Source organism: Caretta caretta, chromosome 3 (genome assembly GCF_965140235.1).
Source record: "Caretta caretta isolate rCarCar2 chromosome 3, rCarCar1.hap1, whole genome shotgun sequence".
NCBI lineage: Eukaryota > Metazoa > Chordata > Testudines > Cheloniidae > Caretta > Caretta caretta.
Genome location: NC_134208.1, coordinates 82,556,891 through 83,087,858, shown reverse-complemented (window position 1 = coordinate 83,087,858; position 530,968 = coordinate 82,556,891). Strand labels below are relative to the sequence as shown.

The 530,968-nt window shown below is 41.9% G+C and overlaps 5 protein-coding genes and 1 long non-coding RNA gene across 14 annotated transcripts; 3 read left to right on the top strand and 3 right to left on the bottom strand.

The window, feature by feature from the left end:
- Positions 1-42,171: 42,171 nt before the first annotated feature.
- Positions 42,172-182,372, bottom strand: SOBP (sine oculis binding protein homolog). Of its 2 annotated transcripts, XM_048844870.2 has the most exons (7): positions 181,788-182,371; positions 170,863-171,001; positions 168,691-168,876; positions 155,392-155,543; positions 106,387-106,482; positions 60,729-62,683; positions 42,172-43,974 (listed from the first exon to the last, which is right to left on the bottom strand). In XM_048844870.2, the coding sequence occupies exons 1-6, from the start codon at positions 181,881-181,883 to the stop codon at positions 60,731-60,733; spliced, it is 2,622 nt and encodes an 873-aa protein (XP_048700827.1). In that variant the 5' UTR covers positions 181,884-182,371; the 3' UTR covers positions 42,172-43,974; positions 60,729-60,730. The 2 variants fall into 2 exon arrangements, with proteins under 2 accessions (XP_048700827.1, XP_048700829.1); XM_048844872.2 differs by lacking the exon at positions 106,387-106,482 and having other exon boundaries at positions 181,788-182,372.
- Positions 182,373-202,827: 20,455 nt separating this feature from the next.
- Positions 202,828-388,461, top strand: PDSS2 (decaprenyl diphosphate synthase subunit 2). Its single transcript, XM_048844879.2, has 8 exons — positions 202,828-203,568; positions 287,600-287,734; positions 328,664-328,862; positions 352,299-352,373; positions 361,376-361,549; positions 362,463-362,594; positions 369,852-369,887; positions 386,280-388,461. The coding sequence occupies exons 1-8, from the start codon at positions 203,258-203,260 to the stop codon at positions 386,436-386,438; spliced, it is 1,221 nt and encodes a 406-aa protein (XP_048700836.1). The 5' UTR covers positions 202,828-203,257; the 3' UTR covers positions 386,439-388,461.
- Positions 362,564-425,050, top strand: BEND3 (BEN domain containing 3). Of its 6 annotated transcripts, XM_048844875.2 has the most exons (5): positions 362,564-362,594; positions 369,852-369,887; positions 416,204-416,248; positions 416,722-416,945; positions 420,911-425,050. In XM_048844875.2, exons 3-5 carry the CDS (start codon positions 416,215-416,217, stop codon positions 423,161-423,163), a joined length of 2,511 nt encoding a protein of 836 aa, XP_048700832.1. In that variant the 5' UTR covers positions 362,564-362,594; positions 369,852-369,887; positions 416,204-416,214; the 3' UTR covers positions 423,164-425,050. The 6 variants fall into 6 exon arrangements, with proteins under 6 accessions (XP_048700832.1, XP_074982720.1, XP_074982721.1 ...); XM_075126619.1 differs by lacking the exons at positions 362,564-362,594; positions 369,852-369,887 and adding an exon at positions 393,571-393,589; XM_075126620.1 differs by lacking the exons at positions 362,564-362,594; positions 369,852-369,887 and adding an exon at positions 402,717-402,790.
- A 5,883-nt stretch (positions 425,051-430,933) lies between these two features.
- On the bottom strand, positions 430,934-441,203 carry MTRES1 (mitochondrial transcription rescue factor 1). 2 transcript variants are annotated; one of them, XM_048844881.2, is made up of 4 exons: positions 441,065-441,203; positions 437,067-437,508; positions 436,192-436,264; positions 430,934-431,991 (listed from the first exon to the last, which is right to left on the bottom strand). In XM_048844881.2, exons 2-4 carry the CDS (start codon positions 437,498-437,500, stop codon positions 431,815-431,817), a joined length of 684 nt encoding a protein of 227 aa, XP_048700838.1. In that variant the 5' UTR covers positions 437,501-437,508; positions 441,065-441,203; the 3' UTR covers positions 430,934-431,814. The 2 variants fall into 2 exon arrangements, with proteins under 2 accessions (XP_048700838.1, XP_048700837.1); XM_048844880.2 differs by lacking the exon at positions 441,065-441,203 and adding an exon at positions 440,706-441,036.
- A 1,835-nt stretch (positions 441,204-443,038) lies between these two features.
- Positions 443,039-468,432, top strand: LOC142071413 (uncharacterized). The gene is made up of 3 exons (XR_012667445.1): positions 443,039-443,311; positions 465,321-465,551; positions 468,355-468,432. It is a non-coding gene; the product is annotated as an uncharacterized LOC142071413 (long non-coding RNA).
- Positions 468,433-488,840: 20,408 nt separating this feature from the next.
- Positions 488,841-508,281, bottom strand: LOC125634997 (uncharacterized). Of its 2 annotated transcripts, none has more exons than XM_075126618.1 (4): positions 508,209-508,281; positions 504,130-504,309; positions 490,033-492,787; positions 488,841-489,446 (listed from the first exon to the last, which is right to left on the bottom strand). In XM_075126618.1, exons 3-4 carry the CDS (start codon positions 490,592-490,594, stop codon positions 489,292-489,294), a joined length of 717 nt encoding a protein of 238 aa, XP_074982719.1. In that variant the 5' UTR covers positions 490,595-492,787; positions 504,130-504,309; positions 508,209-508,281; the 3' UTR covers positions 488,841-489,291. The 2 variants fall into 2 exon arrangements, with proteins under 2 accessions (XP_074982719.1, XP_048702267.1); XM_048846310.2 differs by lacking the exon at positions 508,209-508,281 and adding an exon at positions 504,869-505,004.
- Positions 508,282-530,968: the final 22,687 nt, after the last annotated feature.

Here is a 530,968-nt window from a genome sequence, read left to right as displayed (position 1 = left end):
TGCAAGCCGAATGGGTGACACCCGACAGCCCTGTTCTCTGCTCACACTACTTCTGATCAAGAGCCCACTGATGTCATTAGAAAAGAGTCCCATTGGCTTCAATGGGCTTTCCTCCAGCCCTAAATCATAAGGTGCCACAAGTACTCCTTTTCTTTATTCAAGTCAATAGTTATACTGGTGTGAAACTAGTGGAACAGAGAGGAGACTCATGCCTCTAGTGTTCCAGTCCAGAGGATTACTGTGTATTATTTGTAAGCCACAGTGAAATGTTCAGTTCTGTACACTGAGTCTGTTTCTACACATGGGGTTTTCTCCCCTTTGGAGTTAGTTATAAGAATGCTCTGTTGGCACATGCTTCTTCTGTATCGAAGGACTTGGGACTATTAGAAAAATAACTCACAATAAGCCCTTTGAGGGAAATGTGGAGGAGAATTGTGTCCTTTTCCAAAAGCAAACCTTAGTGCAAGGGTTCTAGAATGCAGCACACGAACACAAAGTGTCACACTCTTTATAATATTGCAGTAGCTCAAACAGGGTTGCAGAAATGGGAAAATCCATACCCACAATATATGGTTCTAAATCTGTACAGCTCTGCCGGAAAATGCCAGCAAATCACAGCCACACTACCTTCGAGTGCTTGCAATAGCTACATGCTGCTTCCTAATCCACACTCCCTTCCTGGACAATTGGAAACGGTTTCTTTTGGAAATCTAAAATTGTACTTGAAAAAGAATCACTTTTATTCATTGCCCCGAGTTCAATATTATGGAAACATGTCTGCTAACCATTTGCTTTGTGTAATTTGTACTAATGCTAATAAGAAACAGCTGCGATGCTTCCTGTTGTAAATTCTTTTGTGGTGGCAGTGGCATTATGGCATACACTTCCCCAATGTGATGGACTCTAGTAAGACAGAGCTCTTATTCTGACACTGTGCAGCTTGGGCAAATGCCATCAACTCAAAGTAGAGCTATGCAAACCTTAATTGAGAGGATGTCTCTCTTTGTTCCCAGTCTCTGAACTACCAGGTGCCTGGCTCTGAACTGTTGGGTGAGTTCACATGATGCATTGGAGATAAGTCACTGCGTGCGTAGTGTTTTCAGCACTACTGGATTCAGCATAAGTGTAAGTGGCAGGTTAGGTTACTTGCAGTTTAAGCAACGGGCTTTCAGTCTGAGGTTAAGCAGTAGAGGAAGGCAGTTTATTTTTAAAAGAAATGTTCTAGTAAAATATGTTGGCACTTTAAGACTCAGACTGAAACACAGACGGCTTTTCTCAGCGGCAGTCCCAAGTAAAATGTTTCCCTTATCCATGGCTAAATAAAGAATCTTGATCCTACTGAGGCCAATGTAAGTTTTACTATTGACTTCAGTGGGACCAGAGCTTGGCCCAGAAAGGAGGGCGAGCTTCAGCCAAGTTCTAAAGTAAGCAGAACCTAACAAGGCCTATTTCATCCTCCCTTGATCTACTAAGAAATAACAAAAGCTCACCAACCTACTCCAGTCCCTCTCCCATACAACTCCTTCCCTGCTGGTTTATATACTTATCTGCTGCCCAGGGAATCATTTCCTGTTGCTAATGAAGCCTATTAGTATTCCAATAGGGAGCTTTGCTAATACACCCATTTTTGTCAGCGAAGTGCAGGTTGGGTGGCAGTGTGAGAGGGGGAGGTGTTAACTCCCTGCCTACCAGAATCTGTGTAGGATCCTTTCAGCCGCGTGCCAGAAGAAAACATTCCATAAGGCTGTTACATACACATGGATGTTTGATGAGTTCTCAGTTTTGAAAGGCAAATTAAATTAATAGAATATCAGGGTTGGAAGGAACCTCAGGAGGTCATCTAGTCCAACCCCCTGCTCAAAGCAGGGCCAATCCCCAATCTTTGCCCCAGATCCCTAAGTGGCCCCCTCAAGGATTGACCTCACAACCCTGGGTTTAGCAGGCCAATGCTCAAACCACTGAGCTATCCCACCCCCCTAATTCTACATACAGAGCTTCTAAATACTGAACCAAGCAAAATCTCCCATTGATTTATACATGACTCCACTGAGAGTTTTCCCAGCATAAGCACTTTGGGATCAGACCCCTAGTGAAATTTAAAAACTGTTTAAAACCAATCTAAGTGGCCCATTACGTTTAGCCACTTTAATAGTAATGGCACTTGATAGTGCTTCAAATGCATCAGTCTCTTGGATGGTGTCATACTAAAATAATAAGGCCAGATAGGACAATAGGAAAGAGTCCACCTGCTACTGAAGTCTTTTTCTTTGGTTTCTGGAGAGCTGCCAAGAACAGTGCTTGAGACTGGGCAGGAGAAGGATGATGGGCATGTGTGTGGCTTAGCTAGGCTGGCCTGGTTTTGTAGGCAGGCAGTGAAGTGAGTAAAATAAAAGCAGGGCTCACAAGCTGAGAAGAGCAGGTTTCAAAGAGGAGGAAGTCCTGTGTTTTCCTGGTGTCCCCTTGTCATCTGTGGCCTACTTCCAGACTTGTATAGAATCTTTCCTGAACATATCCATGTTTCTTTATAGCCCATTGTTATTGTTAAGGGCAGAGATCATGGTGCCCCTCTCTTTTAAAGATAAAAATACTGGCCACCAGTTCCCGATTATAAGTACTTTATAAAAGAACAGGAATCAGTAAAGGGCTGCAGACAAAGGAAAATAATAGTAAGGACATTTTAGAATGTAATTGCTATGCAACTGTCACTGTCTTTGCACTCAGAAGTAAGGCAGGGTGAGAGAGAGAACTTCTGAACTTGGGTGAATCTAAACCAGCAAAAGATTGATGTTTAATTGTATTCCTTACTTTGATGGTTGCCTGAGCCGTAATGTGTTTTCTGACTATGCGTATTTGCTGCAATGGCAGTACTGAGAATTGATCAACACACCTGAGTTTCAGAGGAATAAAATGACTATCTGTCAAATCTAATCTCTCCTCTCCATGGCATTTCTAACGTGCTGTAGTACTTCGGAGTGTCCTTACCAACTTGATCCCATTTTGTGTTGTACTTAAGGAAGAAGCGCTCTTCTTTTCTTATGGCACAGTAATGCAAAAAGTTCAAAGAGCAGATGCTGCCGGATGCTGTAGGCCAGATTCTCAGCTGGTATACATTGGCATCACTCCATTCACTTCATTGGAATTACACTAATTTACACCAGCTGAGGTTCTGGCCCTGTACATTATATGTACAGTAGAACCTCAGAGTTATGAACACGTTGGGAATAGAGGTTGTTCATCTGAAATATCCATAACTCTGAACAAAACATTATGGTTGTTCTTTCAAAAGTTTACAGCTGAACACTGACTTCATCCAGCTTTACTGTGCAGAAGGAAAATGCTGCCTTTAACCATCTTAATTTAAATGAAACAAGCACAGAAACAATTTCCTTATCTTGTCAAATCTTTTTTTAACTTTCCCTTTATTTTTTTAGTAGTTTACATTTAACACAATGCTGTGCTGTATCTGCCTTTTCTTTTCTTTTCTTTTCTTTTCTTTTCGTCTCTTCTGCTGCTTGATTGTGTACTTCCAGTTCCAAATGAGGTGTGTGTGGCTGACTGGTCAATTTGTAACTCTATGGTTCTACTGTAAAATATGACTGGCAGAAGTTAGGAATCTAGAGTCTGTGAGGGGGAACCTGTGTGCATTTTTTACACCACAGAGCAGAAAATCAAGATCCAAACCATTAGTCCACTATTCCTCTATCTCACACAACCCACTGCCTGATTCATCTATGCACTTTGCAATCCTAGAAGTGAAGGGCAGAAAAGAGCTATTGGCTCATCCAGTCTGTGTCCCCATAAGAAGCCAGTCCAGATTCCAATCTTTCAGTTCCACTGCTGTAAATTCAGTGGAGTTACTCCACATTTACACCAGTGTAACTGAGAGCAGAAGCTGACCCTCCATCCCTTGGTGCTAATGAGGTTCAAACCCAAGATCTCTTGTTTACATTTGTTCACAAAATGGCATCCTCCATGCACATTCGAGGGCTGGACAGAATTGTCCCATGGATGTAGCTGGTCAGGAGGTCATAGTCATGGCTTTCATAGCGTACAATGCATGGGTTGCCTACATAGACGGCACATCACTGATTCAGGGTGCTAGTGGTGTGAGAGGGAGAGCGAGAAGTCAAGAGGAGAGATTGTGTTCAATAGCACATAAAGTATCCTGTAAATATCAAGCTTGTTACTTTCATTACAATATTTGCATGGTCCTCATTTCATCCTGAAACGTGCGGACAGATTTGAACTCAGTTACACCAGTGCGAATTCAGAGTGACTCCTTGGCACTTCTCCAGCTTTATCCCAGTGTTACTGGAATCAGAATTTGGCTCCATATCTCTTGTTTCAACCAGTGGGAGGGACATGTGCAGGAGAGTTTTTATCCAGCTGTGGAAGGTGGCAATTCTACACCAGGCCTCAAAATAGCACAAATCCTGCTTACACTTTTTAATATTGCACTGAGTTCCCTTCCAAATCCCCAGCATTAGATCCCACAGCCAGTGAAGTGTGGATTATGTGGGGGGGAGGGGGTTAGTTGCTAATTGGGCTCAGAGTGTGTTAGCTTTGATTTTTAATGTGCTGTAATTTGATAACTAAGCCTCAGATTCTGCAGTGACTGGATAAGAAGGGTTGCTTTCATCACATTCTGCAGATATTTTACAATCTCAGACTGTTTTAAAAATATAATATATATTAACCTTGACCTCATCAAACCGTGAATTGCATCTTCTCCTTCTCCTTATTCTAGATCCCTAGAAATAGCTATTTTGCAAGGGACTTTACATATCAAGTGAGTTTGTAGATACTTTTCATGTATGTACAGTATCCAGCGGAAAACTGAATAGAAGACAGTGAAATCCTATTCAAATTCTCAGACTCATGCTGTCTTCAATTCAGTTTGCCCCAATTTGTTATCATCTAAACAATTTACTACTGATAAATAAAAGACCGCTGCATCACAGATTATTAAGAGTGAATACCTGCATTACTGGTCTGGTTCAAAACTCATCAAAATCAGTGGTGCCTTTCCATTGACTTCCAGGGGCTTTCAGTCAGGCCCCATGTATCTCGTCTCCAAATGGATAAATTAGCTTAGATATATTAACTTACCAGGACTCTTCAATAGCAATTTGTATATTGCAAAATAGCTTGTAAATAAATGAGATTTCCTTTTTATTAGCCTTGTGTTATCATGGTGCAATTACGGGATTGAATGACGTTGACTGAAATATTAGGTCTTGTAACTAAATGTAAGGTGTGTACATAAGCCTCTTTCATTTTGAAACTCTTTGACTCGAGAGCCCTGATTACTTTCATGTTTCTGCTTCGTTATTTCACCTTCATACTGCCATATTGGACAGACCAGGCTTGCTACTAGCAGCCTACCTGTGAAAGGCAGCTTGGTGCATTTCCCCAGCAGGATTGTTTCAGTATAAAACTATTATCACGGCATACAGCGTAGGCCGATGGCAATGGCTCAATTCAAACCTTTCTCATCTTGCTAAGAAAGACCCAGGATCAACCTCTTTCCCAGTGCATCATCCACCAGTAGCTGTAGATTCTGTTTCCTTTCGTGCTCTTATTGGCTTTTTTGCATCACAGGCCAGTTTACCAGCGTGTCTGATTCATGCATTAGCTTTTAAAACTTTCAAAACCTGATTCTTCTCTCACCTTGGTATAAACTGGGAGCAACTCCATTGACTGGAGAGGAGAACTGGACTCACATTTTTCTCGTTTGGCCTTGGCACTAGGTTTTTTCCTTCAATGAGAGAGAAATCATCGTGGTCTGGGAGTTCATTAAGGCCCTGATTCAGCAAAGTACTTATGCACAGGCTTAAACTCCATTGACTTTAATGGGACTAAGGCATGTGCTTAGAATTCAATCCCTGCTTAAGTGCTTTGCTGAATCTGGGCCGAAGCTATGCAGTTTCTGAGTCTGTGAAGCCTGATTGTATGCAATAGGCAATTATTTCATGTACATTCTAAGTACATCTAAGATTCGCGATGTGACGGAGAGACTGCCGAGACTCATCAAGCCCTCGGATCGCTACCCCTTCCTGCTTCTCCACGTGGGCACCAATGATACTGCCAAGAATGACCTTGAGCGGATCACTGCGGACTATGTGGCTCTAGGAAGAAGGATAAAGGAGTTGGAGGTGCAAGTGGTGTTCTCGTCCATCCTCCCCGTGGAAGGAAAAGGCCTAGGTAGGGAGCGTCGAATCGTGGAAGTCAACGAATGGCTACGCAGATGGTGTCGGAGAGAAGGCTTTGGATTCTTCGACCATGGGATGGTGTTCCAAGAAGGAGTGCTAGGCAGAGACGGGCTCCACTTAACGAAGAGAGGGAAGAGCATCTTCGCGAGCAGGCTGGCTAACCTAGTGAGGAGGGCTTTAAACTAGGTTCACCGGGGGAAGGAGACCAAAGCCCTGAGGTAAGTGGGAAAGCGGGATACCGGGAGGAAGCACAGGCAGGAATGTCTGTGAGGGGAGGGCTCCTGCCTCATACTGGGAATGAGGGGCGATCAACAGGTTATCTCAAGTGCTTATATACAAATGCACAAAGCCTTGGAAACAAGCAGGGAGAACTGGAGGTCCTGGTGATGTCAAGGAACTATGACGTGATTGGAATAACAGAGACTTGGTGGGATAACTCACATGACTGGAGTACTGTCATGGATGGTTATAAACTGTTCAGGAAGGACAGGCAGGGCAGAAAAGGTGGGGGAGTAGCACTGTATGTAAGGGAGCAGTATGACTGCTCAGAGCTCCGGTACGAAACTGCAGAAAAACCTGAGTGTCTCTGGATTAAGTTTAGAAGTGTGTGCAACAAGAGTGATGTAGTGGTGGGAGTCTGCTATAGACCACCGGACCAGGGGGATGAGGTAGATGAGGCTTTCTTCCGGCAGCTCACGGAAGCTACTGGATCGCATGCCCTGATTCTCATGGGTGACTTTAATTTTCCTGATATCTGCTGGGAGAGCAATACAGCGGTGCATAGACAATCCAGGAAGTTTTTGGAAAGCGTAGGGGACAATTTCCTGGCGCAAGTGCTCGAGGAGCCAACTAGGGGGGGCGCTTTTCTTGACCTGCTGCTCACAAACCGGGTAGAATTAGTGGGGGAAGCAAAAGTGGATGGGAATCTGGGGGGCAGTGACCATGAGTTGGTTGAGTTCAGGATCCTGACACAGGGAAGAAAGGTAAGCAGCACGATACGGACCCTGGACTTCAGGAAAGCAGACTTCGACTCCCTCAGGGAACGGATGGCCAGGATCCCCTGGGGGACTAACTTGAAGGGGAAAGGAGTCCAGGAGAGCTGGCTGTATTTCAAGGAATCCCTGTTGAGGTTACAGGGACAAACCATCCCGATGAGTCGAAAGAATAGTAAATATGGCAGGCGACCAGCTTGGCTTAATGGTGAAATCTTAGCGGATCTTAAACATAAAAAAGAAGCTTACAAGAAGTGGAAGGTTGGACATATGACCAGGGAAGAGTATAAAAATATTGCTAGGGCATGTAGGAATGTTATCAGGAGGGCCAAATCGCACCTGGAGCTGCAGCTAGCCAGAGATGTCAAGAGTAACAAGAAGGGTTTCTTCAGGTATGTTGGCAACAAGAAGAAAGCCAAGGAATGTGTGGGCCCCTTACTGAATGAGGGAGGCAAACTAGTGACAGAGGATGTGGAAAAAGCTAATGTACTCAATGCTTTTTTTGCCTCTGTTTTCACTAACAAGGTCAGCTCCCAGACTGCTACGCTGGGCATCACAAAATGGGGAAGAGATGGCCAGCCCTCTGTGGAGATAGAGGTGGTTAGGGACTTTTTAGAAAAGCTGGACGTGCACAAGTCCATGGGGCCGGACGAGTTGCATCCGAGAGTGCTGAAGGAACTGGCGGCTGTGATTGCAGAGCCATTGGCCATTATCTTTGAAAACTCGTGGCGAACCGGGGAAGTCCCGGATGACTGGAAAAAGGCTAATGTAGTGCCAATCTTTAAAAAAGGGAAGAAGGAGGATCCTGGGAACTACAGGCCAGTCAGCCTCACTTCAGTCCCTGGAAAAATCATGGAGCAGGTCCTCAAAGAATCAATCCTGAAGCACTTGCATGAGAGGAAAGTGATCAGGAACAGCCAGCATGGATTCACCAAGGGAAGGTCATGCCTGACTAATCTAATCTTCTATGATGAGATTACTGGTTCTGTGGATGAAGGGAAAGCAATGGATGTATTGTTTCTTGACTTTAGCAAAGCTTTTGACACAGTCTCCCACAGTATTCTTGTCAGCAAGTTGAGGAAGTATGGGCTGGATGAATGCACTACAAGGTGGGTAGAAAGCTGGCTAGATTGTCGGGCTCAACGGGTAGTGATCAATGGCTCCATGTCTAGTTGGCAGCCGGTATCAAGTGGAGTGCCCCAAGGGTCGGTCCTGGGGCCGGTTTTGTTCAATATCTTCATAAATGATCTGGAGGATGGTGTGGATTGCACTCTCAGCAAATTTGCGGATGATACTAAACTGGGAGGAGTGGTAGATACACTGGAGGGGAGGGATAGGATACAGAAGGACCTAGACAAATTGGAGGATTGGGCCAAAAGAAATCTGATGAGGTTCAATAAGGATAAGTGCAGGGTCCTGCACTTAGGACGGAAGAACCCAATGCACAGCTACAGACTAGGGACCGAATGGCTAGGCAGCAGTTCTGCGGAAAAGGACCTAGGGGTGACAGTGGACGAGAAGCTGGATATGAGTCAGCAGTGTGCCCTTGTTGCCAAGAAGGCCAATGGCATTTTGGGATGTATAAGTAGGGGCATAGCGAGCAGATCGAGGGACGTGATCGTTCCCCTCTATTCGACATTGGTGAGGCCTCATCTGGAGTACTGTGTCCAGTTTTGGGCCCCACACTTCAAGAAGGATGTGGATAATTTGGAGAGAGTCCAGCGAAGGGCAACAAAAATGATTAGGGGTCTGGAACATATGAGTTATGAGGAGAGGCTGAGGGAGCTGGGATTGTTTAGCCTGCAGAAGAGAAGAATGAGGGGGGATTTGATAGCTGTTTTCAACTACCTGAAAGGGGGTTCCAAAGAGGATGGCTCTAGACTGTTCTCAATGGTAGCAGATGACAGAACGAGGAGTAATGGTCTCAAGTTACAGTGGGGGAGGTTTAGATTGGATATTAGGAAAAACTTTTTCACTATGAGGGTGGTGAAACACTGGAATGCGTTACCTAGGGAGGTGGTAGAATCTCCTTCCTTAGAGGTTTTTAAGGTCAGGCTTGACAAAGCCCTGGCTGGGATGATTTAACTGGGAATTGGTCCTGCTTTGAGCAGGGGGTTGGACTAGATGACCTTCTGGGGTCCCTTCCAACCCTTATATTCTATGATTCTATGATTCTATGGGGTTTATTCTGCAGCTCTTTTGGTTCAGTCAGTGCAATATTTTAGCATTACTTTATTTTTTAAATATTTTCTGGGGATTCCCAATAAGTTTGTGGGTTACAGAGACAATTTAGAGGCCTGTGATTTTTTTAAAAAGTTTATTTTACTACTATTATTATTATTTTGATTATTACTATTAATAATAATTAATAATGCAAGTGCTCTCCTATTTCAAACCAATCATACTTACTAAAGATACTCTACGGTATATTGTTAATTATGCCAGTGTTATAGTATGGTACTAACATCAGGGAAAAGATGTCTTATTCATATTTCTGTTTCTTGGAAATGTGATGCTGCCTCTTTAACACTTTAATGTTTTCTCAAATGGCAAAACGTCTCAAACGTTCCTGTTTAACAATAATCGTTTCATACAAATGACCACTGTATTATATGAAATAGTTTTGTATTCATTTTGCGAATATGCAAACAACAGAGACCTAGCAGTAAAGACAAATGTGGAACTTATACAATGGGTGAGAATAATTAAGAGATAAGAAGCCCGGAGTTCTAGGAATGGCATGATTATGACAAAGAACATATTAGTATTATCGGCCTCAGAATTAAAGAGATTTGGCTTCAATTTGTATGCTGTGTGCGCACATATATTGTATTATAGATGCAACCCACACCCCTGGATACATACACACATGCAAACAAAACAAAGACTTTCAATTTAGTATGTTCTGTATGGGTGGATCTAATGTATTCATTCTTACTATGTACAGTGTTTTCATACCTTTATTATCATGTAACAAACATTGTGTCAAACTGTGCTTTTTTATTTCTTCATATCAATTTTTTTTTATTATTTGTAACTTATTTCTTCAAGTGGATTCTCTGTCACTATTAGAGGCATGTTTTAATGTATAGTTGTATACTGACTATTCTGTGTGCTGTATTCTACTGTTTGCATCTTAATTAAGCTGATTATTACTGGCCTTAATGTTTTACAGTTGTTTAAAAACTAAATTTGTCTGGGTTTCAATATTTGATGCAGTATGTTTAAGATGCAGTAAATTGGAGGTCCAGCTGTGATTAAACAGACAGGTCCCAAACCTTCAAATTTATGTTTAATGAGCAATGCCAGTACTTTCTTTTACTATTGCAAAATTATTTCTGTATTTTTAATAAAGAATTGCATTTACTTGGTTCTATGTATGTTTTATCTAATAAACTGTATTTTTTAAATAACTGTCTGATCTCGATAATATATCTTTATGCATGCATGTATATACACACATACACATAGCATTTTTACTAGCACAACGCAGCTAGCTTGAAAAATTCCCTATGGTATTACACACTTCATGAGCCTGCAGTGTTGTTAATAGTAGAATTACCACCTAACCTGTCCTGTGCAGAGCTAGGCTCATATTTTTAGTCTGACTCCTTTGGTACACAAGCAAGGGATGGATACTGCCGTGTCAGCCTATTGATAAATCTCCACTGCAGTACATTAGCATCAATGATTAGTTGCAGGAAAGGCAGTTTCTCCGGTTTCTGCACTGAATCAGGGGTGTGGAAGCTGCTACAAACGCTGTCAGATTCCTAAAAAAAACCCAGGAGTACCTGTGGCACCTTAGAGACTCACAAATTTATTAGAGCATAAGCTTTTGTGGGCTACAGCCCACTTCATCGGATGCATAGAATGGAACATAGAGTAGGAAGATATATGTCCACACACACGTACAGAGAAGGTGGAAGTTGCCATACAAACTGTAAGAGGCTAATTAATTAAGATGAGCTATTATCAGCAGGAGAAAAAAACTTTTGTAGTGATAATCAAGATGGCTCATGAAGACAGTTGACAAGAAGATGTGAGGATACTTAACATGGGGAAATAGATTCAATGTGTGTAATGACCCCGCCACTCCCAGTCTCTACGCAAACCCAAGTTAATGGTATCTAGTTTGCATATTAATTCAAGCTCAGCAGTTTCTCATTGGAGTCTGTTTCTGAAGCTTTTCTGTTGCAAAATTGCCACCCTTAAATCTTTTACTGAGTGGCTAGAGAGGTTGAAGTGTTCTCCTACCGGTTTTTGAATGTTATGATTCCTGATGTCAGATTTGTGTCCATTTATTCTTTTGCGTAGAGACTGTCCTGTTTGGCCAATGTACACAGCAGAGGGGCATTGCTAGCACATGATGGCATATATCACATTGGTAGATGTGAAGGTGAACGAACCCCTGATGGCGTGGCTAATGTGATTAGGTCCTATGATGGTGTCACTTGAATAAATATGTGGACAGAGTTGGCATCGGGCTTTGTTGCAAGGACAGGTTCCTGGGTTAGTGTTTTTGTTGTGTGGTGTGTGGTTGCTGGAGAGTATTTGCTTCAGACTGGGGGGCTGTCTGTAAGCAAGGACTGGTCTGTCTCCCAAGATCTGTGAGAGTGAGGGATCATTTTTTAGGAGAGGTTATAAATCGTTGATGATGCGCTGGAGAGGTTTTAGTTGGGGGCTGAAGGTGATGGCTAGTGGCGTTCTGTTATTTTCTTTGTTGGGCCTGTCCTGTAGTAGGTGACTTCTGGGTACTCTTCTGGCTCTGTCAATCTGTTTTTTCACTTCAGCAGGTGAGCAAGTATTGTAGTTTTAAGAATGCTTGATAGAGATCTTGTAGGTGTTTGTCTCTGTCTGAGGGACTGGAGTAAATGCGGTTGTATCGTAGAGCTTGGCTGTAGACAATGGATCATGTGGTGTGTCCTAGATGGAAGCTGGAGGCATGTAGGTAGGCATAGCAGTCAGTAGGTTTATGATATAGGGTGGAGTTTATGTGACCATCGCTTATTAGCACCATAGTGTCCAGAAAATGGACCGCTTGTGTGGCTTGGTCTAGGCTGAGATTGATGGTGGGATGGAAATTGTTGAAATCATGGTGGAATTCCTCAAGGGCTTCTTTTCCATGGGTCCAGATGATGAAGATGTCATCAATATAGCGCAAGTAGAGTAGAGGCATTAGAGGACGAGAGCTAAAGAAGCGTTGTTCTAAGTCAGTCATAAAAATGTTGGCATACTGTGGGGACATGCAGGTACCCATAGCAGTGCCGCTGATTTGAAGATATACATTGTCCCCAAATGTGAAATAGTTGTGGGTGAGGACAAAGTCACAAAGGTCAGCCACCAGGTTTGCCGTGACATTATCGGGGATACTGTTTCTGACAGCTTGTAGTCTTTGTGTGGAATGTTGGTGTACAGGGCTTCTACATCCATCGTGGCCAGGAGGATGTTTTGTGAAAGATCACCGATGGATTGTAGTTTCCTCAGGAAGTCAGTGGTGTCTCGAAGATAGCTGGGAGTGCTGGTAGTATAGGGCCTGAGGAGAGAGTCCACATAGCCAGACAATCCTGCTTATAGGGTGCCAATGCCTGAGATGATGGGGCATCCAGGATTTCCAGGTTTATGGGGTTTGGGTAGCAGATATGCCTAGAACCCTGACCAGGGGTATTCTGTGTCTGCACAGATCTGTTCCTGTGCTTTTTCAGGGAGTTTCTTGAGCAGATGGTGCAGTTTCTTTTGGTAATCCTCAGTGGGATCAGAGGATAATGGCATGGAATGCGTTACCTAGGGAGGTGGTAGAATCTCCTTCCTTAGAGGTTTTTAAGGTCAGGCTTGACAAAGCCCTGGCTGGGATGATTTAACTGGGAATTGGTCCTGCTTCGAGCAGGGGGTTGGACTAGATGACCTTCTGGGGTCCCTTCCAATCCTGATATTCTATGATTCTATGATTCTATGGCAAACCTGGTGGTTGACCTTTGTCCTCACCCACAACTATTTCACATTCTGACCCTGCCCATATGGCAACTTCCACCTTCTCTGTATGTGTATATATATATATCTTCTTACTATATATTCCATTCTATGCATCCAATGAAGTGGGCTGTAGCCCATGAAAGCTTATGCTCTAATAAATTTGTTAGTCTCCAAGGTGCCACAAGTCCTCCTGTTCTTTTTGCGGATACAGACTAACACGGCTGCTACTCTGAAACCTGTCAGATTCCTTATGCTCTAGGCTGTAGTCATAGGGCTATATTGTAGTGCCGGTTAATCTGGAATAACACCACTGAAGACATAACTCCAGTGAAGATAGACATGCTAGTCTCTAGGCAGACATGCCAGTCGGACCCTGCCCAGCTAACTGACTAAGGACAGTTAGAGTAACCCAGCAATGCATTAATAAAGGGCCTGATGAAGCTTGAAAAAACCTAGCCAATTGCCGTAAGAAATGCTGTTCCTAGAAAATTAGCAACAGTTACACTGTCGCATATTATGGCACCTGGCTACTTCCACTATACCCATGCATTAGATAAACCGCGTCTCCTTGTCTGTCTCCCTCATTGTAGTTCCACCCCTAGAATGCTACCAACCCTAAGGCATGTTGTTACTTCCATGGCAGTCAATTTGCCATTTACTTCAATGGAAGCAGGCAATTAATAATTCCCAGGTCAGAATGGCTTCTATTTCGCTATGTCATGTGATTGGAATTCTCAAAAAGTGTTACAACAAGACAGATTCACATTTATCAAAATACCTTGAATTCATATTTCTTCTGGCCTCTTTCTGGGGATCCTGACTTTAAAGTCAATTTTTAAAAAAAATATTTTTTTGTTTTTCTGCTGTTGTTCTTTTCCATGGCCAGGCCAAGAGTAAAACCCTATAAGAGCCAACCCTCCTAGCTGCAGCAGCTTGGATGCTCTCCTTGTCCCAGCTGCCACGGGCTGGGATGTGGACTGGTCGCAGGGTGGTGAGAAGCTGCAGTGCGCAGAACACTCTCCATATCCCAGTCAGGCTGGCTGAGCAGGGAGCATGGAGGTAAAGCAGCCTTATAGAAATTCTGAGCAGAGAGGCGCCCTAGTCAAGGTCAGCACACAGGGCCTGCTCCAAAGCTCACTGATGGCAGCAGGAGTCTTTCCATTGACTGTGGTGGAAGTTGGATTGGAGCCCAAATTCCCTGCCACTGCCACCCATTGACAGTCGCTCTGGGGCCCGTCCCAGGGTTGCAGAGCTGGCACCTTTCACAAACCCTGACTTCACAGCCACTAACTGCTCTAGTGGAAGAAGAAAAGCTGCCTCGGATGCTAGTTGCTCCACATCAGAGACGGTCCTGCACTCAGCTGCTGCGGTGGAAAATGGAGTCCCACGCGAAGGCTGCAGCCCCTGTCGTCTCTGAATAATGCCTGACACTACATGGAGTTCCTCTCCTGCCCTATTTCACGACAGCTAACCCAGTCCTCCGCCTGCCATGACACTGTAGAAACATCCCCGTGGGGTGGCTGCTCTGCTAGAAGTTTCTAACCACATTTGGAGCCCGTCCAAAAATCCAGTCTGAGCTGTCTTGTACTTGCTGGGTGATCCCAGCCCACAGTGTGCAGCGTGTTTACTGCTCCAGCTGTGGGGAACCAGCCTCTCCCCCGAGACAGTGCTTTCACCCTCAGGCGTCAAAGCTGATGGGAAGGGACACCTCTAACAGTACATATGCAGTTGCAATCTGAAGTCACTGAGGGGCCGGATTTCTCAGAGGGAGGTGTGCAGCTTCTTACAGTGTCCGGTCTGTGTATCTATAAAATGCCCAGTCACTGTGAGCTGAGGGGGCTCAGGATAACGGCTTGGCTGTACAAACCTAGGAAGCCGCCTTCTTCAGAGTACTAGACGTCTAGCGGCTAGCGCACAGGATTGAGCCACGAGATTGGCACAGTGCTTGGGGAAAAGGCTATGTATTATTTTTAATTGCTACTTCTGCTGCAGTAGGGTCTAAGGACCCCAGTCAGGGACCAGGGCCACATTCTACTCGCCTTTCTACGGGCATATGACACAAAAACAATCCCTGCCGCAGAAAGCTCACACTAGGATTTAGCCACCATGCAGCAGCTGAAAAACCAGTCAGGGCCTGGGTAACAGTAGAGGCAGCTGCATTTTGATGTGCACTTCTATGTACGAGTTGCTATATAATTATTGGGCGTGATTGGTTTCCTTGTACAAGTTACTGGGAGTGAGAGTTTTATTGTAGGCAAAGCTGGTACACCACCTGTAGTTATAGTTGCCTGACACTTCCCAGTATAAGGCTATGTCTACATTAGTACTTTTGTTGCTAATATTTATGTCGCTTGGGGGTTTGAAAAAACACACCCTGACCAACATACATTACACCTGCAGAAGAGCCAGTGTGCACAGCAGTATATCGGCAGGTGATGCTCTCCCACTGCCATAGCTACTGCTGCTCTTGGGGGTGGTTTAATTATGCCAGCAGGAGAGCTCTCTCCCATCAGCAGAGAGCAGCTACATGGGAGATCTTACAGTGGTGCAGCTGCATTGGTACAGCTGTGCCGCTGTAAGCTCTCTAGTGTAGACAGAGCCTAAGATTCTATTTTCAGTTGCTTAACAGTTTGCAAAATTCCAGCTATTTAGGTTGAAATTTTCCATGTAAGAACATAGGATAAGAACAGCTATACTGAGTCAGATGAGTGGGCCAGCTAGCCCAGTATCCTGTTTTCTGACAATGACCAATACCAGGGGTCCAAGGAAATGAACAAAACAGGTTGCCCACTCCCAGCTTCTGGCATTCAGGCTAGGGACACTTCAGAGCATGGTTTTGCATCCCTGCCCATCTTGGCTAATAGCCATTAATAGATCTATCCTCCAGAACTTATCTAGTTCTTTTACAGTTTTGGCCCTCACAATCTCCCTCACCCCCCGGCAATGAGTCCCACAGGTTGACTGTGCTTTGTGTGACGAAATACTTCCTTCTGTTAGCTTTAAACCTGCTGCCTATTGAGTTCAGTGAGTGACCCCATTGGTAACCACCATGTCAGGTGTCTGCCTCAGGCTGAATTTTTTATGGTAAGTTTCAGCTACAACGGATGAGCTATTTCCAAAAATTAAATTAGGGGCAGAAAACGAAGGTGTTTTGCTCATGCTAAAAAAAAAAATCTTCCAACTGTTTCACTGAGACAGTTCAGCACACATGCGTGCACGCACGCACACACACATGTGCACACACACACACACACTTTGGAACAAGGACTTAAAACGCGGCAGGGGGTTGGCCTGGTGACAGGGACATACCTTTTTTCCATCCCTGTGAAAAAAATATCCAAATTTGTCCAAGTTTACATGTCTTTGAAAAAAATCTCAGTTTGCACATGCTCAGTAGAGTGTGGCAGATAAATTTCACTGAAAATTTCCTCTGTACCGAGCATGCTGCAGCCCAGGACTAAGCCAGACCCTCCCTCCCGGTGCCCTGGGACTGTTGTGGCACCAAGCACTTGAATTGAGTGAGACTAGTGCTCTCCTGTGCTCTCAGTGATCCCCGAGCCAGTACCCTCAGGCAGCATGGAGGATGAGGAGAAACAGCCTGGCTGACATGCAAAGGGGTGATGAGCCAGGCTGGGGGTGGGTAGCAGGAATAGATTGAAACAAGGAGCCTGGGGGAGAGTGTTACTAAGACTGGCACTGACTGGACATTTTTGAACTGGGAGAGGAAACTGGGCTAGCTGGGGAGGGACTAGGATTGGAATCCAGAGTGTATTAAAAACATCAGACCTGGAACCAGGCTGGAGAAGATTGGGCCAGGCTGGGAAGGGGACAGAGAGCTAGGGTGACCAGAAGTCCTGATTTTATAGGGACAGTCCCAATTTTGGGGGCTTTTTCTTATATAGGCACCTATTATTCCCCACCCCGTCCTGATTTTTTTATACTTGCTGTCTGGTCACCCTACAGAGAGCCCAGAAGGGCAAGGACTGCGGGAAGAGACTGGGTCTGGCTGGGCAAGGAGATTGGGAGTTTGGTTAGAGAGAAGACTTGGACTCAGACAAGGAACCAAGAGGGGGAGATTGGGACTAGCAGGACAAGGAGACAGAAACTGGGATAAGGCGTCCAAGTGTGGAGACTGGGGCAGGGACAAGGAGCTGGGGGTGGGGAGACTGAGATGAGGAACTAGAGGGAGACAAGTCTGGCATAGGTACAGGCTGGAGGGAAGGGAACGAAGGGGGTCAGTTGGGAGGGACACTGATAGAAGAGCGTGTGACCCTTAGACCACCTTCCCTTCCTTAACCTGGGCTGGAATGCCAAGATCTCTGAGTCTCACCGTTCCTCTGCTGTGAGCAAATAGCTATGAAACCCAACGGGAAAGTGTGGATCACATCCTTCTTTGGTACCTGGTCCCCATAGAGGATGAGAATTTACCACAGCTACCCGTTACTCCTTTAGCTGAAGTGGCAGAGGCCTAGGCTGTGGCTCTAAAGGTTCCAGCCCGTAGGAAACAGAATGCTGCTGCCACATGGCAGAATTGGGGTGGCGGGGGGGGTGGGGTTCACTTCGCCTTTTTCAAATCATTGGAAATCACACACCCATGTTTAAAAACGCTCTTCAGGTTGCCAAGTCAAGCCCTCAGAAGTTAGGCAATGCCAGCATTACGGCTGCCTGTGCAGAAACAGAGGGGAGAGGCAAAAGTGACTTCAAGCTACTTTTGTACTTCCCTAATTCTCAGCCCCGCCTGGCAACTGAGGTAAATTAGAGCAACTTCAGAGCTACTCTACAACAGGCTCAGCTACAACAGCCCCCAAAGAGCTGCTCATGCAGCAAAGGACAGTTAGATCAGGGCAGAGCTCCAGCCAGATCCTCACCCCTCAGTCTGACATGCTCCCTTATACCTGAGGCTGAGAGGGTGGCTGGTGTGGATTCATTCCAAGCTGTCCTCTGTCCAGAATGCCCCCTTACAAGGAGGGTATACCCTGATGCTGGCTCTGCTCTTTTCACAGACCTGCCTGAATCAGACCACGGGAGTTTGTTCCTGTTGGTCCTAACAATGCACAGTAGCAGGCCTTTGCTTCTGGTCACTGACTTCTATTTTGCATTCCTTTTTAATCTCTTTGACTTTTAAAACTAATATGCACGTTTTGCTCAAAAGCAAATAAACCAACTTTATAAATACTATTACTGCTCTCCTTGAATGTTTCCCCATGAAAGACTTGATGTTAGTCTGGTAGTTGCTCTTAACTAATTGTTAACCTATTAGTTGAAGCCATAAAAATTATTGAAAGGCCAAGGCTAAAGCTGTTGGAATGAGAAATATTTCTATACAATTCCCCTGAGATGAAATAAAAAAGGCCCTGCCGGCAGAGTGGCTGCCAGTTTCAGACTAACAGGTTTGAAGATGATGTTTTGCTAACAGCAGTTAATCAGTAAATTCCCATTACTAATAAGGCCATCACTCTTGGCTGAAGCTACAAATTATGTGTTATGTTTCTCAGTGCTGAAGAGAAAATGTTCTTTAAATGTTGCATCTGCATCTATAACATTTAGAACAAAACACTATCAGGAAAAACAAGAGGAAAACTGAAAGAAAGTGTCATATACATTCAGCATCAATTTGCTTTTCTGACACTGAAATTAAATGTCTTTTTGTTCAAGTATTTATTATTGGCTTAAAACGTGTATTTATGAAGGGAGAAAGCAAACACAGGAGGGTGGATTCTGATTTCACAAGTCAGATTTAATCAGCTATAATTGAAATCAGAATCTGGCCCAGTCACTAGCACAATCTTTTTTAAAAAGCTTATTGTACTTACTTAATACTGACTGTACTTACTTCATATGACATGCTGGTTATGGGGCAGCTTCTTCTCTCAGTTAAAGTAGGGTAAATCTGGAGTAATTCCACTGAAATTACAGCTTAATTCCAGAGTTCCACTGGTCAGTACAGTTTTAGGCCTCAAATGTCCAAAAGGGGAGGGGGAAGGTTTGACCCTTCAAAGAATTTTTAAAATTAATTAGTTAATTTCTGCTCTGTTGCATCGGAGTAAATCTGGAGTAACTTCCATTTACAATGGCTTAAGTGAGATCAGAACCAGGGCCAATTACCGGGGTACGGAAGAAGGTGAATACCAATAATTAGAGGGTAGGAAGGAGTTGTCCAATGTGGAATGTTCCTGAGCTCTAGCTCAAATGCTAGCTGCTACAATCAAAGCTCATCTTGTTTGGTTCTGAATGATTATTAGTGAGCATCATCAGCCTGGTGTGTCTCATTTCTGCCAAGCACCTGGGTTTAACTCTGCTCACCTTTACACTCATTAGCACTGGTGTGAATGAGAGCAGAGTTTTGTCCCCTGAAATATAGATAGTTACAAAACAAACAAAACCTGTGGGCCTGCCTCAGACCTCAGTGACGCTGGTTTAAATCTGGAGTAAATCATTTGGCATCACTGGAGTCCTGCGACTGAGCTGACAATCAGGCCCCTATGTGATTACGTGCCTGTGTTTTCAGCCTGCATGCAGAGGACCCGAGCCTTTCTGCCTTAGACAGAGAAAGTGCTTTCCTATATCTGTCAACTCCAGCCCCATTCTGGAATATATACAGAATGACTGACCCCTGTGGAAGGAAAGATGGTGTAATGGTGTACAGGCAGCAGACAGGAAATACTGTGCTTGGCTCCAGGGGAAGCTTACTCACCCAGTGGGATAAAGCTGCAAGACAATAGTTGTTTTGAAGGCGAAACATATGTGACCCAGGAGAATACACAATATGTTCTATATGTTAAAACCCCTCTGCTGGAGAGAACAGTGTCTCTAACAGGCTGAGAGAGAGCACAGAACAGGGTCACAATGAAGCTGCCCTTGTCCATCATGCCAGAGCATCTTTAGAATTCCTGACGCTGCATTTTCTTGGCACTGACTAACCAACCAGAGACATTTTCAGTTAAGATTTTGACCTCATTGCCAGCTGATGATGTCTTGTGTTTTCTTCTTCCCCTTCTTTTCTGTTAACACCCTGGTATTTCTTAGAGCTGCTTACAGTTTCCAGCTGGGTGGGACCTTGTATTTTTTGGCTGTATTTTTCTTTACATGTTTTATGCAGAATTTCCCCCCATTTCGTTGCACCGCTGTATGCTTCCTTCGGCCCAGTGAGCTCTTTTTCATTTTTATTTTTCCCTCCCAGCTCGCTTAGAACAGCCATGTTCTTCTCTTACATCTTAACATTTTCCACCAGCAAATTTGCATCCAAAGAAGTCTTGTGAAAAATTCTGTCTGCACTGGTCTCCTGGAAACAGAGTATCAGTGGAACGGTTTCTGTGTCAAACTGGGAAATTGTAACAGGCACAAAATACGTGTTCCAGAGAGCAGGTCTGGAAAGTTAAGAATTCATCTTCAGTTGTAGCTATGCCAAACGAAGGAAAGGAAAGGGTGCAGGTGAGCTGGAGTCAGTGTTTTTCAGTCCTTTTCCCAGTGCTGCCAATCCCACTTATTCTATATCTCAGTTTACCCAGCTATAAAAGGGAGTTAATAATAGTTCTTGTCTACACTAGGGATTTTAGCCAGAGGGGCCCAGACACTGGTCTTGTTGCACCAGTCCTAACCCTAGCTGCTCTAAATTTGAGATTAGGATAAGATGAACTAGTGCTAATTTAAGTTTACAGTGACTTTGCCTATCTACACCAGGGCTTTGCACTAATGGCTGTAATTAGGGCAAATGCAGTGGGGAGAAGGCCACAGTTTTGTCTTTCACAGGAGGGTTGTGGAAATCAATTACTGTACGAGCTAGAGATGGGCCTGAACAAAACTCCTGAATCTGAATGCTCCCAGATCAGATTTGAACTCCGTAGCCAGGCCCTTGCTCTAAAAAGCCCACAACAGAATCCAGAAGCCAAGCACACTCTCAGTTGAGATCTGGATCTAATTTCTCAGCTCGGGCTGGTCTCTTGCTTATATGGAGCTTTGAGATTCACCAATTAAAGGTGCTTTACAAGTGTAAAATAGTATTAGATCTTTTTAGTCACATTCAGCCCCACTTCCAAGAAGAAATTTTGACCTGGATTCTAATTTATACCAATAAGTATGTATCTACATTGCTTGTGACTGTGGTATCTCATTGCTGAGGCCATTCACAATGCCATTTATACAGGGCCTTTCATCCACAGATCCTCAAGTGTTACAAACTAAGGACCAAATTCTGGCCCCCTATAGTATGCTCCTCAAAACACATGCACATTAAGGACCAGATCCTGAGAGTTGCACAGTGCGCTTAAGGCCCCTCTCTTCCCAATAAAAAGAACAGGAGTACTTGTGGCACCTTAGAGACTAACAAATTTATTAGAGCATAAGCTTTCGTGGGCTACAGCCCACTTCATCGGATGCATAGAATGGATTTACACCTGTAGTCCACATGGTATTTGCCATTTGTTGTGTCCCAGGGAGTCCTGTTAATACAGTTTCATTTGCAACAGTGGCCAGGAAGAAAAAAAAGTCCAAGAGCTTCTGATTGGGACTCTGCAAGAAAGATGCCAGTTTAGCAACTTGACCCTGAAGCCAGAGATGAATGAGTTCCCTTATCAGGGCAGAGGGACTGCCTAATCCTGCCTGCCTTAGCACCTAAGGCTTTTTGGTAATATCCAACAACAATTTAATTAGATTAGTCTCCACAGCCTCATCTGTACCTAGAGACATTGTGGTTCCCAGGAGAATCTCCATCCTATTGCTGTTTCGTGCTTCCTCTCTTTCATCCATCTATTTTTCATGACCTGTCTCTGCAGCAACAGTTCACGTTGTCTACAAGCCATCTGTCACATGTGCCCTTCCAGCCGACTTCCCATTTGCCACGGGGTATGTAGTATAGTTAGCTAATGCCCATGTGTGTGGTGGGAGTTAGCCCCCGTGAAAGAGAGAGCCATTCACTGCGGGTGCTGGTAGGGTGTTATAGAATTGGCATTCCATTCGTTTGTCCAGCCTTTTTCTACAAGTATGCCAATCTTTTTCTGTTCCTGATTTTCAGTTTCCTGAGGGAGGCCTGGCCATCTCTGGCGTTTTCACTATCTAAATTTGGGTGTTTATTGGCTCCTTAGGTTTGTGTAATGACCCCCACCATGGTTTATCTGCTGGGATTAAAGAGGAACCTACACAACCAAAAGGACATGGCCACTACCACTCGAGCTAAAGGAGTAACTACTACCTGTTAGCAACAGTAGATTCTGATCTTCCTTGAGAACCAACCACATGATGGAAATATAAGACATCTAGCCAGTGTGTTACATAAACAATGCCCCCATTACCGTAAATGGATTACTCTGGGTTTCCTTTAGTATCTGCTGGACCTGTTAGTGAGGTCACTGGTTGTTCCTCTTGCAGAGACTTGTGAAATACAGGTTTTAAAGGTGAACTGATTCACTGAAGAACCAACAGTAGATTCCAGATCGCTGTGTATATACCCAGAACTGCCACACAAATTTAGCGCAGGAACATTTTCAAATTAATGTCCGGGGCAATAGATTATCCAGTTTAAGAAATAATCTAAATTAAACAGAAATAGAGTGATTTATTGCTGCAGCTTACTTAGCTACTGAATTTTCTGCTTGCATACTTGCCAGAGCAATGAAGGCACCACACATTTGGCGCTAATAAAAGCTCTATTAATACTAATTAATTTTTACATTGTAGATTTATTACAAAGAATTTAATGCTCTGCCAATATATTATGTAACCCTTCTGCCAGTCACAGTTGGCAACAACAAAGGCTGGGTTCAATATCTAGGGATTCCTTTTCAACAATACAACACCAAACTGGCTCGAGTGACCTGGGAAAATTACACAACACCCCCTGGGCACCTCTGAGAGGCAATACTTCCCCACTCGCAAGCACAGAGTCCGAGTGTAGCACAAAACTTTTAATAAAAGGAGGGAAATAATGAGGCATTAATTTGGGGGAACACCACAAACAGGGTTTATAAACATAAATCATGAGCAAAGACCCACCACCAAGTAAGTTGGGCAGTGTCCTTCTCCCCTCGGGGTCTTAGTCCAGCAACCCAAAAGTCCCTTTCACGTGCCCATCCCTTCTCTGCACCCCACTCACAGTCGCTGTCCTTGGTCAGTGCAGCCCCTGAGTCCAGAGGTTCATCTTTAGAGTTCACTTCCCATCTTGGGTCAAAAAGGACGTAAGGAGGCACCTTACACACTCCACTGCTCAGGCATTTGCTCACCGCCCCACTGGTCACTTGCCATGCCCTTCTACAGGGCTCTGCTCTAGCCCTATCCATCAGCCACCCTGCTGGCCACTTGCCACACTTCTCTGCCCGCTGCCCATTCACCAAGATGTCTTCAGGGCCCACCACTTAACACAGCTCTCAGCAATTAATGGGGGCCCCCCCACACCTTACTGCTCTTGCACAATGGGCAGTCTCTTGCACCAGAGACATTGTCCCAAAGTAGGTCTAATACTTAGACCTATGTATCAGTGATTTCAGCTCTGCATTATGTAACAAGACTTTCAATTGAGTCTAAATTAGCTCTTTTATTATACCACAGAGAGAGGAAGGATCAAATAGTGTCTAGGACCCTTAAACAAGTCCAGTCCCGTCCCGTCCCAACACAGCACCTTCCCCCTTTTTTCCACTCACCAGACTTTGGAACCCATGTCCCCTGCCTAGCGAGTGCCATTTAGTTGAGGGTGAGTCCCTCCATTGGGGGTATGCCAGGTACAGTTCTGCTGCCCTCGATTCATACAAGGATAACAACACTTTATTACTCCTGCCCCAATAACAAGGGGACTGGGGATCCAGCACCAGCCACAGGTGATCATTTGGGCAAACAATCCCATCATGCTGAGTACCTCAGCAGGGTGGGTGTGCCCATACAAATGAGATCAACTCCTGAAGTTCTTTTCCACAGCTCACCACTAGATGTCAGGGGAGAGCTCATTCAGACTCTGCTTACAATTGTATAAGCATATACTATTTCTAGACTGTCTGAAGTTCTTGAATGGACACTTGTATTAATGCTCAGCCCAGCAGGCACTGGCATTTTCATACCCATCTTGGAGAATACAGCACTGGGGCGAGCTCTTGATTTCATCAAATGCATTCTCATATTTTGAAAATACTAAAGGGAGAATCAGCAAGGAGTGGTCCATGCCAAGCAGAGGGGCCCAGGCTAAGCAGAGGCAAAAGGAGTTGATGAGGGGTAGCAGGTTGAATAAAGGAGGTGGCGGAGTCAGCAAAGGCCCCCAGGCCCAGCAGAGAAGGGGCAGGGAAGTGGCAAGGAGGCCCAGGCCCAGGCCCAGTGGAGGAGTCAATGAGAAGGCTCCAGGCCATGCAAAGGAGGCAGAGAGAGATGGTACAAGGAGAGTGGAGGGAGCTGGCGAAGGTGGGACTGGTCCAGGCAAAGAGTTGGCTGACGGGGGGGAGTTGGCAGCGGCGCTGGGCTAAGCTGGGTGTAGAGAGTCAGCCAAGGGGGGTGGGCCAAGCAGAGGATGGAGAGAGTCCAAGGAAGGATTAGCTGAACCTCTTGAAATAATAACTTAGCACAAATGTTTGTGCAACACCGACAGAGCCCGGCTGTCGGTGGGTGAGATTGAACCTGTGGCCTCTGCAGCTAATGCATGAGCCTCTACTCCGTGAGCGAAAAGCCAGCTGGACTTTAGCTAAGGCTCTAGAGCAGACTCATTAATCTCTTGGTGCCACTAGATGGGACAGAACACCACACCCAGGTGGTGTGTGGGTTACATTTGTCTATAATACGAAGTGTCAGGCTTTTTTTTTTTTTTTTTGAGGTTGTAAAAGCTCTGTTTGCTTTTATTAAATTTTGTTTTCTTAAATTATCACCTTTCCCTGGGCTACATGGTCTTACAAACAGCTGAACCTTTTTTTCCCCCCGCCTCAAACTTTCCAAACAACCTTCATTGTTAGGTAACGAGCAGGCCTGGAAAATTTCAGTCCTTTAGGTGAGACTTTTGAATAGCTATAAGCTACTGAAAACAGAGAGAGAGAGAGAGAGAATCTAATGGAACCACTTTGGCAGCCTTTACAATAGCCGTCAGTAACACTCCAGCTCTAACGAAAACTTTCCTGAAGTGTGGCAGGGGTGGGCTTGTTAACCCCAGGAGGGTCTTTCAGCTCTAATCTCAAGATAACAGCCAGAAATTCAGAAGCCCTTTGGGGCTGTTCATTTCCAGTGTTTGGTGCATCTTGACTAGTCTCATGTTCCTGCTTCAGGCTCTTGTTCTGCAGCATTTTGACTGCACTCTGAAGCACTCTCATGTCCTCCTTGGGTTCTGTGATAGGCGCATCATGTGCACAAGATGTATTTTCACTGTTGTTGTTGTTTTATTATGGTATCATGTAGAAGCCCCAGCTGAGATTGGGGACCCCTTGTATTGATCTCTGTACAAACACAGAGTAAGAGTTAGTTCCAGCTGCATGGACTTCACAGGCTAAAAAGACAAGAGGTGGGAGGGGAAATAGAAGCATGGAGAGCAGAAGTGACTTGCCCAAGGCCACAGCAGGGGCACGTGAGAGGTTTTGTGCTTGTGTTTCTCAAGAAATGTGAGCTGGTATTCTCCTAACTCCCGTCCCAAACACCAGTTCTGGACATATTCCCTGTTCTCTTATTGCACTCCCCATTATGTCACACTGGAACTCGACCCACACCATAGCTAGCAAGGGGAGAATGCTGCATGCTGGACCTCAGGGCTTTCTGCTAGGGCCTTCCTGATCAAATAGCTTTGACAAGGGGCTTTGGATTTGCTTTTTAATAGAGGTTCACAGTACATTAGGTGAGGTATGTTGTGCATTTGTACATGTGTAGAGCCAAATTTTGCTCTCCGTTGCATTGCTAGAAATCCATCATAACTCCAGTGACTTGAAACTCAGTGAAGTTACTCCAGATTTCTGTGGGCGTAACTGAGAACAGAATTTTGCCGAGATACTATTTATATTAGACATATTCCTGATAAAATTCTATCTGTTGGATTACTATTGAATACTGAAAAATTAATAATTCAGATCCAGATATTTAAAAGTATCAAGGCATTGCTCCACGGAGTGTGGCAAGGCCTAACTGAATTTAGCCTCATTTACAAAAGTGATGAAGGACCAGATTTTGAAAGGTATTCAGGTGTCTAAAGCTGCAGCTAGTCAGCTAGTGGGATTTTCAAACCGCACCTAGGCACTCAACACCCAGTGATTTCAATCGCAGTTAGACACGGAGGTGCATTTGAAAACCCCACTGAGCACCTCGCAGCATCTATAGGCACCTAAATACCCTTGTATAAAACTGGGCCTCAGTCATTAAAAATCACTGTCTGTCCAGACCATCAGGAATCCTTTCTATTTGGTTATGTGTGTGTACTCTTTATGGCCTGAATAAATACACACACACCAAGAGTGAATTTAGGACTGTGGAGTCTTGCACTAAAAGAGTACTGCAGAAGGTCATGGCCCAATAAAGCAAGCCCTTCCTCACTTAAGGAGGCCTGATCATCATAACTAGTTCCATTGACTTCAATGAAACTATTTAACAAAGCGAGGGCCATAGTCAGAATTTCAGGGCAACTGCATCTGTATTCCCCCTCCATGGTCCACTGCACGAGTGCCCAGTCAGTTCTCCTGCTCTCACCTGTCTCTGGACAAGGACCTTTGTCCCACTCCCTCTGACCACTGGTTTTCAGACTGCACACACCCCTGCCTCACACCGCAATATCCCCAGCAAGCCAGTCTGCTTAAAGGCCAGCACCTGTGCCTTGCTTTCTCTTCAAGGGCTATGAACAGAGTATTGGTAGCCACACAGTTACCACACAGCTCTTTCTAAGCAAGTGCCTCTATTCTATTCTATTCTATTCTTCCTAAGCAAGTGCCTCTATTCTATTCTATACTATTCTATTCTTAAGGAAAAAGCATTACAGAGAAAACAGACAAAAAAGCAACAACAAAACATATGCTAAACACTTACAAGAGACCACTCATCAGTCTTCTTTGGTCTACTAGGTCCCCATTCTTTCCAACCCTTCCACAAGGGTAGGGTACCCTTGGACAGAAGGGCCTGTCTGTTTGCTGGATCAGAATGAAGGCCTCGAGTCAGTATAAACCCAGCCTTTTCAGGCCAAAAGCCCTTTCTCTGTCTGTTGCCCTCTGGAAAACTGTCTGAACCAAGCAAGCATCCCCCCAGGGTGGTGCCTCTCTGGAGGGGTTTACAACCTAAGAGATTCAGCTTAATCACTCCCCACTACTTTTGGGCCCTGGTGGAGCTGTCACCCTCACCCCTGGAATTGCATACTATCCCTGACCCCCAGTGATACATAAACTTAATACAGTATGGTCCCCAAAGATATTGCATGGGATTGTCCCAGCTAAGATTAAGGGTCTGTAGAAGAAGGCTGTAATTGGGGCACATTTTTGACGTTGTATTTCACGTGCTGTCTGCCATAAAGGTTATTAACTTTTCTAAGCTCAGGGTCCAAATTTGTTTCCTTTCTATTATTAAACCAGTGATCTATATCAAACATCATTCTTCTACAGTGTTCTCTGATACATTTACTGCCAACAGGTGAGTTATGATGGTTTTACTATCACACAAGGGACTAATTGTACCGCTACTATTCACTGTCACGGGCTGCCTATACGTCACTGATGAGTCACCTATATAAATGCATGGGACAGCAGAAAATCTGCAGGATGCCAACAGTGACGTAAAGGTCCATTACAGTATGTTGTAAAGACTAAATCAAACTGACCTTACTTACACAAGTAGTCCCCTTGATTTCAATGGGGTTACTTTGGGACATATGTATTGTTGCACCTGATGGGTCTATCTAGTCCTGTACTCTGTCTCTGCCAGTGGCAATTAGCAGATGCAAAGAAGGTGCAAAGAATCCCCCTAATAGACAATTAAAGAATAACTCTTCTTAACTCCTGTCAGTTAGTGGTTGGCTTGTGCCTTGGAGCATGAGGGATTATAGCCTTATAACATAACTGTAAATCTTCTCATTAGCCATATAAAACCCAAAAAATTTTTTAAATCCCACTGAGCTCTTGGCCTCAATATCTTCTGGCAATGCGTTCCATAAGGTTAACTGTATAGTATGTTTAAAAACAAACTTTCATTAGGGTTTAATTTGTTGTCATTCAGTTTCACAGAGTGCCCTCTTGTTGTTGTGTTCTGAGGGTGTAAACAGGAGTGTCCAATCTACCTTCCCTATACCATTCTACTTGATACTTCTAGTAAGTCTCTCTTCTTCATCTCCTCTGTAAACCCAACAGTCCCATTCTTCTCTGTCTCTCTTCAGATGGCAGTCTCTTCATGCCTCTAATCATTCTCATTACCCATCTCTGTCTGCTACATTTGTGTGAGAAGGCAAGGTTGTTTTGATGCCTAAATCACTTATGGCCAAACCCTGTGAACACTTACTCACCTGGCAGCTCCTGATTACCAATCAGTATTGATGTATTATTGCTTCTTCGAGCTCTTCCGTCTGTCTCTCTGTGTGCATCTGTTATCCCATCTCTTATACTTACATTGGAAGCTTTTGGCGACAGGGACTGTTTCTTTGTTCTGGGTTTGTCTAGTGCACTGGTCAAAATGCATGAAATGGGCACTAGTTCATAGATGGGGCTCCTACCAGGGGGGAAGAGGTCACAGGGGAGCTGAGTCCCAGCAGAAGGGGGGAGCTGGGGAGCAGTGGGAGGCCCTGAGAGGGAGCAGTGGGGAGCTGGGGGTTAGTGGAAGTGGAGGGAGCTAGGAGGAAAATAGGGGCAGCAGGGGAGCTGGGGAGGCCCAGGGAAACAGAATATGACTTCTTGCATAGCTGTCCCATCCCTTCCTCCCCACTACCCTTCCTGACTCCTGTTCCCTGCAAAGGCTCTGCTGTCTGGATGGCCTTGCAACGCGGCTCTTGTTCTGCCCCAAGTTCCTGGTAGCTCTAGCCCCTGCACTCCCCTGCCTGGTCTTGGCTGCAGCCTCCCCTGCTGACCCACCATCACGCACCTGCCCCTCCCATTCAGGCATGGCACTAGCACCTGTGAATGCTCTGTATCCAGGGAGTGAAAGGAGCCACCTGGCCTGGCTCCCGCATTGGGGTCCTGGCGCTGGAGCCCCTGGGCAGGGTTCTATTGCAAGTGGGGTCACCCTGGCATTATCCATCCTTGATCCAGTTTTGCCCTTCTGTAGGCTCTTGCCCCAGAGGCTCAGGAAGGGGCGACAGGGAGTATTCCCAGCTGCAAAGCCCAGGGGCACACTGCACAGGGATGCATAGCATCTGTGGCTACACAGGGAGGGGGGTCCTAGACACCACCACAATACAAATAAATAATAGTAATTAACCAAGTGCCCCCAAGTCCAAGTGAACTCAATGGGAGTTGAGGGAGCTCAACATCTTGTGAGATTGAACCTTAATTCTGCCCTGAACTTCCAAACACAATTAAGCAATAGATCATGGAATCACAGATACGTAGGGCCAGAAGGGACCTTGAGAGGTCATCAAGTCCAACCTCCTGTGCTGAGGCCAGACCAAGTAAACTTAGACTATCACTGGCAGGTGATTGTCTAACCTGTTCTTATAAACTTCCAGTGATGGGCATTCCACAACTTGGTAACCTATTCCAATACTTTTCTATCCTTATCATTCATTTTTTTCTAATATCTAACCTAAATCTCCCTTGCTGCAGATTAAGCCAAGGGTGCCAGGACCTTTGTAGAAGTGTGGGGGCCAAGGCCAAAGTGCTCCCTCCCTCTCCACAGTTGGCTGCTTCAGCAACGTGCCTGCTGCCCTCTCTTCTGGCGCCACAGCAGCTCCTGGTGGGTGAAGGTGTAATTGCAGCACCTCCCCAGCAGAATCTATTATTCTGCCAGGAAAAAAAAATCTGGGGGGGACATGAATTCTGTGCTTATGTTTCATTTGTTTAAAAGTGTGTGGGGGGGGAGGTGGAGTGATGGCCCCCAGGCTCCTGCTCCCCCCCCCCAGTTCCGGCACCAGTGGATTAAGCCAACTACTTCTTGACATACCCTCAGTGGACATGGATAATAATAAATCACCATCTTCTTTAGAGCAGCCCTTAACATATCTGAAGATAGTTATCAGGTTCCCCCCTCAGTCTTCTTTTCTCAGGACTAAACATGCCCATTTTTTAACCTTTCCTTACAAGTCAGGTTTCCAAAACCTTTTATCATTTTTGTTGCTCTCCCCTAAACTCTCCAATTTGTCCACATCTTTCTTAACATGTGGTGTCCAAAACTGGACACTCTACTCCAGAGGTCTCACTAGTGCTGAGTAGAGTAGGACAATTACTTCCCATGTCTTACATATAACACTCCTGTTAATCTACCCCAGAATTAGATTTGCCTTTTCACAACTGTGTCATATTATTGACTCAACTTGTGATCCACTCTAAGCTCGAGATCCTTTTCCACAGTATTACTGCCTTGCCAGTTATTCCCCATTTTATATTGTGCATTTGATCTTTTCCTTCCTCAGGGAAGTACTTTGCTCTTGTCTTTATTGAATTCATCTTCTTGATTTCAGACCCACTCCCCAATTTATCCAGATCCTTTTGAATTTTAACCCTGTCCTCCAAAGTGCTTGCAACACTATTCAGTTTGATTTCATCTACAAATTTTATAAACACACTCTCCACTCCATTATCCAAGTCATCAGTGAAAATATTGAATTGTACTGGACCCAGGACAGACTTCAGTGGGATCCTGCTAGGTATTTCCCACAACCCAGTTTGACCATGAAACATTGATTACTCTTTGAGCATGACTTTTCATCCACTTGTGCACCCACTTCACAGTAGCTGCATCTAGACAACCTTTCCCTATTTTGTTTGTGAGAATGTCATGGGGGACTGTCCAAAGGTTTACTAAAACCAAGATAAATCATGTCTACTGCTTCCCCCTTTCCACTAGGCTAGTGACCCTGTTAAAAAAGGAAATTAAGTTGGTTCGGCATGATTTGTTCTTGACATATCTATGTGCTTATTATTTATTACCTTACTATCCTGTAGGTGTTAACAAATTGATTGTTTAATAATTTGTCCCAGTATCTTTCCAGGTGTTAAAGTTAGGTTGATTGGTCTATAACTCCCTGGGTCTTTTTTGTTCCCCTCTTTAAAACCGGAACTACGTTTGTCTTTCTCCAGTCCTGTGATACCTCACCCCTCCTCCACCGTTCTCAAAGATAACTGCTATTGGTTCTGAGATTGCTTCAGCCAGTTCCTTGAGTATCCCAGGGCAAATTTCATTGGCCACTGCTGACATAAATACATCTAATTTATCTAAATATTCATTAACTTGTTCTTTCTCTATTCTGAGTTGTGTTCCTTCCCCCTTTTTTATTATTATTAATTTTGTTAAGTATCTGGTCACAATCAATCTTTCTAGTGAAGATTGAAACAAATAGGTAATAAATACCTCAGTCTTCTCAGTGTTGTCTGTTATTAGCTCTCTTTCCCTGCTGAATAGTGGACCTTCATCTTTCTCTTGTTCCTAATGTATTTTAGAACCTCTTTTTATTGCCTATTATGTCCCTTGCTAGGTGTAACTCATTCCATGTCTTAGGCTTTCTGATTTTGTCACTACATGCTTGTGCTATTCTTTTGTGCTCATCCTTAGCAATTTGTCCGTGTTACAACATTTTGGAGGATTCCTTTTTGATTTTCAGGTTATTAAATGGCTCTCGATGCAGCCGTATCGGCCTCTTCCTATTCTTACTATCTTTTCTTTGCATTGGGATAGTGTTGTGGTTTTTATAATCTCAGTTTCTAGACTCAGCATTTCTGAATGTATTATTCAGTCACTTACAACCATAGTGGGGCGAACCCTAGGTTTGTGCATAGCAGATGGAAATTTAACTCTGAAAAGAACTATGTGCTTCATAAGGGAGAACAGCTGAGAACATGCTTCCTGCTTCTTACCTAGGGAGTGAGGAATACTGCTTTGGGATCTAGCGTCTCTCTAGACATAATAAATAACCATACAGAGCAGCAAAAAATGTTTCTCCATTGATTTCCATGACTTAGGCACATACCTGAGAAAGCTGTGGGTCACTCAGTTGTTTCCTGAGTCCTACAAATAAGAAGAAATTTATTTAAAATGTGATGTATTTTAGTCTAGATCTTCATCTGGTGTGTATCCTTGTAGCAACATCCAAGTCTATGGGATGATACTGATTGATGCCTGCTAAGAATCTGGCCCATAGGGTCGGGATTTCAAAAGTAATTTAGTTACTTAGGAGCATAAGCACCATCAGGTTTTTTTCAATAGGACTTGGTCCTCCTAAATCACTTGGCACTTTGAAAATCTCCACCCCTAATGTACAACACCCAATAAGATGCAGTTGTTATTGTTTTTAACTCCTACATTTCATTCATGGCCAATATTTTCAGACGGGTTTATAAAAAGAGAACTACAAGGAGGCACTGTAAAAATAACCAGTGAAAAACGTAGCTGAGAAATAGAGTGAATACAACAGTATGCAGATGATGTGGGGACAATGGGCATAAGGAGTATGGAACATGGGTTTTTTACTAGGGTTTATCGAGAATGTTAGCCTTTCTGTTTGTCTGATCACGCTGCCTTTCCCCTAGGAAGGATGAGTGTCACCCACCCCAGTTCAGATGGCCATTCAGCTATAACCCTAAGGAAACAAAATCGTTGTAGAAGGACCTTCCAAGTTTCTCTAGTGTTAATTCTTTAATCAGAATTGAGGTGAATGTGACTAGGATAAACGATTCTTTTTACAAAATAGGCAAAGGGCCCTTTTTAACCTTTAACCTCCACAAGGCAGAGCCACCAGTCCTGCCAATATGCACAATGCTCTTAGATGCATATATCCCCCTGTGTGGATAACAAGCAAGGGGTGGGCCCGGAGAAGTTGGCTCCAGGGGCTAACTCTTGCCGGGCAGCGCTCTTTGCTGAAGGCAATGCAGACCTTTCCCGGAGCTGGAGCCTTGCAAGCCCACTGCTGACACCTTGTGGCTAAGAGGCAACATTCCCGCCCTTTTTCTACCTAATTAAACCAGGCAATGACACGCGTTGGTCTGTGAAGACAAAAGCCAGAACGGATTTAGGGAATGCGGGTTGATCCCTCCTGCCCTCAATTCGTCTTCACGGGCGGAGCCGCCCCCACCACAGGAACGGTTCAGCGGCCGCGGGCAGATTCACCCTGTCGCAGGCCCTGTCGCCCGCGCAAGGAGCCCCGCTTGGTGGCGCCCCCGGGCCAGAGGCTTGCAGCAGCTGCAGTCACAGTGGGGCACTTCCCCGGGGATACGAACTGAACAAAATAAAGGCGTTTGCTTTATTTTTAACAAGAAACCAACTGTTAAAATCAAGCTGTGGTTCAGTTGATTTCCAGTTGAAAGACAGAATCTGATTTTTTTTAGAGCAAGGTTTTTAAAGAGAAGGAAATCCACGTATGGGCATTGTAGCCCGGGCTAATTATCCCAGCCATGGCCAGAATTTGCTCACGGTGTGGGAGAGGCGAGGCTTCTCCTGGCTGTGATTTCAAGAGTCTCATGCAAATGCAAGGAGCTCTGCACGAAATGCGGTACTTGCGCTCTAATGCAAGGGGCAAGATCATTCATTGGTGAGCTGAGCCTATTTGTGTAGGGAGCTATTCATTGATAAATCCCCCTTTGCTACTTTCTCTGGCTAGATTTTTTTGTGCTTAAAAGGCCCCTTTCTAAATACACTGTTCTGGGGGTTTTCAGGTCATGTAACAATACAGTTGTGTTTAGATTGTGGTTTTTATCGAAGCTGCAAATGTGGTCTTTAATTGTGCCATTCTTTGTTTCTAAAGGCATCATGGGGTGCAGAACTTGATCTGTCCACTAGTTACTGCCCTAAGGGAGCCACAAATAATCCCAGTTAGCCCAGATACAATGAAACGAAAAGTCTCCATGTCTACATCTTAAATTATTTTAATTCATAAATGATACAAAGAAAAATCCATTCTGAAAACGAATGTTATCAGCTGTGACACTGATGGACCATTTGAGGCCATACTGTGCACTTTAGAGTACACTGACCACTAATGTCTCCTCAGATCTTCTTTGAAAGAGACTTTAATGATACTTCAGGCCAATTACCAGAGGAATGACCGGGAATTGTGGAAATTGCGGGGATTTAAAAGTGTGTTAATCTTAACCCTGAAGAATCTCTGTCAAAGGAGATAACACAACATTATTCTGCTTGTCAAGTGGAAACATAATATGTGCCATGAACAAGAAAGCTGCATTCTGTACTGGTCCAATCGTCTTCAGTTTCTCTGATTCTCCACGGTGGGCTGTTAATTGTTTAGTAGAAATATGTCATAAATAAATAGAAGTATATTCTCTGTTGTGTCAGAGTTATAGGATCATTCTTTCTTCCCAGCCATTTAAATTGCAGGCCCTCTTCCGGTTGTAGTAATGATAGTAACCTTTCAGTCCCGCTGATCCAGCTGGCAATCAGTGGCAGAACATCCACATGGCATGCTGGCACATTTAGGAAACATAATGAACTCAGGTGACTGCCAGACTCAAAGGTGAACTTAGAGAGGGGCCTTATCTGATTGCACTCATGCAGTGTTTCATTAAAGGACTTTGCACACACCAGAATGATGGCACATGGGCCCACATCTTGGCTCTGCAGGCTAATTAGTCTCTCAGACCTTCTGCTCCTCTGGAAGGTCCAGCACTGCTGGACAGGACAGTGTTTTGTGCTCCTGGCGTCAAGTGTCCAGGTTCCACATCTGTGGTGCTGGTATTTGGTTGGTCCGTACAGCTCTCATTTGGCCTGTAAAACGCAAACATCTGCTGGGGTTATGGTCGGCTTGTTGGCTGATTTCAGCAGGGGTAGTGACCTGCTGTACTAGTCAATTAGTTCTAGAGGAGCAAATTGGATGCAGCGTGGAGGAGTTTGAGAGAGCAGGAAAATCATTCAGCCAGGGAAAAACAAAACAAAACGCAAATATATAAACAGGAAAATGCTGCAGTGCGATACTGCAGTCTGATCTTCTAGGTGAGACTAAATCCTGCGATGTCCATGCCATTGCACGTACCATGTGGCATTCCCCAAACATTTCATTTCCTCGCGGGCTGGATAGTATTTTCTCATATATGTTGATAATTGAGCAGGTTATTTTATCAATCAAATAAGAGAAACAAACACCCAAAATCACTTAAGAGGAAGTAAATTAGTCAAGAGGAAAACATTTCTTACGCCTATGCCAATAATACTCTTAATGATTTAGTTAGGGAATAGTTTGTTTTAAGTGATATAAAATTAATTAATTCACTGTCATAGCGCTGATCACAATGAAGTGTTTTGCTATTAATGTGGATGTCATGTGTCTCTCCAGAGAGATATCACTGTAATTCGGCAGAGTGAAAAAGGAAATGTGTACAATAAAATCTGCTCTCTGCTACCCCAGTGTGAAGCCAGAGCAATTCCACTGACATCACTGTAGTTACTCTGGATTGACACTGATGTAAGTGAAAGCAGAATTTTGTCCCGACGCCCTACATTTTCATGTTCCTGCCACTTTTTAAAAATTCACTAACACTGACCCTGGTTTTCCTCTTTCTTACACCAATGTGAATCTGTTGAAGTCAATGGATTTACATCAAGAGAGATCAGAGTCTGGCCATTCATAAGCAAAATGTATATAGTTCTTCCCGTGTCAGTTCTGTTTCAATGCAATAGTTTGGGTAAGCATTTGTAGATGAGAACTACTCCTTCCAGGATTCTGTATAGACATTTAACATTTATACCCAGGACTACCAAGCAGTAGGTATAAGTGACTCAGCATGAGCCAGTAAAAGTAGTGTATTTTAGGCCCAATCAGGCCATCCTTTACAGGCAAAACTCTTATAATGGTTAATGTAAGTATGCCTGAGTAAAAGCTGCCTCGTCTGTTAAACGTTTAATGAGTTTGTTTTTCTCAGTTGCTGAGTTCGCTTAAATTAGTTCAAGAAATCAAAATGTATAGGGAAATCCTGTATATTACACAGTGATTTAAAAAGAAATACATAGATATAAATATATATATATATATATGCAAAGCCACTGCTGTCGTTCCTCACTCTCCAATAATTTCCCATGAGTGCAGATTGGAGGAGAACCAGCTGTCTTATCTTGGTCATATTCCCAACCTTTTCAACAATAGCATTTTTGGGTATCACTCAATGGATTAAATTATAGAAAACATTTCATGAAATCGTCCACAAGATTTGCCTGCCTTAAAAAATGTTGTGTCTGGCTGGATTATGGTGCCAATCCACCCAGGTTCTCAGTGATCACTTCTCCCGCTAATACTGCCCAGCTCTCATGAAACTGAATGGCATTTGAGCGCCAGCTCCCTTAGAGTCCGATGAAGATCCCAGCCTGAGCATCTGTTAATCAGCACCACTTGTGAAAAAATCCTATGGCGTTTAATAAGGATAAAACCAGGAAAGTTCTACAAAAATTACTCTGAAAGCTACAGAATTTAATGGAGAATGAAATCCTGTCTGTTGTTTCTTAGCCATCCTATAGAATCCAACAGCAGGGAGACAATTTTCTATTAAAGTTCTATATGATGGCCAGGTTATCACTTTCTATTCAATTCTGTAGGACTTTGCTGTAAGGGATGACAAGTCTGAATGATGATATATGGCATCAGACAGAAGGACATTTATCTAATTTATAGTCAGTACTGCAAAGCCACCAGCAGTAGGATAAAATAGTTCTCCATATGGTACTCTGAAGCTTCCAAAAACTATAGTTAAAAAAAACCAACAACTCTTGTAGCAGAAATCTTTCTATTGTATAAAAAATAGGGGATGATAGCAGGGGATGACCCCTTTGGAGGGAACGACCCCTTTGATTGTTCTGTATAAATACATAGCATTGGTATACAGGATTACGAGTATTAGATGCATCTTTGTGCTAACAGAGCTCATGTTTTCAAGTATAAGAAAACTCTACAGTTACATTCTGTGGAGGCTTCACGATAGAGTTTGCCAAATGGAAAAACATTTGGAGGTTTGGAAAAATCTTGCACATAAATTACCAAAGGCACGAAGCGCCTGAAAGATGGATGAAATCAGAAGCCAAGGAAAAGCAGCATGCATGCCAAAGGGGAAAAAAAAAGATGTAGTGATTTCTTTTAATGACTCTCCTGCAAAATGGAGAGCAAGCTTCCAGGGCATGTCATATTCTCATAAAAGCAGCTTGCTTGGATGATGAGAAATACCTTGTCAGTGGTGAGACCAAGCCCCCATTTTTCATCCTTTCTGCACGTAGCTCTGCATTGATTATGTTAAGTGCTACCCACTGGTTAAAAACACAGAAACCTCATTGTCTCTGACTGTGGCAAAGGCCAGCTACACACTTGTTAATTTCCTGATTTATGACACCATACAGAAGGAATTGAAAGTGGGCATTTTTTTAAACTATTAAAACAGAGGCAGATCAGGAAGTTTGTGATAAAGAAAAGCCAGGTTCTTGTCTGACATGTAATCTCTCTTTTGGCTTTAAGTAAACCTGCTCCTTCAAGGCTGTGCCATCAACAGGGTCTGGCTCAAGTTTCACCACTAAATCTTAGTCAACAATCTCTAATCTGGACACTGGGCTCGGGATTCAGGCTCAGGTTGCAGTTGGAAGCAGACAACAGCGACAAGGGGGTGGAGGGGCCAGGGGAAAAAGGCAACCTTTGTTTCACATCTGATTGTCCAAGCAGGCCTGAACTGAGGTCATGTGTCATTTTTTTGTCATCAACAAGATAAAAGTTTGCATCACTGTGGCCTTGAAATTGCCTTCTTGACACTTATATTAAGTACAGAAAATATATATGTCCAAGAATCAGGGACACAAGTTTGTGGTGCAGCTCAGATTTGGAGTTCTTTTCATCTTTCTGACATGTGATACCCTGCCATAAGCTGCCTGCAGTGAGGTTGCTATGCAGATATACAATTTCTGAAAAGTTACACCAGGAAAACTAAAACCTACTGCTGGATTAGCTTTTCACAAAGAAGCAGGATAAAATGTGTAGCCGATAAACTAAAAAGGTGAATTAAAGTTTCATGAAAACAATCTCCCTAAAAAAGGATCAATAAGTATAAAAGTATCTTGTTGCATTCCTGGCCTTTGGTCTGATGGCTTAACCCAGCTACTGTATATAATAAAGGAGATACTTTGTGTTTCATGGCAGAAAGTGGGGGGATAGAGGGGAAAGAAAAGCCAACCAAATTTCAACTCTCTTTTTCGTCATTGTTGCTGCCTCACAATCATTTTATTTTGAAAAATAAAGACTGGGATAAAAAAAAATATTGTCCAGGGCGTAGAGCCAAAAATATGCCAGCACTTTCCCTCCTCACCCCACCCTCAGCCTCCTAGGCCAAAAGCCTTAACAAAAGCTGTTTTCTGTGTGGAAGATCTCTGGGTCCTCCTCTCTCTTTCCTAACCCCTAACACAGGAAATGATTTTATAATTCACATTGTTAAGAAATTCAACTCCCCACCCCCATTCTCTGGATGCCAACCTACAATAAGGCTCTGGCCTGTCTCTTTTCCTCTCTGACCCTTTTGTGTCAAGCTCCTCTACCTGACCCTGCTTGTAAATCACTCTTTGGACCTCTCCACCAGCAAGTCAATGGCAGGATTTCCCTAGGGCTCTGAGGCACTTCTGTTTCGCTCCTGGTGACTGCTCCAGCCACTCCCCAAATGCTCCGGCATCCTGAATGACTGCTGTGTGGGTTCGTTTTTTCTCCTGGTGGAACATTCCATCATAGCGGAGACAGTTGTTCATTCCTTAAAAAGCTACCTGTAGACTAAAAAGAGCACTGTAGAGGGGGAGGAGAGGAGCACAAAATGATTTATAATCCATTAATACATACCACTGAGGTGTTTTTTCAAGGGCCCAGACTAATAATAACAATTAGTAGCTAATAATTCTTCACACTTCGCACTTACAGAGTACTATTAAATCTCAAAGGTGGCTGACATGGATAAGTCATTTACACTACCTGAGCCTCACTTGCCAACTTTAAGCAGTTAAAATCTTGCAGTGTCGTGGATGATTATTGTACTTAATTTGTATAAGGCCACACTCCTGATTGTGAAGTCATTTTTCATTTGGTGCTCAGACCGAAGACAATGAAATTCTGCTGGCGGAGGCCAGGAAATTCAAGATTGGGAAATTGAGGAGCAGGAAAGTGATGTGACCCACCCAAGGTCACACAGCAAGACAGTGGTAATAAGCTCCTGACTCCAAGTCCAGTGTTCTATCCCAGTAACTTCCAGGCCTGGCTACCACAGAGGGCCTGATACCCCACTGCATTACTTCACTGAGTTACTCCCATGTAAAACTGGAGTAAACACAGTGATGAATCAAGCCCAGACTGTCTATTGACTTTATTATCCATGCTAGATGCAACATGCCTACAGGCTCAAGAGTATGTCCTTATAACAATGCTACCGCAATCACTCAAAGTTCCGCAGTATTTTGCTACTACTGTATCCTACAGCTCTTATGAGTGGCAATGTTTTAGACTATGCCTGTAGAATAATTGATATTGTTATTATTTCTTATTTAAATTTGATTTTAGTGTGTCCTCTTCTTCCAAGTCAAAGATCCAGAAGTGCTCAGACTAACAGTTGAGTTTGATCAGGATGCAATGGAGCCTAAAATAGTCTTAGGGGCAAATGCCACTGTCAGTTACATCTCTGTAAATCCAGAATCATTCCACTGAAACCAACATTTATCAGAGTAAATAAAAGCAGAATCTGGCCCTTCATTTGTGCACATAACTGTTATTAAGTGAAGCCTTGTGGTCGTCTCACTACGTATTCTGAGCCCATTTTTAAAAGCAAGGCATCAAAGTTTGGGCCACCACTTCCATAGATAGGCACTCCAAATGGCACTGAAATGCCTAATGAGTGTATCTGGGCGAGTGTTAATTTGGATGTCCAAGTAAGGCCTTGGGAATGAGATATCCTATTTAGATAATTATGTTGGTAACTTTGGCCCATAGTGACTATTTGAACAAAGCAAATTCATTTCAAACGTTTAACAAGGGAAAAACTCATGAAATACTGTCATGTGATAGGACATTTTACTTCACAAAAGTGGAGTAAATATTTTTACATTTTTTATTTTGTTCTGAATCCCCCTCAGTCAGTACAGGAGGTAATTAATTCAGGGTCTTTACAGGGCTCTGTCCTTCTTTTTTTTTTAGTCAAGAGAAAAATTCTCACTGCCTTCTATGAGAGCAGGAACAAGCCTTTATTCAATGAGAGCCTATGCTGCTTTCTCACAAAAAAACCTCTTGTTAATTTCAGTGGCAGCATGAAGAAATGCAGGCCTGAGATATAGTTTGTTAGAGACCTAGTCTAAAGCTTCTTCTATTCACCTTGTGAAAAGATTCTGTGTATCTCAGAACTGTGCATATGGAAGAACTGCAATGACTTCTCTTATGGGTAGGAACCTACCTGTGGATCTCTCAGGGCATCCTGCCTTTCTTTGGTTGCCTTCTAGGTATTACACTCTCTCAGAAAAAAAACTGGCTTGGTCATTGCAGCTATATTGTGTGTAATAAATAATAATAATAGTGAGCAAGCATAATAGTGTGCTACTTTGCTGAGATCCCATTAATCACAAAGAAACAAATGTATCCCTTGCTAATTCTACTCATTTTGTTGGGTTTGTACCAGGAATGAATTTGGCCTAAAAAAAAAAAAAGTTTTCCTTTGCATGATGTATCATACCATTTGGTCTAGTTAGTTGAAGTTTCATGTGTACTCAGACACTTCTTCATTGGAGTGCAGCTGTCGATGGCAAACAGTGAACCAACCAAACTACACAAATTCTGATTTAGAAATTGGGATGGTTTGATAAATATAATCTAGGCAAATTTTCACAAATCCAAAGTTGTTGTGTAGCCCACCTTCAAATTGTATTGCTTTCTGAACCTCTTGCTTACCTTGTGATTTTTTTTTTTACATATTTTATTTCTGGAAAAAATAATTACAGAGAAAGAGAGAGATTGTAATCTTGAAAACGAAAGGGTTTTCAGAAGGGTCGCAATGTGTGCTAACAATCCTGGACAACTGACAAAAGCAAAATCAATATACACAGCCATCCTGGCATGGCCAAGTTCAGATGATTAAATAAAGATACAGGAAGTTGCTTACTAGGAAGGCAAGCTTTGGTGTACAGTTCCTTCAGAGCTGGCATGCGCAGTACCTTGCTTGTTGTATTTACCATGAAGCGTAAATGAAATCATCCCTCCAAAAGCAACAGAGCTCACCGAACATTTCAAAGTCCTCTAACAGTGAGGAACCAACATTGTGAATCCATAGGATAAAACTTGAAAGTTGAACACCACTGTATGATATTATTCAGAGCTTAATATGTGGGAATATGTGTAGACATTACAGCAACGTAGGTGAGAGTTCAGTGTGTGAAGATACTGAGAGTTGTGTCCTTACAGAAGATGGAAGAAATGAGTTGAAGCCTCAATCCTGCATGAAGTGCACTCAGGCTTCAACACTTGCACAGAGCTCCATTTAAGTCAATGAGGCTCTGCCCAGGATAATGGTCCAATCATATGGAGCTCTTTGAAAGATCAGGGCCTAACTCAACACTTTGAAGTGCTTTTCCCTTCCAAGATCACAATGGAAACTGAGATATCATCAGAGAGGAAATAGCGTGAACATAGATTCAGCCTCTAAGAACCATCCGTCCATCTGTCTCCAATGGTTGTTTCCTGGTTTATACCTAAATTGTAAGCTTTGGGGTCAGGGACTGACTTTTTGTTTTGTATTTGTACAGTGCCTAGCACAGTGAATTACTGGTTCATGACTAGGGCTCCTAGGCAGTACTGCAATACAAGTAATAATAAAAATAACACTTGTCAGGGTGCTTTTGCTTTCTAGATTTCAGATTGAATTTTGCTTGATCTGTGATCAGTCAGGGAGAGAAAAGAACAACTTTACGTGCACAGGAAAAAAAAAAAAAACAACAGCACATTTAAGTGCGTTTTTTTTCTTGGAGATTTATTTTCCTTTAATAAATCTGACACCAGTCAGGGAAAGAGAAAAGTGTTGTGAGCCCAGAAAGGAAGTGAGCACATTGAAAGTGCTTCGTGTCCTTTTTTTCTTGGAGATGTTTCTCTGGTAGCTCTTAGTAACTTCCCCGAGGCTTAGGAGCTCCCCCTCCCACCCAATATTTTTTAAAAAGCGAGCTCACTTGCCTGGTGTGTTTTCCAAGCTTTCACAGCCCTAATAAATAAGGAGCACCTGTAAAACAGTAGCTTGACTTGTTAAGTGACTTTGTACAAAGGAAAATATAGAAATACAGTATATACATAGTGCTCATAGTGCACCATCACTACAAGGCTCTGGTGTGACTGGCTTTGATACCCTGCTCCCAACTTCACTGAGACTAATAGGGACACTCCTTTTGCAAACTGCTTCTTGGTTCCTAACAGCAGCCTTATAGAAGAGGTGTACTCTGAACACTTGAGAGTGAACAATTGCTTTATTCAAGTTAGTAAACAGTTACACTGAATCACAAGGTGATTTGTATTTTTTTTCTTTTTTGTATTTGTCAGAATGGGTTACTCCACAACTGTCTTACCAATTCAGTGCCAGTCTACATGCTCTAGTGTACTTTTGGACTCTTGGCTACAACTGTACAAGTGCACACAAGTAAATTCTACCCTGTTATCCTCCACCCACTGATTGAGGATCGAATTGCACATTTCTCTTAACCATGACAGGAGAAAGCAAACAGTGAAACAGAATCATGGGGGAATCTTTCTCACTTTACCCCTTGTTTTCATTGGTTTGTCCATACCATTCTAATTATCATGAAAGGGCTATGCATATGGAGAGATTGTCTCACTGGCTTCCTGGATCACTGAAAACCATCAGGGTTGAAATTTCATCCAAGTCTTTCGTGACGCCCAGCAAATATTCCCCTCAGATTATTTTACACCTTGAGGGAATTTTGGTCTTTAGTTCAACACTCTTGCTCTGTTCCCAAATGGGGCGCTATTTAGGGGAATTTAAAGAGAAAGCTGAGAAGAATAAACATTTACTGAGTTCTCTTGGCATTCAGGCTCTGAAAAACCACAGTATAAACTATTCATGCTGCTTCTTACATCTGTCAAATCAAAAATTAAAAGCCATAAAAGTGTAACACTGAAAATATGGCATTAAAAAGGATAAAGGTGGCCTTTGTAAAAATAACAAGGAAAGTATATTAGCCAATAAAATATTCTAACTCTTCCTTTAAAAGTGCATCATGGGTAGGACAGAGATGACTCTGAAGCGTTGCTACTCCAGTAAAACCCCTTTCCCCCATCAAAACGTGACTAGGTCCAAAACCATACAATGCAAATCACGATTCTTAGTGTAGCAGCAAAACCACAGCAGTTTTTGAAAAAAAAAATCCATATCATTGTCCAGTCTCAAATATCTGAATCTTGAAATCAGAGAGGGAAAAGTACCTACATTGGTCCGGGTGGTTTTTGAAACCAGAGGGAAAAATTCCCCAGCAAGAAACCAAGAGGAAAACATGTTCCTCCAAGGAGAAGAGGAGGTGGTAGTGGGAATGTGAAGCACATTACGTCGGTCCATGATAGGCTATCTTCTGGGCCAAAGGCACCCGTGGGACTGAGGCTTCCTCTGAGAGACTTAAGGACAGAAGCTGCTTTATTTGTTTGACTTTTAGCCAGACGGGGTGGTGAGCGGCCCAGCTGGCATCATTCGGTGAAGTGACATGGTTTGCTCTGCTCCCTTTCTCCATGCAAGGTACCCTGTCAGTGAGCATTCCTGTAAAACAGACAAGAGGAGCTGGTCAGAAAGCGTTGGGGATGATTCATTGCAGGGAATGTGTGCACAAACTTGGGAACGCAGCTTAAAGCCCTGAGGGCAGCTTATGTAAGGACACTGGCTTCACTGCTTCATCCTCAGGTATGTCTGCCTGATACTACCAGGGCTGTGAGTACATGGAGAAGTCAGCAAAGCCTCCTTTGCAGCAAGATTGGTGGAAGTATATTAGAACATGGAGAACAAGCTCCTTAGAACAAGCTTAGAACAAGAGAGAGACACAATCATAATTAATACTTTTTGCCTCCCGCCTTTTAGTCTAGCAGATCAAAGGTGAGTAATAACCTCTTGCAGTTATCCAGTGCTCTTCACCTATGGATCTCAAAGTACTTTACAAAAGTATATGTACCATTATCTCCATTAAACAGATAGAAGGACTGAGCCAAGGAGGATATTTGATTTGCCCAGGATCCCACAGTGCCATGAATAATGGTAGCATTGGGAAGACAGCACATATCTTCTACCTCTCATTTGCTTGTTTTAACTATCAGTAGAACCTCAGAATTACAAACACCGGAGTTACAAACTGACCAGTCAACTACACACCTCATTTGGAACCAGAAGTATGCAATCAGGCAGGAGCAGAGACAAAAAAAAAAAAAATTCAAATACAGCATAATACTGTGTTAAACGTTAACTAAAAAAATAAAGGGAAAGTTTTAAAAAAATATTTGACAAGATAAGGAAACTGTTTCTGTGCTTGTTTCATTTAAATTTAGATGGTCAAAAGCAGCATTTTTCTTCTGCATAGTAAAGTTCCAAAGCTGTATTAAGTCAGTGTTCAGCTATAAACTTTTCAAAGAACAACCATAAAGTTTTGTTCAGAGTTACGAACAACCTCCATTCCTGTAACTCTGAGGTTTTACTGTACTACTGGTTGTCTCCCAGTAATTAGCCCTTCTCCCCTTTTTTAAGCTATCACAATTTAAAAAAAAAACTGTCTGAATACAATGTTTAGCTTCAGTATATTAAAGTCATGGATCATGCCAAACGTATCTTTCCATATCTTCCCTCTGAGTGGCAGAGCGTTTGGGTCTGTACTGCAACCTAAGAGGAAGGGGGTTAAAATACCAAACCCTAACTAAGAGATGGGGTTTTCTCATATATCGGAGTTTTTTTTATTTCTGAGTGAAACATTGAGCTTACTGTGGAGAACTGGACTCAGCAGTGACAGGTGAACAACTCATCCTGGACACCAATGTTAGAGTTTGGTTGTTTATTCATGTAATTAGGCTTACTGTGCACTTGTACTCTAAGCACATTAGAAGGTTTTGAAACACACACCTTAATAAAGAATATTAGAGCAAGTTTAACAAATCTGCACCGTGCCCAGAAAACCTTCTCATCACCCTGCCTCCATCATACCCTGCATGACAGACTTCTCGATGACCCCCCTCTCCCTCCTCACTCAGTCTTCCCAGAGGAGTGCCTGACCATGTGTCCTGAAGATCAGCAACTCCAGGCTCTGGTGAGCAGGCAGAAGAGAGGCCAGAACCCATGTTTCTCACCTAGAATGCCCTTCTGCCAACCTCTTCAGTTATACAATTATATAAACAGGGCTGACTCAGGCAAATGCATGGCCCCTTGCAAAGCCATGTGATTGCTCCCAGCTGAAAGCCCCAAGATGCAGCATGATACTTTCTCTCCCCCATATAACCCCACCCCATGCAAATGCCATGCCAGCTGAGGATGAAGTGAGTTCATTTCCATGAGAGTAGGGTGGAGGCATAGAATAGGGGAGCAGGCAGTGTATGCAGAAGTGCAGAACTAGTGTTTATGGAGGGAATTAGGGGAACGGTGGGTCAAAATTACCTATCAAACGGAAGGGCAGGGAGCAGTGATGTAGCCCAGCGTTGCACCAAACAGGGAGATACCTCCCTTTCCCAAGGGGCTCAGTTATCATCACAGAGATCTCTAGCTGCTGCTCACTCTCCCAACCATGTGGCATTGAAACATGCATATTAAACCTCCCACTAGCTGTAGTGCCCCCATGACCTGGGCAGCTCTGCTGGCACCATGCTCTGTGGCAGCCCTGAATATGCTTTATGCTTCTTCCACTCTTTGCCATGAGGACGACAGGAGTTGTGCATGGGACATAAGTACAGAGACATAGGGTATCAGAGAAATTCACACTGCAGGTAAGGGAACAACAAAGTAGACTGAGGAGGAAAATGTTGCCCAGTGCACATACTGAGACTGATAATATGCTTTAGGATTTCCCTCTCAGGTTTTAGAGAATAATGGAGTCCAAGCCATAAGATGGTCTCAGTGTGCACCCAAAGCATTGGGACTGTTTTACAGAATTAAGAAAATACACAGTAGCTTATTTACTTTTATAGTCTTTGAGATGAAGTTACAGGCAGGGAATAGGCATGCAGGAGAGGTAGAAGATAAAACTCCTTGCATAATACTGTAACCCAGACTAGCAGAGTGAGGAGTTTGTCCTGTCTAGTGGCCAGTCCACATAAGAGGTTTATGGATCAACTACTGCCTCTAATTAATGAAGCTATAGCCCTTTACCTCAAGCAGTAGAGGCTCATGTTTTGAGCACTGAAGGTCCTCCTGGGTTCATACCTTGCTGTCAGCCTAAGCAGAAAGTCAGTTACAATAGAGTTTGTGATCATCTTAGACCCTTGAGCTGAGAGCTCTGTGATATAAAACACTACACACCTATATACATAGTGAGAGGGTATAAAACACTAACGGAAAACAATTTTTGTCATTCTTACTTTTTTCAGTCTTCAACTCCATCCGCAGCATCAAATTGTTCAGAAACAATATGGCGACTGAGCATTAGGCTTAGTCCCGGGTGATCATTGATGTGGGCTGACGGAGTTTTCCGTCTTTTAACACAGTACTTAATTCAACCAGGCAATGAACATGAAAGCTGTTGATGCGCCAGAAGATGCCTGGTTCATAAATGGCCCCAGGGCGAAGGCAAGCCCATAATTTTCTCAGGGAGGCTCTGCTGAAGTCATAACCACAGGAGTGCAGCTGACACAGGCATGGGAGCATGTTCAGCCCTGTAAACTCGCTGGGGTCATCTGTTATTTGTAATAGCTCAGTGCTTTTTAGCAACTCTCCAAGTAGTTCAAGCTTTACCATTAAAACCTTCCCCTTTGAACAGTGAGTGATTTATCTTTCCTCTCCATGACATTATAGAAAAGGCACCACATCACTCAAGCTGGGGAAAGCATTTCTGCACACAGAGCTCTGACATTTTATTTCAGAGGGGACCCAAGGAGAAAGTTAGCTGGGCTCAAATTCAGAGTTCCTTACACAGTTCTTACCACGACAAATTCCCATTAACTTCAAGGGTATTTTTTTTTCATTCATGTCCTGCAAACTCTGGGTCTTTTGTTAACAATGGGTCAGATATGCAGCCCCTGGCCTCCCACTCCTGGCAGTTGGAGCTCTAACCTGTACAGACCTTAAAATCCAAACAGGGATGCGTGGGACTTACTCTGTGTGGCCGAGCAGGGCTAGAGACAGTATTGTCGTAAGGGAACTGTGATATTGAATTGTCATACAGATACATTGGAGTTTGCCTGTAGATAATGCAATGGTCTCTGTCAATTTTATATTTAGGGAAGAACTTTCTGGGAGAAACTGGGAAAGAATAGGAGAAAGGATGCCAACTGCTAACTACTGCTTCTCTGTCTAAGATCTGCACCTATTCCTAGAAAAGCCTTCAGTGAAATTGCACCAGGTTAAACTAGGTCTAACTCTGGACCTTTTTCTCTAACCTAATTTAGCCTATCCATTTGGACTAGGGTATACTGTTAAATTAACCACTGGAATTTGTAAATATCGGCTGCTGCCATCTGACAAGGCTATTCGCCTGACCCTTGTCAGGTGATTAGAGCCAAGAAATACAGCTGAGACTTTTACTAGTACTCCTGTATGTCAAAAGTCAACTAAATCACTGGCAAAAATGGAGCAAATAAAACCCACAGAGTCCCTCACTCTGGACAGGAACTTGAGAGTTAACAGGAGGCAGTGGTTGCAGTTCTTCCAAATTTACCAGGGAGCAAGTCCTATGGAAGAGCAATAGGAGAGAAATCCCACCCACAGGTGCCAAAGGTAACAGCAGAGCTGCCAGGTGAGACCATTGGCCACTCTTAACAGCACTCCTGCACTTCACACCTTTCATACAGGAACTACAATCCAAGAGTAAGGAGGAGAAATCCCTACCAAACAAAAGAGGGAAAGGAAGAGCAGATAAAACCAGGGACAAAACAGGTAAAGGAGAGGGAAGAAAAAAAATTAGAATATTTTGCCAAAAAAGTCACACATGTTGCTCTGTGAAAAGAAGAGGCTGGGGGCAGGTGCAGGATGAACAACAGCATCTTGCTCTGAGCCCCTCACCCCACCCAAAGAAAGGAGAGTTGAGATGGAGGCTCATCTCTTTTCTACACTGTCAGGCCAGGTGCTGAATAGCACCTCAAAGCTGAATAACAATATGCTGCTATGGGAATTTTGTGGGTCTTTGGCACCTTTGAAAAGCAAGCTGAATATCGAAAAATGGAGGCACTCAGAATCTGTGGTAACTTTTGAACATTTGTTTATCTAGCAAGAGCACTTGCTACCCTTTTTATTGCTTTGGTTTTTGCTCTGAGACGGTTCTAATGAGCAGCTGTGACTACTGCAACACAAAGACAGATAGGACCACACTGTATGGATGCTATATACATGGCTCCCAGCTCCAGGTGAGGTAAGGGAACATATGGAGAGGATAAATGGAATCTCTTCTCCCCCCTTATAGCCTACACACATGCGGCCCCAAACACAAAGGGACCTTCATAAATATTGAGCCCTGAATGCATATGTAGCTCTCCTTTAAAGCCAATGAGAACAGATTCACATGTGTGCACTAGTGAGCAGAAATTGGCCCTGTGTTTGGTTCCATGGAGTGGGGGTTGGGTATGGTGTGACTGTACGCCATAACATGTTCTGGGTCAGCTTTAGGTTATTATTTTTTAATTTGGTCCACATCCATGGGGCAGGGCATTTCTGCTTTCTATTTAGGACTGCATTTTGTTTTCCAGAACTGCTGAGATTGGGTCCATTGGACAGTCTGCAGTGCCCTGGCAGGGAGCAATTATTTTTTAAACTTAAAACATTTTTAACATCAGCGATCAGCTTCTTGTCTGCTCTTGCTGATGTGCATTTCTTTTCACTTCTGTGCTCCCTCATGGTTTTGTGTTATTAAGATCAGGAGGGCAGACACACAGATTTCAGCCAAGATTCATAGATTCCAAGGGCATATGCAATCATTGTGATCATCTAGTCTGAACTCCTGTATACACAGGCCTTCGAACTTCCCAAAAATAACTCCTAAAGCAGATCTTTTAGAAAAACACCCAATCCTGATTAAAAAAATCGTCAGTGATGGAGAATCCACCATGATAAATTGTTCCAACGGTTAATTACTCTGACTGTTAAAGAATTATGGTCTTATTTCCCATCTGAATTTATCTAGTTTCAACTTCCAGATTGTAATCAAGTTACCTCTTAGCCCTCTCTTCGTTAAACTAACTGGATCGAGCTCTTTGAGTCTATCACTATAAGGCAGGTTTTCTAATCCTTTAATCATTCTTGTGGCTCTTCTCTGAACCCTCTCCAATTTATCAACATCCTTCTTGAATTCTGGTCACCAGAACTGAATACAGTATTCCAGCAGCAGTTGCACCAGTGCCCAATATAGAGGTAGAATGACCTCTCTATTCCTACTCAAGATTCCCCTGTTGATGCATCCAAGGACTACATTTGCCTTGTTGGCCACAGTGTCACACTGGGAGCTCATTTTCAGCTGAGTATCCACCAAGACCCCCAGATCTTTTTCACAGTCACTGCTTCCCAGGATGGAGACCCCCATTGCATAAGTATGGCCTACATTCTTTGTTGCTAGATTTATACATTTACATTTAGCCATATTAAAATGCATATTGCTTGCTTGCTCCCAGTTTACCAAATAATCCAGATCGCTCTTTATCAGTGACCTGTTCTCTAAATTATTTACCATTCCTCCAGTTTTTGTGTCATCTGCAAACTGTATTAGTGATGATTTTATTTTTTCTTCTAGGATGTTAATAAAAATGTTAAATGTCATAGGGCCAAGAACTGATCCCTGCGGGACCTCACAGGAAACATACCCGTTCAATGATGATTCCTGGTTTACAATTATATGTTGAGACCTATCATTTAGCTAACTTTTAATCCAGTTAATGTGTGCCATGTTTGCTTATATCTTTCTAGTTTTTTAAATCAAAATGGCATGCAGTATCAAGTTAAATGCCCTACAGACATCTATTATACAACTCTATTACCTTTATCAACAAAACTTATAATCTCATCAAAAAAAGATATCAAGTTAGTTTGACAGGATCTATTTTCCATAAACCCACGTTGACTGGAATTCATTATATTACCTTCCTTTAATTCTTTATTAATCGAGTCCCATATCAGCCTCTCCGTTACGTTTCCTGGGATCAATGTCAGCCTCACAGGCCTGTAATTATCTAGGTCATTGTGTTTACCCTTTTTAAATATTGGCACAACATTAACTTCCAGTCTTCTGGAACTTCCCCAGAGTTCCAAGACTTACTGAAAATTCACATTAATGGTCCAGTGAACTCATCTGCCTTCTTCTTTTTTTTCACATTCTGGCCGCAAGTTATCTAGACCTGTTGATTTAAATATGTCTAATTTTAGTAGCTTCCATTTAACATCCTTCTGAGATACTAGCGGAATGGAAAGAGTGTTATCATATGATATGAGTAGATCATCTATTTTTTCCCAAATACAGAACAGAAATATTTATTGAACACTTCTGTCTTTTCTGCATTATTATGGATAATTCTATTATTTTCCCATGGACCAATACTATTGTTAGGATTTTTTTTCCTAATATACTTTAAAAACTCCTTAATGTCCTTAACTCTGCTGGCCATAGATTTCTTCTTGTGTCCCTTTGCTTCCCTTATTCAATTTTCCACAATTCCCAACTTCTGATTTACACTTATATTCATTACTACCTACTTCTATCAATATAGATGAACTATGGCTAGTTCAAAAATTATTGTTGCTTATGTCTGATGTCCCCATCCCGCCCCCTCCTTACAGTTGTTGTTCATTCCTTGGTGCACTCCTAGGGTAAAATTCATCCCATTCCCGTGTCTCACTTAAATCCTTAAAACAGAGTTTAACAGTGCATAGGGCCCTACATAAGTTCTTTGTGCTGAGGCAAATCCACTCCATATAACAATTTGTGTTCCTACCCTCTCACATTAATAAAAACTCACATTTGTCTCCTACAAACAAGCAAAATCTTTTCCTCTTAGCCAGTTCTCATTTAATACCATTTTTGTGTAATTTCACACACTCTGCAGATAATGATCAAAAGATTAATGAAGCTCCACAACATTTTCAGTTTTACTTTTAAAAAATCAGCATTTGTGGCCTCCCCACTCCCCATCTCCCACTGATTGCTGAAAAGGGGGCCCACTGGCTTATACTCTGGTGACACTGAGAGACACATAAGCCAGTAGCATAAAAGCTAGGCCATGGTAAGAGCAGACAAACTCTGCACTTCTAATCTCCGCTGTAAGAATGACTTATTCTGGGGCCTCTGGCAAATCACTTAACCTGTTTGGGCCAGGCTCTGTTCTCGTTTACACGGAGGTTGTTTGATGTCACAGCACTGAAGCAAGGCTGCCAAGAGTCACGCTTCTGTCGCAACCCTGCCACATTTGGCAGCAATGTGGAGCGTTCCCCCAGCTCTGCTGAAACCTTATGCGTTCAGCAGGACTGGCCTGTTATCGCCAGTTTTGGCCTCCAGGAGCTGCTGTGGCGCCAGGGCTGAGCACACTCCCCTCAGGGTGTTTTCCCTGCTGGAGCCAAGTGGGAAAGGAGCAAGGAGGAGCAGCTGGCAGCAGCAGGAAGAGGCGGCAGCAGCAGGCAGAAGGTGAGGAGAAGGGGCTAGAGAGCGCCCCAGCTGCCCCGCAGACATCCCCACTGAGGTCCCTGCCCAAGTCCACTCGAGCACACACCCATACACGCGACACCTGCAAGGTTTGTGCACGCAGCGCTCTGCCCCATGCTCAGGGATGGGTGTGTTGACTGTAAATTGAAGTTTAGGGTCATATGTAAATTATTTGCAAATATGTCAGCTGCCTCTAGCTTATTTGCATAAAATATTACACATGGAGTGGCATAGAAGCTGGTAGGTGGGAGTGAAGACAGTCAAGTCACAGCAGTGTAAATGAGATCAGAATCTGCCCCTCTGCTTCAGATTCCCTGTCTGTAAAATGGGGGAAATAATACTGAGCTATCTTGTTGGGCTGTTGTGAGGGCTCCTTAGTTAATGCTTGAAAAGTCCTACAGAAGTGTTCCGTGTGTGTTGACTTGTTTACTGCTTCTGTACAAATGTTACCTATTCTGACTCCATTTACACAAATTATAAGATCTTGGGTTATATTAAAAGAGACATTTTAAAAAACTAATGTTTTGGATTTCTTAATATTAAATACGCAAATTAAAATACAGCAGCCACAACAAAGACTGTTAGGTCCTGATCCTGCAAATTGTTGCCACCCTGAAGCCAATGGGACTACTTGTCTGTGTAAGGCCTACTCCCACAGGCAAGTGTTTGAGGAATCAGGCCCATTGGAGTCAAGACCCTGAGGCTGCAACCACGGGGCCTGATTCTGATCTCTCTCTGGTTTTACACTGACTTTAGTGGAGTTTTTCCTGATTTATACCAATGTAAGGGCCTGGTCCATCTCCCACTAATGTTCGTAAAGCTCTGATTCATTTCAGTCATGCAGGATCAAATCCTGAGAATAGAATTAGATTTATCTAGTTTAATGGGTGCAGGATAGGGTCTCAAGTAGCCAAAAAGTCTTGCAGATTATGGCAGAGGAGGGGATAACAATCAAGAATGTATGGAGCAAATAACTTGTAGCTGGAACATTTTACAGGTGCAGTGCCAGCGGCTTTAGAGTGTCCCTTGTGATTACTGGTAACAGTTTAAACTAGCAGTAATTGTTGCAGAGTTTGCTGTTGTTTAAACTTTTCTACAAATATAGAGACAATGTTTTTATCGCTGGTTCAGCAGTAATTGGTAAACTACTGCTGTATAATGGAAAATTTGCATCTTAATTGAACTAAGAAAGTAGGGGACAGCATTCAAGTCTGTAGTGACCTCATCATGTACCTCTTCTTCTGTATCAGTATTCGGACATCACTAGATTACAGAATTCCTGTGGGAAAGGGGTTTTTGGATAAAGTACTTAAAAACGGCAGCTCAAGTGGATCATAAAAGCATATAAATATTTGAAGCATGAGCACGCAATAAATCATAATAATATTAAGATTTACATTTAGCCACAAGGGCTCCAAATAAATAGCTGAAAATTGCTTTAAACATAGGTTTAAAATATCAATACGTTGTTGATGGGCTGCAGAACTTTACAAAGAAATCTGAACCAGAGAGTTGTTTCCTTCTACACCACCCAATCTCCACAACTTTAAAAAAAATACGCTTCCTTAGAGGATGATTATATTACACAGTTTGAATGTCCAAAACAAGGACTGGAAGATGACATGTAGCGGGGGGGGTGGGGGGTGTGTGTTCTTCCAACAAATGCAGTTCAGCCACTTTGCATCTAGATAATTTGTTGTTGTAGGTTGGCTCAAATTTAAGACAGTAACATTTTAGAAACACTTGGAAAACTAAACCAGCTGCAGGAAGGATATTATTACAAATTGAGACACATGTTGTACAGGAATACCATTCTTTTCAAATACCAAAAATATGTCTGGGGAAGCAAATCCATGCAAATGAGACTGAGATGGGGCCTACTCTTGTAAACTGCTGAGCACCCTCAACTCTCACAGGAGGCAGCGGGAGTTGAGGGTGCTCAGCCTCTCGCAGGATGAGGTCCATAGATTTAATACGCTTTTTTTTTTTTTTTTTTGGAAGCAAATGTTTTAGATTTGCTGGCTCTGTACAGATTCCATGTTTACTTGATTTGTTGCTTTCATGGGGTCAGCAAATACACTCCCAACACTAAGCCCTTTTCATGTGAGTATACCATAGTTCACTATCAAAAGAATACAAATGACCTGATGTACAATGCGGAGCACAACGGAGTAGCAAGGCTTCAATCTGGTAACGCAGTTAAGAATGTGTTTAACTTTAATGCTTTGCGGGATGGGGTCTAATGATAGACAAGGACAGTCACCTGGCGTTTAGACGTAAATGGGGCTCTGTCACAATTAGTTCAAGACCTTCCAGGCCAGAAATCTGGGAAGACATTATTGCTACTTCACATGAATCTTTTATTTGCTTTTTATAAGCATTTGCATTTTAAAATGGAATTTCCTAAATCCTAGTGCTCCATATTTAATTATGTCCATCTCTTGCACAACTGTTTCTTCTGGTTTTCAACTCAAGTTCAGGATTTTTGGGAGGCACTCCTAATAATGTGAACTCCTAGGGCCAGCACTCCCCATAGGTCAGGACTTTTGCATGGACATTTTCAATCGTTGTTTTAGTCTCTCCTCATGCATATGAAGGCAATAATAACTTCATAATTTCTGACGGTGTTTCTGCAAGAGCCTTCAGTTCTTATGGTAAAGATCCATAAATGTATTTCAGAACAGCTGCCTGTTCTGGTTTCTGCATTTGAGCATGAGCTGTGATTTTTTCCAAACTTTCCCTGTGATACAGAAACCTTGTATCCAAATAGTACAAGAGTAAATGACAAAATGAAGAGCTTGATTCTCCTTTCATATCCATTTTACACCAACTCTACTGAATGGAATTACTTCTGCTTTACATTGATGTAAAAGGGAGGATAATCAGGTCCTAAATGTCTGAAAATGTTTATTTCTTTGGGGCCTGATATCAGAATCATTTATGTGAGTAACCCTATTGTTTACAATCCATCTGAATGAGGCCTACTCACAAGAGCAAGGGTTTGCAGGATCAAGTCATTGGTTTTCTCTTTCCTAAAAGACGTATGGATTTTCTTCTCTTTTCATGGGATGCACACGTTTCACATGTGGTGCATATGGGGTCATATCGGCTTAATGTGTGCTTTGAACGTGGTGTTCATTTTGTTTTTTTAAAATAAGCTCCTTCTCAGAAAGGTCACAGAGAACAATTACATCTGTAGCAACCAAAGTAACCTTTGGGGTAACCCCACTGAAGTCAGTGGTCCCAGTCATGAAATATTTGAAAATCACAAGTGGCCTTAAATCTACATGGCCCAGAACCCCCGCCTGTGTTAATTGTTCTCGCTCAGTAGGAGAGATGACAATTTACACCAGCTGAGGAATTGTAATTTGTATGAAAAGAGGTGCAGGTGCTTGGCACCTTTGGAAATCAGGTCATTTTTACGTAGGTGGCTAAATATGGTTTCAAGAGCATGGTTTTATGTTTGAAAATTGTGGCCTATGGCAGTCGATTCTGTGGAAGAGTAAAAGGACCAGATCCTCAGCTGGTATAAATCAGCATAGGTCCTTTGACTTCAATAGATCTATGCTGATCTACAACAACTGAGGGTCTGAACCGTGGTCTGCTACTTTACTCCCATGCAGGCTGAATTTAGTGGACGCAAAGCCTGACAGTCTAAGATGTGGGAACTGAAATCTAGTACCAAGTACGTCACCACTTAGAGAATCATTTCTCTGGGAAACTCTCCTTTAATTTAATATATCTGAGTGCTATCTGCCATGGTGATTCACGAATGTAAGAATCAGGCATTGTTAGTTAGGCATTGTTAGTATCAGGCATTTCTTGAGGGCTGAACTTCAATTCCAAGCAAACATGTACGTGTTTGTAATGTAAACAGTCTCCCCCAGAACGACTGTTAAAAATCAGGTAAGATGCCAGGTATAGGAGTTATTTTTGGAACAGCTTTTGCCTGTGGAGATACATCAGTTTACCCCAGCTGTGAATCTGGCCTATAGTGCTGTGTCAACAAAGATAACTAGCAGGAACCATTTAGACACATAAAATATGTTTTTGTTTGACATGTAGGGCCCGATCCTATCATGGTCAGTGCATTGAGGGGAGAACAGGATGCTGGTAGATACACAGAGATGCTGCAGTGAGGGTGTCATAGAAAACTGTTAGACAGCAGAAAGGTTAATATATATGTTCTCTGTCTCAGGATTCCCACGACCCACAGCAGGATTTCTTGTGCTGGGCCAGTGGGGGAGGAGGGGATTTCATAGTGGGATACATATGACTTTGGCCCTGAAAAGAAGCGTTCTACGCTATGTGTGTCATTATGACCACAACATAGGCACTAGCCAGCTGCAGGACTAAGTATATGACCTACTCAGCAGACTGTGAGCCCATGGGGACAAGGTGCATGGGCTAGAGCAGTAGTTGGCCTGCTCTTAGCTCTCTCCGTAGAGCTACAAAGCTATTCTGCTTGCACGGAGTAAGAAGCCCCCACCTCAGCTTCCCCCACCTCTGCACCTGCATGCGCACACACACACACAAAGGTAGGAGCTAGTTCTGAGTGTAGCCATGTGTGCCATTTAATTTTATAGTTCAATTTACCTGAAGTATTATATGAAAGCCAAATGGTCTGTAGCATTTTAACTTGTTCACCTTAAAAACCACTTACACTGAAACTGTAGGGTTAAAATGATTCTGCCTGGATGTACTATGTGCATGCGGCCAACACTATCACTGCTAATTTTAGAAAGCTCACGCCATTCAAATTTGAAACAATTACACCCAGCAAAATATTCCTCTCATGAGCTGCATGCCTGCCTTGCACTGAGGAGCTGGCACTGAGGGTTTTTAGCTGGTTTCTTGAATTGCATCAAGCTAGACCAGCTTGACAGTCTACACCCTAATGGAGAGGCTAAACTTTAACATGGAGGGTTATGTTGCTGATTAGCATTTCCAATAATCAAGTAATTGGTATATTATATAATCTAGAGTGTTGGCTACTTGCCCAAAAAGGTCACACTTGAACTGATTCCTTTTTACAGCCATCCATGTTATTATTCCTCACATTCTATCTGCCTGCCCAGAACTCTATCATGGATGGATCTGGATCATTTTCCTCAATTAATACAATTTGATAGGAAACTAAATTCAGGAAAAGTTACATATTATGTCACATATGTTCAGATTTCCCAATTAGAGGAGCCAGAGGGAGAGAGAACTTTCAGGACTGTTTCTTCTAACAAGTTAATGAGATTCTGGGACCAGCATAATAATTAAACTGCCAGGGCCCAGGTCATCAAAAATGAGGGACCAAATCCTTCCCTGTGTAGCTTATTCCTGCACGGGGACTGGGAAGCTCCATGTGTTCCTGAGTCTGTACGTGTGGAGTTTCCTCATCCCATTGCCAAGGGAGGTGGGTTTTATCTCTACCCTCACCATGGAACAGGTAGGGGGGTTGGGCAAAAGAGCTTGTGGCTAGGGTCATCAGCACAGAGACCATGTGCCTCAGAATTGCCTTCTGTTCACACCCACAGATACCTATCAGAACAAAGCTCACGACGTTGGTTGCAAATATATTTGGGGCCTATCCTCCTCTTAAATGCAACAGTGCTATTCAAGTTAAACCATAGCCACAGAAGCAGCATCCTCTAGGCCTTTGGTAGTATGCCTTCTGGAGGAGCTGGACTGCCATGGGCAGCCCCAGTCCCACTGTCATATGTTGCTGGGGAGTCGGGATTCATAGCGAGGAGGAAGAATTAAGCTAAAGTTGATGGTATTAACAGTAACATATTCAGTGATTGCCCATGGAGCATGGGGTTAGAGGCTAGGCAACAATGTTTTGTTTCTCCATGCTCAGCCACTCTGTACCCACAGAACATCACCCCCGTGGAATGTTCATAGAGGGGCTTCTTGACGCTGGAGCGCGGGGCGGGAGAGTGGGACTAGGGAGCTGCCATAGACCTGGCGTCACCCCCCCTGGGATTGCTGTCTTTTTATTTGTAGTGGCAAAGGAGAGTTTAGCCCCATCATTGGGTTCTATGTGAAGCTAAGTAATCAAATCATTTCAAGGGTTCATCTCAATCCAATATCAGGTTTGTGTGGGTTAGCTGTATATGCTCTAAAGAAACACTGCACCCGCTGGCATTTCACAGAGACTATGGCGTCATTTGGAGTGAGGTGACTATTCACATCATTTTCTTCTATAGGGTATTTTGGGGCTATGCTCTTTCTTTGGAAATACAAATGGATTCTGCCTTTGCATTTCTTTTGTGCAACTTTTTTCTTTTAAGTCACAGGTGACCATTAACCATTTTCTGTGCTATTACACACAACTCTTAAAGGCACTGTAGACACCTGGGAACTGAAAACCTACCAGTAAAATAAGTGACAAAAACAATCCATACCCTAAGAAAAAGAAATACCAAACTATATATACACATCTTTGTGAACAGGAAAATGATTATTCATTCCGGTAATTGACTGATAGTTTTCAGTGCTAGACATGCTGATGCTTGATGAATTTAAGAAGTGGGGGAAACAACAACTGACTCATGAATGTTCCTCTTTGTGTCTTTTGGGTGCTGTCTGTCTGAGCTCAGGTTATCCAGTTTCTGTGTGGAATATTATATGCAAAGTTATGTCACATACAATAGTGTCAGCACCACAAACAGATAAACATCTGAATGAAGCCAGAGCTTTCTGAGCTGAGAGTGCCTAACTGTGGAAGATGCGGTAGTCTGACTGATGTTAAACTAAAGTGAATTGAGCTCAGGTATAAACATGGTGTAGACACTGTGGATTGAGGTAAATGGGATTAATGCAAAAGGCATGGGTTAGCCTGATAATAATTAATAGGGAGATAGTCAAACAGCAGTATTCCCTATAGATCAAAGCACTGTTCCAATGTAAAGCATAGTTGTGTGTATGATTATACAGTTTGGCTCGAACAGTATTTATTATGATATGAGCTCTGACCATAGCATAGCAGTGTTTGCAACAAAGATCTTGATGCTTTAATAGCAAGGTAATATAATATGCATACTGCAAGGTCCATTTGTTTTCCCTAGCTGTGAAGGGCTGGAAGATCTTAAGTATGTTTTCAGCTTCTGGGTTATTATATACGTTAATTATTGGTCCAAGAAACTTACAGGTGTAGTCTATTTAATAAGTGTATTTTTAAATGTCAGTGTGTGCCTTGAGCATAGGATAGGGGTTCAATTTCACTGAACGAGTGTGGACATTAAAATAAGTAAATACGTGAAAAAAACTCTTTGTGAGCAAAGGGAGAGCTCATTCTGTATTCAAGGGTATAAGAGCAAGAACAGTAAATACAGTGGTCCCCATATAAAAAGTTAGCGTTTATCACATCCCAGTGTCTGTGATTGTGCACTTATTCTCTATTATGAGCATAGAGGAATATTGCAGTATCCCAGATACCACAACATGTTAATTGTTAATGGATACTGAGCTGTTAATGGCAACTTCTGTGAGTCATTACTGCACTACAATGGACAGCACAAAATATGATTTACTGGAGGTTATGGAATACTCTACAGATTGTAATAAAATTTGGCATGTCACCAAGCCATATCCGGCAAATCATCAGTATTTGATTTCTGAATGGATTCTTGTAACACCCACCACTCTCCTTTTTTTCTTAAAGAACCTCTCCAATCTCATGTATCTAAGGGAAATGCAATTACATTGTGCACACACGTTTGAAGCAAGAATAGACATATATTAAAGTATTAATTTTATAAAGGTACTGTTTTGTCACCAGGACTCAGCAAATTGGGGGGGTTGAAGGGAATGGGTTGCAGAACGTTTTTGCCTCTGGATCACTGTTTCACCTCAGTGGGGTGGAATTATTATTTATTATTTATATTGCAGTAGAGCCCTCTGGCCTCAGTCACGGACCATAATAAAAAATATAAATTTGAAAAAAAAGTGCTAACATGCTTTTAAAAGTGAGAGAGATGGACTGAGACAGGTGTCTGGGTTGTAAGGGAGCGGAGTTCTATATCCTAGAGGCCACCAGGACATAAACATCACTGCCAGTTAACCTGAGACAAGATGGTAAGATCCCTAATGGGAGATGGGGTCTAAGCACAGATACCCACTGGATCAAAACTCAAGAAAGAACTCTTGAACATAGCCAGGGCCTACACTGCTTTTAACTCCACCAGTGCCAGCTTGAAGTCAGTGTGTTACTCTGAATGCAGGTTGGAGTAATATGATTGTGGTTAACCAAAACAATGAGTAATCATGCGCTGAACTAGCAGCAAGCTGTGGAGTTGGTCTGCTCTGCTGAGGGGGAATGACGATAATTAAACATTGTGGTCATGAGGACATGACTTGCCGGTACCCAATTGGGTTAAACATTTAAAACCAGATTGACTGCTCAGACCTAGAACTTGTGATAGGTAGAGATCCATGAGTTCAGACATACACAACACAAGAACTTCACAGCCAGCACCATAGCGGAATGTTCTGTGAGCACAAAGCTGAAGACACTGCCGATGGGTGGAGGATTGACAGATACAAAGATGATACAAGACAAAGACAATATTAAAAACATAAATAATAATATTTTCTCTTGTTAATAAATCGGAATCTCTCTCTTTGTTTTACAAACGCCATATCCATATGAGTGTGAATCATACCTGAAAACACTGATATTCATTCTATTCACACAGAAGGCAGTAGTGGTTACACAAACCTTTACTTATTCTGATTTCGAATTCGGAGACACCTCCTTTTCAATGGTGGCTCCAGATCCTCTGGCCCTGTGCTGAGTATTGGCGTTGAGATTATACATGGTGCCATAGCAGTCTTTTCTGCTGGTTTTGGCACAGGCTGGATCACACAACCTGTCTTGGGCAGCATCCGCAAAGCATATGCATGGTCCTCATCTGCAGGGTTGTTAAGGTTGGGGTCTTGCTTGTCTCCCCCAGTGAGGGGCTCTTCTCCCATCTTCTTGCCAGCATCTCCTTCTAGGTGGCAGTTTGATGCACAGTTGTTCTCCTTAACAGATTCCAACTCACTCACTGCTGGCTCTTCTTGAGGTTGAGGCTTTTTCTGCTCTGGGGATTGTTCTGAGTTCTTAGAACCCTCTGTGCTCTTTGTGCCATTCACAATGACATTGCAAACTGCTGCACTAGTTTCTAGTCCTGAAGTGCCAGAGGCCAGTGAGACAGGACCACAGTGAGCTGGGTGGCTGCAAGGTAACATTTTTGTTTCAATTGGGCTGCAATTGTCCCTGCAGTTGCTGCAGTTCCTTTTATCTGAGCTACTCAAAGCCAAATTTACAACACTGTTAGGTTCACGTTCAACTTTAACTTGAGCATGTAAAGCCCTGTGGATAACATTGTGTAGCCTAGACCTGTGCCCTACAGTTAGGTCTATCACACCATCCTGTGGACCCTGTAGTACACTGGAAAAACTAAATTTATTGTTCATTGGACTACTAGGTCTCACAGTCAAATCAACAACTTCATTTCTACTATGCTCCTGAACCACTTGAGCTTGATTTAAGGACTGGCCCGAACAGCTAGGTGACGAGTCGGAGGATTTAGAAGGCCCTTGCTTTGACTCTCTAGGGGACGTAGAATTATTTGTTGGCTTTGCCCCTGCTGCATCACTGGAGGTACTTGGAATGAAGTTTTCACCATTGCTGGAGAAGCCATTGGGGGGCTTGGAATCATTGATGTGAGGGATGGGAATTGGAATAGGGATAGGTACAGGCAAAGGAACAATGACAGGATATGGCACTAAGAGGGTTGGGGGTGGCACCAGTGGGGCAAGAGATGGCAATCCAAAGTTCATCATCTGTGGCATAGGCATAGGACCATTTGGCATCATGCTGACGGGGGGAAAGGGAAGGCTAGGTAAAGGAGCTCCGGGAGGGGGAGGTGGTAGTAACCCTGGGGGATTGCCAGGCATGGTAGGTGTTGTTGGGGGATGAATATGAGGTGATAGCATTGGCCTGTGCATGGGGCTGGAGGTGGGACCTATATTCCTGGGACCACCTGGTGGTGGACCAATTCCAGGAATCATTGGATTGGACAAAGGGCTATTAGGATTCGAGGCATGATGAGGTGGCCCTCGAATAAATGGTGGACGGATTTGCTGCATAATTTGCTGTTCCATGAATATGGGCAGAGGAACTGGCCCCCGGTTTGTCATCACCATGGGAGGGCTTCGAGGTGGGACACCAATTGGAGGCACAATACTAGCAGGTGGCTGAACAGAAACTGGTGGAATATTTGGATTCTCATTCATGGGAATAGGTTTGGGAACTGGCGTGGGGATTTTAGTGACAGAGCAGTTGGCAGTGTCAGACGGAGAGGCAGTGGTAGACGCTGATGGTCCAGGGCCTTGAATTTGGCCAGCTGCAGACACTGGGGATGGGGCCTTTCTCCGAGCATCTGCTAGCGGTATATTCCAAGAATCTGGAGTCAGCAGCTGTACCCCAGTACCTTCTGCTTTATTTTCGACTGGAGGATGTAATGTGCTGCACAGTCCAGCTGGAAGATTGGCCTGTGTCTCTTTGTAGAAAATGTCCATTTTGTACTGATTGAGACATTTTGCACTGCAGAACTGAAGCCTTCGTTCCCCGTCCCCAAAATCCAGATACTCTTTTGTGTGTCTTATGTGCTTACACCAGTCACATACCTACAACACAGTAACAAAATCAAAACAGGTAAGAAAAGTGATCTTCTCTTTTTGGTGTAATTTTAATAGTCATTTTTCAGTGCTTTCTAAATATCTGATTTATTTCTCTAACAGGGACAAATTAGAAACATAGTGTGAAAATTACATTTTTTTACGTCAGAATATAACTGAACTAAATGTCCCAAATTTTTATGGCCCTCCTATTCTTAACTCTGTCTTATACAATACATTAAATATTATATATACATACTGTGGAGGAGATCCTCAGCTGCTGTAAATTGGCATAGCTTCACTGACTTCTTAGACGTAGCTTCTATGACAACTTAAGCCAGCTGAAGATGTGTGTGTGTGTGTGTGTGTGTGTGTGTGTGTGCGCCTGCACATGTATGTGGCTATGTACCTACCTGGTACATAACCTACATGTTCTTTGACATGTTGAGTTGCTACACAATAAATACGATCAAGAAACAATTTGAAAAGGATTCCAGAAAGTTCCTCAAAAATGACTGCAAACAACGTCTGCTGAGCTACAGCACCTTGTAACATTTTACATTATTAACTGTGTTAGATAATAAGTTGGAAAGGGAGACGTATTTTAAATGGTATCAAAAACCAAAAGCACCATACATCATTTGCTATGCGTTCCAAATAGAAACTTGGAAACAGTCATGAAATCTGTGTAAGGTTCAGATATTCCCAACTTGTGATGTTTCGACAAGCTGGAATTATTTTCTGAGCTGTTTGCCCACTCTTTTCACTAGTCACTTTGTGTAAAACTTCTTGGCAGATGAAGTCTTATTTAGCAAATTTTCAAATACTATAGCAAAAACTTAGTATTACAGGCTTTTTCTTTTTTTCTTTTTTCCGTTTTATTCCTTTCTGCGCTATGACTGGTGTGGTGAAGGCATTGCCAATTTTTTTTTTTTAAGTAAGGATACAGAACTAATTAAGCTGTGAAAGGCTTTCTCAACTGTAAACCACTAGACACCAAAGTTCAAAAAATAGTCATTCTAGGCTTCAGAATCCATTACTTCAGAGAAATTATTGTGATTTCATTAACACATTAATTTTGCAACACCAACAGCTCTCACAGATGGTGAAGACATGATCTACAATTCAAATATGACTCTTGTTTGCACAAATGCCTTTCCTTCATATGGCATTTTAAACAAGAATTAATATGAGTAATCTTGCCATAGCTATAAACAGATAAACAGATGTCAGATTTTTCAGTGCCTTACTTTTTGACAGAATGTTACATACACAAGCCCTCCCACCATTTTTTGTCATTTATTTGAATTCTCAAAATATTCCATACACGGAGACTTTAGCGCTCTCTATAATCAGTATGTTGAGCCTCTGACCATGTCAGAATACAGTACTATATTGGGTGTATTCTTACTTTTCCGAACAGCTTTTTTAAGATGACTGTCTTTACATTATATATATATAGATAGATAGATAGATATAAAAACAAAAGAAAAGAATATCACTGTGAAATGGCAGCTTTAAAAACATAATTAATTTTAATAACTATTGGCCATATAAACAATTCAAAACAACATATGTCGGACATTTGATTACTCATCTCATTTAACTCTCAGCTTTCTTTCAATATAAACAGTGATGACATTTTAGAGTGTGTGTGTATGTATGTGTATATATATATATATACTTAGTTATACTATTTTTTTTTAGCTATGTAGCTCTTTGGTTATCCTTTAACCATTTCTCTCTTTCTCTTATGCACTGTCTCTCTCTCTTTTTATTCACTCATGAGGTTTTCATCCTGACTCAAAGATTTTTTAAAAGTATTAAACTAAATGATCCTTTGACTACTAAATCACCTCTGAAGTCTGGAAATCAATAGGCCAGATTGTCATCCGGAATAAACCAGTGTAGTTCTATAGAAGTCAAAAGTGCAACACTGATTTACACCACCTGAGGATCTGGCCATATGTAGCTTGTTATGCTCAATGCAGTCTACATTCTCATTTCCACTGCATTGATCCAGACAAGAAAGAGAGTTTCACTGCACGTTACAAACCTTACAAATGTGGCAATCCCTTCAGAGCTGGAAAAATAAAAATGTAATGTCCTACAATTCAAAATAAACTGGTAAACTCATAACAAAAGCACCAACATAAAAGCCTTAGCTGGAAAGATGCACCCAGACCTTTGTAGGACTGTAAAATGATGTGTACTCACAGTGAATACAGCAGAACTCCTTCCTACTGTATAGGAAGTATTAAGGGGGAAGAACTGTTGGGTTTTATTAATTGTAATAAGAAGTAGTGAAATGCTGCCCAACTCTGGGTCACTTTTTGCCCTCTTCACATTCCCACAGAAGATACCTGCAAAATGGAGCAATTTTCTGAAGTGGAAAGAAAGTTGGGCACAAACCACAATTTCCCCATAGCTCCAGAAATCCCTTGTACTGAATGGGGAGCTGTGACAGGGGTAGATAGCTGCCAAGAGAGAGCTGAGGGATGGACTCAACATAGGTCATTATCCCCATTTCCTCAGACCAGCTGGGATTCCTACAGTGTACTGATTCCTTCGCTGGGATGGGCGTTCCTCACCCCCAAACGGGAGTAGCTGCCATGGAAAAGCACATAAAAGCTAAGGGAATGATAGTGACAAATGGGCAGATGGGGACTGGGAAGTAGTGCCGAGTATCGGGCATGTGCTCCAGTGCCCAAGGCCTTTGAGGCTCTTGGAACACCTAAGGGTTTGTAAGGCAATCCCCCACCGCCTCCATGGGGCCAAACCCTGTCCCCCAACAGGATGATCCGGTGAAACCCCACAAGCTGAACCTGAGGCTTCTCTGGCTTTTTCAGAGTTTTTCAGGAAGGAGAGAGAATTTGGCTCTGAGTCTGCACTTCAAGTTAATAGAAGCTTTTCCTCAGTAACGCTGGCAATATTTGGCCCAAGGTAATTTTTGATGTAGAGTTTGCCAAAATGGTATTCACATTCCATTTATAGAATTGGGTATAAGGGAGTAAGGTGCCTCCTTAATCTCCTGGGCAGGCTACACTCCCCATGGGCTACAGCATGGGAAGGGTGCTACTCCCTCTGCTGCACAGATAGGTAAGGAATACGCAGGCAATGAAGAGAACATTGATCCTGTCTCTACTCCCAACATACTTTTCAGCAGAGCTGAGCTAATGCAGAGTGGTTGTAATCTGCTACTGATCTATACCAGCAGTAGAATACTTCCCCCTCCACCCAGTGGAGCAAGGGAGTAAACAGGGCTCCACGCCACAACCTCCTCTCTGGTCTGCTCCTGGGATGGTGTAGCTATGTGCTGCCCCTTCTTCAGGGCACATTGTAAAGTGGCAATCTACTCCTAAAGACTTCAAGACTGTAGGCAAAGAAATAATTGAGAAAAATAGGAAGGGATTAAAAAAAAAAAAAGCTTCTTTATCTTTCTACTGAAGAGCTCAGTGGCTTTGGCCAAACAGATTAAAAGAAAAAATACAGCAGAAAATTCCTGGCATCTTTCTAATCATTTAATTGTATTGGTTATCAGTTGAAGAGTTCACTGAAATACTTCAGTGTTTTATTGCTGTATTAATTTGTTTGTCTCCAATGGGTTCCTATGGCACCTGCAGCTAAACAAATATTTTCTCTTCTCTGCTAAAATAGTTAGAAATCCTGCTTAGAAATTCTCTACTGATTTGTCCTGTTTTCAATCATTCACTGAGGTACCAGAAATGCTCAAGCCAGTCTGCCTCACTCACACATTGATCACAGCCCTTTCAGTATCTTTTATCATCAGATAAAATTAAAGGCACAAAAGCTAGATGCAATATTTCTATTCCTGTGAACATTCTAGATGGACCAATGTCTCATAATTATCTAACTGATTTTATGCAATATCCCAAAGTGATTAAGGTTAAGGTAACTGATACCTGCCTGTCTGAAATACTTTGTGAGGATGGGGAGGAGCGTGTGTGACTTCCTGGTAAAATTACATCCTAGAATATAATGCTAAAAATGGAGAAAAACAATCCTTCAAAGTGGGGAGAAATTACTGGAGGAGAAAAATGTCACTTAAGAATTAATGTATCAAGTCTGTCTTACAGGATTGATCATTTAAGATGAGGTCAATGAATTTATGATACCAATGGCTATATCACTCAGGGTAATAAAAGAGAGCAATATCATTCATTTTACATCTAACTAATGACATGCTCAAAGTAATTACAGATTTCTTTAAGAGCCATTGCTGATTACTTAAGATGTGATAGCTAGGTGAAACATATATATCTTTCAGTTCAATAAAATAACATTTTCCTATCTGTGAAATATACAGCAAGTGTCATTTAAAAAAAAAGGAACTTGCATTATAGATTGATCTTCTGTGTTATTTTTTACAAGCTGCTTGAAATCTGTGTGCCCTCTTTTCATTTTCCTTTTTTATTACGTTATCTTTTCCCTTTATTGTACAGACAAGTGAGGAGTTAAGTTGCTGCAGAAGGCTTTTTAACAGTTGTGTGTAAAATGCTGTAATCCTTATGCAGGCGAGTAGTCCCACAGTCCACCGTGGAATTGCTCATGTGATTTAATGCTGCATGATCAAGTTCTTATGGCCCGATTCAATGCCGATGGAAGACAATGTAAAGACTCCCATTTACTTCAATGGGCTTTAGATTAGGCCCTCAGTGCTAGCCTCTGCTTGCAATGAAATCAGTGGGAGTTTTGCCATTGATTTCAGTAGGGTCAGAAGCAGGGCCAGAATATTTTCTAAGTAGCTGCACAGTGTTCTACAGATATAAAATTCAGTTCATCATGCTAACATAAAGGAATGCAAAGCAAAATGCTAAAATGATTATATATGTAACCTTTCCCAACAAACCATTTCCAGCTGCACTTTCTATTTGCAAATTTCTAATAAAAAGGGATGTGGGGCCGTCAAATTACTGCCTAATGAATAATGTGTGATAATGAAAATTATGGTGATGAATGGTCTGATCTTGCGAGGCACTCACTGCCTCTTGAGCGCCTTCATGTCCCTTTGAATATCCTTCCAGCATCAATCCCTAGATCCAACTAGAACATTTCATACCTCAAATGCCATAAGACCTGAATGACAGAAAGATCAGAAATGAGATAAATGCATATCCCATTCAACTGTAACACAGCAACCCTCAAGAAGATTAAATTTACCTTACTGGGGCATGTCCAATTCTAAACAACAGAATGAACATTTCCTTAAGTACATTTAATTTATTTATATTTTAGTGGCAGGGTGCCAATGTACTACTTATCAGCTCCAATGGCTTGATATCATTCACCCTTTTCCTGTGAAATGTGTGGCATTCTACACCACTAGACCACTCAGAAGACACTGCATCAGCAGAAATATTACTCTCTCTTGGTATGGGAACACCAAAAAAACCAGAGCTGTGGGATCCTATAACTCTTTCCATCTTGTATTTCTCCAGAACAGAAAGAAAGCTATTCATGTTGGCAGTCAAGCCTTTATTTTGATAGAAACATCCGAAGTGGAGTCCAAAATTTGCCATGAGGTTACCCACACAAGCACAATGTACACATTCTGCTGCTCTTAAACGGATATGCTTATAGCCCTGGGCACAGAATAATTAATACTTTAATCAGCTGTCAAATGCAGGAGTGAAGTTCATCCATTAGTGTAGCCCACCACTAACCTCTGGGCAATAATCTAGTATCAGACACTATTACATTAAGAAACACATTTGCTAAAACCGCTCTGTCTTTGGAGATATTTGCCTAAGAGAAATCACACATTAGTAACACTCAAACAACACAGCCACAATTAAAAAGAGTATCCAGGCATTATCCCATGCTTCCACAGTATTTTGCATCAATGGCAGCTCCATTGTAGAGTTTAGAGAGACAGAAGGAAGGGACCAAAAAGAAAAGGAGTACTTGTGGCACCTTAGAGACTAACCAATTTATTTGAGCATAAGCTGGCCTAGTCTGTAGTCAATTCTGTGGCTCCAGAATCATAGAGATCAACAGAGCCTGCTGCAGTGGGCTCTAAATGTTACTATTGTTATTTATTATTTGTAGTGCAATAGTCCTCTAGAAGCCCTGGTCGTGGATTGGGGCCCTATTGTGCTAGGCACTACACACATATAACATAAATACAGTGCCCCAAAGGGCTTTCAATCCGAGTGAAATCCTGGATCCACTGAAATCAATAGGAGTTTTGCTGTTGACATCAATGGAGCCAGGATTTCACCCTAGCTGCATACAACAAAGATACAGGGGGAGCACAAGGTAACATGTAAATGTAGTTAAATGTGTGATTTTATTCCAAAATACTTTGACAGGCTACGAAAGTTCTGCTTTTCTGCTTCTCCAAAACCAGACGATGAGTAACAAAACTTACTTCCTTGGTCAGGGAAACACGTATACTGATTTCACTGTGTGATTGTCTAAGTAAGGCCCTCTGGATTGGGTCCTTACCAAACGTGGCAACAGCAAAAGGCTGCAGCCTGTCAAAGTATTTTGGAATAAAATCACACATTTAACTACATTTACACGTTACCTTGTGCTCCCCCTGTATCTTTGTTGTATGCAGCTAGGGTGAAATCCTGGCTCCATTGATGTCAACAGCAAAACTCCTATTGATTTCAGTGGAGCCAGGATTTCACTCGGATTGAAAGCCCTTTGGGGCACTGTATTTATGTTATATGTGTGTAGTGCCTAGCACAATAGGGCCCCAATCCACAATCAGGGCTTCTAGAGGACTATTGCACTACAAATAATAAATAACAATAGTAACATTTAGAGCCCACTGCAGAAGGCTCTGTTGATCTCTATGATTCTGGAGCCATAGAACTGTCTACAGACTAGGCCAGTTGGGTGAGGTGCCTCTAGCATCTCCACCCAGCCGCACAAATCCTGTGTTGGTGCCTGCTAATTTCATTCTGGTCAAGCACCAGGTTGTGCCCCTTGTCTGCCTTTTCCTTCCACTCACAGGAAGGTTCCAGCTGTTTCCTTTGAGCATGCCCCATGCTGCATAAGATTGCCTGAGCTGTGAGAAGTAGCTACCCAAGCAGCTGGGCTTCTGACAGGAAGAATGAATCCTGAATTCTACAGGCCAGTTTTCCTGCTCTCATTAAGTTATTAAATAATCATCCTGGAAGCTGAACTTGCCAACACTGCTCCAGTTATATGTACCCTGCAGATTTTCTAAACCCCACTTGGCCTCGTACCCTGCCCTCCCATTCCCACCCATAGTTGCCTTTCCTTTAACCCAAATCAGGGCCCCAGCTCCTTCCCTCTACCTCCCCACACAATGCTACCATCAACTATCCCAGAACATACAAAGAGAGGAGGCAGAGGCCTCTCTCACCCTTTCACAGTAGCCAGAAGGGCCACCACCCTCTCACCCACATCTTCCCAGCAACCAAGAGGGAGTCTGATCGTACGTTTTTCAACAAGGCCCCCGATTTTTGTATTCTGCCAATACTGGATCCTGCAGCAAACCAGAAGGTAGGAGGTGGCACACAGAGAACTGTTCACATACAGAAGTGTCTAGTAAATATTCAAATGAGTCACAATCAGGACTGTTGCATATAATTCAATACACCTCCTTGTTTTTCAAATATTTTCCTATGCACAGAATAGCAAGTATACTGCAGAACCCATTGTGCTGCAGAAATTGGGGAATCTTGCCACAGAATTAGGTACCGCATGCCACAAAGTACAGAAGGCCCTGACCAGGTGGCCCTCTGGGCTGTGTATGGTGCCTTCACAGCAGGCTCTTGAGGAGACAAATTGGCCTCTCTGATGGACAAAAAGCAGCCCTACTTACTCAGGAGTTACAGAGCAATTGCGCAGAAAGTGCCATGCACCGCTCAAAAGGAGAATCATGTGGGCCTGTGGGATGTCTGTGGGGGGAAGCCTATTTTGCATGTGAGAGGTGTCTCAGCTGCTCACCATAATCAGCAGTGAAGGGTCTCCAACCCCAAACTAGAGAAGAGTGTTAAGAAGTCCCACTGCTGTTGTAGAGGTCGTCATCGACCAAAGTGAAGGCTCTCCTACTCCCCATCACCTCTGGGATTTGGAGGCGTGGAATGGCTAAAGCCTTTGCTATAATGGGCCCCTTATTTTCTCCCTGGCTGAGTTCTGCTATGGAGCTGCCAGCCAAGATAATATCTCTTGGCCCGATAGCGCGTTTAAAATTCTTCCCCAGCTGACTGAACCCAGGCCATTTTGATGTATCAGGGAGGCATTCACCAAAGTTATTCCCATGAGCCTGACTGTCATAGAAGGAAAGTCTAACAGGGAAGTAACTTCTTCTTGGTGAATTATGGTACCACAAATAAGACATGTGGTGCTGGATGCTGCATGTGCCTGCACTCAGGCAGATCCACTTGCATGACCCAACCCTTAGATTATAAACTCTTTGGGCCAGGGACCATCTCTTACTCCTGGAGGAATTCTGCGCCACTGCGCATATGCAGAATTCATGTCCCCCACAGATTTCTTTGCTTCCCCGCAGAAAAAATGACTTTCTGATAGGGAAGCAAAGGGAAGCTGCAAAAGCAGTCACACACCACTGCCTAGCTGTGCAGGTACATCATTTCAGGTATCCAGAGCAGCTGCTGGAGAGGTAAATCACCACAGGGCTGGGAACACCCCAGCCAGTGGCTCCTACCCTGAACCGGGATCAGCTGCTAGTCCCAGCTGGGCTGGAGGCAGGAGAGTACAGGACTTCCTTTTCCTCTGCAAGGAGTGGCTAGGGCTGTGTCAGACCCAGCCCCAGAAACCTCCCCTAGCTGCAGGAAGCTCAGCATCCTCCCCTGCTCCCTGCTCTCATTGCTCCTCAGCTGCGGGGGGAGGGGTCACTGTACGGGGAGCTGCTCCCCATCCCCCCAACCCCTGTGTCTCTGGACCTCCCATACCCAGGCACCCCTGCCAAGCCTCACCCTGTACACCCAGAACCCCGCTAGCTCTCCATACCCAAACCCCACCCCATTGAACCTCAACCCCTGCATCTGGAGTCCCTTGCACCCAGACCCCCTGCCTCTGGACCCCACCCCTGCACCCAGACTACCCCCACTGAGCTCCCTGCACTCAAACCCCTACCCTGATGCCCCATCGCCTGCACCATCTTGAGCCCCTACATCCAGACCCCCACCCCATTGACCCCCAATTAGCTGCACCCAGACCCCCACCCCACTAAGCCCCACTCCCCCAGCACTCAGACCTCCCTGCTGAGACCCCCATGCCCAGACCCCTCTGCTGAGCCCCAACCACTTTCACCTGGAAGCCCCTGCAGGGTCCCATTGCCCCTGCACCTGGAAACCCTCCCCCGCCCCCAACGAGCCTCTGTGCATCCAGATCCCCCCACACCTAGACACCCCACTGAGCTGCCTGCACCAGACTGTCCCACACAGAATCCTCTTACCCCACACCTGGATCCCCCCACACTGAGCCCCTCCACACTTGGATCCTGCCTGGTTGAGCCTGCCTGCCCCACACCTGGTGCAGAGGAGCAGGACCCCATGGTGTTTTTGGGGCAGGTCCAGGCCTTGTGCTGTGTCAGGATTGGGTGCAGCCTCACCACTGAGTCTGTGTCCCTGAGGTAAGAGGTGGGGAGGCTGCAGGGTGATCTCCCACCTTTGTGCAACCAATGGCCTGTGCTCCCCACTGCCATGCTGACAAATAAAACTTGCAGAATTTTAAAATATAGTGCACAGAATTTTTTATTTTTGGTTTAGAATTTTTATTTTTTTGGTGCAGAATGTCCTCAGGAGTAAGAATCTCTTCATTTATGTGTGTGTACACACACAAGCAGCTAGTACAAAAGGAGCCCAATGCCCTTATCATGCTCTATCAGACAGTATCACAGTGCAAATAATAATAATTCTGAATTTTGTGCTGGCACTTCATCCACGGCCCTAGGCACCTCACTCAAGGATTCTAGTTTAAGGCTGCATTTGTGGTAGGTGTCAAGTCAAATTGGAAAGATGCCGTTGAACTGTTCGTAAACAAACATGCAGCAGTTTGACTGACAGAAAGATCACTCCAGCACACAAGAATTTCCTTTCAGCGTTTTCTGATTCCGATGAAAAATAAGTATTAAGCATTACAAACTAGGGCACTTAAATATATTTGTCAGTTGCTGTTTGTATAGCTTGCCCCGTATTGCTGAGGGACTAGAGCTTGCGAAGTTGTTTGCTCAGGTGAGCTGGGTTGGAGAGATGCAGAGAAGAGGAAGATGGGGTGAACATGCTCAGCCCAGAGACAACATCAAATAAAATTGAGGGAATAATAAAAAACCCAGGATTTTTCCATATAGCTGACCTGTAATTCATAGATTTCTGTTTATTTTAATGATGTTTTATTCTTTCTCAGTGAATTTAGTTATTATGAAAGGTGCTAGACTAACAACCCTAGAAATTTAAGTCTCCTAGTCATTGATAGGACAGATACAGCCTAGCCAGTGGCAGCTCAAGGCTTCCTTTCCATACCCGGTGGATATGTCTCAAACCTCAGCTAAAGGGAGCAACCCTAGGGGAGAGAGGGCTGTTCAGACTCTGTACCCAGCCAGCTTTTGGCTTCTCGGCTGAGGCCAACAAAGAAGGGTGGCAATTATGGTAGGGTGTGTGTGCATGTTTGTGTGTGTGTGTCTGTATTCCCTCACTAGGAACCACACTGAGGCCACTAAGACGGCATAGCTTCAGTGGAGCTATGCTGATTTATGCCCACTGACAATCTAATCCAGAATGTCTGTTTAATATAATGAAGTGGTTACACCTATTTGTGCATAGGTATATAACTAATGTTTTTTAAAGTATTTGCCTGCTGGAATGTTATTTCAGCTATTTTCCTACTGCTATCTATTCAGTGACATGAATTACTTTTATTATAAGAATCTGAATGTGTGGCATACCTTCTCAGTGTTGGTATGTAACCCAAGAACTCCCATCATGTAACTAAGGCCCTGTGTACATTACAATTACTACCAATTCACAGAACCTGGTTTCAACACGAGTGTAACCAAGCCCTCTGACTCAGCTGTAATTAAAGTGAGATATGGCCTGAAGTCTTGTCAATACTATGAGTTCAACAGTTCTGGCAACAGACATATTCTAAAGCAGTCATTCAGCACAGTTCTCCAAACTTGATCACCATTTTCCAACACGGTGATTGCAAGAGAGATTGTAGCACGGTTTCCCTGTCCAGTGAGGTTAGGGATATTTTTTAAATAACCATTTCAGCTGAAATACTGCTATAAAAGGATCCTAAGGCAGGTTCTAGCGTGCTTTAGGAATGTGGTTATAATACAGTTTGAAATCATATTAGGTGTGAATGCAAACATGTTATTACATTATTTGTAGCTTTGCATGAAACAGTTTACAAGATAGAACACTGCAGAGGCCTGTAATTTAAAACTGTCCTGTGACAATTTTAAAGTCTAGATCAGGGTAGGCAACCTAAGGCACGCATGCCAAAGGTGGCACGCGAGCTGATTTTCAGTGGCACTCACACTGCCCGGGATCCTGGCCACCAGTCCGGGGGCGGGAGGCTCTGCATTTTAATTTAATTTTAAATGAAACTTCTAAAACATTTTAAAAACCTTATTTTCTCTACATACAACAATAGTTTAGTTATATATCATAGACTTATAGAAAGAGACCTTCTAAAAACGTTAACATGTATTACTGGCTCGCGAAACCTTAAAATAGAGTGAATAAATGAAGACTCGGCACACCACTTCTGAAAGGTTGCTGACCCCTGGTCTAGATACTACATTGTATACTACACAGACATACATTTTAAAGAGGAAGAATATAAGGATTGATTTTTTTTTTCTTTCTCCTCATTTTATACGACTCTCATGTCCTGTTGGTGATGTGACTATCCTCACTCTCTTCTCTTCAAATCTTTACCACAGTTTTCTGAGAGGAGAATACTGGGTCATTTAAATATGAGACCCACTCTGTCTCCATTTTTCATTCTAATTAGTCTATGCTACGTGAAGCATAAGGAGAGAATAGAGCTATTTGGTAATTAATGGTTAACGATAAATTGATTTCATTTTTGAATGACTGCACTTGTCATTTGTGGTATTTAAAACATACTCTATTCAAAGCCCTTGTGTTTCTTTATTTCGGGGGGAGGGGGGGACGACTCTTTTAATGTTTCCAGTCAAAAGCAATGAATGTAAGCTATGCAAATGCCCAGTGGAAATCTAGGTTGGTTCTTATTTCATCACAATGGCTGCATATCTGATTTTGTATATAAACAGCTGAACTCTGTTTTTTCAACTCCAGTCTGAGGCTTTGAAACTGAAGTAAGAACTTGGGATCTGAAACTGCCGGTGAAGCTCACAGTATTTGGAAAGCAAGACTTCAGGGGAAATGAATGTAGTGTGTAGTGGCATTCACCAAGAAGAAAGCACCAGAAATCTTCCTATCTAAAATATTATAGAATGCAATTAGTAATGGCATTTAAAGCTTACTCTTTCATGTGAGGCTGAAATACTTCTAGAAGGGAAAATATCCTAAAAAGAATAAAATAATAATTTGCTGAAGATGTAAAAACAGATGGGGGTGGGAGGCTGCAGGATGAGGGAGGGTGGTTAAATACTCTCAACAGGACAACTTGGCAGGCAGAGTGACCAAGTGCTGGAATGATTTTGAAGTCTGTCACCTGCACTGGAAGAGTCGAAGACAATTGTACAAGTGCTGCTCTCAGGCTAGCTTGGCAGAGTGCATTCAATTTACATCACTCTTCTTTGCCTCTTAGATGCTACTCTTTGAAACTGCACTGTGGACCAAAATGCACATCACAGCATTCAGCCTGATTAACTGGCCTCCATGCTGGTTGGTTCCCCAGGATTTGAGGGGAAGGAATCCTTCCTCTGGGCTGTGGATGAACAGAGGAGCCACTCCGTAGCTCCTCCTGTACTAGCCCCTATGGCTGTTGCACTTCCTTCCCCAAGGAGACTTGGCCAATGGGACTTATTTCTTACTTGTGAATCCATGGCCCTGTGCTAGGATATAGATATTCAAGCCTGTCTGTAAAGGCCTATACTCTAAGAATGTAGGTATACGTTTATCATTTAGCTAGTAATAGAGGTGTACAAGAAAGAATCTGTGTAAGGGCCTTCTCTCACTGTGACAGTCTGAGGCCCTGTTCTTAGGCCAAGGCCTTTGGCTAAGCAGCAGAGGCAGCCATAAGCTGGGAAGCGAACGGTCACATCCTCACATTCCAAACTAGTGAATATGGGGCTGTTAGGAAGGTGATCCGATCTGTCACCTCCAGAGAAAGGGAAGAGCCTAGAAGATGTAAAAGGAAATTTAGGTTGATAGTTTTCTGTCTGGTAAGAACTCACTTATCAATAGACACAGCTGGGAAACCCTTATGTCTTTATAGATGTAGTTGTGAAATCCTCACTTCTGTATTGTTTTGTCATTATAGTTCCCACTTTGCTATTGTTTATTTGCATGGTCTCTGTCTGGTTCTGTGATTGTTTCTGTCTGCTGTATAATTAATTTTGCTGGGTGTAAACTAATTAAGGTGGTGGGATATAATTGGTTAGCTAATCATGTTACAATATGTTCAGATTGGTTAGGTAAATTTCAGTAGAATGATTGGTTAAGGTATAGCTAAGAATATTACTATATAAATTAGGGGCAAACAGGAAGTAAATTGGGATTCGAAAATAAGGAAGAAGGAACTTGGATTTAAGCTTGCTGGAAGTTCACCCCAATAAACATTGAATTGTTTGCACCTTCCAACTTTGGGTATTGTTGCTCTCTGTTCATGCGAGAAGGACCAGGGAAGTGGGAGAGTGAAGGAATAAGCGCCCTAACACCCTGGCCTATCCCCTGAGGAGCAGGTTATAGGCAAATCATACAGAGCACAGTTCTATAGCACAAAGGAGTTCAGAGTCCCTGTACAGTCTCCTGGCATCCTTACAGGGACAGGGCAGAATTTCCCCCTCTGAGAAACACAATCTCCAGCCTACCCATCTAGCCATTTACACACTCACTTTAAAACTTATTTTGGAAACACCCTAAAGAAATGATCATTCCATTGTCGGATTTGATGTGTTTGTAAGATGAGAGGCTAGAAAGACACATGGCATAAAGAGACTAGAGGGAGAGGGAAAGTCAGAGCTGCTAAAAAGGGGGTTCCCTCTGATTAGCAGTTTTTGTGATTCAGACACTAGCCCACAAGGAACTAGATCAAGGGTAGATTTTTTAAAAGCACCTGAATGACTTAGGAGCCTAAGTCCCACTGAAAGTTAATGAGACTGAGGCTCCTCCATCATTCAGGCACTTCTGAAAATTTTACCCTCCGTCCTTCAACTTAATTTATGTGGGTCAACTACAGTTTTGCCATTGACTTCAACAAAACCAGGGTCAAGACCTTTCATTCTGTGTGTTATTAAAGTTTCCTTTATCAAAACATTCATACTCACCAGCATGAAATTTAGCAGGGAAAAACTAAGGGACTAGAAACAACAGTTAAATTACATAGGTGTAGCTCTCCGTGTTTCTGAACTACTGTAACAGCTTCCTAAAACTGGTGATTTTCCTTTCTGATCTGTAAGCCATTCGCACCACAAGGAGACCATTGTTTCCTCATGAAAACAGCATGAACTTTTGCCTCAAACTGCTGCTACTGCAGCCTTTCAAAATATCAAAAGCGAGGAACATTTTAAGCACCTTGAGAACATGACAAAAATTGTCGACTTTGAATACTCATGAAATAAAATGAAAGAAGGTCACAAAGTAACAGCTGGAAAAACATTTCTGGAGTCTATAAAGCACTCCTCCACCACGTGCAATGCCTGCAACTGCTCTTGTGCAGGAGTGGAAAGGCATACTCAGAAAAATCCCCAGAAGATAGTGGAAACTCATTTCTTTATTCAGGATGAAGTTCACAGAGATGTCCTTGCAAGGCCCTCTAACCACATATGTCTCTGCTGCTCTTCTATAGGAGTCAGCATGGGTGGATGGCTGTGCAAGGGTACTTCTTCATTCCCTGGGCACTGAAAACGTGGGGCTCCATATCAGCCCTGGTTTGGAGCAGCTGTTGGGGCCATCCACGGGGGAGGCAACTGATCTGCACTTATATGGCTCCAGCAGCCCCAAACTCCTACAGAAGGGGCATGAAGACTTAGCAGCTGCTATTCCAGATAACAGGATTGAATATCAACTGCAGAAGGTCTGTATTGCAGCCCCAGAGTTGACCAGTGGGTTGAGGGAATGGACTCTATATTTGCTATTCCTGGCTGAATTCTCTGCACCAAGCCCCAGTAACCAGGAAGGGGAAGTGAATTTCACCCTAAGAGTAATTAGTGTTGAAAATGTATTAGATCATTTTGAGAACTGGGAACATTGCTAAAAATGGGGAAACTGAAAGGTAAAAGGGGACGCAGCCAACTTACTAACTCCAAATTGTTTAATGGATGGCTGAGAGCTCACCACAGGACAAACACTGAAACCTAACAGTTTTGTAGTGTCAAATATTTAGATAATATTAGAAAGCTGATAAAAAAATTTTTATTCTGTAATTAATTTACTCCTTTAGTCAGCACCTGAATAAACATGTTCTCCCTCCTTTCAGTATAAAACTTTACTCTGGTCCTACAGCAACATAACATTTTGAGATGGAAAAAACCCCATGTGGCTCATCTGTCTAGAATTTATGCCTTGTAATATCTTTTTCTTCTATGTATTTTTCTCTAATATTTTATTTTTTATTTCCAAGTGAATATAAAAATAACAATCCTTCTTCAGTATGTTTCCAATATCCCATGAGATGGTTGACAGGAATATAAATGTAATAATGAGGTGGTTTGAGGGGCAGGTTAATGTTTTTTGCTCTCACATGATGCTTTTAGCCTTAGGCTTTGCTTCAGGCTAATACCACTTTGTCTGGGCCAAAATCACCAATGAACACCCATTAAATCAGTCAAACTTAAATCTACTGTTTACTGAGTGTGGTGAATAATACTGTAATCTAAGTCTGAAATATTGTAGGTCCATAGAATAGTAAATGGAAATGTAAGTCAAGACCTTGATAAATCTTTGTGATTTATCAGTAATGAAGAATTCTGGGCCTAATTCTCCCAACACTTGCACCAGGTTTATACTGGTGTAATTCTCATTGACTTCAGGGCAATTACTTCTGATTTATCCCAGTAAAAGTGAGAGGCTTGTGGACAGCGGACTCTGGGTGCTGTTAACTGTAATTCCATCTATCTATTTAAGTCGGGGATCTTCAAACCTTATTAGTATTACTTAATATTTGTATTGCAGTAGTGCCTGGAGGCCAGGGCTAGGCATGGTACAAACAGACAACATTTTCATGGTGTGGACCACAGCTCAAGAGAGTCTCTTGTAGTATACCTCACCTCCACACCAGCACAGACCATGTCCCCTCCCATTCCAAGCATATAACAACTCGGGGGGGGGGGGGGAGGGGGAATATAGCAGTTGCATTTGTGGAAGATAAATATTGGGAAGTTATTTAATGTATTTTTAGTAAAGTTTGTTGAAAGTTGTTGACATTTTTCATGACCAAGCTTTGCTATTTTTCAACCTGCTAATAGAGTAGTAGTTCAGCTCTTTCCAAAATTGGACCATCAAGAGTAGACATTTTGAGAACTATTGAACTAGATTCTTACAATGGTGCCCATCTTCATGTTGCCTTAGCATCAGCTACAAAGCATAAATAGAAAGCCCGTGCTCCAAGGCCCTCTTTAATTTTGAACAGGGACCTGATCCAAAGGCTTCCATTGGTTTGAACGAGTTTTGGATCAGGCCTCAGAATTGTCACAGTGCCTTGCATGATGGGGTGAAAAGTGGGAAATAATACACTTGTGTCCAATATTTTGAGGCTGCATATGCATATGAAAGGATGTAAAGCAGAAAAATGTCTTTGACCAGCCCAGAGGAAGCATTCTGGATCTCTCCAGTTTCTCTTGCATGTAGGCCCCAATCCAGACTGACCGCCATCACAACGAGAGCTGTATGTATAGACTCATAGACTTTAAGAACCTCACCCACCCACCCTTGTAATAGATCCATAACCTCTGGCTGAGTTACTGAAGTCCTCAAATCATGGTTTAAAGATGTCAAGTTACAGAGAATTCACCGGTTTCAGAGGAACAGCCGTGTTAGTCTGTATTCGCAAAAAGAAAAGGAGTACTTGTGGCACCTTAGAGACTAACCAATTTATTTGAGCATGAGCTTTCGTGAGCTACAGCTCACTTCATCAGATGCACCATTTACACTAATGAATTCATACACTAGTGAATTCATCAGAATTCACCATTTACACTAATGTAAACCTACAAGTGACCCATGCTCCATGCTGCAGAGAGAGGTGAAAAAACACCAGGTTCTCTACCAATCTGACCCGGTAGAAAATTACATCCCAACCCCAAATATGGCGATCATATAGAGTCCCTCTAGCCCTGCTTCCCAGTCTCTTAGCATAAAATCCGCATTTGAGACAAACCTAATCTATAAATGGACTATCCTCACGTTTGGACTCTTTTCCAAGTGAACAACTCATAATTAAGGCAACATTTAATCATGGGTATTTTTAGTAAAATTCCTGGACAAGTTACAGGAAGAAACAAAAAATCACAGGCCCCGTGACCTGTCCATGACTTATACCATAAACACCCCTGATTGAATCTTAGGGAGGGCTGCTGGGGGGGGAAACCCGGGGGCCCACTGCGGGAGAAAAGCCTTGGGAGGGGGAATGCCCCAGGGGCCCATGGCACCCACTGCTGGGGGGAACACCCCGGGCGGCCCGCCGACGGTGGTGGGAGAGCCCCGGGAGGCCAGCGGCTGCTCTGACCATAGATATGGGGAGGGAGAAGAAGGTAAATACCAGGGCAGAGTATACATCTTCTGCCCAACCTGCATACTCTCAAATTAGAAAGGGAAGTAGAAGAGAAGGAAAAAAGAAAACCTCAGTGAAGTTCTCTGCAGTAGGGAGGATTTCTGACATTCCCTAGCATGACTGGGATGGTTCCTAACTAAACCAATTACTAAAAAAATTCCCCTTTTCAATAAATGTACTGAATGTATGAAATGAGAGATTATGAAGGTGAAAGACTAAGAGCACAGCAGAGCCAACCATATTGTAGGTAAGTGTTTGTGCTTCCTTACAAACCTTTGCTAATGAACCTCTATTCTTTTTGGCAATACCCTTCTTAGTAGTCTGGGCTTCCTCTGAGCAGAATGAGCATTGTGCCATGTATTCTGTGTCATGGTGACAAATGTCAATAGGGTCTAGATTTATTTGTGACCTAACTGGCAGGTTGCAGAGTGGACAGATTGGTCTATTAATGCCCTGCCCCACCTAGTGCCAATAGCAATCTTCCTCTGAGCTCAACCATTTACTGTCTTTGTTCAGGTAATGTGTAATATGTATTTCTCTTTGGTAATTTACCCACCCATTTCCCATGCAGGTGTGGACAGGGAATTTATGACTCAAAATCTCTCTAGGCCTTTCTATTCAAACTAAAATACAGAGAAATATTTCTTTTTCAGAAACTTGTTATTTATTTATCCCACTGTTTTAAGAAAGTTATAATCACTGGGTTGTACCAGACATACTGCTGTTTACATAATATCACATAATGGGCCAAGATCTACTCTGGTTTATACGAGGGTAAATCTGGAATGACTACTGAGGTCAACGGAGTTACTCCAGATTTACAACAATGTAACTGAGAGCAGAATTTGGCTGAAAGTATGCACTTCTGACCAAGCAGGGCATATTATACTAAAAGGCAGCCAGACATGCAGTTTGGCAAAGAACACAGCTACAAAAAAACCTTTGTCATGCACTATGTTACCATATACGGCACACATTTCTTGTTGGTATGGATTACCTGCACGGTAACACTATCGATTTTACCATGTCAATACATCATGGCAAAACACTGTTGTCCTTACAAGTTCACACTGATAACTTCCTCATAAAACATAAGTAATGAAGTAGTTACTGTGGAAGCTTCACTTCAGTAAGGAACAAAATAACACATTGAAGCCCTGATCCTGCAACTAGATCCATTCAGGCAGACCCTTGTGGAGTTCCCTTGAAGTCAATAAAGCTCCACAGAGATGCAACAGTCTGCCTGCAAAGTTTTGATGGCAGGACTCATGTATTATTTTGTAACTGTGTGTTCCACAGGGTAGAACTTTAATGGAGCTATGCTGATTTAAACTAGTGGAGGATCTCGTCAGTGAGTCAAAGACCAATAGTTATTATATACAAAGACTTCTAATCAGATATTTGTCCCATGCAACTAAAGAGACACAAAATATTTTACTGACTGAAGAAGTCAAATCAGGGTCAAGTGATCACGATTCAGTAATTCATAGAAAGTAAAGAAAGGATGATTCTGTAGTGAAAGCATGGACATGGGATTCAGCAGATCTAGGTTAAGTTCCCCACTCTACAACAGAATTCTTGTGACTTTGAGCAAATTACTCACTCTATGCCTCAGTTTCCCATCTGTGAAATGTGAATAATAATTCCTTTGTCTTTCTCAACTATTTAGGTTGCAAGCTCTTTGAAGCAGGGACTGGCTTTTACTATGTGTATGTACAGGGCCAGCGCAGTCAGGCCTCAAGTTCAGTTGGTGCCCCAAACCACTATATAAATAGTACAAAATATTATTATTGTCCTTCCTTCCATCCTCACCTCACCTAGTATACTGTGTGCAGTTCTGGTCTCCCATGTTTAAGAAGGATGAATTCAAACTGGAACAGGTACAGAGAAGGGCTACTAGGATGATCCGAGGAATGGAAAACTTGTCTTATGAAAGGAGACTCAAGGAGCTTGGCTTGTTTAGCCTAACTAAAAGAAGGTTGAGGGGAGATATGATTGCTCTCTATAAATATATCAGAGGGATAAATACTGGAGAGGGAGAGGAATTATTTAAGCTCAGTACCAATGTGGACACAAGAACAAATAGATATAAACTGGTCATTGGGAAGTTTAGACTTGAAATTAGATGAAGGTTTCTAACCATCAGAGGAGTGAAGTTTTGGAATAGCCTTCCAAAGGAAGCAGTGGGGGCAAAAGATCTATCTGGCTTTAAGATTAAACTCGATAAGTTTAATGGTATGATGAGGAGATAGTATGATGGGATAACATGATTTTGGTAATTAATTGATCTTTAAATATTCATGGTAAATAGGCCTAATGGCCTATGATGGAATGTTAGATGGGGTGGGATCTGAGTTACTACAGAAAATTCTCTGCTGGGTATCTGGCTGGTGAATCTTGCCCATATGCTCAGGGTTTAGCTGATCGCCGTATTTGGGGTCAGGAAGGAATTTTCCTCCAGGGCAGACTGGAAGAGGCCCTGGAGGTTTTTCGCCTTCCTCTGTAGCATGGGGCATGGGTCACTTGCTGGAGGATTCTCTGCTCCTTGAAGTCTTTAAACCACGATTTGAGGACTTCAATAGCTCAGACATAGGTGAGAGGTTTTTCGCAGGAGTGGGTGGGTGAGATTCTGTGGCCTGTGTTGTGCAGGAGGTCGGACTAGATGATCATAATGGTCCCTTCTGACCTTAGTATCTATGAATCTATGAATCTGCGTGACTGAGCAGTCAGCAGTAGTTTCACCTGAGTATAGACTGCAGGATTTGGACCAAAATGTGTGTGTACACACAGGGACACGTACAGACACCTTGTTACACAACATATAACTCATGAAATCAGTAATTAGAGGATGCAATATAGTAACAAATGGGGAAAAGGAAAAGTCATTTAAGGAAAGCGTGTTTACCCGGGAACATGATTGAGGGTACTGACTGTACTTCACATCTAGATGGGAGATGGTTAGAAGGTGGGGGGGCATGCTAGTTAACCTCAGGCATTTGTCCAAGTACCACAAGAGATCTGAGGGATGAGTTAGGGTTGAAATTCCATTATAGGTTTTAAATAATTAAATTCTACATGTTTGGGAACTCATTTCTTCCTATTACTTTTTAAATAATTAATCTGTATTTACATCTGTTGAACTTCATGGAGCTATACACATAACAAACTTGAATCAAGTTGAGAGAAGGAGCTTTTCCTGTCTGATGGCGGTAAGATTTTTTTTGTCATATACACTAACAGAAGTTTGACTATATTGGATTATTCAAATTATAGTTCAGCTAGATGATGTAGATCACAGACACATGTGAAAGTAGTTTTCTATCATATTAATCAAGAGTCATTAATCAAAACAATAAAATAAACTTTAAATCCCAAAAGAAAAATTGTGCTTCTAAAATCTTAAAACTGCAAATAATGATAAAAATTAAAGTAAATGAAAAACCCCAGGGACGGATCTTGTTCTTCACATTATTTTCAGTCTACTACTTCCACGCAGCTTGTTGTTTCCTGATTCAGTTCATTACATTTTGAAAGACAGTGAGCCAGCCAATCTGAATGGCACAGAAATACAGTAGAACCTCACAATTACGAACACCTCAGGAATGGAGGTTGGTTGTAACTCAGAACAAAATGTTATGGCTGTTACTTCAAAAGTTTACAACTGAACATTGACTTAATACAGCTTTGAATCTTTACTATGCAGAAGAAAAATGCTGCTTTCCCTTTAGTTTCTTAGTAATTTACGTTTAACACAGTACTGGACTGTGTTGGGTATTTTCCCATAACTCTGGTGTTCATACCTCTGAGGGTCTATGGTATTTCCATTTAGAGAAGTTCTTCTCCAATGGGTACATTATTTATTTACCTGTACTTCCAGTTTCATCTAACTAAACTCCTGTTGAATTCTACATATTTAAAAGCAAACCATGCAACTGCAATTTCTTATTCATAAAACTTCCTAAACTATAAAATGCTAAAACAGTCCCCTTGAAGTGCTATTCTGCTTTGAAAAGTGATTCTGTAAGAATGGCATTACGGCTACATATTTATTGTACATGTGATTTCTAGCTCAAATTAGCTCTATTTACCATATAAAAGGATATACGTGCACACACAGGCACATTCTTCTAGCTGGCAGCCCAGCCAGTTCAGTCTGAGTTCTTTCCTTCTCACATCCCATTACTACTACTAGAAATTCTGCTGGCCGAACTGTAGCCTCAATTACACCCATATGGCACCACTGTCTTCAAATCAAGCTCTCAGTTACATCTATGCAGGTATATTGAAGTCTAATGGGATTGCACAGGTATACCTGGGGACTTAATTTGGCCTGTGGAAGCCTTAGTACTGGTGATGACATAATTAGGGGAGGGTGGGGAAGAAACCAGCTTGACTTTCAGATCCCAGGCTGACTTTGCAGTTAGGGGAAGAAAAACATCTTTGATCTAAGGTGAAGTAAGTTTGTTGGAAACCAAGGAAAAATGGTAAATAAGGAATCATAATGTCAATTTTAGAGTCACATTTCAGGACAGGGCAGCACTTAAAACTTCTTATGATTTTCCTTATTATTACTAAAAGAAACAACACACAAATCAGAGGACAAACCTCAGCTCTAAAAATGACAACTTTCCCATTTACTCCATTGACCCATAGAGCTCTAATTCAGAGTTCTGAGGAAAGAAACTAAACATCTCCAAACACTAGAATGCAAACATTGCTGCACAAGGAGAGAGCATGAGGTCAGATTTCAGTGGAATATGGGATTCTATGCCAGGCACAGAGATCAAGGACTGACTAATTCAAAGCACAGGAAGAACTAACACTTTAGATGTCAGCTGTTTCAAGGATTATAGGCCCTACTGTTTCTGGAGTCAAGGTAATAATCAGAATGGTGTATGTATTAGGCTTTTTGCAGAGATAGCCAAAAGTACAGCCTTCTACTCAGATTCAGTTTTAGGATTTTGTTTCCTTTTTGGACAAAGCTAACAGTGCAAAGTTTTAAGGCTGTTTTAAGGATCAAAACCTATCTTAATAAAAAGAGTTGTATGATTCAAAGTGGAAAATTATATGGGAACTATATACTCAGTTGAGAGCGAGACAGGATTCTGTGACTTTATATCAGGGTATCCCTAGGGCAGGTACATCCGCTGACAGCTTCCTAAGTATGTTCCCCCTGCCCACCCCATCGCCCCTCCAGTATTCATGTTTTCACATAAATTCAGATTTTGGCATATTGCTTGATCCTGGAGACATCTTCTGTGTGCTGGATCGCTTATGCAAATTAAGCAAATGTCCTAGAAATTAATCTTGAAATACCTTGGGATAAAGAGCTTATCACATGGTGCTAAAGTAGTGTACAGCATTTTGTGATGGACTGTTTACAGTTTGGGAAAGCAGAAGAACATTCTAGATGTTCTCAAGCTACATACTCAGGTAGAATTTTCCCCTGATACTGTATTTCTCAGACTTGAATGCAGAACTGACTGACTAGAATTTGGAAAAAAAAACCTAGGGGATTCCTACCTAAAACCTAAGCAAAACAACAATTCTGTGATAGAAAGAGAAGTGTGCCCTTTAGCTACTGTTACCCAAACATTCAGACCTCTGTAGTTCAGTTTGCCAGCACATTTAAGCTCGCTGAAGTTTTCTTGACATAGTTTTTATTTTCATCTGTAGGTTTCCCCACTTACAAACAGATATTTATCGTATACATTATACATTTGTAGATATATAAATGTATAATGTATACAAATATGGAAATAGGGCAGTCAAAGTCAACCATGTAAATCACTGGCAATTAAGTTTAGAAGAGTGTTGTCTATTTGAATGGCTACTTTGAGCACTAGAAAACCAGTTTGAGAAAGAAAACTAGATAGTTTTGTGCAATACTATACAGTTCAGTTGATTCCCTATTACAACTGATATTTTCCTTGTATTCGTAACCAAAATTCCCAAATGTATTTTGAAAATAAATGTCATATGTCAGTTGCTGTTTGCTAGTGACGTTCTAGATTTCTGAAGCATTTATTTATGAAGGGCTGATCTGCACTCCTGACTCAGGGAATGCTCCATTTGAAATACACTAGGTAAAACTCAGTAAATAGGATGGTAAACTTTGGTAGATATGTTTTTGTACATAACTGACATTTAGAATATAATAATTAAATCTAAATTAAATTTGTGTGTGGGCACCTTCATTTGAAGCATTACAATAATTAAATGACATTAGCACTCTGAAGTATGTATCTCAGAACAGCAAAGAGCTATTAGCATTACTTAGCAACAGTAAGAGCCTTAAAGGTCAATTTTACCTCTTTCTTTTATTTCTTTGTTACTGTTCCAAAAGTGGAGGGGGAGAAAGGGGGAGGGAGGAGGAGAGAAAAATAGAGATAAATTACCAACTGGAGTAATTGGACTGCCTCATTACCTGTCTAAGTACTTCCAAGGCCCCACCATGATTGTCTGTTAAGGGCTGCATGTAATGACCACCTAGAATAGAGGTGGGCAAACTACGGCCTGCAGGCCACATCTGGCCTGCGGGACTGTCCTGCCTGGCCCCTGAGCTCCTGGCCCGGGAGGCTGTCCCCCCTCCCCCACAGCCATGCTGCCATGCGGTGCAATGATCTGGGCAGCAGGGCTGCAGAGCCCGGCCTGCCCCGGTGCTCTGTGCTGCACAGCACGGCTGCCTGTCATGGTAAGGAGGGCAGCACGGTAAGGGGGCAGGGAGCGGGGGGATAGGGGGTTGGATAGAGGGCAGGGGAGTTCGGGGGGTGGTCAGGGGCGTGGATACGGGTCGAGGCGGGCAGAGGGTGGGGAACAGGGGTTGAATGGGGGCAGGGGTCCCGGGGGGGCAGTCAGGAAGGAGAGGAGGGGTTGGATGGAGCAGCGGGGGGTGGTCAGGGGACAGGGAGCGGGGGTGGTGGTGGATGGGGCAGGGGTCCCGGGAGGGCAGTCAGGAAGGAGAGGGGGGGGTTGAATTGGGTGGGGGGGCAGTTAGGGGTGAGGGGTCCGGGGGCGGTCAGGGAGAAGGGGTGGTTGGATGGGGCAGGGGTCCCGGGGGGGGGGGCAGTCAGGAAGGAGAAGGGGGGGTTGGATGGGACAGCGGGGGACAGTTAGGGGCGGGGGGTCCAAGGGTGGTCAGGGGACTGACAGCTGGGGGGATGAATGGGGCAGGGGTCCCCAGGGGGCTGTCAGGGAACAGGGTGGGTTGGATGGGGCAAGAGTCCCGGGGGGTGGGGCTGTCAGGGGACGAGAAGCGGGGGGGTCAGATAAAGGATGGGGGCCAGGCCATGCCTGGCTGTTTGGGGAGACACAGCCTCCCCTAACCGGCCCTCCATACAATTTCAGAAACCCGATGCGGCCCTCAGGCCAAAAAGTTTGCCCGCCCCTGACCTAGAAGAAGGCATATGCAGTGCACAAGTTTTACTGAGCCTATAAAACTCGGGAACTATGCTATATATTCTTGAGTGCCATCTACTGGCACTTTATCTCATAACTATTTATGTTGAACACTCCTGTAACAATATCAGAGCATCACACACACTTTAATAAATCTGATTCTCTGCTGCACTGTATCTTGTACAACAATCTTAATGTTATACGGCAGAGTGGAGTCAAGAAGAGTTAGCACCATGTGCTTAGCCAATTGGTGCAAAAGCCCTGTGCAAAAAGACTGCCACTCTGGTTTGGTATCATTTGATATACCTAGTTGCAACCATGTAAATCACTGCAAAAGGGGGAAGGCCAGAGAAAATCAAGGCATGAGGAATGTATTATCACAATACTCATTTGAGGTAGAGATGGTACTGTTATCTCCATTTTACAGATGGGAAACTGAGGTACAGGGAGATTAAGTGACTTGCCTGGGGTCACACAGGATGTCTGCAGTCGGACTTGGGACTTGAACTCAGACTCATTAATCCCAATCCAGTGCCTCAACCACAAACCCATCCTTCCTCTTCATTAGAAAATTGGGTTATAGGTTCAGAGTCCCAGGCCATATAAGGCCTATCATTTTGGTTATATGAGTGGAATGATCTGTACATGGTGGCAGGGAAGCCTGCTTCTTAAGATGGATCAAGACCATCTTCAGTGGGAGTTATATATTTTACCCAGACCTTTTTTAACACCTAGCTAAAGCAATAGTTAATAATAAATAATAATAATAATAATTAATTATAATTAATAAATAGCTAACAAGTGAAGGAGCAGAATAGTCAAGGAAGCTTAAAAACAAGGGGAGAAGGGCTGGAAGGCTCAGAGCATATGTAATGGCATCTACACATGGACCTGAGAGAGAGGCGGAGGAGGAGTTAAACTGAAAGAAAGGAAGGGAGATAATCGGGGGGAGGGGGGGCGGGTTGGGGAAAGATAAATACAGAACCAGAGGAGAGATGTAGGGAGGAAAAGAACCCAAAGTGACAAAGAACAAAAATAATGAAAAATGGAATATCAAACTCACAAAAATATAGGACGGTAAATGCTGATTGATTAGAGATGTCACAGGGAACATCCTCACTATGGATCATTGGTATTTCAGATAAATAAATTTCAGTTTCTATGTGAATTTTGAATTCAGGAGACTGTCTTATGTACAACCAAGAAAATAAAAAGAGAAAAAACAGGCAAAGGAGAGGAAATGAACCAAAACCAGGTGATACGCAGCAATCATGTCTCTCGGGGTTGTCTCCCATCTTTATTCAGACCCGTTCATCACTTGTGGTAGGCATAGCTTTAGTAGCAGCTATTTTAGTAATGTCTAAAACTTTCCTGCCCTCTTTTTCAGAGCCCTAGCATGCAGATTCAACCCCCTAGACATTCACATGCAATTATTTTCTAATGATGCTAGAAGCAGACCTTCCAGTCTACAGCTTTAAAAGACCCCATGTGCCAGTACACTGCTGCTGACCTTTTCAAGACATATATATGAAAGACACGTAGATACAATTGGCCAAATTCATCCTTGGTGTATTGCCAGTGAAGTCTGTGAGTTACACCAGGGATGATTTTGACTTGTAATCAGCAGCCCAAATTGCAGGAATTTCATCTTTTTACACGTACTGGTTCACACTAAATTCAATAGCTTGCTTGACACTCTCTTTACTTTGTCATTTAATATATTTTTATTTATGAGTATTTGAGTGTTATATTTCAGTGTGTATGCATTTACCTGTGCCACTTGTTCTCCACTGGAGAAGTAATGTTGTGTACTAGTTGTTATTTTACCTGGGCAGAATACCTCTCCTATTGCCATTGTGCAGTAACAGCCTACTCCATAGAATAAGATGAAAACATTTTGTGGCATTATAGGTTAACTAAATAGAAGGGAAATCCATCATCCTGCTTCAGTGTCACCACCAATCTGAAGGGATGAGGAATGAAGCTGATAGTTTCCACACAGCAAATACCAAAATAAACAGAAAGAGTTTGTTCATTTCAATTTGAAGAGCTGATGTGTTTAAATATGAATATGTTGCTTATAGCCAAATTTTAGTGACAGCAGCCCCATGCCATCTATCACTGTTTGCACTTTTACTCCTGCTAAAAATAGACACATTGTCTCTGGATTCTTTCACATTCCACATCTGCAGGAAGTTTTTTTTTCTCCCCTCCCTCTATACAGCCATTCCAGTTCCCTCCACTCCCCCCACCCCCCGGGTGAATCACATGCAGGAAGATGCTAAACACGCAAGGCTTATACAATAACACAAAAGCCTGAAATTACTTCGCTGTCTTTATCAGAGGTTGATGTGTGTGTCTCTCTCCTTTGTGATTACAGTCGAGGGGGACCAGGCACAGCTACAAAATCATTCCCTATTTTCATTAAAGAATGAAGTGGGCTACAAGGTAGCAGGCAGAAACAAGACTGTGGAGCGGTTTTCCCCAGACTAGGTCAAACAACTTGCTGCTGCTCTTCATGTGGAGAAAATAAGCAATGTTTCACAATGTATTGCTGGCATGCTTTAGAACTCAGGTTTTGGCAGGGAGGTGGGGGAGGAGGCTCCTGGGTCTTTTCCATTTCTTGCTTCTATTATATATAGAAGTACATCCATACACTGATTTGATTGTTCTCAGAAAAAACATGTCTACCCCAAGCTCTAGTTGACCTGCCATCAAAAATTGTGTCTAACCATAACAAGCAGCAAATCCCACTCAGCAAACAGCAGCCAGTCAGGGGACACATACTGCCAGTCCCAAACTCCTCACCCCTCAGGTCCCCAAAGGAAACCCCACATCTAGGCTCTCCCCAAACGCCTTTTCATAAGTTTGAGCTGTGCAGCACTCCCTGAACATCAGCAAGTTCAGACTGTTTTGGATCTGCCCTCTTACATCCCATCACTAGGAGGGTGGTATTTCACAAGGAGGGTGGTGAAGCACTGGAATGGGTTACCTAGGGAGGTGGTGGAATCTCCATCCTTAGTGGTTTTTAAGGCCCGGCTTGACAAAGCCCTGGCTGGGATGATTTAGTTGGTGTTGGTCCTGCTTTGAGCAGGGGATTGGACTAGATGACCTCCTGATGTCTCTTCCAACCCTGATATTCTATGATTCGCTATGATCCTACCCTGAGAACTCCACTGACTTCTGCATAAGCACAGGTTTCCCCATGTGGATCTCAGTGCAGGGATGGGGCCCTGTATACCAAGCAAGCTCTGTCTCAAGTGCATCCGCTGGTCCCAACTGTGGCAGCATGACACGGAGTGAGCAGTAGTCTGTCCAGAAAGTTCCAAGACAATTAAGGTTTTGTAGGTCACAACCATCAGCTTAACTCCATCCAGAAGCCACTAGGCAACCGATGCAGATCCTAGATTACTAGCCAATCAAGCTACACTGGGGAACCTTAATAAAAACATTCCCACTGGTGCTACCACTGTGCCCGCACCAGTGGGAGCCCTAGTACAGACAAAGCTTTCACAGCCAGATCCATAGTTTCCATTATGTTGATTAGATTTGCTTTCATCAGGTTTAACTAAAATGGGAGTGGGGGTGGGAAGGGAATGAGTCTGGCCTTGTCTACACTTCAGCTCCCACCAGGGCCACCAATGACCGGTAAAAAGCACCAGTGGGAATATTTTTGTAAATTTCTTCAGTGTAGATCCAGCCTGGTGTCCATGTGCTCACAGTGAGACATTGCACTTAAGGTAAGGAAGCTGCTGCATTCTGCAGTAGCTTCAGCCTCAGAATGGATTGAAGTGCAGTGCATTAGCCCAGGTGAGAGATGACAAAGGCTGTGCAAACCACAGTGCCAAGGTTTGCATCTGAGAGGAAAGGTCTCAGCCTCCTGGTCAGGTGCAGACAGAAAGATGCCAACTTGGTCACTGCCAGTATTAGATAATTTAAAAGCAGTTGGGAATCAAAATAGACCCCCCCTCCTCCTCCCCGCCCCCCAAGATGAGACTTCTGATCACAAATGATGGCTCAACATCCTCAGATAAGTAGGAGAATTCAACATCAGCCAGATCCTCCGGTTGCTTCTCTTAACCCACCACAATCATTTCAGGCTAATCCAGGTTGTCTCAGACAGCTTGATCTCTTCCATACCCCAGCCTTGCAGCGAGACACTCAGCCCTACCTTGTGGGCAAGAGGAGATGGAAATATAAAAGATGAGCTTTCAGGACTGTCAAAACACTTCAGCCATGTCTCCTCTCTCTTAATGGACTCATATGGATGTTGAACAAAAGAGGTGACAGCATACAACCCTATTGTACCAGATGTGAGAGAACCCTTGTGAGAGGAAAGCATTTGCCCATCACAGCTTCTGGAATCTCAGAGAGAGGAAGAAATAAGATTGAGCTCTATCAAACTGGCCACAGTTTCAAACCCCTTTACAACAAGTGTTCTTGCAGAAATGTGCATGCACCTGTCATGCACAGAGAACCTTATGATGACACTCACACAAATCAGAAAACTGCATGTACAAATCACCTGTTTGCATATGCAACTCTGAGCAATTCCATCTACAAGTAAATATGGATTTTTCCACATGCACTTGCTGCACTGAAATTAGAAAATAAATATGACCCCTAAAATATCTGGTATAACATGATTTATATAAAATATAATTCCATAGATTTATTGGCACATAATGAAACATAACTAATATAGGAAAAAATTAATGTTTCTCTGTATCTATTCTGTTTGTTAGTTTATGAATTTAGTTTATAGGATCTCTCACTCCATATATCTTAGTGCTGGACCAGCTGTAATCAGATACATGAGTGCTGTGTTAATAGAAAACTATTAGGGGCACATTCTCATTAACATTGAGTCCCTTTATACCATTCTGGTACACTGCATTAACGCCTCTTTACACCGCCAAAAGGCCCTTTGTTTAATGTATTTAACAAATTAGAAAACTGTTATTTCAATCCGAAAGATCAAGCAAGGGTCAGTAATTGAGCAAGCACCAAATGCTTGTTTACTTAGCAGTCCTGGACCCAGATAGTTAGAAATGTGAAAATGTATTGGGTGTGTTAACCTCATGGTGAAACAAAAATCTCTTAGAAAATGAAGATTATTTTTTCCCCTTGACTAAAGAAACATTAATTTCAGTGGCATGTACAGTGAGGTTATATAGGTACTGGGCACAAGTGGTCAGTTACTTTCCTGGCTGTCTACAAAAAGCATGTTTATTCCTCATAATAAAAAGTTATAGTACAATGAAGTATTTATTGCTCAATTAGGAATCTGACATGCAAAAGACTTATAACATCTTGCAGGGAGTACAGTTAGAAATGATTTTTTCCAGAAGCATCAAATGCCTCCCAGCCCCACTCCCCATCATATACTCAAAAACAATACAACTTAAAAACCCACTGACAGGTTGCTTAGGGCCCATATTTAACTTGTTGTATATTACAGTAGGGAATGCAACATTTTTTCCACTTTAATTGATCTGTCAGGCACAGATTTAAAAAAAACAAGCACAGAATTTAATTTAGGTCCTAAACATAAACAAAGCTGTGCATTGAGTAGGATTTCAGATTATAGGATGCATGCACAGCTTGGTCTATGTGTGGGATTTACATTAACTGCTTTGCTTGTTTTTGTTACTAGGCATTGCTTGGACAGTCACATTATTTTTAAATTCATGAACGTGGAACAAGGAATATGTTTTCTACTAAAATGCATCATAATAATTCATAATACATGCACCCCTCCCCAAACAGTTAAGATGCAATATAGCATCATAAAAACAATTTAGAATACAATAAAAATTAAATGAGTCATCCTTAATGTTTACTGTATATAGTATTTTTCTCCAAGGATCTCAAAGCACTTGACAAAAGTGATTAGATATCATCCCTATTTTAAAGACGGGGAAATTGAAGAACAAAGAGCTTTAAAACCCAAGTCAGCAGGGTACTTAAGCATATGCATAACTGTAAGCATGTGAAAAGTCCCATTGTCTTCAATGGGTTTACATGCATGGTTAAAGTTAGGAACATGCCGAAATATATTGCAGAATCAGGTCTTAAGTGACTTGCTTGAGGTTATACAGTGATTGAGTGGCAGAGCTGGGAATAAAACCACAAGTGAAATCTGACCCTATTGAAGTCAATGGCAAAACTCCCACTGACTTCAGTGGGGCCAGGATTTCATCCCAGGACTCGATTCCCAGTATCATTCTCTATCCAATGGACAACACTGCTCCCTTCTGTAAAGCTTTACCAAGTAAAACGTGTCAAAGGAGTTGCCAGTGAGGAACAAGTTAATTTTTGGAATAAAAAGGTTTCAAGTTGTTTTATAAATGGAAGGGAGGCAGGTACTAGGGATTGCTGGTATCTGTTTTATTCATTTGCTTATTTATATCTTATCATTAAACAACAAACTTTAAATGACTCAGAACCATCAAGGTGTATATGATGTAACCTCATGTTCCCATCATGATTACACCAGTATGAATGGAAAAATGTAAATATGGCCCATTCCCATTTTTAAACAACTTGAGCCAAATTCTGCTCTTGTTTACTCATGTGCATCCTTGCTGAAGTCCACTGGAATGGATCGTGTAACTGACGGCAGCATTTGACCCTTTGAGTTCCATAGGAATGTCACCATTATGGTACAGCTAACATAGTGACATTTATGTGGTCCAAAGGATCCAGAAAACTGTGGTAATGGCCAGTATGTTGAAGACTTCACTCGAGAGAGAGAGAGAGAGAGAGAGTGTGTGTGTGTGTGTGTGTGTACGCGTGCTAATTTGGCTCAAAGGGGTGTAGAGAATTCAGCATGGAAAGGACTCAGATTACTACTATAAATGAAAAAGACTCCATTTCCCAAGAAAGACTGCCTTGTTTATGCTGCATCATATATGCTGTTCCATGTTAATGTGCATGTACATCCATTTATGATCTATCTATACTATTTTTCAGGATAGTTGTAGAACTGATCATTTATATATGGGAAAAGAGGGATTATTTTTCCCTCAGAGAGATACACTGAGACATCAAAGTCAGACAGTGTAAGACAACATTTATAAAAATGTTGACAGATATCTTACTGTGTTTGACTCATGTAGCCATCAAAAGCTCACTTTCACAGAGCATTTTTGGACATCTTAGTTGGCTGAATCACCAATTTAGAATCTGTCAGACCTCATTATGTGGCTTAAGAGCCTCTTCTTGGTGCCATTTGTTATGCATTAATAAGAAAACATTAGTGAATGTGTCCTCTGGTACAACCAAAATCATTGTGCCATTACATAGTAAATTTTGTTCTTTCTAGCGTTTAAAAAAAACCTCACAACAGCAACACAGCTTAATTGCTATGCAAAGACTTAGAGCCACTGCATAAGCATCAGTTCCAGAGTTTGGTTTGATTTGAATCAAGCCAAGCAAATTATGCCTGGATGTGATTTGACAAGGTTTTCCTGATTGCCTGTTTCTCTCATCTGGGAGAGAGAGAGAGAGAGAGAAAGGCAAAGCAGAGTGTGTGCTCAATTTAGACTGGCCTTATTCCCCCAGCATTTTGTGTGATTCAGATCTATATTTACTGCCTTTCAGTATCATAAATAGAGCAGTTTGAGACACAGTGCTGTTACAAGGCTCTGTACCAAAAGGCAGATTTATTATGAATGCTAGTAGGGACCTTTTTTTCTCTCATTGACTAGATGTGACTCAAAAAGTTAATGGTAATTGTTATCATCTTCATTTAGCAAAGCAAGAGAGAGAGGGGGGAAAGAAATGGGAGCAATTTGCAGAGCTGAGAACAGGTCATTACAGGTGTGTTATATTAGTATATTCATGAGCCCCCAGGGACAGGCATGCTGAGATATCCAATAACTTTCTTAATGTGTAATTACACATCATTGAGCTATAATTGATTAATTGAAAAGAGAATGTAGGCAGATGCTAGGCCAAGGCTTCTGCTGATCATTAAATGAATATGTCCTTGCTTCCTTTTAATAAGTAAAGTGAACTACTCAAAAGCAATTAAGTCAGAACTGAAATTCATTAAATTTTAAGTAATTATTGGTATTAACTTGTATAATAAAATAAAGGTCTTATGGAGTTTTTTTTCTTTCTAATGGAAATACAATAGTTCAGTCTATCACAATTTGAAAGAAAAAAGAAAGAAATGCCTGTATGGAAAGGGGTTAACAGTGAAATATACACTCCCTGCAGGTACTCTTTGGTACTCCTTAAAATATCTAGGTATTTATTAGCACAGCTGATGTACTAAACTGGGATCTCATTCCTGGAAATTCTGTCTACCATTGAGAGAGTACCACCAGGCCCTGGGGTTGCAGGTTAGCTTTTCTTCCTGTAGGCTTCCAAAGATCCCTCTTCCTAAGATTTAAAGACACCTATATTTTTCTCCTTTCTTTTAATTACTACCTAGTTCAACAACAAAACGTGTAAAAGTTCATGTTTGTTTCGTTCCTTTTCATGGCAGCAAAACTACATCATTTTAAACTGTTTTTTTTTTAAAAGGTAAATTTTGGGTCAACCTCATAATCATTATGGGCCATATCCTAACTCCATTTTTACAAAAACGCACACTGGATTCAATTCTGTATACAGGGTGTTATCACAAATCTATCTTTACAGGGCTTTCTTACTGGTATATATCCTTTACATGAGAGATCCAGGGTAAAATTTTCAAAAGTGTCTAAGTGACTTAGGATCTAAATTCCTGTTTTTAGAAGGTCTTGGGTGCTTAGGAGTCTAAATCCAACTTACTTTCAATGCATTTAGATTCCTAAGGGCTTAAACTCCCAAGGGACTTAGGTACTTTGATACCTTTGAAGGCATGGGCCTTAAGTGCCTAGGTCTCTCTTGAAAATTGAATTAGGATAATAAATCATTTGTGGCCTGATTCTGCAAGACCTTATATACCTGCTTAACTTAACTACTAAACTAAATATTATTTAAAATATTACCCACAATCTATTCATAATGGAAATGTTGATGGATATTATCTCACCATTTTATTTTACATACAGTAAAGCGTATAATCATTTTTAACATGTAGTAGTTCCCATTGAAAACAGGCTGAATTTCACTAACCTTGGTTATGACTAGGGCCAGCCTATTCTATTTTTATCAAAATATTATTGAAAAGGTGGTCAGAATTTTTGCTTACCAAGAAAAGGATTTTCAATAAACACAAGATTTTGATAACTACTTGACTAACTTTTCTGATAACTTTTCAACAAACTAATTTTAAAAAATAAAAAAGCCATCCTTTTGTTGAAATTTTACATTTTTTAAAAGCCATTTTTCAGTTAAAATGCCTTTTTTTTATTTCAACTAACTTTAGTTATAACTCTAGTAAAAAGATCCAAAAGGTAAAGAGTGAAGATAGGACTAGACAGACACAATGAAGCATATGAGTGAGGACTTGATGTATGTATCTTGAAGTTAGTTGAGTATTTTAGAAGTTACTCAGAAACAGATGGTTGCTGCTCATTCATGAGAAGAATTTTTACTGCTTCTACTGGGGAGACAGGTGATAGAATCAGGGCTTGTAATAGATTTTGAATTTTTTCCGATTTTAAAATAAACTTTGCTCTTGATTTTAAAAAACTTAGTGATGATCAATGGGAAAAACTTGGTAATATTCCTTCTATCCACAAAACAGCTTATGCTCAGAAAGTATCATCTCCCAAACACAAGCAAGAGAGCATGCACCTCCTAAAATAGCATCCAGGTCTATACAAAATGGTAATCTGGAAGAATTCTGGGATGATCTGGGAGCTATTTATAGTATTTACAGGGAAGGGTGGCGCAAAAGAGGGGAGGTGTATTGCCCAGAGCTGAATGGGTTTTATGTGTCCTAGCACCTACAATGGCAGTTGTCATCCTCTCAAGTTCACCACAGTCACCTCTTTCCATCTTATCATACTTCTAGTCAATCCTGTTCTCATTTTTTACAACCTTTCTCCTTTTTCCTTTCTCTGATGACTTTGTTTTCCTTAACGTAGCTTACCATTCATTGGACTAAATGTAAAAAGAAAAGGAGGACTTGTGGCACCTTAGAGACTAACAAATTTATTTAAGCATAAGCTTTCGTGAGCTACAGCTCACTTCATCGGATGCATTCCGGACGAAATGTGTGGCTTATGTCAGACTACTAAGAGTACCAGTCTGCTTCTTGCTGGCATGTATATCGCTAACTGTGGCGTCTCTTTGTTTCTTACTTGTTTGGGTCTGTTTCATATTACATGTTACCGGAAACTCACAAAACAATATTGCCCCCCAAAAGAAAAGAGCTGGAAAAACCCTCCAACCCTATCCCCACTGATATCGTTGTTCACTGACAGATGGCCCAGTTTCTCAAAAAGCAAAAATGGGGCATGGGGAGAATACTCTTGTTCTGAAAAGCTCTACAGGGGCTGAAATCTCTTCTAAAGCAATGTCAAACTGCTAATCAGCAGCAGCCCTATCAACAGCTACAGAAAAAAGTTCTCAGCAAAGACACTTATCCTCATTATTGTTCTCACATAGATAAACACATTCTGAGCACTTACATCAGAATAGAGAGGGAAAATCTCTCACTCTTTTAATGCTGCAAATCAGAGCTACTCTCTAGCCCACAGCATAAAAAAAACATGGGCTTTTGGATCTCATTTCCACTAAAGTTACTATATTTGACTCTCTAAATAAATTTCTTATCCCTTCAGAATAGATTGTATTTTCTATAACTTTCTACAGCTGGTCTCTAAGGCGTATTACAGTGTCCTTCAAATTAAATAGTGTTCTAAAAACCTTGTTTGCTACAGTGTTTAAATTATTTGTAAGCTCATGTATAGCAGGTTTTGGTCACAAAAAGCAAAAGAAAAACTGTATATATATATATATATATATATATATATCAGTCTTTTGCTACACTTTATGGTACAGTTCCTCTTCTCCTGTCATACCCCACAGCCCAGTCCAAAGCCCATTTAAAGTTAATGGAAAGACTCTCATTGGGCTTAGAATCAGAAGCTTAAGAGTTCTAAACTTGGTGTGGATGAGGCAAAATACAAATTTTAATAGCTACCAGACATAAGCAGGGTAAATATTATTATTGCCATTTTACAGATTGGGAAACTGAGGCTTAGTGACTTGCTGAAAGTCACACTGAAAGTCTGTTGTAGACCCAGGAAGAGACTCCAAATCTCCTAAGTCCATACCAGTGCTACAACAAAAGGACCATTCTTCCACTTCACTATATAGTAGAAAATAATATAATAATAATAATAATAAAGGCCAGTGACAGTGGACATTTTTGTTCTAAAATTATCGGCTGTTCTAGTTGAGAGAGGTCTGAAGACAAATATATAGTATATAAGTTCCTGGTGACAGCATATCTTATGGTGATTGGCAGGTTGGGGTTCTTGTTGTTGTTGTCCTTGGTCTTTATTTGGCCATATTATTTACATTGTTATCTTTCTGTTGTACTGTCCCTGCTGAGTTAATGATCATATTTTGTGTCTACCTGCATGTCCATCTAGGAAGTATACTGTTGGCCAGGGGGCCAGCAGATTGGCCACTCAGTGTTTCTACCTATACCCATTTAATAGGCTTATGGCTGTCAGCACTACAATTTCACTCTGTGTTGGAACTTTACCTAGAAGGAGTGTGGGGTCTCTTCTTCTAAATGTGTGCGCTTAACTCTGGTGGACTTGAGGGGTCATTAAGTGTGTGCAATGTGAACAGACTATATCCCACAAATTCAGCCTGGCAGCAATACTTTTTTAAAAAACATGATTTAAAATCATTTTGCCTATTTTTTCAGACTTAAAGAGAAACAGAATGCAAGTTTTTTGTGGGTTTTGCGGTGTTTTTTTAAAACATGCTCCCTGACTCAAGAACAATTTAGTGTTTGAAAATGAAATGTTGCAGGCTGTTAGTCTATAATATGACTTAAGCCCTTTTGTTTTTTTAATCACAAAAAGGGTTAAAATTCACCTGGCCAAGATTACTGAGGTTTTAAGAACAGCAACATCACATCTCTGTGGTAATTACTTTTCTCTGAGATTTTACAGGGCCATAACATGCAATGCTGACAGCTCTGCATAGCCTGATCCAAAGCCTACTACAGTCAATGGGACACGCTTTCCATTGATTTCAGTGGGTTTAGGGTTACGGTCTCTTTGCAAAAAGAAAAGGAGTACTTGTGGCACCTTAGAGACTAACCAATTTATTTGAGCATGAGCTTTCGTGAGCCACAGCTCTGTGGCTCACGAAAGCTCATGCTCAAATAAATTGGTTAGTCTCTAAGGTGCCACAAGTACTCCTTTTCTTTTTGCGAATACAGACTAACACGGCTGTTCCTCTGAAACCGGTCTCTTTGCACTAGCTAATCACAGCATATACTATGCTATTTTGCAGCTATTGAAATATATAAATTGAATCAGTAGTTCTCAGGAAAGGGGTGTTAACCCATTAGTGGACAGCAGGGGACTTGAAGAAATCTACTGATATCTGCGGAAAAACAGCTGGAAGTTGGAGAGTGACAAAAGCACTGCACTCTGGCAATTATAAAAGCTTTGGGCAAGATTGTGCCTGATCCCTGCACGGATGTACCCTCTCTCCTGCCCCCACCTGCACACCTAAGAAGACGCATGGAACAATAAGACTCTGTGAGCAAAGGGTCCTGCTGCTCTTGGCTAGGATAGTACTTCCCCCACGCCCCCAGGGACAGGAAGAGAGTGGGACTAGGGAACAGTGCAGAGAGGGAGGGGGAAGCTGTTGCAGTCTTTTCAAGGATGGTGCATCAACACAGCTTCTTCTCACTCCCAGGAGCTCTGAGAGGCATTGTGTCTGCCTGAGGCACAAGGACTCCTGTGGTTTCCGCTGGGGCAGTGGAAATCTGTGCAGACCGCAAGGTGAGGCTGTGCTTCAGTGTCATGACAGAACACCTCAACCACAAAAGCTGCTAGAATTATAGTTAACTAAGATCACACAATCCTATTCAAGCTCCCTGGTAGCAGGCACTGTGTATAACTGTTCCTTCCCGGGCAGGAATTTGAAGCTACTCTACCTCTCCCTCTGCTGGCTTGAACGTAAAAGTGAGAAGGAAAACCAAAGTGTTGGAAAGAGAAGTGGGAAAAGAAGGAAAAAGAGAGCAAAACAGATAAAGAAAGAAAAAGAGATGGGCACAAACAAAGAAAAGAAAGAGAAGCAGGAGACAAACTCAAAAAGGCAAAAGGAAGAAAGACAATAGTGGAGAATACAAAAATATCTCTTCCCCCAGCTAAATATCCCCCATAATTGTTGCACTGAATATAATGTAGGATACAAGATATATAAGTGCACTAACAAAATTTGCCTTTTGTTTATGCTGAAGTGACTTTTGGGGCAGGTTGGGTTTTTTTGGTTTTGGTTTTTTGGATTTGTTTGTGGGTGGGTTTTTATTTTTGTTTTTTTTTGGGGGGGGGGTTTAGTAGCAGGGCATGGGAATTTGTTCTGATAAACTTAAAAAAACAAAAAGCCATCAAGAACATCTCTTATAAGATAGACAATGAGTCAAATACCTGTAATTGTCAATCAGGTTAAATGTAAGCGTGAATGTCAATAATTTTTGTACTAACAAGGCCTCAAGAGCTTTTCAGAAAACATGTTGTTGTTTTTTGTTTTGGTCAAAAACTCTGATACATAAAAAATGTTTTAAGAGTACAATATTAAGGGTGTGATATAAACTAGCTATGGAAGGACATCCAAAGTTAAATCTGACTTCATCTTTAACTGCTGCTGCAATGTCTAGGTGTCACATGAATGCCACATTTTCTGATCTTCTATAAAATCAGTGCTGCAATATCAATGCACAATGGCACAAATTAAGGCAGAGCATGAGCCATAACTTTGGCTTTTGTTCATCTTTGTCATAACCCTAACTGTCTTTCCTTCTAGGGTGAAATTTTTCATGTCTCATATTTAAATCTATTTTTATGTGTGTGGGTTTTTTTTATAGTTTCCCTTTCCACTTTTGCTAAAGATTAATGATATATGTGTGATCAATGATTTCCATGTGCAGAGTTTTGTGTAACAACTGATGGCAGGGTATGGTTTATTTTGTATTTAAATAAAGACTTTTGCCCAGCTAGCCCATCTTTTAACTAATTGTGTAGTAGAGTCATAATGCAGAATTTATCATACCACAGCAATATAGTGCTATTCCAGTTACAATCCTTAGTGGTATATTTTATATATCATTCCATAGGTACACATGGTGCTTACTTTGTCTCCTTAAAAAGTGATCTGAGAAAGCAGCCCAGCAATTCATTTCCTTAGCCCACCAAAATTATCACTTGCTCAGAAAGCAACATACTAATCCTAAAACTGCACTGAATATTGTTAAATATTAATATAGCAAAGGAGAACAAGAACAAACTGTTGTTTTTTATTTTCTATTTTTGTAGAGGGGCATCCCGGTATGGGCTCTCCCTGCTCTGACTAACCAGGGTATGAGCCTAGGAGGACTTGTACTTTCTCTAGGCAATGACTCAGGAATTTGGGCTGCTTAGAGGAGGAACTGTAGGCTTTTCACCAGTCCTTTCATTCTAGCACATCATTTTTCACTCTTTAATCCCATCTCTTTCCCAACATCCAGCACTAGCTGAATTGCATTGCTACTTGACAATCAGCTTCCAGGAGACTATACTCTGCCCTTTCCTCCTCGAAACAAAGAGATGTGCCTGTATAAAAGCTCCCAGCTGCTGAGAAATTTAAGTCCTGATGCAGGGAACCCTGGCAGTGGATTGCGCTGCCAGCCAAGCCACCATACTGGCCTTATTCTTTTAAAAAATATTTGCATTATGTAGTTCCCAAGATTTTATCATGTATTGCTCACCTTAGGAAAATTCTATATCCTCATTTTGTGTGTGTGTGTGTGTGTGTTCTGTATTAACTGTGATGGCACATAGCACATTTTGGATCTAAAGTGGGAAATCAATACCATAAAGTAATCCCATAACTGCACAACGGATTTTTATGCCAACCAAGTCTTTAATTGTCACGGCTTTCTTAATACACAGAGCTGCCATATGCACTCAGAGCTTTAATTTTTGTTAAATTATAACGTATTCTTCCTTCTACTTCTTATCTAGCTGTTTTGGATTTTTTTTTAAATAGCTGAGTTTTACCTAACTAGTCCAAATATTTCTCTTAAGCAATGGACAAATAAGCAAAGACGAAAGCATGCAATTTGCAATAGCATAACATAGGTTATTATTATTATTATTATTTTATTATTTTATTAGACTTAAAAATCTATCCAAGTATTTAGGGGTTAAGTCTTTCAGTGAGCGTCTATGACCCAGGATATTAACATTCTAACCATGTACTCTTGTTCTTGTGGGAGCACACTAGCATACAGAACCCATCAGTGCTTGATCCCCTAGATCCACCCTGGCAGCACCCTCGGAGCAGAAGCATTTCCAAACAGTAGGGACTGTATGTGCTGCAACAAACCATACTGGAAAATGGCAGATGAACCCTAAAGCTAAGAAAGCACTTTGAGCCTGAGCTTCCAATTTCATCTGACAGGCTATTATAAAATTTTCTCTAAACTGCAAAAAGAAAACTCCAAGGATTTCTGGATTCTCAAAAGAATAAACAAGTTTCAATTTCTCTTTCATTTAAAGTCTTAACTCTTCACTGCTTTACAGAAAGCAAGAAACCAACATCTGCCTCTCACTGTTAATGACTGGTTAAGCTTTCTCCATTGGGAAACAATCTTCCTGTAATTTTTTTTTCCCTTCTACTTTCTTTCTATTTTTTCCTCTTGTCCAGCAGAAAATTGCCCACAATAATATAGAAATATTGACTATCACTTCAGCCAGAGACACTACCCTCCCCCTTAACTTTGAATAAATTTGTTTTCAACTGCATTTTAACACAACATAGAATCAATGGAAATATATAAATAAAATGACTACCTGACTATAAAACATTTAGCATCCTATCCAAGTCATAGTATCCACCATCTCCAAAGGCTAGTACCTACATATTTTGAAAGAGAGGTATTCTCTAAGTATATCTTTAATGATAGCAGAAGTGCATATTCATAATTTTTGTCCTCTTTCTTTCAATGCAGATTGACTCCAGGCAGCATCCCTGCCAATTCTTTTTTTCCAATACCATCGGAAAAATAAAACTATGACAAATTACTTTTATTACTTCCTTAAAAAAGAACTGAAACCTGTCCAAAAAACACACAGAGGACAAAATACTAAGTTGGATGACTCAGAGCTTTTGCTGAGTACAACAAGAGTTACGCAATAGTACAATATTTTAAACATAGATTGATGGGGGAAATGTAACTGTACATTAAAACAATGCTTGGAGTGGGCATTAGTTGCTCCATTCATCTATTTTAAAAGAATACAAAAAGTTACATTTGGATTAATAACTGAATTATTTCATGGATCAGCCAATGTTAGTGTACTGTGTCAGACTCTATCCTGCATTCCTGGTACACTCAGAACTCCTGATGACTTCAGCAGGAGCCTTGCACGTGCTGGGAATGCCCAGTATTAGGCTTGAAGAGACTAGTGCTCTTGTATTGGTTGTGGTCATTGAGGAATGAAACTTTTTATTTAGTAACTATATAATATTAGGGGAATAATTATAAATTTGGCTCAGTTTTCCTACTCTTTGGCCACTTAGGTCTTAACCTTGCTCCAATCGATCAATAGGAACTTTGCAATTGATTTCAGTGGGAGCAAGATCAGTTCTTGAGGCCCAGATTCATGCCTGGTGTAACACCTTTTAGTTCAAGTGGCATTCCATTATGGATGATTCTTGCCCTTTTGGGTAACACAAGTGGCACAAAGCAGCTGGAAAACATCTTAACCACCTAGTGGAGATTTCCTTAGTGAAGGGTGTCCTTGGGTGACACATTGCTACCACTGTGGCTCTAAGCCAGTCCCTGTCCTGGCCTTGTTGTAGGGGGCATTCCCAGGGAATAGGAGCATGGTCAGTGTGTCTCTGGGTTTTGGCTATTCCAGGTTCTTGGAATGACCCCTTGGGGGGGCTTTCACTGCTTTAGCTTATGCCGGATACTTGACGGATCCCAGGCTGATCCTAAGGTTGGGGAGAAAACAAAGGTGATAGAAAGCCACCTATGTTCCCCATTTTCCCCTGTCCTGTGCCAAGCACAGCTCAGCTGGACTGCAGAACCCAGCCCTTTGTTTTTAAACCACTGATGTGAGAGTGAAATCCCAGGGATCAATTTCTGCACTTAGTTACATGAGCGTAACTGACTAACTTAATTGGGGGTTGCACTTCTAGAAGTGAGAGCATACTCTGACCTACATCTTCTGTAGAGGGGATTTGCTGAGGCAGAGGAGTTGCAGCCAGTGTCTCCCCCACTCCGTTTTATATACTTATAATTAGAAAAAAGTTTGTAAGTTGCTTCAAAATAAAACTGAGTGTTCTCATTTTTCCCAAATATTTCCACTTAGCCAGATGAGGTATTTACTTAATGGTGCTGGGAAGAAAAGGAAATGTAGGGAAAAGTTCTATAAACTCATCAAAAGCTCAATTTTCAAAGGCAATGTGTGAATCTCTTTTTAAATAAATGACAATTCATTATCTGTTTACTTTAGGTAAAGAGAAAAAATCATTGTGGAGCACTCATTTTTGCAAGCTAATCAAGAATATTAGGTCCCAACAGATTCATTTAATAGAAATATAATAGGCATTCCTGCTTGTTTTTAACCTTGCCTAGTTGCAAATGCTAAAATGAACAGCAAATTAACCCTGCCTTGGAACAGAGATCCTTTCACAGCTGATATCATCTCTCTTGCGGCTTATAAACATTCCAGGCTCCTTGTCAGTACTTCGCTGGCTTTCACTCCTTCCACAAAAGAGAAGAGGGGGAAAGCGCCTGGCTACATTTCACTAAAAAACAGAGGAATAGTTGAATTCTAAAGGGAGTACTGCGTGTCAGCTCTGCTGTGTTTCCTAGCAGAACAAAATATTACAATAGTGTCTGAGAACAATGTAGAGCTAAGATTGGGGTGGGAGGAGGGGGGCCTTTTGCAGCTCTGGAGGCCGGTGGGTTTTTTGTTTTGTTTTGTTTTGTTTTGTTTTGTTTTCCTTGTGCTTTACTAGCCATTTCCTTCATGGCTCCTTATGAACTACTGTACAAGACAAGACAGTAAGACAAGGCCATTCAAGTTCCATAATCAGATATAAAAGATTTGCAAACAATTTGAGATGTTAAAATTGTTCAGTGATATCAGCACTAGCATTAGAACTCTAAACAGGAAAAAAAAGATGTAATATTTCATAACGTATGTAATCATGAACAAAAGCCTTTCAAAAAACTATTTTCACTGTGCTAAAGTAACAATCTAGACTTGTTGTAAGTATGTTATTCTTACAAGTAGTTCGCAGTTATTCTTGAAGGCAAGCCTTGGAGTTTCCTTAGCATAGTGCTGCTGGGGAAAATTTTCAGCATGTCCATCTTCATCTCTAGCCTGAAGGGAAATATAATGGCCTATTTAGGGACTTACAAATAATGGAAGAAAAAAATAGCTAAAAGCATAACAGCTCAGATCATTAAAACAACATTATTAAGAAATTTGTTTAAATACGCAGTACACCTTTTAGATATGAGAACTTGGGATGCTGATCGTTACATAGTTTAGGCTCAACATGCAAATTCACTGTGGTGTAATAATTAAAACAACAAGAGACAAACCCAAAATGAAATATTTGAGCTAAAAATTGTGAGCACTTAAGGGTTTCAATTTACTTCATTGCATTTTTCAGGATTACATTACATACGTACTTGTTTAAACTTTTTTTTTACATGCTTAAGCAATTCCGAGATAACGTACCTCTATTTTCATTTTAACAGCAAGGCCATTACAAATAGCTTTTCATACTCATAATTTACATGTAATGCTATTAAAGATAAGTGGATTCTCCTTCCATTTTTAAGTAAAGCTCTGAAAAGAGCAATCATCTAACAAGAACAGTGATTCTTCAATCAAATGTGGTAAAATATTTAATTAAGAAGATGCATTAAAAGTTACTGGTTATTTTGATCTACACTGTCAATTAAGAAAGCTGAAGTTTAAATGGAGACATTAACAGAGCCCATTAGCAATACTGCTTGCATATAGTATTTTCCTTCTAATCTACAACATTTTCTGGTTTAGAGTTAAAGCAAAAGGGAGTAGTAGGTGAAAGGAGGAGTGTCAGCAACACACTCATTACACTGTTCATTTGGGTGACACTTGCACTCTGTTCCGCTTTCATCTCATCTAATCCCTGACTGTTCACTCTTTCTCAGCCTCCTAAAATTCACAGCTGAGCTGTCTCTTTCACATATGGCTTGCATATAATTATGCATATTCCATTTTACACTGCATTAAAATGATGAGCTTCTGGCTCCATGCCAGCTTATTTAAATAGGCCCCCAGTGAACTAGGAAAAAAAAAAGAGGAACACAAAAAAGCCATACAATAAGCAGCAGGTAGCTCGGTTTTCTGTCTCTTTAGATAAAACGTATGTCTGCTGCAAAAGGAACAGCTGAGAATTACCTGTTGTGATGTATGGACTGTGGGAAGGAGGGGAGGAGAGAAAAAACAATGAACACACATCTATGAAGTTATGACAGCACTTACATATTGTTCTTCCTTAATGCAGTGTGAACTGTCTATTTTCATGTGTCATATTCAGAGCTCTGAGAAATTTTTCTTTTTAGTGTTGGCATTTATGAAAGATATTTGCGCCTTGTAAATTCTATAACTTGTTGCTTGTCTTCAGATAAGCTTCTGTCCCTCTTTGTGGAGGTGGAAGATGTTTGGGGCATGAAAGGGGAATGATAGGGTTAACAATACTGAAGTTTTTAAAAAGCATCTATACCTGGTCCAAAGCCACTTGACTCCAATGGTTTCTGAATCAGGCCCCTAACTGTAACTGTGGTGTGGACACTAGCAGACTTCACTTCCCAGGGATGTTATCAATTTAAAATTCACTCATCTGTCTGAAAATGTTTTACAAATAATATCTAAGATAACTATGGCATAACTGTCAACAAGATGAAGGGGAAAATAACTAGGTTTATTTACTTTATATATTTCACAGCACTTTTGTCTCATCTATTGATCGGTTTCCCCTTTTGTCTGTGAAGATCTCTCACACACCAGCTAAGGAGAAAGATTTTTTTTTAAAAGAGGAAAATGTGATTGTAAAAGCACAAAAACTGACAAGGGACTCAAGCAGGTGAAGTACCTGAAGTTACTTTTAACTCATTTTTTAACTGATGAGATTTCAGTTCACTATGTCTCTTTTATCTCTTCACTTTAAGAATGAACTCTCCCACACACCCCATAAATTTACCCATCCTGCCTTGTGGAACTAAGCATATCCAGGTTAGACTGTGTTGTCTACCCTGCCTTTTCCCTTTTTGAACGCATGCATTGTCCTTCCCTCTCCTTCTCCCTCCCTAGAGGAAGTAGGATTTAATTAAGGGTCTCTAGCAGGCCTTATGCCCATACCACTCTTCCATACCACTCAAGTGCAGCTGGGAGACAAGTACCTATAAAAATGCCCCTCTCAGAGTGGAATTTGAGCTTGTCAGCTTTGTGTCCCAAAGCAGCAGTACAGGGCTACTGACTAAGTCACTAGCTTTTCACCCACTCTGTCAAAAAAGAAAACTTATGATACCCAAATGAGAGAGAGAGAGAGAGAGAGAGAGAGAGAGAGATCTGTAGGTCCAAGGTAAGTATCATGTAAGGCTCTGAAGTGCTTCTTGGCTTCCACTGAATACAAGTTACAAAGTAATATCTTTAGATACAGTGTAACAGCCTGTACATGACAGTGTACACATTCTAGCTTGTCAGTGACCTTCTGTAGACATGTACTGCTGCGATCTGTAAGTACAAACACACACCTTATAAAACTAAATAGAAATTTGTGTTTATAGTGTGTGTGCATGTCAAAATATACCATCAAACCCTATTTCGCCCTGCCCACCTAACCAAAATTGCCACACAAGCTGATGGCAATGCATTGCCTCCCCTACTTATCCAAACTTTGTTTTATCCAATTTCGAATGTCTCTGACAACTTGTTGGGCAAAATCTACATGTACCTATACTCACAACAATTTAGCTACATGATGCTATCATTTATGATTGTGGTAAAAGTAAATACAATTCAACTGTCTACATCCATAGTTAAAAATTCTTATTCATAGTGGTCAGAGCTATTTCTCCATACCCAACTACTGTGCATAAATCCTCCTCTAGGTTCTATCAGTTGCAAATTACTTTTGAAAGGCTATACTAATGTTCAATATTGTGGGTTTTTTAATAAAAAAAAGGTTGCACTGAGCTTTTCTTTTGGGGGGAGGGTGCCTCTCACTCACTCACAGTTGGAACCATTTGACAACCACCTGTGACAGCCATGCTGACAAAACAGTGAAAGGAAGGCAATCTTTCTCAGTCACCTTTCACAAACATATGCCTGTGAGTTAAGAATGGATAGCATGGTGTGTGCAGGCAAATACAGCACATCAAAAACTGTTGTATTTTCCGTTGAGATCCCTGATCCCTATCTTTTCTTCTCTTTTACTCCCCTACCATCATCCTCAAAGGCCAAACTTCATGCTGACCTTATAGTGAAGCCAGCTCCATTGAGCTGACCATACATTCCTCAAGAGACCGACCATTAGTGCCATTCCATGCTTCGTGGGGGAGGAGTTCTCCCACAGTGACTAAGCAAATTACCTTTGCAGCCCTCCTCGTCTTTGTTTGTCTAGGCCAGGCAGGGACATAGCCAGAGTAGCCTATCAGAATCCACATCACTAACAAAAGGAAGACCTTCAGCTTCCAGAGAGCCCTGGAATCTTTAACTTCCACTTGAGTAAGTCTCAGAGGATGCATACACATAGTAACACTGGTCACTGCAGTATCCCTTTGCTGCCCTGATAGCACGGTGTATGATCTCACATCCTGGAATAGGTCTTAAGAATACTGATCCCAAACCAAAAGTGCAATAAGAGAAGTCACATTGCTATATGTAGTACCCCACAGCCATGCACTGTGCGTAATGCCGTTGACTCGCATTGTCTGAAATGGGTTTCTCTGTAAAGTTTTTAACAGCTTGTAAGTATTTTTAAAATTCAGGATACAACTTTTTAAAAAAAAAAAACAAAACAGTGGGTGTGGAGTGATTTTCTTAGTTCTATGTTGTGTCCACTCAAGTACTGTGCAAGTTACCTAGGAAAAGAAGTAGCAGTAAGCCATATTCTTTCAGTCCCATGGAAAGAAACTATATAACTCACTCAAGGCTGTCACCCTTAACAAACAGGAACAACAGCAACCTGCAGAGAAATTTTCTCCTCCCATGTCACTGGAATTTCTGCATGGATATTTGTTTCTCCTTGACCTTATTCTTAGTGCAAAATTCTCTCCTTGATCTACAGAGCAGAGCTCTTATCCATAGTGCAGGGTTTTTGGTTTTGGTTTTTGCATACTCCCTTAGTCTTCAGAGAGGAAATTTGTCCTTACCCAAATTATTTAGTATTTAAGTGTAAGATTTTCAAAAATGCCTAATCACTAAATGCTCTCAAGTGTCTTAGGTGCTTTTTTGCAAATTTTATCCATAAATATTATAGGGAACAAGGCAGGTCATGCTGAATTATTTATTAAACTGGGTTTATTAAAGTTAACGGCCTTCTCTAAAGTAGGACAAAGCTTATAAGAAAAATGCACAAAAATCGCACAAGCTAGCCCATGAAAGTACAGTGCTATTTAGCTAAATATGCTTCAAACACCTGGTTGTTAAGGAGAATAATAGCAAATATCTCAGTAACCCAAACTCATAGAATATTTGACTACTTGCATAACAAAACTTGCAGTCCAGTTCCTGTGAAATGCCCTTTCAAACAGATGAGCCATCCCAATATGATAGTTACATCCAGACACATGATAGATGTGCATGATTGGATGTTTCTGGTACGACAGTCAGCTGGAAAAGTTTAACAATGCTGCTGTTTAAGTTGCTATAATTAGGTTTCAAAATTAACATCCCGTTAAAATGAATTTCCCCTGTTCATCTCAGTCCTGGTACTGTTGTTTCAGTCAATGTGACTACAGATGCAAAAGACAACAGGGCTGCCATTTTCATTGTGAAGGTTATCGTTTCTACCAGAAGGACATGGAGCTCCCTCTTGTCCCCCAGCAAAGTGTATCTTATGAAGAATACAGCAAAACTTGCAGGAAATCCACAGTTAGATGCTAATCCTTGAAATGCATGGTCCTCTGGATTTCTATTGTCCCAGCTAATCAGTTATTATTATGGTTCCTCTACTCACTTCAACCGGTAATGGTAAAAATAGTTCTCCACTTCCATTTCTGGATATTCACTCCATACATATATTAGTACACTAACTAGCTAAATTGGGGCCTCATCACAAGCCCTGAACAAGGCACAGCCCCAGAAGCAGACTGTGGACCACAGTGGGGGCTACAATCCATAGAACATATTCCAGTATTTCTGCAATCATGGAATAAACGGACAAATACTGCAATCCCTATTTAGGGGAAAGTCCTACCAGTGCTTAAGGGAATTTTGCCTCAGTAAGGCTCCTGGATTTTGCCCAAACCACAGAATGAGGCAATAAACCACGTTCATTTTTTTTAACCTTTTGGCCTTCTCACCTGCACTCTGCCCATAAATCCATCTCTGCTGGTACTATTCCTAGTATTCCAAACCTCTCAGTACCTTTCAGACAGCCACTGTGAATTTTTAAATAGGCCACAAAATTGTTTAATAAATTCCCCTAAAAGTCAGATTAGTGAAAAGCAAGGGTTGCAAATCACACTTTTAATAGTCAGTCCTGGACTATTTCTCAGGTCAGTTTGTTGATGGCCACCCCAGGCTAGAAATAAAGGCCCTATTAAATAGTTCCCAAACTGCGGTCTGCGTGCCACCAGTGGTCCTCTTAGCAATTGCTGGTGGGCTGTGGAGACCTGACTGGTCACATGATGCTAACTCCCCTTTTTTTCCAGCTGCTGAAATGCATTAAAAGGCAGCTAAAAATACATTACTTTCCTAATGTTATTTTTCCATGTAAGCAACTGCTGCAGTCGCCACAGGAATGTTATTTGGTCGCCAAGGGGAGGAGAAGTAGTCCAGGAGACAATCCTTCTACTAGAGGTGCCTGGCAAAGGAAAATAGTAATTAAGTCTGTGCCCTTTTTTTACTTCTTTATGATGCATTAAGAGGGGGGTGGCCAGAAAGGGTTCTTCTGATTTTCCACACACACCCTCTTTCTGCTTATTTTTTATAGTAGAAACTAAGATGATGACATCAAGGGAATAGTAAACTGTTGGGGGACATGTCCACACCTGCCCCCCTCCCGTGATTGGGCCTGTGCAGCTGGAGAGAACCTACACACAATAGTTTGCTGTCCAGTAGGCACAGCGTACTTTGATTACACTGGCATGCATGGCAGCCACGGGCAACGCCATGGGCTCCACAGCTGGGGAGGGCTTTCTGATCATGTATGAGCTATGTGATCACCAAGGTGGCATAGAGGTGCCTTCAAGATTCAGTTCAGCTTTGCAGCTGCAGAGTCTAAGCAGATGGCACAGTTCAACACCTTGAAGGTACCTATGGCAAAACTTCAGTCTATCTCTTGGTAAAATTTGTTTAGTGTTTTGGGATCATTTGACAAATAGTGGTTTATAAACATCACTTCTTAGCAGGGATGGATCCAAATCAAAACCATGGGTGTAGTTTTTTGGGGGGAGGGCACTGCTTCCCCAAACTGCAAGTTTTGGGCAGATGCAGAATTCCCCCCCCCCCCGCCATGTGCAGCCCCATTGGCCTGACTGGAGCTGCCCCGCAAATACAGAACTTAAATGATGCTATCCTGTTTCTATAATAGCCAAAAGCAAATACCAAATCTGACCACCCCAACACTTAGAAGAATCTGGGTTCAGAAATGGATTTAAACCCCCTACGTTGGGGAGTTCTGGACCACAATAGTTTTGGTGAGGATACAGGTTAAGAAGCCAGAGGCCTGGCCTGAGGTTATTATTAGTAAGAAACTGGAGAAGCACATCATTAAGAACTTTCCTTTCCATTATGTCAACATACGAAATACTGTCTGATTTTGAAAAATAAATAAAGGCTCTGTGTGTTAAACAGGCAGTTCCTCTGAGAAAAAAATGCCCCAGGAAAATATAATATTGTGTGACAAAGGAGACAGGGCCGTCCTGTGAAATAACAGGATAAGAACTGTTTCTGAAGTAATCCCCATCAAAGTGATCTCAGATAGTAAGGAGCATAATGTTCACTTTCTGACACAGCTTGAGCACATTTGTTTTCTCTGTGCTTGAAAATCTAATAAACAGTTAATTTGTTTTGTATGATCAATAAATACAAATGCCCCTGCAAGGGTTGTGGCTCATAATGGTATCATATTGTGCACTGGATTTTTTTCAGTCACATTTTTCTGGTTTGACAATACCATCAGCCTATATTTAAAATCAAGCTCCAAGCCCCATTGTAATGCAAGCAACATTATAACTGAATCAGGTAAGAAGAGGTAATAACAAATCACTCTAGTGTGCAGTGAAATCATACCTTTCATCCCACTACACTTTAAAGAGCCAGTCAAGACCTTGACAATGAATGAAGGACTCAACCCTCTGGATTCATTACCTTTTTTTTTTTTAATGTCTGTTTCATATATGGCGTACATAAGCAATTACACTCCACAGGTTTTTGACTCAGGCTTTTCTTGTATAAATTATTTATAATACTGTACTCTAACAGAACCTTCCATCTGATGGTCTAGAAGTACTTCATGAACATTAATGAACATCTTTAGTCTCACAACATGTCTGTAAAGTATGAAGTATTATTCACCCAAGTCCTGAAAGGCATTGAGAACCTACTGCTCTGATGCCTAACCTGTCTTGAGTTTTGTCCCCTTACATAACTTGTGTTTACAAGCAAATCAAGGCAGTGCCAGGACTAGAGCCCATACCTCTGTACTACCAGTCCTCTGCTTAATCATGAAACTCCCTTTACGTTTTCAAACAAAAATCCTCTGTTAACAAAGTAAACCTAGGGAAACTCATTTTCCCTTTAAAACCCAGGCACATCCCATCTTCTTCGTTTTTCTACTGGACACTAAATAGACAGTTTTTGTTATTACTGACTTCTCTAGGGCTGTGTTAACCCTGTCCTGACAGTTCACAGCATAGTGATATATGAGAAGTGTTCAGGTGGCTGACAGAAAAGCTAATTTTTTTCAAACCACACAAACCTTGACACTTATTATACATTTTTTATATCCAATGCAGAATCTTCAAAGAATAAATATTATAACAAATACATAACATCAGGATAATTTGAAATAAACTTTGCTTATTGCCCCGTGAACATTTCTTGTCAAGTCACAGCTACATGGGACTTTAATAAACGAGAGGTTATTCTGCTGATCTGATCTCTGATTAACAATAGGCCCCATTGAGAGACAGTAATGAACTGTGCCTGACAGTTATTGCAGCATATTCACTGGCAGCTTAAATACAGCTCGAACACAAATGAAAATATACTACATACTTCCTAGCAGATTCCATCCTTGTAATGACTAGCTAACTCCAATGTAGACAAATGTTCCTAACAATCTCTCTCTCTCTTTGTGTTTTTTATTTATTTTAATTTATGAGATAAAAGCTTTCTTGAATTTATTTTGTGTGGTTCATTGTCAGGGAACTTGCGTATTCCTTTCAATTGATCCCATTAGTACAAGGATTCCAGAATACAGATAAGATGTTCATGTACAGAGAAAGCAAACACTTCCAATTAGCCTCCCAGAGAAAAGAGGAGGCGGGGACATAAAAACAACAATAAGGAAAAAAAATCCCTGAGATGTTGGTTATGGTTAGCTGAGGCCCATGAACCAAACAAATCACTGTCTCTAATGCATTTGTTTCAATATAACAGCTTCTCACAGGACTGTAAATATTGAACTAGCAACAGACAGTTTCTCTGATCGTGATGTCACATACAAGATTAATCAACTTGACTTGGAGCATTTTTTTTTTTTAAAGCAATCCCTAACTGGTTTAATGAACTCTTCTCCCCACTGGCTTTTATAGACTAGCTGTGATCAAGGTACCATTACTATAAACCTTCACCTCCTCCCTCACTGACAGTTCATCTTATTAGCCACACAACAGTCAATATCCAATTAAGGGGTACCAAATTTGATCAATGGAGAAGATAACAATGAGCCTTAAAGACTCAGTGGCCTTTTTAAATTCCTGTCTTTTGTATTGTACAAACATTTCCATGCTCTAAATAGGCCTGGAGAGGGAAAGAAAAGGCCAAATCTGGGTGATAAAGCCCTTCCCTAAATCTGTTGTTCCTGCAGGCTACTACTTAATAAATGTTAAGCTGTGATTAATGCTTTGTGTATGTGCATGAGGGAGATAGACAGGGAGAAGCATTTATTCTCTGCCATATCTCCCATAGTCTTTCTTTCAAAGTGTGACAATGTGAAGCTGTGTTTAAATAAGAAATAAACTTGTGACACAACTTATGGGTGACATGCTACTTGGTCCATCAATACATTCAAATCTAGGGGCTATAACATTTAATAATAATTATAATGTTAAGATCCCCATGAAGGGATGAACAATTTGGGAGGGAGAGGAACCTAACAGGCAGGGAGCTTAGTTGGAGGGATAGAGGGAGAAAGCTTCAGGACAACCTAAATTTCATCTCCCAGTCTTTCTGAAGATGATGAATGGCTGTAATAAAAGTTGGGACAGTGGCAGTTATAAACTGCAGAAAAGTAAAATCTGATTGGAGGTGAGGGACATTAATTACAATGCCAGACAGCTGAACTGGAGGTGAAGGACACAGGTCATCATTATCAACACTTGCTTTGATGATGTACCTTTAGATTACAATTCATTTTTGATCCCTTCACTCTGAGTTATACCTTTAAAGGCAATGAAGGTTGGTACAGCAGATATAAGGCAGCCTGTCTTTCCAACTTTCCCTGTCTTCCTTAAAGTATTAGTTATTACCATGTGCTGCGTTCATGCTGACATATAGGACGTAACTTAACATGTCCAGTGTCTTCCTAGAACTATGCAGAAATTCAGTTCTGAATCAATAGTAGTGCACCTGTGCTTTCTACTGTCCTCTGCCACCACGTGCAATACTGCAGCACAATATTACCTGGCAGGGTGCCAGCAACATATACAAGGAGAATGGCCGTCCAGACTCATGAGAACGTGGATAGCAATCTTCTTAGACAGTGAGAGGTGACTGTGAACTTTATCCTCCGACCATGTCATGATTTTCTTTTTGTTGCACGCGAATTAACTTTGCCTGCCTGCCTGAGTACTGAAATCTATTGGGCAAGGGCTAGTGTTTTCAGTGCTGTGCACTGGTAACACAGCAAAAAAAAAAAAAAAAAAACCCTCTACCATTCTCAAAGATGTGCTTACAGATGGAAATGCTTTTACTGGACCAAAGGCACAACCTCAAACACATCTACCATCTCCTCTGTCTCCCTCCTCGATCCTACCCTTTTACTTGCCTCCACTGTCTGTTCCCTGAACTTTCCTCCTCCTACATGTCCCCTACCTGCCTGACTAATGCACATTCCTTATCCACACCAGACTCTAACATGTTCACAACTCTGATGCCTGTCTCCACCTGTGTACAAATAAATGTGTCCATATCACCCCTGTGTCAGCCAACACCTCAGGTTCCTCATCCATCTCAACGTCCTTTTTGAAATGGTGCTCTGTTTTTAAAGGCCTCCAGGGGTTTGTTCCAACCTATCACTCATCTGTTAGTGCCCGCCCAGCCCCCTCTAGTTGTCTAAAATCAGTGACCTTTCGGTCCTTTCCTAAGCACTATTACCAGTGATGTAATAGCCTTGTCCTCTGCTGCTCCTGCTCCCCCCTCTTCAAATTTAATCTTACAACATACTTTCTTTCTCCCTAGCCTACACTTGTCATTGTCCCCCTCTCCTCCTGTTCTAATGCTTTAATTTATTCATTGAGTGGGGCAGGTCAGGTCTGGGATATCTGGAGCAATGGCAGATAGTTTTATGGTGCAAGGGTCTCTATAGGCCCAAGGAAAGGAATCAGCCCTGTCTTCTTCACCACAGGCCATGCAGCAGCAGAGAGCTGTTTGGTGGCCACTAGTGAAGCCCTCACACTCCTCCAACTCCTGCTGTGCAGGGGATAATGGCTGCAGGATCCACATAGCAGCTGGTCCACTGACCTCAATCCTATTCCCCAACTGACCCCTGCCTCACCCTCTAAAAACTTGTTATGTAGGATTTTAGGCTTCCCAATGTGCAGGAGTGCAAAATCCTTTCATGGGTTCCTGAATCCTAATCCTGTCATATTGTGCAATAGCTTCAAAGCCTGTGGTTCCTGTAGTTAGTGCAGAAAAATACACGAACTTTGTGTCTTACTTCAGGGTAGATGTGAAATGACATCTCTCTCTAAGAAGACTCCGTAGAGACCTGTACAGAAATGTAACCTTTCATCCTCTGTGCTCAATACAACCTGTTTCCCATTATTTAGCTGACCATTGTCTTTGCTTATGTTATGTATGAAAGTAGCAGGTTGCAAGGCTAATGGGAATTGAGTTCCTGTTGCTGTCATTGTACAAAAACAGAGCAGCATCAAGCAAAGAATCAATTCTAAGTAAATCCTTTAAGCAAAATGCTACGCTTGAATGCTGTCTCTAGCTGATGTACCCCCAGTATTTTCTATTCCACAGCTGACTCCACCAAAAGCTAGAGGGCTGTTCTCATTACTGGCTCCCATCCTGCATACCAGAGATATAGAACTGGAATGGGCCTCCTGGGTCACGGAGCCCCAGTCCCTTATCATATAACTTGGTCCATAGACGTATAAACTTCCATCTTATAGCTGGTGACATTGTTTGCCCCCACAACTCCTACTGGAAGGCTTCTCTGATAGTTAGAAATCTTCTTCTAATACTGTGAGTACTGGCTTTTTCAGAGAGGGGAATGGGTGTTGCTTCTTGTTGCTTTGGAGCACTTCTTAAAAACTGTGGCTAAAACTGCTGTAAAGTGAATAAAGCCTCTCTTTTCCCTCAGGGTAGCCATCAGTAATTCTATGGTTAGACAAAGATTGATCCAGCAAGATAATCACTGGGCTAGAGAGAGATCACAGAATCATAGAATATCAGGGTTGGAAGGGACCTCAGGGGGTCATCTAGTCCAACCCCCTGCTCAAAGCAGGACCAATCCCCAACTAAATCATCCCAGCCAGGGATTTGTCAAGCCTGATCTTAAAAATCTCTGGGGAAGGAGATTCCACCACCTCCCTAGGTAACGCATTCCAGTGCTTCACCACCCTCCTAGTGAAATAGTGTTTCCTAATATCCAGCCTAAACCTCCCCCACTGCAACTTGAGACCATTACTCCTTGTTCTGTCATCTGCTACCACTGAGAACAGTCTAGATCCATCCTCTTTGGAACCCCCTTTCAGGTAGTTGAAAGAAGCTATCAAATCCCCCCTCATTCTTCTCTTCCGCAGACTAAACAATCCCAGTTCCCTCAGCCTCTCCTCATAAGTCATGTGCTCCAGCCCCCTAATCATTTTGTTGCCCTCCGCTGGGTGCTTTCCAATTTTTCCACATCCTTCTTGTAGTGTGGGGCCCAAAACTGGACACAGTACTCCAGATGAGGCCTCACCAATGTCAAATAGAGGGGAACGATCACATCCCTTGATCTGCTGGCAATGGCCCTACTTATACAGCCCAAAATGCTGTTAGCCTGGTGATGTTCCTCCTGGACATATGAAGGTTCCAGCTGACACTGGAATTGGCCCATGAGTCCCTATGTTAGCACTCACAGGAGTGCTGGAGTGATGTTAATATGCGCTGGTGGGAAGGGAGGGGTGTTATGGAATCTGTCCCCTTTTCCTCCTCAGAATGGGAGCTGTAGCAATAGAATTATAATCTAAATTAATTCCATCAAACCGTGCAATTGACACTGTCAGTTTACTACTGACATCCTAGTGATCCTGTCTGCGTAAGGCAACTTTACTGACTTTTTATTTATTTTTTTTTTGTGGGGAGGGAGAAGGAATAATTATTTGTCTGCCTTGCATTGTTTCACATATTAATTGTTAGTAATATTATTCCCATTATCCTAATTATGTGTATTTTCATCACTACATTCTGCTTAGAATTAAACCATCTCCATTGTTCCACCTGGTTTAAAATGCTGATGCTGAATCACTGACTTTGGAGCTGGTGGAAGTGGATTACATGTGAGGGAGAAGGTGAAAGACCTGATGAGACCACTGGCTGTGAAAAGAAAAATACAGGTGCCTCTCCAACAACTGAGACACCTCACAGTCTGCAATGGCAAGAAATCTTATGCAGCAAATCCAAGGCTTTAAAAATCAGACTCTGTAATCCTTTGAAAGCAGCAAGGGTTTCTTTTGAAGGTCTAGGTCACATGCCTGGCAATACCTCATATGGTGTGTCTCTTTTGCCATTTGTTTATTTGCTTCTGGCAGTTTTGGCAGTGAAGTATCAGAGTGAAATGCACACCACGCTATACATATGGTAGGAAGAATCTAGTGCATCAGTTGAATGCATACTGTACTGTATACACATTCAGTTTTATCTCTGAGCACAGCTGTGCTGTAAAGGCTTACAAAATGTGAAGCCTTCTGTGCAGCAAAAACATCGACTAGAGAAGCTGGCCTATAACTTATTAGGCTGCAACACAAGCCAAAAAAAGCCAGAGTTAAAGCTGACAACTCCTGGCACTGTGATTAAAAAGTACAATGGCTTGAGCTAAAGAGGGTGTCGGCCTTAACTTTGTGTTTTGGGCTTTTGGTGGTTTGGGTCACAAACGTTATTTTGTGCCAAGAAAACAATCCACAGGCCCTGCACTTGGCTTCCAGCTAGAGATGTGCAAGCAAATATGCAAATTATTCCCCAAGTGTCCAGCCTGAGTTGCCAGGCTTGCACTGAGAGGGGTTTCAAGGAGCAGGTGGGGGATGGAATCTTCCCCATGAAGTCAAAAAGCAGCAACGGATCTATTCCATACCTGCTACTGTAGCTGTGAAGCTCCCCTGGCTCAGTGGGCTGAAGTCAGTGGGAGCACATAGTGGGAAACAATCCTGCACTGGCTGGACTGAGTAGATTTTTCCATCTGTTATTTCTGTGAACTTCCAGCAAGAGCAATTTATTTTAGTTTGTTTAGCACATTAATATTGATATTTAACAAAACTTTTAACTTTTGTAAAATAGTCCCGGTTTCACAGAGTGGGAGTGATCTTAAAACACATGGCTCATTGCTTCACATGTTCTAGGAAGGCTCAGTTGTTGAGGGGTTTTTGGAGGAGATGTGGGCTCTTACCCTCCAGGTGTCAATTCACAACACAGCTGTTTCTATTGCAAGAAAGCTCATTGAAACTTAGGGCTTGTCTATTCTACCACTTTTGTCAGTATAACTTCTCCAAGCCTCCTTAGATGACAGAAATGTATTTGCATCACCCAGCTGGCTATCCTCACAAAGTCTCTCAGATACCATGGTGACCAGTGTAGTATAGATATACTCCATTCTATACGCTCTCCTTCTCTGCTTCCTCAGTTTTCTTCCCTCTGTTTTTTCTTCCTTTTAGAAGGAGCTGTCCCTTCTCTAATTTTGATTGCAATTAAAACTAGTTTCATTAGCTACAGTACCTGTTTTTTTTAATCACTTTAGTTCACTCCTAACTCTGTCTTGTTGACTTTTATGAAAACATGAAGTCCATAATTGCAAGCCACTATCAGTCACAAGTTGTGACAAGTGGAATGAGTAAAATGTATACAATACTAGATCTATAGAAAGGGGAATATGATAATGGAAGCGAATAAAAACTTACAGAATTCATAAAGATATATAATTTCTCTCTTTAATTGGCACACAAAAGAGGATGTTAGAGGTAGGGGGTGGAGTTTGTTCCATTGTTACGGAGAATTGTTTGGGAAATGAGTCAACTCTAAACAGGTTAAAACTGGTGTAGAGTTTCTTCAAGAGAGGGTGAAGCATCCTAACTTAGATGGGGTTGATCAAATGCTCTAACAGTTCATGAAAGCCTAGATGTTTTTAATTCTCTGTTTGAAAGCTCTGTTAAAGCCCAAAATGGATGAAAAATGGTTTAAGTGCTGCCTGCTGTAGCAGAATCCCTGTGGCAAGTATAAGAATGCCTAAGAACTAAATATATATATATAAATATATATATAAAAAGAGACTCTTTAACCTACAAGGAGGACTTGTAGCACCTTAGAGACTAACCAATTTATTTGAGCATAAGCTTTCGTGAGCTACAGCTCACTTCATCGGATGCATACGTGAGCTGTAGCTCACGAAAGCTCATGCTCAAATAAATTGGTTAGTCTCTAAGATGCCACAAGTCCTCCTTTTCTTTTTGCGAATACAGACTAACACGGCTGTTACTCTGAAACCTGTCTTTAAACTACATTTGTTGGATCTGCGTAGATCAGACCATCTTTTTCACTTCCTTGCTCACCTTCACACCCACCAACTACCCAGCACAAATCTATTCTATTCATACTCCCACTACAAAGAAAGATGCCCGAGATCTAGTCCTCTGAATAAGTCAGAATTAAATACTCACTAATACAATTGACAGGCTTGATGGATGTACAGAGAAAGGAGAGCAAAGCTGGAATCTGCTGAATCTAAAGTCACTTCCTGTGAGAAAGCCTATCAGGAGGATAAATCTTACGTGCAATCCATGAAATTAAGAGTTTTTGTGAGACTGAGAGAAGGCTTAGAAACCAAGTACAGCACATGTTCAAAATAATCAGGTTCCAGGTTTCCCCCCTACAGCAGAAGGCACAGATCCTAGGGAGTTTGTCAGCAAGACCATACAGCAACTTTTGTTTATTAATGTGGAAAAACAACCAATATTTCTGGGTGGAGGCTACACCTTTAGAATTCCTATGAGGAGATCCTTTAGACATGATAAAAGGGTTGCCGCCTTTATAGTGGCTCTGACTGACAGGGAGAAGAGGGGCAGATTTTTAAAAGCTGCTACACAAATATAAAGGAACAGAATGGTTTGTTAGCTATGCAAACAAAGCAGAAGGGAAGAGGGCAGTGAGCAAAAGAGCCTTCATTCCAAAGAAACCAACACACAGAGTCAGTGGTTCTCAACAAAACCAACCCAGCTTTCATATTTTAGGATGCAGTCTGTACAGTGAAACTTCATAAGATGGCAAGGACAAAGAGGCATGTCCTGCACTACAAAAGCAAAGCTGCAGACAACTGACTGGAACCACTGAAAGTCTCTCTAGAACAAATTTTAAATGTTGACAAATTTTATAATGTCAGTATCTGATGAGATGAATCAGTTACAATAGCTAAGATTTTAAGTATCGGTATATAATGTTTGAAAAATAGTCATATGTATACTGGCATAGGGCTACTCGTATATACCTTCAGGCTCACCACTGACTGCCTATAAAATGAAAGAACTTACTCTTTGGTGGCCCCCTTTGATTTTTTTAAAAACCCTGAATGGAAAAGGACATGGCTATATAAAGGTAGGTCAGACTAGATAATCATAATGGCTCAGTCTGGCCTTGAAAATCAATGAATAAGAGGTCTTCTAATTAATCCCTGTACTGCTAGGTATTGTATGCTCTACTACTATCCATTTTATATGGGGTTCCATGATCCCATCATAGCCTGGTCAGTGATTGACTAAGGTTTAGCTGTGACTGCACCTAAGTCAGTCTCACTGGGCATTTGCCCCAGACCATCACTCCCCCCTTTATTTTTTTCAAAGTGTTTACAGTCTTCAGAGCTGTTTGATTTGTTGATCTGTTTCATCTATTACTGCAGCTTTATCCTAATAACATCTAGGATGTTTCATAAGCTCTTAACTCAAGAGAATCACACAGGGTGTAAGTTAGCATAGAATATGAACTTATTTGTTCATATGAATTTAATTTTTGTCTTTCTAGTATTTATCTGATTTTGAGGGCCTAACTGCACTACTCAGCTAACTGGGTAAACTGTAAAAGATTAATAGAAAACTGGAATTCCTATCCTGTAGAAAATTTTGATGTTTTCACTTTTTTTCATCCAGAATAGGGTTGAAAAGTTTGAAATACCGATTTTTTTTCCCCCAGAATGAAATTTCTGAAAAATTTCAATTTGGAAATCTCACATGATGCTTCATGTGCCTCAGTCAGAGGGGAGACTGTAGTGTATCATGGGAGATGTAATCTGGCCAAAGAGCCCAGCCTATAGGGGAGAATGAGGGCATGAAACATCCAAACTACAACTCCTATGAGGTAACGCAGCCTCACAGAAAAATGCAGGCTAGATTGAATTTACTTGAAACAAAACATTTCAGTTCAACAATTCAAAAATATTTTGATTTTGGGGTCATACAAACTTGAAACAAAATATTATTTCAGGAAAATAAAAACATTTTGGCCATGTTCCTGCAGAAAACTACAATTTTACAGAAGCTTCAGGATCATGCCATTAATGTCCTGCCAAACCAGAGCTTCTCAAAGTTTTTTACAGTGTGGACCACATCTTTGAGAGTGTGTCTGTGGACTCCTTCCCCCCTCAGTGGTGATCAATCATTCCTACAGCAATGACAGCCACTGGTTACATGAAAAAATACAATTAGGAAAGTCCTTTAATGTATATTTAGCCTCATTTAGTGCAATTTAGCAGCTGGAAAGCAGAAGAAAGACTGTTTAACATGAAATGCCTGCTCTCTGCAGACTACCAGCAAGTACACCCTGTACCATCAGTCATCTACAGGCCACAGGTCAAGAGTCACTGCCTTAAACCACTTGATCTATGCAGTGTCCCTGGTATCTGTCAAGCTATGGCTGTAGTCTGAGAAAAGATTCCGTAAAACTGACACTGTGGGTCTTGAATTCTCTTTTGATGGTTGCGGTATCAAACTTACCCTGTTTATACATTTTTTGGTTTTGGTTTTAATTCTTGTGCCAGCACTGAAAACTCATTCTGGGCTCTAAAAATCAAGCTGTGTACTTGCTGCTTTTCATTGTTGCCAAACCAGTAATAACTTTTCTGTAGCTTAAATTTTCTAACAATTCTGTTGATGATGCCTAAGGCAGGAAACAATCTAGCTCATTCTTCCATTGCTATAATGATTCTGCAGTACTCACAGTAATAACATATGCTTTGGTCAGTAAGTAAATATGACACACAGAGAGAAGAGAAGATACATTAAGTAAGAAAATGAAGGTGGGTGAGGTAATATCTTTTATTGGATCAACTTCAGTTGGTGAAAGACATAAGCTTTCTCTAATATCCTGGGACCAAGGCGGCTACAACAATACTGCAAGTAAGAAAATGCCATTGTTACACAGTCACTTCTCTGGATACAAATTCATTTTTAACAGAAGTAACTTGTCTCTTTCCTCCTTGGAGGAAAAGTACTGTGCTAAGATCAGCACTAGGAAGGGTACAGGATTAAAACTAGGGATAAGGGAGGGAGTATTTAGGAAGTTCAGAGGTACGTCAACTCTCAGAATATATTCGCTCTCCCAAAACAAAAACCTGCCATTCAGAACTTGAAATCTGAGACTCCTGGTATGAATTTGAGCTCTGTCAAACCAATCTGGTCTGCCATAACTCTAAAATGGAATTCTGTACAACAGCCGATGAAAACAGGTGGTGAGTGTCCAGTTCAAATTTGTAAGCAGTGGACCATTTTAAAATTCTCATCTTCCCACCCCCACATTTAAGAATTTCACTGTCAAAAGAAAATGGGCACCTAAGAAAAAATTAACACCTCCATTTTCATTAACATAGCTGAGACGTAAACATCTATAAATGTTTGTAAGAATAGAATACACAGTAAACAAATATAAAAGCATTGTTTTAAACATGTAGTATTTGCTATTCTGCTACCAAAACATCAGAGCTGTAGCTTATAGAAATAACTTGCAAAACTGCAAAATATGACATCTGCTTCTTCTCTCACTTAGTTCCCTTTTACAGCAGTATAACTCTGACTTCATTGCAGTTACTCCAGATTTATCCTAGGGGTAGAAATGAAGAATCAGGCACTCTCTCTTTTGAATAACTGATTTATTTTATTAAACTCTGTTTTTCTATCCTGAAATCGCTGGTGTTGTGTACTTAGGTGAAATCATTAAGAAACTAGCCAATGGGACTAACTAATGATTTGTATTTGAAAGAGAGATGCTTTTTGCAGGTATTTCTTAAGCCCATGGTATACTAGCAGAAGCACTAGGAAATTATGTTGCACCACTCAAAGCATTCATTTCTATCCACAGAGTATTGGTGTTCTTATTTAAAGAAATAATCCTCACAAAATTGTAATAATTTATTCAGTCCAAACAGCCCAAAGCAAATGACACAGTCTTTAGACAGCTGTCAGGGCTCAATCTTCCAAAAGCTTTGATCTTAATGAAACTCGGTAAGGAAAGAAATTAACAGAAAATATCATTTGTCTTCTTTCAGAAAGCTAAATAAAAACAAAGGGCTTTTTAAACTGACAAGTAATTTTTCCAGTCAAAACTCCCTTGTTTCATTTAGTCTTGCCCACTGAGTAAATACATCTAAGTTGTTGATGTTACAGCTACATACAGTTTGGTGTATTAACATGGAAATATTAAAGGAGACTATCCTGTGTTAGAACAGCAGCACTGAGCAGCCTGTCTCTTAGCATCTGCACTCAGTGTGCTTCTACAAGCATGTGTAAGTGTTCAAGGTAATCAATATGCAACCTCTAAATATTCCAGGCTAATGAAAAATGAAGGGTAAAAAACTTTCTAGAGAAGGAATCTTACAGATGTATCATGACAACTGTTGTTTGTTTGTTTGTTCTGACACAGTCTCCAACAGAATAAAAAATATCCACACGTATCTTTTCAGATCCATGCTAGCTATCTGTTATCTCTGATTAACTGTCCAAAAAGACACCAAGAAACATTTTACTGTGGTTATGAATCTGTGTGGAATTGACAGAAGCATGCCGTGATATAAACTGTTCAGAAAATGCAGAGATAAAACTGACATATCTCACTATACTATCTTCAGTGTGTTCCTTGCACTAAATAGATTGCTGCTTCTGACTGTTTGCTACATTTCAGATGGGCTGGTGCAGCTTTATTGAACCAAAACCCAGTTTGTCTACATGGGTGCTGGAAGGACTGCAAAAGTGGGGGTGGCAGGAGAGGAAAGCATTAAGACATGATTAATATCTGCAGAATGAGGAAAATCATTAATTAAGCATCACTAATTAAAGCAACCAAAAGGGGCAAATGTGAGTGGCATTGTGACCTGTGCACCAGGTTGTAATGCCATTCCCCCATGACGGAAGGTCAGTCAGGCCAAATTCATTGAGGGGCATTGCAACCTAGTACATGCAGTCACAATGGCACTCAAATTTGGCCCAGCTGCCCCTCCGTCATGTTAGCAGGGAATGGGCTCTGTTGTTAGACCACCCAGCTCCAGTCAAGGGCCCAGGAGGACAAGCCTGGGCTCCCTGGGTCTCCGCCTGGTGCCCCTGCCAAGTTTGTGTTCTCAAAGAGGGAGGCATGGTCTTGCCCCACCCCATCCTCCATCTCCAGCACGTATGTCTGTCTATCTTGTCCTGTATTTGTTCAAGGTGGACACCTGGGGTGAAATCCTGGTCCTTTGAAGCCAGCAGCAAAACTCCCATTAACTTCAGCAGGGACAGAATTTCAGCCCAGGTGTTCCTTGGAAGGAGTGGCTAGGGAGGAGAGGAAGCAGCTAAAGGGAACCGAAGGTATGTTTAAGAGCCTCTGAGGGAATATACAGAAGGACCAGGAAAGGCATCAGGAGTCATCATAGAAAGAGTTACAGATGGAGGAAGAAGGGTACTTATCATAGAATCATAGAATCATAGAATATAAGGGTTGGAAGGGACCCCAGAAGGTCATCTAGTCCAACCCCCTGCTCGAAGCAGGACCAATTCCCAGTTAAATCATCCCAGCCAGGGCTTTGTCAAGCCTGACCTTAAAAACCTCTAAGGAAGGAGATTCTACCACCTCCCTAGGTAACGCATTCCAGTGTTTCACCACCCTCTTAGTGAAAAAGTTTTTCCTAATATCCAATCTAAACCTCCCCCACTGCAGCTTGAGACCATTACTCCTCGTTCTGTCATCTGATACCATTGAGAACAGTCTAGAGCCATCCTCTTTGGAACCCCCTTTCAGGTAGTTGAAAGCAGCTATCAAATCCCCCCTCATTCTTCTCTTCTGCAGGCTAAACAATCCCAGCTCCCTCAGCCTCTCCTCATAACTCATGTGTTCCAGACCCCTAATCATTTTTGTTGCCCTTCGCTGGACTCTCTCCAATTTATCCACATCCTTCTTGAAGTGTGGGGCCCAAAACTGGACACAGTACTCCAGATGAGGCCTCACCAATGTCGAATAGAGGGGAACGATCACGTCCCTCGATCTGCTCGCTATGCCCCTACTTATACATCCCAAAATGCCATTGGCCTTCTTGGCAACAAGGGCACACTGCTGACTCATATCCAGCTTCTCGTCCACTGTCACCCCTAGGTCCTTTTCCGCAGAACTGCTGCCTAGCCATTCGGTCCCTAGTCTGTAGCTGTGCATTGGGTTCTTCCGTCCTAAGTGCAGGACCCTGCACTTATCCTTATTGAACCTCATCAGATTTCTTTTGGCCCAATCCTCCAATTTGTCTAGGTCCTTCTGTATCCTATCCCTCCCCTCCAGCGTATCTACCACTCCTCCCAGTTTAGTATCATCCGCAAATTTGCTGAGAGTGAAATCCACACCATCCTCCAGATCATTTATGAAGATATTGAACAAAACCGGCCCCAGGACCAACCCCTGGGGCACTCTACTTGACACCGGCTGCCAACTAGACATGGAGCCATTGATAACTACCCGTTGAACCCGACAATCTAGCCAGCTTTCTACCCACCTTGTAGTGCATTCATCCAGCCCATACTTCCTTAACTTGCTGAAAGAATACTGTGGGAGACCGTGTCAAAAGCTTTGCTAAAGTCAAGAAACAATACATCCACTGCTTTCCCTTCATCCACAGAACCAGTAATCTCATCATAGAAGGCGATTAGATTAGTCAGGCATGACTTTCCCTTGGTGAATCCATGCTGGCTGTTCCTGATCACTTTCCTCTCATGCAAGTGCTTCAGGATTGATTCTTTGAGGACCTGCTCCATGATTTTTCCAGGGACTGAAGTGAGGCTGACTGGCCTGTAGTTCCCAGGATCCTCCTTCTTCCCTTTTTTAAAGATTGGCACTACATTAGCCTTTTTCCAGTCATCCGGGACTTCCCCGGTTCGCCACGAGTTTTCAAAAGATAATGGCCAATGGCTCTGCAATCACAGCCGCCAGTTCCTTCAGCACTCTCGGATGCAACTCGTTCGGCCCCATGGACTTGTGCACGTCCAGCTTTTCTAAATAGTCCCTAACCACCTCTATCTCCACAGAGGGCTGTCCATCTCTTCCCCATTTTGTGATGCCCAGCGTAGCAGTCTGGGAGCTGACCTTGTTAGTGAAAACAGAGGCAAAAAAAGCATTGAGTACATTAGCTTTTTCCACATCCTCTGTCACTAGTTTGCCTCCCTCATTCAGTAAGGGGCCCACACATTCCTTGGCTTTCTTCTTGTTGCCAACATACCTGAAGAAACCCTTCTTGTTACTCTTGACATCTCTGGCTAGCTGTAGCTCCAGGTGCAATTTGGCCCTCCTGATAACATTCCTACATGCCCGTGCAATATTTTTATACTCTTCCCTGGTCATATGTCCAACCTTCCACTTCTTGTAAGCTTCTTTTTTATGTTTAAGATCCGCTAAGATTTCACCATTAAGCCAAGCTGGTCGCCTGCCATATTTACTATTCTTTCGACTCATTGGGATGGTTTGTCCCTGTAACCTCAACAGGGATTCCTTGAAATACAGCCAGCTCTCCTGGACTCCTTTCCCCTTCAAGTTAGTCCCCCAGGGGATCCTGCCCATCCGTTCCCTGAGGGAGTCGAAGTCTGCTTTCCTGAAGTCCAGGGTCCGTATCGTGCTGCTTACCTTTCTTCCCTGTGTCAGGATCCTGAACTCAACCAACTCATGGTCACTGCCTCCCAGATTCCCATCCACTTTTGCTTCCCCCACTAATTCTACCCGGTTAGTGAGCAGCAGGTCAAGAAAAGCGCCCCCCCTAGTTGGCTCCTCTAGCACTTGCGCCAGGAAATTGTCCCCTACGCTTTCCAAAAACTTCCTGGATTGTCTATGCACCGCTGTATTGCTCTCCCAGCAGATATCAGGAAAATTAAAGTCACCCATGAGAATCAGGGCATGCGATCCAGTAGCTTCCGTGAGCTGCCGGAAGAAAGCCTCATCTACCTCATCCCCCTGGTCCTGTGGTCTATAGCAGACTCCCACCACTACATCACTCTTGTTGCACACACTTCTAAACTTAATCCAGAGACACTCAGGTTTTTCTGCAGTTTCGTACCGGAGCTCTGAGCAGTCATACTGCTCCCTTACATACAGTGCTACTCCCCCACCTTTTCTGCCCTGCCTGTCCCTCCTGAACAGTTTATAACCATCCATGACAGTACTCCAGTCATGTGAGTTATCCCACCAAGTCTCTGTTATTCCGATCACGTCATAGTTCTTTGACATCACCATACTTGGATCCATTGACAGAATTTGCAGGCTGAAATTTCCACAGAAATAGAATCATAGAATATCAGGGTTGGAAGGGACCCCAGAAGGTCATCTAGTCCAACCCCCTGCTCGAAGCAGGACCAATTCCCAGTTAAATCATCCCAGCCAGGGCTTTGTCAAGCCTGACCTTAAAAACCTCTAAGGAAGGAGATTCTACCACCTCCCTAGGTAACGCATTCCAGTGTTTCACCACCCTCTTAGTGAAAAAGTTTTTCCTAATATCCAATCTAAACCTCCCCCACTGCAGCTTGAGACCATTACTCCTCGTTCTGTCATCTGATACCATTGAGAACAGTCTAGAGCCATCCTCTTTGGAACCCCCTTTCAGGTAGTTGAAAGCAGCTATCAAATCCCCCCTCATTCTTCTCTTCTGCAGACTAAACAATCCCAGCTCCCTCAGCCTCTCCTCATAACTCATGTGTTCCAGACCCCTAATCATTTTTGTTGCCCTTCGCTGGACTCTCTCCAATTTATCCACATCCTTCTTGAAGTGTGGGGCCCAAAACTGGACACAGTACTCCAGATGAGGCCTCACCAATGTCGAATAGAGGGGAACGATCACGTCCCTCGATCTGCTCGCTATGCCCCTACTTATACATCCCAAAATGCCATTGGCCTTCTTGGCAACAAGGGCACACTGCTGACTCATTCTATAATCCCCATATGTAGCTCTAAAACCAAGCAGACATGATTCATAGTTACATGAAAATGCTCGGTTCTGTTTATTCAAGAACTTGTTTTTATGCTAATGTTGATTTGAAGTGGTAGCTGGTAAACATGGCAAATAATTAAGTTAAAACATAAAATTACAGGTGATTAAATAATGAATGTAAACTGCATTTGTGATTTCAAGTAGACTGTAATTTAAGTACCACTAACAATCAGTAAATGCAGAAGTTAGACTTATACCTATTATTAATAGTATTAAGCTCCTTGCCCTCCCAAACATAGAAATCAACCTATACCTATGCTAAAAATGTAACATTGTTTCCCGTTTGCATTTTAGTCATGCAGAATATGTAGAAAGCATTTTCACTTGTTTGTTTTGACTTTGACTATTGGGGTCAGTAAAAGGAGCAACAGGAAAGGTGTCAGGATCTGGTAGGGAAGGTTCAGAGGGGGTTAGGTAGGGTATGTGGGAAGGACCAGTGTGAACATGCAGAATGTTGAGAGCTGTAGGTATAGAGTGAGGAGCAAGGGAGATGTGGCCTAATGGAAAAGCTGTTGAAAAAGTAAGAAGGGAATGTGGAGAGTGCAAGAGCCTTCATGCAAAGGAATTAAGCAGAATCAAGCCTAAAAAAAATCCATTCAAACCAATAGTGTATGTACGGCTTTTATGATAACATGGATCATCTAGAATATGGTTTTGGGAAATGGATTTTATCAAAGCTGTCTCAAGGTCAGAAAAAGCCATGTCTGTCTGAATTGGAATCAACTGTATCTTCTTTTTCTACCATCACAGCTCACTGGAAAATGCCCTCTACCTCTGAGTTGGACAGATCCCTCCTGACATTTATCAAATACCGTATAAACTTTCCAATCAAGAGTACAAACAGCAAAGTTCTTCAAAATAAGAAATACTCCAGACTCATGCCCAAAGTAGTGGGTCTGATTGTGATTGCAGCTGCGCCAACATAAATCAGAAGTAAGTCCATTAAAGTCACTGTAGAGAACCCAGTGACAGTGAGCAGAATAAGGTCCCTATATCCTAATGCTGCATGTGGGACAAACTAGGAAAGTCGGCTTTGCCTGTGCCACAGAAGCCTTTTGCTAACACCGCTATCACACATTAGTGGCTAGCTGAATTTCAACGAGTTGTGGAAAGCTTTTGGTTTATGTTGTACCCAACTGTCTCTTATCCTCATATTCTTTCAGACTATATATTATGTCCTTTTGTCTAGTAAAGCCAGTGAGCAGCTGGATTAGGAAAAAATTACATGAATCCTGTTGCTGTGTAGGGAAATGGATCAGATAACCCACGAGAGGCTCTTTCTACCCCAAATAATTGTATGAGAGAGCCACCAGATGAGATACTTAGGAGTAGATGGAGACTCTAGGTCCATTGAGTTAGCAGCAGTGACTTATTTGTAAGGAGGAAGCCAGGAAAATAAACTCGCCTCTTTCATATACACTACCTGCTCCCTGATTCTAAGCAGCCGGTAACTTCTCTGTGGTTGGCACTATCACTTGATGAACACATCACATCACGCTATTTACTTGCAGCTTGCAGACTGTTCTGTGGCTCGCCTGCCCCACAAGAATTTCACACGTAAAGTCAACTAGTAAGCACCCTATTTATTTTTTTTATCCACTTCTACTTTTTTTTCAACCTTTGGACCAAATACTAATGTCTTTACTTTGGTTCCACTCAAACCTTAACTAGACAATCCTTGTACTAACTTCAGAGTCTCCCTGTTCAAGGTATGAATAAAATCTAATGGCCTGGGTTTTAATGGTGTTGAATACATACAACTCCCCTTGCAGTCAATGGGCGCTGTGGGTGCTCAGCAGCTCCATAAATCAGATTACGAGTTAAGACTTCAGGATTTGGCCCCATGCTAGCTACTTCCAAGACTGCATTTGGCAAAAAATATGTCACCTAAATTCCTTTACTATCTGGCCTTGCTTACATTTATTCTCCTTTATTGTGTGACACCAACTCACATAACTTCGTAATATTTATTATCTATACTCATTTAAGAACTGCATGTACATCATTGAGTTCCCCTTCTCATCTTTTTTTCTTCTTTTAAGCAGTACAAACTTAATTTGCATGAATAGGTGTGGAATCCAAAGGGGGTGAGGACTTCACTCACGATCTTCAAATCCTAGCATCATTCTTATTACTCTGCTACTATTCCTATATGCATTTCTAAAGTGTGCGTCACAGTCACATTTAGGTGCTCTTACATAAATTTATTCCATTACAAAGAATGCCACTCTGGATAGGTCTGCACTGCACTAAGCCCATGTCTGTGATACGCAGGCTTGTGGACTCAGTGGGTATGCTACGCTGCAGTGTTTGAGCCCAGCCTCAAGGCTAACCTCCCTTGCATCTACACTGCAATTGCACTGAGCCAGGGTCCCAGAACCTTGCAGGGCTGGAGGTCAAAGCTTGAGTTAAGCCGGCACCCAGGGTCCGAGCCCTATTACTTTGCATTATAGACACAGCCAAGCTTGTCTCAGGTCCTGGGAGTCAGCAAGAAATATCCCGCAATTCCATGGAACAACTTCCTTAGTCCTCTCTATCCCAATAATCTGCAATTCACTCTACTGGAAATGGAAACCACCTCCCCCTTTGCAAATAGCAGCAACTCAGGTCAGCGTTAACCCATTTACTTCTGATCACTGATCTGCAAGCACACTGTGGGAGAGCCTCCTGGGTTTGCAATGGAGAGCGAACTGATCAAGCCTTTTGCAAACCAAGCTGCTTCCTGGTAATGTGCAGGGCGGGCAATAAGAATCATAGAATATCAGGGTTGGAAGGGACCTCAGGAGGTCATCTAGTCCAACCCCCTGCTCAAAGCAGGACCAATCCCCAATTAAATCATCCCAGCCAGGGCTTTGGCAAGCCTGACCTTAAAAACCTCTAAGGAAGGAGATTCTACCACCTCCCTAGGTAACGCACTCCAGTGTTTCACCACCCTCCTAGTGAAAAAGTTTTTCCTAATATCCAACCTAAACCTCCCCCACTGCAACTTGAGACCATTACTCCTTGTCCTGTCCTCTTCCACCACTGAGAATAGTCTAGAACCATCCTCTCTGGAACCACCTCTCAGGTAGTTGAAAGCAGCTATCAAATCCCCCTTCATTCTTCTCTTCTGCAGACTAAACAATCCCAGTTCCCTCAGCCTCTCCTCATAACTCATGTGTTCCAGACCCCTAATCATTTTTGTTGCCCTTCGCTGGACTCTCTCCAATTTATCCACATCCTTCTTGAAGTGTGGGGCCCAAAACTGGACACAGTACTCCAGATGAGGCCTCACCAATGTCAAATAGAGGGGAACGATCACGTCCCTCGATCTGCTTGCTATGCCCCTACTTATATACCACAAAATGCCATTGGCCTTCTTGGCAACAAGGGCACACTGCTGACTCATATCCAGCTTCTCGTCCACTGTCACCCCTAGGTCCTTTTCCGCAGAACTGCTGCCTAGCCATTCGGTCCCTAGTCTGTAGCTGTGCATTGGGTTCTTCCGTCCTAAGTGCAGGACCCTGCACTTATCCTTATTGAACCTCATCAGATTTCTTTTGGCCCAATCCTCCAATTTGTCTAGGTCCCTCTGTATCCTATCCCTCCCCTCCAGCGTATCTACCACTCCTCCCAGTTTAGTATCATCCGCAAATTTGCTGAGAGTGCAATCCACACCATCCTCCAGATCATTTATGAAGATATTGAACAAAACCGGCCCCAGGACCAACCCCTGGGGCACTCTACTTGACACCGGCTGCCAACTAGACATGGAGCCATTGATCACTACCCGTTGAGCCCGACAATCTAGCCAACTTTCTACCCACCTTATAGTGTATTCATCCAGCCCATACTTCTTTAACTTGCCGACAAGAATACTGTGGGACACCGTGTCAAAAGCTTTGATAAAGTCAAGAAACAATACATCCACTGCTTTCCCTTCATCCACAGGACCAGTAATCTCATCATAGAAGGCGATTAGATTAGTCAGGCATGACCTTCCCTTGGTGAATCCATGCTGACTGTTCCTGATCACTTTCCTCTCATGTAAGTGCTTCAGGATTGATTCTTTGAGGACCTGCTCCATGATTTTTCCGGGGACTGAGGTGAGGTTGACTGGCCTGTAGTTCCCAGGATCCTCCTTCTTCCCTTTTTTAAAGATTGGCACTACATTAGTCTTTTTTCAGTCATCTGGGACTTCCCCCGTTCTCCACGAGTTTTCAAAGATAATGGCCAATGGCTCTGCAATCACAGCCGCCAATTCCTTTAGCACTCTCGGATGCAACTCGTCCGGCCCCATGGACTTGTACACGTCCAGCTTTTCTAAATAGTTTCTAACCACCTCTTTCTCCACAGAGGGCTGGCCATCTACTCCCCATGTTGTGATGCCCAGCGCAGTAGTCTGGGAGCTGTCCTTGTTAGTGAAGACAGAGGCAAAAAAAGCATTGAGTACATTAGCTTTTTCCACATCCTCTGTCACTAGGTTGCCTCCCTCATTCACTAAGGGGCCCACACTTTCCTTGGCTTTCTTCTTGTTGCCAACATACCTGAAGAAACCCTTCTTGTTACTCTTGACATCTCTGGCTAGCTGTAGCTCCAGGTGCAATTTGGCCCTCCTGATTTCATTCCTACATGCCCGAGCAATATTTTTATACTCTTCCCTGGTCATATGTCCAACCTTCCACTTCTTGTAAGCTTCTTTTTTATGTTTAAGATCCGCTAGGATTTCACCGTTAAGCCAAGCTGGTCGCCTGCCATATTTACTATTCTTTCGACTCATTGGAATGGTTTGTTCCTGCAACTTCAATAAGGATTCCTTGAAATACAGCCAGCTCTCCTGGACTCCTTTCCCCTTCAAGTTAGTCCCCCAGGGGATCCTGCCCATCCGTTCCCTGAGGGAGTCGAAGTCTGCTTTCCTGAAGTCCAGGGTCCGTATCCTGCTGTTTACCTTTCTTCCCTGTGTCAGGATCCTGAACTCAACCAACTCATGGTTACTGCCTCCCAGATTCCCATCCACTTTTGCTTCCCCCACTAATTCTTCCCGGTTTGTGAGCAGCAGGTCAAGAAAAGCTCCCCCCCAGTTGGCTCCTCTAGCACTTGCGCCAGGAAATTGTCCCCTACGCTTTCCAAAAACTTCCTGGATTGTCTATGCACCGCTGTATTGCTCTCCCAGCAGATATCAGGAAAATTAAAGTCACCCATGAGAACCAGGGCATGCGATCTAGTAGCTTCTGCGAGTTGCTGGAAGAAAGCCTCATCCACCTGGTCCGGTGGTCTATAGCAGACTCCCACCACTACATCACTCTTGTTGCTCACACTTCTAAACTTAATCCAGAGACACTCAGGTTTTTCTGCAGTTTCGTACCGGAGCTCTAAGGTTTTCTCACAGTATACCATGGTCCTAGGGCTAGAGCAAGCACATTGCGGGTGGGACACTCGGAATTTATTATTACCTTGACTCGGGTCTGTGCACTGCAGTGTGGATGACAGAGCCCTAGGTTTAAGCACGGGTTAGAAAAGCCTTAACGTAGGGTTTAAATACAATTTAGCCACTCAAACCCAGGGTTCCCTAATTTGGGTCATCTGACTTGAATCCCACTAACCCTGGGTTTACATTGCAGTGTAGATATACACAGTGTTTCTGAGCCCATATTTGAGCATACATACTGCATTGTACACCTGCAAAATGACAGGGCTTGGATCTAAGTCACAGCAGGACTCGGGCTCTAACCAAACCCCTTAGCAGGATCCTAGGCCCTGGGTCCTGAGTGCTTGCTTACCCAAGTCAGACTGATTGGTGTGTGAACTGAAGAGGAGCTTGGGCTCAAACCAGAGTCACAGCGCAGACTTAGCATGCAGTGTAGACATACCCTATAAAACTCCATAGCTCCGCTACCTTTTCTCCTTCATAGCATATCAGGGTCAGACTCGAAGCAGAGTTGGGGACCCCAGCAGTTCTTCAGGAAAAAGAGAGAAAACTGTGCCAAGACACGCATCAAGAGTATAAGCTTTACATACTGCTGAAATCATTCCCTCCCCATTTATACCGGATATCGCAGGTCATCTCAGAATTCTGCATCACTGCATCACTACATCAGAATTCTGCATCATCTGCTGGCAGTTACTGTAGCTTCCAAACTTTGTTTTCAGCTGAGTTAGTTTTTTATGAGAAAGGTAGCACGACATGAGCAAGTGGTCAGACCTTTAAATTTCTCTAATCTGAAATCATTGCTTCTTTTAGTCATAACTGATGGGGCATCTTTGAGAATTTAGTATGCTGGTCAATTAATTTAACTTTAGGCACTTTAAGTAAATATGAAATGGAAGTCATCTTTCCCATCATCATTTGTATGACTAAACTTACTGGGCACTTTTTACTTTAACTTCTTTTTTAATGTGCTATTGCATTTAAATTATTTGGGACAGATTCTCCTAAAGGTTACTCTAGTTTTATGCTGATGTAACTCCATTGATTTTCTATGGGATTACTTCCATTTTACATGGGTGTAATCTGGTGGAAACTCAGGTCCTTCAACCTTTCTATTTTTGCTAAGAAAAATAACTGGATCAAATATTATATGAGAGGGTGTGCACCGTAATAGGTGCAGTGCTTGAAAAATACAGGTGAAATGAAAACACATAACACATGGCCTCCTTTATGTCAGTGGTAGCACATATGCTTGGTAATTCTATTGTGTCCCACTACAATAAAAGCAGGTGATGTTGGCCAGGAGGGAACAATTTCTGTAAAATCTCATAGCTACAGTATGTTTGCCAGAAGCTTTGCTTCAATTCAAGGCAGGTTTGAGGATCTAGTGGAGGCTCACTTTGTCGCAGCCTTTAGAGCGGTGGGCAGGGACTCAATTACATGACTAGATTCTGTCTCATATTGGTGCATCAGCACTGCCAGATAGGTGTATCCTTTCTGATGGCTAGTCAATCAGTTAAGCCTAGGGATGTTTGTGCATAGTGTTTTAGCAGCGTGGGGAACACTAATCCTGCTATCTTTATTCCAAAATATTTGCAAATTCTCTAACAGTTGATTATTTATACATTAACCCTCAGTTGACATTTCTTCCAACTCATAACCATCCATTGTAGATATAATGTTGCTGCTACTTGCTCTGTTAGGCAGGAATTAATGTACCAGAGCCATGTAATTTATACATGCTATTTTGTTGAATCTATCCGAATAGAAATTGTATTGGAAAGGCAAACCGCTCTTTTACTCCATGAACAGAGACAGTAGTGTGTGTGTGTGATATAAAATGTGACTCTGCTGCATTAATTTGTACTTAACAGAACAAGTGGCAAAAACATTATATGCATGCCTTTGGTGTCATGGATCAAGGTAACTACAGCAGTCACCAGCAAATCTTTGATGTGATTGAAATAGCACTGTTCTGTGTTTTTTGAGATTGCAGGTAAAGTTGATTTGTATGCATAGAGGAGAACTATGACATTGGTGTAATAGAAACCTTTGACTACATGGATATTTTGCAAATACCATTAAAAGGACATCCAAAGAATCAAGGATAAAGGACTGATTTACGAAGTTAGGATCAGCTTGTACATTTCTACCTTTTTAAAAATGACTGAGACTACTGAACTGCCATTCTTTCCTGAGAGACAGTATTACACTGCAGGCAGCTTGTACCACTTAAACATGCCCAATTGCAATATCTATTATTTGGGAAATAAAGACACAACATACAGCCTTTTCACAGAATTTCAAAATTCTCAGGTCAAGTTCTAATACATATTACAGAGCTCTCGCTGGCAAATATTATTAAAGCTGTCATTAAAGACCTCCAAAAGTCTTAACTGTGCAACTGAAAATGTTTTCAAATCCTCTTATCCCAAACATACCAAATCCCACTGTTGTTAAATCTGATATTTTGTGAATTTGATACTACATGGCTTACTGGGGGTGGAGGGGAGAGATTTTGTGGAATAACACAGATCTACAGAAAGGAAAAAATCAAGAGCACCTCTTGTCTTCATACTGTCCAATTCCAGGATTAGAAGGCACAACAATAATGCTAACCAATTACAGCTCTGTCTAGGTCATGTGCTATCTGTAGCAGAAAAAAACAAGATGGCAGATACCCTGGGTTATTTTAATTAATTTAATCATGTGACTAATTGGTCTCTGCTGGGTTTCTGTGGTAACTGCTTCCTAAGTGCTGATGGGCAATTGTGTTAAATGTAGCTTGGAAACTGCACGTAGGGTGCCGTGCCGTATAGAGAGCAAGGGGAATTGCACAGCTGTGCTTGGAAGGTGCTCCTGCTGAGGCCCTGATTATCTAAGAGCAGAATGTTTACAGCTGTACTGTCCTCTTTGCTTCTTTGTTAATAAGTTTTTACATCAGCTTTTTAAAAGAATATGCTTATAATGCAGAATACCTGGGGTCTTTCTTTCTCTTCTGTGTGTAAGTAGACTGTATAAACATAGATAATATGCAAACACATGTGCGTAGAGTGTATATATCACTAAAAACAAAAGTATAGCTGTATATAGCACTGTGTATGTAAAATGGAGACTACTTTTGTGTGCACAGTATGACCCCCCAGAAACTAGAATGTCTTATTATTGGTGTCTGTATTCTCAGGTAAACCCATGTGTGAACCCTGATAGAATTAGATGTGAAGATGCTTTCTTCAACTGCTCCTATGTCTGTTGGAATATTGTCATGAATAATACTTCATCCACACAGATCACACTTAGCATGGAGTTCTGCAGAATGATACAGAACATTGTATAAAGCTGGCAAACATGAAAATGACTTGTACAAGTCATTCCTTGCTTCTTGTGTTGAATTTTGTAACACCATGAATAAGATGTTGTCAGACTACTGGGTCCAAACTTAAACTCACATCTACTCCTATGATTAATGTAACAATAAGAATGGAAAGATGATTCATAATAGCAACCTAAATTTGCATAATCTCAATTGCACATAAGAAATGACTGTTTAATGGGGCTGTGAGTTAAACCAAGTTAAGGACATAGACAGGAATCTGCTGAAAACCTTAATGGTAACTTGCAAGAAAATCTAGGCAAATGTACATAAGGCAACATAATGATTTACTACAAACACAGAATTTTACAAAAATAATATTTGTCATACTGCACCCTAACTTTGGCATTGCAAATAATCAATTAGAGACTGTAATAAAGTGTGGCATACAAGGGGTGGAAGTTTGGTAGCTACTTTGTGAAGGATGAAAGTGTTGCATTAAGTAAAACAGAAGAGAGTTGCTGGAATGGTAGAGGAAGAAAGATATGTGTAACATGGCTCCCCTTTGTGACTTAATTATTTAGGACCTGGGGCAACTTGCAGAGTAAGAGGCTACTCGATGTTGCTAAAAGTAGCAGAATCTGGCTTTTTTTTTTTTAAACTTAAATGAAGTTTAAATAAAATGTCTTATTTTCCTTTTGCTGTTGAAGCTGTGTTAGATGTACAAAAAAAATACCCTACCTCCTCCACTTGCCTATTAGGCTTCACTGATGACATGAGTCTTTTGGTGAAATCCTGGTCCCATTGAAGCCAATGTGAGTTTTGCCATGGAATTCAGCAGGGCCGGGATTTCACCCTTTGGTTTAACGCTATAGCTAGTTATTGATATGTGAGTTTATATTTTGATCTGCAATTTAAATTTAGTTCAGTAAAATTAACTGTAAATGTTTCAGAGAAATATACCTAAAGGAAATACAATCAGAATTAGTTGATTTAGAAACCATATTGTACACGGTCTAAAAACACTGGTGCAATGATGTTTTGTGAAGTTTATTTATGTGGATTGAATTTTTTAATATTACACAAATAGCTGAAATTCCTGATGCCATAACTTATAAACTGCACCATATTCTTTATTATAAAATGTAAGGCATAATGGAAGTGCCTGCACATTCCAGGGGCCTTAGACATTACGTTTGTGCTGAAATATCTAGGGACAATAAGATAAAGTGAGTTGAAGATGGTGCCTCCTCTTATAAAAACATTTACTCAACACAGTGCACAGAGTTCTTGTGAGCCATTTATCTATGATTAGAAGTTATATGAAACAATTTCATTTAAGCAACAAAAATAAAATAAAAACAAATTTTCCAGTGACGTTGTATCAGGCCTACTGCTCCTCCAGATCCAATGTAAAGTAAATGGAGCAATTACAATTCATATACTGGGCCAAAATCACAGGTGGCGTAGGCAGGCACAACTCCATTGACTTGAAGAGTTATGTCTGTTTACACCAGCTGTGATTTTGGCCCACTGAATAGGACACTTCTGTTGACATTTGGATTATGTGCACAAAGTCCTTCATGCTTGACATACCATCACTAGAACCGTTCTGATTAGGAACATAGGATTCACCATACTGGTCAGACCATTTGTCCATCTCATCTGGCAAATTGCCTCTGACAGTGGCCAACAACTGATGTTTCAGAGGAAGGTAGAAAAATGCCCCATAATCTATTAACTTGTAAAATGCATCTGGGGATGATCCTGGCAGGCAACAGCTCCAATGTATGGGATTTGGTTCCTGTTATTGTCTTAGCTAGCCTAGCTATAAATTATGTTAATGGTCATCAATATATTCCACCTGTTTTAAAGTCAATCTCACTACCTAATTTAATGACTAATCCAACTCTCATTCAAGTCAATGCAAATACTCCCATTTAATTCAATGTCTTGGGGATCAGGCCTTTCACTACGACGTGTGGCCGTGGATTCCACAGGTTTACCTTACAGTCTGGTGAAGTACTATTTCCTTTTTGTTTGCCATATACTACCCATTTAATTTTCACAGCAGCATAGAAGTCAGAGATAGAAAAGACCATATAGCCAATTTCCCTGCCAATGCAAGTTTGTTCCCTAATGTACATTTTCTGGTGTTTTGTCCATTCCAGTTTTAAACATTCCAAGTGGTGGGGCTTCCCTCATGACACTATATCATGTGCTAATAGATCTAATCCCAATAGCTCAAAATGGGAAAAGACAAGCTCCTCATCTTTTCTCTTAAACCCACTGATCCTCCTTCTCTCTTGATGCAGACACCACCATCCTTGTCATTAACCAGCCTACCAACCTTGAGATTGTTTTTGACTCCTCCCTGTCTTTCACTCTGCACATTTAGACTGCCACCAAGTCTTGCTGTTTCTTTCTCTATTATACCTATTACAATAATCACCATCCCTTCCTCACTTTCCTATAGTTTAATGCTTTACCACACCCTATTTATCTCCCATTTAATTACAGCCACTTCCTCTCTGGCCGCCTCAATGTCTAATTTATTAGCCACTATCATCCCCAAATTCAGCATCACTGTCCAGATTTCTCCCTTTCACTGAATATCAGTTTCACTCTAGTTTTCCCTACATAGTATTAGCTTGCACTTTTCCAAGCTGAAGTTAATTTAGTTGCTTTCTACCAATATTTATACTTTCTTGAGGGAATTGTTCTGTGTCCTCATTTGTGTTTGCAGCTCCTCCCAGTTTAGTATCATCTGCACATTTTATGAACATGCTGTCTTCTCCCTCTTAGAGACCATTAATGAAATATTAAATAAAACCAGACTTAACACAGGTTCTAAGGGCACATCCCTATCCATAACATGATGTGATGCTGTTCATCCTCACACTTTATTTACAGCCCATGAGCCTGTTTTCAGCCTGATTTGAATTAATCTCAGGGCCAGGTTTCATGGGATGCCATATTAAACGCTTTACTAAATTCCCAATATATTACACATCCTAATTTCCCATCATCAGCTAACTTCGTAATTCTATATATAAACAGAAATCATCGTTGTCTAGCAAAACCTACGTGCTGCTTTGCTTGCGGAGCTGTTATCCCCTGTTTGTGTAGTTTAACTTCCCCCCCCTTTAACACTTGTCCATTATTTTATATGGGATGTAGGCTGAATTTATAATGGACCCAGATCCAGGGTGTAGTGCTGCTGTTTTGTGCTGCTCCACTGGAGGATAGTGGCCCTGAAGCTGGTGCAACTGGCCGCAGGAGGCTCACCACAGTCCATGGGAACCTCCAATGGTGTAAATCTAGAATAGTGTTCCTGGGCCATTCTGCTCCCTCAACTACAGTTGGCATGGCAGTTGGGGCGGGCGGGGGGGGGTTGCCAGGGCTTTCCTATGGTTCACTGATCATCAATTAGTTGGTCACTTCCTACACCGAATTATTAATAAATAAATTCAATAACATTGATCAGAATAGGTACTCCCTGGGGTACCCCATTATGATCTTCTCTCTGCTTTGAGAAGCAGCATTGAGTACAACTCTTTGTTTCCTCTTGCTTTTACTAATTTTGAAAATACGGCAAGATTTTGCTCTCACTTCATGGTTATTTTCCTTAATTGTCATGATGATGGTGATGATAACCTTTCCATTTACATGTTACTGTTCATTCCCAAAAATTTCAAAATACTTTACAGAGTAGATCTAGAAGTCTCACACGAGGGTGCCTAAATTAGACACCTAAGTTTACATGTATGCAGAGAGAGCATTGGCCTGGGACTCAGGAGACCTGGACTCTATTTCTGGTTCCACCACTGTCCCACTGGGTGACCTTGGGAAGTCACATTAGTTTCTTTGTGCCTCAGTTTCCCCATATGTAAAACAGAGGTAATGATACTGATCTCCTTTGTAAAGCGCTTTGAGCTGTACTGATGAAAAGTGCTATATAAGAGCTGTCTGATATTTTATTATACATGTCAGTGGAGCTGTAAACACAGCTGGGGCTGGTCAAATTTTTTGTCAAAACTTTTTTACAATAGAAAAACGGAGGGGTTTTTTATTAAATGAATTTTTGCAAAAAGTGTCTGCTGTCTGTGGAAATTTTCAATTTTTTGTCAAAGGACCAAACACTCAAAAGCTGAAATATTTCAGCCAAAAAACAAAATATGTTTTTTAACTGATTTGGGTTTTTTGGCACTTGAATTTTTGCCAAAAAAAAAAAAAATCTAAATTTTCCATGGACAATTAGACAAACTATTTTTTCGCCATTTTCATCAAAATTTTCTGCAGGGACAGGGTAAACCATTTTTCAACCACCTCTAGACTCAGTACCTCTGGAAATCAAGCAATTTTTATTTAAATTGCTGAAACTGTGTTTAGATACCTAACTTTAGGCATCCAAGTGTGAAATTTTTGTCTGCATACACGCAGTAGTGCAGAAATGCAGCCACCTCTTGTGTGGAGGACATCAACCAACTGGTGTACAGCATGCTGTTTATCAGTATGCTCAACTTTATGAAGGACTTCAACAAATGCCAAAATCCAAATAAGCTATGTCCTCTGATTCACCCTTGTCTACTTTGTTATTACATTCTAAAGCCCAATTTCTCCTTACAGAAGCAATGCTGGTTAGAGCCTATCTGGTTATAACTAACCAAAAGCTATACTATTCTGTTATTATATAAAATAAAAATAAATTAGACTCTCAACTGGATTTCCTACAACCAAGATGAAACTCACCAATCTATAATTCCTTTCTCTTCTTTTTTTTTTTGAGAGATAGGCACCACACAAACAACTTTCAAATTTTCAGAAACAGTTGTCTGTTTTAATAATATATTGCATATCCTTGTCAATTTCTCTGCTATTTCACACTTCTATTTCCTTAGGAACACTCGGATGAATACCATCTGGTCCTGGTGATTTACTGCACTTGAGTTTCTGAAGTTGCTCCACAACTTCCTCCTTAGAGACTTCAATTTCTGTTAAGGCCACATTCTGATTTCCTTGTGAAAAGTGCCCTTGGAATAGGAATTTTCTCATAATCTTTTACTGTAAAGGCTGATGCAGAAAATTAATTTGATTTTTCTGCTCCTTCACAATTTCTGACTGCCTTACTCACCACTTGGTGGTTGAGAGGAGATAGTCTCACACACTCCTTTCTTGCTTCTATTGTGATTAGATATGTCCTTAATTTTCGAGATAACCTTATACATTTGTCCTTTAGATCAGTGCTTCTCAAGCTATCTGATGTGGGGGACTGGCAATTTTTTTTTCCAGTGTGCGCGCAGACTGGCAACCGATGGCTTGCGGACCGGTGCCGGTCCGCTGACCGCCACTTTGAGTAGCACTGCTTTAGATCATTTCTTTGTCTTCTTTATTTCTAATGTATACTTTGGTATATTTGTGTTCTAATCTACTTATGTTGCTTATGTAGAATTTCCACTTTTTTGAAGGATGTCTGTTTTGCCTTAAATGTGCAAAAATGTGGTATTTCCAGGACAAATGCCCCAGGGCCCCCTTAAGTCACTTTTCCCTATTTAAAAAAGCTAATGTTTCTCACCCCTCTTGGTGTGTGAAAGACCCACAGGAACAACAAGTAAACTGACTGACTTCAGGCAAAACAAGGAAACTATACACAAAGTACTCTCAAACATACAAAAGACCTGATCCGAAGCTCATTAAACACAGTGGAAAGTCTTCTATTGACTCCAGTGGGCTTTTCATGAGGCCCAAAGTAAGCAAACTGAAAAGCAGAGAACATTTTTTTTTCTCTAATCTCTTGTTACACTAATCATAGGTGTTATTTGTGACAGTAGTAGGTAACAAATTTTCTGAAAGGTGTGATTTTTAAGTTGACGTTGTCCCTTTAAGCTTATGTACTTCTCCATTTAACCATGCCAGATTTACTCTTTCCTTTTTACTTTTTCTTTACTCAGAGGTATATGTACCATCTGTGCCTCTAATATGGTGTTCTGAAATAGCCTCCAGAATGATTCAGTGTTTCTTTTTTCTTAAACTTTCTTACTGTTAACCCTTTTCTTCACCTCTGTGGTTGAAAAGCAGCCTATTATTGTACTGATCATTTGCTCCTCCAAACCACAATGTGCCACTCAACTATTTAACAATGTGCCACTCAACTATTTAACACTGAGTAGTTAAAATCAACAATTATTATTGCATTGTAAGATTTCACTATTATTTACTCTCTTTCAATATACTGACTTTCTTCTTGTGTTTTTTCCTAACCTGGAAAAAATGTAGCACACTACAACTGTAAGGGTTACGATTCTATCACCTGAGATTTGTAGCTAAAGAGATTTCACCCCACGGTCATCTCTACTTTGCAGTGATCTTTCAATAGTATCTAAATGGTGGCCTCCTTTCTGATAATCTAAATTACTCCTTCTAGCCTAAACTTAGTTTTCATGACCTCTCTTCCATGTCATTAGTATAGATGTACACCACAGATATGAAGTCCTGGAAACTAAGTTAATACTGAAAGGGCTCATCTAGACTGTTTCCACTACCTACACTGAAGATCCTACCTCAGGATCAATATCCAAATTAGTTGTTACATGGGTTCCTGCTGCATTGCTCATGCAAGGGCCAGACAGAATTCTAGTCCCTGTCCAGACTAGTCCCTGCTCTAACTCCTAAAATACATGGAGGAGAAGCTCTAGTTTCACTCTCTCAAGCTGCATATACCAGCCAACAGAGTTGACCTTCACCTGAGTAACTTCGTCTATTTAAATGGAATTGCATGGATGTATATGGGACAGAATTTGGCCTGACATTTTCTAGTTAGGGAGTAAAATAAATCCAAAGCATCTGAAACCACACAAAAAAACAGATTTTTTTATAACTGTGTCTAAAAATCATTAAACAGACGAGTGCCTTTACTTTAGATACAAAACTGCATCCAGGTTGATGACTTAAAGCATATGTTTACGTTCAGTCCAATTTAAATTCAAATGGATGAGTTATAAATGCTTGAGTTTGTAATAGAGAACATCCTGTAGCTGAACTTAGCTGACCAGCAAGCACTCTTCTACTACTAACGGACTGATGTTCCAGAGCTAAAATAGTTGACATTTTTGAAGCTTTTACCATATAAAACTTTCCTTGTTTCTCCATCAGGTTTGACACTTACAGATCCAGCACTGATTGATCTTACAGGGCTTGGCCTACTTTCACTTGCACCTTTCTGTTACTTGGTTTTCCTGTTATACCCCTCAGCATGTCAGTTTTACCCACTTGAACTCCTTACACTCATTTAGATTCACTGGGTCAAATTCTGGGCTGATGTGTAAGGGCTCCCCTAGTCTCATTGTAAATCAGTAAAGGCCTGTAGTCTTAGGCTAAGGGAGTGTAACTTTCACACATAAGGGGCCAGAAGGTGCAAGCTACATCACTTGTTCCTTTAAATCCACTTAGAGTCCCATCTTAATATGGCCCAAGTATCGCAAGGAAAAATATTTCTCCAATTCAGAAGAAACCTTACATCTTGGTTTCTAGGTTAAAAAAGGTTTCAAAAACATTTAAAATTAAGGACCAGATCCTCAGCTCCATTGACTTCTATCTCTCCAGTAGAAATTGCTACTAGAAATTGCTGTGGTTTTAACTAATGAGGATAGTATTGAGGTCTTGACACGTGCTGTTGGAAAACTTTAAAATTGGAAATGACTTCCACCTTCATCTGAGTTCAAGGGTTTTACACCACTTTTCTTTTTAGGGTTTTATGCTGATGTCCACCACAGCACTATCAGAGCAGGAGGCTACAAGAGTTTCACTTAACTCATGTGCTCAGTAAATTGCATTATCTCAAACATTTTCCAGAATTCATAGTATACAATGGGTCCCATACACAGCATTATGGCTAGTCCAATAATAGTTTTCAAAAAATGAGTTTGTTGAACTTTTTTCAATAAATATAATTAAACTACTTTGTTTCAATATTTGTCCAACTTAATGAGCTGAGTGACAAGTTAACTCATAAATTAATTCAATAATTTATTCAAATGGCATGATATTTTTAAAATAGAATATCTGATTTAATATTTTCTGCTTTATTTGCCCAGCTCTTCTCAGTACTAATGATAAATGTGTACATTGAGAATAGAGAAAAATGCATCAAATATACTCTGTGCACATTAGATTTAAATGTCTTTGCATCCATCCTAAGTTTTCATCATAGTAAACAATATTTTCTATATTGAGCCTGAACTGACAGAGTGGAAACAGAGCTGAAGACTGCAGTCTTATATTTCATATGATGCTACAGTAACCCGAACTAATCTGAGCTGATGCGAGTTGAGATACTGGAACAGGGGACGAAAGCAATGTGTTATTGAACAACTGTCTCTGTCTAGCTAAAACATAACTGAGCCAAAGAAGTTCCGAGGTAAAGTGAGGCTTTTTGAGTCATCTGGACTTTGAAATCAAAAAATCCCACAAGGTGATATAATAAATGTTCTTGGCAGAGACAGTGAAGCCTGTCTTGCCAAACTTCTTAATGCAGCAAAATATACATCCGTCACCCCCACAAATTCCTACTCCATACACATTCTTCTTGAGAGGTTTAAAATACTTCAAGTAAGCATCTTAGTAAAATTAAAACAACAGGAATGAGAAGCAGGGTTTCTTTCTCAGTCACTGTGAGAATGTAGCCAGTAAACAATGGCTTCTTCCATGTTTTAATCTTCATTATTAAAATGTCATAGTACCCTCATATTTAAATCTGTCCCAGCTGCTAAAAATCACATAGACCTAGTGTATGACAATGATAAAAGCTTATCCAGTCATGTCATAATGAAATTACTTCGTTGTTACATGTGTACATAACAAAACCTATTACTGGCAACACAAGCACTTTAGCTGTTTGGAAGTGATGTGAGGACACCTCAGATAAATGAGTCAACTCATTTGAATGAAATACCCATTGTCCAAGAGACAGTATATCTTGAACTCATAATTAACACATTCATCTCTATATAACCAAAGTAGCCAGAATGCAATATGACCTGAGATAATGTGATTTGGTGGTTAAAATTAAAAGCAAACACAGCTTTTAATTGGATTGCATACCTGCTAGTAATTCAGACAATGGGAACTTGATTCAAATTTATGGTATTAAATGGCAGCAGATGGACAGTAAAATGTCCATTGTTTGCAAACTGATGTGCACAGCCTGGCTGGCCAACTACCTTCATTAAGCCATTGGTGGCCTCAGTCAGGTGCTGGTGCATTTCTTCATTAGAGATGCTAACACATTATACTTTCATGTTGATAAGCATGGGGAGATAGTGAGTGATGGTACCAATGGGTTAATTTGGGATTTCACTCCTCTCTTCTAATCACAAGTAGAATCTTAGCCCCTTGGAAAGGGTTTTATCTGACTTCTGATCTTGTTAATTTAATAAATAAAAAAGCTGTAGATGAGATCTAGAGGGAAATAATCCCCACCCATCTTGATGACCCCACGCATCACTTGGTGGGACAGGAATTGCCTCATACCTCAGTAATCTGCTCCATTTTGGGATGCACTGTTCCAGACCTTTGGTCCCTATCCTGTGGAGCCTTCTACACTCCCACAGGCTCTTAATCTATTCCGCTCATGACGATTTTCTTCTCCCCTCTCTCCAGAGATTTAATCAAAAAGCTTGCAGTCATCCCCCACATTTTAAAATATTTCCTCTCCAAACCCAGTTTCCTATCTGCATTTGTTCATCAGTATTATATTATATCCTAACATAGCAATGGAGAGTAGTTTGGTTCCCCAGAGCCTTAGGAAGAATCCTTTGTTTCCTATAATGAACTGGAAACCCTGCTCTCTCTCTCTGTAAAGCAGCATCCCCAGTAGAAGCAAGACTGTGAACTACTTCTTAAATTACACTTCCCTACAAAATCTGTAAAGCCAAGCAACTGCAATTCCATGCTAACTGGGCAGACCACCTGCACTACTGTGACCTTTCTCAATACCTAAGTAAAACAAGGTGAATCGGCAGGAAAAATATTGATTTGCTGTTCATATTCCCACGTGTTTCAAAGCTTATGTTAGAAAAGGAACCTTAAAATGTTAAACCTGAGCTTTTTAATGTCAGGGGACATTAACTGCATTATATCTAGTGAAACAATTTCCAAAATTTTCATGAATGATAGTCACTTCACAAATAAAATTGTACAGATGTCTGGGGAAAAAAGGGAGCAGACAATTTTGTCATTATTCTTTGACTTAATAGCAAGATTGTTAAATATTTCTGATGCAGTTAGGCTGCATAATTAAGCCTGAAATCAAGAGAACTTTCTCTGACAATTTTCAGTATTAATTTGGGGGCAAACAATAGTCTGTTTACTTAGAGTTCTGTGTATTGTAATCACATAGTGGTATACATTAATTAGCCAACACAATTTGAAAGTGAAAAGAATTATCTAATGTAATATTACTCAGCACTAGATAAATGTGTATTACTTTTGACGGCCCCAATTGTTTTGCTGACACTAATTCTCAGTACACAACTGAGACAAAAATTTCCATAGTACAAAATGCATCATCTTCAGCATTTCATTCCAATGCTACAATGGAAATACCACTTGCCATTCCTTCCACCTTGAAGTGGTGGGAGGAGTAAAGCTAGATTCTCTCTTGTAGAATGATGCCATGTTTGCATGAGGGATGTCTGACTCCTCTGTCTCCTGAATGTATTACAGCCCTCTGGGAGATATGTTTTTAATGCCATATGAGCCTCACTAGGCAAGTTACCTGGCTACCTGTGCTACTGATTCATTTCAGGTATTGTAGATCAGTATTCCGCACAAGGAGAGAAAATTATAATTATTTCCATTTCCTTGTGCAACAAACTTTTAGTTTTTGATTTATGTTTCTTTGTTTGTTTGTAGAAGTGAGATTTGATTACGCTGTAAACAAAAACATTTATCATCTTTTTTTCCTGATTGTAAGGCAGTGCAAAGCAGCAACAAGGTCAAGTGTAATAAACTGCCTGACAATTTTGCACTCACTCTCTCTCCAATACCCTAGTCAAATCAAGAAAATCAGTCTCTAACATATCTATGTATGGATCTCGTAACCTGTATGAATTCAGTCTTCATTCTAGGTAGAGCCATTGGGTCATAATAAATTTGTTTTCTGACCCATTGATTCAATAAACTAATTTTAAAAATTAATCTTCTCAGGCTTCAGACTCAGTGGTCTAATTATGAATTCAATATTTTCTTTAAATGTAATATCCTGAAACTTGTGGGCCAGTGGGTTTGCAATGTGCTGCTGTGATTCTTGGACTTACATTGGCTAGTCGATAGAATGAAATCTATAAGGAAGGGAGCACTGGAACAGCTTTAACCCTAAATCTGTTCATTTACAAACAGTAGGATGAAAAACTCCCTTTCTTGCAACATTGCTTTTAATTGGTATTATTATGCACAACAGGTTATCATTATGCACTAGTTCACGGTGTACATTTGACTATGTATAGCAGACAAAACAGGAACAAGAGTTCAGATGCAGAAACAATCTAAACGTTTAATCTCTCTGCCTAAAGGGGTAGAAAAAATACGGAACTTTCTTTTATTCATTTATTATTAGTAATTTAGACAAGAGTCATATTGTGGTTGGGTCTCACTATATTTATCTGTCATATATACCTGCACTGCAGCTGGAGCACAAGGTTGAGGATTGCTACCCAGGTGTTGCTGTTCTAAAAGCCCTCTGTGACAAAATTCATGGAGAATCAATACATACCTATGACTTGGGCATACAGCAATGTAAGTCCATTCCATAGTCTAGCAATGATTCCTGTTATCCAGACTATTGCAACTCTTGGCAGGAATAGTACACGTGAGGGTGCAGGTGGTGTTGTAGTGTGCATGCAACTATGCACCTCCAACATACAGCTGCACATTAATGGTGCTTTTGTAGAGTTTGTGTGCCTTCCTTATAGATTTCATTCAATAGGGTGCTTTCAGCTGGTTTCCTCCCAGACTTTAACCCAACTGGGAATTTGTAAAGAGAGCAGCACATCAGAGCCTACATTTGCCAAATGTATTGGAGAGGATTTTTGTTTTATTTAAATGCTGAGATAATCTTAATTCTATGTGCAGCAATTGGTATTAAGATGTGTATAACTTGCATCATTATTTTATAATGTTTTGAGACATGAATGATGATTTATTCTTTACTGTTTGAACAGTCCTACAGTTTTAAGCAAGTGCTTATTATAGCAGTTCTTAGCCAGGGTGGGAGCGGGGAAGACTGCTTAATACAATCCATTAGGAAATTCAAGCCTTAAATGAAATGACCACAAAGTCCTATCAGCTCACTGAAATACAGCAGCTGTACATATTTATTGTAATACAACACTATATTGTTGCAAAGATATGCTGTTTAAAACATGCATAAGGCAGGTGAAATGTGACCATTTTACTCCTGTTTGAAAAATGAGAAGCTGTAGAGTGGTGTAACTTTTCAAATACATAAATAAACATTAGACTCGTGGAGAAGACAGGTACATGGCCAGACTAGTAATAAGAGTTTAAAAGGTCATTGGGTATACCTGAAACTTTTGCAGCCTTGTTACTTGTAAATACCAGGGAAGGTGAAGAGCTGTTTAAACTAAAAGACAATGTTGGCACATGAGTAAATGGATATAAACTGACCATGAACAAATTCAGGCCAGAAATTGGATGAAGGTTTCTAACCATTAGAGGAGTGAAGTTCTGGAACTGCCTCTCAGTAGGAATTCTGGGGGCAAACAATGTAATGAGTTTAAAGAGAGGGCTGACAAATTTATGAGTGGGATTGCATGATGGGGTTGCTTGTGATGTGCGGAGCAGGGCAAAACTTGAGAGCGTGGGGGTCCCTTCCAGTTTATGTTTTATGGCAGGACTTCAGCCAGTCACCTGCAGGGGTCAGGAAGGGATGTTTTTCCCTGCAATGTATTCTGTGGGGTTTTTGGTCTCCTTCCCCTGAAGCATCAGGGATGGCCATCATGGCAGATAGGACACTGGACAGCGTGGGAGAGTGCTCTCAGTAAGCATTCTCTCTCAGGTGCTTGGCTGGCTGGCTCTTGCTCACATGCTCAGCATCTAGCTGATCACCTTAAGAGGGGTCAGGAAGGAATTTTCCCCCAGGCCAGATTGGCAGTGACCTTGGGGATTTTCACCTTCCTCTGCAGCGCATAGAATGCGTCTCTTGCTGGGATTAACTGAGGATATCTCATTAATCAATTCCCTGCAATTGCAGGGGCATAGGGCATTGGTCCACCTCAGTCCCTCCTATTCTCTGCCTGCCTTGCACATAACAATAGTCTTCTGCGGGCTGTGATCCTTTGGTCTAATTTTGGTTGTTGGGTTAGGTGTACAGGTGCTGAGTGATACCGTGGGCTAATGGGAGTGCTTAATTTGTAATGAAAGAGATGCTGAAACTCAAACAATTAACTTCCAGGGATCAAGCGATTTTTTTTACAGCTTTCATAACTGACATGGCAAGCCCAGAGGTGCCAGGGCTCAAGCCTCGACACAAATTAAGCACTGGCTCATGGTATGCACAAGGTCACACTAGATGATCTGGTGGACCCTTCTGGCCTTAAACTCTATGACTTTGATCTTGTGCCGTGTTTCTCAAAATCCTGTTCTATTAGCTAGAGTGAAGTGAAAAATAATAAGGGCCTGCTGAACTCTACTGAACCTGCCTAACTTGAATAGCAGCATTAAAATTCCCTGAGTATTGCATCCTGTGCTTGTTCATCTGGAACACCATGAATATAGAGGTGATAGAAAGTTCTAGAATAACGTATGGGCCAGGTTCAGGTCTCAGATTCACTCATGCAGCCACAGGCTCTTACAGGTGTAACCGAGGGCGGAATTTGGTCCTTTAACTTAAATAAGGCTTTTAAGCAATGATCCAAATGCTGTCAATTGTGTTGCCTTGCCATGTCTTAATTCCTCAAGGCAAATGGGAAAGTAGGACACATGTTGATCCTTAATATTTACAGAAGAAAATCAGTTACTGTTGTGACCTATTTGAGAAAAGCGTAGAGCAATTTATTGTGGTGAAATGTGCATTTAAAAGAATAAGAACTTCTTTTGTTCTTGAGATCTATAGAAAAGGCTTAGAGGTATGCAGAGGTTTCTGTCTGAGGAGAGATTCAAAATATTTGGGACTGTTTAGTTTACAGAGGAGACAAACAGAGATGATATGATAACATATCTGATGCAAAGAATGAATGATACAAAGAAGGTATATTGGGCACTTCCCTTTACCCTTTCCTATAATACATGAAAAAGGGAACATCCAACAAAACTGACAGGCAACAAATTTAAAGCTGGTAAAGGGAATATTTATTTACATAATACATGATTAATCTGTCTCTCTTATGGCCACAAAATATAATTGGATCCTATTTTCTTAGTCATAACAGGATGACACACTGATATGGATAATGACAACATCCATAATTACATTAAGTAGAATCTTTTTAAAAGGTTTTTTAGATGGGATATAAGCCCCCTGCTTCATGGCATAAGCCAAAGACTAACACATGGGTTTTAGGCCCCACTGTGGATTAGTAATTCCATAATTGTCCTCTACAGGATTTCTTGCCCCTTCCCCTAACGCATCTGGTACTGGCCTCTGTCAGACATACAGTACTGCGCTAGATGGACAACTGGCAATTCCTATGTTCCTGTGTGCTTCCTTGCTCAAGTAAATCCTGTCACTGGAAGCCAGGGGAGTTGCAGCTGAATAAGATATGGAGTATCTTCGGTGCATTTCTGCCTACCCACCCCACATCCTCCAAATAAAAAGAGATAAACACTACACTTCACAGAAGCTTCCACATGATTGTTTAACTTGCCTATCTGCTCCAGTAAACATTATGCGCTTGATTCTCAAAGACTGCCACTAAAATTCCACTCTGCTGATTTTTACAACCTAATTCTTTAGACTTTTTTTTTTGGGGGGGGGGGGGGGGTAGAATGATGTGACCCAAATTTATAAAGGAGGGTAATTTGAAGCTACAATGTTTCTTGCATCTAAAATCCATTTTTTTTAAACTATAGATTCAAATATCAGATTGGGGGAGGGGGGATTATTTTTAAGATGACAGACTTCAAATGTTCTGCAGCACAAGAGTAAAATATGTAGGTTTAAGAAACAAAAATGTGAAGGATTTTATGAATAAATAAAGCTGTCTAGATCAATGAGTCTCACCCAAGGACTCCTCTATTACACTAATAAGTATCAAACTGCCATAGCTATTTTTTGTAACAATTAAAAGTTGGTGTGTTTTGCAGCGGTGTTCCCTTTTTGTTTTTTAAAACAGAAACACCCTATATTCTGCTGCACAAACCAGCTGCTAAAATAAACTACAGGGCAACTTCAGTCACTGCACTTTACAGATTAGAATAATTTTTGTGTCATTTCACTTTGGGAAACCAAGCCAATATTAGAATTCCATTTTAACTTGAGATAAATGATCTTTCAGATTATTGGAAACATCCTCATGCTATGATAGATGGTTTTGTCACTGCTTACCCCACACATAACACCAAAATGTCTGAGTTTTTTTTAAAGCAATAAGTCCATAATTGTTTACATTTAAAGATAAACTTTAAAAGCATGAAACTAAGGTCCTGATCCAAAGCTCACTGAAGTCAATGGAAAGACTCCCATTGCCTTCACTGCACTTTGGGTCAGGCCCTAACTGCATATGCCATCGCCAGTGATCCTGCTGCCACTGAAATCAATGACAAAACTTCTCTTGACTTCAGCTGCACAAGATATAGCCACCTACCAAAAGTAAGACTTGTAGGTCTACCTCCCTATACACAGCTATGAAGATCCCTCCCCTAGTCTTACACATAGAGCAAATATAATAAGATTCCAGAGCAGAACCATAATTCTTATTTTATAGTGCATTATTAGTATAGTCTAATTAAATTCATCCACCCTCACAAAACTCAGGCATCAAGCTGAGGGAAACTGAGAAAACAGGTTACACATTAGTAAGGGGTGATAGTCCAACAGACAATACATATGGAAAGGTAAAGGGAACAGACAAAACCATAAGAACCCAAAAAAATATTTTTTGCTAGCTATGAAATGAGACCTGAGCTAGGCCTGTGTAGAGTTACATCTTTCTTTGGCTCTCTTACCTTGTTTCTCTTGAAGTATGCTCTTCGGCAAGCTGCAAAGCACTTCTCACTGCAGAAGCATTTCACTTCACTTCCCATACTCAGGGAATAGCGCTTGATTCCCACTTTCTGGCACCAGGCACACATTATTTGTACATTTGACACATCATCTTCTACAACAAAAATATAAAAATAATGTTTATATCAGATGCAAACACCCAATCAGACATCTATGCACTTAACCTCAGAACTCTATTGCAGTAACTTTGCCTTCCTCACTCTTTGTGAGCAGAAAGAGGCAGGCTTGTGATTAACTACTTGTTCCCTAGGCAGCTGGTAGCCTGTGCCAATCAGACCAGGAGACTGGCAGAACTTCTGAGATGGATGGAAAAGGTTATCTTAAAAAATGGTGCATCTCTGAAAAGCTCTGGAGGGCCTTTCGGCTTTTTAGCATGTTTAAGAAAGTGCCTAACTGTATTTTTTAAGCCAGTAACCAACATTAAAGACCAATGTAACTAATGCTGTTATATTCCCGTTACTTAAAATCCATTATCAAGAGCCTCGGAAAAATTCTGCTCAGCAACTAGATGATAAAATACTCATGGAAGCTACTGCACCAGAGCAATGTAATGAGGGCCCTTACAAACAGGATTCTAAATGGAATGTGAGGAAGGAAAAGGAAATATCCCATTTGGGTGTTGATTCCAAATAACGACTAGAAGAGAATGGGAGGAGGTTTTCTCTGAGTAAGACTGACACAAAAATACATATTTGAATGAGAGGGGAGTTGCCTAATTGTGACCCTAAAATCTCCAAAGCAATTCTTATTATGGTTGAGTACATTTTAACTCACCAAAAGTTCTCTAAGATGTGCTATTTGACCCTGTTTTGAGTTCTTCTGACATGTACGTGGAGATTTAACTTTTTAATATTTACATTAATTTTGGTGTTATTTCCCTGAATTTTAGGGAGATCATTTCAATCATTCAAAAGAAAGTGAGTGCAGCTTTGTATTCAATGCCATTTTCCTCACCTCACAGTCCTCATCCTCTTTCCAGTATTCTTCATGTCTCTATTCTAATTTGATAAATATTTTCTAGCAACCATCTTGTACTGATTTAACCATTTCAGTTCTCTGGAGCCTCCAACTTCTTTCCCCAATTACATTCTTTGCCACTAGCTCTTTGTGCTGTTACCTACAGTTGTTTCTGTCTATCTAGAGTATGGAAGTACCTAGACTGTTGCTTTAAATTGGATTCATATAGTCAAGTGCAAGAAAATTCCCCATAATAATAAGGCTTACACAGCACTTTTCATCTTCAAATCCTGGCAACGCTACTGTGAGATCTGTGAGGTCTTATCCCCATTTTATGGAAGGAGAAACTGAACAGTTAAGTTACTCGTACAAAGCAATACAATAAATCAATGGCAAACCCATGATTTAGAACTAAGGATTCTATTCTTATATCCAGTCCATTAGACAACTTGACTTTTCAGTCACTGATATTAACTATTGTCTGGTTTCTGCGGGGGGGAAATCCCCAAAAGATTAATTGTTAAAGCAATTTTCAGTCCAGGAGTGATGGGAAGTTCATGATTCAGAGAGCCAGCCATGCAGTCATCCCATTTCCCTGTAAAGGATTTGTTTTGAAGCAATGCTGTCATCATTCTGCAAAATTATTGGCAAACTAATTTTTAGTCGAGTGATTTGGCTCCTTCCCCTGGCTATTGTAACTCAGAACTACATGCTGCATTTTATTCACCTTAGCAGAGTAAATACTGCCAGTTTAATAATGTTTTTCCTTCCACAAATTGTGTTGTGCTTTATAGTTACAAATAAAATTGTACAATGTAAAAAACTTGACCTTTTAATTTGAATCAGACTGTACACCTTTAAAACTATATTTAAGGCCAAGCCATAATGTAGATTTGTGTTTAATATGCTATAATTATGACATTTTAGCACTTACTCTTTAGAGTGGGATTTGCCAAAATCTCATAAATGTTCTAACATATTTGACATCAACGGAAATCAAATTACTTTGGGCCAAATTATAGCCAGCCACGCATGGGATCAAGAAGCTCACACTGGGGGCAGTTATAATTTTGGCTGCAGGATGCTTTGGAGTGCAGACTGGCAATAGGAGCTGCCTAGCGTTGTCATGGCCCCGGGCCTCCCCTGTGAACCAGCAGAGCTGTATTGGCAGCAGTACTAAGTACATCTATTCAAATGTGAGTCAAGAAGCTCTTTCCATCATGCTCCCCCACTGAGGGCAGTTTGCCTTAGAAAGGGCATTGTTTCTGAGAGAGTACAACTCCTTTCCCACCTTAGTGAACCTGTTCCTTTTAGAAGGCATCATTTTGCCCTGTTGAATTTACCTGGCAAAAGAAGAGCCGGGGAAGCAATAAAAACAAAGAAAAACCTCTTGCACCTGAAAACAGTAATGTGCAACATTAAAGTCACTGAATGTACTTCATATTTTCCCCTACCAATTTAAGAGCATTAACTCTTAGATTGTTCTACAACGCCCGAAAATGGAAGAGGTGCGGATGCTCCCTTTTGCAACAACCTTCATTAATGCAGAGAAGAGCTGAAAGGGGAACTCATCACCTGAGAGCAGAACTTACTTTCAAAGAGGCTAATTGCTGGGAGCACTCACTTCCAAAGTAGATAGGTTCTGTAACAATGTGGACTTAAAGAATGAGCACAAAATTCCAAAACATGAGTTTTGAAACTATTCCATAGTGTGGGCCACATCTTAATAGAGAGAATGTCTCCTGGACCACTCACTCACCTGTCTGTGAACAAACACACTCTCGCTGGTGATCAGGAAGATCACCTATCCACCCATTTACAATCACATAACATCCTTGTGGCAACAACAGCAATTGTTCCCACGAGAAAAGTAACCCTGGGAGGCTCAGTTGTACTCTGTTTTTTTGCAGCCATGCAGGTGGAGTAAGGCTCTCCTGTACCTCCTTGTGGGGCCACGTAAGGCCTTGCATTCAGCTCCTGGCAGAGAGGGAAGAATAGGAGCTGCCCACTCCCATATATATACTGTCCTCCTCTGTCTTAAATAAATCCCACTACAAGCTGCCCATCAAAACTAGCTGGGTACAAGGTGGGAGTGAATGCTTCATCCGTAAAGGACTAGTAAAACACTCCCACGCTCCAAACAGCAGTGGTGGAACTGTGGCTCAGGGATCTCTGAAGCACATGTCTCCTGGGACAGTGCAGCTAAGGCATCACCCTTTGCTCAGGGCTATACCTTAAGGCATAATCTTACCCTAAGAAAGTATATAATGTATTTTTAACTTCTCTTAATGCAATTTACCAGGTGGAAATAAGTAAGTAAAGGAGCCAGTGCCATGTGATCAGCTCTCCATGGACCACCAATGGGTGGGCCACAGACCACAGTCAGAGAATCTCGGTTCTAAAACAATGTATTTCTTTAGCTTTGAGCGAATAGGGCTGACAGATAAAGGTACACAGGATAAAATCAGGACAGGTGCAGAGCCAAGTGCTGTGGCTTATGTGGCAGGATATGTGGATGAAAGCTGGGGGCCAGATTAAAGTTCCTGATTTGTGCACATATTTTCTTCTTCTTCTTCTTTAGTTACAAGACTGTATTGAGCTTGTGAAAATATTTAATAGGAACCTTACATGACAGTATATTAACCTTAATGGTTGAACAAGCAGAGTACAACTTTTAAAACAGCTAATAGTTCAGCCACTTCTGTAATTACAAACCAAAGGCACTGAGAAATAAACCAAAAAATATCAATTAAGGTTTTGTATAGTAAGAAACAGAGTTTGGTTGTTTGGTTTTTTTTTGTCTTATTCTAAAAAGAAACTGGAATGCTCCAAAAACTGTAGTTTAAGTCTTCCATAGAAGTCAAGATTCCCATAACTTTTTCACAGACCTTCATTTCATACTAAGACTAAATTCTTCAGAATTATATTTACCAGATACTTGCCCTTCTGTTAGAAAAATGTATCAATACATAGTATCTAGCACACTCAGTGACAAGAGTTTACAGCAAGAACGCAGAAAAGAAGCGACTCTAAAACTGAACATGTTCAGGAGGCTTGTCTACCCTCAATCTTTTCCAAGATTCTTTTATATGATTACATTAGGCCAGGTCTACAATGAGCATTTTTCCAGTGTAACTATACCAGTATATTATACTGACAAAGTGCTCCTCGTATGGACACAATGTATGCTGTCAAAACTGCATTTTGTATCAGTCTCGTTTATTTCAGACCACTTGTGCAAAATATGCTATCCTAGCAAAACCACAATTTTGCCAGCATGACTGCATCTACGCTTGTGGCTTTTGTGAGTACAGCTCTGTTGGTCAGGAATCACACCTCAGAGCATCCCTGACTGACACAGGTATGATAGTAACGTCCGTAGTGCAGATCTGGCCTTCATATCATCATATTTTACAGTTGGTAAGACAAAGATAAAGTTAATTTTGGAAACTCTTCAATTGTTTTGCCAACTCTGTATTACTCCCGTGGGGTCCATTCCTGCCAGGTGTTTAGCACCTCTTTAGAGGTGCTGAGCAATACCACTATACTTTACACTCAACATTTATCAAAGGTAATGACAGTATTCACAGGCATCAGACAAGCAAGACTTAGCACAAAGTAAGTAGTAACAAGTGAGTTTTCAGCAGAACATCCACACGGATGTTTTCTATAAACACACCAGGTATTAGAACCACACATTTATTTCATTTACTGCTCGAGATCTGAATTTCCAGCCTCTATTTTAGTGAGATCTCAGCTCTTCAGAAAAGTTATTCTGGGAGTTCCAATCTTGTGTTTTTCTGCTCCTGGGTTATGTCATTAGGTGCTGAAAGAGTGCTCCCTGCAACTGCTGCACATATAGTGCTTATATACATCTCTTTATGGTTCTTAGCCTCTGTATTTTTCATAATGAACAATGCAATAAGCTCAGTATGTTTTCAGTGTTAAATCATGTTCCCAAAGGGAGCAGTTTGTACAACAAGATAAAATTATCATATTATAATAACTAAATATGCATCAGGCTAGAGCATGCTTCAATTAAGCATCAAAAGTTTGCACTTTCTCTTTAGGTCTTAATTAAGCAGAATGGTGTTGGGGATTTTGTATTGGTTGGTTTTGTTTTTCCCTTCAAACCAATGTGAAGGACCTATCGAAAACTGTCCTTCTTAAAGCCACCAAGTAGCAGTTTTGGCGAATCCCTGTTATATATACAGTAGTCATAATATGTGGGGTGGGGGGGAAGGAACAGAAAGTAACCAAGAATAATAAGAGTAAATCCTTTCTTTATAGCTCTGACCCATAATCCAGGCAAACAAGCAAGGCCTATTGTATTAGCAGGATGAATTCCCTAAGATTCTGGTGCTAAATCCTGCTTGTTTTATTCACAGTTTATGACTACAACATTCTAATAATGTTATTTTAAGTTATCCAATCTGCACTTACAACCCTAACTCTAGTTTCAAGAGTTTTGGGAAACTAAATGCAGTTAATGGCCCTGATCCTGCAATGAGCTCTGTGCAGGTGGTCCAAACATTGGCGCTGGAACACTTTTAATAGCGGGGGTGCTGAAAGCCAGCCCCCTTACCCTGTCTGCCCCACCAACCCCCCCAAGCTGGGGCCGGGAGCAGGGCCATGTCTCCGGGAGGGAGGGACCTGGCCAGGGGTAAGGTAGCTGAGGCTGGGGCCACAGCTGGGGGTGGGCCCCGGGCCAGAAATGGAGCCCCAGGAACGGAGTCGGCAGCTGGGACCCTATGTAAAACCTGGGGGTGCTCCAGCACCCCCCAGCACACCTAGTTCCCGCACCTATAGGTCCAAAGGATTTCATTTCATAAACTCCTTGAACTCCATTCAGCCTGGGGAATTTACAGCCTAGTGAGATTGTAAATTCTTTTAACCTGAACTGTTTTGCAAGAAGAGTTTCTAAACTGGCTAGGGCTATGCAGTTCTGGCACTGAAAGGGTTATGTCTGGAGAAGTAATGTTTTGGACCTGGAACTTAAAAGGTTACATCTGCAGGGACTGAGTAAACTACAGAAGTGGTATCTGTGCTCCAGCACTGAAAGGTTTACACCTGCATGAAATGGTATGGGGAAACTGTACCTGTGATCTGGTACAGAAAGAGCTACATCTTCAGAGAAACCAATGGGAAGAATAGGAGGGGAGCCATGAACTTTGGCATTCCCTGTCCTTCCTGAGTCCCTCTCTTCAGACCTGTTTCCTAGCCTTCCAGGCTCTTTCCCACTCAAGCCTTTCAGTAGCAGTGCCTATTTTCCTTTTCTCTAAAAAGAAAAGGAGGACTTGTGGCACCTTAGAGACTAACAAATTTATTTGAGCGTAAGCTTTCATGAGCTACAGCTCACTTCATCGGATGCATTCAGTGGAAAATACAATGGGGAGATTTATTTACCTGATCACTCTCCTTACAGTGTGTATGGTAACACCCATTGTTTCATGTTCTTTGTGTATATAAATCTCCCCACTGTATTTTCCACTGAATGCATCCGATGAAGTGAGCTGTAGTTCACGAAAGTTTATGCTCAAATAAATTTGTTAGTCTCTAAGGTGCCACAAGTCCTCCTTTTCTTTTTGCGGATACAGACTAACACCTGCTACTCTGAAACCTTCCTTTTCTCTATTTTCCTATTCTTTCTCTCCTCAATGCTCCACCTACAAGCCAGAGGCTTGCCCTTTAAAGGAATTTGGAGCCTAACTACGTTTAATGAGCACAAGTGATCTCCTGCTGCATCCTATTAGCCCCTGGCTGGGAGAGAACCATGAATTTTATTTAATTCACTGGGGCACACAGTCAACCTTTTTACCCTTTTTCAAGACTATTTTTTGCAATGAAAAGGACAAAAACTTATTTTTTTAAAGAATGAAATCTTAGATTCTCTAGCATCTAAAGTGTTAAAATCAAACTTTATTAGCTGTACTGGGGCCTGCCAGAATTTACATAATGATTAATTCTGGAGTTCTTCAATCCAAAAACACTAGCTTTCCATTGAGGATAAGCAAATAAAACCAATTTGGATTTTCCATACCAAGCAGCTTTTGGGATAAAATATTCCCAAGTCAGACTCCTCCAAAATAATTTTGCACACTCATATGTTTAAAATGTCTTGTCTGACTAACCTCAATTTAAAAAAAAAATCTGGAGGTTTTTCTAGGACATCCATCACCACCATATCTAAGCACTGACCCTGTGACTGGATGACATGCTTGACAAATTTCAGGTGTTGAAAGCAGCTTTATAAAACAGTTATGAGAGGGAAATCAGAGAAATGGCTTGTAATGGAAAGCTTGTTACAACTGTAGCTGTGTAATCACTACAGTGACTCTATAATGTTTCCTTTTGAAAGGAATCTTGAAGTAGGCAAAATGGTAAAAAAAATGGTAAAATGGAGTGTCCCAGTTCTTTTAAAAGTTGTTTTGGGAAACCACTGCTTCTCTCTATTTTCTATGCCTGAGTTACGAGGCATATTTTCATATATAGCACAATAAGAACTGAATGCATAATACAAATGTATACTGGCATGTGGGCAGGTTTTAAGCATGCAAGCACACAGGCACAGATTACAAAAGGAGTGTGGGAACTCCCTTCTTATTCATCACATGCTATTACAGTGCATGTGTGGACTTTACGATTTTCTTTCTGGCACAAAGGAAAAACACTCTGCTGTCCAAAGAGAGCAAAAAGCATTGACATGGTGCTGGAATTAGAGAAGACTGGTAACCAATGGCATGTTAAAACAACATAAAAACAACCTATTATTACTGAAAGCTAGATAATTGTATCTGAAAAAATGAATGTGGATAAATAACAAATAGACACTTATAAAAGCTACATTGATACTACTGGACAGTACATATGTACCACATGGAAATGGTGCAAAAATTCAAGTGGGAACAGGATGCCTGTACACACTAAAGGAATATTAGTTGTCAAATACAAAGGAGGTGAAAACCAGCAATAGTAGCAGGCAGGTACAAATGTCCAGTGTTGGCCCACTGGACAAAATAGCCTAACAAACTCCATCAACACAGCCCTTCCAAATACACACACAATTTTCAGAGACACTGAGTCATTTTGCAACCTTTCTCGATCAGTCTCAGGAGTCCAGAGAAGCCTTTGGTTAATTCCCTTCAGTCATACAGAGAAGAAAATAGATTAATAGACTACAATAATTTCAAACAAAGAAAACAAGAGGAGACGAAGTCAAGTAGTAAGCACAAGAAGAATCATGGTTGTGGACTTGTTAGAAAGTTAAACCTGCAATAGGAAAAATAGTAAAACATTGCTCAGATCAGTGTCAAATGAAATCAGAAGAAGGAATAAGAGTTGAAAAATAATGACATGGGAGTCAGAGTACACTAAAATTGAAACCACCTCAGTATATAACATTAGGGCTAGTCCTGCCGCTGTTATTTAAGCAAAACTGCTATTGAGCTGTGCCTGAATAAGGACAGAAGGATTGGGAATACAGCAATGGGACCATGGGGAATTTAGATAGGTAATCTTGGAGTTAATTTTACAACCAAGTTTATAAACCCTGGATAGAAAGCATTTTAAAATTCATCCCAGACTTCTAAATTCTTCCTACAGCATTTGAATCTTGATCATTTTTACAGCACACACTTCTAGAGAGTCCTTAGGGCTAGAACTAATATCTACTTTTATGCATTGCACACTGATGGTACGCCGTTATAATAATAATGAGAATGAGTTATCTAAGTGCACTTGTACTTGTAACAAAATTGTAAACTTCCATTCAAATATCCAGCTCTGATAAATAATATAGCTCATTTCTTTCGAAAATACCTCTCTTAATTATTCATCTTAGCATTCAAACATAACATTTCCTTGTTCCAAGTTTTCTTGACTTTTTTTCAAACATACAGTTTTATAATCTGATTTAATGTCACTTCCAAAATCTAAACATGCTTACTTTACAGGACCCAGATATTAGAAATGCTTTTGTTTGGCCTCAGGAGACCTTACCTCCTTCACTCTGGTATTTTTTGGGCCCCAATAACAGTAATAACAGTTTTGTAGCGTCAGACATTATACATCACTTTTTTAAAAAAAATGCCTTGATTGTTGCAAACCTTTCAGTGCAACAGCAGTCCTTATAATTTTGAAATTACCAAGTGAAGAAATGAGGTGCAGAGGAACAGAGCTGGCACTGTTCTGGGGCTTGGAGGACTTAAGATCCCTCCCAAAAAAATACAAATTATTGTTGTGGGGGTGGGGGGTGAATAGGAGATCATTTTATCCTTGTATTTTTGCCCTTTGGATGCTAGGTCAGCTCAGAAGCAGTCCTCCTTCCCTTTCACTGCTCCCCTTAATGACTGCTTCCCCACTCAGTGCAGCATAGCAGGGAGCCAGCTATTGTTTGAGCAGAGTCAAAGCTACTTAAAATAACTGATTTATTCTGTAAACCAGAGGCATAGAGAAGAGGGTGAGGGAAGGAACATTATTCCCTGCACCTCTATGCATGCCCCAGGCACAACGGCAGTCCTTCTACTGCCCTGCTGCTGCACCCCCTCCCGAAAGGGCCAAGACTCTGCTCCCCTCCCTCACATAGCTGGCCCCACATGGACTGGTTGGTAGCACACACTGCACCCAATACAAGGGGTGGCACAGTGGCAATGTTCCCCTTTTCTTGTGGAACAACTGTGTTCCAAAAGCTCCCTTTAGGGTGGGGCATCTCTGTACCTCCATTTGGACCATGAGGCCAGGCAATAAGGATCCAATAAGGATCCATTGAAGTCAGTGGAAAGGTTCCTACAGAATTCAATGGGTTTGGGATTGGATCGAAACTGAGCACATAATCTAATGGGAAATGTTGATGTTGTCAACATATACACACAACTAAAGTGATGGTTCTTGACTTGGCCAGAATTCCATATCTGAGAGAATGAGGAGCTGCAGTCGAAGAACTGTCGAAAGGCACTACCCTTTAGATTGAGAGTCAAAGGAAGTTTTAGATGTACAAGGAATGCTGTAAATGACAATAAGTGACAGCAAAAAGCACTCAAGGATGCAACTCTGGCACCTATAAGCTAAATTCCAGATTGAAGCAATGGCAGAGTAACAGGACTTGGTTGTGTTTGCCTGTAGTGGAACAATTTGGGGTGAGACAAAACTGGGACCCTCAAGCTGTTCCGAGTGGCCCACAGAAGCAGCATTGGGTGTTTAGAACTCCATCAGCCCTACAGAGGCACAGAGAGTTAATGCTCCCCACTGTGAGAACCTGGAGAGGGAGAGAGCCAAAGAGAATATCTGGTGTGACTAGAGTACCTGAAACAGTGAAATCTCTACAAGTGTAGAGCCAGTGGGAAGGAAATGTGTTCTCTTGTGCATTTTGGGGCCAGACTCTGCAACCCCTACTCATGTGAATAATCCTATTAGCTGAAAGTGAGAAAATACTATTCAGTGTGTGACTAAAGGCTGCAGAATACAGGTTAGTATATTATATACTCGCATCATGGTTCCAGTACAAATATTATTCTTTTTCTGTAATGTTGCTGGCTGCTATTCCTTGTTCTTTGTTATTTTGACATCATTTGTTATTGTGTAGAAATAAATTCTCTTTTCCTTTTACATTGCTCTGTGGAACACAACATTTTTCTAAGGCTAGGAAGAAGTAATTTTATTATTGGTATCATGTTGTTGCAATATGCTGTACTTGGGACTAACTTGAATCATCATTCAGAAGCTGCAGGTGGCGCAAAATGCAGCTACCCACCTGTTTGGGGACATTAGCCTCAAGAAGCATATTGCACCACTTCTCTCAAGACTGCACTCACTTCCTGTTTGCTTCCAGGTGCAATTTAAGTTCTTGATGTTGATCTACAAAGCCGTATATGATTAGGGTGCTGGCTGAGTCCGTTTCTTTTCTAACATGCTTCCACAGCAGATCAGGTCAGCTGGGGTATTCTTGGTAATAGTGTCTAGAATTAAATGTCTCGGGGAAGAGTATTCTCAGTGAAGGGCCATCAACTCGGGAATTAATTTCCCACACCAATCTGCCATATCCCAGGACTGTTGCCCTTCTTCAATACACCGTATAAGGCCCACATGTCTTCTCAGGCCTTCTCAGAGGTGTTTATTGTAAGGGGTGAGAGCCTTTAAATGGGAGCTGTTAATATTTGATCAGCTAGTGTTCTATAATTTTTCAGTTTGTACATGCACACTTGTACCTGGTGTAAAATTTTTAAAAGCACCCTAGTATTTTATTAAGTTAATATTAAAAGTTGAACCGTTGAGAGGTGAGGTGAATTTGGGCAGGCTATTTAAAACTCTTTGGGTTTTCATTTGGTTTGAAAAAAAAATCATATTTATTGCATAGTGAACACTTGGGGGAAAAGATAACTTTGTTACATATTCAATACTCCAGCCCCTTCAGATTGTGTAAGAGCTCACGATACACTACTGCAAGACAATCAAAAGTTCTCAAACAGGAACATGAAAGATCAGACTTGACATCATAATATTTCTAAGGCAAAAAAGGTACAACAAAAAGTGAGAAAATACCTTAAACAAAAACCCAACCTTCAGATCTTATTTATACATCATAAAGTACCAAAAGCATGGTGGGAGGAACAAATGTAAAAAATACTTTGAAGGCCAGTTTTATTGGTGGACTCTAATACTGAACATACTTGGTAAGTGGATGGGGGAAGCGCAGAAATAAATCTGCTTGGCCAATATTTTCCTGTGTCCCCATTGCTACAGTTGAGGTTATTTGTTTTTCTACGGCATAGTCAATCTTTTCCTGCTTGATTGCTGTTATTTAAATTCATCAATTATGACAGCATGAACAATTCATGCCATAGCCCTATGTTAGAATAACATAATAGTGTTGCCACAAATTCAGCATTATGACTTCAGTCTTGAATCAAACTGGAAGAGAAGATAGCTTGGGAAATACCAAGCACTTGTTTAAATGTTCAAGGGCAGATTAACCCCATTTTAAGATTCAGCCCATATGGGTGAGATTTTGCTGTGCAAAGGCTGAAGGAGCGGGCCCAAATAGCTGTGGTAATTAGCAATAATGGTACAAAATATATGGAAAATTTTCGGCAAGGAGAATAGATTTAGTAATATGTTTGAAATTTTTTCAAATATTAAAATATCCTCTAATACTGAAAATGAAATGGCAAAAAAATAATTCAGGAATCCAACAATCAGCTTTCAGCCAAATAAAATATTAAACACAAAAATAGATTATGTATTATGGATTTTTAAATTCAACTTTTGTAAATGTGTTGAAGTGTAGAGAAGGCCATTCCACACTTGGCCCCTGATCCTGCAAGCTGCTCTGCCCAGTGTCAGTGGGGCTCTGTATGGGTGCAGGAATCCATTGCATGACTGGGACTTTAATAATTAAATACATCACCACGTTCCTGAATTCTCTAATAGAGGAATAGTGATTTTTCTAATATATATTTAGTACATTCTAGGTCCAGTTCTAGCCCCAGTGAAGTTAACCAAGTTCAGCAACACTCCCAGTAACTTCAATGGAAGCAGGATTGAGCCTGCTGCTATATAAATTCACCAACTATTGCAGTGTGCTCAACAGTAAATAATAACAGCAATTATATATACTAGTATAGCCACAACAGTTACTTTAGCAGATAATGGTAAACAGCATGCAGTGTGGAATAAATAATTTTTCAAACTAACTGAGAAATATCATGATGGAAAAATTGCTCCAGGTAAGAATTTCATAGAATTCTTAAAACATTTCAGTACAATCTCTTGGGGTAGAGTTTACATCATATACAATCCCCAAAGGACAATGGTCCAGAATTTCAATGAGAACTGAGATAGTCTTCCTGGGATGAGCTTGTTAGCCTGATACAAGGACATGTGATATTGATTTGACTGTTTGTTTGTTTACTTGTATGCTTTGTGTACCTTGTTTATAATCTAATCATCTTCCATCAATTTATGTAAAGACTTTTTTCATACAAGAAAATCATTTGTTTAAAACAGATATTGTTGAATTGCTGAGACAGTATAATTCAACATCCAGAGTTTCACAAGCAGTATAAATAGGTACATAATTTTGCCCGTTATGATACTGACAAGAATGTTACAATAATACTAGCAAATAAAGTCACTCTGCTGCTTCCTACCTACGGATCCTTACAAGTCTACTGTGACAGCCTTTCAAAAAAATTAAACTTAACCTTTTACAAATGAGCCACAATCTAACAAGGTCAGAATAGCTATCTATGATAGTTATAATTCTTTGAAATGTTTGTTATGTGATTTACCTGCTGGTGGCTTTATGAAAGGTGGTGGAATTAATGGTACAATAATGGGTACATTCCCATGATCTTTTGACCCTGCTGGTGAGTCTGAAAGTCCATTTCCTGTGGCAAGCCCTGGATAGCTTGTGTTTATATTGTATGGTGAAATAACACTGTCCTCAGGTAATTTTGGTTTTGGCAAAGAATTTTCTGTAAAAGAAAAAGAACAAATCATACAGCTTGGCAGAAGCGTTGCTTAGGTGCCCCTACATATTTTCACAAATCTGTTCATGTAATTGTGTTTCTACAACACAAAGAACAAATAATAAAAATGAGAATATTTTCTCCTTCAAAAGCCACTACCACGCTCCAGCAAAATTTCAATATTTTGTCAAAAACTGCATTAAACTTTGTTGTAAGGTTTTTAAAAATCAGGCTCTCTTTCTTTTACATGGCCTAAGTATGCACGATTTATTCAGTGACATCACACTCCACGGTCTTTGATATCAGTTATTTTCATGGCAGTGAATTATGTCGTCACACACTGGATTGTGGTGTCAGCGGATGAATTATGCAAAAGGAGTAGACTGATTAAATAAGAGAACCTCTTATTCCTCTCCAATAACTAGTAATAACGGAAAAGAAGATAAAGAAAATAACAAAAAAATTGAAATTTTAGAAAAATATTTGCTAAATGTTGTTATAATTGTAATTCTTTAATACAAAACCACACCTGAACTCTTATTTACAGGCATTTCTCTGCTGTACTTTAACTCACTAAGGAACAGGATTTAATACCAGCTCTTCCTCTTCTCACAACAAAAGCAAAGTACTTTTTTCCCCTACAGATTCTGTAAGCCAAAGATTTCTACCTGGCACAGGTATTCACCATCTTTGTTTGTACTATAAAACATATGACTTGTATCATGTGTTAATAACGATACATATGATCCTATCTATTTTACATGGTGAGCAAAATATTATGCAGACTTATTCTTAAAATGTGCCACAAACGTGATTCCTCATAGATCGTGGCTGTAGAGAATCCCATGTAAGGTTAGTTTATTAAAATGTCAGAAGAAAATAAAATACCTTGGAGCATAGGAACAAGTTATTTTAAAGGTGGCTTACACATATTGCATTTTAAATGGAATACATATACTAATTACTGTATCAATAACAGTATACAACTAATGGCTGCAAACATTTAATGTCTATACAATTAAATTGTTTTATCTTACCTCTACTTTTTCCACCTTTTATCTAGCACCCTCTCCTCCAGTATTGGGCTCTTTGGTGCCAGTATTCATATCAACACCCACTGAATACAATGCTGCTGCATGCCACCATAAAGAAACCCCAGAGACTGGTGGCCATATATGCAGCAAAATGTTGCAGTTCAACAGTGCAAAGCCTCTGTAATTTCCTCTTTTACCTCAGCTTTGAGAAATTCTTGTTGGATAAGTCAAGATCCAGCAATTTTCTACTCTTTTACTCTGAAGAAATGTTCTTCTTTTCACTGTGATTGCAATTCCCTATCCATCTGGTGTGGCTGAAGAGTCAAAAGGTAGCAACTGAACTGCTGAACAAAAAGACTGAATCCCATTGTTTAGATTTTGAACAAATTCATATACAGTACATGAAGGACCAGATATGCTGACCCCAAACAAGCTCCACCCCTTAAGCCTTTCTAATACACTTTCAGGAAATAATATATTAAAATAAAAAACATTATTAAGTAAACCTTTATAAATACTACTCATGGGTCTTCCATACATTCTGAACATTCTAGTTCAACATCTGACCTTATCAAAAGCCTCAGCCCAACAATTTTGTCAGAAGGACGGTTCATTAGACCCAGACTGCTAAGAAAACATTTCCACATTTCTTTTCTTTTCTTCTTTTTTTTTAATTTGTTGGCAGCTCCTTGGAATCTTGGGTGCATGAGTTTCAATTGGCTCAAAAAATGTTACTGTTGGAGATACATTAGTAAAAGCATATTAGCTGCTATGTTGTTAAATGTTGTGCGACTTGTATTCTATTGCTTTCTGCTTACTGGAAGGCACTGTAAGAGATGTATATTTAAATCAGCTGCAGAATAAGCAACAAAACATGAATCTCCGTGCAAGCCAATTCTGGCAGGTTGAGATAGTTAATCCTTCTTTGCATGAACAAAGGAACATTAAATGTCATTACCTTTGAGAACAGAAATGTGCTGCCGGCTCTCCCCATCTGCAGAGTAGTTCCTGAATTCAATATCTTCTCCATCTTTCAGTTCAACCTTATCATAACCATACCAGCCAAGGAGCTCATTCATAGTGTTTTCTGCAAAGTTCTGAAAGAGAAGAATTGCCTACTTATTTATGTAATCAATAATCATTTGGAACGAAGAGATGAATGCATAAATCGAATTCTATTTGCAGTGTACCATGAACTGCCAGATTGGTTCCACCTCCTCCAGACTAATGTTCATTTTTCAAATCTAGTACATAATATAATACATTTAAATCTCAGTGATACACATATTTATGAAAGGCCTTTATTTTATTGTAATTTAAAGAAAATAAGGAAAAAAGAGGATTGTTTATGATTTTTGCTCAGGAATTGGAAGTCAGTTATGTTTTTAGAATATATTATTCACAAAAGTTTGTCTCATACTATCATAAAATATTTAACATTACAGCAGAAAAACCAAAGATTTCTGTCCCAGCAATCAATCTCACTATGCTACAGCCATTTCAACTGAAATAAATTACTGATCCTGAAGGTGTGTAAGCAGCAGATTGAATAAAATCACAATAAAAACTTTTTTTTAAATTAAACTTCCCTGAAATGTTGAAATTCCCAAAACAGAAGTATTATGCTAGGGCATGAGAACCAGAAAATGAAATTGACTAGAAACTGAAAGTGAAACTAAATAAACCAAAAAGAAAAGGAGTACTTGTGGCACCTTAGAGACTAACCAATTTATTTGAGCATAAGCTTTCGTGAGCTAGAGCTCACTTCATTCGTAGCTCACTTCATCCGATGAAGTGAGCTGTAGCTCACGAAAGCTTATGCTCAAATAAATTGGTTAGTCTCTAAGGTGCCACAAGCACTCCTTTTCTTTTTGCGAATACAGACTAACACTGCTGTTACTCTGAAACCTAAATAAACCAAGTTTGCTCAAAATGTAGCCTCTAAACTGACTGGGTCCATGGATCCTGATCTGAAGTATAGCCTTGCAAATGCAGCCTTCCATTGGTTTCCTACACTGCAGCTATGGAAACACAGCCCTGAAAGACTAACCTAACAGGATAGAATCCAGATGCCAAACTCTATCCTAACTTAAACCACAATTAACTTCAGTAGCTCCAGTGGATGCTTTGTTGACTAACTCAACCTTTGAGTACTGTAATTTCTAATCACTTGTCAGGGAATATGTAAATAAAGGCTGTAGGCAGTGGTGAGCTGCAGCCAGTTCGCACTGGTTCACTAGAACCGGTTGTTCAATTTAGAAGCCCTTTTAGAACCAGTTCTAAATTTAACTGGCCAAAAGTGGCACCGTAGGCAGAGCACCCACCGGCAGCTCCCTGCCCCACCCCCAGCCCCAGCTCACCTCCACTCCACCTCCGCCTCCTCCCCTGAACGCACCGCCTGGCTCTGCTTCTCCGCCCGCCCCCCCGGCTTCCTGCGAATCAGCTGTTCGGCGGGAAGCCGGGGTGCGCTGAGAAGCAGGTGACGGCTTCCCGCTCAGGCTCAGGGAGGCGGAGGTGAGCTGGGGTGGGGGGGCATGAGGAGGGCTGCCCGCGCCGCAGCAGGTAACCCGGGGGGGGAGGGGGCCGGCCACAGGGGAACCGCTCCCCGTCCCAGCTCACCTCTGCCACCAAATTTTCCCCATGGGCGCTCCAGCCCCAGCGCACCCAGGGAGTCGGCGCCTAAGGCACCACTTTTGATGTGATCAGTGGGGGAGCAGCCGCTCCCCCTGCTCCCCCCCAGCTATGCTCCCCCACCCCTAGGAGCCAGAGGGACCTATCAGATGCTTCCTGGGAGCTGCCCCAGGTAAGCACCTCCGGGACTCCCCACCTCGCCCCCCAGCACGTGCCTCTTAGGGGTGGGCACCCACTACGGTGGCCCACGAGACCCTCCTGCCCGGTTCTGGGGGCAGTCAGGGGACAGGGTAGAGGGGTGGATGGGGCAGGGGTCCTGGGGGGGGGCATCAAGGAACGCGGGGGGGTTGGATGGGGCAGGAGTTCTGGGAGGCGGGGGTGGGCAACAACCCCCTCGTGGGGTGAGGAGGGAACCCATTGTTAAGATTTTGGCAGCTTATCACAGGCTGTAGGCATTTATTCTTTACCTTTAAAATGCATATAAATCTATATACAAATTAGTTGCAGCCTTTAGGATCCAGCCAAGATGACAGTAATGGCCCACATTGTCACAAAGGTTAAGTAACTCTAGACAAATTGAACCAGCCTAGTCTCCAAGCTGAGTGAAGTGCAAAAAGTACAGCAACATGGTGAAAAGTAAATCTGATTTTAAAATTCTATTAATTTTAATAAAGCCAAAGGCCTGATCCTATTTCTAGTGAAGTCAACTGTTCTTTTGCTATTAATTTGAATGGAAGTAGGATTTTGTCCTATGTTACTGGCAACCTGAGTGAAGAATCTTTTAAAAATATTATTTTTAAAGTCCCTTTAATTAAAAACAACTCAAAATTAATTCATCTTATTTATTTTGATTATTATATTTTAATATTAGTATTGTTGTAGCACCTAATGACCAGGGCTCCATTGTGCTATGCGGTCCCTGCCTCAAAAAGCTTACAGTCAAAGTTTGGAAGCACCTGCTTGTTTTTTGCCATGCTGCCCCTCCTGGAAGGAGGTCCCCATAATTAGTCACAAAGCACCTCATTATCCTTCTTCAAATCTTTTCTTAAGGTTCTATTTTTCCACGATGGCTGCAAAAAAAATTGACCATGGCTAGACTGCAGGTGTGCTGACACCACTGTCGATCATGCTGACCAATATTGTCTCATTATTTCCTTGTATTCCCTCGTCTGCTTGTATCCATCTGTTGTTTCTTATCTTAGACTCCCCAAAGAGCTTACAAACTATGTCTTTGTGTTCTGTTTGTAGAGCACCTACCACAATGGGGTCCTGGTCCATGGTTCTAAGGGCTACAGTAATACAGATAAGTAATAACCATAATAATAAAGTTTAAGATGGTGTGCACGTGACAAACAGAGCACAAGGGAACAAAAAGAGAGTTACGAATAATCAGCAATCACAGCACAGCAGTTGCCTAATCATTGTCAAGTGTTCTGCAGGCATCATGATATGGGTGGGTTTTAAGGAGAAATGTAAAGAAGGATAATGTAGTGACCTTGTGGATTTTACAGGGCTAGCATGGGGGACAGCATGATGGTACTCTTCTGAAAATCTGACAAATGGGCAATCAATGGTGAAGCAAATGTGGGGGTCTTACGTCTCTATAGCAAATAAGAAATTATAGTTAAGGTGAGTATAGAGCACAGTGGGCCTTAAAAGTGAAGACAGGTAGTTTGTGCTTGATGTAATAGAGAAGGGGGAGTCAGTGGAGGGTTGCAATGAGGTGGGTAACATGGTCAAAGTGATGAGCCACAAAGATTATTTTTGCTCCAGCAGCAAGATGTAGACACAGTTGAATGTGTGGGTCTAGAAAGAGGGCTGAATCAAAGATAGCACCTTGTTTATAGGCCTGAGTGAGTGACAGTGACTAAGAAAGGAGCAAGAGGGAAGGTTTTGGGGAAGAATCAAGAGCTCAGTTTTGCCCATGTTAAGCCTGAGTTGTGTCCTCAGAGACACCTGCCCAACAGAAGGCTGAAAAGTCAATATAGTAAAATCTGGGTTATGGTGAGTGCCAAACCTTTGAATGCTTCACTGGATGACTGGGCAACAAAATGGCAGATTAAATTCAATGTTGATCAATGCAATGTAATGCACTTTGGAAAACATAATCCCAAGTACACGTACAAAATGCTGGGGTCTAAATTAGTTGTTACCATTCAGGAAAGAGATCTTGGAGTCATTGTGGCTAGTTCTCTGAAACATCCACTCAATCATGTGCAGTGGTAGACAAAAGCACTAACAGAATTTTAGGAATCATTAGGAAAGGAATAGATAAGAAGACAGAAAATATCATAATGCCACTATATAAATTCATGGTATACCCACACCTTGAGTACTGCATGCAGTTCTGATCACCCCATCTCATAAATGATATGTTAGAATTGAAAAAGCTACAGGGAAGGTCAACAAAAATGATTAAGGGTAGAGATTAATAAGGAGAGTTTAAAAAAGATTGGGACTTTTCAGCTTGGAAAAGAGAGGACTAAGAGGAGATAAGGTAGAGGTCTATAAAATCGTGACTAGTGTAGAGAAAGTGAATAAGGAAATGTTATTTACTTCTTCACACAACACAAGAAACAGGGATCACCCAATGAAACTATTAGGCAGCAGGTTTAAAACAAACAAAAGGAAGTATTCAAACAATGCACAGTCAACCTGTGGAAGTCGTTGCCAGGGGATGTTAGGAAAGCCAAAATTATAACAGGTTTCAAAAAAGAATTAGATACGTTCATGGAGGATAGATCCATCAATGGCTATTTGCCAAAACAGTCAGGGATGCAACCTCATGCTCTGGGGATCCCTAGCCTTTGATTGCCAGAAGCTGGTAGTGGATGACGGGATGGATCACTCGAAGATTGCCTATTCTGTTAATTCTCTCTAAAGTACCTGGCATTGGCTACTGTCAGAAGATAGGATACTGGGCTAGATGGACCATTGGTCTGACCCAGTATGGCTGTTCTTATGCACAAACACAACAATATGGGCCTGGGTACATAATGCATAGCTGTATCTTGTGGTGGTTTTCTGTGACCTGTAGTGTTTAAATTATAATGCTTTGCACTCCTGTAACACATTCATCTGAGGTTCTCAAAGAGATATTCTAAATATTATGATGCCATAATAAAGGCTGTATAATCAGACTTTATCCCGATGCAGTATGGTGGGTAAGAGGTAGTGGAGATAAAATCCATCCTCCACTCAGGATGAGTCTCTGGAGATGCACCAATGGTTGCTACTTCAGTCTATGGGCCAAACAGTGGAAACAGAGCTTCTATCCCATTTGTGCAGGGTGATAGGGCCACTGGATCTATATGTAATAGATACAGGGGCCTCTCTCCCAACCCATTCAATTGATAATCTCCACACTATGTCAAAGCAGGACAGAGACCTACCTTCTGGTGGGGGGTGGGAGGGGAGCAGAAGCCCTTTGCTTTGTTGCTTTGCCAGCAATCCCAACTGTATAGCCCCACTGTAAGGCTGGAGTACTCCAGAGGGCCTCAGGCAGGTCCTCCACACCAGGATGTCATCCATTAATTAATTGGGTCCCTATTATGCAATATTAGCATGGACCCCAAAGACTATATGGAGGCCTATTGAACCCCACTGGAGCTCTGCACTGGTGCAGATCACTGTGCTAGCAGATCTGATTGCAAGACTGGGGTCTTACACTTCACAAAACCCCAGTGAGGTAGGGAATCATGATTATATTCATTTCACATATGGGTAAATTGAGGTATAAGGTGGCTGACTAATACCCATGGTCACGCAATAAATCAGTGACAGAGCTGAGAGTAAGAACTCAGAACTCCTGACTCCATACTCAGACCACTAGACAATGCTCATTTTTTTTTTTGTCATGGCCTACTCCATATATCTATTATCCCAAGTTGTTGATAATCTCTTGAGCTGTAGTTCCTAAGGCATTGAAAGAATCACTTAAATCTCACAGAATGGCTAACGTGAAATCTCCTGGATTATGTTAGCTGACAATGCAGGTGTGCAGCTGTGTGCTATCACATCTGCTTAACTGCCATGGAATTTACGAAGGTTTGCAACAGACTCCTCTTTGCCAAAGAAATTGGCCTTAAAATGCTATAGTATTGCAGAGGCCCTTGGTTATGTAATAACAATACCCTAAAGTTTTCAGCTCCTAATATACATATCTTCTTTTTTGCCCCCCTGTGAGTCCCAAGCCACATATTGCAATTCTGCAGTGTGGTTTGATTGCATGTTCTAACAGGATCATTTCTTTTTTCTTGACAAAAACATAAATACCCTCCTATCTCCCTCTTCGAAAAACTGGATCATTATGTTAGATTGTAATTTGAAGTGAATTTACTTCTCATTCATAGGAAGAGGGAAGAAGATTTTGTGGATCTGACTATCTGTGATTTCTTTTATGAGACTAATGATATGAGGCAACAGAAATCTTATCTCCATTAACATTGATTCCCTTTACAGGATTCATTTCACTGTAATCACATACCTAAGGTTTGACCTTACTTCACAGAGGAGAGTTTTCCCAAATTTTTACTAATGGATATATTTTAAAACAAAATGGTGTTTTTTCCTTCAATTTTCTCTCTATTTTCTCTCCTTCTCTATGAACCTTATTCACAGGGGCAGGCCTGGCCTCATAGAGTGAGGCCTGGCAAAGACAGAGGCAGGAAACACAAAAGAGAATGAGTCTGTCAGACTAATTTTCTTCTAGGTTTTACTGTTGAATGTTTATTTCACATTTTGGAGGAAGCAGAGTGGCTCCATTCCATTTCCTTGCATGAGTGACCCACCAGATATACAGCACTGAGGATTCACCTCAGGTATATAAAGGAAATTAAAATGTGGGCATATTCACCACATGAACTTGATCACTTTTTTCCAGTCCACATTTTCTCTGCTCATTTGCATTGCCACCATTTTGAATATTATGCTGTCAATAAGTAGTGTTGCTGTCAATAAGTAAATTTTCCTGACCTTTCTTTAATTTCCTTTTTTCTCACTCAGCCACCCCTTTATTAGTGTTGTAAGGTGGGCTTTATCAACCTCATTTGTATAAACAGTTAATACACAGACCTCTTACTCCATTAAAGAGGATAGGTGCAGGTCTCTCATGCAGATAATACAATTCACTCTGTAGATATCTCATAAATCTACTTCCATAAAAACGGTATAGTAACAGTGACCTGGAATAGTACAATTGATAAAGGCTATCTGATTTTACTTTTACAAACACATTTTTGCTTTTCAGGAGAGAAGGGAGGAGTTTCCCTGGGATCTTTTTAATATTTACACTTATCTGGCTCATTTCAAATGCAGTCAGTGCTGCAGTGTCTGTTACATTTTGACAGTGATCCTTTTAAATACGGGGAATATTAAAAAAACTAAATTGAAGAATCTTTTGATGAGTTTACTGTTAAACTATAACAGATGTCTTAAGTGCTAGGCATCAGGAATGAAGCCCAATTTTAGGTACAAATTACTATTGAGAATATTTATAGATGGTAAACTCCTAGGGCACATGGAGGCAGCTCTGTGAAATTATAACACAGATTAATCGCTAACTGTGCAATTGACAAAGAATCTAAACATGTAGATAAATTAAGTCTTGTTTGTTTACCAGAGCTTCCAGCACACTATGCTTGATGCAATCACATTAATTTATTCTAGCAAATTTAACAAAATATATTTCAAATCACCTTTTTCACATTCTTAAGTTTTCCTGCTATCCCCAATAGTATAGCACAATAAAGTAAGTGTGGGTAGAGGGAATATGTGGAGAGGGGGGGGAAGGAATGAGGTATAGAGCTGTACCAAGTCTTTAGACTATTGTATTGATTAGGCTGTAACAATTAAACTAGTTATTAAAAGTGTCAGATTGCCTTGATTACATTATATTCCTGAATAGAATACATGTTGTATTATTCATAATAGTCACTGAAAAGTACCAAAGTGATAAATGACACTGACTTAGTTTCAGAATAACAATTTGTTGTTTTTCTAGTTGGCATATGAACACACATCTCTGAAGATAAGTAGAAAGTATAATCTGAGGGGGGGGAAGAGAATATAAGAAAGAAGGACATAAAAATAAATTAGGGAAAAGAGAGAGACTGTGAAGGTCACAGTGAAACAAAACACTTTTATCTGAATATTTTTAATTGAAACGTAACATAGGGAAACTATGCAGAGTCATGGTTTTTTTTGCATACGATGTTGTATCAAATTTAAATTTGTTACAACCATCATGTACATTGGGATAGGGATAACAAAAATGTAACTTAATATCTGGCATAATGAAACAGCAAGCAACACAAGTTTCCAATCATATTAAAACTGAGCTGGAAGTGACATTACTGATGCAACCTACGAAAACCGAGCAGTTTGGGTTTAGTAATCATTCTTGAGTAAATATGTAACTATATCAAACAGCAAATCATGAAGGAAGTCTTTGTGATGAGGTAATTTTATTGCTCATTCATAGTGCCTTGCATTTGCTGAACTTAAAATAGACACTTGTACCAATGGCCTTTTTATTACCCAAAGAAAAAAAATCACATATACACCAGTACTTTTTCTTTCTGCTAGCAAAGGGAAGCAATTTGATCCAACGTGGGCTGAAACTTGAGTAGGTCACTGTACACCATGATAAAATTCCCTAATCCCTGAGCCAAATTTCCCTGAGGGGGCCCTCCTACTACTCCTTCACTTTCCAAGCTGACTTTTCCATTCCCTCTCTCGTCTTTTCCTCCCCTTCATCTCTTTCATTTCCCCTACCTTGAAGCCATGATATCTGATCTGCTGCTGGTACTCAGGTTACAGTTTTTACAGCTTAGGCTGTCTATTGCTGTATACATTCCTTTCTTTCTGCTCTGCCGTGATTACTTACCAGAGCTTATTTTACACTGGTCCAGATGAAAGCAGTTCAGATGAAGGGAAACAGTCAGGCTGTTTGAACATTATAGATATGAACCTACAAAAGGGCACATTGTGCTCTCTATGACATTTTGTTACACACATTTTATACAGTGTAACCAATATATGTCACTGTACTCTTCAGGTTTATGAAAAAAGAACCTAGAACAGATTTTTATTAAATGCAAAAATATATCAGGAAACGCATGAACCCTCCCACAGTTCTTAACATTCTAAACAGCACAAATATGCAAACTTTTTAAGTTTTTTCTTTTATTATAGTTAGATTATTATAAGAACCAACTGCTCTTACTAAAAATGCGGTCTCCTAGCTCAATAGCATAATTGGCACTACTAGGTGATCTGTGCTTTGTGAAAGCTACTGCCAACATTTACATTACCCCAGCTCAGAAAAAAAATGAAATCTCTTCTAAATTCCAATCATATCAGCATATAACTTGTGATTTAATTATTAATACAGTTAAAATCCTAAGGTTTGTAATGTTAAACAGTAAAAATGATAACAAAAGAGAAACTCTACATCAAGGTTAATTCCAATCCTTAATACCAAAGCAATAGTTTAAAACTGTGTATTTTTTCTCCTTCACACAATGTTGTTTTTGTTTCTTCCTCACCATTTCAGACAAACATCTGTTATACTGTAGAAGAACAACTATCTCCCAAACCGCTGAGTGTGCCTGCAGCCAAAGTAAACAAAACAAACCCAGAGGATCCAGCACAGTCAGCCTTTATATCCAGCCAGGATAACATTTCACATGTTTCGATTAAAATTAACTAATTTGTAATTCTAGAACCTATGAAACTTAAAAACTGCACTCCATATATATCGCATTAAGTGGTGTTTTAAAATGTGATAGATTTGTGCAGCTCCCAAAACTATGTGATTATGATGAGCAATTACTGTTACTATCCACAGGCTTTAGAAAGTCCCATCCAAAAATAGGAAGTGTCACAAATCTCTCAAAGAAACAATAATGCTCTCTGGGGGTGGAATCGAGAGTGGTTTGCCCTGGATATCAGTGGCAACTCTCAGTTAGCCCTTATTTTGTTCATACCACTAATAGTACCCAAGTCCACAGTTCCAGTTCTGGTGAAACACACTCACTCAGTACACAGACAACATGGAAAAGAGAATGCCTACCTTAACCAGTAAAGAATGTCTAGTCAAATTAGTAATGAAGTTTGGGGGGTGTGGGGGAGGAATTGTATACAGCATTCCCCTTTAATACTGGATGAAAAACAATGCTATATTATAAAATGTCCTGTTAATAGGTATGTTATATATATATATATATAATGACATCTATAATGACATTTTTGCAGCAATATTCCAATGACTTTCTGTTTTAGTATAAATTATCCATTTACATTAAATAATGGTAGTTTTATCATATATATATATATATATAAATTATATAAACTGCACTGTTTTAATTTATATTTGCATTTTTAAAAAGTAAGTTCAGCTGAAGTCCTGCAATACGTGCTAGTTGTGTATGACTCATGGGGAAAATACATCAGAGGTATAAAATAAATACAGGTCAGGGAATAGACTTGGAAAATAAAGGCACAAAATAGGACCAGTCCAACTTAGACCTGCGACCTAATGCTAAAAGAAGTCCTGAAATGTGTTTTTGTGCAATCGCTCCCATTCTAACAGCTGGAGGAACAGCCTCCAGCGCTACCTCTGGAACACAGCTGGACTGGCACAGTTTCCTATCAGATAGGAATAGACTCCAAACAATAAATAGACTCCTATCAACAACAGCCCCTCGGACAGCTCTCTTTCAACAACACCTATGCTGCTTTGATTAACTGTGAAGTGAGGCATGTAGAACAGAGGAGGAGGCAAGGAAGAAGAGAGGGGGGAGAAAAGAGAGTCCCTGTCTCTAAGCCCAAAAATGATGTGCAGCTCAGACCATAACATTTCACTTTGACATTTTAATTACACGGTTGCAGCTGGCTACTGAAAAAGGAGAGAAAGCCAGTGTTGAAAAAGCCCTCCCTCCTCCCCTAACTTCACAGCTTTCCAGTTAACCTGCGAGGATTGTAATAGAAAATGCACCCAAGGAGCTTAAAAAACCGAAGGAGGGAGAGTTTAAAAAATATATATCAAGCAATCAAAGGCGGTCAATAAGCTGGCTTTGCAGCCTGTGAATTCGGCTCTGTTTTCAGCCCAGGAGGCGGAGCTGAGACACATTCAGTGCATCCTACCAAAAAAAATGACAAGAGATCCTTTCTTATTTCACTGCCCTGCCCGGTGGAGGACTGGGGGGGGGGGGGGCAGAGGCGTCCCCCTTCCCCCTCACAGGCACATACCTTCATCTCCTCGTTGATTTCCCTTTTCACCGGGTGAGCCGGCTTCCTGCTTCTTTTATTTTCGGGAGGTCTCCCTTCTTTCTCCATTTCTGCCATTTTTTGTGTCTGGCTGGTGGAGATGAAATGGCTGCTGGTGTCGTGGGGGGGCTGGGAAGCAGAAGTGGGGAGGGCGGCGGGGCTGGGCGGGGGTCGCTGGCTCAGCGGTGGAAGCTGGCGTGAGGGAGGGTCGGAGGCGAGAGCGGCGCGGGGAGGGTCGGGGATGCAGGCGGGCTGGAGGGTGGGTGATGCCCTGTGGAGTCAGCCATCTTCCGCCGCTCCGGCTGCTGTCTGCATGGGCGAGCGAGGGAGAGCCTGGTGCGTGTGTTTGGGAGAGAGGGAGAGAGAGACAGGGAGTGGGAGCGAGCGAGCGCGCCAGCCAGCCCCGCTCCTTCTGCGGAGCGGCTGGAGCCGAGGGGGTGGAAGGCGAGGGGGGTAGGACGGCCCCCGGCTCCGGGAGCGGGCGGGGCTTCCACGGCCACCGAATCCGCCGCGGCTCCGGCTCTGGGGGCTTCTCCTCGCGTCCCTGCTCATCAGCTCCTCCCCCCAGTGCAGCCGGAGCCCCCCGCCCGCCCCGCGCTCACACGCACACAGCCCGCCGGGGGAGGGGCAGGGGGCGCGCTCTGTCCCAGCCCATCCTCCCCCGGCCGGGCCAGCGCGCTGGGGCAGCTGCCAGGGCGCCTCCGAGACCCCCGCTCGCCAGCCCGAGCCGAGCCGAGCCGCCGCCGCCGCCGCCGGGGGAGAGAGGCGCAGCAGTGGGGTCAGGGTGGCCTGGGAGCGCTCGGGCTGGCTGGGCCGGGAGATGCTGCGTGTCCCCCGCAGGGGCTGGCTCCTGCCCGGCTGGGCGATCGCAGTCCGTGGGCAGAACAGCGCGGGAGGCCCGGCCGTGCAGCACACGGGAGTACACACGCTTGCTTCTCAGCCCCAGCATCTCCCCGGCCGGAGAAACGCCTCCCCGCTGCTGGGCTGCCTGTTACCCGACCCCTGCAGGAAGTGTCTCTCGCAAAGCATCGTGTTCCTAAGCCAGGCTCCACGATCCTGCCCAGCCCCGCTGCAGAACAGTCCCCCCACTCCCAGCCCCTTTAGGTGAACTCATGGCACTCATGGTTTGAAAGCGGCTACAAGCTTTCATTGAACGAGCTGCCATTCACTTTCTGATATCCCCCCCCCGCCCTTTCCTTTTTCCTCCTCCTCAACTTCCAAACCTGGGTATGTGCTCTGAGAAGCTGTCTCTGTCATGAAAAGGTTTGATTAACTCTGTTGGGTTTTTTTTTCTTTTTTGTCTGTGCCTAGGAAATGAGAATGAATGGTTTGATAGGAGGTACTTGAGAAATGAGGTACTGAATTACGGTACACACTGTGGGGGTTACATTGATTCTTCTTGGGTTTTGCTTTCTTACTCCTTGGCAGTTCGTAATTACCTGATACGATGCGATATGGGGGTGTCCATTGTTCCATAAGTCAAAATTGTAATTGTAAAGAATTTTTCATTATGACTGCGGTACAGCTTCGAATTACACATTTTTTTAAATATATTTGAAAGCTAAAATGTGTTCTGTATGTGTATGACTAGGCTCTCCATAAAGATCTCTGCTTAGCTTGTCAAAGCTAAGTTCGTTTTGTATGTTACAATGTCTAATTTACATTTTTTATTTCTTAAGCTTAAATCACTGACATTTGTGAATATAAAAAGTTGAGCAGAACTCTTTCTCCTTTAGAGACTAGAATAAGCCATGCTTACTCTGTTCAGATGGTTGAGCGGTTAGAGACATAGAGTCACTGTTGTTTATTTGTTTGCTCTGCAGTACTGAAAATATGAAGAATTTGTGATTTAAAATATGTTTGGCTTGTTAATGGAGGAGTAATCATCAAAACGTGTCAGGCTGGAAAGTTGTAGCCTACATCTATGTAGATGTACAGTCACCAGAACTGTTCAACAAAAAGAATAACTTTAATCACAGCCTAAACAAATAATGAGTAAGCAGGGAAACAGATTTGATCATACAGTTTAGCAAAGTAGTAAAAACCTGCAAAGGCTCTTGTATAGGCTTCCTTTGCATCAGTGTAGATGCAACAATACATACTGTACATAGAATGCTGCACAAAAGCAAAGTATAGACAGTGTTGGCTCTATCATGCATTTCAGTGGGAGTTTTGCATCCACAAGAAATGCAGATTCTGGCCTTATATGCACAAGTGCTAAAAGGTATTCAGATTTTTTTGTAATATTTTTAAATGTAATGGGTTTTTGCAAAATAATTTGTGTGAATTTGCAGAGATGTTCAGTACTTGGTATGTAACATCAAATTCATTGTGAATTTGTCATAAAGGTGCTTTTTTTACTCTAGTGGAAAAATATTAATGCCCCTCATTTTCTCCTTGTTCGAAACTCATTACAACTGAATCACTGTTGTTGAGCTCCTATCAAACAGCAAAATCTTCAAGTATTGTTTCATCGGTTATAAATTAAATCTAATGATGAAAATTTGCTCACATAATTTCATGTACAGCACCAGAACTTTTTGAAGCCTTTAGCTTTAATACATTGTCTCCCTCAGAAGACAATTGTGATTTGAACTGCCACCTGTTCAGTTTTATGGATATATCCTGATGAAAAAGGTAAAGTGAATTCTTGTATTAGAGAAAAGTATCAGTTTCTACTATGAGCTGATAAGGCAGTTTTAATGAAAAATATGTGGACATGATGGTTCTGTTTAAAGAAACTTCTAAAAAAACCATGTACCAAAAGTGCTAGTTTTAGAGTTTTACATGAAATACACTGTCTATGACATATGCTTAAGTATTATTATATCTTTTAATATGTGTTTCTAACTTAATAATAATAATTTCTTCTGAAATTCTTCTTCTGAACATTTGCTGTAATTATGGTAATAAGGCATTGTTTTTCTAATAATCAAAGCAGATAAATAATCTGACAGAGGGTCCAATCCTGCACTCCTAACACAGGCAAAACTTCCATTCAAAGCAACAGGAATTTTGCAGAGTGCAACAACAGGCCAAAGCAATGCAAATGGCCTCAAGCCATTAAAGCAGGTAAGTGGACAAATATGACTAATTGCTTTTTAGGACTAAGCCAGTTAAATTAGTGAGTGGACAAATATGATTGATTGTCTCTTAGGACCAAATCTGGTATTCCTTGCATTTTCCTTCAGTGGGAATTTTGACTGTCAGTTTTCCTGTCTAAGGACTGCAGGATTTGGCTATAAAACAGGCATCACTTTGAATCTAGTGCTGCTAAGTCTGAGTTCTGATCCTCAGAAGTCCTGCTTTTCAACAGTTGCCAATAAATCTTTAACATCCTGATCATCCCAGAGTATGTACTGTTTGTCTGTATATCTACTATTGACTTTAGATAGGTACAGAAGTGCTGCTGCTGTTTCTATTTTGCAATGACCATGGATCACCTCTTGGCGTCTGTCAGGAGTCATACCTCATTGAAAACTGGTGTTTTCATTCCAGTGTTTATTATTGGAATATCCCGTGATGACATAGGGCCTGGTGTTGCCTAGGAAAAGTTCAGTTTCTAATATTCCTGTATTTAGAATGTTCAAATTACAGGTATGATTTATTATAAATTTTCAACTACTGAAGTAAGTTTTGGAACTAAGCTGAGTATGAATTGTTCTACTTGTCATCTGAGAGACAGAAGCCAAGAAAAAGAGATAATTTTGTGTTTTAATAGTGGCTCATCCACTTACTATGAAGAGTTAGAACATCAGAAATTGTGAAAGTGGCTCCTCTTGTGTTAATCTTACAATGGAATAGGACTGAACATTTCCAAAAAGTATATGAAAATAAATCTGCTGTTCGCCTTAGAGAGGCCATAACTAATTACATATATTTACTGAACGGTGACAGCACATATCTCTAGTGTGAGAATAACTGCATGATTTGGAAGGAATCCTCACCATTCCAATGGCTAAACAGTGTTTGTTTGATACTCTGCATTTTAACACCCTATAAATGATGGCATGCCTTTAACTTTAGTTGTTTGAGTGCAATGGGACTGCTCATGCATGTAAAGTTATGCACATATGTAAGTGTTTGCCTGAGTGGTACTTACGATTTTAACAAGTACTTACAGACTAAGGGTGAAATCCTGACCCTACTGAAATCAATGGCAGTTTTGCCGTTGACTTATGTGGGGCTAGGGGCTTCGCCCAGAATTTCAGAGGGGCATTAATCAGCCTGTTAAGGCTCAGTCCTCCACTTATTGAAGTCACTAGTAAAACTTGATTTCAGTTGGAAGAGGATCTGGCCTTAAATTTTTCCTCACAGTTTTACGGCCACAATCATTTGCACTTGCAAAAGACAAAATTTGTGTATACAAAGGGAACATGCAAATAGGTTGTTGAAAAAAATTCCCCACAAGTGTTTAATTTACTCTCTATTTTTTCTGTTTCTATTTACTGAGAGTCACATATTTTTAAAGGACATGTATCCATGCACTCTAGGTGCCCTTAACATAATTTAAAAATACCTACAGCAAAAGCCACACTTCAACATAACTAAATATCTTGTCCTACTTCAATTTAGAGGCAATTTAAGAGACCTTTTCCTAGCAGTGTAACTGAGGTCATTTCTCTTTGAAAGAAATAAATGGAAAAGCAGATTCTCCTGTTTAAATATGGAAAAACAACATATTGTTTTTTTAAAAAGAATGCATGAAAGGAAAGCTGTATCAGGTAAGGCATCAGTGACAGAGTGTATGGGGATGCTAGCAAAATATGTGGGATTTTGTTTGGGCATTACTGTAAGGTTGGGAAACTCATGATAATTACCATAGCAACTTCATTATCACATGACATAGAAAAGCCAGTATAAAATCAGGGGTTAAAGGAAGGAAGGGTAGGGAGGAGAAAGGGATAGAGTAGCTCTCCCTTCTCTTCCTGTCTTGGGTAAGTAGAACTCCCCACAGGTCCCTAACTTCTTTGGCTGGTGTGATGAGAGCTCCCCCTCCTGTTTCCATTTACTTTAAACATTGTACAAAATGCATCATGGAACCTCCCAGATCATGTATTCAGATTTTCACGTACACTGGAAAGAAGGTAAAAGAAAGAAAGAAATATCCAATGGAGCAATAGTACATGTCACAGTTTGTGAAACTCATCTGTAAGAAGAAATATTTTCCTGTTGTCTTTCCTAATGGCTTGAGGTCATATTATCTCTTAAGACCCATCTTAATTATATTCAGAATCACAGAGTATATTCATTAATAACATAGATATTTATTGATATGTTGTTCATTTTATTATGTACTCTAACGAGGCAGTCTCTGTTTTTCTCTGTTTTGTTCAGCTATTCTCTTAACACTGACTCTTTGTAATAATTGGCAGTGTCCATAGATTAGATTATGACAGCAATAGTAAACTAAATAAATTAATTGAAATATCTGCTGCCAACCTGTTCTCCTTCAACCATTTCCACCAACACGGAAACATACATATGAACTACTCCCTCAGTTCAGTTACGTCAAATCCACATGTACCCTTCAATAATATTATTTCACATTCATACCTTTTCAGACCAACACATTCCATTCATTGTTGTACATGGATGGGTGCCCACAGCGTTATTCACACACAGTATGTCTGTAGATACTTTTCTTCTATGAGTCCTAATCTCCATCCATAGTTTTTTTTGTTAGCCAGTTGACTAAATGGGAGACTGCCATGCAGAGTGTCAAAAGGTAGCCCCAAGAAAGCAGATCCCCGATGGCAGTTGTTGTGAAAGCAGTGGAGACTTTCAAAAATATGAAGTTCTGGAACTCTTTAAATGTTGATATACATCAAAGACAATTCTCGAGTTGTATAAGGATGTCAGTGGGAGTTCTTGTGCAGATTGATGGCAAGATGTGGCTCCAAAGTTGTTAGTTTTGTTAATTTTTTGTTTAATTAAATATGCTGGCAGACACAAAGTAACTTTCTTTGACTTATTAATTGTTGCTTCACTTGTCTTGAAATAGGAGCTACAGGTGATCTGATAAATGGATAGAAGTGTTGGCTAGTTTCAGTGTAGCTTTTCTGAGTAGTTCTGAATCTTTCACTGAAATGTTAAAAAACCAAAACCCTTCTAACATCTCCTACAGCAAAATGACACAAGGGCAGTTATTTTTCTTCTTCAGCATCAGAGCACACCAGTGTCATTAAAGGCTGTGTAACATCAACCCTTTAAACTGTTACCTAGAGGTACTGCATATGAAACCAAATTAGCAGAACCCACACCAATCACCAATATTGAAGTTCTGTAGTAAAATCTTTTGCTTAGAGAGCCCTAAGGTGTCTCTCTAAGCATAGCCTCTGATACTTTCATACTGGATGCAGTGCCAGTGGCTAGGCGTGGGGCTATCGCTGGACAGGGGACTGAGACCCATCATACAGATTTGGACTTGGCCTTGGTGATCCACACATTTGCAATCTTCAGGCTCTTCACTATTGTGAAGGATTCTGCCTCGGAATTAAACTGTGAAACTTAAAACAGCTCCAGGTGGTTCATCCCAGCACCCTGTTTGCTCAGCAACACTGCCAGCCAGTCACACTCTCTTCATTGAGTCCCCGTTGACTACTGATTCAAATTCAAGGTCTGGACCTTATTTTACAAGTCCTCCATGTGATTGGCCCAAAGTACGTGAAGAACTGCCTCACTCTGGGAGTCCTGATCTCCTGTATCTGCTGCATTCCACTGAAACAAAAGAACTGTCAAACTTCGAAAGTGAAACTGTATGCTAAAGCCAAAGTTTTCTCAGTGACTGCCCACACAGCTCAGAAACTCGCTCCCTGAAAATCTTAAAATGACTGTAAATTTCAGAATATTCAGCGCTAAATGTAAAAACTCAGTTCTTCAATCTAGTTTTCTCTCGATAACACCAAAAGCACATATTTAAAATATAACAACAACCCTACAGAATGAGGGAAGAACAGAGAGAGAGATCACATTGTTTTCCTTTTATTAAATATATGAAACATACAGACATCACGGTACAAGAACCTAACCAGACTGAAGTATTAGATGCGGAGTGACAGGAGAGTTTGGCCTGGGAATGGGGCAGAAAGCTCTCTAATGTTTTTACGTCAATTCTCTTTTTTAAAAATAGATCAGTTACACTGATAAACTCCTCAGAACACTATCACAGAAAACCTTATTGTTTCCACCCATAAGATCTTCCTCCTCCCTTTGAATTTATGGACACATTTTCCTTTTTTTTTCTTGTCAATCTATGAAAAGAAAAACAAAAATCTGAATGTAAAGATACCTATTTATACATTAATCTAATAATTCTATATCTCCCTAGTGATCTTTGTTGAATGATACAATATGTCAATATAAGTAACATCTGTCATGGAAGGGAAAACAACTATAGGTTCTTTTCATTTATGAAATCATTGTAGAATTGCTGTATACTTAATTTACCTGTCATATTTTCAAACAAATCACATAATTTTGTCCAACTACCCCAGACATTGTACATATAAGAGCCCTTCTACAGTAAGTAGGTTATTCATTTCTTTCATGGACCTAAAGAAATAAGGCCAAAACATTTAAAGTGGTGCATACAAAATGATTTACCAAGAGAAAAGTTAAGAATCAGCCTCTGACACCATTATTTGACAACGACTTTTCTACTGTAATGCTTTCTCTCCTGTTAGCTCCTCAACAGAATCATAAATGACATGTAATCCAATTTCTTGATCTTCTCAGATATATGCACATGAATTTCACATATCCTAATACATTATGGCATTGTGGTTAAGGGTCTACCAGAAAACTCCTCTTTTTCAGGAATTTATAACTAGACATGTATATCATTTATCATATATTTCAGCCCAGGAAAATGTTCTTTATAAATAAAAATCTTTGAATAAGATATGATCATCATGATTTATTTATAAACTATTGTTATAGCTGTTTTTGTTTGAAGAAATACATGTCTTCTGATTTGTATTGTTCTTTCTAAGAAAAAACATATACAGTATAAGACATTATTGTTAATAAGTATCACCTTGTTTCTGAGGAACTCAAAGTCCTTTATAAATTTATTTGCACAACATCCCTTTCCAGGGCTGTATTAAGAAAACCTGGAGTCCTAAACACAGCCCTACCAGGCACCCTAATGCCCACTCTCAAGTCATGGGATAGTTTTGGTGAGGACCATGTACACAGAAGCTCCATTTCCCCGGCTGGGGAGGTCTGTCACAGATTTCAGTCTGTGGGAGATCCTGGGACCAGCCTCCTGTATGTTCTGATTGTGTAATGGGATTGGAAGACCCACACCAGTGTATTTGTCACCTCCTGGGGCACCTTTGCAGTGCTGTGGTGCCCAATTTTGTCTTGAAACAATCCTGGTAGAGCACCATGGTTCCATTAAGCTCTGTGAGTGTCACAGGGTGGCTGGACCCTGTGATTAAAATAGGTCCAGCTTCCCTGTGCCAGGGCATGCACTCCTAGTTGAACCAGTTAAGGGGGGGAGGCTGCACTTGAGCTATAAAGGGTCAAAGGGAGCCACCATGACAGCAGAGTTAGAAGAATGAAGCTGTCAGGAGAGAGAGATCTCTTGCAGTGGTCACTGAGGAAGGGAGTTGGGACTGGGTAAGCAAACTGAGGTAAAAGTCTTGATTTTTCTTTAGGAGAAGGCCAAGTAGGCAGGCTAGGCATTGCATCTTCTCCAGCTGGCCAGAGAGCACGAACAGACAGTACCTCCGGGGGGAAGGGCAGTGCCCAGTTTAAGGCTGGGTGGAAGACTCTTGTTTGTTTTTTGGAACTTGGTTAATTTAATTTAAAAAACAGATCTCAAGAAGGGCTGTGATTGAATGAGAGATACTGGAGCTTACAGAACCCTGGCCATGAGCAGGTGGTCAGGATGCAGCCAACCTTGTTACTAGGTGCTTCAGCTGCTACAGCTTAAGCATCTGTTGTGTCCCACATAGCACCCTGCCAACTGCCTACAACCATCACTCATCTCTTATGGTAACCAGCCACCCTGCCTCTGACCCACTCCTCACCAACTGCCTCCAAACTTCCCCTGCTGGCAACCTGTACCCCTCCTGAGCAGGAGGAGCAGGGGCAGATTCATCACACCTCCCTCCACTGGCTGATAACTGTTCAGTAGATTCATCACACCCTTGCTCTGTTCCCTGATTCAGGCAATCTGGAATTCATCCAGGAGTTGGAAAGCCTTAGCTGCTGTGTGTAGGGGCCCATCCTAGCATCCCAGCAGGTTCTGTGCAGGGAAGGGCAATCAGAGCCCTCTGCTGGGTGGGTAAGTGTTGGGGGATATGGGTCTTTCCTGAAGTGTCCCTTTACACGAGACTCCCTGATTCAGAGGTTGGGGGGTGGCCTGATCAGGGACAGCAGTAGCCGTGGGGGAAAAGGGTGGTTCCCCTGGGCTGCCTCAGGAAGAGGAAGGGCAGCAGGCTCAGGGACCCCATCCTCACTTGAGCTGGGTTTATGGGATCCCCATGAGGAGCAGACTGACTTGTGCTCCACACAAGTCTCCTCCAGCTGCAACTGATGACATGTCCTCATATGACCCCCATGCTGGACACTCTTGGGACAGGTTTACTGTGCCTCATGGTTAATCTGGCCCTACCTTGTCTGGTCAGGATGGTAATTATTCTTATAGCCATCTTACAGAAAGGAAAATTAAGACACAGAGGAACAAAGAGTTAACAGCTCTCATGCTGAATCTGTATCAGATTCTGAAGTAGAGAACCCAGATCTCCTGCCTCCCAGAACTGTGCGCTAACCACTGGAACATGCAGCCTCTCCTCCATTCAGAAACTGAAACTTGGTCAACAGTTTGAACCAACTTCTGCCCTCCAGTTCATCCATGAAACACCATTGAATTTAGAGGGATTGCACAGGTGTAATTGTGGACAGAATTTGCCTCAACTGGTCTGCAAGTAAGATGATTTGAAATCATGAAAAGAATTGTAATATAGCAAGCTTTCTCACTGATTCCCAAGGAGCAAGGAAATTCAGAGTTAAGAAAGGCCTTCTACAGAATGTAGGTGAAAAGTGTTGGTGCATGGGTTGGGGAAAAGTTAAATGAAGGAAGAAAGGAGAGGGAAATGACACATTTTCCTACAGCTGTTGTTGCTGTCGTGGAAAGTGAGCACCTACACTTTAGAAGTGTGTGGAAAGAAGGTGTTTGGTGAAAGAGAGCATGCAGGAGAGTTGACTAGAATGAATGAGAGTGGTAGGGGTTCTATATTCTATTGAGGAGAATAGCTGGTGAATGACAAAGACACAGAAAGGTAGCCAGAAAACAAGAATGAAGCTGGAGAGAAGGAAATGAGCTGAATGAGAGGAAACTGACTTGTGGCTATGAGAAGATTAAGAAGAATCTAAGCAAATTCCAGAAGTGATGGGGAAATAGGAAAAGGGATGGAATGAAAGCCTAGTGGACAGATAGAAACCTGTGTGGAATGTGTGAATGGGTTAAAGTACAACTTGACACAGAAACACAGTTAGAAATCTAGCACTTGAATTTTACTGTTCGAGCAGATGTAAATGCCTGAGAAGGAACCTGGATAAGGCAATGGACATCCATCCATTTTTACTGAAGAGAGTCCAATCAGAGGGACAATCATACTCCCTGGAACCTGCCGTGAAACATATTATCTTGAAAATATATTAAAGAGGGGAATGATATTATCCTTACTCATTTATTAAATGGGTCTGCTCAGATGGAACTATTTTGAGTAGGGGTTGTGGAACCAGTCTTAGGGGGTCTCTATTTTGCTCCAAAGCTGCCTGTTTTCTGTGCTTACTGCTGTGTGAAACTGACTCCAAGTCAAAATTTTCAAACTTGGGTACCTAAAGTTAGGTACTTAAATTCCTATTTATACCTCTGCATAAAGTGTTCTTATTTCCAGAGGTACTGAGCACCCGTGACTCCCATTGGAAGTTGTGGGTGCTCAGCACCTCTGAAAATCAGGCCACTTTTATTTAAGAGCTTAAACAGAGATTTATGTGCTTAGCTTTAGGTTTGAAAATTTTAGCCACAGTCACTAACCTGGTCAAATTCATAGTGGTGTAGTGCTGAATGTGAACTACTCTGCCAGACTGCAACAGGTTTGGTCATTAGATTCTATAACCACTGCTATCTTCTATAGATAATGTAACAAGAAGAGAGAGAGAGAAAATGAGAAAGATGGTGAGAAGAACTAGCAGAGGTTAATAAAAAAAAGTGTGGGTGGGTGGGTGTGTGTAGGGAGGGACAGAGGTAGTGACAGAGGATGGATTCAGGCATGTAGACCGCTCCTCATTTTTGGACTAACTTTGACGTCCCACATGATCTTTGAACTCAAGCCATTAAAGGCAGTCAGTGGTGAACTAGCATATAGTAATCTTTTTGGTAGCTGACTGAACTAACATACTCTAGATCAATTGATCTTTAGTTTATACAATAGCAGTAGCAATAACTGCTATACTATTATTATTTTAGTAATGGCAGCTAGGCGCTTTAATTGCAGTAGTTAAAACAAGAACAAAAGCTGTGAGTCAAATGCTAAGCGACATAAATGTGTCTAATATTGTGACCTGAAGGTCATTAGATTCTGGCTCTAATGGACTGAAAAGTGGAGCAAATTTCAAAGGCAGGCAAAACCCAACTGACAAACCCCGGATGATGGACACAGAAGATTTACCTAGATTAGGAAAAAAAGTTGAAGTTAGGATGCACTACCAGACCTAACTTCAACCTCTCCCCTATAAGAGATGAATGATAATACCCTAGTATAGATGAATGGTATCTTGATCTAGCAGGTTTTGATCTAGTCCTGTTTACCCTAGGCTTCCCCCTAGTTTACAATATGATCAGCTAATAGTCTATTAAAAGTGTTATACTGTTTACGCAAAATATTAGGGATTGTTTCAAATCATGTTATCTAACTCAAGTTAACTAACTCAGTTTTAAAAAGCACCTTTTTTCATTGTCTAGACAGACCTGGATATTCAAACTTGGTTTCCTGCAATAAGTATTTCTCAGCTGACCATATCTCAGATGACTATGTCCCTGATCATTCAGGGCTTGAAAGAGCATGAGTAAACAGAAAACTAGTGCAGAGTCTCTGGTCTTAGTGCAGAACATCATGAACACTTAACAGGAGCTTTCAGATTGACTTTCACGGGTAGTCCAAAGTGGAGTGTGCTACAGAAACCAAGAATGAAGGTAACAAAGAAATGGATAAAAGAAAAGGAGTACTTGTGGCACCTTAGAGACTAACCAATTTATTTGAGCATGAGCTTTCGTGAGCTACAGCAAGTGAGCTGTAGCTCACGAAAGCTCATGCTCAAATAAATTGGTTAGTCTCTAAGGTGCCACAAGTACTCCTTTTCTTTTTGCAAATACAGACTAACACGGCTGTTCCTCTGAAAGAAATGGATAACTTTTGCAAAGTCTTCACTTGAGAAGAATGGTCCACAGTATCTTAGCCAGCTTCAAGGAATAAAACACAGACTATCTCAGATGTAAGAAAATAAAAGAGAGCAAAGAATTATGCAGAACCCTTTTTTTTCTCAAAGTGATCATTGCAAAGTAAAAAGCATGGTAACCGAAACATTTAACATTTTTAACAGCAAAATAAAAGTAAAGCTTCATAAATGACAATACACATATTTAAACACTGAGGAAAATAACTATAACAAACATTTTTTTCACAATGACTTACATTTATTTATTTAACTCCTTAAATGCCTACCATGTTGTAGCCTGATTCACTTGATTATGCCACAATCCAATTTTCGTGGGAAGTTTTAGGGAGTGATTTTTACTTTTTTCACTCAGGACCCCTGGTTTCTTACTGGACCTTCCCAAATCCCACAGTTGTTTGCAACTATAAAGGGAGGTGGGACTGAGTCACTGTAAAAAAATCTATATGTATATTTTGGGTAGTGGGTGCTGCTGGGGATCGGTCATAAAGGGAGTGAGAACATGTCAGAGGGCCCTCACTCCATTGGTCTGTTTTATTTATTTCCTGTTGCATCCTGCTCCCACCTACACTGTGAGCTCCCTGGGGAAGGGACTGTCTCTTTTGTTACCCGTGTCAGTAGTGTGCCTACCACAATGGGTACCTGACTGGGGTTTCTAGGTACTGCTATATTACAAATAAATAACAATGACAATAATAATAAATATCAATAAGTAATAGGCTGTGGTGTTAGGGAGGGACAAGGCTGAGATGGCTGATTCTGTGTGGGGAGGCTGATGCTGGGTTGGGCATGTGGGATCTGGGTACATGGGGAGGTGGCACTGCATGAGAGAAAGGAGGGGTGTTGCTCAGGTGTTTTTCCCTTCTACCTCCTTCACCAGCACAGCACTCATATTCTTCCTCCTAATCCTTCAGTTGTACATTATTCAGCTCCAAGGCAATGCTGCTTCAAGAAATTGTGAGTAAGGTGGGATAAGATAAAGAGTTGTACTGGGATTGAGATAGAGTTGGGAGGGGTTAAAAACATAGCAGCTGCAGAAGGGAAGGGGAGCGGCTCTTTACTCACTTGCCTGCTTCTATATAGTGTGAGCAACTATGGGATTTTGATTAAGTTAGTTTTCTTTGCATCTTCAGCCGGTGGGGGACAAAACAGCAGGTTCCCTTTGGCTATCTACCTGGGGGCCGTGTTGGCCCACTAGCTGAGACATTCTGGTCTAACAGTTTGAGCTGTTGGAGACCTAGGTTCTAATTATTTACTGTATATTGACTTACTGTATGATCATTCTGTCTCTCATTTACCCATCAGTAAAGTGGAGAAGATAATTCTGACTTATCTTTGTGATCTTTGCATCTTTAATAAAAAAGTGTTCTATAAATGTAATGTGTTAATATTATTATCCAGCAATGAAGCATATTACAACATTGGCATTTGAGTAGCTATAATTAAGTGTGAATGTTAATACTCTTCAAGGACCAGTTTCTGCCCAGGTATGTATGACTCTCATTAAAGTCAACTGGAGTCTTACATGTGCAATTTTAACAGAATTTGATCCACAGTTAATAATATTAGAGCTCCCACTACTGTCTTGGTGCTACTGTTTCAATGTCTGACTGCAGAGTCAATGAGGCAACTGTCCCACTTTGTATTCTGAAGGCTAATGGGAAAGCAGGATCGCCATGTAGTTAAGGCACAGGACTGGAAATAAGTTTGCCTTAGAGTTCTGGTGTGACCTTGAGCAAATCACTTACCTCCCTGCTTACTACAACTTCCTCAGTTGTAAACTGGATATAATAATAACTGGTTACCTCACAGTGATGCTGTGAAACTAAATTTATTAGTGTGTGTGTGTGCGTAAGGTACTTTGAGATCTTCCAATGAAAGCTTTGTAGATGTGCTAAGTATTATTGATTTTCATGTTTTAATAGATTAAATCTTAGATTATGAAGAACAGAGAAAAATCTGCAATAGGAAGTTTGAGTCAAACATACTAGTTAGTATATAGTGAGTATACTCCACTCATAAATAGTACACTTATTTGCAGACTGTGATTATTTTAAGTAAGATTGTGGTAAATATGAAAAGATTGAAAAGCCAGGCGTTCCTCAGACATATATGTATGTCCTTGCAGAGGTGGAGGTATGGACAATGTTCCCACATTTCACTTGTGCTTTGAAAAGAAGATTGCCAGAACTGGCAGTGGTGGTAGGCATTGATGGGCTTTGATGTGTCCTGATTTGCATTAGACCAGAACATACTACTGCAAGCAGACGTGTTTCTCTTCACTTTAGCTCTTTGTTCCCCATGCTGTGATGCTAGCTTCCCTACAGGAGTTTCTTTTCCTGGGGAGGCTTCTCAAAATCAACTGAAAATGAAGAAGGTGCTTTATTTTTCCTATCTTTATTGATTCTGTACACTTAAGACTCATCAGAAGCAGAAGGAATATATTGTACACTGGTTTCAGAGTAACAGCCGTGTTAGTCTGTATTCGCAAAAAGAAAAGGAGTACTTGTGGCACCTTAGGGACTAACCAATTTATTTGAGCATAAGCTTTTGTGAGCTACAGCTCACTTCATCGGATGCATACTGTGGAAAGTGTAGAAGATCTTTTTATACACACAAAGCATGAAAAAATACCTCCTCCCACCCCGTCACCTTCAGCCCCCAACTAAAACCCCTCCTACGCATTATTAAGGATCTACAACCTATCCTGAAGGATGACCCAACACTCTCACAAATCTTGGGAGACAGGCCAGTCCTTGCCTACAGACAGCCCCCCAACCTGAAGCAAATACTCACCAGCAACCATATACCACACAACAGAACCACTAACCCAGGAACCTATCCTTGCAACAAAGCCCGGTGCCAACTGTGCCCACATATCTATTCAGGGGAGATCATCACAGGGCCTAATAACATCAGCCACACTATCAGAGGCTCGTTCACCTGCACATCCACCAATGTGATATATGCCATCGTGTGCCAGCAATGCTCCTCTGCCATGTACATTGGTCAAACTGGACAGTCTCTACGTAAAAGAATAAATGGACACAAATCAGATATCAAGAATTATAACATTCATAAACCAGTCGGAGAACACTTCAGTCTCTCTGGTCATGCGATTAAAGACATGAAAGTTGCGATATTACAACAAAAAAACTTCAAATCCAGACTCCAGCGAGAAACTGTTGAATTGGAATTCATTTGCAAATTGGATACAATTAACTTAGGCTTGAATAGAGACTAGGAGTGGCTAAGTCATTATGCAAGGTAACCTATTTCCCCTTGTTTTTTCCTACCTCCCTCCCCCAAGACGTTCTTGTTAAACCCTGGATTTGTGCTGGAAATGGCCCACCTTGATTATCATGCACATTGTAAGGAGAGTGGTCACGTTAGATAAGCTATTACCAGCAGGAGAGTGGGGTGGGGAGAGGTATTTTTTCATGCTTTGTGTGTATAAAGAGATCTTCTACACTTTCCACAGTATGCATCCGATGAAGTGAGCTGTAGCTCATGAAAGCTTATGCTCAAATAAATTGGTTAGTCTCTAAGGTGCCACAAGTATTCCTTTTCTTATTGTACACTGGGATTCTCTAAGTGGGTATTGTGGAATCCTGAGGAGAAATGAACTAACAAGAGACAAATTAGCAGGTTAATTAGCTGTCCACAATAACTTTAAAATACAGTAAAGAAATCATACCTTTTGTTTCTGATGGTTTCTGGAGAGAGACACTGCACAATTCTAAATTATAGGTGGTGCAGGTCAAGATACCTATAGATAAGGTTGCCCATCCTTTTCCATTATATTATAGGTTTTTAGTTACTTATAACATTGTCAAACTTTAGCCATTTGGGTTGAAATTTTCCATGACAGGTGTCTGCCTCATGCTGATTCATTGATTTTTTAATTTAAGCAACAGTGGTTCAGCCATTTCTCAGAATGAGGTTAGGGGAAAATATGTTGTTTTGCCCATGTTAAAAACATTTTACAGCTATTTTATTGATAAGCTCTTGTGTCACAGTTCAGGGCAACTACACCTCTATAACTATGGTCTAGCAAAAGCACCCACCCTAAGCTCCCAGCTACTTAGCCATCACCTCTCTTGGGCACAGATTGCAAGTCTCTCCCTCCTGACCAGGGTTTTTCCAGGCTCCACAGTTCCCTGCCTACTCTGTGAATTCCCGAGCAAGTTAAACTGCCTAAGGAGGACAAATTTGCCTTCTTCTCAAGGGCTATAAACAGCATAATTACTCACAGCTTATAAGGTGCCACACAGCTTTTTCTAAGCAAGCACATTTATTCTTAAGGTAACAGTATTACAGAGAAAACATATTAAAACAAACAGACAAACAAAAAAAGAACATACCCATATACTATTAAGCTTACCAGAGATCTCTCCAACTCTAATGAGGGGTCTGATAAGAGTCAGTCCTTCAAGTCCCACTGAGGGGGTTTTCTGTGGTTACAAGTTCATAACTGCCATGGTTCAGAGCAAGCACACCCATGAATCTGTCAGTCACTCATTTACACAGTTTGGGCCTTTGATCTTGTTGTTGTGTAATACATGAGCAGCAGACAAATGTCCTTTCCTTCAGTGAAGCTTCAGAAGGCTGAGTTCTTGCATAACTGGAGGGGGTATATTTGCATACACTTCCCTCCAGAGATTTCCTGGGAAACCCATTTAACTTTAGAAGTCCATTCTTCTCCAGACCATTGTTTCAAATAGTACTTTGAAGCTCATAACACTTCCCAGAGTTTATGTCAGGCATATCTCCCCCTAGAGATGGTACATACAATCCCACAATAATACATGAACATTTGCATTTTAAATACAATTAACTCCTAAGATACTTAAACTTAATTTAATAAGGTTTGTCCAGGATATTGCAGGAATTCCCTATATCTGTCACGTTTAGCACCTCCATGCATGATATTTGGCAGGGGGATTGCCCTGGTGTCTGGGAGTGCATTTTACAGTGCCCATAATAAAACACCCAGATATGGCTGACTTAGGTTGTCAGCTGGGGGTGGCTGCGAAGGCTCATGGGTAGGGGCCGATGATGAGGTCCAAGGATGAGCAGTGTGTGGGGAGGCTCCACCCATAGGACCCACTTGAGGAAAGTGAGAGAAACAGGATGCTCAGGACTGGGGACGTGTTGGGTGGACAAACCTATGTGCAGGCCACATTCCACAGGCTCCACCCAGATCCTCCAATCATAATACAGAAGCTCTCTGATTCTGGTGGCACCAGCCAGGAACAACCTCTGACATACCACAGGAGTGCCACTTGCACTCTATGGTGTGGATTGCGTAGCCGGGGTTCTGCAAGAAGGTCCTCCTCCTCAGCAGCCACTACAAACCCGGTCACTGAAATTAGCTTCCAGGTCCTGAGGAGGTCCTGGTAAAAGACCAGCAGCTCAGAGAGGTCTCAAGGGAGACCTCTCAGGTGGAGGTAAAACAGCTGCCAGTCGTATCAGAGCCCTTAGAGATGGTGCACGAAGGCGTAAGCCAGCATCACCCTTGCAGGACTACCTGCACTGAACAGGAGTCTCTGCATGGCGTGAAGGCAGAAGGCATGGACCTGGATGTGGGTGCAGACCAGGCCTTATCAGCCCTCCCCGAAGAGGAGGATCAGGACACCCAAAGAGACCCAATGCAGTTCCATCCAGAAAAATGCCAGGATTTTCTTCCCATGGCTGGCCAGGGTTCCTGGGGGTAGGGGAAGGGTGTTGAACTGATGCCAGAGCATATGGACAGGACCAGATGGTGGAGCACCAGTTCCCACTCTGGTAGGGAAAGACACTGGAGTAGCCCCATCCACCTCCGCAACTGGTCAGATACCCTGGCCTCTAGATTGCTCCAGTTCTCCAGTGGGAAGAGATCGATGGCAGAAAGATAGATGCCCAGACAGAGCAGTGGACCCATGCCGCACTGGATGATACAAACCAGGGCTGGGAGGGAGCCTGCCTGACACATGTCCCTGTTCATCAGGCCAGAGCTCTTGACCAAGTTCACCAAGGCAGAGGAGGTTGCTGAATGGATGTCTTGGCAAGCCTCCACCTGCGCCAGGGCTCCCGGGTCCTGGGCCATAAGAAGCACATTGTTGGCACATGCCAACAGGACCACTCACAAGTCTGGCTCCCAAAGCACCAACCCCGTCATCCTCTTATCGGGGAAATGGAAGAAGGGATCAATAGAAATGGTATAGAGCTGACCGGACAGCTGGCAGCCCTGGCACACCCATTGATGGAAGGTGATGGGTTTGGTCAACACCTAGTTGACCATGACCAGACACTCTTCAGAGGTGTATAGCAGCTGGAGAAACCCCTTGAAGCGGGTTCTGAAGTCGAATGCTCACACAGTGACCACCTGTGATCCATCATGTCATATGCCTTCTCCATGTCCAGGGACAGGAGGGAGAACAACAGACCATCCCTACACATAAGATGGAATAGGTCCTGGACCAGATAGAGGTTGTTGAAGATGGTCTGGTCTGGGACAGCATATGTCTGGTCAGGAGGATCACATCTACCAGCACAGACCCCAGCTGCACTGAGATAGCTTTTGTGACAACCTTGTAGTTCACGCTGAGGAGCAAAACTGGGAACCAATTCCTGAAGTCATGGGGGTCCCCCTTCTTAGGCAGCAGGGTCTGTCTGCACAGAAGGGTGAGCACCCAGATGCCCAAGAACTTGGCACAAGTGGTGGTGATGTCTGAGCCAAGGACGTCCCAGAATACGCAGTAGAACTCCATGGTCAGCTTGTTGATGCCTGTAGATTTGTTGGTGGGCATCAGACAGAAGGCTTCTGAGAACTCAGCCAGAGTGAGAAGTTCCTCTAACTGGTCCCGGTCACCCGCACTGACCATAGGGAATTTGTCCCCTGGGACACCACAGGTGATGGCATCATTTAAATCTGGGGAGAAAAGGCTAGCATAAAAGAGGCCTAGCCCTTTCCCACATCTCCAATGGATTTGTGAGAGGGGTGCCGTCCTTTACCAGGAGGCAGGTGATATGCTTTTTGTCCCCCCCTCTTTTGTTCCAGGGCATAGAAGAAGCAGGAGCCATGATCCATCTCCTGAAGGAGCTGGATGCATGATTGAACAAAGGCACCTTGGGTCGATGGTTGTCAAGGGCCTGGAGCTTACCCTGCTTCTCCTGACTCTCTCTGTAGATGGAATGATCCCCAGGACAAGGAGTCAGGAGTCTCTACAGCTTCTAAGCCTCCCACTCCAACTGTTCTGTCATGGTGTCCCTCCTCCAGCTGGCCCCTGGAATGTAAGTGACAGCAGAAGAGCGCAGCATGGACTTTCCCCACATTTTACCTCCTCTGCTTGGGAGGTGTGAAATGAATGAGGAAGGGGACTACGGGAAGAGAAAAGATTGAGTAATTGTGGCAGTTGAATGCTATCCTGGAGAAGTGGATTCTACCCCTACCTCTGCTTCAGAGGTCCTATGAGATATTGGGGAAGTCACTTAAACCAAATTTCTCACAGGTGGCCACTAACTATGTGTTCCTGGTTTTCTGCATGCTCAAGTTTGGATCTAACTTTCAGAAATGCTGAACACTCACAACTGCAAATGAAGTCAATAATAGCTGTGTTCTGAACTAAGTGCTATAAAATAATCTGAAAAAAGCCCTCCAAAGGCACATTCAACTGGGCACCCAAAATTAGTTGGTACTTTGACATTTATGGCTCTGTGCCTCAGTTCAGAATAATAATACCACCTCAATTCACAGAGGGATTGTGAAAAAATGCATTTATGTATTCAAAACTCTGATGCTACAGCAATGAGTGTCATAGAAAAGCCCATGTACAGAGTTGGAATAGCATGTAGTAAATAACACAGGAGGCCACACATTGAACAACAAAGACAAAGCAAAATACTGAATATTGTTCAGTGAGCACCATCCATCATGTGCACTTGGGCAGGGGTCCTGTGGAGAAAATAATATATGGTCATGTAATTAAAGACTGTATCACAATGCATATGCACAAGGAGACTGGATTAAAGTTCCCTAGCCAAACTTATCCCTGACCATTTCCTAACATTGCGATGCTTGACTTTGCAACCTTAACATTAATTTAGCACAGGCGATTGTAATGTGTAGGAGAGCGGGAAGAGGAAAACATTTTTACTGTGCCACAATGTAGGACAGGAGGGACTGGATGGGGTTTCCCTGTGTGTGAGACTGACTCTCTGGGGACAGACTGGAGCGGGTGTCACTAGAGGAGTGATGGGCTCTCTGGGGAGGAACTGGAGGGGGTGTCACTGTGTGTGTCCCCGGCTCTCTGGGAAGGAACTGGAGTGGGTGTGTCACTAGAGGTGTGATGGGCTCTCTGGGCAGGGGCTGGAGGGGATGTCACTGGGAGTGTGACGGGCTCTCCCAGGGGAGGGGCTGCCCTGGGTGTTTCCTCCTGCACCCTCCCCCATTCGGGAAGCAGCGGAGAGAGGGCAGGTGGATTGGAATCCCGCCCGTGCCCCCCGCCCCTAGTTGAAGACGGAAAGTGAGGAAACGGGGAGGGTTCTAATTCCATGGTCGTCGTTGCTTTACGACTCGTGTTTTGCGACATCTAATATGGCTGCCCCCATGCCACAAGTAGCCCGGGCTGCCGGAGGTGGAGGCAGAGCGCGCATCTGCCGCGGGGAGCGGCGGTAGCAGTAGCATCAGCATCGTCCCTGTGGGAAGTGGGGTTGGTCGCTGCCCGGGCAGGGAGCAGGGGACCCGGCTCGCAGGAGTTGAGGGTCCGGGGGCCAGGCACTGCGCGGGGAGAAGGGCTGGACACAGGGGGTGGCTTCGTATCCGGCCGCCCCTGGAGAGGAGCCTGTTGGCGGCGGCGACAGTAGTTAGGGTACAGTCGGGCACGGGGGCACTGAGGGGCTGCGGCAGGAGACCGGGGGGCCTGGGTAGCCTTAGCGCAGCCAGGCTGGGCGCGGCGAGGCGAGGAGCGGGCGGGACGGACTATTAAGGGGCTGGGAGAATGTGTCCCCTGCTACTGTTGCGTTTAGGGGGCTGCTGCTCCCGGCTGCTGCTGCTGCGGCCGCCGCCCCCCGGACTCTGGTCTGGTCGGGGAGGAGGAGGCGGCGGTGTGCGGTGGCGAAGGGGCCTGTTCTCGGGTTCTCCCTCTGCTGCGTCTCACTGGAGTAAAGTCGTGTCCGAGGCCGAGAAGATCGTGGGGTATCCGACCTCGTTCATGAGCCTCCGCTGTCTGCTAAGCGACGAGCTGAGCAACATCGCCATGCAGGTCCGCAAGCTGGTTGGGACCAAGCACCCCCTGCTTAACACCGCCAGGTAAACACCAGGGCCCATGCCCCTTCTGCCATGGGTCCCTTTACTCATATTTTGTGATAACTTGTTTTCCTCCACTGAGACTCCTGTTATCCCTTCCATGAAGGGGTACCTGCCTTTGATAATGTCTGGACTGTGAATAATTGCTGTTCAATCAGGGCTCTTGGTCTGGTACAAAGTGAGATTTTTAAGTCCTTAGGGAAATTGTACATGTCACACTGTAACATATTCCTTTTCTCAAAATCTTCCAAGGAGAGAGACTAGCCTACAGGTTCCCTGCTCAGGCTTCTTTTTAATAATGGATAATCTCTTATTTGATGTTTGCACAGAGCCTACCACAGTGGGGACCTGACCTTGGCTGTGTCACCAGGTGCTAGGTGTAATAGAAATAATAAGACTTATTGAGGTTGGTTTATTTGTCAGGAGTTCAGGATTATGAAGCTCAGCTAAGAGGGAGATTGGCTTTATACATAACATAATCACCAACATATCAGCCTTAACTGTAGCACTTTCCCATATTAAAGGGTTTTAACACAACTGACACATTCTCTTGGAAATCTTGCCTTAAATTGTGCTACGCTTTTCTGCTTTGGCATATAGTCAACAGAACTGGAATTTGAATTTCCTTGCATCCATTTTTATTCAAAGATTTGTCCCCTTCCAGCACATCAGAGAGTGAGTGATTTATCACATTTACAGTATGCAAAGAACTGGCTTACTGTACAAAGCTAACCTTTCTTCATTAACCATTGTACTTTCCAAATGTCAAGGATTACATTTGGAAGAAACCATCCAAATGAAGGAAAACAGGAAAAACTAGTCCAGTAAAGAGCTCAAAATGTTGCATATGTTAAACATATATTTTGTTAACAAGACTTTTTTTCAGAACACTTCTAGTGTGAGAAAATTAAGATGGTTACTGTTAAGTTTGTCCAGGCTGGTGGGACATTTGAAATCAAGGGACAGGACTACCTCACTCAGTTATTATAAAAGTAAAATACTGATGAAGATGCACATGCTCACAAATAAGCAAAAGCAAGGTTTGTTCTGGACAGTATTTTCTTTGTCAATTTTAAGACACAAGAATCTGTGTCCAGATTACAGAACTTTTAAAGTATATTGTGTTGGTATGTTCTTGTGATTTAAAAAAAAAAAGTCTGTCTCCTTCAAAAGATGCAAAAAGAAAAGGAGTACTTGTGGCACCTTAGAGACTAACCAATTTATTTGAGCATAAGCTTTCGTGAGCTACAGCTCACTTCTACACTTTCCACAGTATGCATCCGATGAAGATCTTTTATACACACAAAGCATGAAAAAATACCTCCCCGCACCCCACTCTCCTGCTGGCAATAGCTTATCTAAATGTGTATGATAATCAAGTTGGGCCATTTCCAGCACAAATCCAGGTTTTCTCACCACCACCACCACCCCCCCGCCGCCCCCACACACACACAAACCAGCAGATTTGTGCTGGAAATGGCCCAACTTGATTATCATACACATTTAGATAAGCTATTGCCAGCAGGAGAGTGGGGTGGGGGGAGGTATTTTTTCATGCTTTGTGTGTATAAAAGATCTTCTACACTTTCCACAGTATGCATCCGATGAAGTGAGCTGTAGCTCACGAAAGCTTATGCTCAAATAAATTGGTTAGTCTCTAAGGTGCCACAAGTACTCCTTTTCTTTTTGCGAATACAGACTAACACGGCTGTTACTCTGAAACCTTCAAAAGATGGTATTTTACATACTCCTATCACTAGAGTGGAAGACATGTTATTGGTGAAAGTATATTCAAGGTTAACAGGACCCAAATTTTGTATAAATGGACTTTGTGAACATGTTTAAAATGCTTAATTTCTTTTTTTTAAAAGAAAATCCCAGTTGCCTAGTTTTCATGAGCAACTTTATAACACTTACGTTTCAAACTCTCAGTGAGTTACTATAAAAATATAAGATATATGGAATGCTTGGGTTGAGTTTTCTCCAATTGTTAGATTAAGTATGCCAGGATAGTGTTATGTGTGCGCAATTCTGATTGTTTTTATGGATCTCTATATTTTAACGATTTGATCAATGCAATGTAAAAGAAATCATTTACATTTTGTGGACTTTTGTCATATTTGATGCTAGTAGGCTTTCAGTAAAGGGCATATGTATTGAAGATTGCAGTACTAGCATATAATTAACTTTCTAATAAAATAAAAAATGAAAAGTACTTGCCGTTTTTGGCTTTTGAAAAAATATGGTCGGAAGAATTTTTGGTTGATCTGTTCATAGCTCTTAATTAATAGCATGATTTATACACAACCTTGTGACAGTTTTTTAATTTAACTAAAAGGTGTTTCTGTATTTGGTTGTATTTTTAAAGCTTTGTAGACTAAATATAACGTCCCATCTACACTACAACTATAACAGAGGTGGAGGACCCAGATTCAATACGGTTGGAAGTTTGTGGAAAGGAAGCCTAGTAGTGTCCCTGTAACTGGGTTAAATCTGAAGTTTTAGGTTCTGACTACTATAATAGACTAACAGTGCTCCCATACATTTTGGGTAGAGGGGGGTAAACTGTGTTGTAACCAGGGTAGGGGACAACTGAGTGTAGTCATGTCGTAGAGATACGCATGATCAGAGTTGGCTTATGCAGATGGACTTAAATAGTGCTGCTTTTAATGTATAGTTCTTATTTTTATTGGTTTATTAATGTAAACAACTTTTCAGATTAACACAGTTTTTTTTTTTTTTGGAGCTATAATACTCCTATTAAAATGGTACACATGAACAACTCAGGTGCTTTATCTTGCAAGCTCATGGAGCATAAACCAACTTCTTCCATAGGAGGCTGTGCATGGAGGACCTGTACAATCAGGCCCACGGTTTGTTACTTCAGAACCTCTTTGAAGCTTGGTACTAAACTGACCAATTTGTAGTGGGAATAAAAGTACAACATTCAGTCATACAAAAAGCTTGAGTTCTGTGTGTATGTTTTTAACAATTTTATTCTTATTTTGCTACATTGACACAGAAGCACTTCCTATGGCCTTGGGTTATATATGTTATCAAAAGGGTTAATACAGTATTTGCAATACATTTAAATAGTTTATGTACAAATTACTACTGTAACTTTGTTTTCGAGGATTATTTTGCACTAGTGCAGGGATCGGCAACCTTTGGCATGCGGCTCGCCAGGGTAAGCCCTTTGGTGGGCCAGGCCGGTTTGTTTACCTGCCTTGTCCGTAGGTTCGGCGGCGAAGCGCGGCCAGTGGGAGCCGTGATCGGCCAAACCTGTGGACACGGCAGGTAAACAAACAGGCCCGGCCCGCCAGGGGGCTTACCCTGGTGGGCTGCGTGCCAAAGGTTGCCGATCCCTGACCTATACTATCACTAAAGGAAATAGAACTGCTCGTGCATAAATTATGGGATACAGTTTACTTTGTAGCCATTTTATCCTCGGACGGGTAGTAGGGAAAGAGCTGTGTTTTCGTTCCATATGAAATTGTCTATCATGATAGACATAAGTAGACCTAGACAAAGTGTTCATGGATTACTACAGAAAGAAAAGGCTTGGAATATCAGGGTTCTTTAAAGTGGAGTCTTTACTCTGTGCAGGTTTTGGACTATATTTTCATTTTCATTTGTATCCAGACACTTAAAGTGAGAGGTACAGTAACTTTAAGATTGCACAGTTTCTGGTAAATTTTTAAAATGATTCAAAATCAACAAATACTCAATCACCTCAATATTTGCATTCTAATTTAAATTTTTTCATCCCAAAACTTGCTTATCAGTTAAACGGCTGTGTCCAAATATTGCTTCATAGTGTTGGAAACTGTTTCCAATTCCTTTGTCCGCAACTTCTTGTAATGGGCTCGCACTCACCTCTCATGAGCATCCCCTGTCTGTGTGTGCCTACACACACACACGCTCGCTCGCACTCTCTCTGATGAGTCTTCAGTGACTCACCCTCTGCCTGAGTCCCACAGAGTCTCTATGTGAAATAAAAATCAAACCCCTTCTGCGATATAAGTCCAACAGGGGGCCTATCTCAGTGCTCTCTAACATCTGTTTTATCTGCAGCCATGTTCCTGGGCTAGATCCTCAATCAGTCCAACAGGGCATATTACAGTATCCTGGTTCAAACTGTCTCTCAGCCCCTTCTGGGCACTCTCAAATTGTCCCTGCTCTTCAAGCAGTCCCGGCCATCACATCCACCAGGGTTCCCTCCCTAGACGCTCTTTGCCTCTCTGGGCCTTTCTGGCTCCAACTCTTCTGCTGGGCTACTAAGAGTTCAGTTCCTCTTCTGCGGTGCATCAAAGTCCAGGTCACTTTCCCAGTGGCTGCAGGGGGAGGGGGAAAGAGACTCAGGCACACCCTCTACTCCAGGTCCCAGCCCAGGGACTGCCTAGATAGCAGCCATCCACTGCATCCCTTTAGTTAAACTGCATTGCTGCTACAATTCTCTGGGCCACTTCTCCATGGACACAGCTAATTCCTCGCCCTTATCTCTGGGCCTTGTCCTGGTTGAGTCCCAGCAGCCAATCCGGAGCTCCTTTGTGTTTGCCAGAACTTCTCTGTCCGAGGTCCTGTAGCTCCCTCAGCCAGCCAGGCACACTATCCATGCTCTGTCATCAAGGAACTGATCTCTGCTCTGCACTGCAACTCCTTTTAAATGGGTCTGCTGGGCCTGGATTGGCTGCTTCTGGCACCTGTGTCCCATGCCACTGCTCTAGGCTGCTTGGAGGACTCTCTCTCCACTTCCCTTTTCTGGGGCAGGGTCTGGCAGGACCACAAGGCCTCCAGAAGGTGGTCTCAGGGCCTAGTCCACTTTATCACACTTGTGTAAATAATTTAGTTATTTAATTTATTTAATTTAGTTATTAGTTTAGTTAGTGTCAGTTACCCACAAGCCATTGTAATCTGTTACTTATTAAAAATAGTGAGGTAAAAAGAGTTACTTTGGTATCTTGGATTTACTGCATTTGTGCTTTTTACCAAAGATGCCTATGTAAATGAAGGGTATGTCTACACTACGAAATTAGGTCGATTTTATAGAAGTCTATCTTTAGAAATTGATTTTATACAGTCAATTGTATATGTCCCCACTAAACGCATTAAGTCGGCAGAGTGCGTCCTCAATACCGTGGCTAGCATTGACTCATAGAGCGGTGCACTGTGGGTAGCTATCCCACAGTTCCTGCAGTCTCCACTGCCCATTGGAAGTCTGGGTTAAGCTCCCAATGCCTGGGGCAAAAACGTTGTGCGTGGTTTTGGGTACATGTCGTCAGTCTCCCCTCCCTCCATGAAAGTGACGGCAGACAATCGTTTCGTGCCTTTTTTCTGGGTTGCCAGGTCAGTTCACTGCTGCTGTTGTGAGCATTGTAAACACCTCGTGCATTATCCTGCAGTATGTGCACTACCTGGCTAAGAGATGCCAGCACGAGGACGATTGTGAGGCGGACATGGACACAGACTTCCCGAAAGCACGGACTCTGGCAATTGGGAGATCATGGTGGCAGTGGAGCTGGTTGATACAGTGGAAGGCCGATTCCAGTCCCGGCAAACAAGCACAGACTGGTGGGACCACATAATGTTGCAGGTCTGGGATGATTCCCAGTGGCTGCAAAACTTTCACATGCGTAAGGGCACTTTCATGGAACGTTGTGACTTGCTTTCCCCTGCCCTGAAGCGCAAGAATACCAAGAAGAGAGCAGCCCTCACAGTTGAGAAGCGAGTGGCAATAGCCCTCTGGAAGCTTGCAACACCACACAGCTACCGGTCAGTTGGGAATCAGTTTGGAGTGGGGGCTGCTATGATCCAAGTAGCCAACACAATCACTGAGCTTCTGCTATCAAGGGTAGTGACTTTGGGAAATGTGCAGGTCATAGTGGATGGCTTTGCTGCAATAGGGTTCCCTAACTGTGGTGGGACGATAGACGGAACGCATATCCCTATCTTGGGACCGGACCACCTTGGCAGCACATAAACTGAAAGGGTTACTTTTCAGTGGTGTTGCAAGCACTGGTGGATCACAAGGGACGTTTCACCAACATCAGCATCAACGTGGGATGGCCGGGAAAGGTACATGATGCTCGCATCTTTAGGAGCTCTAGGCTGTTTGAGCAGTTGCAAGAAGGGACTTACTTCCCAGACCAGAAAATTACTGTTGGGGATGTTGAAATGCCAAGTTATCCTTGGGGACCCAGCCTATCCTTTAATGCCATGGCTCATGAAGCCGTACACAGGAAGTCTGGACAGTAGTAAGGAGCAGTTCAGCTATAGGCTGAGCAAGTGCAGAATGGTGGTACAATGTGCCTTTGGACATTTAAAAGCTCGCTGGTACTGTTTGCTGACTAGGTTAGACTTCAGCGCAACCAACATTCCCATTGTTATTGCTGCTTGCTGTGTGCTTCACAATCTCTGTGAGAGTAAGGGGGAGATGTTTATGGCTGGATGGGAGGTTGAGGCAAATTGCCTGGTGGCCAATTTTGAGCAGCCAGACACCAGGGCGATTAGAAGAGCACAGCTAGGCATGCTGCTCATCAGAGAGGCTTTGAAAACCAGTTTCGTGACTGGCCAGGCTACGGAGTGACAGTTGTGTGTGTTTCTCCTAGCTGCAAACCCGCCCCCTTTGTTGATTTTAATTCCCTGTAAGCCAACCACCCTCCTCCCTTTAATCATAGCTGGCAAAGAAAATAAAGTATCTATTGTTTTGAAACCATGCATTCTTTCTTTGTTAATTTAAAAAAAAAAAAAAAGTGAGAACTGACAAGGTAGCCTGTGTGGGGTGGGGTGCAGGAGGAGGGAAGGACAAGGCCATACTGCTTATTGTAGCCACACTACAAATCAAAACTGTTTGAATGACAGCCTTCTGTTGCTTGGACCATCCACTGGAGTGGAGTGTCTGGGTGCCCGGAGTCTCTCTTCCCTCCCACCATTCTTGGGCTTCTGGGTGAGGAGCATATGGAACTTAGGGAGGAGGGCAGGTGGTTACACAATGGATGCAGTGGGGGTCTATGCTCTTGTTGGCTTTCCTGCAGCTCCACCAGACGCCTCATCATGTCCATTTGCTCCCCCCATTAGCCTCAGTATCTCCTCCTACCTCCGCTCATCGTGGTCACTTAATGCATTCCTGGCCTCTGCCACTGAATGCCTCCATGCATTAAGCTGTGCCCTATCAGTGTGGGAGGACTGCATGAGCTCAGAAAACATGTCGTCATTGCGAGTGTGGTTTTTTTCGCCTTCTAATCTGCGATAACCCCAGGGACTAAGATGATAGGGGGAGCATAGAAACATTTGAACCTTGAGGGGATAAAAAGGGAGAGTAAAATTTAAGATGATACGTTTCTGAGACAAAAGGGAGACTCACAGTGAATCAAGCAATTCACAGCCTACAGTATATGAGCTTTAGGTACTCATTTTGCCTTTTATATTGAGCGCCTGCTGTTATGGTGACACATCACTCACAGCTGGGCAACAGAATTCGGTTTCCAGGCAGCCATGGTAAGCCAAAGGGTACATGGGGTTGGCTTCTTATGCCTTCATAACATGTGGGAATGGTTTCAAACTTCAGCGCCCGCCTTTCCCATAGCAAGCAATGCCGGTTGGGTTTTATATTTAAAAGGAGGGGCTTTGGTTTTCGGGTGGATGTGCAGCACCCCTCTCCCCCCACCGCGTGGCTATTCTCCAGGGTGATCCCTTTTAGCTAGGCGCAAACACCCCAGCATGAATGGGGCCTTTTTACTGTTCCCTTACAAAAATTCCCCTATTTCAACCAGGTAACCATGAATTATATCACTCTCCTGAGGCTAACACAGAAAGATATAGACTGAATGTTGCTTGAATGTGACCAAAACCCAGGACCATTCGCTGCCATGCTTTGTGCTGAAATGATTCCAACTACTTGCTACTGGCTTGGCGTGGTAAAATGTCCTACCGTGGAGGACAAAATAAGGCAGCACTCCCCAGAAACCTTCTGCAAAGGCTTTCAGAGTACCTCCAGGAGAGCTTCATGAAGATGTCCCTGGAGGATTCCCGCTCCATCCCCAGACACGTTAACAGACTTTTCCAGTAGCTGTACTGGCCGCGAATGCATCCCAATTCTTCAGGGCAAATCAAACATTAAACACTATTGCTTTTAAACCCTGTACTGTAGTTACAAATGTGCACCAGAGGTGCCTTCTCCAGCTTCAGGGTCAGGGATCCCGCCTTGGGAGGGTATTGGCTCCAGGGTGATGAAAAGGTCCTGGCTGCCGGGGAGAATGGATTCACTGCTTGCCTGCTGCGCGTTCTTCTCCTCCTCCTCCTCCTCCTTCCTCATCCACAAAATCCTCCTCCCTGTTGCATGAGACTCCCCCCTTGCAGGTGTCAACAGACAGTGGTGGGGTAGTGGTACGGTCCCCCACTAGAATGCCATGCAGCTGATCATAGAAGCGACATGTCTGCAGCTCTGACCCAGCGTGACTGTTTGTTTGCCTCCTTTGTCTTTTGGTAGACTTGCCTGAGCTCCTTCACTTTCACGCGGCACTGCTGTGTGTCCCTGTTGTAGCCTCTGTCCACCATGCCCTGTGCGATTTTGGCATATATATTAGTATTTCTTCTTTTTCATCGGAGTTCGGCCTGCACAGATTCTTCTCCCCATACAGCAGTCTGATCCAGTGTCTCCCTTTCGGTCCATGCTGGAGCTCGTTTGCGATTCTGGGGGGACTGCATGGTCACCTGTGCTGCTGAGCTCGCCACGCTGACCAAACAGGAAATGAAATTCAAAATTTCCCGGGGCTTTTCCTCTGTACCTGCCTAGTGCATCGGAGTTCAAAGTGCTGTCCAGAGCGGTCACATTGGAGCACTCTGGGATAGCTCCTGGAGGCCAATACCATGAAATTGCATCTGCGCTACCCCAAATTCGACCCAGCAAGGTCGATTTTTAGCGCTACTCCCCTCGCAGGGGAGAAGTACAGAAGTTGATTTTAAGAGCCCTTTAGGCCGATGGAACGAGGTTGGGTGTGTAGATGCACTCATTTTAAAATCTACCTAACATGGCTAAATTCGACCCAACCCCCGTAGTGTAGACTAGGGCTGAGTTACGAATACTCACTGCACTAATTCAGGACGAATGAAACTATGTAATGTCACTTTAACAATGTTGCACAGTTGGAGGACACTGGAGTTGTACAGTTGTATTTAACTTGCAGACTCTTGATTACTGATACGAATGCATGAGCAGGTAAGAACTTGGTTTGCTTTAGGATCCCAGGCCAAGTTTGCAGAGATGGCAATTATGAAAAACGTTTCTGTACTTACAAACAAAACAAAATTGATAGGGAAACCATTACTACAACACACGTGAAACCCTAGTGATTGTTTATCAAGTCACTTTTTCAGAGTAGAACTGTTTCTGAATGTAAATTTCCTTAACTTTGTTACCACCTCATTAAAACTGAAAGTGAGTTAAACATTTAATTTCACAATTAATTAGGATGACTATGAATCCCTGAAAACTGTATGGCTATATTTTCATTGCCTTTATCTGGTGTCCCTATTTTTTTTGCAAAGGCTGACAGTATTGTACTAGTTCAGGAGGAGGAGACGGAGACAGGTTTGAGTGAACGCTGGGAGGCTGGCCAACAAGCTGAGGTGTTGAAATTGACATCAGGCTACCAGAACCTGCCTGTGCCGCCTCTCGTGGTATTGCTCTGTACTCCATCAATCATAAGCCCTCTCAGTGAGATACGTCTCACCTAACAGATGAGTCCACTGCTACAAGGTCAGATTAACATGGAGTTACTTGCTCTAGCTCTGGGCAGTGGTTCAATTGGTGTGAAGGCTTCTAGCGACCAAGTCTGTGCAGACATCTGTTTTCCTACTCCTCCTCATCCATACCTCAGGGGCAAGCAGGACACTGTAGAACAAAGATAGTAATGTCATCTCTTGTGATACTTAAACCCCCAAGCTCCAAGAGTCATGAGAATCTCAGCTTTCATTTAAAAATAAAGTTTTTAGCCCTCATGTCTGACAGAGAAAAGGTTGGAAATGTGAACCCTAAAGACTCAAAACCTAAAGGTAATTACAGTCCCTCCTCCTCTGATATTTATTATTTTTTTAAAAAATAAATACAAACTAGATTTTTGAGGGCATGACTCATGATTTTTGAATGCTTCAGGTTGGCAGTACTGAGAGTCTGTTTCTAGGGGAAGGGACAAGTGATTGTGTTAGACATGTGTATACCAGGTATTCCATTTTTTTTCATTTGGAAGACTGACAATCCATTAATGCTTTTTATTTGTTTATTTTTTTTGCACTACAGTCTATTTGGACTGCAGAAATAGACTGGTTAGTTTCATTTTTGTTTTTTATCAGGTCCACTTTGTGGCTCATGCATTGTCAGGAGAAGGGCTTACAAATTAAAGCTTATTTCTTGAATCCTACCCCAGGACAACATATATGGAAGGTGTGTGAAGGAAAATGGTAAATTAGGGGAATAAAGTCCTGGTAGTGTGGCAGTAATTTCCTGCAAAGAGCAGGAGCTAAAGACTGGTTGCACCGGACACTTTCATTTGTTAAACTTTATAAATATGTTTAATATATAAAAGAATGAACTGTGATTCAGAGGTGGATTAGAGCTGATAGGTTTTACAAAAGCAGTGAGTTTAAGGAGAGAATTAAACAAGGAGAAGGTGATTGTTAATGTTTGAGGCGTAATGGTAGCATGGAAGAAGGTGGCAAGCCATAGATCAGGTGGACCATATTCCTTTAATCTACCTAGTTGCTGAACTAGAAATGTAGAACAAATTATTCAAGAATAACAATGTTTACTAGTTAGGATATAACATTTGCATATGTGATAAATTTAAGGGGGAAAGATGACCAACTACTAATCTTTCCAATTTTCAATATTGGGTAATATCAAAAATAATCCCATTTCTTCTTAATGGCATCTTAAGAAGATACTTCAGGTAGCAGAACAACCTACTGAAAATGGTTTAGTCTGGTAGCAGATGATTGGCATCTGTAGACGTAGGGAGTGCGTGTGTTTTCTTATTTGGATGTCTGGCTAATCTGCCTTGAATAGATGTGGAGATTTGTTCTACCACTGGGATGCTGGAGTCATGATGGCCAGTTTCTGTTTTGTCTGCACAAGATCATTGGGGTAAAACTTTTTCTCCCTCTTCCAATTAAAACTGTTTTGACTGACCATCGGTAGCTTTCTTCTTTGTTACATTTTAAATTTATCATTTTCAGGGCTTGAAAAACACAGATGCCCACTTACTTGCCAGTGGCTAATGAAACTTTCTCTGAAAGTAGCCAGCAACAGGATAGTGAAACTGACAAGTAATGTATCTGGTCACTTTATAGCTTCTGCCTGTAGATGTCTGATCAGCTGCAAAACTGATGAGGATGATTTAAGTTTCACTGAGTTGCTGAGGATGTAAGGGACCTCAGAAGCACAGACTCAATCTTCTGCTGCTGGGTTGGAGGTTAAAACAAGTTTAAATTATTCTTTTTTTAAAATTATTCTTCTTTTAAATTTTTGCAACATGCTATAATGAAACTGTTATAGAATGTGTCTGCATCATGGAGGTGATCTAAACATAATCATAATTTAAACGTCCATGATGTTAACTATAAGGGCATCAATCCTGTAATGACATTCTTACAAGTCGATCCCTGTGCTTACATGGAACCCTACTGAAGTAGTTGAAAGCACTAACCACCAACACTAAAGCAGACTATTCTGGTATAGTAATTGCTAGCAGTACTATCAGAAATGTGAAGAGATTTCTCATATTTGGTATATCTACCACTAATCACATAACTATTGATATATTTGTCTTTAGATAGTGTAGAATAGTTACATGTAAAGCCTTCATGTGTTTTAGGAGTGTTGGATAAACCAAAATTGCTAATCAAGTATCATGCATGGGTTTCTGCCACCATATTCATAGCTAAAAGAGCGATTCTAAGAATCTGGAGATTTGGTTTCTTCTTACGTATTTTGGTAGAATGAACTGTTAAGGAGAGCTCTTATGGGGGGAAAAAACTTTCTTTGTTAGGTAGAAAGAACTGGAAGAAGTGACATAACTTCTGCATACACATATAAGGCGCTCCAGTCCATATTCATCTGATTACCTTTGTATTTTTCCTCTAATCTCTTGCTTTAACTTTAATTTACAGTTCAACGTTGGATATTGTCTTGTGGAGATTTGGGCAACGATGTTTGGGTGTCTGTTACGCTACATCACCCTCAGCGCCTGGCTGCAGCAAGGAAGAATGAGAGAAACAAATATGTGCTACTATTCTCTCCCTCCCCAGATCGTTTTTTAGTTCACTTTCCACATGAATAGTACCATGTCCTGTCACTGCTGCTCCACGCTTGTAGCAGTATGAAATTGACACCATTCTTATCAATTTTACTTCTTACCAGAGAGTTTTTGAGCAACTCTGTGCTGGAAAAACTGTCTGTCAGCAGACTCGAGAAGACAGAACTGCATCAGTTATCATTCAGTTCACATCTGGGAGGTTAACTACACAACAATAAAGGTTATAAAGTTTTAATAAAATGAATGATTTCAGTTCTGTTGAAATTTGTGACGATGAGCTCCTCAGTTGCAAGGGCATCCTTCACTCTAATTGGATTATTTAGGTCCTTATTAAAAAGTATGGGATTTCTGTTAAACAAAATTCAATTCAAAATTGATTTCTAGAGCAACTTTCATATGGACCTTTTGATGGTGGTGACCTATTTCAGAATCAATGTGTATGGTAATTTTAATTCTGTAATATATTCAGTGTGATTGAGTTAAATTGATAGCATGCTCGCAATGCACTGACATCTCTTGGTTGATAGTGTCACCTCTTGAGGTTTTTTTTTCTGTGTGTGTACACTTGCTGTACTGTCCTGCCACGGTAAGGATGTGATAGTTAGTGGTCTCAAACAAGCTATCCTAACCAATTAAAATGTAAAAATATTGACTTTGCATATAGTCTTATCCTTTTTTCATTTTCTAAGATTAACTTTTTATTTCTACAGTATTCATAATTTGGTGTCCATGAAAGGAATGGGAACTCATGGTAACAAAACCATGCTATAGATAGTATTAGCTTTTAGTTATAGTGAATATTGTGTTTGTAGTTCCGTCATTCATTGTGTAAGATTCTCCACAAAAATATTATCAATGCACATCTAGTCATAAGATACAATACTCTTTCTAGCTGAATCCTTTGTCTCTCCTAAGCAAAGTACAGTTGGGTATCAGTTTTGTGATGTGGACATACAATAACTAGGGATTTGGCAGAGATAATTAAATCCACTTTCACATTTATTGTTGTTGCTATCATTCTCATTGAAGCATCTGCAGTGAACCTAGGTTTTCAATACTTGTAGGCATAGTGCATTAGCCCACCATGCAAAACAGTCTTGGTAAATGAAGTGTGCTCAGTAGGAGAAGAGGCTGGCTAGTATATCCTGATGTAAATAATTCCAACAGGAAATGTGGTCTTCTTGACATCAATCATTTCTAATATTTCCATCTGGATTTCCATGGGAGCACTTGTGTTATGCTGATTTGTTACAGAGTACATTTCTTGCAAGTCTTAACATTTCAGCAGAATTTCACATACAACTCATTTTGGTAAAATGGAAAGCTTTGGGATTTCTTAACTTTGATTCAGTGCATATGAAGAAGAATTGAATGCATAATGAACAGACTATGAATGGCAGTCAGCCCTAACAAGAGATGGCACAAATGACAACCAGTTACTGTTACAAAAATGAGATGAGCTTAAACTAAGAGAACAAATGGGAATACCTTACAAAGAAAGGATCGGTCTGGACTGACTTGTGATGCCATTAACCTGCTGCACACTCATTGTACTTGACACACATAGTACCATCAGATCTTTTAAAAAGTGGTAACTATTTAGGTTCACATATACTCTTCTTCTTCACTTATAGCACAACTGAACTGTAACTTGAATATACAGTACAAGTATTAAAAATGAGAAATTGAATATACTACTGGGCTAGTGACATGTCTGTGTGTTTGTTCCTGGCAGCAAAAGACTACTGATGAGTAAGTTTTAAAAAAAACAATACCACATTTCTGAATAAAGAAGAAAATTGTGGGTATTTATATAATAACGTGAAGTAGTTTTAAAGCAATTTTCTTTCTAAACCAGGAAGGGAATTACTTACCAAATATACCTTACATAAACTACAAATAATAATAAATGTCACAGCACAAAGTTTAGATACTTGATAGGATAGGTCTACACAACTACTAGACACTGACGGCTAGCTTGTGCTGACTTGGGCTTGCGGGGCCTGGGCTGTGGGGCTGTCTCATTGCTGTGTAGAGTTCCAGGCTCAGGATGGAGCCCAAGTCTGGAAGTCTACACAACAGTGAGACAGCCTGAGCCTTGTGCGCCTGAGTGAGAATTGTACTTACAGCCCAGGGCTCTGTTTTGTTACTTGTGATATTTTTCTCCTCTCTTTTGCTTCTGCGTTTAAAAAGGCTAAAATTTAGTTTCCAAGGTGGTGGTTTTTTTCTTATTTAGGGTTTTTTTAATTTAATCAGTTACTTCAGTAACTTTTAGAATCCATTTGTGACAACTCTTGTTTATTAAATATTCTCATTCCTTCTGTCCACCTTTTTCTTTCACACCAGCTACCTTCTGCTGTCTCCCCCTGGTATTCTGGAACAACATTAGGGCCCTGTTAATTATTTGAGGTCATCCTTTCCAAAATTCCACTGGCATGATAATGCAGATTCCTTTACAGTTATATTATACTTTACATTACATGAATAAATTTCAAGACTTTCACAAAGAGGACAAACATAAAAAGCTAGGAAATCTGGAAGGAGGTTTCATTGACAATTCTACTGTTTTCTGTAGAGGATGGGGAACCCAATATCGTAATATTTATTTTTCTCTACCCAACTTCTGAACGATTTAGTTTGCTTCAGAGGAAGCAGACTGTCTACACTACTTGCTCTAGAGGAACTGCTTCTGGAGACAAACCTGACAGACTTTAAAGGAATACCATGAATTTGAAATCTAGTCTATTTCAAAAATTGAGTTAAAAGCAGTTTCATAAACTACCTGTCCTTGAATTTGCCACTGTTGATTCTTGTTTAACAATTACTTTTCCTATTTTGAAAATGTTTTTCTTCTCATTTGCAAATTGACAGTGAATTTTTCAAGCTGTGCCATTTTTATATCTTAAGTTAATTGTTCTGCTGCCATATATGTACACTGGCAGCTTTTTCAAGACCTGTTGTGTAGTAGAGGTTAGGATTGAGCTTTGTGTTTTTTTTTTTTTGTATAGAAATAGTGTTTGTACTTAATGCAACTTCATTTATTTTTCTATTTCACTATGAGCACCATATCTGTATCGTGCTTTCAATATTATGCTTTTGAGAGTCCACAGTATCTTGTAAAGTATCTGAGTAATTTATAAAAAAGTTACCTATAAAAACAAATCCTTCCCCAAGCCAATGCAATGGTACAGAGGCAATGCATCAGTCTACAGGAGATCAATTTATCATCTGTTCCTGGTTCCTTGTGCTCTGGCAGCCAGAAGCTAGAAATACTGTGGAATCTGTACATTATACTTTTGAGGCTCTAAAGAGAGACACTGACACTCTGAGTCTCCCTATATAGTGTGAGTCATTACTGACAGGATCCAGAGGAAATAGTATTTAGCCCTCATTTTCCAGAAGGAGGGGTGCTGTGATGTGAGACCCTTTTGAGGTTCAGAGTGCAGTAGACCCAAGGGAGTGGGAAGAACAGGGACTTGAAAGAGTGTGGGAGGACATCCCTCCTTGCTTCACCACACATTGACGCAGAGAATAGAGCTCATTAAAGGTGTTTCTGCTGTTGGATTTTATAGTACATAGTAAGATACATCTTTCATTTTTTTTCATCATATGAGCTTTATAAAACTGCCTACTTTCCTATTGACAAGAGTATCATTCCATTTAACAACTGTACAGTATCATAGCAACCAACTTTTAAAATAACAAATTCCAAAATGATGTGATCAAAAATGACATCAGAGAACAAATGTTTTATGTTGTTGTTATAGCAACAGGAATATAGAGATGTTTTTTGTTTGTGAATCATTGGGATCATATTTCTGTCGTGACTTTTGGGCTTGTAGAATTTTTTTAAAATTGAGCCTACTGACTTGATCTAATGTGTGTTTTCTATTTCAATTTTTCACCCTCTGAAAAAGGGGGGCTTGCTTAATACACAACAGATACTGTAAATGCTACGTTTAATTTAGAGGCAACTGAAAGGGTAAAGATTCAGTAGAGTGTTGAAGTAAATAGGTTGAGGAGCACAAAAGTCTCAAACACACTTTCAAAGTCTCAGAAAGAAAAGGAATAATTGAAATTAGACTGCTGCAACTCATGGATATTTATTGAGCCAGTGTGGGTGATGTAATTGTGAAGTTTTATTTCCTGTTGACTTTCCTCTTCTCAGATTTTTTTTTAGCAATATGTTTATTTTATATTTTTTTCCCCCTAAGTGAATATAGCATTAGTGAAGGTTGCCAGACTGATAGTCCTGAAGTTTGACATGTTGTCTCTGCAGAACAATTGTATGGTGTACAGTGGAAATGCTGTCAAATCAATGTGCCTGAACCTGAACTTCAAAGGACCACCTCTAGGGGTGAAATGGCAATTCACTCTTTTGTCCTTTTAATCCATGTTCTGGTGAGACCACCAAAGGAGGCTATTGTGATAAAATTAAGACCGTTAACATGTTTAAAATAGGCCACGACATAGCCCATCAGATGGAAACTGTTGGTGGTATCAATCTAAGGTTGTCTACACTAGCACTTTTGTCGAGGTCCCTCTGTATCCTATCCTTACCCTCCAGCATCTCAATCACTCCTCCCAGTTTAATGTAATCTGGAAACTTGCTGAGGGTGCAGTCCACACCATCCTCCAGATCATTAATGAAGATATTGAACAAAACTGACCCCAGGACCAACCCTTGGGGCACTTTGCTTGATACCAGCTGCCAACTAGACATGGAGCCATTGATCGCTACCCGTTGAGGCGGATGATCTAGCCAGTTTTCTATCCACCTTATAGTCCATTCATCCAGCTCATACTTCTTTAACTTGCTGGCAAGAATACTGTGGGAGACCGTATCAAAAGCTTTGCTAAAGTCAAGGAAAAACATGTCCACTGCTTTCCCCTCATCCACAGAGCCAGTTATCTCATCATAGAAAGCAATTAGGTAAATCTGGCATGACTTGCTCTTGGTGAATCCATGCTGACTGTTCCTGATCACTTTTTCCTCTCCTCGAAGTGCTTCAAAATTGATTCCTTGAGGACCTGCTCCATGACTTTTCCAGAGACTAAGGTGAGGCTGACTGGCCTGTAGTTCCTCCTTCCCTTTTTTTTTTTAAAGATGGGCACTACATTAATCTTTTTCCAGTCATCTGGGACCTCCCCTGATTGCCATGAGTTTTGAAAGATAATGGCCAGTGGCTCTGCAATCACATCCGCCAGCTGCTTTAGCACCCTCGGATGCAGTGCATCCGGCCCCATGGACTTGTGCTCATCCAGCTTTTCTAAATAGTCCTGAACCACTTCTTTCTCCACAGAGGGCTGGTCACCTCCTCCCCATACTGTGCTGCCCAGTGCAGCAGTCTGGGAGTAACCTTGTTCGTTAAGACAGAGGCAAAAAAAGCATTGAGTACTTCAGGTTTTTCCACATCCTCGGTCACTCGGTTGCCTTCCCCATTCAGTAAGGGGCCCACACGTTCCTTCACCTTCTTCGTGTTGCTAACATACCTGTAGAAACCCTTCTTGTTACTCTTAACATCCCTTGCTAGCTGCATCTCCAGTTGTGATTTGGCCTTCGTGATTTCACTCCTACATGCCCGAGCAATATTTTTATACTCCTCCCTGGTTATTTGTCCAATCTTCCACTTCTTATAAGTTTCTTTTTTGTGTTTAAGATCAGCAAGGATTTCACTGTTAAGCCAACCTGGTCGCCTGCCATATTTACTATTCTTTCTACACATCGGAATGGTTTGTTCCTGCAACTTCAATAAGGATTCTTTAAAATACAGCCAGCTCTCCTGGACTCCTTTCCCCCTCATGTTATTCTCCCAGGGGATCCTGCCCATCAGTTCCCTGAGGGAGTCAAAGTCTGCTTTTCTGAAGTCCAGGGTCCGTATTCTGCTGCTCTCCTTTCTTCCCTGTGTCAGGATCCTGAACTCGACCATCTCATGGTCACTGCCTCCCAGATTCCCATCCACTTTTGCTTCCCCTACTAATTCTTTCCTGTTTGAGCAGCAGGTCAGGAAGAGCCCTGCCCCCTGGTTGGTTCCTCCAGCACTTGCACCAGGAAATTGTCCCCTACACTTTCCAAAAACTTCCTGGATTGTCTGTGCGCTGCTGTATTGTATGTACATTTTGCAAGTTAGACCTCGGTGAGGAAAATATTCCCATGGTCATAGCAGCCTGCTGTGCTCTGCATAACATTTGTGAAGCTAAGGGGGAAAAAGTTTCCCCAGGAGTGGAGTGTAAATGTGGATCGTCAGGCAATTGATTTGGAGCAGCCAGATACCAGGGATATTAGAGGGGCTCAGTGTGGGGCTATTTGAATCCAGAAACATTTTGACAGTGAGCCCCTGTAATGTGTCTTTCTGTAATGCATTTAGCCAGGCATTGTTTCCTTGCCACCTTGAATGACCCTTGTAATGATTCCTGCCTGAGCATTAATTGGAGTCTGCAAATGTGTTATTGCCACTATGTATGAATTTCTGCAGCAACCTCTGCATGTAGGACACAAAGAATTGTATTTCTAAGACTGAATTTTTGTTAAACAGCAATACACAATTTCCATTTCTTACAAGGGACATGACACAGAGGAGCACTCACACAGCTGAGAGAGCCTCATTTGAGAGAGTCCAGTTGTCATTGTGAAAGATGTCCCTAAGGGTGGAGTATAAGGGGTAGGCAACATATGGCAAGCGTGCCGAAGGCAGCACACCAGTTGATTTTTAGTGGCACTCACAATGCTCGGATCCTGGGAACCGGTCTGGGGGACTCTGCATTTTAATTTAATTTTAAATGAAGCTTTTTGAACATTATTTACTTTACATACAACAATAGTTTCATTATCTATTATAGAAAGACACCTTCTAAAAATGTTAAAATATATTACTAGCACGCAAAACCTTAAATTAGAGTGAATAAATGAAGACTTGGCACACCACTTCTGGAAGGTTGCCAACCCCTGGTATAAGGGGTACTGTGACGGGTCAGGAACATGTGAGGAATGTGCGGGGGAGGGAGTTTGGGGAGGGCATGGAACGCAGTTCTGTATGGGCTGCAGGGGGAGTTGAACAGGGATGTGTTCCAACTGCAGCTCCATCAGGGACCTTAGCATCTCTCTTTTGTTTGGTCTTCTGTCAGCTTTATCATCCACTCCTGCCCCTCTCTCCTCTCCTGGCTACCCATTCTGAGTTTTTAATTTGTCTCTCTCCACATTCTGTGCTCACTATCCGTAGGATCAGATGATTGAAGTACTTCTCTAAACATGTCCTCCTTACTATTCCTCATTTACCTCCTTATCAGACGGAGGCACTCCGCTGGTGTGTAGGAGGTGGTTTAGGAAGGGGATCAGTACAAGTTCCTTGGGACATTATTCTGAATACTGGGACCATTTTCCACAGGTCGGGGTGACTCGAAGCTGATATCTCACTATTGAGGCTAACTGAGGATGCAAGGGTGCATCTCCTGCATTGCGGCTTCAGAGCGGGTTCTTATGTTGCTCCCCTGTGTGCTGCTTTGGTTCCTGCAGAAGTAATTGGCATGGCAAGTGGAGGAAGAAACAAAGCTACTCTGCCAATAGGTTGATTTCACCAACCAAGTAACAAGTGTGAACTCCACAAGCACTATAACAGCCTTAATGTGGAGTCACAGACAGTCCTTTTGGCCACTCTTGCCTATCTTGCCACCCAGGCAAGTCTGCTTTTGTGAAAGATGGTCTCTTACACCAAAAATCACAATAATAGTGAGATTACTCCTAGTCCCAAAGGACCAATCACTGTTCCTGAGATCTCAAACAAAAGACAACACTTGCAGTCAATCCTATAATACTAAAGAGAGATTTATTAAGTAAGAAAAAGAAATGAGTTCTTTACAAGAGGAAAGAGGTAAACATACAGATACAAATGAGATGCAGTCTTAGGTTCCAAAAGGTGGTAATAGCTATTATAACATGCAAATTTATGATGTCCTTTAGGGCTAACCAATGCCAAGCAGCATGGGGATTCCTTGCTTATGCTTAAAATTTTGCCCTGTCCAAATTCCAGGCAGTGTTAACTCCTCCCTGGCAGAGATTTTTATTCCCTTCCCCCCAGTGTGAGGGGAGGAGGGCTTGCATGTCCCCTTCTTCCTGGGTGTGGGGGAGGCAATCAACAAAGACTTTTGTCCAATGATGTTCCATAATGACTGTCAGGTATATATGGACCCTCTCTTGTTGGGGAGAAGATGACACACACCTCTTGTGGTAAATTAGCATTTCACACTTGGTAATGCTTCTCTCCAGTTTTAGCAAACGCTTTTATAGTTATAGAGCAAACATATAAATATTACCTTTATAACATAGGGTATAGCTGTTATAAGGAGATTACTGCATGCAGCATCCAACAAGCATTTCATAAAGTCTAAACACATTCTTATAACTCTATTTTAATAATACTAATACATGGGCTAGTCAGACTGATTTCGAGATATGCATTTGTCAGTGTTCAGTGAGGTCAAGGGCCTTGGCATGATCAGGCACCAAGTCTGCCAGCATCACAAGTTCAGTCTCTCAAAATGTAAAATTTATATTTAATATGTTGTCTGTAGCTAGTACTGGTGCCTTTAACTTTGTGCGCATTTGGGAATTAGTTATTAAATGCTATTTTCATGTTCTTACAGAGCTTTGCAGTGGTCTAAACACCTCTTTCTGGTTTCTGAATGCTTTAGGAGGCATGCATACAATGGCATGCTTTAGGAAGCCTTCCATTAAAGCCTCCTTAAAGTCTGCATCATCCCAGTGCACAGGGGCCATGATGAATGGAGTCGCAGACAGGAGCCACATTGGGCAAAGGGGACAGATTCCATCCCTGAAGTGCTTTTAAATTCTACATGAGTCCATGTGCATCTTAAAGTTTCAACGCACTCACTGTAAAGAGTTAGTATAGAAACATTTGTGTGTGCAGGATGGACAGATGGACTGAGGAAATTCCAAAGTAACAAGCTTAAGCTAGAGTTGAGTGAAATAATATATCACTATAGGAAAACACTTTGAGGAATTACAATGCTTTCTAACATGCACAAATGTTAAGCCTTTAAAGTCAAATGTAGTTTCTATTATGAGAAAAAAAATTAAGTTTTCATGAAAAACCTTCTCTGTCCTGAGATCAATAACAAATGAAGACAACCTTATAATTAAAGAACACAGGTTTGTTATCAGTGACTCCGAGAATTAAGGACACTTCTTTGTATCTTTATGCTTGAGAGTGAATACTGCCATATTACATAAAGCAAGCTGCGCATGTTTGTATTACAGACCCTCCTATCTGTAGGCTCTATAAGTCTATAACCCTCAACTTGACTATTAAGAGCAAAATTAAGACATCTAATAATTTTCATGAATGAATTTACAAAGCTCTGAAACTTTTTATAAAAATAATTTAAAAATCCTTCTTACAGACTTGATATCAAGGGTTCTCTTAGGTACAATTTTGTAGGCTATAGTAGGCACAGAAGCAAAGTGAAGGTTTTTCAGGTAACTTTATGGACTGATAGACTTTAAAGCCAGAAGGGACCAGCATGATCATCTAGTCTGACCTCCTTCACATCCCAGACCACAGAACCTCACCCACCTACTCCTGTAGTAGGCCCAGAACCTCTGGCAGAGTTACTGAAATCCTCAAATCTTGATTTTAAAAATTTCAAGTTACAGTGAATCCACTATTAACTCTAGTTTAAACCAGCAAGTGACCCATCCCCCACACCGCAAAGGAAGGCAAAAAGCCCCCAGGATCTCTGCCAATCTGAACGGGGGAGGGGCGGGGAGCAGGGATTCCTTCTTGTCCCCCCACAAATGGCAATCATTTAGACCCTGAGCATGTGGGCGAGATGCACCAGCTAGACACCCAGGAAAGAATTCTCTAGAGTAACTCAGAGCCCTCCCCATATAGTGTCCCATCTTCAGCCATTGGAGATATTTGGTGATTGTTATGTTCCCCTCTGGTGTTATCTGGATCGGTGATCTGCTAAGTCACTCCAATCCTTGACTCTGGGAGCCAGCCTTACCTTGGTCTGCTGTGAGAACTCCCACTCCTGGATTGTTCACGCACAGTCTCTAGCCTGTAAGCTGCTCCTTGGATTGTGCAACCGAATACACTAGCCAATATTGCCGGTCCTAGACACAACCCTAGGAACCTCTGTTTTGCAGCATCCAGTTATGCCCGCTGGACACTCAGAGCTTATATCAGTTCATCAATTTAACAAAGAAATTGATATGCACCAGGCTTGTTATCCCAAGGGGAGTCTCTGACACACTTAAAACCAAACGCACTGCTTTAGGTAGAATAAAAAACATCTTTATTAACTACAAAGATACATTTTAAGTGATAAGCATAACAAGTCAGATTTGGTCAAATGAAATAAAAGCAAAACACATTCTAAGCTGATCTTAACAATTTCAGTGCCCTTACAAACTTAGATGCTTCTCACCACAGGCTGGCTGGTTGCTGTTCAGCCAGGCTCTCCCCTTTGATCAGCGCTTCAGTCGCTTGGTGGTAGTGTCTGTAGATGGAGGTGGAAGAGAGAGAGAGAGAGAGAGCATGGCAAACGTCTCTCCCTTTATCATGTCCTTTCTTCTCTCTTGGCTTTGTCCTCCCACTTCAGAGTCAGGTGAGCATTACCTCATCAACAGCTCCTTTGCTGTTGCCTGGGCCAGTGTCCTTTGTTCCTGTGAGGCTGGGCTGGGTTTGTCCCCTATGTGCCCTGATGAGGTGTGAACTGCCCCTCTGTTCTTGCAGAGTTTTTGCCTGGGCTTGTTTTAAGCCATGAAGACACATTCTCAGCCTCATAACTATATACATGAAATTACAACCTAGAACATTACTATAACGTTACTAGAACAACCATGCTCGATGCATCATTGATGGCCAGTTTTCATCCATTTGTTCCTGAGCCAAATTGGCTTGTAACTTAAATAACTCCTCTGCTTCCCTGGTTTTTATCCCTCTGATGTATTTATAGAGAGCAATCATTGCTCCCCTCAGCTATCTTTTGGTTAGGTTAAACAAGCCAAGCTCTTTTGAGGGTATGCCTACAGAGTAGAGAGAAACCCGCAGCTGGCCCGTGCCAGCTATCTCGGGCTAGCGGGGCTCAGGTTGTGGGGCTGTTTCATTGCTGGGTAGCCGCCTGGGCTTGGTCTGGGCCCTGGGCTCTAGGACCCTCCAACCCTGCAGGGTCCATCTTTGAGTTCAGTTGCATATAAAAGATGTGACAATTTAGGTCATATTTGGCACACATTTATACCAAGACTGAAATTGATTTATGAAACAAAGGAATAAAAAATATCATTTGTGAATTTTTTCCCTTATGGGCATATTGCAGCCAAATAATAATTTACTTTGTAATAGGGTAAGTTGTGATGAAAGATACACTCATAAAGCCGAGTAAAAATTCTAGTCTTTATAATTTTTTGTTTTAATAAGAGTCAGCTTTGATCATTTTATATCTAATTGTATTAACTGTGGCAAAAAAATTACAGTTCTTGTGGATCAAGTTATTTTAGCTTTTCATTTTTGCCCTCTCCTGTTACAGTATAATAAATACTACTTCTGAAGATGAATTGCAAAACCAAACATAAATAAAAAGTAAATTGGATCAAACAAAGACTTCTTTGTGAAGCCCCCATACTCTAGCCAGACAGTGGGAGAGATTTAACACCAAAATAAATTTAATCTTTTAAAATTTTCTTCCTTTCTTAGAAACACTTTCTTGCTACTTTCTGGTTTACTAACGATATTTCAGAGTGTCATAATGCAAGTACTTGGAATTAGATTGCAAACCTTGCTTTTCCTGGTGGAGAGGAGGGATAGCCCAGTAGTTAGGGTGTATGCCTGTGACACAGGAAACCCCGCATTCAGTCCCTTGCTTTGCCACAGACTTCTGTGTGACTTTGGGGAAATCACTTAATCTGTAAAAAAGAGGCTAATAGTACTTCCCTACCCCACATGTCTGTTGTGATTATAAATACATTAAAGAGAGTGAGGTGCTAAATTAATGGAGACCATATGTTTAGATCGTATTGTCCATGTTATGGAATACATTTGAGATACTTCCTGATTTGCTGAAGGTTACCGAAAAGAATGTAGTGGGAAGAGAAACAACTTTTTAAAAAAGTTGGATTTTGTTTTTCCTTTTGCTTTGCATTGCATCTTTTAATATACATTCCAAAGGAGCCGTCATTTAATACATCTGCTTCAAGGAAGTATTCATAAACAAATCTGTCTGTGATGGGATATACAAACCCCACACTGGACCGGAAAGGGTTAAAGGCCAGTACTGGGCCTAGGTAGTCCCACCCCTCCAATGCCGCAGAGCATGCTCCAATTGAAGGAGTTGGAAAGGGAGCAATCCAGCTCAGAAGGAGGAAGTCTGGGGTGGAGGACAGACGTACCCTGAAGGTTCCTGACAAGGGCTCTGGGGAAGCCTCCCTGAAGAAAATGAGATTGTATGCTGAGCCCAGTTGGAGCTGACAGTTTGGTTAACTTTCTTTTTACCTTATCTGGGACTGAAAATGGGGAGAGAAAAGCAGTGGTAGGAAGTAACTCCGAGAGGGTAACTCAGAGGGGACATTCGAGGGCCCTGGGTCAGAGCCCAGTGGAGTGGGCAGGCCTGGGCTCCCCTGCCACTGCCCCCACTGCAGGAGGGACTTGAACCACCTGTACTCCTCACCACATCTCTGAGTAAAGGAGGACCAGGATTGAAAGACTGACCCACTGGCGGGGGAGAGGTAGGGGAATTAGGTGAACTAACCACAAAGTAACCTAATCCACAAGGACTCTCTCACACTGTCTCTGCCCTCAAATGAAATAAATGTGGGACTAAGTTGGAGTATTAATCCAAGTGTCCTTGACAAATTCCAGCTGAGGTAATTGCATTCTGTATGTCTACATTTTCTTTGTGACTTTCTACACTGAAAGTGAAGTTGTGATTGCAGCATGGTCAGGCATACCTATGCTAGCTTTAACCTAGCTAGCACAGGTAACATCAGCAGTGAAGATATATGGCGGCATGGATTTCATTGCAGGCTAGCAATCCATGTATGTTCTGAGGCTCTCCAGCAGGCTGGTACTTGGGTTGCTAGCCTGCACTGAAGCCTGTACCACCATCTCTTCACTACTGTTGTTACCCAGACTAGCTAGATTCATGAAGATGTGGTGATCTGGGCTTCAGTGCAGGCTAGCAATCCAAGTGCTAGCTTGCTGGAGAGCCTCAGTACATTTTGTTACCTTAAGTAGCTGGTATTATCTATGACATGTAATAGTGTATTTGTGATGGCTGGGATAGATGGTATACTTTTTTTCACTTACTGTCTTTCACTCTGGAAGTGGTTGCATTTCAGTGATGGATGAAGTGATGTCTGTATATGGTTAAAAAAATTATCAAGGATCATTTTGGTTATAGACTGTAAATGTAAAATATTAATAATGAAATATAGTAATTTTGAGATCTGAAAGCAGTAAAATATTTAAAAGTAATATTTAGGAATTCATAACTTAGTGTAAAATAAACCATAAGGGTTTTTTATATTTTCTTAATCACACAAAATACATCTTGCAATCAATTACTTCATGTGTACATAAGGTTATTGGTACTGCCATCCCAATTTATTATTTTTTAAGTCTGTGCGTAAGTAGTTCTAACACACTTTTAGACTAAGGTAGGAAGTAGTTTCCAGGTAATAATAATATTTGCTAATTTAGGTATATATGCCTTAGTGATGATTTCTACAGTACAAAATACTGATGACCTACTACACAGAGCTCTCGTATGCCTGAGGCTAATGGTCTAAGTACTCCAGATCCAGATTTCTCCTTGCTGCTTGAAAAGTGGTTGATTTTCATTACATTTTTTTAAAAAAAACCCTTCTTACAGATATCTGTCACGTTAGAGTTTACATATGACTTTTTTCAGTTTGTCATGTTGATTTACAGTTGACATAATGCAGTATTTGTAAAAAGCTACCCATCGGAGGAGAACAAATTTTCCCTTTCAAAACTTTTCTTTCAGCAAACTCCAGATGGCTCTATAATGTAGCATTTGTTAGTGGTATCCCCAAAATGATGTATTCAGCATGAGAACATTGGTTAAGCAATTTGTTAAATGCTTTTTTCCCTTCCTTAGAAACTTAGGTGCTTGCAAGCTCATCCCATTAAGGCCAGAGATGAGGCGCTTGTATTAGTTAAGGTTTTGAGATGATCAGGACTTGGATGGGAATGTCATCAGCGTGGGTATGGAGAAAGGGTCGGATCTTGGATTTGTTTTGCAGGGCAAAGAGTCAAGACTTAAGCCATGTCTACACTACAGACCTTACAGCAGCACAGCTGTACCGCTGCAGCTGCGCCTCTACAAGGAATCCCTTGTAGCCACTCTATGCCAACAGTAGAGAGCTCTCCCGCTGGCATAATTAAACCACCCCTAATGAGCAGGGGTAGCTATGTCAGTGGGAGAGTGTCTCCCACCAATATAGTGCCGACCACACCGGCGCTTTTGTCGGTGACACTTACATTGGTCAGTTGTGTGTTCTTCCACATCCCTGACCAACAAAAGTTTTACCCACAAAAGTGCTAGTATAGATGTAGCCTTAGATGTGACCTGGATGTCAGGGTCAAAAGAAATGTTTTTTTTATTTAATCTGAGTAACTTGAAGCTACCTTATTATACAGAATTGTAGACATAGCTGCATGTGCTTCAGGTCAGGCTAGCAACTAGAGTACAAGCCAACCAGGGACCCTGAGTATACAATCTGGTTGCAAGCCCATGATGAAACCCATGCTGCCATGCTACGCTACTATTGTTACCCATGCAAAGTAGAGTAAAGTTAGCACAGGTGTGTCTACTCATTCTACAGTCATGCTTTCATTTGCAGTGTAGATGTACCTTCAATCTCGGAGACTCTGGGTTTAGATTAGAATACCTTTTAATCAGTATGTGATGTTGACTTTAGGAACTTTTTCAGTTAATTGTTTTCTCAGGGACTTGAAAAGCTTCTGTTAAGTATGTTCAAAGCACATCATTATAGTTTCTTTCCTTGCCCATGTTCCACTTTTAAATAAGGTAAAATAAATCTGTAGTATAGGCATTGGTTTGTCTTTGATTGTTTTACTTAAAAAAACGGCCTAATGGAAAGGCAAAAGCCTAGTTTGGGAAATTGAGTCTGATGTTCCTTTGTGGGGAAGAAGACTCTAATTTGTCCATTTCTTTGTGAAAGCAGTGGTAGTGTGATGCGATCTGTAGACAAACTGATTTTTTTTCACTGTCAGCTATGCTATTGTATGCAGTTTCTGTGGCCTTTAAGTAGTGTTGGGTTAAAATTATTTTGAAGTACAAAGAAACCCTCAAACAAAGGATAGCTGTAGTATAGTGTCTTCTGTTATGCTTTATTTAAAAAAAAAAGTTCCTTTATCACTTTTTAAAATGTGTTGCTGCTTCAGGCCTTTTATGCTGTTTTATTTTTGAGGGACTAAGTAGGAATTGGGAGGCAGTAGAGGTGTTTCAATTTCGGGTCCTGCAGTTTCATTACCTAAAAGAAGGTGCTAAAATGCATATATTTGTCATGTATGTGTATAACTGAAATGTATACACATAAAGAAACTCCAGGTAAGTGATTTGTGAGGGTTCTGTGCACCAGACAATTCCATTAGACAAGTATTTTCAATAAAATACTTTTAGCCCAAAATCTCTGCTAATTTGGGAGTTTAATGTGTTTTCCCCCAAAACTATTTGCCTATGAATCATACAAAAAGGAGGGTAGCATTAACATGAAATAATAGAAGCAAATTGAAGTTGACCCTTTGATAAGAAGAGATTTCCTCTTGATTTAAAAGTGACATGATTAGCTGTTCACAATGATATGAGGGGACTCTTTCAGTACAGTTTGCAGGAATTTAACAGTGCAGCTCCTATTAACAATGTGAATTGCATAGTTAAATATTCAGCATGATATATGGGGATTTATCACAAGTACTCCTTTTCTTTTTGCGGATACAGACTAACACGGCTGTTACTCTGAAACTGTTCTATAATGATTCCCCATTTACAGTTGTGTTAAGACCTATCAATTAGCCAGCTTTTAATCCATTTAACGTATGCCATATTAATTTTATATATTTTATTAATCTTTCTAGCTTTTTAATCAAAATGCCAAGTGATAAGTCAAAGTTTACCCTTTTTAAATATTAGCACAATATTGGCAAAAACATTTGCTTTTTTCCAGTCTTCTAGAACTTCTCTGGTGTTCCAAGGCTTATTGAAAATCAGCGCTGTCCAGCAAGCTCCCTAGCCAGCTCTTTTAAAACTCTCGGAAATATCTGTACTTGCTGATTTAAAATATGCCTCTGCTCAAGGCAGTTGAGACATCAAGAATACCAGACATTAACCAGCATTGCCATGTTGCAAGAGGGGCAATGTTTTAAATCTTGGTGACGTGGCATTTGCAGATCATTGTCAGAGGTAAAGCCCTTCTATGTGGAGAAGTGGGAAGAAAGCCTATCAATTACCTACCAAAAGTTTTGGGTTGTTGCTTTGTTTAAATAGCCAGTGGTCAAAGGAAACCTAATTAGAACAATAACTACTGTATGCTTACTAAAACTAACACTACTACTAAGTTACACAGTCATAAAGACAGATTCTGGAGGGGTTCTGTCTTGCATCTGTGGGTGGTAAGAAGGAATTGAGTGGCAGTTGAGGCACCTCTACCCTTTATGCCATCAGCTACAGAGGGCAAGCTTTCACCCAACGCACAGGTCCAACCACAAAGGAGACTGCTATTAAAAAAGAATCTGATCTCGCATGCATGGGGTGTATGCACACTATGTGGAATCTGTGCAGACAATCACCTAAAGAAGAACAATTAAAAAAAGTTACCTAAGTCCATTTGGGACGTCTCAAACTATACCCAACTAGACACGCCTTCAGAGTCTGATTTCTAAAGAATAGATGTTCAGGCTCCTCTAAGGTGTCTTAAGTTGGATACCTAAAAATTGAGGTAACCAAATCAATAAGGCTAGATTTTTAGAGATTAAAGAGTGCCATGAGATTTTAAGAATAGCTCTTGATATAGTTTAATTTTTTTGTAGATAATAAATGAATGGATGAAAAGTAAGTAGTAGTTGCTATATTTGAATTTTAGTAAGGTATTTAATGTTATAGTTTGAAAGACATTGCTCTTAAAATTGATTTGTATTGACTTGGATAGAACAGTAGTGGCTGGAGAACAAAAACATTGAAAAATAGTGAAATATAGAGTGGAGCAAGGCAGTATCGAACACCAAATTATCTTTTGAGATAGTTTAGAAGTGAAAGTCATCAGCATAGTATTTAAATTCACAGCTGGTGTGTGTGTGTATATTTATTTATATATATATATATATATATATATATATAAAAACTGTGTTTTTCCAAGTGGAATTTTTTTAATTTTCTGCCCATATTTCAAACTCTGGTCTCTCTGCATTATTTTTCTGTCCTCATTGGTTTTTGCATCTACCCCCAAAATCACATCAGCTGTGAATTTAAATACTATGCTGATGACTTTCACTTCTAAACTATCTCAAAAGATAATTTGGTGTTCGATACTGCCTTGCTCCACTCTATATTTCACTATTTTTCAATGTTTTTGTTCTCCAGCCACTACTGTTCTATCCAAGTCAATACAAATCAATTTTAAGAGCAATGTCTTTCAAACTATAACATTAAATACCTTACTAAAATTCAAATATAGCAACTACTACTTACTTTTCATCCATTCATTTATTATCTACAAAAAAATTAAACTATATCAAGAGCTATTCTTAAAATCTCATGGCACTCTTTAATCTCTAAAAATCTAGCCTTATTGATTTGGGTACCTCAATTTTTAGGTATCCAATTTAAGTTTTCCCCTATATATATGCTCAGCTCCTCTAAGGTGTCTTATCTGAAACACACACATGCCAGAGAAATAGTAAATTCTGAAGGAGACCTAGGGCTGATATCAGATAGCATATTAAATGTATTTGCAATAGTATATAGAAGCAAAAAGCAAAATATGCTGTGTTTGTGTATACAGCCCTATAAGACAGGGAGCTAATTCTCCCTCCGTGTACAGCTCTGGCATGACAACCTCAAATATTGCACCCAATTCAGGACATCATTTTACCAAAAAGATATTGACAAATTGGAGGGAGTTCAGAGAAGAGCAACAGAAATTATCAGGAGACTTGAAGGAGTGACTAGAGACAAATAATTAAAATTAAACATGTAAGGTTTGGCTAATTGATGATTAAAGCAAGACGGGGGCGGGGAACATAAGAGTCTACAAAATTAGAAGAATGTAAACTCCAAAAAGGGAGAGAAATTTATTGTGGAAATACAAGAAGGTATAACTAGCAATTGAAGGCATTAATTTAAATTTCTACAGACTTAATTTAAATGTCAAAAAAATTTAGATTTAGTGAGATCAGTTAGGTTGTGGAATAGTTTCAAGGAAAGCACTGAGACATTTAAAACAAGACAGGGAGCAAATGTACAATAGTGAACAGTTCTACAGCAGCGGGGTGGGGGGGAACACCTACCAGGTCTTTTCAGTTTCTCGCTAAGATTAAGGGCAATCAGTCAATACTTGGTATTCCTTTTTGAATGCAGTGCATCCTGTCAGCAGGCCTGCCTTACCTCTTTTTCTGTCACCTCTCCCAATCTACTAGACTATGGAGTTGCAGTGCTGAGCATCAGTTAGTGTTCACTGCAGGTGTTCAGGCCCTTTTCCCATGGCCATTTATCAGCTTTCAGTCCAAAGCAGAAATGGCATCTGCTTCCAGATGAGAGCAGTTGAGAGGCACTAAACTGTCTGAGCCAACCTGAATCCCTGTAGATGAGCACAATGGATGATTGTGGCCAAAAAGGGGACAGGCAACCATCGCTTGTCCAAACACAGCCCACGAATGTGGGTGGTGAGGAGAGCTCCTCTGCTTTCAGGCTATGCTCTGTCCAGGAGGGGAGAGGCAAGACAAGTTTGAAACAAAGCGGGGATCCTTCAGTATGAGGGGGTCGCTTCTATTTTTGCTGCATTCTACAATATTCTGTAAATATTTTAGAGGCTTATGATTAAGTTTTATTTTCTTGTTGTAAAGGTGCATCCTTTACTCCTTGGGCACAGTGGTGCAGAATTCCCCAATTATGTTCTGCACTGAATTTTTTTTGTCTCCGCAGAAAATATATTCTGCCAGAGGTGCTGCAGTTATGCCTTTTGCCCATCAGAGACTGCTCTGTTACCAAAACAGATAAGCTGCTCCCGAACAGGAGCATCCGCAGCAATGGATAGGGAAGAGAAGAGGCTATGTTCCTCACAGTTCCCTGCCTGTGGGGCCTGGTCAGGAAGAACGGGATATGGGAGAAGGGACAGTGTGTGGCACATGGGGCAGCTGGGGGGGGTCACAGACTGGGGTTCAGAGGGGCTAGTGGTAGGGGACAGACTAGGGTGGAGGCTGAATGAGAGTGGGGTTGCAGGGACACATGAGGACAGGGAGGAAGAAGGTGGCTAAGTGGGGATGCAGGTACATATGGGGAGAGTGGTAGGGGTGGCTGAGTGGGGGTGCAGAGACACATAGGGTTGGGGGCAGATGTGCCTGACTGAAAGAGGCTCTGTGTCAGCCAGATCCTGCATGGGGGAGGATCCCTAACAGTCTCCCCCACCTCTTTAAAAAACAAACAAACAAACCCTGTTCCATACTTCTCCCACCTACACCCAACAACCCTCCAAGTTCACACCCATGCACCTTCCCATCAATAACTTATCTCTCCTTCAGCTCCTCCATTTTACCTGACTCCCTCAAGCCTTTGCACTTCTTCTGAGGGGTGCGGGAAATAAGTTTCTGTATTGTAGTTTCAATAAATTATTACTCAAAGTTCTATATTAATATGTCTGGAAAGGAATCTGTTTGTCCAAAAACATTTCCTGAATCTTTTTTGACAGGTTTCAGAGTAGCTGTTAGTCTTAGTGTTAGTCTGCATTCGCAAAAAGAAAAGGAGTACTTGTGGCACCTTTGCGACTAACAAATTTATTTGAGCATCAGCTTTCGTGAGCTACAGCTCACTTCATCGGATGCATTCTTGTCTGTATTGTTGCAGACATACTTGCTAACAGGTATTTTGAAATAAGTTACCAAAATAATTGAAACTGGCGTGATTATATTGTGTTGTTTTAACAGATAAAATATATAAATGTTTGCAGAATTTTAAAATATTGGGCTTAGAATTTTTAATTTTTTGGCACAGAATTCCCCCAGGAGTAATCCTTTACACTGATAAAATACAGAGCCTTTCATCTCACCTCACCAGTTAAAATTAGGTATAAGTTGGGACAGAGTAAAAATAGTTAGTGTTCCGGTGGCTATTCAGTGATGTATGTAGAACATGTCAATGGAATGTATGCTCCTAAATCCCTTAGATGCAAGCAATTTGAAAATCTACCTCTGAAACCACTGATTGGCACTTCATTTGGCAGTCTCACAGGTTATTTCTACACTGTAGCGTATGCCCACGCTTAGTGGGACTTGAGTCAGCTGCCCCTTGTTAGAGAACACTGGGCTTTAGCATCTATGCTGATTCTTAACCCTATGTTAAGACTTTTATAATCTGGGTTCATACCTGGGGCTCTGGCATCCACACTGCAGCACATAGACCCAAATCAATCCAACCATATCCCAGAGTCCTTAGCACCCTCCCAAAATGTGTCTTCTCTAGCCCTTTGATGGTGATGCACTGTGGCAAAACTTTACTGCCCAGCCGGCTTTTTACAGGAAGTTTGAACAGCCCACCAACACAGCCTGCCGTGAGTCACTGGTGGACATTTTGGCTGTGTTTTCTGACCCACCAAAGACACCTGATGGATTCATGATGGAGCAGGAGGAGGGGCCAGAGAAGGAGGAGTTCCCTGGCATGGCAGACTCGCACTAGCAGATGCTGCTCAGTGCAATCAGCATAGCCACTGAGGCCCCCTACATAGACCAGCACTTCTGGTGCAGGGCCAGAAGCGTAGATTGGCGGGATCACGTCATTAGGCAGACCTGGAATGACGAGCAGTGGGTCCAGAACTTTCGCATGAAGAAAGCTACATTTTTGGAACTTTGTGAGCAGCTTGCCCTGACCCCCCAGCATAAAGACAGACACACACAGACACACACACACACCTTGCTAGTCCAGAAGAGTGTTGTGATAGCTGTCTGAACTCTGGCTACCCCAGGCTGCTACTGGTCCATTGCAAACCAGTTTGGTGTTGGAAAATCGATTGTGGGTAAATGGTGGTGGAGGTGTCTGAGGCAATCAGGTGTATGATTTACCCCAAGGTGTCAGGCATAAAACACTTTCCTGAAGTAATTGCTGGCTTTGGGAGAATGGGGTTTCCAGACTGTACTGGAGTCATTGATGGGACTGATGTGCCCATAGTTTGCCCTCCTTAAGGAAAACAGGAGTACATAGACTGCAAAGGGTACTACTCCATTGTTGTGCAGGTCCTCGTGGACCACAGAGGCTAATTTATGAATGTCCATGTGGGCTGTGCTGGAAGAATTCATGATGCCAGGGATTTTTGCTGATTGGGAGTCTACATTCAAAGACAGGCTGGGACACTATTCCTAGCAAATGACATTGTCCTAAACAGAGTTACTGTCCCTACTGTTGTTTTGGGGGACACCATATGTACTCCATTTTGCCTTGTCTTATGAAACTGTACCCTGATTTCAGAGGCCCTGGCAGAAGACAGTTCAGTTAGTCTCAGCAGGTGTAGAACGGTGGCTGAAAGTACTTTTGGCAGATTAAAATCCCATTGGAGGTGTCTGTTTGGATGCCAGTGTCATCAGTGCTGTCTGCATTACTGTTGCTTGTTGTGCTCTTCAAAACCTTTGTGAAGCCAGCGGTGAGCCATTTCCCCCTGAATGGACCTATGACAGAGAGGGGTCACTGAATCAGTACCCGCAGCCAGAAGGTGCACCTGCTACGGCTGGAGCTGGCTGCACCCAGGCAGAAGTCAAGGAAGATTTGTGCTCCCACTTTATTTACTTGCACAGCCCAATGGAAGAGGGGGAATAGTATCTGTAAGAATGTGCTTGTAGGGGGGGGGAAAGGGGCTAATTAATTTGAGGGTGGGTGGGTTCAGTACTTGGAAGGAGTATGGGCTTGATTGCCATGCGATGTACTTGTGAATGACATGATGAATGATGATTGGGGGTGAGGAAATGAATCCCAGTATGGGTTTCTATAAGCAAGTTCCTGAAATGTGAATTGCTGTACCTAATAGTATTTGCTTAGCAATGTATAATTGCTCCTGATCATATTTTTAGCTCTAGTATCTCAAATCATGATAGTTTATTGCTATCACTGCATTATACATTCTCGATGACATAAAAGGCCTTATTTGTAAACATGTGTTAAAACAGTACAACAGTCATCCATTGCTAGGCAGTCCAGCTGCCACTACAACACCCAAAATCAAGTAACAGAAGTACATTTCCAAAACAAAACAAATGAAAGTGCAGGAAACCGTGCAAACGTGATGCAAGCCACCTACTGCTGCATGTCCTCTGGCCCACCTCACTTTCTCCTTTCCCCATTTGTTGTGCACTTCGTGCTGGGGAAGGGGTGTGCAGTTATCCCCAGGAGAGAAGTTCAAGAAGGAAGGCTGCATGGGGTTTAGTTGTCCTGCCATGGACATGGAGTTGTCCAAGTTACTTCTGGACTGAAGGTACGTTGAAGGGGGTTCAGGCTATGGTGTGGGAGAGGCAGCAGGAGCTGGTGCTTTTCCAGCCATGATGGAGATGAGTCACTCAAACAGTTTTCTCCGTTGAGCTCTGGCTTCCTCCCTTAGCCTCCGTTCCTGTTCCAGGAACTGTGTTGCAAGTGGCTGCTCCTTAGCTGAAACCCTGTCCTCCAGCTGTACAGCGAGCCTCAACCTTTCCTCCTGGCTCCCAGCATGCTGTTCCTCCAATCTTGCGTCCCTCTGTTTCTGGGACTGGACCTACTGGTCTGCTCTTTCAAGAGCTTCGACCATAACTTCATCACGGAAATGCTTCCTCCTGGAATGGTCTGTGAAGGTACGTTGGGCCAGGGGTCAAGTTCTGAATGTACAGCAGCCAGTGGAAGTCGAGGTGTGTGAAATAGGACAAGAAACAGAGGGTTATTGTCTAAAGTAGCGTTAGTGGAGGAGCAGAGAGTTAATCCTTGTGGAATCTCAAGGACAGAAAATGTTACATTTCAAAACTGAACTGCAATATATTGTGAAAGTGATGCTTCAGTCCACAGAATCTCTCTGGACACAGCCTGGGTAATTGCAGTTACAGAAGTGCAGAGACAATGGTAAGTTTTAAAATGACAAGCTTTTTCTATTTTATAAAAATTGCAAAACTACTTGGTTTGGGGTGTAGACAAGTGGGCTTGCTCTAAAAGGCTTTTTCTATCATTTCAGGCCTTTCACATTTTGGAGGACATAACTGTGTGCTTGTATTGGCAAAAGGAGATGTTGTTCCAAGCTGCTGGTGGGAAACCTGCAGTGTATGCAGCCAAAGTGTTCAAATGTATAGTGACCGAATGGGACATTTATGAGTGGAGTGGGCTAGTCAGCCACTGAGGTGGCCCTAGAAAATACACCGTTCCCTGCAATGTGACTACATATCTGGACTTCCTGGTTCAGGAAAAGTTTGCAGCCATCAGCACCCGTGGTGGGATCCGAATCCATTAGGGAATTTAACAGGATGCCGTACTAGTTTACGCAGAGCTTACCCTGTTATGGCTGCATGCAAACACGCAGAACTCCTCCGCCTTCCTCCTCCCCTCCCATGCCACATTTCTGGACAAAAATTAACACCCCAGTCAGACTTGGGAGAAATGATTTTGTCTCCCATGGACTGCATGGACTACCTGTAACTGAAGTGGACTAGATTCAGAAATAGAATATGGTTTTGCAAACACACATTGAGTTCAGTGTTTCCAGGCGGCTCCAAAGACTGTTGAGTGATTACAGAGCAGCAAACTTCAAGCCGTTATTATTTAAGGAAAACATGAATGGAGCCTAGCAAACATCTATGCCTTTCCAGTAAAAATACTCTTTAGTATTTGCAATTCTTGGTCTCCATTTTGAACTCTGGTGGGGATGAGGGGGAAGGAGGATGCCATGGCGCTGAGATACAATCTGCCATTAGTGGATATATGCTGGTAGCCAGGGCTTCTCATAACTTTTTTACATTGGTTCCTAAAGTGGACATCCCTCTCAGTGGAGTCAGAAACTTACGAGGCTCAGGGGTGGTTTCTGTCTCCTCCGGGTTTGCTGCAGGCTCAGCAGCAAGCTGTTGCTTGGGTTGGGGATCAAATAGCATGTTTGAATATGGACCCAGAATTTGCTGCTGTTCCTGTTCCACAGCTTGGTCTAGGACTGGTTTCAGAAACAGTCACTTCATGCTCCTCACTTGGAGCCTGCTGCTGTCTCCCATCAGTCCCTATGCTGGATTCAGAGGACATCAGGCACCATCCTGGCTGACCAGATCATCCTGCACCATAGTTGGCTCTGTGCTGGGCACAGTGCTCAGCACCCGGTCAAACTCTTCATAAAATGGGTTTGAGGTTGGCAAGTTGCCCAATGTGTGGTTTTAGTCTCTGGTCTTCTGGCATTCACTCTTGAACCTCTAAAACTGCTTCTTGTGCTGGTTACTGGTCTGGAAAATTTGCTAAGTTACCAGCTTTTTAGTTATCTGCTGGTACACGTGGTCATTCCTGGTACTTTTGCTAAAATCCACAGTTTTACTGGCCTCACCCCAGAGAGTCACCAAAATCTGGCTGTGCTCTCATGACTACGAAGCAGTGTGCTTTGCAAAAGGCTTGATCTGTTTGGTCTCTGTTACAAACACAGAAGGCTGTCTAAAGGCACGTTTACAGCTCCCTGGTCATAGACAATGGAAGAGTTAATGCTGACTCCCTTGAGCTGCTGCTGTATGCCAATTGGGGTTGGATTCTGTTCTCAGTTAAGTCAGTAGGAGATTGTTGGGATAGACAGGAAGTTGGCCCACGGGACTGAAAGATATTTTTGGCAGACTCCCAGGGCATGAGTCAAACGGGGCTGCATCTCCACTTTAAAGCAACCGGGCTCAAACTCTGGGTCCCAGCTTGACTCAGGCTTGAACCCTGCAGCCCTACAGAGTTCTGGGACCCTGGTTCTGAGTGCTGGGTGAGCGTGATTTCTGTGTAGATGGAAGGGGGGTTAGGCTTGATCCTAAATCTGAGACCAGGCTAACATTAAAGTGTGGACATACCCACGGAGGCCAAGGATTTAATCAGCATGGCAATTGAATTATCCTCTCAGAGGCTTTCTTCCAGATCTCAGTCCAGACATGCTGGCACTCATGTATACCAACAGGTGTGGGTCAGATGTAAACTAAGGTTTTTGCTTCAGTGCTGCACTTCCAGATTTCAATGCCACTTGGTATGGGGAAGCACACTACAAAGCTACACAGTTAAGAGAAGTACCCTAGAAAGGTTAAGGGAGGTTCCAGCTCCGATGGCAGGAATGGAAAGGACAGAGTTTGTGTGGTTTCCTTTTATAGACCTGTCCCTATGTCAAACTCATAGTTCTGTGTAGAAATAGCTCTTCACCGTTTCTTCCTGGGGCCCTATTCTGTGAATTGTATGAAGTGCTTTCTCCAGCCCAGCACCACACACTGCCAAACCAGTTTATTGTTCTCCTTCCTCTATTGTATTTCCCCTCCCCTGCCAAGTTACTTAGTAAAATTGCCATACCCCGTTCTCCGCACTGCAGATGTTTTCCACTCACAGGGAGGTGCAAATGGTAAAACGGGTGGCTGCTGTTTCAGCACTCCCAAGGGAAGAGTGCACAGGACAGCATCACACTTATAAATAAAAGTCTGGCTAGTGGAGGGGGAGTATACTGCTATCACTTCATATCCTGAAGTTGTTTACAGCAGTGGTGGCAGATGACAGAACAAGGAGCTATGTCTCAAGTTGCAGTGGGGGAGGTCTAGGTTGGATATTAGGAAACACTATTTCATTAGGAGGGTGGTGAAGCACTGGAATGTGTTACCTAGGCAGTGTGACAAAGTTCCTGCTCTACCTTGGTGGGTCTTGCGCTTATTGGCGGATTTGCTCGCTTTGGAGCTTCACGGCAGCCCTCAGCTTGGCCGTTTTTCTGAATTCACAGTCCAGGTTGACGACTCCTGTGTCTGGCCAGGGGTTGGGAGGATTTGGGGGGAGCCCGGGCCCGCCCTCTACTCCAGGTTCCAGCCCAGGGCCCTGTGGAATGCAGCTGTCTAGAGTGCCTCCTGGAACAGCTGTGTGACAGCTACAACTCCCTGGGCTACTTCCCCATGGCCTCCTCCCAACACCTTCTTTATCCTCACCATAGGACCTTCCTCCTGGTGTCTGATAATGCTTGTACACCTCAGTCCTCCAACAGTCTGCGTTCTCACTCTCAGCTCCTAGTGCCTCTTGCTCCCAGCTCCTCACATGCACGCCACAAACTGAAGTGAGCTCCTTTTTAAAACCCAGGTGCCCTGATTAGCCTGCCTTAATTGATTCTAGCAGCTTCTTGATTGGCTGCAGGTGTTCTAATCAGCCTGTCTTAATTGTCTCCGGAAGGTTCTTGATTGTTACCTGTTACCTTACCCAGGGAAAAGGGACCTATTTAGCCTGGGGCTAATATATTTGCCTTCTATTACTCTCCTATAGCCATCTGGCCCGACCCTGTCACAGCAGGTGGTGGAATCTCCATCCTGAGAGGTTTTTAAGGACTGGCTTGACAAAGCCCTAGCTGGGATGATTTAGTTGGTGTTGGTCCTGCTTTGAGCAGGGGGTTGGACTAGATGACCTCCTGAGGTCTCTTCCAACCCTCATCTTTTATGATTCTATTGCACTGGAGGCCCTGACTGGGATCTGGGCCACATTTTGCTAGACATTATACAAACATATAGCAAGAGAGAGTCCCTGCCCCAGAGGTTATAAACTAAATGTAGTGCCAGGTCCAATCCTAAAGTTAAAAAGTGGATCACAGTCTGTAGCTTTACAGCATCAACAACTTGAAATTTTGAATAAGAGGTCTTTCCTGTTACCCTCTGTGCTTGATACATAGATGTAAATGTGCAATATTGAAACTATTGTAAGGATATGTCTACACTACAGTGGCACAAGTAAGGTGCTGCAGCTGTGCTGCTGTAGTGCTATAGTGTAGATGCTTCCTATATCAATGGAAGGTGGTTCCATTCATTTAGTTAATCCTTCTGTCTGACGGGTGATAGCTGTGTCGATTGAAGAATTCTCCCATTGACCTAGCTCAGAGGTTGGCAACCTTCGGCACGGGGCCCATCAGGGTAATCAGCTGGCAGGCTGCAAGACATTTTGCTGACGTTGACCATCCGCAGCCATGGCCCCCTGCACCTCCCAGTGGCCGCAGTTCACCGTTCTTGGCCAGTCGGAGCTGCGGAAGGCTGCAGGGATGTGCTGGCCACGGCTTCCTGCGGCTCCCATTGGCTGGCAACGGTGAACCGCGGCCACTGGGAACTGTGGGGGGCCATGCCTGCGGACGGTCAACATAAACAAAATGTCTCGTGGCCTGCCAGCAGATTACCCTGATGGGCCGCATGCTAAAGGTTGCTAAACCCTGACCTAGCTGCATCTACACTGGACTTTACATTGACTTGACTTAACTACAGAGCTCGGGGCACAACATTTTTCACAGCCCTCAGTGATGTAGCTAGATCGATCTAATTTTTAATTGTAAAACAGGCCTGTCTTGAAAGCAAAGAAGAATGGTTCTATCACAGATTAACTAAATGTTTAACCCTGTTATAATATAAAGGAAGTGCCGCTTGAGTACTCTTCTGTATAATTACATTTATATAATTTAATTTTTTATAACAATTAAGAAAGAAAGTTTTAATTTACACAAAACATCTTCCTTTCACTCTGTCACAATAATGTAGCCAGCTGTGGAAAACATAATCTGTGTTAGATTTAACTTTTTTAATTAATTACATTTGTCTGTATGCAGTGCAGTTATAGTTGTGTTGGTCTCAGGGTATTAGACAAGGTAGGTGATGTAATATCTTTTATTGGACCACCTTCTGTTGGTCAGAGACAAGATTCTGCGTCACACAGAGCTCTTCTTCAGATCTGTGTGGCTCAAAAGCTTGTCCCTCTCACCAACAGAAGTTGGTCCAGCAAAAGATATTACATCACCCACCTTGTCTCTCTTACATTTGTCTGATAATTCTGAAGGATTGAGTGTGTTCTTTCTACAATCTGACCATTCAAATTTGATGTGAATTTGTTTGCTTCATACTAACTTGCCTTGGAAGCATCATAGATTGGATTATAAAAGAGCCCTTAGAATAAAAAGGGTTAACCAAGTACAATATTAGTCATATTAACTTTTGTGGGAATGCATTAGCTTATCTGAATTTTTCATTTTAAAATGATAGCAGGAACTTTTTCTTTAAGGTGGCAAGTACTTTCACTGCAACATGTGTTCCATAGTAGGTTCTTGGTGGTCACAGATTGAGATTAAATTTTAGAAGTTTGCACTATCAAGTCATTTACAGATGTTTATATAGAATTTTTTTAAGTGATGCAGTAATACATGGGAATCTTTGTATATCTCAAATATAGAAATTCTATATTTATCACGTAATTGTGCTGAAGTATTGTACTGCAACTGCAAGGACATAAAAAATCTTGAAATATAGAACTGACATCCTGAAATTAAGTGCCATAAAGCCCAGCATAAGATTGTATTTCATGATTTAAAAAACAAAAAGCAAAACCGTTGTAGCATATAAAGCCTTACAACACCATGCTAACCAAAAGTAACTTAATTGTGTTCTTTATATGTTCCCTAAGGTACTGAGTTTTTTATGCCTTAAAGCTAAATGTAGTTCAAACTTTCCAATCACTTAAGTTGTTCAGTTTCTATACCCTAGGAATAAATGTACCAAGTCAGTGCAATCAACATCTGAATGGTGGTGAAATTATCCCATGAATGAGGTAGACTCCTGTAATTCAAGAGTGGCAAAGTGAGAAGTAAATTAAGACTGTCTAAAAGAATAGATCTGATTCCATAGCCATAGTAACTAGTTTTGCCGCAGATCATCTGAAAATACTGTGCATCCTTGGGGCTATGGGGTCTATATAATCTAGAATGGAACTGTTCCCAATATTATGGGTACAGTTAATACTATTTTAACCTATAAAGTATGTTCATTACTTCTGCGGAGCCATTTGGCCAATAGAATGTAAAAAGGAAGTTTCAAACAAACATTCTAACATTTTATTGTAGACAATTAGCTTTTACATACTTAAGGTTGGAACCATCTTCGATTTTAGCCTCCTTGTAACTTTGGTTTGAAAAATTAAAATTGCCAGACTTACTCTGAAGGCAAATGTGACTGTTTTTTTCTAAAATGGAAGCATATTTGTCAAGCTGTTTTTGAGTTCTAGGTCATTAAGAATTTAGTTTGACTTGACTTTTGTTTTTCTTTGTCTCTTGATCAATAACAACTTTTGCCACTGTCAGGGCTAACTCCTCACTCTGGCACTTAAAGTGCAGAAGGTGGGGGCCTTCAAGGACTCTAAAAATTAATACTGGCCACTCCAGGCTTTTATTATTCCCAAGGTTACAACTTTTCTCTGATCTTAGATTGGTAGATGCTGCCACCACCCAAGTGCAGAACCCCTTTGAGAGCCCAGAAGGCGCACTTGGGAATTCCTTTCTGTCGGGTACCCTCAAGCCCTTTCACCCCCACCCTGGGGAAGAGCTGAGGGGGGGAAAAAAGGGAAATCAGCTGTTGCCACCAGCTAATTAAACAACATGTGCACAAACCTCTTAAGACACACAAATCCAATTCTGTTCTCGAAAAAGGTAAATTTTGTTGTTTTAAAAAAAAAAGAAAAGAAAAAGAAAAAACATCTGGGAACTCAGGCTATTGCTAGATTTTAAAAGAGCAATTGCAAGGGTTAAGCACCAAGAATAGCTTTCTTGAGGTCCAGTTTAAAGGTTAAAAGCAAAACAAAAGCACCTGGGGTTAGCACAGAGGAATCCACAAGCCATAAATAAATAAAAGGGATAAATCTAATTGCGTCTTCCTAGATGTTTCCTGATCTACTTACATATCTGGGGTTTTAAATGAGTGGTTTCTAGGTATGATACTGGTGATTTTTTCATACCTGGCCCAAGCTTCTTACAGCATCGCAGCTGCCCTGTCGTCTTCTCCCCGGGAGAACAACAACAGAAAGACAAAAGGGGAGTCTTTCCTCCATTTTAAAAAATTCTCGCCTTCCCATTGGCTCTTTTGGCCAGGTGTCCACTCACTTCCTTTTACCTATGCATAGCAGTGAGACTTTTTAAACCCTTTACACCTAAAGCAAGTAGAGAACAGCTACTAAGAGGGATTTTATAACTTGCTGGCTGGCTAGGCGCCCATGAAAGGGAGTTGCTTCCCCCTCCGCCCCTTCATCTATCATAGCCATCCCTTCACGTTTTCCATAGAGTTATCTCCTGGAAGACATGTGCACAAGCTACATTTGAAGAAAATAAGTTGTAACTAAGCCAAATTATTAATGATTTTTAATAGTTTTGGTACCAGTTCTGCTCATTGATTTCAGTGGTGGTTTTAAGCATAACTTTCACTGACATCAAAAACAATGTTTTGTCATTGACTTAAATAAAAGCAGGATCAGCCAGTACTGTATGTTTGTGTTTATTGCCCTCTATTGGTTGTTTTAGTTTAGAAAGACCACAAAGTTCCTTTTATAGCTGAGAGATAACAGATTTTTTCTTTAAAAGAAAAGGAGTACTTGTGGCACCTTAGAGACTAACTAATTTATTTGAGCATAAGCTTTCGTGAGCTACAGCTCAAATAAATTGGTTAGTCTCTAAGGTGCCACAAGTACTCCTTTTGTTTTTGCGAATACAGACTAACACGGCTGTTACTCTGAAACCAGATTTTTCTTTATCTCAGATGAGAAAGGACAGCAAATTTGATGTTCTAGGACAACAGTGCTAGCCCCAGCTCTCTGGTAATTGTGGCTTTTTGTTTTGTTTTTGTTTTTTTTTAATTAAAAGGTAATAACCTCTACATAATTAAAGCTTTGTCTATATGGGGAAATTGACTGGAATAAGCTTTTTCGCTATAGTTATTATGGAATAGCTCCACATGTGGACACTCAATTCCAGAATAAGTGATTTTGTTCTGGAACAATTATTTCACTCACAAAGTGGTGTAATTATTCTGGAATAAAGTTACTTCCTTAAGGGTATGTCTACGCTACGAAATTAGGTCGAATTAATAGAAGTCGATTTTTTAGGAAGCGATTTTATACAGTTGATTTGTGTGTGTCCCCACTAAGCGCATTAAGTCGGCAGAGTGCATCCACAGTACCGTAGCTAGTGTCGACTTTCCGAGCATTGCACTGTGGGTAGCTATCCCACAGTTCCCGCAGTCTCCGCTGCCCATTGGAATTCTGGGTTGAGCTTCCAATGCCTGATGTGGCAAAAACATTGTTGCGGGTGGTTCTGGGTACATGTTGTCAGTCGTCCCTCCCTCGTGAAAGCAACGGCAGACAATCGTTTCACGCCTTTTTTCCGTGCAGACACTATACTGCTATCAGCAGATGGTGCAGTAGGACTGCTAACTGTCGTCATCCACTGCTTCCGCTGCACCTCTGTTCTCCTGCAGATGACCTACCACGGCAAGCATGGAGCCCATTCAGCTCACCACTGCTGTTGTGAGCATTGTGAAAACCTTGTGCGTTATCCTGCAGTATGTGCAGAACCTGCAAAAGCAGGCAAGGAGGGGACAACAGCACGATCATGATAGTGATGAGGACATGGACACAGACTTCTCTCAGAGCACGGGCCCTGGCAATTTGGACAACATGGTGGTAATGGGGCAGGTTCCTGCCATGGAATGCTGATGCTGGGCCCAGGAAACAAGCACAGACTGGTGGGACTGCATAGTGTTACAGGTCTGGGATGATTCCCAGGGGCTGCAAAACTTTCGCATGCGTAAGGGCACTTTCATAGAACTTTGACTTGCTTTCCCCTGCCCTGAAGCGCAAGAATACCAAGAAGAGAGCAGCCCTCACAGTTGAGAAGTGAGTGGCGATAGCCCTCTGGAAGCTTGCAACGCCACACAGCTACCGGTCAGTTGGGAATCAATTTGGAGTGGGCAGATCTACTGTGAGGGCTGCTGTGATCCAAGTAGCCAACGCAATCACTGAGCTTCTGCTATCAAGGATAGTGACTCTGGGAAATGTGCAGGTCATAGTGGATGGCTTTGCTGCAATAGGGTTCCCTAACTGTGGTGGGGCGATAGACGGAACGCATATCCCTCTCTTGGGACCAGACCACCTTGGCAGCCAGCACATAAACTAAAAGGGGTACTTTTCAATGGTGTTGCAAGCACTGGTGGATCACAAGGGACGTTTCACCAACATCAGCATGGGATGGCTCGGAAAGGTGCATGATGCTCGCATCTTTAGGAACTCTGGGCTGTTTGAACAGCTGCAGGAAGGAACTTACTTCCCAGACCAGAAAATAACTGTTGGGGATGTTGAAATGCCTATAGTTATCCTTGGGGACCCAGCCTACCCTTTAATGCCATGGCTCATGAAGCCGTACACAGGCAGCCTGGACAGTAGTAAGGAGCAGTTCAGCTATAGGCTGAGCAAGTGCAGAGTGGTGGTAGAACGTGCATTTGGATATTTTAAAAGCTCACTGGCGCAGTTTACTGACTTGGTTAGACCTCAGCGAAACCAATATTCCCGTTGTTGTTGCTGCTGTGCGCTCCGCAATATCTGTGAGAGTAAGGGGTAGACGTTTATGGTGGGGTGGGAGGTTGAGGCAAATCGCCTGGTGGCTGATTACGTGTAGCCAGTCACCAGGAAGAAGAGCACAGCTGGGCGCCCTGCGCATCAGAGAAGTTTTGAAAACCAGTTTCATGACTGGCCAGGCTACGGTGTGACTGTTCTGTTTGTTTCTGCTTGATGAAAACCCGCCCCCTTGGTTCACTCTACTTCCCTGTAAGCCAGCCGACCTCCCCCCCTTCGATCACCACTTTCAGAGGCAATAAAGTCATTGTTTCAAAATCATGCATTCTTTATTAATTCATCACACAAATAGGGGGATAACTGCCAAGGTAACCTGGGAGGGGTGGCTGAGGAGGAAAGCACTGGGTGGGGTGGTGGATGAGGGGAGGAGGGAAGGACAAGGCCATAGTACAGTTCAAAACTTATTGAATGCCAGCCTTATGTTGCCTGGGCAATCCTCTGGGATGGAGTGGCTGGGTGCTCGTAGCCTCCCTCCCACCCCCGTGTTCTTGGGCATCTGGGTGAGGAGGATATGGAACTTGGGGAGGAGGGCAGGTGGTTATACAGGGGCTGCAGCGGTGGTCTGTGCTCCTGCTGCCATTCCTTCAGTTCCACCAGATGCCTGAGCATGACAGTTTTCTCCCCCATTAGGCTCAGCATTGCATCTTGCCTCCTCTCAGCGTGCTCCTCCCTCCTCTCATTGCGTTCATTTAACAATTTCCTGGACTCTGCCATTGTTTGCCTCCACACATTCTGCTGAGCTCTTTTAGTGAGGGAGGACTGCATGAGCTCTGAGAACATGTCATTGTGAGTGCATGGGGTTTTTTTTTTTGGGGGGGGGGGAGAGGGCCTTCTAATCTGCGCTAGCCTCTGGGATAGAGATGATGGGGGAGCATAGAAACATTTGGAGCTGCGGGAGGGGAAAAAAGGGAGAGTAGTATTTAAAAAGAAATGTTTTAGAGAACAAAGGGAAGACTTTCACGCTGAATCAAGCAATTCACATTACATAGCACATGTGCTTTACCACACCCCCCCCCCCCCGGCGTGGCTAGTATCAGGGAAGATCCCTCTCAGCTAAATGCAAGCAGCTCAGCATGAACGGGCCTCCCCCCACCGCGTGGCAAAGGCTTTTAGAGTACCTCCAGGAAAGCTTCATGGAGATGTCCCTGGAGGATTTCTGCTCCATCCCCAGACACGTTAACAGACTTTTCCAGTAGCTATTACCGGCTGCAAATGCATCCCAAGTCTTCAGGGCAAATTAATCATTAAACACGCTTGCTTTTTTAAACCCTGTGTTATATTTACAAAGGTACACTCACCAGAGGTGCCTTCTCCGGCTTCATGGTCCAGGAGCCTGCGTTGGGAGGGTATTGGCTCCAGGGTGATGAACAGTTCCTGGCTGCTGGGGAAAAGGGATTCTCTGCTTGCCTGCTGTGTGCTATCTTCCTCCACCACCACCTCCTCATCTTCCTCATCCACAAAATCCTCATCCCTGTGGCATGAGACTCCCCCCTTGCAGGTGTCCATGGACAGTGGTGGGGTAGTGGTAGGGGCCCCCGGTAGAATTGCATGCAGCTCATCATAGAAGTGGCATGTACTGAACTCTGACCTGGAGTGACCGTCTGCATCCTTTTGTTTTTTGGTAGGCTTGCCTCAGCTCCTTAACTTTCATGTGGCACTGCTGTGTGTCCCCTGTTGTAGCCTCTGTCTATTATGCCCTTGGAGATTTTGGCAAATATATTGGCATTTCATCTTTTGGAACAGAGTTCTGCCTGCACGGATTCTTCTCCTCTTACAGCGATCGGATCCCGTGCCTCCCGTTCGGTCCATGCTGGAGCTCGTTTGCGATTGTGGGACTCCATAGTCACCTGTGCTGATCAGCTTGTCACGCTGGCCAAACAGGAAATGAAATTCAAAAGTTCCCAGGGCTTTTCCTGTCTATCTGGCCAGTGCATCCGAGTGGAGAGTGCTGTCCAGAGCCCTCACAATGGAGCACTCTGGGATAGCTCCCGGAGGCTAATACCGTTGAATTGCGTCCACACTACCCCAAATTCAAGCCAGCGAGGTCGATTTTAGTGTGAAACTCCTCGCCGGGGAGCAGTACAGAAATCTATTTTAAGAGTCCTTTAAGTTGACAAAACAGGATTGGTCATGTGGACAGGTGCAGGGTTAAATCGACCTAACGCTGCTAAATTTGACCTAAACTCTTAGTGTAGACCAGGAAGTGATTGTTACTCAGGGAGCTAATCTGGAATAGCTATAACAAAATAGTTTATTCCATGATAGCTAGGTTGCTCCAGTTTCCAATGTAGACAAATTCCTAAAACTTATTTTATTCCCTCATAAGGAAAAAAGGAAAGAGTGCAATCGTCGTCATTTCAAATATTTAGGGGAGAGGCTCATACACAACTAGAACATGGTGGTGTACAGACATCCAGATGGAAACCCAGTCATCTTCCTTGAGGAATTCATGGAGAGGTGCCCAGCGTGGCACTGGTATCACCAAATTCCTTGTCAACCTCAGTATTCATACAGACTGTGCAAAGGATACAGTAGTACTTTATTAAATGGCCTATGTGGAAACCTTGAGATTCTCCATGTCTCTTGACCCATAAGTGCAGCCAAACAGATGCTGGATCCTATCTTCAGTCTAGGAGTGGATATTGGAAACATCACCAATGTATCACTCTGTGGAGTTGGCCACTGCTTCATCCAGGCAAAGATCAGAGCCTGCCTTCCTTCGTGCCAGGGTAGGGAACAACCAAAGCTGGTCTTCCCCCACAAAACATCCTGGACCCTTTAGGTTTTCATTTTACCCTAGGAGAACAAGCTGCCAAAATAGAATGCCAAGGTGCTGATGAGTTAGTACATCAGTACCATCACCTTCTGTACATTACTACTGATGCCCTGGCCCTAAGCCATCCACTTCCTGCATACTGAAAAGAGCTTTCCGCTATAAGAATGACACTCTCAGCATTCAGAGGAACAGCCGTGTTAGTCTGTATTCGCAAAAAGAAAAGGAGTACTTGTGGCACCTTAGAGACTAACCAATTTATTTGAGCATGAGCTTTCGTGAGCCACAGCTCACTTCATCAGATGTGTACCGTGGAAACTGCAGCAGACTTTATATACACACAGAGAATATGAAACAATACCTCCTCCCACCCCACTATCCTGCTGGTAATAGCTTATCTAAAGTGATCAACAGGTGGGCCATTTCCAGCACAAATCCAGGTTTTCTCACCCTCCACCCCCCCACACAAATTCACTCTCCTGCTGGTGCTAGCCCATCCAAAGTGACAACTCTTTACATAGTCAAGTCGGGCTATTTCCTGCATAGATCCAGGTTTTCTCACTTCCCCCCCACCCCCATACACACACAAACTCACTCTCCTGCTGGTAATAGCTCATCTAAACTGACCACTCTCCAAGTTTAAATCCAAGTTAAACCAGAATATCTGGGGGGGGGGGGGTAGGAAAAAACAAGAGGAAACAGGCTACCTTGCATAATGACTTAGCCACTCCCAGTCTCTATTTAAGCCTAAATTAATAGTATCCAATTTGCAAATGAATTCCAATTCAGCAGTTTCTCGCTGGAGTCTGGATTTGAAGTTTTTTTGTTTTAAGATAGCGACCTTCATGTCTGTGATTGCGTGACCAGAGAGATTGAAGTGTTCTCCGACTGGTTTATGAATGTTAGAATTCTTGACATCTGATTTGTGTCCATTTATTCTTTTACGTAGAGACTGTCCAGTTTGACCAATGTACATGGCAGAGGGGCATTGCTGGCACATGATGGCATATATCACATTGGTGGATGTGCAGGTGAACGAGCCTCTGATAGTGTGGCTGATGTTATTAGGCCCTGTGATGGTGTCCCCTGAATAGATATGTGGGCACAATTGGCAACGGGCTTTGTTGCAAGGATAGGTTCCTGGGTTAGTGGTTCTGTTGTGTGGTATGTGGTTGTTGGTGAGTATTTGCTTCAGGTTGCGGGGCTGTCTGTAGGCAAGGACTGGCCTGTCTCCCAAGACTTGTGAGAGTGTTGGGTCATCCTTTAGGATAGGTTGTAGATCCTTAATAATGCGTTGGAGGGGTTTTAGTTGGGGGCTGAAGGTGACCGCTAGTGGCGTTCTGTTATTTTCTTTGTTAGGCCTGTCCTGTAGTAGGTAACTTCTGGGAACTCTTCTGGCTCTATCAATCTGTTTCTTTACTTCTGCAGGTGGGTATTGTAGTTGTAAGAAAGCTTGACAGAGATCTTGTAGGTGTTTGTCTCTGTCTGAGGGGTTGGAGCAAATGCGGTTGTATCGCAGAGCTTGGCTGTAGACGATGGATCGTGTGGTGTGGTCAGGGTGAAAGCTGGAGGCATGCAGGTAGGAATAGCGGTCAGTAGGTTTCCGGTATAGGGTGGTGTTTATGTGGCCATTGTTTATTAGCACTGTAGTGTCCAGGAAGTGGATCTCTTGTGTGGACTGGACCAGGCTGAGGTTGGTGGTGGGATGGAAATTGTTGAAATCATGGTGGAATTCCTCAAGGGCTTCTTTTCCATGGGTCCAGATGATGAAGATGTCATCAATATAGCGCAAGTAGAGTAGGGGCTTTAGGGGACGAGAGCTGAGGAAGCGTTGTTCTAAATCAGCCATAAAAATGTTGGCATACTGTGGGGCCATGCAGGTACCCATAGCAGTGCCGCTGATCTGAAGGTATACATTGTCCCCAAATGTGAAATAGTTATGGGTAAGGACAAAGTCACAAAGTTCAGCCACCAGGTTAGCCGTGACATTATCGGGGATAGTGTTCCTGACGGCCTGTAGTCCATCTTTGTGTGGAATGTTGGTGTAGAGGGCTTCTACATCCATAGTAGCCAGGATGGTGTTATCAGGAAGATCACCGATGGATTGAAGTTTCCTCAGGAAGTCAGTGGTGTCTCGAAGGTAGCTGGGAGTGCTGGTAGCGTAGGGCCTGAGGAGGGAGTCTACATAGCCAGACAATCCTGCTGTCAGGGTGCCAATGCCTGAGATGATGGGGCGCCCAGGATTTCCAGGTTTATGGATCTTGGGTAGTAGATAGAATATCCCAGGTCGGGGTTCCAGGGGTGTGTCTGTGCGGATTTGATCTTGTGCTTTTTCAGGAAGTTTCTTGAGCAAATGCTGTAGTTGCTTTTGGTAACTCTCAGTGGGATCATAGGGTAATGGCTTGTAGAAACTCGTGTTGGAGAGCTGCCGAGCAGCCTCTTGTTCATATTCTCAGCATTAACATCCTTGTCTACCCAGATATTCACAAACAAAAAAAAAATGGAATCAAATCAATCCAAAAACAAACACCCGCCCCAGCAGAAAGTATACACAAAGTAAATGTGTAAAAAAAAAAATAAATAAAATAAAAAAGGTCCCAAGCAGAGATTTGCCTGGAAAAAAGAAAAGTGTCAGACTCCACGAAGTTCACTAGGGACTTTGCTTTTGCTGTCAGTGTTATGTGACAGGCACTCAAGATAATGCGCTAATGGGTGGCAATATAAAACCTTAAGGTAGATAGCACATCCTCAGAGTAGGTACTTTGTAGATCATAAAACCTATAAATATTTCCCCTTTGAAATGTTATCAGATGTCAAGGTGTTTTCAGTCAGGAATAGAAAAGTGTTTAAGAAATTATCATTGTTGGAAACTAGGTAGTATTCTTGCTCAGTGAAGCTGATACAGAAGAGGGGAAATAGTGATGGAAAATAGTTTTGTCCTCTGAAATGGCCAAGCTACATTTCAAAAGTGAAAGGAAACTTTAAATAAATACACCTTCACTTGCATTGCCCTCCAGAATACCCCTGGGCTTGGGGTTGAATAGTTAGAGGTCCTGAGTTCTAGGCTCACCTCATACGTTGAAGAGGCATAATAAATATCTAAACTTTCTCACCTTTATAATTTTTACCAGTATTTGAAGTGAAAATAGGCTGTGCTGCATATGTATGCATTGTTACAGTCACTATGTACTGAGATACATTACTGGGTGCAGATAGAACTGGGAGGAGCTCTGTTCTGAGCCAAAAGAAAAGGAGTACTAGTGGCACCTTAGATTTATATAAATCTCCTCACTGTATTTTCCACTGAATGCATCCGATGAAGTGAGCTGTAGCTCACGAAAGCTTATGCTCAAATAAATTTGTTCGTCTCTAAGGTGCTACAAGTCCTCCTTTTCTTTTTGCGAATACAGACTAACACGGCTGCGACTCTGAAACCTGTTCTGAGCCACTACATTTTACCAGATCTAAGTTGTGTGGGAAATTATAGTCTAGTGGTGTCTAGCTAGATAGTTGCAAAAGCTCATCCCAAGAAAATTCTGTACAAAAAGCTATGTTAAGTGAGCACTGAGGCTGCACAGTTAGGAATTCAAAATTTGGGAAATGCTCAAGTTAGGGTTGCACTGACAACCTTGTGTATATGCTTATAGTAGTCATGATATGATGACAAGCTCAGAATAATGTATGCTTTTTGTCCCCTACAGTCTTAGAGGTAAACTTGTAAGGGTACACTAGAGGTAATCAGCAGAGAGATCCTAGGACCTGCACCAAAAGCATTCGTCACTGCCACTTGAGATAAAGGAGATACCTGTGACTAAATAACAGGTTTCTATCCTCTGTTTAGTCCAGCTACTACAAAGATGCAGATCACATGAACTTAACCACTGTGTTACAGCAGTAGAGTGCAGCTAATGTGGCTGTATACTAAAAAATAGGCAGAAAATGCTCATGGGCTCCAGGGAGATCCTTGTCTCAGTCCTTGCTCATCTTGTAAGCTGCATAATAGAGGAGCTTTTCTTTTATCTATCTGTAAATTCTGCAGGAGGGACAGAAAAAGGCTTAGGAAGATTTTAAGGGGTTGGTAGAAGAGCTTTGTTAACTGTACATCCCTTCTAAGGTTGAAAAAAATTGATATTGATACAAACGTACACCGTCTGCTTCATGTGAAAACATGGGAGATGTTCCCACCAAAAGACACAAAAGTGGAATTAAATATGCAGTAAATTAATACAGGAAGGTCTTTCTTGGCTCGTGATAAGAAACTACATAATGTAAGGGTAAAACTCCATTGTGAGTGTTCCTTAGTACTATTATATGTGAATATAATAAGAATAGTCTACATGTTCATGAGATTACTGCGTAAATCATAGGTGGTGAAAATGTGAAATTATTTTGCCAAACAGGCCTTCTACCTTTTTATAAATGTTGGCTCAAAGTAATTTGTCATCAGCATCTGACATTTCAAGAAACTCTGAAAGTGCCTGGAATTATACAGTATGTATGTTACCTGTCCTTTATAGTTATGACAGCCACCCTGGAATTCCCTGCCTGATGCAGTAAAGACCTTAACAGCTTTTGAGACAATTGAAGCTAAATTAAAATGATTATTAATTCCTAATTTTTTTTTACTAGCTCCCAAGTTTGTTGTTTTAGCAAAGATGTGTTATGATAAATTGATGTAACCATTGTAGACTGTAATAAACAAGACATTAATGAGATGTTGCACCTTGCTAGACTTTAGCTTGTATAAATAATGCAATGCAGCTTTCACAGTACATTCTTCAAATGAAGTAACTCAGTGGTTTTGAGTGATAGAATAGAGAGAATGCTTTAGAATTGCATATCCTAGTTCTTTTACAGACATAATGTGAAACTGAGGTATGATAATAGGAGTAGAATAAAATGTCTGGAATTAGTGTGACACATACAAGTAAAAACTTTTTCGACTACTTATAGATGAGGAATATAAGATTTATTTTTAAATGTTAAATTTAGATTTTAAATCTTTGGAGCAGGGATTGTCTTCATATGTGTTTTGTATAGTGGCTAGCACAGTGGAACCCTGACTGGGGACTAATCTTGACTCCTAATATCTTATAGAAAGATTAGCAAACCCAAGAACCAGGATCTCTTTTCTCCCTCCCTTGTTTAGAAGGATCATTCAGGTTACAGCAAGATGTGGCATTAATACAGGAATTAGTCTCAGTCCTCTAAAGGGGTTGCCAAGGTCCTCTGGCAAAGAAGGAATCCCTGAATTTCTCTTTAATAGTGCTGAGTTGAATACATAGGAGCTCAACCTGCTAAGTTTAGGCTTTTATCAAGATTTCTTTGGAATGATTTCCAAATGGACCTATAATAGAGGCTGAGGAAACCTATTGTTTTGTTGAGACTTTGTACCAGGACTGACATTTTTCTTCAACAATGGAACCCTACACACAACTATATGCAAGAAACTACAGATCACCACACCTATCTTCAGAGATCCGGTAACCATCCGAAACACACCAAGAAATCTGTTCTCTACAGACAGGCACTCAAATACCACAGAATATGCTCCAAGGAGAAAGTTCAGGATATACACTTTAACACACTTAATACCATCTTCACCAAACAAGGACACTCCACTAGAGAAGTAGATTGTGTCATGGTATGGGCCACCCAAGAGAATCTGCTTCAATATGGAAATAACCCACTCATATTTGTCCCCTAGCACCCCGTACTGGAACCCATATGGGGTATCATTAAACAGTTACATCCCATATTCAAGGGGGACCACATCCTGAAAGAAATCTTTCCTGAGGTCCCACTTCTGGCCTTCAAACAACGCCCAAGCTCATCGTCAGAGCTCCCAACAGACCAGGACGCACCAACTCAAAGCGGCACCAGACTCCACTGCCAGAAGAACAGACACAAAACCTGCAGATATATCTCCACTGCTACAATTATCAACATCCCCGTCACAACACACCTTTCAAAATCCATAGCTCATACGCATGCCTATCATAAAATGTGGTGTACCTCATCCAGTGCATTAAATTCCCCAATAACAACTATGTGGGTGAAACCAGACAATCACTAAACTCTCGAATGAACTCTCATAAAAAAAAATGATGAGACAAAAACACCATATCAACTGTGGGTGAACACTTTTCACAAAACAATCGCTCTATATCTGACCTTTCAGTCCTCATTCTCAAAGGAAATCTGCACAACACCTTCAAAAGACGAGCTGGGGAGCTTAAATTCATAACTATGCTAGACACTAAAAATTGTGGACTGAACAGAGACACTGGCTTTATGGCTTATTACAACAATCTATAACCCACTAACAACCTCCCCCTTTTGAGCTGCCTTCCCTCCCGCTAACGTCGTTCCAATCATATGGGGGAAACAGGCCACTTCACCTTGAATGGTCCACTGGAACGTGTTACGTACTTATGCTAAGCAATCTGTTCTACCTTATATTTAGCTGCGACACTCATGTCTCAACCCTGAAGATGAGCTCTGTGTAGCTTAAAAACTTCTATTTCACCAACAAATAAAAATAAAATAAAAATATTACCTCACCCACCTTGTCTCTCTCTCTTTTTCTTAACAGCCTGTATTGGCACTTAAAAGTTTTTATTTTCTTAAGTTTTTGACAGTGCCTTATAACTGTATTAGATACACGTCTGTTACCCTTTGCAGTGAGGAAGTCTGAGTATAGGATCTAAGGAGGTCTGGAATTTTGGAGGTGATCTGTCAAAATCTCTTCTGTGAATCCAGCTAGTTCAGGTAACCAAGCCTATCCGTTCGTTCTTTTGAGTTTTCGTATAGTACATCATATTGTTAAGAAATTAGCAGAATGCAAAATTCTAGAACATGCCATATGGGAAGAGCAAAAGTGTCCACAAAGGCTGTCACTAGTAGCATTTGCTTCAAAAGAGGAGGAAAAAGGCCTTTTTTGAGGTACAGACAGGGGTATATAGGTGTATCTTCATTTGATTAGCATGTGAAATGCCTCTCTGGGTAGAGATCACTCTCTAGTTCTTGCTCGGTCATCTTAGTTTGTGTGCTGCAGGATTGTTTTCTGGGTAACATGCTTTTAGGTATTTGAAGTTTGTTTGTTTGTTTATAGAGTCATAGATTATATTCTGACCTCCTGCATAATATAGGCCCTACATCTTCCCTGGATTAATTTCTGTTTGAACTAGAGGATATTTTTTAGAAAAAAATTCAATCTTGATATTAAAATTGCCAGTGATGGAGAATCCAACATGACCCTAGGTAAGTTATTCCAATGGTTAATTACCTGCACTGTTCAAAAAAACAAATAAACCCATTATTTCAAGTCTGAATTTGTCTAGCTTCAACTTTCAACCATGGGATTGTGTTTATATCTTTGTTTGGTAGCTTGAAACTATTATCCAAGCCATTATCAAATATTTGTTCCCCACGTAGGTACTTATAAACTGTGATCACCCCTTTACCATCTCATTGTTAAACTACAGATTGAGCTCCTTGAATCTATTTCTATCAGGCATGTTTTCCAATTCTTTAATCATTCTTGTGGCTTTTCGCTGAACCCTTTCCTGTGTGTCAAAATCCTTTTTGAATTGTCACCAGAACTGTACACAGCATTCCAGTAGCCGTCTCACCAGTGCCAAATACAGTGTTAATGTAACTTCCCTACTCATACTCAATATTCCCCTGTTTATGAATCTGATGATCACATTAGCCCTTTTTGGCCACAGGATTTCACTGGGAGCTCGTGTTCAGCTGATTATCCACCAAGACCCCCAAGTCCTTTTCAGAGTCACTGTTTCCCAGGTTAGAGTTCCATTTTGTAAATATTGCATACATTATTTATTCCTAGATGAATACATGTTTGCATTTGGCCATATTAAAATGCATATAGCTTGCTTGTGCCACCTAGCTTACCAAATGATCCAGATAGCTCTATATCAATAACATCTCCTGTTTGGGAGAGTAGTAAATAAATAACAATCTTTGTGGCCTCTGCAAACTTTATCAGTAGTGATTTTTTTTTCTTTTAGATCCTTGATACAAATGTTAAATCTTCTCTGCACAAGGTAGAAGAAGCAGAGTATTTCTCTTTGAGAACTACTGCCGTGGGGTTGTCAGATCTTTTTGTAGCATCGCACAGTAGGGTACAGGAGTTTCTGACAACTCCATAAAGAACTTCTGACTGCTCATAACTCCAAAATGTATGTGCAACATTGCCTCTGACTTTGTCCATTTCACTTGAGTATCCCGTGCTCATCATCCTTGAAAGACTGGCATCTTTGCCTCTGGACTGTGAAGAAAAACAACAACAAAGTTTCTTCTTCTGGCCAGCCATGAAGAACCTTTCCTTTTCAGCATTAGAATGCAGCGAAGGAGGTGTGAAATGGAGGGAAATTACTGAAATCACGGAGCCTTTAGAAAGTCTAGATATCTGACCTGAATGCCAATGAACTGTTGCCAACTCTCATGCTTTTGTCATGAGTCTCATGATGATTGTTTTCCTTAAAGCCCCAGCTCCTGTAGTCAAGTGGATATGTGATGATTTCAGCCTCCATTCTTAAAGAAAAAGTAAGTTTCTAGTCCTCATAGCTGTGGAGCAAGCTTCAAAATGGGACCCCAATGCCTCCTTAAAGGTTCAGAAGGCAAATAAAAAGAACACCAAGTCTACTATTTTAAAGCCAAACTCATTATTTTTGGTGAGCCTGACTCATGATTTTTGAACATTTGGGGTTGGCAACACTGCCAATATGACTGAAGTTCTTATTTGCAGGATTTCTTTAAAGTGCCATCAGCTTCTTTTTATCAATAGGGTTTAGTAATATTTCTTTCCCTCAGAAAGGAAACATAAGTTGACCTTTGAGGCTAAATCAATTTTGTGAGAATTTCTGTAGGGAATCTGTTTTGGTTTTATATGCTTAAAGTTTGGAAATGTTTGGAAGGATGGTTAATATGAAGTCTTAATTTCCAGGGGGGAAACGACTGCCTTACCACAGGCTTATGGAAAGCTAACAATCCTCCTCATGAGTTTGCTTCCAAAATGAAAGTAGTACTTTCTAAAACCTTTGTCTTGTCAGAGTTAAGATAGAGAATTTTGGCTAGTTGCTTGAACAAAAGAGGCTTCACTATTCACTATTCTAGTTATAAAATATGCTGTTCTCCTTTCCTGAGAGGCATTTCACAAGGGTCATAGGAAGAAAAGCTGGATTTTTGGCTCATTAAGTATCAAAACTTTAAAATAGGTGGGCTGTAGCTGCTAAGTTTAAATGGGGGAGACAAAGTGGGTGAGGTAATAAATTCTATTGGACCAACTTCTGTTGGTGAGAAAGACAAGCTTTTGAGGTACACAGAGCCCAGACCTGAAGTAGCTGGAAAGCTTGTCTCTCTCACTGACAGAAATTGGTCCAATGGAAGATGTTACCTCATCTTCTTTGTCTTTCTAATATCCTGGGACCACCACAGCTAAACAACACTGCAAGCATGGTATATATGGGGCAGGAGTATATACGCTGCAGATGGTTCCTCTGCTTCATGTTTTATCTCTGGGTCTGTATTCAGTGTGTTTGGAGCTCTTTCATAAAGTTTCTACTTCAGCTTTTCTACCAGAACATCTATTTTCAGTTCCTTGAAGTAGGGTTGTATGCCTCTCAGGAGTCCATGTGAGGGGAGGGAAGACCTTTTTGGTGATCTTTCTTTCAGGGTGAATAGCCATAATAGTATAAATAGAGGGAAACAGACTTTACTAAAATGGGTTTTAGAGGAGAATCCAAGTACTTCATTTTCTGCCTTTGCTTTGTTTCCTAATCACTGACACTTCACCACAAAGCACTAATCGAATTTCAGTTTAAAAACCTCAGGATCCGCTGTGGCTGACCTCATAGGCAGAAAAGAGACATCTGAGCACAAATACACAGAGGCATCAAAAATGTTTAACACCGTGACTGTATAGCCTCTTAGAGATTTTCTTCTTCTCAGAGATTCTGAACAACTTTTAAAGGAACAGAAATGTTTGCCAAGTGGGAAATGTCAAAATTGATAGATAAAGAAAATTTTCAAGCGCTCTGTTGTACATTGTAATTGTAGTGGTACAAATTATTTTTTTTAAAAGCTCTAATATACATGTTATTACAATTACATGTATTTCATACATATACACATTTTTCACTTGCATTTTGACATTCAAACTTGTCATTTTATGCTATTGTAATTTTACAGCTTATTTTACATACACTTTTTTCAGTGGCTAATTGAAGTCACAGATGAAGAGAACTTGGCTTGAATAGAAAATGCTTTGTGGAGGAACAGCTTCACAGTATGAAAACTGCATTGCTCGTCTGCAGTCTTCTGTGTGCAAATTAAGACTGCTCATGAGAGCAACGGTGTGTTTTTTGTGTTTTTGTTTTTTTCCCCATGCTAAAAAAAGTTTTAAGGAAAGTGCAGATGGTTCCACGGAGTAGTAAAACGTATTCTATTGTAGCTATAGTGAAGAACACACTTCGTAATGCTCAAAAACTTGTCAGCACATTGCGGTAAAAATAACTGGACTACAAGATTTTTTTGGGTAAAATTTAGCAGGCATGCCGAAAGTTTGGCTGTGATCCAGAGTTAAACTATATCCTTGGGATGTAAGATAATGTACAAAACGTTGTCTTTTTTTCCCTCCTCTCTAGATTGCCTATCTTCTAGTGGTGCTATCTCTCTCAAGCTTTAATGCATTGGTTTATTTTTCGAAGGTTGGAGTCATGTATCTCTTACCGTTAACATTTATGCCTTATTTCTAGTCTGTATTTGTCTATGTTCAATTTACTGCCAGTGGATCATCTTATACCTTTCTTTGAGAGATCGAAGAGCCTATTATTAAATATTTGTTCCCCATGTAAGTACTTATAGACTGTAATCAAGTCACCTCTTAACCTTTTTCGTAAGCCACATAGATTGAACTCCTTGAGTCTATCACTATAAGGCATGTTTTTTATTCCTTTTATCTTTCTTGTGGCTCTTCTCTGAACAGTCTCCAATTTATGAATATCCTCCTTGAATTGTGGGGACCAGGGCTGGACACAGTTGTCAGGCCCTAACTCATTCCAGCTGAATGGCTCCTGCTGTTGCGGTGGAGGCCTCCTGGAAGCTCCCCTTTGCTGGTCCTGGCCATCTGGAACAGGGGTGGATCTGTTGAGGCAGATCCAGTCCAGTGGAAGGAGTGAAGAGAAGGGCTGCCAGGCGCTGGATCACCCTCTCCTGCGTCTTTTGATCTTAAAAGTCAAAGAGTAGAATGTGTGTTGGGGAGGAGGAAGGAATAAGATATTTCAGCAAAGTATGTGGGTTTTGTAGAACTGATGAAGCACCCAAAGCCTGCCAGAAATATTTGCAGTAGCAAATAGTTATTTTAGCTTAGCACATCTCAAAGGGTCTGCAGATTGATCTCTAAAACATGAGTGTGGAGGGTGTCTAGTTGTGTTTTCATGTTGTTCTGGTTTAGTGTTCCTTGATAGTGTTCGCAGAAAAGCATGTGACGAGGTAGCTGCTTGGCATCAGTGGAACATACTTAGCATGGTTCTGGTAATTAGTGTAGTCCTACCACATCAGACTGTGAGTTTTTCATGGTGTGTCATGAGCTAATTGGGTCAGACCCAGTCAGTATTTAGATAAGTAACTTCTTAGAGGAATACACCGTGGGTCCAGGAAGTGGTGCTGACCATTCAGTAGGACACTATTCCCTTGGCACTGAACCAACTTTAAAGAATAGCATCGGCAGACTTTGTATTGTAGGAGGTGCCGTTTTTTGGACAAGAGTTAAAATGAGCCCTGACTATGTATAGTCAATTTCCATAGAATTTTTTGCTAAGGCAAGGATGTTGGCTCAGGTGGCATGGTCATATTCACACTGGATGGGTTACATTCTCTGAATGGTAATTCGTTCTTTAAGTCTTGTCTGAATCCTGCTTTTTCACTTCTTTTAACTTTATGGCGGGTTGGGATGATATGTGCTGTTAAACATCATTCTGAAAGACTAATGCTGTGTTCTACTCCAGATGTGGCTGCATTTTATTAGTGCATGTAGTGATTCTCCTATATCTGGGAAAAGATTATTTAATTAGAAAATATAATAACCAAAAGGCAGTAATTTCATTTCATATAGTTTTATATTTATAAAGGTATTTGCAATATGTATTATTGATATTAAACTTCATATTTGGTTTTAAAGAATGTAATGCCTATGGAGCTGTATTAATTTTCAATGGCTTGTATTTATAACATTGGTTCCGTTGTTATTTTGTTAACAGCCACAATAAGATACTTGCTTTTGGTATTAATTAGGTATATTTCATATAACTTAATTACTGTCTGGGGGCTTACTAGAAATGTCATTAACATCTTTTCTCAGTTTGGTGTGTGTCTGTTTTGTTAAAATAATTTCCAGTTTGTCTACAATTAAGGTTTTCTAGATACATTTACATATTTTATCACAAATTATAAATTGTAATTTATATAAATTATAGCATTAAACAAACATGTTTGCATTTCTTCAAACTAAAAATATTCTTCAAAAAAGCTGGATTTTCTGTAACATAATTTGCAATAGTATTTTTCATGTATAATAATGAAAATTCTACTATACTTGATCTAAACTAGACCACTGCTAAAAATGCAAATGCTGACTTAGAGCTCATGTCAAATGAAACTGTCAGCAAAGTTCTAAGCTAAACTGGTGATCATGTGCCATGTCAAAATATAATACAATCTCTATTCACCTTGCAAATCTGCATATCTTTATAATTCACACAAAAATGGCAGCCCCCTCACAGAGTTTTAATATAAATGGTGTAGTTTTCTGTCAGAGCCAGACTTGCCATTCCAGTACCAAGTTTCCCTCTGCTCTGTAGCTCCGGGAAACAGGACTGGATCTGTTAGTCATAGGAAGGAGGTTTGGCTCTCACTTCTGGGGATATTCCCTAGTTTATTCTGCCTTTATTCTGGCAGCTTCAGCATGAGCTCTCTCCAGATCTATTTTCCTGAGCTACAGAACACAGGAAAACTTTTGTTTTCAGATTGAGCCAAAATTCCTATATGTATTAGCCTTCTCCCCATCAGGTGTGTTTTTGTTTGCGGGAGGGAGGGTTGGTTGATTTTTTTGGTCATTCAGGACTGCCTAGTTCTAAAGCGTACAGCGCCTCCCCTTGCACCCTAGTCACCAAAATGGCAGCAATGCTTCTGCAAAATGAAGGGGGGAAAGCCAGGGGTGGGTGTCCCACTCATTTTCCCCTCCCCTTGCTAAGAGGAGAAATTTTTTGTTTTCTACTCCAAAGATGATCTCTCTCCAGTGAGATCCCTTTCTTTCAGGAAGTACCTGGTAGTGGCTCCTTCACCAGTTCCTGCTGCCAAGGTGGTGAGTGCAGCAGCCTCCTTAACTCTTTTAAGATTAGCAGCTGTTTCAGATGTGTCTGCCACACAGCAGGAGGTACAGCAACTGCTGTGGGGAGCAGGGAAACTGCAGTTCCCATGAGAGGTTCCTACTGCCCATTTCAGTCTTGCCTTCTCCAGCCTGATTTTATTATGGACTCCAGCAACCCCTCAGCCCCATAGGCTGTGGTCCCAGTACTGCTGCTCAGGCAACACCAGGAAATAGTCCGTAGTCAGTACCATCAGCACCTTTTCTGAGTAACCGCATAACTTTACTACAGAAGCCCCATCTCTACTTCTCTATTCCCATTCTGTGTTGTTGTGCAATTGTTGTCCACCTTTGTTTTCTCATGTCTGAAACAAGTAAAGCCTTTCATGCAGGACCCATGCCTTCTCATTCATATTGTATAGCACAGGGATGGGCAAATTTTTTGGCCCGAGGGCCACATCACAGTTGCAAAAGTGTATGGAGGGCTGGGTAGGGAAGGCTGTGCCTCCCCAAACAGCCTGGCCTTCTCCCCTTCCCACTTCCCACCCCCTGTCTGCCCCCCTCAGAACTCCTGACCCATCCAACCCCCCCTACTCCTTGTTCCCTGACCACCCCCTCCCAGGACTGCCCGCCTCCGGACCCCACCCCCTATCTAGCCCCCCCGTCCCCTGACTGCCCCAACCCCTAACCATACCCCCACCCCCGACAGCTCCCCTGAACGCCCACACCTATCCAACCCCCCCGTTCCCTGACCGCCCTCCCCCCCGAACTTCCGCTGCATCCAACTGCTCCCTGTCCCCTCACTTCCCCCTGGGACCTCCTGCCCGTTATCCAACCCCCCCACCCCTTTATCATGCTGCCTAGAGCGGCATGAGCTTGCAGCCTCGCTGCCCGGCTGGAGCCAGCCACGCCGCCGCACTGCCCAGCAGGAGTGGCGGGTCAGAGCACTGGTGGTGCGGCAAGGTGAGGCTGCGGGAGAGGGGAGGATAGCAAGAGAGGGGCCAGGGGCTAGCCTCCCTGGCCGGGAGCTCAAGGGCCGGGCAGGAAGGTCCCGCGGGTTGGATGTGGCCCACGGGCCGTAGTTTGCCCACCTCTGGTATAGCACATAGCACACATTCATGTACTGTAAAATAATAAGATACATAAGGACCCACACTAAAAATCCCCTGGCATTCTAGCCCCCTCCAACCTGTAGAACATTCCTCAAAATCTTTTCACAAGTAATCTGAATCCAGTTGCTGAACTATTTATTCTGTTACCCTCGGCTAAAGGGGACTTTGTGAACTTGAAATCTAGTCACTTTACAAACGAGTTGCAGTTTCAGATTCTACTCCTGCCCCTGAATTCCTCTGACAGTATTTGTAGATTTAGTCACATTTTCCTGGTTTTTTTAAATGTTCTTTCTGCATTTGACATTTTGTGTCTTCAACTCAAAGTAGTATTTTCTTTTATTCTCTTTAAGCTATAGAAATCGTAGACCTTACAAAAACAAGTTTTATAATATTCAGGCAGAAATATGGCACTCAGTTTTATGGGTTTCCTTTAACTTCTTCTAAGGACAAACAATAGAAACATAGTGGATGAAGAAATACACTTATTATTGAATAGAAGAGCTACAAAGTTTCAAGTCTGTTTTCTAGTTCATATTGAAATTTTGTTTGCATGCAGCATGAGATGAAGTATTTTCCTACATTTTAGCTATTGTTCTCCATATACAGAGCTCCCATTAACTTTTTAAAGTTATTTTAGTGTGTACAATATACAGTAGATAGCCCCCTTTTTTTCATGATAGTTTCCATGTTTTTTTCTACACTGTCTCCAGAGCTGGTCTGAAAGGTCACTACTCTCTAGTCATTCAAATTTTTATTTAATGCTTACAAGAAATGAGCTAACTATTACATTTTTATTTATTTATATGAACAATTCTTTACTGTGCTCTGTTGGTTGTTGCGTAACTGTGTATGCAACTTCCTGATGTCACCACCCATGTCCTGTCTCCCCCTCCCCAAATCTCTGACTACAGTTTTGTTGGCCTCTTTCTCGCATCTGACCTGAAATTGGATAGTAGGCTCTTTGGGGCAGGGACCATGTTCCTCTGTTTGTAAAAGCTAGCACAGTTTTCGTTGCTGTAAAATAATAAACAAACTATACTCTAGATTGGGGTGGCCAAACTTACTGCCTCTCTGAGCCACATACGACAATCTTCAGAAGTTTGAGAGCCGAGGTGCGCCTGAGGCACCTGCTAGGGCTTATGACTTCAGCCCCACTCCTGCTGAAGCCGTGAGCCAAGGCAGACGCACCCTGAAGCCCTAAGACCCCTCTCCCTGTTGGTGTTACCCCACCACCCTGCTGCAAGACAGAGGTCCCGAGCCCCTCCCGCGCCCCCCAGGTCTGGTAGGTGGAGAATGGGGCGGCTTGGGGGGGCTCCACAAGTTGCACTTTAACTGTGAAAGAGGCGCATGTGGCTTGTGAGCCACGGTTTGGCCACCTCTGCTCTAGATTCTCTCAGTGCTTAGACTTTTGTACTTTAAATTCATAAAATCACCAGAAACAGCATGCGATGGGTAGTGTAAAGATGTTTACTCTGTAATTTGGTAACACCCTGTTAAATAGAGAGATTTGTTGACAATATTACAGGATTACTGTGTGGTTTTTTCTAAACAAAGCTTACTGTTGTAATGATCATTGTTTTGTTGCTGACATGTACAGGGCAAGGATTTGTAAACTTGTTAAAACTTCCTAAATAAATATTTTAATATCACTTTTTGCTCAAGGATATATTTAAAAATATCTCTTGGATTCATCTGGAAAATGGAAACCCAAGCATCACTTTCATCTGCCATTAGTAAAAATTTTAAAATGTATTTATTTTTAATCTGTTGCCTGATACAAAATTTACATACCACCAGCTCATAATAGTTAACCTATATAAATGGGCCCCAAAACACCTGTTTTTAATATTTAATGAAGTGCTATTTGATGTGCAGAAAGGCAAGGGTTCCTGCTGATTTTCCATCCTAGCACATCTCTGGCTGTTTTGTGCATATCCGAATGACTTTGAGATGTTTTTCGTTTTGCTTTCTATCCTCTTGAAGTCTTCCAGGCATCTGCAATACACTGAGTCTCCCAAAATGCATTAGATGGTGTTCCTGTGGAATTGGAGGGGTTGGGGGTTTATGGGTTATTTTGATATTGAACTTCAAGCTTGCTATTTAGTTCCTGCTATCGAATTAGTTAAGATTTTAATAGCATTTGTGACATCAGCAAACAAGAAATTTTAGTTTGTGGTTGAGAGAAAACAAATGGCTTGCAGGTTGTCATAAATATAAAGGGAAGGGTAAACCCCTTTGAAATCCCTCCTGGCCAGGGGAAAGCTCCTCTCACCTGTAAAGGGTTAAGAAGCTAAAGGTAACCTCGCTGGCACCTGACCAAAATGACCAAGGAGGAGACAAGATACTTTCAAAAGCTGGGAGGAGGGAGAGAAACAAAGGGTCTGTGTGTCTGTCTATAGTCTGTTTTTGTCGGGGATAGACCAGGAATGGCGTCTTAGAACTTTTAGTAAGTAATCTAGCTAGGTATGTGTTAGATTATGATTTCTTTAAATGGCTGAGAAAAGAATTGTGCTGAATAGAATAACTATTTCTGTCTGTGTATCTTTTTTGTAACTTAAGGTTTTGCTTAGAGGGGTTCTCTATGTTTTTGAATCTAATTACCCTGTAAGATATCTACCATCCTGATTTTACAGGGGGGATTTCTTTATTTCTATTTACTTCTATTTTTTATTAAAAGTCTTCTTGTAAAAAACTGAATGCTTTTTCATTGTTCTCAGATCCAAGGGTTTGGGTCTGTGGTCACCTATGCAAATTGGTGAGGCTTTTTATCCAACATTTCCCAGGAAAGGGGGGGTGCAAGTGTTGGGAGGATTGTTCATTGTTCTTAAGATCCAAGGGTCTGGGTCTGTAGTCACCTAGGCAAATTGGTGAGGCTTTTTACCAAACCTTGTCCAGGAAGTGGGGTGCAGGGTTTTGGGAAGTATTTTGGGGGGAAAGACGCGTCCAAACAGCTCTTCCCCAGTAACCAGTATTAGTTTGGTGGTGGTAGCGGCCAGGCCAAGGACAACGGGGGGAATATTTTGTACCTTGGGGAAGTTTTGACCTAAGCTGGTAAAGATAAGCTTAGGAGCTTTTTCATGCAGGTCCCCACATCTGTACCCTAGAGTTCAGAGTGGGGGAGGAACCTTGACACAGGTATTTTATCTTTCTCTGAGACATTGCTGCCTAGCAAAAATGACATCAGATACTAGGTATCTGCATCTCACTGTTATCATCAAACTTGCATGCATACAGCAATTTTTTGGCCTTTCTTTTTTATTGGATATTCTCCATTCTGCTGCAAACATTGGCTTACACTGAAAATACCACAAATCCCATTGATTTCAGTGGGAGTAGGATCAGGCTTATTGATAGTATTTTTATTAGTGTTATAATGAAGTTAAATAAAGTAATGCCTTCATGTACAATGGGTGTCAGATTTCTATAATATACTCAATATGCCTCATAAAAGTTTAGTTTTTCTAAATTTTGTTTTCTGCTTATATCACCGTAAAGGCCTCCATAGTATTAGATCTATTGGATGTCCTCATCTAGATGTCATAGCACTGGCAACAACAGCGAGAAACTGCTGAATTGGAATTCATTTGCAAATTGGATACTATTAATTTAGGCTTAAATAGAGACTGGGAGTGGCTAAGTCATTATGCAAGGTAGCCTATTTCCCCTTGTTTTTTCCTAACCCCCCCCCCCCCGACGTTCTGGTTAAACTTGGATTTAAACTTGGAGAGTGGTCAGTTTGGATGAGCTATTGCCAGCAGGAGAGTGAGTTTGTGTGTGTGTGTGTGTGTCCCCGGGGAAAAAAAAGGGGGGGGGGGTGAGAAGGCCTGGATTTGTGCTGGAAATGGCCCACCTTGATTATCATGCACATTGTGTAGAGAGTTGTCACTTTGGATGGGCTATTACCAGCAGGAGAGTGAGTTTGTGTGTGGGGGGGTGGAGGGTGAGAAAACCTGGATTTGTGCTGGAAATGGCCCAACTTGATGATCACTTTAGATAAGCTATTACCAGCAGGACAGTGGGGTGGGAGGAGGTATTGTTTCATGATCTCTGTGTGTATATAAAGTCTGCTGCAGTTTCCACAGTATGCATCCGATGAAGTGAGCTGTAGCTCACGAAAGCTCATGCTCAAATAAATTGGTTAGTCTCTAAGGTGCCACAAGTACTCCTTTTCTTTTTATGTTGGTTGAGTTACTAAATGTTTTGTACCAAGCTTCTCAAGATAACAAACAGAGCGCATTCTAAACCATGATAAATGCCAACTCTTAGTACTTCTTCGCTAATTCCAAACCTTACCTCTGAACCCAGAGTACCTGTCTGTCTCCTATCACAACTAGAAAATGAAAGATAAAACTGAAAGTGTTCTTTTGCAGTTTGCAGTTCACTTGCAAGAATAGCCCGTTTTACCAATACATAATAAAATAAACTGAATTACATTTCACTACACTTCACTACATCTTCTCTGAATCACTCCAGATGTAATTTAACAAAAAAAAAAAAAAATTCTAAAGGACATTTTAATACCAGAAGGTGTAAATAAAGTCACACTCTTATTTCCTATTAAAATTCATTATTTTACTCCCCGTCAGATTCATATTTGTGGTTATGTGCCCTGCATGGCAAGTGCTGAGAAAACATTTATAGAAAGCCTTGCCAAAGATGACTGTTGACTACATAGACTACAGTGACTGTACTGTTCAGAATCCTCATGTGATTGTGAAAAAACAGAAAGTGGTTAATTGTATTTGTCTGACTGAATTAGTAAATTTTGTTGCTAGACTACCCCAATTATTTAATAATGCAAATGCACTAGATATAGTAATACAGCAGTTTTATTGATATGCTGGCAAAGAAACCAACATGACCACTCTTTACCATCTGTTTATAATGCTATATAAAGAAGACCATGCAGGTTGCTATGGAAACGAACATTTCTAAAACCACAAATGTATGCTTAAATTCTCCAACCTTTTAAAGTCTTGATATTTTTCTGAGAAGAGAATAGAAAATACATCTGAAATTTTCCAGTGATTTTTTTTCCAGCAATCACTTCTCTGTAAAATAGTTTCAGCATTTCTGTGCTATATTTTTGTTTCAGGGCTTCATAAAATTTAAACTGTCATTGATACATTGATAAGCTTATTTTGGCTTTTAGAAATAATTCAGGAAAAGATTGTTAATGTTGCCTTGTATATTTATTTTTATAAATGCTTCCCTCTTGAAACAAATTATTTTGATTATGATGTTGACAATAAAGGGAAAACATTATGGCATCTGAGTAGGGTTCAGAAACTGAAAATTGTATTTATCTGAGTAAAGAGCATATCCATCTTAATTATTATGGATGGCCACCTGGATCTTTATGGAAAGAGACTCTTTGGAATGTTGGCTAATCTCTGGAAAAATGTAGAGCCAAGATAACAGTAATAAGTGTGATGGTTTGGATTTGTGTCTGTGTGTATGGGGGTTGGTTGGTTTAAAAAGTCTCTGATCCTTCAAGGTCCATTTTAAGTAAAAGCTTATGGGCACTGAGGTGAACTCAGTATGTTGTAATAGGAAGTAACACATATAACTACTATTATGGTTACTTTACATATTTATGCTTCTGTCTTCTTGGGACTAGTGTGGCGCAAACATCCTTATGGTTTTGTACTGTCTGTTCTCAGTCGTCCATTGTGTTCTAAGAGGTAGGCTTTTTTCCTGGTACAATGGGGGATTTCTTTTGAATACAACCAGTCAACTTAATTGAGCAGTTCTAAAGCCAGAATCTTTAGAAGGGGTCCTCCAGCATGAATAATAGGCACAAAGTCAATAAACTGTGTTGCCAATCACTGCTGTTTAAGAAAAGAAGGATTTCTATTTACAGGCCCCGTAGTATATTTGGACTCTGTCATTGATGCTAAATAAACATGGTTTATCGACTGAGGTCTAAGCTTGAAGCCACTGCATTTTACGCTATTTGAGTACAGAGCCATAAAAATTTTTCTGGGAATAAATATTTATTATAAATTGTTCCCCATAATGCTGTGAAATTGGAAGGTTGCCGTACAAAGACATACTGTAGTATAGGGGAGGTTAAGACCTTTTTAGATCATTCTATAAAGGCATCCCCTATCTTAACATTTTTGCCTTTTTATGTTGCATCCAATTGTATAGCATGCTGCAAGCATTTTTGTCTGGAGATAATGACCAAGAATTGACCTGACTCGTTGCATTTCAGTAGTAGGGTTTATTTAATGCAAAATGCTTTTCTTTGTGACAGGTTTTACCATTACAGTATTGCTCAAGTGACACTGGACCTCTAGGGGTCTCTGAATTCATTAGCCTTGTGAAGCTAATCATATTTCTGTCATTCATGAAGCTCTTTTGAAATACTTGTATTCCCTTCTCTTGCAGAATATCCTTGGATCCCTGAAAGCCTGTTTTCAAAAGGATAGTATTAATACCTGTTGATACTAGTTGACAGAGGGATGCTAGACCTCCCACTAGGTTTAAATAAAGTAAACATTGGTGGAGAAATCAGACATGCAAAAACTAGGCTTCTGTCTAAGTATATGTGGTTACAAAAATAAGGGTGCCAGACCTGCAAGTTACTGCTGCTCAGAGTAATTGCAGTCAAACACTAACTACATTTTTTGACAAAGGCAACTGCTTGCAAGTTATCCACATCACATTCCAAGATCAAATCAAACGCTGAGCAGGAAAAACAGAAGAGACTGACGGCTGGTAAAAATGTCATGAAGTACCTTTGGTGTCCTTGTAGGCAACTGAACCCTCCCACTCCCCTTGTCAAATCTTAGCTGGAGGTGAAATGGATACGGTCAAGAGCAAACTATATTTGCTAACTGTGTCCTAAAATGTGTGTTTAGTTCGTGTTTAAAAAATGTTGTATTACTGAAAACTATAGTTTGTAATTTATTGGCTTAAATACTGTTCTGTCCAACCAGAGTTAGGATAGGAGGAATTTACAGTACTTAAATACATCTGAAATTCTAAGTTTCTGAATAACTAATATCTTTGAGACTGTGTCTTACTGTGACTGCCCTTGTTTTTATAGCTGTCTTTCTGTATCTATAATAGTTCTTCTCCAGGCCCCAAATGGGCCACACAGTCTAAAGTCAGCTTGGTGCTGAAACTTCAGGCAATTCATTAAACAGCCTCTTTCACTCAGATGGAAACTGATGGCTTTCCTATTCCTGGGAAGCAAAACCCTCCTTAGCCATTTTAGGCATGTATTTTCTCTCTGTAGCTGACTCCTTGTGAAGTCAAGTTGTTCAGCCAACACCTGGTCATGCATTTTACAAAAGTTCTTTTGGACATAATCCACCCCACCTTCCACCACCGCCCACTCTGACAGGGCTAGGTCAAGGAAAGTCCCCTAAAAATAAATGCAAGTCAGCCTAATTCTCTGATGACATATCCAGGTGACACATTTGTTCTCCCAAAATCTTTACCTAAGGAGAGTGAAATTTTCCATTCCCTCAGTTCATTCTGAACCCGATGATTCTGGTCACTTTGGCCTCAATAAGGATGTTCATTACTTAGTAGATCTTATTCACCCCACCTTAAAGACATCAGTTCCAGCTTCCATTGACCCAGGATGCCATTATGATGTAGGAAGGACAAAACATGTTCCTTTTCCAGAATCTTTGGGGGAAACAGTGGACTTAGAATGGTTAGAATGGTCACCAGCAGAGCCTCTTTAGAACTTTAACAGTACAACAAGATAAGATCATCCATTTTATATCTCTGCCCAAACTGCTCTTATCATAGGAAAATCCTGATTCAAGTGGATGGATTAGGAGATCTTAATTACTTCATGGACTGTAAGTTCAAGAACTCTCTCTAAATTGGCATTCAGATCTTCAGTTGTCACCCTGTGAGCAACCAGGGGTGCTGTCACTCTGTTGAACTGACAGCAGAAAAGATTCTACAAGCAACTGGATAGGGATTACTGGAAAATACCTTGTTTACTTTACATATACCATCGTCTGTGATAATACAAGGTTCTCTGCCAAAACTTTTCCCTGAAATATTCTAGTGAAGTGAAATGCATGGCTTAGGACTTTTTATATGAGTATAGTCTCCAGTTGCACCCTCCTCCAGCCCCACTTTGATGGGGTGAAACTTTTCAGAGACTTTTCCAAAAGTCCTGAAGCATTTGTCATATTTCAGCAAGACTACCTAACCAACCCACTTTGAGGGAAACACGAGGGAGAGTTGCAATTATGGCCAAAAGACTGAAACTTCACCTGAACTGCCAGTCCTTTCAACCCACTGGGGCCAGAAAAGACTCCCCAAATGACAGCAAGAGGGAACACATCCTAGAGACAGCTTTCCTATATAGCAGTGAAGTCTTGGAAATCCAGGAGCCTTTTTATCTGAGAGGGAGATTGAAGAACTTTTCTTCCCCATAACCAATACCACATCCGACAAATGGGCTCTCAAAATTATCAGTGTGTGCTTTGTAATAGCCTTCCAGGAATCCTCCCCTGCAATATTTTGTCGTCTCTTCCCCAGTATCCAAGTAATAGTGGACATTAGAAATATTTCACACATTTGGAGAGATGATCTCATTACCAACAGAATACTGTAAACTGCTCAAGAGTATTTGTGGTAGACAAAAGAAGGTGGAGGCTTTGACCCAGAACTGAACCTATCAGCATTCAATCTTGCAGTTCACAAAGCTCATTTCAAGAATGAGATTCCGGCTCTCCTACTGTAAGAGATGGCTCCAAAATATGTCGGCTTCTTTGAAGGGTATACAGCATAATCTTCATATCCCAGTGCATCAGTTCAGCTAGTGTGTCCTGTGCTTCACAACTGGGGTTGAGCACTATGAACTCCAAGCAGTGCCCTTCATGCACTTACCTGCCTCTTAAGTGTTCATGAAATTCATGGTTATTTTATTAACCTGGGACAAGAAGGGATTCAGATTTGCCACTGTCTAGACCAGTGATTCTTGACCTTGGATCCACAAGCCCAAAAAAATCACACACAACTCATAATTGCTCACAGTCCTTTGCAGTTACAAAGGAATTTTTGATCCTTGGATCACAGGAAAAAACAATGAGGAAGGCTTTGGTATCTTTAATTGCTTGTTTTGGGGTTGGTGGGACTGTTGTTGGGTGGGGGTCTGGTGCTACTTTATCCCCTTTGTACTTTCTCACGTGGCATTCCTTCAAGAGGCTATGAAAAAAATGGCAAGTATTGGCTCATTGATATCTCCATCTGGTTGGTATGATAGTAGCATATGTAGAAACTTCCACTGGGCAGAATTGCCTAATCAGTCATTTGAAATAAAAAGTGTAGGAGACTGGACCATTTACTGATCCACCCTACTCTGGTGAAGATCTTCATAGTACTTATTCAAACATATGCTTATAGTGAATGCCTGTTAGTCTGGATAACAACCAATGTCAGAATGTTTCCATGAAGGTCCAGATGAGGTCCATATGCGACAGAGCAAATGATCCTTCCAGGAATCCCAACGCTCCATCAGTTTCCTGGAGTTGTGAGCACTAAAGAACACTACATTGCCAAAGTAGTCAGAATATCATCCAGGACCAAGCATCAGTGAAGCTTTTCACTCTGTATGGCCCAGGCACATGTGGTTTCTGAAATTGGTAGAGATATCAGTGTAATGGCTGTGGATTCAGTCAATCTTCTGGGATCTTGTTCATTTGGACCGCCGCCATCTTTTACCTGAGAAGTCACATTGTTGAATCAGTGTTACTCTCCAAAGCTTGTGGGACTTCCTTTTCAAATCTAGGAAGCCATCTATTAACTAGATATCTATATATCTATAGATAGATATAAAGGGATCTGGAGAATTTGTGGCCGTGGTGTGTCCAAAGAGAGATCTATCCCTTGTTCCTAGCCATGGAGGATACTCTGGAATTCCTTCCGTAGGGTTTTCACAAAGATGTGAGCCTTAATCTCTTGAGAATGCAATTCTCCGCTTCGGAGGTGATGCAATTTATTCCTTCCAGTTTTGGCCTGTTGCTGAAACCCAACAGTTCATCTCTTCTAAAATCAGCATTCCTATGAAGACCACATATTCCATGACATGTGGAGCGCTGAACATTGCAAAGACTGATTAAATCTCTTTCTGAACCATTGTGGGGAAATTTTCATTTTATTTCTTGACTCTGAAAGTGGCTTTTCTCTTAGCAATCATTTTAGCAAATAGAGTTGTTGAGGTCTGAGGCCTCTCTCCATCAAATAGTCCTATCTAATTTTTTTTTTCTGCACAAAGTAGTGCTCTGATCCGCTTTAAACTTAGTCCCAAACAAAAATGCAACCTTTCATTTGAATCTGTTTGCTTGGACTCATCTGTTCCAAGTCCTCTCAATATCTAGATAAACAACTGAAAACATTAGATGTGTTTCTGGGCTGTACAGTTCTACTTAAGTGGAACAAAACCTTGGAGGAAGTAAAATGCTCTATCTGGGAGATATAAAAAGTCTGTCAAGCTTCTAAATCCACTATTTCCAGGTGGATAAAATATACTACATCCCAGTGTATGATTTATTTCAGTAAGCAATCTCTTTTTAAGTGGCAATAGCCCAATTGACCAGCCAGTGTCATCATCCTGGACTTGAACAGCAGAGCAACCTAAGCTGAGATCTCCAAGTGAACACTTGGTCATCTGTGCATTCCTTTCACTACCCACCGCAAAATATGAGTTGGCCTTGGCTGATGTAGTGTTTGGATGAAGAATTGTTCAGTCTTTCCTTTGCCTTTCCTGGCAAAACCCCAGTTTTGTTAACAATGGATACCTGTATCCAATTTAGTCAACGGTCCAGAGGTGCCTATTTTCAGTCACTGCTTAGGATTTTCACCCTAGCAGTGTTTAGACTGCTGGAACAGCAAGTATCTCTCCTCCCCACCTTCCTTCCCTCTAATAACATTTTTCTTACCTACATTTCTTCATCTCTAAGTGAATTTCTGCTTTTCCATCAGTAACAGGTCTGGACCCTACCTTGTTATATTAATCTGAATTTTCTGTTCAGCATAAGGTGTGGGGGGTTGTTTTTTTGTTCAGTCGATTTCTTTTTCTTGTAAGGGAACTGAACAAGAGACAGACTAAGGTGAAGAGGTCCATTTAAATATTTTTGTTAGGCAGATAGACTAACATAAAATAGATTTACTGCGTCTTCAAGTTAATCTTGATTTACAAAAATTCTTGTTTGGATTGCTTATTTTATATGTCCATAGCTGTGGCAGTATGCCAGGGGGTTCAGTTACACTGCTGTGTTCTGAGGTTGCCAACAGGGGGAACTGGTAAGCTGCCAAAACAAACAAACAAACAAAACAACTCCTCCACCTCCCCTCCAAGAATCATCTGGGGCTTACCAATGGGGGGAGGGGGGGTACATTAATAAGTAGATTGGAATAGTGGGTACATACTTCAGGAAAATTTAGAACTATTGTGAAGACTAATTTTATTTATTCGTTTCATGTACTGAAAGTAGTTTGTGTCTGGCTTTTTGCTGAACTAGAAAAAACTGACACAAGGAATGGGTAAGGCTCTCCTATGATGACTGACAACCTATATGCTACTGTTCGATAGATTTTTGTTGTAAAGTTGCTCTAGCTTTGTTGAGCCACTCTGTAGGGAGCAAAGCTCCCTTTTTCTTCCAGAATGAAGCAGATGAGATTCAGGTGGCCAAGTATCTAGTCAGTCTTTGAAATCCAAATGTAATAAGCTTCTTTTTTTTTTAACTTCATACTTGCCATGAACTTAGTCTTTAACATAGACAAGGTCTTTTGGGTGTTTGAAGAACTTAAGTTAATAGATAATAAAGTTCTAAGTATTTGTTAAATATGTAGTAAACAGGTGAAAATAAGTGACTTTACATTACATTTTTAGCATACTGTGCTTTATTTATTTAAATGTGATCACTTGAGCAAATTCAAATAAATATTTTGTGTTACATATTCGTTTATTTCTAGCAAGTCATTATTGAAGCAGATTGAAAACTAGCCATGAGGGTAGCAGAACTCTCACATTTGTAGTGATGACATGCTGTGCAGATAATGGCTACCTCTAGGTTTAGAAATGGCAATTGTAATTAATGTTAAAAAATACTTTTTGAAATATAATTATAGTTACAACTATACTGTATACCCTGTTAACCTCTTTGATTTGGGTTGAGCAAAATGGGTGGAGTCTTTCCCTGTATGTCATAAATTTAACAGCATTTGCTCTTTGGGGCAAGGACTTTTTGTTTTGCATTTGTACAGTGCCTTGCGCAATGGGGTCCTGCTTCATAACTAGGGCTCTTAGGTGCTATGATATTACCAATAATAAACAGTAATTTACAGTATCCCACAATACATATGTACAGTGTGGGCCAGCTAAATTTTTATGGGAAACACAGCTATGTGGCTTTCTTAATATTATTCCTAAATTTACTTACCACCTTTGTTGAGTTTTCTTGATTTTTGCTTACATAATACTTTTCCAGCTACTCCTTAAATCTTCCTTGTTCACATTTCTGCTATTCCCCTGATTTGTTAATTTCCCAGTTGCTTATGCACTTTCTTTAGACTTTCCATTATCCAGTCAGCATCATGATATCTTATCCTTGTCTACTCATCTGCTTGTTGAACCAGCTGCTTATATTTCCCATTATTTCTTCTTATTCTCCATTTTAATCTCATTATGATATACCGTAGAAAGCAAAAGACTGGTCATAAAATTTTTTTTTATTTCATCCCACAATCAACTCCATTGCAGATATTCCAAATTTTGTTCTGTTGAGCAACCTTGATTTAATGAATAGGACTAATGCTAAAAATATTAAATATTCATTGCTTGCAACTAGGCAGTATTTTTTTTGACAAAACATGTCAATTACGAGTGGAGTTAAACCATTGAAAATTATAGGAGATTAATCTCCAAACTGCATTTTTAAAACAAAGTCTGTTGAAATAGGCACTACAAGTTGAGAAATGCACATAACATTAAGTGGAATGCTCATGTTTGCTTGATTTATTCTCTGTAACAGACGGACTGTGGTAATAGGAGGTGTAATTTGCAGCACATTAGCTATTAGCCAGTGTCACTGCTTGAGTGGGTGGTGAGTCCTTGTGTCTCTGTAGCGTAATACGCATATTTGAGAGCTAGACTCTTCTCCCCTGTGCATCAACACTGTTCACACAAAAAGAGTTCTGTTTAAACCTGTGAATCTGACAGTTTTCAAATGGCTTATTTTGTCATATTCATAAAATCCAGCGTAGATGCTTTTCTTCGAGCCTTTTTAATGTTTTGTAAAAGCTGGATTGTTGTAGGTTGTTAGTGAGACATACTCATCCATCTTTTTTATTTTCCCCTGAAGGTGCAGTGTATAATTCCAATCTGCCTCATCTATAACTTACAGCAAGCAAAATTCACTAATGTCTTTTTTTGGCTACTCTATGCTCACACTTGTAATGTTATTCTGCAGAAGTTTTCCAAAAGATTCCAAGCTTGACACTACTTGCATATGTGCCCAATTTCACTTGGGTTGCTTTCAGTTCACTTTTTCCCCCTAGAGGAACCTGTCTTCTGCCACATACCCATCAAAACTAATTGCACCATCTGGAAGACTTCTGTGTGGCTGTTACTTGGGCAGAATATCTCTCGGGAATTTAAATCAGGTAGAGTGTGAATGTGACCCCTGAAGCCATGTCAAATAGATGCTGTAGTTTCTAGTTTCTAAAGAATGGTCACCTTAGGCTTTTTTAAATTTGTCTAATGCAATTTGCTTTAGTATGGATATAATACATGTCAGCAACCCAATTTGTCATTTCTGTAAATGGAATTGGACTTTGAATAGTATGTTGCTCATAAATCTATACGTATGTGTAAGGTGTCCTGGCTAAAATTGTATTTTACTTATCTAATTGTGTGATAGACATACCACATATTTAGTCATTATACCTGTACAGTTCTTCCTCTTTTACACCTTTGAGCTCCTTGCTCTGCACTCTGCGAACAATTTGTTTTTAATAGTAACATTCTAAACCGTTGAACTTTCAAACAGTTGGATTTTTTAATTAATAGTAGTAATAGACTATTTTTTATTCCCTTCCCACCCCTAGTATGGATAATGTAAAAGCAGAAATTTAAAACTTCACTTGTTCTCTGCTTGCCATATCCATTCCTAAACCAGCAACTGATATGTACTTTGTGGCTCAGCAGGTCTGTGTCCCATAAGAAAGCTGGGTCCCTTACTTTTCAATGGTATGATATAATACAATTTGTTTCTAGCCCTGTCACATCATGAGATACTGGACTTCCAAATCATATAAAAATGTTTCTTCAGGTTATTTTTAAATGTTTAAAATTATTAGTACTAATTTTTCTGTACATGAGAACTAAGGCAACTTGGTTTTATGGGCAAAGGAATAGGAAGAAATAGTACCAGGAGGGGGTGGGGGAGAGGAGAGAGAGAGAGAGAGAGAGAGAGAGCGAGCGAGCGAGAGAGCGCGCTTTTCTCTAACATAAGTCATAAACAAAATGCATGAATGGTGTGAGGAAGTATGAAGATTTTATTTGCACATAGTTGGATGACGTGCATCTCTCTTGTGCTTAACTACGCATGAGTAATGGTGAATTTAAACTGAAGCCAGAAAACTGTTTGTACCACCACATGCCATCATGTATTCTGTACACAGGATGTGTATGCTGTATATAGTCAGAATATGTATTTTCTAACTTTTGCTGGACTATTACAGTATTTATGTGGGGCTCAAACTTTGGAAATTTACACAGTGTTAATTGTTTATATCATCAGTACTTTCTTGGCATGAGAAAAACAGTGTGGCTTTCCATCTAAATTTTTGAATAATGTAAGCAGATTTTTACTTATTCATTTGAGTCGTGAGAATAAAGATACAAAAACTGTAAATTCACTGAGTGCTGAAAACATTTTCCCTTTAAAATCCTTCATTAGGTATATATTTTCAGTAAAAGGAAACCTTATAATACAGTAACAGTTTTGTTAAATTGTGTTAACCTTCCATCCTTTGTGCACGATTCCTAAAATAATCCACACACGGTCTTTTATGCAAACTTGCTTGCAAGCACTAGTATCCAGATGGGGAAAAAACAAAAAGTTAAGTAACCTGCAGTGTATATGTTCTAAATGCCTTTCCTTGTTGGATGTTGAAATGTATAAAGACTATGTCCCTTTTCCTACCACAGTCTTCATGTGTACAGAGGGGGGGACTTTTCTGTATTTCAGCACCACTTATATTCAGATCCAGAGGGTGCTCAACACTATCAACGGCTTACCTAGTTTCTTGATTTCTAGCCAGAAATAAGGTAGTATAAGAAAGAACATGTGACGGAACATTAGAAAATATGTGGGTTACTTTTTAGTCCCAAGACAGCTCATCTTGGATAGAGCATCTGGTTTTCATTGATGTCTTGCTAGTTTTACCCATTTTTAAAATTGGATTGTCCAAGGCCAATGAGTGAGAGCTAGTAGCTTGCTCAATGTACCATGGTAAGTAACATTAGTCAGATTAGGACTCGGAACTCTCCCTACTTCTGGTTTTTTTTCTTTAACCCCTGGATCACAAAGCTTCCTGGTTAAGAGAATATGACATTATTCAAGCAGGTGCACTCTTATTTTTGCAACGCTGAAGTAGTTCATGATCTGGCCTTTTGCGTTGTCCTGTGCTTGAACACTAAATCCCAGGCGGAATTTTTTTTTTTGCTAGAACCCTAATGTTCCCCGTGCTCTCATTGTTTTCAAGCAATGCTCAAATCTGTTGATTAAAACTTTGCTAGCTATGTACTTAGACTCTGCCACAGCATTAATTACCATTTCCATTTTAACACCCAGTTTAAGAGATACAAGTGGTTTTCAACTGCATGGCACCAAATTGACTTTTAGGACTGGCAGCCAGTGGCACAGCTACAGGCTAAATTTTTAGCATCAGCTCTAAATATTTGTTGTCCATTTGGGGCCCCTAAAATCTCTAAATATTTGAAAGCCAAGCTCAAAACTCAATTCTAATCTGCAATTATTTTAAAACTTGAAAACAAAAAATTTGTACTCTTTAGTTGGCAAATTCTGCAGACATTAATAATAATCTTCTGGGACAGTTTCTTCCTAGTCACAGACAAGGTTTTGTTTTGGTTTGGTGTGGTTTTTGTTTTGTTTTTAAGCTTTGTCCACAAAAACATCTGAATCACTGGTTTCTATCTGGTTTGATTGTTTCTCTCTCAATAACGTCAATTCCCAAGAGAAGAATGTGAACTGTGGGCTTTAATGATGATTCTTTCTCTAATTTATTAATTGAGATAAATTTGTCTTGTGTCTGTATCCCAAATTTATACTAAGATTTGTCTTTGAGTTCTCCTGAATCAGACCAGTACTCTCAAATATGCCTTCTCATATGAAGAAACGTAGACACCATATCCGACTGGTCAAGAAAGTTTGGGCAGGGGCTGCTGGTTTATTAGGACCCACTAAATTGGGTTAAGCCCCACTAGCGATGCCACAATGTTCTGCCATACTATAAACCACTATAATTTGGCTGATGTGGCCAATGGGGGGAACATCCTGTTGAGGCTAAAGTTGGAGCATATGGGCTACAGGCAGCAGAGGGAGGAGGCACAAACTGGGGAACCCAGAGTTTTGTGGGGCTACTTAGATCATCTACCTTCAAAATGTACAGCTCCCTGTACGTGATCCATACTCCCAGCTCCTACGGTCCAGGTTTCACAACTGAGGGGTGGTTCTGAGATAGTTAGATGGGAAGGAGAGTGGTTCTTCACACCAATCATTCCAAGTGTGTGTTGCCAGGGCAGGGGGAAAGACACATGTTTCTGAGCTGGGGGTCGGGGTGTGGGTGTGTGGAGAGGATCTCTGAGCCAGGAGGTAGGATAGGGGTGGGTTGGGTTGGCCGTGTTAAGTGCAGGACAGAATCGTTTGTGAATGAGGATTTGGCTGAATGGTCTGTGGATTAGAGACAATAGTGGAAGAGGGAGGGTGTGAGCTATATTGGAGAGGGAGAGGGAGAGGTTGAGACAAGGAGAGAATAAGAGGTCAGACATAAATACTGTTTTTCTTCATGCTGCCTCTTACCGTCAAGTATCCCAGCTTTCATTCTGAAAGGAGGTGTAATTGAGAGAGTGGAAAGAGTGCATTGTTTTCTTTTCACTTCCTTTATCGCACACCAAAAAATTTTGGTGGTACCTCATAGAATCATAGAATACCAGGATTGGAAGGGACCTCAGGAGATCATCTAGTCCAACCCCCTGCTCAAAGCAGGACCAATCCCCAATTTTTGCCCCAGATCTCTTAATGGCCTCTTCAAGGATTGAACTCACAACCTTGGATTTAGCAGGCCAATGCTCAAACCACTGAGTTATCCCTCTGCCTCCAACAGTAGTGTCCCACTTTTTCAGTTTGAAAATATGATCATCTTGCAGAGGAAGGAAGGATACTGGGGATGAGGGAGCGGAAGATGAGCAGCTTGCTATTAGGGTTGCCAACCCTCCTGGTTTCGCCGGGAATCTCCTGGAATCAGGCTCTATCTCCTGGAGGCTACTGACGCCAAACCGGGAGATTTTAGGTGCTAAAAGTCCAGCATTGCAGTAGAGTTAAGGCAGGCTCCCTGCCTTCCCTGGCCCCACACTGCTCCCGGAAGTGGCTGGCATGTACCTGCAGCCCTGGGAAGGGGGCAGGGGATCTCCCTGCGCTGTCCCAGCCTCGAGCGCTGACTCTGCAGCTCCCATTGGTCAGGAACTGCGGCTAATGGGAGCTGCGGGGACGGAGCCTGCAGGTGGGAGCAGCGCGCGGAGACCTCTTGCCCCCCCACCTATGAGCTGCTTCTAGAGGGATGTGCTGGTTGCTTTCGGGAGCCACCTGAGGTTAGCACTGCCCCTTCACCCCCTCCCACAGCACAACCACCAGCCCCAGCCCAGAACCCGCATCCTGTTCTCAAACTCCTTCCAAGACCCCGACCCAGACCCCTCCCTCCCGCACCCAAACTTTCTCCGAAAGCCTGACCCCTCACCCCAACTCCCCCTGCCCCAGACTCAGCCTAGAGCTCCCTCCCACACTCTGACCCCCTCAACCCCAAATCCAGAGCCTGCATCCATTCCTGGCCCCCCTGCCCCAGCCCAGTGAAAGTGAGTGACGGGGGGGGCGCTCTGAGAAGGGGCAGGGAAGGGGCGTGGCCATGGGCCGAGGGTGGGGCAGTGGTGTTTGGGTTTGTGCAATTAGGCAGTTGGCAACCCTACTTGCTACCCATGACCTCAGAATATATTTTGGGCACCAGTTGCTCTTCCCTCAATGATGAATGTAAAGTGAATCCACCTGTCTAGTGGAAAAAGGCTGGCAAATGAGATGTTAGCTAGGATGTCAGAACATCAATTCTTATCTCTCTCTACCAAACTAAGATGGCATCAGTGTTTCCATCATAGAAATCCGCTGGACTACAACTTGGAATTCTGTACACATATTTGCAGAATATTGTTTTCTTAACAGGCGCATCTGATACTTATTTTGTGAAGGGCGGATCTGCAATTCTTGTTTCAGAATGTCACAACTCACCTTCCTGGGGCTTGTGGTATTTGCTAGACTCCCAAAAATGTGAGTTTACTTGAAAAAGAAATGGTTACTTGCCGTAAGAACAGAAGTTCTTTCTGGACATTGCCTCTGCTTATTTGTACTTCATGCCCGCCTTCCCCTTTCCTCAGAGCTTTTTGGAACTCCAACCATTCAGTGGTGTGAGAGGATGCTCAGACTGCTCCAACAGGCACCACTTTCCTGTAGGTCCGTGGCATGCAGGGGGAGGCACATGCCACAAGTGTGAATATAGAGGCAACACTTGAAGAGCCAAACTTGATCTCCTTCGCCTCTTTATTCAGCCGACTCTTATTCCCTAGACTTTTCCTTCCTGCTTTATTCCTACCCTATATACCAGTAACATGCTGACTGGCTCTTCTTGACTTGCCAAATTATAGTCTGTTCTGTCTTTCTCTTCTCCTTCCCCTCTGTAACGATGCTGCCTCTGGCAGGAAGCTACTGAGAGTATCCGTTCAGGACAAATTGCTTAGATTAGGGCAGTTACAGCCCAAAGCTGGGTGTCCTTTATTACTAGGGCACATCAAACCAGCCAAACAGAGAGGACTTCGGTCTCACCCCACTGGCTATAACCATAAGTCATACAAACAATTCCATTAGACACTCCAGTTTCCCAGTATCACCACCAGTGCCACTTGTGATAGGGACAAATGAAAACCAATACCCCAGTAAAAGAAAAAAGGTTCTCCCGATCCCAAAGGACCAACCCCCAGACCTAGGTCAATATACAAATCAGATCTTACCCAAAAATCATGCTGTTGCCAGTCCTTTAGAATCTAAAATCTAAAGGTTTATTCATAAAAAGAAAGAAATATAGATGAGAGCTAAAATTGGTTAAATGGAATCAATTACATACAGGAATGGCAAAGTTCTCGGTTCAGGGTTGTAGCAGTGATGGAATACTGCAGGTTCAAATCAAGTCTCTGGAGTACATCCACAGCTGGAATGGGTCATACAGTCCTTTGTTCAGAGCTTCAGTTTGTAGCAAGGTTCCTCCAGAAGTAAGAAGCAGGATTGAGGACAAAATGGAGATGCTGTTGCTGCCTTTTATGGTCTTTTTGCCATGTGGCTTGTGCTTTCTTTGTTCCAACCAGAAGCCACTCAGCACAAGGCATGGAAAAACCTTAGCGTTCTGTCCATAGGCATGTGCCTGCATGCCTTGCTGAGTCACAAGGTGTATCTGCCTTCTCTCAATGGGTCAGTTGTATAGATGATGGTCCTTAATGGGCAGTGCTGAAGCCAATTTGTCTGGGGTGTCACCCAGAAGCATAGCACAAGTTTGAAATACAGACAGTATAGAGCCAATACTTATAACTTTAAATACAAAAATGATAGCATAATCATAATCAGCAAATCATAACCTTGTCATAGAACCTTACTTAACCTCCTTTGTACAAGATTTGGTGCTACTATATGACCTTGGTTGCAACAATGATCTATATGGTTACACCCTCCAACAGACTAATTTTATTTTTTTTAACTATAAAGTGGTTATAACATGCCTGAAAAGCTGCTGAATGAGTTCCATCACTCTGCTATCCTGTTTTAACTCATCCTTTTATGGCAAGGTTTATCAGAAAAATCAATATTTCTGGATTGCATGTACTGCAACATTAGTTAATGTTTGTAAAGCACTTTGTAAATGTAAACCACTATAGAAGCAGTAAGTATTATCGAGACATAATAGAATGAGTCAAGGATTCAGGGGCAGCCTTCAATGTGAACATAATTGTCACTGAGTCTAACACGGAAATGGTGAATTTTCGTATTTATAGAACTGTCAATTTAAATACTGTCCGAAAGATACTCTAGTTTGTCTTTGGATTGTAAAATGGTGGAAATGTTTTGTAATATACAACTATGAAGTATTCTGAGATTAAGTAATGTATGTTAGATTTTCTTACACATAAATATCACCTAGCTAAAAGATACCGTAGATTTTCCTGGAGTACTGTTGTTATAAAGACAGTTATGATCTAATTTCTTCCGGAGATCAAGCCAGAGAATTATAGCCACGAATAATATGGGATACAACCTGTCTAGTAACCTACCATATTGTAAAATGAGCCTTATAAATACTAAGGCTATGATAATATCAAAGATCCATGTACTCAAGTTCATTGGAAGTTAGATTACTGCATAACACTTGTGGTATATAAAATTCTTTTACTCTAAACTTTTAGCCTTCTTTAGAATGCTGAAGGGTAGGCCTATGAGGCAGAGATTCCAGGAATTTTGGGGTCCAGGAGGAGAGCAAAGCTTGTTTTTAAGCAAACTAATTTTTGAGCTGCCACCTTCTACGCAGTAATTAAGAATTGTTCATGGCAGAAACAGTGAGAGAGAGCTGAACTTAAAGATAAAGCATTTGGAGCAGTTCTTCTGTTTGAACAAACTGGTAATCTTTCTCCAGTGAATTTAACTCCTTCACTTTTATGGAAATTTTCTTGTCTTCTTGTTCTCTATGGTTTTACTAAGTTTGTTCCTAAAATGCACTTAATCTTGTTGTTCTGATATAACCGGTCTGCTGTAAAAAATTATTTTTCAGTAGATTATAGATTTGGGTTGCACCCATCTTACATCTTTATGGCTGCTTTTGGTCTTTTTTTATACTTGGTAAAAATGTTTCATATTATTACTGTTGTACTGTATAACCATCAAATTATCTAGAAATATTCCTGGTGACAACTTTACAGAAGTGCTGGGCATACACTTCTCCTAGGAAATAGAAATGGGAATTCCAGATTGAAGTATTGTGTTTATTTGTAGTAGTAACATTTCATCATAAATTATGGAGTAAAGGTGACTAAAGATCTTGATTGAGAACTGCAGTTTCCTTCACCCACTGGTGTGAATAGTAGAGACTTTAGATGAAATTATGATGTCACTCTGAAGGCTGAGTCTTTCAATTTGGATTTTGTTTGAAGAGGTAAAATGCTTTATGAAAAATCCTGATCTTTTTCTTCCCCCTCCCCTCCTTCTTTTGGCAGAGGGCTTGTGTATGATAGCCGGAATAACCTACAGATGCGAGGTTTGGTTGTATTGCTTATTTCCAAAGCAGCTGGTCCCGGCAACACAGCAGAGCTTTCTTTCCAGCATGACATGGTCAGCGGGATTTATTCCAGGTATGGTGCAATCTCTTACAGCAAAAACCAGTGACATATGTTTATTGGACGGGTGACTTCCATTACATCTTAATAGCTAGTCCCAAGGCCATTTGGGGAAAGTCAATATTGATTTATGTAATTATAAAACTTTAAAATTCCCTCTTAAAATACCAGATAAGTGTAAGTGTGCATGTGTGTTTGAATATATAATGTGGTATACAAAGTGATGGCCTCCCTTTCCCCAACCTTTTGTATGTTGTTCTTCATTGTAAGTTGTCCAGGGTGGGGACTGTCTACCTACCTCTGTTTGTACAGCTCCTAGCATAACAGGGCCCTCATCCTGATAGGGGTTTCTGGGATCTTCCATGATAGTAGGATTTTTATGAGAACAGGGTCCCATGCTCTGTCCTGGCAGTTTGGCAGTTAGCTATCCCTGGAGCTGTGCTGAAATCATAAGTGTTGTTAGAACTGGTAGAAAAAATTAGAAATGTTGACAAATTTTTATTGAGATTTTATTTGAACTTTGGTGGATGCCCCCCCCCCCCCAAAAAAAAGTTTTCTTCGTCATCTTTGAAATTTAATTTTATTTGTGACCAGCTCTGATGCTGATAGACCAAAAACACGCAAATGCACAGAGGCATGTTTATGACCGGATCTATATAGAAATAGTGATTAAAGTTAGCCTCGTATGCTTTGAGCTGCTCCACTTTGGAACAGGAGTACATCACTGTGCACTAGGGAAAATTGAGAGACAGCTAGTGCACTGTAGATTTATACCCCAGCTTGTTGCACACTGTTAGTCTAGGTCAGTGTTTCTCAACCTGGGGCGGTCACGGGAGAGGTTTGGGGAGGTTGCAAGCAGGCCTGGCCTTAGGGAGTACGAAGCAGGACAGTTGCCTGGGGCCCACGCCATAGGCGGCCCAGTGAAGCTTATTTACATGTTTCAGCCCCAAGCCCTGAGCTTAAGGTAGGGGGGTGCAATTTTTTCTAGTTTGGGGGTGGGGGCATTGGTTTTTTTTTTCTGTAAGTCCAAAGCAGGTCGCCAGCAGAAAAAGGTTGAGAAACACTGGTCTAGACAAGCCCTAAGAAACATGCAAAAATATATAGTGGAAGTTTTGTTAAAGAAAGGCTGTGTTGTCACCATAACTGGTTAATCCCATTCTTGTTTGTTTTTTGCACATAATGTCCACTTAAGCTATGCACCTCTTTTCTATATGTATACAAATAATGCAGTATGATACCATAATTCTAATTAATTATAGTATAGGAGGTATTGTAGTTTGGTTTGTAAATTATTTCGGAAAAGCTTATCTTAAAAATGCTTAAGACAGGGGAGAGGGGAAACAGTCTAGATAGTCCTGAATGTGGTCATTTTGAGAATGGAGATACGCTTTAAGTGCTTAAAGCTGTAATTAGACAAGTGACTTGAAGAAGCATTTAAAACACTGAATTAATAATGGGCCAACTGGTGCAGCTCGATGGACATCAGTGACACTATGAGAATTTAAGCCAGTTGAAGATCTAGTACAATAATTTAAGTGTAAAAGGAAGACACAACCATAATAATATCTAGAATTAGTCAGACACTCAGAAGATGAAAGACCTTTAAATGCTCCTACGCAGAACATTAGGGTTCATTATTGGCTGCAAAAGTGATAACAATGGAAATGTGTTAAATTTAAATCTTCTGTGACACTTCAGATCTGTAAAACGTGAAATATGGGAGCAATAATGCATTCTAGTAATAATGCTGAGGCACTGTTTATTTTGTACTATATATGGGCCAGATACTGCTCCCATTGAAGTCAATGTGGGTTTTGCCATTGGTTTTAAATGGAAGTAGGTTTGGGTCCTCTGTAGTTTTGTGAGCTTGTGTAATGCTTTGTGGCTCTCCAAGGACACATTGTATATGGAACTTATGCCCAATCTCTCTTTTTCTCAGTTAAACAGATAAAATAAAAAGGACAAAATGCTTATAAAATCAAGGTCTAAAAGCCATTTGCAATTCCTTTATGTATTACAAATGCTATTTTACAAAGACTAGTTTCCTGAATAGGAACCAAGGGAAACCATTTTCCATCCGTGTAATTTTCTCTCAGATCTTGGTAAGGACACAGTCGCTATTCTATCATGATGCTGGTATGTATGTGGAAGTTAGAGGTGCATATCGAAGGCAGAATACACCCCTTGAGGATATGAAACAAGAAACTTTATTTTACTTATTCATTTTTATTTTATATACTTTTAACGCTTTTCAGACTATGGAGAATACTTGTTGGAAATATATTCTTTCAGGTTATTTTCAACTCTGCTGTAAATTATACAGTGTTTTTTGTTGCCATACTATGTAATTACTTCATCTATGTAAATATGAAAAATGCAGGAAATATTATTTCTGGCACGGTAAAGAGCATCTTCATTGCCTGATACTTGAATGCTGTGAATGGACATTATGTTGTGGGCTTTTAGCTATTGGCTATGGCTCACTTGATCTTTGAGCGGTTGGTAGTGATTAATTCATTGCTTTCCTGAAGTCCTACCCTGAACTAAATTGTTCCAATACTAGTCAGAGATTATACCAGCCCAATGTTTCTTTCCTGTGTTTGCTTTGGAATCCATGTCTGTGTTCTCTTTTAAATCTCTGTCCCCAGAGTGGTAGCCCTTAACTATCAGCCTGACATATTTGATAGCCAGTATGTTGAAAATATAATTTGGGAAGAGAAGAAGAAAGGGGATATATAGTAGAATATGCTTTACCCATTTAATTCAGAAAAGGATAAGTCAGTTGCACTTTATATTTTGGAATGAGGTTTAATGATCATGAATTTTTTCATCTTCCATGTTCTTGAGCAAAATAAAGTATAAATAAGCAGTATGTATAATCTTATTTAAAATAGAATGTCACTGAGTAGTCGATTTAGATTAGGCCACTATTTATTTCTTCCTCTTCCTATCTCCAAATTAGTCAGTGTGTGGGACAAATGATCTAAATATAAATATGGGGTATCTGTTTATTTTTGGTGCATTTTTATTTTCTTTGTGTGTAAGCAAAGCTTTCGTTGGTGTTAAGTAATTGTAAAAAACATTGAACTTGATTTTAGTTGCACCAAATAGTCTCCTTCCCCTCCAGTTCCCATATATAGCACTTGTATATTTCTACCCCATACATAAAAAATGTAAATAAAGTATATTAGCACATGGCTTTTCTTTTTGTTGCATTATGTCTCCTGTTATCCTTCCTGTTCCTGCCATTTTTTCTTTTTCTCTTACTATCTTTTCCCTCCTTCCTCGTAATATGAGTAGTTCTGCTTATGGAGAGCCCACACTACTAGTTATATTGTATAAAATCCAGACAGTTGAGAGGTATGGATCTCCTTCTCAGTTCTGTAGTTTGAAATAAGGGAGTGGATGCCCAAACTTTGATAGACTGCTGCTGCTAATTTACACATAAAATTACCTACACATTTTTTTTATCAAAAACAAGTGTAGAATCCTTATACTTGCAGGAAGCAAATTCATTTCTTGTCTGAATTCACCAGGGATGGAAATCTATTAGATTTAGACTGACCTGCAGTTACAGGGAGGAAATGGCCAACGGCTGCAATCTAGAAGTCTGAAGCGGCATTTGTTCCCCCCTCACTACCTAGCCCAGTGAAATAAAGCATAGTAGAAATAAACAGAACATGTTGGATGGAAGTGAAGAGAAATAAAAATACTGGAAACAAGAAATAAGGTAGTCTGACATGGCGTATTTGTGTGTAGAAGTTCAGAGTAAACTCTGAAATGCAGAGTATTATCAGAAAATGGATAGGCTTGTTACCACAGCATAAGGACAAGACTGGGTCTCAGCTGCAGATATGGCAGAGATTTATCTTATTAATGGGAATGCTAATTGGTGTTTGACTTCTAATTATAGTAACAATAGACCTTAACAATCAATCCTCACCTCTACTGGTTCACATTAAGTCTCTTCATCATAAAAGTGATTTCCATCAGGACTTATTGTTCTGATCCATATCGTCAGCATAGGTACAGTATCCTAAGTAGTATGTGCTTTGAGGCTCAACTAATTAAGAAGTGCAGAAAATGTGTAATTCTAAAATATTCAGCACCTAAGAACATATTAAGTAAGATAGTATTCTTAACAAGATTGTTTGGTTGAAACATAAAGGAAAACATGATGAGCATGAAATCTATCCTAATTCTTTAAGGAATTTAGTTTTGTTTTCCATACCTTAATAAAAATTGAGGAAAATCTACTAAGAGGTGGTCTAAGCGAGTATTTAAAATGATTTCAGTTAGCTTTTGATCTACAGGATTAACCCTTTGAGTTGCTTCATCTAATTTACAAGAGGAGTTTCGGGAGATGAAAAACACATCCAACCTGATTACATATTTCTATTGATCATCTTCCACCCCCAACAGTAAAAATCAACTCTAAATACAAATCTAACAGTATTACTAATTCATTACAATCATTTCTTCATTAGCTTTTGATTGTTTTCAACATGTGCAATATTCACAAATACAGCAGTTTATATGTTGAATAAGTGAAAGGAATATAATGCAGAGTACATCAGAAATCCTTGCAGTAAAGATTACGAAAGACTATTGTAAGAACATAAAATAAAATCACTTCTACAAGACAGGAGTGTTTAGAGCTAGAAAACTGGATATGCAAAGAGCTACCAGCCTACCTAGAACTGAGTTAAGTTCATTAAATATCATAACAGTTTAACGCTCTTAGTCAGGGCTTTTCTGTGATTCCTTAATGGTGGAGTTTGCCATAGAATCCACCCCTTGCTGCAGCATTCTGATCAAGAATCTAAGTTTTATGGTTGTGAAGAAAACCTTCCACACACAAGCCAACGCAGTGGTGTAAATACCTGAAACAATAACTTTGGAAGGTAAGACCTGTTTGTCCCTGGGATCAGTGGGGTGCTCACTCTGAAAAATCGTCAGCATTAACTGTTTCACTGCTGGTGATTTAAGCAGAAACATGCAGGTAGTGCACATGTTCTGCAATCCCAAAATCTCTCCTACTCTTTCCCAAAGCTAAAAATATCAGCTGTCCTCAGCAGCTAAAACCCCCAGTTTCTCCCTGACAAATTCTACAAGTTCTTCTTTGAGTGCTTGCTCATATCGATTCCAATGAGGTGTGTGCGCGCCACATTCACGATCGTCGGAAGATATTTACCCTAGCAACAGCCGGTGGGTCGGCTGAGGCGCCCCCTAAAGTGGCACCTTCCCGGTGCCGAATATATGCCCCAGCCAACCCAGCTTCCCCTCAGTTCCTTCTTACTGCCTGTGACGGTCGTTGGAACTGTGGAGCGCCAACCCCTGGCCCAGACAGGACTTCTTTAGAAGACACGGCTGAGGTGGTCGGCGGAGACAGTCTGGTCAGCAGATGGGCCAGAGCCAAGGTCCCCCGCCCAAACCATCGGCGGGACCCAAACAACACTTTTGAAGGTGCGCCTGAGGGCGGAGCACCAGTCTCCTTCCAGGATCCTTCCCTGCCTTTCTACAATTGCCTCTCCCATTTCCTCCGTATGTGGTCCCGTATAACATCAGACCGCTGGGTCCTACGCACGGTGGAAAGTGGTTTGCTTTCCCCCTTCTCTCCTTCTCTCCCCGTCCCTCTTCAGGGACCCATCTCATGAGCAACTCCTTCTATAGGAGGTGCAAATGCTCCTAGCTATCGGAGCGATAGAGGCGGTTCCAAGGGAACTGAGGGGCAGGGGGTTTTACTCCCTATATTTCCTAATCCCCAAGGCAAAGTGGGGGCTACGGCCCATTCTGGACCTGCGCGGACTCAACAAATTCATGGTAAAGTTGAAGTTCCACATGATTTCCCTGGGGACCATTATTCCTTCCCTGGATCCTGGGGACTGGTACGCCGCCCTTGACATGAAGGACGCGTATTTCCACATAGCGATTTACCCGCCACACAGGCGTTTCCTTCGCTCTGTGGTCAACCGACAGCACTTCCAGTTTACTGTTCTTCCTTTCGGTCTATCCATGGCACTAAGGGTCTTTACGAAGTGTATGGCCATCGTAGCTGCCTCCCTTCGTCAACATCTGATCCAAGTGTTTCTGTACCTCGACAACTGGCTCATTCGGGGCCGCTCCAGGGCCCAGGTGCAATCTCATGTTCAGTTCACCATGAGCATGTTCAGACAGCTAGGCCTGCTGCTCAATGTAGAAAAGTCCACTTTGGAGCCGACCTTCATCGGCGCAGTCCTAGATTCCAGACTCAATGTGCTTCCGGTAAAAATGCATGGGCTTCAGGCCCTATTAAACATCATCCGTGGCCTGCAAGGCTTCCCGACCTCGACAGTACGGACGTGCCTAGGTCTCCTGGGACACACAGTATCTTGTACATTTGTGACCAGACATGCCAGACTATGCCTCCGTCCACTTCAGGCCTGGCTCTCAACCGAATACTATCCAGGCTGGCACAGCATGGACATGGTGGTCACGGTACCGCCGGACATTTTAGGCTCCCTGAACTGGTGGCTGAACCCCAAGTCAGTAGTCGAGGGGGTACCATTCCATGCCCCACAGCCCTCCCTGGCCCTAACCATGGACGCATCTTGTCTGGGTTGGGGCGCTCACCTCAGGAACCTTTGCACGCAGGGCCTTTGGTCCACACAAGAGATATCCCTGCACATCAATGTACCAGAGCTGAGAGCAGTGCGCCTGGCTTGTCAAGTATTTCAGAGGCACCTTCAGGGCTGTTGTATTGCAGTTCTCACAGACAACGCAATGGCAGTATTTTATATCAACAAACAAGGGGGAGCACAATCGTCCCCCCCTCTGGCAGGAAGCCATTCTCCTGTGGCATAGCCCACTCGATCCATCTGGTGGTGTCTTTTCTCCCAGGAGTCCAGAACACCTTAACGGACTGCTTCAGCAGATCCTTCCAGGCTCATGAGTGGTCGATTCGCCTGAATGTCACCCACTCTGTCTTCCAGAAGTGGGGGTTTCCCCACATAGACCTATTCGCCTCTCACGAGAATCGGAAGTGCCAGGTGTTCTGCTTTCTCCAAGGACACTTCCCGGGTTCCCTATTGGACGCCTTCCTAATATCATGGAAAGACCACCTGTGTTACGCCTTTCTTCCATTCCCATTAGTCCATAGGGTCCTGCTCAAGTTGCGCAGGGACAGAGCCCGCTTAATTTTGGTCACCCCGGCGTGGTCCAAGCAGCACTGGTATACCACTCTCCTAGAGCTGTCGGTGGTCACTCCAGTTCCATTCCATTTTGGCCGGACCTGATCACGCAGAAAGACGGACGACTCTGCCACCCTGACCTGCGATCCCTCCACCTCACAGCGTGGATGCTGCATGGCTAGCTCAATCTGAGCTACGTTGCTCCCGCTCGGTGCAACAGGTCCTTCTGGGTAGCAGAAAGCCGTCTACAAGATCCACATATTTGGCCAAGTGGAAGCGTTTTTCCTGCTGGTGTGCTCTGAGTGATACGGCCCCCCCTGCAGGCGTCAGTACCTACCATCTTGGACTACCTCTTGTCCTTGAAACACCAGGGCCTGGCAGTTTCATCCATCAGAGTACACCTAGCAGCAATTTTGGCTTTCCACCCAGGCGAAAATGGGCGCTCTGTCTTCTCCAATCCCATGGTCAGCAGGTTCCTCAAGGGATTGGAATGCCTGTACTCACAAATTAGGCATCCAGTCCCTACGTGAGACCTCAGCCTGGTCCTATCCAGACTCATGGGTGCCCCGTTCGAGCCGATGGCCACCTGCTCACTCCTCTATCTTTCCTGGAAGACAGCCTCGCCGAGGTGATAGCTACGAGGAAGGCATGTGTCTGAGCTTAGAGCCCTCACGTTGGAGCCACCGTACATGGTGTTCCACAAGGACGAGGTACAGCTTTGACCACACCTGGCCTTTCTTCCTAAGGTGGTCTCTGCCTTCCATGTCAACCAAGACATCTTCCTCCCGGTCTTCTATCCAAAGCCACACGCTTCTCGATGGGACCAACAGCTGCACTCCCTAGACGTTCGCAGAGCCCTCACCTTTTACATCAAGTGAACAAAACCTTTTAGGAAAATAACTCAGCTGTTTGTTGCTGTGGCAGACTGGACGAAAGGCCTCCTGGTCTCCTCCCAGCGCATCTCGTCCTGGATCACATCATGCATCCGTGCGTGCTATGACTTGGCTGTTGTCCCAACTACACACCTTACTGCCCACTCCACCTGGGCCCAAGTTTCGTCCTCCGTTTTCCTGGCTCATGTACCAATTCAGGAGATATGTAGAGCAGCAACTTCGTCATCGGTACATACCTTTGCTACCCACTGAGCGATAGTCCAGCAGTCAAAAGATGATGCAGCATTTGGTTCAGCAGTTCTGCACTCCGTGACATCTCACTCCGACCCCACTGCCTAGGTAAGGCTTGGGAGTCACCTAATTGGAATCGATATGAGCAATCACTCGAAGAGGAAAAGCAGTTACTCACCTTTGTAACTGTTGTTCTTTGAGATGTGTTGCTCATATCCATTCCAAACCCGCCCTCCTTCCCTTCTGTCGGAGTAGCTGGTAAGAAGGAACTGAGGGGGCGCTGGGTCAGCTGGGGCATATATTCGGTGCCTTAGCCGACCCACCGGGTGTTGCTAGAGTAAAAATCTTCCGACGATCGTGCACGCGGCGTGCACACACCTAATTGGAATGGATATGAGCAACACATCTCGAAGAACAACAGTTACAAAGGTGAGTAACCGTCTATGCATTTTCAGTACAGATTTCTGAAGTACATTGAAAATTACAGGAATAAAATTATAGAAAATTAAATATTACAATAATACTGATTATATTTTCTTATTTGATTCAGTCAAAAACTTCTATTTAATTTAAATTATGTTATCCTAGAATTTCCAGTCTGCTGCTCTGGAGTGAGGCAGAAAACTTGTAGAGTATACTGGTCCCTCCCCATAATTTGGATAGGGATGGAATATATTTATATTTAATTTTTGTTAACAGCTTATTTCTGGATTGTGTACTAGTTGTTTAATGCCACAGATGGGTCTAGCTACTAGTGCATGTCTTCGTAGCTCACATTAAGCTTTGCTCATTATAGTTCTTTGCTAAATCTGTTTATTTGAAAGTGCTGTGATTTAAAAGTACTGTACAAATATATAAAAGTCCCTGCCCTGAAGAGCTAACAATCTCTGTTTAAGCCTAGAGACAACAGGTAGATAAAACAAGCAGACAGCGGGTACACAAGGAAACAATGAGATACCACTTGTCAGCATGGAATACTGTTGTGACAGCAAACCAGCTGCCTAATCCTTATTTAATTGTTTATAGGCATGTCAGGAAAAGAGTTTTTAAGGAGACATTCATCTGAAGTGGGACAATGAGGTGTCTTTGTGACTATTTGCAGGAGCTTCTCCCATGCCTAACAGATGGAATGGGGTAAAGCATCAAGATGATGATTGCATTTTTTTAAATGGCAGTCAAGCCTGGCACTATGTGGGAGCAGAGATGAGGGTTGACAGTTTGAATCTCAGTTGTGAATGGCTTTATAATTGAAGACAAGTCATTTTTGTTTGATGCCACAATGACTGGGGAGTCAGTACAGAGAGACAAAGAAGGGGTGATGTGGTCAAAGTGATAAGCCATAAAAATGATCTTTGCAGCAGCATTTTGTATGGAGGTAGATGGGGCAAGATGGGATTTGTCAAGGCCAGAGAGAGGAGTATATTGCAGTAATCAAGATGCAGGATAAGAGCCTGGGTAAGAGATATAGATGTGTAGATGGGGAGGAAAGGTTGAATCTTAGAGATGTTAGGAAGCAAAATAAAGCAGAGGTTTTAGGACATGTCCTGGATGTGACAATCTAGAGAGAGGTCTGAGTTGAAAATGATGCTCAGGCTAGGGACAAGAGTGACAGGGAGGATGAGGATGGTACTAATAGGAGATGGGTGGGGAGATTTGTAGGAAAAGTTCAAATGCTCTGTTTCAACCATGTTTACTTTGTGTTGATGGCTGGACATCCACCAAGCTATGTCAGAAAGACAGAATGAGATTTTAGCTGGGACAAAAGGAAACAGGTTGGGAGTAGAAAGGGAGAACAGTCTTCAGCCATAATGATGATAGCTGAAGTCCTATTTGCAAATAAAGTCACCATGAGTTAAGGAGGAGAGGGAGAAAAGGTGTCCAACGTGAATCTATTTTTATTTTCAGGTACAATGTCCTTTTACATTAAGAAGATCCTTATTCTTCCTTGGTAGTGCCTTGCCCATTGAATGGCAGCTATTAATTGCCTCTAGGGTACTAGAGTGTTGTATAACTTCTGACCGTGCCCAGCCACTGCTAACTTAAGGACTAGAGTTAATTTCCAAAGTAAATAAAAAAACAGTGCACGGCAGTGTGAAGTTAGCAAAATATAATGTAAAGGAAAGTGAATTGTGTTTGAACACAGGGGTAGATGCTTCCAAACCTGAGAGCCTACAGTTAAGCTCCGAAATACGTGGTCTGATGTCACAAGTACTCTCAAATCTCGTTGACTTCAGTAGGAGCTGCAAATACTTAGCAGCTTTGAAAAGTCTGTCCCTAAATATAATTTATAAGTGGTCTCACTGAAGTGCCTAAATGACTTAGGAGCACAACTTCATTGACTTTCAGTGGGCTTTTATTCCTAAACCACTTAGGCAGTTTTAGGCACCAAGGGTGGGTTTTTCAAATATGAATTTCAGGAGGTTAACTTTAGGCACCCACATTTGAAAATGTTGGGTTCCATTCCAAATTTTGGAGAAGTGTGTGTATTACTGGTCATAGACCCCCTCTAGCCTGTCCCAGTTTGGTCTCTTCCCCCGCCCTCATGCTCCCACTTCAGCTTACCCACCTCCACCCTTCAGGGTCCTCATCCAATCTTGGTCTTGTTCTCACTCTCCACCACCACTGGCTCTCAGTTGTCATCCCCCAATCCGTCCCCTGGCTCCTAGTCCTCTTGCCCAGCCAATGTGTCTCTGTCCCCCCACCCTCTGCTCTTGCCCCTTCTGTAGTCTAGTCAAGTCACTTCTTCTTCCATGCTTCCTGGACACCAGCAGGAGGAGCATTAGTCTCCTGTGTCTGTTTTACTGTTCCATAAGTTTCAAAGCTATGAAGGTTTCCATTGTTAAGTCAGAAAAATGTCGGTTCTGAAATTCTTATTTTATATTAATTGAATTAGAAAAACAACCATCAATAACCCCTCTGGTAAAACTTCAGAAGTAGCAGTGCTAATAAACAATTTCATTTTATGGACCTCCAGGGAGGATGCCACAGATATTGCGTTGATTCTTAGAGGCTGTTTATTAGCTTACAAATCTCTCCCCAACACCATGCTGGAGCAACTATCATTTGAATTAGTTGATACCATTTTTCTCTTTATTAAGATGCATAAACTGGATCATTAAGACACCAAAAGGTCAAAGAAATAGAATGTTAAATATCTAATTTAACTGATATACATAAGATATTTTCTCTTTCCTGCCCAAAAAAACCCCAAAAAACCAACAACAACAAAATAAAAATCAGAAATAGCACCACTGTGGTATATAATTGTGGGAAGAGGGAGGTCCTTTGCAGGGACAGATTTTCATTCACAAAATTACAAAGAAAATATTACACCAGTAGAAAATCTGCATTTATAATAATAAAACTTTGCTGACATCAATGTACCAAAATGTATCTTATTAAGTTGATAAGGTCCCAGAGGCAGCAGTAGTTGTCTGGCTCCAAAGAAATTTGTATCCTTTCCCTTCTGGTGATTATATCAACGCAACTGGTGGAAGGGGAAAGGTCTCGGAGACAGCCTGCTGTCTCCCTTTAACTGTTTAGCATCATTCCATGTACATTGTAAGCAAGATCCATCGGTTACGTGGTTCTGTGTTGCAAAAACTGAGAATATAACAGTCTCATGGTAAGAAACACTTAGGTGTAGGGTAATAAGGTGTCAAAATAATTTTGAATTTTTAAAATCCGGTTGTGGGCAATGATAGCCATATCATAAATTGTGGAGCCATGAATTTTTTTATCATGGAACTTCAACCACCTGCTTGCTCTCCGCTTACTAATTAGTTTCTCCTGAGAGTTATTCTAACATTCTAAGCAGCTGAGTTTTTTGCATCTGCTCCCCAAAACAATTACACCTGCACAATGCTCAGAACAAGCAAGAGTCAATCCTGCATCAGTAACAACTTTCCATGCATAAAATGTTACAGGTTTAAAGTCTATTCTCTTCTGCTGCTGCATCAGGTTCATGCCATAGGGAAGGGTCGACCTCAGGCTTCTAAGAGGAACGTGGTACTTGCTTCTAGCCCTGGAACGTCACGAGTAAAGGGACTTAAAGTTTGGATCACTCTTGCAGGTTATTGTGGCTCCCTCTGAAGCTTGTGCTGTGGGACTTGTGGTAACTAAAACACCTGGCTCTACAGGTGAAAGGATAAAAAACAGAACAACCCAGTTTTTTAAGAAACTACAGTATTTCAGAAATAGTTTTTCTGTAATGCATGTATATGACAGAATACATGTTGGGGTGATATGAAGCTTTTATTGACACTTGTTTATGAGGACCTGTGTAACTTGGTTGTGACTTCTCCTCTTAAGAGTAGTGTACTCTTTCCAAATTCCATGATGATAAATGTTTGATATCACATGGGTATAGGTTCTTATATATGTATGTGTCACTCAGTTCCTTTCACTCACTAATGGCAGCAGTATAATAATTCCATTGGATGCAAGTGAGCGCTTTTGGTTCTAAAAATAGTTAAATGTTCTGCCATTTGATCAATGAGATTTGGTTCAATATTAGTGCTTTAGAATATATATTATATTTTGATTTGGACACAGCAAATTTTATAATTCCTTCAAGTAATTTTCCTGTTGTACTTTCTTCTTTTGTACACTCAGTTCTTCTTCGAGTGCTTGTTCACGTCCATTCCCCATTAGGTGTGTGTGCACCACGTGCACGAGCATCGGAAACTTTTTCCCTTAGCGGCTCCTGTCGGGCCGGCGGGGCCCCCCGAGTGGCACCACTGTGTCGTGCATATATACCCCTGCCGGCCCGACCCCCTCCAGTTCCTTCTTACTGTCCGTGGCGGTGTTGGAACAACCTCTCTCTCTCTCTCCTGGAAGAGCAGTCCCTTAGCCTTTAGAGTGGCTGTTATCAGTTAGTTTATATACAAAAAGATTGTGGACACTGAAGTCATCAGGTGCTTGGAGGCTTCCAGCACCCGCCGCGGGGCATGCCATAGGCCAACGGCTTCAAGGCTTGCGCTGCAAACCTATGCCAATTAGTGACCCCCACAACTTGTGTCTACGTTGCCTGGGGGACGGACATCAAACTGAAAGGTGTAGGATTTGCAAGGCGTTTAAGCCAAGAACAAGGAAAGAAAGAGACTTTCGTCTAAAGCAGCTGTTGCTGGAGGCCGCATTGCAGCCGCCACGCCCGGAGCGCCTGATGTCAGCTCAGGCTTCCTCGGTGCATAGTGCCCCGGAGCCGTCGAGAGACCCGGCACTGGCTAAGCACCGTAAACTGTTGGCCCCGGAGCACCAGGCTAGGCACCGGCACCGCTCGTCCTCCCCGGTGCAGCCCCCGGCGCAGCCGAAAGGAAGGCGCGGTTGTTCCCCGCACAGGAGGCCGGCGCCTCCCAAGGCCCCGAGCGCCGACAAGAGCGGGAAGGCCGCGGTACCAGCGCTGACACAGGCGGTCCCGGCAGCGCACGCCCCACCGAGCCCAGAGCTAAGTGAGCTCAGTGCGGACGATGGGCTCGAGGGCGTAACGGATCAGCCCTCTATGCCTGGCACCTTTGAGGCTGCAAAGGACCTCATTGAGCTGTCAGCGGTGAGCCCCCTCCCGAATGGGGAGAACCCTCCGGCATCCATGCTTTGGGTGCCGTCGAGGGGTAAGCCGGCAATGGTGTGCTGCTCAAGGACACCGTCCCGGCACTGGTCTCGGTCGAGCTCCGACTCTGCAGACTCACAGTTGCCAGCGGCCCAGAAGGAGGTTGTGGCACCAGTAGTGGGTCGGCGCGAGGAAGCACCAGAAAGGGCGTGCCGCTCTCCGGCACCCCCCAGAGACCGGCACCGGGAGGAGTTGAGATGGCCCTCACCAGAGAAGTCCCGCGGACTGTCCCGGTCCAGGGAACGCCGACACTGGTCCCGGTCCCGGTCCTGGGGATACTGGTACTGCTCCCGCTCCAGTTCGGCCAGGAGCTGCTCGTTTTCCCACCAGTGCAGGCACCACCATGGCCTTTGCGATTGGCATCGCCGCAATCCGCTGCTGACTCTGGCCACTTTAGCTACCCTCACCGGGCCCCGGACAGCAGGGACCCTCAGGTGGGCTGGCAACCCCAATGGGGGCCGCCAGGCTGTTGGCCCTTCTGGACCACGGGGGCCTATCAGGAGCGCCAAGGGGCCCTGTTAAGGGCAAGTTACTCAGTGCAGTGGTCTCGGTCCCCGCACCGACACCAGACGGTGCCGGAGGCTACAGTTTCCAGGCCTCCAGCATCCCCCCAGGATAAACGGAAGAGACCAGCACCGAGTCTGGCGCTGTCCCATGGACTCCAGCCCCAACCTGAGCCGGAGGCCCCTCCCACGGGAGAAGGGCAGCGGGAGGACCAACCGGAGGGGGTCGAGCAGCAGCTAACCTCCTCGTCTTCTCCGGATGAGGCGGTGGTGGGTACAGAGGTGTCCGGCCCTCGACCAATAGACCATAGAGCCCACCAGGAATTGCTGCATTGGGTTGCCCAGAACTTGGGGTTGCAGGCTGAGGAGATGGTTGAGCAAGAGGACCCCCTGGTGGACATTTTGAGCCCCGAAGGTCCATCCAGAATAGTGCTCCCACTCATAGTTGGACTGAATGGTCTTAAGACTATATGTCAGACCCCGGCCTCCAGCGCTCCAACAGCCAAGGAAGTGGAATGTAAATACTTTGCCCCTTCTAAGGGCTATGAGTTCCTGTTCTGCCACCCGAGTCCATGCTCCCTAGTGGTCTCAGCAGTAAACGAAAGGGAGTGCCACGGACAGCAGGCCCTGGCCCCTAAGGCCAAGGAGGTGAAACGCCTGGACCTTTTTGGCAGAAAGGTGTACTCATCTGGGGCCCTTCAGCTGAGGATTGCGAACCAGCAGGCCATCCTCAACAGGCACAATTTCAACTCCTGGGCGGCGGTGGGGAAGTTTAAGGACAACCTCCCTCAAGGTTTCCAACAGGAGTTCACGGTCCTGGTGGACGAGGGCAAGGCAGTAGCCAAGACCTCTCTCCAGGCCTCCCTGGATTTGGCAGACGTGGCGGCTAGAACAATAGTGTCAGGGGTGGTCATGAGGCACTCGGCGTGGCTCCAGGAGTCAGGCCTGCCGCCCGAGGTCCAGAATACACTCCAGGACCTCCCCTTCGAAAGGTCCAGGCTCTTCTCGGACCAGACAGACACGAGGCTGCACGGCCTCCCCCTCAACGCCAGTACCAGCCTCGCCATAGGCATGAGCCTTACCGTAGGCGAGGCAGGGATAACAGGCGACGGCGCAACAACAGCAGTAACAATAATGCCCCAGGCCAGAACCAAGGCCAGCACAAACCGCAGCCGGGCACTAAGCCAGGCTTTTGAAGGTGTGCTCGTGGACAGCGTACCAGACCAGTCACCGGATCCGTCCCTTTGTTTTCTGAACCGCCTGTCCCATTTCTCCCATGCGTGGTCCACCATTACGTCAGACCGTTGAGTCTTGCGCACGGTACGGAATGGGTACTCGCTGCAGTTCGCCTCCCTCACTCCCCCCTCCCCCACTGCCCTTTCCCGTCCCTCTTCTCCTAGAGAAGGAAGTCAGCTCGCTGCTAGAGGCGGGGTCGGTAGAGGCGGTGCCGCACAGCTTAAACGGGAGGGATTCTACTCCCGGTACTTCCTCATCCCCAGGGCCAAAGGGGGCCTTCGCCCCATCCTAGACCTGCGTGGGCTCAACAAGTTCCTGGTCAAGGCCCGGTTCCGCATGGTCTTTCTGGGCACCATCATCCCGTCCCTGGATCCAGGGGACTGGTACGCTTCCCTTGACATGACGGACGCATACTTTCATATTGCCATCCACCCAGCACATCGGCGGTTCCTACGTGGACAAAGAACATTACCAGTTTGCGGTTCTCCCGTTCAGTCTAGCCGCGGCCCCAATGGTGTTCACGAAGTGCATGGTGGTGGCCTTCTTACGGAGGCAGAGAATCCTGGTGTACCCGTACCTCAAGAACTGGCTCCTGGGTGGGCCGATCTGAGACAGAAGTGCAGGGCCATGTGGAGGTGGCCCAGAGATTGTTCCGTGAGCTAGGGCTCCTGGTCAGTGTCTCCAAGTCCACGCTCGTGCCCACGCAGAGAGTGGAATTCATAGGGGCGGTCCTGGATGCGGTGCAGGCCAGGACAAGCCTTCCTGTATCCTGATTCCAGGCTATCCAACAAGCAGTGGCCTCCCTGCGCCAGTTTCCAACAACAATGGCCAGGTGTTGCCTGCGGCTGCTGGGCCCCATGGCAGCATGCAGGCACGTGGTCAGGCATGCCAGACTGAGACTCTGCAGGCGTAGCTCGCTCAGGTGTACCGCCCAGGCAGGGACCCCCTGGACTTGGTAGTGATAGCCCCAAGGGAGCTGGACTCCCTGCTGTGGTGGCAGTCCCAGCCTGTGGTTTGCGAAGGCATCCCCTTGCCGCCTCACAACCAGACCTGACACTGGTGACAGATGCGTCAGACCACGGATGGGGGGCTCACCTGGGGGACCTCATGACGCAGGGGTTGTGGTCTGGAGCAGAGTGGTTGCTCCATATCAATGTGAAGGAGCTCAGGGCGGTTCATCTCGCCTGCCAGACCTTTCATGCCACTCTGAGTGGTCACAGCATGACAGTTCTGACAGACAACACTACTGCTATGCTTTATATAAACAAGCAGGGCGGGGCTTGTTCCTCGCCACTCTGTCACGATGCTCTCCTCCTCTGGGACTTTAGCATAGCCCGTGTGTCATAAATATAAAGGGAAGGGTAACCACCTTTCTGTATACAGTGCTATAAAATCCCTTCTGGCCAGAGGCAAAATCCTTTTACCTGTAAAGGGTTAAGAAGCTAAGGTAACCCCGCTGGCACCTGACCCAAAATGGCCAATGAGGGGACAAGATTCTTTCAAATCTGGAGGGAGATGGGGGGGAACAAAGGGTTTGGTCTGTCTGTGTGGTGCTTTTGCCAGGAACAGATCAGGAATGCAGCCTTCCAACCCTTGTTAAGTTAGTAAGTAATCTAGCTAGAAATGCGTTAGATTTCCTTTTGTTTAATGGCTGGTAAAATAAGTTGTGCTGGATGGAATGTATATTCCTGTTTTTGTGTCTTTTTGTAACTTAAGGTTTTGCCTAGAGAGATTCTCTGTTTTGAACCTGATTACCCTGTAAGGTATTTACCATCCTGATTTTACAGAAGTGATTCTTTTACCTTTTCTTTAATTAAAATTCTTCTTTTAAGAACCTGATTGATTTTTCATTGCTCTTAAGATCCAAGGGTTTGAATCTGTGTTCACCTGTACAAATTGGTGAGGATTCTTATCAAGCTTTCCCCAGGAAAGGGGGCGTAGGGCTTGGGGGGATATTTTGGGGGAAGACATCTCCAACTGGGCTCCTTCCCTGTTCTTTGTTTAAAACGCTTGGAGGGAGAATACGGTTCAAGGAGAAGGCAAAATTTGTACCTTGAGGAAGTTTTTAACATAAGCTGGTAAGAATAAGCTTAAGGGGTCTTTCATGCAGGTCCCCACATCTGTACCCTAGAGTTCAAAGTGGGGAAGGAACCTTGACACCATGCAATTCACCTCAAGGCGTCCTATCTCTCAGGGGTACGAAACGAGCTGGCGGACTCCCTCAGCAGGTTGTACCGCATGTACGAGTGGACGCTCAGGGCGGACGTCGTGCTTTTGCTCTTCCGCAGGTGGGGGTTTCCCCGAGTAGGCCTGTTTGCTACCAGGGCCAATGCCCAGTGCCTGCGGTTCTGCTCGTTCCAGGGCCGCAGCCTGGGCTTGCTCGCGGATGCGTTTGCGATCCCGTGGAGAGGGGGCTTGATGTATGCCTTCCCCCCGCTCTCCTTGGTGCACAAGGTCCTGCTCAAGGTGTGCAGGGACAAGGCGGTGGTGATCCTCATCGCCCCAGTCTGGGCCCGCCAGCACTGGTACACATCACTCCTAGAGCTGTCGGTGGAGGCCCCAGTAGTCCTACCCCCCACCGGGAGCTCATTACACAGGATGGTGGGCGGCTTCTCCACCCCGACCTGCAGTCACTGCACCTGACGGTGTGGAGGCTCTGGTTGCCATTACCTTGGCCAGAAGGGTGTCCGAAATGAGGGCCCTCACCTCTGAGCCACTGTACACAGTATTTCACAAGGACAAGGTGCAGCTCTGGCCGCACCCCAGGTTCCTTCCTAAAGTGGTCTCCCAATTCCATTTGGACCAGGACATTTGTCAGCCGGTGTTCTTCCCGAAACCCCATGCGGACTTGAGTCACCGCAGCTTGCACACCCTGGATGTGCATAGAGCGCTGGCGTTCTATTTGGAACGCACTAAGCCGTTTTGCAAATCCACGCAGCTGTTTGTGGCTGTAGCCGAGAGGATGAAAGGCCTCCCAGTGTCGGTGCAGAGGTTTTCGTCTTGGATTACAAGTTGCATCCGGGCGTGCTATGAGCTCGCAGGTGTTCCGGCCCCAGGCGGTCACGGCCCACTCGACCAGGGCGCAAGCGACTTCCACAGCATTCCTGTCACAGGTCCCGATCCAGGAGATCTGCAGAGCAGCTACCTGGTCCTCAGTGCACACCTTCACGACCCACTACGTGATCAACCAGCCAGAGAGGACGCGGCAGTTGGCAGAGCGGTCCTCCGAGCAGTTGTTCCATGACTCCTACCCTCCTCCAGAGGTAAGCTTGTGATTAACGTGGAATGGACGTGAACAAGCACTTGAAGAAAAAATGGTTACTTACTTTCTCATAACTGTTGTTCTTCGAGATGTGTTGTTCACGTCCATTCCACCACCCACCCTCCTACCCGTCTGTTGGAGTCTCCGGCAAGAAGGGACTGGAGGGGGTCAGGCCAGCAGGGGTATATATGCATGGCGCAGTGGCGCCACTCAGGAGGCCCCGCCGGCCTGATGGGAACCGCCAAAGGAAAAAGTTTCCGACACTCGTGCGTGTGGTGTGCACGCACCTAATGTGGAATGGACGTGAACAACACATCTCGAAGAACAACAGTTACGAGAAAGTAAGTAACCTTTTTTTCTGTTCACACATTTAATTTTATCTATATGTCTTGCTCCTTTCAGTTTGGTAAATAAAAGATTTATTCTCTTAACAGGTCTACTCATTTGGCAGGTGTCCTTTCTTAATAGGCTTCAGTTGTATAAAATAGTTCAATGTATTTAACGTGTCATTAGTACTGAATTCGTTAACATTAAGGTTACTGCACCTTAACTTCCAGCTACATTGAATACAATTATATACCAGCTCCTTAGAGACAATGTTTTGGGGAAACACTTGGATAGCTAAGCAGTCACTGAGAGGTTTGCTGGTGTCTGTACATAATTGACATGACACAGTAATTGGAATCTGTATTACCCAGTGCGATTTCTCTCATACAGCATTGCAAATAACATTTGAACTGAATTTCAAAGACTTGAGGCCTGAGAATCAACCAATACTGAGAGAAGAAATATGGCCATAAAATTACTTGATTTTATCTTATTAGTAATCTCAGTCTTCTTTCAATAAGTGAGATCTTGTACAGTTCCGAGGCATTATATCTTAATTTAGGGATTTAAAAGTATTTTGAATTTATTTTCAATAGTAAACATACATTTGAGATTCAAAATGTTTGGTAGTCATTGTGGTACATTTATCATGAGATAGATGTTAGATCAGATTTCATGATTGGGTTCTTCATTGGGGAGTTAAAGGTTCTGAACTTAAGAAGAGAGCAAATTTAGATTAATTCTGGTTGGACAGAAGTCTTAATTGGTAAACAGTCATCCAGTAAGTAGTCTATGGCTGGCGTCCACTGTAGTTCTGAGGGAGGAGTCTTAGTAATTGCCAAAACTAAACTCCTGATTCTTTTCTCTCAAAGCCCACCCGCCTGCCTGTCACCTAATCCTTTAATCTTTGCTTCGTGTTTGCCTTTCCTTTTGACCCACACATTTAGGTCATGTTTGAATCTTATTGCTTTTTCCTGCATAACATCTCCAACATCTGACCTTACTCTGCCAAAACTCTTGCCCAGCCTTGCTCCTCTCTGCAAATATCACCCTCCCTTCTTCTTCTCTTGGTTTCACAAAGTATCAATTAACTGTCACTCAATTCAGATAGGGAGGTATGGCTATCAGGTTGAGGAAGTTTTTGGGTTGCAGCTGTGGGAGGGCACAGGTGTTTCTGGATATTGAAGTAATTATGTCAGCCTGCATGGCATAAGTAAATCTGGACTTATGAGTAAGTGAACACTGAGTAGGTTTCCTATGATTAGCAAATAAGATTTTTATGGTGCATTTAAACTGCACATTTCGCAGGATCACAACTTCAGGGGATTTGTCTTGGGAGCAAGGATTAGATTTCCCACAGCGGGGATATAATAAATGGTGGGGTTAGTTAACTCCCCTGACTCCACAGAGATTGGGAGTTGAAATAATAAATTGGGCATCGGGCCCCTCCCCTGCTTCAGTGCAGAAAGTGGCTGGAATTTCAGAGAACCTCAAGCCCTCCTGGGAGGGCTCAGTGGTTGCTCTGTGCAGTTGTCTGCATGGAGGAGTAGCCTTGTTTAAGGATTGGAATGGCTTTAGGTATTGGAATGAGAAAATGCTTGACATTGGTAACAGCTTGGCATAGGTGCTGACCTAGGAGCAGTAAAAGGGATAATATAAGTTTTATGTGTCCTTAGGAAGGATCTTGCTTGAAATTAAAGATTTCATAAGTATGTGGCCACGAGGCCAAATATTTCTTCTTGTTGGCCTCCTGCCATTACCAATAAGGAATTAAACTCCATTCACTGTCTGAATGGTTTAGAAAGCTGTTTTAATACAAAACAATTATCACAATCCCCTATATTGTGGTTTTTGCTGTCTGCCTTCACCTTTAACTTAGTCCAATCCCCTGTGTACGTTATAACAGAGGAGACTTGGTTTTGTTTAATACTGGATGTACCTGTTTGCACAAATGTCAGTTTGGCAGATGGTGAAGGAGCAGAGGACACGGTTGTGCCAATGACAAAAAATAAATTGACAGGCATTAGACTGAACCTGATTAGCAAGTTACAACTTCCAGGCAGTGGAAACACTGTTCTTGTTGTCATGCTGGCACAAGCAATGGGCAAAACCCCTGTCCCTGTCCTGAAGGGTTTTAAAATCTACAATTTCTTCGTGGTATAATTTGTATTTTGTAGACTCATTAAAAGACTTCAAAATATGACTTGTCAACACTGCCTGCCACTCTGAATTTGGGGGTTTGGCTTCACGTTTTTAACCAGTATGAAGTGCATCCTCATTTGTCTTGACACAACATTGAGATGTTTGCCACTGAGAAATATATAACTATCTTCACACCCACACAGCTTTTAAACAAATGTGAAAGCAAGAAAACAAATGTCCCCAAATATTGTTTTCTAATTGGACACCCACATATATAACTCGGTAAATAGTGTTTTAAATGCCTTAATATGGGTGTGACTAAGAGATGCCATTCCAGTCTTTTCAGTAAATGCGTTTTTAACCTTCCATGAAATATTTAGCAACTAATTAGTTACTAATTACTAATTAACTATTTAGTAGACCACACAGCTACCACTCTGAAACATGAAATATTTGGTTGTCTTTTGTAAAATTTTAAACACTGTTTAAAGCAATAAACTGTGAACAAATGAGGAAATTCAAAGCCAAGTCTGACCGTTCATCTTCGTCTTTTAATTTTGTGACTTTTATCACTTTGTGTCACAACCTTACTGTTTTTCATGTAGTTTTTCTTTAATTAAATAATATAGTGTTTGCTCATTTAAAATGGTCTACCTTTGTTCATCTCAAAGCTATACTGGCAGTAAATATCTTTTTTCTTTTTAGTGCCCTGTTAGATAATAGTTGAGAAAATAATAGATTCCAGGGACCTTTGATCCACCATTACTATAAAATAAAATGCAACTTAATTTTTTTCCCCTGGCCATAATGGTTTTAACCTTGTGTACTAATTTGAATGTGCTTATGGGGACAGAGTCTTAAATGAGACACAAATGAAGGAAAAATTGCTAATGCTGCCACTGTATATCTAATGAGCACTGTGTAATAAACCATAACCTCTTCAACATTTCTGTGGAAAATGGTGTGATTATTTTGGATGGCTGGCCCTTTGTGTATGGCTCATTACCATCTGGCATAATGTGTATTGATAGAGCCTGTAATTGTCAACTCCTATTTGACATGCTGCCTTTAATAAATGTGACTTGCATGGCTGGAACCCACTAATGGTTATATGGTAAACTGTAATTAAAGAAAACACACACACACACAATATTTTTGTAGATGGTCTCTCTCTTTCTCCATTTTCTAGTCTTTCTTTGTGTATTTCCCACTTCAGCATGATCGTGTAGCACCAAGTGTGTTGCTTTGCCAACAGAGGCCTAAGGATCAAAAGAGAGGCATGAGTCTTGAACAGTTTGTTTCCTCTTGCAGAACCTGCTTATAGTGAAATATTCTGAGATGATGATTCTCTGTGTATAGCAAAGTAGAATAAAAGTTGATATACTTGTGCTCGGATAATGGGATACCAATCATGATTGGGGCTTTTGGGTGCTACCATCACGTAAATGATAGATAATAATTGTAATGTGAAAAGGTGCAGTTCTGGTTTTGATGATTCTTAACTTAGGATTAAATTATTCTCTGGAAGAAATGGATTCACTAATAAGAAGTTTGTCTGTGGTAAATAGGAAGCTTTATACTTGCAAGTATGGACATCAACATTAATGGTTGTAGCATCTAAGTTTTCATTTAAAAAAAGTTTCTTATCCTTATGGCTTTGATGATAACCTTGAAATGTGAACAGACTGTAAATTGATATAAACAAACAACTTCAGGAGGCTGCTGTTGCTGCCCACAGTTTTCCCAAGACGTTGCAGAAGGAAATTAGCAAGAGTCAGGTCAGCATTATTCAGAACACTATTGGCAGCAGTGAAACTGACAGGTCGGTTTCATGCTCCTGTTTGTCAAAACTGTGAGGAACTGCAGAGGCAGACACTAGAGCTGTTCACTTGGTAGAACCAAATACAGAGATCGGAGAATAATACTGTAGCAGACCCCTTCCCCACCTCACCCCACATCCCAACAGCAACCAAGAGGTTTTAGAGTAGGTGGAGGAAGCAGAGAGAGAGAATGCACCTTTTCCCTTCCGTCAACAAGGGGTGGTAGAGGAACGCTGGAATTTATCAGATTTTGACCTGTTGGAGACTACAAATGATAAAGCCACAGAATGGAGCCCAGGCACAGAACCCTGGAAGGAATTACTTGGGCATTGTCCTTGGTCAATAGGTGTCAGTCACTTAAATTAGTCTTTGGTTAGTAGGCTTAATCCTCTAGCTGTTAGGCTGCTGGAAATTTTTTCAAATCCTTTGTGTGAGAAAGAGATGGCTGAGGGGAAAGAAACTGATGTGGCATGCTGGGGGGGGGGGAGGAGTAGAAATTTCAGTTGGAGAGTGTAAAAGAATGTATCTCGTGTCTACACCCTACATACAACTGTAATAATCTTTGTACAGAATATGCCTTGTGAGGTGTCATTTGAAAACTCAAAGTTTGCTGCTCATTATTGTCCTGATAAAATGTCTGTGGCAACATTATATGTGAAGTTATAAGGTTCTTCTGTATGGTGTTCTTAACACATGTTTCAAACTGAGGTTGGCAAACAGGACTGCCTCAAACGAAGGAATGTGTTCTCTGCCTAATTTGCATTTAAGCAGTAAACAGAGTCATCAAGCAGAAAGCGTAGACAAAGAAACCTCAAACAGGTGAGGGAAAGCAGCAGGGAACATCCTTTCCTGTAGATCCTTTGGCTATGTCTACGCTACGCACCTTTTAGCGACACAGCTGTGCTGCTACAGCCGTGCTGCTAAAAGGCACGCAGCGTAGCTGCTGTTTGTTCGCAGGAGAGCGCTCTCCCTCCGACAAAAAACTTCCACCCCCAACAAGTGGCAGTAGCCTTGTCAGCAGCAGAGCTCTCCTGCCGACAAAGAGCTGTTCACACTGGTGCTTGTCATTGGCAAAACGTTTGTCGTTTGGGGGGTGTTTTTTTCACACTCCTGAATGACAAAACTTTTGCAAATGAAAGTCCAGTGTTGACAAAGCCTTTGTCTTCTCAGTTTCATCTGGAAATTTCATGATGGCGTATGTCACATTGGTATATGTGTAGGTGAATGAGCCCCTGATGGTGTGGCTGATGTGGTTAGGTATTATGATGGTGTCCCTTGCATAGACATGTGGACAGAGTTGGCACCGGGGTTTGTTGCAGGGTTTGGTTCCTGGGTTGGTATTTTTGTTGTGTGGTGTGTAGTTGCTGGTGAGTATTTGCTTCAGGTTGGGGGACTGTCTGTAAGTGGGGACTGGCCTATCCCCCAAGGTCTGTGAGAGTGAGAGGTCATCCTTCAGGATAGGTTGTAGATCCTTGATGATGCGCTGGAGAGGTTTTAGTTGGGGGCTGTAGGTGACGGCTAGTGGCGTTCTGTTACTTTCTTTGTTGGGCCTGTCTTGGAGTAGGTGACTTCTGGGTACCCTTCTGGCTCTGTCAGTCTGTTTCTTCACTTCACCAGGTGGGTACTGTAGTTTTAAGAATACTTGATAGAGATCTTGTAGGTGTTTGTCTCTGTCTGAGGGATTGGAGCAAATGTGGTTGTATCTTAGAGCTTGGCTATAGACAATGGATCATGTAATGTGGTCTGGATGAAAGCTGGAGGCATGTAGGTAAGTATAGCGGTCAGTAGGTTTCTGGTATAGGGTGGTGTTTGTGACCATTGCTTATTAACACTGTAGTGTCTAGGAAGTGGACCTCTTGTGTGGACTGGTCCAAGCTGAGGTTAATAGTGGGGTGGAAATTGTTGAAATCTTGCTGGCATTCCTCAAGGGCCTCCTTCCCATGGGTCCAGATGATGAAGATGTCATCAATGTAGCGCAAGTAGAGTAGGGGCTTAAGGGGACGAGAGCTGAGGGAGTGTTGTTCTAAGTCAGCCATAAAAACGTTGGCATGCTGTGGGGCCATGTGGGTATGATGGGATAACATGATTTTGGCAATTAATTGATCTTTAACTATTCATGGTAAATAGGCCCAATGGCCTGTGATGGGATGTCAGATTGGGTGGGATCTGAGTTACTACAGAGAATTCTTTCCTGGGTATCTGGCTGGTGAATCTTGCCCACATGCTCAAGGTTCAGCTGATCACCATATTTGGGGTTGGGGAAGGAATTTTCCTCCAGGGCAGATTGGAAGAGGCCCTGGGGATTTTTCGCCTTCCTCTGTAGCATGGGGCACGGGGTCACTTGCTGGAGGATTCTCTGCACCTTGAAGTCTTTAAACCATGATTTGAGGACTTCAATAGCTCAGACATAGGTGAGAAGTTTATTGCAGTAGTGAGTCGGTGAGATTCTGTGGCCTACATTGTGCAGGAGGTCAGACTAGATGATCATAATGGTCCCTTCTGACCTTTAATATCTATGAGTCTGTGTCCAGCAATGTCCCTCTGCCATGTACATTGGCCAAACCGGACATCTCTACGCAAAAGAATAAATGGACATAAATCTGACATCAGGAATCCTAACATTCAAAAACCAGTAGGAGAACACTTCAGTCTCCCTGGTCACTCATTAACAGACCTAAAAGTGGCAATTATTCAACAAAAAATCTTCAAAAACAGACTCCGTGAAACTGCAGAACTGGAATTAATTTGGAAACTGGACACCATCAGATTAGGCCTGAATAAAGACTAGGAGTGGTTGGGTCATTATAAAACCTAACCCCAATTTCCCCAATACTAATTTCCCCCTACTGTTACTCATACCTTCTTGTTAACTGTCTGAAATGGGCCACTCTCATTATGACTTCAAAAGTTATTTTTCCTTCCTTGGTATCCTGCTGTCAATTGAATTGTTTCGTTAGACTAACCTCACACTTGGTAAGGCAATTCACACCTTTTTATGAATTTACACCTGCTCCTGTATTTTCCACTCCATGCATCTGATGAAATGGGTTTTAGCCCACGAAAGCTTATGCCCAAATAAATTTATTAGTCTCTAAGGTGCCACAAGGACTCCTCGTTTTTGCTGATACAGACTGACATGGCTACCACTCTGAAAGATGTATATTATTTCTGTTGATGAAATGATGGACTTTATATACATTTGCATCATCCAGGAGATGGCTGGGCAGTACAGGACATACATTTCTGGGAGCAGTCTAAGACTGGGAGTGAGTTGGGGTCACCCTACAGTATAACCAAAACTGGTAAGAGCTGTGGTGTGGCTGGAAGGCTGCAGTGCACACACATCCATAGCTGAAAGTGACTTGCATGCTGGAGGTTGTTTGTGAACTGTCCAGACTGAAGGCTACAGCAGCAAAGCATTGTGAAGGGCACCCCAAGTTAGAGGGCAGAGGTGACACAGCTGCTTGTTAGTTTGGATTGCACCCTGTGCATGTCACAGAAAGGAAAAAGGAGACAATAAAATGTAAGTAGAGAGAAAGTAAGAAATATAGGAGGAGGGAGAGAATAAAGAGAAAACACCCTGAAGGTTATGCAGAAGATGCTATGATAAATTCTGGGGGGGGAGAATAGTGGAGTGAAGGTAGGAAGGGAAAGATATTAGAAAGGCAAGATACATAGTATATTTTTTAATTGTGTGAAATAAAAAATGAGTTGGCAAAGTTGCAATTAGAGTACACAATAAACTATAATGAGCTGATTTATTCCTTTAAACTTCATGCATTTTGAGGTGGAGGATGACAGTCACAGGTATTTTTCACCCTAGCTGAGCAGCTTAGTCCTCAGTGTAGTAGGTATCAGATAACCTTTACGTGTTGCGACTTTACAAGAGTACCAGTTATAGACATTGTCTTGCATAATAGATACTAAAGCCATGATCATATGATAGAAAGTTAGAGTGGTGTGTCTCAGGACTGCTGTTTTTTCTTCAGGTTTTCCCTGTCAGCAGTGTAAACTGCAACCTCTAACAAAACATTTGTGGTGGTGGTGGTGTTGTTGTAGAGTAAACACACAACTTTCACTTCCCGTTCTCCTCTTGCTAAAGGGCTGTACTTAAGTGGAGAGCCAAATTTTCTACCTCTATGGTTCTGTTTACTGCTTGTTATATACTGACCCTTGGGTCACATTTCCATTAACTATGAAATTGACTTTGATGGACGAGTGGCAAAGAAATTGTAAAAATCTCACCTTTTCAGGTATGTAAATAAATGTGTGATCTCAGTTTGGCACATTATAGCTTCAGTATACAGGATCAATTTGAATTTATTATTTGCACTTATATTTACAGAAGCTTTTCTATACATCTTGTTGATATGTCACAAAAAGATATTAAAACTGGGTACCAGGTTAGCTCCAATATACTACCAGCACTTAAGAAATAATAATAATAATTAATAATAAATTAGAAGAAATAACCTTACCTCAAGTCACATTAGTAACTGCAATAATATTTTCTTCCTTGTACCTGCTTTTCAAGCAAAGAATTATTGGTTATTTTGAATTTACAGATAGTGGCACTTACGGTGTATTCTAAGTTGAAGAAATGTATTGGACATTTTTGAAAAAGAGAGAGATTGAACATTATCCCTTGCATTTTAAAGTAACACTATCAGGTTAAAAAATCATGGATAAAATTTTCAAGTTTGGGTGTCTAGTGTTAGTTACATCTATTAAGAGGGGCTGATTGTCAGAGAAGCTGAGCACGTATGGCTCCTATTGACTTCACTAGGAGCTGTGGGTGCTCACTGCTGAAAATCAGACTATTTAATTAGGTGTCTAAATATACATTTTGGTGACTAGTTTAAGGCCCTCATTTAAAAATGTTGCTCCATGTTCCTGCTATTAATAGTGTTTCAGATTATTGAAATTTTTAAAATATGTACTTATCACCATTTATATTGATCTGTTTACTTTTACACTTTATTTAGTTTTGACAGTGAAAATGAACTAGTCGAGTTCACTTTTTCTGATAACATAAGGTTGCAGAGTGTGAGTTGCAGCCATTGCAAGTGAAATGTTTAAACTGAACAAAGCTGTTTTCATTGTCTTTGTTTTAAAGTCATGAAAACACTTTTACATTTCTAGCTATATTAGGTTTTGGAAAAACATTTTATAACAGAACCTGAATTTTGAGCCTAAACTCCCTGATAATGACTCTTAATATCATGTTGACTTATGTATCATAACAGTAAATTGTTGTACAAGACCATTTTAACTGTTTGTATTCAAGATGAATAGTTAGAATTTAGTATGAAAAAATGTGCCTGATTAAAATAAGCAAAAAGGACCATCAGGATGACATGAAAGCACATTGTTAAATATATAATTAAAAAATTCACATCATGGATTCACGATTCAAACTGTTCCGTCTTTACAGATATTTATTTATTTTGCATCAGTCTGTCAATCCTTTTGCCATTTGTCATAAATTGTAATGTGGGGTTCAAAACTTGCATTCATATCTGCATGACATGATCATCTTTGTAATAGATGTACATTGATTTCAGAGTAATATGATACTGAGAGTCAGTCTCATTCAGATGATGGGAAGAATTAACATAAAAAAAAAGTCTGAAATATAAATTGGCAATTGTTCAGCAAATGTTCAAAGTTCTCTATTTCTGCTGTTTATCTATTTGTATATATAGGAATAGGACTGATGCCTCTACATGTGTGTTGGCTTTTCTGTGAGAACTGTACATTTTCCCTGCTTGGCTTGACGGACACAGCCTGCTGCTCTCAGGGTGCTATTAGGGCAGTTTATCTGAGGACATTTGCAACTGATTCCATGCATGAAATACACATGGCAAGAGTCCTCCAAAAAGCACAGATTCAGACCTGTGATTTTTAGAGGCTGAAGTTCAGCAGTTTTGCTGCAATCTTCCATAGTCCACAAAACTGAAGTTTGTATTCACTTAAACATTCCTAGCTTCCTATTGCAAACAAGTCTTCTGTGGCCCCTGTTAACCTGGCCTTGCAGAAAACTCTTATGATTGCTATTGTTATTACTTAAGAAGGATCCCTGCTCTGAGGAGCTCACAAGCTAAGAACTGATTTAGTTAAATCAGTGCAAAAGCTGTGTGCAGACAGGCCTAAGGACAAACAACTAGATTTACTATAAGCAACACCGAAGAAGTGAGTGGTGGATTTTGCAAAAGGATTTCAATGTGGACAGGGTAGGGGTGTTGTAAGTGAATTTAGGGAGTTCTGTCCCCTGTTTATGGTACTCATGGAAGAAGGCGTAGGGGTTATTGTGTGAGAATGTGATAAACCGGCAGGTGATGTTGGGGATGTTAGCTGAGCAGAGGGAATGGGAGGCAATGCAAAGCTTGACAAAGGAAGGATAAGTATACAGGAGGCATATTAATGTACAGCTTTGAAGGTGGTGATAAAGTTTACATTTGTTATATCTCATGGGAAGCCAAAGGAGGCATTCATAGAGGAGACATATTTGATCAGGCTGACAGGGCAGGAAATTGACAGCAGCATTTTATATGGACTGAAGGGGCACAGTGTGTATTTGGGAGGCCATAGAGGAGGTTGCGATATAATGAGGGCCTGAACCAGTGATTTGTCTGTGGGGATGAAAAGAAAGGGCTGATCTTAGAGATACTGAGGAGGAAGCAGGATCTGAAAGTGGCCTAGATATGTGGGGCAAAGGAGAGGGAGGAATCAAAAATGTCACTCAGGTTGCAGGCCTGAATATCGTAGAGGGTGGTGGTTTCAAAAGTGATAAAGTAGGAAAGTGGTTTTGATCACATTCAGTGTAAAGTGACAAGACATCCAAGAAATATCAGAGAGACGAACTGAGATGAGGGATTGGGTGGAAGGAGACAGTTTAGTGGTGGAGAGAGAGATTTGTAAATCATCAGCATGCAGATAATCGCTGAAGCTGTGTGAGCTGTGAAGAGATCATCTAAGCACCTGGTGTAAAGATTGATTACCAGAGTGTCAAGGACAGAGCCTTGGGGAACCTCAACAGAGAGTGGGGAAGGAGGAGGGCCCACTGAAAGAGATGCTGAAAGTGCAGTTGGAGAGGAAAACCAGGAGAGGATGATATTTTCAAAGCCCAGTGAGGATAGGGAGAGAAGCGTCCACAGCACCGTGGCAAGCGTCAACATTGCGAGCGGTGCACTGTGGGTAGCTGTCCCACAGTTCCCGCAGTCCCCGCTGCCCATTGGAATTGTGGGCTGAGTTCCCAATGCCTGATGGGGCTAAAAATTTGTCGCGTGTGGTTATGGGTAAATGTAGTCAGTCAACCCTCCTTCTGTGAAAGCAACGGCAGACAATCATTTCACGCCCTTTTCCCTGGATTGTCTGAGCAGAAGCCATAGCATGGCAAGCATGGAGCCCGTTCAGCTCACTACAGCAGTTATGACCATTGTAAACACCACATGCAGTGCAGTTTATGCTGAACCTGAAAAACCAGGCGAGGAGATGACGGCAGTGCGATTTAACTGGGAATTGGTCCTGCTTCGAGCAGGGGGTTGGACTAGATGACCTTCTGGGGTCCCTTCCAACCCTTATATTCTATGATTATATTCTATGATTCTAGGACAGGGACACAGATTTCTCTAAAACGGCGGTCCCCGGCAATTTGGAGATCATGGTGTTAATGGGGCAGGCTCATGCCATGGAACGCTGATTCTGGGCCCGGGAAACCAGCACAGACTGGTGGGACCACATAGTGTTGCAGGTTTGGGATGATTCCCAGTGGCTCCGAAACTTTCTCGGCATAAGGGCACTTCCATAGAACTTTGTGACTTGCTTTCCCCTACCCTGAAGCGCAAGAATACGCTTGTATTGAGAGCAGCCCTCACAGTTGAGAAGCAAGTGGCAATAGCTCTGTGGAAGCTTGCAATACCAGACAGCTACTGGTCAGTCGGAAATCAATTTGGAGTGGGCAGATCTACTGTGGGGGCTGCTGTGATCCAAGTAGCCAACGCAATCAAAGATCTGCTGATATCAAGGGTAATGACTCCGGGAAACATGTAGGTCATAGTGGATGGCTTTGCTGCAATGGGATTCCCTAACTGTGGTGGGGTGATAGACGGAACACATATCCCTATCTTGGGACTGGACCACCTTGGCAGCCAGTATATAAACCACAAGGGGTACTTTTCGATGGTGCTGCAAGCACTGGTGGATCACGAGGGACTTTTCACCAACATCAGCATGGGATGGCCAGGAAAGGTTCATGATGCTCGCGTCTTCAGGAACTCTGGTCTGTTTAAACGGCTGCAGGAAAGGATTTACTTCCCAGACCAGAAAATAACTGTTGGGGATGTTGAAATGCCTTGGGGATTTATCCTGGGGGACCCAGCCTACCCCTTAATGCCTTGGCTCATGAAGCCGTACACAGGCACCCTGGACGGTAGTCAGGAGCTGTTCAACTATAGGTTGAGCCAGTGCAGAATGGTGGTAGTGTGTGCATTTAGACTTTTAAAGGGTAGCTGGCGCAGTTTACTGACTCGCTCAGACCTCAGTGTCAAAGTTTGACTCAGACTCACAATTTATCAGACCACTCTGTTTTATTAGCAAAGCTGCTCTGCTAATACATTTAGAAGTGAGCCCCCCGAGTGGGGCTTGTGTCTCTTAATTTATACAGTTTTTGGAGAACAAGTTACAGAGAAGTTACAGACAAAAGAAGAAAAAAGACTTTAGTCACCACCCTTCGAGATCCCTGAGACCAGTCACGTATCTTCAATTACCTGCCACCCTTAACAATCTCCTTTAACAGCTTCCAGTTAACTTAACTAATTGCCCTTCACACCTTCCATTCTGATGCCTGCTTCTTAGACGTGCTGGCTCTATCTTAATTGCTTCTCCATTCAAAAGCTAACTGTCCCTACATGTGCTCCCTCAGATACTTTGTAACATGTTTTGGCATGCCCTCTCATATACTATGTATCCAGCATGTCCCCTTGTACAGCGCTATACTTATACAATGTTCTACTTCCACATCAGCGAAACCAGTATTCCCACTGTTATTACTGCTTGCTGTGCGCTCCACAATCTCTGTGAGAGCAAGGGGGAGACATTTATGGTGGGGGTCAGAGGTTGAGGCAAATCACCTGGCTGCTGAATACGCGCAGCCAGACACCAGGTGATTAGAAGAGCACCGCAGGAAGCGCTGCGCATCAGAGAAGCTTTGAAAACCAGTTTCATGACTGGCCAGGATACCGTGTGACACTTCTGTTTGTTTCTCCTTGATGAAAACCCACCTTCTTGGTTGACTCTAATTCCCTGTAAGCCACCCTCTCTCCCCACTTTGATCACAGCTTGCTTGCAAAGGAAATAAAGTCACTATCGTTTAAAAACCATATATTCTTTATTAATTGATTATAAAAATAGGGAGATAACTCACAAGGTAGCCTGGGTGGGGTGGGAGGAGGGTAGGAGGGAAGGAAAAGGCCACTTCAAAACTTACTGAATGACAGCCTTCTGTTGCTTGGGCTGTCCACTGGGGTGGAGTGGTTGGGTGCCTGGAGCCTCCCTGCCCCGCGTTCTTGGGCGTGTGGGTGAGGAGGCTATGGAACTTGGGGAGGAGGGAGGGCAGTTAAACAGGGGCTGCAGTGGCAGTCTGTGATCCTGCTACCGTTCCTGAACCTCCACCAGATATCGGAGCATGTCTGTTTGATCCCGCAGTAGCCCCAGCGTTGCATCCTGCCTCCTCTGATCCTCCTGCCATCACCTCTCATCTCGATCGTCCCTCCTGTCCTCACGTTCATTGGCCGCTTTCCTGTACTGTGCTACTGTGTCCCTCCACACATTCTGCTGAGCTCTGTCAGTGCTGGACGACTGCATGAGCTCAGACAGCATTTCATCACACGTGCGTTTTTTTCGCTGCCTTATCTGAGATAGCCTTTGGGACGGAGGAGGGAGGCTTGAAATATTTGCAGCTGCAGGAGGGACAAAAGGGAGTGAAGTATTAAAGATACATTTTACAGAACAATGGCTATACTCGTTCATGGTGAACAACACTACATAGCACATGTGACTTCGGTACAAGGTCGCATTTTGCATCTTATATTGAGTGCCTGCTGCTTTGGTGTTAGAGATCACACTCGCAGTGCCGGGCAACAGAATTCAGCTTGCAGGTGGCCATGGTAAGCCAGAGTCTTTCGGCTTCTGCAACTTTCATAACAGTAGGGCTCTCCTTTCCCAATGCCAAGCAAAGCCCGTTGAGTTGGCCATTTAGTGCTTTGGTTTTCGTGTTAAAGTACAGCAGCAGAAACCAAACTAACCCCCCCCCCCGCCCCATCCAATTCTCTGGGATGATCACTTTACCACTCCCCCCCACCATGTGGCTGGTATCAGGGAAGATCACTGCTAGCCAAACGCGAACAGCTCAGCTTGGCTAACTGCTTGGCTAACTGCGGAGAGGATTTCTTTTCAGCCACAGGCAAACAGCCCACTAGGAACGGCCACCTCTGAATGTCCTCTTAATTAAATTCTCGTATTTCAACCAGGTAACCATGAATGATATCACTCTCCTAAGGATAACAGAGAGATAAAGAACGGATGTTGCTTGAATGCCAGCAAACACCAGGACCATACGCTGCCAGGCTTTGTCATGCAGTGATATCAGATTACTTGCTACTAGCATGGTGTGGTAAAGTGTCCTACCATGGAGGACCGAATAAGGCTTCTGTCCCCAGAAGCCTTCTGCAAACGCTTTTAGAGTACCTTCAGGAGACCTTCTTGGAGATATCCCTAGAGGATTTCTGCTCCATCCCCAGACACATTAACAGATTTTTCCAGTAGCTGTACTGGCTACGAATGCATCCCAAGTCCTCAGGGCAAATTAATCATTAAATGCTTGCTTTTAAAACATGAGGTCCCTTCTCCGGCTTGGTTGGGTTGGGAAGGTATTTCAGTCAGGGTGATAAAAAGATCCTGGCTGTCGGGGAGAACCGTGTGCTGTGTGTTCTCCTCAAGCTCGTCGTCCTCCTCCTCATCTTCCCCGTCTGCAAAATCGTTGGGCATTGTGGAGAGTACCCCATCATCGGAGTCCACAAACACGGGTGGGGTACTGGTGGCAGCCCCACCTAGAATTGCATGCAGCTCAGCGTAGAAGCGGCATGTCTGGGGCTCTGTTCCGGAGCATCCATTTGATTCTTTGGTTTTCTGGTATGCTTGTCTGAGCTCCTTAAGTTTCATGCAGCACTGTGTTGCGTCCCTGCTGTAGCCTCTGTCCATCATGGCCTTGGAGATTTTTTTAAATGTTTTGGCATTTCATCTTTTGGAACGTAGTTCTGATGGCACGGATTCGTCTCCCCATACAACGATCAGATCCAGTACCTCCCGTTCGGTCCATGCTGGAGCTCTTTTTCGCAACTGGGACTTCATGGTTACCTGTGCTGATGAGCGCACCTGGCCAAACAGGAAATGAGATTCAAAAGTTCCCGGGGCTTTTCCTGTACACCTGGCCAGTGCATCGGAGTTCAGAGTGCTCAAGAGCAGTCACAATTGTGCACTGTGGGATAGTTCCTGGAGGCCAATACCGTTGAATTGTGTCCACACTAACCATAATTCGAAACGGCGATGTCGATTTCAGCGCTAATCCCCTCGTCAGGGAGGAGTACAGAAATCGATTTTAAGAGCCCTTTATGTCAACAAAAATGGCTTTGTTGTGCGGACCGGTGCAGGGTTAATTCGATTTAACGCTGCTAAATTCGACATAAACTCGTAGTGTAGACCAGGCCTCAGAGACTAACAAATTTATTAGAGCACAAGCTTTCGTGGGCTACAGCCCACTTCATCGGATGCATATAACAAATACATTTTTTAGTCTCTAAGGTGCCACAAGTACTCCTGTTCTTTTTAGTTGGAAGAGAAGAATATCAGTTGACCGCACATTCCAACAATAGCAGCAGCAAGGATAGGGAATCCCCTACTCTATTTGCTTCAGTGGGATGATTCAAAGCTTAGTCAGTTTACGTTTTGATGGCTATTTGTTTTGCATTAAGCAGAAGCACTTTTTAATATATTTTTTTAAGTAGTGGGGAGAGAGCAGGGAAAAATATATTGAAATATGCTTAGTATGGTGATCTGTGCCCTTTGGCAGGGGAAAAACAGCAATGTTCCTGTTTTTGTGGCCTGTCCTGGGGTCCCTGTCACTTTATTTAAAAAAAAAAAAAAAATTAAACATGGATCTGTTCAAAATAGTAAAGTTTTGGTTTAGCTAACCCCATGAAATTGACTGCAGACTCACTGAGCAAATATATATCACATTTGACCACCCCTGTCTCTTACCAATTCCTCCTAGTGAGGTCTTCCAACCCATGCCCAAATTATTGTACCAGATCTCTCCCTGCAAATGGAGTCCTGTCCGCATAAAGTTAGAAATACCTTCTGATACCACACAGTTCTGTACATGGAAAGCTAGCGGCAGAGTAGATGCATTAAAATCAAAGCAATTTTAAATCACCCATTTTAATCATTATTTAAATCAGCAAGTCAGAAACCTTGATTTAAATCATAGATTTAAATTATAATTTGCGTTTTTTCTTGTGGTAATTTGCCAAAAGAAAGATAGATTGATTCTCATTAGTAACAATTAATATATGTTGATTTGCAACTAACTGTGTCCTTTAGGTTAAATTTGGTGCTACTTTTTGCTAACCAGGAGGATGCACTCTAACTATACACATTTTATTTAAGCAATTACGTAGCTTAATTTACATTTATTTGTATTCTTAATTTTTCCACTTCTATTATGTTAGAAAATGATGAATGATGCATTTCTTATTTACTAGATGATTAATTTTTTACTTGTAATTTGTGTCAAGTGCTATTAGATGGATCTTCAAATTCAATTACAAATGCACAAAAAAGAGCATTTTATATTTTTATTAAATACAACTACCTTAAAAGTTTTAAATACATAAGAATTTATCAAAAAGTTCATCAAAAGATGTTTTGCATTTAAAATTACCTGAGTTATTAAACAAAAGAAGTATTACGTGTAGTTAGTGAGTTGAACTGATTACTTCTGGTCACCATGTCCTTCAAGATTTTAGAATTGCCCGTAGCTCTCATCCTCATATATCTAGTTTTTATTCATAGCTTGGGAGAGGAAAACAAGCTTTCCTGCTTTTTCAATTCCCATCCATAACAATACATGGGTGCTTAACGTTTGAATGAACTAGTCATTGAACTGAATTAGTTGAATGAGCTGAAATGAAGAAAATATCTGTGCCCCTGCAGAAGAGGCTACTGCTGTTGAAAACAGGTTTAGTACTTCAACAAGCTCTGTTTACAGTGCTTAGCCAGTGACTTCCACCAGTTCAATGGTTTCAATTTCTTTAAAATTTGGCAGCAAATATATACTGCTTAATCATTATTTTTTTTGCATTTAATACAAATGATCTAAATATAATAAATGTAGGCCTTAACATAAGTAGTCAGTTTCAAATTTAATTTTAAATGTTTTTTTTAATTGTATCAATTTAAATAAAAATCTGATTTAAATTTTAAAAATCGGATTTCTTTTTAAAGTGATTGATTGATTTTTATCCACCCTGGCTGGCAGGCAGATCATCTGCTTTCCTCCTCTTTCCCCTCCCACCCCCTCCAGCTCCCCAAAAAAAAGGGTGCAGTAGTTGCTGAATCAGCCTGAGTGGATAGTCATGCTGCTTCCCATCTGCGTTGCCACAAACCAGGTGAGCATCAGATTGTGGCAGGGTGTAGGAGGACAAAAAGGAACTTCTTGGTGGAGCATGTAGGGCTCAAGGAAGAGGGGAAACAAAGGACTGAAAGAATGAATGTAGCTGGTAGTATAAGGGGTCAAGCAGGTTGAGAGCGGAAGAAGGCAGAGGGAAGGGGAAGTAGACTGAAAGAGCGCAGAAGGAATGATAAGAAGAGACTCTGAAAAGGGAAGTGACACACATAATATGTTGCCCAGCCCATTCCCACAGCTGCCAGAACACTCCCACACATGCTTACCTGACTCCAACCATAACTAGCCCCAAAATGGGTGTCCTGGTGTTTTACTTTGCAATTGCATCTGCCCACCCACCCACATGGCCCCCATTATTGTAGTATCTGAACCCCTCACAATCTTTAATGTATTTATCCTCACAACACCCCTGTAAGAAAAGGAGGTGCTTTTATCCCCATTTTACAAATGGGGAACTGAGGGACAGAGAGATTATGTGACTTGCCCCTGGGCATACAGGAAGGCTGTGGTGCAGCAGGGAATTGAACACAGACTAGAAACCACTGGAGCATCCTTCCTCTCATCTGGTCACTGTAACTGTTAAGTTTGCACAGAGATGGCTAGACACGTGGTACTGGTTCTTCTTGTTTCCAATGGCTACTTTTCATTACAGACTGCTAAAAATACATTGGAAAGTCAATGGAAGTCACCAGTGCTCGGCATCTCTGATGATTACTTGACCTTTACTTAGGAACCAAACTTTAAGCAATCTGTTTTGAGAATTTTGGCCACTAAAATACTGTCATATTATTACCTTTCTCCATAAGCAGTCGTCATAGCTGTCATCGCTATGTCCTATGAGCTTGAGTGGGAGGTGGACTGCACATTCATAAATAGGAGGGGAAAGTGGTCAGTGTAATCATGAATGGGAGTAGCAGTGATTCCTGAGCAATCATTTTATTAAGATGTGGTCCACGTAATAGTGCAAATATGAGAATCTCTGTCATAAACCCAAGTTTCCATAAGATCACACATAAGTATCTTTATTTTTATTTGGATTCACGGGAGAACGAATCAGAAATCTAAACTTAGTTCAGTTCATTGATCAAGATGGAATATTATACAGTTTATATATATTTGGTACTGCCTTAATATGTATTGTTATGGATGAGACTTAAATGATAGTTCTTCGCTAAGTAATGCTGTAGGATGGGTATTGTTGTAAATGTTATTGTCGGGGCTCTCTGCATTTTGTTAAGGGCCCTTTCGAAAAGGGTAAATCTAAATATATAAATAAATAAGCTCTTTGGGGGGCAGGGACCATCTTTTTGATGTGTTTGTACAGTGCCTAGCACAATGGGCTTCTGGGTACTACCACAATAAAAATTAATAAAATAAATGAAATTTACTTTATTTTAAAAAATCTCCTAGGTTGATGGCTTCTGCAACAAGTTTGACAGCAGAGAAATTTTAGAGCCAAGTTGTAACTCCCCAAAGAGAAAGATAAATTGGTGGAAAATAGTACATTGGTTAGAAGATAAGTAATAGACTTTCTGTACAAGAGGACCTCTGATAATTTCCCCAAATTATGTGTATAACATGGTACTCATGAGAGCATGAATACTGTTTGGAGAGCAAACTGAATACAGAAAATAAAATGAAAAAAAAAATCCAAATACTGAGCATTTGAAAAGTATGACACTGATGTATTTATGCAACCTTTTCATGGAGAGCAGTGCTGAAGTCAAAGAGGGGACTTTGGTTTCCTTCATTAAAAGCTTATTAAATGAAGAAATAGGACAGTCGTCGTTTTGCTTCAATAGTTGGGGGTCAGAGAGGTGGGTCTGATCTCCTCAGAATATTAATGTCTGCCTTCAGCTGCGGGAAATGAGCCGTCACTTGAGTTAGCTGCAGCTTTATGTGCTCGTCACTAGGGATCCCCATATGTCCTGGGATCTTCAGCAGTCGGAAATGGCAGAACTCTCTTGTAGAGAGCAGAGGGCTCTCATTAGTATTCATAACAGGTAGCTCAGCTCAATCTGCCCAGAGCAAGTCTGTTTAATGTTGATCAGCTGTCCATCTGATAAATTGAATTGATATGGACATTTCCTCCAAGGGCTGCCCTGACAATGACAGCAGGAACATCGGGATGTCTTATTAGTCTTTTTTTTTATCAGTGCTTGAAATGTTGTTAACCCTTTGGTATACCCAAGGCTAGAATATGTACAGTACGTTGTCATTCGTGTGGCTATGTATACAGAAAGATTTTCTCCCCTGCCTCTTTGAGAAACAATGTCAGGCTTGAAGTTTGTTGCCTAAATGGTGAATGCTTTGCCCCCTGCTGTGTCTCTCAAAAGTAACACTTCCCTGCATGAAGCAAAATAGTGAATAATAAATAATGTCATCTTTTAAAACTGTTTAACTGAATAATTTTTGTTCAATGGTAATAAATATAATGGAAGCCTCAGTTCACCTCCCCCCGTCACTCTACTTTCTCTCCTGCTGTTATGCTGCAGCAGAAATCTAACCTAAACATGGATCAGTATGGGTGGGTGGGGTAATTTATTTACAGAATAAAGCAGTGCTGAACCCCTTTCCTTGGGAATAAGTATGGAGAACCTAATAGGGCTCTGTGCAGGGTTACAGTTTAATTTTATGTTTGGTATCTAAGGCCTTGATCCTGCAAACACTTGAATACATACATAACTTTATTCATGTGAGTTGTTTTCACTGGCATCAGTGAAACTACTTAAGTAAGTAAAGTTGTGATTGTGCTTCCTAAATTGCAAGATTAGGGCCTAAATATACCAATTTCATGAATTGCAAACTGTGAAATTAACAAAGTGGTTTACTGCTTTGCTACTTGAATGGTATTCTTCTTTCTCTCTTGCTTGCATTCAGTAGTTGTGCCTGCTTCATGTGTAGTGATTCTAGAATAGGCTCAGGTGTCTGGTCTCCTTGAAATCAGATTAATTGCCAAACATGACCACTTCAGAAAAAAAAATCCTTTTATCCTCTTCTTTTTATTTCATACTTCAACCTAGAAGGTCAGGTAAGCACCCTCTGAAAGAGAGGCAGGTGCCACTGCTGTTCATAGATTGCCAACCCTTAGCCAGTAAACAAAGTGTAATTTTCTCCTTTCTGTGGGCTGACTTGGATATGTGAACAGCTTCCCCTGAACATTCCTTACACTCTGATATTGGTCCACCAAATTTAACATTATTTTGTTCTTACAGCTATTACATCATTTCTCCTTCTGCAAAATTGAAAAGTGCCATAGAAAGGGGAGCCATATAGAAAGAGAAGATAGTTCTTTTTCCGTGCAGGGATTGGCGCCTCCTATATTGAGCTCATTAGAATACATCAGAATAAGAACTTGACACACAAAATTATCCAAGTAAAATTTAATCTACCATTGTGCTGCACAGAGCAATTTAGATAATCTCCACAATTTCTACTAAACAGATAAACTTAGTTTCATCATCAAATGTCATTTGCCCACTGCTTGTCCATTAGAAAATCTGGCCCCATTATTGAAATGTGTGGAGGTATCCTACTGTTAATCCCCCTCCCCTAGTCAAGGAAGCAGTCATTTATTGCAGCACTTTTCTAATGCTCAGCTAGTTTTTAATCCAATCCTGACCTCTCATTCCCTCACCACTATGAGCACCCTATGGTTGGTTTCCTTTATGGTTTCTTTTAAGGGACATTGTCAAAATCTTAAAAAATATATATTAAAAAAAATGTTGACTGGTTACCTGTTTGAATTTTTGAGAAAGTTGTTAAAATAAAACTGGGAGGAAGATTTTTTCCCTTTAGAAGCTGTGAGGATTTGACCCCATCATGCTATTACTTGCCCAGGTGATATCATACTCTCTAATTACTGCTTGTGAACTGCGATTTCCAAAGATCTATGGTGAAACAACAATTATAAAACATTCTTGTGTAGATGAGGAACTGTAGAATGGCTTTTTATCAAAAATCTGCATTGTGTTTGTGGCTTCAAAAATAAATCTCTTATCTTTGCTTTAAGTCAAAGAAGTCTGGCAGAGATTACAGAGCTGATCCACACTGCCTTTCTGGTGCATCGTGGGATAGTAAACATTGGCGAGCTGAAGTCCTGTGATGGCCTACTGAAGGACATGCAGTTTGGAAATAAAATAGCTGTCCTGAGTGGAGACTTTCTTCTAGCAAATGCTTGCACAAGCCTAGCTCAACTACAGAATACTAAGGTAAAAAATGGGTTTCAGAGTAGCAGCCGCGTTAGTCTGTATTCGCAAAAAGAAAAGGAGTACTAGTGGCACCTTAGAGATTAACCAATTTATTTGGTTAGTCTCTAAGGTGCCACTAGTACTCCTTTTCTTTTTAAGGTAAAAAATGTTTCTACTACTCTAATAAGTAACAGCTCTGGTTGTTAACCACTGAACAGATAAGTCTGAATTGGGACATCCTTTCACTGTAAAAATGGGCACAATTCTATTATATATGCAGATGGATTGACAGCTGGTGTTGCTCCAGGTACATCTACCACAATATTACAGAAATGTTACCACAGCTAACGTTTTAGTATCTCTTCTGAAGCAGTGATGCCATAGATAGTAGTGGATTAAAAGACAGGCTGGTGAATTAACATACATATGCTGCTGTGTCTTCAAGACATGTAGTACAGTACATCTCTGGCAACCTGCCAGGTGAAGTTCAAAACATATTTAGTTGATTATTTAGTTTTATATTGTGCTTTTTTTTTTTTTGAGGGAAGAATGGATTCTGTTTGTTTTACATTTCGAGGATTCTTCGGGATCTTTCAATTTTTGTCTGCACAGGTGTGATTTGCCTTTTTGCTATTAGTAAAATTTTGTTAGTCATCCAAACAGCTTTGGGCATGGAATGCCCTATGAACAAAAATGCATTATCATTTTAAAAGACAACTGCAGTCATTTTGCTCAGCCCAGCTGTCTGAAAGTTTACAAGATAGGAGGTGTTTGTCATTGTGAATAAACTGGGATGTGTGTGTATATGTACGTATATATGTGTGTGTGTGTGTGAGAAAAGGATATATTTATGCACTAGGTAAAAACCAGTACTGTCACATGGGTGTAATTCATAAAGGGTGGGGGGGGAATGGCTGAGAACATAAAAATTGTATATAACAGACTGTGAATCCCAGTGATGATTGAACTTGGTGATATGCTAAACAAAAAGAGTTCTCAACCATGTTATCAGGCTGTTTGGAGTAGCTCATGAACGTGAGTGCCAACTTCAGGGCAGACTGTTACAAACCAGGGCACAACCCTCTCCCAAGTACCCGTGGCACCCCCAGCACCCTGCCTCAGAGTACCCAAGTTTTAGTTAGGGGTATATAGTACAAGTCATAGACAGATCACGGTCCGTTAATTTTTGTTTACTGCCCGTGACCTGTCCATGACTTTTACTAAATATACCTGTGACTAAAACATACCCTTAGTTATAAGTAAGATTAACAGATGCAACAACTCTCAAGCGTTTCATAAAGTCTAAACACTAAACACATTTTTATAAATCTAATAGCTATTTTAACAATACTATTGCATAAGTGAGCCAGACTGGTTTGCAGCTATGCATTTGTCAGTGTTCAATGAGGCGTGGGGCCTTGGCATAAGCTGGCAACTGGTCTGTCAGCATCACGTCCTTCTAGTTGCTTCACACTGACTCAACAGACATTCTAGGCTTCAGAGTGACAATCATGGAATCTTACTATATAGGTACACAAGAAAGTATAATCTATCTGTCCACTATTGTGTATAATAAAAATGTATATCTTATATAAAATATTTCCACAATGTTAAGTTATAATAACATTTGCTATTTCTGAGCCTGATTTTGTTCTGTTTAGCGTCTTATTCTGCAGCTTCTACATACCCATGGTATCTGAATGTGTATGGTACTTGACTGATATCATTTGTAACACTAGATGAGCTCAATATAAGAGAAAGGAAATCAACTTCCAACTTGCTTGACTAATGGTTTAAATTATCTGAGGGAAAAAATGTGATATTAAATATTAAAAAAATATTTTCTTTAACCTTTACAGTGTTTTTTATGATTTAAACTATTACATAAATCCGTTTAGAAACTGATTTAACATGAACATGATTATACTAGTTTTGTATCTATTAAGGATTAATTCTTCAGCATTTCAGGAGATCCTGGATGAGGTCCTCACTGCAAATCAAAGGAAAATTTAACCCTAAATAAACCTAGGTTTTAACTCAAACTGAGGGAAAACTTTGAGAAAATAATAAATCATTACGCATACCAGCAATAAAGTATAGTCCCTTAAGATTTGCCAGGAATCAAACCTACTGTAAATTGAAGCACAAATACCAAAGAGATGCTTTATTTTTCAAGCAATCATTATACTGCACATCTGAAAATTCTGCCAAAACATTTTAACACTTTTTTCATTTATCTGACATCTAAATAGTGTCATAGCTTCTACATGCTATAAGTAGGATACCACCATGGAAATTGATTGATTGATTTACTAAATTATTCTCTCATTCTTCTATCCCTACTGGAAAAGTTAGAAAATTTTAAGACAAGCTATAGAAATATCTTGACATATGCCATGACTTAAACATACCGCATTTATTCTTTTGAAAGGGGTTAATTTTCAGTTCTGTGCAACTATTTTTTAGGAGTGTGAAATAGCCATGACTTTTTTCTTCATAATGTTTTGTGTACTTTGCAGGGCTGTCAATTAATCTCAGTTAACTCATGCGATTAACTCAAAAAAATTAATCGTAATTAAAAAGTTAATTGCGATTAATCGCACTTTTAATCACACTGTTAAACAGTAGAATACCAATTAAAATGTATTAAATATTTTTGGATGTTTTTCTACATTTTCAAACATATTGATTTCAATTACAACACAGAATACAAAGTGTACAGTGCTCACTTTATATTATTTTTTATTACAAATATTTGCACTGTAAAAATGATAAACAAAAGAAATAGTATTTTTCAATTCACCTCACACAAGTACTGTAGTGCAATCTCTTTATCATGAAAGTGCAACTTCCAAATGTAGATTTTTGTTACATAACTGCACTCAAAACAAAACAGTGTAAAACTTTAGAGCCCACAAGTCCACTCAGTCCTACTTTTTCTTCAGCCAATCACTCAGAAAAACAAATCCGTTTACATTTACGGGACATCATGCTGCCCAATTCTTATTTACAATGTCACCTGAAAGGGAGAACAGCCGTTTGCATGGGACTTTTGTAGCCGGCATTGCAAGGTATTTACATGCCAGATATGCTAAACATTCGTATGGCCCTTCGTGCTTTGGCCACTATTCCAGTGTTTCTTACTGAACTCCATGGGGGAGAACTGTGTGTCTTCTGCTCTGTTTTACCTGCATTCTGCCATATATTTCATGTTATAGCAGTCTCGGATGATGACTCAGAACATATTGTTTGTTTTAAGAACACTTTCACTGCAGATTTCACAAAACACAAAAGATACCAATGTGAGATTTCTAAAGATTAGCTACAGCACTCAACCCAAGGTTTAAGAATCTGAAGTGCCTTCCAAAATCTGAGAGGGACTAGGCGGGGAGCATGCTTTCAGAAGTCTTAAAAGAGCAACACTCCAATGCAGAAACTACAGAACCTGAAGCACCAAAAAGGAAAATCAACCTTCTGTTGGTGGCATCTGACTTGGATAATGAAAATGAACATGCGTTGGTCCGCACCGCTTTGGATCGTTATCGAGCAGAACCCGTCATCTGCATGGATGCATGTCCTCTAGAATGGTGGTTGAAGCATGAAGGGACAGATAAATCTTTAGCACATCTGGCACATAAATATCTTGTGACGTGAGCTACAACAGTGCCATGCGAATGCCTGTTCTTACTTTCAGGTGACATCACAAACAAGAAGCGGGCAGCATTGTCTCCTGCAAATGTATACGAACTTGTTTGAATGATTGGCTGAACAAGAAGTAGGACTGAGAGGACTTGTAGGCTCTAAAGTTTTACGTTGTTTTATTTTTGAGTGGAGTTATTTTTTGTACCTAATTTGACATTTTTAAGTTCAACTTTCATGATAAAGATATTGCACTACTGTACTTAGTGAACTGAAAAATTCTATTTTTTTTTACAGTGCAAATATTTGTAATAAAAATAAATATAAAGTGAGCACTGTACACTTTGTATTCTGTGTTGTAATTTGAAATCAGTATATTTGAAAATGTAGAAAATATCCAAAACTATTTAAATAAATGGTATTCGATTGTTTAACAGTGCGATTAATCGTGCAATTAATCACGATTAATTTTTTTAATCGCTTGACAGCCTTAGTTCTTTGCAAGAAAAAGCAAAAGTGATGGTATTGTTGTTTGTGGCAGTTAGTAGCTAAGTAAATTGGCTTATAGAAAAAGAAACATGGAATATATTGTAAACAATACTGACCATGATAAGACTACAACCTCTATCTAGGCATGTATATCTGTTTCAGTAATTAAAACTGTTGTATGCATTGTAATTTAAACTTAAGCCTGTTAGTTTAATTTAAGCCATTACTACTGAATTAATTGTATTGTACTGTTAGATTCTTGTCTGAGCTTCTGTATGATGCATTTATCTCTGTACTTCTCTTGGGGCTTACAATTAGATGTAAATTTCTGCAGTCATAATGAAATGCAGAGCTATTTTATAATTGCCAAGGGTAAAATTAGCAAAGTCAATTATTTTCCCTTAGGCTTTTCCCTGTAGATATTAAAAGGCTGTAAGGTAATTGCCTTAGGTAACACTTTGATTTTTAAATAACATTAGGTATAGGAATTGTTGTTAATCCTGTAGTAATTTCCCCCCTCTTGCTACTGTTGTAGCATATCACTGTTGTGATGTTAACAAGATTCAGGACTAAAGGAGGGAAGTCCTTGAAATGTTATTTTTAACTAATGCTCGTGCTTCTCATTCACACGTTTTCATGTGTTGTGATGCAGAAGAGTCATTTAAATCTTTTTTACCACTTCAGGGTACAAGAACCTTGAACTAAAGATATCTTGAAATGCCAGCTGTGAAGCCATAAATTGCATGACCTCCTCCAAGATAGATTGTACTGTGCTGGGTTAATGTAAAACATCATTGTCCATCACAATGATGGGGCCAAGCCAGGGTCATCTAAATTCTTGTTGTTCGAGCATGCAAACATACAGAATAAGTTGAAAAGTATTGAGAAATGGAAGGAAGCATTATAATTTTCTATATTCCGATGTAGAAGTGCAGGTTACTCTCAGGCCATATTTCGGTTATTTTTTTCTATACTTTTTCATAATTGATATAGACTGTAATGATTAAAATAAAATGCTACAGGACAGTCATAACTTCATTATTTTTGTCATTAAGGCATAATTCTCAGTTGTTTCATCTAATAAAAGTGATTTGAGATTAACACGATAAATATTTTATTACATCTTTACCATTGTATAGAACTGCATGTGAATCTGATCAGACCACAGCATATTTACAGTACTTGAATTCAGGCATTGTTGGGTCTCATTTAACTCATATCACTTTCTGGGATTTAAAAATATATGTACTCCATGTAAGGCAGGTTTCAGAGGAACAGCCGTGTTAGTCTGTATTCGCAAAAAGAAAAGGAGTACTTGTGGCACCTTAGAGACTAACCAATTTATTTGAGCATGAGCTTTCGTGAGCCACAGCTGAAGTGAGCTGTGGCTCACGAAAGCTCATGCTCAAATAAATTGGTTAGTCTCTAAGGTGCCACAAGTACTCCTTTCCATGTAAGGCGTGGCTTCTCTTGGCCTTTAACATCGGATATGCTTTTTGTCATAGGAGTATATCCTGCAACTGTTGGGAGATGGACTCTGATCTCTGATGTCAGTCGTCCTATTATGTTTAATGTCAGCATGTGGTACCTCTTGTGTTTAAAAAACAAAAAAACTGACTAACTGTGAATGGTACTTTATGGATTGTTAGACGGGCTATGGATTAGTACATTAATAGAAACTCAAATTGCAAATCAAAGGAAAATTTAACCCTAAATAAACCTAGCTTTTAACTCCAACTGAGGTAAAATTGATAGAGGGTGCAATGAAGATATACACATGACCAGGTCTGACATTCCAGTCATCTGAAGGCACTGATGCACAAATCTGTGAGAGGACAGATTGATGCATATAAATGTAATGTAAACTGCTCAGGTGTAGAATTATATTGTACATATTATAAGGCACAAATAATATGCTAAAATAATCTGTAAACATCAGTCATATGTCAGTAGTTGGTTTTAGTCAATGGGCCACTTGGACTACATGTTATAGCATTGTTCTCTAGCATCCTGTTGACTGAGGACTTAAGGATGATCCCCTCCAGTTTTTCTCCACTTTAATTTCATGACCCCTTGTATGGATGACTGGACTGTACTTTGAAGCACTTCCCACAATCTGCTATGTGAAATTCTAGGAATTTGAACTGAGGATTCCTGCCTGTCAGTGCAGAGCTCTACCATAAGACCACATTATAGATCATTGTTATATTAAGCATTAGTTGTTTATAAATAAACAGTGGCACAGATGTACTACTTATATAGTTGTTGCATTTCCTTATGTTAACTTTATGTATTCCTGAAGGCATAAATATGTTGTTTACAAAATAGTCCCTGTGTTTGCGTAAATGTTACCAGTTTATTCATGTAAATCTTTCCTTTGCACAGAAACTAATGTACATTGTGATTCATTAAAGAAACTGTTTATCTATGTCTTAATATTATGTAAACATCAGCCATGGGTCTATAGTCAAGGTTGTGTTGAGTTTTATACTTAACGCAGGAATTCAAGTACTTTGTTACATATGAATAATACAGTGCTTTCTCCCCAAAATTAAAGCACTTGTTTTTTGAGTACAGAATTAATTTTTGAGAATTTACAAGTAAATAAAAGTTAATTAGTTTTGACTTGAAAATAATTTTAAAATCTGTGCTTTAGGAACTTTAGCACCCTGGGTCAGACCACCTGTTTCCTGAATGATCTTCATAAACAAATAACACAAAACCCGTAAACCTCGCATATTGGTAATCACCAGTAAAAAAGTTTGAGACCCACTGATCTAGACCTAAATAAGGAGGAGAGTCTTATTATAGAAAGTAATCTTCACTAAGCAAAGTATCACTAACCTCAAAATATATTAAACAACTTTAGGAGACTAATACACTGAAAATTCCCAAATGAATACCATTCCTACAGCAGTGCTTTGTCTACAGTATCTTATGCCTAACTACAGAGGCACAAACTATGCACAAAACTATGCACATACAGACCAAAAAAAAAAAAAAAAAAAAATTACTCAAACCCAAACCACATAAATACAACTAGACATAAATGTGATTATCTGAACTCCTATTGCCAGAAAATCAGAAGTGTCCTTTAAATTTACAATTCTGTTTTTCAAAAATTCTAATTTTCCAAATTTCAGGTCCATATCCTGAGCCACTGATTATTCATTACTCCTGGAGTAATAATCACTGATTATTGGCTGCATTTGAAGAAAAAAATGAGGATCAGTGTTCATTTTTTCCTTTTACTATTCATAACTGAACATTTCTTCTTCAGGAGAGGTTCAAAAATTTTCTTCTGCAGAGAATTCCATGAAGTATTTCCCTCTCTCAAATGGCTGCCCTCTCCTGCCACCTCAGTGTGAGTGCGGCTACAGGACTGCCATAGGCAGTCACCCCCTCGGGGGCCAGGGAGGTGCAGAGTAATGTGACAGTCAGAAGCTGAGTTAAAGGAGCCTGTTACTGGTGGTTCTGGTCATAAAAGTTAAAATAATACAAAAACAAATGTAGAGTGATACAATATTTCTAAAAAGAAAAGGAGTACTTGTGGCACCTTAGAGACTAACCAATTTATTTGAGCATGAGCTTTCGTGAGCTACAGCTCACTTCATCAGATGTACATCAGGTTACATCTGATGAAGTGAGCTGTAGCTCACGAAAGCTCATGCTCAAATAAATTGGTTAGTCTCTAAGGTGCCACAAGTACTCCTTTTCTTTTTGCGAATACAGACTAACACGGCTGTTCCTCTGAAACCTGACAATATTTCTAATGGTTCGAAAATATGTAGTATGGTAACATTTTCTTAGGGTTTCTTGTTTGTGTGTAAAATTTTAAATTAAAATAAACAGAAGGAAATTCTGAGATAAAAACTACATTAAACTTGGCTTAAGATTGAATATATTCTAAATTAACAGTATCAGTTCAAGAAAAGGACCTGGGCATCATTGTACACAGCTCAGTGAAGGCTTCTGCTGAATGTGCAGCTGCAGTCCAAAGTCAAACAAGATGTTAGGATGCATAAGGAATGGCATGGAAAATATAAAATAATATGCAAAATATTATAGTGTCTTTATATACACCAGTGATTCAATTTCATCTCTAATACTATGTGCAGTATTAGTCATCTTATCTTGAAAAGGATATTGCAGAAGTAGAGGAGGTGCAGGGAAAGGCAATGAAAAGAATTAGAAGCATGAAAAAATTCATACAAAGAGAGATGGAAGAGATTGAAATTACCTCTAAAAAGAGGCAAATAAGAGAAGACAAATATATAAAATAATGATTATTATAGAAAAGGTAGATCACCTCACAACACAAGAACAAGGGGACAAACTGAAAGGTAGAAAATTCTAAACTGATGAAAGGAAATACTTTTCACTTAATTCACAAATAGACTGTGGAGCTCCCTGCTACAGGATGTTATTGAGGCCAATTGCTTACAAGAATCAGAGCGAGACTGGATGTTAATATGGGTAACGAATATCCAGAGTGATAAAGTTATAACAGTTGATGCAAACAAAGATTTGGAAGGGATAAAAACCTCATGCTTGCAGGCTTAAACCAATCTCTATTAGGGAGTAGGATAAGACCTTTATTGTGACAAATTATACTACATCTGCCTTCTGTAGGATTATTGCACCTTGCTTCAGAGTGCTGATACCGTTGGAGGCAGGATAGTGGATAATGGGTTTGATACAGTATAGAAATTCCTATATTTATACATATCAGTAATTTAAGAGTAAAATTATTATAATTATCTCAAAACCAAGCACTACAAATGCAGGAAATCCAGAGTTAAGTTAAATTTAAAAGGCATGCAAAAATGTTAAGGTATGGAAAAGTATAGTTACAGAATACAAACAACCTTACCTGTGCTCTGTAATGACACCACAAAGAAAGAAGAAAAAACACGAATGTCTTTAAAATCAGTTTAATCAAATCTGGGACTGCAAATGCTATTATGCCATAATAATAGTTGTCATAGTTATTGTGTGGTGTTACTATGGAGTAGAATTAAGGCTATTTGGGTTACCCTGTATATTTCCATACCTTGACACGTTCATATTTATTTTAAAATTTAACTTCCTTAACTCTGAATTTGATGGGTTTGGAATACTTGTTTTTGGGATAACTACAGTATCGCAGGATACACAAATGATTTTTTTGTGTCAGATTGATTTCACAAAAGAATTTTTTTCCCGCCCAGTATGATCAAAGATTGAGTTTAATAATAATATATTTTTCTCCACTGAGAGAAGAAACTCTGTTGAAATGGTGAGATGAAACAGTTTAAGGGGGTGAAACAGATACTTTATAAAATACTTTTATAAAAGCATTTAAGTATTTTACACAATTTTTTTTAATATATGTGAAGGGGGAGAAGAGTTTATCTGCTGGAAGTCAGTATTTTTTAATCTGCCCTATTTTTAAAGCATCCTTGTTTAGCTTTCTGATATCACCAGAGGTGACTATTCTCATGAAAAGTAGATAAGATTGTAATATTATAGTGGTAAATCTCTAATTAGTATAGTATAGTGGCACCCCCCAGTGTTAATATAGCTGAGTTCATCAGCAGTTTCATCATTTGCCTTTATTTCCAAATTATTCAGCCCTAAATAATCATTGTTGGCAAAAGCTTGCCAGATAACGTTTTAGCATGAGATTTTTTTTATGTATACATTTTATATGTTTTCAATTTTAATTTAATTATTTATAACTGACAGTATTGTTAAAAATAAGTACAAGCAAAATCCGGTTACCTGAATGGCTCAGGATATGGACCTGAAATTTGGAAAATTAGAATTTTTGAAAAACAGAATTGTAAATTTAAAGGACACTTCTGATTTTCTGGCAATAGGAGTTCAGATAATCACATTTATGTCTAGTTGTATTTATGTGGTTTGGGTTTGAGTATTTTTTTTTTTTTTTTTTGGTCTGTATGTGCATAGTTTTGTGCATAGTTTGTGCCTCTGTAGTTAGGCATAAGATACTGTAGACAAAGCACTGCTGTAGGAATGGTATTCATTTGGGAATTTTCAGTGTATTAGTCTCCTAAAGTTGTTTAATATATTTTGAGGTTAGTGATACTTTGCTTAGTGAAGATTACTTTCTATAATAAGACTCTCCTCCTTATTTAGGTCTAGATCAGTGGGTCTCAAACTTTTTTACTGGTGACCTCTTTCACACAGCAAGACTGAGTGCGACACCCCCCCCCCCCCAATAAATTAAACACACTTTTTAATATATTTAACACCATTATAAATGCTGGAGGCAAGCGGGGCTTGGGGTGGAGGTTGACAGCTTGCGACCCCCCCCCCTCATGTAATAACCTTATGACCCCCTGAGGGGTCCCGACCCCCAGTTTGAGAACCCCTGGTCTAGATCATGCAATTTGGGAATAGCTGCATATTGGGGGCAATGCAGAAACATGCTGGAACTAAAGGCATTGGAGAATCCAGAATGCCTCCTGAAGCTACCTTGTGCATTGGGTGAGCATGCTTAAGAGATGCAGTATCCTCCTTGTCACCACTGCATCGGTGCTCTGGTTTGCCGGCTGTCACATACGTGAGGCAAAACCATAGTTGTGCCTACTCTCCACACTTCCTTGGCCTTGGGGGAGTATCTAGGAAGCAGTCCCTGGTTTCCCATAAGTACAGGGACTGAAATTCTGACCTGCCTTTACATGAAAGGAGCAAGGAGGAGGCGGGTGTTTCTTTATATTCACCCTCCCACCCCACCCCATACAATATGTAAGGGCTAGGCAGAATAGAGCCCTAAACATTTGCTGTATGAAAAAAATCTTTTATATAGAAAGTTTCTTATGTGAACTCACTGCCCTAAGAAGAATGTTTGAGGAAATCCCAAGTATAATTAGACAATCCATTTTTCTTTGGGAAAACATGATGGTGATTAACCAATATTTTCTACTATTTTTGTGTACTTGTAACACATCCTCAATGAGAACTAGCCTCTAGGGCTATTATCAAGTTGAAGTGCAAAAGTTGAATTATTAGAGGCAGTCTCCTGTCTGATTGGTCAGTGATAGAGCTCCTTTGGGTTGCCATGAAGAATAGTCCAGCTATGTAACTTGTTGGCTCTCCCTTGGAGCCTCAGCTCAGTCTACATGTAAATCTGCTCTTTAATCTCAGGGTATCCCGTTCTGCCTCTGCTTTTTTGAATTCCTGTATTTCATGTTAAAATGTAAGAAACTTCGTAGTAGGCTCAGAAGTAATAGTGTGATAGTGTAGCTCCCACTGCATTGGAAGATGTCAGTTTTCCTTGGTTCTTGTCCATGAAACTGGTGAAAATCGAGTTTAAATTTTGGTCTCTTTTTCTCTCCTCATGCTTTTTATGAAGAATTAGCCAATGGCTTCAAATAATACAAAAGCTGTTGTATCGTGTCCCTGTGGACAAGTATGGCTGCTATATCTGGTGCCTTGAAGCAGAATGGCTCTGCTGTGGAATGTGGAAAGATCATGAGTGAGACCACTATGAAATTTGTCATAGATGTCACTCTGAATTCTTGGGTTCAAGATGGAAGCACTCCTTCCTACAATTACTCTGCAAAGTCATCCTGAAGGCTCTAATGCTTTGGTTGAAAGCCAGCAAGTAGAAAGTCCTGGGCACTGAGACTACATCAGCGGTGTCTGATCATCTAGCAAATTAATCTCTTGATATCCTTGCAGGAGATATCCTGCAAGATTTGATGTATTGTTACTAGAATACAAGTATCTTTTCACTGTTCTAGTGGTCTGTAATAAGTCTAATAGTTGAATAGCTGCTCTGAATTTTCTCATTGAAAGTCCTGCTTGTTCCTTTAACTTGCATCTGAATCTGTCCTCTATCCTGAAGCAACCAGTTGAGACCATGTGCCTGGACATAGACAAGATCTTCAATATTTCCTGCAGTCCTCATGAACTGAGCAGCCATCTTTCAACCAAATCTCAGTCACATAAAAAGCACAGCAGTGCCAGGTCCTGGTGGCAGCAGTCCTTGGAGCCCTCGGAACAGTGGAAGTGCCTACTCAAGGCACACATTCTGTACTTTAATTCCTCACTGCTGGTCTCTGGTGCTGCTTCCATCAACATAACCCACACTTGTGGCCTTGATGTATCTAGTCCCGACGCATGATCAGGCCACTGTGATCCTTCTGTCCTTGGTACTGGTACAGCAACCTGCCATCTTTAACTTGAATGAGAGGGATGGTCTGGAAGATGATTACTTAAGAGTGATATCTGTACATACAAGAGAAAGGAGGACTCTTCAGAGACCACCTATATCAGCATCAGTGAAGAAGAATCAAGACATTAATTCAGAGGAACCAACTTTCATACCACTTTGGGAGTATAAGTAAAGATCATCCAGGAGCCTGAAGACAGACACATCACCTGGTGAATGGTTGCCTCTGAAGCTGAGGTAGCAGTGCCCATCCACCCTACTCTGGATCAGCTGAAAGTGTGGCAGAATTCATGTATAGTTTGGTGGTGATGACATCGTTCTTACTACCCTTTCCACAACATTTTGGTGGCTGAAACAAGAATGGCTGGAGTAATGGTGAAGAGCTCCATGCTTCTGAGACAAAGATGTCTCTGGAAGTAGGTTTTACTAGTCAGTAATGTTTGCAGCCTTCTCTGGTAGCTACGCAGCCTTCATTGTCAAATATAAATTAAGGTTGTGGAAGAAAGGCCCATAAGTTGGGTTTTTTTTCTCTCCAGAGAGAAAAGACTAGTTCAGAAAATTTGACTTCTGAGGGTCTGAGACGTATAAAAGATGGGTGCCCTTGAGATTGATAATACTCTAAAAAGAACAGCTACCTGGTGTGTTGGTCCTTGCCAGAGTATGGATGTTTTCATTAGACCTTCAAATGGATGTTCAAATGAAGCTTAAGGACTTTCCTTATGACAAAAGTAAGCTCTTTGTAGAAAGTGTGGGGTTTTTTAAAGAGGAAAGATGTTAGAATAAAAAATGTCCTTAATGTGGAACTGAAATGGTTTATCCAACATGAGATGAGCACTCAGTGAGACAGGGTTTCATCTGTGCACCTTACTGAAATGAGGCATGGAATCCTGTGAAGCCCTGCCTCATTCAATACCTACATAAAGCAGGTATTGCCACATTGTCTAGCACAAACCAAATTTCACAATCTGCATGTTCAATACATCACTTTCTCTTTATAACCATGAGGAACCATTATCAGAACAGTTTTGGAACTACATAACTGCACATGCATGAATTACAATTTTTAAAACATAACCATAGAATCAAAATGTAACTTCACCAGGATAGAATAAATTCAGGGCTGGAAGGGACCTTGAGAGGTAGAGGCAGAGCCAAGTACACCCAGACTAGTCCTGACAGTTTTTTTGTCTAACCTGTTCTTAAAAACCTCCAGTGATGGGGATTCCACAACCTCTCTTGCAAGCCTATTCCAGTGCTTAACTGTTCATATCATTAGAAAGATTTTCCTAATATCCAACCTAAATCTCCCTTTTTGCAGATTAATCCTATTACTTCTTGACCTCTTTATATGAACGCTTTAACATATTTGAGACTGTTATTGGATCACCCCTCAATCTTCTTTTTCTCAAGACTAAACATGTCCAGTTTTTTAACCTGCCTCATAGGTCAGGTTTTCTAAACAGTTTGCTCTGCTCTGGACATTCTACAGTTTATCAACATCTTTCCTAAAGTATGTTGCCCAGAATTGGATCCAGTGCTCCAGCTGAGGCCTCACTGGGGCTGAGTAGAGCGGAACAATTACCTCCCATCTTACATATGACACTCCTGTTAGTACATCCCAGAATGATAGATGTCAAAAGGCAATTTGCCTCACTAAGGAATATGTGCATGCCAAATTCCCTCTTTCTGCCTTGAACTGCTGAGGAACTAGACTTGTTTCAAAAAGTCTCCATTTTTTTAATATAATGGAAAAAATATGTACGTGGGGGTAGAGTAAGGGTAGGAGTTTTATTCTTTTTTTGCTCAAAGAACAATTTTCCCAAAACAATTTCACTGTCTAAAGTAGTGGAACACCTGGAAAGTTCATCCAGAAAGGTGAAAATTTAAAAAATTTGAGCAACTTTGAAAAAGAATTCTTTAAAAAGGAAAATCCTTAAGCAACCATAGCTATAGAGGGCACAGTGAGCTTGCTTTCAGTAGTAGAGAGAACCTGTTCAGTTTCTATTGAAACATTACCGTAGAATATTGTAATCTCAAACACTACAGCATTGTGCATGAGAACTAGAATTAGAACTGATCATAAACAAGTTAGGTCCAAGTTTTCTGTTGAACCTGAATGAAATGTAAAAAGTAAACATTGCATAAATGGTGAAAAGTTAAATTAGATTTTTTGCAATTTAAAATGAATTACAGCGCAAATGAATCCTTAAAAAAAAAAAAAAAAGATTTCTGCCTGGATGGCTTTGCTCTTCCCCTGCGCTGCCCCCCTCCCCGCCCCCCCAAGGACCTGGCTATTCATATAAGGGAGCCTATTTCCCTCCCACCTAGTATGTACACTGAAACTTAATCATCCCTAGGGAGTATTTTACCTTTGCCTACTGCATTGTAGCCCTGCTTTTTTGTATTGCAGAAAAAAACTAATAAATCTGTGTGTGATTAATGCTGTCAGTACTGCCGATGTATGTGTGCACAGTCAGCTGTGGTCCTTCTGAAACAGCTGCTAATACTACTAGGAAAGATTAAGATGTGTAAATAGAGTGCATATCCTGTCTTCCTGCGTTGTAGTAAAACTAGTCTTAAAAATAACCTTTGCTGGGGTCAAATTTTTAGGGAAGGAGACTAGAAATTGGGAGTGGCTTCAGATGTAATGATATACTGTGGTGTAGAGCGAGGAAAAAATTACAGTAAATGTTTAGAAAACATAAATGTTTAATTTTTTTAATAAGATTTGACACATTTGGCATCTACCTGATTTACAAGGAGGCTGGGGCATTAATTGATTGACTATAGCTGATATTTAATATTTGTGTTTTGTGATTTATCAGCATTTCATTTTTAGTCAGGGATCTGATCACTGCTACTCATGATACATTAGAGTAGGCTGTTGATTTTCTAGTTTAACAAACATCTGCAGTTCTGTTTAGTCAATTCCATCTGTCAGATGCTAAATGACCTTACTCCTGAATCATATTTATTGATACAGGCACAGTCTACACAGAATAGTTAACACCACTTAGAGATATCATCTGTGTCAACTCAGGGCTGACCAGCTTTGACTGATACAATCCACAAATCAATTTGTGGACATCATAGCCTAGTTTCATGTGAATGTAAACAGATGCAAATGGTGGGGTGGGGGGTATTTTTGTGAGTGTTTCCTCTTCCTTTTGCACTGTTTGAGTTTCCTGCAGCTGTGTAGCTTGGGGTCCTGTAATCATGGTACTTTTTTGTTCGCCACTTTGTATCTCGGTAAGATGAGCACTGAAATATAGTTATCCCTTCCAAAAGGATCAGGCTGAAGCAGTCAAGTACTACTTCATGATTGCTAACCATAGTCCCAGTCATCATTAGCTGGTTGAGTGGTCCATTGCAAGGGTCTGCTATATGAGATCTGTAAATATGTTAGTACATTAGTTTTCATTGCTTTGGGAGCCATGTGAGGTGGGGGTTGGGGGAGTCTGTAGTCCTGAATTTGCTCATTACTGAGGAAAACGACTATGGCCTGACCTACATTACAAAGTTAGGTCAACGTAAGTTGTGCATGTCTACCCTCAAAGTTGTCTCCCGCCAACATAAGTGCCCCGTTATGGAGACTCAGTAACACCGCTTCCTCAAATGATATTGAACCACACTTGACCTGCGGTGGTCAACTCAGTGCAAAGGTAGACACTACATCAGAGGTGGGCAAACTACGGGCCACATCTGGCCCATGGGACAGTCCTGCCCCGCCCCTGAACTCCTGGCTGGGGACACTAGTCCCCGACCCCTCCCCCACTGTCCCCTTCCCCCGCAGTTATGCCGCTGCGCGGGCAGCTCTCTGGAAGGCAGCGTGTTTAGCTCTGGACAGGCGGTGCGGCTGCCAGACATGCTGCTTTGAGCAGCATGGTAAGGGGGCCAGGGCCGGGGAGTTGGATAAGGGGCAAAGGGTCCCGGGGGGCAGTCAGGGGACAGGGAGCAGCGGGCGGTTGGATGGGGCAGAGGTTTGGGGGGGTGGGAGTGGGGGGGTTAGATGGGGTGGTGTCCCGGGGGGGGGGCGGTTAGGGGCAAGGGGTCCCGGGAGGGAGCGGTTAGGGGACAAGGAGCAGGGAGGGTTGGATGGGTTCCGAGGGGGGCAGTCAGGGGGCAGGAAGTGGGAGGGGGCAGATAAGGGGCTTTGGGGAGGCACAGTTTGGGGAGGCACAGCCTTCCCTCCCTGGCCCTCCATACAGTTTCGCACCCTGATGTGGCCCTCAGGCCAAAGTGTTTGAGGAGGAGTATGAGAGCATAGTATGGAGGTGAGAAGCCCTCAGTGGTGAAGGAACAGGTTAAGGACTATTTAGAAAAGCTGGACATGCAGGAGTCCATGGAGCTGGATCTAATGCATACAAGGGTTCTGAGAGAGTTGGCTGATGTGATTTCTGAGCCATTGGCCATTATCTTTGAAAACTTGTAGCAACTGGGGGAGGTCCTGGATGATTGGAAAAAGTTAAATATAGTGCCCATCTTTTAAAAAGCAGAGGAGGAGAATCCAGGGAACTACAGACTAGTCAGCCTCACCTCAGTCCCTGGAAAAATCATGGAGCAGGTCCTCAAGGAATCCATTTTGAAGCATTTGGAAGAGAGAGAGGTGTTCAGGAACAGTCAACATGGATTCACCAAGGGTAAGTCATGCCTTGCCAACCTGATTGCTTTCTATGATGAGATAAATGGCTCTGTGGATATGGGGAAAGCGGTGGATGTGGTGTACCTTGACTTTAGCAAAGCTTTTGATACAGTCTCCCACAGTATTCTTGTCAGCAAGTTAAAAAAGTATGGATTGGCTGAATGGACTATAAGGTGGATAGAAACCTGGCTAGATCGTTGAGCTCAATGGGTAGTGATCAACGGCTTGATGTCTAGTTGGTAGCTGGTATCAAGCGGAGTGCCCCAGGGATCAGTTCTGGGTCCGGTTTTGTTCTACATCTTCATTAATGATGTGGATGATGGGATGGATTGCACCCTCAGCAAGTTCGCGGATGACACTAAGCTGGGGGGAGAGGTAGATATGCTGTAGGTAGGGATAGGGTTCAGAATGACCTAGACAAACTGGAGGACTGGGCCAAAAGAAATCTGATGAGGTTCAACAAGGACAAGTGCAAAGTCCTGCACTTAGGATGGAAGAATCCCATGCCCTGCTACAGGCTGGGGACTGACTGGCTAAGCAGCAGTTCTGCAGAAAAGGATCTGGGGATTACAGTGGACGAGAAGCTGGATATGAGTCAACAGTGTGCCCTTGTTGCCAAGAAGGCTAACGGCATATTGGGCTGCATTAGTAGGAGCATTGCCAGCAGATTGAGGGAAGTGATTATTCCCCTCTATTCGGCACAGAAGCTGGTCCAATAAAAGGTATTACCTCAACCACCTTGTGTCTCTAATATCTGGGACTAACACAGCTACAACACCATTGCATACAATATGGAACACAGATATTACAAGATTAATGCATGCAGCAACTCACAAGCTTTCAATACAGTCTAAACGCTTTCTTATAATTCTAATACTTATTTTATCAATCTTAACTCTCAAATGAGCCAGACAGATTTGAGCTATGCATCTGTCAGTGTTCAATTGAGACATGGGGACCTTGGCAGGAGCTGGTGTCTGGTCTGCCAGCATCACAGTGGTCTTGAGAGCTCCCCCCTTAACACCAATGGAACGCCAGACCACGGTAAGGAGGAGAAAGAAGAGGACACAGGTGGATATGTTCAGAGAGATCCTGCAAGCCAGTGCTGCATTGGACCGTGAACAGAGGACCTGGAGGGTGAATATTGTAGAGAATATGGATAGAGAAAGGCCCAGGAGTCGTAGAGGAAGATGCATCAGGACATAATAGGGCATCTCTAGCAGCAAATACAAATGCTACGGACTCTTGTTGACCTCCAGGTTCAAAAATCATGTGCTTGGCATTCTTTGCAGTCAATGGAGAACTCCATTTTAGTACCTCCTTATACCCCTCAACATTCCACATAGCATCGTGGCCACATCCCTCGCCCTACCATTCCATGCTGGGAGACAATAAAGAGAACCAGTGTTGCATACCCTGACCTGTGAGAGCCATGGTAGCTGTATGTGTAGCCCAAATGAACTGAAATGGACATGAATGTTCTTTCCCCTTGTTCAGTTCTGTTCTGTTAATTTATTTCAGAAGTTTTTGTTGTATTTAATTGCACATTTTTGCACCTGTTTTGGTTGGCAATAAAAATCTATTTTTGGTAAATAATTCATCTTTATTATTTCACAATATATGCAGCAGAATGCATAGCACTCCTGAAGCACCCACTACTTGTTTTACAGGGCAACAGAACTCAGGATTAGCGATAAACACATGTAATAATTATAAATGTACGGCAAGCACCACACAATTCCTAACAGTTCCAAAATGTAAGGACCAGATAGAGCACAGTACACCCCTCCACATTACTGTACCTAACTGTTCTAAGTGCTCTTTCAAGGCCTCCCCCAGTTGCATAGCTCCATGTTGAGCTCTTCTAATAACCTTTGTGTCTGGCTGTTGGAACTCAGGAGACTGACTCTCCACCTCTGCCCTCCACCGTGGTGGCAGCTTTTCCTCCTTTGCCTCACAGATATTATGCAGGACACAACCGGAAGCTATTGCCATTTGGGATATTTTTCTCACTGAGATCTGGTCTTGTGAGTAAACAACACCAAGGTCTCTTTACTCTACCAAAAGCACATTCAGCTGTCATTCTGCACCTGCTGAGCTGGTAGTTGAATCTTTACTTGGTGCTGTCAAGGTGGCTGGTGTACGGCTTTATGAGTAAAGGGTAGGCTGGGTCCCCCAGAATCAATACTGGCATTTCAGCATCACCAGTAGTAATCCAGCAGTTGGGAAAGAATGTCCTGCTTGCAGCTTTCTGAAGAGTCCCGTGTTCTTGAAGATGGGAGTGTCATGCACCTTCCCTGACCAGCCAACATTGATGTCGGTGAAGCATCTCTGGTGATCCACTAGTGTTTGCGTAGTCATAGAAAATTAGCCCTTTCTTTTGATGTATTCCATGGCCAGGTAAGCTAATGCCAAAATAGGGATGGGCGTGCCATCTATTGCCCCACTGCAGTTTGGAACCCCATTGCTGCAAATCCATCCACTGTGTCCTGCACATTGCCGAGACTCTCAGTCCTGCTTAGGAGGAGATGATTAATGGCGCTGCACACTTGCATAACAACAGCCCCACTGTGGATTTTCCTACTCCAAATGATTTCCCGCTGACAGGTAGCAGTCTGGCTTTGCAAGTTTTCGCAGTGCTATTGCCACTTGCTTCTCCTCTGTCAGGGCAACTCTCATTCTGGTGTCCCTGTGGTGGAGGGCTGGAGCAGGTGTGGCACAAAGATCCAGGAAAGTGGCCTTTCGCATCAAAAAGTTCTGCAGCCATTGCTTATTGTTCCCAATCTGCATCACGATGTGATCCCACTAGTCAGTGCTCATTTCTTGGGCACAGAAGAGGCACTCCGCTGTCTGCAGCTGCTCCAGGAACACTACCAATATCCTTCAATTGGTTTTCGCTGTGTTCCACAACATCTCCTCCACGAAATTGTCCTGTCCCCCATTGCTGCTGTTATTCCTGTTGTTCTGCAAATCCTGGAGGATTGTTTATCCTGCCTTTGCAATGTTAATGACAGAAGTGCAGAGCTGTGTGGTGTCCATGCTTCTGTCTGAGACAACGGACAGCGAGAAGTGCCGTGTGGTTTTGTGGGATTTGATGAGAAGTTGAAGCCTTGCTCCCAGTGACTCCTGCATGACTTGTTTCTCCCTCACAATGCATTGCCAAAATTTCCCAAAAGACAGTGCGCTGGACTATGATGAGTTGCATACTGGGAAACCTACCCATCGTGTATTGCACTGTGCATTGAGACAAGGATTCCTGGTGACTATTCACATTGCTGATGCAAGAAACCACATATACACATGCATGAGCAATATACTAATTGCAGCAGTTTTATGAGGGCCGTAACTTGCGTGGACCAAAGTTTGTAGTGGCCTAAGAACTTGTCTACATTAGGGATGTTTGCACCAGTGTAGCTATGCTGGTGCAAACCCTTAGCATAGATGCACTGTACCAGTGTAAAGTGGGGCTTTCACAGGTGTTACTTATCCCCTGTTGCAAAAATCCCTAATATAGACAGGCCCTAAGATATTTGAAAATATTAAGGAAACGTGATAGAATTAAATGCTATAGCTTATTTTTGTATATTTTAGTAGCTAAATAGAGCTTATCTTGCAACCCAGAGGAATATCTATCAGTGACACGTTGACGTTGCACCTTGTACATTTACTGCAGTAAGTTCCATTATTAATATTATGAGGATATATGTCAAGCTGTTGCTATCCAAGAAGGATTAATGACTGTTGCCAGAAAGATGGTCACTGTGAGGAGCATGATTTTTTTCATAGTGTAGTTGGACTGAAAGTGAGGGACAGCTTTTAAAAAGGGCATTGGGGGAAGTGAGTAAAATGATGAATCTGGGATGCAGTTAACTTAAAAACAGTGTGTTATAATCTAACACATTTATTTACCTGTGTGACTAACCACACCTCAGATAATTAAAAGGGAAAGGATTTTAAAATTCAGCTACTTGGCACACTAGGCTATTGGTTTATTTTTTGCATTTGTTTTTGAACATTCAAAATCAGTTAATCCAACTTCACTTCCAGTTTTTTAATGTTGCAGTGTTTGTGTTTCAAACATTGCAGAGGAATATTTGTTTAAAAGTTGTTTTCATTGGCATTTTAAATGTGAAAATATTTCTAAATATAAAACCGTGTTTTGAAAAGTTTAAATTTTGAGTCAAATATCAGTTGAAGTCTCTCTCTAATTTTGGCCATTTAAGGGTTCCTAACTGTTTTAGGCTATGTCAACACTATCACTTATGTCAGTATAACTTATGTCGCTTAGGGATGTGAATAAGCTACCTCCGAGTGATATAAATTACACCAGCCTAAGCACCAGTGTCAGTGTGGACAGCGCTATGTCAGTTGGGAAAACACCCTTCAGTAAAAAGATGGCACATATCTAGAAATAGGGAGGAGAAGGGTGTGGGGGAGCTTAACAAGCTAGTTATAATGAAATGGGCACTGAGTATTAAGCTCCCTGTTCCTGCTGTTGCCCCACTGGCCCATTCTTTTTCCTCCTAGCAGCCCTTTGATTTTACAGAGATTAGAGAGGAGATGAGGACCCATGCTTTCACCCACCAAGGCATTTGCAGAGAAATAAATATTTTCATGGAGATCATTTTATTCACTTAAATCAGCAAAATTGTCATTTGCTAATGGAGTTGTTTTTGGTGAGCAGATGGGGAGAGAAACCCCAAAACAGAATGTTTCATTTGGTCCTGCTCAGTGTGGAGTTTCAGGAGAGTGAGGAAAAGATCTGTTTATCCACAGCCAGATGCACTATTAAAAGTTCATACTATCACTTTGACATTTAGAGTAGGACTCAATGTCTTTGTAAATTCCTCTTCGTATTACCAGTATAGGTCTCTAAGCTCAGACTGTTTCACAAACCATAACATTTTTTAGTGAGTGATTGATCTGTATTATGTGTCCCAGCCATCAGAAGAATCTTGGGATGTTGCTTGTATAAACTGTAATACAATCTGATGCTGGGTATTTGGTTACAGACTTTCATAGACCTATTGGCGATACTCAATCCTCCTGGATTTGGGAATAGGGCTTATCTGATACCTTCAAAAAAAAGCCCCTCATTTTCTCTGTTCCCCACTTAAATAACTCAACACATCTGGTAACACTGTAGGATCATTGTCCTTTCAGTTCCTCTGCAGCTCATATTGCTACAATATTTCTTAAGTATCTGGTTACCTAAATGGCAACATGATTTTTTTTTTAGTCTGTTTTTATAGATCTTACAAATTAACCCATATGCATCACAAGGAGAGGAAAAAAAGCCGCTAATGAGCACCATTTCTAAAGTTAGCGCTCGCTCTTTCTCTCTCTCTCTCTCTGTCTAGGCATATGTATCAGAATTAGTGTTTAAAAAAGCTTTGTTGCAAATACTTAACGCTAGCATCAGAATGTATTTTTATTAGCAAATAAAGCATGCCTCAACACTGAAATTTCTGTTTGGGGCTTTATCATTTAGCTTAATGTCTTCAATTACAAGAATGATATAAACTGAAACAAAATCCTTTAATTCAATAAGAACTAGGCTGAATTTTAGGAAGCAAAGAGGGGAATCAGATATAGAATCATACACATAGGAAATTAAACATTCAAGAAATTAAAACTTTGTGAGCACAACTAAAGGGATAGCCTTAAGGTGTGCTTATTTGAAATGGCTGCATTTAATTTAACAGTAAATCCCAGTATTTTGTTCCAATTAAGACAGTTCATGCACACGGTTCTAAATTGTACAGTAGTTCCAGTGAGACTATGGACTGCTTGTTTTACATTCTGGATCAAGTTCAGATTTTTAGGCTTCGCTTGAATGAAATAAAAAGTCTGAAGCCTGAAGATAGTATAGATTGATAAATCTGATTTAAACATTCCTGTGTTGCAGACTGTTTCACTCTATGAGTACAGCTGACCCTTAGGCCATGCACTAAATACATCCACAGAGCATTCCCAGTACACTCAAATACCAAATGATCACATTTGAAAGGTTAGCTTTCTATGGATTCTGACTTTTTCTGTATTATCAGTGAAGATTAGAATTTTAGTAGCTCCCAGTGAGGTATATAGTGAAATATCTACTTGGCAGCAAAAACCCCCAACAAACCCAGATGGGATTATTGTCTCATATTCATGAACTGGAATTTAGGAGTACTGTGTATATCCTTGTGAGGATACACTCTCTATAGTTCACACTCTTAGGAAAATAAATATTACTTGGTTCTCATTTGTATTAACTTAAAGCTTTGATAGAAAGAGAAAGGACTTTGCTTAAAGTTCCAGTATGGAGATTTGGATCTGGTTTCTTCCTCATTAGGTGGCAAAAAAAATAATCTTGCCAGAATCTCTTCTGGTAGCCCATGCAGCCTTCCTAAGCGATGATCCTACAAGGAATGTTAGTGAGGCTTCTAGGCACTGTGTTGACAATCAGGTAATTGATCGTATTTAAAAAATAATGTTGGGGTTTTTTTGTTTCATTTTCCAGGTTGTGGAGCTCATATCAAGTGCAATTGGTGACCTAGTGCAAGGAATATACTATGACAATTCTAACTTATCAGAGGTAAGATTTTTGAGTCCTTGCACTTTATTCAAGTAGTTTGTTTTAAATAAATGTGTGACAACAGTAAATATCATGATGACTTTTTTGTTTGCTTAAAGGAAAGAGGGGAAAGGGGGAGGGATAGCTCAGTGGTTTGAGCATTGGCCTGCTAAACCCAAGGTTGTGAGTTCAATCCTTGAGGGGGCCATTTGGGATCTGGGGCAAAAATTGGGGATTGGTCCTGCTTTGAGCAGGAGGTTGGACTAGATGACCTCCTGAGGTCCCTTCCAACCCTGATATTCTATGATTCTAAAGGACTAATTACAGTCTCAGCAAGCTTCAGAAATGCTTTTAGTATGGCACCTCAATTCTGCCATAATGGATGATGGGCACCACTAGAAATGCTTAGAGAGAGAGATTCTGTAATTTTTAATTCGTAAACAAACAAACAAACTTGCAGTTAGCATGGACACTAAACAGACCTCACTCAGTAATGCCTCTAGTAAGGGTTCTGTTAAAACAAGCTCATCAGAATACCCGCAAATAGTGGACTAGAAACATATTCATTAGTATTAAAAGGTTTAAAAAATGTGGACCAACATGTTGTCTGTGAACTGGTGGACAAATACATTTTATATGTAGATTTTGCTAGGTCACATAATTTTTCATATCCTGGCTGCTTGGGTGTGTGGAATTTGCAGTCACTGAAGCCAAAATTTAAACCAGGACCTTTCTATTCGTAAATGTAGCAGCTTTATTAGGTGAGCTAAATGGAAGTCTTGTGCTGAGGCACAAAGAGCTGTGCTATGCTCCTCTTTAAAAAAAAAAAAAAAAAAGTCATTCTTGCATTTTTCACAGAGAGCAATTGACCTGGTCAAAGAAAATGGTTCAAATCATTTACATGACTCTGAGGTGCAAAGTTTATTTCAAAGACAAATATAAATATGCCACACTACTGTTGTTACTTTGCTGCATGGCAGGACTCTGATGAACTGCTTTGATTCTTTTGATGAAACTGGAATTAAGATTTTTTGAGTCACTTATTAACGTGATTTCATTTTGGCAGAATGGTAAACTAAGAAATCTTGTTTCGTTTACCATGGTTATCTCTTAACACTGTGTGTATTAAGAAGTTCCTATTTTAGAATCCTCATTATTACCTCTTCATTTCACCTAATAGCATGTTTTTACTCTATCAAAAAGCATGGATTTACACTATTGAGATGATCACAAGTGTGTGCATATGCACATTGTAAGCTAGGATGTTTTTTAAGTGGAGCATATTAACAGAAACAAAACAATCTCAGATGGGCAAGCCATTTCAGAAATATTAACCTTAAAGGAATAACATTGGGAGGCAAGATGGCTTGGGGGATAAGTGATGGCATATGGAGCCCCTCACTTATAAGTCTTCAGTTTAAAATAGAGCTCAGGCTAATCACTGCTATCTTGTTGTTCAGAGCAAGTGAAATGAGTTATCTCAGTTTAGCTCCAAGTAGATATAAGTCTAGATCATATAAAGTACCATCACACTTGACAACATTTGGTTAATGGTAGTGGTTAAAAGGGCATGGAAGATATCTTATTCGCTCACCCCTAGAAGTTATTCCTCTAGGTTAGGGTTGAGGCACATGAGAAAAACTATGTGGGAAGTTTGAACTACTTCTGCACCTGCTATACCTAATCTGTAGACAAACAGATGACTTCAGTCTTCTAGTTTGCCAGTTAAGCTACCTCTCTCAAGCTCTATATGCAAGGCTATATTTTAAAAGGAAAAACATATTTTTATTAATACAAATATGTTAAAAGAACTTTTAAAATTGTATTTTATATAAGCCGGGCAGGTTTTTCTAAATACAACCAAACCTCAGCTATGTTTTACTTAAAATAGCTTTTTTTAAAGGGTAAAGTTCACATAGGTGACTTTAGCAATGGGGCTGCTTCACTGTGATTTCATTTGCACATTTTAGATTAACCACATCCTCTGTATTACTAGAAATGTTCTCGACTTTTTTGGGTGTCTGCCATTGCAGCAGGTCTTAGTCCTATTTCTCTTTACTTGGCAGCATGTTGGTCTGAGGACTGTCAGGAGATAATCATACTACCTCAGAAGAGCTTGAAAAATGTAATGTTCTACCACATTTATAAAGCGCTCAGCAAGCATAGGGAAAGTGTAAGATCACTGAGCCCAGCTGAACAATGTCAAGTTAAAGATACCAAAATAATGGTTTTGTTTTTATAGTAAGCAATGAGCTATTCTGTCTGGCAAGAGTTGGGAGTACAATGATGCTTTACTAAAATAAACTGGATTAATTTAAACATAATTAGTATGTTGTAATAATATAAATTAACACATAGTATAGTATCTAAAGATTAGACTTTTAGTGAGTCAGATATGGCCACCAGTTAAGCCCATATCAAACACAAATGTGTGACCTACTTTACTTCCTTTATGATCTATTCAGCCAATTGGAGAACACTGAGGCTTGTTTCATAATTACATATATTATCTTTGCTAGCTTCCCCACACTACTCTGCCAATGCAACACCCCTTTCTGCCTGCATCCATGTCCTGGACATGTCTTGAGCAAACATTGCCTCATGTGCTATGTTATTTGGTGGTCCTGTCTTAGTTGCATCAAAAAGTCATAATATGTGACCAAATCTAGAATCTGAACTGAAGTTTCCAGTTGTAAAAGAGTAATACAAAAATTTACAATGCCACTGTACTCTCCAGTGTCAGATAACTCCTGTTTCTTATATAGAGATGTTAGTAGATAACATTCTTCATAATAGAGAACCTTGTGTTATGAATTTGGAAAAACAGAATATTTTTTAAAGTCCGAGGCAGAAAAATTGGGCTTCAAGTGAGAAGTATGACCATAAAATGGTGCTTACAACCATCATGTGCTGTACAACCTTTTGTTCAACAATCTGTGGTGAGCTGCGCTAGATGTCCACTTTAATTGTTAGATTTAAACTATCTTTTACAGTGAACTACATCATTTGTCATAATTCACTCCTCTCTGACACATCAGGCCTATGATCCCTTGGAATGTTTTTGTTATACCATCTTTGGATGACTATAAAGATTAAATGTATTTTTGCCCCAAGCAGATTGGCCTGTATAGACTCCTTGAAGACATTTATTGGATGTAATTATATGACAACTCTGTCTATCATTTTTCCTTTGCAAAGCCATACTGTGACCAGCCCATTTTATCACTTTTTAGTTGAGCCCTCTTCATCATCATCTTATTTATATAGTGAGTAAAACCATTCTGTAACTGAAATGGGCAAATAAAAATAAAGATTCCTCCCTTTCTCTGTTATTTTGAATGATACTTTAAACCAAAAGCTATAGGCTTTAGTTGCAAAGGTAGCCTAAAGTTTAGTTTTATGAGTGTGAGTGGAAGGGACTCTCCCAATCTTCTTCCATTTTCTCAAACCTACATCTAGTTGAAATTAAAAGTTCGAACCAACCAAGGTGCCTCTTACACACTGTGGATTGCAATGAATAGCCGTGTCAAAGTGGGCTTTTTCTTGAAGGTTCAGTTGTGGGTGTGGTTGCCCTGTTTCAAAGAAAAATACCACTTATGGTGATCCTAGCCTCCATGCTCAGCTCTTTAGGAGTGAGTAGGCCTTCTAAAACTTACAAACCTCTTCTAAAACATTTACAATATACTTTAGGACTTCTAGAGTGCCTACATCTGAGGCTCTCAAAGCACTTCACACTTGTTAACAAAGGAAGCCTCAAAATCCTGTGAGTAGGGGAAGTATTGCTGTCCCCATTTTACAGATGGGGAAACTGAGATATAGAAAAGTAGAGTTACTTTTTCAAAGTCATGCAGCAAGTCTGTAGCAGAGCCAAGAACTTAGATGCACTGGTTCTTAGTCTTGCACTTTACCTACCAGATCATTCTTATTCGCATAAATGAGAAATTAGGAGCTTTTTGAAAAGGAACACTGCACTACTTTTCCTTAGCTCCTGAATCTGAATATTCACAATGTCTCATGCTAGAGACAACCAGCTTGATTATATCGTTTTTAACAGTGGAATGTTAATAGTCTTTCTCGACTATTACTCTTTTCTCTGCAGTCTGAAGTAGTTCTCCATGATGAACTACTTTTTGTAGTAAAAGCATATGTTTAAAATTTAACTTTTCCCAACCATCTTTTTAAAAAAAATTCTATTGTTTTAGAGAGTTATGATGAAAGTATTGGAGCACTCCAGCATGTGTTTTATTGGCCCATTTGCGCTCACCCTTGTTCCTCACAAAGCACTGAAGGCATGTATTAATAGACCAATAAAACATGCTCTGTCATGTCCAACAAGCAGGAAGACATCTGTTAAAGCTTACATCAGTCAAATGAAAATGTTTTGTAGGATAAATGTGTTGCTACCATTAGAGAGCCATAATTTTATTGACTTATTTTTATCCTTCTGTGTAGAATAGAAGTTGTTGAACCATCCAATTTAAAACGCAAATGCTGAGATTGAATCAAAAATAAAATATGCTTGATTTATATATGCATTTTTATTTTAATAAGGATTAGACCAAAGTTTGAGTTGTAAATGGATTAGACAGTCTCATATTGTGCAAAATTAGGTGGCAAAGCAAGTGCTGCTGTGTATCCAAATAAAAAACCTTAGTTATAAAACGTATTCTGAATGTCTACATTTTTCATCCAAAAGATGTGACTTTGAGTCCTGCCAATTCTTGCTATGCATTTTGGAGCACTCCAATAAGGTGTGTGTTTTGTAACATTTGTATGCAGTGCTGAAAATGCTTACAAATGAATCGTGACATGTATTTATATAAATACCATCTAGTTCTTCTCTGGGAGACACAGAAACCAGTTTGAGCTACTTTAAGGTGGTTTGGTGAGGTGGGGGGGGGTGGATTTTAAGTGCTACTTTGTATTAAGTACATAAAATTAATTTAATATTTGCTACCATAAATGTGATAGGTATAAGTGGTAAAAATCTTGGTGTAAAACATGTGATGATTCTCTAGAAACTCTTTCTATTTTCCATTGCCTAGAAAGAGTATTTTTACAGTTTAAGCACTGTCTGAGAATTTAATGGCTTTACCTCCCAGCAAGCCAATTTCTTTCTAAAATCAAAACAGTAAATATTTGTATAAAATGTAAACATCTTTACTGATCTTGAGGTTGGTGAAATGGGAGCATCAGTTTTACTTAGAGTTTCCCACTTGCAGTTACAATATTTCAAAATAAACTTTTAAAGCATCAGTTGTTAGGTTGTATAATGTGAAAAGTGGCAGTGTTGTTTCTTAGTACTTTAAACTGTCAAGTCATTAAGGTACAAAGATAATATGAATATTGTACATAAGATGGATCTAATAATAAAAACAAACCAATTGCTAGACTTTAGTGTGTATAGTTTCAATTGAATTTAATGCTTAGAAAAGTGCTGGATTCACAGGCCTGGAGACCAATTTCTTCCAGTGCTGGCTTCCCCAGGGTGCCTTAACTATATCTTGGAGGGTCTGCCTCCATGGATGAGAGGTTAATTCAGCCACTGTTCATTCAGTTTTTGGCTCCTCTGACACAGCCAGCAGTGGTGCCAGTTGTGATGGTTTCTTTTGTGATTTAGACGCATCACGTCTCCTATGAATGAGTATGACTAAAACCATCGCCTTATTTCATATACGCCACTAAACAGTCATCAGATACTAAATGTCTGATCATGAACTAAAGCGATGTAAAGGTGGAAAGTTCCAAATTCTGTTATCAATCCTTTGAGCCATCCAGTGACTCCTTCATCTTACTGATATAGAAGCTTCAAAAAATAAAGGGAGAAATCCCACCCATTTCACCTGCACAGGTGTAACTTCAGTTTTCGTGTAGTTTGCAGTCTATAGCTAATTATAGTTTTTCTCCTTGATGTGTTCAAATGATTTAGAGATGCTCTCCTATCAGCATAGCTACTGCCACTCATTTAGGTGGTTTTGTTATGTCGACAGGAGAGCTCTCTCCCGTCGGCATAGCACAGTTACACGACCTATCTTACAGCAGTACAGCTGTATTGGAACTTGCTAGTGTAAACATGGCCAAACTGACACATGACAAGCTTTATCAGGAGGTAATGTTGTTGAACTGAATTACAGCTGTAGGTCTTTTTTTGGGGGGGAAACAATGGTTTTTGCCTAGTCCAGTTGTTGCAATGCAATTTACAAAAATTTCACTGAGAGATGACTGCCTTCATGGCATTTGGTTTAAGTATTTTTACCATAGAGCGCTCCTGAAAGCAGGTTGTCAAGACTTTCTCTGACTGGACTGTATTATAGTTTGGCTCCCAAATTATGTATGCAGAGGATTCTCAATATCCATGTAAGAGAGTGCAATACATTGCCTTTGAGCATATTTTTTCAGCATAGAAAATTTAAATATGTATTTTGGATGTTTGAAAATTTTAAGTATATACAAAAGCTGTGTAGTATTCTGTTGTTTTATAAAAATATTAAGGAAACAGCAAAGTAGTGAACATTTTTTCAAAGTGCCTGTAGTAGAAGCAATGTAATATTGGTAAACTTTTAAATGTTAAGATTTTGCTCAGATCCTTCTAACGACTTTTTCACAATTCCACATTTAAGGACAAAAAGTGAAAATTTGTACATTTAAAAAAAAATCAGCATCTTTAAAAGATCAGTATCCAAAATCACTTTTTATTAGGGACAAATTTGGTGTTGTCACTGTAAATATATAATAAATCCACTAATTTCATTGGAGTTGCACTGGATTTACAGAAAGAGCAGAAATTAGCTCATCTGGTGAAATCATGCCCTCATTAATAGCCCAAATAAAGTATTTCTTTTAGATAACATTGTAGAAATTCAGACTAAGTTTCCACCTTTCTCAAATATTTTCAAGACTTCAAATGAAGGTCACAAAAATACTTAGTATTTCTACATTTTTGTCTAAAAGATGGCACTTTTGGAAAATGTTGTAGAATTACTTGCAATGAGTAAGGTTAGCAGGGTCTCTTCAGTAGCTGCAGTTCGTAGTGATGTCACAATCTGTATTTGGTGTGTGAATGTTTCAGAGGCTTGGTACAGCTAGCATTTTAAGGACTTTGTAACTTCATAAATGATTGTTTTTGTTAAACTTCCTAGTTTACTTCTCTTTTCATGTGGGTTAAAATAAATAATTGCAAAATCACTGCAAGTTGGTTGTCCTAATCTTCATCCAATAAGCTTTAATAAGCACACATTTTTATCTTAGCTGGTTGGTCCTGAGTAAAAAAAGTTGAGTCACAGCTTCCCAGAGCTTCATCTCCAGATTATTTTAAATTAACCTATGTCTGAGTGAGAAAATGATCGAGCATTTATTTTTGGTACCAGTTCTTATTTATCATTTTTGTCATTCTACCAATCATGGAAATTTGCATATATTCTGGGCTGAACTAAGGCATTATGAGGCAAATATCATAGTAAAATGGGACCTACCTAAAGTTTAATCTTGACTTTGTAAATTATCATCACATACATAGTAGCAAACATGTCATTTTCTGTTCTTTCCCCTTCCTGTAAAAGGCAGGGGTGTGTCTGAAGGCAATGGAATTTTGATACAATGTTTGGTTATTTTGCATTACAGAATTCTGCTAATTTTCCCATCAATCTCGTATTATTTTCTATCCAGTAATGCAGCACTCCTTGGCAGTGTTCATAAGCGGGACGATTGGAGCTGAATAGAGGGATTTTATTTCATTTGTTACAAAATTCATGACAGATAATACCCAGTAGAAAATTATGAGGTCACACAGATTTAGTTCTTATTCATTTCCAAGCAATTTAATTGAAGTAACAGTAGGAGAGGGGGGTCTTCTTAGATGTTTCTTTTCTCACTTTGTAAAATTTTACCTTTTGGCTCAGTCAGTGCTGTAAATTTCATTGTATTGAGAAATTAAATATGATGCTTAATATTTAAATTTTGAAACCATTTCTTTACATACGTACATTTATAACCTATGTTTCCTTTACCTTTTTAAAGGGGACCTGCAAACGGGTCACAAAAACTGGACTTTGAGATCTTTTTTACTTCTTTACAATTAATAAAGAAAGCTTGACATTTATATATGTATATATAAAAATTAGAATGTCAGGATCTGTCTAGCCTTGAAGACACTGATTAGTGAAATGATGACATCACAAGAGCCAAGAGAGTTAAGCTGAACAATTGACTGGGGAAAAGTGTGTGTCAGATTGTTAAAACTGATTATATTTTCTTTTGGTTTTGTTAAAATATAAATTCAGTTAACATTTTGGATAAAAAGAGACTGTTAAAGGTTTAGCATCCTTGATCCTACAGTTAAGGCATTGTAGCTCACAATGAACATCTGAGAGATCTGTCAGAGTCCTCCAGGGAAATTGAAACTTGACATTCCTGATATTTCTAATGTAAAAAAAAATCAAGATAATAGAGAAGCAAAAAAGACGCATCCCCAAAACATCCTTCACAGGCCTTTGGTCTCTTTTTTTCCCTTCATTAAAATCCCATATATATTAGAATGTATGGGAAGAGGCTGTAGTGCAGCATTTGATGTAATCATATAGTGTCTTGACATGTTTCTTAGAAATGCCACTCAATGTTTAAATGGTCAGTTCTTTTCTTTCTTGCTTGCTGGTGAGAGGTGCCAGTGAGTGGTGTATTGCACAGGACACTTTTTAACCAGTAAGTCAGTAGGAATGTAATTGGCTGCCAATGTTCATATTGTAGTGACATGAAAATTCAGAGGCAAACCTATTATAAAGATAATTGAAGCTCTACCCGCTTTAGTTTTGGCGGGGGGAGCAGCAACTCTACAGTTCAGCAATTAAAATGCGCTGTAATGTTTTCACTTTTCCCATCACCTCGTGCAGGAATACTCTTTGGGCGAGTGGCTGTTTTGCATGACACATTTACAGTAGGTGGTGGTTTCCTAGGTGGCACAGCTGTGTTTTTAATTTCCTATGTCATAGTTTCGGCTTTTTTCATTTTAGCCTTCATTTCATTTTCAGCAAAACTGTCTTACACATGATATTGGAATATCAACTTGGAAAGAACAGATTTTCCTATCCCATAGTGCCTTGTTGGCAAAGAGCTGCCAGGCTGCAATGGAATTAGCAAAGCATGATGCTGAGATCCAGGATATGGCATTTCAGTATGGAAAGAACATGTCTATGAGTCATAAGGTATGCCTATTCTCTTTGTTCAGTCTTCTACTGAAAGGGTAGATGAGAACCTCTCTAATATTCTTCTTTTGAGTCTCTTTTCGGTCTGAGTTTAGTGGATACTTTAAATGAATTCACTTGTAATTATCCAATTTGGCAATATGTATAAAGAGCCATATGCTTGTCACAGAAAACTACGGTTTATAAAATATTCAGTGTATCAGAAATTTATTCATATTGCATCAAGTAACTCCCATAGGTCCTGGGAAATGGAAAATATTCTTATACCACTCACAATTTTAAAGAACAGAGTCCTTCCCATGAATGACTGGGTCACTCTCACCACCACATACTAACAACTCTCTTTCTCCCACTCCCTCACCTTAGTACGCACCTGCCGACTTCATACCCCTTCCCAGCTGTGGCAAACTGTCCCTCCCCACTTTTTTGCAGCCTCTGCTAAACAACCCCCATCACTTCCCCAATATGGAGCTAGGAGGGTGGAGCCAAAGTACAGCTATCAAAGCAGAGGAGGATAGTGTAGGAATAGATCAAGGGACATGGAATTGGAGATGGGTCTCTGGCTGATGGTTGAATGTGTGTATGTAGGGCTGGGCTCCTGGAGGAGCAGGATCACAAGTGGCTGCATAGATATCGGAAGCCTAAGGCCACCATTGTCTGACATATGGTAAAAGTATAGTAATTTAAATGTTAAGAGTTTTTTGATATATGAAGTTTCTGGTTTGTTAATCCAGCAGTGCTCCTTTCCTAAAGTATGTGAATTTAGTCTGCACTGGAGTTATTCACATCATTCTGGGTTTTCTAATCTTTAAATTAGTTTTTATTTACCTAGAGATAATCATTTCAATCCCTAAAAACTAAGTTGTACCAGTCTTTTTTTATTTAACAAAAATGTTTTCACCCTCTCTTGCAGCTACACTCGGACCTCCAGCCATTTATTAAAGGAAAATCTAGTGACTCTGTGGCTTTTAGTTTAAATTCTGCTCCTGTAGTCCTGCATCAGGAGTTTCTTGGAAGGGAAGCCTGGATTAAGCAGATTAGAGAGGTAAATTATAAATTAAGTTTAAAGTGAATTTGTAGTGTTACAATAATTTTTAGATTGGTCATTCATCTCCCTCTTCTCCCAGCTTCTGGAAAACTCTAGGCTCAGTGTTATGGGGCCATCTATGAAGAAACACAGAAGCAAAGAGTACTCAAAGACAGAGGATATAGAGGTTAACCCCATTCCCTAGCTATTCAGTGTCTCTTTGACTGCTGAAACATGGAGATTAGCTTTTAGCTCCAAATTCCTCTTTCCCTCTAGTAATTCCCTAATAAGATTAATAGATAAGAACAAGATGATTGTGTAATGCAAACTTGTGTGTTTGTCCAATGTCTAGCACTGTGGGGTTCTGGTCCATAACTAGGGCTCCTAGGCTAAATAAATAATAATGACACAAGGAGGAGGACAAGAACAAGTAAGACCCACCCAAAAAAAGGCAAGACTTAGCACCATCTAGTGAGCCTACATCAATTGCATGGGTTCCCCATGTCTAAACAGTCTTGGAAATCACCCTCCCAGGGTTCCTACCCTAGTTGTGCAAGCTGCCCACCATGTCAGGAAGATTTTTGGTGGTAATGAGGTAATGTGGAATAAAGATTTATTAGTATTAGTTTTGGATGCCCTGCTGGTGAATTTCAGCATGTGAGTTCTGGTGGTACAGATATCCCCTTTCCCATAACATTGTAGCTGTACCTGACAAGAAGAGCTCTACCTCCGTACGTTGTCTGTCTTCAACATGTTGGCCATTTTGGTGCCCGTAGATAGAGTGATGACCAGAATCAAATTAAAATGGCTAAACTAATTAGCCTTCAAAGATAATTTAGAAAATGAAAGAGAGATACCACTGTAAACTAAAGAGCCAGAAATTCACATTCGAGGTGGGAGCTCTTTTGCTGCCTTTTCTGCTGTTCAAATTGAAAGTAAAATGCTGGAGGAGAGGCCAGGAGTGGGGCTTATGAGTAGTTCTACATTTATGACTGATAGGCTCAGAACTATCTTCATGTGCTGTGGGCGAAGAGGCGGAGTCGCAGTAGTGAGTCTTGTTAGATACATTCTCATAGGCGAATATAACCTTACTCTCATACAGGAAAAATACATTCTTTCTGACCAAACTGAGGCCTTCTGATTTTAAAGTTAGAGAATGGTAATTCAGCATATGACTAAAAGTCTTAGAATTCTGCAGCCTTGACACAAGACTCCTGTATGTGTGGAATGAAAATAGATTTGGATGAATATGTTTCAAAAGCTTTCATAAACTGCGCTGTGATAATATCATTACCCTCTCACTGCAATTTCCCATCTGCAGAATCCAGAATAGGTTGCAGGATTCCAGTTCTGTCTGTCCACTAATTAATTCTTTTTAAACTAAAAAGGGACATTATGCACGCACTGAAGCAATTCTAACTGAAGGAAAATAGGGTGGTAAAAGGTTTTTGTTTTTTGTTTTTTTCCCCCATGGAAAGCAAGTAGTGTTTCAATTAGCTATCATTACATCAAAATACAAAATGGGAAATCTACCATGTATCCTCTTAGATAATATGTTAGAATGTATTTGTTCATCAATGCAACTTAAGTCGATGATAGTTTTGCAGCTTCCACAAAAAACATCTCATTATGAGTAAAGGTTAGCGGTGCAAATCCAAATACTTTTTTATACATGTTCAATTAATAGAATCACAGAAATGTGGGGCTGGAAGAGACCTTGAGAGTTCATCCAGCTCCCACCAAGTAAACCTAGACCATCCCTGAAAGGTCAGTCCTGTTCTTAAAAACCTCCAGTGATGGGGATTCCACAACCTCTCTTGAAAGCCTATTCCAGAGTTTAACTACCTTCCTAGTTTGAAAGTTGTTCCTAATATCTAACCTAAATCTCCCTTGCTACCAGGGCCGCCCAGAGGGGGGGCAAGTGGAGCAATTTGCCCCCGGGCCCCGCAGAATACTATAGTATTGCAACTTTTTTTTATGGAAGGGGCCCCCGAAATTGCTTTGCTCCAGGCCCCCTGAATCCTCTGGACGGCACTGTTTGCTACAGATTAAGTCCATTACTACATGTCCTCTTTCAGTGGACATGGAAAACAATTGACTACTATCCCTCTTTATAAAAACCCTTAACATATTTGAAGACTATCAGGTCCTCCCTCAGTCTTCTTTTCTCAAGACTAAACCTGCACTGTTTTTTTTAACCTTTCCTCAATTCAAGCATCCTCTGCTGCCTCACACTACTGTGTGAAGGTATTAATGGCAGAACCACCCCTGAATCCCCTCAGTTGCCACCCATGATGGTTGCTGGAGCTGCTGCTGTTACTTTTGCAAGTCCTTTGTTTTGTCTTGTACATAGTACCCATTGGTTAGTTTTGAGAGTTTTAGCATATTTTAGAATTAGAATAATAGTTGATAATTGTGCTGGTGCCAATTCCGGAATCATGCCTTGGTCTCTAGGCTACAAGTCCTGTTGCTCTTGCAGCAAATCAATGCCTGCCAAGAACTCTCACTCCATCTGTCTTAAGCGCTGTGGGAAGCTCAGGTCAGTGACAAATGTCACATATTTGTAAGAGGTTTAAGCCCTGCTCTAAGAAGGACAGAGCAGCCAGAATTAAGGATTTACTCTTGGAGTCAGTGTGCCATCCATCATTAGAGCCTTCAGAGCGGGTTAGCAGTGCTTCTCCTGATTTGGCTGTACTGAGGGAAGAGATTGCTGTTGCCAGTACCAAAGAAAAGGCACCATAAATCTTTTAAGGACTCAGCACAAGATACTTCAAAATCTTTGGAGCAGATGTCTAGCTCATGCAAGGACATGTAAGTGTGCTCAAATAAGAGGCACTTTCCAGTGCAGGCCTCAAGTCATGGAAGATCATTGTCTCCAGAACTAAAGTCAGGCCTATTGAGACTGATTCCTACAGTTTCTGCCTCAATGTTTGCTCAGATATCCAGGAGTCTTTCCCAGTGCCGCAGGATCAGGAGTCTTTCCCAGTGCCGTCCACATCCGAAGCTTATGCAGTCACTAGAGAGTTGTTGAACCTGTCAGTACCCATTTCCCTGGCCATTCAGAATTTTCACCTGGCACCCATGCCAAAGGTATCGATGTCTACTCTTCTTGCTCCAGCTCTACACATTGTACGGTACTGTCAGACCCGATAGTTAACATACCTCTTGGATTGGTACTGACCGGGGGAACCACACATGATCTTGCCAGTGCCTCCATCCTCAGGCTATGAACCTATCTTCCCAATACCAATGGGGTCAGCTCCCCCCAGTCAGAAGAAGTGGACTCCTTATTGGACTCTGAGGTCAGTTCTTACATGTCACAACCTGTGCACATTCATCAGCTCCCATGGAGAGCCTACTCACTATGGTACCCGCCTCAGTTGCAGCATGGCCCATATGACAAGGATGCATGGCCCAGACATAGTTGGGGTCCAGTGCACTAAAAGTGGCCTTTCTGGAACCCTTGGAGTCTACCTCCTCAATCAAGGGCATCCCAATACTATTAACATCCTGCTTTTTCAGCTGTGCGTTGTGAGCACCTACACCAGAGTCAACCCACCCTTGGTGTTGGACCTGGTACCATGCATATGGATGTTCACTCTCAGGAGCTGCTGCTGGAGGAATTGGAGGAGGCTCAGTCTCACCAGCCCTTGGCCTCTTCATCTTCATCCCCTGATGAGGCAATGGTAGCAGAATCTGTTTCTCCACCTGCTTATGATTACCAAGACCATCAGGAGTTGTTGAAGAGGATGTTTGTGCTTCTGGATATCCAACCAGAAAAGGTCCAGGAAAAGTTGTGCAGGCTTGTAGGTATTTTAGCCTCAGTGGAACCTTCTAGGGTAATGCTCCCGATTAATGGGGAGCCTGTCAGGGTGCCATTACAGACCCAATCTTCCCTGCCCCCCTACCGCTAAAAGAGCAGAGAGGAAATACTATGTCCCCTGGCAGGGCTTTGAACATTTCTGTAATCATCCCCCTCTTGGTAGCTCCTTGGTAATCTCTTCAGCTAATGAAAGAGAGGAGAAACAGGGTCACCAAGCATCCACACCAAAAAGCAAGGAAGCAAAGAAACTTAACATTTGGAAGGAAGCTTTATTCAACAGGAAGGTTACTGCTTTGAATTGCAAACGAGCAGCCTCTGCTGGGTTGTTACAATTTTCCCCTGAGGAATAACATTTCAAAATTTAAGGACAGGTTTCCAAACGAGCTGAAACAGGAATTTTCAGTGATGGTGAATGAGGGAAAATTAGTTATCAGAATGGCTTTGCAAGCTGATTCTGCCGCTCGAGGCATGGCCTCCGCCATCACTATGCTACGTGTGTTCATGGCTGCAGTCATCTGGTCTCCACCAACAGACTGAACACACCATCCAACACTTCCCTTTTGAGAGTCCTTCATTCTTTTCCAGAAAGACTGAGGAGAGGCTGCATAGTCTCAAAGATTCAAAAGTATCCCTTAAGTCTCTGGGAATATATATGCCACAACAAAGAGAAAGCCCTTTTGCCCACAGTACTTCCAACAGTATTGAAGTTTCATGACTAATATCCAGGACCTGTCCAGGAAGAAGGGCAGAGGTTACAGAAGACATCTGCCACCTTCCTCTTCCTCCACAGCTGCTAGTTCATCCAAGCAAACCGAATCCTTCAAATAAACAGTCTGATATATTGGTCAAGGACAGAATACTAGTGCCATCTTTTCCCATCCCCGTAATTGCCAATTACCTATTCCACTTCCTAAGTGCTTGGTCCTATATCACCAAGGATCATTGGGTCTTACGCATGGTGGAATTAGGATACACCCTTCAGTTTATTCCTATCCCCCAACCCGCTTTCCCTGTCCCTCTTCAGGGACCTCTAGCATGAGGTCATTCTACTACAGGAGGCCCAGTCTCTCCTTCTCTTGGGCACCATAAAGAAAGTCCCTCTGTTACTCAGGGGAAAGGGGTTTTGTTCTTTCTACATCCTAACCCCAAAGTAAAAGGGGTCTTAGACCTATTTTAGAGCTAAGAGAGCTCAACGAGGTCCTAAAGAAAATAAAATGAGAAATAAATTGTTTGACAAGCAGAGGATGCTAAAGAAAATAAAGTGAGAAACAAAGAGGTGTGTCCCAGGTAAGAAGGATTTTTATATATAGAAAATGTGTATGTTAGGCAAAATACGGGTCTCTGCATGACCCAGTGAAAAAATACTCTGGAGCCCAACACTTTGAATCTTGCATCTGTATTGTTTTTTATGAGTTGGAACAGTTTAAAAATATACAAGAGGGACCCTGTCTGGACCAGTCCACACAAGAGGATGGTCCTATGGTGCTAATAAGCGATGGTCACATAAATACCACCCTATACCGGAAACCTACTTACCGCTATGCCTACCTACATGCCTCCAGCTTTCATCCAGACCACACCACACGATCCATTGTCTACAGCCAAGCTCTACGATACAACCGCATTTGCTCCAACCCCTCAGACAGAGACAAACACCTACAAGATCTCTATCAAGCATTCTTACAACTACAGTACCCATCTGGTGAAGTGAAGAAACAGATTGACAGAGTCTGAAGAGTACCCAGAAGTCACCTACTTCAGGACAGGCCCAACAAAGAAAATAACAGAATGCCACTAGCCATCACCTTCAGCCCCCAACTAAAACCTCTTCAGCACATCATCAAGGATCTACAAACTATTCTGAAGGACGACCCATCACTCTCACAGATCTTGGGAGACAGGCCAGTCCTTGCTTACAGACAGTCCCCCAACCTGAAGCAAATACTCACCTGCAACCACACAACAAAAACACTGTCCCAGGAAGCTATCCTTGCAACAAAGCCTGTTGCCAACTGTGTCCACATATCTATTCAGGGTACACATCATTGGGCCTAATCACATCAGCCACACTTTCAGAGGCTCGTTCACCTGCACATCAACCAATGTGATATATGCCATCATGTGCCAGCAATGCCCCTCTGCCATGTACATTGGCCAAACTGGACAGTCTCTATGTAAAAGAATAAATGGACACAAATCAGACATCAAGAATTATAACATTCAAATACCAGTCGGAGAACACTTCAGTTTCTCTGGTCACTCGATTACAGACCTAAAAGTAGCAATTCTTCAACAAAAATACTTCAAAAACCGACTTCAACAAGAGACTGCTGAATTGGAATTAATTTGCTACTGGACACCATTAATTTAGGCTTGAATAAAGACTGGGAGTGGATGTGTCATTACACAAAGTAAAACTATTTCCCCATGTTTATTTTCCTCCACTACTGTTCCTCAGACGTTCTTGTCAACTGCTGGAAATGGCCCACCTTGATTATCACTACAAAAGTATTTTCCCCTCCGCTCTCCTGCTGGTAAAGCTCACCTTACCTGATCACTCTCGTTACAGTGTGTATGGTAACACCCATTGTTTCATGTTCTCTGTGTATATAAAATCTCCCCACTGTATTTTCCACTGCATGCATCCGATGAAGTGAGCTGTAGCTCATGAAAGCTTATGCTCAAATAAATTTGTTAGTCTCTAAGGTGTCACAAGTACTTCTTTTCTTTTTTCTCTGGAACATGTTAGAAAATATTCTTTTATATTTTGATACCTGATTACTTTTAAGTACAGCACAGAGAATGAGCAACGGGATGACACTGTGTATATGCATGGTTCCAAGCCAAAACACAGCTGTGAGGTCTAATTTTAGGTCTACCAGCTTTGACATTGTCTTTGACATTATCTCTTTAAAATGACCGAGTCTAGACTTTTTCCCTCTGTGTACATGCAAGCTGTTCCTGGATGGGGTTAGTTATTTTAAAAAACAAACAAACAAAAAAAATCTATTATTGATTTTGTTTATAACTCTGATCCCTTTATTGTTGGGCAGAAGTACACTGTATAGTTTGGATCTCTGGTTTTTTCAATCCATACGAGCAGCAAGCTTTTGAAGGAAGTTGTTACTTGTGTCTAAAATGTTTTTAATTGAAGAATCAACTGTAGTCTAATCTAGATAGAACTTTTGAACATTGTAGATATCCAAAGATGTGCCTGTGTCCATTGAAATCTCTTTCCATGTTGTAATGAGGCATTCAGCTAGTAAATATTCATTTGTTTTTTTAAAATTCAGAATCTTAAAGAAATTAGTTAATTTTAAAATATTAATTGTAATGTATAGCTTGCTACATATTTCATTCTTGCTTCTTACAGAGAAGCAGAAGGTCTAGAAAAATAACAATAGTCTGTAACAGATGACATTTTATGTTTAATCTTTCTTTTTATGTTTAAGGCACAAAATAAAGGGAATCTAATGGACTTTACTAAGGTGAGTAAATTACATTAAGGCTACATCTTATTTTAAATTTAATGCTTTCATTTTTAAGTTTTATATTCCAGATAAGCTTTTTTCATTCTAGTCAAAGATTTATCTGAGACATTTTAACTTTCTATAACAAAGAGTAGCCAATTAGGATGGTCCCATCACATAGGAACTGTCATGCCAGGTTAGATCATTGATCAGTCTACTCCTGTGTCCTGACCATGATAGTGCCAGATGGTTATGCCTATGATGTTCCAGATGGACTACTTGATATAGGGAACCAATTGTATTAAACTAAACACTAAGTATCAAAATTGGCCATTTTACTACTATTGTTACTTTCATTATCCCTCTTGCCTCCTCAGACTTTAAACATTTTAAATATTTTCTCTTCTAAAGAGTTTGTTGCTTTTGTGTTCTCTGTATTTCATTAAGCTAATCATTCTCAGGCTGCCTCCTAATCATCACGTCCAGATTAACCAATGTGCACTCAGTGCACCTGCACAGGGTCCCATCTCCGGGGTGGACCCAACCACTGGATTTGGGTGGGTCATCCTGAGACCCAATATGCCAAGTTTTCATGACAGAGAGGTGGAGGGGCCAAATTTGAGTAAGTGGCATTGCAACCTGGAGGGCGGGGTCACAGCACAATTCAGAGCTGGGCTGGGCTGTCCCTCTTTCATGATATGGGAGCAGATGGGCCAAATTTCAGTGAGTGGTGTTGTGGCCTGGCAACATCACTCACTCAAATTTGACCCACACCATGAAAGTACCGGGCGGGCTATGGGAGTGAATGGAGCTAGGAATGGGAGGAGCCACCTGGAATGGGAGGGAAGTGCTAAGAGGCGGGGGGGGCGGAAATGAGTTTTCAGGATGGTCCGGGGGGTGCGGGGCTGGTGGTAAGTTGTTGTTGGTGGTGGGCTATGCGGGTAGTGTTGGGGGACTGCAGAGTGAGGTGTTGAGGGTGAGTGGGAGGTGTTCGAGGTGGTGGACTAAATTATGATGGGGCCTTTTGGGGGGGCTGTGGATAGTGGAGCTGAGGTGAACAAGTTGTATGTCAGGGCTACTGGGATGTGGGGGGGGCTGTCAGGGTAAGTGGGGGGGTGGTGGAGGGTTGTTGCATAGGCACTGACTCAGTGGGTGCTGAAAAAAAATGGTGGGTGCTTAGCACCCCCCAGCAGTGCCTTCTGCCCCCTCCCCAGCACCTCCCGCCTGTCGCGATCAGCTGTTCTGTGGTGTGCAGAGGGTGCTGGGGGGAGAGGGGAGGAGCAAGGGCTGGGTGTACTCAGGGGAGGGGGCAGAACAGGACAGGAAGAGGCGGAGCCAGGGTGGGGTCTTGGATGAAGAGGTAGAGTGGGAGCAGCGCCTAGGGTGGAGCCAGGGGGAGCAGCCCCCAGCACATTAGAAACTCAGCGCCTCGGGTTGTTGCGGTATATGTGGAGTAGTAGGAACATTCAGGTGTCTGGGTGTGAGGTGGGAAATATTTGAAGCAGGAGCACTTTGCTGAGCAGCCCATGTTTATGCCATGCAAGGCTGGCAGCGGGCTGGAGCAGAGCTAGAGCAGGGTTGTAGCACCACTCAATTTTGGCCTGACTGCCCCTCTGTCATGACGGTGGAGCAGCCAAGCCAAATTTGAGTGAATTGTGGGGAGGAGCAATTTCTATAGTGCACAGGGTCCAAAATTCTTTAATCCAGCACTGCTGACCATGACATCTTTACAGTGATGGTATGCACTCTTACCTTTCTGCCTCCCACCTCATCCCCATGTCGTACATAAAAGGGAGTCTTCCCTCTCCTGGTAGCTGCTTCCTACACACCTCCGCATTACAGCTTTTTTGTGAACTGAACACGGAAACCAGAAACCTTCCCTTTCATTGCATGAGCTAAAATTGAGGTCCACAGGGTATCTCTAGTAATAGGGAAATCTTCACATTAATATGCATGCTGACAGTCTTTCACTCAAGTTTCTAGTTGTAAATAAAACCAGTCACCCTATTTTTTTTTCCCTATTTGTGGTCCTTGTTTAGAATTTCTAAAACCTATTTTCATGGATTTAATTTTTTGTTTTCTTCTGTTGTATTTCATCTCTGTGTACTGGAGGCACCACATAAAGGAATGTAAGGATAGTTGAATTTCCATCCCTATTCAGTCTTTGACTACTCTGTGGACGCTCCAATATAGTTGTTAGCTGCAATGTGGAAACCATCAGCTAGGAAGTGGACTGACACCACTTTCACATCTATTACCGAAGAGATCTCAGATAATAACTTTTGGTCACAGTGTCCTAGAGATGAAAGGCTCTATATCTCATCCTGCCAGTATAGTATGTATCTAAAGGAAAATTAATATGTAGACTAGTGTTCCGTGTGAAAAACTCTATAAATGTGTGTCTATTCTAACAAGTTATAGATTATTTCTGTAGTTGAGTTTACTGTTACTTCAGATAATCATCCTTTTTATAGGACTACAGTAGATATTTTTCCCACAGCAGACAAAACCTCGTTTCATGTGGTGTGACTTTCTCAAATCCTGTTAATTTTTTAGAAGAACCAAAATGAATTTTTCTTCAACTGTCCATCTCTGAGAAACTTCTGTGATGACTACTTATTCTTATAAAAACTCTATGGCTTTTTCCTTGACTTGTTGCACTTCTATTCTATTGTCACAACAGTATTTTTGTAGCTGTAAAATAAGATGATTAACATAAAATTTGCTGTGCTGGATCATATGGCTTTGTCTATGTATTCCCACATTGTTCTCAGCAGTTCCAAATATCTGTTCCTTCAGAGGATGGTGAAAAATCCATAATACACCTAGCCAACTTGTAATGTTCATTTGAGTGGGAAAGGGAATTCCTTTACCCTTCACGTGCTTGGGTTTAACCTGGTGGCATGAGATTTGATTAGCCTTGTGTTAATGTGGCTTGCTTAGCTGCAGATGTCATAAATTTGATTGTGACAATGAAATTACCCTATAATTTTGGAAAATCTAGCTGAAGTATTTGACTTAATGGGTACATCTACAGTGCAATAAAAAACCCACAGCACTGAGTCTCAGAGCCCAGGTCAATTGACTCAGGCTCACAGGTCTCAGGCTGCAGGGCTAAAAATTGTAGTGTAGACATTTGGGCTCAGGCTGGAGACCTGGCTCTGAGACACTCCATACTTGCAGGGTTTCAGAACCCAGGCTCTAGCCCAAGCCTGAATGTCTACACTGCACCTTTTATCCCTGCACGCCTGAACTCCATGAGCCTGAGTCAATTGACTCGGGCCAGGCATATCCATGTCACATTGAACTTTTATTGCTGTGTAGATGTACCCAATTACTCTAATTTTACCTGAATGAGAGTGAATTTCAAAGTTCACTATTTACAGTACCACGTAATAGTTCCGTATTTCCTTGGTATTATTTACAGTGCCAAGAAATATTTCCTTATTGCCCATCAGTTCAATAACCTGTCTTTTGTTTTCGTACTATTTGACATGATAAAAAGAAGGACTAGGCATTTTTTGCCACATCATTCAAGCTTCTTCTACCTCAGTCAAGATCCCTCTCATCTTTCTTCTTTCAAAGTTCAGATAATCCTAGCTTCTGAAATCTCATCATACTGAAAGTTCTGCCATACCTTTAATTATGTTTGTTTCTCTTCTCCATAGTTCTTCTATTAAGGTTAGGATTGCTAACCCTGGCCACAGTACATCAAAAAAGCATACCATTTTAATTTCTATACAATTATTTTCCATTTTAGTACATTGAAATAGCCTATTTGTTTTTTAACTAAATTAATAAAATCCATTCTGCTTTAATTTATACACACATATTATGGATATATGTAATTGTGTTTGCTTAGTTGATCTTCTCAAGTGTATTTTACATATTCATACAATTTTCAATTAAAAATAATGAATGAAGGTAAGAATGAGATCCATCCATCCCCCTGCCTGCTTTGAGGCATAGAGTTTATTTTTGCATGGCATAAAACAGCCTCCAGTACCTTTTTATTCTTGTGTCTCTGTCTGCACTTTGATTTACACATTTGATGCACAGTGTTTTAAAGTTGTAGCCCTAAGTCTGTACTGACCAAAGAAGAATGTCCATGTGATGCATCAGAGACACTAGTAAATGTAGTTGGGGCTCTGACATGAAGAGGAAATACTTTTCATTAATTTAATTGGGTCTTAGTTTTCCATTCCAATGGCTTCATTTCATTCTGCAGAATTTTTAGTCTGTTTTTTCCAATATATCAATCTTACTATCACAAGGACTTTGATATTGCAAAAAGCCTTTTCTCACTAAGCTGTTAATCAGTCTCTGAATGCCCTGTTCTTTTTTTTAACTACACCATCACTACCACATCCAGACAAATTATTGATCCACCATCATATTGTATGAAAGTCTCTTCCTGAGATGAAAAAGTAGTTCTACCTCTGTTTTAGTATTAAGTGCCTCAAGTCGCACAAAAGAGTAGTAAGACTGAGGCAGGTGCCACTTGTGTCACTGCTGGAGACAGCAGATCAGTGAATCTGGGGAAAATCCTTTAGTCTCACCCTCATTTCTCTCTCTTTATTATGACAAAACATCTCATTTACCAGAATCACCTTTATCTGCTTTACCTTTTTCTTAACATGCACAGTAAGTAATACAGTTCTACCAAAACAAAGCTTCCCTGTTTAATTATTTATTTATTATTTGTATTACAGTATCTCCTAGAGGCAATGTAGAAATACCTTTTAAGAGAGAGTTCCTGCCCCGAATAATTTAGTCTAAATAGACCAGACAGACAAAGTAGGGCAACCAAAGCACAGACAGTGGAAGTTACTTGTCTGATGTCATACAACAGTTTAGTGGCCAAGCAAGGAGTAGAACTCTAGACCCCTAACTCGGAGTTCTCTGGCCTATCTACTGGACCAGAGTGCATCCATTTACCTTATGAATTTTTCCACCAATTATGATGGTATTACAGAAAGGAATGGGCATTTTCCTTGATGCCATTTCTTGAAAGGATGGAATTAAGCAGAGTAGGGCTTTTTTTTAATTTTGACATGTGATCTTATTCATTTGCTCTGCTGCAGATTGCTTTCTTTCAAACTGGCATGGGAAATATGGCATGTCACACAGTGTTGAGATATTCTGTGAATTTATTGCTTTGTGTATGAAGCAATGTACTTATAGGATGTTAACATGGGAAACAGATTTTGTACCTGTACTGGAAATAGGTCACCTGAGAAATGATGTACCCAGCGGCTCTTGCACTGCATGAGACTAATATACTGGCTTAAGATGTGAGGGGGAAAGAGCCAAAGAAAAGGTGGAGAAAGGTGACATTTAAGGAAATAAGGGTTCTTGAAGATACCCAACTGTCATGCAAATAATAAATAATAACAATAATATAATGAGCTTAGTCCTGTCAGTAGTAACCCCCCTCCCCAAAATTCAGAATTGATCACCATCGTCGGTGCATTAATGTACCACAGCACTGTCACGGAACAGTTTCACAATCTCATGCTGCATGTAACAATAGTCCTATAGTGTTCCACTTTATTAAGTACCAAAGAATCATCATAGTTCAGTCCATGGGACTACAGTACATCCTATTTACTGATTTGCTCCCAAAAAAGCAGTGAAGTGGAAAGGATGGAGGATTCTAATTCATATCAGGAGCTTATGACCTATAGTATTTTTTCATTAAACTTTGTCTCAGCAGGATCGGTGTAGCCACTGCTACTAATTCCTTTGGTGATTCTGTAATCAAATAATGTGTAAATCCAAAAAAGAACTCCTTTTGAATGCAGATATTTTAAATATCTAATATTTAAATGCTAGACATTTTAAATCAGCAGGTCCAGTTAACTTGTATCCAAGAGTTTTAAAAGAGCTGGCTGAGGAACTCACTGGACCATTAATGTTGATTTTCAATAAGTCTTGGAACATCAAAGAAGTTCTAGAAGACTGGAAGAAAACTAATGTGCCAATATTTAAAAAAAATATCAATGGGATGACCCAAGCAATTATAGGCCTGTCAGTCTGATATTGATCCCAGGCAAGATAATGAAGTGGCTGATATGGGACTCAATAAATAATCAAAAGGAGGATGATATAATTAATGCAATCAACATGGGTTTATGGAAAGTAGATCCTGTCAAACTAATATGTTATCTGTTTTTGGTGAAATTACAAGTTTGATCAATAAAGGTAATAGTGTTATGTGATATACTTAGACTTCTGTAAGGCATTTGACTTTGCACTGCATGACATTTTAATTAAAAAACTAGAATGATATGAAATTATCAGAGAGTTACACTGTGAGCTCATGTTCAGATGATTATCTATCACAACCCCCAAATCTTTTTCAGGGTCATTGATATTCAGGCCTATAATTCCCAGGATAGAATCCCTCATTGTGTAGGTCTGGCACATGTTCTTTGTTCCTATATGTATACATTCACATTTAGCCATAGTAAAAGGCATATTGTTTGTGTGCACCCAGTCTACCAAGTCATCCATATCACTCTGAATCAGTGACCTGTCCTCTTCATTATTTACCACTCTCCCAGTTTTCATGTCATCTGCAAACTTTATCAGTGCTGATTTTATATTTTCTTCCAGGTCATTAATAAATATGTTAAATAGCATAGGGCCAATAACTTATCCCTACAGGACGAGAGTGGAAATATACCCACTCAGTGATGGTTCCCCATTTACAATTATATTTTGAGATCTAACAGGTAGCCAATTTTTAATCAATTTAGTGTGTGCCATGTTAATCAAAATATGGTATGGTACCAAGTCAAAGTCTCACAAGATTTTAAGTATATTCTGTTAACACTATTACCTCTATCCATCAAACTTGTAAGCTCATCAAAAACCAGTTTCAAGTTGGTTTGACAGGCTCTGTTTTCCATAAACCTATGTTGATTTGCATTAATCACATTGCCCTTCTTTAATTCTTTGAGTCCTGTATCAGCCATTCCATTATCTTGCCCAGTGTCGATGTCAGACTGACATGCCTATAATGACTTGGGTCATCCCATTTACCCTTCTGAAAAATTGGCATATTAATAGTCATCCAGTGTTCTGGAAGTTTCCCAGCGCTCCTAGACTTTTATTAAAAATCAATATTAATGGTCCAGTGAGCTCCTCAGCCAGCTCTTCTAAAACTCTTGAATGTAAGTTATCTGGACCTTCAGCTATAAAAATGGCTAATTCTAGTGGTTTCTGTTTAACATTCTCCTGAGATACTAGATGAATGAAAAGAGTATTAACACTGTATTATGAGACTATATCATCTGTGTTTTCCTTAAATATTGGACAGAAATATTTACTGAAAACTTCTATGTTTTCTTCATTAGTATTCATAATTCTACCATTTCCACATAGTAAGGGACCAATACCGTTGTTAGGATTCTTTTTGCTCCTAATATATTTTAAAGACGCCTCCTTATTCTCATTAGCCCTGCTTTCTTTTCATAGAATATCAGGGTTGGAAGGGACCTCAGGAGATCATCTAGTCCAACCCCTGCTCAGAAAGCAGGACCAATCCCCAATTTTTGCCCCCGATCCCTAAATGGCCCACTCAAGGATTGAACTCACAACCTTGAGTTTAGCAGGCCAATGCTCAAACCACAGAGCTATCCCTCTGGCCATAGATTTCTCCTTGCACCCCTGTGCTTCTTTTAGCAATTTTCTAGAATTCCTAACTTCTGAATATGTATTCAGTACTATCAGCTTCACCTTTCTTCCATTTGTTGTGTGTATGTATATGTGTATTTTGTATCTATAGGTATGTATATATATATTTTATTTTTTATAGCTGCCTTCACTTCCCCTCTGAACCAGTTCAGTTTTCTAACCAGTACGGCCTTCTTTTTGGATTGTGGTTTTTTGTGCATCTAATAAGTTGTTCTTAAAAGATTGCCAATTATCATTCACATTTTTCTGATTAAATTCTTCCTCCAGGCTGATTTGATTTGAAAATTGTTTTTGAAATTGGCTCTAGTAAAGCACCAAGTATACATATTACTGGTCTGGACTTTATTCTGTTTGCACATTATAAATGCAATAAAGTCATGATCACTTGTATGTAAAATACCATTAATTTTTAGTTCTGTGATCAGTTCCTCTTAATCTGTTAGGACAAGGTCTAATAGTGAACTCCTGGTGTTGGCTGCGATGATTCTTGAGTTAGGAAATTGTCATGTATAATGTTTAGAAATTCCAAGGATGTTTTAGTACTGACAGCATGAGACCTCCAGCATATGTCATTCACATTGAAATCCCCCATGATCACACAGCTTTTTTTCCCTACTCATTATAGATTGGTGCGTCCGCAGGTTCGGCCGATTGCAGCTCCCACTGGCCACAGTTCGCTGTTCCAGGCCAATGGGGGCTGTGGGAAGCGGTGGCCAGCACATCCCTCAGCCCGTGCCACGGTTCACTGTTCCAGACCAATGTGGCGGGCTGTGGGAAGCAGCGCGGGCTGAGGGATGTGCTGGTCGCCGCTTCCCACAGCTCCCATTGGCCTGGAATGGCGAACCGCGGCCAGTGGGAGCTGCGATCGGCCAAACCTGCAGACGCGGCAGGTAAACAAACCAGCCTGGCCCGCCAGGGGCCTTACTCTGGCGGGCCATGGGCCAAAGGTTGCCAATCCCTGCCTTACAGTGATAGTGATAGACTCAAGCAACTCAATCTATTTAGCTTAACAAAGAGAAAGTTAAGGGATGGTAGTCAGGGCACAGGTCTTGGCTTTTAGTGTGTATGTCTACACAGCAGAGAAACCTCCGATCGGTCCAGGCCAGCGAACTTGGGCTTGGGCTGCAGGACTGTTTCATTGCTGTATAGATTTCTGGACTTGGGCCGGAGCCCAAACTCTGGGATGCTCCCACCTCAGGCTCCAGCCCAAGCCCAGAAGTCTACACAGCAATAAAACAGCTCTGCAGTCTGAGCCCTGAGAGCCTGAGCTGGCTGGCATGGGCCAGCCATGGGTGTCTAGTTGCTGTGTAGAGATATCCTTAGGAGCCAGTAAGTTCCAACCTGTCACCTAGTGACCTGTTAACAATCACCAGAACTAAAAGCTCAATATTGATCGAGGACTCCAGTTCTGGGACCTGACTGGTGGAACTCCAGGGGTCCCGATTTCTTCCCTGTTTCTATTTAAACCAAGCAGAGAAACAGGAAGTTTGGATTGGATGTTTTTGTAAAAGCTATGCTCTAGGAATTAGTTTGGGGGAGATTCTATGGCTGTGTTACACAGGAGGTCAAACTAGATGTTCAGAATGGTCCCTTCAGGCTTTGAGATCTATTAAATTAAGCTGGCAATATTGCAAGAGGATACAAAAGCCATTCAAAACAAGAGGTTTCCTACTTTATTAGGATTACAGTCATATTTTAAGTTGTTGAACTTTGTGTTATATGCAGGACACTATAATTATTTGACTTTTTTAGGTTTTTTTTAAAAATGCCTATTCCTATACCAGCCCTTGACTGGATCATAATGAAAGGTAGAAAACGATCTAATCTATCTAGGCCAGCCTCTAGTAAGTGTTTGCCAGAGACTTTGATAAGATAGAATCCACCCTAATGTTGTCTTCATTAAGACACAAACAAGTCTCTGACTGTTAGTATAAATGTTGAGTTAATGATATGGAATAATAAGACCACCACTAACAGCAACTTGTGGCACTGTGTTAAAAGTACAATAAAATGAAGTCACATAGATTTTTAAAGAGACATACTTTACTTCCTAGTGTCTGATTTAAAATCACTCCAGTGTTAAAACTACTGAGCAAAGCCTATCAGGCTAGCCTATCAGAGGGAGGGCACAAAGAAGAGTTGTTGGTGTGTTGTTTTCTGAAACCTCTAAGGAACATACACACTTTGTCAATGCAGATGGATAAATGATTTCCTGTACATGTTAATAAAATATACTGATGAAACAATGTTATAGCTGGAGTGACTGCTAAAGCAAAATTTCATTCTAGCTACTACTACTTTATTTCAGGTGCTAAAATGTTTTCAAAACTTTCTTCGTTGAGTCTGAAATTTTCCAGACTCAGTCTCTGCCCATATGTTACTTTTTTCTGAAGTTTCAGAAAAAACAGCTCATTTATTTCAGTATGAGATGAATGGAAAAGAAATACCACCCTACTGTTCAAACTTAACATTCTATTAATGTACTTTTGTACACGGAATTATATCACTTTAGTTAAAGATTCAGTTATATCACTTTAGTTAAAGATTTATTTTTATTTTGTTCTGCAATACAAGTTGCATGTTAGCAAATACTGGGCAAACTACACTTACCCCTCCAATTCAAGTGACATCCTATTCTGTATACTACCAGGAAAGGCAAAGGAAAGTTTTGGATTATAGGAGTTTATACATTATGAAGTGTGGCACTTAAAATAAATAAATGATTGTCCAGCTCCCATTTGGGGAGGCAAGAAGAGGAAGAGCTTAACCATGTGTCCAGCCACAAAAAACAGATTGAATATGTAACAGTTAATGCTGAAACATTCCAAGATGCTTGAAAAGCAAAAGTAGGGCAGGATAGAAAATTCATCTATTAGCTGTGACCTGTATAGGTGTCATTTCAAGGTAACATTTTAGCAATCTAACTATCATTGTTTATTTAGGCAGAATGTTCCCACAAGAGAGAAAACAAATTTAGAAAAGCTAGCAAAGAACATTGGAAACACTTAATGCATTAGTTAGTCACTTGACCACTGATCAATTTAGGTTTGTTTTATTTCCGCGAGTACCATACATCTCAGAAGCAAACAGAATGTATTGGCTCAGTTCAGGATTAGAGGAAACTCATAATCTTTGAGGATCTCAGACCTGAACAGGAAATTTAACTACAGGATCAGTCTCCTTAGATATTATTCACAAAATCTTCTCCGAACTTGTTTGCTGACATCTTGTCCCAGAAAATACATGAGATCGTAATTAACCGAGTTTGACAAGAAAAAAAGTTCTAGAGCCTTAATGTTTTATTTTCATAAAGCTATTTCATTTCATTCAAAAGTTCTTTCTTGAACTTTACACTTTACACTGTTACTCAGAGTAAAAGCATAAAATATTTAAATCTCCATACAGTCTTTCTCCCAAACCTGGGAGAAGTCTGTTTCTCCACATGAGTCTGGGTGGGTCAGAATATTTACCAGCAGTCTGCTCTCGTAGACGTCCTGTCCCTTTACTTAAACAGGATCTTTCTAAACATTACAAAAGAAATAATTAAGGGGAAAATCTTTCAATAAACTTGATAGGCTCTGGATCATCCCCCCGGCTGGAATACTTACAATCCTTTCTCCTGCAAATGATTTTCTGGTTCTCCAGTGTCAGCAAATTTTTAAATAAAATTATTTTTGTAGCCTTTTTGCATAAGCTGTTCCTTCCAAGAGAAATCCAACGTAATTGTTCTGGGTGGCCCACCACTTCCCCTACATTTTGTGCTGTGGCTGACAGCTTTCCTAATCTCTTTTTTAAAATTTCACTTTACATATGCCAATTTTGTCTTGAATAGACATTTTTGCAGGGAGGACTGAGTGGCTTGAGTGACTGGAATGAGGAATATTGATCTTTTCACCACTAGATCAATGGTTCAATCCAGCTGAATAAGAAAATATGCAAAGGTTGTTGCCATCTGATAGGTGGCTTGTGCCCTATGTGAAATGAACTGCCAGTTTCAAAGTCTATTTCTTACTATGTGAGACCACGATCATCAGAACTGGCACACTTCTGACAAGTCAGCAGAGAGGTGGGCATTGTTAATCCCAATACTAAATAGCCCTTAAATTTTAAATGTGCCCCAGTGCTGAAAAAATTAATGCTACAAATTGGAAGTAGCAATGAGTAGCATTCCATCTTCTATGCAGAATGACCTACTGATAACAATGTTTGCTTGGTATCATGGATTTCACATGTATTCCACTCAAGTACAGAATTCTTGTAGTTTCAAAATCTTGCTAGCTCATAAGAATACAGTTGGCAGGCAATGTAAGGTGAAGCCCATGGTTAATCAAAACATACTTGTTTTGGTCCATACAGATATCTACGTGACACCTGGCTATCCTTTTTCCTCACCAAAATCCTATCCTAGTTTTCCAATAAGGAACAACTTTTATCATTAGGAATCTAGCTACTCGGATCATTTCCCAGGGGTTGAGAGAAGGATTTCTGGTCAGTAGAAGGTAGAGCACATCATGACTCTGGGTGGAGCAAGTTTCAAATCTTCCGTGCCTGACAACTGTCAGAAATCCAACCTGATCCATTTAACCTGCATTCCAAACTATCTCCTTTTCCTTCTAGTTTCTTAACCAGGAGTTGAAAGGGGGATAGGATATGAATTGCACTGACAGTGGTGACTGGGGGCAAAGGATTTACTAGCATGGAGTCCAGTTGTGGAGATTAGTTGGAAGGTAGTGCTGATGGCACTGTGAGTTGAACAGGAAGTGGAAAGGCAGGTGGTCTGCCAGGAGAAAGGGGACTATGGGGTATTGCTCCGTTCAGAAGATAGAAGAGGTAAACGAATGGGGCTCTTTTATGAGGAAAGTAGGGAGGAAGGAAGTTTTGAAGGTTATTTATTCTCAATGCCTTGTTCTACATTGAGGATAAGTTAACTTAGGCAGGGTTTTTAAAATTATTTTGTTTAATAAACACACATAGCCACCTACAGCAATAATACCTGCGGCTTTTTGAGCTCATTAAATCACAAATGAAGCAGTCAAGCTTGGTCAATATGTGGGTACCTCTAAGGAAAACCCAAGGTGCTGAGAAAGTAGTTCTGGCAGTTCAGTGGGTGGCACTCTTTCCCTCAAATCTGTTTTAAACCAATATCCTAACATGGTGTTCTGGAGCACAGAACTGTCTTTTGGCTGAGATTTAAAGGTGGGATCCCTTCTGTTTGTGATCTTAAAGATCTTGTAGCACCTCTTGGAAGAGTAGAGTAGGGGCATTAGGTTGGGCAATATCCAGTTTGGGTAATCGCATTTTATAGATCTAAAGTTTCCTCAGTAGTTTTAATGCAATGGATACAATATTCACTTCCAGTCTTATTCTGTAGTTTGATGTTTGGTTGTGCTGTGTGCTCTTACAGTGTTGAGTATCACTGTAAAGATTCCTGTATTTCAGCGGTGAGTGAAGTGATCCTATGAATAGAGTTCCATATAAAGAAAGATTACAAGATTTGTATTTTTAGTTTGAAGAGGAAATTAATGAGAGGGACCATGATAAAAGCATACACAATAATGAATAGCACACAGAAGGAAAATTGGCCACTTCTGTTTATCCTGTCTCATAATATCAGAAACTCCTATTTTCCCATAATACAAAATTGAAATTGAAAGATATTAAATTTAAAACTGATAAAAGGAAGTTGGAACTCCATGCCGCAAGATACTGTTGAGGCCAAAGATTAGCATTTATGTGGATAACAAAATATTACTAAGAATTTTTAAAAGTATAAGCCTTCATCTTTCAGGGCATGAGCCAAATAACTGATGGGGTTAAGAAGAAACTTCCCCAATGAGCTGGTTATGCCATTATTACCCTATTTGGGGTTTCTTGCACCTTCTGAAGCATCTGGTAGTTGATGGGTCTGATCTGGTATGGTAATTCTTATGTGTGTAGTTTGTAATAAGCTTGGGATTCTTTTGGTTGCAAGGCGCTGTATACATGTAAGTAGTTATACATGGCATGCCTTTGAATGGGTTGAGTTCTCACTCTGCCTTTAACAATGTGCAGACCCTATGTTAGTTTCCAAACTCTTCCCCTTTCTGGGGTTTGGCTTTATTGGTACCTGAAAACCAATAATAGAATGTAATCCTCAAACTAAGCTGAGCTTGACTGTTCCTAAAGTTTCCTTCCAGGATTTCTTCTTTCTGGTACATTGTTGCCAGCAATCTCCTTCTGCATCCCTAATATCCTGGGTAGTGTTAATGAGCTTCAGTAAGTCAGCAGATTTAGCATCTTCATGCAAATTCTAACACCTGCTGATAGGTTGGGTCAACCGAAGAACCCTTCTATTCTGTTAAAATTACTCTTTCTCACTAGTGACTCCATCCATCCTTCATGGCCGTGGATATGTGGGTGATTTACACACATTGGAAAAGGTGTTGAATTAACCGTAGAGGGCACTTCTGCTTCAGGAGAAGTATTCCTCCAAAGCACAGTCCATGAAAACTCCAACTTAAGTGGGGAATACATTTTTTATGAATTGGGACTTGAACACTAAATACTGTAATATGCTTTCAACTGATTTCATTCTTAACTACATATAATGAATCCACTTTAGTATGTATTTAGATAAGAAAACTCATTCATTATGTATAAATACAACTGCCTATATAAAATGGATGACTTACAGTTCTGGTTCTCAAATATTTCCATATAATTTAAACTAGATATGTTAATGTTATATTGGTATAAGTAATATTGAATGGAAGTGATTTATGGTGATGTGTACTGTAATATATTGCAGTAAAAATTCCTTAAAAGATTTATTTTCCATAATAATTTTAGATACAATATTGATATGTATTTAATAAAAGTTCTATATTTGATAGGTTGATTCAATGACAATGAGACGCTACCATTAAACCATGTAGAATACATTAAAGATTGTGAAGCACTCAGATACTGCAGGGATGGGGGCCATATAAATACCTAAGGGTACATCTACTGCAATTAGACACCTGCAGCTGCCATGGGCAAAGGGGCTGTTTAATTGCTGCGAAGACCTTCAGGGTTGGGCTGGAGCCCAAGCTCGAGGACCCTGCAAGGTAGGAGGGCCCCAGAGCTTGGTCTGCAGCCTGAGCCTGAATGTCTACACCACAATTAAATAGCCCATTAGCCTGAGTCAGCTTGCACAGGCCAGCTGCAGGTGACTAATTGCAGTGTAGACATACCCTAAGACAAATAGATAAGAGACCTGGGGGGTTGATTCCTGTCCTTTCACTCATCTAGCTGCTGGATTGGGATTGCTGTGAAGACTACATATTAAAGGCAATCAAACAATAATAATTTGTATAAATATAATTTCACCTCTTTCTGCTGATGCTCTCAGGATGCTCTTCATCATAAAAACAATTTTAAATACACTTAAACGTAAGACTACCTTAAAGAACTTCAACAAAATTAAGTCATATAAAAAGCATGCAAATGTTACCTGACATTTTACCCAAGTTTTGCACTTCTCTCCAGCAGTTTGCCAGAAAATGTCTGTTATCCCATGGAAACATTTTCCTATTTAATATGATGCAATTTGGAGCTGTATTCCATCCTCAAAGTCATCATCCCTACTGAGTGCATTGAGTTTGCATGGCAGAATTGATGGCAGACTTGGATTTAGGAAATTTGCTGTTGTCCACTATAACAAATTTAAACATATAATGAGCAAAAAGAGCACTATTAATAAATTATATAAGCGATGGAGACATGAGTGTGCATATCCTCCTTAGTCTGCCTGGAATCATATATTTATGAACTATGAAAATATGTATTTATAAAATATATTAATATGAAATATATAATATAATACATGAAATATGAAAATGTGTATTTATAAATCCATTTGGACCTGTGATACCCATATATGGAGTACAAGAAAATAAGTGCTTGGTTGACATGTTGACTTAGTATGCTACACAAAAATTATCTGGTTAGGGACAGGTCCAGATATTTAAAAACCTCCCATCTTTGTTGCATGCATGCTTGTAAGGCTTAGCATTTTGAATTATCAAGAAGTAGTTGTGTAGTTTAAATTGATGTGGTTGTGTGTGTGGTTTTTGGGGGGAAAAAAGGGGGGGGGGGAGGTGAGAAAACCTGGATTTGTGCTGGAAATGGTCCACCTTGATTATCATACACATTGTAAGGAGAGTGATCACTTTAGATAAGCTATTACCAGCAGGAGAGTGGGGTGGGAGGAGGTATTGTTTCATGGTCTCTGTGTATATAATGTCTTCTGCAGTTTCCACAGTATGCATCCGATGAAGTGAGCTGTAGCTCACGAAAGCTTATGCTCAAATAAATTGGTTAGTCTCTAAGATGCCACAAGTACTCCTTTTTTTTTTTTAAATTGATTGGGGTTTTATTGTAGTTAGGAGCTGAAGTAGAGCAGCTTTATATTTGCAAATAGTATGAGAACTTTCTGAGTGATTTGATTTTAGCTGCCCTCTTTACCTCAAGAAAAGGTAATGGAAATACTGAATTGTTACTGGTTTCAGAGTAGCAGCTGTGTTACTGTTATCTTAGAAATAATTGAGCTGTTGCTAACGAAAGCTTATGCTCAAATAAATTTGTTAGTCTCTAAGGTGCCACAAGTACTCCGTTTCTTTTTTTTAGATATAATTGTATACCAAGTATTGTCAAAAATGATTTTATTATGCATGTGTTTTCTAACAGTTGCAAGAAGCAATCAAGGCTGGCAAAGGTGTGACTTCAGCTATTGACCTATGTCATTACCATGGAAACAGAGCACTGGAGGCCCTGGAGTGCTTCCCTTCCTCTGAGGCCAGATCTGCTTTAGAAAACATGGTTTATGCTGTGACCAGATTTTCATGACATACAATTCAAGAAATAAACTGTTCGTTTGCAGAAAACAGCTAGATGGATATTGGCTGGGACAAGGAAAAAATATCCTGTATTTTTAAAAGAACTAAATTTGTTAGTTGCCTTTTCTTTTTTTTTTTTTTTTTTGATCGTTTACCACATTGCTGAATGAACATGCGTTCTTTGGAACTGCTATAAACAAAATTAGGGGAAAAAGGTCAAACACTTTTCACTTGTCATGCCAGAAGCATACTTGAGGCTGCACCAGTAGAAATAATTAATGAGACTCACTTCTGTGACCTCAGCAAATGGACAGGAAATAAGTCCTTATTGATTGGACATAGCCAGGGATGGCGCCAATGTGGTGGCCTGTGGTTTTCCTGCACTAGAGAGGACAGAGGGGGGCCTGAAGCTGCAGGTGTCAGGAGAAACACTTTCTAAAATTGCCAGAGAGAGGGCTGTTTAAGTCAAGAATTAATGTACCAATTTATCAACATGAAGGGCAGTTCAGGGAATTAATGAGGAAAAATCCTTTATCTGTCTACATGCAGCTATGTCTCCTCACACTGTTTTTATGTATTCAAATGTAAAATTACTCTGTGCCTAATGCTTTCAGTATTTGAGAAACTTGCTGAGAATGTGTCAAGCGTGGTAAGTAGGAGCTTTATAATATTTAATCAAATATTAATTTAGCTCAGTTAAGAGAATTGATTGCCTGTGTTTTTATACTGTATGTATAAAATACTTTGCTCTGGCTCAAAGATAAGGTTTTCAATGCTTTCAGGAAAAAAATCTTTCCCCCAGATCAAGCAATTTGTTTCAGTGCAATCTTACCCTAAATAATTTCCCAGATTTATGTGACACTTGTTTTCACTTAAGTCAAATAAATGTGAATTTGTAATGTTCAGCATCAATCTTTTGGCAGAAATGAGTGTGGAATAGTCTTCTGTTAGCACAGGTTTTTTTACTCTTCTGAATAAATCTATAGTACATGAGAAGTTTTTTTTAACCTTAGTGTGTCAGATTTTAAATCCAATTACAGAAAATATAAGGTATATCAGAAGTCTGCAATTTGACACTGTCTCTAGTTTGTTCATAGGAGATGATTTTTGTGGTTTGCATGCATGCAATCTGAGAACTTCGTTGACAAGAAGGCTGAGTTTACATAAATGATCTAGATTGAGACTCAGCTACCTTTCTTCCTTCTGTGGTGTAATTACAGACCAATCTGGAGACAGCTAGCACAGCAAACAGATTTCATTACATCGCTCACTCAAACATTAAGTGAAGTTATTTCTGTTAAATTTTACTCCTCCTCCCCGCAAAAAAGTAAGGTGTCACAAAGCTTTTTTTTTATCACGGACCAGCATGTTGCATTCAGTTGAAAGGAAAATATAAAGCTACATGTGTTAAAGTTCTCTGTGTGTGTGTGTGTGTGTGTGTGTGTGTGTGCGTGTGCGTGTGCGTGCACAGTATACTTGCGACATCAGTGTACTTCCTCAGATTTATACAAGTGCAGTTTCAATGCCTTTGACAGTGAACTGAATTCTTGGAGCATTTTATTTTTATTCTTAAAATCTTTTTACTACCTTTCTAAACTTCAGTTAATTAGTAATTCTATTCAACTGTGTATAAATCAGACTTAGTCTTAAAACATTACGTTTTGTAAGAGCCACATGTTGCTTTCTCCTTACCATGAGCCTACTTTTTAATTCAAATGCTTCATGGTTATTCAGGGGCTGATCTTGCAGGAAGCTGAGGGACTCCAGAGACATCCTGAGTCCTTTCAACTCCCCTTAATTTTCACTGACAACGCTCAGTAGCATGGAAGAAACAGGCAGCATATTACGGGATGGGCATATGTTTCTTTTCCTGAAAGTACTACTTTTATCAACATCTCCTTACTGATGACAAATAAAGAAAACTAAATAGTAGTGATATTGTAGACAGGTAGCGTCATTGGTTGAATTGGTGAAAATGAACAGTCTCCTACTAATGCCTTCGTAATAAACAGATCTGTGATATCTTCCAGTAACTCTTTGGAAGCATGATTTTTTTTGTTGTTTTGGATCCTTCACAGATACCCTACACTGAACCCTACAGGCAAAACATACGAACTATAGGACTGGAAGTGATAACCTCTTGGTCATCGAGTCAAGTTCCCTATCACAGGCAATCCAGTCATATAATCCTGTTCATAAATTTATCAAGCTCCATTTTAAAGGCAGTTAGGTTGTTTGCCCTCACTACTTCTATGGAAAGGCTATTCCAGAACATCACTCCTTTGATAATTAGAAACTTTCTTCTAATCCCCAATCTAAATTTCATTCATGGCCAGTTTATATCCACTTGTTCGTGTGCCAACATCATCCTTTAGCGAACAGTCACTGCTGAGAATTATCATTATTTCTGTACTCTTAGAAACACATATTTCTGTTTCTGATGACTTCTTTCCCACATTTTGTGGATCAGGAAGGCTCATCAGTTTTTTCCTGTCAACACCCTTCCCCTGTTCTGCCCACCCACATCCTGAAGGCCATGTGTTATAAGCATCATCCTTTGGCTGAGGAGGGTTGGAGAAGCATAGCTACCTCCATAGTTCTAGTCACCAGTTCAGGAGTGATGCTTAGAGTGATCAGTGCAGAGCTACATGAAGCTCTAGTATATTTTGGATGCTGTATAAGAAATAAAAACAGTGAAGCATTCCATATGCTATGCTCCCAGACAAAGAAGAGAGACGGAACTAATGTCAGAGGACAGTTTAGAATGACCATTTGTTATGAAACCAAAAATAAAGTGTAAAGCTAGGGTTATAAGCCCTTTATATATTGTCTCCTTTCCCCATCCTCATATTCTGGCATAGCAATTAGGCTGCCTCTGTTTTTGTCGTCTTTTCCTAGTCTTCAGCATCACTGCAAGTGAAAGCACCAGCACCTCATGACAGAAGTACTTCACTTTAGTTGATACCCCTATGTCACTCTTCCTGAGTTGTATCCTAACTACTGTATTGCAGGTGCCACCTTACAGTTAGGCACAAAACCATAGCTAAGCCACATTATTGTCTCTCAACAAACTACACTTCTTACACTAACTTGTGCCCCTTCAAGAAGCATGATCTCAGTGGTTAAGCTGGCTGTGCCACAGATTTGCTGTGAAACCTTGTGCAAGCCAGTTAACCTCTAGGTCTGTTTCTCCACCTGTAAAATGGGGACAGCTATGTATTGCAAGGCTGTGAAGATTAGTTCTTTAATGTTTGTGATCATTGGGTGGAAGTTGCTATACAATTGGCAAGTTATTATTCTAATGAAACCATAAAATGGCACTTCTTTGGGGAGGCATTGTTCCCATCCTGGCAGCTGAGGGAGGGCGAGCTGTGGACTTTCTCTTCCCCAGCCTTGTGAGAAGGATGTTGGAGTGGGGAATCTCCCTCTAGCTGTTGTTGGGGAGAGGGTCAGCTTCTCCTAATTATTTTTCCTTCCACTTCACATGAAGGATTTCCAGTGATTCTGAGCTGTTTGGGCCTGTTTGCACTGAACACACCTTTGATCAACTGGTGCGTAAAGTCAGGCAGAATGAGTGGAGCACGTGGTACTCCAGTTTTGGGGGTTTGTTTTTTTTAATAAATAAAATAAAAGGTCATCTTCCCCCTTTTAAACTTGGACCAAAAGTTAGACAGGGCAGGACTTGCTCTGTGATATTCCCTCCATTTTTTCTTTCTTTGAGCAGATAGTGTTTCCTTTTTGTGCTGTAATGTAATTATGTTGTCAACAGATTTGCCAAGAATGACACTACTGGGTCAAATCACTGGTTGCTATTGCTGCTCATCAACTAGTGGAACCTCAGACAGACCCTTTGAGAGAAACCTGGGGGTACACCATGTTCACTGCGGGGCCCCAATCCCTCCCATTTCACTTTATTTGCACGGATGTTATATTTGTTTTGGGGACCCCCCTGAGTTCAGGGCCCCTTCAGTTGTCCCTCCTTCCCCTCCTCTCCTCAGCCCTGACCTCAGAGAAGAGTGAGGTTTTGAGCCCATTGTACTCTTCAAAAGCTTCCAGACACTTCATCTTTACAGTGTGTAATGAAATACAAAGCTAAGATCTTTGCAGTCTCTCAGTCAACAAGCAGTTCAAAGGAAGAAGTATTTCAAGAAGTAGTTAGTTCTGACAATCTTTTCATCAGACTCTCACAATATCCTTTCCTAACCCATTCCATAAATTGTATTAGCTATTTACGGGAGCCAGGGGTCATGGATTTCTCCTTCAGAATAAACTTGGTACTGTAACATCCTTGTTTTCTGAATGACATTTTCCTCTAGAATTTTGATCCCACTTTGGTAACTCCCTTAGAAATAACCTATGATAGATTAACTAGAGAAAACATAATTAGCCCATATGACTTTAAATTATAAAAAAAAAGTTTGACACAATTAAGAAATTGGCAACTGATAGCAGAGGCTTCATACAATCACCTGTCTTTTCTCTTCAAGCATTTGTGTTTTTGCCTGACCCTGCCCAGAGCTCCCTTAAACTTGCTTCAGAAATCAATGACATCTTCTGTATTAGCCGGAGGAATGCTTTGGGTACCCCAAGTGTAGGAGATTCCTTCTCTCTGCTACCTGTTTTAAATGGAGATTTGTATTCCTTCATTTCCTGTGTAACCATCTTCAGAATGTTCTTTATGGGAGTTTTTAACTGTGGAGATAAAAAGAGAAACAAACTTACCTTGTTCTCTCGTTCTTCAAAACAGAACCAAAGGCAGCATGCCACCTTAGTATTACCTAATTCTGGGAAAATAGAACAATCAGAAAGAGAAGTGTGTGGACCATTATTTTAAAGTACAACTCTTTTTGCATGATGAAATTGCTGTTCCCACTGCAGTTACCATACAGTAAATGAACCATTTTTCAATATGTTCTAGGGGATTGTGGCCCTTAGTTAATAAATAGAATGAATGACGGGGGAATTGCCCCAGTAATAATTTTGATAAACTTAATTTCTCAATTAAATATAACCCTTTTTTAAAAAAAATGGTATTTTGGTTTCCAGTACAAAAATTTAGGATAAGCTTTCGTGCTTCACGGAGCTCCTCGTCTTCATCTCGGAAGAAGAGCTCTGTGAAGCTCAAAAACTTCTCTTCCACCAACAGAGGTTGATCCAATAAAAGCTATTACCTCACCCACCTTGTGTGTCTCATTCCTTTTCATATCCAGAATACAATATTTTACAACTAGATGGTTGTTTCTTTTGGCATCTTGTGGCAAAATACTCCAGATGAGATATTCAGATTTATTTAAAAGCATGTACTGGATGCTGTCATATATGTAGGACTAATTAGCAAAAAAAATCTGAAACACTTAGGGATAACAAAGAGGGTGATCCGTACCCACATGGTGGCATGAATGCCTGTGTTTTAGAGAGCTTTACTTATGAGGTTTTCTGTAGACTGGCTTCTGCAAAGCAAGGGCATGATTAGGAAATGAACCATTTCCCATCTTGGCTCGTTTTGATGAAAGCTCTCCAACTTGCACATTGTGTCTGAGCCTTTCTTCATTCATAGCATGTGCCCAACATAAACTGTTTTCTGTTTGCAGCATTTCAGATGTACTATTTATAATCTAGTTAAACAATGCCAACTAGAGGCAGTAAAAGGTGTGTATTTCATATGCAAATCACTAGCAATAATTTTGTACAATTAGACTCAGTTGCTTGCATCATTATGTTCAGCACCAGCATAAAAAAATGGGTGTAATGGGAGAACATTATTAAAAAAACATGGTTTTTGTCTGCATTAGTCAGACTTTTCTCCAGCTTATCAAACAACTTTTTGTTTTGTGGGCAAGTAAACTTGTTACATTTTTTAAAGTGTGTGGATACACAGGACTTACAAATGTATCTTCTCCCAACCTCAACACACACACTATATCCACACTTAGTAGAATTTTTTTTAAAGGATATGAATCTTCAGCAAAATATACTTTTTCAGGCTAGTCTGAGCTATTTGAAAGTGGGGAATGGAATAAGAATAGGTGCATTCTCAACAGTAGTGTCAGTACTAATACTGCTATAAGTTGGAGCTGGTTGGAAACGTTTTTTGACAAATTTTTCATGAAAAATAGTTCAGTTTTCCAACCAGCTGTATTAAATATAATTTGCTTAATAGCACTAGTTACAGTTCTGTCTAGTCTTCTATTATAAACCCCATATTTTCACTGCTCATAACTTTTTTGGAAGCATTTTTTGGCTGAAATTCCCATTGGCCTTTCTCCAAAAGTGATTTTTTTGTGTTTGAGGTTGGGTAAAATCTGTTCACTTTTTTAGACATGAGGTTGAGAAAATCATACTTTTTTACTGCCATAAATTTTTTTTTTTAATTTATATAAAAATTGCAAGCCAACACTCTGGGTTCTCACTAAAAATTAATCTTCAATTTACCAAAATTAATTTTAACAAATGAAGTGTTTAAACTTAGATTTTTTTTGTTAAATTAGTATAAAACTACACTGTAAAACTAAGAGGAGTTATTAATTACCTAGGGAATTTCCTAAAAGAGAAAAATATTTTCTCCCTCCTCTAACTGTTGATCTTTTCCTATTTGTGTCCAGTTTCATTGTTTCATATTTACAGAGCTCTGTGCAGCCTGGTAATCAGATAACAGAGTACAGAATGTCTATTTTATATTGCAACCATTTGTTTTCAGTTGAATACTTTACACAGGTCTACCCTGAAATTTCTTGTGAACATTGTTTCTGCCATAACTGGGTAAAAAATAAAATGCTACTTTCAGATATCTATTTTCCCACCTGTGCATGTACTATTGCCCTCTCCTGGAAGGAAAAGTAGACCTGTACAAGTGGTTGCAGCCTAGAGATATCTCCCTTCCTACTAGTGTAAATGTTTTATTGGTCACCGCTAGAATTGAAGTACTTCTATAAAATTATTTTAAATTGGCCAGGTGTTTTTCAGCAATGGAGTTCACTGCCACATGGAAGAAATGTTTTGAGAGCAGTCCAAGGACACTTGGTCCTTTAGGCTAGAATCTTAGTTATAAGAATGTCTTTGTACACTGTGTGCTTAAACTATGGATTTAAATATTAGAAAGAAGAGAACGCTATCCTACTTCCTGGGAGATCTGGACAAGTTGGAGACAAAGGGCTTAACAAGGTACAGTTCCCAATTTTGTATTGCTTACATGGTTTTAAACAGAAGACCTTTATGGAGGGAGCAAATGTTCTTCTGGTCTTTCATAAAGCTGATTATGCATAGATAGCATGCTGACTCTGAATTTAAGTGAGCATTATTGCTTTTTACAGCAAAGGTATGGGGTAGCATCAGTTATGATCTCTACAATAGGACAGTTGTTGGCTGAACTAAAACATGGGACAAAGGATTCTCTAAATTTCATTGCCAAGAGATTAAAGGAAGCTCGTGTTTTCCAAGTTAAAAACTGCTTGGGTTTATCAGTTTTTAACAGTTATGGGTGCAACTGACACACAAGTTACTGCTGAGGTAATGTGAGAAATAGACATTGGTCCTTAAACCTTTCACTGGATTGTTACTCCATTATAAAGCAGTTCTTTTCATTTATATTCAGTTCCTTCTTTATTAAAGTTTTGACTAGTGACTCTGATTTTCCTAGCTTTAAATCAAATCCAACTTCCGCTAGTACCCATCTCTTATAGATCCAAGTTCAAGCCATTAATCTCCAGTGCTCTTTAAGGGTAGAAATACTCTCAGCCCCAATAATAACAGCAGCCATACTGGGTCAGACCAATGGTACGTCTGGCCCAGTATCCTGTCTCTGAAAGTGGCCAGAGCCAGATCCGTCTGAGAGAATGAACAACAGGATAATTTCAAGTGATCCATCCCCCTTTCATCCAGTCCCAGCTTCTGGCAGTTGGAGGTTTAGGGGCATCCGGAACATGGGGTTGCGTCCCTGACCATCTTAATTAATAGCCATTGATGGACCTATCGTCCATGAACTTATCTAATTCTTTTATACTTCAGAACATCCCCTGGCAGCAAGTTCCACAAGTTGACTGTACGTTGAATGAAGAAGTACTTTCTTTTTTGTTTTAAACCTGCTGCCTGTTAATTTCATTGAATGATCCCTAATTCTTACTTTATGTGAAGGGGTAAATAACACTTTCTCCACACCATTCATGATTTTATAGACCTCTATCATAGATCCCTCTTAGTCACCTCTTTTCTAAGATGAACAGTCCCAATCTTTTTAATCTCTCTTTGTATGGAAGCTGTTCCATCTCCCTAATCATTTTCATTGCCCTTCTTTGCAACTTTTCTAATTCTAACAGAGAATATGGTGGAGAACCCCACACCTAAGCCATAATTTTTAGGTGACAAATCTGAGGAACTGTCCCAGATTGAGGTGTCAATAGAGGTGGTTTTGGAACAAACTGATAAATTAAACAATAATAAGTCACCAGGACCAGATGCTATTCACCCAAGAGTTCTGAAGAATTAGTAGGGGAAGCAGAAGTGGATGGGAATCTGGGAGGCAGTGACCATGAGTTGGTTGAGTTCAGGATCCTGACACAGGGAAGAAAGGTAAGCAGCAGGATACGGACCCTGGACTTCAGGAAAGCAGACTTCGACTCCCTCAGGGAACGGATGGGTAGGATCCCCTGGGGGACTGACATGAAGGGGAAAGGAGTCCAGGAGAGCTGGCTGTATTTCAAGGAATCCCTGTTGAGGTTACAGGGACAAACCATCCCGATGTGTCGAAAGAATAGTAAATATGGCAGGCGACCAGCTTGGCTTAACGGTGAAATCCTAGCGGATCTTAAACATAAAAAAGAAGCTTACAAGAAGTGGAAGGTTGGACATATGACCAGGGAAGAGTATAAAAATATTGCTCGGGCATGTAGGAATGAAATCAGGAGGGCCAAATCGCACCTAGAGCTGCAGCTAGCAAGAGATGTTAAGAGTAACAAGAAAGGTTTCTTCAGGTATGTTGGCAACAACAAGAAAGCCAAGGAAAGTGTGGGCCCCTTAATGAATGAGGGAGGCAACCTAGTGACAGAGGATGTGGAAAAAGCTAATGTACTCAATACTTTTTTTGCCTCTGTCTTCACTAACAAGGTCAGCTCCCAGACTGCTGCGCTGGGCATCACAACATGGGGAATAGATGGCCAGCCCTCTGTGGAGAAAGAGGTGGTTAGGAACGATTTAGAAAAGCTGGACGTGCACAAGTCCATGGGGCCGGACGAGTTACATCCGAGAGTGCTAAAGGAACTGGCGGCTGTGATTGCAGAACCATTGGCCATTATCTTTGAAAACTCGTGGCGAACGGGGGAAGTCCCAGATGACTGGAAAAAGGCTAATGTAGTGCCAATCTTTAAAAAAGGGAAGGAGGAGGATCCTGGGAACTACAGGCCAGTCAGCCTCACCTCAGTCCCCGGAAAAATCATGGAGCAGGTCCTCAAAGAATCAATCCTGAAGCACTTAGAGGAGAGGAAAGTGATCAGGAACAGTCAGCATGGATTCACCAAGGGAAGGTCATGCCTGACTAATCTAATCACCTTCTATGATGAGATTACTGGCTCTGTGGATGAAGGGAAAGCAGTGGATGTATTGTTTCTTGACTTTAGCAAAGCTTTTGACACGGTCTCCCACAGTATTCTTGTCAGCAAGTTAAAGAAGTACGGGCTGGACGAATGCACTGTAAGGTGGGTAGAAAGTTGGCTAGATTGTCGGGCTCAACGGGTAGTGATCAATGGCTCCATGTCTAGTTGGCAGCCGGTGTCAAGTGGAGTGTCCCAGGGGTCGGTCCTGGGGCCGGTTTTGTTCAATATCTTCATAAATGATCTGGAGGATGGTGTGGATTGCACTCTCAGCAAATTTGCGGATGATACTAAACTGGGAGGAGTGGTAGATACGCTGGAGGGCAGGGATAGGATACAGAGGGACCTAGACAAATTGGAGGATTGGGCCAAAAGAAATCTGATGAGGTTCAACAAGGACAAGTGCAAAGTCCTGCACTTAGGACGGAAGAACCCAATGCACAGCTACAGACTAGGGACCGAATGGCTAGGCAGCAGTTCTGCGGAAAAGGATCTAGGGGTGACAGTGGACGAGAAGCTGGATATGAGTCAGCAGTGTGCCCTTGTTGCCAAGAAGGTCAATGGCATTTTGGGATGTATAAGTAGGGGCATAGCGAGCAGATCAAGGGACGTGATCGTCCCCCTCTATTCGACATTGGTGAGACCTCATCTGGAGTACTGTGTCCAGTTTTGGGCCCCACGCTACAAGAAGGATGTGGATAAATTGGAGAGAGTCCAGCGAAGGGCAACAAAAATTGTTAGGGGTCTGGAACACATGACTTATGAGGAGAGGCTGAGGGAACTGGGATTGTTTAGTCTGCAGAAGAGAAGAATGAGGGGGGATTTGATAGCTGCTTTCAACTACCTGAGAGGTTGTTCCAGAGAGGATGGTTCTAGACTATTCTCAGTGGTAGAAGAGGACAGGACAAGGAGTAATGGTCTCAAGTTGCAGTGGGCGAAGTTTAGGTTGGATATTAGGAAAAACTTTTTCACTAGGAGGGTGGTGAAACACTGGAATGTGTTACCTAGGGAGGTGGTGGAATCTCCTTCCTTAGAAGTTTTTAAGGTCAGGCTTGACAAAGCCCTGGCTGGGATGATTTAATTGGGGATTGGTCCTGCTTTTGAGCAAGGGGTTGGACTAGATGACCTCCTGAGGTCCCTTCCAACCCTGATATTCTATGATTCTATGAAATGTGAAAATGCAGAACTACCATCTGTGGTATGTAACCTATCATTGAAATCAATCTCTTTAGCTACCTTCCAGTCATCTGATAATGTAACACCTGTTTTTTAAAAAGATTCCAGAGGTGATCCTGGCAATTACAAGCTGGTAGGTCAAACTACAGTGCAAGGCAAATTGGTTGAAACTGTAATAAACAAAATTATTAGACAAAAAGATAAACACAATATGTTCGTGAAGAGTCAACGCTGCTTTTTAAAAAGGGAAATCATGCCTCACTAATCCATTAGAGTCCTTTGAGGGTGTCAACAAGCATATGGACAAGGGTGATTCAGTCGATATACTGTTTTTGCACCATCAGACAACGTCCCTCACCAAAGGCTCTTACACAAAGTAAGCAGTCATTAGATAAGAGGGAAGGTCCTCTCAAGGATCAGTAACTGGTTAAAAGATAGGACGCAAAGGGTAGGAATAAATGGTCAGTTTTCAGAATGGAAAGGTAAATAGTGGTGTCTGTACTGAGACCAGTACTGTTGAACATATTCATAAACAATCTGGAAAAAGGGGCAAACAGTGAAGTGGCACAATTTGCAGATTATACAAAACTACTCAAGATAGTTAAGTCCAAAGCAGACTGCAAAGAGTTACAAAGAGATCTCACAAAACTGAGTGACTGGGCAACAAAATGGCAGATGAAATTCAATGTTGATAAATGCAAAGTAAACATAATCCCACCATACATATAAAATGATGGGGTCTAAATTAGCTGTTACCACTCAAGAAAAGGATCTTGGAGTCATTGTGGATAGTTCTCCGAAAACATCCACTCAATGTCCAGCAGCAGTCAAAAAAAGCAAACAGAATTTTAGGAATGATTAGGAAAGGGATAGATAAGACAGAAAATATCATATTGCCTCTATATAAATCCATGGTACGCTCACATCTTGAATACTGCCTGTAGATCTGGTTGCCTCATCTCAAAAAAGATAATTTGGAATTGGAAAAGGTACAGGAAAAGGGAACAAAAATTATTAGGGGTATGGAGCAGATTCCATATTAGGAGAGATTAGTAAGACTGGGACTTTTCATCTTGGAAAAGAGACAGCTAAGGGTGGGGCATGATGGAGGTCTATAAAATCATGACGGGTGGAGAAAAGTAAATAAGGAAGTGGTTTTTATTCATAACACAAGAACTAGGGGTCAGCAAATGAAATTAAGAGTCAACAGGTTTAAAACAAAAGGAAGTATTCATACAATGCACAGTCAACCTATGGAATTCTTTGACAGAGGATGTGAAGGTCAAGACTATAACAGGATTCAAAAAAGAACTAGGTAAGTTCATGGAATATAGGTCCATCAATGGCTATTAGCCAAGATGGGCAGGGATGCAAAACCATGCTCTGAAGTGTCCCTAGCCTCTTTTGCCAGAAGATGGGAATGGGTGACACGGGATGGATCACTTGATGATTCCTGTTCTGTTCATTCCCTCTGAAGCACCTGGCATTGGCCACTGTCGAAAGACAGAATACTGGGATAGATGGACCATTGGTCTGACCCAGTATGGCCGTTCTTAAGTTTCTTGTGTCAATTATAGTTATTGGTTATGTGACCAATTGAGTATGTGTACATATGACTCTCTTTGCCTGATCCACAGAGGATGTGAATCTGTTACAGTTCTTAGCTGGATGAGCTTTTATTTCTGGAGGTCCCCTTTTTAATCTCTAGTGTTCTATAGGATTTCTTAACCTTCCTGTTGGATTTGTTAAAGAGTTACATCCCTGTTATGTTTCAGAGGAACAGCCGTGTTAGTCTGTATTCGCAAAAAGAAAAGGAGGACTTGTGGCACCTTAGAGACTAACCAATTTATTTGAGCATGAGCTTTCGTGAGCTACAGCTCACTTCATCAGATGTTATGGAGTTCTGTAGGACAGCTCACAAACCTCTATGTAAAAATCTATATTAAACTCTTTGGATAGAGTCTCACCTGTGCCAAATATGTGTGAGGCACAGCTGAGTGAAGAGACCTCAAAAGAGCCATTTTGACTCCCCATTTTTGCACCAGCCCAGCCCAGCCCCTAGTATGGTTAAAGCAGCCTCATGGCTGCTCTGAACTGTTATCTTGCTATGGCTTCAAAAGCCTGGTATAGTACTGCAATGCTCCAATCATGCCACCTTTCTCCCACCTACAGTGTAAAAGCCAGCTAGCTACACTGGTTCTGTACTCATGTGGGAGAACTGCCCGCAGAAAAATTCCTCCTGGACACATTTATTGACCTATGGATCCCTCCTGCCAGGGGACTGGCATAAAGGGGGCATAGCTTAGGGTAGAATCTGGCTCCTAATAGTTTTTTAGAGTAAATTTGTATAGAACTGTATTAGTTTCATTCTTATTAAATTCTGCAGGACTTTTGGATAGGGATGCTTTCTACCTTCAAGCCACTTTGAGCAAATATTAAACTACTTACTAGATTACAACAGTTTTTGTTCACATCTTTACATATGTAACCTAGTTTCAGTTGGGTCAAGTGACAAGTGCTGCATTGTTTACATGTAACCTTGATAATGAGTTTTCCTTTAAAGTTCACTTGTATGAAATTGCAGGATGGATTTTTTTCCTCATGCTGAATTGGAATTTTCCAGAGTGTGCCATAGTGTCACAGAGTGGCTTTTGAGCCAAAGGCATGAAACAAAAAAGTGCACATCTGAATAAATGACTTGTGTAGCACATGTTCAGATGGTGGAAAAAAAACGGGACTTGACTGGCTGGGAAGTGAATCTAAACTTGCTATCTGCACTGCCTGGAGACAGCGTGCTTAGTGTTTCTGCAACAACATGATCATGGTCCTGAATACCTAGCTGAGGCCTTCAGGTCTCCTCCTGGGTGTGGGTCCCCCAGTAGCTGCAGTGCCTCTGGCCACGACCATAGAGTAGAAATGAGATGGAATTCAAATTGGCAAGCATTTTCTCAAGGGCTTTGAAATTGAGTTTGGGATTGCACTGCTTGGCTTTTTCCCGTCTCTTTCCCTTTACTAAATCCCACCATGTAAAGCATTCAAGTAAAATCAGACTGAGGCTACAACACTGCTTAACAGCTGTGGCAGGTGTTAAAACATTTAACCCTTTAAGAGCATGTTCATTTAGCTGTACAGTACTGAAAGAAGATAAATCACACAAGACTTGGCCTAGTTTATTGTGATAATACAGTACAGTAAAAATAAGACCCTGAATAAAGTTCTCTGGAACTGCTCTTTATCTTGAACCACTGTTTAGAACTGGGTCCATTGTAGGGAATTTGTCTTGTTGACAATGTATCCTACAGTCTAGTGATTTATGAGATGAGCTCACAGGTAATCTGTGCTTCAGGGGCTCCTATAAATAGTAGCCTGTAAATAGTTAATTTGAAGGGTTTTGTTGCTTTTTTCCCCTCTTTATTATCTGTTGTGATTATTCATAGAATCTGTCACTATAAATCTGCCAGCAGCTTGAGCTGCAAGAGATTTTGGCAGAGTTGTGCAATTGCAGGAAAGAAATCTCGAAGAAATACTTTACAAGCAAGCCCCAAAAATCTGTTACTTTGTTTTAAGTGTTCAAAAATCTAAATATGTCATTAAGAGGGGCAATATATTTAGTAACTATTTTACTCCTTAGATCCACCACTTAGCATGTGGCTGTTCTTTAAAACTGAACATTATTGCCTTAATTCTTTAGGAAAGTATTAATTTTAGTGATTAAGTGAATTCTGAGTAGTTTGACTTAGAGGATTTTTTTTTTAATAAACTAGATTTATGTTGAAATTTCTTTTCACTAGATTACAAACAAACTGTAATTTTGGGTTTAACTTCTAAGTCTGGAGTTGCTGCGCTCAAGGTATTTTACCTGTGATTTTATTGATCAATGAAGCACTCCTTATACTTTGTCACTTTCTGTTTTGTAGCCTTTAATTTTTCTTGCCCTATGTATCTTATCACAAAAATGATTGCCTATAGCTAAGGTTTTATGTGTATTTTTATAATAAAGTAACATCCATGGCATCATTGATTCTGCTCTATGGGAACAGGACAAACCATATAAATGATGACTTCATAAAATGAAACACACTCTGCTAAGTAAAAGGAAAATCCTGTTAATAAGCATCATAGGACACCTTCCACTCCTCTCAACAGGGCCAAAGACCCTCTCCTATCTAAAGAAAACATAAAAGGTGTCAGGCTTGATATCTTACTACTAATTTCAAAGGGTCACTAAATAGTGGTGAAGTGAGCTGTAGCTCACGAAAGCTCATGCTCAAATAAATTGGTTAGTCTCTAAGGTGCCACAAGTACTCCTTTTCTTTTTGTAAATAGTGGGAGGTATTTCACAAAGACAGCCCTTTCGATCTACTTCAAATAGCTAACAGTTCTGCAGGGCTGGAAATTTGTATTTTACACACATTAAATGAGAACTTTTTTTGGACAGTGGGAAATTATTTGCCCTCCTCCCCTCCCCCCATAGCAAGGAACAGTAAGACTTGCTGGAGTAATATCGGACATGTTCTAAGATACTGCAAATGTCTCTTTTGTCAATACTTTTTTTAAAAAAAGTTAGGATTCCTGGCAATGTGTAGTTAGTTAAGTTCGGGAAAAATTATAATATACCCATGTACTTAACATAGAAACGATGCGATTTCCATTAACTGTAAGTCATTGCAGCCCCCTTCCGACCAAAGCTGAAGCAACTGAAAAGATCCTAGTTCAAACGACGAATGCTTGAAGGTATTAAGTGATTAAACTGCTGAATACTTCAGCTTGAAAGTGACCCAAAGAGCATATAAAGTGAATAAATGTAAATATTTTTAAATAATCAAGTGTTTTAAATGAAATTGCACACTCCGAAACTAAATGAATAGCCTTTCTAAACTGGCAGTAGAAAATTCAGAAAATACCTGTTCTCTGAGGTTCTCCATAGAAGTGAGGCATACTAAGTGTAGCTTTTATATAATGTCAAGGCATCGTTAAAACTGGTTTCTTTAACTAGGTGATTTCCTTTCACGACAACTTGTCCGAAATGCGATCTTTGTGGGCTTTGGCTGTGTCTATAATGTATTATATACGAATGTCATCATTAAGTTCAGAGCTGATGCAGCCCTGTATGAATCTCTTCATATTTTTCTTATGGATTGTTCAAACAATCATAATTGGATCTGGATGTTAGTCAGTTACTATGACTTTGGCAGAGGAGCTTACTTAAATATTTTAATCGCATGTTCTGTGCCAAGCTAAGTATATCTATTCTTACTTCTTAAAATAGGAGGCATGAAAGTGACCGTGATCTTTGAATACCGTCAATGAACCAAGTTCATCCAAATGTTCATTTTCACCCGGTTTCGGTGTTTAAACTGAGTCAATCCACTTGTGATGTTCACGGATTACCCCAGAACAGTGTCACTTCCTTAAAGTGTAGAGCCCGCACCATATCAGAATGCTTGTTGGTGTTTTATTGGACTGTAAATTAGGGTAGGGGCTGCGGGAAGCCGAGGCTTTGTGCTGTACCTAACAAAGGAGGCCTCTAGCTGCTCCCGTAACACGCCGATGATGAGCATGAGCATGTTACCGAACAGCCAGCGGCGCGGGCTTCACGAGTCAGGTGTGAAGTGGGGGCAGGGGGGAGCCTCCGCCGATCCACCCAGCCTGAGTATGTGGGGGACAGTGGTTACAAATGACGGTTCAGGGAGGCGGGGAGGGAGACGTGCGGTTTCGCCGGGGAGGCTCGGGCGCAGTTTCCGCACGCCAAGTAGCGTGGAGCTGTGCGCAGCAGCCAGGCGCCAACCCCGCCGTTTGTGGCCAGAGCTGCTGCCTAGCCCACTAGTGCCCCTGTTAACGGCACATGCATCAAGCCGGGGCCGGCCCGCCCGGGCTCCCACCCGCGGTAGCCGGGGCTCGGTCCCGCCGACGCTGGCTCGTTTCACACCAGGGGCCGGGTTTTGTCGCTGGGGGTGGCCCGGGCTGAGGCCGGCAGGGGCAGGCGGCCAGCCCCGCTCCGGGCTGGTGGATCCCCACCCGCCGCGAACGGCGTCGCTGCCCTTTGCTCCGGACGGGGAGAAGCGGCTTGGCCCCTGCCTGGCCGCCCGCGCCTGCACAGGGGCCGGAGGGATCGGCGGCTCCCCCGGGCTACCGGCAGCGGGGACGAGGCGGCCGTCGCGCGGGGGCGGGTATTTCCACGGGCGGTGCCCCCCCCCGAGGCAGGAGCCCGCGTGCGGGCGGGGCGCGGGGTCCCCAGTGGGAGCGGGCGGCGCTGGCCGCGGCTCGGGGCGCTGTGTCCTTGTGCGGAAATGACACACGGTCCCGTCACGTCACGCGAGAGCGCAGCGCGCGGACCCTCGCACACAAAGAGCGGGGGGGAACCTGGGCACCAGCGCTGCCGCCGCTCCCGGCCCCGCCGCGACCCCAGGTGAGTGTCCCCGGGGCCGGCCCGCTCCTTGCTGCCCCCCGGCCCCTGCGCCCCGCTCGGGCCCCGGCCGCTTCTCCCCGCCCCCCGGGGCCCTTTGTTGACTGCGCTCGGGACAGGGCTAGAGCGCGAGGGCTCGTGGCGCGCGCCCGCGCGCGCGCGGCGGCCTGGGCGACTCCATCGCTCGAGCAGGGGGTGTGGAACGGTCACGCCGTCACCCCGCCTTCCCCGGGCATATAGATCCGCCCGGGCAGCGGTCGCACCGGAAGCCGCCGCTGCCGCGCCGCGCGCGCTGGGCTTGTCGTGGGTTTTCACCGCCGCGTGCGCAGGGGGAACGAACGGGGCTGCCGCTGCCTCCGCCCCGGGGCGGGGTTTCCCTACAGCCCGCCCTGCGGGGCGGCGCGCACATGGCGGGAGCTGAAGCCCCGAGGAACCGGAGTCCTCGCGCGGGCAGCTTCCCCCCGCCCCTCCCCATGGGCGCGTGCAGGGAGCCGGTTCCCCAGGCCGGAGACCCGGGGCTGCCCCTGCAGGTACCGCCCCGCCCTCCTGCCTGCGCTCGGGGCCAGGCCGGACTCACCCCCCGCCCTCCCCTGCGGCCTCCGGCCCCCGCCGCCGGGCCTGGCTCGCCGCCTGCCGCGCCGCCACAGGCTGCCCGCTCCCTCCTGGGTGCCCGGCCTCGTCCCTGCCCCTAGCCGCGACCCGAGCCGGCGTCTCCCGCTGAGCCAACTCTCTGCAGCCTGGCGGCCGCTGTCCGCCCGCCTCGGGCTCTGCGCTTTGCCCTGCGCCCTCCCTCGCCCGCGATGGGGATCGGTCCAGATTCCCGCCCCCTGCCCAGCTCCAAGGCAGCATGAGGCCCACCGGCGATCCTAGCCGCGCTGCCCACGTACCTGGGGGGGGCCCCAGCGCGGCTCCCTGAGCAGCACCAACAGGTGGAATTAAGGCTGATCCCCAGTGTGGAGGCGGCCCTGCCCCCTGTGCGCGCTGCGGGGCATGTGCCGGCATAACCCCCTCGTGTAGACGCAGGCTGCAGCGATGGACAGGGTTACCTGCGGTTGTAGGAGCCCCCATCCCAGAGGGATGGGAGCTGGGTCTACAGAATTCTTCCACTGATCTTGCTGCCTCTGCCCCAGGGTTAGGGTGCTGTAGCTGCGCTCCAGGGTGTGGGTTTTTCATACCCCGGAGCCTGGCCACTATGTCAATGTAGATAGACCAAGCCCCCTAGCTGAGTGGTTCTCAAAGCCGGTCCGACGCTTGTTCAGGGAAAGCACCTGGCGGGGGGTGGTTTGTTTACCTGCTGCGTCTGCAGGTTCGGCAGATCACGGCTCCCACCGGCCACGGTTCGCTGCTCCAGGCCAATGGGGGCTGTGGGAAGGGTGGCCAGCACATCGCTCAGCTTGCACCGCTTCCCGCAGCCCCTATTGGCTTGGAGTGGCGAACCGCTGCCAGTGGGAGCGCGATCTGCCAAACCTATGGACGCAGCAGGTAAACAACTGGCTCGCCAACAGCGGCTTTCCCTAAACAAGAAGCAGACCGGCTTTGAGAACCACTGCCCTAGTCTATCATGTGCCAGCAATGCCCCTCTGCCATGTACATTGGTCAAACTGGACAGTCTCTACGTAAAAGAATAAATGGACACAAATCAGATGTCAAGAATTATAACATTCATAAACCAGTCGGAGAACACTTCAATCTCTCTGGTCACGCAATCACAGACATGAAGGTCGCTATCTTAAAACAAAAAAACTTCAAATCCAGACTCCAGCGAGAAACTGCTGAATTGGAATTCATTTGCAAATTGGATACTATTAATTTAGGCTTAAATAGAGACTGAGAGTGGCTAAGTCATTATGCAAGGTAGCCTGTTTCCTCTTGTTTTTTCCTACCCCCCCCCCACCCCCCAGATGTTCTGGTTTAACTTGGATTTAAACTTGGAGAGTGGTCAGTTTAGATGAGCTATTACCGGCAGGAGAGTGAGTTTGTGTGTGTATGGGGGTGGGGGGGATGTGAGAAAACCTGGATCTATGCAGGAAATAGCCCGACTTGACTATGTAAAGAGTTGTCACTTTGGATGGGCTAGCACCAGCAGGAGAGTGAATTTGTGTGGGGGGGTGGAGGGTGAGAAAACCTGGATTTGTGCTGGAAATGGCCCACCTGTTGATCACTTTAGATAAGCTATTACCAGCAGGACAGTGGGGTGGGAGGAGGTATTGTTTCATATTCTCTGTGTGTATATAAAGTCTGCTGCAGTTTCCACGGTATACATCTGATGAAGTGAGCTGTAGCTCACGAAAGCTCATGCTCAAATAAATTGGTTAGTCTCTAAGGTGCCACAAGTACTCCTTTTCTTTTTGCGAATACAGACTAACACGGCTGTTCCTCTGAAACCTCTTCTTCAAATTTCTTCTCAGGACCCATTTTTACGGTAGTGCCTGCAATAAATTAACCAGCTACATTTAACGGGATCAAGAAGGAGTTGCGGGTTGCTGATAATTATTTGAAAAGGTCAAATTCAGTAAAACGCTTAAAATATTTTATTTAATCCCTCTCCATCATCCTCTGTATGTTTACTGTTTTAAATTGTTCGTGTCAAGGTCTGTTTCTTCTGTGTGTGGATAGGACCCACCACATTATTACCAGAATGACAATAGTAAATGTAAAATCCATACAAATAATATTTTGTTTCTTTGAGCTGTTTTGCACCGACTAAATTAGGTGCTAACATGCTGACAGTCATGAGTGCTACTAGATTTCAAGGACTCAACATGTATATTGATTTATTTAGGTTCTGTATCATTGCTGATAAATACTATGAATGTATTTTCATAATTAGACCCCAACAAATCCACGGATATCGCTTTATATCTGCAGATCATTTTTGAGGATTGTGGATCAGATGTGGATACACATTTTGTATCTGTGCAGGGCTCTATTTGTAATTGTGCTCTGCAGGGCAAATCTAGTCATCTTCTCAATGACCACTTAGAACTCTTTAGCAATAGAATGGAAACTTCATCCCCTGGAAGAAGCAGAGATCCAGGGACAGTACCTGAGCTGGTGTAGCTCCATTGAAGCCAACAGTGCTATGTTGACTTAAAGCAGCTGATGATCTTGCTCCAGGTCTGTAATATGATGGAAATGTGGCTAGAGAATCTGCGACTACATGGATCACACTCTTCTTCTCCTCCACCACCACCCTCTTTGGGGTGAAGAAATAAGGACCAGGGCAGATGATTTATCTTGTTCTCACTCCTCTCCACACATCTACCTAGTGCCTGACCCAGCTTCTCAGGTTGAATAGTTGACTCTGAATTTGTCTGAGTGAATATGTGCTGACATATGTCTGTTTTGCAACGTGCGATCATATTTTTTTCATGTATTGTATATATTGCACAAATATCTTGGTTTTAAAAGTGTAAAACCAAGATGTTTTTAAAGTAGAATAAACTGTCCAGTACAGTGCTGGAAACTTTCTGATGCAACTGGTGCCATAAACACCTTTGTAACTGCTGTTCCTGCAGTGGTGCTGAACATCATTTGTTCTTGTCTAATTAAACTATGTTGAGCACTGGCCTAGCTGTTTACCCATGTCATTAACAGGTCATTTTGATAGCATAGGCAAGTCCAGTGGGTAAAAAAGAGGACAATTAAATATAGTTTGAAGAAGACACCACAGCTCCTTTTATCAGGGAAGCAGGAATACCGAGGTTCAAAACAGATTAAAATAAAATTGGAGACACCTTGTCTAAAAGAATCTTGCTGCTTTTCTCAGAAAAAGCACCTAAATGAAAAGCCAAATTGTGATTAGCATGTTGCTGGAAATAAATATGTCTAGTGTATTGAACGCTTGAAGATGAAGTTGTCATTTGACAACATTTTAGAAAGAGGCAATGTAACTTGTGGGGAAAATTTCACTAGTTGAGAGGACCGTTTTTTTTTTTTTAACTGCATCAGTAGATGTAACTAAAAATAAAAACAATTTGAGAGCATGCCCTATAAGTCCTATTGGCAAGATGCCACTATTAGAGACCATCTTCAGTGGAGCCGTGAGGCTGCCAGTATTCCACCGGACAGCAAACGAGGGTTTTAATCTACGGAAAGTATTGGTACACTTTTTGTCCATGAGGTTAACACTTCGATTTTGTCTCCCAGTGTTTTAAAACAAAAGAGGTTTTGAGTTAAAAGCTTTTATCATGTACTTAATGTTCTAATAGTGGAATAAGTTTGTAATATGCAATATGTTGTCCAAGACATTTAATTTTAAGTAGCACTTATAGATATTCAAAATAATTAAAAAAAAATCCAACATTGGATTTTTAGTAAAGTCTTGGATTATTAAAAGTGATAGAACTGTAAACATCTGTTTTAGTGTACTTTTATGTAGTCTGCTTACATGCAGTTTGCTCAGCTTTGGCAGTGAAGCTGTACTGGTTTGTTTCAAGTTTGTTTCATCTTAAAATCTTTTAATTCATTTTTAATAATTTACTAGTAGTTTCAAGTACCAGACCTGCCCTTGAAAGCTCTTGCCTTTTAAAGTAATTTCACAGTCATATTTCCATACATAGGTGGGGATGTTTTTCCCCCCTCCAGAAAGACCAACACAAACTTCAGGGGACACTGACTATGTACAAAGTGCTGTCAAATGTACAAAGCATACAAAATATGCACAGCTACAGACTAGGGACCGAATGGCTTGCACAGCTACAGACTAGGGACCGAATGGCTAGGCAGTAGTTCTGCGGAAAAGGACCTAGGGGTGACAGTGGACGAGAAGCTGGATATGAGTCAGCAGTGTGCCCTTGTTGCCAAGAAGGCCAATGGCATTTTGGGATGTATAAGTAGGGGCATAGCGAGCAGATCGAGGGACGTGATCGTTCCCCTCTATTCGACATTGGTGAGGCCTCATCTGGAGTACTGTGTCCAGTTTTGGGCCCCACACTTTAAGAAGGATGTGGATAAATTGGAGAGAGTCCAGCGAAGGGCAACAAAAATGATTAGGGGTCTGGAACACATGAGTTATGAGGAGAGGCTGAGGGAGCTGGGATTGTTTAGCCTGCAGAAGAGAAGAATGAGGGGGGATTTGATAGCTGCTTTCAACTACCTGAAAGGGGGTTCCAAAGAGGATGGCTCTAGACTGTTCTCAATGGTATCAGATGACAGAACGAGGAGTAATGGTCTCAAGCTGCAGTGGGGGAGGTTTAGGTTGGATATTAGGAAAAACTTTTTCACTAAGAGGGTGGTGAAACACTGGAATGCGTTACCTAGGGAGGTGGTAGAATCTCCTTCCTTAGAGGTTTTTAAGGTCAGGCTTGACAAAGCCCTGGCTGGGATGATTTAACTGGGAATTGGTCCTGCTTCGAGCAGGGGGTTGGACTAGATGACCTTCTGGGGTCCCTTCTAACCCTTATATTCTATGATTCTATGAAATAAATATTTTTTTTGTTTCCTTCTGGTATAATCATTTTAAGTGTTACTTGTAACACTAGCAGATGAAGACATTTCAGCCAGAAGTGTAATATGCTGACAATAACCCTTTATAATCAAAAGAAAAGGAATACTTATGGCTCCTTAGAGACTAACAAATTGATTTGAGCATAAGCTTTCGTGAGCTACAGCTCAATTCATCGGATGCATGTAGCTCGCAAAAGCTTATGTTCAAATAAATGTGTTAGTCTCTAAGGTGCCACAAGTACTCCTGTTCTTTTTTGTGGATACAGACTAACATGGCTACTACTCTGAAACCTTTGTAGTCAATTTCTCATGTTGGATGTCATGCAGACAATTACAATGCTGCTTTGCTTTGAGTTTCCAACAGTAGAGAAATGTTTAAATTAAAATATATATAGTCATTAAAATTCAAAAAATCAGAAGAAATCTGTTCATAGTAGGTTTTTATTTAAGGAAATATTTAAATATGAAAATGTTTATGGCCAAGTTAAGGTTCCACTGAAGTCAACAGCATATGCTCTGACTATTTTCAATGGAACAAGGACTTAACGTTTATGAGGACCAGCTCTTCTGCTAGTGTAAAATTTCATAGCTCTATTGACTTCCATTGAGCCACGACTGTTTACAGAAGTTGAGGAACTTGGCCTTTAATGAATAACCCATATGTGAAATTTATCTGCAAGTTAGTCATAACAGTAACTTTAGTTCCTATGTATACCTGCAAAAAGATAAGAGAAAACTAGCAACCTCTTTAAACAGAAGGTAAGATAAAGTATCTTAAGGGAATTACTAATCTTCCAGTAAAAAGAGGTTTTGCATATTAAATGCGTGTTCTGATTCATACAGTCTTTGCAGAAAAGCAACAGATTTGGACTAAATATACAGGGTTCTTGTGAATACACAAAAGTTTTCATACAGCTGCAATATAAACATTAACCGTCACTGAACATTAATATTTACACAAGAATTTTGGTTTGCTGGTGTTCCAGGTGTCAGTTCTCTAAAATAAATATCTAGTACAGCACTCTTCTTGTGATGTTCTGATAAAACTGCTACAGGGATAGTGGAGGTAAAGGAGGGAAACAGAAATTCTTTAGTATATCAGATCTGCGGAATTTAAGCACCAACCACTAATTAAGCCCCAGTACATTATCTGATCCTTTGAAAAGAGAATGTTTTCTCCCCTCTTCTTAAAACAAGTAAGGTGGATAATTTTTTAAAATAATTTTCAAGAATCCTTATTATCACTGAAATATACTGGTACATCCCACCCTTTGATTGAAAAAATAGAGACTCAACCTCTTCAGACACAAGTGAAGCTAAAATCAGAGACATAATACTTAGGGCAGCTTTCACTGAAAAACATAAAGTGGTGTACCACCATGAGGCCATCAGAGGCACAAATCATTCATACCGTAAAGTAATATATGAAAGCAGGGGTTTTATATCATGTTTTTACAGTTAATATGGAATTAGGGAAATATGAACTGCTGCAGAGATTAGTCAAATGTTTGTGGTATGATCTGCATTGAAGGAAAAATAAATATGCACTTAACATGCGTTTGTGAGCTAAACAATACAGTCAGATGCGAGGATTTTAATTGTCAGGATCAAACCTTTTCTAGAAAACTAGAAACATGAAATCTTGTATATATTAGTATAGATACAGATAATGTTTTTAACTGGTAGAATAAATGGTTGTTCTGTGTTTTAATATAATACAAAAATCACACCCTGCATGTGCCTTTTAAACTACGGAACTCTTAAAGAATGAATTTTGGGACAGAACAGTCTTGATCTTGTATTGGCAGGAAGATGTTCTATGTGACTTTACAGATGGTTGTGTTACTAATTTTACAACACTCTCAGATATGTTAGGCACTTTACAGTACAGATAGACCTGGTTACTGCTTTGAAGTGCTTACACATGGGAACAGCAAACAATGGATAAGGGCTGGAGTGACAAGAGGCAGTATGATCACATGATTATTCAGGTTAGGCTTGTACATCCTGGTGGGTAAACTGAATATATACATCTTTAAATAGTTACTGACTTACATATTAAAGGTGTCATGAGGAAGTGAGAAGGAAGTGTTTGAGGAAGTGATGTAGCATACATATAGAAGGCATCAAGGCTAGGTCTATAACATCGGTAAGTTCTGTGATTCTAAGAATGCATGTAAGCACTTTCTCTCCAGAGGATTATTTTTTCATAAAATTGAAGGTACCTGACAGTGAATATGTCTCCTTGGCTGTAAAGCAGTTGATGCTATGGGGCTAAAATACATTCAGAACTTGCTTTGCTGTTGCTTCTCTGTAATGTTTTATGAAAATATCATACCAAACTGTTGAGTGTTTGAGACTTACGTTTATTTCTGACATTTTTCATAGAATGGACATCTTAATAGCTTGTCTCTTGAACCACTTCTATTCTTCATTGCATAATTTCTCTTTTAACATTACAGGGGAGCAAATAGCAAAGCAAATTCTGAATGTATTTTTAGCCCCATAGCATCAACTGCATTACACCAAGGAGACATGTTTTCAAATGGGAAAGTAACATTACGAAGGTACTTAGTGCATATTTAACTTATTTTAATGCAGTTTAGCAGCTGGAAGCAAGGAGACCCAGTGCCATATGACCAGACCATTTTCTGTGGACAAGTGTTTCACAGACCAGTTTGAAAAGTACTGATTTATTTCATATCCGTGTTTAAGATGCAAGAAATTTTTTTCCCCGAGACAAGTGGATAAAACTATTTAAACAACTACAGACTATCTCAATCAGAAGAATGGAAACTTTTTTTTTAACTTGTGTGGCTAAGTCTTTTCAGAAATCTGAACATTTTGAAATATGTCTTAGTCTTGAAGACTGAAATAGCAAGCTTAGTAAAAAGGAACGTTTGTCTCTTCGTATGTGAACGCCTACACAAACAGTGGCATCTCACAGGAACAGTGCAAAGCAGTATACATACTTTACATGATGCCACCTTCACCAACGCATAGTGCCAAGAGAAGCATTATGTTAGTCGTAAAAGTGTGGGCACGTGCTATAATGTCAGTAAAATGTTTAGTTGTTTATGAGTTAAACATTAATTACATTAAAGTAAATGCTGCAAATTGTTTTCAAACAGAAGGTTCTGATGCAGGCATTAGGAAATCCTTTTCAATGACTTATTGCTTACATCCTGGGGATGGAGTCCACTGTCAAATGGTGAGACTGCTCTGCCTCTTCTTCCTTGAACATTGAATCTATCTGAATATTGCACCTCTTCGAGTTTCTCTTTGAATGGATAACTTGAGCTAGGGACTCCAATAGAAACAAAACTGCAGAGGCCTTTAATAAGGGGCACTTTTGGGTGCAAATTTGAGGAAAGATCAAGAGTAAGTATACTTGCTTCATTTTCAGCATGCAAACCCATGATCACAGGTGTAAGAATTGATTGTCTTTCTGAATAATTTCCTTTATGCTAATAGTGGGTTCTTTGGGTAACACTGTGTTAGTATTTCTATTATAGGCTTATTTTTTAGACATTTATAAATAAAAATTCTCCAGAATGAAACTTTGCACGCAACGTGTAAACCCAGGAATAAATGCGTTTTAACCAAGAGCAAACATTTTCAATGCCTGAACCAAGTTATTGTTTTAAATGTGTTCAAACAAGCAAAAACCCTAAAAATTTAAGTTTACCAGTTTCCGATGCTTTTTTGTTTGTTTTATCTCAAAATGGCTAGGTAATTACAAATTAAATTTAACAAGCAATTTCAGCTAAATCCTGATACCACTGAAGTCTATTGCAAAACTCCTGTTGATCTCAGTAGCAGCAGGATTTGGCCATTAGTGTAGAGTATGGTTTTCTTGTTGTGGGTATTTGGTATGCGAAATGGCTATTGTCTATCATGCTCCCAAACCCAGTTTCCCGGGAAACGAGAACACAAGCTGCAGCTCTGATCCTTTTCCCAGCAAGATACTGTAGCTAAGGGTGGATGGCCCTGAGTTCCCATCTCTGGTAGTCATGGCTACAAACCCAAATTCCCAGGCCACGTTACATAAGTACTTCAGTACTAGTGTTTTCTGCCCTGCATCTGTTTATTCTTCTCTAGAACTAGTTACTCTTTTAGAGACAAAAGGGTGAGGGAGAGAGATTTAATTTTATATTGAAACAAGACAGATCAGGCAACATTTCAACCCCTTCATACACTCAGTGCAATGAGAATCAACAACCAGGAGCTCACTTACCCTCTCAGATGGATTTCTCAATTTGATTAAAAAGAAAAGGAGTACTTGTGGCATCTTAGAGACTAACAAATTTATTAGAGCATAAGCTTTCGTGAGCTACAGCTCACTTCATCGGATGCTTATGATCTAATAAATTAGTTAGTCTCTAAGGTGCCACAGGTACTCCTTTTCTTTTTACAGATACAGACTAACACGGCTGCTACTCTGAAACCTGTCAATTTGATTACTTGTTGCACCATTTTTTCCTTGATTCTGTTGTTTTCTGTCTTTTTCCCTAGTCCATTTCCCTCTGGCTAGCTCTGGTCCAGGATTCTTCTCAAAAAGAGGCTTTGCAACTACATACCCTCTCTCCATATTCCCAACTCCAACTATGATTCTCAAACCCTCACGTACCTCTTGCTTCCAACCCACTTGTCTCCAGTCGGAGAGACCTCTCCCGAAGTGTTCTGCCTGTTGTTTGAACAGCAGTGACAGAAGAAAAATATCATTCCATGTGTATTATCCTACAGAAGGAGGCTGCACGCTGATTTTGTTTTCTTTCTCTTTTTTCTTTATATATATTTATATTTGTCAATTCTTTTCTGTCTCTGGCTCTATGTTTGCCATCTCTCTCAGTCAGCATGATCTCTGACAGTTCTGCCCCAAGAAGCTGCCTGAAAAACCTAGGAAATCTGAGACTTCCTATATAGCATGTGATTGTTGTAAGGATGTCTGCCTGGTTGCCTACTTGGGCCTTCCAAAAAATAAAAAATTTTCAGCAACTACATTCAGCTGTCATCTTATTCCTTGTCACTCCCACATTTTTGGCACTATGCTGTGTCTTCCCAAAGCCATGCCTTCTACAATAAAATGAAATGAAATCTAATAGTCACTGGCCTGGAAGTTTAATGTCGTATATGGGATATCAAGGTAAGTTCAATTCAATTTAACTTTCTCCTAGAACACAGGCCACAGCGCTGTCCTTTCAGGATTTTTCAGAAAGGATTGTACAGCCCTTGCCTAAACTCATAAATTGCACTGGTTGAATGAAAATCCATTTTAGAATAGATTTAGTTAAATCAGCACAAACCCCTGGGGTGGCACAATTTTAAATTGGTTTAATAATTGGCATAAGCCATTTATAAACCAATTTAAGTGTCTCCTCACAGATGTTTTACACTAGTTTAACTAAAGTGATGTAAAAAAAACTAATTTTAGTTAAACTGGCATAACTTGTATGTAGGCAGGTTAAGAGTCAAAACCAGGTTCATTGAATTTAAACACCAGGGGGCGGGGGGAGAATTATGCTGAGTAAAAGGGCGAAAGCAGAGTGCTACGCTCCAAGGACCCCCTTCCAAGCCCTTGTATAGGGGGTATGCTGAGGACAGGAGGGGTCCTGGAATAGTTCAGAATAAGGAGAGCACAAAGGGGACTTAAAGGCACTTTAGCCCACCCTCCCTACCTCCCCATGGGCTGTGCGTTCTGTGTTGTGCCTGTTAGTCACATGTACAAAATCTCACACTGAATGTATTAATTATATTTACTATTAATAGCTACCAGCTGCTAACAAAGAGAAAGCATGCAGTTACACAGTATTCAAATGTTTGTATTTAATACAAAGCATTTTAATAGTACTTGTGATTCTTTTAAACTCATTTTGTACACAGCTATTAGATAATAAGACTACAATTGCAATTCTTTGTATATTGTCTTTCAAAATTTCTTTTGTTTTATAAGAAATATTCATGGGACATACGTGTGTGTGTGTGTGTGTTTAACCAGAAAATCTCTGGTTAGGGTATGATTTGGTGAAAGAAGTCTATTTGGAAAAGCGATGTAGTTATGGAAGTTTTTAATGTATTTCAAATAAGTTTTTTTGGGACCAGGCGAGCCTATGGGGCTAGACATGTATCTGGATAATCTGAACTATTTATGGCTCATTTAAAAGGTATCCAATTGTGGTTGCCACTGTTGGTGGATGTGTACTTCTAAATGGCTAGTGAGAGCTGGGTGAGGATGCTTGCTCTGTCTGTCCTCATTGGAGTTTGAAGCCTTCTTTTTTGAGACATGCCCAGAATTATAACAAATGACCTGTGATCTTAAGTTTAGGAAAATTGAAAAATGTAGCTTAGTGATAATGTGGTAATTTTGGCATGAGAAGTAATATTAAATCATTTTAAGACAGTTAAAATGTTTTGTTTTTCCTTTTAAAAAGCATTCTGATGTTGTTTGGAGGCCACCAGTTAACAATTATAAAAACATTTGTTACTGTAGATCTATAGGTTGCTGTTTTTTCAATATCACAATCCACATCAAAATAGCCATTTTTTAATAGAAATATATTCAGACAGCCTTGGCATATTATAGAATCATAGGGAAGGGACGGCAAGGGTCATCTAGTCTAACCCTTAGTTATAAAATAGTTTGTGTTGCATTTTTCAGCTGTGCTGAACACTGGGAATTGACCTGCAGTGAAACTCGTTGGACGCCCTGAGGCCTCCAGAGTTTTTTGGCTCTTATAACTGGTGGCCACTCAATACAATGTGGCCAAAAAACCCATTCAGAGAACTTTCATTTGTGCACTTCCAAGACACTTCTCCTTATACAGAAAGTTCAAACAACTGAACTAAAGTTCTTCACATTAGAAAAAATCTTGAGTGTTAAATCATCTTACTTTTCTGGCCCTCTCAGGTTGTTTTCTGTTCAATGTACGCTGCGGGGCAGATCTGCAGGTGTCCAGGAAACACATAAGAAAAGTGGCTGCCTGCTATAATGTGAATAAAAATGGAGCAGATAGGAAATTGCCCAAGGACTGTTAATATTGTCCAGGGATAGCAAATAGTTGTAGATAGCAGGTTTCTGACCTTTTTTTTAACAAAAGGCTGAAAACACAACCCATGCCCTGTGTCTAGAAAACTACTGCTGATGTCTTTTTTTCTTTTTTTTAGTGGGCTAGAAGATGAACTCAGCTGAATTCAATGATGATGACGAAGGTAAAATGCTATATCTTGTTTATTTTATGGTCAGATAAAAAATACTAGTTGTATGAAGACTTTGTATATTTAGATGAAGAATGCATTGTGATAAAGCAAAGATTATAACAATGACTGAAAAGTTAACTGCTAAAACATCCTATTATTATTTTTGTTACCCATCATCCTTCTCCCTCCCCCAAACTCCTGCCTACTGTACTACCTGCCTACTCACCTGATATGTATTGTCTTTTAGGCTGTAAGCTCTTTGGGGCAGGAACTGTCATTTACTATATGTTTGTACAGTTCCTACCACAATGGTGCCCCGACTTGGGGCCTTGAGGCTTCAAGGTGTTGCTATTATATAATGATAAATAATAATGACACTATTCAAAAAGCAGTTTCAGAAGAACAAACAGAAAGCATATTGTTGTAAGGGTATCATGAATTTCTGGAGGAAGTGCTTGATTGTTCTAAACCTTCTCTCTTTCTAGTTAAAATTATAAAAAATAATCTTGTGAAAGTAGAAACAGAAAATGAAGATGAAGCACTAGACTGCTCCGTGACATCCAGATCTCCTGAGAAACACTCACTGGATGGCTCAGTTACTTGCCTACACGATTCCAACAAACGGAAACAGACCTCACTTGGTTGTGATGGTTCAGGGAGCCAGCAAGAGGTTTTGCCCAGTGTGAAGAAAAGACGCTTTACTCAAGAGGTGATTTTTCTACATGTGGCTATGCATGATGTACTGTTCAGATTTCTTGGGCCAAATGTGCTGCTGGTATAAGCAGAGCACAACTCTTTTAAATCAACTCACACCAGCAATTAATTTGTTCATAGTCAGACATGACTATAATCTTTGCCTAGTTTACCAATACCACTTATCTGGATATTTTTTAATGATGTGAGCAGTATCCCATTTTACGGCATAAATTTCACCATTAACCGTTTTTATCTGAAGCAGTTATTTGTTTCTAATAATGCTTATAAACATGAAATTCTCTAACTGGTTTGGATTAACTGGGTCTGACAGTGATCCTAGACCCCCTCTCATGTCCCTAGAGTAAAGATTTTGTTAGTATTTTCATTAGAAATTTAGGCCACAGTCCTGCAATCAGATCCCTATGGGTTAACCCAATTGCTGGACCAGGGTTGTAATTTTTCCAGATTATGTAAAGTGGGACAGATTCTGATCTCAGTGAAATTTCACCACTCTAAATCTATAAGTTATTTGAAGTTGATAGTTGCCTTGGATTTACAATGCGGCCAGAACCTAACCCAATAATTATCGTGAAAATTTATTCTTGACTGACTCTAATGATGAATCAGCATGTTTAGAATAAATAACCAACCACAGTCTTAGTCTGAAGTTCTAACAGAACATTTGAGAGGCTAACTTTTTTTAATACTAATGTTTTTAGTTGTGCGCCTCACTCTACTTTCCAGTTCTGGCGGTGACCAAAAGTCAAGTTGTTAAAAACTTTGAGTAGGTCAGTGGGACTTGGGCTAATAAGTGCCTGAGCCACTTTTGAAAATGAGCCTTAAAACTTGCAATGCTGAATGGAGCAAAGCCTAAATACAAAATCTGGGCCTGTGGTCCTAAAATATAATATGAAAGATTATTCCACAGTAGCAAAATACTGCATTTCATAAAAGCTCAGCAACAGTATGTAATACAGTAGCTTCCTATGACAGTGTAGGCAGCATGGTATTATGTGCCTGTAGCTCAAATAGAACAATCTGCCTTGTAATTTTTTTGGTAGTACAGTAAACCGATAATCTTTCTAACTGTGTATAGCAGTGGTCCCCAACCTTTCTTGTGGGAATAGCATACTGCTATTCCCAGAAGACTGTGGCGGGCGCCAGACACCTTCCCGCTGCCGCTTTTCAGCGGCAGCATTTCGGCAGCAAGAAGTGTCGCCGCTGAAATGCCGCCAAGAAACGGCAACGCTTCTTGGCGGCATTTCAGCGGCGGGGAGCACTGCGGGCGCACAAAAATGCCCCGGCGGGCACCACATTGGGGACCTCTGGTTATAGCATTATCTGAAGTACATACACACATCTGTGCTTAAAGTCCAGGGTCCTTATGGATAATACAAAAGAATGTTCCACAATAGATTATTCTGATGTTTCACCAAAAATAGTCCATGTGTGCTTCCGATAATGCTATACCCAGCTGGCAATATAATCTGTACAGATTATTACAGGAGGCAAGGAGAATGTTCTGAAGGCAGAACAAGGTATCCCAGATTACAAGAAAATGCTTAAATCTATCCCAGATGTGGCACTAGCTGTTAGCTGAACATTGACCGTGTGTTTCTGAAATGCAGATCTGCAAATTCCTCCCACAACCAGATCCAAACATCGTGAGCTGCATTAGTGAAAGGGCAGAAGTTCTGCTGCCCTTACAACATACAGAGATCTGCCATAATTCTCAGCGTAAGCACTTCTTTTCTTCCAGAGGGCCCCACCCAACCCCAAGAATGTTAACTTGTATGTGTTCATTTTAGAAGGACAATAAGGCCCTATAGATGATGGCTCCATGCTGATTAATACACTTCCCTGGTACTGCCTTGTTCCTGCCTCTTCACCTGAGCTGAGCATTAATCAGGACTACCCTCAAATTGTCATGTTTTATTGCTTCATTGGACACACACACACAAAAAAACTATGGTGAAACCTGAAAAGGACTAACAAATGATTTGCTTATCATAACAAGTCTTCTAACAAAGATGGAGCCAAATTGTGCTCTTTATATATGAGGATAATTTGGGGCAGCATCTGAAGACATGAGGTTACTAGATAAGATCAAGTTTCACCATATGTTCAAATCTCTTTATAATGCTGATTTTTATTTTTTTTAATTTGAAAAGCCAGAAATCCCTGTTCTTCATTCTGTCTGTTGGGCTTAGGTATTACTGAATCTTATAACAGGTGCTTTAGTTAGGCCACATCTTCCCACGTAACAAGGGCACTTCTCTGAAAAGTGACGTTTTGGTGTTGCTCCATGTTTATCATATCTCATTTAGTCCATTTCAAATGTGCTTTGTTTACAAGTAAAACTGGAGAGGAAAGTTTCTAATTGCTATCCCTGCAGAATCAGCTGGGATCTGAAAATCAAGCTTCTCAACCTTATTCCTGTTGATAGGATTCTGCACTCTAAATTGAATCCATTAACACCCTCACTTATCACCTGTGCAACCTCATGGTCTTCAGTATGTTCATAAACTCGTCTTCAGTGGGGTTACACTTGTGTAAATGGGCAAGTTACGGCACGGCAATTGGAATTTAGTTTATTCTGGTGATGATGCATGAGCTAGAATAGAACCCAGCTTGATCTCCCCTACATGTTTGAGCTCTGCATTGCTTATAGGACTAAAAAGTAGTGTTAACTTATTTTTGTCACTAGGGTAAGCAGATATGAGTGTGAATACACATAGGAAGCAGATTAGCTGAGTAAGAAGGTGCTGCCATTTTTTTTACAATGTTGTTTTTCAGAGAAGATCCACAGTATAGGGGCCTGATCCTAGGATGGGACTTTCAGTTGCTCATCATCTCTTAACCTCAGGCCCATAGTCAGTATTTCATTGTTTTTTAATATTTGAATGCAAGTTCTTTATTTTGTGTCTAATTAATATTCTGCATAGCAAGCTGGGGAAAAAATTCAAGATGGTCAGATTCAAACTGTGTGTGTATTCTCACATGTTTTTGAGTTCTGTGTATTGTAATTTTTTGTTGTTGCTTACCTACTTAATTTTCTCTGAGTTATTCACAATATTCATGTACTTGCAAAAATAAATAAATGATGAGCTAAATATTTACAGTGAATAAATGAAAACATTTGCTTCAGAACTCAAACAATGAGGAACAGTTAGGAAATGCAGTGCTTAAAAATAATTTACAGTGTGAATTCTTAAAGAGTTCACTACTGGCTGGTTTAGAACCATGAGGAATTCAATGAATATAAATGTTTCTGCCTTTCAGAAACATATCATTCTTTCATTTTTAAAAGGCCTTTTCACTAATTGTACTGGGGTTTTTAAGTTGGGTTGGTATCATAGAGTTGTCCCTGAATTGGACCACTGGGGGTAAATACTTGCATACGTTTTTCAGAGCCAAAGGAGAAAAAATTAACACACCTGTGTCAAGGCTGTTGGACCACAGTGTCCTCATTAGCTGGTAATAGGGAGAGTAATGAAACATTAAAATACAGTTGGGGGGAGTAGTGAGATTGTGGCTAGCTCACAGGATTAGGAATCGGAAAACCTGAATTCTGTTCTTGGCTCTGTCACGGACTTACTGCCACTCAACCTCTCTTGGCTCTGTCACGGACTTACTGCCACTCAACCTCTCTGCCACCCAAGTTCCTCAGACACAAAGTGGGAGGTAATGATATCATATAAAGCTCGCTGGGTAAAAATGCTAAGTATTATAATTGTATAGTTATTCCATAGCAGAGGTCATGAACAAAGAAGTAAAATAATACTTTCCCTGTAAACATGTTTGGTGATTGTTTTCCTTCAATACATTTATTAACTTGATTTATATAGCACAGTTGGGTTCACTGATGAAAATTAGGCAGTGCATATTTATTTAATGACGCCTACCTGTGGAACACAAATTTGTAGCTATTATTTTAAATCAAACTGTCTTACTAATACGACGTTTGTTAATTCGTAGGGCCTCATTTCAAACATGAAGAACCGAGATATTGGGTCACCCACTCAGGTAAACGTAGAGCAGCCTAACAAGAACAAGAATCCCAATATAACGTGGCTGTGTGAAGAAGAACCCTTCAATGACGTAACCATTCCATCCTACAAGAAACCTCTGTATGGCATCTCACACAAAATAACAGAGAAGAAGAGCACACCAGGGGCAGAGCAGTTTTCTTCCTATGAGCTGTTTGAAAAGGTCAATCCAAGCAGCCCCTCCCATCTGCGGAGTTTGAGCGATCAACGCAAAAGGGATTCTGCTGCTACCATCACTGTTACAGCTTCCACTGCAGATTCTGATCCCAACATATATTCTTTGATACAGAAAATGTTTTACACACTCAACACCCTGAATTCCAATATGACTCAGCTTCACAGCAAAGTTGACCTCTTGTCTCTTGAGGTCAGCAGAATTAAAAAGCATGTTAGCCCAACAGAGTCTGTAGCAGAGTTCAGACCTCCCCCAGAATACCAGCTGACCGCTGCGGAACTCAAACAGATCATGGATCAGAGCACCTCAGGTGGAGATTTGGCTTGCCGGTTACTAGTGCAGCTTTTCCCAGAGCTCTTCAGCGATGATGAGTTCAACAGGAGCTGCAGCACATGTGGCTTCCTTAACAAAAAGAAACTTGAATCGCTTCATCTGCAGCTTATCCGAAACTATGTGGAAGTTTGTTATCCTTCTGTGAAGAACAATGCTGTGTGGCAGGTGGAGTGTTTGCCTCAAGTTAATGACTTTTTCAGTAGGTTTTGGGCACAAAGAGAAATGGAAAATAGTCAGCAAAGTGTGCAGTCATCCAGTTTCTATGAGGCTGAGCAGGTAGAGTCCTCTCATTTCATTGAGGATAAAGAGCAGGAGGAAGCTTTGTCGCTGGACAGGGATAATGCCACCACCTCAGATTATGTTCTGGATGCTCAGGATCTCAATGAATTTTTAGATGAAGCTTCATCCCCTGGGGAATTTTCTGTGTTTTTGTTACACAGATTGTTTCCTGAGCTCTTCGACCACAGGAACCTGGCTGAAAGATATAACTGCTATGGAGATTCTGGGAAGCAAGAGCTGGATCCTCATCGACTTCAGATAATTCGAAGGTACACAGAAATTTACTTTCCTGATGTGCAAGAAGAGGATGCATGGTTGCAGCAGTGTGCCCAGCGAATAAATGATGAGCTTGAAAGTATGTATATGGATGGGAGTGAGTGTGAACAAATGAGAGACGACTGGAATGATTCTTCTAGTTTGCCTGACGATGTGTCTATCATAAAAGTGGAAGACAACTTTGAATATGAAAGGCCAGGAAGAAGGTCAAAAAAGATTTGGCTTGTGCCCATAGACTTTGATAAACTTGACATTCCCCCTCCCGATTTTGATGTTCCTATCCCGGATTACCTGTTGAACAAGGAACAAATTAAAAATATATATGAAAGCAGTCTGTCCATAGGAAACTTTGCATCTCGATTGCTTGTTCACTTATTCCCTGAACTGTTTACTCATGAAAATCTAAGGAAGCAATACAACTGTAGCGGATCACTAGGCAAGAAACAACTTGATCCAACCAGGATTAAATTAATTCGACACTATGTGCAAATATTGTACCCAAGAGCAAAGAACGATAGAGTATGGACATTGGAATTTGTTGGGAAGCTTGATGAGAGATGTCGACGCAGGGATACCGAACAGAGGCGCACATACCAACAGCAGCGGAAAGTTCATGTGCCGGGACCTGAGAGGAGAGAATTTCTTACCTATGCAATAAACCCAGAAAGATTCAGAGAAGAGTTTGAAGGGCCACCACTGCCGCCAGAAAGAAGCAGCAAAGATTTTTGCAAGATACCACTTGATGAACTTGTCGTTCCTTCTCCAGACTTCCCTGTGCCTTCTCTGTACATGCTATCTGATAAAGAGGTAAGAGAGATAGTTCAGCAGAGCCTTTCTGTGGGAAACTTTGCTGCAAGGCTTCTTGTAAGACTCTTTCCAGAGCTCTTTACTCCAGAGAATCTCAGATTGCAATATAACCATTCAGGTGCTTGTAACAAGAAGCAACTTGATCCCACCAGACTCAGATTGATCCGTCATTATGTTGAAGCTGTTTACCCCGTGGAGAAAATGGAAGAAGTGTGGCATTATGAATGTATACCAAGCATTGATGAAAGATGCCGGCGTCCCAACAGGAAAAAGTGTGATATACTGAAAAAAGCCAAGAAAGCGAAAAAGTGACAGGCTCTCTAAATTCTTCAGACTTTGACCACTAAATTATTTGGGAAGAGCATATTTTATTCTAGACTGGGAGCCTGATCTTACTATGGAATCAAAGGGCGATGAGCGCTTTGGAATATTGGGCGCTAAGATTGTTACTTTTTAATACGTGTGTTGCACATACAAGGGCACTGCAACAGTGGGCAGTGGTTTACTACATTTGTACATGATAAAGACCATAAATGATCAGTGATGAAGTCACTAATGACTCATTAAGAGCATGACTTTCGCTGGTGCAAATACATGTATTAAGTGTATTAGTCCTCTCCCCACTTTTGCATCTTCCATTTTTATCACTTTTTTAATAATAAAAACCCTTTTTAAAAATCATTGTGCTCTTCAGGAGCAGTTTTGCATTAAACCCTTTTAAACATCAAGGATAAATAATTTGGAATCTGAATTATTTTTTAACTTGCAAGTTTTGTTTTTGAAAGTGCCATGTTCATTGAGAACGATTGAAACATCTGACTTGGTTACTACAGTAATTACAGCTATCCCTTTGTTTTGTTCTTGATGATAATGAAAATAACACGAGGTCAGTACTGGGTCAAATGTAATTTCCTTTTTGACTGTTACCCATGTATATTTCCATTGCTATAAGAACTAAGACTTGATTAGACACAATGTGTTTTTACGCTGAGACCGTAGACCTGATCCTTCACCCTTACTCATGTAAGTTATTACATGGTCTTCAATATGACTACTGGGAACTGCTTCGGTGAATAGGGTTACAAAACAGAATCAAGTCCTTTACCAGCAGACTGTGTTGCCATTGCTTGTTAGTCTCTCTCTTTTTAGAAAAAGTACTTGAAACAAGGAATGTAGAAAAACATTTAAGTCTTTATTCTTCATCAGAATTATGATTCCAAAGTTTCCAGTATTAAATCAAATATTTAATAAGTAAAAGGTAAATACAAAGATTTGATTCTGTGGTAGAATTGAATGCTGCAGGGTCCCCACCTGTGAGCAGTGGTGATATGGTGTGTTTGTGTGAATACTGCACAACCTGGAGTCTCTGAATGTCATAGGGATATTGAAAATTCCTTTGATTATCCAAACTGATTTAGTGTAATTAATAGCTATCTGGAAGTGTAATCTTGAATGATTAACTTAGGTTCAGCTGGTCAAGCTTGCATTGTTAATATGATCAGTTATAAAGAAGAACATCCAAACTCCATTGTGACTTCACAATTTGTGATCTGTCCTTGGAGAGTGCCACGTTAAAATCAGAACCTGATTTCCCTCTCAATTACGTTGCTGTAAAGCAGGATGGCCGTTGATGGCAACGGTGTGAGAGAATCAAGCCTTCCATTAGATGTTAGTCATGGCAGTGATCATTTAACACTGACCATCCCTTGAACATCTTGAGATTTGTTGAGGTTTTCTGTGGTCCTCTTCTGTTATTTACTTAGATGGGTCATAGTATCACATTTCAGTTAAGCCCCAGTGTAAATTTCTATTTTAGCAATTATATTAAACTACAAAATACTTGATATTTTTACTTCAGTTTTTTAGAATTTACTGTTCTCAGAATCATGTTGACCCCTTCCTTTTTAAAAAAAAAATATTTTTTCTAATGGCAAGAATTAGCAAAGTTATTTTACAGTGTTAAAGCAGTAGTAAGTCACAGTAGATAGTAGTACTCACTCATTTTTCCCCTATGTGCTAGCAACATCCTAAAAGAATGTATGATGAGAGTCATGATTGTCCTGAATAATCTAATTCTGTTTAAATTCACTTAAATGTTTCCTGTTGGCATAAGTAATAGCAGACCATGCGCAAAATGGAAATCAGCACAAATATGGCTATTAATAAAATGAGAACATTTTACCAAAGATAATGAACTTATACCACAGTCTCTGCATCCTACCTTTCATTTTAGTACATATTTTTAGCAAACTGAATATCAAAAATGCAAGGTTTTTTATAATTATATGCTACCTAGAACCTCTTTGTGAACTTATTATACATGCATTTTTATGGACTATATAAAATGTCATGAAAATGGTAAAAGTCTTTTAATTTAGAGTTGAAAATGGCTAGCATTTATTCTGCAGCCCAAAAAGTAAGGAATGTTATATGCAGATTTTCTTTATAGTTTATTTATCTTAATGTCACATTTGTTTCAACAATAAAGTATGTCAAAACCCGTTGAGGACTTCAACATATCTTAAACTTGCACATGGATGGTAAAGAGATTATATGAATGTACAGAATTTTCTACCTAACAACATACAATTTTAAGATACGTTGACATTTTCAATGAGTTTTGACATTCATCTGGTACAAATGAATCTATTTATATGACACACTGATCAATATATGAGGGGTTTTATTTTTAAAAAATTACATTAGCAAAAGTGAACATGTAATAGCTCAACAGAAATGGTCTTTTTCCTCAACTTCTAGTCAAATTACTGTAGTCTGCTTATATATTATATATCCTTCTGATTTGATCGTCTTGTTGGATTGCCCACAATCTTTTTACAATTGACAAGAATTTTTTGACATTCTTTTGAAAGGCCATTTGATATAAAGGCAATATACACATGAAAAGTGACGGTTAGCTTGCAAAAGAAATTTCTTGAGGTGCATTTGGAAGTGAATTCATCCAATTGGTTACATAATGAAACGTATATATTGTTACAAAAGAAATGCTGGCTCATGATTGGCTATGAACAGACACAAACTGTAAGTTTCTATTAGTTAACTTTTCTAAGGTCTGTTACTAAGATCTAGAGTAACATTAACCAGTCAGACTGAATACACAAGTGAGGGCATCTTGATTAGCTGCAACTGCTCTAATGTCATCTCCCTTTTAGAATGTTATTTTAAAAGGACAAACACTTAATGATTTCAAACTTAGGCTATCCGGAGAGATTCCCAGATATTAAATGAAAACATTCAGAACATATGTAACCACACACACACTGACTTCTTATTAGCTATAAATTGTTTTACTTCAGTAAATCCTGTTGGGATGAATGTCAAAAGTCTAAGTATCTGCTCATTATAATTTTAACATAACACTTTTGGTAAGTATTGAACAACTCCCTCCTACAGTGATTCTAAAGGAAACAGCATAGTATTCAATGACTCTATATTTTCCAGTGTGACTGTCAGAATTTTTCCAACAGTAAAAAAAGGACTGCAAGCCTGCTACAAAATTAATGTAGAACTTTTTTTTTTTTTTGGTGTCTCATCAATTTCACACAAATGAAACACTTAACTAAGGAACTGTGCAAGGGTTTAAAATATATACTTTTCTGAAATTTGAAGGGGAAAATGAAACTACTGCTTAGAAGTTCTTGCAGTTATCCAGGGAATCTGGCAACTGTATTAGCAGGGAAATGCAAGTAGCATGTCTTTAAGAGAGAAAAATACTTCCTATTTGAAAGGATTACATTTGATTACTATTAAGAGTAAGATGTAGCCCTGAGCATTTTGTCATAATTTTGTGTTATTACGAATAAAAAAGTACTTTCTCATCTTAGGAACAATGTTCAGATGCAGTTCTATTTTTCTATCTTCAAGTTAAGATACTTTGTACATCAATTTTATTTCTGAACGCATTTCTTTTAAATTCAGCCAAATCTTGTTTTACTATTGTGTAATATTTTTGTACCAGTGGTGCCCAGAGGCCCCAGTCAGGATCAGGGTACTCTAGTGCTCAGTACTTTACAAACACATGAAGACATCACTGCACTGAAGATCTTGAAATCTAAGAAAAAAATTGAGGCTAGTTCAAGCCTCTGACTTTAAGAGTAAGTCACTGAAATTTGGGGATCGCTATTGACACAAATGATGTATTGTTTGGATGCTGTAAGTTTCTTTTTCCAAGTCAGTTGTTTTCATTCTTACCACTATTCAGTTGGCTGCTAATGCAAGTATAAACTTTTTCCATCCGTATTCCAAAGATATTAAGAAGTATGTTTTGGGTGCTTTTACTGCAAATCTGGACCCTGTTTTTGCTCCCTCCCTAACTCCGTGCGCCCACGTGATTATCATCCATTCCTGGGAATCTTTTCTTCATGTTGGGCACTACTGCCTGTCCATGGACACTGATTCTACAGACACATTTCAGTTGTGAATCAGCTGTCTACTGCCTCTCCCACCTTGGCACATAAGGTGTGCTTTCATTACCTAGCCACAGCAAATCTGCCCTACAGTGCTTTCATAAACTTCGTTTTGTTTCTCTCACCCCACAAGACCCATTCAAATAAACCTATCATTATCAGTGAGAGTCTTCTTAATTTTTTATTAAAACAAATTATTCTAATAGTAAAATGTTAGTCGTCATGTTTGTCCATGGATTATACAACTCCTATTCTGAGTAGCTGTCAGTAAGCATATAATTAGTTCCCTCTCCCTACAGAGGGCTGTCCCTGGATTACCATGTCTAGATCAGCAACCCAAATGCAAATAATCTGTAACTAAAAAAGATAAAGCGAGTTCCATCATACTCCAAGGATTTGATTTTTCTAGCTTTACCTCACCTGGTTGCCAGGATATAGACTCCCACTTCACACTCTTTTCATGCATCTTCCTTATTCAGAGCAATATGCTCTCTTCCAAAGGTGTCTTCCTGGTCCTTTGAGACTTGACCTGCTGCTGCATGGACAGAACTTCTACTTGTCCCATTTCCTGCCCTATCACACAATGTGACCATGGTTCATGTAGCAATTTTTCTTCTTTAGAGTAGCAGCCGTGTTAGTCTGTATTCGCAAAAAGAACAGGAGGACTTGTGGCACCTTAGAGACTAACCCATTTATTTGAGCGTAAGCTACAGCTCACTTCATCGGATGCTGTAGCTCACAAAAGCTTATGCTCAAATAAATTGGTTAGTCTTTAAGGTGCCACAAGTACTCCTTTTCTTTTTTTCTCCTTTAGTAATCATTCTGAAAGGGAAATCTTGATTGTCATTAGAGAAGCAGAGCTTATAAAAGGGATCCCCAAAAAGTAGAATGGCTGGGGAATGATTTTTTTTCCCTGTGAAAAATTTGGATAAAACTTAAATTTGTTTTAGTCAAACTTTTTTCTGTGGAAATGTTTAAATTTTAATCTAAAAACCTTTTCAATTTTCACAAACCAAAACTGAAAAAAATGCAGTTGATAGGTGAAATGTTTTGGTAGAAAACCTTCAGGACATTCCAACATTTTGTTCTTTGTTTGCTGAAAACCAGACACACAAAAACCCAAACATGTTGCCTGCCAAAACCTGAAAACTTGCAAAAATTGACATTTGCTGCAGAAATTTCCATGACAACACAATAGCCATTTTCTGTTAAACTTGAATGGAAAACTGTCTACGCACAGGTGTTTTATATTGGTCTGGTACAGTGCTTTGGTGATTCTGCTGAGCTTCCTTCTCTTTAAGGTGATCAGGGACAATTCTTCAAAACTCCCTTTTGTCCTTGCCCTTCCAAAGGAGTGTATCAGTTCATTAACTCAGACTTAATTGGCACAAAAGTGAGAGACAAAAACCTTTCAGGTATCTGTCAGAGGTGGCTATGTGATGGCCAGAACAGGGTTATGCCCTGTGTTTTAGTTTTGATCCCCTGAGTGGGATCCAGTGCACTATCTACTCAAAGAATTTCTTCCTCCTGTTCCCAGAAGTTCTTTTCACACAGTTTCAATATCTTTATGTCACTGTTCCAAAGTATCCATTTTAGTTCTAAATTATGCTTTAACAGCTTTTAAGCCAAGATTTTCAAAATTATTGATTCTGACTACTACCCAATTTGACACCTTAATAGAGGCCTGATTTCCAAAGGGTGGGTGATCTGGACTTTCTGAAAGTCAGCCCCCCCCATATTACTAATTGCTTTTGAACACCTTGGTCTGTCTCTTATGTCAGTCATGATCCGCATTGCTCGTTAGGTTATGCAAAGTAGTTTTGACAGCACATTCTTCCATGTCACAGGTTCTTTGAAAAATCGATGCATCTCATTTTTCATTGTGTTTTATCTTGGACATTTAATTACTGTTTGTGCATCAGGCACACATCTGTCTTCCATGTTTGGTTGCTTGTGAGTGGAGTTTGCACACTTAGGCCTTGTCTACACCACAGAGTTTTGTTGATGCAAGTTATGCCGACATACAGCCACCGCTGTAATTACTCCACTGTTGCGTGTCCCCACTGTGCTCCTTGTTCTGCAGCAGTTAGAGAGAATGAGAGTGAAAGAGCCAGCTTGTGTTTTGGGGCAGTATAAGAGAGAGACTGTGTGTGGGTTGGGAGAGAGGGAGTTCAGACAGCAGCTAGAAACAACCAATCCTGAGGCAGAAGCTGTTGCACAGACAGCTGGTGTCCGCCCCTGTTCCCCTAGCTCAGCAGAGACCAGTACATGGGCAGGGAAAACCCTGAATCAGCCCCTGGCTCAGCATGAGTCTCCCCCTTCCCTGTAGTAGCAGCCCACCCTGCCTGTCTGCCACTGCAGACCTAGTGCTGGGGAGAGCAAGATTACGTGAGTTCTCCCACAGCCTCCTCTCCCCACAGCCCAAGTAGATCCACCCCCTCCCTTTTAGTCCAAGCAGGAGGGCATTTGCTGCCAGAACCGGCTTGCTCAGCCCGGGGGAGGGGCGCATGCATCTATAGCTGGATGCAGGGCAGCAGAGTTCAAAACAGTGAGCAGAGCAGGCACAGTGGGCATTGTGGGATACCTCCCCGAGGCCAGTTACAGCGATATAACACACACTTTCGTCGATCTAACTTTGCCACAGGAAGTTCTACGCCTCTCATCGAGGTTGTTTTCTTTTGTCGGCCAAGCAGGCAAGTTTTGTCAATGGGAGGAGCATGGTAGTGTGCACACCTCCACTGTTTTGCCCACAAAAGCTGCCTTTTGTCAACAAAATTGTAGTGTAGACAAGGCCTTAGAGCAGGTCCCTCCAACTGCTTCTAATATAGACATCAAGTGCTTCCTTATATTTCTGCCGCTGGGAGTCTTGTGGGAGAGGTTTCTCAGGCCTCACAGTCATTTAAGAGCAGATTCTTAAAGTTGTTTAGGCACCTCAAAATGCAGGGAAGCCCCGAGTGGAATTTTTAAAAAAATAGTTGAGTTGGATTAGGCACCTTAGAGTCTAGTGGGATTTTCAGAAGCAGCGATGTTCATCTTTAAGCACCACAATACCTTTAAATATCTGGCTCCTATTCACTTCTAAAGATTGCTGCAGTGGAATAGCACTTTGGAGCAACTATTTTGACAAGTTGCAGAATGGAGCAACTAGTGCTGCACTGGCTCATTTATCCTATCTCCTTTCCCATTTCTACTAAGTAACACCAGACGCAGGAAATTTGCTAAAAATACTATGCCAGTGTGGCTCTGCAGTTTATTGAAAGAAAAGGAGAAAATATATAACTACACAATAACCTAGTTATTTAAGTCAGATTATTTCCTTTTAGAAAAAGATATGATAAATTACTCTAGTTCGTACGCTCTGTTCCGTTACAGTGATGCTACTGCCATCCAGTGCACTCTCACTCCTGTGTTAATGAAGAATTTGAATCAGGAGGGCCAGATCCTGCAGTCTTCACATCATTGACAAAGGAATGAGAGATTTGCCCCAACCTTTAAGGATAAGAAAACTTCCTTTTTACTTGTTTTTTCACTTAAAATATTAAATAGAAGATCATTCTCATAATAGCAACAGCATATCTATGATTATGTACAACTGTCATTAAATGAAGCATTTCTTACTAAGCATTTGTGCTAAGAAAGAAAGATGGACATGAGATTTTTAGCATGTTTTTTCCATTTTATTGTCATCCTTCTACAATGTTCCTCCAAGACCTGTACAACTAACTCCCAGTTTACGCATTAAGTACTCTCTATTTAACATTCAATTAACTGAGGGCATGAGTCTGAAATCTTCCACTCATGTTCTGCACAGCTACTAAAGGGTATAAAATGATAGTAGCGTAAGCTCCCTCTTCCTGATCTTCCAATATGCCTCACAATCATGACGGGAGTGTCTCCCTCAGCCATTCTCCTGGTCACTCTAAAATAGCCAAACTGGCCAGTAGTATATGAACATGACCACCAACACATTTCACAGAGGCAACTGACAAGAATCAGATGGTAGTGACTCTGTCACTATCAACTGAATCAGATTCAAATCAGTGACCATAGGCGGGAGAAAGCTTTTAAGTCATCCTGTCTCCCTCCTTTGGGTTTTTAGATTTGAGAAAGGTTCATCCTAGAGTGACACCCCTGAGGTACAAGATTAGAAAACTGAGTTAAGTAGTCTCACAGCCAGAAACATTCTTCCACTTGTTATGAGACCAGCCTTAGTTTCAACATAGTCATTATGATTAACAAAATCAGAGACACTGCCAAGCAGTTGAGCTCTATCTAGCCTTTACCCAACCATTATATATCTTCTTTAGGGAAACTGTCTGGAAATAAAGCTTTTTCCAAATTACCATGAAACAAAAATGAATAGAACAGAGTAAACTGACAGACTATCACAAGATATGAATGGTGCATATGGCAAGGAGGTAACATTATCACAAGCTTAAAAAGGATCCAAGAATTTTGTTTAACCAAAATTCCTATTTAGCAACAAATGAAATGGTTTTCCACAAGAAGTCTCATGCTGCCATATGCAAATCCTTGTCACTTAAATACATCCTGCTTGGGCACTTTTAAATTTTTCCAGCGCCGCAAAACCACTTTGTATTTTTCACTTTCAGTCTTTTCTGATGCTTTTTTTAAGACAACACGCATAACTACAGCAGTTTCTGTTTCTTTATCCTCCCCTACTATCAGATCCAGTGTGTCACCAACTTTGACCTGAAAATAGAGACAGAGAGAGATAATTAACATTCTTTTGAGGAAAATAACCCTAAAGTTTATGTGCAATTTAATTGTCTTCCTCCTCCTTCCACACGGATTATTCTTGTTATCTTATAGGGAAGTTGTTAGAATGGCTGTATAAGTCATGTCTACAGTATAGCAGCCATGTTCCTCTAATCCAGGCCTGCAAGTGAGTGATGAGGAATGAATCCCTGTGAATCTCACCACGGCTCCACCCTGGCTGTGTTATTTCCAACTAATTGTTTTTGTTTTTTAGTTTTTATGTATTGTAAATGCAATTGAATGAGAGTCCAACTTCTTATTACTGCCTTCAAAATTCAGCCCCTAATTCCATCTCTTCTCCCACTATTTCCATGTAGGCCTTTCTAGTCCCCAACTCTGCAAGCCTCCTTGCTCTCTTTATGTCCTCATTCCACTCTTACCCTATACTTGGATTAGCCCTCAAGCTTCTATGTATTACGCAACTTCCCTCTCTGCCCAGTCTCCCTCCTTCAAAATCCACTACTTTCAGTTAGCCTTCCAAGGCTACACCCCCCCTCCAATCTTCTGTGCCTACTCCCACCCCCCAAAAAATATACAGCAGCTAGTGTGAATGTTGCATAACATAATCTCATGACTTCAAACAATATAACTATAATCTTTCCTTATACCAGCCTGTGACTGCTGTTGCTTCTCCACCTCTCTATGTCGCGTCTAACCAACAGGATAGGCTTCTAGGAGCAGAGTCTTGTCTTATTTGACTAAAGCATTATATGTGTGCTTATGGTTCAGTAAATAACCAAGCAGCAGTACCATTGCCATATTAAGGAGAAATAGAGCCCCAACAGGTTTTTGCATTTTTTTATATGCCAGCCTCTAGTAGGCTACCACTATGGGACAACTCCCATCATGCAAATGAAAGTCTAGATTTTGGTTTTAATGTGTAATCCTCCCCAAATTCACTACATGTATGAGAAAAGTCTTAATACTCAAACATTTTGTATAACTTGTACAAAATGATAATGTGAAATTAAGTTAAATCTAACAATACCACTATTAGGTATATTGTTTCTCCATTTTACAGATGGAGGAAAATGAGGCAGAGAGGTAAGCAGAATCATAAAGAACTACCTCAACTTCAACCAGTGAGCTTGTGGGTCTGGTAATAAGCCCGCCCAGAATCAACTTTAGCAGACATTGTTTTATATTCTAGGTAACTTAATAATGAAGTATTAATCCAAATTCCTATTTGACTTCAAGCAGAAGAACCGTTAAACCTTAACAAAGGCAAGTGTTACTGGAAGATGACTTCTTCACATTATACTTGGTGATTCCAGCAATTTTTTACATCCAACGCTTTACACTGCATGATAACTACATTGACTTGTTGGGAAGTACATTAACTAAAAGTAGTACATTTTGGTTGAACCACAGATCTTTATATTTCAACTCCTGTATAACTGGATACGGAGTGGTTGCCAGGTTGTTCAGCTGCAGTCAGACATCCCCTTCCGACTACAAGCAAATATACATTTTTCAGAGATCTAACACTGGTGAGAGAACCAGAGGGCAGAAAGTTTTCAGTTTTAGAAACCCCTACCTGCTTATGGGCTGCTAAGCATACAAGGACAAATTTGGAACTCTTCACTCAGGCAAGCTTCCCATTGACTTCTATAGAGCGCTTACCCAAGGAAGAGACTGTAGGGTTTGGTCCTTGGTATGTGGTTTCTAATGTGATATTAAAGTTTAGATAGTTTATTATTCTAATGTCACTTGAATAACCAAATATAAAAACTTAATTCAAGGAAAACTACAAAAATCACTGATTAAGTTTTAATTTATTCAAAATTTAAGAACTACATGTTAATAGAAAAAACCCTAGCAGTCCAACAGATAGCAGACACTTCAGAAAGGTAATTTTATCTAATGTAACTAAAGTATATATGCAAAGCACCATAGGCTTGCATTGGAGTACATGAATATTATACCTGCTTCACTCTTAATTAAAGTAATACCATGTCTGTTCTAGGACAGTTTATTTTAAAAAAAGATTTTTGCATGCAAAAATCTCTACCAAAGGACTCTGGATACAAATTGCATATTGGGATTTTTGTTTTGCAAGATGACTGATTTCAAGCAGAGTCTGTGTATTCAAATTAGAACATCATAACTCTTGATAATAGACTCAAACAAAAAATGTAGTTTAATATTAAAGTTGCTCTCATCAGTAAAATTAAACCATGAAAAAAGGAAATAAAAAGTTAGGGATTAAAAGGTTGCAGAGTCAAGCACGCTCGAGTTAGGAAATGCCGGAATGAACGCTGGCCATGCAACTTTAATTAGGCTCCCTTGTGTGTATACATGATAATATAGGATTTGATTACATGCAGAAGTGACTACCTGTGAAAACTTTGATGTAAATGATTTGTCCAGTGTCACATAAGAACTTGGTCACAGAGGCAGGGACTAAGGCCAGTCTACACCTAAAACTTAAATCAGCCTAACTACATCACTCAAGCCTGAAAAATTTCACACCTGCATGGCAGGTAGGTTGACCTAATCCCCACTGTAGAATCAGCTCAATTGATGGAAGAATTATTCCATTGACCTAGCTACCGCCTCTCAGAGAAGTGGATTACCTACATCAACAGAAAACCCCCTTCCATCAATACAGGAAGTATACGCTACAGCTGCGTCACCATACCTCTGCTATTGTAGCCACTATAGTGTGGACATACCCTGAGCCTCAAGGATGGTATTCAACTGCCCTAAACACAAGACCATCCTTTCTCTTCCTTTAGTCCCCTGCCTTATTCGCTACAACCTCCCAACTTCTGCAACAAATGAGACAGGGCTGCTACAGTCAGAAGACTCCTTCACGGCACAAACCCATTTCATCCCCAGAGCAAACCAGGCATGCTTGCAAAAAAAACACCGGTGAGACACTGAAGTACAGACCCTGTACAACAGAAAACTATGATGCAACCTTAACTATAGTCTTTTTACTGCAAGACCATAATACCAAGTCTGTAGAAACTACAAATGAAGTGTTGCAAGTGAGGAAAAAGTTATGATGGTTCTGTTGATGACTTATAGAGACAAAACGTGTCAAAAAAGCAAGACATAGGCTATAGGAGATACAAGGAGATGCCATAGAGATGCCATCTTTATAACGCTACCATTATATGATAGATACTTTCCAGGCATTCAAAATGCATTAGTCCCTGCACCAAATAGCTCATATTGCAAGGACAGAAAGACAACTAGACAAAAGGTTAAGGAAAGGGAGCAACCAAAAAAAAGATTCACTACAGGTAGTGAGGCAGAAGTGGATCTTTAAGGACTTCAAAACAGAGAGGGTACAGTTGCCACAAATAAGAACATTCAGAGACTGGGGCTTATAAAGAATGATATCCTGAAAGAGAATTTGAACAGGAACAATTCCTTTAACTGATGACTGGTGCTTCCTAATAAGAAAGCAGATAGGAGTTATTTAATACTGGGGGAAAGTGTCAGTGAAATTCTTAAGAAGGGCTGAAGTATAAGTAGGAATTAATGATAAATGTATGGATAATCTCCTACTTAAAATAATATTTTTCTCTAAGTGGCTACACTAACCCATGCAACCTTAACAGTGGATAGGCTGCAGGAATTACAACAACAAAAAAAGGAGTACTTGTGGTTAGTCTCTACGGTGCCACAAGTACTCCTTTTCTTTTTGCAACAACAACCAAAAAAAACATTTGTGGGGGTTAATTAAGAATCAATAAGCCTGTTTAATGCAGCTACAAGTACCCTCCTCCCCCATATCTCTGGCAAAGTCTTCAGGGGGGAAGGGGAAAAGAAGCTGTACTCCTCAGCTTACAGAACTACTTCTACTACCTCCGTCAGGATGGAGAAGTAGACATACAGTAACTTGTTTTGAATCATCCATCCCCCAGTTAAACTAGATATACTTAGAAACTTAATGAAACCTGGATATTTTGTCTTCTTACATAAAGTCGCCATTTTTTACATCGTGTTATCTTTTAACCCCAGGTATAACAGCTCACATGTTACATGCAGGATAACTCATTGTTGTATAGCCTCTTATAATGCCTGCATGGGTGCTATCAGAGTAGGAGGGAAAAGAAAATGTCAGCCTTAGTTATGATCTTGTATGATATTAATTTGAGGTGTTTTTTTAAAAAGCCTTACAGTTCTGCTTTTCTTCCACAATTTCTCTCCATTCAGCCTGAGTTCACCATTATAGAATGCATCTTCCACTTTGCTAAAATAAAAAAAAAATAAAAAGTTTGCTTTATAGGGCTGTGTTTACAGCGCACAGTAAACAAGTGCAATTGTTTCCTAACAGACAGGCAAAAACACAGTTCACCTGCAAAGTGTGATCCAGAAGGAGAATGTGTGCACAAAGCATTCATAACTCTTCTGTACCACAGGTACAAGGGCGGTTTAAGAGTGTTTATAACAGATAACACCCCTTTTGTATGCCATCAGTCATTTTAAACTTAAGAAGGTTGTCTTTGGATATCAGCTTCAAGTCATACTAATGTATTGTAACTAACAGGCTTCTTAAATCCTCTGCAGGTTGCATAAGTTATACATTGTGATGGACTTGTTAATAAAGGTTTATGTATACCTGGTGAAGGTAGGTGTGGCAGGTTTGTATTTAATGTAGAATTAGGTTAGACTCTTTCTTCTAGTCAATCTAGGCTATTTTTTTTTAAATTCTTCCACCAACTAGTAGCAGCTTTCCTATTCTTAAGCTCTTTGTTTCTAAGTCAACAGTTAAAAGCATAAATGCTAGAGATTGATTAAAATTATCACTGTCTCTTTAAGCAGTCTTAGTATTTCAGACAGCGATAAGTAGCAGAATTCTGGGAAAAAAAACAAATCCCAAGAGACAAAGTAACAATACACCTCCAAAGACAAATATGGACTTCTGATTAAGTTAAAAAAAATTCTTCTTCACTAAGTTACTGCAGCAAGTAAAAGGACATCAAAAGAACATTTAACTGTTTGCTATATGACAATTTCTTTATTGGTAAGCTTTATAAATCTTTCATACTTACTTTCTTGCAATATCTAGACCAGCTTTCATTATTATATCATAACGAAAAGACTGGACTACTTTGTCAAGATCCTTGTAATCTTTCACTATATTGGGGTCATTTTCAAATTCATCTTCTGAATCACGTCTCTCTTCATCCTCCTCCTTCTCCTCCTCCTCCTCTTGCAGGGGTTGTTTTTTCTTTCTAGAACTTTTGTCACTTTTAAGTCGTAAACAAGGCACTGAAATGCACTGTGAAGGTTGTCTTAAAAATACATCATGTTTCACAAGAGAAATGCTGAAGTGTTTTCTGTAGTTTATTATACTGGATTGGTGACTAGAGTATATATATCTCCTCCAGGACACACTGAGTTTATTAGACGGGAATTTCTCCCAGACTCCAAACCAGACATTTAGTTTCCTAAAGGCAGTGACGGGCAGTCTGAAACCAGTCATAGCATACCCTGAAATAAAGAGATTCAATTAGTACTGAAAAAATTGGTCAGCAAACAGCATATTTATAGTAGTGACTACTAAGATCAGCACCTTTTCTCCTTGTAATAATGATATAGTTCCTTTTGCAACCATAAGGATTTATTGTATCTTTATGTGAAACGTTCTTTTTTCTCATATAGCAGGATAGGTAAATTGACTATTCATAATCTGTATTTTTCATATTTAGTTCCCCATTATAAATAGGCAGCATGTTACACTGAAAATTAGCAACGGAAATTCAAGTGCAATACTCTATATGTAACTCTCTTTTTACAATTTGTTAAACTACTAACTTTCTTATGGTTTCTTCCTTCCATTACTCAAATACAATATTTTAAGGTCATAATTAACTTCCAGCCCATGCTATTTAACAAGAGCAGAGAGATGCCAGAGGCTACATTTATTAGGGATAGTTCTTGACAGAAATGACTTGCTCAATACCAGAGAAAGTAGTAAAACCAGGAATAAAAGTCAAGAGTTCCTGAATTCACCTTGTGCTCAGACCACAGAGCCAGCAGATGAGAAAATGCTGCTTCTCCTAACCAGACCTTAATATTACTGAAGCATTTTCAAGAGAAATACTCTTTCCTGCTGCAATATATTTATTCATCCTCCACTAGAAGAGCAGTCACTAGCAAGAACAATCCCTTAGAATCATAGAATATCAGGGTTGGAAGGGACCTCAGGAGGTCATCTAGTCCAACCCCCTGCTCAAAGCAAGACCAATCCCCAACTAAATCATCCCAGCCAGGGATTTGTCAAGCCTGACCTTAAAAACCTCTAAGGAAGGAGATTCCACCACCTCCCTAGGTAACCCATTCCAGTGCTTCACCACGCTCCTAGTGAAAAAGATTTTTCCTAATATCCAACCTAAATCTCCCCCACTGCAACTTGAGACCATTGCTCCTTGTTGTCACCTTATACCACTGAGAACAGTCTAGATCCATCCTCTTTGGAACCCCCTTTCAGGTAGTTGAAAGCAGCTATCAAATCCCCCCTCATTCTTCTCTTCTGCAGACTAAATAATCCCAGTTCCCTCAGCCTCTCCTCATAAGTCATGTGCTCCAGCCCCCTAATCATTTTTGTTGCCCTCCGCTGGACTCTTTCCAATTTGTCCACATCCTTCTTGTAGTGTGGGGCCCAAAACTGGACACAGTACTCCAGATGAGGCCTCACCAATGTCGAATAGAGGAGAATGATCACGTCCCTCGATCTGCTGGCAATGCCCCTACTTATACATCCCAAAATGCCATTGGCCTTCTTGGCAACAACGGCACACTGCTGACTCATATGCTTTTGCAGAAGATTCACAGAAAATCATTCCAAGAATATAGTTTCCAAACAGGGGGGAAAAACAGTAGTTACCTTTTGATAATCTTAGGGGAAAATAGATTTATGATCTTAGGTAAGGATGAAAAACAGTGTTATAACCCTAAATTTCCACACGTTTGCATTAATCTTTTAGACTGAAATTTCTATGTTTTGTTCTCTACCCCAAAATGAATTTTTGGAAAGTTTGAGCACAATTATTTTACCTGTTTCAGTGAGTGAAGGGGAAAAAAACCCCACTTTCATTATCTTTGTTAATTTATTTTTTTAAATGCAGACAAAAAACTACAACAGCTGAAGTGTGAAATTTGGCATAGCCATAGTCCTCATTAGGACTAATAATTTAGGGCATATTAGTAGCATTACTATAGCACTTGAGGAACCTATTCATAAACCAGGACCCCATTCTATGAGGTGCCGCACGCCTTTGCTTGACTTGGGAACAACTTTCTACAATGGTTATGAGTGATTTTTCAGTACCTAATATGTTTAACAGCATCTAATATTTTAATAGAACCTAATGAAGCCCTGCCCACCCTGTCACAGGACCGCTGCTGGGACCATTTTATGTGAAAGAGACTGAACCCTCTTTCACAAAAATGGTCCCAGCAGCGGTCCTGTGACAGAGTGGGCAGGGCTTCATTAGGCTCTATTAAAATATTAGATGCTATTAAACAAGTTAGTGATTTTTCAGTACCTCATAGCCATTAGAGAAAGTTATTCCCAAGTCAAGCAAAGGCTCCCTCACATTACTGTAACTGCACTTTTGTTAAACATCTGGGTTGTCACACCATGTACTTGCCATATGTTCTTCCACATTAGTGGGGGGTGAAGCCCCCAAATATATGCAAACTTGTACCAAAAGAAGTGAAAATGGATTTTATGTTATATGTAAGTTGTGAGAGCACTCCAAAATCCCAGTCAGGATCAAAGCCACACTGTGCTAAAAGAAAAGGAGGACTTGTGGCACCTTAGAGACTAACCAATTTATTTGAGCATAAGCTTTCGTGAGCTACAGCTCACTTCATCGGATGCATGCTCACGAAAGCTTATGCTCAAATAAATTGGTTAGTCTCTAAGGTGCCACAAGTCCTCCTTTTCTTTTTGCGAATACAGACTAACACAGCTGCTACTCTGAAAACTGTGCTAAATGCAGTGTGTATATATCTATGTACATTGACTGATTCTGATCATAGATTGCAACTGCTAAGGGGCCATGTCTGGAGATGGGACAAGAGATTACATTTAAAACTTGTTTTTTTCTGGCAAAATCTTCTCCTAAGAAGATTCACTCTCCCTGCCACGCTCAAGGGTCTGATTTCAATCCCCACCAATAATTAACTGGTCAGGACTAACCTGGAGCACACTTACCCTCTGCCACCATCCCCCTGGCTACAGTTTGGTTCCCACTGAGCTTTTCTTCTAACCAGCCCGCCCATGCACCCAGCCCTTGGGACAGCCGGCTCCCTGCTAGGAAAGCAAAGGAAGGCGAGGTGCCCAAACCACACTGTCACCCACCCCCACCTCTTCCCGCCTTTCGCTCCAGGCCCGCAGCGGCGCCGCTTCGGGGCTAGGGAAACTCCCGTGTCTGCCTGGGCAGGGCCGAGCTCTGCTGTACCAGCCCCGGCCCCACCGACTGTGACCGCGGGCCTCGGGCCCGCTCTGCCGCCGGCCTGAGGGAGCCCGGCGGGGCCCGCTCCGCGGGGGGCAGCCGGAGAGCAAAGCTCCGCTCGGGCCGCGCTCCCTGCAGGCCTCGGCAGCTGCGCCCACAGCGAGACCCGGCCAGGGCACATCCCCGCGGCCCGGGCAGCCGCGCCCCAGCCGGAGCCGCTGTTACCTGTGTCCGCCGGACGCTGCGGCCCAGCCCCGCTGCTAGTCCCCGGCCCCTTCCCAAGCCCGCCGCCGAGGCGCTGCGCGGAGAGCGGGCGGAGCCGCCGGCCAGGGCCCCGCTGCTGGGGGCTGGCGCCGGGGAACTCGCTGCTTGGTCCCCGCCAAACCCCTTCAGCGTGTGCGGGGCCGGGCCGCGCCCCGTGGGCTCAGCTCCCAGCAGTCAGTGGGGGGAAGGCGGATGCGCCCCTGCAGCCCCCCTGCTTCGCTACGCGGCTCTCGGCCCGGCGGCTCCGGGGAGCAGAGGCCTGCCTGGCTGGCAGGCGGGAATTTGCAAACGGTGGGGCCTGCCCGCCCCCCTGGATGCACCTTAAAGGGGCCGGGCTTTCCGCGGGGGAGCGTCGCTCAGGTCCCTTTCCCTTGCCTCAGGCTGGGCACCCACAAGCTGAGACAGCCGCGGGGAGGAAGAGGATGGGTACTCCCGCCAGCTGCTGGGGCTGTTGTTATTCCTAAATGCCCTTTGGTCCCTTCTCCTCCTGTGTGTAAAGACAGAGCTGACTAGGCTCAAAGGGGAGAGGCCTTGTCTCTTCTCAGGGAGCACTAGAGCTGATATCACAAACTAGTCTAAGGGCTGAGCCTTGGACGTGGTGTGAAAGCCAACACAAAGAAAAGGCAACTGTCCTGAGCCTGCCCCTCGACCCAGCCAAATCACTAAAACTGAACTCACTAAGCCCTGGTCTATGCTGCAAACTTATGTCAGTATAACTATGTCACTCGGGGCAGGGGGAGAAATCCACACCCCTGAGCAATATAGTTATATTGACCTAACCTCTGGTGTAGACAGCGCTATGTGATGGGAGGGCCTCTCCTGTCAACATAACTGGTCTACACTACTGCTTATGTGGATGTAACTTAAGTTGGTCAGAGGTGTGAAAAAGACACTCCTCTGAGTGATGCAAGTTACAGTGACCTCAGTGCTGTCTACGCCAGCACTATCAGACACCCTCCCACCAACAGAGCTTCCACCTCTTGCAGAGTTGGAGTAATTATGCCAACCGGAGAATGCGTCTTCACCAGATGTGTTACAGTGGCACAGCTTCACTGATGTAGCACCGTGGTGTAGACTTGGCCCCGTGGAGGTAGTGCACCTATATTGATGGGAGAAGCTGTCCTGTCAGCGTAGGTGGCATCTTCACTAAACACTACAGCAGTGCAGCTGCTCTGGTGCAACACAGTCGGTGAAGACAAGCCCTAAGACGGGCAGTGGAACCTCAGAACACGGCATTGCAACTAAAGGTAGCACAGTGGATGAAGCATATGCTTGGAAGAGTTAGATAAACATCATTTTCACCACCCACCCACAAACGGATGGAAAATATTTTTATGGATAATCAAAAATGTACAGATAGGCAACGTAACAAAAAAACAGCTTGAGAACACTATTAGAGTTTGATTTAAGGATATTTATGTCATATAGTTTGCCGTGATGATGTCAGTCTATGTTTTAATGGTTATAACACTTTAACTTTTGAATCTCATCATCTACTGTTATTATATAATTATTGACTCCCCCCCTTGTCTGACCCTCCCATAATTTCTTGAAACTGTGAAAATTTATAAACATAAAAATAATGTTTAAAATCTACAATTTTGCACAGCTTAAAAAAGTCAAGTTCTTCCAAGCCTAGAGATGCAGCAGCATGAAGGTGCCTCCCACCCAGCAAATCCTTGAGCTCTGATTACTAATAGCTGGGGTAGGTGGCCATGGCACTATAGGACTGGACCAGACCAAGGACACATCAGGGAATCGGCAGAGTGGGCAGTGACAAGCAGCAGAAGCAGTAACAGCAAGTGGTAGAGGTCTCACCCACCCTCACTCACCCACTTGAGGAGCACCCCTTGGATTCTGGGATTTCACTGACCTCAGACAGCATACCATGAGTGGGATGCAGCAGAGGAAAAAGGGGAGTGGCATGTTAAAGGGAAGTAAATTGGACTTTCAAACCACAAAGTGGGAAACTGAGGCAAATTATTACTGCTCAAGATATTGTGGGGTGGGTTTTTTATCTGTTGTCTGAATACTTTTCAGTCATTGTTGCTGTATTCCCTTTCCCCTTAATGGAAGTTTTGTTGTTGTTATACACAGGCTCAGTGCTTGCATGTGGAGAAGTAGTGCCTAGAGGCACACATGGGGAGGTATTTAGTTTTCCCGGATTTCTGCATGGGAGCTCAAGCCAATTTTGTTTTGTAATTTTAACAGGAGCCCTTAAATATGAGCCTGACCTTTGTACTGCTGACACCACCTGTGAGAAGGGTTACACAAAGAAACAATGATATATCAGTGCATTGAGTGCCAATATGGTGAAATCTGAAGTTACAAATGATTATGGTTCTTTAAATTGGGAAGTGAGGTAAAGGACTTTTATGGACAATAATACATTATGGTGCTAAGAACAGCAACAAAGCAGGCGCACCTTCCTCCGTAGCTCAGGGTTGCCTTCTTATGGGAGTTATTTCCCAGCTATCTTTCTGGGGCTGGCCCTTTAAAATTGGCAGAGCCAATAGCCTTAAACGTGCCATTTTGTTACTGACTGTCATCTTTCCCTCTTCCAGCTGGTAAGTATCTATCTGCTGTGGTTTCCTTTCCTTATTCTTGAGGAACTGGTGCAGTTTCACATGAATGTAATCACCAGAGTGGCTTGGTGCCAAATTTCTGTTGTACTAATTATATAGTTTTAATTTATGAATGCAAGAGTAATGCTATTTAAAACTTTTTTTGTTTGACTGGTTTATTATGAATACTCTTACTTAATAATATCTGAAATCTAGTAGGTTCCTAGCACAGAAAAATGCTGTAAAGGACTATTTGTTCCTGACATCATAGACGCCGACTCTGTGGGTGCTCTGGGGCTCGAGCACCCACCAGCAGCCCCCCCATCAGCTCCTCCCCCGAGGGCCTCCCGCCCACTGGAAGGCCCTGTGGATCAGTGCCTCCCTCTCTGAGCCTCCTGCATGCCACGAAACAGCTGGGGGGGGAGCGAGGACACGGTGTGCTTGGGGGAGGGGGTGAGGCAGGAAGAGGTGGGGAGGGGTGAAATGAGGCAGGGCAAGGGCTAGCAGGGGTGGGAGGAGGTGAGGTGGGAAGAGGCTGGGCACGATGGTGCCTTGGGGGAGGGGTGGACTGGGGGCAGGGCCTGAGGCAGAGCCAAGGGGCAAGCACCCACTGGCGCATTGTAAAGTCAGTGCCTGTGACCGACATCTCTCAATAAGTTTCTTCTTCGTTTTCATTATCTAGTTTGTCCTTCAGCTGATAACTTTTCTTACTTCTTGTTGGTATTAATTTTGTGTTTACAGATTTTCACTTGATTAATAGATAATATATTTGTATAGAAGTAACCCTGATAAAGTTCCCAAATGACACAAAAATTGGGCATGATAAACAATGAAGAGGACAGGTTGCTGATTCAATGTGATCTGGGCTACTTGTTAAACTGGGCACAAGCAAACAACATGAGTTTTAATATTGCTACATGTAAATGTGTACATCTAGGAACAAAAAAGGAGGACTCTCTCCTGGGAAGCAATTACTCTGAAAAAGATGTGGGGGTCCTGGTGGATAATCAGGTAATATGAGCTCCTGCTGTGATACCGTGGCCTAAAAAGCTAATGCAATCCTGAGATTCATAAACAGGAGAATCTCAAGTGGGAGTTGAAAGATTATTTTACCTCTGTATTTGGCACTGGTGTGTCTATTGCTGGAATACTGTGTTCTGTTCTGGTGTCCGTAATTCAAAAAGGTTGTTGGTAAATGGAAGAGAGTTTAGAGAAAAGCCATGAGTATGATTAAAGGATTTGAAAACATGCCTTATAAGTAATTGAACTCTTTGAGTCTTTCTATAATGGTCTCTTCAGGGTAGCAGAGAAAAAGGGTATAAGATGATCCAATGGCTGCCAGTTGAAACTAGACAAACTCAGACTGGAAAAAAGTTGTAAATTAACAGTGAGAGTAATTAACCAGTGGTAGACTCTTCATCACTGACAATTTTAAAATAAAGAGATAAGATGCTTTTCTAAAAGGATATGCTTTAGGAATTATTTTGGAGTTCTACAGCCTGTCTTTTACAGGTCAGACTAGATCAAGGATCAGCAACCTTTAGCATGCGGCCCGCCAGAGTTTGTTTGTTTACCTGCCGCATCTGCAGGTTTGGCCGATCGTAGCTCCTTGGCCATGGTTCACTGCTCCAGGCCTGCGCTGATTCCCGCCACCCCCATTGGCCTGGAGCGGTGAACAGCGGCCAGGGAGCTGCAATCGGCCAAACCTGCGGATGTGGCAGGTAAACAAACCGGCCCAGCCCACCAGGGGGCTTACCCTGGCGGGCCGTGTGCCAAAGGTTGCCGATCCCTGGAGTAGATGATCACAATGGTCCCTTCTGACCATGGAATTTGTGAATCAAGTTTGTAGCCCGAGGCCATCTGTTTTCCTTGCTCCATGCATCTGGTCTGTGTCTAAATCCTGACACTTCTTCCTCAAGATCTCTGAGATCTACAAGACTTGTTTACACAGTCACTTGCATGCACAAAAGTAGTTGTGCATGCATTTTGTACCTGAACTTTAGGTCTCCATGTTTGAAATTTTAGCCAAAAGTGTTAAATTTTCCAAGTAGTGCAGTGAGGATTTAACTGTGCAACTTTCTTTTATTCTCACTGGAAGCTGCATGATTAGTCCATGGCATCTCTTTTAAAATATATCCTTTTTAAAGAGTTTAATCCTGCATTATGGTATGCAGATAGAAATAGTGTGTAATGGGAAATGGGCTACTGTACTTACACAGCCACAGATATAAGTGCATTCTGTGACTCAGAAGAGGGGTCAAACCTTACATGGGGAGAAAGGGGTACATCTCATGTACTAGTATGTACAGAATATTGTCTTGACTGAATATTATCTCTAAGATCTGACCTTTTCTCTCAGTTTCTATAGCTGAAGCTCTCATTCAGACCTTCCTCTTCAGCTTTCGCAACCCACATTGCTCTCTTTCAATCTGTACAAAATGCAGCTGTCAAATTCACCTTCCTTTCAGGTCTCTCTGACCATATCAATTACTGCCCTCCCACACTCTTAAATTCTTCTGTCTCCTCTACCACTTCAGTTTAAACTTGGTTCCACCTCTCCCTACTTATCCATCCTTTCCCTTCTTGTGTTGACCCTCCGACCCCTTGGGTCCAAAAATTATACCTCTACACAGGAAATGTACTTCCTGAACTGATTCACGAGGTCACTATCCCCTCTTACCCCAACTCCCTCTGAAAGCCCTACTTTTACCATGACACCTACAAAAAATTCAGACTAATAGTGGCAAAGTAGAAAGGCCATTGGGGATAGTTTTTTATTTCTTTTTAAAATTATATCAGGTAGCCACAAGACATGGTCAATAACCACCTTGATAGCTACTTGTTTGTTATATCCCTTTCCCCTACCCTTTGTGTGTCTGCCTGTCTTTGGGACCATGCCTGCCTGCCATTGTTCATACATTGTGGGTGCTACCAGAAACAAACTAATAATAATTGTTCTTTTGTTGGCAAGGAAGCTATGTAATTTCTGCTTTTCAGCCTGTTTTAGCAAATCAGTTGCTAATCACTCTTTGTCAAACTGAGCCATATTCATCCCTAGCTGTTCATAGATGAAAAGTTCCACATGCTAATCCCTGACCTGCCCAGTCTTCTTGCAGTGAGTTTTGTTCATCCTTGATCTTACCTTGCTCATTTACTTGACATTATCTAAATTGTAAAGACTGTATCTTAAAATCACCCATTTCTTTTGAAAAAATAGGCTAAACCATTCATAAATTCTGCAGAAAACATGCCGAAACCTCTGGCTTTGGCTGTTGCTCTGAGGTTTTATCTAGCTAAAGTTAACAGCAGGTGTTTGATGCAATGGAAGGGGGAAAGCAATCAAATTAAGCATTAGGTTATTTTGAATTTTCTTATTAGCCATGACAGCTACACATTCCATGAACAAATGTTAATTAGTTTGAATTTTGTTTACTTTTGTGTTCTGTGTTGATTTTAGATTAATTGCTTTACTACTGAGAATATGTTCTTTTCACTAATTAATGGTAACTAATTTAAAATATGTACATGCTAGACTAACAATTAGTTTGCAATGAGGGAAACTGTTCCTCCATCTGTGTGGGAAAAAAAATCACTTTTTCTGTTTTAATTTTTGTAAGAGGTTTTTAAAAAATTACTTGGAGTACTTCAGTGTCTCTAATGACTGAATGGCAAAGTTCTCTTTATTTAGGACTGAGGAGGAAATGCCTATCTTTGGGATTTGGGTTGTAGGCACTTTTGACGTAACTAATGGTACAACAGGAACGTTGGAACAAGAGAATAGTCGTAATGGATCAGACCCAAAGTCCATCTAGTCCACTATTCTGTCTGTGACAGTGGCCAATCCCAGATGCTTCAGAAGAACGTATATGAACCCTGCAGTTGGTTGATGTGGGGTAAATTGCCCTTCATGAAACTCTTCTTCTTCTTACCCTTAATAGTCAGAAGTTGTCTTAAGCCCTGAAGCATGAGGCGTTACATGAATAATAAGTAAGTACTAAAAAAAAAAGGGGGGGGGGCTTTGGAAGGGATGTAAGTGTCCAATCCCTCTTTGAATGTTGCTAAGATCTTTGCTTTGATATCTAGTGGTAATGAGTTCCATAGTATTTCCTTTTATAATACATAATTTACTATCCTACACAAGTTCACCTTTCCATTTCATTGACTGCCCCCCCTTTTTTTTTTTGAGATAGGTAGAGCAGATGCTCCCAATATACTTTCTCAGTTGTAGTCATTATTTTATCATGTCCTCTCTTATTTGTCTCCTCTCTAAGGTAAACAATCCCAATATTTTCAGTCATCCACAGCTTCCCACACCCCAAAACCAGAAAATAACCAACCAGAGATTAATTCAAACCCAAATAGTACCTGTAAGACCTAGTGGGTCTTGAAACCAGGCCTGCCGAGCTACCAGCTCTCATGCTGCAACCCAGTAACAGTTGCAACCAGCTTGTACTCTATCCACAGCCCATTGTGGTCACAGACCACAGAAAGTTCCACCTCAAAGACTCTTAACAGGAAGCAGTCTCATGGCTCCTGATTGGCTCCCTACCCAATATAAACCCAAGGGATGTTCCAGGAAGTGTCTAGGCAACAGTGGCTCTCCTGTAGCTACCGTGGTCATTCCTGCTCTTTAATCCCTTTGGCCTTAGCTTTATTTGGACTCACCTCCTGACCTGCAGCATGAAACCTGACTCAGACTCTGATCCTTGATATCAACCCCATCCTGTAGTTTGACTAGAAACGCCTCCACTACTCTGTCTCAGGTTTGACCCTTCTGTGACCCTTGGTCCTGAGTGCCATTGTCAGGATCTTGACAATACCCTAAAATACTAGCCCTTATGTCATTCCCCAAAAGCCTTGGTGAAGAGTGAGGCCTTGCAGGGTGAATTCAGGCTATTTCAACCCAAGGGTGGGAATGAAATCCAAAATTGAGGGCACCTCACAAAGAGCAGCTCCCTCTTATATGCAGGCTGCTCCAGCACCTTTCCTGTTAACTCTGGTTACAAGCCTGTCCTGCTTCAGTGGTGAAGTAAAGGCAGCAATTAGAAATAATATATAACACATGGGAAAATGAGACATGGATAGCAATAAATATAAATTAGAAGTTCTGAAGTGTAGATTAGGGAAGCTAAAGATGTTAGCAGAAAAGTCCATGGTTGGCAAGGGTTAAGGACAATAAGAACATCAGTAAGTATAGTAGGAATAAAAGAAATCCTAACAGTGCTGTAGGCTCAGTACTAAATGGAGATGGTAAAATTGTTAATGATGCGGAAAGGCAGAAGTGTTCAATAGTTATTTATGTTCTGTAACTGGAAAGAACAAGAATGATGTACATATGTAATATGAAGATGGACTTTCCAGTCCATTAGCAACTGTGGATGATGATAGAATACATTTGCTGCTAGGAATAAATGTTTTTACATTTGTAGGCCTGGGCAGTTGACACCCAAGATTACTAAAATGAGTTGACTGAGGAGATCTCTAGCCTGCTGGTGTTTAATTTTTAATCTTGGAATAGCAGGGAAATTCCAGAAGACTGGAAGTGTGTTAATGTTGTGCAAATATTCAAAGCACAATGACCCAGGTAACTTAGGGCTGGTTAGCCTGACGTCAGTCCAAGCAAAATAATGGAACATCTGTGTGATGGGGTTGGGACTCACCACCACGGCGCCTCCTGTTGGTAACTCTGAGAATTAGCTCCGTCCATGTGGAGCGCCCTCCGCTGGTGGTGTCCCATCCATCTCTCGCCCTCTGTTGGCGTCAGGACCCGCGCTGTCCCTTCTCACAGCGTCCTATTCAGGACACTGCCCTCTGGCAGTCCCCCCTAGTCCACGCTCACCCCCTTCCAGGTGGGGGTTAACAGCAGTCTTCTCTTCAGCCCAGCCACAGTGGCCAACCACATCCGCAAAGTCTAACCCCTTCTATCAGGGGTCAGGTGCAGACCACTATTTCCATTTCTAACGTCCGGGTGTAGTACAAGGGCGGGGACCCAGGCTCTACTCTGGGTCCTGGCGCAGGGACCCTCTGGTGGCAGCCTCCCTGTCCTCCTTCTCTCCCCTTGTCCGCCTCTCCTCCCTGGGCCGCTTCCCCTTCGGCCCCCTGGCACCTTGTGGGCCCTTCTTTATCGGGGACTGCCGCCTGGCAGGTATTGGGCTGGAGCTCTCCTCAGCTCCCGCAAGGCTGCGCTGCGCTCCTTCACTCAGGAGACAGACCTTCTCCCTTGAAGGTCTGGGAGAGACTGACTGCCTCTTGCCTGGGCAGCCTTTATATAGGGCCTACCCTGGTCCTGATTGTTGGATCATATTAAAGAAGTTCTGTATTAAAATCACAAATGAGTTTGACTCCCCATAGTTTAAATTCCAGGGTATTACTAATTAAGAGGTCTCTTGGTTTTTGGACTCTTGGTTTTACTGTTTCTCTCCCTCTCTGTATGAAACTTGCAAGCTGCTAATTCTGTTAGTACATCCTAAGATAGAGTCTGTTCTCAAAGCAATACTTTGTAACAACAACTACTCACAGAGAGAGAGAGAGAGAGAGAGAGACTCAAAGGGATACTTTGTAACAACAGAAATAGCACAAAGACTCCCCGCCCTTTTGTTATATTTATCTCGCTTTGTTAACAATTGTGATTAAAATAGAGATAGAGGATGTATGTGGATGGATTCTTGGTGTGGATAATAAATGAATGATCAGGGAGGTGCCAGCCTAAGAATCCAGTGTCGATCGGCTGAAGAAGGCGTCAAGTGGAAACAACCAGAGGACCCCGGAGGGCAGACTGGAATCCACCCAACAGCCTCAAGGATGGGAGAACTGAAGAACAAGATAACATCTGGCAGCACAGAGCCATCAGGAATATGCCATCTGCTGATTGATTCAGCAACAGCATGATGAAGCAATTTCCATAGACTGGCATAGGAATAAATTCCTATAAAACTGGACTTTAGAAACTGAGAATTTTGGGGTCTGATTCTGGAAACCAACTTCCAGAAGCATCAGATGTGCATCTGACAAGGCCCTGCTCCCTCCTCGTGTCCAGGCCACCTGGCCAGTGGCTTGGCACAAGCAACTCTAAGGCTGGTAACTATGATAACAACCTTGCAGAACCTCTGTATGTGTGTGTATGAATGAATGTGTGAATAAATATGAAATTGAATGGAAAGTTATAGCTATAACTGCTTACTATGATTCTTTCTGTATACACAATAAATGTGGCATTTTGCCTTATTCCCTTTAAGATCCTGCCGGTTTTTATTTTATTGGTATAACATGATTGGCTCCCCGCAGGCCCTCTCTGATTGGCTGCAGCCACTCTGGCCTGCTGAGGCCCAATCTGGCTTGGGGGTGGGGCACTGCCCCACCACAATCTGGTACAGGATTCCATCAATAAAGAATTAAATGATGGGAATATAATTAATGCCATTCAATGTGGATTTATGGAAAATAGGTCTTGTCAAACATACCTCATTTTATCCTGTAGCAAAAAAACTTCAGGACTAAATTTCAAAGAGAAACTGCTGAGCTTCAGTTCATTTGCAAATTTGACAACATCAGCTCAGGATTAAACAAAGACTGTGAATCGCTAGCCAACTACAAAAGCAGTTTCTCCTCCCTTGGTGTTCACACCTCAACTGTTAGAAGAGGGCCTCCTCCTCCCTGATTGAACTAACCTCGTTATCCCTAGCCTGATTCTTGCTTGCATATTTATACCTGCCTCTGGAAATTTCTACTACATGCATCCAACAAAGTGGGTATTCACCCATGAAAGCTTATGCTCCAATACATCTGTTAGTCAAAAAGGTGCCACAGGACTCTGTCATTTTTAATGACCTTTAATTTGGTTGCTAAAAGTAACTGGATACATGTAATATATTTAGACTTTTGTAAAGCACTTGACTTGGTACATGCAACATTCTGATTTTAAAAATTAGCACTATACTATATCATAGAGCACACATTAAATGGATTAAGAACTGGCTGGCAGATCTCAAAAGTAGTTGTCAATGGGGAATCAGCATTAAATGGGGTTTTTCTAGAGGGGTTCTGTAGGGCCCAATTAGTACTAGGCCCAATGTTCAACATTTTCATTGATGGTCTGGAAGTGAATATAAAATCACAGCTGATAAAATTTGTGGATAACATAAAGATGGGTAAATAATAATGAAGATAAGGCAGTCATACAGATGGATCTGGATCGCTTGGTAAAATGGGCCCATTCAAACTTCATGTGTTTTTAATACAGTGTGACAAAGTCAGGCTGGATATTTGTAAGATAGTGGTGGAAGACAGGTATATTAGTGTAAGCGGGGGATGGTACGGCTATTCTGGGGAACTTTCCAGGTTTATACACTACCCTGGTGAAATGGGCTAGCAACAGAATCTGAGTCCTTGCTCTTACTCCCTTTACTCAGAGGTTTGCCTGAGCACGAGGACTTGTTAATTGTGTTCCCTTTAAAACAGTCTCTAAGCTGCTAATGGCTAACTCCAAAAGCAAGCCAAAAAGTGTCTGTGTTAATGCAAATTACCTAACTAATAAAGGTAAAAGCCATTGAAACCTGGCCTGCCTATAAAACAAACAAAGGAAAATAGGGTGATAATTCCTTTGTTTTGCCTGCAATCAGCAAGGCTATTTATAAATGTGTGTATACGTGTGTGTGTATATATATATATATAAAAATTTTAAGCAATAATCTGCCACCCCCAAAGGGGTAAAAATATGGGTTTTTTTTGTCTTTCAAAACAACAAAAGAGCTAATACCAGCTAAAAAGCAACCCAAAATATCGAATCTACTGTCACAATAGAAATTGTGTTTTCTGTTCTATGTTTTGTCTTGTGTTGTTTGTTTGTCTTGTTGTCTAGCACTGTTGTGTATCAAATGCTGTAAAAAAACCCTCCTCAGATAGCAGACACCATATTAGGAAAAATTGGTTTTAAAGCAAAAACCATAAATACTATAAACCTAAAAATAAATTAAACTCTCTGTCCCAGCTACAAAATAGCCTAATACAAAACCAAATAAAAATAAAAAACATACTGCAAAAGCTATGAAATGTACTAAAATGCATATACTTGCTTTGTTCACCTTAAAACATAAAATGTTTTAAATAATATCAGAAAACACTAAGGTTTTAATACACTTGCTAAAGCAAAAAAAATCATCACTATTTAATACTTATCAATATGAATGGATGCAGTATGTTTTTAGCATAGTAAGGCCAAACCTTTTAATTAAAAACATTATTATTAAAAACGCACACCAACAAGCTCTAAAAGCAAAAATATGGAAAGTTAGCCCACTCCTCATAAGGCACATGGAATCCTTCTGGCTACCCCAGACCTGGAGCCAGTGGGCTGGAGCGGGAGGGAAGCTATTGGACACCAGAGGTTGTACCAAGTGGACTCCTCAAAAGTGGGTGTGCTTGTCCTTGCCTGTTGCTCCAAAGCCCTGTAGTAAAAACATTTTACTAAACTCCTATATATAAAATAAATAATAAAACCAAAATACTGTATAAGTAGTAATATGTATATATTAAATAAATAAATAAATGTTAAGAACCCACTAATAAACAAATATAAAGTACTATGTTTACCAATAATCACATTTACTATTTGCCACAACCAAAAAAGTCTCAGCTTTGCCCAGTTGAGGGAGGAGCTATATAAAACCTGCAAAGCCATAAAGGCCACTTTAAATTTAAAAAAAAAAGCCAAATATAAAAAAAATTATTAAAAACATCCAAAAATAGAAAATTAAAAATACAATAATGTTGCAAAAGCTAGGGAAGGGGGCCCACACTCTGGATGCCACGTGGGTGGGTCCATACCCCATTGTGAATCCATCTCCCCGGTAGTGTACCAGCTTCAGCTACCCAGTAAATTAAAATGGGCGCATGCCAATCTGCTCAAAACATATGTTTCTCCCTAGATTTCTGGTCATGGCATCGTGGGCCTCGGTTGTAAACCAGCCACCTGCCTGGACCATCTGGGTTTCCAGCTGTCCATAAAATTACCTGAATAATTATAATGCTAAGGATGGAAAATAACTCCAAAGGCTTTCCCTGGCTCGAGCTGCTGATGGGTCCCAAGTCATAGTGTGGCAGAAGGCTGAAGGGGAGGTGCCTTAAAAACAGTGCATAGTCCAGATAGACACAGCAGGGCCACAGCAAAATACCTGGTGGGTGGCTCCAAACCTCCCCTGGTCCCATGGGGACAAACCCTATTCCTCCTGTGGTGGCCTGGAGTGGAATAAAAGGCCCTTTGGCAAGAATAGCAGCCCCTAGTCTGTGGACACAATATTATTGTTGTAACCTCCTAAACCAGGCAAACAACATCCATAACTGAAGCCAGGAAGGGCTGGAATGAAACAACTAATAATTTAGGGAGTTTTTCATCCATGCCTCAGTTTCCCCAATAGGCACATTTGTGTTGTTCTCTTTCTTTCCCTCTTGCTTTGTTAATAGAGCAAGGCAGTAATAGCAAGAGCCCAGGGACACCCTGAACTGGAGTGGTGGGACTGCTCTTGCTGCCTCAGGCCTGCAAAATTGGTTAGTGTAATACAATATATGTATAATGGCACATCTCTATGGGAATCCTTGGGTGTCCAATGCTTTTGTCCTCCTTTGTTAATTTTACCACTGTTCAGAATTGGCCATAATAATAATAAAAAAAGTCAATTATCCATTGGAGCGGGGGGAAGGTCAATTGTGGCTTAGCATCCTGGGAATGGGGTATCACATATTATCGGGAATTGGGTAGTCCATCTCAACGTGTGGGAGGTGGCTCCCCCCAAGAACGTGGCTAAGCGGTATGTGCTGACTACATCTTCTGACTATCAGCACATATAAATTGCAAAGGGCAACACTTAGCAGCTGTGGCCTATAAAACCCCCTCAGATAATATATTTTAAAAAAGGCAATGTCAGGCCACTTTTATAAGGTGCTTCTAAAAGCCAAGGCAAATCAAAAATCAACAGAGGACCCTGAACAACCTGTGTGCACAGAACAGAACTCCCGTCCATCTCTCCCCCTCTTCTTCTTACTTTACACCCAGGCCTGGCCAGCCTCGCGTAGTGCAAGTGTGAGTATGAAAGAAGGTTAGGGCTTGGGCTTGGGGCACTAACGCTTTCTTCCTTCCTCTAAGTGACATGGGGACCATCCACCCAGCACTCTTCACTATTACTTTATTATTTTATCAATAAAGCTTTAAAACTCAGTTACTTGGTGTGCTCTGTCATCTCCTCCCTAAAAATCCTGTGGCCTCAGCCTAATCACCTAACACACCAGGCAAATTAGTAACAAAAATCTGTCACAGACTCCCCTTCCACTCTCCTGGGTGGCAGAGAACTTGTAACCCTGACAAGGCTGGGCCCAGGATTCCTGGGAGGGCTTGACCTCAATCTTGTCATTGTCACTTAGGTCAGGGGCTAGGGTGTCCCAGCTCTAGAGTGGTCTCTCTGCAGTGGACACTTTCCTGACCCACTGATCATTGCATAGAATTCAAAATAAATACAATTTATTGAACAGCAACTAATTTTAAAAAAAGGAAAAAATGGAAAGGGTTAAAGGAAAACACATACATTCCACAGATGATGTTTGTGGTTTCCCTGTGCCACAGAGTGGGGTAAGGGCAGTTCACAGTCTGTTCCTCACATGTGCCAGGTCTCCTGCCCAGGCCCTGGCTGTGCTGCAGGAATGCTGCAGGTCGGACACTTGCTCTGGCGGTGGCCACACGTCCTGAGGCTCTAGGTGGCAGGACCTTTCTTCCCAGCATCAGCCCCCCCTCAGGGTTATGATTCCCCCTCCAAGTCTGGCAGGTAAAGCCTCTTGGCTGGGCCCTCTGCCCAGGTTCCCCCTCACTCTCCCCAGCTGCTCACCGCACCCAGCTCCGGACTGTTCCAGCCCCAGCACTGCTCCTGGTGCTCTGCCTCCAGCTCACTAGGCTGCTTCTCTGGCTCTTGTTGCAGCTCTCCTCCCAGCACAGATCTGCTCTCTGGCTCTTGCTGCTGCAGCTCTGCTCCCAGAACTGACCTGCTCCCTGGGCTCTTCTCTAGCTCGCTCTGGCTCTAGCCGGCATGGCTCTGCTCAGCTCAGGCTCCTGCTCTCTTCTTAACTCAGCCCCACTGTGGCCCAGGCAGTTCCAGCTCACAGGGAGGATGGGATCCCCCTGGCCTCCTGACTCCCTCATTAGCCTACCTGCCTGCACTGTCAATCAAGCTGACCGGGAGCATTGGCCTCTCCCCATTGCCCCTGGGGACTGTCAGCCTCATGGCCCTGATTTCCCTTCAGTCCTCCCCCTTCCTTTTGCTACTGGGAACTAGCTAACCAACCCCCCACCCAACTAAGTTTTAGTAAGGGGCCAACAGTCCCCTTAAATTAGCCCTAGAGTGATAAAGGCCCTTTTCCCTATAAGCTGAAAAGAGGTTACCTCAGGTCAACTAGGGACACCTGCTTCCAATTAAGTGCTGCCTGGGACCTGTAAAAACTCATCTCCTGGGAGGAGTGAAGAAGGAGAGACAATCTGCTGTAGGGTTAATGGCAGCAGGGGAAAAGTCTTCTTCAGAGTGAGAGGCTGCTTTCCTTCCTACAGGGAAAACAACCAGATTGCCTACCTGTTTAGGGGAAGACCTGGGGCTAATAACAAAACAACACCCTCCCCCCCCCCCCCCCAGGGGCTAGGAAAAGGTATCCCCCTTTGTTTTATGTTTGGGCATTTGTTACTTTTGTTTGGTGGAGGAGCACTCCTACCCCAAGGACTACCTTGAAAATATTGATAAATAAACCCAGAGTAGGAAAGAGAAACATTGTCCAGAGTGGGGCTGATTTACTCCAAGCCCTGGCACTGCCAGAGGAGGAAGTGCTAAGCCCAGCAAGATGGAGAAGATGCCTTGTCATAACAGCCAAATGCAAAATTACATGTCTAGGAACAAAGAATGCAGGCCATAACTCCAGAATGGGAGGCTGTATCCTGGAGAGGAGTGACTCTGAAAAGGATTTAGTCCTCACCATGGACTAGCAACTAAACATATGTAGGGGCAGGATTGTATAATTGTACTATAACCTAGACAAATTGGAGGATTGGGCCAAAAGAAATCTGATGAGGTTCAATAAGGATAAGTGCAGGGTCCTGCACTTAGGACGGAAGAACCCAATGCACAGCTACAGACTAGGGACCGAATGGCTAGGCAGCAGTTCTGCGGAAAAGGACCTAGGGGTGACAGTGGATGAGAAGCTGGATATGAGTCAGCAGTGTGCCCTTGTTGCCCAGAAGGCCAATGGCATTTTGGGATGTATAAGTAGGGGCATAGCGAGCAGATCGAGGGATGTGATTGTCCCCCTCTATTCGACATTGATGAGGCCTCATCTGGAGTACTGTGTCCAGTTTTGGGCCCCACACTACAAGAAGGATGTGGATAAATTGGAGAGAGTCCAGCAAAGGGCAACAAAAATGATTAGGGGTCTGGAACACATGACTTATGAAGAGAGGCTGAGGGAAATGGGATTGTTTAGTCTGCGGAAGAGAAGAATGAGGGGGGATTTGATAGCTGCTTTCAACTACCTGAGAGGTGGTTCCAGAGAGGATGGTTCTAGACTATTCTCAGTGGTGGAAGAGGACCGGACAAGGAGTAATGGTCTCAAGTTGCAGTGAGGGAGGTTTAGGTTGGATATTAGGAAAAACTTTTTCACTAGGAGGGTGGTGAAACACTGGAATGCGTTGCCTAGGGAGGTGGTGGAATCTCCTTCCTTAGAAGTTTTTAAGGTCAGGCTTGACAAAGCCCTGGCTGGGATGATTTAATTGGGGATGGGTCCTGCTTTTGAGCAGGGGGTTGGACTAGATGACCTCCTGAGGTCCCTTCCAACCCTGATATTCTATGATTCTATAAGAATGAAGGTATCAGTGTATGATTTGATCATCCTGCCAGCCACCCTTTTTGAACAGCAGAAAGAAATGAGCCTCGGGACATTGGTAGAAATGTATCCTGACAGACTGCGGGTGCTTCTTATAAGTATAACATTTTGGGTGGAGAACTGCGAGAGGGGGAAGAGTATATGTGCTGTAATTATTGACAATACTGCTAAGTGATCATTCAGGTGTGCACACAGCTGTTCATAGAGATACCGGGCAGTATAAAGGGAATAAGGTGTGGTTAATATTGTATTCACTGTTGGTATTTTATGAATTGAGAATTTGTATGATTAAGAGATACACACACCCTCGTTCGTAGTAGGGCTGAGAGACAGGAGAGAAGTTTAGCATCCCTCCCTCCACCCTGGGCAGAAATAATTGGAGGTGGGTATACCCCCGGTTGTAGTATGGTCAGGCAGTAGGAGGAATTAGAGATCCTCGCTCCAAACTGAAAGAGAAAAAAACTATAGGTGCATACACCCTTGGCTGTAGCATGACTGAGCATAAGAGGAGAGCTTAGGGTTTCTTGCTCTGTCCCTGGGAGGGGTTTTTATATTTGGTGTATGTGGTGTGGCAGAGCCCCACCCCCTGAGAGAAGGGCTGAACCAGGCCAGAGAGGCTGCGTAAACCAGCAGCCAATCAGTGAAGAGCCAGTCAGGACCGGGCAAGGTCCTATATAAAGGCTGCCCAGGTAGGGCATAAGGTAGTTTTTTCCTGGCTGGCAAGGGAGGAGGACTGGCTCCTGACTGGAAAGGTAGCACCTTGGACAGAGCAGTGCTGGGGAAGGGCAGAAGGAGTTGGGGAGCTCTAGCCAAGGAAAACCCCAGGCTTCAGGCCTTGCTACAAAGGGCTGAGCAGGTGCACAGGGCTGAAGAGGAAGCGGCCCAGGGACAATAGTTTGACAAGGGGAGAGAAGGAGGGCAGAGAAGCTGCTGCTAGAGGGTCCCTGGGTCAGGACCTAGAATAGCAGGTGGGCCTGGGTCCCCCCTGCCTCCCTCTTGTACTACACCTGGCTGAGAAGGAGGGTGGCCTGATACAGGCTGTGGCTGGCGCCTGCAACAAAGGAGCTAGACTTTGAGGCTACAGTCAGCCACTACAGCTGGTATAGATTGAAGACTGCTGATAACTCCAAACCCCTGGAAGGGGGTGAGATAGGAGCAGTGTGTACTGCCAGAGGGCAGCATCCTGAAGAGAAGGATTCCGAGCGGGGAACAACGCGGGTCCCCAAAGCAGCAGAGTAGACAAAGGGCAAGGCACCACATGCGAAAGGAACTCCATGACTGAACACAGCTAATTCCTGGAGCAGCCAGCTGGTGGCGCCAGCGGTGGTGAGTCTTGACCCCCATCACAGTGTATAAACCCTCTGGGGTAAAAGGCCAAGCAATACAGAGGGGGACTTAGTGTTTCTCCCTCTGGCCCAGAGTGGGTTAAAATGGTAAGCCCCAGCACTGGCATGGACAAACATAAGATCTTAATTAAAGTGATTAAAAATAACAACTAAATACCTTAGATACAAAATGTTCAGACAAAAAGAGTCCCCTAAGGACAATACTCAGGCAGAGCTTAAAAAAAAAAGCTGCCATATGTGCAAGAGATCACTCCTTTTACACAGATCTATCTCTGTTAAACCAAATGCTGAAGGATATAGGCGTTTGGGCAGTGTAGTATTTTTTGTGAGTGATCTTGTGGTGATTTCACAATTTTGAAAAATGTTTAAGGAAAGGGACCAGGAGGGGTGGGGGCTAGCGGAGGAGCCCCCCATCCTTGCTAAATTGGTAGTGGAACATAGCCTGTGCCCATGGGAAGGGGTGAGTCAGCAAGGAAAGCAGGATTGGGCCCAAACAAGAAGGCAGGCAACAGATTGAAAAACAGGTTGGGAGCCCTGAGGGGCATAGTGGCAGGAGTAGGAAAAGAAGTGAGTACAGACAGGGGAAATTCAGATCCCTGGGACAATACTTGGAATGGTAATTTAAGCTGATGAAGTAGCATTTTGGGAAATTAGCAAGTGATTTAAGAAGAAAAGAGTAAAGTTAACTCTGTAGATGCTGGAGGGAATTAAGCAGTTAAACTTTGTGAAAATGATAAAAAAGAAAAGTGTTAGAGAAAAATAATTCTTGGTTTCTTTGCAGCCATTAAAGAAAAATGGGCCCTTTTTCCAAAGGAATGTCTGTAAATAATCCAGGCAAAGAAACTATCTGATTAAAATCATTTGATTATGAACAATTTAGTCAAATTTGCTAAAAATATAAGGGGGTTCTATTGGAACTTAACTGTCCCAAATGTATAAAGGGAATGTAATCTATGTACAAAATGGAGCATTGTAGAAGGGAAAGAAATTTCCTCTTAAGGAAAAGAAAGTGTGTGTGTAAATTGATTTGGTATTTAATAATGCCACTAAAAATCCTTTTTGACACTCTAATTCAAAGTTGCAAGACTGACAGACTCTTTTTCTGGACACAGGTGATTAGTGTTTGGCCTTGAGATTTGGCATTTAACCCTTAAGAGGTAACTCAATGCTTTACAAAATTTAAAATGTTGTTTTTTTAAAAATTGTGGCTGCAGTAGGACAGTCACAATCAGGAGACTAGGGAGAGATTCTGGATTTTGTTTTTTGTAACAAAATAGCAGATGAAAGCTGTACTTAAAGAATAAGAAATTAAAGACAGTACCCCTCTGAAGCAACAGCAGGGGTGAGGTACACAAAACCAAAAGAAGCAATGCTAGAAACACTGAGCCTTAAGATGGCTCCCTGTAATCAAACTGTCACTTTAATAAAGGTACTTGAAAACACTGAGAACAAAAGAAACTGTTACACCTTATGTAAAAATTAACAGGACTAATATAATGTTATAGAAGTTAAACTATAGAAGGAATGTGCATTTTCCCCAGGACACATGCAGTGTATATTGTAGAAGGGGTAAAAGAAATGTGAAAACATTCCGTTCTACTTAATTAAAATGCTATTAGGGCTCCAAAGGGAGCCACAATAGGTTGAGTTTTCTTTTTCAGATTGCTGTGTTTTGAAAGCAGAAATTGAAAGTGGAAAAAGTAATCAGAACTCTAGTAAAAGTTGATTGTGTCCCTTTTAAGACAAAGTCTCTGAGCTGCTGATGGCTTTGGATCCAAAAGCAAGCCAGAAAGCATCTGTTAATGCAAATTACCTAATTAAAAAAGAAAGCAGCACAAAGGAACTGCAGATAAAGGACCTATCTGGTCAGCAAACAAATTGCCTAAATAAAAGGCATGGTATAACAAAATACCTTTAATAGATTGAATGTTAAGAAGTACCCCTGTAACAATGTATAGTGTATAGGATTTTTTGAAAAAAATCCTTTAAGGTCATATGGTAATGATGCTTCTCAGCTATTACCTGTAAATAAACTTAAAGCTTAACACAGCAGGAAAAATATTATAAACTTGGTCTGCTGTATAAGAAGGGAAACTGAGGTATCTGGCCTCATAGATTTAATGACTGAACAGGGGAATAATTTCCCCATAACCCTTAAAAGGTAGAAGCCATTGAAACTTGGCCTGCCTATAGAACAAAACACAGGAAAGTATGGGGGTATGATTTAACAGATTCTTCTGTTTTTGCCTGCAATCAGCAAATTATACGATTTGTAAAAGATATTTTAAGCAATAATCAGCTACTCCAAAAGTTGTAGAAGAATGTTTTGTCTTTCAGAAAAAGCTGATACCAGCTGAAGAGCAACTCAGAATACCATGAATCTACTGTCAGAACATAAAACAATTTATATTGTATGTTTTGTCTTGTGGTGTTTGTCTTGTTGCTAGCCCTGTGTATTAAATACTGCAGGGAAACATCCTCAGGTAGCAGACACTATATTAGGAGAAATTGGTTTTGGAGCAAGGATTATAAATACTATAGACCTGGAGATAATTAAGAACAAATTAAGCTCTTTGTCCCAGCTACAAGACAGCCGAATACAGAAACAAATGGAAGTGAAAAACGATACTGCTATAGCTATGGGATGTACTGAAATGCAGATACTTGCTTTGTCCACCTTGGAATAAAAAAATGTTTTGGGTAATATCAGGAAATACTTTTGATACGCTTGCTAAAGCAAAGGAAAAGATCACTGTTCGATACTTATCAGTTCGAATGGATGCAGTATGTTTCTAGCATAGTAAGGCCAGAATTTTTAATTGGGAAAATTGTTAAAATCTTACACCAACAGGCTCTGGAAGCAAAGATATGAAAAGTTAGCCCACTCCCCATATTGCTCAAGCCGGTGGGCTGGGGAGGGAAGTGATTGGACACCAGAGGTTGTACCAGAGTGAATCCCTCAAAAGTGGGAGAGCCTTGTAGTAAAGACATTTCACTAGGATAGTGTATGTGGAATAAATTAAATAAGACCAAAATACTGTATAATGGGCTCTGTGTATGTGTTAGTTCTTGGGAAGAAGTGTTTTGGGCAGATAAGTGTTAGTAAATGTGATTATTGGTAAACACAGTACTTACATTAACATTTGTTTACTGGTGGGTTGCTATTTGCCACAACAAAAAGTCTCAGCTTATTGTGAGCACTGATGTAACAGGAAGCTACCAATCATCTGTTAAAAGGTAACACTGTTCCTACAACAAACCAAAAAAAATCAATGTGGGAAACCAAACCATTCATATTATACATGCAAATGGGGACATGTTAAGAATTGCCACTGCAGAAAGACAAGTAACAGCTTACCATTGGTATGACATATTTTCTGGATGGTCTCTCACAACTACTGACATACTATCTGTAATGTTACACCCTCTAATTGTTTTAGTTTTAAATTTAATTCGTTTAATTGGGATGTTTGGAATGTGCTGTTGGATAAAAAGAATGTTTGTTAAATTGCAACTGCAAGCTCAAATCACCTCTCAATATGTGACTATAAAACTATTTCAGAGTAACAGCCGTGTTAGTCTGTATTCGCAAAAAGAAAAGGAGTACTTGTGGCACCTTAGAGACTAACCAATTTATTTGAGCATAAAGCTTTCGTGAGCTACAGCTCACTTCATCGGATTCACTTCGTCAGATGCATCCGATGAAGTGAGCTGTAGCTCACGAAAGCTTATGCTCAAATAAATTTGTTAGTCTCTAAGCCCCAAGTACGCCTTTTCTTTCTGCAGATTCAGACTAAACAGGACTGCTACTCTGATACCTGTCATAAAAACTGCTGTATTCTTAAAGGTCTCTGTAAAAGACTTTGTGAATGAGGAATGTATGCACCAGGAAAAGATAAGGTGTGAAGGCCATTGTTATAGCCAGATGGTCAAGGAAGAAGGAGTGAAAAGATTTAACACCAGAGAAGGAAGGGCAGATTGATGACCCTGAGGTGAAGGCCGGCACCCCTAAAGATGGGACAATTGATTAAATCAGAACCAGGACAGGGTGACCCTCTCAGAGGTGTATTGGAATATTTACATCAAAAGATACACCACTTAAGTAGTAACCTAGTCACAAACTGACACAGTGAAATCCATAGACTTCAACAGAGAAAAGATTATAAGAACACGGTGCTTGGTCGTGGGACTTTGGGTTTGTCTTGCCACACTCCAGGAGCATTGGATTGTGACTGACAGAGCCCTGCTCCCCTCTGTGACCAAGGTGGCTGGCTACTAGATTGAGCCAGACTCTGGCCTCGTAACTATAAACATCGACTGGCAGGACTGTGTGTATGGTGGGTAGGGGGTGTGTGTGTGTGAGATTGAAAAGCATATGCTAACTGTTGTATTCTCAAATATGGTGTGCTGCCTTCTCCCCTATAAGAAGCACACAGGATCTTTATAAGTATAACACATGAACTCCCAGTGTGATGCTGTGGCATAAAGGGATCCTTTGATATATAAACAGGAGGGGGGTGTGTGTAGAGAGGGTTTTTGCCTCTAGATATGGCATTGGTGAGATAAATGATGTTCATGGAGTTTAGTGTCCCCATTTTAAAAAGACTGTTGGAATAACTGGAGAGGATGCAGAAAACAAATTTTCAAGGGCTAGAAAAAAAAGTCTTGCAGTGAGAGACTTAAACTAAATGGATTCAGCTCTTTATCAAAACAAAGATTGAGAGATTATTTGATTCCAGTATATGAGTACCTTTTATGGAGAGAAAATACCAGGTGCTAATGGACTCTTTAACCTAGCAGACAAAGGCATAACAAGAACCAAAGGGTGGAAATTAAAGCAAGACACGTTCAAACCAAAAATAAGACACTTCACACTTATAACAGTGAGGCTGATTAACTGTTAGAACAAACTACCAACGGAAGCGGTGAGTCTCCATCTCCTGACGTTGTGACAGATTTTTGTTACCAATCTGCTGCTGCATCAGGTGATCAGGCTGATGCCACAGGATCATTGTGGGGGAGATGACAAAACACACCAAGTGCCTAAATTTTAAAGCTTTATTAATAAAATAACAGCAGAGAGTGCTGGGAATGCTCCCACGTCACTCAGGGGAAGAAAGAAAGCATTAACGCCCCAAGCCCTCACACGCACACTACCCAAGACTGGCCAGGCCTGGGTGTAACGTCAGAAGAAGGGGAGGGGGCAGAGAAGGGTGGACGGGAGTGCTATCCTGGGCCCAGGCTGTCCAAGTCTGCTGTTGCTCTCCAAGTTACTCCAGCTCTCAGGAGGGTTTTAAGTCCTGAGCTCCTTGGGGGTATTCTACTCAGGACCTCTGCTTCTGGTGGTCTTTGTGCCAGTCCAAACCAGCTTGCTGTGGCCTCCTCGGTTTCCCAAAATATCCCAGCTCTGGAGACTTTGTTTTCCCTTCTATTGGCCTTCGCTGTCACTGTCTCATTTGTTCTCACTGCTGTCTCTGCAGCTCTGCTCAACATAGTTCTCCACTTCTCACAGCTGGGCAGCTACTGATTTCTTGTCGAGCCCATGACCTTGGGCCGGGGCCAGCGTCTTATCTTCACACGGAGCTAGCTGAAGTGTTGAGTTAACCCATTCTCTGCTCTTCTTCTTCTCCCTCCTTCCCCCCGGACTCTCGTATTCTGCAAAGGAAACTTCCACTCACACACCTTTGACCCTCCCCAAAATGCTTTGCGATGCTTGCAACAGTGTTAGCCACATACAATGCTGATCTGCCTTCCCCGGGGACTCCCAGAGGGAGGGGGCCATTGGGGTGTGACAAAGTCTTCAAATCAAAACTGGGATGCCCTTCTGGAAGATATGCTTTAGCCAAACATGTTATTGGGTTCAGTACCGGAGTAACTGAATGAACTTACATGGCCTGTGATATATAGAAGGTCAGAATAAATGATCAAATGGTCCCCTCTGTCTCTATATCAATGACTCTCAACCTTTCCAGACTACTGTACCCCTTTCAGGACTCTGATTTGTCTTCTTGTGTACTCCCAAATTTCACCTCACTCAAAACCTACTTGCTTACAGAATCAGACATAAAAATACAAACGTGTCCCAGTACACTAGTATTGAATAATTGCTCACGTTCTTATTTTTTACCATATAATTATAAAATAAATCAATTGGAATATAAATATTTACTTACATTTTAGTGATAGTATATAGAGCAGTCATTGTCTTTATGAAATTTTAGTTTGTACTGACTTCATTAGTGTTTTTTTTATGTAACCTATTGTAAAACTAGGCAAATATGTAGATGAGTTGATATAACCTCTGGAAGACCTCTGCGTACTCCCAAGGGTATGCGTACCCCTGGTTGAGAACCACTGCTCTATATGACCTACGGAGAGAGACTAGTTTCCGAAAAGCCACTTTATTTATCAAAGGCTAGTTTTCTACTAGACGTTATACTTAATCCTCTTTGTGAATGCATTGTAAAGACAGTCTACATTTTGTTTCAGCTCCCAAGAATCGGGGTTATGTCTGCAATTTTGTCTCTATTTAAAAGATGGAAACAAAGCATACAATTAAATATATTTTTAAAAGCCTTTGAAATATTTTTAGTTCCCCTCCTTTGTTTACTTTTTAATTTAGTATGTTTAACAGGGAATTATTCTGGTACAAAAATGAAAAGGCTAAGGGAATTGCAACTCTGTTTTACTCGCCATACTGGTCTGTGTTGTGGATATACTTCATTTCTCCTGTAAAAACAAAGAATGTTTTGCTTCTTTCGAAGGAGTGTGTCACAATTTTGATGGAGGAAACATCAGGAACACATTTGACCACCTGATGGCAGCACCTCACCATGCAGCATTCCAGTCTCAATTATACTGCTTTTGAAAGATCCCTGTACTAAATCCACATATACTTGATGACTAACAGACCAGTGAAGATTGGACCTGTAACTCCTATTGACTTCAGCGTAAGTCTTACCTCAATAGAGGCTAAGTGAAGACATTAGAATTGGGTGCGTAGTTGATTGTTTTATTCTTCAGGGTCAGTCAAGAACATTGCAACTCTCCTGAATTGACAGGTTTCAGAGTAACAGCCGTGTTAGTCTGTATTTGCAAAAAGAAAAGGAGTACTTGTGGCACCTTAGAGACTAACCAATTTATTTGAGCATAAGCTTTCGTGAGCTACAGCTCACTTCATCGGATGCAACTTACGCTCAAATAAATTGCTTAGTCTCTAAGGTGCCACAAGTACTCCTTTTTTTTTCTCCTGAATTGGGAGATTTGGTCATGGAAATAGATGTTTCAAGGGAAAACTTGATCTGAATCTTTCTGGTATGCTACCTGTAGCGCTCTTACCTGCTGCCAACAGGTTCCTGTATTAACATTTATTATTTCTCCCTGTTTTTCAGGAAGAGGCATTGCTCTTGCCCACAAAATAGAAAACTAACACAGTCATATTCTTTCAATCATTTGTTCTTCCATGAAGTATTTCCAAACTATTGCATTTGTTGTTGTGTTTTTAAAACTATATATAAATCGATCACTGTTATGAGTGGAATGATAATACCTAGCTGTTAGGTAGCACTTTTCAATCAGTAGATCTCAAAGCATTTCACAATGTTTAATATATCACAACATCCCAGTGAGATAGGGAAGTGCTGTCATCCTCATTTTATACATGAGAAAATGAAGCACAGAGAGGCTAAATGATTTGCCCAATGTATAACTTTCTCCTGTTCTTTTAACTGTAGCCAACTAAAATAAATACTACAGCACTTTATGAAAATATAATAATGCTTAGCTCTTGTCCCATTGTGACAAAATGCACCTCTGCATTCACACCGTACACACTATTGTAATAATCTTTGTACAAAATATGCCTTGTGAGGTATAATTTGGAAACTAATAACTCACTGGTCAATAACAATATGGTAAAATGTGTGTAGCAACATTATATGTAAAGTTATGAACATAAGCTGAAATTATGACTACAATGAGTTTACCGGAAAAGTTTACCAGACAACCTGATTCTCAAAGTCAAAGGACAAACTGATGCCTCTAGCCAGATGTCCTCAAAGTTGATGGACCACAACCGGTCAAGTGACCGTTCTCTGGCAATAAAGGGAGGCAGGAACAGATCAATCCGCATTTAGCAAACAACAACATGGAACCTCTTTCACCATGGGGCTCCATGTCTCCTTCCTCACAGTGGGAAGGAATTTTATCCAGAGGTAGGAAAATGCATTGCAAAGAGTGACTGGACTATAAAAATGAGGGGCAAGAACACCTCTGGGTGTCTCTTTCTCTCTACCTCTTTCTTTCACCTAAGAAAATAAAGGAACCAGAATGTGGGAGGGGTTCTGACCTGAGAATTTGGTCAGTCCTGTTGCTGGGATTGTGTGGTTTTACCATGAGTCAAGTCTAGTTTGTTAAATTCAGCTACTAGAAAGTGTTTATCGTCATTTCTCATATAACCATTTCCGACGTGAATGTCTTAGATTAAGTGGATACAAGTATATCTCTTTGTAGTTAAATAAACTTTCCCTATTTTTAAACAAAGCTAATCCAATGCTCTGTGTAAACTGAACTGTTCAGTAACTCTGATTAAAGTAGCAAACTGCTGAATACTGACCCCCTTACAATGGCAACAGACCTATACTAGCTGAACTGTCCTGGAGAATGCAGAACACACATTTGGGGGAAAATCCAAGACTGGGAGTGTGTTGGGATCACCCAGCAGGTAGTAACCAAGGCTGCTGGAAGCCAGAGTGTGGCTGGTGTTTTGCTGACAGGCTGCTGGGGCAGAGTTGCTGGACCAGGGCTATAGAAGTACACAGACACTCAAGGTGCGACTTGCATGCTGGTAGGCTGTTTGTGAGTGGCCCAGTTTGGAGCTGCCACAGCAAAGCACTGTGAGGCACCCAAGGTTGAAGGGCAGGTGTGACACAACTCCTCACTGGTCTGGATTGCATCTGGGAATGTGACAACCATAACTCTCAATGTTTTCAGCACTTCATGACACCCCAGTGAACACACCTGTATCATCCACATTTTTCATGGCTGTCGCACCAGATTCTTTCCTGTAGCAAGATACTCTTGACACAGGGAGAGGGGGGCCATCAGGTAGCTGATTAGACTCTTGGATTCTCAAGTTGCTTCAGCTCTGACACAACTAAATAACTTAGGACACTTGCCTATGATTCCTATGGGAGCATGTGACAGCTAAGAGTTGTCATAGAACTCTGCTCCACCCCCTCCTTCCCTGTCATGCTTCCTCTGCCCCCTACACACTGTGTTCCCATGTACCGGAGGTTATAGGTTGGCATACAGGCCAGCTCTACTGGCTTTACACCCAGTTTACACTGGGGCAGCTGGCCAGCTGCAGCCGGATTGCATCCCCTTTGTATTGTTTGACTGACTCAAAAGGGTCAGAACTGATGCTGAGAATGCCTTTGCAACCTATGACAGAGAGCTGATGTATCTTGCAAAAGATCAAACAGAAAATCATTAGTGGAGCTGGAATCAGATCTCAGAACTTTAACACTCTCAGCCCTAACTTAACTCCTGTAAACTCTAGGTCTATGTTTAGCAAAGCAGACTAGATCAGGGGTTCTCAAATTTTTCCCTAGTGTGAGCCACATCTTAAAAGTATTTTCCCCTCCCTTTTGTGACTGCATAATGTCCCTATGGCAACTATAGCAAATTATTTGTGTGGAAAATAACGTTAGGGATAGTACCTATATATTTTAGCTGCAGTAAGTCTGTTGTTCCTCTTTAAAAAGTTGATCATACTGTCTCCTTTTGCTCTCTCCTTAGTCTCTGGAAACAAAAAGAGCCAGCAACCCGAACAGACAGCTCTTCAGAGACTGCTAGCAACTGCTCTGTGGACCACAGGTTGGGAATCAGTATTATAGATACTCTATGTAAATGTTAAACAGCTAATAGTTGGAAGCTGGATTTTTAGTGAGAAGCAACTGAGCAGAGGGCGAAAAACAAGAAATAAATGCTACTTAGGGACAGAGACGGATTAAGGGCTTGTGGGGCCAGAGCAAGTGGGGTCCCTTTCCCATCCCTTCCACCTGCAGTCTCCCCGCTCTGCCCTCCCCGGAGGGAGCACCCAGCAGGCAGAGTGGGGGCTTGCTCCTGGCAGGAGCACTGAGTGGAGCAGATTGGGGCATAAGGGTGCCTCAGTTGGCCAGGGCTCCTGGGCATGGGCCCCGTTGGCCCAGTGGCTAATCCACCACTGCTTAGGGAGTTTGAGTTAACCTAAGCTTCATGCTTGATGTGGCTCACAGAAGAGTTCTCTTTTTCATTCTGGTATAAGGACAGGGATGAAATCTGACTTGGTGGAGCTCCAGAAAGACAGTCATTCGCCCCTCAGAAATCCCCGCATCTGCGTCTCTCCTCACAGCCCCCCGCGCAGGCTGTGTGGGAGTGAGAGAGAGGATGTGAGCAGCAGACTGGGGTGGGGGGCGGAGTGAGGAGGTGAGCGGAGGGGATCCCGAGTGCAAATTGGTGAGGATTTTTATCAAACCTTCCCCAGAAACGGGGGTGCAAGGTTTTGGTGAGGATTTTGGGGGGAAAGACGTTTCCAAACAACTCTTTCCAAGTAACTGGTTAAACGTTTGGTGGTGGCAGCGAAAGTCCAAGGACAAAGGGTAAAATAGTTTGTACTTGGGGAAGTTTTAACCTAAGCCGGTAAAAGTAAGCTTAGGAGGTTTTCATGCAGGTCCCCACATCTGCACCCTAGAGTTCAGAGTGGGGAAGGAACCTTGACATGGTTTCTTGACATGTACACAGTGAAAAAGCCTTCCAGAGACCTAATAGCAGAGATCACTGGAACTGTTAAAGAGCCATTAAGTGGTAATGAAGCCATTTAACAGGCATTTGCCAACGCCCAGGAAGCCTTTGGCCACATTCAGCTGGCTTTTATATTGCAAGAAAATGTGTTATTGGGATTAAAAACAGTTTCCAAATGACGATCCTTCAGTTACTCTCTGTACTCAGAAGAAGGAACTGCTGACTGGGCTCAAGGAGGAGCTGACATAGCCAGTGAGTTTATTTCTTGATCTAGTCACTTTATTCAAACACCGTTTAAGTAAAGGAGCCTGGCAGGGAAGTCTGGGTAAGAAAGGTGATTAAACTGCTGCCTTAATGCAGGCTGTCCATGACAAGCACTTTTTCAAAAGAAGAGATAAGGCTTCAGGCTGGCGCCAGTAGCCTGGCTTTTCCCCTCTCTCTCTACAGCATACACCGAGCTCCCTGCCACGCAGAGGAGAGTCTATCTGGCAATTGAGCTATACCTGTTGCCTGTTCAGTTCCCTTGGGGAATGTTGTCAGTGCGTTAAGGTGAATAGGGGAGAGGGTGCCGGGGGGGGGGGGAGACGGCAGCAGGGTGAGGAGGGGAGCAGTGAGCCAGCTGCACAGGGAAAGGGTCTGGCGAGGAGGCGAGCAGCAGGTGAGCGGAGGGGGAAGAGGTGAGTGTCGAGTCAGCGGCGGGCAGGGGCGGGGCCTGGGGCAGAGCAGGAGCGGCTGTGGGCGGAAGAGGCAGGACAAGGAGCTTGCCTTCCCCAGGGGAAGTTTCACCCACCTCCCATGGTTATAGAGGCTATTTGGTCTTGGACACGCTGATCTGGTGGTGGTGGTGGTGTTGTTCAAGAGCTGTTAAATATAGCACGCCAGGTTCTTCCTCTTTTTAAATGAAAGTGTCTGGTCAGTTTGTTACAACATAATCATTTAGTACATCGTTCTGAACTTTATACAGGTTTCAGAGTAACAGCCGTGTTAGTCTGTATTCGCAAAAAGAAAAGGAGTACTTGTGGCACCTTAGACTAACCAATTTATTTGAGCATAAGCTTTCGTGAGCTACAGCTCACTTCATCGGATGCATACTGTGGAAACTGCAGAAGACATTATATACACAGAGACCATGAAACAATACCTCCTCCCACCCCACTCTCCTGCTGGTAATAGCTTATCTAAAGTGATCATCAAGTTGGCCCATTTCCAGCACAAATCCAGGTTTTCTCACCCTCCGCCTCCCCACACACAAACTCACTCTGATGGGCTATTACCAGCAGGAGAGTGAGTTTGTGTGGGGGGGGGGAGGGAGGGTGAGAAAACCTGGATTTGTGCTGGAAATGGGCCAACTTGATGATCACTTTAGATAAGCTATTACCAGAAGGAGAGTGGGGTGGGAGGAGGTATTGTTTCATGGTCTCTGTGTATATAATGTCTTCTGCAGTTTCCACAGTATGCATCCGATGAAGTGAGCTGTAGCTCACGAAAGCTCATGCTCAAATAAATTGGTTAGTCTCTAAGGTGCCACAAGTACTCCTTTTCTTTTTGTACTTTATACAGTGTACTGTGTTAACAGCATATTACTGTCAACAAACTTGGTAACTATCCCTGCAAAGCATTCAAGATTTTCCTGGAAGATTCTCTGCAACATATATTGTATAGTACAATGTAACTTCAGTCCTACGTTTAAATAATATATATCAGTGCAGTTGATCCCTTATGGACTTGTTGGCCACATTTTATTCCTTTATAAGAACACATTAAAGAACCAGGAAAGACATCTTGTATACTTGTATATTGTATACTTCTGTCCTATCTCGGGGCCTCTCCTTCTGTCCCTCCACCCCCACGAACATGCTACAGTTCTGTGGTGACCTAGAATCCCATTTTCGACGTCTCCAACTCAAGGAATATTTCCAACACACCTCTGAACAACATACTAATCCACAGAGAACTTCCTATCAACACTACAACAAGAAGGATTCTAGGTGGACTCCTCCTGAAGGTCGAAACAGCAGACTGGACTTCTACATAGAGTGCTTCCGCCGACGTGCACGGGCTGAAATTGTGGAAAAGCAGCATCACTTGCCCCATAACCTCAGCCGTGCAGAACACAATGCCATCCACAGCCTCAGAAACAACTCTTACATCATAATCAAAAAGGCTGATAAAGGAGGTGCTGTCGTCATCATGAATAGGTCGGAATATAAACAAGAGGCTGCTAGGCAGCTCTCCAACACCACTTTCTACAAGCCATTACCCTCTGATCCCACTGAGGGTTACCCAAAAGAAACTACAGCATTTACTCAAGAAACTCCCTGAAAAAGCACAAGAACAAATCCGCACAGACACATCCCTGGAACCCTGACCTGGGGTATTCTATCTGCTACCCAAGATCCATAAACCTGGAAATCCTGGACGCCCCATCATCTCAGGCATTGGCACCCTGACAGCAGGATTGTCTGGCTATGTAGACTCCCTCCTCAGGCCCTAAGCTGGGAGTACTGGCAGCTATCTTCGAGACACCAAGGAAACTTCCTGAGGAAACTACAATCCATCGGTGATCTTCCTGAAAACACCATCCTGGCCACTATGGATGCAGAAGCCCCCTACACCAACATTCCACACAAAGATAGACTACGAGCCGTCAGGAACGGTATCCCTGCTAATGTCACGGCAAACCTGGTGGCTGAACTTTGTGACTTTGTCCTCACCCATAACTATTTCACATTTGGGGAGAATGTATACCTTCAAATCAGCAGCACTGCTATAGGTACCCGCATGGCCCCACAGTATGCCAACATTTTTATGGCTGACTTAGAACAACGCTTCCTCAGCTCTCGTCCCCTAATGCCCCTATTCTACTTGCACTATATTGATGACATCTTCATCATCTGGACCCATGAAAAAGAAGCCCTTGATGAATTCCACCATGATTTCAACAATTTCCATTCCACCATCAACCTCAGCCTGGTCCAGTCCACACAAGAGATCCACTTCCTGGACACTACAGTGCTAATAAGTAGTGTCATTATGGTCACATAAACACTACCCTATACCGGAAACCTACTGACTGCTATTCCTACCTACATGCCTTCAGCTTTCACCCTGACCACACCACATGATCCATTGTCTACAGCCAAGCTCTACGATACAACTGCATCTGCTCCAACCCCTCAGACAGAGACAAACACCTACAAGATCTCTATCAAGCATTCTTACAACTACAATACCCACCTGCTGAAATGAAGAAACAGATTGTTAGAGCCAGAAGAGTACCCAGAAGTCACCTGCTACAGGACAGGCCCAACAAAGAAAATAACAGAACGCCACTAGCCAACACCTTCAGCCCCCAACTAAAACCTCTCCATCGCATCATCAAGGATCTACAACCTATCCTGAAGGATGACCCATCACTCTCACAAATCTTGGGAGACAGGCCAGTCCTTGCCTACAGACAGCCCCCCAACCTGAAGCAAATACTCTCCAGCAACCACACACCACACCACAGAACCACTAACCTAGGAACCTATCCTTGCAACAAAGCCCGGTGCCAACTGTGTCCACATATCTATTCCGGGGACACCATCATAGGGCCTAATCACATCAGCCACACTATCAGAGGCTCATTCACCTGCACATCCACCAATGTGATATATGCCATCATGTGCCAGCAATGCCCCTATGCCATGTACATTGGTCAAACTGGCCAGTCTCTACGTAAAAGAATAATTGGACACAAATCAGATGTCAAGAAATATAACATTCATAAACCAGTCAGAGAACACTTCAATCTCTCTGGTCACTCGATCTCTGACCTAAAAGTTGCAATATTACAACAAAAAGACTTCAAAAACAGACTCCAACGAGAGACTGCTGAATTGGAATTAATTTGCAAACTGGATACAATTAACTCAGGCTTGAATAGAGGCTGGGAGTGGATGAGTCATTACACAACGTAAAACTATTTCCCCATGTTTATTTCCCCCCCACTGTTCCTCAGACGTTCTTGTTAACTGCTGGAAATGGCCCACCTTGATTATCACTACAAAAGGTTTTCTTCCACCCTCCCCTCCCCCCGCCCGGTCCTGTTGGTAATAGCTCATCTTAAGTGATCACTCTCCTTACAGTGTGTATGATAACGCCCATTTTTTCATGTTCTGTGTGTATATAAATCTCCTCACTGTATTTTCCACTGAATGCATCTGATGAAGTGCGCTGTAGCTCATGAAAGCTTATGCTCAAATAAATTGGTTAGTCTCTAAGGTGCCACAAGTCCTCCTTTTCTTTTTGAGAATACAGACTAACACGGCTGTTACTCTGAAACCTGTATATTGTGAGGCATTAGGCCGAGAGCTGTCTTCATTCACCTAAGAAGTGAAGGTATTCGCTATACCCAGACTGTCTGCAGTGCTTTAAATTGGTGTTCAATGTATTTATAAACATATTGTATATGTCTTAAGTTCTAGTGCAAGAACACTTAATAGAAAAAATATTAAACATGTGTAACTATTTGACACAAAATTATTAACTATTCGACACAAAGTTAAAATGCTCTGGTTACAGTATAGGTTTCAGAGTGGTAGCCATGTTAGTCTGTATCAGCAAAAAAAACGAGTACTTGTGGCACCTTAGAGACTAACAAATATATTTGGGCATAAGCTTTCGTGGGCTAAAACCCACACTCCTTGGTTGTTTTGGGTTACAGTATAGTTACTCAGAGTTCCAGACCTGTGGAGTCTGAAGACTAGTTGATGATTTAACTGGGAATTGATGATTTAACTGGGAATTGGTCCTGCTTCGAGCAGGGGGTTGGACTAGATGACCTTCTGGGGTCCCTTCCAACCCTTATATTCTATGATTCTATGATTCTATAGTTGAAAGCCAGCACCTACACCTCTCAGCAGCAGCCACACATGAAATCAAAAAAAGGGCAATAAGGTGGTCTAACAACCCAGGTTTTGGCTGCTGCTATTCCCATCAAAATGGACAATGCTTTGAAATAATAACAGCTTTTCTTGCCCTTCCTCCCCCACTCCCTAAAATTGGAGGCAGTCATTATTTTAAAGCACTTTACGAAACTTTGCCTGATCAGATATCTTGTCTACATCAAAACAGCAGCCAGGAGCTGTAGAGATTCTTGCAGAGGACTCTGGAAGACTTGTCTAGATTTCAACTGCTAGATCAGGGGTGACCAACCTGTGGCTCCGGAGCCACATGCGGCTCTTCAGAAGTTAATATGCGGCTCCTTGTATAGGCACCGACTCCGGGGAGGGACTACAGGCACCAACTTTCCAATGTGCCAGGGGGTGCTCACTGCTCAACCCCTGGCTCTGCCACAGGCCCTGCCCCCTCTCCACCCCTTCCCACCCTCTCCTCTGAGACTGCCATGCCCTCGCTCCTCCCACCGCCATAGCCTCCTGCATGCCACAAGACAGCTGATCAGGAGGTGCGGGGAAGGAGGGGGAGGCGCTGAGCGGTAGAGCTGCCAGTGGGCAGGAGGCCCTGGAAGCTAGGCGGGGTGGTGGTGGTGTGGAGCTGATGGGGGGCTGCTGACGTATTACCATGGCTCTTTGGCAATGTACATTGGTAAATTCTGGCTCCTTCTCAGGCTGGCCACCCCTGTGCTAGAAGCTGGGCATTAATGACAGGGGATGGATCACTGGATAAATTGCCCTGTTCTGTTCATTCCCTCTGAAGCACCTGGCATCCGCCACTGCCAGAAGACAGGATACTGGGCTAGATGGACTATTGGTCTCATCCAATAGGGCCCTTCTTATGTTGCCTTGTGGCTATTGGCTTAGTACTGCAAGTGCCAGTCTTCAAACAGCACCTATTGCCTGTCCAGAAATGCTTTCCTTAAAGAGCCATTCCCAAGTAATATAAACCCAGACTTAGGTTTTGTTCAAGAAAATAAAGGGGAAGGAGAGAGGAAATCTTGGTCACAGGATGTAATATTAATAGAAATGTTTTAATTTAAAACCCTGTTTTTATAGACTTAAACATTGCTCTAAAGTGTTTGCAACCCATGCTTTATCTATATAGCATTGTGTAGTCTACTAGAACCAGTAAAACTGATAACAGACAAAAAGTAAAATGTATTAGCTTTTCATTTTCTTCCTCAGATTTAAATAGCATAAAAAGTGAAAATAAAATCAAGCTCTTAAAATTAATTCAGTCAAAAACAAGGAATCTAAGGTGGTTTAAATAACATGGCCAAGGGCCTTTGTTTTAAAACACAAATATCAACCTGCCAGTGTCTCTTTAACTCTACATAAAGAGCTACCTAAGAGAAAATACTCCTTTTCTTTTTGTGGATACAGACTAACACAGCTGATACTCTGAAACCTAAGAGAAAATGTTATTCCTGCCCTACCATCGATTTTCTGTTTTGCAAGGAATAATGATTGGACTCATCTGAGAGAATGCAAATTAACTAATACAGTTAGTAGCTCAGAACGCTGCAATATCAGGAGGTTTGCTAGTCCCCTCGCTGCACCATACATAATTCACACTCTGCAGCCCCCTCCCCAGATACACTCAGCTTGTTCCTCTTTGTGCCTCCAGTAGCATCTGCCCTTGCTTTGGCAGTGCAGATCCACAATGCCAGCTGAAGGTCCAGGGAAAGACTGCAGATAGAAGAGGGCAGCCAAAGGCAGAAGGGGGGAGAGAGAGATGCACAGTAAGAGAAGCTCTAGACCAGTGATACTTCAGGGTCCCAAGTTACAAGGGGCTCTTTAATGTGTCTCCTGTGGCTCTTGCAGCACATGGTATTAAAACACTGTGTGATTTAATTATTAACCAGTCAGGATGCTTTTACTATGTTATTAAGCAGAATAATACTTGGTCAGTCATTTTGCTGTGTGTGTGTGTATGTATATATATAATTTCCTGTCATACTGTTTAAAGATGAATACATAGTGCTATAGTAAATGACACAATTAATTCTTACTACTGTGGCTCAGTTGGGTGACCAGCTCTGACCTAGGGCAAGACAGAGACTTGAAGCCAGAGACCTGGGAGGCAGGGCCAGTGAGGAAGGCAGGAATGGGGGGTCAGAGACGGGGCGAAGGGAGGTGACTGGGACGAGAGGGGAGGCTGGTGACAGGGGGCTGGAGGAGGGGGAATGGAAGGGGTGCAGGGGGAGGCCTAGGGAAAGGAGGCGGGGCCTGGCCTCGCAGGGATGAGGGCGAAGGGGGAGGTGCGAGGGGAAGGTGGGGGAGGGGGCTCCTCACGCTGGCTGCAGCTCCCCTATAAAGCCTGGAGCCGGGTCTCTCCTCCAGCCCGCCCGCCGGCCTGGAGGGAGAGCAGCGGCAGCAGAGGCAGCAGCGGGACCAGGACTGGGAGCGGACGGGACATGGGGACGGCGCTCGTGGCGCGGCTCGGGCTGGGGCTCCTGCTCCTGGCGCTTCTCTTCCCCCCCCAGGTGAGCCGGGGCTCCCGGGGTGACCCCAGCTCCCTCAGGACCCCGCCAGGGGATCAGGACCCCACTCCTCGAGCCCCTGGTGCCCCTAGAAGGGGGGATCCCCGGAGCCTCCATCCCGCACCCCCAACTCCTGTCCCCGGGGAAGGGACGCCCGGCCGCTTCCAGAGGAAGCCCAGTCTCTGGGCCTCCCACACTGGGGGCTTCAGATGTGATGCCCATCCCGCCCCCGCACGCTGCACGGTGTGATCACGGCTGAGGTGCAGGGGGGAGGAGGGTAATCCGGAGCCACGGCTGGTGCGAGCGCCTCCGTCTCCCGCAGCGCTCTGCGGGCTGCATCCTGCAAGGGCTGGGCACCGCCGGGAGCCGCGCTCTCCATGTGCAATTCGGAGACGCTCGATCGGGTGCAGTTTTGCTCCGTGATTTTCGCCGCCTCTCTTCTCCCCCCGGCCCCCATGTCGGGCAAGCGACACGACAGGATCTGGCCCCGGCTGGCCAGGAGCCCTGCCGTGTGCGTGCGGGAGGGTCTGGGTGGGGGGTATTTCATGCTCCGATTTGCACAGCCTTCCTCAGGCAGGGTGAGCTTTGTGTGTTGTTTGGCGGGAGGGTAGCTCAGCCCAGCATCTCCCTGACTGACGGCTATTCAACAACGCATCTTTCTTTTCCTTTTTTAAAAAAAGTTGGGAGTTTGACTTTCTTTATGTGGGGCCCTGAAAAGGAAAACGCCAGTGCGTGTTATACAAGCGAGTCTAGCAATCGCCAGGGCACACAAAGGGGCCAGGTTTCCTGCACACAGTGTCATGAAATCGACACAACTAAATTCCCGTTGCCAAATGATCAGGGACGATCCCGATCCAAAGCCCCTGGAAATCAATGGGAGACACGCTTCTGATTTCGGTTGGGTTTTGGGTCAGATCTGGGGATGACAGAAAGGGCGGGCTTTCCGATGTCCCCGAAAGCACGTTATTTAAAGCCCAGTAGCCAGATGGTTATTCGCAGAACGGTGATCACGCCCGTAGAGCTTTACCTGGCAACAGCCTTGAAAGGACGTGTTGTCAGGTATCCAGCTAGCCCTGCATTCCCCGAGTCCTCACCGATATCGTGCAATCAGGTCTCCGGCTGGGCAGTGTCAGTAAAGCGTCATCTCTCAATGAGAGACCACTGAACCATGAAGACCGTAAAATAAAAGCTCCTTTGAACGTGTCTACTATAAATAAATACGGTTCTTATCCTGCTTCCTCTGAAATGAGTGGGAGCCTTGCCCTTGATTTCAAAGGGAGCAGGCTCAAACCCTAGGTATGTGTACAGATATTTATAGTATTTTAACACATTGCAGACTTGCCCCTTTGTACTCTGTGAAGTTGTAGAATTGGCCGCAGAATTGAGCTTGAGCTCCGGAATCTGAGCTTTCAGGGTGGGGAAGAGAAAATCTAGCCATTACTGCGGTGAAGAAAAGTTTCCAAATGTGAACTGAGGGCAAACCGATGTAGTGATGTCTGTTTGCGTCTAAAGAGAGACTCGCTTGTCTCAGTGGGGGAGGGGAGTTAGCGCTGCAATCCAAGGCTAAATTGCCTCCCCCCGCCACCTTCCCCAAATCCCCAAACTGCCCAAAACCTTAGCTTCCCTCCTGGCAACTTCTCCAATACAATGACCTGTTTTCAGTACAAAATTCTGCTGCACACTGAAAAGGTAAATGCAGCAAAAAAGTAAAATTAACATCAAATTTCTGGCTTCTGAGGGGAGGGTGCTGGTCTTTTCTGCTTGATAGATGTGGCACATTCTGGGTGACATGAAAGAATAAACACAAGGACTATTTTACTTATTCCTTATCCTAGTCATGTCTCCAAAAAACTACTCTCTTTATTTACCTGAATCTGCCCCAGCATTTCTCATCTCCTGGAGTTTACAGAAACACAAGCCTCTTGTCCCAGATATTAGCTCAAGCTTTCTGGGATCAGTAACTAATCACTGCGGTATTTTACTTGTGTGGTGGGGGTGTGTGTCTCTTCCTCTTCTTTTTGTTTAATGAATTAATTAACTTTGAAAAGTTTCTAATCTGCATGACAAGTAAGGTCCTGCTAGGGTGAAATAGTGTTCAAAATTGGCCCTAGCCCTATAATCAGAAGCCATAACGGAAATCCGCATAGATGACTTTGACTTTGTTGCCTCATAGTATAGATTTTGTTACCTGCCAAAACTGTACTATACTTTCAATTATGTTTTCTTCAGCTATGTGCCTCATAATGCCAACAATAACAGATAAGGAGTCTGAATAACAGGAAGTCTGAAGATATTTAATACAATTGCATAGACCTTGACACCTGCTTCAAAGTAATCACAAAGTGAATACAAGAGTTAGTACTTCAGTAGACTTTTCACTGTTGTGTTTATATTTTTGTGTATGAATTAAAAAAAATCTAATTCAGACAGTTAATATAAAATTTGTCCACTTAAAGAGGATTAAGCAGGACTCAAGATGAGCTGGAGCTGCTGCAAGTGTATTTTGCCTAAGTTTTTTATTAAAATACCATAATTTAACCAAGTTAAATAAATGTAGACAGAAAGATTGAATGCCTCCCTCTTGCGCCACTGGCATACTTAGATGAACAAACAGGTCCCAATAATAAATCATTTGGATCCTTTCGGGAACATATTTTGTTGGGAACCAATAATAAAATTGAGCCCTCTGCACATTCCTACATGAGGCATTATTTTGGTTTGTTCCCTTTTAATTTTTGCTTGGATTTTTGGGGTGAATTTTTCAAATGGGAAACGATTTCTCTGTGGTGTTTGATTTTGTTCTCGGTGCATACAGTTTTGATACCAAGCATATGACAGGGAAGCTACTGTCAGGGAAACTACTGTCGGAAAGCGGTCACTGACACTTGTTTGCCCACTCAAGTTGTCTTTGACCTTAATTGAATGATGGGAGACGTATATAATTGTTAGTGTGCATCATGTCTGAGTGGTGCTGACATGAATACTCCCTTGTACCCCATAAATATGAACATCAGATGATGGCTTTTAATGAAAAATATAACATTTTCCCCCTTAACTTTTTTATATGTTATAGACTTACTGTGACCCAAATGGAACCAGCCTAACACCCTCCAGCAATAATTCTACAACAAGTTCCACTTCTATGCCAGCTGTCACAAATTCACTGAACAATACCACCATGCGAGGACATGGAAATTCCCTGCATTCAACCACAGCTCTCCTCTTCCTTCTCTCAATTTCTCTTCTACATTTTTGCTGTTAAGAGACTCTGGCTGGGAAACAGCTACCACTCCCCATCCAGATCCCTGAATCATTTGAGCTGGCTCCATCTGCAAACCAAGCATGAAAATGAACCAGACAAAACTTCTGCATCAAATCAACTTGATTCCATTCCATAATTTAATTGGTACCAGTCTGACCTAGAGAATCTCACACGTTCCAAAGCTGAGTGATGTGAAAAGGATTTGACCAACTGCAACCAGAAAGCAAATGAAGGGGCTCCAGCCCACAGCTAGCAGGAATTTGAAAAACAAGATGGAAGCATAAAGAGATGATGTTCAGAATCTCTGATTTCAAGATGAGAACATATAAAATGCAACAGCAAACGTGGATGGTGAAGACTCCACCAAGGCGGGGGGAGGGGTAAAAAAAGAGGGTAGATGGATATCTAACTGCAAAATAAGGACTTTCAAGAGATTCATTTTTCATGTAAATTCATTAACATCAACAAGCTCATAAAACCACCAGAAAATACAAAAAGCTTATATGAGTCTCTTTATATCTACAGTAATTGGAATTAATCCAACAGTAACAAAAAAGTAATAACATGAAAATGGGTTCCTTCTAATTTCCTCTTTGTATGGGATTCCCCTGAGGATAAAACAGGACAGTAAACTTTTATATATGAAATCCTCTCTGTGAATTTTCAACCATGCTGATTGAATGCCTATATAGTCAGGGCCAGTTTAAAAATGTTTAGGAATCATTGTTTTTCAGAAGAACGGAGTTATTTACTGTGGGGCTTTGGATTTGACACTTTATTTAAATTCTTGTGTGTTGAACCATATTTGCCAGAGGAAGGAGGTATTGGAAACTCAGAAAAGGCCCAGGAGCATTTTGTAAATGTGCTTTATACAATATAAAGTAAGTCAAGGGAGAAACATTTCTTTCCACACACCCCCCCCCCCAAACATTCAATATGTTTTTAAGTCTGTTTGGCTCCTGAATCCCTCCTTAATTATGAAGTGTTTGTGGCATCTCCTGAGTAATTTTCAAATGCTATTATTTTATTTTGGCACAAATTTGAAAAACTTTTACTGTTTAAAGATTTTCAATTGTGATGTTTTACTTTGAAAACTAGCTAATAATTTGGGTTTGGGGGAAAGAACTGAAAGCCAAAAATCAGAAATGAAATGATTGGGTGTTTGGAATGTGAAGACTCAAGTCTTAATTGAATCAAGTTTAAAAAAATAATCTTTTTTATTACCTCTGTAAATACTTTTTTTAAATTATGAATCAACAGCGTTACACTTTCACAGATTGTTTCTCTAGCATCAAACATATTAGTACACAGTACTCCAACTAAAGCAGGCTCTACGGCAAGTTGAACTACATTGATGCTAAAATCTTTTCCAGATTTAAACGAGTAATGGCCAGTGTTGTTGATATGCTCAGATATGAAAATCACTAAAATGTTCATTACTTTAAAAAAATCCACTATCTTATTTGTCAATGATCTTATTACCAATGAAGACAATAAAATATTAAGGGTGAAATATAATAAATTATTGCCATTGGTTATGTATGGACACTTCCTTAGTTTCTGTAAGCTGTTAATGTTTGTGTAATTATGCTTTGATTCATTAGCTATTGATTTTCATTGGACATAAACTGTAAATAAAAGGAAATAAAATGATGAGAGGGCAGTGCACGCTAACTGCCTTCCTATGTCATCCTTTTCAAGAATCTTGTAACTCACCTGCACAGTATAAATACATTGTCCAAGTAAGACATTATATGTGATTAAAACTTGCAAAGTCTAGAAATGCTGAAGTGTAATTAGTTTTATTTCTCTGTAAAATCTGGATGCTGCTTTGACAGTGGTAATGTGAGACTAGATTAATCTCTCTCCATATATAACAACACTAATACTGTTATTAGCTATTTTATATAGTGACTTGAACTCTTCCTTTTTAGAGTATTGTTCCTTTTACTACTAATTTCAGACAAACATTAGCTAAGCAGAGCTTTTCCTTATTGTGAGGATGTGATTATATCACCCCCAGCAGCTAAGTTTGTTCTTCAAAATGGACAGTTTCTGGGTGCTAAGTTTATACAGTAGATGCCCACATTTTCTATCTGTAGGTAGGATTTCCTATACATTGCACAGATTAATGTTACAGGGATACCATGTTCAGGGTGTAGCTGATCGCCATATTTGGGGTTGGGAAGGAATTTTCCTCCAGGGCAGATTGTAAGAGGCCCTGGAGGTTTTTTGCCTTCCTCTGTAGCATGGGGCACAGGTCACTTGCTGGAGGATTCTCTGCTCCTTGCAGTCTTTAAACCACCATTTGGTGACTTCTATAGCTCAGACATAGGTGAGGTTTTTCAGGAGTGGGTGGGTGAGATTCTGTGGCCTGCGTTGTGCAAGAGGTCAGACTAGATGATTATAATGGTCCCTTCTGACCTTAGTATCTATGAATCTATAACACAAGAGTTTATTAGGGTTGGGATGAAGGAGGCAGTCTTGACAGGAACAGCTGCTTGTGAAACAGTTTCCTAAAAGTTAAAAGAAAAGGAGTACTTGTGGCACCTTAGAGACTAACCAATTTATTTGAGCATGAGCTTTCGTGAGCTACAGCTCACTTCATCAGATGTATACCGTGGAAACTGCAGCAGACTTTATATACACACAGAGAATATGAAACAATACCTCCTCCCACCCCACTGTCCTGCTGGTAATAGCTTATCTAAAGTGATCAACAGGTGGGCCATTTCCAGCACAAATCCAGGTTTTCTCACCCTCCACCCCCCCACACAAATTCATTCTCCTGCTGGTGCTAGCCCATCCAAAGTGACAACTCTTTACATAATCAAGTCGGGCTATTTCCTGCATAGATCCAGGTTTTCTCACATCCGCCCCACCCCCATACACACACAAACTCACTCTCCTGTGTGTGTATGGGGGTGGGGCGGATGTGAGAAAACCTGGATCTATGCAGGAAATAGCCCGACTTGATTATGTAAAGAGTTGTCACTTTGGATGGGCTAGCACCAGCAGGAGAATGAATTTGTGTGGGGGGGTGGAGGGTGAGAAAACCTGGATTTGTGCTGGAAATGGCCCACCTGTTGATCACTTTAGATAAGCTATTACCAGCAGGACAGTGGGGTGGGAGGAGGTATTGTTTCATATTCTCTGTGTGTATATAAAGTCTGCTGCAGTTTCCACAGTATGCATCCGATGAAGTGAGCTGTAGCTCACGAAAGCTCATGCTCAAATAAATTGGTTAGTCTCTAAGGTGCCACAAGTACTCCTTTTCTTTTTGCGAATACAGACTAACACGGCTGTTCCTCTGAAACCTAAAAGTTAAAGTTCACTGGATCAAAATCCAGAAGCCTATTTTACAGCTTAAGTGGCTCATTCATTGTTCTTAAGGCATACTCCTCTTCAACACTCTTAAGTCCAATGCCATTCCAGGAGCTTGCTATTTGTATTCATTATATAGGAAGAAGTGCTTTTTCAGAAGTGCTAGCTGCTCAGACATTATATTATTCCACAGCCCTCAGTTTTCAACTGGAACGATACCCCTCGCATGGCCTCTCCATGCTGGGAAGGGAATGTTGAGAGGCAGGCCTTTGATTACTTTCTTTTACTTTTCCAGTAGACTGAACAAACCCAGAAGCAGAATAAATACATCAAAGTGCACAGTCTGAATCTTATCATAGAATCTGTTGGGAGTATAAGAGTGAAACTCTTCTTGCACTAACTACGGATCCTCTCTGAGTGCTCTAGAGGAAAATATAAAGATCAAATACTGCATGCACCTTTAAGTAGCTATAGCTGTTTTAGAAGCGTCTTCCTTTCATGCAACATTCATTATAGCAGAAAAGCTACAACCATCCGCCCCAATTCAGCAAAGCATAATTCAAGCAAATGGTACTGAAGCATGGGCTTAAAGTTAAGTATTTAAGGATGCTTTGCTAAATTGATGGCTTTTGGGGTGGTGGTGGGGTTAAAATTAAATGGCTGTGTTTCTTTTTTTAATACTGTCTAAGCATTTAAAAGTTGTCTGAGTTTGTCAAACCAGACCAATGAGTTAGAAAAGAAGATCCGGTAATTTATACTCTTCCTGTAATTTAATCACGGAACAAAGGAATCACTGATGAAGAAATCTACATGGAGAAGAGAACAAGATGTCTTTATTTAACAAGAGGGGGATGTATTGGGGACCTACACATTTAATACCCTCTTCAGTTTTTATAAAATGGCTATCATAAGCATTATTGCTGCTCTCTGTGGCTCTTGTTTTCACAGAACTACCCAACTGGAGTGGGTCTGGATAGTGTAGCTTGAAAGGGCTCTTTGCAACAGTTGTGCTTCTGTCTGAAGCATGGCACAACATTCACAGTAAACAGATGCTAGTTGTGTGGGGCCAGCACAAAGTCTAAAGTAATCATTAAAATTAAATGGTCTAAAATGAGCACTTACAGTTTGTGTGCAGCTTACTGCTCCTTCCTTGGCTGATACTCGATCCTGAATAGCTTTTTGTTTTTTAAGTACAGTTTGTAACTGTATTTTAGAATCTGCGGGGCCTCTGGCTGGACATATTCCAATTTAACATAAAACTACCCAGTAAATCACTCTGGGTCAGCACTTGCCCCATTGACATCAATGGTGTGTTTGCTGTCGCTCTCTGTGACAGCCAAATTGGGCCCCCCTCCCTCAACAAAGTACAAATAAAGTAGTACTGGCTTCACTCCTTTTCAGTGAGCTTTCTCAGCGTAAGGGCAGGTGCTTTGCATGGTGTGGCCGTAGGAGCTAGGCTGAGCCCCTCCGTGGCTGAATGCAGATACTGATGTCTCAGCATCAAAACAAAGACCTGCTTTCAAATTAGCTTGGTAGTATTTTGAACAGACTGTCTCAGTTTTGGGCCTGATCCCTCAAATACTTGCTCATGTGAGCAGAACTTACTCACACATGTAGACCTGTTGACTTCAGTGGGCCTGCTTGTATGCATGAGTGTTTTTAGGATCAGGCGCTTTTTTTCACCATGTATTTACCCAAGTCAGCTTTTTTCCTTGGCTCAGGTTCCACAGCAAAGCTCACAATGCACTTTTGTGCCTGAGAGCTCCCAACATGTGCACATCATAGTCATTCTCACGTGCTTTGCTTTTTTTGCTTACAGTCAGTCTGCTAGAGGCTTTGATTTCCATACATGACTGAAATGATTTAGGTAGCAGACGGTCATTCAGCAACTTGATTGTCATGCAAACAATTGCAAACATTTCTTCTTTTTGGATTAAAAAGAGACCTTTGAAAGAGGATCTGTGTCTGCTCTGCTTGTTAGCTGCACAGGGTTACACCAGTCAACACTGCATTTGTTACAGGGTTTAGGTCTACTATTACCAAGCAGAACGAAGAGAACAGTTATTTTAAGCCCATCACTTTGTCTACAGTAGTTTAAAGAGCAGTGGTAGGCTTTCTGTGATACGTGTTTTAAGCGCTATTGTTTTCACTATTATGCCGTAGCCTTGGGAAAGGAAGTCAATGCTCCCCCTTCGGTTATCAGCCTTTGGTTAGCCAAGTGAACCTCTCAGCTTCCTGCTCAGGACTGCATAATTGGTTTTAGTCTACATCAAAAGGTTCCTAATGAATGACCCAGAGCTGCAACTGAAACATGACTGATTTTGTACAATTCAACCAAAATTCTAAACTAACAAAATCACCCCCATCTAGAAGTGGTCAGTTACTTTGGAATCTAGTTACCACCGCTACAATATTTATGCTGTAAATAATTTATTCATTTATCTTCTAATTTTTTCAAACATCATCTGCACCCTTGTCCCCCTATGCTTCCTGCTTAGCAAGCCCTGAACTTTAGCGACCAATGGGAATGCACTATAAAAATAATTAACAAGTCAGCAGCGTAAATCCTGGAAGCCTTGTTGTGCGGGGTAAACTGAATGTTCAAATTCCACCAAAGTCACTCTTGAATGACCTAGTGTGAAAGTGATTCCTTGTGTGACACAAATTATTACAGGGGAACAATGTTTTTGTAACTTTTTAAAAACTTTTTGGAAACTCTGAAAACAGTTGCTAGGGTTCAGCTCTTTTGCCAAACTTGCTTAGGGTATGTCTACACTACGGAATAAGGTCGAATTTATAGAAGTCGTTTTTTTAGAAATCGGTTTTATATATTCGAGTGTGTGTGTCCCCACAGAAAATGCTCTAAGTGCATTAAGTGCATTAACTCGGCGGAGCGCTTCCACAGTACCGAGGCTAGAGTCGACTTCCGGAGCGTTGCACTGTGGGTAGCTATCCCACAGTTCCCGCAGTCTCCGTTGCCCATTGGAATTCTGGGTTGAGATCCCAATGCCTGATGGGGCTAAAACATTGTCGCGGGTGGTTCTGGGTACATATCGTCAGGCCCCCGTTCCCTCCCTCCCTCCGTGAAAGCAAGGGCAGACAATCATTTTGCGCCTTTTTTCCTGAGTTACCTGTGCAGACGGCATACCACGGCAAGCATGGAGCCCGCTCAGGTAACCGTCACCCTATGTCTCCTGGGTGCTGGCAGATGCGGTACGGCTTTGCTGCACAGTAGCAGCAACCCATTGCCTTCTGGCAGTAGACGGTGCAATACGACTGGTAGTCATCCTCGTCGTGTCCGAGGTGCTCCTGGCCACGTCGGCTGGGAGCGCCTGGGCAGACATGGGCGCAGGGACTAAATTTGGAGTGACTTGACCAGGTCATTCTCTTTAGTCCTGCAGTCAGTCCTATTGAACCGTCTTATGGTGAGCGGGCAGGCGATACGGACTGCTAGCAGTTGTACTGTACCATCTTCTGCCAGGCAGGCAAGAGATGAGGATTGCTAGCAGTCGTATTGTACCATCTTCTGCCAGGCAGGCAAGAGATGAAGATGGCTAGCAGTCGTACTGTACCATCTTCTGCCGAGCAGCCATGAGATGTGGATGGCATGCAGTCCTTCTGCACCGTCTGCTGCCAGCCAAAGATGTAAAAGATAGATGGAGTGGGTCAAAACAAGAAATAGACCAGATTTGTTTTGTACTCATTTGCCTCCTCCCCTGTCTAGGGGACTCATTCCTCTAGGTCACACTGCAGTCACTCACAGAGAAGGTGCAGCGAGGTAAATCTAGCCATGTATCAATCAGAGGCCAGGCTAACCTCCTTGTTCCAATAACAACGATAACTTAGGTGCACCATTTCTTATTGGAACCCTCCGTGCAGTCCTGCCTGAAATACTCCTTGATGTACAGGCACCCCCTTTGTTGATTTTAGCTCCCTGAAGCCAACCCTGTAAGCCGTGTCGTCAGTCGCCCCTCCCTCCGTCAGAGCAACGGCAGACAATCGTTCCGCGCCTTTTTTCTGTGCGGACGCCATACCACGGCAAGCATGGAGCCCGCTCAGCTCACTTTGGCAATTAGGAGCACATTAAACACCACACGCATTATCCAGCAGTATATGCAGCACCAGAACCTGGCAAAGCGATACCGGGCGAGGAGGCGATGTCAGCGCGGTCACGTGAGTGATCAGGACATGGACACAGATTTCTCTGAAAGCATGGGCCCTGACAATGCATGCATCATGGTGCTAATGGGGCAGGTTCATGCTGTGGAACACCGATTCTGGGCTCGGGAAACAAGCACAGACTGGTGGGACCGCATAGTGTTGAAGGTCTGGGACGATTCCCAGTGGCTGCGGAACTTTCGCATGCGTAAGGGCACTTTCATGGAACTTTGTGACTTGCTTTCCCCTGCCCTGAGGCGCATGAATACCAAGATGAGAGCAGCCCTCACAGTTGAGAAGCGAGTGGCGATAGCCCTGTGGAAGCTTGCAACGCCAGACAGCTACCGGTCAGTTGGGAATCAATTTGGAGTGGGCAAATCTACTGTGGGGGCTGCTGTGATGCAAGTAGCCCACGCAATCAAAGATCTGCTGATATCAAGGGTAGTGACCCTGGGAAATGTGCAGGTCATAGTGGATGGCTTTGCTGCAATGGGATTCCCTAACTGTGGTGGGGCTATAGACGGAACCCATATCCCTATCTTGGCACCGGAGCACCAAGCCGCCGAGTACATAAACCGCAAGGGGTACTTTTCGATAGTGCTGCAAGCTCTGGTGGATCACAAGGGACGTTTCACCAACATCAACGTGGGATGGCCGGGAAAGGTGCATGATGCTCGCATCTTCAGGAACTCTGGTCTGTTTCAAAAGCTGCAGGAAGGGACTTTATTCCCAGACCAGAAAATAACTGTTGGGGATGTTGAAATGCCTATATGTATCCTTGGGGACCCAGCCTACCCCTTAATGCCATGGCTCATGAAGCCGTACACAGGCAGCCTGGACAGTAGTCAGGAGCTGTTCAACTACAGGCTGAGCAAGTGCAGAATGGTGGTAGAATGTGCATTTGGACGTTTAAAGGCGCGCTGGCGCAGTTTACTGACTCGCTTAGACCTCAGCGAAACCAATATTCCCACTGTTATTACTGCTTGCTGTGTGCTCCACAATATCTGTGAGAGTAAGGGGGAAGACGTTTATGGCGGGGTGGGAGGTTGAGGCAAATCGCCTGGCTGCTAGTTACGCGCAGCCAGACACCAGGGCGGTTAGAAGAGCACAGGAGGGCGCGGTACGCATCAGAGAAGCTTTGAAAACCAGTTTCATGACTGGCCAGGCTACGGTGTGAAAGTTCGTTTGTTTCTCCTTGATGAAACCCCCCCGCCCCTTGGTTCACTCTACTTCCCTGTAAGCTAACCACCCGCCCCTCCTCCCTTCAATCACCGCTTGCAGAGGCAATAAAGTCATTGTTGCTTCACATTCATGCATTCTTTATTCATTCATCACACAAATAGGGGGATGACTACCAAGGTAGCCGAGGAGGGGTGGTGGAGGAGGGAAGGAAAATGCCACACAGCACTTTAAGCACAGCACTTTAAAAGTTTACAACTTTAAAATTTATTGAATGACAGCCTTCTTTTTTTTGGGCAATCCTCTGTGGTGGAGTGGCTGGTTGGCCGGAGGCCCCCCCACCACGTTCTTGGGCGTCTGGGTGTGGAGGCTATGGAACTTGGGGAGGAGGGCGGTTGGTTACGGAGGGGCTGCAGTGGCAGTCTGTGCTCCAGCTGCCTTTGCTGCAGCTCAACCATACACTGGAGCATACTGGTTTGGTCCTGCAGCAGCCTCAGCATTGAATCCTGCCTCCTCTCATCACGCTGCCGCCACATTTGAGCTTCAGCCCTGTCTTCAGCCTGCCACCTCTCCTCCCGGTCATTTTGTGCTTTCCTGCACTCTGACATTATTTGCCTCCACGCATTCGTCTGTGCTCTGTCAGTGTGGGAGGACAGCATGAGCTTGGAGAACATATCATCGCGAGTGTGTTTTTTTTTTTCTTTCTAAGCTTCACTAGCCTCTGGGAAGGAGAAGATCCTGTGATCATTGAAACACATGCAGCTGGTGGAGAAAAAAAAAGGGACAGCGGTATTTAAAAAGACATTTTATAAAACAGTGGCTACACTCTTTCAGGGTAAACCTTGCTGTTAACATTACATACATAGCACATGTGCTTTTGTTACAAGGTCGCATTTTGCCTCCTCCCACTGCGTGACTACCCCCTCAACCTTCCCCCCACCCTGTGGCTAACAGCGGGGAACATTTCTGTTTAGCCACAGGCCAACAGCCCAGCAGGAATGGGCTCCTCTGAGTGTCCCCTGAAGAAAAGCACTCTATTTCAACCAGGTGACCATGAATTATATCTCACTCTCCTGAGGATAACACAAAGAGATAAAGAACGGATGTTGTTTGAATGCCAGCAACCATACACTGCAATGCTTTGTTCTACAATGATTCCCGAGTACGTGTTACTGGCCTGGAGTGGTAAAGTATCCTACCATGAAGGACGCAATAAGGCTGCCCTCCCCAGAAACCTTTTGCAAAGGCTTTAGGACTACATCTAGGAGAACCGCAAATGCCAGGGCAAAGTAATCCTTTCACATGCTTGCTTTTAAACCATGTATAGCATTTTAAAAGGTACACTCACCAGAGGTCCCTTCTCCGCCTGCTGGGTCCAGGAGGCAGCCTTGGGTGGGTTCGGGGGGTACTGGCTCCAGGTCTAGGGTGAGAAACAGTTCCTGGCTGTCGGGAAAACCGGTTTCTCCGCTTGCTTGCTGTGAGCTATCATCTTCTTCGTCCCCAAAACCTGCTTCCGTATTGCCTCCATCTCCATTGAAGGAGTCAAACAACACAGCTGGGGTAGTGGTGGCTGAACCCCCTAAAATGGCATGCAGCTCATCATAGAAGCGGCATGTTTGGGGCTCTGACCCAGAGCGGCTGTTCGCCTCTCTGGTTTTCTGGTAGGCTTGCCTCAGCTCCTTCAGTTTCACGCGGCACTGCTTCGGGTCCCTGTTATGGCCTCTGTCCTTCATGCCCTGGGAGATTTTCACAAAGGTTTTGGCATTTCGAAAACTGGAACGGAGTTCTGATAGCACGGATTCCTCTCCCCAAACAGCGATCAGATCCCGTACCTCCCGTTCGGTCCATGCTGGAGCTCTTTTGCGATTCTGGGACTCCATCATGGTCACCTGTGCTGATGAGCTCTGCATGGTCACCTGCAGCTTGCCACGCTGGCCAAACAGGAAATGAGATTCAAAAGTTCGCGGTTCTTTTCCTGTCTACCTGGCCAGTGCATCCGAGTTGAGAGTGCTGTCCAGAGCGGTCATAATGGAGCACTCTGGGATAGCTCCCGGAGGCCAATACCATCGAATTGTGTCCACAGTACCCCAAATTCGAGCCGGCAACGTCGATGTAAGCGCTAATCCACTTGTCAGGGGTGGAGTAAGGAAATCAATTTTAAGAGCCCTTTAAGTCGAAATAAAGGGCTTCATTGTGTGGACGGGTGCAGGTTTACATCGATTTAACGCTGCTAAATTCGACCTAAAGTCCTAGTGTAGACCAGGGCTTACTGAGTATAATCAAGACTGCAGGTTTATACTGAGATCACCACAACATGTAGGCTTTACATGATGTTACTCATATAGTTCTATTTCAATAGGGTACATGAAATGCCAGGTGTTTTGTTTTTTTGAGGTTGAGGTTAAATACAAAGTAAGGAAAAAATGGACAATATTCTAATTTAACAAGGTTCTAATGTAGTTTGAATGTTTTCAATAGGAGCTCTTTTTTTAAAAAAAACATCTTTTGGGATGGGTGGGGAAATGTATTACATTTATAGTCATTACTTTCTCTACACATAGTAATATTATAACAAGCATCGATTAGATGAGCAGGAGTCAAAAAGGGATTGGACATCTATGCAGCTAGCAATAACTTTCAGAGTTACAATAGCAAGCATTGGGAAAAAAGTTTTGGAAGGGTTACAACCTTCATGCTTCAGGGCATAAATCAACAGTTAAATAATGGGAGTCAGGAAGAAACTTTTCCTGTGAGTAGATTATCCCAAACTGCAGCATTTCATCTGGAGTACTGTGTCCAGTTTTGGGCCCCACACTACAAGAAGGATGTGGAAAAATTGGAAAGAGTCCAGCGGAGGTCAACAAAAATGATTAGGGGACTGGAACACATGATTTATGAGGAGAGGCTGAGGAAACTGGGATTGTTTAGTCTGCGGAAGAGAAGAATGAAGGAGGATTTGATAGCTGCTTTCAACTACCTGAAAGGGGGTTCCAAAGAGGATGGATCTAGACTGTTCTCAGTGGTAGCAGATGACAGAACAAGGAGGAATGGTCTCAAGTTGCAGTGGGGGAGGTTTAGGTTGGCTATTAGGAAAAACTTTTCCACTAGGAGGGTGGTGAAACACTGGAATGCGTTACTTAGGGAGGTGGTGGAATCTCCTTCCTTCGAAGTTTTTAAGGTCAGGCTTGACAAAGCCCTGGCTGGAATGATTTAGTTGGGGATTGGTCCTGCTTTGAGCAGGGGGTTGAACTAGATGACCTCCTGAGGTCCCTTCCCACCCTGATATTCTATGATTCCCTACACCTTTCTCTGAAGCATCTGGTGCTGTCCACTGTTAGAGGCAAGATACTGGATTAGAGGGACTCCCTCGTTTGTTCTAACATGGCAATTCCTTTGTACAAAATCAACATGTTTTCAAAATAATCCCCGAGGAAGTGATGCTTATAACAAAAGAGGGATGTCTTTTAGTGTTTGAGAGATCTGACCATGCCTCATCCACAGAAACTTGATGCATCTGCCTGTCACTCATTTTGTGTTACATATCTACGCCAGTAAGGAAGTTCCAGATGCATCTCTTAGCATTTATTTTATTTTTGTTTGTTACACTTTCGTAGGTTTACTACAGTATCACCAAATGACTCTTAACCCTATTTCTACTGCTTTGATTTTATAATCTTTCATGTCATGGAAAAATACTAAAAGACCAAGCAACAAGTGCAGACTTTTACATCTCATGATTGGTCATTGTCAGCCATCCCAAAATGTTTAGATTTTCACAAGTCTCATAGTACCACAGTAATACAGTTGCCAGCACAAGCTGTTACTGGGATGACAGAATTTTCTGCCAGGCTATTCTTTTACCCAAATCGAAAGTTTGGCTATCCTAAAAACACACTGCAAGTTCCATCTCTTTGCAATAGCCTTCCTGACATGACATAAAAGACAAAGAGATGCTAACGCGGTGGCAGAGCTGAAAAAGGAGAACGGGAATTGCTCCTGGAACCTATCAGAAATAAAGAGGGAAATCCACTGGAAGTTCAGCAGGGACAAGGCTTTGTAGATAGGTCTTCATCCAGGATAAAGAGTTGAAGTTTCCTAGTGAACTGGAGGTGGAAGAAGGCATTTTTAGACACGGACACTACCATAAATAAATATTAATAGATCACTTGCAAATCCCACTTCACCAAGCAGAGGTGACACATGGGGCGGGGCATGCAGGCATCACGTGCCACCCCATTTGCTGCTTGGCTTGTACTGAGCATGCTCACATGGACTGAGCATGCTCAGTAATACTGTTGAAGCCGACTGCTTTCATTCTGCCCTCCCACTATCGGCAGGCATGTGTTGTCTCTGTCACCAAGGCATTAGGAGCTGGTTGGTGCCTGTGGTGGATTACTGTATGGGCTGACAGGGCCCAGGCCCAGGGGCCTCAGCCAATTTGGGGGCCCCACAGGAGTGCCGGCACTCTGGTCCCAACCCCTGCTGCTCCTCCCCCCATGCCCTGCTCCTCTCTTCCCCAGAGACCCAACCCCCACCAGGCCAGAAGACGGATGGAGTAGAGTGTGAGTGAGTATATTCCCCCTGCCCTCCTGTGTGCAGAGCTGGTGCAAGCCCCCTCTACCCTCAGACCCTCCACCCGGGGCCTGGCTGAGCCCTCTCTCCCTCCCCCCCCCCCAATGCCCACATGGAGCCAGGCCAAGCCCCTTTTCCCTTCCCCTGCCCCAGACCGCCACGCAGAGCCCGTCCGAGCCCTCTCTCCTTTCCCTCTTCCTTCCCGCAAGGAGGCAGCCCAAATCGCTTGCCCAAGCCCCTTCCTCCCCCGTGGAGGGCTGGCCCAAGCCCCACTGCTCACCCTGCTCAGCCCCTTTTTGGCAAAACTTAGCATTTGTGCTGTTTGCGCTTGACAACTGGTGATCAGTTGGCAAGAGCAAATGGGACAAATGCCCAGATTTGACAAAAAAGTTAGAACATCCAAGGCCAAAAGGGAATGTATGGTTACCTTAGGCCAGGGGTCTCCAAACTTTTTCAGCTGTCCCCCCAACCTGGTCCGTTGAAGCCAGAGCCGGGAGTGGGAACCGGGGATTGCGGTGGGGCTGTGGTCAGGAGCCAGGAGTGGGGCCAGAGGTGTGGCTGGGGTGTGGCCAGGAACACAGCCATGGCTGGGGGCAGGGCTCGGGTGGGGCCACAGCAGAGCTGGGGAAAGAGCAGGGCTGGGTGGCACTCCCTCCCCCCACCCGTGGGAGCTGATCCAGGCCCCACCACTCACCCCTGAATGTTCCTCCATGTTCCCCTAGGGGGGCACTCCCCACAGTTTGGGGCTACTGTCCTAGGCTGTGGCAAAAGCCACCCAGGGAGTCTGGGCAGCTGTGGGGAGCCCATGACCCTGCACCTGCCCTGGGCAGGCGACCAGGGTTCCCAAGAGCAGCCCCTGCCCTATGTCCCTCAGGGTGTTCCACCCAGGGCAGATGGAGGGTCCAGGGCTCCCCACAGTGGCCCGGGCTCCCTGGATAGCACTTACTATGCTCCCCGGCTTCCAGCCAGGCCAGGGGCTGGGGCCTTGGAGGAAGGGGAGGAGCAGGGGACAGGGCTATGGTGGAGAGGGATGTGCCCAGGGCCCCAGTAAATCTTAATCCACCTCTGGTTGGCACAACCCCAAAAGCAAGCTGGGCTAAATGAGTGGCACGGCAGCTGGATTGGCATAGGAGCATTCAAAAATTCTTCTGGGTTGGGTTTAGGGCAGCATGTTTCCTAATGTAAGGAACAATCTTGACGTTAGTATCCTCATTCTAGGATCCTAGAAGTCTGGGGCACAATAGCACTGACTAGAACTGTTTCATGTCTTCTGGGCTTCCCTCAACCTATTTTATTACCTGCATAATAAATAGTCTTGGACTTCTTATTCCAAAGTGAGATAGAAACAAGACTTTGTATATAGTTCTGTGACTGTGTGACAGGCGTCGGTCGGTCCTCCAAGCCCCTAGGGGCGATGGAGAGCAATAGTCTCTGTGGCAGGCCTCGGTCCCACCTCCCGGGCATTGGGGAATTAGCGGGCAGGGGAGCGCCGGTGAGAGTCAGTGGCGCGCCCCTCGGGCAGGGGAGCACCGGCGTAGGGGAACGCAGGGCCACCCAACTCCACTGCGTTCCAACCCAGGGCCCTGACAGTGGCGGGAGGCGAAGGTCCCGCCGCTGGGTCAGCGGGGCAATCCGCACCCACTGACCAAACACACCCACCCCACGGTGTAGTTGGGCCCCTGGGCTACTTCCTACCCGGTCTCTCTCAGGTGGGTTGCTCCGGTCCCTCCATCTCCTCCGGGTAGTCCGCTGCGGGCCACCCCTGCTCCCCCTCGGTATCAGACTCATGCTGGCCCGGGCTGCAATCAGGCCCCTCCAGGTCCTCTGGGTATTCAGCAGCCAGCAGCCCTGGCTGCCACAGGCCTTGCCCAGGGCTTCAACTGGGTCAGCAGCAGGATCACAAGCCTGTGTCTGTCTCCCTCCCTGGTTCTCTCCTCAGTGGGCAGAGGGCCCCGCCCTTTGTACTTCCTGTCCCACCCTTCCCCTTCCGAGGATTGGCAGAAGCTTGGCCTGGCCCCGCCCACTCAGGCTCAGAGGGTGGCTCCCTACAGACTGCAATAATTACATCAAAAATAAACCTGACTCATTTCACTGCTCTTCCAAACGGAAACAACCCCATGTAAGCAGAGTCTGAATGAGCTCTTCCCTGACATCTAGTGTTGAGCTGTGAAAAGGACTTCAGGAGCTGATCTCATTTGCATTGGCACACCCACCCTGCTTAGGTGCTCAGCATGATGGGATTGCTTGCCCAAATGGCCACTTTTGGCTGGTGTGGGATTCCCAGTTTCCTTGTTATTGGGGAAGGAGTAATAAAGGGTTGTTATTATTGTTGTGTGAATCAAGGGCAGCAGAACTGTACTTGGCATTTCCAGATTGAGGGACTCACCCACAACTAAATGACACTCACTAGGCAGGGGACATGGGTTCCATAGCTCAGTGAGGAGGAAGGGGGGAGCAGAGCTTGTATGTGGCAGTGCAGGGGCTTTGTGTAAGGGTCCCTAGATATCATTTGTCCTGTTCTCTCTCTACTGTGTAATAACTAGAGTTAATTTAGACTCAATTGACAGTCTTGTTACATGTTGTAGAGCTGAAATCACTGATATTAGACCTTCTCTGGGACACTGTCTATGATGTGAGAGACTGCTTAGGGTGCATCAGCAATGAGGCTCCCCCACTAACAGCTGAAATCACTAAGTGCTGTGTTAAGTCCACCTGTGGAATGTCTTCCCTGAGGAGGGTGTGAAGGCTAGGAATATAACAGGGTTTAAAAGAGAACTGGATAAATTCATGGAGGCAAAGTCCATTAATGGCTATTAGCCAGGATGGGTAAAGAATGGCATCCCTAGCCTCTGCTTGTCAGAGGGTGGAGATGGATGGCAGGAGAGAGATCACTGATCATTATCTGTTAGGTTCACTCCCCCTGGGGCACCTGGCATTGGCCACTATTGGTACACAGGATACTGGGCTGGATGGATCTTTGGTCTGACCCAGTATGGCCATTCTTATGTTCTTAAATGGTGGGCCCTGAAGACATCTTGGTGAGTGGCTGGTGGAGAGGCATGGTGAGCGGTCAGCAGGGTGTCTGGTAGAAAGGTGTGGCTGGCAGAGAGGTGCAGCCTTATTGGGGGGGCTGGTGGAGAGATGCAGCAAGTGGCCAGCAGAGAGTGGCGGCGAATGAGGGCCTGAGCAGCAGAGCGAGTAAGGTGCCTTGTTATCCTCCTCCCCCCCCGTTCCACCAGGGTGGGAGGTGGACTCTGCAGATGCACCTCTGAACTCTGGGTCTGCACTGTCCAAGGACAGCAATTGTGAGTGGGTGCAGAGAAGGGACAAGCATGTTAAAGGGACTTTTGGGTTCCTGGACTTAAGACCCTGAGGGGAAAAGGACACTGCCTAACTTACTTGGTGGTGGGTTTTTTGCTCATGATTTATGTTTATAAACCCTGTTTGTAGTGTTCCCCCAAATTAATGCTGCATTATTTCCCTCCTTTTATTAAAAGTTTTGTGCTACACTCAGACTCTGTGCTTGCGAGCGGGGAACTATTGCCTCTTAGAGGGGCCCAGAGCGTGGTGTGCGGAGGTGAAAGTAGCCGGTACACTCCGGTACGCCATAATGGCAAGAGCTGGTACGCTGTACCAGACTGGCTTCCCCAGGCAGCAATTTAAAGAGACCGGGGCTTCCAGCAGTGGCTGGAGCCCTGGGCTCTTTAAATTGCTGCTGAAGCCCCCAGGTAGCAGAGGTGGCTGGGACCCCCGGGCTCCAGTGGTGATGTAAAGGGCCAGGGTTCTGCTGCGGTAGCGACAGCTGGAGCCCAGGGCCCTTTAAATGGCCCCCAAGCCCTGGGTCTCCTAGCTGCCTCTGCAGCTGGTAGCTCCAGCAGTGATTTAAAGGGCCTGGGGCTCCCAGCTGCCAGTACCGCAGCCGGAGCCTGTGGCCTTTTAAATCTCGATTTAAAGGGCCCGGGGTCTAAAGGCCCTGCTTCTTCCAATTGAGGCCACGCCCCTTCCAGTTGAGGCCCCGTCTCCTGCTCAGGACTCCAGAGAACTGGTAAGTCCTTTAAGTTACTTTCACCCCTGGTGGTGTGTAATTATCCCAGGTCACGGGATGGGGGCTTGAGATGGTTTTGAGTTGTATTGTTGAAAAGGAACTCCTAGATACCAAACCTGGCCCTTGTTGCTGCCAACTCTGACTGGCAGAAGGATTACACCCACAAGGCCCCAAATTGAGGATTTCTGCTTTGCCTCAGAGGCAATAATACACTGTTTCCTTCTGAGGAGCCATCAATCTGCCACAACATGTAACTTCCTCTTTTCCTCTGTAACACCGTCATTGGCAGGAGGGATCGAACCTAGGGCCTCTGGAGCTAAATGCATGAGCCTCTACTGCTTGAGCTAAAAGACATATGGCTGTTAGCTAAGGCTGTAGAGCAGACTCAATCTCTCTCTCTAAGTGGTCTCAGTACCACTAGATGGGACAGAACACCACACCCAGGAGGTGTGTAGGTTACAACTCCTTATACTTCTAGCAACATATTATTCTCTCAGCTTCACTTCCTCAAAGTCCGGTACAAGCTTCAGGAAGTCTGAAGTGGCAATTGTGCTTCTGCTGTACACACAGAGCCTGGAGAATATGAGGCTTTAAATCAGAGGTGGGCAAACTACAGCCTGTGGGCCAGATTTGGCCCGCAAGCCGTTTTCAGCTGGCCAGCGAGCTCCCGCTGGGGAGAGGGTCACTCCATGCAGCTCCCGGAAGCAGCGGCATGGCCCCCCTCCAGCTGCTATGCACTCCAATGTCCCTGCTTCAATAGCCCCCTGCGGCGCTCCAATGGGAGCTGCAGGGGCGTGCCTGCAGACGGGGAAGCATGCAGAGCTGCCTGGCTATGCCTCTGCGTAGGAGCTGGAGAAGGGACATGCTTCTGCTTCTGGGAACCACTTGAGGTAAGCACCACTTAGAGCCTGCACCCCTGAGCCTCTCCCCATGCCCCAACCCCAGGAATGATCCCCCTCCTGCCCTCCAAACTCCTCGGTCCCAGCCCAGAGCACCCTCCTACACCCCAAACTCCTCATCCCCAGCTCCACCCCAGAGCCTGCAAATGGAGCCCTCACCCCCCGCCCCGCCCCCTCCCGCACCCTGAACTTCTAATTTCTGGCCCCACCCCAGAGCCCACACCCCCAACCACAGCCTGCACCCCCCTCCTGCACCTCAACCCCAATTTTGTGAGCATTCATGGCCCGCCATACAATTTCTATTTCCAGATGTGGCCCTTGAGCCAAAAAGTTTACCCACCCCTGCTTTAAATTCTTATTAAATCTGCAACTCCTGCTCTAGAGCTTGTTTGAACACACAGGTTGTGTCACTTTATACTGTTCGGGTTTTTTTTTTTTTACAGAGGTGTAATCTCTCCTTGGTGTGGATGCAGTTATACTGATATAAAAATGTATATACTGGTATAGCTATTCTCAAAAGGGAAGGGGAATAAGCTATAACAGTATAAGACACCTTTACACTGGTAGAATAGCATAATTGCTAATGGTTGTACTGGTATAACTATATAGGTTTTAAAATCAAAAAAGTCTTGCCTGTAACCAGGGCCGTCCTTAGGCATACGCAACATACGCAGCTGCATAGGGCACCTGAAAATTTGGGGCACCACTGGGTCTTAAAAAGAAAAGGAGTACTTGTGGCACCTTAGAGACTAACCAATTTATTTGAGGAATTCATTTGCAAATTGGATACAATTAACTTAGCCACTCCCAGTCTCAATTCAAGCCTAAGTTAATTGTATCCAATTTGCAAATGAATTCCTCAAATAAATTGGTTAGTCTCTAAGGTGCCACAAGTACTCCTTTTCTTTTTGCGAATACAGACTAACACGGCTGTTACTCTGAAACCTGTCACTCTCCTTACAATGTGTATGATAATCAAGGTGGGCCATTTCCAGCACAAATCCAGGGTTTAACAAGAACGTGGGAGGGGGGGTAGGAAAAAACAAGGGGAAATAGGTTACCTTGCATAATGACTTAGGCTTGAATAGAGACTGGGAGTGGCTAAGTCATTATGCAAGGTAACCTATTTCCCCTTGTTTTTTCCTACCCCCCCTCCCACGTTCTTGTTAAACCCTGGATTTGTGCTGGAAATGGCCCACCTTGATTATCATACACATTGTAAGGAGAGTGACAGGTTTCAGAGTAACAGCCGTGTTAGTCTGTATTCGCAAAAAGAAAAGGAGTACTTGTGGCACCTTAGAGACTAACCAATTTATTTGAGCATAAGCTTTTGTGAGCTACAGCTCACTTCATCGGATGCATACTGTGGAAACTGCAGAAGACATTATATACACAGAGACCATGAAACAATACCTCCTCCCACCCCACGCTCCTGCTGGTAATAGCTTATCTAAAGTGATCACTCTCCTTACAATGTGTATGATAATCAAGTTGGGCTATTTCCAGCACAAATCCAGGTTTTCTCACCCCCCCGACCCCCATACACACACAAACTCACTCTCCTGCTGGTAATAGATCATCCAAACTGACCACTCTCCTTACAATGTGTATGAACTTTGTGACTTTGTCCTTACCCATAACTATTTTACATTTGGGGACAATGTATATCTTCAGATCTGCGGCACTGCTATGGGTACCCGCATGGCCCCACAGTATGCCAACATTTTTATGGTTGATTTAGAACAACGCTTCCTCAGCTCTCGTCCCCTAACGCCCCTACTCTACTTGAGCTATATTGATATCTTCATTATCTGGACCCATGGAAATGAAGCCCTTGAGGAATTCCACCATGATTTCAACAATTTCCATCTCACCATCAACCTCAGCCTGGTCCAGTCCACACAAGAGATCCACTTCCTGGACACTACAGTGCTAATAAACAAGGGTCACAAAAACACCACCCTATACCGGAAACCTACTGACTGCTATTCCTACCTACATGCCTCCAGCTTTCACCCTGATCACACCACACGATCCATCGTCTACAGCCAAGCTCTGCGATACAACCGCATTTGCTCCAACCCCTCAGACAGAGACAAACACCTACAAGATCTCTACCAAGCATTCTTACAACTACAATACCCACCTGCGGAAGTGAAGAAACAGATTGTTAGAGCCAGAAGAGTTCCCAGAAGTCACCTACTACAGGACAGGCCTAACAAAGAAAATAACAGAACACCACTAGCCGTCACCTTCAGCCCCCAACTAAAAACCCTCCAACGCATTATTAAGGATCTACCACCTATCCTGAAGGATGACCCAACACTCTCACAAATCTTGGGAGACAGGCCAGTCCTTGCCTACAGACAGCCCCCCAACCTGAAGCAAATACTCACCAGCAACCACATACCACACAACAGAACCACTAACCCAGGAACCTATCCTTGCAGCAAAGCCCGTTGCCAACTGTGCCCACATATCTATTCAGGGGACACCATCACAGGGCCTAATAACATCAGCCACACTATCAGAGGCTCGTTCACCTGCACATCCACCAATGTGATATATGCCATCATGTGCCAGCAATGCCCCTCTGCCATGTACATTGGTCAAACTGGACAGTCTCTATGTAAAAGAATAAATGGACAAATCAGATGTCAAGAATTATAACATTCATAAACCAGTCGGAGAATACTTCAATCTCTCTGGTCACGAAATTATAGACTTGAAGGTCGCTATCTTACAACAAAAAAACTTCAAATCCAGACTCCAGCGAGAAACTGCTGAATTGGAATTCATTTGCAAATTGGATACTATTAATTTAGGCTTAAATAGAGACTGGGAGTGGCTAAGTCATTATGCAAGGTAGCCTATTTCCCCTTGTTTTTTCTCCCTCCCCCCCAGATGTTCTGGTTAAACTTGGATTTATGCTGGAAATGGCCCACCTTGATTATCATACACATTGTAAGGAGAGTGGTCAGTTTGGATAAGCTATTACCAGCAGGAGAGTGAGTTTGTGTGTGTATGGGGGTGGGGGGTGAGAAAACCTGGATTTGTGCTGGAAATGGCCCACCTTGATTTTCATACACATTGTAAAGACAGTGGTCACTTTGGATGGGCTATTACCAGCAGGAGCGTGGAGTGAGAGGAGGTATTGTTTCATGGTCTCTGTGTATATAATGTCTTCTGCAGTTTCCACAGTATGCATCCGATGAAGTGAGCTGTAGCTCACGAAAGCTTATGCTCAAATAAATTGGTTAGTCTCTAAGGTGCCACAAGTACTCCTTTTCTTTTTGCGAATACAGACTAACACGGCTGTTACTCTGAAATCTGTCACTGGGTCTTAGTGTGCACCCATCCGGCTTTCCTATCTCTGTTCTGACCCTTCCTGCAGACTCGGAGTCTTCCTCGGGAGGGGATCTAGTAGTTAAAAGTGGAAAAGCATTCCAGGCTGCCAGACCTATTAGCACAACATTGAAACTGTTGAAGAGCCATTCAAGGGGTAATGAAGCCATTTAACAGGCATTTACCAACCCCCAGGTATATACTGTCAGTTTCTGAATTTACTGACAAAAACAGTTGTGCATTACTGTAATATTTACTCAGAACATGTCAGTCTACAGGACTTTGGTTTAAAATTTGCTTTAAAAATATTTCATTAGTGTGTTGGTGAAGATTATAAAATTACATCTCTAAAAAATCCTTGCATAGATTTTTAGATGCACAATCATCTTTAGCCTTAAATTCTTGGATCTTCAGACATATCGTTTTTTTAAATAAATCCTTCAAAAGACCACCCTTATCTAAAATACACATTTTAATTACTATAGTAAAAAAAACTTGCTTCCACAGTCTTCCTGTCCTTTCTGTCCATCCCTTTCTCCCTTCATCCCCTCCCCCCAACCCCTCTATTGAAGAGGTCCCTTAAAGGGGCAACATATCTTTCCTTCCAGATAGCTGGACAAAGAGTTTCCCTTTCTTTACTTCTGACTATCTGATGAACTAGTTTTAAGAGAACCCTCCAGCAAAATCAGTACCTCAGTAACATATAAAATCCTTTGTTATGCCTAAATCTTTGGAAACATATTTTTTAAAGTTGGTGAAATTTCATAAACATGTCTATTGTTATGGAGATCACACAAAGTAAATTAGTGTTCCCTTTCCTAAAAGCAATGAACTTTGTTATGAACATTCTAAACCTCTGTGACTGATTAATTAAAATAATGTTTTTGTTTAAGTGAGTTAAATATGTAGTAATCTGGAATGATTACTTTATGAAGGCTTTTAAAATATAAAATCATCTTAGAAATACTGATTAAGAAAATGTAAAACAGAGAAGAGCTGCATCATGTATTCCATAATATTTAATGTTGTATTCAGCAAGACAGCTGACTTGCCCTTACTACAAAGTTTTTGCAAATAAATGTCTGGCAAACTTCAGGGTATATAAAAAAAACCTGTGATTGACATTTTTTATTCCCAAATTTAGTGCTTTTAATTAGGTACCTTCTGCATGTCCATTCTGTGTGAGGGAGAAGGTACAGGGGTTTCTGCGGGGAAGTGTGACTCTCTGCCACTGTGAGGCAGGCCGGGTGTCTTGTTATCCTTTGCTGCCTTGTCCTCCCCCCCCCCCCCCCCCCCCCGCAGCGAACTCGGGCTGCCATTGGGCATAGGGGCACCAGTTTAATAATACTGCGTAGGGCCCCATAAATCCTAAGGATGGCCCTGCCTGTAACTGAAATAGTTACATTAGTACAGAAACTGTGTCTAAATCAGGCATTGGACTCTGAAGCTGTAATGGAGGATTTGGAAAGGACCGTGTTCCCAAAATTATTTTTCATATTTATAAGAGAACCTTTATTAAAGTCTCAGTGCTGTATACAAGCAAAACTAGGATGTGAGATCTTTGACCCAACACACCCAGATAAATCCTTCCTTCTGAAATGACAGTGTTACTTAATGATTGCCAGATGCTGATCGTAGATTAGTAGGACCTAGAACTTGGAAAAGCTCATTATTAGGCAATAATGCCCATCTCCAAGGCCTTTGTTATGCTCCAAGGCCTTTGTTGCCTTTGTTATGCTCTCCGGGGCCTTGTTCGGGTTCAGTGATGGGGTTTTGCTGTGTTGCTTGGAAGACAGATCTTGCTGTCAATAACTTTTTCCTGATATTTTCCCTAGTTTAATTTCATCCCTTGATCTGTATTTAATTTGGTAAACAGAACTGGTCAGAAATGAAAAAACAATTTCACAAAAAATGTTGAAGCTATTTTCCATTACACAGTGTTTAAAAATTATTTCAGTTTGATCTTTTGCATTTTTAAAATTTAAATTTTTTCCCCTTTCTTCACCCCTCTTTCGTCACCGAGTGCAATAAAATGAATAATGTCTCTCTTCCCAACCAGTTGTTCCTTTTGCTACTCTGCAATTTCAAAGTTTCAACTTTGGAGACATTAGAGTGGCAAATGGAAAAATGAAATGCTGTGACTCTGCCACTCTAACTCTTCCAAAGTTGAGGAAGGTAGAGAACAGTAAAAGGAAAAATAAAGAAGTGGAAGGGAAATCTAGATTTTCATTCTATTGCATTCCGTTCCAAAAAGGGGAGATGTTTTCAGTTTTCCCTTAGTTTTGTTGAAAAACCAAAACATTTAAAAACATTAAACTTTTGGTGAAAGTTTCATTTAAAAAATTCAAATGCTAAATGTTGAACCACTTTAGTGTCAGGGTTATCCAGAGTTCAGCTATGTTTGCTGAGATTTACTGCATAGCCAGCTGAGAAGGATTTACTATTGCATCTTGTTTCAAATTAAATTGTAACTCTCTGGGGCAGGGACTGTGTTTTCCTACAGCATCTAGTACAGTTAGGTCCCTGATTGCTACTGTAGTAGAAATAAGATTCCTTATGCTCTATGATTTCTGCAACTGATTACCTCCTGGAAGTCTTTGTGAGCAGAAGGTGGCTCTTCTTTTAACTTCTCTCTCCTTTTCAGCAGGCAGGATATGGGGAAACAAGTCAACTCCAGAAGCTCCTCTCCCCACTTTCGTCAGCGAAGTCCTGGGTACCTGAAGGTTTTGGGTGTCCCCAGAGTGTTCAGGTAATTGAGATCCTACTGTATGGGATAAATATGAAATGATATGAATTAAACTTTGATCATGTTCCTAACCATTTAACATCGTGCATGAGTGCCATTTCCATACAGGATGTCTTTCTGGACAAGCAGACACCCAGTGTCTCACGATGATGTCTCTCTTCTTGTCCCTCCCTTCCCAAGTCCCACAGCAGCAGGGCCCATGGCACCCGTGCTCATGGGCCTCGGCCAATTTGGGGGCCTCTGCAGGAGTCCTGGAACTCTGGCCCCAACCCCTGCCCTTACTCTCCCCTGGCGCCCTGCTGCCCTGCTCCTCCTCTTCCCCTTGAGGCCCCGCCCACTGGTTAGGCTGGAAGTCGGAGCCCAGCTGTTGTTGTAGCCCAGTGGGCTAGCTTGCCTTTATTATATTTACTGCTTTGCATAATATTTTGCTTTGCATTATATTTAGCAGTAAGGCAAGAAACCTACCTGTATCCTGTAAGACATTAGTTTTAACAAGTTAACATAAGGCTTGAGGCCTATGAACTTTGAACAGATAAACGGCCCAACAGAAAACCCCAGGTATTGTTGCAAATTATACCTGATAGGTCACGCGCAGTTCAAGTCTAGGCTGAGGCACACGAACAAAGTCCACAACTGCAGAGTTCCCAAAGATATTAAGTTTATTACGCTCGAGTGTGGTGCCCCCCTGCTAGTCAGAAGGGGACCCTGAATGCAGGTTATACACAGATTATATACCTTTTAGCAAAGCATGTTGCCCTCATGCATCAGAAACCTTAGCCAATAGACAAACCCTTTCCTTATCTACCACATATCCCTGCTAGGTACATTCCCCATGCTAAACTATTACTTCAGCCACACAACATGGCCCTGAAGCAATGCATCAGTAACCTTTCTTATCAGGATGGGAGGCCCACATTAAAAGGCCAGGAGGCAGGGAGTTAGGAACACACAAAGAACAGAAACGGGGAGTCGAGACAGGCTGGAAACAAGGGGGGCGGGGTTTTTTTACAGGAATGCAGTACCTAAGGAACACTCCTCCTGGTGCATGATGTGCTTGCTTTTAGACAATGGTGGGCCTCAAACCAAAATAAAGTCACATATGCTAACTTTTCCTTAACAGTATGGAGCTGAAAATAGAGTTTAAGGGGAAGTTCTGTCTACAGGTATATAAGTCAACCACAGAAGTGTCCTGGCAATGAACTGACATACCATACATAACAGGTACATGAGATACATCTAAGACTAGCCTGCTTGCCTGTCTATATATCTTTTCTTCTAAGTTTCTTATGGGTTTGATTATTTGTTTTATTATAATAGGTTTATAGATTTATATTAAAGTATATTTCAGGTGTAACACAAGGGACCTGCAGGACACATCCTGTATGTTAAGTTAGGGCAAAGTTAGCATACATATGTTTGGGACCTTTCACCTAAATAGATGGTGATGAGCTAAAGAATAAGGTCCATATATGGCTGCAATCTTTAACATAGAGGATGCGTTAAAGCAGGTTGGCATGGGGGCTTTCCTAAGTTCATACCCTTTTAAACTTAACAGGTGCACCACACCTTGGAACTTGGAAAGAACCGAAATAACCAGTTACAACAGAAATAACAAAATGTGATAATCACAAAAGGGCCATGGTAACAAATTGATATATGTAATAATAAGTTGAGATTGTTAATATGCTAACCTATAGAAAAAAGACACTCCAACATTAGTAAGGTGAGGAAATACAAATAAGGAAAAAGAGAAAAATCCCCTACTGAATATGCATCAAACATAGTGGCGTCAGCAGAACATATTATAAAAGTATCAGAGGGGTAGCTGTGTTAGTTTGTATCCATAAAAACAACGAGGAGTCCAGTAGCACCTTAAAGACTAACAAATTTATTTGGGCATAAGCTTTTGTGGGTATGCAATGCATCTGAAGAAGTGGGTTTTTTACCCATGAAAGCTTATCCCCAAATAAATTTGTTAGTCTTTAAGGTGCCACCGGACTCCTCGTTGTTTTTATAGTATAAAAGTGGCATCCCAGCCTAGGGGTGATAGGAAAGAGAGATGTAGTCCTTGGGAGGTGCTACTGATGAGGAAGGTGGTGGTGATGAGGAAGGTGATGGCTAACATCTTAGGTTGTGCTGGAAATGGCCCAACTTGATTATCATACACATTGTAAGGAGAGTGATCACTTTAGATAAGCTATTACCAGCAGGAGAGTGGGGTGGGAGGAGGTATTTTTTCATGCTTTGTGTGTATAAAAAGATCTTCTACACTTTCCACAGTATGCATCCGATGAAGTGAGCTGTAGCTCACGAAAGCTTATGCTCAAATAAATTGGTTAGTCTCTAAGGTGCCACAAGTACTCCTTTTCTTTTTGAGAATACAGACTAACACGGCTGTTACTCTGAAACCCATAGGTTGTAAGAATAATCATTATAATTAATACACAACATAAAAATCGGGCAACACTGTGGCAGGGTGAGCATATTTACCCCCCGCACGTAGAGGTGGCTAAGCTGCTTGCTCAAGCCTCTCTCCCCCTCCCTAGCCCTTCCCCCCGCATGCAGAGCCTTTTCCCCGGGCCCTCTTCCCCCGCCCCCAGAGCTGGCCTAAGCCCCAGGCCCTCTCCCCCCCAGCACAGAGCTGGCCCGAGCCTCTCCCTCCCCCCACTAATCCCCCTTAGCCCTGCAGCTTGTCCCCCTGAGCCTTGCCGCTCATCCCCACAAGCTCCTTTTTTGGCAAAACTGGGCATCGGTCCCATTTGCTCTTGGCAACTGATCATCAGTTTTGCCCAAAAAGTGGGGACATCTGGGGCAGGGCTTAAAAAGGGGACTGTCCCAGCCAAAACAGGATGAATGGTCACCCTAGCCTGTGGTAAGAGCTGCCCAGGGCCCTCCACCTGCCTTGGGCAGTGGGGTGGGATGCCTGAAAGCAGCCCAGGCTCCCTGGGCAGTTCTTATCACGGCACAGCTTCTAGCCAGGCCACAAGGCAGGGTTATGGGGGGAAGGGGAGGAGCAAGGGGCAGGGCCCAATGGTGCGGAGGCATGTGGGGGCCCCAAATGTTCTTTGTGTCCCAGTAAATCTTTGGGCCCCAATAAATCTCAATCTGCCTCTGCACAGCAGTCACTGGAGTTAATGCCATTGAGAGCAGCACATCACGTGGTAAGGAAGCCAGTCTCCCAAGGGACTAGCAGGTGGAGGTGGTTGTTTATCACAAACTGAATGGTCCCTTTAAGAGGGAATGAGATTAGTCCCCTCTGACTAGGTAGCTGTTTCTCAGTGGGGCGAATTTAGCCTATTTGAGTGCACCTGGGGCTAATTCAATTGGTGTGATCAGTCTCAGCTGGGAGGATCTAGAACTCACTATATAAAGAGGAAGCCCCAGGGAGAAGAGGTTGGCAACAGGTGCTCTCTGGGGTACAGAAAGGCAGAGTTATCTGGAGTAAAGGCACAGATCTAGGCCTACACAGCTGGAAAGGGGTTGCTGGAATCTTCCTGAGAAGATAAGATGCCCCAATGGGGTGAGTTTTAATTCTGGGAACAATAGCTTAACTTCTGGATGAGAAGGATTATTTAAATTCTTCATTTTCCAGCAGGACTAGATTAACTCTCCTGTGGGCCAAGGGCTGTTAGATTTTTGTTGGGCCCCTCAGGGGGTGGGCTCAGGGTTGGGGTGCGGGAGGGGGTGCAGCTCCAGCTGGGGTTTGGGCTCTGGGGTGGGACATTGGGTTGAAGTGCAGCATGAGGTTTGGGGTGTGGGCTCTGGGTGGGAGTTTGGGGGGGGGTGTGGGGGGGGGGTCAGGCCTTGGATGGGGGTTGGGGTGGAGGTGCAGGATCTGGGAGGGAGTTTGGATGCAGGAGGGGGCTCTGGGCTGGGATAGGGGGTTGGGGTGCAGGCTCTGGCTGGGAGGTGCTTACCTTGGGTAGATCCTGGTTGCCAGCACAGCGGGGCTAAGGCAGGATCCCCCAGAAGTGCCAAATCTGCAGAAACTAAGAAGAAATCAGGCTCCTTTTAGGCTGAGTTGGCTTGTGCTTTGCACGTTGGCTAGCTTTTTGGCTTTCAGGGCTTTTACAATAGCTTGTAGCTTTGTGTTTTTTTGATTGGCTCCTGGCCCTGGCCTGCCCCTTGTCCAGGCGAATCAGAATGAAAGCTTGAATTAGGTGATTTTTGGCTTCAGCTACAGCATGTGTGTGTGCATTCCCCTGTGTGCCTGACTGTGAGTGGCAGCATGCTGCATGTGTGTGTGCATCCCCTGCCCCTGAATGCCCCGGGCCGCAGGGGCATGCCAGCGAGCTGGCACTCGCGACTCCAGCCTTGTAGGAGGGGGAGCCGAGGCTCGGGGACTGGTGTCCGGCTCACAGCATGGAGACTTACCCTGGGCTGGAGAAAAGAAGCAGTGGTCCCCATCCAGCCTACAGAGCGCCTCCCCCTTAGCCTGAGGCCCTGCATTAATCTGGCCATGTTTGTCAAGGGTCACTGGGAAGGGGGGAAATGCAGTGATCCTCCATCAGGACCAGGTGTGGTATGAGGTTTAAGTCATGAGAGTATTTTAAGTTGTATCTTATAGTATCTTCCACAAGACTATGGTTTGGGTTGGGACTGGGACACTGTAAACCAATGAAGGAGCCCCCCAAGGGGGTTTTTCTTAAAAGAATGGTTTCTGTAGTAATTTGAAGGCTTCAGGAGGCCTCAGCACTCACATAGTCTCTCGCAAGGCACCAGCTTGAATGGGTTGAGTCACTTGATTGATGGGGCAGAGCAACCAGTGATCTGGATGTGAACAGTCATCAGTGACTTAAGTGTGGAGGGAGCATCAGCCTTCTGAGACTAACTGGGACTGGCATAAAGACTGTAGGGGAAAGGTGGTGTGGGTTAGGATGGGCACTTTACATGAGTAATAAAGGAGGCTACTTCAAAGTGGTGGGGATGTTGGATCATATTAAAGAAGTTCTGTATTAAAATCACAAATGAGTTTGATTCCCCATAGTTTAAATTCCAGGGTATTACTAATTAAGAGGTCTCTTGGTTTTTGGTACTGTTTCTCTCCCTCTGTGTGTGAAACTTGCAAGCTGCTAATTGCGTTAGTACATTCTAAGACAGAGTCTGTTCTGAAAGCAATTCACGCAGAGAGAGACTCAAAGCAATACTCTGTAACAACAGAAACAGCACCCAGAGACTCCCCGCCCTTTTGTTGTATTAACAATTGTGATTAAAATAGAGATAGAGGATGTATGTGGATGGATGCTTGGTGTGGATAATAACTGATTGATCAGGGAGGTGCCAGCCTAAGAATCCAGTGTCCATTGGCTGAAGAAGGCGTCAAGTGGAAATAATCAGAGGACCCCCGGAGGGCAGACTGGAATCCATCCAACAGCCTCAAGGATGGGAGAACCAAAGAACAAGATAACATCTAGCAGCATGGAGCCGTCAGGAATGTGCCATCTGCTGATTGATTCAGCAACAGCATGATGAAACAATTCCCATAGACTGGCATAGGAAGAAATTCCTATAAAAATGGACTCTAGAAAGTGAGAACGTCGGGGGTCTGATTCTGCAAACCAACTTCCAGGAGCATCAGATGAGCATCTGACAAGGCCCTGCTCCCTCCTCATGTCCAGGCCACCTGGCCAGTGGCTTGGCATGAGCAACTCTAAGGCTGGTAACTATAACAACCTTGCAGAACCTGTGTGTATGTATGAATGAATGAATGTGTGAATAAATATGAGATTGAATGGAATGTTATAGCTATAACTAAGTGCTTACTATGATTCTTTCTGTATTCACAATAAATGTGGTATTTTGCCTTTTCCCCTTTAAGATCCTGCTGGTTTTTATTTTATTGGTATAACAGGGATGCATTTTGTGCTGTGGGACATCAGTTTCATTATCAGAATACCCTAAGTCTGTATTTGCTGCTTTTAATGGTGGGGGCAGTAGGTGTTGGGTGCAGACTGCTTCAAGGGTAGCAGTGTAAGAAGCATGATTTGCTGTTTCCCTCTGTGATGTCCATAAAGTATGGAGCAGTGCCTCAGTATTGTGGTCCTGTTGGGATCCAGGAAGTGGGTGGAAGCCTGCCCACTGCTAAAGGACCTCCCCCCAGCCTAAGGGGAGGATCCACAGGTCCAGGTTTCCAAATAATTACAGGGGACAACTAAGGAGATAACAGGAATGGGAGTGAGGTCACAGGGCTAAACAAATGGAATCTGACTGGGACACTGAGCAGAGAACCCCAGGCAGTGCCCACTGCTGCTCAAAGGCATCAGGAAAGCTAGTGGATGCCACCCAGAGGAACTCTGCCCGGATGCGTGAACAGACTGAGGAGCAGAAATAGGCCCCACAGTCTCAGGAAACCCCATCGGCCAACCTCCTCTCCCTGCTCAGTAGCATGGTGATGGGCATTTACAAGAGGCTTAGATTCATTATAGACGAAGCTGAAAGAGGGGTTATTGAAGTTTCACTAAACTCAGAAGGGGTTTGATGCTTTGCTTTGCCTTCCTATACTGCAATGGCTTTTATGTCTAGGTTGCAAAATGAAAGTTATTCATTTCTAGTGTAGAAAGTTATAGTATGCAATACATCTTAATCAGCAGCAAAATTCTAAAGTCAACCAGAATTAGCCCTTCTCCAGAGTGTGTATATGGTTCTCATTCTCAGGGAATTGTATCATTCAAGCTACACAGCACTTTAAAAATTCTCAGTGCATAAGGAAAGGTGGCTAAAAGTTTGGATAGATAAAAACAAAGGCTCCCAACACCAGTTGGAAAAACTGGCTTAGAATTCTCCATTCCCAGGTGTCTGGGGATCTCTTAGGAGCACTGAATTAAGGAATATCTGTTCTATAGAACAATCGGTTTTAAATCCTTTTGAAAGGCAGAGCAGACTCCTGGCCAGACCACTCCTTTACCCTCCTTTCCTTCTTCTGAGAAATGAGAGCATGGTTAAACCAGGTTAATAATAATACTGAGTGACTTTCATTTTCAAAACACTCTGAACTTCAACTAAATGTGCCAACTTGTTTCTCTAGTGAATACTAGCATACCTTAATACAAGTAACAGATCAGTTATTTCTGCAAAATCCAGTGGGGCTTGTTATAAAAGGGTATTAAAGACCCTCAAAATATAAAGTGGGCCAAGATTAGCAACAGACTCTTCTACAACTACCAGTTCTAGTTTGTCAATTTTAAAACCAGATCTTTTCAACCTCATTTCTAAGACAATCCCCTGTAATAGCGCTGGCAATGGAAATGTAGCCATATTGTGCTAAGATTATCAGGCATCATTCATTATGCTTCACAATGTCCCTGAAAGACAAGTAAGTTATAATTTTCCAGAGATGGGGAAGGAAACTACGGCACAGATTGATTAAACAACTTCAATGTGACAGTCAACGGCAGAGGTGAGAATGGAGCACAGAAGTTGACTGCAACTCCCATGTTTCAACTATCTGACTTCAGATTGTGGTTTTGCAATTATATATCTGACCTGGAAGAGCCACGTTAAATGCTCCATGCAGAGCAGTACATGACTCATTTGGGTAACTTTGGCAAAATTTGAGGACATTGACATATTGCTTTTTCTTGGAGAGGATGTGGAGTAAGGAAAAGAACAAAGCAACAAACACAAAATATAATTAAACTGTTGCAGAAAGCGTATATGTGGCATAAAACTACAGCAAATGAAATGCATAGCTGTTAATCTAATAGATGAGAGTGATATACAATTCACCATGTAACAAAACATTATGTGAAGCAAAGATGGAGGACCTCCTCGAAGAGGTGCTTGAAGCTAAACTGGTTTCTGCTTCCCAATTAGTATCTTTTTCCTTGTATTATGAGCCTAACTTCATGGATTTATTTTATCCTTGGTGCCTTTTTTGGGGGGAGAGGCAGCTTGCCAAAACCAGTTATGGATAAGGGGCAATACCATTTTAATTTCTTAAGAGGCAGATAGCATTTAGAATTGAATCTCAAGGGACACCCAAAACATCCCTAATGTGTGTCAGAGTTTGTTCTTGATTATGTGAATTGGAGAGTAGGACCACAGTTCTTCCCTCCTGTGACTGCTAAAGCATAGTCGCCTTATTAAATCACTGAGTTTTTTTTATATATTAGGTGACCAAACTCTGTCTCTCTCTAGAACCAAAACTGCTTTTTCCACTCCATTTCCCACACCCCTGAGAAGCCATTCAGGTGTGCCCCCCCCCCCCGTAAGGTTTGATGGTCCGTGGATGACCTCTTCCTCATTCACCTGAGCTAAGCTGCTCTGCCCAATCAGCTAGTGGTATTCAGTCCCATAGGGGAGGTGTGCATGAAGAGAGAACTAGGATGTGTAGTCAAAGAAGGGACTAAAGGAACAGCAGATGGGAGAATCCTGATGTGCATTCTGGTTAGGGTCATGATAACGGAATAGACATTGTGACTTCCCAGGGCACTCTAACTCAGTTTTTAGTTGCCATGAGACAGCTACCATGCCATGCAGCACTAGGGTGATGCTTACTGCTCACACTCTAATATTTCAATCAGCTGCTGGTGGGCATGGCTATTGGAACTGAGGTGATCCCTAGAACTGCATGCTTGGCAGAATTATTTCAGTTAGCCTTGAGCTTCCTGCTGATTCAAAGCTCATTTTCTAACTCTCCTATGGTGATGTTCTCCAACCTTCACATAGTCTGTAAGAACTTGCTTTGCTTACTCAATGTTATAACTGAGTGGGGAAATGTACATTGTAGCATCTAATATCAATACTACACCTTGTGATGCATTTGTTCAAGATGTTTGCTCTGGTCAACCAGCCATTTTGTGACTAGACTCACAACTTTTCCACTTAAAGAGCAGGAGAGTCACAAAGGTAATCTAGCTATCTTGCTGCCTGGCTGGCATTGGAAATTTGATTCTCTTCCAGTTAATTGCTAATCTGCAGAAGTTACAAGTTGAATTCAGCATCCACCATTATGGGGAAGGAAGATGCCTAACCTGTCTGGGTCTAATTATTCCTGCAAGTGACAGAGTTCTTTTTAAATAACCAACTTAATAATTCAGTACAATGAATGCAATAAACCTATCTAGTAGCTGGTACAAAATAATCCATTTAGACATCAGTCTTTTTTTTTTTTTTTTTAAATTAAAAAGAATTTCCTCTTGGACTCTGCATACCCATCTTGGACTAAGCTAATCCAAGCCACCATTCATTCCCATCAGTGGGTCATTGGGATACAGGCAGAAAGCTGATGGTAACTCCATGGAAGAGTAAATTTATGGAAGACTGGAAAATGAAACTCTTTTGTTTTGTTGACAGTAATTTAATTTGGTCACAGAGCTCGACTCCAGTCTAATGAGAAACTGGGAAAGTAATGCAAGAGACTAACCAGCCGCAGGACTGTGTATGAGCCATTAAAACAAATTGTGCCATCATTCTAAAGCTTATTCTTCTGATTTCAAAGGCAAAGTACATTTTAAAATGGCAAAATGCCAAATGGTAGATGATCCTCTGAGCGAATATAAATGCCCAAGGCAAACTTCTGTGACCTAAGATTCAGAGTTTTGTGTCTTATCCTCTGTTTCCAAGGCAAATAATTTTCTCTTTCAGAATGGTCTACAATCTTTTGACTGAACCTAGAAACCTAATGTGTGTGGAGTCATTTTTGGCAACAGAGGGCTCATGAGAGATGCCTATTTTGAAGCTTTCACTGATTAAGAGATTAAATAACCATGATTTAGACTGGCCATAGGGAAAATGCATCCTGATAGCAACTGTCAGAAAAGATGCATTAATCTATAGTAAATAGACTATTTTCAAACTTTCTCCTACTGCATCTCAAACCATTTCTTGCTTAAAAAGGTACTACTAAAAACCAAGCCAGTCCTTTGCTTGTGTATAGTCGAGAAGTAAACTGTTCAAGAACTAATTATGAGTTTTTTTTATTTATAAAAAAACTCTCAATTTCCTCTTTGTACATATGAAAGGTTCTCAAACTGTTTCATACTCAAGCATATTTTAACAGATTTTGTGGACCACCTCTTTTCTAGTACAAGATCATTTAAAATGTCTGGCTCTTACAACAATTCATTACATTGAAAATGGGAGGGGGGTATATTTCAGATTATTTTAATGCAATTTATCAAGTGCAAAAAAACAAGGTGGAGAACCTGGACCCAGCTTCCGTAGAGCACCAGAAGTGCTTGCAGACCACAGCTCAAATACTGCTCCCATATGGCTTCAGAAGCCATAGTGTTTAAGGAGAATTTCTTGACATTGCCTGAAGAGAGTTAAGTGGAGAGTTGATAGACATGGACATATGAAAAGACAAGAATAGGAAAAATGGGATAACTCAGTTTCTACTTTCTCCTGTCTGACTTCAGTGGTGGTAGGCTCAGGCTTTTAATATGTCTCTTCCCTGGAAGGCTATAGCTGTCTCTCAGTAACTGTACCTGATGTGAGATGGAACATCACTGACCGGTGGTATGATTGTAGGAGGTGGCAATATAAGATGATGCTCCTTTAACAGGATACTTGTATTTAGCTAAACAATTTTTAAATTAAATACAACAAAAGGGCGGGGAGTCTCTGGGTGCTGTTTCTGTTGTTACAGAGTATTGCTTTGAGTCTCTCTCTGTGTGAATTGCTTTCAGAACAGACTCTGTCTTAGAATGTACTAACGCAATTAGCAGCTTGCAAGTTTCACACACAGAGGGAGAGAAACAGTACCAAAAACCAAGAGACCTCTTAATTAGTAATACCCTGGAATTTAAACTATGGGGAATCAAACTCATTTGTGATTTTAATACAGAACTTCTTTAATATGATCCAACATAATAACTTCACTTAACATGAAAATATATGTTCATAAGTGTGTGTGTATGCTATATGCTCTTCTGTGTTCAAGCTTCTCCACCATTGTGTTCACAATGTCCCAAACAGTTGTAAAAGTTCCTAAGATTTTTAAAAACTGAATATGAATCTTCTAAAACTCGTGAAAGTGCCCATGGAACTTCCCCTCAGTGAATCCAAGAGGAAGATGGAAATATGGTTCTTGTAGAAGCATACAAAATCCTGTACTTTTTGTCCTGGATCTTCAGTTGGGTCTTTATTTGGAACGATGGCCTTGTGGATCAAGGGCTTGGGAGACCTCCATTCTTGTGTCTGCCAGACTTCTCTATGACTAGGGTAAGCTACTTACACTCTGTGCCTCAATTTCCCATATGTAAAATGGGGATATTTCTTCTTTTTTTAGAATGTAAGCTCTCCAGATCAGGGACTGTCATGCATGCACATCTACCATTAACAAATCCCCAATCTTGATTGGTGCCTCGAAGCTTCTGTAATGATCCATTTCAACTTATCCAAAGTCTAGTGGTATCTGGATACAGTGTGGTGTGGAAAGAGAAAAGGAGTACTTGTGGCACCTTAGAGACTAACCAATTTATTTGAGCATGAGCTTTCGTGAGCTACAGCTCACTTCATCGGATGCATACCGTGGAAACTGCAGCAGACTTTATATACACACAGAGAATATGAAACAATACCTCCTCCCACCCCACTGTCCTGCTGGTAATAGCTTATCTAAAGTGATCATCAAGTTGGGCCATTTCCAGCACAAATCCAGGTTTTCTCACCCTCCACCCCATTCTCATCTGAACGTGATCTTTTTTCAGTTGTCAGTGAGCTGGCTATAATACACTCTGATCTCAGAAAGGAGAGTGAATAATATGCTGTCTGAAGTGTTTCCCTGGTGCACTAGAAATCCTATTTTAATGAGGGAAAGAGCTGTTGGTGGACTGTGTGTTGCTGTCATGTCTCTTCTTTGGTGTGGGCAGGAGGCCAAAACTGTGTGGATGACCTATTATCAGATTACTGCAAGTAAAAACTAAAATCTAATTGAGTATCATTTGTAAAAGGAAACCACTCCCAAGTGTAACTAAATCAAGATTTTACCATCTGGATTTTTGTCCAGTAGTAAGGATGAGGGCAGTGTGACCCACAAGCTCTGCTCTTTCTCTTAGTATTGGTCTCAAGTCTCTGCAGCAGTTTGCCATAGAAACATGATGGAACATAGAAGCAAATCCTGCATCTTGCAATCCCTTCCAACCCTATGGTTCTATGATGCTTGGACACACAAGACTGCTCTTAAATTTTTAAGAAGTGTATTTTTAGGCATGCAGTAAGGTCTTGTAGATCCTAGAGTGACTTCTACGCAAACACACTGTGGTAGATGTCGTCTTTTTCTTTAAAAAGAAAAGTCCAGTATTTACTAGCTACTACTGAATAGTGAGATTTCTCTTTTATAGAATAGGAGAGAACTGCTGTCTGTCAGATGCTGCAGTGTGGGTAACTGATTCCTTGATGGTGACCATGGTTGAAAGTAACTGGAGTGTAAGGAAACACTTCTCAATAGCATGGACAACTACTGCTTATTATTGGAAAAGCTCACTTGTTGGAGCATGTAGGAACTCTGGTGATGTGCAGTACCTAACAATGTGGTGCTCCTTATTGGCACTGAAGTTGAGGCATTGCTTTTTTTTTTCCCCCAGTGTTTATTTAAAAAAAAAAAAAAAAAGGCAATAAGAATAAATTTGTCAGGAAGAAGCTGCAGGGCAGAATCTGCTCCTGTTGAAATCAAGGGGAAAAAAGTTCTATTGACTTCAATAGGAACAGGAGCAAGTTGTAAGTGTGATTCCTTGAAACTGTAGATTGGAAGTGAGACTAGGTTATTGAAAGAGTAAAACTTTCATAAGACAGATTTATTCAGGTCAGTGAAATTGTGAACTTCAGAGGGATAGCTATTGAGAAATACTCCATTTATTAAAGGCAAATATTCCTAACTTGGCAGCTCAAAGTTCAACCAGCTGGAATATTAACTGGGAAAACATGGAAACTTAATTTTTTGTCTCAATTATTCAAGTGAAATAGGATTAGGTACATTAGGAAAGTAGATACTCCTCTTTACATTAAGCATATAAGAAATAGCTTGCCTATAGCTTATTATGGGATATCTCAGTAAGTGTATTAATTGTATGACATAACTCTGAGAAATCACTCACTGATGTACAGATGTACATAGCTGTCCACAAATTGTATTTTACAATCTTTGCACTTTCCTCTGTTTTTAGATGAGAAATCCAAATAGAATAAATGGGGGAGGGATTTGAAAAGCACTTTACATTAGCTGAACTGTGCTCCCACTGACTTCCATAGGAGCAGCACAGTTAGGCAAGTGCTTGGTGCTTTTGAAAATCATACCCTAGGTGCAGGATAGAACTGATTATGTTTTTTAAAAAAAACCAAAAAACAGCCAAACAACATCTGCATTTAGGTTGCAACACCAAGTGCTTGAAAGTTAAATACCAGAATTTAGGTTGTCCGTTGAAATTTTGCCCCTTAATTGATCGTGTCAATTAGACTACTTACTACTGATGCAAAGGAGTTTTGCCTAAATAAAAACTGCAGACCAAATCAGGTGTTTGTAAGTTGAGTCCCTTAAACCCACTGACAGAGTTGGTTCAGCTTACATTCCACATTCTGATCTCTGCACTAATGTAAATCCAGAATATATCAAGTGAGGTTAAGAGGGGTGGGGCTGGAAAAGCAACTAAAGAAGGGATGCTGAGCAGAAAATTATGAAATATTGTTTCAATCTATAGTCTTCAGTGTTGGCCAGAAAGTTTCCACAAGTCATGTGAGCAAGGGATCTGGAATTTGGATCTCTATTGCACTTCTGATTTAAGAAGATGGCTATAGATTCATTTTCTTCTGGTTTGCTTTGTTTCTTGAAAACATCTAGATGAAGACATTGAGCTGCCTCTCCCTTAATATTTTGAGGGATGCATTGTACTAATTCTTCAATAAACACTAGTAACTTTGCTAGTTACCATATTGAACAGTTTCTGATGGTGAGGTCAAGGCATTTAAACAGCTCTCCTGTTTTATTTCATCCACCTGTTCTCATCTCCCCCCCCCCCCCCCAAAAGAAAGAGAGTGTTTCAAGCCTGAGTGACTCTGCAAGTGTTTCACCTGAGCTCCATTGTGTGAGCATGCTGATTAAAGTCTGGGAAAGGCACTTCCGGTAGGCTGATTGTTCTCCTCTTGCCTGAAAGTTCACAGTCTGCCCTAGGCACTAGGTTAACCATTTAAAACAACAGGGAATTATTTTGCCTAGTTCCAAACACTGTGGGTACAGAAGCTTGACTCAAAGTTGTCAGGTTACATTCCAGTTACAGGGGTAAGAGCCAAGACAATAACCAAATCACAGAAAATGATATGAACTAACGAGGGAACAAGTAAAACTGTGTGTATCAGATTGGTTTGCCAGCTGGTAATGCAAAGCACAAGCTTTCCTCTGGAAAGGAAAAACCTGTGAGATGCTCTTGTTTTATATTGACTTGTCCTCTGAAGCACTTACACTGTGGTGCTACAGAAAACCATATGGGGGAGGATCATTAAGGGGGAATGAGGCTAGAGCCCAAACTCCCCCCCCCCCCCCCCCGTGTTTTATTTCAGTACCTCAAACTCATCTGGGTTTGCCCTGAACTGACTTCAGTATAGTTTATCTAATTTCTGATTTATCAAAGCATGTTAATTCTAAAGAGCAAACAGGACACAGTGCTTTGCATGTACTTACACTAACTCAGAAGGTTATTGCTACTGCTTTGGGAAAGCTTTATTAGTGATGGAGAACAACTTCAGCGAAAACAGGAGCTGACTAAAATGGTCACTTTACTCTTCCCTTGAACGGGACAAAACTCTTCAAAGACATGGGAAGTTTGGCTAGAAGCAATGCTCTTAAATCTTTCCCTGCTGCTTACTGTCCACTTCCAGGACCTCTGAGGGGCAGCCTCTTCTGGCAGCAGGTTTTCTCTTCAAGACATGAAAGTTGCGATATTACAACAAAAAAACTTCAAATCCAGACTCCAGCGAGAGACTGCTGAATTGGAATTCATTTGCAAATTGGATATAATTAACTTAGGTTACCTTACATAACGACTTAGCCACTCCCAGTCTCTATTCAAACCTATTTCCCCTTGTTTTCTCCTACCCCCCCCCCCCCGACGTTCTTATTAAACCCTGGATTTGTGCTGGAAATGTCCCACCTTGATTATCATACACATTGTAAGGAGAGTGGTCGCTTTAGATAAGCTATTACCAGCAGGAGAGTGGGATGGGAGGAGGTATTTTTTCATGCTTTGTGTGTATAAAAAGATCTTCTACGCTTTCCACAGTATGCATCCGATGAAGTGAGCTGTAGCTCACGAAAGCTTATGCTCAAATAAATTGGTTAGTCTCTAAGGTGCCACAAGTACTCCTTTTTCTTCAAGGGAGAATGTCACTTCAAATGCAAGGATCTCTTTTTATGATACACCAAGACATAGACATGTCTGACCCTCCAAGCTTGTGGAGAGACCTATTCAGGTGTATAGGGAGAGCAGGGTTATTGGGGCTGGGGAACTTTCAAAAGACATGGATAGTTCAAATATTCAGGCTTCTTGATAAAATAGTCTAAACCCCATAGCAGGATTTGTTGCCTGTGGCTACCTAGCACAATGCTATGCTCAGCCATTTGTGTTCCATGGCACGGAGTTCTAGATCTGCGGCTTAAAGGTTGGGGCCATAGTCCATGCCAAGTGGTAGTAGCAGATGTCCTCACAATCTTAGTCTTAGCAACTGAACTGGTCATGGTGTGCAGCTGCCCCCATTTTCAGGATACTTGCAGTGTATAATTGTGGGGGGAATCTATATGGCTGGTACAAGTGAGGAGCTATAAGATGAACTGCCTGGACTTGTTGAGGTTCATTCCTCATGGTTTACATGTACTTCCTAAAGGGAAGCATGTAGGCCGGATCTCTAGGCTGCTGTCCCCTCTTTCAAAGAGCTCCCCCTGCTGGTATGAAGAGCCTACATGTAGGCAATACCTCACAGGTTTTCATATTTGCATTGCAACAAGTAAACCTACCAGTGAAATGTCAATTACATGAGGCACAAGAACTACTGGCACTCTTTCAATATGAAATATTGCCCAACATTTTATTTTATCTGTAGGCAATGAATGGGGTATTTGACAGCATTGCTTCAAAAGGTAACATTTCAGACAGCATCTGTAACCTGGGTTCCCAGCTGCTGCTATTTTTGGAACATCTACTGGAGTAACCAATCTCACCAACTAAATAATTGAAATATTATTGCTGCTTTTCTCAGGAGCTTAGTTAACAGCTTGCTGCAAAATGAAAATCAGTTGGCAATCACAATGCTATGATACAGAACCTATTATGTACCTACCTTAATCAGGATATCTGGAGTATCCAGACTGAATATAGTCCCAAACCATACAAAGGACAAAATTCCTTTTGCCATTGTGCAATTGACTTTTGCCGATATCTCCTTTTTAATACCGTTGCAAGAGATCATCTGTTCAACTCCCCATGGCAATCCAGATGATGGAACTTCATTTCCACAGCTGATCTTTTTAAGGATTATAAATGCAATTTGAAAAGTGGTGCTGTCTATCTTCATATGAAAATCATATTCTCCTAGAGGCAAATGGCTATGCCTGATAACATTCACAGAAGTGCCCAGTCTCTTACCTTTCCAGCCCCTGGACTGATGACGAAACACTTTGAATGTATGAGGCTATTGCAATGCAAAGGGATTTAAAAACAGTGGTACCCAAAATGAGAAGATAGGCCTCCATGAGGGAAAGACACAGTGCAGAAAATTCAGTGCAGAGAGATCTGAATAGATGATAAAAGAACAAGGGAAGGAAATATTGCTTAGACCTTGCAGCTGAACTGTAGTCCACAATAACCACAGACACAATGAACTCAGTTCTTAAGTCAGAAAAGAAAAAATAGATGGCAAGGATTAGGGTACTTCCCTGGCTGAATATACTGGGGAGGGGGGAATCAAATGGTCCGACTGGGTAACTAATAGTGAAGGAAATCTCCATTGAAAGACTGCCAAGGGAAGAGGGGGAGGATTCTCTATCTCCTGATACCTTCCAGAAAGGCAGGCAGTCTTGGTGTGAAGACATGCTTTAGCGGCAGCCAAACACTAGATGTAGGATGCAGTACAGGGGCAACTGGGTGAAATGTAATGGCCTTTGATATAACCAAGAGGTCAGACTAGGTCTAATTGTCCCTTTTGGCATCTAACAGATTTTATCTGACAGATGAGTTCTCATTGCAACAAAGGACAAAAAAGCTAGTTCACCATTATAGTAATGAGAATGAAAAGGCTGTCTACACTACACAGCTTTTAGTGACATGGCTGTGTTGCAACAGCCATGCTGCTAAAAGTTGTGCATTGTAGCTGCTGTTCGTGGCTCGTCTGCCGATCAAAAACTTCCACCCCAACAAGCGGCATTTGCATTGTCAGCAGGAGATGCTGCTGCTGACAACGTGCTGTTCACACTGGCGCTGATTGAAGCAAAACTTTTGTTTTTCGGGGGTGGGGGTGGGCGCTTAACACCCCTGAAAGACAAAACTTTTGTCACACTAGGTCTAAATTGACAATTTAATAACTCTTAACTACCTTTCGGGGCAGGGGGGAAAAGAACAGAGGTTTTCAGACTCTCATTTTGTAAATGAGTCCATTGGGAGGCATAAGTACCATGACAGTGTAACCGGTCTACTGAAGCCATTTGACCGTGCTGTGTATGTATTCTAAATCCACCTAGTTGCTAAAGCATGAAAAAGTGGCACTCTGAAATACAAAGATGTGCCCCTGGCTACATGGATCATGCCCTGGTGCTATACCCATATGTAGAGGTGACACTCAATGGTATCTGGCTTAAAGAAGTGTAGCCAGGAGGGGGAGCATTTTGAAGTCCTAGTTGCTCAGGGTCAAGTGACATAGAATACACCACTCCTGCCTTCTGGATGCTAGTGTCTGGTCCAGCCCAGAGGCTATACAGGGCCATCTATGTTGGTTTTTAGAGGCACTGCAAATCAGTTTCACTGTAGTTGAGGATCAGGGCTTCAAAAATGAAAACCTAGAGGGATTCATGGGTTTTGATTTCAGATTTTAAATAAATGACGTTTCTGACCTCTGCCAATGGCTGCACTGCCCCTACTGAGAAGCAAGAGACGCTTGCTGTTTTTGTTGGTATTTCAGTAAATCCCCAGAGATTCTAACAAGGAAGCAACTGACAAAGCTTTCACAAACTCATTGCCCTTATTTAAAAAAATAAATAAATAAGGGCGGGGGGGAGCAACCTCTGGGGTTGATAGTTTAACTCCAAGTCCCTCCCAGGCCCAGTCAGAGTGAGTTACAACAGAAATTGGCTATGAGTGACACTAAAAGCAGCTGCAATCATGAGTTGGCAAGAGAACAAAAGTATCACAACACTTCCGTGGCTGGCTCACATGTCTATAACTGGGCAAGCTGGGGGATATTGTTTCCCATCAGACTCTTGCAATGTGATGCACAGGTAATTAAACAAACTGTCAGTGCTGTAACTAAGCATCTTAGTGACCAGGGTGAGGAAGCATATTTGTATCCTCCTACCAGGATTTTTGTCCTTCCATAGTGTGACCCTATTTCCCTAAATTGAAAATATGACTGCAGGTAAGCAGTGATGCCAGGCAATTCAGGCTCGGGCTGCCCAGGGGCCCCTTGACCAAAGCTCACTGACTGTTTTTTGGCAAAACCTGGGCATTTGTCCAGTTTGTTACTGCCCAAATGTAACTTTAAAAAGGGGACTGCCCTGGCCAAAACAGGACCTATGGTCACGCTATTTTTTTCCACCCCATTATTCCATCCCTGCAGCTTTGCGCCCTGGGTGGCTGCCCCGCTCACCACTGCTCACACACCCCCCCTCCCCCATGGTTAAGAAGCAAGGGCCATGTTTGTTAATGACTGCTTGTGTTCTGAAGTAATCTTAACTTCTCAGGAGTGAGAGGGAGGCAAAACACAAGTCTCAAAGCTGCAGATCCAGCACATCACAAAACTATTCAGGAAATGAAGATGTAGATCATTAGAGATAGGACTGACCTGTAAAGGCCAGATCTGGATCTGACCTTTTCCAAAGCTCAAGCTGTTCAGGTCTAGGGTTTGGACTTGGCCCCAGACCTGAACATCAAAGGAAAAACACATTCCACAGCTTGGAAGTGATTAAATATTTAGAGTTTGGGAGCAGATAACTGGTGGGGTGATGGATTTCCTCCCCTCCCTATCCCTACTCTCAATGAATAAATTGCTGCAGGTAGAAAGGTCTCATGTATTGCCAGGCCATGCACTAAACAATATTTAATTGTCTTAAGGTCCTGGACAACAATCAATGTCACCTTTTGAGAAAGCCTCCCCTTTAAGATACAAGATAAACTGATGGGAGAATTGGGCAAATATTGCCAACTGGTGTTCACAAGCATTTGCTTGAACAGCTGGTGGATTGACCATGTTTATTTGTTAATATTCATGTAAGCCAACTCATTCGCGTGAATCTCTGGGAACAGCTGCCCTTTACACAGGTACCAATATTCATATGCAAGCATAATTCACTACTTATACTCCTGTCTAAAGAATGTCATCCAATCAGGAAGAAGAAACATTACCATGTGGTGGGTGCGTGTATTTTTGTTTGTTTTGGGTTTTTTTTGTTTGGTGTGGGTTTTTTGTGGTGGTGGTGGGGTGTTTTTTTTGGTAAGGTGACTGACATTCCCCTCTGGTGTTATCTGGACTAGTGATCTGCTAGGTCACTCCAATCCTTGTCTCTGGGAGCCAGCCTTATCCTGCTCTGCTGTGAGAACCCCTGCTCCTGGGCTGTTCAGAAACAGCTTCTGGCATGTAAGCTGCTCCTAGCTACTTGCAACCAAATGACACTAGCCAATATCTCTGGTCCCAAACACAACCCCAGGAACCTCCATTTTGCAGTGTCCAGTTATGCCCACTGGATGCTGCAAGCTTATATGAGTTCATCAATTTAACAAAGAAATTGATATGCACCAGGCTTGTTATGTAGGAGCAGGATTTTATAATTGTACTATAAGAATAGATTTTAGAGTAGCAGCCGTGTTAGTCTGTAGTCTCTAAGGTGCCACAAGCACTCCTTTTCTTTCTATAAGAATAGAGGTACTAATGTATGTCTTGATTTAATTTTACCACCCACCCTTTTTGAATAGCAGAAAGGAATGACCCTCTGGGACATTGGTAGGAATGCATCTGACATTAAGGCAGGGATAGACCAGAACAATTCTTATGACTGATTATGGTCACCCTTTTGTTTTAGGATAAGTTATAATGTCTAATATGGTTTCCTATATGTATTAAAAATTAGGCACTCTAGTTAAATATACACTTCTTTGTTTTAAGGTTTAGTAATTAAAAGACAGGATCTTGTATTGTGTCTGTTAAGGAGATTCAAAATAAACTGACACTCTGTATTCTCAAAGGTCTCTGTAAAAAGACTGTGAATGAGGAATGTATGCATCAGGAAAAGAGAAGGGGTGAAGGCCATTGTTATCACCAGATGGTCAAGGAAAAAGGAGTAAAGAGACTTAATGACACCAGAAAATCATCAGTGCACATCCATAATGAAGGACGGGCAAATTGATGACCGTGAGGTGAAGGCTGGCACCCCTAAAGACAGGACAATTGATTAAAGCGGAACCAGCACAGGATAACCCTCTTGGAGGTGTATTGGAAGGTTTAAGTAACCCTTCTGCCTGTCAGAGTTGGCAGCAACAAGGGCCGGGTTCAATATCTAGGGGATCCATTCCGATAACACAATGCAAACCGGCTCGAGCCTCCACCCAGTGACCTGGGACAAATATATACCAACCCCACTGGACGCCTCCAAGAGGTAATACTTCCCCTCTTGCAAGCACATAGTCTGAGTGTAGCAAAAAGCCTTTTAATAACAGAGAGAAACAATGTGGCATTATGTTGGGGAAACACCACCAACAGGATTCATAACACAATCCATGAGCAAAAAAACCCACCCTAAGCAAATTGGGGCATGCCCCTTTCCCTTTGGTTCTTGAGTCCAGCAACCGCAAATCACCAAAAGTCCAATGACCCAAAAGTCTCTGTCCCTGGTCAGGGCAGCCCCAGACTTCGAAAGTTTATCTGCAGAGCTTTACCTCCCAACCTGGGTGGAGATGGGACAGGGGTAAAAGATCATGTAAGGTGCCTGAAGCTGACCGCCCCACAGCTCCATAGGCCTTTGCTCCGCTCCGCTAGCTGCCCCACGAACTCCTTCGCTCCGCTCCGCGGCCCACAAGCAGGTCCCGCCATCCCACGAACTGCTCCACCAGCCGGTCCACAAACTGCTCTGCGTCCCACCAGCAGCTCCCGCTGTCCTACGAACTGCTACACCAGCCTGTCCACAAGGCACTCCAGCCGTCCCACAAACTGCTCCACAATATATCTTCAGGCTCCCCCACTACTTAACACAACACTCAGTCAGTTCAGCTCTTAGTCAGTTCAGCTCTTAGTCAGTTCAGCTCTTTGGTGAATTCAGCTTGTAGTAGGGGAGGCTCAGTGCTGGTGCTCTATTAGCCCAAAGTGAGCTCAGCAGCCTGTAACTAGACTTCTAATGAAATCAAAATGAGCTCTGATATTCCACAGTGGAGAGAGGAGGAAGTGCAATTAGCATGTAAGGCCGTCACCAAGGGGCCCATGCCACCAAGTATTAATACTTGTCCCCAGCCTCTCTCAATTCATAGAGTTTTGGAACCCATGATCCTTGCCTAGCGAGTGCTACTTAGTTGATGGTGAGTCCCTCCATCATAACAAAAGGCCAAGTACAGTTCCCATAATCAGGATAATAACAATTTATTCTTCCTGCCCCAATAACAGAGACACTGGGGATCCCACAGCAGCCAAAGTGACCATTTGGGCAGCTATGGCCTCATTCTAGGCGGGGTGGGTGTGCCTATGCAAATGAGATCAGCCCCTGAAGTTCTTTTCCACAACTTGCCACACCTCACCACCAGATGTCAGGGTGGAGCTCATCCTGACACTGCTTACATCAACATCAAAAGATACTTCTTAATTGGTGTAACCCAGTCACAAACTGACACAGCAAAATCCAGACTTCAACAGAGAAGAAAGACTAAGAACAGGGTGCTTGGCCATGGGACTTCGGGTTCGTCTTGCCACACTGCAGGAGCATCGGATCACAACCGACAGAGCCCTGCTCCCCTCTGCAACCAATGTGGCTGGCCACTAGATAGATCCAGGCTCTGGACTGGTAACTATAAACATCAACTGGCAGGACTGTGTGCATGGGGGGTGTGTGTGAGAGAGATTGAAAAGCATATGTTAACTGTTGTGTTCTCAATAAATGCTGCGTGCTGCCTTCTTCTCTGTAAAGATCCTGTGGGCTTGCTTTAAGCCATGAGGATACATTTTTCAGCCTCATAACTATATACAAGAAATTATAACCTTACTATAACATGTCTATAACCATGCTCAGTGCATCATGAGCCTTCTGAAGACACCCAACATGACAAACTTTGCATTGGATACCACATCATCATTTTACAAGGATGACTATGGGCGTGCTGGATGTTCCCCTGAGGTACAGAGCATCAGTGACCAATTGCATACCATGAATAACAAGAGGATTGAAATGAGCTGTTTATCTAAACCCTTATGAATAGTTGCCCATAATCTTGCTCCTCTTCAACAGAGATCTCCAGTAAACATTTGGGGCCCTGGAATATTCCTGTTGAGGGTAGAAATTGAATCAGAGAAAATCACACTCCTCAATCTTGTCTATTTATAAAGTCCTGCTTCTCCAAACACAAGAGGAACCAAAAACCAGGGGAATAGCTTCTCTATTTATAACCTGAGCTGCTTTCAAGCAGCATCGGACCTCAAAGTCCCCTCTCACTTTTTCCAGGGTCATACAACAGGCTCACTGGTTCCTGCTTGGTTTTGTCTGTTCTGTTTGTCTGCACCCTACCTTGTCTTACACACCCATCTACCCCCACCTGGTCAGGACAACATCCAGTGGAAACCCCCACTCGCCTGGTGCTAGTTTCTGGCCAGACTCTATTATGCCTTGTATTAAGTGGGGCCCTTTAATTGCTTATAGCAATCTTGTGTGAATGTTCCCTTACCAGTTTCAAATAGGTTTTATCTTGATCCATAACAAGGCTTAACCGAGCTCATAATAGACTACCACTACAGAACTTCTAGTGCACAGTAGCAGGGGGCCCATAGGCAGAGTTTGGGGGGCATGGGCATCCCCCCCAAACTGCAAGCCTCGGGCAGGCAGCCTGAGTGTGCAATGTAACAAGTTCTACAGAGGACACACGAGATGTGCTGCTCCCCCTGAGGCAGGGAGTCAGAATTTTGTTTATAAACAGAGTGATTAAGATTAGGAAACAACCTAACAGCTTTTTCTTAAGTTAAATGATCTGTTCCAAGCTTGGTGAATGACAAAATGCAAATTGACTAAATGATAGAAAGTAATTGCATATTTTTCTACAATTGTTTCAATTCTTGAATCAAGAGGTAGTAACAGTTCAGTTCTCTTCTCAAAGGATTTTTTTTTTCTTAGACAAAGGAAATACAGTAGATCTAATCTACTTGGATGTCAGTAAGGCATTTGATACAGTTCCATATGAGAAATTATTAGTTAAATTGGAGAAGATTGGGATTAATGAGAGAACTGAAAGGTGGATAAGGAACTAGTTAAAGGGATAACTATAACGGGTCATACTGAAAGGTAAACTGTCAGTCTAGAGGGAGGTTACTAGTGGAGTTCCTCAGGGATCAGTCTTGGGACCAACCTGATTTCCTTTTTTTAATTATTACTGACCTTGGCCCAAAAAATGGGAGTTTGCTAGTAAAATTTGCAGCTGACCCAAAGATTGGCAGAATTGCCAATACTGAGGAAGACTAATACCCTACAAGAAGATCAGGATGACCTTGCAAATTGGAGTAATAGAAATGGGATGATATTTAATAGTGCAAAGTCATGCATTTAGGGACTAACAACAAGAATTTTTGCCATAAGCTGGGGATTTATCAATCGGAAGCGACAGAGGAGGCGAATGACCAGGGTGTATTGGTTGACCATAGGATGACTGAGCCATTAATATGATATGGCTGTGAAAAAAGCTAATACAGCCTAGACTGCATCAGGTGAGGTATTTCCAGTAGAGACAGGGCAGTGTTAATATCCTTATACAAGACACTGATGAGACTTCATCTAGAATACTGTGTGCAATTCTAGTCTCCCATGTTTAAGAAAAATTAATTCAAACTTGAACAGGTGCAGAGAATGGCTACTAGGTTTTCCATTCCTCAGATCATCCTAACTTATGAGAAGAGACTCAGAGCTTGGCTTGTTTAGCCTAACCGATAGCAGGCTGAGGGGAGATATAATTGCTCTGTATAAATACATCAGAGGGCTAAATACCAGGGAGGGAGAGGAGACATTTCAGTATCAATGTGGACCCCAGAACAAATACATATAAATTGGTCCATCAACAAGTTTAGGCTCAAAATTAGGCAAAGGTTCCAAACCATCAGAGGAATGAAGTTCTGGAGGAGCCTTCCAGAGGTGCAGTGGGGGCGCAAAACCTAACTGGCCTCAAGACTGAGCTTGCTAAGTTTATGGAGGGGATGGTATGACAGGACTACTTTCAAAGGCATATGGCCCATCAGCAACTGCCTGTAGCAAAAATCCCCAACAGCTGGAGATGGGACACTAGATGGGGAGGGCTCTAAGTTACTATAGAGAATTCTTTCCTAGGTGTCTGCCTGGTAAGTCTTGCCCACATGGTCAGAGTCTAGCAGATCATCATCATTTAGGGTCAGGAAGGAATTTCCCCCCAGGTCAGATTGGCAGAGACTAAGGGGGGTTTTCACTTTCTTCTGCAGCATGGGATATGGGCCACTTGCAGGTTTAAACTAGTGTAAATGGTGAATTCTCTGTAACTTGAAGTCTTTAAACCATGTTTTGAGGACTCAGTAACTCAGCCAGAGGTTATGGGTCTATTTCAGGAGTGAATGGATGAGGTTCTGTGGCCTGCAATGTACAGGTCAGACTAGATGATCACAATGGTCCCTTTTGACTTTGTAAGAGTATCTGAGTAAGAGTAGACATTACAATTTTAAACCTAGCCAGTGTCCTATAAGTGACTTGCCACAAGATGTCAGAACATGTTAGTATTAGAGCTGAGTGGGTCTAATATTCTTCCTTTCTTTCTTGATATGGGAATTAGAGGCATAGCCAGAAAGGGTTAAGCAGCTTGCAGGCTGATTGACCCAGAGTCAACCATTCGAGAGATGTTAGAACAGTATGTAAATGGTAATTGGGGCTATTCCATGGTAGATAGGCTAGAACTTTGAAATGCAAACCTATGTTGTGAAAATTAGAAGTAATGCTAATTGTATGTGTGTACTCATATCCTGTTTGATGCTAGCCATGTAAACAGACAGTTCCTGTCTGTCACTATAGCTATTATTCAGAGATCAAAATGGAATATTAACGTTTAAATGAACTGTAAACATAGGATATCACTGTGTTCGTCTCTTTGAAATGTATAATATAATGTGAGAATGCTAGAAAACAGACAATTGCCTTATGTTAACCTGTGTAAATAATTACCAGCGATGTTTAGGAAATGGGTCCACTTCAAAGTCTCCATGAGTGCCTATTGTTCACCTAAGGACTCCAACCTTTCAAAGAAGGCCTGAAACGCTATAAAAGACCGTTGGGTCCTGATTCTGTCATCTCTGACCTGCTTTGTTCTTCATGCAGGGGAAACTTAAGTCGTAAGGCTGAGATCCCAGTCCTAAACTGGAACACCCTGAATATGAAGATTGGACTATAACCTATGAGCTAATTCTGAAAACTCTGCAACTACAGTGCTTGCCATCTCTAATATGAATTCAATCTCAAGAACTGTACTCATGTCTGTACATATACTGATCTTTTAACCAATACTTTTTTTAAAATAAATTTTAGTTTTAGTTAATAAGAATTGGCTGTAAGCGTGTATTTGGGTAAACTCCGGAATATTCATTAACCTGGGAGGTAATGTGTCCAATCCTTTGGGATTGGTAGAACCTTTTTTATATTATAAGATTTTCAGTAATCCTCATATTTGACTTGCATATCTGGGTGGAGGCCTGAGGCTGGGTTTCTTTAAGGGAATTATGGTGTTGGCTTCTGGGTAACCAGTGAGGTATTATAGAAGCTGGATTGGTAAATCTAAGTATTGGACTATCCACCAGCTTCGGGGATTGTCTGCCACATTCTTTGCAGTTCACCCCATTTGAGTGACCTCAGTTGGCTCTCCTGGGACCTCAGTTGCAGCTCCTGTCAGATATTTCTAAGTTATTACCTGCAAAAACTCTAGAGTTTTCAGTTGCCTAAGTAACCATGATTCCAGGAGCTAAAGATGCCTACTTGCCCAAAATTTGAAATGGCACCCCTGCGCAGGCATGGAATTTGTCCCGCAGCACCACATGGGGTGTTGGCCTGACTGGAACCCTCCCACACCCAATATAGAAGTCAAACTATGCCTACGAGGAGGCCACATAGTGACTTGTGGCAGGCTACAGCACTGTAGATTTACACCCTGGCTTGCCATGCACTAAGGCCTGATATATCCTAAAAATTAGATGAACCTAGTTCCATCACTTGAGGCTGTGGGGAAAATTTCATGCCCTGAGCACCACAGTTAGATTGGCTCAGACTGTAGGGGCAACTAAGTCAACAGACATTTTC

What these genes read in the sequence shown, in the direction of transcription:
- SOBP (XM_048844870.2), bottom strand. Translation starts at nt 181,883, where the DNA reads ATGGCAGAAATGGAGAAAGAAGGGAGACCTCCCGAAAATAAAAGAAGC. An exon ending in GCACATTTCTGTTCTCAAAG is followed by an intron (nt 168,877 to 170,862) that starts GTAATGACATTT and finishes TTTCTTTTACAG; the next exon opens with AAAATTCTTTGCCAAAACCA. An exon ending in TTTCATAAAGCCACCAGCAG is followed by an intron (nt 155,544 to 168,690) that starts GTAAATCACATA and finishes TTTTTGTTGTAG; the next exon opens with AAGATGATGTGTCAAATGTA.
- PDSS2 (XM_048844879.2), top strand. Translation starts at nt 203,258, where the DNA reads ATGTGTCCCCTGCTACTGTTGCGTTTAGGGGGCTGCTGCTCCCGGCTG. An exon ending in ACAATTCTAACTTATCAGAG is followed by an intron (nt 352,374 to 361,375) that starts GTAAGATTTTTG and finishes TTTCATTTTCAG; the next exon opens with CAAAACTGTCTTACACATGA. An exon ending in ATCTAATGGACTTTACTAAG is followed by an intron (nt 369,888 to 386,279) that starts GTGAGTAAATTA and finishes GTTTTCTAACAG; the next exon opens with TTGCAAGAAGCAATCAAGGC.
- BEND3 (XM_048844875.2), top strand. Translation starts at nt 416,215, where the DNA reads ATGAACTCAGCTGAATTCAATGATGATGACGAAG. An exon ending in ATTCAATGATGATGACGAAG is followed by an intron (nt 416,249 to 416,721) that starts GTAAAATGCTAT and finishes CTCTCTTTCTAG; the next exon opens with TTAAAATTATAAAAAATAAT. An exon ending in AAAGACGCTTTACTCAAGAG is followed by an intron (nt 416,946 to 420,910) that starts GTGATTTTTCTA and finishes GTTAATTCGTAG; the next exon opens with GGCCTCATTTCAAACATGAA.
- MTRES1 (XM_048844881.2), bottom strand. Translation starts at nt 437,500, where the DNA reads ATGACTGGTTTCAGACTGCCCGTCACTGCCTTTAGGAAACTAAATGTC. An exon ending in GGTCTAGATATTGCAAGAAA is followed by an intron (nt 436,265 to 437,066) that starts GTAAGTATGAAA and finishes TTTTTATTTTAG; the next exon opens with CAAAGTGGAAGATGCATTCT. An exon ending in TGTGGAAGAAAAGCAGAACT is followed by an intron (nt 431,992 to 436,191) that starts GTAAGGCTTTTT and finishes CTCTATTTTCAG; the next exon opens with GTCAAAGTTGGTGACACACT.
- LOC125634997 (XM_075126618.1), bottom strand. Translation starts at nt 490,594, where the DNA reads ATGCAGAGCTCATCAGCACAGGTGACCATGATGGAGTCCCAGAATCGC. An exon ending in AGGCGGAGAAGGGACCTCTG is followed by an intron (nt 489,447 to 490,032) that starts GTGAGTGTACCT and finishes TTTCTCCACCAG; the next exon opens with CTGCATGTGTTTCAATGATC.